The following is a 484420-nucleotide window of genomic DNA, read 5'->3' as shown; positions in this document are numbered from 1 at the left end:
TGGATCCCCCATGGATTCCCTGCCATTTTCCATGGATCCCCCTTTGATCCCCCATGGATTCCCCATGGATCCCCCTTTGATCCCCCTTGGATTTCCTGGCATTCCCCCATGGATTTCCCCATGGATCCCCCACGGATCCCCCATGGATTCCCTGCCATTTTCCATGGATTCCCTGCCATTCCCCCTTGGATTCCCCATGGATCCCCCCTGGATCCCCCATGGATTCCCCATGGATTCCCCAATGGATTTCCTGCCATTTTCCATGGATCCCCCTTGGATTCCCCCATGGATCCCCCCTGGATTCCCCTTGGATCCCCCATGGATCCCCCCTGGATCCCCCCTGGATTCCCCATGGATCCCCCATGGATTCCCCATGGATTCCCTGCCATTCCCCATGGATTCCCCTTGGATTCCCTGCCATTTTCCATGGATTCCCCGTGGATTTCCCATGGATCCCCCCATGGATCCCCCATGGATTCCCCTTGGATTCCCTGCCATTTTCCATGGATTCCCTGCCATTTTCCATGGATCCCCCTGGATCCCCGGTCACCTCCAGGACGTGTTTGACCACGGCGTCGGTGGTGCCGAACAGATCCACGCCGGTGATGCCGCGCACGTCCGACTCCACAGCGCCCGGGGACAGGTTCTTCTTCCGGAGCCCTGCAGAGCGGGAAAGCCGGGATAAATCCGGGAGAAATCCAGGATAAATCTGGGATAAATCCGGGAAAAACCCGGGATAAATCCAAGGGAAAACCCAAGGGAAAAACCCAGGGAAAACCCAGGGAAAAACCCAGGGAAAAACCCAGGGAAAAACCCAGGGAAAAACCCAGGGAAAAACCCGGGAGAAATCCGGGATAAATCTGGGATAAATCCGGGAAAACCCAGGGAAAAACCCGGGATAAATCCGGGATACATCCGGGAAAACCAGGGAAAATCCCAAGGGAAAACCCAGGGAAAACCCAATGGAAAAACCCAGGGAAAAACCAGGGAAAAACCAAGGAAAACCCAGGATAAATCCAGGATAAATCCGGGATAAATCTGGGAAAATGAAGGGAAAAACCCAAAGGAAAACCCAAGGGAAAACCCAGGGAAAACCCAGGGAAAACCCAGGGAAAACCCAGGGAAAACCCAGGGAAAAACCCAGGATAAATCCAAGGGAAAACCCAGGGAAAAACCTGGGATAAATCCGGGATAAATCCGGGAAAATGAAGGGAAAAACCCAAGGGAAAATCCAAGGGAAAAATCCAAGGGAAAATCCAAGGGAAACCCAGGGAAAAACCAGGGAAAACCCAAAGGAAAACCCATTCCCATTTTTCCATGGATTTTTCTGTTTTTCCATGGATTTTCCCAGTTTTTCCATGGATTTTCCCCGTTATCTCACCGGATATGTCCCACACCCTGATGGTCTGGTCCATCCCATTCCCACACCCATTTTCCCATGGATTTCCCATGGATTTTCCCAGTTTTTCCATGGATTCTCACCGGATATGTCCCAGACCCTGACGGTCTGGTCCATCCCATTCCCATTCCCATTTTTCCATGGATTTTCCATGGATTCTCACCGGATATGTCCCACACCCTGACGGTCTGGTCCATCCCATTCCCATTCCCATTTTCCCATGGATTTTCCATGGATTTTCCCAGTTTTTCCCTGGAATCTCACCGGATATGTCCCACACCCTGACGGTCTGGTCCATCCCATTCCCACACCCATTTTTCCATGGATTTTTCCATGGATTCTCACCGGATATGTCCCACACCCATTTTCCCATGGATTTCCCATGGATTTTCCCAGTTTTTCCATGGAATCTCACCGGAAATGTCCCAGACCCTGACGGTCTGGTCCATCCCATTCCCATTCCCAGTTTTCCATGGATTTTCCATGGATTTTCCATGGATTTTTCCCTGTTATCTCACCGGATATGTCCCAGACCCTGACGGTCTGGTCCATCCCATTCCCATTTTCCCATGGATTTTCCATGGATTTTCCATGGATTCTCACCGGATATGTCCCAGACCCTGACGGTCTGGTCCATCCCATTCCCATTTTCCCATGGATTTTCCATGGATTTTCCATGGATTCTCACCGGATATGTCCCAGACCCTGACGGTCGGGTCCATCCCATTCCCACACCCATTTTTCCATGGATTTCCCATGGATTTTCCCTGTTATCTCACCGGATATGTCCCACACCCTCACACTCTGGTCCATCCCATTCCCATTCCCATTTTTCCATGGATTTTCCATGGATTTTCCCCGTTATCTCACCGGATATGTCCCAGACCCTGACGGTCTGATCCATCCCATTCCCACACCCATTTTCCCATGGATTTCCCATGGATTTTCCCAGTTTTTCCATGGATTCTCACCGGATATGTCCCACACCCTGATGGTCTGGTCCATCCCACTCCCATTCCCATTTTCCCATGGATTTCCCATGGATTTTCCCTGTTATCTCACCGGATATGTCCCACACCCTGACGGTCTGGTCCATCCCATTCCCATTCCCAGTTTTTCCATGGATTCTCACCGGATATGTCCCACACCCATTTTCCCATGGATTTCCCATGGATTTTCCCAGTTTTCCCATGGATTCTCACCGGATATGTCCCACACCCTGACGGTCGGGTCCATCCCATTCCCACACCCATTTTCCCATGGATTTTCCCATTTTCCATGGATTTTCCCTGGAATCTCACTGGATATGTCCCACACCCATTTTCCCATGGATTTCCCATGGATTTTCCCCGTTTTCCCATGGATTTTCCCCGTTATCTCACTGGATATGTCCCACACCCTGACGGTCTGATCCATCCCATTCCCACACCCATTTCCCATGGATTTCCCATGGATTTTCCCAGTTTTCCCATGGAATCTCACCGGATATGTCCCACACGCACTTTCCCATGGATTTCCCATGGATTTCCCATGGATTTCCCATGGATTTCCCATGGATTTCCCATGGATTTTCCATGGATTTTCCCAGTTTTTCCCATGGATTCTCACTGGATATGTCCCACACCCTGACGGTCTGGTCCATCCCATTCCCACACCCTTTTTCCATGGATTTTCCATTTTCCCATGGATTTTCCCTGTTATCTCACCGGATATGTCCCACACCCATTTTTCCATGGATTTCCCATGGATTTTCCCAGTTTTTCCATGGATTTTTTCCTGGAATCTCACCGGATATGTCCCACACCCTGACGGTCTGGTCCATCCCACTCCCATTCCCATTTTCCCATGGATTTTCCATGGATTCTCACCGGATATGTCCCACACCCTGATGGTCTGGTCTATCCCATTCCCATTCCCAGTTTTTCCATGAATTTTCCCTGTTATCTCACCGGATATGTCCCACACCCATTTTTCCATGGATTTCCCATGGATTTTCCATGGAATCTCACCGGATATGTCCCAGACCCTGACAGTCTGATCCATCCCATTCCCACTCCCATTTTCCCATGGATTTTCCCAGTTTTTCCATGGATTTTCCATAGATTCTCACCGGATATGTCCCACACCCTGACAGTCTGGTCCAGGCTGGCCGACACCACCAGGTCCTCGCTGGGGTGGAACTGGGCGCACATCACGTAATGGTTGTGTCCTGTCAGGACGCTGCTCCCAGAGCCGCGACAGAATTCCATGAAAACCCCGGCAACGGCGGGGCTGGGATCGGGATTGGGGCTGGGATTGGGGCTGGGACTGGGGCTGGGATTGGGGCTGGGATCGGGATTGGGGATGGGGTTGGGGTTGGGATTGGGGTTGGGATTGGGGCTGGGATCGGGGTTGGGGCTGGGATTGGGGTTGGGATTGGGGTTGGGGTTGGGATTGGGGCTGGGATTGGGATTGGGGTTGGGATTGGGGCTGGGATTGGGATTGGGGTTGGGGTTGGGATTGGGGTTGGGGTTGGGATTGGGGCTGGGATTGGGGCTGGGATTGGGGCTGGGATTGGGGCTGGGATTGGGATCGGGATTGGGATTGGGGCTAGGATTGGGGTTGGGGCTGGGATTGGGGTTGGGATTGGGATTGGGGCTGGGATTGGGGTTGGGGTTGGGATTGGGGCTGGGATTGGGGTTGGGGTTGGGATTGGGGCTGGGGTTGGGGTTGGGATTGGGGTTGGGATTGGGGTTGGGATTGGGATTGGGGTTGGGGTTGGGATTGGGATTGGGGTTGGGATTGGGGTTGGGATTGGGGCTGGGATTGGGGCTGGGATTGGGATTGGGGCTGGGATTGGGGTTGGGGTTGGGATTGGGGTTGGGATTGGGATTGGGGTTGGGGTTGGGGTTGGGGTTGGGATTGGGGCTGGGATTGGGATTGGGGCTGGGATTGGGGCTGGGATTGGGGCTGGGATCGGGATTGGGGTTGGGGCTGGGATTGGGGCTGGGATTGGGGTTGGGATTGGGGTTGGGGTTGGGATTGGGATTGGGATTGGGGCTGGGATTGGGATTGGGGTTGGGGCTGGGATTGGGGCTGGGGTCGGGATCGGGATTGGGGTTGGGGTTGGGGTTGGGGTTGGGGCTGGGGTTGGGATTGGGGTTGGGATTGGGGTTGGGGTTGGGGCTGGGGCTGGGGTTGGGATTGGGGCTGGGATTGGGATTGGGGTTGGGATTGGGGTTGGGGTTGGGGTTGGGGTTGGGGTTGGGATCGGGGTTGGGATTGGGGTTGGGATTGGGATTGGGATTGGGGTTGGGATTGGGGTTGGGATTGGGGTTGGGATTGGGATTGGGGTTGGGATTGGGGCTGGGGTTGGGATTGGGATTGGGGTTGGGATTGGGGTTGGGATTGGGATTGGGGTTGGGGTTGGGATTGGGGTTGGGATTGGGGTTGGGCACTGCCAGGGAATCCCAGGGTCTCAGGAATCCCCAAGGAATCCCAGGGAATCCCAGGAGTTCCCAAGGAATCCCAGGATCCCAAGGAATCCCAGGAATCCCAGGATCCCAGACATCCCCCAAACCCCAGGAATCCCCTGGAATCCCAGGAATCCCAGACATCCCCCAAACCCCAAGGAATTCCAGGAAATCCCAGGAATCGCAGAGAATCCCAGAGAATCCCGGAATCCCAAGGAATCCCCAGGAATCCCACAAACCCCAGGAAATCCCAGAATCCCAAGGAATCCCAGACATTCCCCAAACCCCAGGAATCCCCGGAATCCCCAAGGAACCCCAGGAATCCCCGTAAATCCCAGAATCCCCAAGGAATCCCCATAAATCCCAGGGAATCCCAGGAATCCCAGAATCCCAAGGAATCCCAGGGTCTCAGGAATCCCCAAGGAATCCCCAGGAATCCCAGGAAATCCCAGAATCCCCAAGGAATCCCCAGGAATCCCAGAAAACCCCAGGAATCCCAGAGAATCCCAGAATCCCAAGGAATCCCAGGATTCCAGGAAATCCCCAGGAATCCCAGACATCCCACAAACCCCAGGAAATCCCAGAATCCCAGGAACCTCAGAATCCCAGGAATCCCCAGGAAATCCCAGAATCCGCAAGGAATCCCAAGTCTCAGGAATCCCCAGGAATCCCACAAACCCCAGGAATCCCCAGGAAATCCCACAAACCCCAGGAAATCCCAGGAACCCCCAAGGAATCCCAGAAAACCCCAGGAATCCCAGAGAATCCCAGAATCCCAAGGAAATCCCAGACATCCCCCAAACCCCAGGAAATCCCAGGAAATCCCAGGATCCCCGTAAATCCCAGGAATCCCAGAGAATCCCAGAATCCCAAGGAATCCCCGGGTCTCAGGAATCCCCAAGGAATCCCCGGATCCCGGTAAATCCCAGGAATCCCCGTAAATCCCAGGAATCCCAGACATCCCCCAAACCCCAGGGAATCCCATAAATCCCAGGAATCCCCATAAATCCCAGAATTCCCACAAATCCCACGAATCCCGGGATCCCAGCACTGACCAGACGCAGGTGCGGCTCTGCCAGTTCCACACGCGGATGGTTTGGTCATCGGAGGCGCTCAGGATCCAGGGATATTCCTGGGAAAAATGGGAAAAATGGGAAAAATCCACAAAAAACCCCCTGGGATTGGGGGCCTGGAGAGAGCCCGGCCCCGGGAATTCCTCATTTCCCAGGGAAAGGGAAGGGATCCTGGGGAAATTCCATAAAAAATTCCCATTGAAAAAAAATCCCCGCTGGAGATTCCCAGGAAGGAATTCCCGGAAAAAACCACAACAGGATTGCCAGGAAAATGAGGATTTCATGGGAATGATCCCACCAGAATTCCCTGAAATCCTGGATTCCCTGGAAAAGCCTGGAAAAACCCAGAATTCCCTGGAATCCTGGATTCCCTGGGAAAGCCCAGAATTCCATGAAATCCTGGATTCCCGGGATAACCCTGCAATTCCCAGAACCCCAGAATTCCCAGAATTCCCAGGAAAGCCCCAAAATTCCTGGAATAACTCAGATTTCCCAAAAGTCCACAATTCCCAGGATAAATCCCAGAATTCCCTGGATAACCCTGGGAAAACCCAGAATTCCATGAAATCCTGGATTCCCTGGGAAAGCCCAGAATTCCATGAAATCCTGGATTCCCGGGATAACCCCAGAATTCCCTGAAATCCTGGATTCCCCTGGAAAAGCCCAGAATTCCCTGAAATCCTGGATTCCCTGGAAAAGCCCAGAATTCCATGAAATCCTGGACTCCTGGGATAACCCTGCATTCCCAGGACCCCAGAATTCCCAGAAATTCCCAGGATAAAGCCCTGAATTCCCAGGATAACTCTGGATTTCCAGAAAACCCCAGAACTCCCAGAATTCCCAGGAAAGCCCCAGAATTCCCAGAACTCCCAGAATTCCCAGGAAAGCCCCAGAATTCCTGGGATAATCCCCAGAATTCCCAGAACTCCAGAATTCCCAGGATAAATCCCGGAATTCCCAAGAGAGCTGATTCCCACTGGGCATTGCCAGAAATCCTGAAATCCTGGGATAACCCAGAATTCCCAGAAAACCCCAGAGTTCCCAGAAAACCCCAGAATTCCCAGAAAAGCCTCAGAATTTCCAGAAAATTCCCAGGAATTCCCATAATTCCCAGCATAACCCCCAGAATTCCCGGGATAACCCTGCATTCCCAGAACCCCTCAGAATCCCCAGGAAAGCCCCGGAATTCCCAGGAAAATTCCCAGAAATTCCCAGGAAAATCCTGGAATTCCCGGGATAACCCTGCATTCCCAGAACTCCCAGAACCCCAGAATTCCCAGAAATTCCCAGAATTCCCAGGACAACCCTGCATTCCCAGAACCCCAGAACTCCCAGCACCCCAGAATTCCCGGATGACCCCCAGAATTCCCAGGAATTCCCGGCATTCCCAGGATAATCCTGCATTCCCAGAACCCCAGAAATTCCCAGGAAAGCCCCAGAATTCCTGGATAATCCCTGGAAATTCCCAGGAATTCCCAGGACAAGCCCCAGAATTCCTGGGATAACCCTGCATTCCCAGAACCCCAGAATTCCCAGGAAAGCCGCGGAAATTCCCAGGAATTCCCGGAATTCCCAGGAAAGCCCCAGAATTCCCGGGATAACCCTGCATTCCCAGAACTCCCAGCACCCCAGAATTCCCAGGAATTCCTGGCATTCCCAGGATAACCCTGCATTCCCAGAACCCCAGAACTCCCAGAACCCCAGAATTCCTGGATAATCCCTGGAAATTCCCAGGAATTCCCGGAATTCCCAGGACAACCCCCAGAACTCCTGGGATAATCCTGTATTCCCAGAACTCCCAGCACCCCAGAATTCCCAGGATAACCCCCAGAATTCCCAGGAATTCCCAGGATAACCCTGCATTCCCAGAACCCCAGAATTCCCAGCTTAATCCTCAGAAATTCCTGGGATAATCCCCGGAATTCCTGGGATAATCCTGCATTCCCAGAACCCCAGAATTCCCAGGACAAGCCCCAGAATTCCTGGATAATCCCTGGAAATTCCCAGGAATTCCCAGGAAAGCCCTGGAATTCCCGGGACAATCCTGCATTCCCAGCACTCACTCCCAGCACCCCAGAATTCCCAGATAACCCCCAGAATTCCCAGGAATTCCCGGAATTCCCAGGACAACCCCCAGAACTCCTGGGATAATCCTGCATTCCCAGGACCCCAGAACCCCAGAAATTCCCAGGAAAGCCCCGGAATTCCCGGGATAATCCCCAGAAATTCCCGGGATAACCCTGTATTCCCAGAACCCCAGAACTCCCAGGAAAGCTCCAGAAATTCCCAGGAATTCCCGGGATAATCCTGCATTGCCAGCACCCCAGAATTCCCAGGAAAGCCCCAGAATTCCCAGGATAATCCCTGGAAATTCCCAGGAATTCCCAGGACAACCCTGCATTCCCAGAACCCCCAGAATCCCAGAATTCCAGGAATTCCTGGCATTCCCAGGAAAACCCTGCATTCCCAGCACCCCAGAACTCCCAGCACCCCAGAATTCCTGGATGACCCCCAGAACCCCCAGAATTCCCAGGATAATCCTGCATTCCCAGAATTCCCAGGAATTCCTGGGATAATCCTGCATTCCCAGAACTCCCAGCTAACCCCCAGAATTCCCAGGAATTCCCGGCATTCCCAGGATAACCCTGCATTCCCAGAACCCCAGAACTCCCGGAACCCCAGAATTCCCGGATAATCCCCGGAAATTCCCAGGAATTCCCAGAATTCCCAGGAAAGCCCCGGAATTCCCGGGATAACCCTGTATTCCCAGAACCCCTCATAATCACCAGGAAAGCCCCAGAAATTCCCGGGATAATCCCCAGAATTCCTGGGATAATCCTGCATTCCCAGAACCCCTCAGAATTCCCAGGAAAGCCCTGGAATTTCTGGGATAATCCTGTATTCCCAGAACTCCCAGCACCCCAGAATTCCCGGATAATGCCCAGAAATTCCCAAAAATTCCCGGAATTCCCAGGACAACCCCCAGAATTCCTGGAATAATCCTGCATTCCCAGAACCCCTCAGAATCCCCAGGAAAGTCCCGGAATTCCTGGGATAATCCCCAGAAATTCCTGGGATAATCCCCAGAATTCCCAGGAAAGCCCCAGGAATTCCCAGGATAATCCTGTATTCCCAGAACCCCAGAAATTCCCAGGAAAGCCCCAAAAATTCCCAGGAAAACCCCGGAATTCCCAGGACAATCCTGCATTCCCAGAACCCCAGAACCCCCAGCACCCCAGATTTCCCGGAATATCCCCAGAATTCCCAGGAATTCCTGGGATAACCCTGCATTCCCAGAAGCCCAGAAATTCCCAGGAAAGCCCCAGAAATTCCCGGGATAATCCGGCATTCCCAGAACCCCCAGCACCCCAGAATTCCCAGATGATCCCCAGAATTCCCAGGAATTCCCGGCATTCCCAGGATAACCCTGCATTCCCAGCACCCCAGAATTCCCAGGAATTCCCGGAATTCCGGACTGACGTGGTGGAAGAAGGTGGTGCGGATGTAGTCCAGGTGTCCCAGCAGGGTGAAGAGGCAGCGCCGCAGTTTGTAATTCCAGACCTGCAATTCCATAGGGAAAATTCCCAGAAAATTCCCGGAAAATTCCCAGAAAATTCCCGGAACTCCACACCGGGACAGGCCCAGTTTGTAATTCCAGACCTGCAATTCCATAGGGAAAATTCCCAGAAAATTCCCGGAATTCCACACCGGGACAGGCCCAGTTTGTAATTCCAGACCTGCAATTCCACAGGGAAAATTCCCGGAAAATTCCCGGAATTCCACACCGGGACAGGCCCAGTTTGTAATTCCAGACCTGCAATTCCACAGGGAAAATTCCCAGAAAATTCCCGGAATTCCACACCGGGACAGGCCCAGTTTGTAATTCCAGACCTGCAATTCCACAGGGAAAATTCCCAGAAAATTCCCGGAATTCCACACCGGGACAGGCCCAGTTTGTAATTCCAGACCTGCAATTCCACAGGGAAATTTCCCAGAAAATTTGGGAAAAATTCCCAGAATTCCACACCGGGACAGGCCCAGTTTGTAATTCCAGACCTGCAATTCCACAGGGAAAATTCCCGGAAAATTCCCGGAATTCCACACCGGGACAGGCCCAGTTTGTAATTCCAGACCTGCAATTCCATAGGGAAAATTCCCAGAAAATTCCCGGAAAATTCCCGGAATTCCAGACCAGAACAGGCCCAGTTTGTAATTCCAGACCTGCAATTCCACAGGGAAAATTCCCAGAAAATTCCCGGAAAATTCCCGGAATTCCGGAGCAGAACAGGCCCAGCCCCACCCCGGGGCAGCACCGAATTCCCACTTTTTTTTTTTTACTTTTTTTTGCTTTTTCCTGGGATTTTTCTCCGTTTATTCCCAGATTTTCCCACTCAATTCCGGTTTTTGATCCCAGGTTTCTGGCGCCCATCCCTCAGTCCCGATTCCCAAATTTTATTCCCAAGAATTTTGAGCTGGGGAGGAGCTCAGGGATGATCCCAGCCCTTGCCAGGCTCTGGGTTTTTGGGGGGGAAAAGGGGGAAAAAATAAGGAAAAAATGGGAAGAAAATGGGAAGAAAAAATGGGAAAAAAATGGGAAGAAAATGGGAAGAGAAAATGGGAAGAAAAAATGGGGAAAAATGGGAAAAAAATGGAAAAAATGGGAAAAAAATGGGAAAAAAAATGGGAAAAAATGGGAAGAAAATGGGAAGAAAATGGGAAGAAAATGGGAAGAAAATGGGAAGAAAATGGGAAGAAAATGGGAAGAAAATGGGAAGAAAATGGGAAAAAAATGGGAAGAAAATGGGAAAAAAATGGGAAGAAAATGAGAAGAAAATGAGAAGAAAATGAGAAGAAAATGAGAAGAAAATGAGAGGAAAATGAGAAGAAACTGAGAAGAGACTGAGAAGAAAATGGGAAGAAAATGGGAAGAAAATGAGAAGAAAATGAGAAGAAAATGGGAAGAAAAATGGGAAGAAAAAAGGGGGGGAAAAATGGGAAGAAAACGGGAAGAAAAAGAGAGGGAAATGGGGGGGAAAAATGGGAAAAATTTGGGGAAAAATTGGGGGAAAAAATGGGAAGAAAATGGGAAGAAAATGGGAAGAAACTGAGAAGAAAATGGGAAGAAAAAGAGAGGAAAAATGGGGGGAAAATGGGAAAAAAATGGGAAAAAAATGGGAAAAAAATGGGAAAAAAATGGGAAAAAAATGGGAAGAAAATGGGAAGAAAATGGGAAGAAAATGGGAAGAAAATGGGAAGAAAATGGGAAGAAAATGAGAGGAAAATGAGAGAAAAATGAGAGGAAAATGAGAGGAAAATGAGAGGAAAACTGGGGGGGGAAAATGGGAAAAAATTGGGGAAAAATTTGGGGAAAAATGGAAAGAAAATGGAAAGAAAACAAGGGAGAAAACGGGGGAGAAAATGGGAAAAATGGGGGAAAAAATGGGGGAAAATGGGGGAAAAAAATGGGAAAAAAAGGGAAAAAAAACAGAAAAAAATGGGGAAAAAAAGGGGAAAAAATGGAAAAAAAACCAGGGAAAAAAATTGGGGGGAAAATGGGGAAAAAAAAAGGGAATTTGGGAATGCTCACCTTGATTTTGTAGTCATCGCCCCCGGACACGAAGAGCGGCTGCTGCTTGTGGAAATCGATGCCTCGGACCGGCCCTGGAATGGGAAATCCCTTGGAATCCCTCTGGAATTCTCTTCCTGATTTTTTGGCAATTTTCCCCCAAACTTCTGGGAATTTTTCCTAAATTTTTGGGGTTTTTTTTCCAATTTTTGGGGAATTTCTCCCCAAAATCCTTGGGAATTTCTCCCCCTCGGAGCCAAACCCAGAAGCGCCACGAGTTCAAGGGGATCCCAGAATCCCAAGAATTCTTGGATTTCTCCCATTTTTCCCTGGGTTTTTCCCAGAGTTTTTTGAATTTTCCCATTTTTTCTGATTTTTTCCCATTTTTTCCCCATTTTTGCCGTCGTGCCCGTTGAACTTGTCAATGAGGGAGCACACGGGACCCGGCCCAAACCTTTGGGAATTCTCCCCCAAACTCCAGGGAGCTCCCAGAACCCCCAGAATTCCTGGAGTTTTCCCAGAATTTTGCCATTTTTCCTGATTTTTTCCTGTTTTTTCCTGGTTTTTTCCCGTTTTTACCCTTTTTCACCCCATTTTTACCGTCGTGCTCATTGATCTTGTCAATGAGGGCACACATGGGACCCACCCCACCACAGCCTCCGGGGCTCCCCAGAACGCCCAGAATTCCCAGATTTTTCCCAAAATTTTTTCATTTTTCCCGATTTTTTCTGTTTTTTCCTGGTTTTTTCCTGTTTTTCCCCCATTTTTTCCCATTTTCACCCCATTTTCGCCGTCGTGCTCATCAATCTTGTACATGAGGGCACACATGGGACCCACCCCACCACAGCCTCCGGGGCTCCCCAGAACGCCCAGAACTCCCGGATTTTTCCCAGAATTTTTTCATTTTTCCCAATTTTTTCTGTTTTTTCCTGTTTTTTCCCCGTTTTTGCCCTTTTTTCCCCCCGTTTTTACCGTCGTGCTCATCAATCTTGTCAATGAGGGCACACATGGGACCCACCCCACCACAGCCTCAGGGCCTCCCCAGAACGCCCAGAATTCCCGGATTTTTCCCAGAATTTTTTCATTTTTCCCTATTTTTTCTGTTTTTTCCTGTTTTTTTCCTGTTTTTCCCCCATTTTTTCCCATTTTCCCCCCATTTTCGCCGTCGTGCTCATCAAACTTATCAATGAGGGCACACATGGGACCCACCCCACCACAGCCTCAGGGACTCCCCAGAACGCCCAGAATTCCCGGATTTTTCCCAGAATTTTTTCATTTTTCCCGATTTTTTCCTGTTTTTTCCTGGTTTTTTTCCCGTTTTTTCCCGTTTTTGCCCTTTTTCCCCCCGTTTTTGCCCTTTTTCCCCCCGTTTTTACCGTCGTGCTCATCGATCTTGTCAATGAGGGCACACATGGGACCCACCCCACCACAGCCTCAAGGGCTCCCCAGAACGCCCAGAATTCCCGGATTTTTCCCAGAATTTCTTCATTTTTCCCGATTTTTTCTGTTTTTTCCTGTTTTTTTCCCGTTTTCTCCCGTTTTTTCCCTTTTTCCCCCGTTTTTACCATCGTGCTCGTTGAACTTGTCAATGAGGGCACACATGGGACCCACCCCACCACAGCCTCCGGGGCTCCCCAGAACGCCCAGAATTCCCGGATTTTTCCCAGAATTTTTTCATTTTTCCCGATTTTTTCCTGTTTTTTCCTGTTTTTTTCCCGTTTTTTCCCTTTTTCCCCCGTTTTTACCATCGTGCTCGTTGAACTTGTCAATGAGGGCACACATGGGACCCACCCCACCACAGCCTCAGGGGCTCCCCAGAACGCCCAGAACTCCCGGATTTTTCCCAGAATTTTTTCATTTTTCCCAATTTTTTCTGTTTTTTCCTGTTTTTTCCCCGTTTTTACCCCTTTCCCCCCGTTTTTACCGTTGTGCTCATCGATCTTGTCAATGAGGGCGCACATGGGACCCACCCCACCACAGCCTCAGGGGCTCCCCAGAACGCCCAGAACTCCCGGATTTTTCCCAGAATTTTTTCATTTTTCCCGGTTTTTTCCCGTTTTTTCCCGTTTTTGCCCTTTTTCCCCCCATTTTTACCGTCGTGCTCGTCGAACTTGTCGATGAGGGTGCACATGCGGTAGTCCCAGAGCTGGATGACGCCGTTGTGGAGGCTGCTCAGCACCCAGGGCCGCTTGGGGTGGAACGACAGCCCTGGGAAAAGGGGGGAAAAACTGGAAATAAACCTGGGAAAAACCTGGGAAATAAACCTGGGAAAGGGTGGGGAAAGGGGGGAAATAAACCTGGGAAAACCCTGGGAAATAAACCTGGGAAAAACCTGCGATCAGACCCCAAACCCACCCTGGATCAGATCCCAAACCCGCCATGGATCCCCCTCCATTCCCCTCTCCAGCCGCTCCGGGCCCTCCCTCCATGACGGGATCCCAGCTCCCCCCCATAGTTCCGGCTCCCCATTCCCCGAACCCCGCTTTATCCCGCTTTATCCCGCTTTTTCCCGCTTTATCCCGGTTTTTCACCTTTCACCCGCGCGGATTTGGTCTCGAATTTGGTCAACATGGTCCCAGCCCGGCCCGGCCGCAACCCGGAACCTCCACGTCGGCACCGCGGGAACGCCCCGGAAGCGGCACCGCTTTTCCTCTACGTCACTTCCGCCGGATGGCGGAAGTGGAGTGGCCGCGGGCGATGATGGCGGCCGGGCCGGGCCGGGATTCCCCGGGAATGGCCCCGGGAACGGCCCGGAATTCCATGGGAACGGCCCGGAATTCCATGGGAACGGCCCGGAATTCCATGGGGCTGCTCCGCGCGCTGCTCGTGGCCGCGCTGGCGGCGGGTGAGGCCTGAGGGGCGTCCTGGGGGCTCCTGAGAGGAGCGGAGGGGGCGAGGCCTCCCGGGGCCGCTTTTGGGGTCCCCAATTCCCCTTTGGGGTCCCCAATTCCCCTTTTGGGGGCCCTGTTGGCTCTTTTGGGGTCCCCAATTTCCCTTTTGGGGTCCCCAGTTCCCCCTTTTGGGGTCCCCAGTTCCCCCTTGGGGTCCCCAATTCCCCTTTGGGGTCCCCAGTTCCCCCTTTGGGGTCCTTGTTGGCTCTTTTGGGGTCCCCAGTGCCCCTTTTGGGGTCCCCAATTCCCCTTTTGGGGTCCCCAATTCCCCTTTGGGGTCCCCAATTCCCCTTTTGGGGTCCCCAGTTCCCCCTTTGGGGTCCCCAGTTTCCCCTTTGGGGTCCCCAATTCCCCTTTTGGGGTCCCCAATTCCCCTTTTGGGGTCCCCAATTCCCCTTTTGGGGTCCCCAGTTCCCCCTTTGGGGTCCCCAGTTCCCCCTTTGGGGTCCCCAGTTTCCCCTTTGGGGTCCCCAATTCCCCTTTTGGGGTCCCCAGTTTCCCCTTTTGGGGTCCCCAATTCCCCTTTTGGGGTCTCCAGTTCCCCTTTTGGGGTCCCCAGTTTCCCCTTTTGGGGTCCCTAATTCCCCCTTTGGGGTCCCTGTTGGCTCTTTTTGGGTCCCCAGTTTCCCCTTTGGGGTCCCTGTTGGCTCTTTTTGGGTCCCCAATTCCCCTTTGGGGTCCCCAGTTTCCCCTTTTGGGGTCCCTGTTGGCTCTTTTGGGGTCCCCAGTTTCCCCTTTTGGGGTCCCCAATTCCCCTTTTGGGGTCCCCAGTTCCCCTTTGGGGTCCCCAGTGCCCCTTTTGGGGTCCCTGTGTCCCCGGCTCCGTTCCCTTTTCCTTTTCCCAGCCCATTCCCAGGTTTTGGGTCTCTTCCCTGTTTCCCTGCCCCATTCCTGGTGTTTCCCCAGCCCATTCCCAGTTTTTGATCCCGTTTTTCCCAGCCCCGTTCCCAGTCTCTGATCCCGGTCTTTCCCAGCCCCATTCCCAGGTTTTGATCCTGGTTTTTCCTGTGACATTCCCAGTTTCTGATCCCAATTTTTCCCAGTCCTTGGTCCCATTTGCCTCAGCCCATTCCCAGGTTCTGATCCCATTTATCCTGTGCCATTCCTGGCTTTTGATCCCGTTTTTCCCTGTTCCATTCCCAGGTTTTGATCCCAGTCATTCCCAATCCCTGATCCCATTTGTGCCATGCTATTCCCAGGTTTTGATCCCAGTCATTCCCAGGTTTTGATCCCAGTCATTCCCAGTGTCTGATCCCATTTTTCCCATGCCATTCCCAGTCTCTGCTGCTGGTGTTTCCCTGCCCCGTCCCCAGTCCCTGATCCCATTTTCCCGGTTTTTCCCCGTTTTTGATCCCGTTTTTCCCCTGCCATTCCCAGTCTCTGATCCCGGTGTTTCCCAGCCCCTGATCCCGTTTTTCCCGGTTTTGATCCCGTTTTTGATCCCGTTTTGATCCCATTTTTCCCATGCCATTCCCAGCCCCTGATCCCGTTTTTCCCCATTTTTGATCCCATTTTTGATCCCATTTTTGATCCCATTTTTCCCATGCCATTCCCAGTCTCTGCTCCCAGTGTTTCCCTGCCCCATTCCCAGCCCCTGATCCCGTTTTTCCCGTTTTTTTCCCATTTTTGATCCCGTTTTTGATCCTGTTTTTGATCCCGTTTTTCCCGTGCCATTCCCGGTCTCTGCTCCCAGTGTTTCCCAGTCCCTGATCCCGTTTTTCCCCGTTTTTAATCCCATTTTTCCCATGCCATTCCCAGTCTCTGCTCCTGGTGTTTCCCTGCCCCATTCCCAGCCCCTGATCCCGTTTTTCCCAGTTTTTCCCCGTTTTTGATCCTGTTTTCCCTGTTTTTGATCCCGTTTTTCCCCTGCCATTCCCAGTCTCTGATCCCAGTGTTTCCCAGCCCCTGATCCCATTTTTCCCGTTTTTGATCCCGTTTTTGATCCTGTTTTTGATCCCATTTTTGATCCCATTTTTCCCATGCCATTCCCAGCCCCTGATCCCATTTTCCCCGTTTTTGATCCCGTTTTTTCCCGTTTTTCCCCGTTTTTGATCCCGTTTTTGATCCCGTTTTTGATCCCGTTTTTCCCGTGCCATCCCCAGTCTCTGCTCCCGGTGTTTCCCAGCCCCTGATCCCGTTTTTCCCTGTTTTTCCCCGTTTCTGACCCCGTTTTTCCCGGTTTTTCCCCGTTTTTCCCGTTTTTCCCCGTTTCTGACCCCGTTTTTCCCTGTTTTTCCCCATTTTCCCCGTTTTCCCCATTTTTCCCCGTTTCTGACCCCGTTTTTCCCGTGCCCCCCCAGGTTCCTGCCAGGGCAATTCAGTGCACAGGAAGATTTACATCAGCCTGAACCACACAGCGCCCTGCGTGCGCCTGCTCAACGCCACGCACCAGATCGGCTGCCAGTGTGAGCAGAAACCTGGGAATGCCGGGAATTTGGGAATTCTGGGAATGCTGGGGGTGTGAGGGAGCCTCCCTGCCTGTGTGAGATATCCTGGGAATTCTGGGAACTTCGGGAAATCTGGGAATGCTGGGGGTGCTGCGTGCCACGCGCAGGATCGGCTGCCAGTGTGAGCAGAAATCTGGGAATTTTGGGAATTTGGGAATTCTGGGAAATCTGGGAATGCTGGGGGTGCTGCGTGCCATGCATCAGATTGGCCCCCAGTGTGAGCAGAATTCTGGGAATTTTGGGAATTCTGGGAAATCTGGGAATGCTGGGGGTGCTGCGTGCCATGCAGAAGATTGGCTGCCAGTGTGAGCAGAAATCTGGGAATTTTGGGAATTCTGGGAAATCTGGGAATGCTGGGGGTGCTGCTGGCAGTGGCAGAGCCCCTCGGCTCCCTGCCCATCTTTTCCAGGGAATTTTGGGAATTCTGAGGGGACAAATCCCACATTTCCACCCCACAGCTCTCCCTCACCACGCTCCCCTAGTATTCCATGGATTTTCCGTGGGAATTTTGGGAATTCTGAGGGGACAAATCCCACATTTCCACCCTGCGGCTCTTCCCTAAAACCCTCATCCTCCTGCCCATCTTTTCCAGGGAATTTTGGGAATTCTGAGGGGTCAAATCCCACATTTCCACCCCACAGCTCGTTCCTAAATCGCTCATCCCCCTGCCTTGCTTTTCCTGGGAATTCTGAGGGGATGATTCCCAAATTTCCACCCCACAGCTCTTCCCCTCAACCCCTCATCCCCCTGCCATGGTGTTCCATGGGAATCCATGGATTTTTTGTGGGAATTCCTGGAACTCTGAGGGGTCAAATCCCACATTTCCACCCTGCATCTCTTCCCTAAAACCCTCATCCCCCTCCCCTGCTTTTCCTGGGAATCCTGAGGGGACAAATCCCAAATTTCCACCCCACAGCTCTTCCCTAAAACCCTCATCCTCCTGCTCATCTTTTCCAGGAAATTTTGGGAATTCTGAGGGGAAAAATCCCACATTTCCACTCCACAGCTCTCCCTCACCCCGCTCCCCTGCTATTCCATAGAAACCCATGGATTTTTCATGGGAATTTTGGGAATCCTGAGGGGACAAATCCCACATTTCCACCCACAGCTCTCCCTCACCACGCTCCCCTAGTATTCCATGGGAATCCATGGATTTTTCATGGGAATTTTGAGAATTCTGAGGGGACAAATCCCACATTTCCACTCCAGAGCTCTTCCCTGAATTCCTCAGCTCTCTGCCTTGGTTTTCCAGAGAATTTTGGGAATCCTGAGGGGACAAATCCCGAATTTCCACCCCACAGCTCTCCCTCACCCCGCTCCCCTGCTATTCCATAGAAACCCATGGATTTTCCATGGGAATTTTGGGAATTCTGAGGGGACAAATCCCACATTTCCACTCCACAGCTCTTCCCTGAATTCCTCAGCTCTCTGCCTTGGTTTTCCAGAGAATTTTGGGAATTCTGAGGGGACAAATCCCACATTTCCACCCCACAGCTCTCCCTCACCTGCTCCCCTAGTATTCCATGGATTTTTTGTGGGAATTTTGAGAATTCTGAGGGGTCAAATTCCACATTTCCACCCCACAGCTCTCCCTCACCACGTTCCCCTAGTATTCCATGGGAATCCATGGATTTTTTGTTGGAATTCCTGGAATCCTGAGGGGACAAATCCCACATTTCCACCCTGTGGCTCTTCCCTAAAACCCTCATCCCCTTCCCCTGCTTTTCCTGGGAATCCTGAGGGGACAAATCCCACATTTCCACCCCACAGCTCTCGCCCTCAGCCCCTCACCCCGCTCCCCTGCTATTCCATGGGAATCCATGGATTTTTCATGGGAATTTTGGGAATCCTGAGGGGACAAATCCCACATTTCCACCCCACAGCTCTCCCGCACCCCGCTCTCCTGCTATTCCATGGGAATCCATTGATTTTTTGTGGGAATTTTGGGAATCCTGAGGGGACAAATCCCACATTTCTACCCTGCAGCTCTTCCCTAAAACCCTCATCCCCTTGCCCTGCTTTTCCTGGGAATTCTGAGGGGACAAATCCCACATTTCCACCCCGCAGCTCTTCCCCTCAACCCCTCATCCCCCTGCCATGGTGTTCCATGGGAATCCACGGATTTTTTGTGGCATTCCCTGGAATCCTGAGGGGACAAATCCCACATTTCCACCCCACAGCTCTCCCTCACCCTGCTCCCCTAGTATTCCATGGATTTTTCCTGGGAATTTTGGGAATTCTGAGGGGACAAATCCCACATTTCCACCCCACAGCTCTTCCCTAAAACCCTCATCCTCCTGCCCATCTTTTCCAGGGATTTTTGGGAATCCTGAGGGGACAAATCCCACATTTCCATTCCACAGCTCTTCCCTGAATTCCTCAGCTCTCTGCCTTGGTTTTCCAGGGAATTTTGGGAATCCTGAGGGGACAAATCCCACATTTCCACCCCGCAGCTCTTCCCCTCAACCCCTCATCCCCTTTCCATGGTGTTCCATGGGAATCCCCGGATTTTTCCTGGCAATCCCGGGATTCCTGGGGCTCTGATCCCGTTTTTCCCCCGCAGCCTCGCTGAGCGGGGACACGGGCGTGATCCACGTGGTGGAGCAGGAGCAGGACCTGGAGTGGGCCCTGTCCAAGGGCCCCCACCCTCCCTACATGATCCTGCTGGACGGGAAGCTCTTCTCCAGGTGGGAATTCCGGGATCGGGAACGCCAAAATCCGGGATCAAATCCCCTTTTCCAGGCGCTCCTGGGGTTCCAGGGCTGCTGTCCTTGCTGAGCTTTGCCTTTCCTGCTTTTCTTTCCTTTTGTGGGATTGGCTTCTCAAATCCATGGAATGCTGATCCATGGTTTTACAAAAATATGGAAAATAAACCTTGGGATGGACTTGGGGCTCCTTTTCCTGGGAAAAGCAGGGAAGATTCTCCCTGTTGATTTTCCCCTCATTTTAGGCCATTTTCCAAGGGATTTTCCATTATTTTCTAGGTTTATCCCCAGATTTCAATTCCTCATGGATAAATCCCAAATTCCAGCCCTTTTTTCCAGGGAGGTTTTGCTGCACCTGAGGGAATTTCCAGGATTTCCACCCTTGTTGGTTTTCCACCATTTTGGGCCCTCCCAAGATAAAAATCTCAGCATTTTTCCCTTCATTTCCTTGATTTATCCCTGGATTTCACTTTTCTCTGGATAAATCCCAAATTCCAGCCCTTTTTCCCCATTTCCAGGGAGGTTTTGCTGCACCTGAGGGAATTTCCAGGATTTCCAGCTTTGCTGGTTTTCCACCATTTTGGGCCCTTACAAAATAAAATTCCTGGGCTTTTTTCTTCATTCCCTTGATTCATCCCCAGATTTCAATTCCTTCTGGATAAATCCCAAATTCCAGCCCTTTTTCCCCATTTCCAGGGAGGTTTTGCTGCACCTGAGGGGAATTTCCAGCCTTGTCGGTTTTCCACCATTTTGGGCCCTCCCAAGATAAAAACCTCAGCATTTTTCCCTTCATTTCCTTGATTTATCCCTGGATTTCACTTTTCTCTGGATAAATCCCAAATTCCAGCCCTTTTTTCCTTTTTTCCAGGGAGGTTTTGCTGCACCTGAGGGAATTTCCAGGATTTCCACCCTTGTTGGTTTTCCACCATTTCGGGCCCTCACAAAATAAAATTCCTGGGCTTTTTTCTTCATTCCCTTGGTTCATCCCCAGATTTCAATTCCTCATGGATAAATCCCAAATTCCAGCCCTTTTTTCCAGGGAGGTTTTGCTGCACCTGAGGGAATTTCCAGGATTTCCAGCTTTGTTGGTTTTCCACCATTTTGGGCCCTCACAAAATAAAATTCCTGGGCTTTTTTCTTCATTCCCTTGATTCATCCCCAGATTTCAATTCCTTATGGATAAATCCCAAATTCCAGCCCTTTTTTCCAGGGAGGTTTTGCTGCACCTGAGGGAATTTCCAGGATTTCCACCTTTGTTGGTTTTCCACCATTTTGGGCCCTCCCAAGATAAAAACCTCAGCATTTTCCCCTTCATTTCCTTGATTTATCCCTGGATTTCACTGTTCTCTGGATAAATCCCAAATTCCAGCCCTTTTTTTCCTTTTTTCCAGGGAGGTTTTGCTGCACTTGAGGGAATTTCCAGGATTTCCAGCCTTGGCCATTTTCCACCATTTTGGGCCCTCCCAAAATAAAAATCTCAGCATTTTTCCCTTCATTTCCTTGATTTATCCCTGGATTTCACTTTTCTCTGGATAAATCCCAAATTCCAGCCCTTTTTTTCCTTTTTTCCAGGGAGGTTTTGCTGCACCTGAGGGAATTTCCAGGATTTCTGGCCTTGGCCGTTTTCCACCATTTTGGGCCCTCACAAAATAAAATTCCTGGGCTTTTTTCTTCATTCCCTTGATTTATCCCCAGATTTCAATTCCTGATGGATAAATCCCAAATTCCAGCCCTTTTTCCCCATTTCCAGGGAGGTTTTGCTGCACCTGAGGGAATTTCCAGCCTTGTCCATTTTCCACCATTTTGGGCCCTCCCAAGATAAAAACCTCGGCATTTTTCCCTTCATTTCCTTGATTTATCCCTGGATTTCACTTTTCTCTGGATAAATCCCAAATTCCAGCTTTTTTTCCCCATTTCCAGGGAGGTTTTGATGCAGCTGAAAGGAACCTCCCGGATTTCAGGCCTGGCCGTGGCCGCTGCCTCTCCCGCCCCTTCCCAAGGATTTTCCCCAGGATTGAAGTGTCCCAACGATGGATTTGGTGAGCAAAATCCCAAAATTTTCCCCCTGGCTTTTTCCCTATTTTTCCCCTTTTTTTTTTTCCCCTTTTTTTCCCCTTTTTTTCCCCTTTTTTTTTTTCCCTTTTTTTTCCCCTTTTTTTCCCCTTTTTTTTCCCCTTTTTTTCCCCTTTTTTTTCCCCTTTTTTTTCCCCTTTTTTTTCCCCTTTTTTCCCCTTTTTCCCCCTTTTTTTCCCCTTTTTTTTCCCCTTTTTTCCCCCTTTTTTCTCCCTTTTTTTTTCCCTTTTTTTCCTCCATTTCCCCGTTTTCTTCGCATTTTTCTTCCATTTTTTCTTGGGTTTTCCCCCTGTTTTTCCCCTCTTTTTTCCCATTTTCTCCCCTCATTTTCCCCCTGGTTTTCCTCATTTTATCCCATTTCTTTCACTGTTCGAATTTTTCACCTTTTTTCCCATTTTCTTTTCCATTTTCCCCCTGTTTTATCCCCATTTTTCAGGTGTTTACTCTGACACCTATGGCCCTCAGTTCTTGCCCAATTTTTACCCATTTTTCACCATTTTTCCCCCATTTTTCAGCTGTTTATTCAGACACCTATGGCCTGCAGTTCTTGCCCATTTTTCACCATTTTCCCCCCAGTTTTCAGGTGTTTACTCTGACACCTATGGCCCTCAGTTCTTGCCCAGTTTTTGCCCATTTTTCTCTGTTTTTCCCCCATTTTTCAGGCGTTTACTCAGACTCCTATGGCCCTCAGTTCTCTCACTGCAACGGCTCTGAGTGGCTCCAGTTTTTTGCCCAATTTTTGCCCATTTTTCTCTGTTTTTCCCCCATTTTTCAGGCATTTATTCAGACTCCTATGGCCTGCAGTTCTTGCCCAATTTTTACCCATTTTTTACCATTTTTCCCCCATTTTTCAGGTGTTTACTCAGACTCCTATGGCCTGCAGTTCTTGCCCAATTTTTACCCATTTTTCACCGTTTTTCCCCCATTTTTCACCATTTTTCCCCCATTTTTCAGGCGTTTATTCAGACTCCTATGGCCTGCAGTTCTTGCCCATTTTTCACCTTTTTATCCCCATTTTTCAGGTGTTTATTCAGACACCTGCAGGACACAGTTTTTACCCATTTTTCACCGTTTTTCCCCCATTTTTCACTGTTTTTCCCCCATTTTTCAGGTGTTTACTCAGACACCTGTGGCCCTCAGTTCTTGCCCAATTTTTACCCATTTTTCACCGTTTTTCCCCCATTTTTCAGGTGTTTATTCAGACACCTATGGCCCTCAGTTCTTGCCCAATTTTTACCCATTTTTCACCATTTTTCCCCATTTTTCACCGTTTTTCCCCAATTTTTCAGGCGTTTATTCAGACACCTGTGGCCCTCAGTTCTCTCACTGCAATGGCTCTAAGTGGCTCCAGTTTTTTGCCCAATTTTCCCCCATTTTTCACCATTTTTCCCCCATTTTTCAGGCGTTTATTCAGACACCTATAACCTGCAGTTCTTGCCCATTTTTCCCCCATTTTTCACCATTTTCCCCCATTTTTCAGGCGTTTACTCAGACTCCTATGGCCCTCAGTTCTTGCCCAGTTTTTACCCATTTTTCACCATTTTTCCCCATTTTTCAGGCGTTTACTCAGACTCCTATGGCCCTCAGTTCTTGCCCAATTTTTACCCATTTTTTACCATTTTTCCCCCATTTTTCACCATTTTCCCCCATTTTTCAGGCGTTTACTCAGACTCCTATGGCCCTCAGTTCTCTCACTGCAATGGCTCTGAGTGGCTCCAGTTTTTTGCCCAATTTTTGCCCATTTTTCACCATTTTTCCCCATTTTTCAGGCATTTACTCAGACTCCTATGGCCCTCAGTTCTTGCCCAGTTTTTACCCATTTTTCACCGTTTTTCCCCCATTTTTCACCATTTTCCCCCATTTTTCAGGCGTTTATTCAGACTCCTATGGCCCTCAGTTCTTGCCCAGTTTTTGCCCATTTTTCACCATTTTTCCCCCATTTTTCACTGTTTTCCCCCCATTTTTCAGGCGTTTACTCAGACTCCTATGGCCCTCAGTTCTCTCACTGCAACGGCTCCGAGTGGAACCCGGGCGGCTCCGGGATCTCCTACGAGGATTTTCCCTTCCCCATTTTCCTGCTGCAGGACGCCAACGAGACCCAGCTCATCAAAGAGGTGAGGGGGGCACGGGGTGGGGAAAAAATGCCCTAAAAATCTGGTAAAATCCTTTGGAAATCCCTTAAAACCCAATTAAAAATCAGTTGAATCCGTAAAAACCCGTTGAAAGTTCATTAACTCCACAAAAGCCCATTGGAAATCCATTGAAAAGTCATTAAAGTTCGGTAAAATCAAATTAAAAATCATTTAAATCCTTTGAAAATTTATTAAAATGCGTTGAAACCTTAAAAGTCCATTGAAAATTCATTAAAATTCATTCAATCTGTGGAAGTCCATTGAGAATTTATTAAAATGCATTAAAACCTTAAAAGTCCATTGAAAATTTATGAAAATGCAGTAAGACCTTGAAAGTCCATTGAAAAGTCATTAAAATCCATTAAAACATTAAAAATCCATTAAAAATCTTTAAAATTCCATTAAAAATCCATTAAAAATCTTTAAAATTCCATTAAAAATCCATTAAAAATCCATTAAAAATCTTTAAAATTCCATTAAAAATCCATTAAAAATCCATTAAAATTCCATTAAAATTCCATTTAAAATCTTTAAAATTCCATTAAAAATCCATTAAAAATCCATTAAAAATTCCATTAAAAATCCATTAAAAATCTTTAAAATTCCATTAAAAATCCATTAAAAATCCATTAAAAATCTTTAAAATTCCATTAAAAATCCATTAAAATTCCATTAAAATTCCATTTAAAATCTTTAAAATTCCATTAAAAATCCATTAAAAATCCATTAAAAATCCATTAAAAATCCATTAAAAATCCATTAAAATTCCATTAAAATTCCATTAAAAATCATTTAAAATCCATCAAAAATCCATTAGAAATCCTTTAAAAATCCATCAAAAATCCATTAGAAATCCATTAAAAATCCATTAAAAATCATTAAAATTCCATTAAAAATCCATTAAAAATCTTTAAAAATCCATTAAAAATCTTTAAAATTCCATTAAAATTCCATTAAAAACCCATTAAAAATCTTTAAAAATCCATTAAAAATCCATTAAAATTCCATTAAAAACCCATTAAAATTCCATTAAAATTCCATTAAAAATCCATTAAAAATCCATTAAAATTCCATTAAAAATCTGTAAAATTCCATTAAAATTCCATTAAAATTTCATTAAAAATCCATTAAAAATCCATTAAAAATCCATTTAAAATCTTTAAAATTCCATTAAAATTCCATTAAAATTCCATTAAAAATCCATTAAAATTCCATTAAAATTCCATTGAAAAATCCATTGAAAATCTTTAAAAATCCATTAAAAATCCATTAAAAATCTTCAAAATTCCATTCAAATTCCATTCAAACCCCATTAAAACCCCATTCAATCCCCAAAACCCCCAATATTTAAACCCCCCATAGCAGCAGAATTTTCGTGCCGTGTTTGTGCCTGCAGTGTTTCCGTGCCCACAACGTTCCCAGCGCTCCGGGCTCGGTGCCGCAGTTCCCGCTCTGTGCCCTGCAGCTGCAGTCCCACATGCACGCGGCCGCCAGCACCCAGAGCTGCATGCGCCGCAGCTCCCTGCAGAGCGCCTTCAGCATCAACCCAGGTCAGTGCTGCATTGGGGCTGCAATGGGGCTGCAATGGGGCTGTGCTAAGGCTGCATTGGGGCTGCCATGGGGCTGTGAATGGGGCTGTGCTGGGGCTGTGCTGGGGCTGCAGAGCGCCTTCAGCATCAACCCAGGTTAGTGCTGGTAATGGGGCTGCAATGGGGCTGCTGCATTGGGGCTGTGATGGGGCTGCAATGGGGCTGTGCTGGGCTGCAATGGGGCTGCAGAGCGCCTTCAGCATCAACCCAGGTCAGTGCTGCAATGGGGCTGCTGCATTGGGGCTGCTGCAATGGGGCTGTGCTGGGCTGCATTGGGGCTGCAGAGCGCCTTCAGCATCAACCCAGGTTAGTGCTGGCAATGGGGCTGCAATGGGGCTGCTGCAATGGGGCTGTGCTAGGGCTGCATTGGGGCTGCAGAGCGCCTTCAGCATCAACCCAGGTTAGTGCTGCATTGGGGCCTTCAGCATCAACCCAGGTCAGTGCTGCAAGGGGGGGCTGCAATGGGGCCTTCAGCATCAACCCAGGTCAGTGCTGGCAATGGGGCTGCTGCAATGGGGCTGTGCTGGGCTGCAATGGGGCTGCAGAGCGCCTTCAGCATCAACCCAGGTCAGTGCTGCATTGGGGCCTTCAGCATCAACCCAGGTCAGTGGGGCTGCAATGGGGCTGCTGCAATGGGGCTGCAATGGGGCTGCAGAGCACCTTCAGCATCAACCCAGGTCAGTGCTGCAGGGGGGGGCTGCAATGGGGCTGTGAATGGGGCTGTGCTGGGGCCTTCAGCATCAACCCAGGTCAGTGCTGGCAATGGGGCTGCAATGGGGCTGTGAATGGGGCTGCTGCAATGGGGCTGCTGCAATGGGGCTGCAGAGCGCCTTCAGCATCAACCCAGGTCAGTGGGGCTGCAATGGGGCTGCTGCAATGGGGCTGTGCTAGGGCTGCAATGGGGCTGCAATGGGGCTGCAATGGGGCTGCAATGGGGCTGCAGAGCGCCTTCAGCATCAACCCAGGTCAGTGCTGCAAGGGGGCTGTGAATGGGGCTGTGCTGGGCTGCAATGGGGCTGCATTGGGGCTGCAATGGGGCTGTGAATGGGGCTGCAGAGCACCTTCAGCATCAACCCAGGTCAGTGGGGCTGCATTGGGGCCTTCAGCATCAACCCAGGTCAGTGCTGGCAATGGGGACTGCAATGGGGCTGTGCTGGGGCTGTGCTGGGGCTGCAGAGCGCCTTCAGCATCAACCCAGGTCAGTGCTGCATTGGGGGGGGCTGCATTGGGGCTGCAATGGGGCCTTCAGCATCAACCCAGGTTAGTGCTGCTGCAATGGGGCTGTGCTAGGGCTGCAATGGGGCTGCAGAGCGCCTTCAGCATCAACCCAGGTCAGTGCTGCAATGGGGCTGCTGCAATGGGGCTGCAATGGGGCTGCAATGGGGCTGATGCAATGGGGCTGCAATGGGGCTGCAATGGGGCTGCTGCATTGGGGCTGCATTGGGGCTGCAGCCTCAGCCCAGGTCAGCAGCCCAAATCCTGGGGGAATCTGAGAAAAACATGGGAGAAACCTTGGGGAAATCCTGGGAAAAACCCAGGGAAATCCCAGGGAAATTCTGGGAAAATCGTGGGAAATCCTGAGGGGAATCCAGGGAAAAACCCAAGAAAATCCTGGGGAAATCCTGGCAGAGTCCTGGGAAATCCTGGGGAAGTTACAGGAGAATCCCAGGGAAATCCTGGGGGAAACAGTGGGGAAATCACAGGAAAACGCTGAGGAAATCCTGGGGAAATCCTGGGGAAATCCTGGGGAATCCTGGGGAAATCCTGGGAAATCCTGGGGAAATCCTGGGGAAATCCTGGGAAATCCTGGGGAAATCCTGGGAAATCCTGGGAAATCCTGGGGAAATCCTGGGGAATCCTGGGAAATCCTGGGAAATCCTGGGAAATCCTGGGGAAATCCTGGGAAATCCTGGGAAAATCCTGGGGAAATCCTGGGGAAATCCTGGGGAAATCCGGGGGAAATCCTGGGGAAATCCTGGCAGAGTCCTGGGAAATCCTGGGGAAATCCTGGGAAAATCCTGGGAAAATCCTGGGGAAATCCTGGGAAATCCTGGGGAAATCCTGGGAAATCCTGGGGAAATCACTGAAAATGTGCAGGAAAATCACTGGGGAATCCTGGGAGGATCCCGAGGAAACCTGGTAAAATCAGGGGGAAATCCTGGGAAAATTCCGGGAGAATCACAGGAAAATCCTGGGAAAAATCTCACAGAAATCCTGGGAAAACCTTGGGAAAATCCTGGGAGAGTCCCAGGAAATCCTGGGAGAACCCAGGGGGAATCCTGGGGAAATCCTGGAAACTCCAACATCTGAATCCCACCAATCCCTTTCATTTCTTCCATAAAAACTCCCCCAGAAATCCCATTTTTTAGCAGGATTTCCCATTTTTTTTCCCCCCTGGAGTTTTTTCCCAACCCCTGGAACATTTTCCCATTCCCAGAGATCGTCTGTGATCCCCTGCTGGATTCCAACATCTGGAGCTCCCTGAATCCCTTTTTTCCTATAAAAAATCCCATTTTCCCCATTTTTATCAGGATTTCCTGGGTTTTTTTTCCCAACCCCTGGAACATTTTCCCATTCCCAGAGATCGTCTGTGATCCCCTGCTGGATTCCAGCATCTGGAGCTCCCTGAGTCCCTTTTTTACTATAAAAACTCCTAGAAAAAAATCCCATTTTTCCCATTTTTATTAGGATTTCCCGGTTTTTTCCCCTGGAGTTTTTTCCCAACCCCTGGAATGTTTTCCCATTCCCAGAGATGGTCTGTGATCCCCTACTGGATTCCAACATCTGGGGCTCCCTGAGTCCCTTTTTTTCTATAAAATCTCCCAGAAAAAAATCCCATTTTCCCCATTTTTAGCAGGATTTCCCAGTTTTTTCCCCCGAGTTTTCCCAACCCCTGGAACATTTTCCCATTCCCAGAGATCGTCTGTGACCCCCTGCTGGATTCCAACATCTGGAGCTCCCTGAGTCCCTTTTTTTTTTCTATAAAAAATCCCATTTTCCCCATTTTTAGCAGGATTTCCCGGTTTTTTTTCCCAAGTTTTCCCAACCCTTGGAATGTTTTCCCAACCCCTGGAACATTTTCCCATTCCCAGAGATCGTCTGTGATCCCCTGCTGGATTCCAGCATCTGGGGCTCCCTGAGTCCCTTTTTTTCTATTAAAAAATCCCATTTTCCCCGTTTTTTATTAGGATTTCCCAGTTTTTTTCCCCTGGAGTTTTTTCCCAACCCCTGGAATGTTTTCCCATTCCCAGAGATCGTCTGTGATCCCCTGCTGGATTCCAACATCTGGAGCTCCCTGAGTCCCTTTTTTTCTATAAAAAATCCCATTTTCCCCGTTTTTAGCAGGATTTCCCGTTTTTTTTTCCCAACCCCTGGAATGTTTTCCCGTTCCCAGAGATCGTCTGTGATCCCCTGCTGGATTCCAACATCTGGAGCTCCCTGAGTCCCTTTTTTTCTATAAAAAATCCCATTTTCCCCATTTTTAGCAGGATTTCCCGTATTTTTTTTTCCCAACCCCTGGAATGTTTTCCCATTCCCAGAGATCATCTGTGATCCCCTGCTGGATTTCAACGTCTGGAGCTCCCTGAATCCCTTTTTTTCTATAAAAAATCCCAGAAAAAAATCCCATTTTCCCCATTTTTAGCAGGATTTCCCGGGTTTTTTTTCGCCTGGAATTTTTTTTCCCAACCCCTGGAATGTTTTCCCATTCCCAGAGATCGTCTGTGATCCCCTGCTGGATTCCAACATCTGGGGCTCCCTGAATCCCTTTTTTTCGATAAAAAATCCCATTTTCCCCATTTTTAGCAGGATTTCCTGGTTTTTTTTCCCAACCCCTGGAATGTTTTCCCAACCCCTGGAATGTTTTCCCAACCCCTGGAATGTTTTTTCCCAACCCCTGGAATGTTTTCCCGTTCCCAGAGATCGTCTGTGATCCCCTGCTGGATTTCAATGTCTGGAGCTCCCTGCAGCCCATCAACGCCTCGGGGCGGCTGCAGCCGGAGCAGCGCGTGGTGATGGCGGCCACCAGGGTGAGGGGAGATCCTGGGGAAATCCTGGGGAAAATCCGGGAAAAATTGTGGGGAAATCCGGGAAAAATTGTGGGGAAATCTGGGGAAAATCCTGGGGAAATTGTGGGAAAAATCTGGGGAAAATTGTGGGAAAATCTGGGGAAATTGTGGGGAAAATCATGGGGAAATTGTGGGGAAATTGTGGGAAAAATTGTGAGGAAATCCTGGGGAAATTGTGGGAAAATTGTGGGGAAAATTGTGAGGAAATTGTGGGGAAAATCGTGGGGAAATTGTGGGGAAAATCCGGGAAAAATTGTGAGGAAATCTGGGGAAAATCATGGGAAAATTGTGGGGAAAATCTGGGAAAAATTGTGGGAAAATCTGGGGAAATTGTGGGGAAAATCATGGAGAAATCGTGGGGAAAATCGTGGGGAAAATCATGGGGAAATTGTGGGGAAAAATCCGGGAAAAATTGTGGGGAAATCATGGGGAAATTGTGGGGAAAAATCCGGGAAAAATTGTGGGGAAAATCCTGGGGAAATTGTGGGGAAAATCCTGGGGAAAATCATGGGAAAATTGTGGGGAAATCTGGGGAAAATCATGGGGAAATCCTGGGGAAAATCATGGGGAAATTGTGGGGAAAATCCAGGAAAAATTGTGAGGAAATCTGGGGAAAATCCTGGGGAAATTGTGGGAAAAATCCGGGGAAAATTGTGGGGAAATCCTGGGGAAATTGTGGGGAAAATCATGGGGAAAATTGTGGGGAAATCTGGGGAAAATTGTGGGAAAATTGTGGGGAAAACTGGGGAAAGCCATGGGGAAATTGTGGGGAAAATCCTGGGGAAATTGTGGGAAAAATCCGGGAAAAATTGTGGGGAAATCGTGGGGAAAATCATGGGAAAATTGTGGGGAAATCTGGGGAAAATTGTGGTGAAATTGTGGGGAAAATTGTGGGGAAAATCATGGGGAAATTGTGGGGAAAATCGGGGAAAAATTGTGGGGAAAATTGTGGGGAAATCCTGGGGAAATTCCTGGGAAAATTGTGGGGAAATTGTGGGGAAATCTGGGGAAAATCGTGGGGAAAATTCGGGAAAAATTGTGGGGAAATCTGGGGAAAATCCTGGGGAAATCCTGGGGAAAAATCGTGAGGAAATCGTGGGGAAATAGTGGGAAAAATCCTGGGAACATTTCTGGGAAAACCCTGGGGAAATCATGTGAAAATTCTGGGGAAAATCCTGGGGACATGTCTGGGAAAATCCTAGCAAAAATCATGGAGAAATCCTGGGAAAAATCCTGGAAAAATCCTTTGAAAATCCCTGGGAAAATCCCGAGGAAAATCCCAGAAAATTCACATGAAAATCCCATGGGAATTGTGTTTTAGGGACGTTCCCTGTCCCATTCCTGGTGTTGTCACAGGTGGACAGCCACTCGTTTTCCTGTCCCATTCCCATTCCCATCATTTCCCTGTCCCATTCCCATTATTTTCCCATTTTCCAGGTGGACAGCCACTCGTTTTCCTGTCCCATTCCCATTCCCATTGTTTTTCTGTCCCATTCCCTGTTTTCCAGGTGGACAGCCACTCGTTTTTCTGGAACATTCCCATTGTTTTTCTGGAACATTCCCTGTTTTCCAGGTGGACAGCCACTCGTTTCCCTGTCCCATTCCCATTCCCATTGTTTTTCTGGAACATTCCCATTATTTTCCCATTTTCCAGGTGGACAGCCACTCGTTTTTCTGTCCCATTCCCATTCCCATCATTTCCCTGGAACATTCCCATCATTTTCCCATTTTCCAGGTGGACAGCCACTCGTTTTCCTGTCCCATTCCCATTATTTTCCCATTTTCCAGGTGGACAGCCACTCGTTTTCCTGTCCCATTCCCATTATTTTTCCCATTTTCCAGGTGGACAGCCACTCGTTTTTCTGGAATATTCCCATTATTTTCCCATTTTCCAGGTGGACAGCCACTCGTTTTCCTGTCCCATTCCCATTCCCATTGTTTTTCTGGAACATTCCCTGTTTTCCAGGTGGACAGCCACTCGTTTTTCTGGAACGTGGCCCCGGGTGCCGAGGCCGCCGTCGGTTCCTTCGTGGCGCTGCTGGCGGCTGCCCAGGCCCTGCACGGGGCCCCCGGCGCCCAGAGCCTGCCCAGGAACGTCCTCTTCGTCTTCTTCCAGGGGGTGAGAGCCGGGATTCCATGGATCCATCTCCAAATCCTCGGGATCCATCTCCAAATCCTCGGGATCCAGCCCCAAATCCTCGGGATCCAGCCCCAAATCCCTGGGATCCAGCCCAGGATTCCAGGGATCCAGCCCCAAATCCTCGGGATCCAGCCCCAAATCCTTGGGATCCAGCCCCAAATCCTCAGGATCCAGCCCCAAATCCTCGGGATCCAGCCCCGAACCATTGGGATCGATCCCAGCCCTTGGGAATGGGTTTTTCTTGGGTTTTTGGGTCCCCTTCTGTCAGGGGGTGAGAGCCAGAATTCCTCGGGATCCATCCCCAAATCCTCGGGATCCAGCCCCAGATCCTCGGGATCCAGCCCCAAAGCTTTGGGATCAATCCCAGCCCTTGGGAATGGTTTTTTCCTGGGTTTTTGGGTGGGGTTGGGCTCAGTTCAGCTCCCCAGGAATGTCCCCTTCTACCAGGGGGTGAGAGCCAGGATTCCATGGGATCCAGCCCAGAATTCCATGGATCCAGCCCCAAATCCTTGGGATCCAGCCCCAAATCCTCGGGATCCAGCCCAGGATTCCCTGGGATCCAGCCCAGGATTCCATGGATCCAGCTCTGGATCTTTGGGATCGATCCCAGCCCTTGGCAATGGGATTTTCCTGGGGTTTTGGGTGGGATTGGCTCTGGTTTTGGTTTTTTTTCCCCTTTTCTCCATTCTCTTTCTTTCTTTTCCATTTCTTTTCCTTTCATTTCTTGGAATTTCCTTCCTTTCCCCTTTTCTCTTTTCTGTTTCCATTTCCCCTTTTCTATTTTCCCTTTCCCCTTTTTCCCTCTTTCCCCTTTCTCTTTTCCCCTTTTCCCTTTCCCCCTTTTCCCTTTTTCCCTTTTCCCCATTCCCATTTTCCCTTTCCCTTTTCCCCTTTATCCTTTTCCTCTTTGTCCTTTTCCCCTTTTCCCATTTTCCCTTCTCCCCTTCTCCCTTCCCTTTTTCCCTTTCCCTTTCCCCTTTTTCCCTTTTCCTTCTTTCCCTTCTCCTTTTCCCTTTTCCCCTTTCTCCTTTCCGTTTTCCCCTTTATCCTTTTCCCATTTTCCCTTTTCCCCCTTTCCCATTTTCCCTTTTCCCCTTCCCCCTTTCCTTTTCCTTTTCCTTTTCCCTTCTCTTTTTCCCCTTTCCCCTTTTCCCTTTTTCCCTTTTCCCCTTTATCCTTTTCCTTTGTCCTTTTCCCCCTTTCCCATTTTCCCTTTTCCCCTTTTCCCATTTTGCCTTTTCCCCATTCCCCTTTCCCTTTTCCCCTTTTCCTTTTCCCCTTTTTCATTTCCCCTTTCCCTTTACCTCTTTGTCCTTTTCCTCTTTGTCCTTTTCCCCCTTTCCTTTTCCTTTTCCCATTTTGCCTTTTCCCCTTCCCCCTTTCCTTTTCCCCTTTTTCCCTTTTCCCTCTTTCCCTTTTCCCCTTTTCCCCATTCCCATTTTCCCCTTCCCCTTTTCTATTTTCCCTTTCCCTTTTCTCCTTTATCCTTCTCCTCTTTGTCCTTTTCCCCCTTTCTCATTTTCCCTTTTCCCTTTTCCCCTTCCCCCTTTCCTTTTCCCTTCTCTCTTTCCTCTTTCCCTTTTCCCCTTTTCCCTTTTCCCCTTTATCCTTTTCCTCTTTGTCCTTTTCCCCTTCCCCCTTTCCTTTTCCTTTCTCTCTTTCTCCTTTCCCTTTTTCCCTTTCCCTTTCCCACTTTATCCTTTTCCTCTTTGTCCTTTTCCCCTTTTCCCTTTTCCCCTTTTCCCTTTCCCCTTTTCTGTTTCCCCTTTCCCTTTTCCCCTTTTTCCTTTTCCCCCTTTCCCATTTTCCCTTTTCCCATTTTCCCTTTTCCCCTTCCCCCTTTCCTTTTCCCTTCTCTCTTTTCCCTTTCCCTTTTCCCCTTTTCCCTTTCCCTTTTCCCCTTTATCCTTTTTCTCTTTGTCCTTTTCCCCCTTTCCCCTTTTTCCCCTTCCCCCTTTCCCCATTCCCCTCTCCAATTTCTCCTTTCCCATTTCCCCATTTCCCCATTCCCCTCTCCGATTTCCCCCATTCCCATTCCCCATTCCCCTCTCTGATTTCCCCCATTCCCATTCCCCATTCCCACCCAGAATTCCGGGATTTTCCCCATTTCCAGGAGACCTTTGATTACATCGGCAGCTCCCGCCTGGTGTTTGACATGGAGCAGGAGAAGTTCCCGGTGGGCCTGGAGAACATCGGGGCCTTCCTGGAGCTGGGCCAGGTCTGCAGCTCCTGCAGGAAAACGCTCCAGGGATCCTTTCCTGGGAATTCCCTGAGTTTCCCCTGGAATTCCCTGAATTTCCCTTAAAATTCCCTGAGTTTTCCCTGGAATTCCCTGAGTTTCCCCTGGAATTCCCTGAATTTCCCTTAAAATTCCCTGAGTTTCCCCTGAAATTCCCTGAGTTTCCCTGGGAATTCCCTGAATTTCCCTTAAAATTCCCCGAGTTTCCCCTGGGAATTCCCTGAGTTTCCCCTGAGCTTCACCAAATTTCCCCTGGAATTCCCTGAGTTTTCCCTGGAATTCCCTGAATTTCCCTTAAAATTCCCTGAGTTTTCCCTGGAATTCCCTGAGTTTTCCCTGGGATTCCCTGAATTTCCCTTAAAATTCCCTGAGTTTCCCCTGGAATTCCCTGAGTTTTCCCTGGGAATTCCCTGAGTTTCCCTTAGAATTCCCTGAGTTTCCCTTAGAATTCCCCGAGTTTTCCCTGGAATTCCCTGAATTTCCCCTGGGATTCCCTGAGTTTTCCCTGGGAATTCCCTGAGTTTTCCCTTGGAATTCCCTGAGTTTCCCCTTAGAATTCCCTGAGTTTTCCCTGGAATTCCCTGAGTTTTCCCTTAGAATTCCCTGAGTTTCCCCTGGAATTCCCTGAGTTTTCCCTGGGATTCCCTGAATTTCCCTTAGAATTCCCTGAGTTTCCCTTAGAATTCCCTGAGTTTCCCCTGAAATTCCCTGAGTTTCCCCTGAGCTTCACCAAATTTCCCCTGGAATTCCCTGAGTTTCCCTTAAAATTCCCTGAGTTTCCCTTAGAATTCCCTGAGTTTCCCCTGGAATTCCCTGAGTTTCCCTTAAAATTCCCCGAGTTTCCCTGGAATTCCCTGAGTTTCCCCTGAGCTTCGCCAAATTTCCCCTGGAATTCCCTGAGTTTCCCCTGGAATTCCCTGAGTTTTCCCTGGGAATTCCCTGAGTTTTCCCTGGGAATTCCCCAAATTTCCCCTGGAATTCCCCGAGTTTTCCCTTAGAATTCCCTGAGTTTCCCCTGGAATTCCCTGAGTTTCCCCTGGGAATTCCCTGAGTTTCCCTGGGAATTCCCTGAGTTTCCCCTGGGATTCCCTGAGTTTCCCCTGGGAATTCCCTGAGTTTCCCCTGGGTTTCACCAAATTTCCCCTGGAATTCCCTGAGTTTCCCTTAGAATTCCCTGAGTTTTCCCTGGGAATTCCCTGAGTTTCCCGGGAATTCCCCGAGTTTTCCCTGGGATTCCCTGCGTTTCCCCTGGGATTCCCTGAATTTCCCTGGAATTCCCCGAGTTTCCCTTAGAATTCCCTGAGTTTCCCCTGGAATTCCCTGAGTTTTCCCTGGAATTCCCTGAGTTTCCCTGGGAATTCCCTGAGTTTCCCCTGAGCTTCACCAAATTTCCCCTGGAATTCCCTGAGTTTCCCCTTAGAATTCCCCAAGTTTCCCCTGGGAATTCCCTGAATTTTCCCCGAATTTCCCTGATTTTTCCCTGAATTTTCCATCCCATCCCTGATTTTTGTCCCAGAATTCCCACCCAGAGCCTGATTTTTCCCTGAACTTCCCAGCTCTAATTTTTCCCTGGAATTCCCACCCCATCCTGGATTTTTCCCCAGAATTCCCATCCCATCCCTCATTTTTCCCTGGATTTCCCCCCTGGGGCTGTTTTTTCCCTGGAATTCCCATCCCCATCCCTGATTTTCCCTGGATTTCCCCCTGGCTGTTTCCCAGGTGTCCCTGAGGAACAATTCCATGCTCTGGATGCACACGGATCCCGTCTCCCGCCGGAACCAATCCGTGGAATCCCAGGTGAGCCTGGAATGCCGGGAATGTTCTGAATCCCTGGGAATTCCCTGCCAACCTCGCCGGGACCCATCCCGGGCTCGGAGCCTTTCCCGGAAACCCAAACCCTGCCACAATCCTGGGATATTCCCAGCAAAATCCGGGATCCTTCTGGGGGTCTCAGATTCCCAGTGGGAATTTCCTCTGCTTCCGATTCCCAGTGGGAATTCCCAGCGGGAATCACATCCAGTTCAGGTTCCCAGTGGGAATTCCCAGCGGGAATCACATCCAGTTCAGGTTCCCAGTGGGAATTCCCAGCGGGAATCACATCCAGTTCAGGTTCCCAGTGGGAATCACATCCAGTTCAAATTCCCAGTTCAGATTCCCAGTGGGAATTTCATCCACTTTAATTTCCCAGTCCAGATTCCCAGTGGGAATTTCCTCTGCTTCCGATTCCCAGTGGGAATTCCCAGTGGGAATCACATCCAGTTCAGGTTCCCAGTGGGAATCACATCCAGTTCAAATTCCCAGTCCAGATTCCCAGTGGGAATTCCCAGTGGGAATTCCATCCAGTTCAGGTTCCCAGTTCAGATTCCCAGTGGGAATTCCATCCAATCCAAATTCCCAGTGGGAATTCCATCCAGTTCAAATTCCCAGTCCAGATTCCCATTGGGAATTCCATCCAGTTCAAATTCCCAGTCCAGATTCCCATTGGGAATTCCAACCAGTCCCAGTGGGAATTTCCATCTGCTTCAAATTCCCAATGGCAATTCCCACCCAATCCAAATTCCCAGTGGGAAATCCATCCAGTTCAGATTCCCAGTGGGAATCTCATCCAATCCAAATTCCCATTGGGAATTCCATCCACTTTAATTTCCCAGTTCAGATTCCCATTGGGAATTCCAACCAGTCCCAGTGGGAATTTCCATCCGCTTCGAATTCCCAATGGCAATTCCCACCCAATCCAAATTCCCAATGGGAATTCCATCCAGTTCAAATTCTCAGTTCAAATTCCCAGTGGGAATTCCAACCAGTTCAGGTTCCCGCTGGGAATTCCCAGAGGGAATTTCATCCAGTTCAGATTCCCAGTGGGAATTTCATCCAGCTCAAGTTCCCAGTGCAAATTCCCAGTGGGAATTCCCTCTGCTTTAACTTCCCGATGGGAATTCCATCCAGGTCAAATTCCGGTGGGAATTCCAGCGGCTTTAAGCTCCCGCTGGGAATTCCATCCCAAACGAGCTCCCCTGGGCCGATCCCAAACTCCCCATTTTCCGCGGATATTCCAGCCAAAACTCCGGGATTCCCAGCAGGATTCCAGCTCCCGCATCCCAGCACCCCTCGGGCTGATCCAGCATTCCCATTTTTCCCATTTTTCCCATTTTTCCCGCTGTTTTTCCAGGTTCAGGCTCTCCTGGCCGCGCTCCGCGGCTCCGGCTCCGGCTCCGGGGTTTCCCTGCAGGAGCCGGGGGTGTCCCAGCCCCTCCCCCCCTCGTCATTCCAGAGGTTCCTGAGGTCCCGGAGCATCCCGGGGGTGGTGCTGAGCGACCACCGGGCCCAGTTCCACAACAGGTGAGTGCCGGGAATGAGCCGGGAATGAGCCGGGAATGAGCCGGGAATGATGGGAATGATGGGAATGATGGGATGGGTAAAACCCGGGAATGCCAGGGATTCTGGGTCAGGTCAAATCTGGGAATGCCGGGACAGGTAAATCTGGGAATGCTGGGAATGACAGGAATGATGGGAATGATGGGAATGATGGGACGGGTAAAACCTGGGAATTCTGGGAATTCCAGGACAGGTAAATCTGGGAATGCCAGGAATGATGGGAATGATGGGACGGGTAAAACCCGGGAATGCCAGGAATTCTGGGTCAGGTAGAATCAGGGAATTCTGGGAATTCTGGGACAGGTAAATTCTGGGAATGCCAGGAATTCTTGGGCAGGTAAAACCCAGGAATGCCAGGAATTCTGGGACAGGTAAAATCTGGGAATTCTGGGACAGGTAAAATCAGGGAATTCCAGGAATTCTGGGGCAGGTCAAATATCTGAGAATGCCAGGAATTCTGGGACAGGTAAATCTGGGAATTCTAAGACGAGTAAAATCCAGGAATTCCAGGAATTCTGGGACAGGTAAAACTGGGAATTCTGGGAATTCCAGAACATGTAAATCTGGGAATTCTAGGACGGGTAAAATCCAGGAATTCCAGGAATTCCGGGACAGGTAAAACTGGGAATTCCAGGAATTCCGGGACAGGTAGAATTCCGGAATGCTGTGGGACGGGTACAATCCAGGAGTGCCAGGGAATCCAGAACAGGTACAAAATCCGGGAATTCCAGGAATTCTGGGAAATCCAGAACAGGTACAAAATCCGGGAATTCCGGGGCAGATACAAAATCTCGGAGTTCTGGGCATTCCGGAACAGGTAAAACCCAGGGAATCCAGGAATTCTGGAACAGGTAAAATATCCAGGAATTCTGGGAATTCCAGGACAGGTAAAAAATCCGTGGATTCCAGCAGGAATTCCCATCCCGAGCCTCCGGGATTTCCAGCGGGATCGGGCCCTTCCCGTGGGAATGGCGGCCCGGCGGGGGCCCTGGGAATGCTCGGAAGAGCGGCAGGGAATTGCTCGGACAGGCGAGAGGAAATTCCGGCTTTTTCTGGGAGAACCTTCCTGGCCCCGAGCCCGGCGGGGCCGCAGCTGCGCTTCCGGAGGCTGCTCCCGGAATTTTCCATGGAATTTCCGCCCGGCTGCTCCCCCTCCCCTCCCAGGGGTTTGTTTTTTTGGGATCACCCCCCGTGACCCCGGCCCGGTTTTTCCCAAGGAATTCTGGGAGTCCCAAAAATCCCCAAATCCCAGCTCTGGGATCCCTTGGGACCGTCCCGGCTTTCCCGGGAATCTGGAATTCCCTTGGATCAGCCATTGATGGGCAGTGAATCGGTAAAACCCCTTGGAATTCCCATCTTTTCCTTTGGGATCCTTTGGGAATTTTCCCCTTTTGGGCTCGTGGAATGGGCTCTGAAATTCCGACCGCAGCCTGGAAAATTCCAGGCAGGAGGAGCAAATTCCGAGCCCTCCTCGTTAATCCCAGAAAATCCCTCGGGAGAAGCTTTGGAATTCCGACCTCTCCTCATTAAATTCCCGGGAATGGGGAATCCCAGGTCCCTTTTCCAGCAGGGTTTTCCATCCAGGATGGGAATTCCGGCCCCATCCCGGGTTTTTCCTGGATTTTTCCTGGATTTTTCCCGGATTTTTCCTGGATTTTTCCCGGGTTTTGTTCCCAGGTACTTCCAGAGCATCTACGACACGGCCGAGAGCATCGGGATGCGTTATCCCGAGGGAATGAGCCCCGAGGAGCAGCTGGACTTCGTCACCGACACCGCCAAGGTCCCGCGGCATTCCCGGGATTCTGGGGATTCCTGGGAATTCCGGGGGATCCGGGGGATCCGGGCATTCCTGGGGTCTTCAGGTTCAGGGTCTGGGGGTTGGGATCCAAGGAATTCTTGGGGTTTGGGATCTGGGATCCAAGGGATTCCTGGGATTTGGGATCCAAGGAATTCTTGGGGTTTGGGATCTGGGATCCAGGGGATTCCTGGGATTTGGGGTTTGGGATCCAGGGGATTCCTGGGGTTTGGGATTTCAGATCCAGGGGATTCCTGGGATTTGGGGTTTGGGATCCAGGGGATTCCTGGGATTTGGGGTTTGGGATCCAGGGGATTCTTGAGTTTTGGGATCCAGGGAATTTGGGATTTCAGATCCAGGGGATTCCTGGGGTTTGGGATCTGGGATTTGGGATCCAGGGGATTCCTGGGATTTGGGGTTTGGGATCCAGGGGATTCCTGGGGTTTGGGATTTCAGATCCAGGGGATTCCTGGGATTTGGGATCTGGGATTTGGGATTCAGGGGATTCCTGGGATTCAGGATCCAGGCAGGGACGGGAATTGGAGAGGAGGGAAAAGTGGGAAGAAGGTGGGAAAAGTTGGGAAGGAGCTGGGAGGGATTTGGGAATGGGGAAAGGGAGAAAAGCTTGGAAAAGAGGTGGGAATAAATCCCAAGGGATTTGGGACTGGGGAGAGGAGGGGAAAGCCGGGAATGGGGGCGGGAAGGGCCCGGGAGCGTTGGGATGGGGGAGCTCCGGGCCGGACGCTGATCCTGGGGATTCCCGGGATGGATTCCCGGGATTCCTGGGATTCCCGGGATTCCCACAATTCCCGGAATTCCCGTGATTTATTCCCGTGATTTATTCCCGTGATTCCCGGGTGCGTTGGGCTCTGCAGGCCCTGGCCCAGGTGGCCACGGCGCTGGCCCGGGCCCTGTTCACCCTGGCCGGGGGAGAAAACGGAACCGAGAGCATCCGGGCACAGGAGAAAACGGTAGGAATTGTGCTGGGAATGGTGGGAATGGTGGGAATGGTGGGAATGGGTGGTGGGAATGATGGGAATGGATGATGGGAATGGATGGGAATGGATGATGGGAATGGTGGGGATGGATGATGGGAATGGATGATGGGAATGGTGGGAATGGTGGGAATGGATGGTGGGAATGGTGGGAATGGTGGGAATGGATGGTGGGAATGATGGGAATGAATGGATGATGGGAATGATGGGAATGGATGGTGGGAATGGTGGGAATGATGGGAATGGATGATGGGAATGGATGATGGGAATGGATGGTGGGAATGATGGGAATGGATGGTGGGAGTGATGGGAATGGATGATGGGAATGATGGGAATGGATGATGGGAATGATGGGAATGGATGGTGGGAATGATGGGAATGGATGGTGGGAATGATGGGAATGGATGGTGGGAATGGATGGTGGGAATGATGGGAATGGATGGTGGGAATGGTGGGAATGGATGGTGGGAATGATGGGAATGGATGGTGGGAATGGATGATGGGAATGATGGGAATGGTGGGAATGGATGGTGGGAATGGATGGTGGGAATGATTGATGGGAATGAATGATGGGAATGATGGGAATGGATGATGGGAATGATGGGAATGGATGGTGGGAATGGATGGTGGGAATGATGGGAATGGATGATGGGAATGATGGGAATGGATGGTGGGAATGGATGATGGGAATGATGGGAATGGATGATGGGAATGATGGGAATGGATGATGGGAATGATGGGAATGATGGGAATGGATGGGAATGGATGATGGGAATGATTGATGGGAATGATGGGAATGATGGGAATGAATGATGGGAATGGATGGGAATGGATGGTGGGAATGGTGGGAATGGATGGTGGGAATGGATGGTGGGAATGATGGGAATGGATGGTGGGAATGATGGGAATGGATGATGGGAATGATTGATGGGAATGATGGGAATGGATGATGGGAATGATTGATGGGAATGGATGCTGGGAATGATGGGAATGATTGATGGGAATGGATGATGGGAATGATGGGAATGGATGGTGGGAATGGATGGGAATGGATGATGGGAATGATGGGAATGAATGGTGGGAGTGATGGGAGTTTCTGCTGGGAATTAATGATGAGAATTCCTGATGGGAATTCCTACTGGGAAGGATGGGAGTGATGGGAATTCCTGCTGGGAGTGCTGGGAATTCCTGCTGGAGATGACAGGAATTTCTGCTGGGAATTCCTGCTGGGAATTCCTACTGGGAATGGCGGGAATTCCTGCTGGGAATGCTGCGGTGGGAATCCGCAGTCGGCCTGGCATCCCCAGTTTCCCTGGAATGCCCAATTTTCATGGAGTCCGTGGGATTAAAATCCCCAATTTCCCTGGAATTCAAATCCCCCGTTCTTCACTGAAATCCCTGGAGCCGGAATCCCCAAAAATCCCTGGAATCAGAATCCCCAAAAATCCCTGGAATCAGAATCCCCAATTTCCCTGGGATCCCTGGAATCAGAATCCCCCATTTTCCCGGGATCCCCATTTTCCCGGGATTCCCCATTTTCCCGGGATTCCCCATTTTCCCGGGATTCCCCCATTTTCCCGGGATCCCCATTTTCCCGGGATTCCCCATTTTCCCGGGATTCCCCCATTTTCCCGGGATCCCCCATTTTCCCGGGATTCCCCCATTTTCCTGGGATTCCCCATTTTCCCGGGATCCCCCATTTTCCTGGGATTCCCCATTTTCCCGGGATCCCCCATTTTCCCGGGATCCCCGATTTCCCTGGAATTCCCCATTTTCCCAGGATTCCCCATTTCCCAGGATTCCCCATTTCCCTGGAATTCCCCATTTTCCCGGGATTCCCCCATTTTCCCGGGATCCCCCATTTTCCTGGGATCCCCGATTTCCCTGGAATTCCCCATTTTCCCGGGATCCCCATTTTCCCGGGATTCCCCATTTCCCTGGAATTCCCGATTTTCCCGGGATTTCCCCCAGGTCACTCGGCTGCTCTATGGGTTCCTGCTCAACTCCAACAACTCCTGGTTCCAGTCCCTGATCAAACCCGACCAGAAGGGGATCCTGGGTGAGGAGAGGGCCCCGTTCCCGCTTTTCCCGATGGGATTCCCGGCTGGAATTCCCATGAGCTGGGATCCCCATTTTTCCCTGCCTGTAATTCCCATTTTCCCGTCTCCAATTCCCGTTTTTTTCCCAGTTATAATTCCCATCTTTCCCGGCTGCGATTCCTGTTGTTCCCCTCTCCAATCCCTGCTTTTCCAGCTGTGATTCCCCAGAGCCGGAATTCCCATTCCCAATCCTGTTTCTCCCAATCCCCAGGACCAGAATTTCCATTCCCAATCCCGTTTTTCCCATTCTCCAGAGCTGGAATTCCTGTTCCCAGTCCCATTTTTCCCATTCCCAAGATGGAATTCCTGTTCCCAGTCCCATTTTTCCCATTCCCCAGCTGGATTTCCCAATCCCCAGCCGTAATTCCCATTCCCAATCCCATTTTTCCAGTTTTTCCCTTTCCCATTTTTCCCATTCCCAATCCCATTTTTCCTGTTCCCAATCCCAGTTTCCCCATTTCCAATCCCATTTTCCCCATTCCCCGGAGCTGTAATTCCCATTCCCAATGCCGTTTTTCCCGTTCCCAGTTCCGTTTTCCCAATTCCCCAGAGCTGTAATTCCCGTTCCCAATCCCATTTTTCCCGTTTTTTCCCGTTCCCAATCCCGTTTTCCCCATTCCCCAGAGCTGTAATTCCCATTCCCAATCCTGTGTTTCCTCTTCCCAATCCCATTTTCCCCATTCCCCTGGAGCTGTAATTCCCATTCCCAATCCCATTTTCCCGTTCCCAATCCCATTTTCCCCATTCCCCAGAGCTGTAATTCCCATTCCCAATCCCATTTTCCCAGTTCCCAATCCCGTTTTTCCCGTTCCCAATCCCATTTTTCCTCTTCCCAATCCCATTTTCCCCATTCCCCAGAGCTGTAATTCCCAATCCCAATCCCATTTTCCCCGTTCCAAATCCCGTTTTTCCCGTTCCAAATCCCGTTTCCCCATTCCCAGAGCTGTAATTCCCGTTCCCAATCCCGTTTTTCCCATTCCCAATCCCATTTTTCCCATTCCCAATCCTGTTTTTCCCATTCCCAATCCCATTTTTCCCATTCCCAATCCCGTTTCCCCATTCCCCAGAGCTGTAATTCCCGTGTTTCCCAATCCCAATCCCATTTTTCCCGTTTTTCCCGTGTTTCCAGGCCCGTTTCCCCAGCACTACGTGGCCGTGTCCAGCCCCACCAACACCACGCAGCTGCTGCAGGCGGTGCTGGGGAACCTGACCGGGAGCAGCGCCAACCTGAGCCGGGAGCAGTGCCAGAATCCCGGGAAAACACCGGGAACGCTGCCCGAGGTAATCTGGGATTGGGATCGTGGGATTGGGATTGGGATTGGGGCAATGGGAGCAGTGCCAGAATCCCGGGAAAACACCGGGAACGCTGCCCGAGGTAATCCGGGATTGGGATTGGGATTGGGGTAATGGGAGCAGTGCCAGAATCCCGGGAAAACACCGGGAACCCTGCCCGAGGTAATCCGGGATTCGGGATAATGGAATTGGGATTGGGATAATGGGAGCAGTGCCGGAATCCCGGGAAAACGCCGGGAACCCTGCCCGAGGTGGGAATGGGATCGTGGGATTGGGATTGGGATCATGGGATTGGGGTAACGGGAGCAGTGCCAGAATCCCGGGAAAACCCCGGGAACGCTGCCCGAGGTAATCCCAAATGTGGGATTGGGATTGGGATAACGGGAGCAGTGCCAGAATCCCGGGAAAACGCCGGGAACCCTGCCCGAGGTAATCCGGGATTGGGATAATGGAATTGGGATTGGGGCAATGGGAGCAGTGCCAGAATCCCGGGAAAACGCCGGGAACCCTGCCCGAGGTAATCCCAAATGTGGGATTGGGATTGGGATAATGGGAGCAGTGCCAGAATCCCGGGAAAACACCGGGAACCCTGCCCGAGGTAATCCCAAATGTGGGATTGGGATTGGGATTGGGGTAACGGGAGCAGTGCCGGAATCCCGGGAAAACACCGGGAACGCTGCCCGAGGTAATCTGGGATTGGGAAGGGTATTTGGGTTTTTCCGTGTGTAATTCCCATTTTCCCAGCTCTCATTCCCATTTTCCCCTGTGTAATTCCCATTTTCATTATCATTCCCAGCTCTCATTCCCTTTTTTCCCTGTGTCATTCCCATTTTCCCAGCTGTAATTCCCATTTTTCCCCATGCCTTTCCCAGCTGCAATTCCCATTTCTCTGTGTGTAATTCCCACTTTTCCCTGTATAATTCCCATTTTTCCCAGCTGCTCTCATTCCCGTTTTTCCCTGTGTCATTCCCATTTTCCCAGCTGTAATTCCCATTTTCCCTGTGCCATTCCCAGCTGTAATTCCTGTTTTTCCCCATGCCATTCCCAGCTGTCATTCCCATTTCTCTGTGTGTAATTCCCATTTTCCCCGTGCCATTCCCAGCTGTAATTCCCATTTTCCCCGCTGTAATTCCCATTTTCCCTGTGCCTTTCCCAGCTGCAATTCCCATTTTTCCCTGTGTAATTCCCGTTTTTCCCCATGCCATTCCCAGCTGTAATTCCCGTTTTTCCGTGTGTAATTCCCATTTTCCCTGTGCCATTTTCCCAGCTGTAATTCCCATTTTTCCCTGTGTAATTCCCATTTTCCCTGTGCCATTCCCAGCTGTACGAGTACTGGTGGGTGCAGGGTCCCCTGGACGGGAATTCCTCGTCCCGCGTTCCCGGCTGTGTCCGTTCCGGTGTCCGTCTGTCCTGGCTGTCATTCCCGATTTTCCCAGCTGTAATTCCCATTTTCCCAGCTGTAATTCCCATTTTCCCTGTGCCATTCCCATTTTCCCAGCTGTACGAGTACTGGTGGGTGCAGGGCCCCCTGGACGGGAATTCCTCGTCGCGCGTTCCCGGCTGTGTCCGTTCCGGTGTCCGTCTGTCCCTGGCTGTCATTCCCGATTTTCCCAGCTGTCATTCCCGATTTTCCCAGCTGTCATTCCCGTTTTTCCCAGCTGTCATTCCCGTTTTTCCGTGTGTAATTCCCGTTTTTCCCCATGCCTTTCCCAGCTGTACGAGTACTGGTGGGTGCAGGGCCCCCTGGACAGGAATTCCTCGTCCCGCATTCCCGGCTGTGTCCGTTCCGGTGTCCGTCTGTCCCTGGCTGTCATTCCCGATTTTCCCAGCTGTAATTCCCATTTTTCCCAGCTGTAATTCCCATTTTTCCCCATGCCTTTCCCAGCTGTACGAGTACTGGTGGGTTCAGGGTCCCCTGGACAGGAATTCCTCGTCCCGCGTTCCCGGCTGTGTCCGTTCCGGTGTCCGTCTGTCCCTGGCTCTCATTCCCGATTTTCCCAGCTGTAATTCCCATTTTCCATGTGCCATTCCCGTTTTCCCAGCTGTACGAGTACTGGTGGGTGCAGGGCCCCGTGGATGGGAATTCCTCATCCCGCGTTCCCGGCTGTGTCCGCTCCGGTGTCCGTCTGTCCCTGGCTGTCATTCCCGATTTTCCCAGCTGTAATTCCCGTTTTCCCAGCTGTAATTCATTCCCATTTTCCCAGCTGTACGAGTACTGGTGGGTGCAGGGCCCCCTGGACGGGAATTCCTCGTCCCGCGTTCCCGGCTGTGTCCGTTCCGGTGTCCGTCTGTCCCCCGCGCTGTCCCCGGCCTTCGAGCTGCGCCGCTGGGATTCCCGGGAATTCTCCACCTGGACCGAGAGCCGCTGGAAGGACATCAGGGCCCGCATCTTCCTGGTGGCCAGCAGGGAGCTGGAGGTGACCCGGGGGACACCCGGGGGACACCCGGGGGACACCAAGGGGACACAGGGACACACAGGGGACACAGGGACAGGGACACCAAGGGACACAGGGACAGGGACACCGGGATGGGACACAGGGACAGGGATATGGGGACAGGGACACAGGGAGGGGACATGGGGACACCCAGGGGACATGGGGACAGGGATGGGACACAGAGAGAGGGACACAGGGACACCCAGGGGACACAGGGACACGGACACAGGGACACAGGGACAGGGACACAGGGACAGGGACACTGAGGGGACACAGGGACAGGGATATGGGGACAGGGATGGGACACAGGGACACAGAGACAGGGACACCAAGGGGTCGGGGATATGGGGACAGGGATGGGAGACAGAGACGGGGACACCAAAGGGACACGGGGATGGGACAGGGACAAGGTCACAGGGACAGGGACACCAAAGGGACACAGGGACAGGGACACAGGGACAGGGATTGGAGGGACACTGAGGGGACACGGGGATGGGGACACAGGGACTGGGATGGGACAGAGGGGACCAAAGGGACACAGGGACACCAAAGGGACACAGGGACACAGGGAGGGGACACAGGGACACAGGGACAGGGATGGGACAGGGACAGAGCAAGGGGAACCCAATTCCCAATGTCCCAAATACCCCAAATTCCCAGTATCCCCAGTATCCCAAATCCCCAATATCCCAAATCCCCAATATCCCAAATTCCCAAATCCCCAATATCCCAAATTCCCAAATCCCCAATATCCCAAATTCTCAATATCCCAAATTCCCAAATCCCCAATATCCCAAATCCCCAATATCCCAAATTCTCAATATCCCCAAATCCCCGAATTCCCAATATCCCAAACATCCCAAATTCCCGTTTTTCCCCCCCAGCTGCTGACGCTGGCGCTGCTCCTGTCCCTGCTCTGCCCCTTCATCCCAGGGATCCCTGCTCATCCCAAATCCACATCCCAGGGATCCCTGGGTGCCCTGGGGCCGTCCCAAATCCCCGAATTCCCAAATTCCCGAATTCCCAACATCCCAAATTCCCGTTTTTCCCCCCAGCTGCTGACGCTGGCGCTGGGGGTGCTGGTGCTGCTCCTGTCCCTGCTCTGCACCTTCCTCATCAACTCCAAGGCCTCGCTGCTCTTCGGGATCCCGGATCCTCCCAGCGCCTCTGGCTACTGAAAATCCCGGGAAAACCTCCTGGAAAATCCGGGAAAACCGCCTGGAAAATCTGGGAAAAACCTCCTGGAAAAATCCCAGAAAACCGCCTGGAAAATCTGGGAAAAACCTCCTGGAAAATCCAGGAAAACCGCCTGGAAAAATCCCAGAAAACCGCCTGGAAAATTCAGGAAAACCACCCAGAAAATCCCAGAAAACCCTCCTGGAAAATCCCAGAAAAACCTCCTGGAAAATCTGGGAAAAACCTCCTGGAAAATTCAGGAAAACCCTCCTGGAAAATCCCAGAAAACCTTCCTGGAAAATTCTGGGAAAAACCGCTTGGAAAATTCCAGGAAAATTTCCAGGAAAAGCCTTGGGAGGGAATTCCCCCCTGGAGCTGGAAACGCCAGAGGTGTTCCCGGGAAATTCCCAGAATTTCTGGATGGATCCGGTGCCCTGGGTGGGAAATTCCCAAAATTCCCGTTTGGATTCGATGCCCTGAGCGAAAAATTCCCAGAATTCCTGAATGCCAAATTCCTGGAATCTCTGGATGGATCCGGTGCCCTGGGCGGCAAATTCCCAAAATTTTCCTGGAATTCCCAGCCGGACCCATCCTCTTTCCCAGGGTGGAGCTTTTCCCAAATTCTGGGTGAATTAAGGATAAAGGGGGGGGGGGGGGGGAGTTTTTTGGGAATTGTGAGAAATTCCAAAGGGTCTGGGAATGTCCCGATGGAAAAGGTCCCTTTTTTTCCCCTGGGATTTGTAAATATTATAAATAAATCCATGGAATTCCCAAGGAACCTTTTTTATTCCCAGGTTTTTTTCCCCTCAAACGCTGGGAACTGGGGAAATTCGGGATTTGGGGTCGGGATTGGCTGGATGGGATTTGGATCCCAAATAATTCATGGAAAAGGGGGAGAAGGTGGGGAAAAGCTTTGGGGGAACAGAGGGGAAGGAGCCAAAGGCTGGGAGGGGACTGGGCAGCCAAAATTTGGGATCGTGGGCCTGGAATTCGGGATAATGAAACGGGAATTTGGGATCAGGGGCCTGGAATTCGGGATAATGAAACGGGAATTTGGGATCGTTGGCCTGGAATTCGGGATAATGAAACGGGAATTTGGGATCGTGGGCCTGGAATTCGGGATAATGAAATGGGAATTTGGGATCATGGGCCTGGAGCTGCAACTGGGAATGAGCAAAATCCCGGGAATTCTCAGGAATGAGAATGAACAAAATCCTGGGAATTCTTGGGGCTGGGAATGACCAAAATCCCGGGAATTCCTGGGGCTGGGAATGAACAAAATCCCGGGAATTCTTGGGGCTGGGAATGAACAAAATCCCGGGAATTCCCGGGGCTGGGAATGACCAAAATCCCGGCAGAACTTCCCGGCTCCGTGGGATCTTTGGGATCTTTGGGGTCCGGGCCCATCCCTGGCTGGGATCCCCCATTCCCGGCAATTCCAGGCGGGAATCGCGGCGGGGAAAAGGAGGAAAAGCTGGGCCGGGACCATCCCGAAGGGAATTTCCCGGGAATTTCTCTGGGATCCGCAGCCCCGATCCCGGTTCCCTTTTTGGGATCAGCCTGGAGCCCCCGATCCCAAATCCCGATCCCATTCCGGGAGGATCCGGGGCGGGAGAAGCGCCCGGAATTCCCGGCGGGAAGCGCTGGGACGGCTCCGCTCATTCCCGGCTCATTCCCGGCTGGAATCGCGCCCGGAGCCGCCGCCTCAGCTGCGGCCGCGCCGGGAACGATCCCAAAAAATCCCCTCGGGGCGGAGGGGAGGGGAATCGGGACGGGAACGGGGGGTTTGGGGTGATGGATGCGGATTTGGGATCCGGGATTTGGGATTCGAAGTGATGGATGTGGATTTGGAGTGTGGGATTTGGGATTTGGGACGGGAATGTGGGGTTTGGGGTGATGGATGTGGATTTGGGATCCGGGATTTGGGATTTGAAGTGATGGATGTGGATTTGGGGTGTGGGGTTTGGGATTCAGGGTGATGGATGCGGGAGGGGCCGGGAACAATCCCAAAAAATCCCCTCGGGGTGGCGGGGAGGGGATTCGGGAGTGCGGGATGAGGATTTGGGATGGGGATTTGGGATGCGGCTGTGCCGGGAGCCGCTCCAGGCTCTGTCCCCGCTGCGTTCCCTGTCCCTGTCCCCGTCCCTGTCCCCGTCCTTGTCCCCCTCTCCCATCCCTGTCCCATCTCCTGTCCCCCTCCTTGTCCCCGCTCTGTCCCGGTTCTGTCCCCGCTCTTTTCCCCGCTCTGTCCCCGCTCTGTCCCCGCTCTTTTCCCCGCTCTGTCCCGGTTCTGTCCCCGCTCTGTCCCCGCTCTATCCCCGCGGTGTCCCCGCTGTCCCCGCTCGCTGCCATGGCGATGCTGGCGATGCTGGCGCTGCTGGCGATGCTGGCGATGCTGGCGATGCTGGCGGGGCTGGCGGGGCCGGCCCTGGCTCTGTCCCCGCCGCTGTCGCCAGCTGAGCCCCGCGTGTCGCCGCCCGCGGCTCCGGGGCCGTTCCGGGAGCAGCTGCGAGCGCGGCGGGCGCCGAGCCCGGGCAGGAGGAGCCGCGCTGGGGACGGGGACGGGAAATGGGGACGGGGACAGGGACGGGAGAGGGGGACAGGAGAGAGAGAAAGGGACAGGAGATGGGGACAGGGACGGGAAATGGGGGACGGGGACAGGGACGGGAGATGGGGACAGGGAAGGGGACAGGGACGGGAGAGGGGGTACGGGGACAGAGCGGGGACAGCGGGGACAGAGCCGAGACAGCGGGGACAGAGCGCGGACAGAGCCAGGACAGAGCGGGGACAGAACGGGGACAGAGCGGGGACAGCGGGGACAGGGCCGGGATAGAGCCGGGACAGCGGGGACAGAACGGGGACAGAACGGGGACAGAACGGGGACAGAACGGGGACAGAGCCAGGACAGAGCGGGGACAGAACGGGGATAGAGCCGGGATAGAGCCGGGACAGCGAGGATAGAACGGGGACAGAGCCAGGACAGAGCCAGGACAGAGCGGGGACAGAACGGGGACAGAGCCAGGACAGAGCGGGGACAGCGAGGACAGAGCGGGGACAGCGGGGACAGGGCCGGGGACGAGGACAGGGAACCCCAAAAGTCCTGGGAGGGCGGGAGGGATCCCGAACTGACCGGGAGCTCCGGGAGATCCCAAATGCGGGATGGGGGCGCTGGGATCTCCCTGGAATTGCAGCGCATTTCCCGATTTTCCCCGATTTCCCCGATTTTCCCGGTTTTCCCCGATTTTCCCGGAGCTGAACCGGGACAATCCCAGCAGGGCAGAGCAGAGCCGGCCCCGGAGGTCGCTGTGTCCCGGCTGAGCTCGAGATCGCATTCCCGGCCCTTCCCGGGCTATTCCCGGGTTTCCTCCCTTCCACTTTTCCCTCTCCACCGCAGGTGAATTTTCCAGGCGGGATTTCTGGGATGGAGGCTCTGGGTGATCCCAAAGGGACCCGCGGCGTCCTCGGGGATCACCCGAGAGCTCCAGAGCCTCGGGATCCACCGGGAATTCCGCTCCAGGCTCCCTTTTCCCATTTCCCAGGTCCCTTTCCCTGAGTTTCCCGAGGCCGGGAATTCCGCTCCCGGCTCCGTTTTCCCAATTTCAGGACCTGGAATCCCACTCCAGACTCCCCTTCCCAGTTTCAGGACCAGGAATGACTCTCCAGCCTCTCCTTTCCCAATTTTCGGGACGGGGAATTTCGCTCCAGGCTCCCTTTTCCCAATTTCCCAGGTCCCTTTCCCCAATTTTCGGGACGCGGAATTCCACTCCAGGCTCCCTTTTCCCAATTTCCCGGCTCCCTTTTCCCAATTTTCGGCGCCGGGAATTCCACTCCCGCCTCCCTTTCCCCAATTTTCGGGACGGGGAATTCCACTCCAGGCTCCCTTTTCCCAATTTCCCGGCTCCCTTTTCCCAATTTTCGGCACCGGGAATTCCACTCCAGGCTCCCTTTTCCCAATTTCCCGGCTCCCTTTTCCCAATTTTCGGCACCGGGAATTCCGCTCCGGGCTCTTTTCCCCCTTTTCCCGGCCCGAATTCCCGCTGGAAAGCGGCACCGGGAGCAGCTGTCGCCTTTTCCCGGCCCGCGTCCAGCGCGCCCCTCCCGGGGGGCTCCCGCGCAGCCAATGGAATCCCGAATTCCCGGTTTTCCATATTTATGAGGGAAGAGGGAGGGGGGGAGCGGGAGAGGCCAATGAGGCTCCCGGGGTCGGGCCCAGGGTGGATAAATTGGGAATTTTTGGGGGGGGAAGCGGCGAAATTTCCTCCTCGGAGGCTCCGGAGCGGCGCCGCCGCCGCCGCCGCGGGAATTCCGGGACTGATCCCGAATTCCCGTCCCGGATCCGCCTCGGGAGAATCCAGGGAAAGTTTTCTCCTCCTTCGTCCATGGATGGATGAGCGGAGCGGATCCCAAATCCTGGGAATTCCCGGAGCAGAAACCCCCGGAGCCTGGGGATGGTGCGGGACGCGGGGTAAGGCGGCTTTTCCAGGCGCCGGGAATGGCTCAAAAAACCGGGAATTCCGCCCCGGAATCCCGGGAAACGCCTCGGTCCCACGGCCAGGTTTGGCTCCCAAATCCCTTTGGGAAAAGGGCTTTTCCTGGGAGGGTTCGGGAGCGCGGAAAAGGAAAAGAACCCGCCCGGGATCCGCGCGGTTTCCAAGGAAAATTGTCGGGAATTTCGTCGGGAATGGCAGGAGAAGGGCGAGGGAGGAGGTGGGAAAAATTCCCGGGGTTTTGCTGGGAAAAGTGGAGGCTGAGCAGGAACCCTTGGAGCGGCTGGATTCAGAAATTGGGCGATTTTCCCCCTAAAAAAACCCAAAAAAAACTCGGGAAAGAGGCGCTGGGAGCAGGAATTCCGCGCCAAGGAAAAGCTCCGGGATAACCCAGGCCGGGAATTTGTTTGGATCTGGGAATGAAACTCGAGTTTTCCCAAAAAAACTCTCCCGCTTCCCATCCAGGTGTGGGACCCACCCCGAATTCCCGGGAATCCCAGATCCACGGGGCAGCTCAAGGGGCCAAATCCCCAAATTCCCAAATTCCCAAATAATTCCCGTCTCGGAGTGGAGCCGAGCCGGGAGTGATCCCGAACATCCAAATTCCCGGGAATTTCTTCGGGAGAGCCAGAGGGGAAATTCCCACCCCTCTCAGGCATTTTGGGAGCTGTCGGGAGAAATTTTTTCCCGATTTTTTTTTTTGGGGGGGCAAATTCCCACCATTCCAGCCTCTAAAAAACCGGGATTGGGGCCGCCCCTGCCCTGTCCCGGTGGGATTTGGGATCCATTCCCCGCCGCTTTTCCCATTCCGAAGTTTTCCCCCTTTTCCCCGCGGCATTCCCGGATTTCCAGGAGCGGCAGCCGGGGATGGGGATGGGGATGAAGATGAGGATGAGGAAGGAAAGGAGAGGAGCATTCCCGGCTCATTCCCGGCTCATTCCCGGCTCATTCCCGGCCGCTTTTCCCATTCCAAAGTTTCTCCCCCTTTCCCTGGACGCGCCCGGGTTTCCAGGGAAGGCAGCGGGGGATGAAGAGGAGGAGGAGGAGGAGGAGGATGGGAATGAGGATTTGGGATGAGGATGAGGATGAAGATAAAGGTGAGGAGGAGGATGAGGATGAAGATGCAGAAGATGAGGATGAAGAGGAAGATGAGGATGAGAATGAGGATGATGAGGAAGAAGAGGGTGATGAGGATGATGAGGATGAGGAGGATGAGGGTGATGAGGATGAGGAAGAAGAGGGTGATGAGGATGAGGAGGATGAGGGTGATGAGGATGATGAAGAAGAGGATGATGAGGATGAGGAGGATGAGGGTGATGAGGATGATGAAGAAGAGGATGATGAGGATGAGGAGGATGAGGGTGATGAGGATGATGAAGAAGAGGATGAGGAGGATAAGGATGAGGAGGATGAGGGTGATGAGGATGATGAGGAAGAAGAGGATGAGGATGATGAGCGGGGGGCGGCGCTCGGGATTCCCTGCGGGTTCCCGGGAGCAGCTGCGGCCGCTCCATCTGCCGGGAGCGGAGCCAGGGGGACAGACGGGACAGGGGGACAGAGGGACAGCCAGGGGGGACAGAGGGGACAGAGGGACAGAGGGACAGGGGAACAGGGGGGTCAGAGGGAGAGGGGGACAGGCAGGGAGGGACAGAGGGACAGCAAGGGGGGGGGTGGCAGAGGGGACAGAGGGACAGAGGGACAGACAGAGGGACAGAGGGGACAGAGGGGACAGAGGGACAGCCGGGGGGGACAGACGGACAGAGGGGACAGAGGGACAGAAGAGGGGACAGCCGGGAGGGACAGAGGGACAGCCGGGGGGGACAGAGGGACAGCCAGAGGGACAGAGGGACAGCCAGAGGGACAGAGGGACAGGCGGGGGGGACAGAAGGACAGAGGGACAGCCAGAGGGACAGAGGGACAGGCGGGGGGGACAGACGGACGGAGGGGACAGAGGGACAGGCAGGAGGGGACAGAGGGACAGCCGGGGGGCACAGAAGGACAGAGGGACAGCCAGAGGGGACAGACGGACGGAGGGGACAGAGGGACAGCCGGGGGGGACAGACGGACAGAGGGGACAGAGGGACAGCCGGGGGGCACAGAAGGACAGACGGACGGAGGGGACAGAGGGACAGGCGGGGGGGCCAGCGGTGCCGGCCGCGGGGACAGACGGGGCTCATTTGCCACACAAAGCCCGCCCCGCCCCCCCCGCGCATCCGCCACCTGCCGCCCCCGGCCCGGCCCCCCCCGTTCCCCGGAGCCCCCGAGGGGCCCTCGAGCCCCCCCAATCCCCCAGGAGCCTTCCCAGCCCCCCGAATTTCCCGATCCTCCCGGCGGATCCTTTTCCTTCCGGGAGCTGGAATTCCCTGAGTTTGTTTCCCCAAAGTAGATGGGATTTGACAGGGAAAAGCTGTGGAAAATACTTTTATTTTATATTATTTTATATTATTTTATTTTATTTTATTTTATTTTATTTTTATTTTATTTTATTTTTATATTTTATTTTGTTTTGTTTTATTTTTATTTTATTATTTTTATTTTTATGTATTTTTATTTAATTATTATATTATATCATATATTATATCATATCATATTATATAATATTATATTATATTATATTATATTATATTATATTATATTATATTATATTATATTATATTATATTACATTATATTATATTACATTATATTATATTACATTATATTACATTACATTATATTACATTACATTATATTACATTACATTATATTACATTATATTACATTATATTACATTATATTACATTATAATATATTACATTCATTTCATTCCATTATTTGATCCTACCATGTTTTACTTTATTTTAATTTTTTACCTTTTTTTTTTATTATTATGATTTCATTTTTATTGTTTTATTTGATGCCTCTCCCGGCTCCTTTCCCACCCAGAGCTGAAATTCCCGATCCTTCTTTTCCAGACCCGTCGGGATCTGACCCCTGAGGGCTCCGGAGCCGCATCCTGACCCCCAAAAACCCCAAAAACCCCGGGAAAAACTCGATCCCATTTTTATGCCTCCGGATTTATCCCCTGGGGAAGTTTTCTCCCGGGCCATGGAATTCCCGAGGAAAACTCCCCAATTCCCGGCTGGAATGTGATGGGGAGGAGGAGGAGGAGGATCCCCCCAAGGGCCTCGCTGGGAGCCGGGGACGGGCGCCCCAAATCCGGGCACTTCTCCTGCTGAGGGGACCCCAACAGCCCCGGGAGCAGCTCGGAGGGGACCCCAAAGCACCGGGATCAGCTTCTCCTGAGGTGTCCCCAAATCCCTGGGGCCAGCTTGGAGGTGTCCCCAAACCTGCGGGATCCCTTTGGAATTGTCCCCAAACACCCAAGATCCCTTTGGGGCTGTCCCCGAACCCCCAGGATCAGTTCAGAGCTGTCCCCAGGATCCCTTTGGGGCTGTCCCCAAGTCCCCAGTTCAGTTCAGAAGTGTCCCCAAACCCAGGATCCCTTTGCTGCTGTCCCCAAATCCCTGGGCTCTCTTTGGAATTATCCCCAAGTCCCCAGGATCCCTTTGGAATTGTCCCCAAACCCCATGATCCCTTAGGATCTGTCCCCAAGTCCCCAGTTCAGTTCAGAACTGTCCCCAAGTCCCCAGGATCCCTTTGGGGCTGTCCCCAAGTCCCCAGGATCAGTTCTGAAGTGTCCCCAAAGCTCAGGATCCCTTTGGATCTGTCCCCAGGATCCCTTTGGAGCTGTCCCCAAGTCCCCAGTTCAGTTCTGAAGTGTCCCCAAAGCCCGGGATCCCTCTGGAGCTGTCCCCAGACCCCAGCATCCGTTCAGAGCTGCCCCAGGGTCGCTTTGTCCCCGTCCCCTCTCCCTCTGACGATGATGCTGAGCTCCGACCCCCCCTCCCTGTCCATCCCCTCATCCCACCCCGGCCCCGCTCCCTCCCCGGCTGCCGGTGCCGGTGCCGGTGCCGGCGCGGAGCCGCTGACCCGCGAGGAGCGGCGGCGCCGGCGCCGGGCCACGGCCAAGTACCGGACGGCGCACGCGACGCGGGAGCGCATCCGCGTGGAGGCCTTCAACGTGGCCTTCGGGGAGCTGCGGCGCCTGCTGCCCACGCTGCCCCCCGACAAGAAACTCTCCAAGATCGAGATCCTGCGCCTGGCCATCTGCTACATCTCCTACCTGAACCACGTCCTGGACGTCTGATCGGCCGTCTGTCCAGCCGTGCGCCCGTCTGTCCGTCCCTGTGTCCGTCCCTGCTGCCCACGCTGCCCCTGTCTGAGATCGAGATCCTGCACCCGGGCATCTGCTGCATCCCTGACCTGAACCACGTCCTGGGCCTGTGATTGTCCGTGTGTCCATCCGTGCATCCGTGTGTCTGTCTGTCCATCCCTGCTGCCCACGCTGCCCCTGTCCGAGATTGAGATCCTGCGCCCGGGCATCTGCTGCATCCCCAACCTGAACCACGTCCTGGACGTGTGATTGTCCGTGTGTCCGTCCGTGTGTCCACCTGGCTATCCCCTACCTGAACCACGTCCTGGATGTGTGATTGTCCATGTGTCCATCCGCGCATCCGTGTGTCTGTCTGTCCATCACTGCTGCCCACACTGCCCCTGTCCGAGATTGAGATCCTGTGCCTGGGCATCTGCTGCATCCCCGACCTGAACCACGTCCTGGACGTGTGATTGTCCGTGTGTCTGTCCGTGCATCCGTGTGTCCACCTGGCTATCCCCTACCTGAACCACGTCCTGGGCCTGTGATTGTCCGTGTGTCCGTCCGTGTGTCCACCTGGCTATCCCCTACCTGAACCACGTCCTGGACCTGTGATTGTCCGTGTGTCCGTCCATGTGTCCACCTGGCTATCCCCTACCTGAACCATGTCTTGGACCTGTGTGACACATCCCTGTGTCCATCCCTGTGTCCGTCCCTGTGTCCATCCCTGGGTCCATCCCTGTGTCCATCCCTGTGTCCGTCCCTGTGTCCATCCCTGTGTCTGTCCCTGTGTCCATCCCTGTGTCCATCCATGTGTCCATCCCTGTGTCCGTCCCTGTGTCCGTCCCTGTGTCCATCCACGTGTCCGTCCCTGTGTCCATCCCTGTGTCCGTCCCTGTGTCCCTCCCTGTGTCCGTCACTGTGTCCCTCCCTGTGTCCATCCCTGTGTCCATCCCTGGGTCCATCCCTGTGTCCATCCCTGTGTCCATCCCTGTGTCTGTCCCTGTGTCCATCCCTGTGTCCGTCCCTGTGTCCGTCCCTGTGTCCATCCCTGTGTCCGTCCCTGTGTCCGTCCCTGTGTCCATCCCTGTGTCCGTCCCTGTGTCCATCCCTGTGTCCATCCCTGTGTCTGTCCCTGTGTCCATCCCTGTGTCCGTCCCTGTGTCCGTCCCTGTGTCCGTCCCTGTGTCCGTCCCTGTGTCCGTCCACGTGTCCATCCCTGTGTCCGTCCCTGTGTCCGTCCCTGTGTCCATCCCTGTGTCCGTCCCTGTGTCTGTCCCTGTGTCCGTCCCTGTGTCCGTCCCTGTGTCCGTCCGTCTGCCCACCCTGCCGCCCCCCCCTCCCCGGCCCTGCTCCCGGGGCTTTGGAGCAGCAATTCCAGAGGAACTGGAGCAGCAATTCCGGAGGGATGGAGGAGCCAATCCCAGAGATTTGGGACTGCAAATCCCAAAAGGTTGGAGCAGCAAATCCCAAAAGGTTGGAGCAGCAAAACCCTAAAATTTGGAGCAGCAAATCCCAGAGGGTGGGGCCACAATTCCCAAGGGTTTGGAGCTGCAATTCCTGAGGAACTGGAGCAGCAATTCCCAGAGGAACGGAGCTGAAATTCCCAGAGGAATGGAGCCGCAAATCCCAGAGAGCTGGGACAGCAAATCCCAAAAGGTTGGAGCAGCAAATCCCAAAAGGTTGGAGCCGCAATTTCCAGAGAACTGGAGCCGGAATTCCCAGAGGAACTGGAGCTGGAATTCCTGGGCCCAGCTCCCCCTTTTCCCCCCAAACCCTTCCCTCCTCCCCTGTCTCTGTGCCATGAGGATATTTATGGAATTAATTTATTTATTGAGAATTATTATTATTTATTATTTATTGCTATCATTATTTAATATTATTATTATTAACTTATCCACTGTGTCCTTGTGCACTTTTGGGGGGAAAAGGAAAAGGCCCTGTCTCTATTCCCAAACCCTTTTAGGGCCCATTTTCCCCATTCCCAATCTCTTTTAGGGCCCTGTCCCCATTCCCAATCCCCTTTAGGGTCGGTTTTGCCCATCCTGGCAGATCCCAAACCCCTTTGGGGCCCCGGCCCCATCTGGCCCCATTGTCCCCCTCACAATGGGAACTCTCGGCTCTCATTGAGATTCCGGCCTGACAGATTGGGAATTCCGGCCCTTTGTCCTGGCCTCTCCAAGCCTTTCCCGGCACAATTCCCATTTTTTTTCCCCTCTTCCCATTTTATTCCCTTCTTCCCATCTTTTTCCCCCTCTTCCCATTTTTCCCCCCATTCCCATTTTTTCCCCCATTCCCATTTCCCCCCCATTCCAATTTTCCTCCTATTCCCATTTTTCCCCAAATTCCCATTTTTTCCCCTATTCCCATTTTTCCCCCTATTCCCAGCCCTTCCATCCCTCTGGAAAATCCCAGAAATCCCATTCCTTGGGAAAATCCACCTGGGCTTGGGATAAAAATCAGGGAATTGCTCCTGGGTGTCCCCAGTGTCCCCCCGGGATTGTCCCCCTGTCCCTCCAGGGGTGTCCCCAATGTCCCCCTGTCCCCAACCGCCGCGGGGGCAGCAGCGCCCCCTGCCGGGCCCCTCCAGCCCTGCCGCCCCCCTAATTTGGGGACATCCCTCCCCTCAATTTGGGAACCCCAAACCCCTTTAGGGCCGTGTACCCATTGTGGCAGTCCCCAAACCCTTTGGGGTTCATTGTCCCCAAACCCTTTGAGGTTCATTGTCCCCAAACCCTTTAGGCCTCATTGTCCCCAAACCCCTTTAGGCCTCATTGTCCCCAAACCCTTTGGGGTTCCTTGTCCCCAAACCCCTTTGGGGTTCATTGTCCCCAAACCCCTTTAGGCCTCATTGTCCCCAAACCCCTTTGGGGTTCATTGTCCCCAAACCCCTTTGGGGCTCATTGTCCCTAAACCCCTTTGGGGTTCATTGTCCCCAAACCCCTTTAGGGTTCATTGTCCCCAAACCCCTTTAGGCCTCATTGTCCCCCAACCCCTTTGGGGTTCATTGTCCCCAGACCCCTTTAGGGTTCATTGTCCCCAGACCCCTTTAGGGTTCATTGTCCCCAGACCCCTTTAGGCCTCATTGTCCCCAAACCCCTTTAGGCCTCATTGTCCCCAAACCCCTTTAGGGTTCGTTGTCCCCAGACCCTTTAGGGCCGCGTCCCCTCCTGCAGCCCTCGGAGGGGAGGGGCGGCCCCATAAAGGCCGGGGTGGGGCCGAGCGCCCCTTCCCAGCTGCCGCAGCCCCATCTGGCCGGGAACGAGCCCCGACCCCATAAATCATCCCGGGGAACGACCCCCAGCCCCATAAATCATCCCCGAGCGGGGCGGGAGCGCCCCGGGGCAGCTGCGGGGGCGGCCCTGGGACACCCCGGGACAGACCCCACAACAATGGGGGCACCAGGGACCCCTCCCCACAACAATGGGGGCACCAGGGACCCCCCAGCACAGACCCCACAACAATGGGGGCGCCAGGAGCCGGGTTTGGGGTCGCAGCTCGGGGGGGTCTGTGCTGGGGGGGTCATTATTTCCGCTCATTAGGCTGTGAAATAATGGGGTGGGGGGCGCTGAGCCCATTGCCCCATAACCCCATCGCCCCCCGCCCCACGATTCCCCCCAATCTCCCTGCCCCATCGCCCCCAGCCCCATAACCGCTTTCCCATCACCCCAGAGCCTCCAGCCCCTAAATCCCCGCGCCCTAAATCCCTCCCAAATCTCCCCAAAATCCCGATCTCCCCTCGCCCCCAAACTCCCCAAAATCCCCCCCAAAATCCCGATCTCCCCCCGCCCCAAATCCCCCCAAATTCCCGCTCTCCCCTCGCCCCCCGCCCCAATTCCCCTCCCGGCCCCGCCTCCCCATTGACTCCCAACCACGCATTTCAATCCCACCAATGGCAGCGCGGCTCTCCGCGCCCGCCTCACGCCATTGGCCAGCGCCGCGGGGGGCGTGGCCAGCGCGGTCCCACCCTCGCCCATTGAGCGCTCGGCTGTTCCGGGCAGCGGCCGCGCCCCCCCCGCGCTCCGCAGGCTTTGGGGACCCCCGGGTGTTTTTGGGGGGCTCGGGGGGATTTGGGGTCCCTCCCTTTGTGGGGGATGAAGGTGCTGGAGCCCCCCGTGTGTCCCCAGCGGCCTCTGCTGCCTCGGGCGGTGCTGCTGGCCCTGAGCCCCCCGAAAATCCCGGCCCTGCTGCAGGCCGGGGGTCCCCAGGTGTGACCCCAGGTGTGTCCCCAGGTGTGTCCCCAGGTGTGTCCCCAGATGTGACCCGCGCCCCCCCATATCCGCAGGGATGGGGCTGGGGTCTTCCAGCAGCCCGGAACCGCTGGGGCTGAGGGTCGGGGGTGACCCCAAAGCCGGGGGGCTCGGCCGGACCCCCCAGGACACCCCAAATCCTGAGGGGGCTCGGCCGGACCCAGGACCCCAAGCCCCGTTTTTTGGGGGGTCAGGGGGGGTTTATGGGGTTCAGAATCCTTCCCCAAACCCCAAATCAAGGTGGGAGCAGCGGCGCTGTGCCCCCCCCCGTGGGCTGAGACCCCTTGGGGGCCATTTGGGGGGGTTAAGAACCCTTTGGGGGGGCGGTTTTGGGGTGCCGAGACCCCTTTGGGGACGATGTTGGGGTGCGGGTACCCCTTGCGGTAGCTCCGAGCGGGGGTGACGCGAGGTGGGGGCTCAACCCTCGTTGCCCCCCCCTAAAAACGGAGATTGTTCCCCAAGAGACGCCGCCCCCTCCCCAAAAAACGGGGGACCCTCCTCATAAAACGCCGCCCCCTCCCCCAAAAAAGCGCATCCTCACCCCAAATCCCCCCGGCCTGGGGGGTCCCTGGGTGTTCGGGGAGGGGTCCCCAATATCGGGGGGGGTGCGCGGGTGTCCCCCCGCCCCAGACAATGGCCCCGAGGCGGCGCCGGGAGCGCGCAGCGCAGACAATGGGGCGGGAGCGGGGGCGCCGGGGGGAGCGGGGCTTTCCTCCGCCTCCTCCTCCTCTTCCTCCTCCTCCTCCTCCTCCGCCGCCGCCGCCGCCGCCGCCGGGGTTCGGGTGCGGGGGGGACGCGCACAAAGGTGCGGGGCGATGGTGAGTGGGGGGCGCGGGGGGGCTCGGGCCGCTCCCGGGGGGATCGCGGGCAGCGGCCGCGGCCCCGGGGCTGGGCGGGGAGCGGGGCCGGGCCGGGGCCGCGCTCCCTGCGGGAAGGGCCCCGCCAGCCGCGGCTTTTCCTGCGCTGGCGGCGGCGGCGGCTGCGGGAGCCCCGAGCGCGGCGCGGGGGTCCCGGCTGGGGAGGGGGCGATGGGACCCCCCGGGAGCCGCGCGGGGACGCGCTCGGGGCTCTGCCGGAGCCTCCTCGGGGCGCGGTGCCACCCCCGGCACCCCCCGAATGTGCCCCGGGGTGGCACGGCGGCCTCGGAGCGCTTTGTGCCCATCCCGGGGGCACCTGCGGGGCGTCCCCAGGGTGTCCCCGGTGTCCCCGGTGTCCCCAGGGTGTCCCCGGTGTCCCCAGGGTGTCCCCAGGGTGTCCCCGGTGTCCCCGTCACCTGCGCCGTGTCCCCGGTGTCCCCCCCGTCACCTGCGGGTGTCCCTGGGGTGTCCCCACCGCTGTCCCCGCTGTCCCCATGCCCTCCCCGGTGCCCGGGCGGGGCCGTCCCGGGGGTCCCTGGGCCCGGTGTCCCCCGTGTCCCCCCTGTCCCTCGTGTCCCCCCCATGTCCCCGCTGCCCCCTGTGTCCCCCCCCGTCCCCCGGTGTCCCTCCCTGTCCTCCGCGTCCCTCGCTGTCGCTGCTGTCCCCCGGTGTCCCCCCGGTGTCCCCCCGGTGTCCCCACGCCCTGCCCGGTGCTCGGGGCTTCCTGTGCCGGGCGTGCCCGGTGCCCTCCGGCTCCGCGACAGCCCCGGCCGGATCCCGAGCCGGTTCCTGGGGATCCCGAGCCGGTTCCTGGATCCCGAGCCGGTTCCTGGGGATCCCGAGCCGGTTCCCGAATCCCGAGCCGGTTCCTGGAGATCCCGAGCCGGTTCCTGGATCCCGAGCCGGTTCCTGGGGATCCCGAGCCGGTTCCTGGGGATCCCGGCCTGGGATGGTTTTGGTTTTTTTTCCCTTGGGATCTTCTTCCCCCCGCGGGCGGAGGTGAAAACGCAGCAAAACAACAAAAAAAGAAATCAAAAACAACAACAACAAAAAAAGGAGATTTCGGGATAATTCAAATCTTCTCCATCACGGGAATTCGAGGATGGGGCTGGGACCCAGACGGGATCCCGAGGATTTTCCAGGCGCTTTGTGAAGCTCGGACGGTTTAATTAATGAACAATTAACAATTAACAGGCGGCGGGGACCTGGGGGCGGCCGCTGCGGGCTCGAGGTCCCCCCGTGTCCCCTCCCCGCGTGTTCCAGAGGGGTCGGGGACATCCCAGTGATCCCTGGAGCGATCCCACGGGAGGAAGGAATTCCTTGTTTTTCCCCGGCTCCCGGCAGACAATGGGGCCGGAGGGAGCAGCCCCGAGGTGGCGGATCCGGCTTAATTCGGGATTTGGGATGAGTTCCCCGAGGTTTTATGGATTTATTGTCGAGGCCTGGGAAGGGATTTGGGAATTCCCAGCTGGGAATTCCGGCCAAACCCCAGGAGGTTCAGCCCTGCAGGATCCCTGGATGTGATGGGAACGTCCCAGCGCTCCCGGATCCCGCTGGATCCCGTCCCTGCGCCGCTTTTCCGGGATCCGGGACGTGGAAAATGGATTGGGGGGATCCCCAAGGATCGGGAGCTGCTGGAGGAGAATTCTCATGGATCCAAACCCCCAGTCCTGGGAGATCCCGGTGTCCTTTGGGGACAGCAATTTTGGGATTTCGGGGTTTTTCCTGAAGAAAACGTTGGAATTCCAAGCGAGGACGTGGATTTCTGGGATGGTCCTTCCCAAATCCCATGGAGCCACCCGGAAGCGGATTTGGGATTGCTGGAAGGGACGAGAAGATGGGATTTGGGATTTCTCCAGGGAATTCCTGAGCAATTCCCCGGGAATTTGGGATGGAGGGATTTAGGGCTGTGGGGCGGGAATTCCGGAATCCTGGAAATTTTTTGCTGGGAATTTGGGACTCCAGGATCCTCCAGGTGCGGGATTTGGTTCCCCAGGTGCTGATCCCAGGGAATGGGGCAGGACAAGAGGGAACGGCCTCGGGCTGTGCCAGGGCTGGAAATTTGGGATGGTTTTTCCATGGGAAAAGGGTTGGGAAGCACCGGAGGGGGCTCAGGGAGGGCTGGATCCCCATCCCTGCAGGGAATCCCTGGAATTCGCGTTTGATCCATCCCAGCTCGGACTCGGTGACCTCGGAGATCTTTCCCAGCCTGGACAATCCCGGGATTTTCTGGGACTCCCACCCCATTCCCAACCCTCCCCGGTTCCTCCAGGATGGGAATCCCGGACCCTTCATCCGCCGGATTCTCCCTCTCCAAGTGGGATTTTTTCCCAGGAAAACTCATTCCCAGCTTTCCCAGAACCCTGGATCAGGAAGGAGCCGATTTCCCTCTTGGAATTCTCCCTCTGGAGCTGTTGGGAAGAAGCTTTTTCATCTGGAAACACTTGGATCTATTTTTTTTTTTATGTTTAATTATTTTCGCTCTTTTGGGGAGCATTTGAATCCCAAACGTTGGATTTGAGGCTCAGGGCTTTGATCCCGAGCCCCATCCCCAGAAAAATTCCAGCCTGGGCTTGAAGACGTCGGGAATGGCGAAGCCTCTCCGGCCCTGGGGGGGTTTTTTGGGAGCTTTGATCATCCCAGGATTAAAAAATGGGAATTTTCCTCCTCCTCCTCCTCTTTTGCATCCGGCTCTGGCTCCCGGCGTCTCCCAGAGCCCGGGAACCCATTCCCGGCCTTTCCGGGGCTGTGGAACCAGCTCTGCTGGAAAAGATTCCAAGAAAAATCCCTCTTTTTTTTTTCACTGCTGGAACGAGAGGATGAGGAGCTCCAGGATCCCGGATTCCTGCTGGAATTCCTGAATTCCCTTTGGGACGGGGACGGCACCTGTCAAATTCATGGATTCCTGGAAAATCCTGAATTTATTTCGGCTGAATCCACAGGCTGGGGCCAAGAGACCTCGGAACACCTGGAAAATCCCGGGATTCATGGGAAACCCCAGGAATTGTGGAAAACCCTGGGAATTGTGGAAAACCCCAGGAATTCTGGAAAACCCCAGGATTCCTTGAAAACCCCAAGTTCATTTCAGCCGCAGACACCGGGATTTCAGGAAAACCCAGGGATTCCTGGAAAACCCCAAACCTATCCCGGCTGATCATCCAGGAGGACAATTCCCAAAAATTTTGGGATGCCCGGGGTGGGGTGTGCAATCGCTTTTCTGTGGTGCTCCCAAGGAATCCCTGAGCAGCGGGATCCGGGAATTGGCAGGATTGGGAATTGGCGGCATTTGAAAATTGGTGGGATTGGAAATTGGCGGGATTGGGAATTGGGGAATTGGGAATTGGTGGGACGTGGGAATTGGCGGGATTGGAAATTGGCGGGGTTGGGGAATTGGCGGGATTGGGAATTGGGGATTTGGGAATTGGCGGGATTCGGGAATTCAGGAATTCGGGAATTCGGGAATTCGGGAATTTGGGGATTGGTCCCGAACTGCCGTTGCTCGGCTCCCGCAGCTCCAGGGCGGCCCCCCCGTGCCGTGAGCAGCCCCCCATGCCCGGCCCGTGTTCGATGCCGGCCCCTCCGGAGGCTCCGGACGCTCCAAAGGCCTCGGTGAGCGCCGGGACGGAGCCGCCGCCGCCGGAGCCGCCCGGTGAGTGAGCCCGGGGATACTGGGGGGACTGGGGATACTGGGATGGGAGCCGGCCCATACTGGGGATACTGGGGATACTAGGGGGACTGGGACATACTGGGGATACTGGGATGGGAGCCGGCCCTTACTGGGGGGACTGGGAGCTCGGGATCCAGGCATTACTGGGGATACTGGGATGGGATCCAGCCACTACTGTGGGGACTGGGACAGGATCCAGCCCTTACTGGGGTCACTGGGACAGGATCCAGCCCTTACTGGGGTCACTGGGACAGGATCCAGCCCTTACTGGGGGGACTGGGACATACTGGGACAGGATCAACCCATTATTGGGGATACTGGAACAGGATCTAGCCCTTACTGGCATTACTGGGGAGACTGGGAGCCCGGGATCCAACCCTTACTGGGGTTACTGGGATATACTGGGACAGGATCCACCCCATTACTGAGGGGACTGGGACGTACTGGGGCCTCCAGCATCCATCTCTTACTGGGGCTACTGGACCCCCAGTACACGGCTCTTAGTGGGGTCACTGGGACAAACTGGGACAGGATCCAGCCCTTACTGGGACAGGATCCATCTCTTACTGGGCCATACTGGGACCCCCAGCGTCTCCCGGCCCCGTTCCCGTCTCCCGGGCGACGGCGGCAGCGGGAAAGGCCTCGGTTTCCATGGAGATCCGTGTGGGATCATCCGGAATTCCGGACAAAGGAATTCCCCCCTTCCCCCTTTGCGCCTCCCTGACCCCTTCTCCCCCTTTCCCGGGGCCTTGGAAAAGGGGCCCGAGGGTTTTTTGGGGTGGATTCGGTGGGAATGGGATTTCCATGGAAACCTGGGAGGCTGGGATGGCTCCCAGGGGCAGCTGGGGCCTCCCAGACTGCGGGACTGGGGCGTCCAGATTCCCCCAAAACCCTGGGAAAAGGCAGCGGGACTTGGCAGGATCATCCCAACGGAATCCCACATTCCCAGATTCCCAAGGGGGGGACACAGCCCCAGATCCCAAATCCCCTTTCCCTGCTGACCTCAAATTCCCTTTCCCTGCTCATCCCAAATCCCCTTTTCCTGCCCATCCCAAATCCCCTTTCCCTGCTCATCCCAAATTCCCTTTCCCTGCTCATCCCGAATTCCCTTTTCCTGCCCATCCCGAATTCCCTTTTCCTGCCCATCCCAAATTCCCTTTCCCAGCCCCGTTTCCCACCTGGGAAAGGGATGCAGGGACAGGAGGGGCTCTGGGCCATACTGGGCCGTGCTGGGCCATACTGGGCCGTGCTGGGCCATACTGGGCCATGCTGGGCCGTGCTGGGCCGTACTGGGCCGTGCTGGGCCGTGCTGGGCCATTCTGGGCTGTGCTGGGCCGTACTGGGCTGTGCTGGGCCCTACTGGGCTGTACTGGGCCATGCTGGGCCATACTGGGCCATACTGGGCCGTACTGGGCCGTGCTGGGCCATACTGGGCCGTGCTGGGCCGTGCTGGGCCATACTGGGCCGTGCTGGGCCGTGCTGGGCCGTACTGGGCCGTGCTGGGCCGTACTGGGCCGTACTGGGCCATACTGGGCCGTGCTAGGCCGTACTGGGCCGTACTGGGCCGTACTGGGCCGTATTGGGCCGTGCTGGGCCGTGCTGGGCCGTACTGGGCCGTGCTGGGCCAGCCCCAGTGACGCTGCCCGTGTGTCCCCCCCCTCAGGTGGGCGCGTCCTTTTCTCCTGAGCGAGGCCACCCCAAGGTGACAAAATTGAGCCCCTCAAGGTCACGGTCGACTTCCTGAAGGTGCCCCTGGGCCTGAAGAAGCCCCCGCTGAAGGAGGCCCTGGCCGCCCTCCCGGGAAAACCCAAATCCCAAATCCTGGAGCGGCACAAGCCCCGGCGCTCCGACGCCATGGACAACGAGTCCCAGTATTCCGGGTATTCCTACAAATCCGGCCATTCCCGCAGCTCCCGCAAGCACAGGTGAGGGACCCCGCATCCCCCGTCCCCACCTTTGCTGGGTGTCCCCATCACAGTGGGTGTCCCCATCACAGTGGGTGTCCCAATCACACTTTTCCCACTTTTTTCCCCATTATTCCTGCTTTTTTCCCCATTTTCCCAACTTTTCCCCCCATTTCCCCGCTTTTTTCCCCATTTTTCCCACTTTTTATCCCATTTTTCCCCCCTTTATTCCCCTGCTTTTCCCACTTTTTTCCCCCACTTTTCCCAACTTTTTTCCCCATTTTCCCAACTCTTTTCCCCCCATTTTTACCACTTTTTTCCCCACTTTCACCACTTTTTTCCCCGTTTTCCCAACTTTTTTCATCATTTTTCCTGCTTTTTCCCCCATTGTTCCTGCTTTTTTTCCCCCATTTTTCCCACCTTTTTCCCCATTTTTCCTGGGTTTTTTCCCCCATTTTCCCCCCATTTTTCCTGGGGTTTTTTCCCCCCATTTCCCCCCTTTTTTCCCCCCATTTTTCCCCATTTTCCCCCTGCTTTCCCCAGGGATCGGCGGGAGCGGCACCGCTCCAAGAGCCGGGATGGGACGCGCGGGGACAAATCGGTGACGATCCAAGCGCCGGGGGAGCCTCTGCTGGACAACGAATCCACGCGGGGGGACGAGAGGGTGAGCACAGAGGGGAAAGGGCTGCAATCCTTGGGATCCCGGGAGCTTCTTCCCCCCCCCCGGCGGAATTTTTCCCGGCGGAATTTCCCGGCCGAGCGGTCCGGCCGGTCGGGCCGGTCCCGGGGAGAACGAGAAAATGAGAAAATGGAAAGGAGACGCGGCTCCGGCGGCGCCAGGGCTGGAAAACGCCCCCGGGATCCGATCCCAGCGAACCCAAACCTGGAGGGTTTGCCCCAAATTCCCGCCCCGGGTGGGACAGGGGAGGCTGCCCCGCCCCTGGTGCCCCTCGTTCCCAAATTCTGGAATTTCTCCAGCCCGATCCCGGCCTTTCATCCTCTCCCAGTCCGCCCACGCCGGCGGCTCCGGCGCTTTTCATGTTCCCTCTGCGGCGGCTTTTCCTGGGAATGGGGCTCCTGGAGCCGCCTGGGAATGGGGGCTTTTCCTGGGAATGGGGGCTTTTCCTGGGAATGGGGGCTTTTCCTGGGAATCAGGGCTTTTCCCAGGAATGGGGGCTTTTCCTGGGAATGGGGCTTTTCCTGGGAATGCGGGCTTTTCCTGGGAATGGGGGCTTTTCCTGGGAATGCGGGCTTTTCCTGGGAATGGGGCTTTTCCTGGGAATGGGGGCTTTTCCTGGGAATGGAGGCTTTTCCTGGGAATGGGGCTCCCCGAGCTGCCCTGGAGCACCCTGGGCTCCTCTTTGCCCCTTGGAGTGAAATCCATGGAGCGCTGGAATTGCTTGGACGGGGATCATCCCACGGGCAGGGACGCCTCCCACCATCCCAGGGCGCTCCGGGCTGGAACTGGGATGGAATTTTCCAGGGATCCGTGGAAAAACAGGGGGGAGAACTTCCCAGTTTTCTGGCAAAAAAATTTGTGGGGAAAATTCCAACACGGAAAACAAAACAAAAAAACCACCCCAAATTCCAGGAATGTCCGAGTGCCCAAAACCAGGATGAGGGAAAGACACCCGGACGGGGTGGGGGAAGGAATCCAGCTGGGAAGGAATCCAGGGTTTTTGGCTTTTCTCCGGCTGGGAGAGGGGGTTCTGGAGCGGGGAAGGGCCTGTCCGGAGCCATTCCCAACAATTCCCAAGCATTCCCAAGCATTCCCAAGCATTCCCAGCCTTCCCGGCGCGGGCAGCGCTGCGGGGGCGTGCCGGGCGTGTTCCTGCTGGCCCTGGCAGCCGGGAAGGGTTGGCCAGGAAATCCGGGAGCTTCCCGGTCCCAAAGCTGCTCCCGCCGGAGCCGGAGCTTTCCCGGAGGGAGAATTCCCAGCGGAATTCCCGGCCGCTGTCCCAGGCCCAGGCTGAGCTTCCTCCACCCTGAGGAGGGCGATGGCTCCGGGCAGCGCTCCCGGCGTGGAGGTGGGATGGGGCTTTGGAAAACAGGGAATGCTCCTCTGGGATTGAGGGGATTTGGGAACCGCCCCTTGGAGTGTCCCCTGTCACCTCCCCAGGGTGACATTTCCTGGAGCTGTGGTGGGTGGGAGGCCCTGGAGGTGAGGAGGGACAGGTGGGACACGGAGCCACCCCTCGGGATGTCCCCTGCTCAGGGTGACACCTGGGTGGGAGGCCCTGCAGGTGAGGTGCCCACCTGGGACAGGTAGGACCCCTTGGAATGTCCCCTGTCCCCTCCCCAGGGTGACAATGGGGACACTCTTGGCTTGGAGGTGCAAAGGATGGGAGGTCCTGCAGGTGAGGTGGCCACCTGGGACAGGTGGGACACGGAGCCACCCCTCGAAACGTCCCCTGCTCAGGGTGACACCTGGGTGGTGGGTGGGAGGCCCTGGAGGTGAGGTGGGACAGGTGGGACACAGAGCCACCCCTCGGAATGTCCCCTGTCCCCTCCCCAGGGTGACAATGGGGACACTCTTGGTTTGATGGGCTGATGGGACACGGAGCCACCCCTCGGAATGTCCCTTGTCCCCTCCCCAGGGTGACAATGGGGACACTCTTGGTTTGATGGGCTGATGGGACCCCTCGGAATGTCCCCTGCTCAGGGTGACACCTGGGTGGTCAGTGGGAGGCCCTGGAGGTGAGGTGGGACAGGTGGGACACGGAGCCACCCCTCGAAATGTCCCCTGTCCCCTCCCCAGGACGACAACTGGGGCGAGACCACCACGGTGGTGACGGGGACGTCGGAGCACAGCATCTCCCACGATGACCTCACGCGCATCACCAAGGACATGGAGGACAGCGCCCACCTGGACTGCTCCCGCCACCTGGGCGTGGCCCTGGGCGCGGCCCTGGCGCTCCTGGCCTTCCTCACGCCCTTGGCCTTCCTCCTCCTCCCGCAGCTGCTGTGGCGGGAGGAGCTGGAGCCCTGCGGGACGCCCTGCGAGGGGCTCTTCATCTCGGTGGCCTTCAAACTCCTCATCCTCCTGCTGGGCAGCTGGGCCTTGTTCTTCCGCCGCCCCAAAGCCTTCTTCCCGCGCGTCTTCGTCTTCCGCGCGCTGCTCATGGTGCTGGTGTTCCTGCTGGTCGTGTCCTACTGGCTCTTCTACGGCGTGCGGATCCTGGACTCGCGGGACCGCAACTACCGCGGCGTGGTGCAGTTCGCCGTGTCCCTGGTGGACGCCCTGCTCTTCGTGCACTACCTGGCCGTGGTGCTGCTGGAGCTGCGGCAGCTCCAGCCCCAGTTCACGCTCAAGGCCGTGCGCTCGGCCGACGGCGCCAGCCGCTTCTACAACGTCGGCCACCTCAGGTGGGGACGGCTCCGGCGGTGGCGTGGGTGGATGTTCTCATAGGTGGATGTTCTCGTGGGTGGATGTTCTCATAGGTGGATGTTCTCGTGGGTGGATGTTCTCGTGGGTGGATGTTCTCGTGGGTGGATGTTCTCGTGGGTGGATGTTCTCGTGGGTGGATCTTCTCGTGGGTGGATGTTCTCGTGGGTGGATGTTCTCATAGGTGGATGTTCTCGTGGGTGGATGTTCTCGTGGGTGGATGTTCTCGTGGGTGGATGTTCTCGTGGGTGGATGTTCTCGTGGGTGGATGTTCTCGTGGGTGGACGTTCTCGTGGGTGGACGTTCTCGTGGGTGGATGTTCTCGTGGTGGGAATGGGGTTTTTTTTTGGGGTGGGAAAGGGGGTGAGGGGGTGATGTTCTGAGGGGGATGGAGGGGATGAGCCTGGAGGAAAGGGAGATTTTGGGTTCCTTCAAGGGGGGTTTGGGGTCTGATTGCAGGGAATGGGGTCACAGAATCACAGAATCACGGAATGATGAGGTTGGAAGAGCCCTCTAAGACCATCGAGTCCAATCTGTGCCCTAACACCCAGACTACAGCACCCAGTGCCATGTCCAGTCTTTTTTTAAACACATCTGGAGATGGTGATTCCGCCACCTCCCTGGGAAGAGCATTCCAGTATTTTATTATTCTTTCGGTGAAAAATCTTAATATTTTTCACTGAAAGAAATATCCAACCTATGCCTTCCCTGATGTAGCTTGAGACTGGGTCCTCTAACAAGGTCAGGACAAGAGGGGACAGCCTCGAGCCGTGCCAGGGCTGGAAATTTGGGAAAATCCCTCCTGGAAAGGGCGGCCAGGCCTTGGAAGGGGCTCAGGGAGTGGCCACCCCTGGAGGTGTCCAAGGAATTCCTGGAGATTCCTCGGGATGACCCAGTGGGAGCTTGGACTCGGTGATCCTGGAGCTCTTTTCTCTGGGAACTGATGGAATCATGGAATGGATTTGGTTGGAAGTCCCTTACAGATCCACGGGCAGGGACACCTCCCACCATCCCAGGTGGCTCCAACCCAGCCTTGGACACTTCCAGGGATGGCGCAGCCACATTTTTTCCCCGGGAATTCCCTCCCAGCCCCTGCTGTCCCCCGGCGTGTGTCCCCCTCACACGTTCCCGGTGTTTGCCCCCGCAGCATCCAGCGAGCGGCCGTGTGGATCCTGGAGAATTACTACCACGACTTCCCGGTCTACAACCCCGCCCTCCTCAACCTTCCCAAATCCGTCCTCTCCAAGAAAATGTCCGGCTTTAAGGTCTATTCCCTCGGCGAGGGTGAGATTCCATTCCCCCTTGCCCCGTGGCTTCCCCCTCTCCTTCTCCTCCCGTTCCTCCATCCCCATCCTCGCCTTCCTCTCTGGAATTTTTTGGAGGGAAGCTCTGGGTGCTTCCTCCCTTCCTCTCTGGAATTTTTTGGAGGGAAGCTCTGGGTGCTTCCTCCCTTCCTCTCCGGAGTTTTTTGGAGGGAGCTCTGAGGCTTCCCCAGCAAGCACCAGTAGCAAAATGGGGGGGATCCACCCCCTACCCAAAATTCCAGGAAATTCCTGGGTTTTTTTGGGGAATTTTGGAGGGAATTTTTTGGGAAATTTGAACTGGGAGCCCATTTTGGGGCATTTTCCTGCAAATGAGGGGGATGGAGGGGATCAGCATTCCCTTCCTCTCAGGGATTTTTTTTGGAGGCAGCTCCGGGTGCTTCCTCCCTTCCCCTCCAGAATTTTTTTGGAGGCATCTCCGGGTGCTTCCTCCCTTCCTCTCCGGAATTTTTTTGGAGGCAGCTCCGGGTGCTTCCTCCCTTCTCCGGAATTTTTTTGGTGGGGAGCTCCGGGTGCTTTTTTTCCCGAGCTCACCCCTGGCCTGGACGGCTCCACCAACAGAGAATTCCACCAACAACTCCACGGGGCAGTCGCGGGCGGTGATCGCGGCGGCGGCGCGGCGGCGCGACAACAGCCACAACGAGTTCTACTACGAGGAGGCCGAGCACGAGCGCCGGGTGCGGAAACGCCGCGCCAGGTGCGGAAAAAAAACCCTGGATTCCCGGCCTTGGGAATGCCGTGGGGGGCCCCTTCCAGGTTTTTCATGGATGGGGAGCTGCCAGGGGGTGACTCCAGATCAGCCCAAGGGTGGTCGTGTGGGTGCATCTTCAGCCGAGTTGGTTGAAGCTTGGGTTCCTTCGTCCGTTTGGGTGAAGCCCAGCAGATCCAAGATTTCCATCCCGGATCCAAGGGATTTCCAGCCCAGATCCAAGGGAGTTTCTATCCCGGGTCCATGGGGTTTTCCATCCCAGATCCAAGAGGTTTTCCGTCCCAGATCCAAGGAGTTTTCCATCCCAAATCCAAGGGGTTTTCCACCCCAGATCCAAGGGAGTTTCCATCCCAGATCCAAGCAGTTTTCCATCCCAGATCCAAGAGGTTTCCCATCCCAAATCCACGAGGTTTTCCATCCCAAACCCAAGGGATTTTCCATCCCAAATCCAAGGGATTTTTCTGTCCCAAATCCATGAGGTTTCTCATCCCAAATCCATGAGTTTTTCCCTCGCAAATCCATAAGGTTTCCCATCCCAAATCCAAGAGGTTTTCTGTCCCAAATCCAAGGGAGTTTCCATCCCAAATCCCCGGGATTTCCATCCCAAATCCAAGGGATTTTCCCATCCCAAATCCACAAGATTTCCTATCCCAAATCCAAGGTGTTTTTCAATCCCAAATCCAAGGGATTTTCCCATCCCAGATCCACGAGGTTTCCCATCCCAAATCCACAAGGTTTCCCATCCCAAATCCAAGGTGTTTTTCAATCCCAAATCCAAGGTGTTTTTCAATCCCAAATCCAAGGGATTTTCCCATCCCAGATCCACGGGGTTTCCCGTCCCAAATCCACGGGGTTTCCCATCCCAAATCCGTGAGTTTTCCCGTCCTGAGCCCCCGGCGTTCCCCGCCTCTCCCGCAGGCTGGTGGTGGCGGTGGAGGAGGCCTTCACCCACATCAAGCGGCTGCAGGAGGAGGAGCAGAAGAACCCGCGGGAGATCATGGACCCGCGCGAGGCCGCCCAGGCCATCTTCGCCTCCATGGCCCGCGCCATGCAGAAGTACCTGAGGACCACCAAGCAGCAGCCCTACCACACCATGGAGAGCATCCTGCAGCACCTGGAGTTCTGCATCACCCACGACATGACCCCCAAGGTGCCCAGACGGGGGTTTGGGTGGGGTTGTGCCGTTTGGGATCGTCCCGTCGGGAAAATGAGGGGTTGGAGTGAGGGGTGGGGTTGGGGTCTTCTCATGGGGAACTGGGAATGGGGCTGGAGCAGCTGGAGAAGGGAATGGAGAATCCTGAGGGAGATGGGGGGGCTCAGCCTGGGGAAAAGGGGGATCCAGGGGGGATTTGGGATCTGCCAGGGGGGGATTTGGGGTCTGATCCCAGAGAAAAGGGGGATCCAGGGGTGGGATTTGGGATCTGCCAGGGGGGGATTTGGGGTCTGATCCCAGAGAAAAGGGGGATCCAGGGGGGGATTTGGGATCTGCCAGGGGGGGATTTGGGGTCTGATCCCAGAGAAAAGGGGGATCCAGGGGGGGATTTGGGATCTGCCAGGGCGGATTTGGGGTCTGATCCCAGAGAAAAGGGGGATCCAGGGGGGGATTTGGGATCTGCCAGGGAGGATTTGGGGTCTGATCCCAGGGAATGGGGCAGGACAAGAGGGAACGGCCTCGAGCTGTGTCAGGGTGGGAAATTTGGGAAAATCCCTCCTGGAAAGGCCTTGGAAGGGGCTCGGGGAGGTTTGGCGTGGCCACCCCAAGGAATTCCTGGAATTCTGGGGGACAAGGTGGGGACTGGCCCCAGCTCCGACTCAATGACCTCGGAGCTCTTTCCCAACCTGCACAACCCCCAAAAACCCCCAAAGCAGCACCACGGGGCCGTTCTCCCCCCTTCCAAAACCCAAACCCAAACCTGGTTTGGGTGGTCTGGGCCACCCCGAGGTGACGTCGCCGTGTCCCTCCCCTTCCCCAAGGCCTTCCTGGAGCGGTACCTGACGGCCGGCCCCACCATCCAGTACCACAAGGACCGCTGGCTGGCCAAGCAGTGGACGCTGGTCAGCGAGGAGCCGGTGACCAACGGCCTCAAGGACGGCGTGGTCTTCGTGCTCAAGCGCCAGGACTTCAGCCTGGTGGTGTCCACCAAGAAGATCCCGTTCTTCAAGCTCTCCGAGGAGTTCGTGGACCCCAAGTCGCACAAGTTCATCATGAGGCTGCAGTCGGAGACCTCGGTGTGATGGGCCGGGATGGGATTTTTTTTCCCAAATCCTTCCGGCTCCAAGGCTCCAAATTTGGCTCCTCCGGCGCCGCCGGGATGCGGAAAACCGGGGAAGGCGCTCCCGGCTCCGGCGCCTTGCCGGGATCATGACCACTCGTCCTTTCCTGAGGTGGCTGAGCCCCTTCTCCTCCTCCTCCTCCTCCTCCCCTTCCTCCTCCTCCTCCTCCTCATTCCCGAAATCCGGATCCTTTGGAGCCGTAACTCAAGGGCTAATCCCAAGAATTCCCAGCTTCCTTCTTCACCAGCGTCCTGGAGCAGCTCCGGGGTCCCGCAGACCTCCTGCTCCTGCCCGTGTTCTCCTGGACATCTGTCCTGGCTCTGGCCTTAAACCACTGCCCGGCCCCGGGGCGGGGCTTGGGATCCCAAGGGAATTTTGGGATCATCTCCAGGAATCCGTGGCTGCTATGGAAAAGCTCCCCCTGCTGCACCCCCAGGTTTTGGGAGCGCCCTCCTCGCCTCTGCTGAATTTTTTTTTTTTTAGGAAAAACGAGTGGAAATCTGGGGTTTTTTTTTTTTTTTGGAGGAGCTGAAGGTTGGATTGAGGTTTTGGGAGGGTTTTTTTTGGGTGGGTTTCGCTGCTCCCGAGGGGATCCGCATCCCAAATTCCAGCGGCAGCTCCCTGGGGCTTCCCGGAGCAATCCTGGATCCGGGACCCTGAGGGGTCAGCGAGGTCCTTCAGGAGCATCCTTCAAATGCGGTGATCCCGCAGAATTCCCATCGGGATGCAAAAAAAAAAAAAAAAACCTCTTTTTTTCCTGCCTTCTCCTGGTTTGGGTTTTTAAGGTCACAAATACCTCACGGATGGATTTGGAATTTTATTCCCGATTTTTTTTTTTGTGGTTTTTTTTTTTTTCTTCCCCCGCTCCATGTTCCACCTCCACCCTCGCGGGGCCGGGTTTCATTCCAGGGAGGCGTTTTTGGGGTCGGGTTTTGGGGTCGATTTTGTCCTAAGCACTAAAAGAGGGGGAGTTTGGAGACAGGGGAGGCTTCCCCAGTAAGCACCAGTAGCAAAATGGGGGGATCCATCCCCTACCCCAATTCCAGGAAATTCCTGGGGTTTTTTTGGGAATTTTTGGGGGGGGAATTTTTTTGGGGGGGAATTCGAACTGGGAGCCCATTTTGGGGCGTTTTCCTGAAAAAAAAAAAAGAAAAAAAGAAAAAGAAAAAAGGGGATGGATCTTCCTGGGGAGGGGTGGGGAGTTCACAATTCCATTTGGGAATTTTGGGAGATCAAAATTCCCTTTTTTTTTTTGTCCCATTTCCGGGGTTGGGTTTGGATTTTGTTTTCCCGCAGAGCCGAGATTTCTGTGCATGCGTGTAGAAAGTTGTAAAATGTCAAATTAATGGTTTTTAATATATAAAGAAAGCTTGGATTTTCCCGGATTTTTGCAGTGGATCGGAGCATTCCGGCAGTGGTAGGAATTTTTTTCCGTTGGTGTTTGGTTGTTTTTTTGGGTTTTGTTTTTTTTTTGTTTTGTTTGTTTTGTTTTATTTTTTTTTTTCATAGAGGAACTAAAATTGTACAATTTTGTTTTTTTTTAATAAAATAAATCTGTTTTGACTTTTTTTTTTTTTTTATTTATTTCAGCTCGGGGGCTGTGGGGCCAAGAGTTTGGGGTTTGTGGGGTCGAGGATTTGGGGTGTGTGGGGCGAAGGATTTGGGGTCTACAGGGCAAGGATTTGGGATTTATGGGGCAAAGAATTTGGGGGTTGTGGGGCCAAGGATTTGGGGTCTCTGGGGTCAAGGATTTGGGATTTATTAGGCCGGGGATTTGGGGTGTTTGCCACTAAATTTTAGGAATCTACGGTGCCAAAATTTTGGGATCCATGGGGCCAAAAACTTGGGATTTTGGGGCTGAGGGTTTGGGGTCAATGTCCAGCCCCTCCTGTGCTCATCCCAGCCCCAAATCCCCCAGAACCGCCCCAAAACACGCGGAGGAAAACACCGGAGGGGGCTGCGTGTCCCAGCAGAGAAATTCCAAGGATTTTTGGGATAAAATCCCACTTTTTGTGCTGTTCCTCGTGCAGGGGACGCCGGAGGGGCCTCGGGGTGGCCTCGTGTCCCCGGGGGGGGCCCGGGAGCCCCTGGGGCCACCCTGGGACCCTCAGGAGCCGCCCGGGGGCGAGTCCGGCTGGGGAGGAGAAAACCGGGAATTGGGAGAGGCTGGAATTGTCCCTTTATCCCAGGAATTGTCCCTTTATCCCAGGAATCGTCCCTTTATCCCGGGAATTGTCCCTTTATCCCAGGAATTTTCCCGTTATCCCAGGAATTTTCCCTTTATCCCAGGAATTGTCCCTTTATCCCAGGAATTTTTCCTTTATCCCAGGAATTTTCCCTTTATTCCTGGAATTGTCCCTTTTCCCCAGGAATTTTCCCTTTAACCTGGGAATTGTCCCTTTATCTCAGAAATTTTCCCTTTATCCCAGGAATTTTCCCATTTCCCCCGGAAATCCCATTTCCCCAGGAATTTTCCCATTTCCCCAGGAATTCTCTTCTGCCCAAGAAGTGTCCATTTTTCCCAGGAATTCAATTTTTTCCCAGGAATTTTCCCTTTTCCCCAGGAATTCTCCCTTTTTTCCAGGAATTCTCCCTTTTTTCCCAGAAATTCTCTTTTTCCCAGCAATTCCCTTTATCCCAAGAATTCCATTTTTTCCCCAGGAATTTTCCCTTTTTCCCAAGAATTGTCCCTTTTTCCCAGGAATTTTCCCTTTATCCCAAGAATTCCATTTTTTCCCAGGAATTTTCCCTTTTCCCCAGGAATTTTCCCTTTTTCCCAGGAATTCCCTTTGTCCCAGGAATTCCATTTTTTCCCCAGGAGTTTTCCCTTTTTCCCAGGAATTTTTCCCTTTTTCCCAGGAATTTTCCCCTTTTTCCCTGCAGTACCGGGGGCTGGGGAGGGTCTGGCTGGTCCAAGGGGGTCTCGGCGAGCTCCGGGATTTTTGGGATGGGGTCGTGGACGTGGGGCTGGACCAGAGCCCCCAGATCTGCAGGGGAAGGGTTGGGATGAGATCTGGGAATCGCCAGGATTTGGGAATTCTGGAGTGGTTTGGGGTGGGAGGAGCTTTAGGATCACCCCAATCCCATGGGAAGGGACATTCCCACCATCCCAAAGTGGAATTGGGCACTTCCAGGGATGGGATAACCAAATATCCCAATAAGATTGAACATCCCAGAAAAAAATAAAATACCCCAATAAAATCGAATGTCCCGGAAAAAATAAAATATCCCCATAAAATTAAAAAAAAAAACAATAAAAAACACCCCAATACAACAAAATATCCCAATAAAATAAATTATAAAGGAAAATATCCCTGTAAAATCAAAATATCCCAATAAGATTGAATATCCCAGAAAAAATAAAATATCCCAATAAAATTAAATATCCCAGAAAAAAACAATAAAAAACACCCCAATACAACAAAATATCCCAATAAAATAAAATATAAAAGAAAATATCCCTGTAAAATCAAAATATCTCAGTAAGATTGAATATCCCAGAAAAAAATTAAATATCCCAATAAGATTGATTATCCCAGAAAAAATAAAATAAAAAAAACACCCCAATACAAAAAAAATCCCAATAAAATAAAATATAAAAGAAAATATCCCTGTAAAATCAAAATATCTCAATAAGATTGAATATCCCAGAAAAAAAACAATAAAAAACACCCCAATACAAAAAAAAATCCCAATAAAATAAAATAGAAAGTATCCCAGTAAAATCAAAATATCCCAATAAAATTGAATATCCCTGAAAAAAATTAAATATCCCAATAAGATTGAATATCCCAGAAAAAATAAAATAAAAAACACCCCAATACAAAAAAAATCCCAATAAAATAAAATATAAAATAAAATATCCCTGTAAAATCAAAATATCTCAATAAGATTGAATATCCCAGAAAAAAAAACAATAAAAAACACTCCAATACAAAAAAAATCCCAATAAAATAAAATAGAAAGTATCCCAGTAAAAGCAAAATATCCCAATAAAATTGAATATCCCAGAAAAAATTAAATATCCCAATAAGATTGAATATCCCAGAAAAAATAAAATTAAAAAAACACCCCAATACAAAAAAAATCCCAATAAAATAAAATAGAAAGTATCCCAGTAAAAGCAAAATATCCCAATAAAATTGAATATCCCAGAAAAAAAAATAAATATCCCAATAAGATTGAATATCCCAGAAAAAAATTAAATATCCCAATAAGATTGAATATCCCAGAAAAAATAAAATAAAAAAAACACCCCAATACAAAAAAAATCCCAATAAAATAAAATAGGAAGTATCCCAGTAAAATCAAAATATCCCAATAAGATTGAATATCCCCGAAAAAATTAAATACCCCAATAAGATTGAATATCCCAGAAAAAAATATCCCAATATAATTGAATTTCCCAGAAAAAAATAAAACATCCTAATAAAATTAAACACCCATTAAAAAACCACCCCAATACAAAAAAAAATCCCAATAAAATAAAATAGAAAATATCCCAATAAAATTGAAAATCCCCGAAAAAATTAAATATCCCAATAAAATTAAACACCCATTAAAAAACCACCCCAATACAACAAAATATCCCAACAAAATAAAATATAAAAGAAAATACCCCAGTAAAATCAAACACCCAATTAAATAAAAATACCCCAATAAAATAAAATACCCCAATAAACCCAAACATCCCAGTTACCCCAGTTATCCCAGTTACCCCAGCCCCACAGGGCTCACCTGAGGAGTCGCTGCCGCCCATGGCCCTGTCCCGGATCCCTGTGACCAGAACAGACCCAAAACTTGGATTTTCCACCCCAAATCCCCTTTGGAAAACCCCAAAACCAGCCGAGCCTCAGTTTGGGTTTGGAGCGGGGAAAAAACCCCAAAACCCCAAAAATTTGTGTGAACTGGAGGAGCAAAGGGCAGAGCTGACCCCAAAAGAGGCAAATTTGAGGTCAGAAGGGAAATTTGGGATGAATTTGGGGAATTTTGGGATGAATTTGGGGAATTTTGGAGCCGGATGTGAGCACGGGGGAGCCCCCAGCCCTGAACTGTGGCCATGGGAGGGTTTTGGGATCAGGATCCCCCTGGTGGTGCTGCACCCCAAAAAGGGACATTTTGGGGCACTTTTGGAGATTTTGGGGTGGAGACTTCTGGATCTTTTTGGGGCATTTCTGATCATTTTGGGGCTTGTGGCCTCTGGATCTTTTGGGGCAGTTCTGATTATTTTGGGGTTGTCATTTCTGGATCTTTTGAGATTTTGACTTCTGGATCTTTTGAGATTTTGGGGTTGTGGCTTCTGGATCTTTTGGGGTTTTGGGGTTTTGACTTCTGGATCTTTTGGGGCAGTTCTGATAATTTTGGCGTTGTGGTTTCTGGATCTTTTGGGGTTTTGACTTCTGGATATTTTGGGGTTTTGGGGTTGTGGCTTCTGGATCTTTTTGGGGCAGTTCTGATTATTTTGGGGTTGTGGTTTCTGGATCTTTTGGGGGCATTTCCGATTATTTTGGGGCTTGTGGCCTCTGGATCTTTTGGGGGCATTTCTGAATATTTTGGGGCTGTGGCTTCTGGATGTTTTGGGGTTGTGGCCCTGGAGGATTTGGGGTTGTGGCCTCTGGATCTTTTGAGGTTTTGGCTTCTGGATCTTTGGGGGCATTTCTGATTATTTTGGGGTGGTGGCCTCTGGATATTTTGGGGTGCTGGCCTCTGGGCGTTTTGGGGTTTTGGGGTTTTGGGTCTGACCTTTGTCCTTGGTCCTCTGGTAGGTGACAAAGAGCACGAGCAGGGCCAGCACCACGAAGATGACGGGGGACCAGTACCGGGCTGAGACGCCCGAGGAGGCTCCTGTGGGGACAGAGGTGACCGGGGGGCACAGCCTGGGACATTCCAGGGTCCCCTCGGGAGGGTGGCAGGTCCCCTGAGAGGGTGACGCGTCCCCCAGGAGAGGGACAGGTCCTCCAGGGGTGGCGTCACCTCCCCACGATGGTGACAAATCCTGGTGACAATGACAATGACAATGACAGTGCCATGTGCCCACGATGGTGACAAATCCCTGGGGACAATGACAATGACAATGACAATGACAGTGCCACGTCCCCATGATGGTGACAAATCCCTGGGGACAATGACAACGACAGTGCCACGTCCCCACGATGGTGACAGATCCTGGGGACAATGACAATGACAGTGCCATCTCCCCATGATGGTGACAAATCCTGGGGACAATGCCACATCCCTGTGGACAGTGCCACCTCTCCACAATGGTGACAAACCCCTGGTGACAGTGCCACCTCACTGGGGACAGTGCCACGACCCTGGGGACAGTGCCACCTCCCTGAGGACAGTGCCACCTCACCACAATGGTGACAAACCCCTGGGGACAATGTCACATCCTTGGGGACAGTGCCACCTCCCTGGTGACAGTGCCACGTCTCTGGGAACAGTGCCACGTCCCTGGGGACAATGCCACCTCCCCACAATGGTGGCAAACCCCTGGGGACAATGTCACATCCTTGGGGGCAATGTCACCTCCCTGGGGACAGTGCCACCTCCCCGGGGACAATGCCACCTCTCCACAATGGTGGCAAACCCCTGGGGACAATGCCACCTCCCTGGTGACAGTACCACGTCTCTGGGAACAGTGCCACGTGCCTGGGGACAATGCTACATCCCCAGGGACAGAGCCACCTCCCTGGGGACAATGCCATGTCTCTGGGGACAGTGCCACATCCACGGGGACAGTGCCACCTCCCTGGGGACAATGCCACCTCCCTGGGGACAGAGCCACATCCTCCCTTTCCCCGGAACTCACGGCTTTGGTTCCCCGCCGGTGTCACCGCCAGGTCCCCGAGGCTCCCGGGAGGGCTCGTGGTGACCCTCGGCCACGTTGTCGCCGTGTCCCCGTCCCCGGCGGCCGTGCTGGGGTGTCCTGGTGGCTCCAGGGGGTCCCGTGTCCCCTCCGGGGTCTCCTCGGTGCCGTTCCCGTTCCCCGACTCCTCTTCCTGGAAGCCGAGAGCTGGGGATTTGTGGGATTTGGGATTTGTCCCGTTCTCCCCCAAATCCGGGGGTCAGGAATGGGAATGTCCACCCCAATGTCCCCTCAGGGGACGTGGGACAGGGTCTGGGGACAGCACCAGAGGGTGAAAGGTCAGGAGGGGCCCCAAAAGGAAATTTTGGGAAAGAGGAGAGGGAGGGAAATCCCAGGAATTCTGAGGGAGAGGGGACGGGACCCCAGGAGCAGCCGGGAACGTTCCAGGTGGGATTCGGGATGGAGATCCCGGAAATTCTGCCCCCAGAAGGTTTCTGGGCCCTGGAACAGCTCCCCAGGGAATGATCCCAACCCCAAAACCTCCAGGAGGATGTGGAAAACACTCCCAGACAATGGGCAGGATTTTGGGATTTTTTGGGGATTTGGGGATTTGGGATTTTGGGGATTTTTGGATTTTGGGGCTGGGTTGGATGATCCAGGTGGGTTTTTCTGGCTCAGGAGGTCCCACAAGTCTCCAAGGGGGCTGAGCTCGAGCGGGGCAGCGGCCCCACATCCTGTGGGGTTCACACCTCGCCCCCGACAACCAAAGCCCCAAATCTGTCACGTTTTCACAGTGGAAAATGGGGGCTGGGGCTAAGCCGAGGCTGTTCCGAAACCCAGGAGGTTTTGGGGTTCTGCCACCTGCAGGAATTATAAAATACCCCAAAATACCCCAAAATATCCCAGTTTGGGGCATGGAATTGGGGGATGTGAGGTGGAAGGACCCACCAGGATCATCCAAGTCCCATTTGTGGCCCTGACGAGATTAAAACCAACAAAACCAACCCAAAACGGTCCAAAAGCCTCTCCTGAGTCTCTGCTGGGGTGGGCTGGGATGGATCTGGGGAGCTGGGACAGCTCAGAAGACCCCAAAACCCTCTTGGGAACACAACCCGGGCTCAGCAAAGCCTGGCTCAGCCCAAACCTGAGCTTAACCCCCAGGAAAGGCCCTCCAGAGACCTCCCTGAGCTGCACCTGCTGCCTTCAGCCCCTTCCTCTTCCTCGTCCTCCTCATCCTCGCTGCGGCCCCGCGCCCCGAGCCCCCCGGCCCCACTCACCGGCCCCGGAGCAGAGCAGGGCGAGGCAGAGCCCCCCAAAGCCTCTCGGGCCCATCCTGCCCTGCCCGGCCCCTCGGAGCCGCCTCCCTTCCCCTTTCAGGAGAGGAAGCGGCGGTTGCTGAGGAAAGGTGGTGAAATCGGGGGAGGAACCGGTAAAAAACATCCCTGAGGTCCTTCCTCCACACCATGGACCATCAATCCATCCATGGATCATTGCTCCAATCCATGGATCATTGCTGCAATCCATGGATCATTTCTCCAATCCATGGATCATTGCTGCAATCCATGGATCATCTCTCCATCCATGGATCATCAATCCATGGATCATCTCCCCAATCCATGGATCATCCCTCCATCCCATGGATCATTGCTGCAATCCATGGATCATCTCTCCAATCCATGGATCATCAATCCATGGATCATCTCCCCAATCCATGGATCATCTCTCCATCCATGGATCATCCCTCCATCCATGGATCATTGCTGCAATCCATGGATCATCTCTCCATCCATGGATCATCTCTCCATCCTTGGATCATTTCTCCAATCCATGGATCATCTCTCCATCCATGGATCATCTCTCCACACCATAGATCATCTCTCCATCCCATGGATCATCCCTCCATCCATGGATCATCTCTCCGATCCATGGATCATTTCTCCAATCCATGGATCATCTCTCCATCCTTGGATCATTTCTCCGATCCATGGATCATCTCTCCATCCCATGGATCATCTCTCCATCCATGGATCATCTCTCCAATCCATGGATCATCTCTCCATCCCATGGATCATCCCTCCATCCATGGATCATTTCTCCAATCCATGGATCATCTCTCCATCCCATGGATCATCCCTCCATCCATGGATCATTTCTCCAATCCATGGATCATCCCTCCATCCATGGATCATCTCTCCATCCTTGGATCATTTCTCCGATCCATGGATCCGTTTCTCCTTGCCGTGGGATTGCTCTCCTGTCCCATAGAATCATTTCTCCATTCCATGGAGAAATCCAATGGATTTGTGTTCCGGGCCCCAACGCGAGATGTTTTCCATTCCCACCTGCATGGCAGATGACCTTTGCCAAGCGGGCAGTTTGCCTTATCTCTCTCTCTGAGTGACCTCTCTCACATTCACACCTCCCTGGGGAGGGGACACTGCTGATAACAGCCATGGAATGTCCCTGCATGGCTGATAAGAACTGCAGCATCCCATTGGCAGATGGGAGCCCAGGGGGAGGAGCCAAGCATTCCTACCCGGATATAATCCAGAGGTTCTGGGACACCAGCCAAGCATTCCTGCCTGGATATAATCTGGAAATTCTGGAACACCAGCCAAGCATTCCTACCCGGATATAATCTGGAGATTCTGGAACACCAGCCAAGCATTCCTACCCGGATATAATCTGGAAATTCTGGGACACCAGCCAAGCATTCCTACCCGGATATAATCTGGAAATTCTGGGACACCAGCCAAGCATTCCTACCCAGATATAATCCAGAGGTTCTGGGACACCAGCCAAGCATTCCTACCCGGATATAATCTGGAGATTCTGGAACACCAGCCAAGCATTCCTACCTGGATATAATCCAGAGGTTCTGGAACACCAGCATGGCTTCTCCACAGGATTCCCAGAGGAGCAGCAGCAGCCTCTCCTTCCCCTGGATCTCCAGAGGCAGAGACTCCACCCTTCTCCAGGATCCCTGCTCCAGCAGAACCAGTCCCGGCACTGCAGGAGGGCTGAGCCACAATTCCAATGGTTCTGCTGCCCACACCCTGACCCACAGGGTGTCAGGCTGGGCTCTGACTCTGGCACTGTTGGTTTGGTTCACTGCATTCTTTATTTTATCCTTTTATTTATTTTTTTCCTTTCCCTATCAAAGAACTGCTATTTCCTGCTCCCATATTTTTTTTGCCTGAAATCCCCTTAATTTCACATTTACAGCAATCCAGAAGGGTGGGCAGGGTTCACATTCTCCATCCCAGGGGAGGCTCCTGCCTTCCTTAGCACCCTCCTGCCGTTCCAAACCAACTCAGGTCCACCCCAAACCCCAGATCCCAAAGCCCAAACCCTGGCCCTGCAGGGATTGGTGGGGCCGAGGTTCTCTTGGGGGCTGGGGGCTGTGAAATTTAGAACGTTCCGGAGGCGGAGAAAGGGAGCAGGTGCCGAAACCACACGAGCTCTGACAGCGGGGGGGGCATCACTTCTTGTTCTCTTTTAACTTCCTGGCGTTTATTTTTGGTGGTTTTCGGCCCTGTGAGAAGTTGAAGTTTTTGCAAGGCTCAAAATACCGCAGGAGATAGAGAGAGAAAATGAAATTACCAAAAAGCAACTTTTTATTTATACAATTAGCCATTTGAAAAACAGTAATTTGCAAAGGTTCGCTGAGCTAGCTGTTTTAACAAATGGGTTTTCTGTGCAAAAAAAGACGCTGGTTTGGAGCCATCCCTGGAGGTCTCCAAAGAACCTCCAGGACGTGGGTCCGGGTTTCCAGGATTGGGACTGACGGTCCTGGAGGGCTTTTCCACCCTCAGGAATTCTGGGATCCCATGGAAAAACCCTTTGAAGAGTCTCCTCCAGCCTGCCTGGGAGTCCCAGCAACTTTGGCAGAGTTTTGGTGCTGAATTCCAGTGGGAGAGGGTGGGAAAAGGAGCCTGAATCCCATAGAGCTGCCAAAACCATGGAGAAAGTCCCCAAAATCCTCCCTGAATTCCCAAAGAGAGGGAAACTGAGGCAGCAGGGATGGGGAAGGGGAAGGGGAGATTCCAGGAGGGGGAGATCCATGAGGTCCAGGTCTGGAGCGGCATCGGGGATGTTGGAGCTGTTCTGGGGCCACCTTGTGGGGTCCTCTCTGACCAGGGACTGGAGACCACTGGAAACCAGCTCCAGGTCCTTTAAACCAGCTCCAGGTCCTTTAAACCAGTTCCAGGTCCTTTAAACCACTTCCAGATCCTTTAAACCAGTTCCAGATCCTTTAAACCACTTCCAGATCCTTTAAACCACTTCCAGGTCCTTTAAACCAGTTCCAGGTCCTTTAAACCACTTCCAGATCCTTTAAACCAGTTCCAGGTCCTTTAAACCACTTCCAGATCCTTTAAACCACTTCCAGGTCCTTTAAACCACTTCCAGATCTTTTAAACCAGTTCCAGCTTATTCTAAATCGGTTCTATTTATTGTAAACCAGGTCTATACTGACTAAAATAAATCTTTAAACCACTTCCAGGTTTTTTAAACCAGTTTCATGTTATTAAACCAGCTCCAGGTCTTTTAAACCAGTTCCAGGGTTTTTAAACCAGTTCCAGCTTATTCTAAATCAGTTCTGTTTCTTGTAAACCAGGTCTATACTCATTAAAATAAATCTTTAAATTACTTCCAGGGTTTTTAAACCTGTTTCATGTTCTTAAACCAGCTCCATGTCTTTTAAACCAGTTTCATGTTCTTTAAACCAGTTTCATGTTCTTTAACCTTTTCCAGTCCTTTAAATCACTCTCTTGTTCTTTAGACCAGTTCTGGGTCCTTCTAGACCAGCTCCAGGCCGGTCACGGTGGCATTTTCTGCTGTCCCACCACCCACCTGCAAGGACAGACGGACACAAGCTTGGTTTGGGGTCCTGGGGGCTGATCCCAGCCTCGGGGGGAGATCCAGGGTTTGGTTTAAGGCTCTGGACCCCTCTGTGCCCGTCCCCCAGCCCGGGCTCACCTGGTCTGGACGCTTGACCAGGGAATAAATGGTTGAGGAGGGTCCCCCTTCCGCTGGTTTGGCTTTGGCTCCATCAGGGACGCACTGGGGGAGAGGCTTTTAAAAGTTTTAAAATTAAAAAAAAAAAAAAAATTAAAATTTAAAAGCTGGAAAAATGATCCCAAATCCAGAAAGCCCACAAAGAGCCGCCTCTGGAGGTGTTGCCCCATCCCAAGGCCAGGTTGGACCATCCTGGGACCGTGGGAAGCGTCCCCACCCACAGAATGGGACGATTTTAAGCCCTAAAACCCGCGTTTTTCTCTGATCCCTCCAAAACCGAGATTCTGGGGCTGGGCACGGAGTTTTGGGCAAGTTCGGGTGCCCTTGGGCCACCTCCAGCTGCGGCGCTTCCCACTGGGAATTCTCAAAAGGAGCCAAGGATTGCCCAGCTGCCCCCAGGGTGTCCCCAGGGTGTCCCCAGGGTGTCCCCGGGGTGTCCCCAAGGTGTCCCCAGGGTGTCCCCGGGGTGTCCCCAAGGTGTCCCCAAGCCCGGACTCACCTGCTGGGAAGGCCCCACCTCGGCGTACACGGTTGCGTAGTCGTTTGTGGCCCCTGCAAATGGGGGAAAAAAACGGGAATTTGGGGATTTGGGATGCAGGGAATGCGGGAATCCCAACCTCAGGAGTCCAGGCTTGGGCAAAACCTCGACCCCGAAGCCCCTCGGGGGTGCTGGAGGTGGGAATTGCTCCTCATCCCACCCTCCTGGAGCCGTGGGGTCGGGATGAGCTTCCAGCACCAAGGACAGGGAAAATCCGCCTTTAAATTTGGCTTGAATCCCAAATTCCCGGCTGCTTTTTTGGAGGACAAATTCCGTTTGTTTCTCCTCCATGTGGTCCCCTCATTGCTCATGGAACAGAGCGGGGAAAGGGGGGTTTAAACCCCGCAAAATCCCATTTTTGGGATAAACTTCCCATTGGAATTCCTGGGTGAGGAGGTGGGGATTGGACACAGCTTGGACTCGGTGGTCCTGGAGGGATTTTCCAGCCTTGGGGATTCTGGAATTCTTGTCTGGACTGAGCTCCCAAGTGGAATTCCTGGCTTTCCCCCCCGCAAAATGTCTCTTATTTTATTTTATTTTTCCCCAAATTCCCTCTTTTTCTCCATGATCCCACGGCTGCGCTCCCAGCTCCCCCTTGGTGGTCTGGGATGAAGTTTTCCGGCAAAAAAAAATGGAAGGAAAATGGGATTTCGGGAATCTGGGATCATCCCCTGGGGTCAGCCCTTCCCACTCCCCACCAGCTCCGATCCCAAACCACAGCACCGGGGGTGGTTCCCCTGATCCTGAATGCAATTCCCTGGATATTCCCGCCAGGAAAAAGGGCAGGGAACTGCCCCAAAACCCCACCTGTGTCCGCAGGCTTCAACTGGGGGAGGCGGAATTTCTCCCAGCCTGGGGGAGATGCGACAGAATCAGAACCACAAATCCGCCCCAAATCTACCCAAATCTGCCCCAAATCCACCCCAAATCCACCCAAAATCTGCTCCAAATCCACCCCAAATCCGCCCCAAATCTGCCCCAAATCCACCCCAAATCCGCCCCAAATCCACCACAAATTCACCCCAAATCCACCCCAAATCCACTCCAAATCCACCCCAAATCCGCCCCAAATCCGCCCCAAATCCACCCCAAATCCACCCCAAATCCACTCCAAATCCACCCCAAATCCGCCCCAAATCAGCCCCACCCTGGCTCCGTCCCCCGTCCCAGGTCCCACCTCCTGCTCCCCAGGCTCCAGGGATGGTTTTCCACGCTCACCTTTGGATTTCCACAAGAGCATGAAGAAAATCAACAAAAACGCCGCAGCTAAAATCCCGGCCAAGACAAAGAACCCGCTCCTGAGCCCGACCTGGCTGCTGGAGAGGGCGCCTGGAAAAGGGAGAAGATGCAGAAGATCTCAGGGGAGGGGGATCAGCCCATCCCAAACTCAACATTCCCATCCCAATCCCCAAATCCAACCTTTCCATGGCTCTCAGGGGAGGGGGATCAGCCCATCCCAAACTCAACATTCCCATCCCATCCCAATCCCATCCCATCCCATCCCATCCCAACCTCAGTGTTCCATCCCATCCCATCTCCAAATCCCGATGTTCCCATGGCTGTCAGGGGATTGGGATCAGCCCATCCCAACCTCAACATTCCCATTCCTATCCCATCCCATCCCATCCCATCCCATCCCATCCCATCCCAACCCCAACCCTCCCGTGTTCCTCAGGGGATCGGGATCAGCCCACCCCAACCCCAACACTTCCATCCCATCCCAACCCCAAATCCCAATGTTCCCATGGCTCTCAGGGATCAGGATCAGCCCATCCCATCCCCAAATCCCAGCTTTTCCTGCTCTCAGGGATCAGCCCATCCCATCCCCAAATCCCAGCTTTTCCTGCTCTCAGGGATCAGCCCATCCCAACCCCAAATCCCAGCTTTTCCTGCTCTCAGGGATCAGGATCAGCCCATCCCATCCCCAAATCCCAGCTTTTCCTGCTCTCAGGGATCGGGATCAGCCCACCCCACCTTTCCCCGCCTGTCCCCGGCTCTCACCTGCGCAGAGCACCCCAGGGTTGGTGATGGTGACGTTCCTGCTGCTGACGGGGTTCTGGGCCGTGCACGTCAGCGGCTCCGGCTCCTCCTGGGCTGTTTCATTCACCAGCAGCACCACGGAGCTCCCGTCCCACGTGCGATCCCCCACCCTCCAGGTGTAGGAGACGTTCCCGAGGCCGGCGCCGGGTGCGGAGCAGCGCAGGGAGGAGCTGCAGCTCCCGCCCGAGCAGTTCTGGGCCTCGCAGGTCACCGTGGGCTCTGCCAGCTCCTCTGCGGGGCACAGGGAACACAAACCTCTCCTTTAGTGTGAAACCCCCCAAAACAGCACCGAAAGCACCCCCAAAACAGCACTGAAAGTACCCCCAAACAGCACTGAAAGCATCCCCAAAACAGCACCGAAAGCACCCCCAAAACAGCACTGAAAGCACCCCCAAAACAGCACCGAAAGCATCCCCAAAACAGCACTAAAAGCACCCCCAAAACAGCACTGAAAGCACCCCCAAAACAGCACTAAAAGCATCCCCAAAACAGCACTTACCGAACACCCGCAGGGTGAAGGTGGATCTTTTATCCCCAATGGTTACAGAGTAGGTCCCGGCATCCTCCATCCTCAGCTGGGAGATGGTGAGCGCGAGGCCGTTCTCAGAAACAGCAAAACGGGTTTTGAATTTGTCTTTGAAAAATATGACGTGAAGAGGATCCTTAAATGCCACAGTCACTACGGCTTCATTCCCAAAAAACCAGAGTGCTGCATTTCCATGTGCACTTTGGGTGCGGAAGGTCACGGACCCGCCCAGGACCCCGATCACCTCCTTGGGGTCGCTGGCGCTCACTGGGGAGAGAAAATGGGGAGGGAACATGAGATGGGGGTGGGATGGAGGTGGGATGAAGGTGGGGTGAAGGTGGGGTGAAGGTGGTGATCAAGTTGGGATGAAGCGGCTGAACCCAGAGGATGAAGCGGCTGAACCCAGAGGATGAAGCCCATCCGGCTTTGGGGGCTCATGGGGGGCTCATGGAAGGGTCCCTGGGTGAGGGAAGAGCGCGAGGCCACCCCCAGGCCGAGCCCCCGCAGCCTCGTGAGCAGCCTCGCGCCAGGGAGGCTGGAGAGGAACTGAGAGGGAAAGGAGAATGAGGAGGAGCTGGAGACAGCCTGGCCCCGGGCACTGCCAGGGCTGCGTGGGGCAGCTCCACCACGGCTCCTCCAGGCTGAGCACTGCCCGTGGCCCCGGGAAGGGAACCTGGAAACCGCGGACTCGCCCCAACAGCTCCATGAACTTCTCGTGTTGGGGACACCAGACCTGGTGGGATCTCAGCATTCCAGGTGGGATCTCAGCATTCCAGGTGGGATCCCACCACTCCAGAGATGAGAACCCTCCCACGCTCCTTTGGATGCAGCCCAGGAGAAGGTCCAGGATCCCTCTGGACCCATCCCTTCCCTCCAGTGACCACAGCACGGCCTTGGGTCACCAATTCAAGGAGGAAGGAGTTGTTTTTTGCTATTTTCGCAACTTCCCATTTCCAATTAACTGTGTGACCCCATTTATACTGGGAATGGAGTTCTCCTTCTCAGTTTTTCTAACAGGGAACTGATCCTGCCCCAGCCCCGAGGTCGGGCTCGGAATTTCTGCCTCCCTCAGCCTCAGGCACCCCCGGGACACGGACAGAGGAGCACATGGCAGGAAAAAGCTGCAGGTGAAGATAAACTGGCAGGAATAACAAAACCACAGGAAAATGGTTCACATGATAAACCCCCCCCAGAGGCTGTGGGGAAGGGCTGGGGCTGAACCTTGCCCAATTCCCTTCATTTAAGCCAAGAAACACCCCGGGATGAGACCTCCAAAAACCGTGAGGCAACGTGGAGAGGAGCAGGAGCTGAAGGCAGAGCAGGGTGTGTGGAGAACATCTGGAGCAGAGGCTGGACCAGAGGTGGACACAGACATGGATCTCATCACCTCTCTTCAGAGGGTTCCCATGGCCAGAAGAGAGTCCAGGGAATCTTTTCCCCTGGTTGCCCCATTTTTCCCCATGGTTGCCCCATTTTTCCCCATGGTTGCCCAATCCTCCTCCTCTGGAGCCGACCCCACACGTCCCCACCCTCGTGGGGTCCCCAGATTCACCCCAAAGCCCCCATGAGCTCCTTCCCAAGGGACAAGGAGCGCCAGGCACGTGTAAAGGGGAGCGAGGACGGAGCCTGGAGGTGAAAATGGAAGGGAGAAGGTTGGAGAGGGCTTGGAAAGGTTGGGAAGGTTCACTCTGAGCACCAAACTCCCAGCTCAGGGACTCCAGCAGGACAGGGAGCTCCTGGAGCTGCTCCTTGGAGGAGAATCCTGGAATTCTGGAGAGGTTTGCGTTGGGAGGGAACTTAAAATGATCCCGTTCCACCTCCCGGAACATTCCAGCGTCCCAGCTGGCTCCATCCTGGCCTTGGTCACTCCAGGGATGGTGAATCCATGGAATAACCTCTGCCAGGAGCTCCTGGGCAGCAGCTGGCCAGAGATGGGCACCAGAGATGGGGACAAAGAGATGGACATTAGAGATGGGCACAAGAGATGGACCCCAGAGATGGGCACCAGAGATGGACACCAGAGATGGACCCCAGAGATGGACCCCAGAGATGGACACCCGAGATGGACCCCAGAGACGGACCCCAGCCCTCTCCCAGCAGGTTTCCATGGCATCAGGAGCTCCACGGCAGCCCTGGATCCCAACACTGGGCACAAATCCACCCCATGGAGCTGCTCTGCTGGTCCCAACCATCCCTCGACTCCAAAAACCCCAAAACCACCCCAAGATCTCCTTCCCAGGGGACAAGGAGCACCCGGCACTCACTGGTTTGGTGGAGGAGCACGAGGATGGCGAGATGAGGCATCCAAAACACGTCCATGGGTGTCCGGAAACGGAGCAGATTTCGGGGCTCCAGCACCCAAAACTGCGCACCATGAAGAGGAAGAGGAAGAGCGCCTGTGCGACTTTTCAGTGCTTTCTGGGAGGAAGTGGCTGTGCCGACAGTGGCACATCAAGGAGAAGCAATTCACACTTCAAAAATGGAAACTTCAGGTGTTGACAAAACCAAAAACCGCTGAGTTTTCCATGGAAAGATAATGGTGGACCAAGAGTCTCACTGTGTCCGTGTGGGACAAATGGCTCAGGTGCCCCGTGGGACCGGCCCCGGTTCCCTCAGCCTTGGCCATAAAGGAGCCGCTCCAGTCCCCTCTGTCCCCCCCAAAAGCCACCCCCGAACATGGGACAATGACAATTTTGGGAAACATCACTTCCCCAGGCAGGATCATTCAGGGAAGGTCACGTGAAGACGGTCTTGGCGAAATTTTGGGGTGAGGGGGAAGTGAGCTGGAGCAGATTAAAAAATGTTCTAAAAATGTTCAAAAACGTTCTTTAAAAATGGATTTAAAAATCCTAAAAAACACCCTGGTTCCTCTGCCCCAGTGAGGAACTGGGAGCTGCTGACCCAGACTGGTCTGGGGTGGAAGGGACCTTAAGGACAAGATTTTGGGGCTGGAAAGGGGATTTGGGGGCTGGAACGAGGAGGATTTTGGGGTTGGAACGAGGAGGATTTAGGGGCGGGAACCGGGAGGATTTTGGGGCTGGAACGAGGAGGATTTAGGGGCTGGAACCGGGAGGATTTTGGGGCTGGAACGGGGAGGATTTTTGGGGCTGGAGCCGGGATTTTGGGGTTGGAAAGTGCATTTTGGGGTTGGACATTCCTCCCCAAAGCTCCCGGTCCTGCTGCTGCTGGGCTGCCCGAGCTGGGCACAGCGGAGCCATCGCGATGTCCCCAAGTGTCCCCGGCGCTCGCTGCAAAGGGAAAGCAAAACCCCCCAAAAACCCCAAAATTGCCCTGCCGGGGCCATCCAAAGGAATTCCCTCCGAGCTTTGGGGCTGCGAGCGCCGCAGCCCCGACGTGTCCTTGTCCCCTCTGCCACAGGGGCGGCCGGGGGTGCCAGCCCCCCCCGGAGGAGGAGGAGGAGGAGGAGGAGGAGGAGGAGGAGGAGGAGGAGGAGGAAGGAGCCGGGGCAGAGGAAGTCCCCGGCGGGCGCTCGCAGCCCCGAGGGGTCCCCGCTCCGCTCCGAGATGTCCCCGCGCGGGGGTCGCCGCTGTCCCCCCGCGCTGCTGGCGCTGCTGCTGGGCCTGGCCGGGAGCCGAGGTGAGGAGGGGGCGCGGGGGGCCCGGGGGCGCTGCGGGGAATTGGGGAATCGCGGGGAATTGGGGAATGGCGGGGAATTGGGGAATCGCGGGGAACTGGGGAATGGCGGGGAACTGGGGAATCGCGGGGAATTGGGGAATCGCGGGGAATTGGGGAATCGCGGGGAATTGGGGAATGGCGGGGAATTGGGGAATCGCGGGGAACTGGGGAATCGCGGGGAATTGGGGAATCGCGGGGAATTGGGGAATCGCGGGGAACTGGGGAATCGCGGGGAATTGGGGAATCGCGGGGAATTGGGGAATCGCGGGGAATTGGGGAATGGCGGGGAATTGGGGAATGGCGGGGAATTGGGGAATCGCGGGGAATTGGGGAATCGCGGGGAATTGGGGAATCGCGGGGAGCAGCCGGAGCGGCGCTGGCCAGAGGGGCCCGGGGCATGGAGAGCGGCTGCGGCTGCGGCTTTGGGGGATTCTCCTCGCTTCTCTCAGCCCCCCCTTGGCCGGCGAGAGCCGAGCCGGGCCGGGCCCTGACGCGGGGCCGGTTCCCCTTCCTGGGATGTGGAGTTTGCCTGAAAGTCGCAACTTCCCGGGCTCTGGTTCAGGATTCTCGGAATGCGAAAATCGAGATGTGACCGTGGGAGGATCGCTGTGCCTGGTGCCGGAGAGGGAACCCCAGTGGGAGTGGACAGAGATCCACTGGGGGGTGAGAATGGACCCAGGAATGCGGCAGCGGATCCTGACAGCCCCCAGGGATGGAGATGCCTCCTACACCGTAAGTCCTTTCCTTGGGAGAGTGAAATTCCATCGGGGAAACCTCTCCCTGTGCATCTCCCCGGTTCGCAGGGATGATAACCGGGTCTATTGGGCCGAGTTTGAGAGAAGGCCAGTGTTTTCAGTCCGGTGCTTCCGAGTGTCCGTGTGGGGTGAGTGGATGGGTCCCCTGTCCCTCTGTGTCCCCGTGTCCCCCTGTATTAAATATTAATCCCCGAATGTTTCGGGGTGTGTCCTGCCTGGCTTCGTCTGGCCTCGCTGCTGGACCAAAGGCGGCAGCTGTGGCGTTTTTCACCCCAGAGAAGCCTTTGGCTGGCTGGGTGCTGCAGCTGGGCGCTCAGAACAAGTCCAGGCAAAATAGGAACTCAGTTTACCTTTGGTAGAAAAGGTTCAGGCAACGGTGAAGAGAAAAGGAGCGGGTTCTGCCGTGTAGCTTAGATCCAGAGTTTATTGTAGCATGGTAGACCTCTGAATGTGGCAACAGCTCCAGCCAGACAGGCAGAGACCGAACCACGGCAGAGACACGGCAGAGACGCCGACCGCATGGTCTCGTGTCCTTTTAAAGCCCCGGGGACAGGGGGAGGGGAGGGACAGGTGAGGGCCAACCAGGTGTGAGCAGGGGAAGGCTCAGGGGATGTGGACGCCAGGGCAAACCAATGAGCCCAGGCCTGGGGGCCATCTGCCAATCACTCGACACCTTGCTGGAAGGTGCCAGGCAGGAGGGCACAGGGGCAGGGGGAAGGTTGGCATCCTTGAGGGGGTTGGGATAGGTGAGACAGGAAATGGCGACACACTGCAACACCCCTGTCCCGTGTCCCCCTGTCCCCGTGTCCCCGTGTCCCCTCTCAGCCCCGCTGTCCCCGCAGACCCCGTCCCGCAGCCGGAGCTGAGATCCCAAATCCTGGAGCGGGAGCGGGGCTGGTGCCGCCTGGCCCTGCTCTGCTCCAGCCCCGGGAACGTCTCCTACAGCTGGGCCTGTGCCGGGGCTGGCCCGGGGCCGATCCCGGGGCCGATCCCGGGGCCGATCCCGGGGCCCATCCCGGGGAGCCCCTCCCGGCTGCTCCGGAGCCTCCCCGAGGGCGCGGAACCCCAAATCTGCCTCTGCAACGTCAGCAACCCCGCGGGGTGGAGCGCGGCCCGCGCCGCCCTCACCTGCCCAGGTGAGCTCCCCGCGGCTCCCGGGGCCGGCAGGGACACAAGCAGTGGTTTGAGTGCTGAAAAATATTAGGTAAAAATCGTTTATGGAGGTGTAAATTATATAATTTTAAATTTATTTTATTTTGTGTCTTTTATTTTGTATATTACATACATTTTGCATGTAATATACGTAATTTTTGTATGTATTCTAAATGTGTATGTGTAAAATCTATAGTTAAGTACATAAAATCCATTTATATCTATAGAAGATATAAGTATATATAATAGATATTTATATAATATGCTTTTATATATAATGTATACTTATTTTTTATATATAATAGATAGTTATTTTATATATAATGGATAGTTATTTTTATATGTAATGGATAGTTATTTTTATATATAAATATGCTTGTTTTATGTATTAAATACATTATATATAATATACATTATATATATATAATAGAAACTTATTTTTATATCCCTAATCCATAATTATTTATAATTTTTTTATTCTATATAAGGCAAAAATATCAATTTAGGGATTCACGGAATCCTGGGCTGGTTTGAGTGGGAAGGGAACCACAAACGCCAGCCCAGTTCCAGGATTCTGGGATTCTTTTCCAGCCATTCCAGGGAATTCCAGCCACTGGAGGCCACTGGTCGTGGCCGTGGCCGAGGGGCTGACCCTGCTCCTCGTGGGCTTCGGCTGCTGGTGGAGGGAGAGTTCCCGGCAAGGTTTGTCAGCAATGCCGGGGCACGATCCCAAATTTGGGGGCTCCGACGCCAAACCAGCCCTTGGAACCCCAAAATCTGGGAGTTCTGGAATCCAAAAAATGACCCAAAATGCCCCAAATCCCGCCCGTTTCCTTGCAGGATAACGGGGGTTACAGGCACTTGGGCTTCCCAAACCCCGCCGTCCACCAGTGCCCCTGAAACCCCGGAATTCCCATTCCCTGTGGAATTCTCCTCCTGGAAACTCCAGCGGCCACTGGGATCCATGGAACAGGAATATCCAGAAATTCGGGGTTTTTCCCCCCAAGATTCAACCCCCAGCTGCGCCTTGGAGCGAAGATTTGGGGATGGAAAACTCCGGAAGGGATGGATTTGGGATTGGGCGGGGCTGGGAATTCTGTGGGGTTTTTAAGGGTTTGGAAATTTGGGAATTCTTTTCTTTTATTATCTTTTTTTTTTTTTAACTGGTGCAAATACAGCTGAGCTGCACAATAAACTCGTTTAATTAATTAACTGGCTGATTAGAGCCTGAATTACACCTCGGGCGCAGGGAGGGAGCCGGAATTTTTTCGGGAATTGGAATTCTGGGCTGGAATTCCGTGTGGGGAAGGAGTGGGAGAGGTGACCCCGGGATCGCGATTTTCCTTGGGATCGCGATCCAAAGGGGTGGCGCCTCCCCTCCCTCATTCCAAAAACCCTCGTGACCGCTCCCGGGCGTTAATTGGGATCATTTACCGGGAGGGAATTTAGGGAATTGCGGCATTCCCGGTTTTTCCCCGGCGTTTTGGGGTGATCCCAACGCTTGTCCTGCTTGTGGAAGCCGGCGCTGATGGACGGGTGGGTGCGGGATGGGGTGGGAAAAGCTCAGGATTGATGAAAAGCGTGAAAAACCCTTTGGAAAAGGCGCTGGGAATGCCTGGCTGACATCTCCTGGAATCGTGGAAAATCCCGGTTGGAAAAGAGCATCCGAGCCACCCCAAAATCCAGAATTTTCCCTGAAATCCATCCCAAAATCCCCCCCGGAGCAGCTCCAGCCCCTCCTCATCCCAAAGGACGAGCGCTGATGCCTCCGTCGGGGCGCACTAATTCATTCTAATGACCCTCATTTGCATACCGGCGTTAATTTGCAGCCCTCCAATCGCCGTCCCCGTTCCTCCTCTCTCGCTTTTGGCGAGGCGACACCGGCGGGGACGGGGACAGCCCCGGGCCGGCCCCAAGTGGGTCAGGGCGCAGCGGGGGTGGCGGGGGTCCCTTTGTCCCTCTTTGTCCCCCTTTGTCCCCTTTGTCCCCCTTTGTCCCCCTTTGTCCCCTTTGTCCCCCTTTGTTCCGCTTTGTTCCCCCTTCGGTCGCCGCCCCCCGCCCGTGGGAAGGCGCCGAGGGCCGTTTGTCCCCAGCCGGGGGAGAGCGAGGGGACAGCGAGGGGACAGCGAGGGGACAAAGAGGGGACAGCGAGGGGACAAAGAGGGGACAGCGAGGGGACAGCGAGGGGACAAAGGCGCCGAGTGTGGCCGGGGCGGGGGGGAAGGGAGGAAGCCGGGCTGGGATTCTGGGATTCTGGGATTCTGGGATCCTGGAATCCTGGGATTCTGGGATTCTGGGATTCTGGGATTCTGGGATTCTGGAATCCTGGGATTCTGGGATCCTGTGATTCAGGAATTCTGGGATTCCGGAATCCTGGGATTCCGGAATCCTGGGATTCTGGGATTCTGGGATTCTGGAATCCTGGGATTCTGGGATTCTGGGATTCAGGGATTCAGGGATTCTGGGATTCTGGGATTCAGGGATTCAGGGATTCTGGGATCCTGGGATTCTGGGATTCTGGGATTCCGGCCCCTCCTCGGCGGCCCCGGGAGATCCCGCGGGGATGGTTTGGGGATGGGGGAGGATCCCGGCAGGGAGCTGGGGTCGAGCCCGCCTGGCCAGACAGGGGTCGGTCGGTGTCCATCCGGTGTCCGTCCGGTGTCCATCCAGTGTCCATCCGGTGTCCATCCAGTGTCCGTCCGGTGTCCATCCGGTGTCCATCCGGTGTCCATCTGGTGTCCATCTGGTGTCCATCCAGTGTCCATCCAGCGTCCATCCGGTGATCAGCCAGTGGAATGTCCAGGAATTCCTCGGACACCTCCAGGGATGGGGCCCAGCCTTCCCAACCCTTTTTTCCATGGAAAAATCATCCCAAATTTCCAGCCCTGGCACTGATCGAGGCCGTTCCCTCTTGTCCTGCCCCATTCCCTGGGCTCAGATCCCAAATCCCCCCTGGCAGATCCCAAATCCCCTCCTGGCTGCCCCCACACCTTGGGGTCACTCTGGTCACTCACAGTGACCCTTGGGGTCGGTGTCCCACTGGCCATCAGGACAATGGGGGGGTCCTGGATGGATTTGGGGAGACTTGAGGCATTTGGGGGAGTCTAGGTATCTTTTAGGGTGATTTGAGGGATTTGGGGAGTCTGGGTGGGTTCTGGAGGAGATTTGAGGGATTTGGGGAGTCTGGGTGGGTTCTGGAGGAGATTTGAGGGGTTTGGGGAGTCTGGGTGGGTTCTGGAGGAGATTTGAGGGATTTTGAGGGGTCCCAGATGGTTTTTGTTGAGGATTTGATGGATTTTGGGGGGATCTGGGTAGGTTTTGTTGAGGATTGGAGGGGCTTTGGGGTCACTCGGTGCAGATTTGGGGGATCCACGGGGCGCTGTGTCCCTGGCAGTCTCAGGGGCTGTGTGTGACACCCTTGTGACACCCTGTCACCATGCAGAGTGTGGGTTTCGGGTCCGGAAGGGGAACAGGAAGCTCCATGACGAGATCTCCCCGTTCCCCTTCAAGCCCTGGGTTCCGGGGGGTTCCCGGGGCGTTCCAGCCCTGGGGTTCCTTGGGGAGCAGGGGGGTCCCACCTTGAGGAGGGTCCCACCCTGGGTGCAGCCGTGTCCCAACCCTCGCTGAGGTGACGCTGGTGACAGAAGATGGCGCCAGGGCAGGAGCTGAACCTCTTCTTCCTCCTCTCCCTCCTCTCCATCGCGCCAGGTACGGGGGGGCCGGATGAGGGGCTGGGCAGGGCACGTGGCTTTGGGGACTCTGGCCTGAACCCATCCTGTCCCCACCAGGTGCCACCACCGGGTCCCTCCCCACGGGAGCCACCACGCCCTGCGGGGATGGACTGTCCCACGTGGAGTCACAAAAAACCCGAAATTTTTGGGAATTTGGGGTGGGAAAATTCAAAATGCTGGTCCTGCCCCCTCTGCATGCAAAGGGCTCCAGAAAGGGCGGAGCTGTTTGAATTTAATTTTTAATATTTATTTGCTTTTTGAACGTGTCTGGAATTCCAGGTGGGATGAGACCTGGGGAAGGATGAGCAACCCAACTCCACCATCCCCGTTTTTTTTTGGCAGCCCAGGCACAAGAGCCCCAACGCTTGGAGGTGACCGGAGCCGTGGGCGGGGTGGCGTTTCTGAACCCCCAAAGGCTCCAAAATCCCTCAAAATACTCCCAAATCCACTGGCGCTGGCAAAACCAGCTGAGGATTGCCATCCAGAAGAGGGGGGAGCAGCCCAGGTACCCCCAGAGACGCTTCGAGGGGCGCCTGGAGCTCCAGGAGGACGGAGCCCTCAGAATGAGCAACCTGAGCCTCGAGGACAGCGGCGAGTACCAGCTGTACCTGGAGGACGACACGGGCAGGGAGAGCGTCCAGAGGGTCCTGCTGGGCGTCTACGGTGAGTCTGGGGACAGGGGATTGTCCCGGGGGGCGTTGGGGACGTTGTGGTGGCCTGGGGATTGTCCCAGAGCCCCATGAGGACGTTATGACATCCTGGGGATGGTCCCAGAGCCCCATGGAGGCTTTGGGGATGTTGTGATGGCCTGGGCATTGTCCCAGAGCCCCAGGAGGTCCAGCTGAGGTCTACGGTGAATTTGGGGACAGGGAATTGTCCCAGGGGGCGTTGGGGACCTTGTGGTGGCCTGGGCAGTGTCCCAGAGCCCCAGGAGGGGTGTTGGGGACGTTGTGATGGCCTGGGCATTGTCCCAGAGCCCCATGAGGACGTTATGACATCCTGGGGATGGTCCCAGAGCCCCATGGAGGCTTTGGGGACGTTGTGGTGGCCTGGGCATTGTCCCAGAGCTCCAGGAAGTCCAGCTGAAGGTCTACGATGAGTCTGGGGACAGGGAATTGTCCCAGAGCTCCATGGGTGGGCTGGGGACACTGAGACACCCTGGTTGTCCAAGAACCTCACGGGGACATTGTCCCAGAGCCCCATGAGGATGTTATGACATCCTGGGGATTGTCCCAGAGCCCTGTGGGGTCATTGGGGACGTTATGACATCCTGGGGATGGTCCCAGAGCCCCATGGGGACATTGGGGACGTTGTGATGGCCTGGGGATTGTCCCAGAGCCCCAGGAGGACGTTATGACATCCTGGGGATGGTCCCAGAGCCCTATGGGGGCATTGGGGACGTTATGACATCCTGGGGATTGTCCCCGAGCCCCATGGGGGTGTTGGGGACGTTGTGGTGTCCTGGGGATTGTCCCAGAGACCTCATGGGGGCATCGTGACATCCTGTACACCGTCCCAGAGCTCCGGGGGGACTTTGTGACTTTCTGGTTGTCCAAAACCCTCACGGGGGCATCGTGACATCCTGGACACCGTCCCAGAGCTCCGGGGGGACTTTGTGAGTTTCTGGTTGTCCAAAACCCTCATGGGGGCATCGTGACATCCTGGACACCGTCCCAGAGCTCCGGGGGGACTTTGTGCCACCCTGGCCTCTCCTGCAGACCTGGTCCCGAAGCCGCGCGTGGCGGCCACCACCAACGGTGACCCCCAGGTGTGCAACACCACCCTGAGCTGCTCCGTGGCCCTCCAAGGGGTCACCTACGAGTGGATCCCGCCCCAGAAGCCCCTGGTGAAGGAGGGCCCCGTCCTGGAGGTCTCCACCAACCCCGCGGTGGGAACCTACGTGTGCAAGGTCAGCAACCGCGTGTCCTCCAGCACCGCCTCGCTGACCTTCCGGCAGCCCTGCACCTGGACAGGTACGGCCAGGGCGGGCCTGGGCTTTGGGGTGTCCCCTGAGGGGTCTGGGGGGGATCTTTGGGGGGACTTTCAGAGCGATCCCGTAGCATTGTTGGGGTTGGGAAGGAGCTCCGAGGTCGTCGGTCCCATGTGGGACTGACCCCTCCTGACCACCCGGGGGGATCTCCAGGGGTTCCTCGGGCACCTCCAGGGATGGACACCCCAAACCTCCCTGAGCCCCTTCCAAGGCCTTTTCCCCATTTCCAGGAGGAATTTCCCCAAATTTCCCTCCCCTGGCACAGCTCGAGGCCGTTCCTTTGTCCTGGTTTTGGATTCCACCCCAAAATTGACTCCACTGTGGTGTTGGAAGATCCCTGAACCCCAAAACTGAGCCCAGAGGGGCTCTGGAGGTCCCTGAACTCCAAAAATGACCCCATGGTGTATTGGGGGGTCCCTGAACCCCAAAAATCAGTCTGGGAGGGCTCAGGGGGTCCCTGCGCCCCCTTAATGATCCCTGGGAGCAGATCCCAATCCCAAAGTGGGTCCGGGGGTGGGGGATCCCTTTTCCCTCCTCCTGTGGGTTTGGGGGGGGGGATTTGGGGACCATCCTGGAGCTCCTGGATCTGCCTCCAGATGAATCCTCCTCATCCTCCTCACCCGCGGCCTGCGCCACGCCCAGCGCCCTGCTGGCCCTGGGACACCTCGTCCTCCTCTTCCTCCTGCTCACGGTGGCTTGAGGAGCGCGCGGGTGGCGCCTGCGGTCACGTCCTCACCTTCCACCGCCACGGGACCAAGATCCAGACGGGGATCCCGAAATCCTCCGGGCGCGGGAAAACCGCGGGCGCGCGAGGGAACGGAGTCACCGGGACGGTTCAGTTTGAGGCTAATCTGGAAATCCTCCTCCGCCTCATCCCAAAACCTGTGGGGAGGCCCAATCCGAGCCCTTCCCGGGCTTCCCTGGAATTCTGGGGGATCATTTTCTTGTTCTCATGGCATTTGGTACTCTCTGCGAGGGACGGTTTGGGGTTGGTTTTGGATTTCCCAAATGCTTGTTTCACATTAAATTCCATATCCTGGAGACCACGTCTTTGGGATTTTTCTAGGTTTTTGTCTGGGCTGGAAAATCGGGGTTTTGGGGGGGATTTTTTGGCTTTTCTTGGCCATTTCCAGGTTGAAAATTTTCCTTTTGGGACCTGGGGGTTGAACTGGTGGAGAAATCCATGGAGAAATCCAGCCTGGCCATGGGAATTCCAGGTGGGATTTGTGCCTCTAAAATCCCACATCTTTGGGATTTTTCTGGACTTTTGTCTGGGCTGGGACATCCCACGGCTCAGGGATCGGGGGGTGATGGAAGAAGCTTGGAGATGTTTCCCCCCCAGCCCCATTTTTGGGGACAAAATCCCGTCCTCTGTCCCCCAGAGGAGGATCTGGCACCGGAGGGTGGGACACGGATCCAGCGGGGTGGGAAGAAATCTCGGGAATGACTGAGATGATCCCTCAGCCTCCAAAAAAACAAAAACCCTGGGAAAGTTTGGGACAATTCCAGCTCCACCAACCCAGCCCAGAAAAGGGGAAAATCCGGGGTTTCACCTCCATAAATCCCAAAAAGTTCCGCTTCGGGCAAAGATTCCCAGAGATTCCTTGGAATCATCCAAGGGTCAACGGGGACCTCCTTGGAAAATTCCGAGCGATTCCAGCCCCACCTGAGGAGCAGCTCGGGACAATTCCTGCTCCTTGGGTGATGATTTTAACGCCAAAGTTGATTTTTCCAGTGATTTTAACCCCTTGGAAATATTTTTCTGGGGTTCCATTCCCTTGTGGAGATTTCGAGCTTTTATTCCACTAATAAAATCCAGCATATCCAAAAAAAAAAACCTCTGGAAATTAATAAACATTGATCCTGCTGCTGAGTTTCCAGCCAGAAAATTCCAGGATGAGCTGATGGGAAGGAGAAGAAAGGATTTGGGATCATTGTTTCCACTTAAAAGAGGTTTTTCCCGCCATTTCTAGTTCCTTGTTCCCAAAAATGCTTCCCGATTGGAATTTTCCTCTGGATGATTTCACTTCATTAATTTTTCCCTGCCCAATGCCAGCCAAGCCCAGAGGGGGAAAATTGGATTTTTTGGGGGGATTTTTTTGGCTTTTCTTGGCCATTTCCAGGTTGAAAATTTTCCTTTTGGGACCTGGGGGTTGAACTGGTGGAGAAATCCATGGAGAAATCCAGCCTGGCCATGGGAATTCCAGGTGGGATTTGTGCCTCTAAAAACACCCCAAAACACCCCGAAATACCCTCAAAAACCCCAAAATAGCCCCAAACACCCCATAACCAATGACTTAGACACCCCAAAATCCTCCCACGCTCCCATTCCAGAAGTTTCCAGGAGAACCACCGCTGTTTTTCCTGGATTAATTCATCCTGCGATTCCCCATCTGTATTTTTTCTGTAAAAGTCTGATTTTTGAGAAATGGTGGCTCTGGGGTTTTACCTATCAGGTGCTTTCTGAGCAAGGAAGGAGGAGGAGCCTCCCAGGAGGTTCCGGGTGGGTTTTTCTGGGTGGTTTTGGGGTTTTTTTTGTCATTCAAAAATCATTTCCCGGCAGCAAAACCTCGGGGGAAACTCTGAGCTGGGCTTCCCTGGGAAGCAGCGGGACGTGACCCAGTCCTGGGATTGGATTTGGGTTAAAATCCTGGGATTTTCATCCCTGGAGGTGTCCGTGGAACAGCAAGGTGGGAGCTGGTGGCATCTTGGATTGCTGGATCCTGGAGCTCTTCTCCAGCCTCAGGGATCCTGGAATTCCCTCTCCATCCACACCCTGAAAATCGGGACAAGCGGTGAAATCTGGAGAAAGAAAAAGGCAAAAACCTCGGATTTCAAAGCTGTTCCACCAAAACCAGTGGAGATTTTCCAGCAGCAGATCCATGACTGGGTTTTTTCCGGCCTTTCCCATCCATTCCACCAGGAAGGACCATCCCCATCCCCAGCTGACCCCAAATCCACCCAAATTCACCCGGAACGAGGATTTGGCTTCTCCCAGGTGAGTTTCTGGGGCTCTCCCGTCCTTCTCCTCCTTCTGTGGCTCCCATGGAGCTCCAAGCTGGGATTTTCCTGGGAAATCTGGGGATTTCTCACCTTTCTGGGCGGTCCCACCCCTGGGGGGATGGAGCAGATTTTGGGATGCTCCGAGGAATCGCCCACATCCCTCAGTGGGATCGCTTTGAAACTTCCACCTCTCCAGAGCTGGAAAAATCCATTAAATTCCTCCAAAACCGGATTTTTCCTCTTTTTTTTCAGAGCAGCCTGAGGACCCCTCAGCAGGATGATGGAATTCTGGTGGAAAAACCAAACCCATTTTCTGCTTTCTTCTGCTTTTTTCCTATTTCATCTCTGGGGCATGGGAGCATAACCCCACGCTTTGAATAATTTCCGAGCAAAGGGGATAAAAGGCAAAGTTTTGACTCAATCAGCCTCACAGAACAGGAAATGAGAGGCCTGGGGCTGAAGTTCTTCCTGTCAGCACCTGCTCCGAGCCCCGGAGCAGCGGAGGCTCCGTGATCCCGGGATGGGCTCCGGGGCCTGGCTCCGGCTGCTCCTCACCCTCGCAGCTCTTGGGGGTACGTGGGGTTTGCTCACAGATTTTTTTGGGGGGGTTTTGGGTGGCTTTTTCTGGATTTTGGGGGTGTTTTTTGGGGTGGATCTGAAGGGGTTTGGGGCTTTGGGGTGGAGGTGGTCCGGGTGGGATGTGAGGAGCGTCCCCAAAAGTCTCCCGAAGGGAGGACGGGATTCGAATGTGGTGGACAAAAATCAGCTGGAAAAGTGAAGGATTTGGGTGAATTTCAACGGGGTTCTGAGAGCCCTGAGGGATTAATTCAGTGCCAGAGGGAGCTGGGGTGTTCCAGAGGAAGATTCCCGGAGGATTGGCTCAGATCTCTGGGCTGGGAGATTCCCAAGGAATAAAATCATGGAATGGTTTGGGCTGGAAGGACCTTGAGGATCGCCGGCTCCCAACCCTTCGCCATGGGACAACTTCCATGAAAATGGGGCCAATCCCTGGTTTTGGGGGGGTCTGGAGAGCCAAAATTGCCTCCAGACTTCCAGCTGAAATTCCAGGTTCCACTAGCAGGAGGCCGTTTCCCTTTTCCTTTTTCTTCCTTTTTTCTCCCTTTTTTCTTCCTTTTTTCTTCCTTTTTTTCTTCCTTTTTTTCTTCCTTTTTTCTTCCTTTTTTCTTCCTTTTTTCTTTCTTTCCTTTTTTCTCTCCTTTTTGGGCCAAAACCCATGGAAAAAAGGCTTTGGGAAAAGTGAGGGTGGCGCAATGGGGGCCCTTCTCTGCTTTTGGGAGCTCCAGATTTGGCTCCTCCTCTTCCTCCTCCTCCTCCTCTCACAATTTCCTACAAAAACAAAATTTGTTTACCCAGAAATGAGGGAAAATCTGAGTAGAGGAAAATCTAAATTGAGGAAATTCTGAATCATTGGCTTGGAATAAAAAACAACAAAGGGGTTTGGGGGGAAGAATTCTCCCACAGGAATCCCGGGCTGTGGGAGATGAAACCCCTCAAATTTTTTCTCAAAAAAAACCCAACCTGGGACCACCTCATCCAGAAGGAAATGTGGGATTTGTACCCGAGCCCGCTCCCAGGCGGCTGCAATTCCCAAAATTCCAGGATGGTTGAAGTTGGGAAAGAGATTCCTTTGGATTTGGGGTCTCTCCTTTGGATTTAGGGTCTCACCTTTGATTTGGGGTCTTTCCCTTTGATTTGGGGTCTTTCCCTTTGGATTTGGGGTCTCACCTTTGGATTTGGGGTCTCTCCTTTGGATTTGGGGTCTTTCCCTTTGATTTGGGGTCTCACCTTTGGATTTGGGGTCTTTCCCTTTGGATTTGGGGTCTCTCCTTTGGATTTGGGGTCTCTCCTTTGGATTTGGGGTCTCACCTTTGGATTTAGGGTCTCACCTTTGATTTGGGGTCTTTCCCTTTGATTTGGGATCTTTTCCTTTGGATTTGGGGTCTCACCTTTGGATTTGGGGTCTCTCCTTTGGATTTGAGGTCTCTCCCTTGGACCTGGAGGTTTCTCCTGTGGATCTGGGGTCCTGTGGCTCACCAGGCTGGATCCAGCGCCACCCCTGACCCAATCCCAGAGGATTCCTCCAGGACTGGGATGCGGACGATCCCCGGGAGCCTCAACCCTTCTCCCTGCCCTCTTCCCAGGGATCGGCGCCAGGGAAACGCAGCTGGGGGTTCTGGGGGAGGCGACGCAGCTGCGGGTGCCCCGCGAGCTGCAGAAACGCACCGAGAAATTCGGGGAAGCCTCCTGGAAAAAAATCACCGGGAAGCCGCTCAAGAAGAAACTCCTGCTGAGGGTTTCGGGCGGGAGCCCCGTGGAGTTCGAGCCGGGGCGGCTGCGCTTCCACAGGCAGAACTTTTCCCTGGAAATCCTCAACACCAGCCGGGACGACGGGCGGCTCTACGAGTACAGCGTCTACACGGGCTCGGAGGAGGAGGTCTGGCAGATCCAGCTGGAAGTGCTTGGTAAAAAAATCCCCTGGGAATCCCCGGGATGGTGATCCCAGCTTTTTCCTGGGTGTTCCAGACTTTTCCTGCATGTTCCAGGCCTTTTCCTGAGTGTTCCAGGCCTTTGCTGCATGTTCCAGGCCTTTCCTGCATGTTCCAGGCCTTTTCCTGAGTGCTCCAGGCCTTTCCTGCATGTTCCAGGCCTTTCCTGGATGTTCCAGGCCTTTCCTGTATGTTCCAGACCTTTTCCTGAGTGTTCCAGGCCTTTTCTGGATGTTCCAGGCCTTTCCTGCATGTTCCAGTCCTTTCCTGAGTGCTCTAGGCCTTTCCTGCATGTTCCAGGCCTTTCCTGCATGTTCCAGGCCTTTCCTGGATGCTTCAGGCCTTTTCTGGATGTTCCAGGCCTTTCCTGCATGTTCCAGGCCTTTCCTGAGTGTTCCAGGCCTTTCCTGCATGTCCAGGCCTTTCCTGCATGTTCCAGGCCTTTCCTGCATGTTCCAGGCCTTTCCTGCATGTTCCAGGCCTTTTCCTGTATGTTCCAGGCCTTTCCTGCGTGTTCCAGGCCTTTCCTGCATGTTCCAGGCCTTTTCCTGAGTGTTCCAGGCCTTTGCTGCATGTTCCAGGCCTTTCCTGCATGTTCCAGGCCTTTCCTGAGTGTTCCAGACCTTTTCCTGAGTGTTCCAGGCCTTTTCTGGATGTTCCATGCCTTTCCTGCATGTTCCAGGCCTTTCCTGCATGTTCCAGGCCTTTCCTGAGTGTTCCAGGCCTTTCCTGCATGTTCCAGGCCTTTCCTGCATGGTCCAGGCCTTTTCTGGATGTTACAGGCCTTTCCTGCATGTTCCAGGCCTTTTCCTGCATGTTCCAGGCCTTTCCTGGATGTTCCAGGCCTTTCCTGGATGTTCCAGGCCTTTCCTGCATGTTCCAGGCCTTTTCCTGAGTGCTCCAGGCCTTTCCTGCATGTTCCAGGCCTTTTCCTGCATGTTCCAGGCCTTTTCCTGCATGTTCCAGGCCTTTCCTGGATGTTCCAGGCCTTTCCTGTATGTTCCAGACCTTTTCCTGAGTGTTCCAGGCCTTTCCTGGATGTTCCAGGCCTTTCCTGCATGTTCCAGGCCTTTCCTGCATGTTCCAGGCCTTTCCTGAGTGCTCCAGGCCTTTCCTGCATGTCCAGGCCTTTCCTGCATGTTCCAGGCCTTTCCTGGATGTTCCAGGCCTTTCCTGTATGTTCCGGACCTTTTCCTGCGTGTTCCAGGCCTTTCCTGGATGTTCCAGGCCTTTCCTGCATGTTCCAGGCCTTTCCTGGATGCTTCAGGCCTTTTCTGGATGTTCCAGGCCTTTCCTGCATGTTCCAGACCTTTTCCTGAGTGTTCCAGGCCTTTTCCTGAGTGTTCCAGGCCTTTCCTGAGTGTTCCAGGCCTTTTCTGGATGATTCTGGCATTTTGGGAGCAGGTCTGGGTGGTGATCAAGGGGGTGGGAAACACTCACTTTGATGTCCAAAAAATCCTGGAATTTCCATTTCTCCTTTTTCCAGAGCTGGAGCTCAATCCCAGCTTTTTTGCCGGTATCTCCCGGCTTTTTTTGTTGGACATTCCCAGCCTTTTCCTGGAATTTCCTGCTGTTTTCCTGGATGTTCCTGGTTGTTTTTCCTGGGTGTTCTCAGCCTTTTGGGAGCAGGTCTGGGAAAGAAAGAAAGGAGGTGGAAACCAGCGACCTCCAATTGCAAACCCCGGCATTCTCGTCTCTCCCCAGAGCGCGTGGCCAATCCCAGCATTCGGATCCTGGCCCGGGAATTGTCCAACGGGAGCTGCTGGCTGGAGCTGAGCTGCTCCTCGGAGCGGGGGGACGAGGTTTCCTACAGCTGGGACAGCTGGGACAGCCGGGACAACGGCACCGGGGGGCTCTGCCGGGCCAACGGCAGCGTCCTGGCGCTCTCGTTCCCGCTGCGGAGCGCGGCCTTCGGCTGCGTCTGCACCGCCCAGAACCGCGTCAGCCGCGGCCGCGCCGCCTTCGACGCCGCCCAGTGCGGATCCCAGCACAGGGGTAGGTCCCGGGATCCCGGGATCCAGGAATCCTGGAACCCCAGAATCATGGAATCCCGGAAGCCCGGAATTCCGGAACGCCAGAATCCCAGAATCGTGGAACCCCAGAATCCCGGAACCCCGGAATCCCGGAATTCTGGAATCCCAGAATCTTGGAACACTAGAATCCTGGGATTCCTCTGGAACCCTGGGATCCCGGAATCCCTGAATCCTGGAATTCCGGGATCATGGAATCCCAGAAGCCCGGAATTCCAGAATCCCAGAATCATGGAACCCTAGAATCCTCGCATCCCGGAACCCCAGAATCCTGGAATTCTGGAATCCCGGAATCCCAGGATCCCAGAATTCTGGAATCCTGGAATCCCAGAATCCTGGAATTCCAGAATCATAGAACCCCGGAATCCTGGAATTCCAGAACCCCAGCACCCCAGAACCCTGGAATCCCCGAATCGTGGAATTCCAGAGCCCCAGAATCCTGGAATCATGGAACCCTCAAATCCCGGGATCCTCAACTCCAGAACCCCAGAATCCCTGAATCCCATAACCCCATGATCCTGGAATCCTAGAACCCCAGAAACCTGGAACCCCAGAACCCCAGAATCACAGAATTTTGGAACCCCAGAACCCCTGAATTCCAGAACCTCAGAATCCCAGGGTTCTGGGGTGGGAAGGAAGCTCTGGAGGTATCCAGATGGTGGGAACCTGGTGGATTTGGGCAGAAATTTGCGATATTTGTGGGGGAATTTGAGAGATTTCTAAGGATATTTGAGATATTCCTATGGATTAATGGGATCCCCCTTTAGACAGGAGATTTTCACGGATATTGGAGATATTTCTATGAACATTCAAGATGTTTCTGTCCCTCAAGCCCCCTTAAAGCCACCAGGGGGATTTTAGGGTTTTTTTCTGATCCCACATCCAGCCTCCAGAGGGTTTTTAGCTCAAATAAGGCAAATAAAGAGAGCTCAGAGCCATTTCCTGCCCTTTGCTTCCTGTTCAAATCAACCCCAAATCAGGTGACAGAGGTGACAAAATCAGCCTCCGAATCCGGTGACAAAGTGACAAAATTCAGACCCAAAATTAGGGTACAGTGGTGAGAAAAGTCCACCCCAAAGTCATGGGAGAAAGTGACAAAAATCAGCCCCCAAAAATCAGGTGACAGAGGTGACAAAGGGCTCTGGGTGACCCGGGGCCACCTCCCCTGAGTGTCCCCTCCTGTCCCAGATGTCCGTGGGGTGAGGACAGAGCTCCTGGTCCCTCTGGTGGTGCCCAGTGTCATCATCATCATCCTCGCCATCGTGGTCATTGTCACCTGCAGGGCCACCCGCTCGGCCAAATGTGAGTTTGGGGGGTCCTGGACCGGGTGGGGACCCCCAAAATTCCAGAGGTTGGGAAAGAATTCCGAGGTCATCGAGCCCAGGCTGTGACCGCTCCCCACGCGGCCACCTGAGGGACAGGAGATGGGACTGGGATCACTGGGATCACTGGGATTGCTGGGATCACTGGGATCACTGGGATCGCTGGGATCACTGGGATCCTCTCCCAGCTCAGCCCCAAGGGACCCAGGACGAGCTCCTGGCAGAGAAAATCCTGGAAGGAGAATTCCTGAGGGAGCTGGGGGTGCTCAGCCTGGAGAAAAGGGGGATCTGGGGGGATTTGGGATCAGCCAGGGGGGATTTGGGGTCTGATCCCAGTGATTGGGGCAGGACAAGAGGGAATGGCCTCGAGCTGTGCCAGGGCTGGAAATTTGGGGAAATTCCCCCTGGAAAAGGGAAAAGGGCTTGGAAGGGGCTCAGGGAGCTTCGGAGTGTCCGAGGAATTCCTGGAGATTCCTTGGGATGACCAAGGGGGAGCCGGACACCGCTCGCACTCGAAAGCCTTGGGATTCTTTTCCAACCTGGCTGATCCCGGGATTGTGTGACCCCTCCCCACCCCACAGGTGGCCCAGACCCCTCCCAGGTCACCCCGGACCCCGCCCAGGTCACCCCGGACCCCGCCCAGGTCACCCCGGCCAGCGCCACCATCTACGCCCAGGTGCAGCGGGTGCAGGTGAGGGGGAAATGGGGGGAATATGGGGAAAAGGGGGGGGAAATGGGGAAAAAGGGGAAAAGGGGGGGGGAAATGGGGGGAAAGGGGGAAAATGGGGGGAAATGGGGAAAAGGGGGGGAAAGGGGGAAATGGGGAAAAGGGGGGAAAAAGGGGAGAGAAAGTATGGGGGAAAGGGCAAAGAAAAGGGGAAAAAGGGGAAAAAGGGAGGAAAATATAAAAAAGGGAGGAAGGGCAAAAAGGGGATTGAGGAAGGAAAAGGGGGAGAAAGGGGGAAAAGGGGGGAAAAGGAAAGGGCGTCACTGGGGGGGGGGGTCATCCATCCCTGCTGCCCAGCCCAGCGGGAATTTGGGAATCTCGGGGATAAAGCCGAGTGACGCAACTTGCCGAGTGCCCCGCGTCCCACGGTGGCTTTGGGGACAAACTCCGGGATTTTCCCCCTTTTCCGAGCCCCGCTGGGCACAGCCCCGGCAGGCAAAGGCGGCGGCAGGGCCGAGGCGGCCCCGTGCGGACCCGGGGGTCGCTGCCCACCCTTTGTCCCCTCCCTCAGAGGCCCAAAGGGGCCGCCCCCAGCGCCGCCCCCCCGTCCTGCACCACCATCTACGCCGTGGCCACCGGGCCGCCCCCGGCCCCCGACGGAGCCCCCCGGTCCCCAGCCCGGTCCCCAACCCTGCGGGGGCGCTCCCCGCTGTCCCAGGTAAGGGGGACTGTCCCCAACGCCCCCCCCGCGGGGCACCCCCGGCCCAGCCACCTCGCCGACCCCTTTGTGTCCCCGCTTTTGTCCCCTCCAAGGAGCCCACGACGGTTTATGCCAGCGTGACCCTTCCCGTGGTCTGAGCCTCCCTGGGATCCCTTCCTGGCTGGAATCGCTGCTGGTCCTGGGGGAATCCTTTGGGGATCCTGGGGGGATCCTTTGGGGATCCCTGAGCAACCCCAGAGCCTCCCTGGGATCTGTTCCGGACTGGAATCACCATTGATCCGGGGGGATCCTTTGAGAATCTTGGGGGAATCCTTTGGGGATCCCTGAGCAGCACCAGAGCCTCCCTGGGATCTGTTCCGGACTGGAATTGCCGCTGATCCTGGGGGATCCTTTGGGGATCCCTGAGCAACCCCAGAGCCTCCACGGGATCCGTTCCTGACTGGAATCACCGTTGATCCTGGGGGATCCTTTGAGAATCCTGGGGAATCCTTCGGGGATCCCTGAACAACTCCAGAGCCTCCGTGGGATCTGTTCCTGACTGGAATCACTGCTGATCCTGGGGGAATCCTTTGGGGATCCTGGGGGGATCCTTTGGGGATCCCTGAGCAGCCCCAGAGCCTCCACGGGATCCGTTCCTGACTGGAATCGCCGCTGATCCTGGGGGATACTTTAAGAATCCTGGGGGAATCCTTTGGGATCCTGGGGAATCCTTTGGGGATCCCTGAGCTCCCCCAGAGCCTCCCTGGGATCCGTTCCTGACTGGAATCACTGCTGATCCTGGAGGATCCTTTGGGGACCCCCTGAGCACCCCCAGAGCCTCCCTGGGATCTGTTCCTTGCTGGAATCGCCGCTGATCCTGGGGGATCCTTTAAGAATCCTGGGGGAATCCTTTGGGATCCTGGGGGAGTCCTTCGGGGATCCCTGAGCACCCCCAGAGCCTCCCTGGGTTCCGTTCCCATCTGGAATCGCCGCTGATCCCGGGGGATCCTTTGGGAAGCCCCTGAGCACCCCCAGAGCCTCCCTGGGATCTGTTCCATGCTGGAATCACCGCTGATCCTGGGGGATCCTTTGGGGAACCCTGACCAACTCCAGAGCCTCCCTGGGATCTGTTCCATGCTGGAATCGCCGCTGATCCTGGGGGAATCCTTTGAGAATCCTGGGGAATCCTTCGGGGATCCCTGAACAACTCCAGAGCCTCTCTGGGATCCATTCCTGGCTGGAATCACTGCTGATCCTGGGGGAATCCTTCGGGGATCCTGGGGGGATCCTTTGGGGATCCCTGAGCACCCCCAGAGCCTCCACGGGATCCGTTCTATGCTGGAATCGCCGCTGATCCTGGGGGATACTTTGAGAATCTTGGGGGGATCCTTTGGGGATCCTTGACCAACCCCAGAGCCTCCCTGGGATCCCTTCCTGGCTGGAATCGCTGCTGATCCCCAGAGGGATCCTTTGGGGATCCTGGGGGATCCTTTGGGAATCTCAGGGGAATCCTTTGGGGATCCCTGAGCAGCCCCAGAGCCTCCCTGGGATCTGTTCCGGACTGGAATTGCCGCTGATCCTGGGGGAATCCTTTGGGGATCCCTGAGCAGCCCCAGAGCCTCCACGGGATCCATTCCTTGCTGGAATCGCCGCTGATCCTGGGGGATCCTTTGGGGATCCCTGAGCACCCCCAGAGCCTCCCTGGGATCCGTTCCCGGCCAGAATCGCCGCTGATGCTGGGGGAATCCTTTGGGGAACCCTGAGCAACCCCAGAGCCTCCCTGGGATCCGTTCCTTGCTGGAATCGCCGCTGATCCTGGGGGATACTTTAAGAATCCTGGGGGAATCCTTTGGGATCCTGGGGGAGTCCTTCGGGGATCCCTGAGCACCCCCAGAGCCTCCCTGGGATCCGTTCCCATCTGGAATCGCCGCTGATCCCGGGGGATCCTTTGGGGATCCCTGAGCACCCCCAGAGCAATCAGAGGGAGCTCTCCGCGGCGAGCGGCGTGTCCGGCATGGCCGGAGCGGCGTGGGGCGGTCAAACGAGGGCCGGACGCGGGCAAGGAGCCTCCACGTGCTGCTCTGCAGTGCCTGGAGTTTGTACTTTTCTCTCACTTGAGGGAGGATAAAAGCACGGAAAGGGCTCGTGTCTGGCCCGGATGGTCACCGACGGCTCCTCGGGTTGAGGTGAATCCCAAACATGGCAGAATCTTGTCCTGCCCCAGCCCAGCCCGCTGTGAAAAACGCCAGCCGGTTGTTTGCAGCGTTGTAAAAGTTTAATAGTAATAAAATGGTTATAAAAAGAGTAATACGATTGGAGTGATAATAGTTTGGACAATTTGGATTAGGACAATATGAGACAATAAAAACAAAGAGTTAGGGACAGTCCAGGTACCTCTTTCTGGGCAAAATAAGCCCAAAAAAAGGACACAGATTAACAGAGGATTAACCCTTAAAAGCAATGGTCTGTTGCATATTCATACACTCATCCATGATGCATAAATTCCATTAAAATACAGGATTCTGTCTGGTCACTGCCAATTTCTACCTCCGAATCCTGACAGCGCCTTGGAGGCAGGAAGAAGTTCATTTCTCCTGATAATGGAGCAATAAATTCTTGTTCTCTGAAAGATTCAGGTGTCCTGTGGCTGCTATCTCAGTGCGAGTCCTTTCTTTAAAAAAAGAATACTACACAGCATCGTTTCTATTTTAACATTTTTTATAACCTAAAACTACATTTAACACACTACTTAAGAGAATGAATACAGCATCACTTTCTAACACAACACATACAATATTCATTTTAATATTTCCGAAAAGCCAACCTTACAATACGTGCATTTTTCAGGCCCGGGCTGGTGCAGGGCAGGGTTTGGGAGCAGCCAGGTGTCAGAAATCACGGCCCCGTGGCAATGCCCTCCCTGCCTGGTGCCTGATGGCGGTGGGAGGTTTATGGTGGTTTCTTGTCTAGGTGGCCTCTGTTCTCCCTGTGCGAAACACGCCCACTCCCCGCTGAAAGTTTAAGAAGTTTTTAATAAAGGACAATAGGAGACAGGGACCACAGAGCAAAGGCTGTTACGGCATCAGCCAAGAGCACTGTTATCCTCCGGGATACCCCGCAAACACCTTTGATTACATCAGCCTGTTGCATATTCATAGACCCCGATGCATACCCATAAATTAGTTTACATTTTCCAGGAGCTGCTTTGCGTGGCCTCTCCTGGGGTCTCCCTTTTTAGAGCGTGCGTTTTCTTGGCTCTTTAGTCCATTCTGATCCCCTCCAGTTCCTGGGCCCTGGCCCGCTCTGCCTTCAGGGGGTGAGTGCCGATGGTTGGCGCATCTGTCCAGGTGTGCTCCTCCCAATGGTTGGCACATCTGTCCAGGTGTGCTCATCCCCATGGTTGGTGCATCTGTCCAGGTGTGCTCATCCCGATGGCTGGCACATCTGTCCAGGTGTGCTCATCCCGATGGCTGGCACATCTGTCCAGGTGTGCTCATCCCGATGGCTGGCGCATCTGTCCAGGTGTGCTCGTCCCGATGGCTGGCACATCTGTCCAGGTGTGCTCATCCCCATGGTTGGTGCATCTGTCCAGGTGTGCTCGTCCTGATGGTTGGCACATCTGTCCAGGTGTGCTCATCCCGATGGTTGGCACATCTGTCCAGGTGTGCTCGTCCCGATGGCTGGCACATCTGTCCAGGTGTGCTCATCCCGATGGTTGGCACATCTGTCCAGGTGTGCTCATCCCCATGGTTGGCACATCTGTCCAGGTGTGCTCGTCCCGATGGATGGCACATCTGTCCAGGTGTGCTCATCCCCATGGTTGGCACATCTGTCCAGGTGTGCTCGTCCCGATGGATGGCACATCTGTCCAGGTGTGCTCATCCCAATGGTTGGCGCATCTGTCCAGGTGTGCTCATCCCGATGGTTGGCACATCTGTCCAGGTGTGCTCGTCCCGCGTGCACTGGCTGTTATCCCGCCCAAGCAGGCACTTTAACGCAAGCACACTTGTATCAGCTATTTCCCTGAGCTTAATTAACAGCAGAAACAAAAATACCTTTTTAACATCTTTACACAAATTCGTATACATCTTTATAACAAAGTTACATTAACATCACGCATATAGAACCCATCTTAACATTTGCAAAAAGCCAATATTATGTATCTGTAACATTAAAAGCCAATATTATATATCTGTAACATTAAAAGCCAATATTATGTATCTGTAACATTAAAAGCCAATATTATATATCTGTAACATTAAAAGACAATATTTTGTATCTATAACATTAAAAGCCAATATTATGTATCTATGACATTATATTTACATATATAATTTGTATCTATAACATCCCCATAGCTCCCTTACCCCGCACCATCATTGTTTAACATCACACATATAGAATCCATTTTAACATTTGCAAAAAGCCAATATTATGTATCTATAACATTAAAAGCCAATATTATGTATATAAAACATTAAAAGCCAATATTATATATCTGTAACATTATATTTACATATATAATTTGTATCTATGACATCCCCATAGCTCCCTTCCCCTGCCCTGGCACTGTTTAACATCACACATATAGAATCCATTTTAACATTTGCAAAAAGCCAATATTTGTATCGATAACATTAAAAGCCAATATTTGTATCAATAACATTAAAAGCCAGTATTGTGTATTGATAACATTAAAAGCCAATATTTGTATCGATAACATTAAAAGCCGATTTTGTGTATCGATAACATTAAAAGCCAATATTTGTATCTGTAACATTAAAAGCCAATATTGTGTATCGATAACATTAAAAGCCAGTATTGTGTATCTGTAACATTAAAAGCCAATATTGTGTATCGATAACATTAAAAGCCGATATTGTGTATCTGTAACATTAAAAGCCAATATTGTGTATCTATAACATTAAAAGCCAATATTATGTATCTAAAACATTAAAAGCCAATATTGTGTATCTATAACATTAAAAGCCAATATTGTGTATCGATAACATTAAAAGCCAATATTGTGTATCGATAACATTAAAAGCCGATATTGTGTATCTGTAACATTAAAAGCCAATATTGTGTATCTATAACATTAAAAGCCAATATTGTGTATCTAAAACATTAAAAGCCAATATTGTGTATCTATAACATTAAAAGCCAATATTTGTATCGATAACATTAAAAGCCAATATTGTGTATCTCTAACATTAAAAGCCGATATTGTGTATCGATAACATTATGCACAGATATATAATTCGTATCCACGGCACCCCCATAGCTCCGTTCCCTGCCCCGGCACTGCTGCCCCGGGACAGCCCGGCTTGCCCGGGGCGTGCGGGGAGAAGGCAGAGTTTGCCCGGTAACCTTTATCAGTCATAGCTGCCACCCAGGGGACGCGGCCTGAGGTAAAAGCACCTGATCTTGGCAAGCGAACAGAATCTTCTTTACCGCTGAGTAAGAATCTGGGGGTTTGGAGAGCGGCCGGGCAAGCGGAAGGAAGCGGCTGGGCGCGGCCAAGCATTCATTGACTGCGCTTGTGGCCCGCTCGTCCCTTTCTCATCGCTGTGCTGCATTTTCTCAAAGTTTACCAAACTTCCAGAAGTTTGGAAAGTGGGTGTGGTTTCTCACAGGAGGCTCGCGGATCCCGTCACTTCCAGGCGCGGACGAGAAGAGCAGCGCAGGAGGCAGAGCAGGCATGGCCCCGCTGGCCGGCAAGAGGTGAGAGAACCGGGGAGTCCGGGATCCCCCAAACCCGCAGCCGGCCCCTCTCCATCCCCGCGGGCGGCCGAATCTCGGAGCGGCGCCCCCGGAGCGGCCGCTGAGGGCGCGGGCTCCGCTCGGGGCTGGCGAGTGCCCGGTGGGGGCTTCCCCTGCTCCGGCTCCCCGCGGCTCCTTCGCTCCTTCCTCTTTTTCCTCGCTACCCCCTCCCCTATTTCCCCCCCTCTCCTCCCCATTTTCCCCCTCCCTCCCTCCCTTCTCCTTCCCGCCTTCCTCCCGTCCTGCGGGGCTGCCCTGTGGCTCCTTTCCCCCCTCTCCCCTTTCTCAGCCCCCCCCCCCCGCTCCTCCTCCTCCTCGTCCTCGCCGCCATCCCCTTATTCCTCCCCTCCCTGCATCCCATTGCGACATCCCGCCTGGAATGGTGAGATGCAAACTGGAATGGTGAGATTCCAAACTGGAATGCTGAGATTCCAAACTGGAATGCTGAGATTCCACCTGGAGTGGTCAGATTCCACCTGGAGCGGTCAGATCCCACCAGGTCTGGTGTCCCCAGTGTGAGAAGTCCATGGAGCTGTTGGGGCGAGTCCAGGTTCCCTTCCCCGGGGCCACGGGCAGTGCTCAGCCTGGAGGAGCCGTGGTGGAGCTGCCCCGCGCAGCCCTGGCAGTGCCCAGGGCCAGGCTGGGCAGGGCTGGGTCACCCATGTGGCCGGGAGAGGTAGGCCTGAGCCCGGGGCTGGAAGGGTGGAAGAGAGAGAGAGAGAGAGAGAGAGACCGGGAGCCATCGGGCAGCTCCCCCTGAGAGACACAGAGAGAGAGAAAGAGAGAGAGAGAGAGAGAGAGAGAGAGAGAGAGAGAGAGACGGTGCCTGGGGCTGTAACCTTGAAATTGGATAAACCAGGGCCTGTGCCGGCAGCACGGCTGGGAAGGAGATGGAGGGGGGTTCAGCCGGCCGCTTGTAGGAGCTTTTAACCCCTTTTCAGAGAATGAGAACTTTACAGATCATTGACCTCTCCTGGAAGAGAGATAGAGTGGAAGAGGAGGAAGGAATGTGCAAGTGTGAGACAGGTCTGGGCAAGTGAGAAATAGTGGAAGAGTAGAGAAGAATCCTAGTGGGAAGAGATGATGGAGTGGCTTTTGCTGGACTCTTTTTGTACAGCCATGGACAGAACCATGTTCCTTGTGACACAGAGACTGCATCCAGGGGGAGGCAATGCCTCAGAACCAAGAGGGTTCAGTGTTGGTGCCCCTCGGCCCCAGGGGGTGAAAAAATATGGGGGGGACAGGTGTCCCAAAGGAGAGATTGTGGGGACAGGTGTCCCAAAGGAGAGACTGTGGGGACAGGTGTCCCAAAGCAGAGATTGTGGGGACAGGTGTCCCAAAGGAGAGACTGTGCCTTTCTGGATCGGGACAGAGCATCCTTAAAAAGACAACCCTAGAAGCAGCTCTGGTCCGTGTTCAGTGGTGAGAGCACTGGACATGAAAGGAAGAGGTCACGATGGCAGATGGACTCCGGGTGGTGCCACGAGTGACACGGAAACACACGAAGCTTCAGCTGTGCTTCCAGGGGAAGCCCTTGGTACAAGAAGGGCTCCTCTCCTCTTGATGAACTGAGGATTGATTGTTTGAAGAGTTGTGCTGGACTAAGAGTTGGTGATTTGGGGAATAGATGTATTGTGTTGGGAATTTGGTGGGGGGAGGAGGAAATGCATTTGTAAGGTTTTCATTTTCCCTGTGTGTGTGTTCCTTTTATCTATAGTTGTAGAATAGTTAATAAAGTTCTGTTTTCTTTTCTTTCCTAAGCTGGAGCCTGCTTTGCTTATTCCTGGTCACATCTCACAGCAGAAACCAGGGAGAAGGAATCCCCATGGGGGCACTGGCACTGTCCCAGTCTCAAACCATGACAGCCAGCAACACCACGGAGGTGGTCGGGACCGTGGGTGGCTCCGTGACCTTCCACAGCCACAGCACAGACGGAAACACAGATGGAAATGTATCACTCTGGTTTTTTGGGAATGAAGCCATAGTGACTGTGGCATCTAATGATCCTCGCCCAGTCATATTTTTCAAAGACAATTTCAAAACCCGTTTTGCCGTCTCTAAGAACGGCCTCGCGCTCACCATCTCCCAGCTGAGGATGGAGGATGCCGGGACCTACTCTGTAATCATTGGGGATAAAAGATCCAACTTCACCCTGCGGGTGTTCAGTAAGTGCTGGTTTGGGGGTGCTTTTAGTGCTGTTTTGGGGGTGCTTTTGGTGCTGGTTTGGGGATGCTCTGACCCCTGTCCTGTTCTCTCCCCTCACCAGGAAACTCCACGCACCCTCCCAGCCCAGGTAAGCTGCCAGCCCTGCCCATGTCCAGCCCTGCCCATGTCCAGCCCTGCCCATGTCCAGCCGTGCTCCCGAGTGTCCCTGAGTGTCCCCAAGTGCCTGGGGCAGCTTCTCCATGTCTGTGCCGGGGACAGGACAAGGCGTGATGGCCACAAACCCAACCCCAAGAAGTTCCACCTCCGTTTGAGGACCTCTTCCCACGGAGTGTCACCCTCTGGAGCCACCCCAAACCCACCTGGCCCTGTCCCCATGTCCCCGGCTCTGGGTCACCCTGTCCTGGCAGAGCTGGGAGATCTCCAGAGTTCCTTTCTCACCCAACAACTGTGGGATTTGGGGATTTGGGGATTTGGGAATTTGGGGATTTGGGGATTCTGGGATTCTGGGATTCTCCTGCCGCTGCCTCTCCCAAGCCACTCATCCTCATCCAGCACCGCCTCTGCCCTGGCTTGGAGTGAGATCCCCTGGAATGAGGGATCAGGGCGGGATTTGAGGCCAAATCCCCTCTGCCCCAATGCCAGAAAGAGCAGATTTATTTTGGGTTGTTGCCCCTGGATCTTCTTTCTTTTGTAGGTGCCCACTCCAGCAGCTTGGTTTCGATCGTGTTCGCGATTGGAGCTCTAGCGTTTTTATCGCTTTCAGTGATTTTCCTCATGATCTGCTATAACAGAGGTGAGCGTGGAAAACCATCCCTGGAGCCCTGGGGAGCAGGAGGTGGGACCTGGGAGGGGGACAGAGCCAGCGTGGGGCTGATTTGGGGCTGATTTGGGGCTGATTTTTGTTCTCCTGGCTCTGTCTCATCTCCCCTCGTGGTTTAACAGATTCTTGGGTTTTTTGGCTGGGGGAGAGCCCGGGGGCTGCGGGGTCGGTTCCCTGTGGGGCGGAGCCAATCCGCTGGCAGGGCCTGAAGAGCCAATCACCTGTCTGGCTCCGATGATTGACACCCGGCTACAGCGCTGAGAGGAGCCGGACACGCCTCTGTGGAAAAGCAGATTTTTTAAAAACCAACAAAGCCCAAGGAAAGCCCTTTTTCCTCTGGCCTGGGGACGGGTTCCTGGCTGGCCCCACGCGGCCAGGTTGGCGCAGGGTTGGGCTGAGGTTTCTGCCACCAGGGCTGTCCCAGCGCCAGGAGCAGCCACCGGGACTGTCCCAGTGCCAGGAGAAGCCACCGGGACTGTCCCAGCACCAGGAGCAGCCACCGGGACTGTCCCAGTGCCAGGAGCAGCCACCGGGGCTGTCCCAGTGCCATGAGCACCCACCAGGGCTGTCCCAGCACCAGGAGCAGCCACCAGGGCTGTCCCAGCACCATGAGCAGCCACCGGGGCTGTCCCAGTGCCAGGAGCAGCCACCAGGACTGTCCCAGTGCCAGGAGCAGCCACCGGGGCTGTCCCAGCGCCATGAGCAGCCACCGGGACTGTCCCAGTGCCAGGAGCAGCCACCGGGGCTGTCCCAGTGCCAGGAGCAGCCACCGGGGCTGTCCCAGCACCAGGAGCAGCCACCAGGACTGTCCCAGCGCCAGGAACAGCCACCGGGGCTGTCCATGCAGCAGGAGCACCCACCAAGGCTGTCCCAGTGCCATGAGCAGCCACCAAGGCTGTCCCAGTGCCATGAGCAGCCACCGAGACTGTCCCAGTGCCAGGAGCAGCCACCAGGACTGTCCCAGTGCCATGAGCAGCCACCGGGGCTGTCCCAGTGCCAGGAGCAGCCACCAGGGCTGTCCCAGTGCCATGAGCAGCCACCGGGACTGTCCCAGCACCAGGAGCAGCCTCGGGGCCAGCACTGGGGGCAGCTCCAAAATCCTCGCGGCCGGGGCAGCGCCGCGCAGCCGCCGCTCTCTCAGCACACCTGCAGCGATCTGTGCTTGGCCGCTTTCAGCCAGGGGTGCTGCAGACAGAAGGGCCAAAGCAGCCACAGCAGGTTGGGTTTTTTTTTCCTTTTTAGCGGTGCTCTGGAGGAAGGAAAGGCACAGGAGCAGCGCTGGCCACTCACACGGTGCCACTGGGGACCGCCTGATGGACGGCGAGAGGCAGGCCGAGGAATCTGAGCCCGAAGCAGATCAACCCTTTGGTGCTGTACAACACTACGAAAACTGATTCAGTTTACAAAGCTTGAGAACAAACAGACCTACAAACACTAATTCTCTCCCAGATGAGGAAAGGACAAGGTGAAAGCGCATAAAGAAAACAACGTGGGACGCTGAGGTCAGTGAGGAGGGAATCAAATTTTAGATGGGAGGGGATTGAGGAGATGCCTTGGTCTTGGGCTGAAACGCTTTTGTAAGGCTATGGTGAAGATGTATTTGATACATCAGACTTTGTTTTTTCCCTGTAATTCGTGGGAGGATGTAGCATTCAACCACAGCCATGAGCAAAAGCACCAGCATTGGAATGAGCAGGTGTTGCAGCAGCTGTGATCCAATGAGAAGTTTGAACAGAGAGGGATGAGAAAGGTGAAAAACCTTGCCCTCTGTTCCCGGAGGCGGATTAAAAGAACTTTTGTTTTTATGCTAGAATAGCTCAACCTGAAAAATATCATCCCAGGAAGCTGACATGGCCCCTGAAGGCAGCTGTGGGGAGGCTGTGAACAATGGAAGCGCTTCACAATTGCAGATTTCCAGGCAGCCACGAGAGAACGGTTCCTTGTTGTGCCAGCTTCAGTTTGAAACTGGACAGAAACGCTGATCTTGTGTAGCGGTTTTGGTTCACTAATTTGAGATTTCTCAGTTAATGCACTGAAATTGGTGTCATGGGCTTAGTGATTAGCTGCCACCAATCACTAGCGGCAGCACGAGCCCCGTCGTGGGAATAATGTGCCCTGACTCCCTGATTTCAGAAGGCTGAGTAAAATGCTTTAGTATGCTATACTATATTTTCATTATTATTGAGCTATAATAACAATATAGTATAGCTTAATAATTATTATTAATAAGATATACTATATTATTAATAATCTCTACTATATTATTATTATTAAGCCATACTTTGTTATTGTTATTAAGCCATACTATATTATTGTTATTAATCTATACTGTACTGTATTACGAGTACTATACACTAACTAGAAAAACCCGTGACCATTACCAGACAGTCACGACACGGCTTTGACTTAACTGGCCAATCCACCCAAAAAACCATCACCAGAGTCCAGCTAACAGCTCTGTCACTCTTGGTAAACAATCCCCATCACACATTTCCCGTGTGCCAAACAACAGAGGCAGCAAGCAGAGGCAGGAACTGTTTCCTCTTCTCTCTCTCTGAGCTTTGTCACTCCCTTCCCCAGGAAAAATCCTGGCAGAGAGAATTACGTCTCTCTCTGGTGAGAGAATTTCAACACCACTGACTGGAATGTAATTGCCCTTTTCTTCTCGGGAGGTAGGATTAGGGAATGGCAAAGCAGGGCCAGGACTTGAAAACACTATTAAGAAAAAAAATATTTATTTATTTATTTATTTATTCTTTTTCCTATTATTTTTACTTTTCTATTTATTTTTATAGTTTGTTTTTATATTTATTTAACGGCGACTAAAATGAAGGAACACTAACAATTAAAATTCCTCTTCCCCCTACAACTTTTCTTTTCCTACTGCTAATGCAAAGAGACAAAACCTAAAATTTCAGTCAGTTTTTTACCTCTAGAACTGCCTTTCTCCGTTTCACTTTGGGAGAGAAGTCCCTCTGGTTAATGTTGTGGCAACTTCCCCACAAGGAAACCGTTCTCTCGTGGCTCCCTCCAGGAACAGCAGCCGCCCAAGGAAATCTGCAATCAGGAAGTTCCTCCCATTTTCCACGAGATTTTCCCGAGCTGTGTTCGTGGGCCGTGTCAGTTTATGGGGCACTGTCAGAAAGATGAGCTGTCCAAGGCTCTCTTTTTCTCAGGATTTCAGCCCAAAATTAAAGGTCTCAAAATTAAAAAGCTCAAAATTAAAGGTAAAATCCTCACCCCTCCCATCTGGGTGCCAGCTTCCTCTTCACTGACCTCGGTGCCTTCATGTTGCCCCTCTACCCGCCACCATTTTGTGTCTTCATGTTGCCCCTCTACCCGCCAGCATTTTGTGCCTTCATGTTGCCCCTCTACCCGCCAGCATTTTGTGCCTTCATGTTGCCCCTCTACCCGCCACCATTTTGTGCCTTCATGTTGCCCCTCTACCCGCCACCATTTTGTGTCTTCATGTTGCCCCTCTACCCACCACCATTTTGTGTTTTCATGTTGCCCCTCTACCCGCCAGCATTTTGTCCCCCTTCTCTCACTAGAGGGAGAATGGAAACACTGAGAGCATGGACGGGCTCAGCCGCTGGTTTACAAACAACTGAGCCCGCAGAAGAACAAATTGATAAAATACAAGTTTACCCACAGCAATGAAGAAAGCAAGGCCATTAGCATGGAAACTGATGGTACAGACAAAACCAGGGATGTTTGCAGGGAGAGGATGCGTGCCTCAGGGAACAGCAGTGTTTAAACACCACCGTTTCAGTACTTGACATTCACATCTTTGCACGAGTACAATGCAATAAGGTCTTGATTTCTCAAGGGAATGCGAGCACCTGTTTTGGTGTAGCTAAAGATCTATATCACCCCTTTGGTTTAGGGGTAAAAAACTTGAAAACAGTTTGTGGTAATAAAGGAGGTACCGTTACTGTCTAAGACTCAAGAACAATTTGTAATAATTTGTAATAACAATTTTGTAACAACAGTTTGTAATAATAAAGGAGGTACCGTTACTGTCTAAGACTTAGGAACAATTTGTAATAATTTGTAATAACAATTTTGTAACAACAGTTTGTAATAATAAAGGAGGTACCGTTCCTGTCTTTGCACAAGTGTGTGTCCATCTCAGCCGTGACAGCCCGGGCTCTGCAGATGCTCACCTGAGCCTGGCTGGGCTGGGGAGGGCCAGGACTCAGCAGCCAGGCCAGACTAAACCAGGCCAGACTAAACCAAGCCAGACTCAGCAGCCAGGCCAGACTCAACCAAGCCAGACTCAGCCAAGCCAGGCCAGACTCAGCAGCCAGGCCAGACTCAGTTTGGTGAACCCAAAGCTCTTCGCTGAATTGGTGTTTCTGCCTGGTCACAAATTGAAACCACTACAATTGGAGGTGCTTCTATGGATTAATGAGATCCCCCTTTAGATGAGAGATTTTCATGGATATTGGAGATATTTCTATGAACATTCAAGATATTTTTGTCCCTCAAGCCCCCTTAAAGCCACCAGGGGGATTTTAGGGTTTTTTTTCTGATCCCACATCCAGCCTCCAGAGGGTTTTTAGCTCAAATAAGGCAAATAAAGAGAACCCAGAGCCATTTCCTGCCCTTTGCTTCCTGTTCAAATCAACCCCAAATCAGGTGACAGAGGTGACAAAATCAGCCGCTGCATCAGGTACGAAGTGACAAAATTCGGACCCAAAATCAGGGTCCAGTGGTGACAAAAATCCGCCCCAAAATCGGGGGACAAAGTGATGGAAATCAGCCCCAAAATCAGGTGACAGAGGTGACAAAAGGCTCAGGGTGACCTGAAGCCGTGTCCCCATCCCAGGTGTCCCCAAAGTAAGGACAGAGCTCCTTGTGCTGTCACCCGAGGCCGTCAGGGGGAGGTGATGCCACGAGGGATGCAAAAATTGTGGAATTTTGAAATATCCTTCACGGGCTATTAATATCCTGAGCCACGAGTGTGACAAAGAGCCCAAAAATCAAATATTTGAAAATATTAGCAAATGTCCAAACATCTGCGAATATCCAGCCCCTGCACAGACACCCCAAAATCCCACCCTGTGCCTGCAGGCGTTTTCGGCCCGTTCCATGGGGGTTTTAGACGGGATTTTAGGGATCAGTCCTTCCCTGGCCCGGGTGGTTCCATGGATTCCCCATCCCTGGGAGTGCCCAAGGCCAGGCTGGACAGCCTGGGGGTGGTGGGAGCTGTCCCTGCCCACAGGATGAGCTTCAAGGTCCCTTCCCACCCAAACCATTCCACGATTTGGGCTCAGCCTCGCTCCTCAGGGAGGATTGAAGGCCTCAGTCCATGGGTGCCGGTTCCTGAGCCGTGACATCCTCTGGGATAACGCTCTCCAGGCTGGTCCGAGCACCCGAGCCATTTGTCACACTCGGCCACGGTGACACGCTTCGTCCCACCCTCACCTCTCCTTGGGAACGGAGTGGGTTTTTTGTTTAAACACCTGAAATTCGCGTTGAAGTGCTAATTGCCTTTTCTTGATGCGTCATTTTTGTCACAAACCACATCCAAAGCCCTCCCCTCCACCCAGGCACTGAAAAACCACCCAGGCACTTTTCCTCTTCCTCTTTGTGGTGCCCATTTTTGGGTGCTGATGCCCTCAAGTCCTCTCCGTTTCTGGACACCCATGGAGGTGTTTTGGATCCTTCATCTCGCCATCCTCGTGCTCCTCCACCAAACCGGTGAGTGCCGGGTGCTCCTTGTCCCCTGGGAAGGAGAACTTGGGGTGGTTTTGGGGTTTTTGGAGCCGAGGGATGGTTGGGACCAGCAGAGCAGCTCCATGGGGTGGATTTGTGCCCAACATTGGGATCCAGGGCTGCCGTGGAGCTCCTGATGCCATGGAAACCTGCTGGGAGAGGGCTGGGGTCCGTCTCTGGGGTCCATCTCTGCTGTCCATCTCTGGGGTCCATCTCTGTGTCCATCTCTGTGTCCATCTCTGGGTCCATCTCTTGTGTCCATCTCTGTGTCCATCTCTGGTGTCCATCTCTGGTCCAGCCTCTGCTCCAGATGTTCTCCACACACCCTGCTCTGCCTTCAGCTCCTGCTCCTCTCCACGTTGCCTCCCGGTTTTTGGAGGTCTCATCCCGGGGTGTTTCTTGGCTTAAATGAAGGGAATTGGGCAAGGTTCAGCCCCAGCCCTTCCCCACAGCCTCTGGGGGGTTTAGCACATGAACCACCTGGTGGCTGCATTATTCAGTAAATTTCCTGCGAGTTTGTCTTCACCTGCAGCTTTTTCTTGCCACGTGCTCAGAGAGACGCCTCTGTCCGTGTCCCAGAGGTGGCTGAGGCTGAGGGAGCCAGACCCCGACCTCAGGGCTGGGCCAGGATCAGTTCCCTGTTAGAAAAATTGAGAAGGAGAACTCCATTCCCAGTATAAACTGTATAACATGGTGAATTGGAAATGGGAAGTCACGAAAATAGCAAAAACAACTCCTTCCTCCTTGAATTGGTGAGCCAAGGTCACGCTGTGGTCACTGGAGGGAAGGGATGGGTCCAGAGGGATCCTGGACCTTCTCCTGGGCTGCATCCAAAGGAGCGTGGGAGGGTTCTCATCTCTGGAGTGGTGAGATCCCACCTGGAATGCTGAGATCCCACCAGGTCTGGTGCCCCCAACACGAGAAGTTCATGGAGCTGTTGGGGCGAGTCCGCGGTTTCCAGGTTCCCTTCCCGGGGCCACGGGCAGTGCTCAGCCTGGAGGAGCCGTGGTGGAGCTGCCCCACGCAGCCCTGGCAGTGCCCAGGGCCAGGCTGTCTCCAGCTCCTCCTCATTCTCCTTTCCCTCTCAGTTCCTCTCCAGCCTCCCTGGCGCGAGGCTGCTCACGAGGCTGCGGGGGCTCGGCCTGGGGGTGGCCTCGCGCTCTTCCCTCACCCAGGGACCCTTCCATGAGCCCCCCATGAGCCCCCAAACAGCCCCAGCCTGGATGGGCTTCATCCTCTGGGTTGAGCCGCTTCATCCTCTGGGTTCAGCCGCTTCATCCTCTGGGTTCAGCCGCTTCATCCTCTGGGTTCAGCCACTTCGTCCTCTGGGTTCAGCCGCTTCGTCCTCTGGGTTCAGCTGCTTCGTCCTCTGGGTTCAGCCGCTTCATCCTCTGGGTTCAGCCGCTTCATCCCAACTTGATCCCACCTTGATCCCAGCTTTTCATCCCACTTTCATTTCCCCTTTTCTTCCCATCTTCAGCCCATCTTCATCCCGTCTCCAGCCCATGCTCAGCACTCCTTCACCCCACCTTCATCCCACCTCCATCCCACTCCCATCTCATGTTCCCTCCCCATTTTCTCTCCCCAGTGAGCGCCAGTGACCCCAAGAAGGTGATCGGGGTCCTGGGCGGGTCCGTGACCTTCCGCACCCACAACCCAGATGGAAGGACAGCACTCTGGTTTTTTGGGAATGAACCCATAGTGACTGTGGCATTTAAGGATCCTCTTCACGTCATATTTTTCAAAGACAAATTCAAAACCCATTTTGCTGTTTCTGAGAACGGCCTCGCGCTCACCATCTCCCAGCTGAGGATGGAGGATGCCGGGACCTACTCTGTAACCATTGGGAAAAAAAGATTCACCTTCACCCTGCAGGTGTTCAGTAAGTGCTGTTTTGGGGGTGCTTTCGGTGCTGTTTTGGGGGTACTTTCAGTGCTGTTTTGGGGGTGCTTTTGGTGCTGTTTTGGGGGTGCTTTCGGTGCTGTTTTGGGGGGTTTCACACTAAAGGAGAGGTTTGTGACCCCCCTGTGCCCCCAGAGGAGCTGGCAGAGCCCACAGTGACCTGCGAGGCCCAGAACTGCTCGGGCGGGAGCTGCAGCTCCTCCCTGCGCTGCTCCGCGCCCGGCGCCGGCCTCGGGAACGTCTCCTACACCTGGGATCAGCCATGGGCTGAGGGGCCCCTGCTGCCGCTGAACAAATCATCCTGGGACAAGCTGGAGTCACTGACGTGCACGGCCCGGAACCCCGTCAGCAGCAGCAGCGTCACCATCACCAGCCCCGGGGTGCTCTGCGCAGGTGAGAGCCGGGGACAGGCGGGGAAAGGTGGGGTGGGCTGATCCTGATCCCTGAGAGCAGGAAAAGCTGGGATTTGGGGATGGGCTGGGCTGATCCCTGAGAGCAGGAAAAGCTGGGATTTGGGGATGGGCTGGGCTGATCCTGATCCCTGAGAGCCATGGGAACATTGGGATTTGGGCATAGGCTGGGCTGATCCCTCTGTCCGGGGCTCTGGCTCTCCCTGGGATGCAGAGGGAAGCTCTGACCCCTGTCCTGTTCTCTCCCCTCACCAGGAAACTCCACGCACCCTCCCAGCCCAGGTAAGCTGCCAGCCCTGCCCATGTCCAGCCCTGCCCATGTCCAGCCCTGCTCCCGAGTGTCCCTGAGTGTCCCCAAGTGCCCGGGGCAGCTTTTCCATGTCTGTGCCAGGGACAGGACAAGGCGTGGTGGCAACAAACCCAACCCCAAGAAGTTCCACCTCCATTTGAGGACCTCTTCCCACGGAGTGTCACCCTCTGGAGCCACCCCAAACCCACCTGGCCCTGTCCCCATGTCCCCGGCTCTGGGTCACCCTGTCCTGGCAGAGCTGGGAGATCTCCAGAGTTCCTTTCTCACCCAACAACTGTGGGATTTGGAGATTTGGGGATTTGGGGGTTTGGGGATTTGGGGATTCTGGGATTCTCCTGCCGCTGCCTCTCCCAAGCCACTCGTCCTCATCCAGCGCCGCCTCTGCCCTGGCTTGGAGTGAGATCCCCTGGAATGAGGGATCAGGGCGGGATTGGGAATTTGAGGCCAAATCCCCTCTGCCCCAATGCCAGAAAGAGACAGATTTATTTGGGGAGGGATCTTCTTCCATTTCCAGGTGCCCACTCCGGCAGCTGGACCAGGATCGGCGCCGTAGCCGGGGTTGAAATCGCGTCGCTGTTATCGATTTTCCTCGTGTACTACTGCAAATCCAGAGGTGAGCGTGGAAAACCATCCCTGGAGCCCTGGGGAGCAGGAGGTGGGACCCGGGAGGGGGACGGAGCCAGGGTGGGGTGGATTTGGCAGATTTGGGGCTGATTTGGGGCAGATTTGGGTGGATTTGGGGCAGATTTGGGGCAGAGTTGGGGCAGAGTTGGGGCGGATTTGGGGCGGATTTGGGGCGGATTTGGGGCTGAATTGGGGTGGATTTGGGGTGGATTTGGGGCAGATTTGGGGCGGATTTGGGGCTGAATTGGGGTGGATTTGGGGCAGAGTTGGGGCAGATTTGGGGCAGAGTTGGGGCAGAGTTGGGGCAGAGTTGGGGCGGATTTGGGGCGGATTTGGGGCGGATTTGGGGCTGAATTGGGGTGGATTTGGGGTTCTCCTGACTCTGCCTTGACAGGTTTTTAGCTGGGGGAGAGCTGCGGGGTTGGTTCCCTGTGGGGGCGGAGCCAACCCGCTGGCAGGGTCTGAGGAGCCAATCACCGGGCTGGGTTTGTGATTGACACCGCGGAGCGGAGCTGGACACGCCTCTGTGGAAAAGCAGATTTTAGAGAAACCAAGGAAGCCCAAGAAAATCCCTTTTTCCTCTGGCCTGGGGACGGCCCCAGGTTGGCCCGGGACCACCAGGACTGACCACGGGGCCAGTCCAAAATCCAGAGTGACCACAAGGCTGAGAGCATCCGGCCAAAATCCTCACGGCCGGACCTCGCAACCACGGCTATCTCGCAATGGACTTTGTTCGTTTCATGGAAATTAAAACTAAAATTAAAAGCCAGGAAAGAACTGTTTCCCATGGCACGGCAGGAGAGACTCCTCTACCCAAGAGAGATGAAGAAAGATTTTTTTGAGTTTATGAACTGGCTGAAAGTCTCAGGTTTTGTCTCTTTATGTTGTCAGTGGGAAAGAAAAAATGGCGGTGAGGGCGTGGGGAATAAGCAATCCAAACCCAAATATTCTGATTTTCCTATTATTTTATTTTCAACAGTAAATAAAGTATTTTAACAGTAAATAAAAAAAAGTATTTTAACAGTAAATAAAAAAGTATTTTAACAGTAAATAAAGATTTTTTTAATACCTTTTAAAGTTTTGAGCCTTTTTTTGCCCTCCTCCTCCTCCTAGTCCAGATCTCTGAGCAGGAAATGAGCGAACAACTCCAGGGATCACCAGCACCAAACCCACCCCAAAATTGGTGCGTTGGCCAAAAACTCAGATTGGTGAACCCAAACCTCTTCAAGCTCTTCACCAAGAAAATTAAAAAAAAAAAAAAAAAAGAATTCCCAAATTCCCAAATTTCCACACCCTTAAAAACCCCACAGAATTCCCACCCCGGCCCAATCCCAAATCCATCCCTTCCGGAGTTTTCCGTCCCCAAATCTTCGCTCCAAGGCGCAGCTGGGGGTTGAATCTTGGGGAGAAAATCCCCAAATTTCTGGATATTCCAATCCCATGGATCCCAGTGGCCGCTGGAGTTTCCAGGAGGAGAATTCCACGGGGAATGGGAATTCCGGGGTTTCAGGGGCGCTGGTGGCCGGCGGGGTTTGGGAAGCCCAAGCGCCTGTAACCCCCATTATCCTGCAAGGAAACGGATTTGGGGCATTTTGGGGCATTTTGGGGCAGTTTCTGGATCCCAAAAACCCTGATGGATTTTCCATTACCTCCAAGTAGGCGGTGGAGACCAAAGATCGGTTCAGCCTCTTCCTCTTGATGGATGAAGGCTGTGGGGAAAAAGGGGGGGAAATTCCCGTTGGGAAAATTGGGATCCCAGAACCTCGGGGGGACACGGATTTGGTGTCCCCAGGGCTTGGGGACGCTCCAGGACAGCCTCACCCTCCGGTCGAACTGGACCGTGGAGTAAATGGTGAAATTCCCGGGTTCCTCCTGGTGCCTGGGGTGCTCCTGGGGGGAAAAAAGGGTCAGAATGTGCAAAAAATGGGAAATTTTGGGGATAAAAAATAGGAAATTTGGGGGATAAAAAATGGGAAATTTGGGGGTAAAAAATGGGAAATTTTGGGGATAAAAATGGGAAAATTTGGGATAAAAAATGGGAAATTTTGGGGATTAAAAAATGGGAAAAATTTGGGATAAAATATGGGAAATTTGGGGATAAAAAATGGGAAATTTGGGGGATAACAAAAGGGAAATTTTGGGGATTAAAAAAATGGGAAATTTTGGGATAAAAAATGGGAAATTGTGGGATAAAAAACGGGAAATTTTGGGGATACAAATTGGAAATTTTGGGGATTAAAAATGGGAAATTTTGGGGATAAAAATTGGGAAATTTGGGGGATAAATTTGGGGAATTTTGGGGATAAAAAATGGGAAATTTTGGGGATAACAAATGGGAAATTTTAGGGATTAAAAAATGGGAAAAATTTGGGGATAAAAATTGGGAAATTTGGGGGATACAAATTGGGAAATTTTGGGGATTAAAAATGGGAAATTTTGGGGATAAAGAAAGGGAAATTTTGGGATAAAAAATGGGAAATTTTGGGATAAAAAATGGGAAAATTTGGGGATTAAAAATGGGAAATTTTGGGGATAAAGAAAGGGAAATTTTGGGGATTAAAAATGGGAAATTTTGGGGATACAAATTGGAAATTTTGGGGATTAAAAATGGGAAATTGTGGGATAAAAAAATGGGAAATTTGGGGGATAAAAAATGGGAAATTTTGGGGATAAAAAATGGGAAATTTTGGGGATAACAAATGGGAAAATTTGGGGATAAAAAGTGGGAAATTTTGGGGATTTAAAAAATGGGAAATTTTGGGATAAAGAATGGGAAATTTGGGGGATAAAAAATGGGAAAATTTGGGGATAAAAAATGGGAAATTGTGGGATAAAAAAAAGGGAAATTTTGGGGATTAAAAATGGGAAATTTTTAGATTGAAAATGGATCCAGCCTGGGGATCCCTGGGACCCCACGGGGATGACCCTACCAGTGTCCTGGGAGTGACCACGGCGTAGATGGTGGCTCCATCCTGGGTGGCCTCGCCCGTCCTGGCCTGGGGACACAAAAAAAGCCAGGAACGGTTGAAAGGATCAACCTGGGGTTCCCAAAATTCCCACCCGGAGGGGATTTCCCCATGGGGAGAGCAGTCCGGCCATGGAACCGCCCGAGGTTTGGGTTCCCGGTCCCGGGGGTGTCCGAGGAGTGACCGGACGCTGAGTGACCAGGCTGGCCTCAGCCCCAGGGCGGCCTCGGTGACCTCGGGGGGGTTTCCCGACCCCAAAATTCCCAGATTTGGGGCGGGAAGGGTCAATCCCGGCACTCACGGGGTCCTGGCGGGGTTTCTTCTCTCCCACCTCGGCGTAGATGGTCAGCGCCTGCTCCGGGGGCGTTCCGGGGCTCCCTGCGGGGCCAGAATCCCCAAATTGGGGATCCAAGGGTCGGTTTGGGGTCAGAATTCCCAAATTTGGGGTTCCAAGGGTCGGTTTGGGGTCAGAATTCCCAAATTTGGGGTTCCAAGGGTCGGTTTGTGGTCAGAATTCCAAAATTTGGATTCCAAGGGTCAGTTTAGGGTCAGAATCCCCAAACTGGGGTTCCAAGGGTCGGTTTGGGGTCAGAATTCCCAAACTGGGGTTCCAAGGGTCAGTTTGGGGTCAGAATTCCCAAACTGGGGTTCCAAGGGTGGGTTTGGGGTCAGAATCCCCAAACTGGGGTTCCAAGGGTCGGTTTGGGGTCAGAATTCCAAAATTTGGATTCCAAGGGTCAGTTTAGGGTCAGAATTCCCAAACTGGGGTTCCAAGGGTCGGTTTGGGGTCAGAATTCTCAAACTGGGGTTCCAAGCGTCAGTGTGGGCTCAGAACTCCCAGATTTTGGGGTCCCAAGGGTCAGTTTGGGGTCGGACCCCCCCCAAATTTGGGATCGTGCCCCCGCATTCCGGACAAACCTTCCCGGGAATTCTTCCTCCTCTTCCTCCAGCAGCAGCAGAAGCCCCCGAGGAGCAGGGCCAGCCCCACGGCCCCGGCCACGGCCACGGCCAGCAGGGTCCAGTCGCTGAAATTCTCTGGAACGACTGGAAAAGAATCCCAGAATCCTGGAACTGGGCTGGGATTTGGGGGTCTCTTCCCACCCGAAACGTCCCAGGATCCCCCGAATTTTTAAATTGATATTTTTGCCTTATAAGGAATTAAAAATGTGTAAGAAAATTATGGATTAAAGGTATAAAAATACCTTTATGTTTTATATGTAAACAAATACACCTTAAAAATAATATTCAATAAGTATAAATAATAAATAATAATAAATAAGTACAATTACATATATATAGATAAGTACATATATAAAAATACATGTAGATTTTATACAGATGAATGTCCATTTTTTACAGATAAATAAGTATGTTATATGAGAATAAATATGGATTTATATATACAAATAAGTACATTTTATATCTATATAAAGTATATTTATATACAAAAATAAGTATAAATTATTTATACAAATAAATGTACTATATAAATTGGTATATGTTATATATGTAAGTATATCTTTTATATATGAATTGATTTTATGTACATAAGTATCATGAGTATCATATACATATGATGTATGTGATACTTATGTACATCATGTACATAAGTATCACATACAGAAAAATTATGCATATTACACAAAAAAATTAAATTATATAAATAAAATTTATAAATAAATAAAATTAAATATATAAATTAAATATATAAATAAAATTAAAATATATAAATTATATAAATTATATAATTTATGTCTATACACATGATTTTACCTGATATTTTCCAGCAGGTTTTTACCTAATATTTTCCAGCAGATTTTTACCAGATATTTTCCATATTTTTGATTTTTACCTAATATTTGCCAACAGATTTTTACCTAATATTTTCCATATTTTTTATTTTTACTTAATATTTTCCAGATGATTTTTACCTAATATTTTCCGTATTTTTTATTTTTACCTAATATTTTCCAGCAGATTTTTACCTAATATTTTCCATATTTTTTATTTTTACCTAATATTTTCCAGCAGATTTTTACCCAATATTTTCCAGCTAACATTTTCCATATTTTCGATTTTTACCAAATATTTTCCACGACTTTTCCCCCATTTCTGGCCTGGACTGCTCAGCCCCACCGCGGCGGGTCCCTGGCGGCCCCGGGAGCCGCGGGGAGCTCACCTGGGCAGGTGAGGGCGGCGCGGGCCGCGCTCCACCCCGCGGGGTTGCTGACGTTGCAGAGGCAGATTTGGGGTTCCGCGCCCTCGGGGAGGCTCCGGAGCAGCCGGGAGGGGCTCCCCGGGATCTGCCCCGGGATCGGCCCCGGGATCGGCCCCGGGATCTGCCCCGGGATCGGCCCCGGGATCGGCCCCGGGATCGGCCCCGGGCCAGCCCCGGCACAGGCCCAGCTGTAGGAGACGTTCCCGGGGCTGGAGCAGAGCAGGGCCAGGCGGCACCAGCCCCGCTCCCGCTCCAGGATTTGGGATCTCAGCTCCGGCTGCGGGACGGGGTCTGCGGGGACAGCGGGGATGAGAGGGGACACGGGGACACGGAGACAGAGGGACAGGGGGACATGGGGACACAGGGACAGCGGGGCTGAGAGGGGACAGGGAGGACACAGGGACAGAGGGACACGGGGACAGAGGGACAGGGGACACAGGGACACAGAGGGACATGGGGACAGAGGGACAGGGGACAGCGGGGCTGAGAGGGGACAGGGGGACATGGGGACACAGAGGGACAGGGGACACAGGGACAGGGGGGACAGAGGGCCAGGCGGCACCAGCCCCGATCCTGCTCCAGGATTTGGGATTTCAGCTCCGGACAGAGGGACACAGGGACAGAGGGACAGGGGACACAGGGACAGAGGGACACAGGGACACGGGGACACAGGGACACAGAGGGACAGGGGACCCATCCACTCACCCCACACGGACACTCGGAAGCACCAGGCTGAAATCCCTGGGCTGCTCTCAAACTCAGCCCAGTAGAGCCCGTTATCAGCCCTGCGAACCGGGGAGATGCACAGGGAGAGGTTCCCCCGATGGAATTTCACTCTCCCATGGAAAGGACCTTTGGGATAGGAGGCATCTCCATCCCTGGGGGCTGTCAGGATCTTCTGGAACGATCTTGAATTAATTTTCCATTTCCAGTCGATCTCTGTCCAGTTCGGCGGGGTTTGCTCCGGCACCAGGCACAGCGATCCTCCCAGGGTCACGGCGCGGGGCACGGACCCATTTTGGCATTCCGGGTGTCCTGAAGCAGAGCCAGGGCAGCCCTGGGTGAGGCTGAGACCCCAGGAGCGGCTCCAGAGCGTCCCAGAGGGGACGCGGGCACTGCTGGGGCCACCCCTGGGCTGCACCTGCAGCATCCACCGAGGCCGCTCCTGGCCCCAGGGCCCATTTCCCATCCCCATCCCCAAAATTCCGCTCTCTCCGCACCATCCCAAACTGGTTCTGCATCTATGCCCCATCCCATTCCCAAATTTCCCCTCTCTCCCCATTATCCCAGACTGGTCAAGGTCTGCTCCCCATTCCAGGGGTTCCTCTCTCTCCCCGTTATCCCAAACTGGTTCTGTGTCCATTCCCCATCCCATTCCCAAAATTTCCCTTCCCTCCGCATTTTCCCAAACTGGTTCTGTGTCCATTCCCCACCCCAAAATTTCCCTTCTCTCCCCATTATCCCAAACTGGTTCTGCATCCATTCCCCATTCCCAAATCTCCCCTCTCTCCCAATTATCCCAAACTGGTTCTGTGTCCATTCCCCATTCCCAAAATTTCCCTTCTCTCCCCATTATCCCAAACTGGTTCTGTGTCCATTCCCCATTCCCAAATTTCCCCTCTCTCCCAATTATTCCACACTGGTTCTGTGTCCATTCCCCATCCCAAAAGTTCCGTTTTTCTCCCCATTATCCCAAACTGGTCAAGGTCCATTTCTTATCCGAATTTTCCCCTCTTTTCTCAGTTTCCCAGACTGGTCAAGGTCGCTTCCCCTTTCCAGGGGTTCCTCTCTCTCTCCCCATTATCCCAGACCGGTTCTGTGTCCATTCCCCATCCCAAATTTCCATTATCCCGGGCTGCTCAAGGTCCGTTCCCCCTCCCAGGGGTTCCCCTCTCCCCACACCACCCCACGCCCTCCCAGTCCCACGGAATCTCCCCCCCTGCCCCTGTTCCCGTCCATTTTCGGTTTTCTCTCCTCAGAGCAGCCCCGGATGTCGAAGGCCCCCAAAATAAAACCCGCGGAACATCCGGAGGGCCCACGCCGCTTCCTGCGGCCCCGTGTGGTCAGGGCGGCTCTGGGGGCTCCTTTGCACGGCCCAGGCCCCCCAAATGCCCCCAAATGCCCCCGAAATGCCCCCGAAATGGCCCCGAAATGGCCCCGAAATGGCCCCGGAGCCGATCCCACCCATCGCGGGGGTTTCTCTGCATCCAGAGTTTTTCCGGGAGCTGCAGCGGCTCCAGGGCAGAGCTGCAGGTGTGGGGACGCCCCCGGGGGCTCGGGAAATTCGGGAAATGCAGGAGGATCCTTCCCTGGGGCAGCGGGAGCGGGGATCGCTGGTCGGGAAGGGATTTCCCCCGCTCCGGGTGCCAGAATTGCCGCAGGACGCGGGAATTGCCCTTCCCGGCTGCTCCGGGAGCTGAGGGGGTCCCCAGCTCTTCTGAGGGGGCTCAGCCTGCAGATAAAGGGGGGCCAGGGGGGATTTGGGATCGGCCAGGGGGGATTTGGGGTCTGATCCCAGGGAACGGGACAGGACCCGGGCTGGAAATTGGGGAAAATTCCTCCCGCAACGGAGAAAAGGCGGCGGAAGGGGCGCGGGGAGGGTGGGATCCGCACCCCTGGAGGTGTCCGGGGAATCTCTGGAATTCTGGGGCACCGGGCGGGGCTTGGTCCCGGCCCGGTGACCCCGGGGCTCTTTCCCAGCCTCAGAGGTCCTGGGATTCTGCGAATGCTGGAGCTGGCAGGGAAACAACGACGCCAAAGCCGCCAAGGTGGGGCCAGAGGCTGCTCCAGGCGCCTGGAGATGCTCCAGGAACAATCCAGCCCCCAAATCCCGCTGGTTTTCTGCTCCCCACTGCCCAAAATCGCTGCGCTTAGGGGAAAAAAGGCCTTGGGTCACCACCAGCTGCCCCAAAATCCCGGGAGAACGAACGGGGCTGGTTCGGCAGAGGGATCTGAGCTTGGGAGCAGGGAAAAGTCGCAGCTCTGGGCTTCAGAAACTGTCGGGACAGGGAAGTCGCGACTTTCAGGCAAACTCCACATCCGAAACGCTGCCCAGGAAGGGGAACCGGCCCCGCGTCAGGGCCCGGCCCGGCTCGGCTCTCGCCGGCCAAGGGGGGGCTGAGAGAAGCGAGGAGAATCCCCCAAAGCCGCAGCCGCAGCCGCTCTCCATGCCCCGGGCCCCTCTGGCCAGCGCCGCTCCGGCTGCTCCCCGCGATTCCCCAATTCCCCGCGATTCCCCAATTCCCCGCCATTCCCCAATTCCCCGCGATTCCCCAATTCCCCGCGATTCCCCAATTCCCCGCAGCCCCCCCGGGCCCCCCGCGCCCCCTCCTCACCTCGGCTCCCGGCCAGGCCCAGCAGCAGCGCCAGCAGCGCGGGGGGACAGCGGCGACCCCCGCGCGGGGACATCTCGGAGCGGAGCGGGGACCCCTCGGGGCTGCGAGCGCCCGCCGGGGACTTCCTCTGCCCCGGCTCCTTCCTCCTCCTCCTCCTCCTCCTCCTCCTCCGGGGGGGGCTGGCACCCCCGGCCGCCCCTGTGGCAGAGGGGACAAGGACACGTCGGGGCTGCGGCGCTCGCAGCCCCAAAGCTCGGAGGGAATTCCTTTGGATGGCCCCGGCAGGGCAATTTTGGGGTTTTTGGGGGGTTTTGCTTTCCCTTTGCAGCGAGCGCCGGGGACACTTGGGGACATCGCGATGGCTCCGCTGTGCCCAGCTCGGGCAGCCCAGCAGCAGCAGGACCGGGAGCTTTGGGGAGGAATGTCCAACCCCAAAATGCACTTTCCAACCCCAAAATCCCGGCTCCAGCCCCAAAAATCCTCCCCGTTCCAACCCCTAAATCCTCCCGGTTCCAACCCCAAAATCCTCCCGGTTCCAACCCCAAAAATCCTCCTCGTTCCAGCCCCAAAAATCCTCCTCGTTCCAACCCCAAAATCCCTGCTCCTACCCCAAAATCCTCCTCGTTCCAACCCCAAAATCCTCCCGATTCCAGCCCCAAAATCCATCCCGTTCCACCTCCAAAATCCATCTCATTCCAGCCCCAAAATCCTCCTCGTTCCAGCCCCAAAATCCTCCCGGTTCCAGCCCCAAAATCCTCCTCGTTCCAGCCCCAAAATCCTCCTCGTTCCAGCCCCAAAATCCTCCTCGTTCCAACCCCAAAATCCTCCCGGTTCCAGCCCCAAAATCCTCCTCGTTCCAGCCCCAAAATCCTCCTCGTTCCAGCCCCAAAATCCTCCCCGTTCCAGCCCCAAAATCCATCTCATTCCAGCTCCAAAATTCTCATCGTTCCAGCTCCAAAATCCTCCTCGTTCCAGCCCCAAAATCCTCCCCGTTCCAGCCCCAAACGCTCCCCGAGTTCCCGGGGTTTTTGTGGGATTTGCTGCAGCCCCATCCCGCGCTCCCGAGCCGGCAGGGAGCGAAATTCCCGGGAATTCCGTTCGGTGCCGAGGCCGGGAGGTGGCAGCAGGAGACCGCGAGCGGCCGGGGGGGCCCCGAACTCCCCCCCAAAATCCCGAATCCCTCCGGGAAAGGAGGAACCGGGACGCGGCTGCGCCTCCCCCAGCCCCAAATGAAATCCTGGAGCCGCGTCCGAGCTGGGAGGAGGATCGGGGTGGGATGGGACCCCAAAATCCCAGAACTCCAAAATCCCGGAATTCTGGAATTCCTGAATCCCAGAACCCCAGAATCCCAGAATTCTGGAACTCCAGAATCCCAGAATCCCCGAATTCCTGGATTCCAGAATTCCGGAACCCCAAAACCCCAGAATTCCAGAATCTCAAGATCCAAGAATCCAAAGATCCCAGGACCCCAGAACCTCAAAACCCCAAATTTCCTGAATTCCTGAATTCCAGAATTCCGGAACCCCAAAATCCCAGAATGCCAGAATTCCATAATCCCAGAATCCAAGAATCCAAAGATCCCAGGACCCCAGAACCTCAAAACCCCAAAATCCCTGAATGCCAGAATTCCAGAATTCCGGAACCCCAAAAAACCCCAGAATTCCAGAATCTCAAGATCCAAGAACCCAAAGATCCCAGGACCCCAGAACCCCAAAATCCCAGAATCTCAGGGTTCCAGAACCCCAAAATCCCAGAACTCCTGAATTTTGGAACCCCCCTCCAAAATCCCAGGATTCCACAACCCCGGGACGGGATTTTGGGAAGGGAATTTGGCAAACGCACATTCCAAACTCGGGGGGGGGTTCGATTGGGAGGGAAAAAAAGGGGGAAAATCCGGATTTTTCCAGGCTGGGAACGGCTCCACGCACCCCGCCGGAGATGTTGGGGTTAACAGCCGACTGTCGATGCGGGGATTCATTAATGCGGTTCGGTTAATTAATTAATGAATTCGGATTGATTAATCGGCGATGAGGGAGTGCCGAGGTCCCGCCCTAATCCCGGGGGCAGATGTCCCCCCGGTGTCACCTCTGTCCCCAGAACAAAGCGCCAGACAAAAGCAGGAGATTTGGGGAATTAGGGGATTAATTGGGGGATTAATTAGGGGATTAATTAGGGACTGGAGGGGAGGAACATCCCGAGGCACAGCCACACCCTGGAGCTGCTCCCCAAAGGGGCTTTGTTCCTTTTTTTGTGCCGCGATTCCCAAATTTCCTCTCCAGAACCGGGGATTTCGGGAGGAATCCCTGACTCTGGAGAGCAAATTTGGGAATTGTGGCACAAAATTCCCGCCTGGAAGGGGCTCGGGGGGGGGGGGGGGCTGGAGGGGTCCCAGGAATTCCTGGAATGCTTGGGCTTGAGGGGCTTCTCCAACCTGGTAAATCCTGGGAATCTGAGTTAGAGGATCCTGGGGTCCTGGGATCCTTGGATTCTGGGATCCTTGGATTCTGGGATTTGGGGGTTCTGGAATTCAGGAGTTCTGGGATTCTGTAATTATGGGATCTTGGGGTTCCGGGGTCCTGGGATCCTTGGATCCCGGGGTTTTGGAATTCTGGGATTTTGGGCCTCTGGAATTCAGGAGTTCTGGGATTCTGGGATTCCACGATTCTGGGTCCCTGAGGTTCCTGGGGTTCTGGAATCCTGGGATTCTGAGATTCCAGGAGTCTGGGATCCTGGCATCTTTGGATCCTGGGATTCTGGGATTTTGGGGTTCCAGAATTCAGGAGTTCTGGGCTTTCGGGATTCTGGAATTGATTCTGGGATTCTGAGTTCCTGGGACTCCAGGATTCTGGAATTCTGGGATTCTGGAATTCTGGGGTTCTGGAATTCTGGGGTTCTGGGATTCAGAGAGCCCGTGGCCACAGAGCAGCAGGATTTAGGAGCTGGGGAAACTGAGGCACGGGGGGCCCCGCTGGCAGCACCCGGGGAGCTCTGCAGGGCCGGGATTGGGGCCGGGATTGGGGCCGGGATTGGGGCCGGGATTGGGGCCGGGATTGGGGCCAGGAGCCGTCTGGGGAGAGGGAAGAGGGGATTTGGGGTCTGGGGATTTGGGATTTGGGGATTTGGGATTTGGGGATTTGGGATTGGGGATTTGGGGATTTCACCCTGGCTCGGGATTGGGCCGAGGAGGAGCTCTGGGCTGGGGGGATGGGGTGGGAATGGGGCACCCAGCAGCCACCAGTGACCACCAGTGACCAGCAGTGACCATCAGTGACCAGCAGTGACCAGCAGTGACCACCAGTGACCAGCAGTGACCACCAGTGACCATCAGTGACCAGCAGTGACCATCAGTGACCACCAGTGACCACCAGTGACCAACAGTGACCACCAGTGACCACCAGTGACCACCAGTGACCACTAGTGTCCACCAGTTTCCCCCAGCACCTCCCAGTGCCCCCCAGCACCTCCCAGTTCCCCCCAGTGCCCCCCAGTGCCCCCCAGTGCCCCCCAGTCCCCCCCAGTATCCCCCAGTCCCCCCAGTCCCCCCCAGTATCCCCCAGTCCCCCCCAGTGCCCCCAGTGCCCCCCAGTATCCCCCAGTCCCCCCCAGTATCCCCCAGTCCCCCCCAGCACCTCCCAGTGCCCCCCAGCACCTCCCAGTCCCCCCCAGTCTCCCCCAGTGCCCCCCAGTATCCCCCAGTGCCCCCCAGTATCCCCCAGTGCCCCCCAGTCCCCCCAGTGCCCCCCAGCACCTCCCAGTCCCCCCCAGCACCCCCCAGTGCCCCCCAGTCCCCCCAGTGCCCCCCAGCCGTTCCCCCTGTGCCGGGATTTGGCCGAAATCCCCCGAGGAGCTCAGGAGTTATTTTGGGGCCGGAGAGGCTTTTCCTGGGGAAATGGAATTCCTGCAAATCCCCGGCAGGGAGATAATTCCCTCGGGATGGAGGGCAGGGATTTGGGAGCTGATTTCTGGGGGAGAAAAAAAAAGAAAAAAATATTCAAAAAGAGTCATAAAGGGACACATTTGGATGGGAAGGGCTGGAGGCTCCGGCCTGGCTGCTCCTTCCCCCATGGAAACGCTTCCCAAAAATCTAAAAACCCATGGAAATCATGGAATTCCTGCCTTTCATCCCAATTCCAGGGCCCCAGCTCCCCAGGGAATCCCGATGGAGATCCTGGGGCTGGCCAGGAGGGTTTTCCTTGGCCACCCCAAGGATCTTCCTCATCCATCCCAAATATTTCCCTCATCCACCCCAAAGATCCTCTTGGCCACCCCAAAGATCTTCCTGGTCCATCCCAAGGATCTTCCTGGTCTATCCCAAATATTTTCTTCATCCATCCCAAATATTTTCCCGGTCCACCCCAAAGATCCTCTTGGCCATCCCAAAGATCCCTTTGGCCACCCCAAAAATCCTTTTGGCCACCCCAAAGATTCTCCTTGGCCACCCCAAAGATCTTCCTGGTCCATCCCAAGGATCTTCTTCATCCATCTCAAATATTTCCCTCGTCCATCCCAAAGATTCCCCTTGGCCATCCCAAAGATCTTCCTGGTCCATCCCAAATATTTCCTTCATCCACCCCAAGGTTCTTCCTGCTCCATCCCAAACATTTCCCTTGGGGATCTGGGATCTGCCGGGAGCCGCGGGCTCCGGGTGGATATCCCGGGAATCCCAGCACAGATTGGGATTCCAGGGGCTCCGGGTGGATATCCCGGGAATCCCGGCACAGATTGGGATTTCACAGGATCCGGGTGGATATCCCGGGAATCCCGGCACAGATTGGGATTTCACAGGATCCGGGTGGATATCCCGGGAATTCCAGCACAGATTGGGATTTCACAGGATCGGGGTGGATATCCCGGGAATTCCGGCACAGATTGGGATTTCACAGGATCCGGGTGGATATCCCGGGAATTCCAGCACAGATTGGGATTTCACAGGATCGGGGTGGATATCCCGGGAATTCCGGCACAGATTGGGATTTCACAGGATCCGGGTGGATATCCCGGGAATTCTGGCACAGATTGGGATTTCACAGGATCCGGGTGGATATCCCGGGAATTCCAGCACAGATTGGGATTTCACAGGATCCGGGTGGATATCCCGGGAATTCTGGCACAGATTGGGATTTCACAGGCTCCGGGTGGATATCCCGGGAATTCCGGCACAGATTGGGATTCCATGGGCTCTGGGTGGATATCCCGGGAATTCTGGCACAGATTGGGATTCCATGGGCTCAGGGTGGATATCCCGGGAATTCTGGCACAGATTGGGATTCCAGGGGCTCCGGGTGGATATCCTGGGAATTCCAGCACAGATTGGGATTTCACAGGATCGGGGTGGATATCCCGGGAATTCCAGCACAGATTGGGATTTCACAGGATCCGGGTGGATATCCCGGGAATCCCGGCACAGATTGGGATTTCACAGGCTCCGGGTGGATATCCCGAGAATTCCGGCACAGATTGGGATTTCACAGGATCCGGGTGGATATCCCAGGAATTCCAGCACAGATTGGGATTTCACAGGATCCGGGTGGATATCCCGGGAATTCCGGCACAGATTGGGATTTCACAGGATCCGGGTGGATATCCCGGGAATCCCGGCACAGATTGGGATTCCAGGGGCTCCGGGTGGATATCCCGGGAATCCCGGCACAGATTGGGATTTCACAGGATCGGGGTGGATATCCCGGGAATTCCAGCACAGATTGGGATTTCACAGGATCCGGGTGGATATCCCGGGAATTCCGGCACAGATTGGGATTCCACAGGATCGGGGTGGATATCCCGGGAATTCCGGCACAGATTGGGATTCCACAGGATCCAGGTGGATATCCCGGGAATCCCAGCACAGATTGGGATTTCACAGGATCCGGGTGGATATCCCGGGAATCCCGGCACAGATTGGGATTCCAGGGGCTCGGGGTGGATATCCCGGGAATTCCGGCACAGATTGGGATTTCACAGGATCCGGGTGGATATCCCGGGAATCCCGGCACAGATTGGGATTTCACAGGATCGGGGTGGATATCCCGGGAATCCCAGCACAGATTGGGATTTCACAGGATCGGGGTGGATATCCCGGGAATCCCAGCACAGATTGGGATTTCACAGGATCCAGGTGGATATCCCGGGAATTCCGGCACAGATTGGGATTTCACAGGATCCGGGTGGATATCCCAGAAATTCCAGCACAGATTGGGATTTCACAGGCTCTGGGTGGATATCCCAGGAATTCCGGCACAGATTGGGATTTCACAGGATCGGGGTGGATATCCCGGGAATTCCGGCACAGATTGGGATTCCACGGGCTCCGGGTGGATATCCCGGGAATTCCAGCACAGATTGGGATTTCACAGGATCCGGGTGGATATCCCGGGAATCCCGGCACAGATTGGGATTTCACAGGATCCGGGTGGATATCCCGGGAATTCCGGCACAGATTGGGATTTCACAGGATCCGGGTGGATATCCTGGGAATCCCGGCACAGATTGGGATTTCACGGCTCAGTGCAGACCCCGCCCGCCCCCGGCGCTGCAGAGCGAGGAACGCGGGCCCAGTGCCAGAGCCGGAGCTCCGGGTGACAATCCTGGAATTCCGAGCGCTGATCCCAGAATTTGGGGTGCCATTCCCGCAATTTAGGATGCCAAACCCGGAATTCGGGGTGCCAATCCCAGGATTTGGGGTGCCAATTCCTGAACTTGGTGTGCCAGTCCTGGAATTCCAGGTGCCAATCCCAGAACTTGGGGTGCCAGTCCCAGAATTCTGGGCCCGTTTCCCCCCGGCTGCTCCGTCATTGGATGTGGAATTTTGGGATTGGGGAGCAATCCCAAAATTGGGGTCCCGTGGGTTGGGGGATTCGACATTTCCCAGTGTTGGGGTTTGGGATCCAGTGTGGGGATTTGGGATCCAATGTGGGGATTTGGGATCCAGTGTTGGGGTTTGGGATCCAGTGTTGGGGTTTGGGATCCAGTGTTGGGATTTGGGATCCAGTGTGGGGATTTGGGATCCAATGTGGGGATTTGGGATCCAGTGTGGGGATTTAGGATCCAATGTGGGGATTTGGGATCCAATGTGGGGATTTGGGATCCAGTGTGGGGATTTAGGATCCAATGTGGGGATTTGGGATCCAGCCCCAGGATAATGGAGCAAGCATTGGGTATTATGGGCCAAACTCTGGGATAATGGCTCAAATATCGGGATGACAGACCAGACTCCAGGATAATGGACCAAACATTGGGAAAATGGGCCCAAAACTGGGATCATGGAGCAAACACTGGGATAACGAGCCAGACATTGGGATTATGGGTCAAACTCCGGGATAACGGAGCAAACACTGGGATAATTGACCAAACACCAGGAAAATGGGCCCAACACTGGGATTATGGGTGAAACATTTCCGGGATAACGGAACAAACTCTGGGATAAGGGATCAAACTCTGGGATAAGGGAACAAACCCCGGGATAACGGAACAAACCCAGGATAACGGAACAAACTCTGGGATAAGGGATCAAACCTGGGATAAGGGAACAAACCCGGGATAAGGGAACAAACTCTGGGATAAGGGATCAAACCTGGGATAACGGAACAAACCCCGGGATAACGGACCAAACCCGGGATAAGGGATCAAACTCTGGGATAAGGGACCAAACTCTGGGATAACGGAACAAACCCGGGATAAGGGAACAAACCCGGGATAAGGGAACAAACTCTGGGATAAGGGAACAAACCCGGGATAAGGGATCAAACCCGGGATAACGGAACAAACCTGGGATAACGGAACAAACCCAGGATAAGGGACCAAACTCTGGGATAATGGACCAAACCCGGGATAACGGAACAAACCCGGGATAAGGGACCAAAGCCCGGGTTAAAGCTGCAGCCGAGCTGCCCAGGCTGTGACGCCTCCTCCTCCTCCTGCTCCTCCTGTCCCTCCCAGGTTTTAGGGTCCCCGCTGCCTCTCCCGTGCCCCCGGTGCCCCTGCCCGGCTCCCGAGTGCGGACACAGCGGCTTTTCCCGACCCGTCAGCGAATTCCCGCCTCCTCCTCCTCCTCCTCCTCCTCCTCCTCCTCCTCCTCCTCCTCCCCACATTCCCGCCAGCTCCGGGGCCTCTCCCGCTCCCGGGACCGTCCGGCACCGAGCGGAGAATTCGGGAGGATTTGGGAGAAAACCCCAAAAAGGCCCCAGGGGCCCGGCGGTGTCCGGGAGCGCCGTCCCAGCCCGCGGGATTGGCTTTAACAAAAATCCGATCTTTTCACCCCGTTTCGCTGCGGCCCAGCTCGGGCGCTTTGGAACTGGAATCTTCTGGTGCCGCCCCCCCGGGAATTTGGGAATTCCTGGGGCTGGGGGAGCCGTGGAAAAACGAGAGGGAGCCCTCGGTGCGTCCCGAACGGGACAAGGCCCGGGAGCGCTGCCAAGAAAGGGAAAAAAATGCTTGGAAATCCCCGGGAGAAAGGGAAAAAAATGGGAGAAAATGGACTTTTCCATGGAAAAAAACTCCGGGAAGGAGGGGCTGGGCGGCCTCTGGTCGCGGTGCTCCCCGACCCCCTTGGCCCAGCTCCGTTTTTCCCAGGTTTCCTCCAAATCCCTCCAGGCGGGAGGAAAAAAAAAGAAAAAAAAAAAAAAAAAAAGAAAATTCTATTTAAGATTAAAGAGGGAAAAAAAAAAAAAAAGGAGAGAGAGAGGGATAAAAAAGAAAAAGCTCAAAAAAGAGGAAAGGGAAAAAAAAAAAAAAAAATTCCAGCCCTGAAGAAAAGAAAAATCCCGGGAAGATGGAGGAGCTCCCACGCACGCGGGTGCGCACGGGGACACGCACGGGGCCAGATGTGCGCGGGAGGGGCCAGGAGGGGCCAGATGTGCGCGGCCGCACCCCCAGGTGGGCACGGCCAGGTGTGCCCGGGCCTCCCGGGCCGTGGGCAGGTGTGGGAGCACAGCAGCAGCGCCCCGAAATGCAGATGTGAGCCCCGAAATGCAGATGTGAGCCCCGAAATGCAGATGTGCGCCCCGAAATGCAGATGTGCGCCCCGAAATGCAGATGTGCGCCCCGAAATGCAGATGTGAGCCCCAAAGGGCAGATGTGAGCCCCGAAATGCAGATGTGAGCCCCGAAATGCAGATGTGAGCCCCGAAATGCAGATGTGAGCCCCAAAGGGCAGATGTGCACCCGACACGAGTGCAAACATGGGCGACATGGGGTGCACGAACACCCCAAACACACAATTACACCCCAAACACACAATTACACCCCAAAACGCACAATTACACCCCAAAACACACATTTACACCCCAAAACACCGATCCACACCCCAACGTGTGTGCGCACAGGCCCCAAACACAGATCCGCACCCCAAACACGGGCGTGTGAACCCCAACAGACCCATTTACACCCCAAAACACCGATCCGCACCCCAAACATGTGTGTGTGAACCCCAACAGACCCATTTACACCCCAAAACACCGATCCACACCCCAAACATGTGTGTGTGAACCCCAACAGACCCAAAACACGAGCGCACGCCCTGAGACACCCCACGTTTACACCCCAATACCCACGTGCACAGCCCAAACCGCGCATTTACACCCCAAAACCCGCTCCAAAATCCGGCTCTTCCAGCCCAAATCCCCCTCGCACACCCCGAACCCCCCTGTCCCACCCCAAATCCCCCTCGCACACCCCAAATCCCCCTCGCACACCCCAAATCCCCCTCGCACACCCCAAACCCCGCTCTCCTGCCCCAAGTCCGGCTCGCACACCCCAAAGCCCCTTCGAATCCCCCTCGCACACCCCAAATTCCCCTCTCTTGCCCCGAATTCCTCTCTCCTGCCCCAAATCCCCCTGTCCCGCCCCAAATCCCCCTTCTCCTGCCCCAAATCTCCCTCTCCTGCCCCAAACCCCTCTCACACACCCCAAATCCCCTCTCCCACCCCAAATCCCCCTTCTCCCTCCCCAAACCCCTCTCGCACACCCCAAATCCTCCTCTCCCACCCCAAATCCCCTCTCCCACCCCAAATCCCCCTCTCCCACCCCAAATTCCCCTCTCCCACCCCAAATTCCCCTCTCGCACACCCCAATCCCCCCTCTCCCACCCCAATTCCCGCTCTCCCTCCCCAATCCCCGCTCTCCCACCCCAAATTCCCCTCTCCCTCCCCAAACCCCGCTCTCCCACCCCAATCCCCGCTCTCCCGCCCCAGCCCCGCTCTCCCTCCCCAAATCCCCCCTCTCGCACACCCCAAATCCCGCTCTCCCTCCCCAAACCCCGCTCTCCCACCCCAAATCCCCTCTCCCTCCCCAAACCCCGCTCTCCCTCCCCAATCCCCGCTCTCCCACCCCAATCCCCGCTCTCCCACCCCAATCCCCGCTCTCCCGCCCCACCGCGCGCTCCCCGCGCAGCCCCACGCGTGACACGCGCGCACGTCCCCGCTCTCCCCCTTCCTCCTCCTCCTCCCTCTCCTCCTCCTCCTCCTCCTCCTCCCCCCGCTCCCGCCGCTCCCGCTCCCCCTCCCGGCGCCCCCTCCGCCCCCCGCCCCGCCCCCGCCGCCGCCGCTCGCTCGGGGCTCGCAGCGGAGCCGCCGGAGCTCCGTGGCCCTTCCCGGCCCCTGCCCGGCCCCGGCCCGGCCGGGCCAGGCTCGGCTCGCCCAGAGCGCCGCCGGTACCGGGGGCGGCGCGGGGCCGAGCGGGGCGGCGATCCCCAAGCGGAGCCCCCAAAGCGGAGCCCCCAACCGGAGCCCCCGGCGGGCCCGGCCCCGGAGCGCGGCCGCCGCCACGGGACGGGAGATGCGGATCCTCCTCCTGTGCCTGCTGACTCTCGCCGGGACCCGCGGGCAAGGTGGGCACGGGCCGGGGGCACCGGGGGCACCGGGGGGCGCCGGGAGCGGCACCGGGAGCGGCACCGGGAGCGGGACCGGGAGCGCCGTTCCCAACTCCGCGGGCAGCGCTCCAGCCCCGCTCGCCGCCGGTCCCGCCCGTTCCCGGAGGGAGGAACGAGAGCCCGGCCCCGGCCGGTACCGGGGGTTCCGAGGGGTCCCGGGGGTTCTGGCGGTGCCCGCGGCCGCCGCTGGCGGTACCGGAGGGTTCGGATGGAATCGCGGCCGGTGCCGCTCAATGCCGGGCCCGGTTTTGCCGATTCCCGCCGTGGGGTCTCGTGGATTCCCGGTACCGGGGGATCGCGGTGGGACCGGGCCCGGTTCTCCCGGACCCCAGGGATGGTTCTCGTGGACCCCCCCCTTCGGTACCGGGGGATCGCGGTGGGACCGGGCCCGGTTCTGCGCGGTCCCGGGACTGCTCCTCGTGGAGCCCCCCTCGCTCCTGGTGGAACCGGGCCCGGTTCTCCTGGACCGCCTCTCGGTACCGGGGGGTCCCGACGGAACCGGGCCCGGTTCTCCCTCGCCGGGGCCGCTCCGTTCCCCCGGTTCCGGTCCTGTTGGAGCCCCCGGGCCGGGACCGGGGTTTGGGCCCCCCCGATGTGGGTCCCGGGGCCGGTTCGGGGACCCTGGGGTCAAACGGGACCCCCGGGAGGGGCTGGGGGGGGACAGGGCTGAGGGTGATGGGGGGGACTCGACCCGGCCGGGGGGGTCTGTCCGTGTGTCCGTCCGTCCGTCCGTCCGTCCGGGGCCGCCTCCGGGGGGACCCCCGGACCCCAACCCGGGCATTGCTTGGGGAAGGGTCTGGGGCAGCCCGGACCCCCCCATTTCCCACCCCCACCCCCCCAGAGCCGCCTCCCGGGGTGGGGGTGGGGAACAACCCGACCCCCCCCAGGACCCCCAAATTCCTCCCCGGGGGAAACTGAGGCACGGGGGGAGCTGCTCTGCCAAGGTCACGCTGAGGAAAAGCCGCGGGGCTGGGGGGGGCCGGGGGTCCCCAAAACCCCCCAGAAACCCTCGGGGGGCGCGGGGGGGGCGCCCCCATCCCCGCGGGGAGGATTTTGGGGAGGGGTCCCCCCCTCTGTGCGCGGGGCCGGGGCCGGGCTCTGCCCCAGCGCGGCCTCCGGCGCTTCCCAGCTGCAAAATCCAATCTAATTTTTAATTAAGGGGGCGGCGTTGCTAAGATGCCGAGAGGAGAGAGGGGAAGGGAAAGGAAAAAAAAGGGAGAAAAAAAAAAGGAAAAACCAAAAAAAACCCACAACCCAAAAAAAGCCCCAAAAAACCCCAAAAACGCCGCCTGGACCGCGGGGCTTTGGGGAGGAGCGGGAGGAAGGCGCCGGTGGGGCCGCGACCCCCGGGGCAGCGCCGGGACCCCCGCGGGGCCGGGGCAGCTCCGGGGCAGCGCCGGGGGCTCCGCGGGCCCCGGGAACAAAAGCGGCCGCGCTCCCGCCCGGGGCACGCGGGGAACGGCGGGAGGGACCCGGGGAACCGGGAGGGACCCGGGGAACCGGGAGGGACCCGGGGGAGCCGGGAGGGACCCGGGGAACCGGGAGGGACCCGGGGGAGCCGGGAGGGACCCGGGGAACCGGGAGGGACCCGGGGGAGCCGGGAGGGACCCGGGGAACCGGGAGGGACCCGGGGGAACCGGGAGGGACCGGGGGGAACCGGGAGGGACCGGGGGGAACCGGGAGGGACCCGGGGAACCGGGAGGGACCGGGGGGAACCGGGAGGGACCCGGGGAACCGGGAGGGACCCGGGAGAACCGGGAGGGACCGGGGGGAACCGGGAGGGACCCGTGGGAACCGGGAGGGACCGGGGGGAACCGGGAGGGACTCGGGGTACGGGGAGGGACCCGGGGGAACCGGGAGGGACCGGGGGAACCGGGAGGGACCGGGGGGAACCGGGAGGGACTCGGGGTACGGGGAGGGACGGCTCCGGTTTAACGGGGAGGGACGGCTCCGGTGTGCAGTGGGACGTTCCCGGTTTGGGATGGGACGGCTCCGGTGTGGAATGGGATGTTCCCAGTTTGGGATGGGATGTTCCCGGTTTGGGATGGGATGTTCCCGGTTTGGGATGGGATGTTCCCGGTTTGGGATGGGACGGCTCCGGTTTGGGGCGGGACAGTTCCAGTTTAGGATGGGAGGGATCTGGTCTGGCATTGGTGGCTCCGTTTTGGGATGGGACAAGTCCCGTTCAGGATGGTTCTGTTTGGGATCGATGGCTCCAGTTTGGGATGGTTCTGTTTGGGATGGGACAGATCCGTTCTGGGATGGTTCCATTTTGGGATCGATGGCTCCAGTTTGGGATCGATGGCTCCGTTTTGGGATGGCTCTGTTTGGGATGACTCCAGTTTAGGATGGGGCAGCTCCAGTTTGGGATGGGGTGGATCCATTTTAGGATTGATGGCTCCAGTTTGGAATGGGACAGGTCCGTTTTGGGATGGCTCCATATTGGGATTGATGGCTCATTTGGGGTGGGATGGCTCCAGTTTGGGCTGGGGCAGCTCCAGTTTGGGATGGGAGGGATCCAGTTTGGGATCAATGGCTCCAGTTTGGGATGGGATGGTTCCAGTTTGGGATCGATGGCTCCGGTTTGGGATCAATGGCTCCAGTTTGGAATGGGACAGGTCCGTTCTGGGATGGTTCCATTTTGGGATCAATGGCTCCAGTTTGGGATCAATGGCTTCAGTTTGGGATGGCTCCGTTTTGGGATTGACTCCAGTTTAGGCCGGGGCAGCTCCAGTTTGGGATGGGATGGTTCCATTTTGGGATCGATGGCTCTGGTTTGGGATCAGGGCTCACATCCCTGCATGACAATCCCAGTGACCCCCAAACCCATCCCAAACCCATCCCAAACCCATCCCATCCTTTCAATCCCATCCCAATCCCACCCCAATCCCATCCCAAACCCATCCCAAACCCACCCCAAACCCATCCCAATCCCATCCCAATCCCATCCCAAACCCATCCCATCCTTTCAATCCTACCCCAAACCCATCCCAAACCCATCCCATCCTTTCAATCCCATCCTTTCAATCCCATCCCAAACCCATCCCAAACCCATCCCAAACCCATCCCAAACCCACCCCATCCTTTCAATCCCATCCCAATCCCATCCCAATCCCACCCCTCTCCCTCCACCGTCACCTCCCACAGGAGCCTTGCCCCAATGCCGGGTCAAAATTTGGGGCTTTTATGGAAAATTTTGGGGTTTTTTCTGTAAAATGTGGGGTTTTCTGTAAAATGTGGGGGTTTTTTGGAAAATGTGGGGTTTTCTGTAAAATGTGGGGTTTTCTGTAAAATGTGGGGTTTTCTCTGTAGAACGTGGGGTTTCACCCTGGAGCAGGCTGGAATTTGGGGGAATTCTGGGCGGTTTTGGGGTCCCTCCCGCCGTGGGGGGCGCTCGGGCCTGGCGCTGAATGGGGCTCATCACTCTTCATTTCTCACTAAATAATTTTCTGTATCTTATCTAAATGAAAGCCATTATTCTTCCCCGTTTCAATCACTCGCCGTGATTGCGCCTCAAATTGAAATATTTATTCATTTTCTGGGCCCTTCTTCTTCTCTCCGCGGGGTTTTTTATTTATTTTATTTTATGCCTTATTTCATTTTATTTTTTCATTTTATACTATATTTTAAATTTTATTTTATATTTTTTTCTTTTATTGTGTACATTTTAATTTTTTTTTGTTTTACATTTTAATTTAATTTTATTTTATATATTTTATATTTATATTTTATTTTTTATTTTTTTTTATTCCCTTCCTTCCCTTCCCTCACATGGGAGAGGTGACAGCAGGGACCTGACCCCAAGGGATTTGGGATCCCCAAGGGATTTGGGACCCTGGGGGATTTGGGACCCTGGAGGATTTGGGATCCCCAAGGGATCTGGGATCCTGGGGGATCTGGGATCCTGGGGGGTTTGGGATCTCCTGGGATTTGGGATCTCACAAGATTTGGGATCCCATGGGATGTGACCCCTTGACCCCAAATTTTGTGGCAGGGACAGGGACAGGGCCAGGAGCGCCCTGGGTGTCCCCAGTCCCTGGGAATGGGATTTGGGGGGATTTCAGGTGATTTGGGGTGATTTTGGGGTGATTTGGGGTGATTTGAGCTGATTTCGGGTGATTTTTTGTGATTTGGGGTCGGAAACCCCAACCCCGGAGGCCCCAGAACCTTCTCCTGTTTCTCTTTGTGTCCCTGAGGCGACCTCGGGGGCGGCGCCTCTGCCCCAGCTCATTAATCATTAATTCATTAATTTATTCATTGATTCATTCATTTATTCATTCATTAATGATTTATTCCTTTAATCCCCCTGCTTTAATCCAGGCTTGATTTAATCCCGAGTTTTGCCCACCTGGGCAGACCCTGGGAATGCCCAGCTGGGGTTGGGCTTCGGGAATTCTCGGGGACTTTCAGCAGTTTGGGGGAATTTTCGGGATTTTTTTGGGAATTTTTGAGAATTATTGGGAATTTACGGGAATTATCGGGAATTAATATCCGAGTTTTTAGGAATTATCAGGAATTATTGGGAATTCTCAGGAATTATCATGGATTTTGGGGAATTTTCAGGAATTATCATGGATTTTTGGGAATTATCAGGAATTATTGGGAATTTTGGGGAATTTTTGGGAATTAGTATCCTGAATTATGGGCAGTTATTGGGAATTTTCGTGGATTTGGGGGTATTTTTGAGAATTATCGGGGATTATCAGCAATTCTTGGGGATTCTCGGCACATCTCGGGGATTTTCGGCAATTCTCGGGAATTCTCGGGAACTTTCAGTGATTTTCGGTGATTTTCGGCGATTCTCGGCCATTTCCGGTAATTTTCGGCAATTTTCGGCGATTCTCGGGAATTTTCGGCAATTTTCGGCGATTCTCGGGAATTATCGGGAATTCTCGGCCATTCTCGGCCATTTTCGGCGATTCTCGGCAATTCTCGGGAATTCTCGGGACTTCTCGGGGATTTTCGGCAATTCTCGGGAATTCTTGGTAGTTCTCGGGGATTCTCGGGAATTCTCGCGGGGTTTCTCGGTGATTTTGGGGTTTCTCGGTGATTTTGGGGTTTCTCGGTGATTTTGGGGTTTCTCGGCAGTTCCGCCCCCTCCCCACCATTTCCCGCCGTTCTCCCCCCCCCCCGGCTCCTCTTCCCTTCATTATCTCCTCATTAATCGCTCCGGCTCTCGCTCGGCGCTAATTGCGCTCTTCCCGGGCACGCGGCTCATTTGCATAAACCCGGCTCGGGAAAAGGGGGGACGGGGGGGGGACAGAACCCCCAAAATCCCCCCCAAAAATCCCCCCCAAAATCCGCCCATGGGGACAGTACCCCAAAATCCCCCCAGCCCCACAGAGACCCCATGGGAGCCGGGGCAGATCCAGGGGGAACAGCGGGAAAAGGGTCGGGATTCGGGGTTTGGGATTTGGGGATTTTGGGGATCGGGGATTTGGGGTTTGAGGTTTGGGATCTGGGATCGGGGATTTGGGGTTTGAGATTTGGGATTGGAGATTTGGGATTTTAGATTTCAGTTTTAGGATTGAGGATTTGGGATCAGGGATGTGAGATTTGGGATTTTGGGATTTGGGATTTGGGATTTTGGGATTTGGGATCAGGGGTTTGGGGTTGGGGTTTGGGATCTGGGATTTTGGAGTTTGGATTTGGGATTTTAGATTTCAGATTCGGGATTCGAGGTTTGAGATTTGGGATCTGGGATTGGGGATTTGAGATCTGGGATTTGGGATTTTGGGATTTTAGGATTTGGGGATTTGGGATCTGGGATCTGGGATCTGAGATTTAGGGTTTCTTATTTGGCATCTGGGATTTGAGATTTTAGATTTGGGATCGAGGATTTGGGATCAGGGATTGGGGTTCAGGATTTTGGGATTTGGGGTTCAGGATTTTGGGATTTGGGGTTCAGGATTTTGGGATTTGGGGTTTGGGATTTTGGGATTTGGGGTTCAGGATTTTGGGATTTGGGGTTCAGGATTTTGGGATTTGGGGTTCGGGATTTTGGGATTTGGGGTCTCCGGGGTGCACCCAGAGGCGCCAGGGTCTGGCACAGCCCCTCCTGTGCCCCCACCCCCAAAAGTGACACCGGGACCCCTGGGATGGGAGGGAAGAATGGGAAAAATGGGGGGGAAAAGGGGGGAAAATGGGAAAAAGGATAAAAAAGGGGGGAAAAGGAAAAAAATGGGGGGAAATGGGGGGAGGAAAGGGGGGGAAAAGGGAAGAAAAGGGGAAAAGGGGAAGGAGGCCTTTTCTGCAAGGGCTGGGACAGAAAGGGCTGGCAGCGTTGCCATGGCAACGGGCGGATTATGATCCAAATGGAAATCAAAATCCGGGGGGGGGGGTTTGGGATGGGAATGGGAAGGGAAGGAGGAAAAGGAGGAGGAGGAGGAGGAGGAGGGGGGGGAAGGAAAAAACAACTTTTATTTCCAAGGCGAGAGCGGCTGCAGGCGTTGCCATGGGAACGGGGGGAAAATTGAATTTTTTTCTTTCTTCTTTTTTTTTTTTTTTTTTTTAATTAAAGGGGAATCGGGGAGGGGGAGGAGGAGGAGAGGAGGAGGAGGAGGAGCGGGATGAAGGCTCCGGCACCGGGAGCACCCCAGACCCTCGGGGTGTCCCGAGGGAGCCGTGCCCAGGGGGGTTTTCCCCCAAAATTCACGGTTTTCCCCCAAAATTCACGTTTTCCTCCCAGAATTCACATTTTCCCCCTTTAGCCACGTGGGGTTTTACCAAAATCCACATTTCCCCCCCCAAATTCACATTTTCCCCTCAAAATTCACATTTTTCCCTCAAAATTCACATTTTCCCCCCAAAATCCACATTTTCCCCCTTTAGCCACGTGGGGTTTTACCAAAATCCACATTTTCCCCTCAAAATCCACATTTTCCCCTCAAAACCCACATTTTTTCTGTCAAAATCCACATTTCCCCCCCAAAATCCACATTTTCCCCCCAAAATTCACATTTTCCCCTCAAAACCCACATTTTTTCCGTCAAAATTCACGTTTTCCCCCCAGAATTCACATTTTCCCCCTTTAGCCACGTGGGGCTTTACCCAAATCCACATTTCCCACCCAAAATTCACATTTTTCCCCCAGAATCCCCATTTTCCCCCCAAAATTTACATTTTTCCCCTTTAGCCATGTGGGGTTTTACCCAAATCCACATTTCCCCCCCCAAAATCCACATTTTCCCCCCAAAATCCACATTTTCCCCCCAAAATCCACATTTTCCCCCTTTAGCCACGTGGATTTTCCCCCAAATCCACATTTCCCCCCTTTTTCCAGGTGGATTTTCCCCAAAATCCACATTTCCCCCTTTTTCCAGGTGGATTTTCCCCCAAATCCACACTTTCCTCCTTTCCCCACGTGGATTTTTCCCAAATTTCCCTTTTTCCTCCTTTCTTCTCATGAACTTCCCCCAAAATTCCCATTTCCCCCCCTTTCTTCAGGCGGATTTTCCCCAAAATTCCACATTTTCCCCTTCCCCGGTTGGATTTTTCCCCTTTTTCACTTTTTCCCTCCCTTCCCAACGTGGATTTTGCCCGAAATTCCCATTTTTCCCCCCTTTTTTCCCCTCCTGGGGGCTGGAGTTGGGAACATCCCGGATCTGGGGCCACTTTTGGGGGGACAATTCCCGGCCCCTTTTTCCTCCTCTTTTCCCTCTTTTGGTGAAATTTTTATTTAAGAAAAGAAATTTCCGAGCGGGTTTGATTCAATCAAGATGGGAAAAAAAGGGAATTCGGGACGGGCGGCTCTGGGGGGATTTTTGGGGCAGTTTCGGGGTTTTTAGGGGCATTTAGGGCAGGGGTGGAACCCTCGGGGTCAAGGAGAGGAGCAGGGAGGGAAACTGAGGCACGGAAATTCGGTTTGTGCTGTGGGAAGCAGCGATTCCCGTCCCGGGGGAAAAATCGGGGGAAAATCAGAAATGATCCAAAAAAATCAGAAATGATCCCAAAAAAATCAGAAATTATCCCAAAAAAAAATCAGAAATTATCCCAAAAAAAATCAGAAATTATCCCAAAAAAATCAGAAATGATCCAAAAAAAAAATCAGAAATTATCCCAAAAAAATCAGAAATTATCCCAAAAAAATCAGAAATTATCTAAAAAAAATCAGAAATTGTCCAAAAAAAATCAGAAATTATCCCAAAAAAAATCAGAAATTATCCCAAAAAAATCAGAAATGATCCCAAAAAAAATCAGAAATTATCCAAAAAAAATCAGAAATTGTCCCAAAAAAAATCAGAAATGATCCCAAAAAATCAGAAATGATCCAAAAAAAATCAGAAATGATCCAAAAATCAGAAATGATCCAAAAAATCAGAAATGATCCCCAAAAAATCAGAAATGATCCAAAAATCAGAAATGATCCAAAAATCAGAAATTATCCAAAAAAAATCAGAAATTATCCCAAAAAAATCAGAAATGATCCAAAAAAAATCAGAAATTATCCCAAAAAAATGAGAAATTATCCCAAAAAAATCAGAAAAGATCCAAAAATCAGAAACGAGTCCCGGAAGCCCGGGCGGGCCGGGGAGCACAGGGTTAAAACCTCGGCGTTTTTGCCTTTCCAGAGGGAGCCTTGGCAGGAAATTCCTCAAATTCCAGGAGTGTGGGATCATCGACCGCAGCCAGGGGGGAGCGGGAGCGGCAGCGCTCGGGACACCCCAAAAAAACCCGAATCTCCCCCAAAAAAACCCCGAATATCCCCCAAAAACCCAGAATTCCCACCCCCCAAAAAAGTCCAGGGCCTCATCCCAAAAAAGTCCATAATTCCCCCTTAAAAATCCTGAGTTCCACCCTAAAAAAGACCCGAATCTTCCCCCAAAAAAATCCAGAATCTCATCCTAAAAAAATCCAGAATCTTCCCCCAAAAAAACCCTAAATCTCCAAAAAAAATCCAGAATCTTCCCCCAAAAAAGTGCAGAATCCTCCCTAAAAAAATCCAGAATCTCATCCTAAAAAAATCCAGAATCTTCCCCCCAAAAAGTCCAGAATTCTCCCTAAAGAAATCCTGAATTCCACCCTAAAAAAATCCCTAAAAAAAAAAATTCCACCCTAAAAAAAAATCCAGAATCTCATCCCTAAAAATTCCGGAATCTCATCCCTAAAAAATCCGGAATCTCCCCCGCCAAGGAAACCCCAAACCTCCCCAAAAAATCCAAAACCCCCCCCAAAAAAACAAACCCTGAATGTCCCCAAGAAAATCCCGATTACCCCAAAAAACCCCCCCCAAAACCCAGAAAAATCCCAAACTTCCTGAATTTCACTCCTGGGATGACCCAGGTGGATCAAAACCCCCCAAAAACGGCTCTGAACCCCCAAATTGAGCCCCCCCATAGACCCAGGGACCCCTCCCCAAATCAGAGCCCCCAAAAACGGCTCTGAACCCCCAAATTGAGACCCCCATAGACCCAGGGACCCCTCCCCAAATCAGAGCCCCCCAAACCCCCCTGACCCCCAAAATCCCACCTGACCCCCCAAAATTGAGCCCCAAAAAGGCTTCAGGGACCCCTCCCCAAATCAGAGCCCCCAAAACTCCCCCTGAGCCCCCAAAAACGGCTCTGAACCCCCCCAAATTGAGACCCCCAAAGGCTCCAGGGACCCCTCCCCAAATCAGAGCCCCCAAACCCCCCAAAACTCGGACCTGACCCCCCCAAAACCCCCCTGACCCCCAAAAACGGCTCTGAACCCCCAAACTGAGCCCCCCATAGACCCAGGGACCCCTCCCCAAATCAGAGCCCCCAAAACTCCCCCTGAGCCCCCAAAAACGGCTCTGAACCCCCTAAAATTGAGCCCCCCATAGACCCAGGGACCCCTCCCCAAATCAGAGCCCCCCAAACTCCCCCTGAGCCCCCAAAAACGGCTCTGAACCCCCCAAAATTGAGCCCCCCATAGACCCAGGGACCCCTCCCCAAATCAGAGCCCCCCAAACTCCCCCTGAGCCCCCAAAAACGGCTCTGAACCCCCCAAAATTGAGCCCCCCATAGACCCAGGGACCCCTCCCCAAATCAGAGCCCCCCAAACCCCCTTGAGCCCCCCAAAAATGGCTCTGAACCCCCCAAATTGAGCCCCCTACAGCCTCAGGGACCCCTCCCCAAATCAGAGCCCCCAAAAACGGCTCTGAACCCCCCCAAATTGAGACCCCCAAAGGCTTCAGGGACCCCTCCCCAAATCAGAGCCCCCAAAACTCCCCCTGAGCCCCCAAAAATGGCTCTGAACCCCCCAAACTGAGCCCCCCAAAGGCTTCAGGGACCCCTCCCCAAATCAGAGCCCCCAAAACTCCCCCTGAGCCCCCAAAACCGCCCTGTTCCCCCCAAACTGAGCCCCAAAAAGGCTTAAGGGACCCCTCCCCAGCTCAGACCCCCCCTGACCCCCCAAACTGAGCCCCCCCCATAGACCCAGGGACCCCTCCCCAAATCAGAGCCCCCAAACCCCCCTGACCCCCAAAAAACCGCCCTGAACCCCCCAGACTGAGCCCCCCAAAGGCTCCAGGGACCCCTCCCCAAATCAGAGCCCCCAAACCCCCCCTGAGCCCCCCAAAATTCCCCCCCTGACCCCCCCAATCCGCCCCTTCCCCCCCCCGGATTGGCGCGGCGTTCATTAATTAGCGCAGGAACAATGTCTAATTAATGTCTAATTAGGACTTTTGTGTGTTTGCTCGGGCCCGTGGAGGGGGGGGAGGATTTTTTTTGGGAAAATTCGGGGGGAGAAAAAAGGAATAAAAATCCCGAATTTAACGAGAGGGAAATGGGGAGAAAATGTTAAAAAATAGGAAAAAAAATGTTAAAAAATGGGGGGGGAAATGTTAAAAAGTGGGGGGAAAATGTTCAAAAATGGGAAAAAATGATAAAAAATTGAAAAAATGTTCAAAAATGGGAAGAAAGCGCTGGAACGGTTCCCCCCGCCCGCCCGGAGCTGCGGCCTCGTTAGCAGATGTCTTAATGAGACATCGCTAATTAATGGAATGAACGGCCCCGGGAGAGGCGCCCCCGTCCCGGCCCCGCGGGGAGGAGCAGGAGCGGCCGTGCCTCAGTTTCCCCATGGAATAACCCCTCTGTGCCTCAGTTTCCCCATGGAATAACCCCTCTGTGCCTCAGTTTCCCCATGGAATAACCCATCCGTGCCTCAGTTTCCCCATGGAATAACCCCTCTGTGCCTCAGTTTCCCCATGGAATAACCCAGCCGTGCCTCAGTTTCCCCATTGAACAGCCCCTCTGTGCCTCAGTTTCCCCATGGAATAACCCCAACCCCAGCCGTGCCTCAGTTTCCCCATGGAATAACCCATCCGTGCCTCAGTTTCCCCATGGAATAACCCCCGCCTGTGCCTCAGTTTCCCTATGGAGCAGCCCCTCTGTGCCTCAGTTTCCCCATGGAATAACCCATCCGTGCCTCAGTTTCCCCATGGAATAACCCAGCCGTGCCTCAGTTTCCCCATGGAATAACCCCCGCCTGTGCCTCAGTTTCCCTATGGAACAACCCATCCGTGCCTCAGTTTCCCCATGGAATAACCGCTCTGTGCCTCAGTTTCCCTATGGAATAACCCCAACCCCATCCGTGCCTCAGTTTCCCCATGGAATAACCCATCCGTGCCTCAGTTTCCCCATCCGTGCCTCAGTTTCCCCATGGAATAACCCCCGCCTGTGCCTCAGTTTCCCCGTCCGTGCCTCAGTTTCCCCATCCGCGGCCGTTCAGTGTCCCGGGGGAGGCCGTGCCCATGGGATCCCATCCCTCACCCCACTGCCACCACCTTGGGGACAGAGATGGGGACGGGGACAAGGACGGGGACACGGGGACACCAGGGACAGGGATGGGGACACACACGGTGACAGTGGCAGTGGTGGCAGTGCCGGCTCTCGGTGGCATGGCAGGGACAGGGATGGTGACACGGTGACAGTGGCAGTGCCAGGACAGGGATGGGGACACCAGGACAGGAACAGTGGCAGTGGTGGCAGTGCCAGGACAGTGACAGTGGCAGTGGTGGCAGTGCCAGGACAGGGACAGTGGCAGTGGCACAGGGACAGTGGCACAGGGACAGTGGCAGTGGTGGCAGTGCCAGGACAGGGACAGTGGCACAGTGCCAGGACAGGGACAGTGGCAGTGGTGACAGTGGCACAGGGACAGTGGCACAGGGACAGTGGCACAGGGATGGTGGCAGTGGTGGCAGTGCCAGGACAGGGACAGTGACAGTGGTGGCAGTGCCGGCTCTCGGTGGCATGGCAGGGACAGGGATGGTGACACGGTGACAGTGGCAGTGGCACAGGGACAGTGGCAGTGGTGGCAGTGCCAGGACAGGGACAGTGGCACAGGGACAGTGGCACAGGGACAGTGGCAGTGGTGGCAGTGCCAGCACAGGGACAGTGGTAGTGGTGGCAGTGCCAGCTCTCGGCGGGGCCATCGCCGTGCGGGGCTTGGGGCCGGGCCGCAATTAATGAGGAATTAACGAGGGCTGGGGTTTAATTACTGCGGGATTAGAGCGGGATTGGGGCCGGGGGTGGGGCTGGGGACATCGGGGGGGACACAGGGACCGGGGGGGGACAGGGGGGGACAGGGGGGACAGGGGGGGACATTGAACCGGAGGGGACACCGGGATGGGGAGACCCCAGAGCTCCCCCAGGACCCCACAGACCCCAGAGCTCCCCCTGTGACCCCACAGACCCCACAGCTCCCCCTGTGACCCCACAGACCCCAGAGCTCCCCCTGTGACCCCACAATTCCCCCAGGACCCCACAATTCCCCCCTCCAGGAGCTGCTCCGGCTTTTCCAGAGCCGAGGGCGGGGATTGTCCTGGGATTGTCCCGGGATTGTCCCAGGATTGTCCCAGGATTGTCCTGGGATTGTCCCAGGATTGTCCCAGGATTGTCCCGGGATTGTCCCGGGCCGGGATCTTTGGGAAGGGGCCAGGGGAGTGGGGAACGCTCTCCGGGCATCCCCGAATCCCAAACCCGGGCTTCGGGAACCCCATCCCGGGGGAATCTCGGGGTCACCCCTGGGGACCGAGCGCTGTCCCCGCGTCCCCTCCGGGCTGGGCCGAGCCCAGAGCCACAAATTCCCCATCCCAGAGCCCCAAATTCCCCATCCCAGAGCCCCAAATTCCCGATCCCAGAGCCCGGAGCCCCACATTCCTGATCCCAGAGCCCAAATTCCCAAATTCCCCATCCCAGAGCCCCAAATTCCCAATCCCAAAATAGCTCCGGGAGCAGGGCAGGGATGGGGCAGGGCCCGGCTCGGCTCGGCCGGGAACGGCGCTGGGCTGGAAAATGGGGCTGGGATTCCCGGGGAAATGGGGCTGGGATTGCCGGGAAATGGGGCTGGAATTCCCGGGGAAATGGGGCTGGGATTGCCGGGGAAATGGGGCTGGGATTGCTCGGGAAATGGGGCTGGGATTGCTGGGGAATGGGGCTGGGATTGCCGGGGAAATGGGGCTGGGATTGCCGGGGAAATGGGGCTGGGATTGCTGGGGAAATGGGGCTGGGATTGCTGGGGAAATGGGGCTGGGATTGCCGGGGAAATGGGGCTGGGATTGCCGGGGAAATGGGGCTGGGATTGCCGGGGAAATGGGGCTGGGATTGCCGGGAAACGGGGCTGGGATTGCCGGGGAAATGGGGCTGGGATTGCCGGGGAAATGGGGCTGGGATTGCTGGGAAAACAGGATTGATCCCTGTCAGGATGGGATCCCAATTCCCAGGCAGGGTGAGACCCCACATTCCCAGCACTTGTGGGGTCTCCAGCTCAGGACCCCTCCCCATCCCCTGGGTCCCATAAACCCCACAAACCCCATAAACCCCATCAATCCCATCCCATGGGTCCCACAAACCCAATAAACCCCACAAACCCCACAAACCCCATCAATCCCATCCCATGGGTCCCACAAACCCAATAAACCCCACAAACCCCACAAACCCCATCAATCCCATCCCATGGGTGCTGCTCATCCCATCCTATGGATCCCATAAATCCCATCCCACTGATCCCATCCCATGGATCCCACCCCATCCCATCCCATGGATCCCATAAATCCCATCCCATGGGTCCCATGGATCCCACCCCATCCCATCCCATCCCATCCCATCCATTCCCATGGATCCCAGAAATCCCACTGATCCCATGGATCCCATGGATCCCATAAATCCCATGGACCCCACGGGTCCCTCGCTGTCCCCAGCCCCTGGTGCCACCCCAGCCCTGGGGACAGAGGGGACAGAGGGGACAGAGGGGACAGCAGCGACCCCGGGACCTGCCCTGGCCGCTCCTTTCCGCTCCAGAAACCCCAAATCCTCTTTTCTTCCCCGCAGAAAGAAAAATCCCAACCCTTTGGGCGAGAGCTTTGCATTTATTATTTCATTTTTATTTTTTTTTAGAACTCTCCTCCCTCCTCGCCTGTTTTGGGTTTGGTTTTTATTTATTTAATTTTTTTTATTTTTTTGATTATTTCATTTTTTTTTTTTTTTTTTAGAACTCTCCTCCCTCCTCGCCTGTTTTGGGGTGGGTTTTTATTTATTTAATTTTTTTTTTTTTTTTTTTAAATTTGTTTCACATAAAAATAGCAGCGAGCGACTCGGCAAGAGAAGGGAAGAGGGGAAAGGCTTTGGGAGGAGAGGGAAGGGGAGGAGGGAGAGATGAAATAAGGAGAGGGGGGAAAAGAGGATAAAAATGGGGCAAAAAGGGGGGAAATGGGGGAGAAAAGGGGGAAAATGGGGGGGAAATGGGGGAGAAAAGGGGGGAAATGGGGAAAAAAAGGGAAAAATGGGGGAGAAAAGGGGGAAAATGAGGAAAAATGGGAAAATGGGGGGAAAAGTGTGGGAAATGGGGGGGAAGGAGAAAAATGGGGGGAAATGGGGAATGCAAAGGGGAAAATGGGGGCAAAAATAGGGGGAAAATGGGGGAAATTGGTGAAAAAAGGGGGGGAAGGGGGAAAATTGGGGGGAAAAAAAGGGGAAAGAAAATGGGAAAAATTGGAAAAACGGGGGAAAAAGGGGGAGAAAATGGAAAAATGAGGAAGAAGGGGGGACAGAGGGACAGCGAGAGGGACATGGGGACAGCCCAGGACATGGTGAGCTCTCGCAGGGTCCTGGCTCTGCCCGGTTTGGGGACATTGCCGTGGGGACACGGGGACATTGCCGCGGGCACAGGCACGTGCTGCCACACGGGAGGGTGACACGGGGGGGTCACAGGGGACACGGTGACACGGGGGGGGTCACAGGGGACACGGTGACACGGGGGGGTCACAGGGGACACGGTGACACGGGGGGGTCACAGGGGACACGGTGACAATGGGGGGGTCACAGGGGACACGGTGACAATGGGGCGGCCCCGTGGCACGGGCAGCGGGGAGGAGCGGCCGGGGACGGTGGCGACGCGCAGGGGACACAGCAGCGAGCGAGGCGCCACCTCGTGCCTGCGCCCGCGGCCACCGCTGTCACCTCGGCGCGGTGTCACCCCGGCCCCGCCACCCCCGCGCCCGCCGCGGCGCCTCGGAGCGAACCGGGCCCTGCCACCCCCTCCGTGCCACCACCCCCGTGTCACCCCCCCAGTGTCACCGCCGCAGGGGTGGCACCGCCACCTCCCCCCCGCCCCAGCCCGGTCCCTGCCAGGGGAGGAGGGACGGGGAAGGTGGCGGGAGGTGGCTCCGGCTGTGACAATCGCCACCAGCCCCCGCCGGCGGTGACAGGTCTGGCACTGTGGCTGCCGCTGCGGGGAGGTGGCACTGGGAGGTGGCACCGGGAGGTGGCACCGGGAGGTGGCACCGGGAGGTGGCACCGGGAGGGTGGCGCTGGCACTGCAGGGACCCGGCGCGGGTGTTTCGGGGTTGGGGACAATGCGTGGGGACACGGGGATGGTGGCAGCCAAATCCCAAACCACTCCAGGCTGGGCCGGCACCATCCCAGTGCCCGTTTCCCCAAAATCCCGGGGCCATCCCGGTGCCCGTTTTCCCCAAAATCCCGGGGCCATCCCAGTGCCCGTTTCCCCAAAATCCCGGGGCCATCCCAGCGCCCGTTCCCCCCAAAATCCCGGGGCCATCCCGGTGCCCGTTTCCCCAAAATCCCGGGGCCATCCCCGTGCCCGTTTTCCCCTCGATCTCCCCCAAAATCCAGCCCATCCCCATCGGCCCAGTTCCAGCCTGGTCCCATCCCGGCCCCAGCCCGGTCTCATCCCGTTTCTATCCCGGTCCCATCCCGTTTCTATCCCGGTTCCATCCCGGTCCCATCCCAGTCCCATCCCGTTTCTATCCCGGTTCCATCCCGGTTCCATCCCGGTTCTATCCCGGTCCCATCCCGTTTCTATCCCGGTTCCATCCCGTTTCTATCCCGGTTCCATCCCGGTTCTATCCCGGTCCCACCCCGGTCCCAGCCCGGTCCCCCCCGGTGCCCGAGGCTGCGGGTCCCCCCCGCCGCTCCCTCCCCCGTTCCCCGCTCTGATTTTCCCTCCTCCCCCTCCCTCTCCCGGCACCTTCCCCTCTTTGATCTCCCGATCCCTCTTTTCCTTCATCTTCCCCCAAAATCCCCGCGGCCTCGGGGCGGGGCTGGCACCGGGGGTGGCACCGGGGGTGGCACCGGGGGTGGCACCGGGGGTGGCACCGGGGGTCCCCGGGCTGTCCCCAGAATCCCGCACGGGAGGAGCGCGGGGCTGGCGGGGCCGCGTCCCGGGGCGATCCCGGGGATCCCGGGGATTTGGGGGTGTTTTATCCCGGGGATCCCTGAATTCCCCATCCCGAGGATTTGGGGGTGTTTTATCCCGGGGATCCCTGGATTCCCCATCCCGGGGTTCCCTGGATTCCCCATCCCGGGCTCCCAGGGATCCTTGGGATGCCGGGAGGAGGAGCGGATTCCCCACACGGGAATTTTGGGGTCATTTCTGGGGATTTTGGGGAATGTTTGGACCCGCCGCGCGTTTTATTTTCGGGATCACAAGCAGGAGCCTGTGGGTTTTGAGGATTCAGAAGGAGAGGAGCGGGGAGCCCGGGCTGTGCCGTTCCGTGCCGTTCCGTGCCGCATTCCAGAATAAAACCGCGGGATTGGAGCCGGGAGAGGCGGGGGTCGCGCTGCCCCGTCACGGTCGCATCCCGAGCCGTCCCCATCCCTGTCCCTGTCCCTGTCCCCATCCCTGTCCCCATCCCTGTCCCCGTCACATCCCGCTCGATTCCCGCGGGCCGCGTGACGCCGGGATCGATCCCGAACAGCCGGGAATGGGAACGGGAGCGGCGGGGCCCGGGCTGGGGGGATCCTGAGGGGACCCTGAGCAGCTCGGGGGGGTCCCAGGGGATCTCAAGAGGATCCTGGGGCGTCTCAGGGAATCTCAGGGGAATCTCAGGGGAATCTCAGGGGAATCTCGGGGGGATCTCGGGGGGATCTCGGGGGGATCTCGGGGTATCCTGGGATGGCGGCGCACGCTGTGCCGCGGTGCCGGGCGCTGCGTGGTGACCATGGTGACCGTGGCCCCGTGTCCCGTGGTGACCGTGGTGACCGTGGCCCTGTGGCCGCAGCGGTGCAGACGCGCTTCGTGGAGGAGCCCGAGGACCAGACGGTGGTGGCCGGGCAGAGAATCGTCCTGTCCTGCGTGGTGCTCAACTACTCCGGCATCGTGCAATGGACCAAGGACGGGCTGGCCCTGGGCATGGGGCAGGGCCTGAAAGGTGCCCCGGGGACGGGGGGACACTGGGGGTGACCCCGGGTTGGGAGGGGTGGCCCTGGGGGTGTCACCCATGGGGCAGGGCCTGAAAGGTGCCCTGGGGACGGGGGGACACTGGGGGTGACCCCGGGTCGGGAGGGGTGGCCCTGGGGGTGACACCCATGGGGCAGGGCCTGAAAGGTGCCCTGGGGACGAGGGGACACTGGGGGTGACACTGGCTGGGGAATGGTGGCCCTGGGGGTGACACTGGCTGGGGACGGGTGGCCCTGGGGGTGTCACCCATGGGGCAGGGGCTGAAGGGGACCTGGGAATGGGGGGGTGGCTCTGGGGGTGTCCCTGTGTGACTTCCCAGGGCTGTCCCCACAGCCTGGGACCGGGGTGTCCCTGTAGGACCGGGGTGTCCCTGTGGGATCGAGGTGTCCTTGTCTTATCATGGGATCAGGGTGTCCCTGTAGATTGGGCTGTCCCTATGGGATGGGGGTGTCCCCGTGGGATTGGGGTGTCCCAGTGGAATGGGGGTGTCCCTGTAGGACCAGGGTGTCCCCAGCTGACCCTGCCCTGTCCCCTCCGCAGCCTGGCCCCGGTACCGCATCGTGGGCACGGCGGACTCGGGCCAGTACAACCTGGAGATCCGCGACGCCGAGCTCTCCGATGACGCCGTCTACGAGTGCCAGGCCACCGAGGCCGCGCTGCGCTCGCGCCGCGCCCGCCTCACCGTGCTCAGTGAGCGCTGGCCCCAGGCCACAAACCGGCCCCAGGGTCCCCTCCCCGTGCCCTGTGCCCCACGGGGTCCCCAATGTCCCCTCCCCATCCCCTGTGTCCCAGGGTGTCCCTCTGAGCCACTGTCCCCTCTGTCCCCCCGCAGTCCCCCCCGAGGACCCCACGATCGACGGCGCCCCCGAGATCCTGCTGAGGGCGGGGACCCCCTACAACCTCACGTGCCGGGCGCGCAGCGCCAAACCCGCGGCCACGCTGGCCTGGTTCCGTGATGGGCTGCAGCAGGAGGGCGCTGTCACCAGCACGGTATGGCTGTCACCAGAACTGTCACCAGAACTGTCACCAGAACTGTCACTGTGTGTCCCCTCTGTGCCCCCTGTCCCATCTGTGCCCCCTGTCCCACTGTCACCACCCTGGCCTGGTTCTGCAATGGGCTGCAGCAGGAGGGCGCTGTCACCAGCACGGTATGGCTGTCACCAGAACTGTCACCAGAACTGTCACCAGAACTGTCACTGTGTCCCCTCTGTGCCCCCTGTCCCTCCTGTGCCCCCTGTCCCATTGTCACCACCATCCCCTGGTTCCGTGACGGGCTGCAGCAGGAGGGCGCTGTCACCAGCACAGTATGGCTGTCACCAGAACTGTCCCCAGAACTGTCACTGTGTGTCCCCTCTGTGCCCCCTGTCCCACTGTCACCACCCTGGCCTGGTTCTGCCATGGGCTGCAGCAGGACGGGGCTGTCACCGGCACGGGCTGGGGACACTGCAGTGTGGTGACCACCCCGTCGTGGTGCCCCCAGCCTGTCTGGAGCTGTCCCCGTGTCCCTGTCCCCGTGTCCCCATGTCCCTGTGTCCCCTCAGGAGCTTTTGGCCGACGGGAAGCGCGAGAGCACCACGAGCCTGCTGCCCATCACCCCCTCGGAGCTGGACATCGGCCGCGTCTTCTCCTGCCGCAGCTCCAACGAGGCCGTGCCCGGCGGCAAAGAGAGCTCCGTGCGCCTCAACGTGCACCGTGGGTGGCACTGGGGACACTGGGGGACACTGGGGACACGGGGACATGGGGACACAGGGACAGGGAGAGCTTCTCCTGCCGCAGCTCCAACGAGGCCGTGCCCGGCGGCAAAGAGAGCTCCGTGCGCCTCAACGTGCACCGTGGGTGGCACTGGGGACACCGGGGGGACACTGGGGACACAGGGACAGGGACAGGGAGACTTTCATCAGGCTCAGCGTGCACCATCCGTGACACAGGGACAGGGACCCTGGGGACATTGGGGACACCAGAGGCGGGAGGGATGGGGATTTGGGGGCATTTTTGGGGCATTTTTGGGGTGTCTGTGGGTGGAGGGGGTGGAGGAGGAGGAAGAGGAGGGGAGGCAGGGCCGGGACTCGGTGACCAACACCGACCCCCGGTGGCTGCTGCGGGAAGGGGCGGCCACGGCGGGAGGGGACAGCGGGGACAGCCCTGGGGACAGCCCCGGGGACAGCGGGGACAGCCCTGGGGACAGCCCTGGGGACAGCGGGGACAGCCCCACGGAGGGACCGCAAAAGGACAGGGGTGGGATTGAGGGTCCCCATAAGGATGGGGACAGGGCTGAGGGTCCCCACAAGGACAGGGTGGGACTGAGGGTCCCCACAAGGACAGGGTGGGATTGAGGGTCCCCAAAAGGACAGGGGTGGGATTTAGGGTCCCCACAAGGACAGGGGTGGGATTGAGGGTCCCCACAAGGACAGGGTGGGATTGAGGGTCCCCACAAGGACGGGGACAGGGCTGAGGGTCCCCACAAGGACAGGGTGGGATTGAGGGTCCCCACAAGGACAGGGTAGGACTGAGGGTCCCCACAAGGACAGGGTGGGATTGAGGGTCCCCACAAGGACGGGGTGGGATTGAGGGTCCCCAAAAGGACAGGGGTGGGATTGAGGGTCCCCACAAGGACAGGGGTGGGACTGAGGGTCCCCACAAGGACAGGGGTGGGATTTAGGGTCCCCACAAGGACGGGGACAGGGCTGAGGGTCCCCACAAGGACAGGGTGGGATTGAGGGTCCCCACAAGGACAGGGTGGGACTGAGGGTCCCCACAAGGACAGGGTGAGGTTGAGGGTCCCCACAAGGATGGGGACAGAGCTGAGGGTCCCCACAAGGACAGGGTGGGATTTAGGGTCCCCACAAGGACGGGGACGGGGCTGCCTCACCCCAGAGCTTTGGGGTCCCTCGGTGTCCCCCCCTGAGCTGTCCCTGTCCCCGCAGACCCCCCGACGGTGACCTTGTCCATCCAGCCCCAGACGGTGCAGGAGGGCGAGAGGGTCGTGTTCACCTGCATGGCCACGGCCAACCCCGAGATCAAGGGCTACAGGTGAGCCCCAAAACCCCGGGACTGGGAATTGGGATTGGAAATTGGGATTGGGGTCAAACGTCCCCACCCTGGCTCTGAGTCCCCTCCCCAAAACCCTTTGGAAATGGTGATTGGGATTGGGATTGGGGATGGGGATTGGGAATGAGGATGGGGATTGGGATTGGGGATGGGGATTGGGAATTAGGATTTAGGATGGGAATTAGGATTTTGGATGGGGACAGGGATTTGGGGTGGGGATTGAGATTTAGGATGGGAATTAGGATTTAGGATGGGAATTAGGATTTGGGATGGGGATTGGGATTTAGGATGGGAATTAGGATTTAGGATGGGAATTAGGATTTAGGATGGGAATTAGGATTTGGGATGGGGATTGGGATTTAGGATGGGAATTAGGATTTAGGTTTGGGATTGGGAATTAGGATGAGGAGTGGGAATTAGGATGAGGATTGGGCATTAGGATGAGGATTGGGATTTCGGATGAGGGTTGGGAATTAGGATGAGGATTGGGATTTCGGATGAGGATTGGGAATTAGGATTTAGGTTTGGGATTGGGATTTCAGATGAGGATTGGGAATTAGGATGAGGATTGGGAATTAGGATGAGGATTGGGATTTAGGATGAGGATTGGGATTTCGGATGAGGACGGGGATTTGGGGCGGGGTCCCACGGTGTCCCCACTGTCCCCAGGTGGGCCAAGGGCGGGGTGATCATCGAGGAGGCCAAGGAGAACAGGTACGACACGCAGGTGGATTACACCTTCTTCACGGAGCCCGTGTCCTGCGAGGTGCACAACGACATCGGCAGCACCAACGTCAGCACCCTGGTGGACGTGCACTGTGAGTGACCCCAAAACCGCCCCGAAACCGCACTGAAACCACCCCAAAACCACCCCAAAATGGCCCCAAAACTGCCCCAAAAACGCCCCAAAACCACCCCAAAACCGCCCCAAAATGGCCCTAGAACAGCCCCAAAACTGCCCCAAAACTGCCCCAGAACAGCCCCAGAACAGCCCCAAAACTGCCCCAAAACCGCCCCAGAACTGCCCCAGAACAGCCCCAAAACTGCCCCAAAAACGCCCCAAAACCACCCCAAAACCGCCCCAAAATGGCCCTAGAACAGCCCCAAAACTGCCCCAGAACAGCCCCAGAACAGCCCCAAAACTGCCCCAAAACCGCCCCAGAACTGCCCCAGAACAGCCCCAAAAGCCCAAACCCGGCCCCAAAACCGCCCCAAAACTGCCCCAAAACCACCCCAGAACAGCCCCAAAACCGCCCCAAAACTGCCCCAGAACAGCCCCAAAACTGCCCCAAAACCACCCCAAAACTGCCCCAAAATGGCCCTAGAACAGCCCCAAAACCACCCCAAAACCGCCCCAAAACTGCCCCAGAACAGCCCCAAAACCCCAAAATGGCCCCAAAAGAGCCCCAAACCAGCCCCAGAACAGCCCCAAAACCCCAAAAGGGCCCCAAACCAGCCCCAGAACAGCCCCAAAACGGCTCCAAACCCCCAAACCCGGCCCCAAAGCCCCTCCCCACGCTGCCCTCCTGGTTTTTCCCCATTTCCCCCCAGTCGCCCCCCGGATCGTGGTGGACCCCAAGCCCACGGTGACCGACATCGGCTCCGATGTCACCCTGACCTGCGTGTGGTCGGGGAACCCCCCCCTGACCCTCACCTGGACCAAGAAGGAATCCAACATGGTAGGAGCCCGTCCAAGGGGGGTTCCGGAATGTTCTCTGCACCCTCGGGGTCAGGGGCGGGGCTCCATGTGTTCTGAAATCCCCCCAGAAAAATCCCAGAAAAATCCCCAAAAAATCCCCCCAAAAAAATCACCCCAAAAAGTCCCCAAAAAATAAAAAAAAATTCTCCAAAAATATCCGAAAAAAAATCCCCCAAAAAATGGAAACTGGGATTGGGGTTGGGATTTGGATTGGGTTTGGGATTGAGGTTGGAATTGGGGTCAAACAGAACCCCTGAACGTCCCCATTGCGGCTTTGTGCCCCCAAAACTCCCTGGAAATGGGAACTGGGATTGGGATTTGGGGTTGGGATTGGGTTTGGCATTGGGTTTGGAGTTTGGGTTTGGGATTCGGGAATGGGGTTGGGATTGGGGCTGGAATTGGGGTCAAACAGAACCCCTGAATGTCCCCATTGTGGCTTTGTGTCCCCAAAACTCCCTGGAAATGGGAACTGGGATTGGGATTGGGATTTGGGATTCGGGAATGGGGTTGGGTTTGGAGTTTGGGTTTGGGTTTGGGTTTGGGATTTGGGAAGGGGTTTGGATTGGGTTTGGGTTTGGGTTTGGAGTTTGGGTTTGGGATTGGGGCTGGGATTGGGTTTGGGATTGGGTTTGGAGTTTGGGATTGGGTTTGGGTTTGGGTTTGGAGTTTGGGTTTGGGTTTGGGATTCGGGAAGGGGTTGGGATTGGGTTTGGGTTTGGGTTTGGAGTTTGGGTTTGGGATTGGGGCTGGGATTGGGGTTGGGGCTGGGATTCGGGAAGGGGGTTGGGTTTGGGTTTGGGTTTGGAGTTTGGGGTTTGGGTTTGGGATTGGGGCTGGAGTTGGGGTCCAACACACCCCCTGAGCACCCCCACCATTCCTCCTGCCCCCTCCACACCCCAAACCCCCCAGGAACGGGGTCTGGGGCCGGGATTCCCTCAGGAACGGTTCCTGGCCAGGCTGCCGAGCCTCGGGGGACGTCCCTTGTGCCCCCCGGCTGTCCCCAGTGTCCCCAGTGTCCCCCCTGTCCCCACAGGTGCTGAGCAACAGCAACCAGCTGTACCTGAAGGCGGTGACGCAGGCGGACGCCGGCCAATACGTCTGCAAGGCCATCGTGCCCCGCATCGGCGTGGGCGAGAGGGAGGTCACACTCTTCGTCAACGGTCAGCCCCCCAAAAACCCCAAAAAACCCCAAAAAAACACCCAAAACCTCCCGGGGCTCCCTGGGAGCGGAGCGGATCCGCGCGTCCCAAAAATTCTCAGTTTTGGTTGGTTTTGGTGAATTTTGAATTCTGCAGGTCGGGGCGGCTCGGATGCAGGGGGGAAATGGGATTTGGGGTTTTTTTGGTTGGGTTTGGAACTGAAAAAGTTAAGGGAAGTGGCAGAGGGGGATGATGGGAAGGGAATAAATCCTGAAAGGAGATTTCCCACACCTGGGGAGGTGGGAATGGGGGTCAGGAACTCCAGGAATTTCAACCTGGAATTTCCTGTGGGAGGTTTCCCCAGTTCCAGCCAAAACAGGGAATTTTATCCCAAATCCCTCATTCCTGATCCGGCCTGGACACAGCTCCAGGAATTTCCAATGCCTGGATCCCCCTGTGCCACCCCAAATTCCCAATTTCCCCCCTCGGAACACCCCAAATTCCCAATTTCCCCACTCTAAACACCCCAAATTCACATTACCCCCTTGGCCACTCCAAATTCCCATTTTCCCCTCGGAACACCCCAAATTCCCCATTTTCCCCCTCTAAACACCCCAAATCCCCATTATTCCCCTCAGACCACCCCAAATCCCCATTATTCCCCTCAGACCACCCCAAATCCCCATTATTCCCCCCCAGACCACCCCAAATCCCCATTATTCCTCCCCAAACCACCCCAAATCCCCATTATTCCCCCCCAGACCACCCCAAATCCCCATTATTCCTCCCCAAACCACCCCAAATCCCCATTATTCCCCCCCAGACCACCCCAAATCCCCATTATTCCCCCCCAGAGCACCCCAAATCCCCATTATTCCCCTCAGACCACCCCAAATCCCCATTATTCCCCCCCAGATCACCCCAAATCCCCATTATTCCCCCCCAGACCACCCCAAATCCCCATTATTCCCCCCCAGACCACCCCAAATCCCCATTGTTCCCCCCCAAACCACCCCAAATCCCCATTATTCCCCCCAGAGCACCCCAAATCCCCATTATCCCCCCCAAACCACCCCAATTCCCCGTTCCCCACAGGCCCCCCGATCATCTCCAGCGAGCCCGTGCAGTTCGCCGTGCGCGGGGACCGCGGCAAGGTCGAGTGCTTCATCGGCAGCACGCCGCCCCCCGACCGCATCGTGAGTGCTGCCACGGCCACACTCGGACAATGGAACCACCTCGTTCCAAATGTTACCTCATTTCTATAGTTGATTTACTGTAGTCATTTATTTAATAATTTTATAATTGTTAATATTGAATTATTTAGTGTTATTAATGTCATTCACTAATTTAATATCAAATTTTATCATTGCATACACATTAGAATTAATATATATTTATATATTAATATCTATTCATATATATTTCTATTTATATATATTTATATATTAATTTATACATTTATATATTAATATATATAAATTTATATTGATATATTTATATTTATATTAATTTCTAAATATATTAATATATTAATTTATATTTATATTTATAGATCTTAATATCTATAGATATTAATTTATACATTTATATATATATTAATATATATAAATACATATCAATATATATTTATAATTAAGTACATCGCAGGGTTATATTTATATATAATATATAGGTTATATATATATATATTTATATATAATATATAGGTTATATATTAAGTACAACCTGTAAAGACAAAATAAATAATATAAAACGTAATATATATATATATAAATAATATAACGTCAAATACATATGTAAATAAATATTTAAGAAATTTATAAACTTATTTATACATATAAAAGAAGTTATTTTATAAAGATACATTACAATTAATGTGTGTTAATATGTATTTACAATTAATATGTGTTAATATGTATTCATAATTAAATGTAGTTTATAAATATCAAACAAATTCAATATAAAATAAATAACTATAAAATGTAAAAATTTGGTTTTATATTTATAACAAACACATATAAATAAATATAGATAAATATATTTTATATAATAAGTATAAAGTATAAGATAATATTAATAAATATCTATATTTATAAAACAATTTATAAATATAAAATAGATTATTTAACAATGAAAATATTATAAGTAATATATACATATATAAATATATAAATATTTATTTTAAATATATAAATATATGTTTATACAGAAAACAAATGAGTAATATAAAATAAAATAAAATCATGATAACCATACTGATGTCAGGACAATTCACAACCCAATATAAACCAGAGAAAATCTGAGTACCCAATCATTTCTGTCCGCGTGGCCCCTCCCCGCAGGCCTGGGCGTGGAAGGAGAACATTCTGGAAGCGGGGACGCTGGAGCGCTACACGGTGGAGAGGAGCAACACGGGCAGCGGGGTCCTGTCCACGCTGACCATCAACAACGTCATGGACGCTGACTTCCAGACGCGCTACAACTGCACGGCCTGGAACAGCTTCGGGCCCGGCACGGCCATCATCCAGCTCGAGGAGAAAGGTGACACCAGGGGACAGCCTGGGGACAGCTTGGGGTGGCCTTGAGATGGGCCTGGCATGGCCATCATCCAGCTCGAGGAGAAAGGTGACACCAGGGGACAGCCTGGGGACAGCCTGGGGTGGCCTTGAGATGGGCTGGGACAGCTTCGGGCCCGGCACGGCCATCATCCAGCTCGAGGAGAAAGGTGACAATGACAGGGAGATTGGGGACAGCTTGGGGTGGCCTTGAGATGGGCCTGGCATGGCCATCATCCAGCTCGAGGAGAAAGGTGACACCAGAGGACAGGGGACAGCTCTGGGTGACAGGGAATGGCCTCCAGTTGGGTTGGGCTGGAACAGCTTCGGGCCCGGCACAGCCATCATCCAGCTCGAGGAGAAAGGTGACACCAGGGGACAGCCTGGGGACAGCTTGGGGTGACAGGGAATGGCCTCCAGTTGGGTTGGCCTGGAACAGCTTCGGGCCTGGCACGGCCATCATCCAGCTCGAGGAGAAAGGTGACACCAGGGGACAGCCTGGGGACAACCTGGGGTGGCCTTGAGATGGGCTGGGACAGCTTCGGGCCCGGCACGGCCATCATCCAGCTCCAGGAGAAAGGTGACAATGGCAGGGACCTGGGGACAGCCTGGGGTGACAGGGAATGGCCTCAAGTTAGGCCAGGCATGGCCATCATCCAGCTCGAGGAGAAAGGTGACAATGACAGGGACCTGGGGACAGCTTGGGGTGACCTTGAGATGGGCTGGGACAGCTTCGGGCCCGGGTTGGGCACGGCCATCATCCAGCTCGAGGAGAAAGGTGACAATGGCAGGGAGCTTGGGGACAGCTTGGGGTGACAGGGAACGGCCTTGAGTTGGGTCAGGTTGGGACAGCTTTGGGCTGGGCAAAGGTGACACCTGCAGGAAGCTCGGGGACAGCTCTGGGTGGCCTCGAGCTGGAAATTTGGGGGAATTCCTCCAGGAAAAGGGGTCAGGCCTCGGATGGGGTGGGGCTCTCCAAGTAACCCCTGCAGTCCTGGGCTTGGTGAGCCCACAATCCTCCTCCGAGACGAGTTATTGGGGATGTTGGGATGAGAGCCGTGGCTGTGGCGCTGTCCTTGTCCCCAGCTGTCCCCAACTGTCCCCTGGTGTCCCCACAGAGGTGCTGCCCGTGGGCATCATCGCCGGGGCCACCATCGGGGCCAGCGTCCTCCTCATCAGCTGCCTGCTGGCCCTGGCCTGCTTCCTCTACCGGCGCCGCAAAGGAAGTGAGTGGGGTCAGGGGTCACTCAGGGTCACTCTGGGGTCACTCTGGGTGTCTCTATGGGGGTCACTCTGGGGTCACTCTGGGTCTCTCTATGGGGGCTACTCCATGGTCACTCAGTTACCACTCCATGGTCACCCAGTGGTCACTCCATGGTCACTCAGGGGTCACTCAGGGTGTCTCTATGGGGGTCACTCTGGGGGTCACTCAGTGGTCACTCAGTGGTCACCCCATGGTCACTCTGTGGTCACCCCTCAGGCCGCAAGGACGTCACCCTGCGCAAGCTGGACATCAAGGTGGAGACGGTGAACCGGGAGCCGCTGACGCTGCACACGGACCGGGAGGAGGACACGGCCAGCGTGTCCACGGCCACCCGCGTCATGAAGGCCATCTACTCGGTGAGGGACACCACGGGGACACCGGCCAGGATGGGCTCTGGGCAGGGATTGTCACCCGGGATGGCCGGGAGGGCGGGCAGGGTCCCCAGCCCTGGGAGGGTCCCCAGCCCAAGGCCGGGGTGGAGCCACCCGGGATGGTGGAAGGTCCCAAGGTCCTCATGATCTTTGGGGTCTTTTCCATCCCAAACAATCCCAGCATTCCCTGGGCCGGTTCAATGGGATTTTAGGGATCAGTCCTGGACCCATCCATGATCCCGTGGGTTCCCCATCCCTGATTCCATGGATCCCATGGATTCCCCATCCGTGATCCTATGGATCCCATGGATTCCCCATCCCTGATTCCATGGATTCCCCATCCCTGATTCCATGGATTCCATGATCCCATGGATTCCCCATCCCTGATTCCATGGATTCCATGGATTCCATGGATTCCCAGTCCCTGGAAGTGCCCAGCTCCTCCTCGGATCCCCCTGGGCTATTGGGAGCTGCCCCTTCCCACCATGGGAGGGGTCTCAAGGTTCCTCCCCGCCGATCCCCTTCTGTAATTCCACAATTCCATTATTTCATAATCCCATAATCCCACCATTATTCCCGTGGGTTTTCCAGTCGTTCAAGGACGACGTGGACTTGAAGCAGGACCTGCGCTGCGACACCATCGACACCCGCGAGGAGTACGAGCTCAAGGTCTGCTCCCCCGCCCCTCCCAACCCCAACCCCGCCCTTCCCGCCCCTCCGGCATTCCCAAACCCGCCCCATTCCCCCCGTTATCTTTCCCCCCCCAGGACCCCACCAACGGCTACTACAACGTGCGCGCCCACGAGGAGCGCCCGGCCTCGCGCTCGGTGCTCTACGGCGATTACCGCGCGCCCGGCCCCGGCGGGCCCCGCTTCGAGCCGCGGCCGCCCTCGCGCCTCTCCCACTCCAGCGGCTACGCCCAGCTCAGCTCCTACCCGCGGGGCGCCCCCGAGTTCCCCGCGGAGGCGGCGGGGGCACCCCCGGGCACGGCGGTGACGGCGGCGGGGGACACGAGCAGCCAGCTGTCCTACGAGAACTACGCGGGCGTGGGCGTGGGCGTGGGCGTGGGCGTGGGGTTCCCCGGCCCCGGCGCGGCCTTCCCGCCCTACCGGCTGGGCTTCGGCGGCGCCTACGAGCCCTACGAGGCCGTGGGCAAGTTTGGCGGCGGTGCCGCGCGCTTCTCGTACACCTCGCAGCACTCGGACTACGGGCAGCGCTTCCAGCAGCGCATGCAGACGCACGTCTAGGCCGGGCAGGGCTCCCTGATATTCAGGGCTTTGCCCAATCCCGACCGTCCCCGCGGGTTCTTGGAGCTTCCGTTCATTCCGTTGGTTTTGCCGGTACTTCCCAGCCCCCCCCGGCGGGTGGAGGGGAGGGGTTGCGGCCGCGTCGTCCCCTCTGTGTCACCGCCCACCGGGGTTGGAGCCCCGTGGTTGGGCCCGGAGCTTCCCCAGGGAGCAGCTCTGGGTGTCCCTAAATCCAGGGGGATGCGTCAGTCCCAAAAACAGCCCCGTCCCGACCATTCCCATTGGGATCCACGTGTCCCTAAATCCAGGGGGATGCGTCAGTCCCAAAAACAGCCCCGTCCCGACCATTCCCATTGGGATCCGCATGTCCCTAAATCCAGGGAAATGTGTAAATCCCACAGAGAGCCCCGTCCCGACCATTCCCATTGGGATCCGCGTGTCCCTAAATCCAGGGGAATGTGTAAATCCCAAAAACAGCCCCGTCCCGACCATTCCCATTGGGATCCGTGTGTCCCTAAATCCAGGGAATGTGTAAATCCCACAGACAGCCCCGCCCCGACCATTCCCATTGGGATCCGCGTGTCCCTAAATCCAGGGGAATGTGTAAATCCCAAAAACAGCCCCGTCCCGACCATTCCCATTGGGATCCACGTGTCCCTAAATCCAGGGGAATGTGTAAATCCCACAGACAGCCCCGTCCCGACCATTCCCATTGGGATCCGCGTGTCCCTAAATCCAGGGGGATGCGTCAGTCCCAAAAACAGCCCCATCCTGACCATTCCCATTGGGATCCGCGTGTCCCTAAATCCAGGGGAATGTGTAAATCCCAAAAACAGCCCCGTCCCGACCATTCCCATTCCCATTGGGATCCGCATGTTCTCAAATCCAGAGGGACACAGAAATCCCAAAAAAAAACCCATTTCAAACCATTCCCATTGGGATCTGCATGTTCCCAAATCCAGGGGGGACACACAAATCCCAAAAAAAAAACCCCATCCAAATCATTCCCATCCCAAACCATTCCCATTCTCCAAACCATTCCCGTTCCCATTGGGATCCGCATGTTCCCAAATCCAGGGGGATGCACAAATCCCAAAACAGCCCCGTCCCAAACCATTTCCATTGGGATCCACGTGTCCCTGAATCCAGAGGGGACACACAAATCCCAAAACAGCCCCGTCCCAAACCATTTCCAATTGGGATCTGTGTGTCCCAAATCCAGAGGGACACACAAATCCCACAAAAACCCCATCCCAAGCCATTCCCACTGGAATCAGCATGTTCCCAAATCCAGAGGGACACACAAATCCCAAAACAGCCCCATCCCAAGCCATTCCCATTCCCTGTGCCTTGATTTCGGGGCCGCCCCTCCCTCGGGGCCGGCTGCCCCCGTTCTCCCCCATCCCAAATCCCCCCGGAGCAGCGGCAGCGGGGGCAGTTTGGGGTTTCCATACGCACATGGTTCCCATGGGATCCCCTGGATCCCCCTCCCCGTCCCTCCTGGGAATGTAAACCCAGTGGGAGTCGCATTCCCGGGAAGCCGGGGAGCCAGGACCGGCCAAAACTTCGGGATCGGGAGCTCGGCCGGGGCCTGGGGGGCTCTGGGGACCCCGGTTTGGGACTGGGCATTTGGGGGGATGAGTTTGGGAGGGAATTCCCAGCCCCAATTTGGAATTCGGGATTTTGGGGATGAGTTTTGGGAGGGAATTCCCAGCCCCAATTCCCAAATGAGCCCCGATTTCAGATGGGGGAATTTGTGGGATGAATTTTGGGAGGGAATCCCCAGCCCCAATTCCCAAATTCCCTAAAGGAACCCCAGTTTGGGATGGGGGAATCTGGGGAGTGAATTTTGGAGGGAATTCCTGGTTAACCCCCAGCCCCAATTTGGAATTGGGGATTTTGGTGGGATGAGTTTTGGAGGGAATTCCCAGCCCCAGCTCCCAAATTCCCAAAGGGACCCCAATTTGAGATTGGGTATTTCGGGGATGAGTTTTGGAGGGAATTCCCAGCCCCAGTTTGGAATTTGGGATTTTGGGGATGAGTTTTGGAGGGAATTCCCAGCTCCAATTCCCAAAGGGACCCCAAATTGAGATGGGGGGATTTGTGGGATGAATTTTGGAGGGAATTCCCGGTTGATTCCCAAAAAAAACCCCGGGATTAGGTACGAGACCCCTCCCCACCCCTCAAGGGCCCTCCCCGGGGTCGGGAACTTCCCAAAATCCCCCAAATCCCCCAAATCGCCTGTTCCCAATCCCAGTACGAGCCGCGGGACCCTCCCCTCTCGTTTCCCCCTCCCGAAATTCCCGAAACCACCCAAAAAGGTCCCGTCAGGACGGGCCCGAACCCCCCGGGGATCCCAAAGGTGCCTGAATTCACCCCAAAACGCCAGAGGGGGGAGGGAATTCCCGCTCCAGGTGCTGCACCCCAAACTCCAGAGCAATATCCCACGGGAAGAGGGGGAGCCCGCCCCGGCCACCGGGAAGCTTTAAAATTCCAGCCCCACTTTGGGGCTGGAACATGGAATTTCCCCCTTTTTTTTTTAGCACAGGTTGGTTTAGAGACCCTCCCCCGTTTCCTTTTTTCCCCCCCCCGAAATTCCGAGATCTCTCCCCGTTCCCATTTTTTTTTTTTTACGTTGCATTTTCCTTTTTTTTTTTAAATATTCTGTACTATATTTTTAGTCTTAAACACGATATATTATATATATTTAATTTTTTTATATATATATATATAAATATAAATGGTTAAAAAAAATTAAGGCGGCTCTGAGTTTTTCTTTTATGTTTTGAGGGATTTTACATTAAAAAAAGGGGGATTTTTGTCATTCCTTAATAGTTTTTCTGGGAAAATTGAGGAATGGATGGAGGGAGGGAGGAATATTTTCCTTTTCCATCCATAATTCCTACAATTCCCGGAATCTCAAGTCCCTGGAGGGATTTGCGTGGCAACCACAATTCCAAAAGAACAAAACTTCCAGACGAATTTATTCCAGGGATTTATCTGATTCATTCCTGGCTTTATCCCCATTTATTCCCCGGGAATTTTCACCACAAATCCCTCGCCTCATCCTTCCCTTTATACAAAAAGCGATTTTAATCCAATAATTAAATCAGGATTCCCTCACGGAATCCGGAATTTGGCTTTTAGAAGGAAAATTCCCTTTTTTTTCCCCCATCCCGCTGGAATTTCACCTTCCAGCCCTTTCCTTTGCCGACCTGGTGACAAAACAGTCAAATAAATTAATTTTATTGGAATTCTCCTTTAACCGCGAGCAGTTAGAAGAAGAAAAGAAGGAATCGGGAAGTATTTTCCAGACTTTATGTGGAAAAATATAAAAATTTTGGAAACGCGGGAGCCATCGTGCCTCAGTTTCCCCTCACGGCTCTTACAGGCCCCTCAGCCAAAGTACAGCGGGACAAGGGGACACCGCTGTCACTGCACGGCTGCGGTGCCATTCCAAGGCTGGGGAGCCATTCCAAGGAGTAATTCCCGAATTCCCGACGCGAATTCCCGCGGTCTGCCCATTCTCCCCTCACAACCCCGCCATGACGGGGCCTGGCCGCATCCGCAGCGCAGCACCCGCCCCCCTTCCGTGCCCGCCCCCGTCTGGGCGGGCTCTGGGGACCGCGTCCCTCAGGCGGGGCTATTTATGACCTCGGGACACGGCGAGCTCTCGCGAGATTTTCCGTCCCGCCATACTGTTGTGGGCGTGGTCTCCCCATTACGTCATCGCTGTGCCGTGAGGGGATTTGGGGGTCCTGAGGGGATTTTTGGGGTCCTGAGGGGATTTGGGGACCCCATGAGGGGAAAGACCCCCCCAAATCCCCAAAATCTTCCCTTTGTCCCCGCCTGGATCCTCGGGGAGCAGCCCCAGGCCTGGAGGGGTCCCAAAGGGGGTTTTGAGGGCCCCCCTCAGTTCTGTGGGGTTTGGCGGTGTCTCCCCCCTTCCCCTGGGTTTGGGGTCCAAAACTCTAAATTTGGGTCCACATCCCTGATTTTGGGATCCCTCATTCCCTGGATTCGGGGTTCCCCATCCCTGAATTTGGGTCCACATCCCTAAACTTGGGCTCCCCATTCCTGAATTTGGGGTTCTTCATCCCTGGATTTGGGGTCCCCAAACCCTGGATTTATTTCTCCCTTCCCAGGGTTTGGGATGGATCCCAGTGGATTGAGGCCTTCCTCACAGCCACATCCCAGAAAACTCCGGGTTTTGGGATCAGTGTGGGGAAAAAAACCCTGAAAATTCCTTAAAATGCCTTAAAATTCCTGAAAGTCATGAAGATTCCTGAAAAATCTTGAAAATTCCTGAAAAATCTTAAAAATTCCTGAAAATACTTTAAAATTCCTGAAAATCCCTGAAAAATCCTGAAAATTTCTTAAAATTCCTTACAATTCCTTCATTTCCACATAAAAGGATCGCCCGCCAGGATGATCCAAGGAAATGGGGCTGGGAAAAAAAAAAAGCAGGAATTCCTTAAAATTCCTTTAAATAATTCCTTAAAATTCCTTTAAATTCCTCAAAAATCCAGCTCGGAGTGCCGTGGGATAATGTGAGTGTCCCTGCCAATGGAATTGGGACATGTCAGCTCTTTCCAAGCCAAATTATTCCAGGTTTCCCTAAAAATCCAGGATATTCCTGGCCCTGGGAATGGCTTTTCTTCCTTTTTTTTTTTTCCCCTGGTTTTCCTGGCTCTGATCCCAATAAAACCAAAAAGAAAATCCCCATTCCAATCTCCTGTCCTGTTTCACTTTGTGATCCCTGAATTGCTTTGGAATAATTTCAATTTTCCTTCCAGGAATTCTCCGCATCCCGAATTTCCCGGGCTGGGCTTTGCTCCAAGCTCTTCCCTCTCTTCTGCCCCAGGGATTCCAGCGGAATTCCAGAGGTTTTATCGCCCCTCCAGCCCTTCATTAACCCTTAATTGCCGTTAATTAGCCCAGGCCAGGACCCTCCGTTCCGTTCTTCCAGGTTTTTTGGGATGAGAGGCGGAAAAGGGGAATCCTGGAGGGATTTGGGGCACCCAAAAACCGCCGAGCGCCCCCAAAATTCGATTTTTTGGGACACCTGGCTGCTCCCTCGTCCGTTTGGGGAATTCCTCAAAAAAAAAAATCCTGGAAAAACAGAAGCTGGGATTAACCCCTTGGGTGCCGGCCCCGCCGCGGGTCCCCTCTCCCCACGTTCCCGATTTTCCCACCGGGAATTCCATCCCCAATAAATTGGATTCCCAAATTCCCGGCTGGCAGAGCTTTTCCCGCTGGAATTCCCGGCTGGAAAACCGGGATCAGCCGGAGGGAAGGGAGGGAGGGAAGGGAAGGAGAAATTCCGGCATCTCCTTCCCCAAACCCCAAACTCCAAATCCCCAAACCCCGAAACTCCAAATCCCCCAAACCCCCAAACCGCAATCCCCAAACTCCCAAATCCCCAAACCCCCAAAGCCCGAATTGCCCAATACCGCCAAACCCCAAACCCCCAAACTCCAACCCCCAATTCCCAAATCCCCCAAACCCCAAACCCCAAATCCCCGAACCCCCAAACCTCAAATCCCCAAACTCCCAAACCCAAACCCCAAACCCCCAAACTCCAAACCCAAACCTCCAAATCCCCTAAAACCCAAAACCCCCAAACCCCCAAACCCCTAAACCCCAAACCCCCAAATCCCCAGAACCCCAAATCCCCAAACCCCAAATCCCCAAACCCCAATCCCCAAAACCCCAAACCCCTCCAGGACCCGCGGAGGGGCCGGGAGAGCCCCTGGAATATCGGGGAGCGCCCCTGGAATTTCGGGGAGCGCCCCTGGGATTTCGGGGAGCGGCTCTGGAATCGCGAGGGGAGCTCCCAGAATTTCGGGGAGAGCTCCCGGAATTGCGGGGAGAGCCCCTGGAATATCGGGGAGAGCCCCTGGAATATCGGGGAGCGCCCCTGGCATTTCGGGGAGCGGCTCTGGGATTTCGGGGAGCGCCCCTGGAATTTCGCGGAGCGCCCCTGGCATTTCGGGGGCCGCCTCTGGAATTTCACGGAGCGCCCCTGGCATTTCGGGGGGCGGCTCTGGAATTTCGGGGAGCGGCTCTGGAATTTCGGGGAGCGGCTCTGGAATTTCGGGGGGCGGCTCTGGGATTTCGGGGAGCGCCCCTGGCATTTCGGGGAGCGCCCCTGGCATTTCGGGAATCCCCCCCCGCCCTTTTCCCGGTGTTTTTCCCCTCGGGAGCGCGGCCCGAGCCCTCCCGGGCCGTGCCCGCCGCTAATCCGGGCCCTGATCCGGGCTCTGCGGCCGCCGCAGGGTCGGGGGTCAGCGCAGCCCCCGCCATTCTGCGCGCTCCGCCCGCTCCGCAGCCCCGCTCCCGCGGCTCTCCCCACTCCCGCTTTCATTTCTCCCCATTCCCGCTTTCATTTCTCCCCATTCCCGGATTTTCCCCCCATTCCCGTGTTTTCCCCCATTCCCGTTTTCCCCTCCCCAGTCCCGGTGTTTTTTCCCCCCCTTCTCGCATTTTTCCCCCATTCCCGCACTCCCTCTATTCCCGTTTTTCCCCCATTCCCCTTTCCCCCCCCCCCCCCGTTCCCGCATTTTTCCCCTATTCCCGGATTTGTTTTTCCCCATTCCCGCATTTCCCCCCATTCCTCTTTCCCCCCCATCCCCGTTTTTCCTCCATCCCCGTTTTTCCCCCATCCCCGTTTTTCCCCCCCATTCCCGGATTTTCCCCCATTCTCGGTGTTTGTTTTTCCCCCCATTCCCGGTGATTTTTCCCCCATTCCCGGTGATTTTCCCCCCATTCCCGGTGATTTTTCCCCCCCATTCCCGCACTCCCTCCATTCCCGTTCCCCCCCCCAATCCCGGATTTTCCCCCAATCCCGGATTTCCCCCATTCCCGCTGTTTTCCCCCATTCCCGCAGTTCCCCCATGGCGATCCCGTCTCCCTGAGCCCCGCGATGCCCCGCGCCCCTCGGGCTGCGGCGCCGGGGTGGTCGCTCCTCCTTCCTCCCCCTCCTCCTCCTCCTCCTCCTCCTCCTCCCGCTCCTCGGAGCCGCTCCGGCCGCTGATCCCGCTCCGAGCCGATTCCCGGGATAAAATAAACCCAAATCCACAGGGATGGAGCGGGAATGGCCGCGGGGCAAAGCGCGGCTGCCCTCGCTGCTGCTGGCGCTGCTGGGGCTCGGCCCAGGTGAGTTGGGGGCGGCCCCGGAGCCGCGGGACCCCCGGGGGGGCTCGGCCAGGACCCCCCGGCCCTCCCCGATCCATGGAAAGCTCTGGAATTTCGCATCCAGCGGGGCCGGACCCCCCGGGCTCTCCCCCCCCCCCTCCCCACGCGGAATTTTTGGGTTTTTATTTGGATTTGGGGCGGGGGGGGGATCTGCGATTTTTAATTTTTTTTTAATTATTTTTTTCCCCCCTCCTCGGCTCCTTACGTAAAGCCGGGAGCGAGGGATCCCCCCGGAATTCCCAAAGATTCCAGAATTCCCGTAAATGCCCTCCGGGAGCATCCCGGCCGCACGGGCAGCTCTAATTACGGGGTTCATTTGCCTCCGTGATTAATTGGCCCGGCGGGGACGGTGCCGCCAGGTGATGCCCCAAAAAACCGGCCCGGGAAAGGTGGGAAAAGCCCGAATTCCCGGGATCCGGAGCGCTGGGAAGAGACGCGGGGTTAAACGCGAGGCTGGAGTTGGGTTTTGGGGGAATTTCGGGGATTTCGGAGGTTTGGGGTGGATCGGGAGCGGGGATGGATCCCGCTCCTCCCTCTCCCTCCTCTCCGCGCTGCGGGAGAGCCGCGTGCTCCCAAAAAAACCCGAAATCTGGGATAAACAGGCAGAGCCGGGGCGGCGCTTGGCGCGGGAGGGGCCGAGCATCAACCGGGCCCTCCCGGGAGGGAAAACCGGGAAAAACCCCGGGAAAAGCTCGGGGAGCCCCGGGGGGCTGCAAACCCCGGCGGGAAATGGGGACGGGGATGGAGACGGCTCAGAGCGGGAGAGGGTCCTGGAAATAACCGGGAAAGGGTCCTGGAAATAACCGGGAAAGGGTCCTGGAAATAACTGGGAAAGGTTTGGGAATAATCGGGAAAAGGTCCTGGAAATAACCGGGAGAGGGTTTGGGAATAACCGGGAGAGGGTCCTGGAAATAACCGGGAAAAGGTCCTGGAAATAACCGGGAGAGGGTCCTGGAAATAACCGGGAAAGGGTCCTGGAAATAATCGGGAAAGGGTCCTGGAAATAACTGGGAAAGGTTTGGGAATAATCGGGAAAAGGTCCTGGAAATAACCGGGAGAGGGTTTGGGAATAACCGGGAGAGGGTTTGGGAATAACCGGGAGAGGGTCCTGGAAATAACCGGGAAAGGGTCCTGGAAATAACCGGGAAAGGGTTTGGGAATAACCGGGAGAGGGTTTGGGAATAACCGGGAAAGGGTCCTGGAAATAATCGGGAGAGGATCCTGGAAATAATCGGGAGAGGGTCTTGGAAACTTGGAAATAATCGGGAGAGGGTCCTGGGAATAATCGGGAAAGGGTCCTGGAAGTCGGGAGAGGGTTTGGGAATCCCGGGGGGTTTTGGAATTCGGGAGAGGGTTTGGGAATCCCGGGGGGTTTTGGAATTCGGGAGGGGATTTTGGAATCCCGGAGAGGATTTTGGAATTCGGGAGAGGATTTTGGAATCCCGGGGGGATTTTGGGATCCCGGGGGGATTTTGGGATCCCGGAGAGGATTTTGGAATCCCGGGGGATTTTGGGCAGCCCCTCCCCGGCCCCTCCTTGCCCTCAGCGTCCTCCCCCGGGCTCTGGGGGGGCTTCACGCCCCAAAAAACTTCACCGAGCGCTGGAAAATTCCCTCGGCTTTAAAGCCGGGTTGGGAAAGCGGGAATGGAACCCGGGACGAGCAGGGATCGAACCCGGGAAAAGTGGGAATGAAACTCGGGAAAAGCAGGAATCAATGCCGGGATGAGCAGGAATCAATGCCGGGATGAGCAGGAATCAAATCCTGGAAAAGCGGGAATGAAACCTGGGATGAGCAGGAATGAAACTCAGGAAAAGCAGGAATTAAACCTGGGATGAGCAGGAATGAAACTCAGGAAAAGCGGGAATTAAACCTGGGATGAGCAGGAATTAAACCGGGAAAAGCAGGAATTAAACCTGGAAAAGCAGGAATCAATCCTGGGATGAGCAGGAATCAAATCCTGGAAAAGCAGGAATTAAACCTGGGATGAGCAGGAATTAAACCGGGAAAAGCAGGAATCAATCCTGGGATGAGCAGGAATCAAATCCTAGAAAAGCAGGAATTAAACCTGGGATGAGCAGGAATCAAACTCAGGAAAAGCAGGAATCAAACCCGGGAAAAGCGGGAATCAAACCTGGGGAAAAGCGGGAATCAAACCCGGGAAAAGCGGGAATTAAACCCGGGAAAAGCAGGAATTAAACAGGGAAAAGCGGGAATTAAGCAGGGAAAAGCAGGAATCAAGGCCGGGCCAAACGGGCCTTGCAGCCACCCGGGTTTAAGCCCGGTTTAATGGGGACCGGGACCGGGAGGGGACACCGGGAATGTCCCCAAGGCGGGGGGGGGACCCGGCCCGTCCGCAGCGGGTGGAGCCGCTGGTCCCGAAGTTCCCGGGAAAATTCCCGAAATTCCCGAAGTTCCCGGGACACTCCCGGCGCCGGTGGCCGCGGGGCGGGGGCGCTGCCGGCGCCGGGCGGGATTTTCCCAAGGAAATGCCAAAAAAAAAGGGAAAAAAACCCCAAAAATCCCGACTGGAATCTCAGAACCTTCCCCTGGGGCCGGGGTCGGGGGGAGTCGCCAACGCCAAAATTTTGGGGTTTTGTCCCTGCCCGGAGCTGCCCCAAAAAAACCCAAATTTACAGGGATTCTGCCCCAAATAAACTCCATTTTTGTGGAAATTCTACTCCCAAAACAGCCCCAATTCTGCAGAAATTCTGCCCCCCAAAATAATCCCAGTTTTGCAGAAATTCTACCCCAAGAAATCCCAATTTTGCAGAAATTCTACCCCAAAACCACAATTTTGCAGGAATTCTCCCCCCAGTAAACTCCATTTTTGTGGAAATCCTACTGCCCAGAAAATCACCAATTCTGCAGAAATTCTGGCCCCAAAAAGCCCCAAATTTGCAGAAATTCCACCCAAAAACCGCAATTTTGCAGGAATTCTACCCCCAATAAACTCCATTTTTGTGGAAATTCTACTCTCCCCAAAAAAACCCAATTTTGCAGAAATTTTATCCAAAAAAAACCCTAGTTTTCAGAAATTCTACCCAAAAAAACCCCAATTTTTCAGAAATTCTACCCCAAAACCCCCCAATTTTTCAGAAATTCTACCCAAAAAGCCCCAATTTTGCAGAAATTCCGCCCAAAAAGAAAATCCCCTCTCACTTTTCTGCAGGGCTCTTGCAGGAGGCGCGTTTTGAGGCAGAAAATGAGGTTTTGGAAATTCTGGCTGGGAATTCCACCCAGTCTCTCCTGGAGCGTTGTTCTGGTGAGAGCCCCGAGTTCAGATGGGGCCGCATCTGAACCTGTAGTTTTTAGCTTTTGACCTTTTTGGCCGATTTTTCCCCCAAAACCTCTGCCTTTCCCGCTCTTTTTTGGAGGCTCAGAGCCCCCCCGTTTGTTCATTCGCCTTTTTCGCCGATTTTCCCCCAAAATTTCTGCTTTTCCCTCTTTTTTCAGCAGCACCCGCTCGCACACCGCTCCAGACCTGCAAGAATTCCCCTTTTGCAGCCGCTTTTACCCCAAAATTTCCTTTTTTTCCTTCTCTTTTTGAAGGAAATTCCTCTCCTGGGATTGATTCACCTTTTTTGGCCGCTTTTCCCCCAAAATTTCTGCTTTTCCCTCTTTTTTTGGTGACACCAATGGCTCCGAACCCAGCCAAGGCCGCTGCCAGGACCCCCCTCCTCCTCCTCTTCCTCCTCTTCCTCCTCTTCCTCCCCAAATGGCCCCAAAAGTCCCCAAAAGAAATCCTAAAAACGTCCCCAAAATGTCCCCAAATGTCCTCAAAACTTCACCAAGCATCCTAAAAACGTCCCCAAATGTCCCCAGATGACCCCAAAATGGCCTCAAATGGCCCCAAACATCCTAAAAACGTCCCCAGGTGTCCCTAAAACATCCCCAAACATCCTCAAAATGCTCTTCAAAAATCCTAAAAGCGTCCCCAGCTGTCCCCAAATGTCCCCAAGTGTCCCTAAACCCGCTCTGGTGCCATTTTCCTGTCCCAGAGCTGCACTTTGGGCAGTCCCGGGCAGGTGATTGCTGTCCTGGCTGGGTCTGTGCTGCTGTCCCCCCAACAAGGAGTTCCCTAAATGTCCCCAGATGTCCCCAGCTGTCCCCAGGTGTCCCCAGATGTCCCCAGGTGTCCCCAGGTGTCCCCAGAGCGTCTCAGGTGCCATTTCTGTGTCACAGAGCTGCTCTTTGGGCAGTCCTGGGCTGTCCTGGCTGGGTCTGTCCTGCTGTCCCCCCAACAAGGAGTTCCCTACATGTCCCCAGCTGTCCCTAAATGTCCCTAAGTGTCCCCAAACTGTCCCCAGACCCTCTCAGGTGCCGTTTCTGTGTCGCAGAGCTGCTCTTTGGGCAGTCCTGGGCAGGTGATCGCTGTCCTGGCTGGGCCTGTCCTGCTGTCCCCTCCAACAAGGAGGTTCCTAAATGTCCCCAGCTGTCCCCAGCTGTCCCCAGGTGTCCCCAGCTGTCCCCAAATGCTCTGGGTGCCGTTTCTGTGTCGCAGAGCTGCACTTCGGGCAGTCCTGGGCTGTCCTGGCTGGGCCTGTGCTGCTGTCACCCCAACAAGGAGGTCCCTAGATGTCCCCAGTTGTCCCCAGCTGTCCCCAAACTGTCCCCAGACCCTCTGAGGTGCCGTTTCTGTGTCGCAGAGCTGCTCTTCGGGCAGTCCCGGGCAGGTGATCGCTGTCCTGGCTGGCTCTGTCCTGCTGTCCCCTCCAACAAGGAGGTTCCTACATGTCCCCAGCTGTCCCTAAATGTCCCTAAATGTCCCCAAACTGTCCCCAAACCCTCTGAGGTGCCGTTTCTGTGTCGCAGAGCTGCTCTTCGGGCAGTCGCGGGCCCCTCCCCGCCAGGTGAACGGCGTCCTGGGCGGCTCCGTGCTGCTGTCGCCGTCGCTGCTGCCCAACCAGACGGTGAAGGAGATCGAGTGGAGCTTCTCGGGCGGCTCCGGCGCCACCATCCAGGTGGCCGAGGTGGGCCCGGCGGGGCTGGAGCGCCCGGACCCGCGCGACCGCTTCGGGCGGCGCCTGGAGCTGGTGAACGGCACCGCGCTGCGGCTGCGGGCGCTGCAGAGCGGCGACAGCGGCGTCTTCGGGGCCCGCATCAAACTGCAGCCGGCCCTGGTGGATGACCAGACCTTCAACCTGTCCGTCTACGGTGAGGCGGCGCTGCGTTCATTAATTCGCGAGTTAATTTAATGGTTCCGTGCGTTCGGGTGGGGTTTGGGCGGGGAAACTGAGGCACGGAGCAGAAATGGGGTTTTAGGGGACACTGATGGATGGTCAGACCCTCAATCTGTCCGTCTGCAGCGAGGGGGAACGGTTAATTGGTTAATTAATTAGTAAATTTAATTATTCACTCAGTTAGGGCGGGTCATTGGCGGGGAAACTGAGGCACGGAGCACAATTGGGGTTTCAGGCAGCGCTGGGGGAAGACCAGGCCTTCAACCTGTCCATGCACGGCGAGGGGGGAATGGTTCATCCATTCATTCTTTCATTAATTATTAATTTATAATAGAATTCATTTATAATTTAGAATAATTCATTTAATGATTCACTCAGTTAAGGTGGGTTATTGGTGGGGAAACTGAGGCACGGAGCAGAAATGGGGTTTTAGGGGACACTGATGGATGGTCAGACCCTCAATCTGTCCGTCTGCAGCGAGGGGGAACGGTTAATTGGTTAATTAATTAGTAAATTTAATTATTCACTCAGTTAGGGCGGGTCATTGGTGGGGAAACTGAGGCACGGAGCACGATTGGGGTTTCAGGCAGCGCTGGGGGAAGACCAGGCCTTCAACCTGTCCATGCACAGCAAGGGGGGAATGGTTCATCCATTCATTCTTTCATTAATTATTAATTTATAATAGAATTCATTTATAATTTAGAATAATTCATTTAATGATTCACTCAGTTAAGGTGGGTCATTGGTGGGGAAACTGAGGCACGGAGCACGAATGGGGTTTCAGGGGACACTGATGGACACTCAGTCCTTCAACCTGTCTGTCTGCGGTGAGGGGGGAATGTTTAATTAATTAATTGATTAACTGATTAATTGGTTCATTATTCATTGGGTTAAGTTGGGGTTTGGGTGGGGAAACTGAGGCACGGCCCCCAAAGGGGGTTTCAGGCGGCGCTGGGGGATGCCCAGGCCTCAACGCGTCCATCCCAGGCAGGGTCGGTGCCTTGGGGCGTTTGGGGGATTTGGGGTTTTTTTGGTGGGGATTTTTGGGGTTTTTTGGGGTTTTTGGGGGGATTTTTGGGGGGTTTTTTGGGTGGATTTCTGGGGTTTTTTGGGTGGATTTTTTTTTGTTTATTTTGGTATTTGCGGTGCCATGCCCGTGCCCCCTCGCAGAGGCCGTGCCTCAAGGGGATTTTGGGGGTTTTTGGGGGGGTTTTTGGGGGGGGGATTTTTTGGGGTTTCTTTTGGGGAGATTTTTGGGGTTTTTTGGGTAGATTTTTTTTTGTTTTTTCTATTATTTTTGGTGCCATGCCCGTGCCCCTCGCAGAGGCCGTGCTTCAGGGGGATTTTGGGGGGGATTTTTGGGGGTTTTTTGGGGATTTTTTGGGGGTTTTTTTGGGGAGATTTTTGGGGTTTTTGGGTAGATTTTTTTTTTGTTTATTTTTGTATTTTCGGTGCCATGCCCGTGCCCCTCGCAGAGGCCGTGCCCAGCCCCCGGACGCGCAGCCAGCTCCTGGCCAGCACCCTGGAGTGGTGCAACCTGACCCTGCAGTGCCAGGGCAGCGGGCGCGGCGCCGTCAATGTCACCTGGCGGCGCGACAGCCTCACCTGGGGCCAGCTGGGGCCCGGGCGCCACCAACTGTCCCCCGACGGCACCACCCTGAGGCTGGCGCTGCCGCCCGCCGCCACCAACGCCACCTACGCCTGCACCGTCAGCAACCCCGCCGACCACAAGGTCGCCCTGTTCGACCTGCAGAGCCTGTGCCAGGGCGGAGGTGAGGGGACACAGGGACATGGGGACATGGGGACATGGGGACAGGGATGGGGACACGGGGACATGGGGACAGGGACATGGGGACATGGGGACACAGGGACAGGGGACAGGCCCTGTTCGACCTGCAGAGCCTGTGCCAGGGCAGAGGTGAGGGGACAGGGATGGGGACACAGGGACAGGGACACAGGGACAGGGGACAGGCCCTGTTCGACCTGCAGAGCCTGTGCCAGGGCGGAGGTGAGGGGACAGGGATGGGGACACGGGGACAGGGATGGGGACATGGGGACAGGGACAGGGATGGGGACACGGGGACAGGGATGGGGACAGGGACAGGGATGGGGACATGGGGACAGGGATGGGGACAGGGACAGGGATGGGGACATGGGGACAGGGATGGGGACATGGGGACAGGGACAGGCCCTGTTCGACCTGCAGAGCCTGTGCCAGGGCGGAGGTGAGGGGACAGGGATGGGGACAGGGATAGGGCTGGGGTGTCACACTGGGTGTCCCAGTTGGGGTGTCCCACTTTGGGGTGTCCCACACTGGGTGTCACACTTTGGGGTGTCACACACTGGGTGTCCCACACTGGGTGTCACACACTGGGTGCCACACTGGATGTTCCACTTTGGGGTGTCACATTGGGGTGTCCCACCGGGTGTCCCACTGGGTGTCCCACACTGGGTGTTCCACTTTGGGTGTCCCACCGGGTGTCCCACCGGCTGTCCCCATGCCCAGGGGGTCCCTCAGCCTTCTCCACCTCGGGCTATGTGGTTCTGTCTCTCATCCTGGTGGCCGTGAGCCTGGGCGGCGCCTTCTGGTGCTGGAGGGTCAACAGTGAGAAGGCGGCTGAGGCAGGTGGGCAAAAACCCCAAATCCCAACTGCCCAAAATCCCAAAACCCCAAATCCCAACTGCCCAAATCCCAACTGCCCAAAATCCCCCAATTCCCAACTGCCCCAATCCCAACTCCCCCAAATCCCAACTGCCCCAAATCCCAAATCCCAACTCCCCCGATTCCCAACTCCCCAATTCCCAACTCCTCAATTCCCCAATTCCCAATCCCGAATTCCTAACTCCCCAAATCCCCAATCCCAAATCCCCAATCCCCAAATTCCCAATCCCCAAATTCCCAACTCCCCAAATTCCCAATTCCCTGCTTTCCTGGTTTTCCCATTTTTCTCGTTTTCCCATTTACCCATTTTCTTGTTGTCCTGTTTTCCCCATTTCCCCCATTTTTTCCTATTTTCCCCGTGGTTTTTTTTTCCATTTCCCCCATTTTCCCATTTCCCCGGTTTCTTTCCCCGTTTCCCCGTGTTTTTTCCCCCATTTATTCCCCATTTTCCCCCCATTTTCCCGCAGCCGCCACGCCCACGGCGCCGCCCGAGGAGAGCCCCGGGGAGCCGCAGTTCAGCGACATCGTCTGCAGGAGCCCCCCCGAGGGCAACGACCAGGTCGGGACCCCAAAAACCCGGGGGAGGACCCCAAAAACCATAAAAATCCCAAACCGTCAGGAATCCCAAAAACTGCAGGGACCCCAAAAACCGCAGGGAGATCCCCACAAAAACCACGGGAATCCCAAACCCATAAAAGTCCCAAACCCATAAAAATCCCGAAATTTTGATATTCCCCTTGGGAATGTCAAAAACTGAGGGGGACCCCAAAACCATGGGAATCCCAAAACCCATAAAAATCCCAAACCCTCGGGAATCCCAAACCCATAAAAATCCCAAACCCTTGGGAATCCCAAACCCATAAAAATCCCCAAACCCTTGGGAATCCCAAAACCAGGAGAATCCCAAAACCAGGAGAATCCCAAACCCATAAAAATCCCAAACCCTCGGGAATCCCCAAAACCACGGGGACCCCAAAAACCACGGGGACCCCAAAAGCGGCGGGGGGACCCCAGAAGCCTCAGGGGCCCCCCGATGTCGCCCCGCAGGGCCCCAGCCCCGCCGAGGCCCCACAGGAACCCAGCGAACCCCAAAAACCCCAGCCCGAGGCCCCGCAGGAACCCAGCGAACCCCAAAAACCCCAGCCCGAGGCCCCGAAATCGCCCCCGGGGGGCGGCGAGCAGAAAGGGCCCGAGGACACGGCCGAGGAGGTGACATAGGCCAGGTGAGCGACCCCAAACCCCCCAAAAACACCCCAAAAACACCCCAAAAACGGGACCTGGGGACACCCCCAGCCCCAAACTGCCGGGGGAAAGGGGCTTTGGGGGGGGCTGAGCCCAAAAAGGGACATTGGGGACCCCAAGAGAGGGAGGGATAAAGGGTTGGGGTGTCCCAGAAAGGGACATTGGGGACCCCAAGAGAGGGAGGGAGAAAGGGTTGGGGTGTCCCAAAAAGGGACATTGGGGACCCCAAGAGAGAGGGAGGGATAAAGGGTCCGGAAGGGGGAACGGCCCCAAAAAGGGCATTAAAGGGTTGGGGATGATCCCAAAAAGGGGATTAAAGGGCTTGACAGGGGAATGGCCCCAAAAAGGGACATTTGGGGGACCCCAAAAAGGGCATTAAAGGGTTGGGGCATGGCCCCAAAAGAGTGGGGTTAAAGGGTTGGGGCATGGCCCCAAAAAGGGCATTAAAGGGTTGGGATGATCCCAAAAAGGGACATTTGGGGGACCCTAAAAAGGGCATTGAAGGGTTGGGGATGATCCCAAAAAGGGCATTAAAGGGTTGGGGATGATCTCAAAAAGGGACATTTGGGGGACCCCAAAGAGGGCATTAAAGGGCTGGGGAATGGCCCCAAAAAGGGACATTTGAGGGACCCCAAAAAGGGCATTGAAGGGTTGGGAATGGCCCCAAAAAGGGCATTAAAGGGCTGGGGAATGACCCCAAAAAGGGCATTAAAGGGTTGGGGATGGCCCCAAAGAGGGCATTAAAGGGTTGGGGATGATCCCAAAGAGGGCATTAAAGGGTTGGGGATGATCCCAAAGAGGGCATTAAAGGGTTGGGGATGATCCCGAAAAGGGACATTTGGAGGACCCCAAAAAGGGCATTAAAGGGTTGGGAATGGCCCCAAAAAGGGACATTTGAGGGACCCCAAAAAGGGCATTAAAGGGTTGGGGATGGCCCCAAAAAGGGCATTAAAGGGTTGGGAATGGCCCCAAAAAGGGCATTAAAGGGTTGGGAATGGCCCCAAAAAGGGCATTAAAGGGTTGGGAATGGCCCCAAAAAGGGCATTAAAGGGCTGGGGAATGACCCCAAAAAGGGCATTAAAGGGTTGGGAATGGCCCCAAAGAGGGCATTGAAGGGTTGGGGAATGGCCCCCAAAAAGGGCATTAAAGGGTTGGGAATGGCCCCAAAAAGGGCATTGAAGGGTTGGGGATGATCCCAAAAAGGGACATTTGGGGGACCCCAAAAGGGCATTAAAGGGTTGGGGAGGGCGCTGCCCCCAACCCCGGGGCCGATCCCGGGCTCTCCTCCCTTTTGGGGACCCCACAAGCCCCGGGGTGTCCCCGCAGGGCCCCGCAGCGCCGGGACCCCTGGAAGGGCTGTGAGCGTCGTGTGCCAAACCCCGACCCCAAAGAACCCCACAGCCGGACGGATTTCCCCGTTTCTGACCCCAAAACCCTCGGGGCTGACCCCAATTCCCTGCCTGGGGCTGTGCTGGGGAGGGGGACCCAAGGTGGAGGTCCCAGAGGGGCTTTTGGGGGGTCCCCGGGGGCTTTTGGGGTCCCCGCATGTTTTGGGGTGGGACGATCCCCTTGACCCCACAAAGGGACGAATTTCCCCATTTCTGACCCCAAAATCCTCGGGTTTGTCCCCAGTTCCCTGCCTGGGGCTGTTTTGGGGAGGGGGCTCCAAGCCTGGGTGGGTCCCTGGGGGTTTTTGGGGTCCCCGCATGTTTTGGGGTGGGAGGATCCCCCTGGCCCCACACCTGGACAGATTTCCCCATTTCTGACCCCAAAACCCTCGGGTCTGACCCCAATTCCCTGCCTGAGACTGTTCTGGGGAGGCAGATCCCGATCAGGGGCAGCAGAGCCAGAATTTGGGGGGTCCCCGGGGGCTTTTGGGGTCCCCGCATGTTTTGGGGTGGGAGGATCCCCCTGGCCCCACACCTGGACGAATTTCCCCGTTTCTGACCCCAAAATCCTCGGGTTTGTCCCCAGTTCCCTGCCTGGGGCTGTTTTGGGGAGGGGGCTCCAAGCCCGGGTGGGTCCCCGGGGGGGTTTTTTGGGGGTCCCCGGGGGTTTTTGGGGTCTCTGGAGGGTCCCTGCCTGTCTTGGGATTTTCCGGAACTGGGGGAAAATTCGGGAATTTTCAAATTTTCGCCCCCCACGCGCGGCTGTCACCGAGCCTGGGGACAATGGGGACACCTTGGGGACCCCAAAACCCGGGAGGGGACAATGGGGACACCTTGGGGACCCCAAAACCCGGGAGGGGACAGCGCCCCCCACACCTCCCACACCCACCGTGTAAATATCAGCAAATAAATGTTGGTGACGTTTGTGCTGCGTTTTTTGGGGTGTTTGGGGTTTTTTGGGGTGGTTTGGGGGCTGGTTGAGGGGTATTTGGGGCTGGTTCTGGGGTATTTGGGGCCTGGTTTTGGCCCTGGGTTTGGTTCTGTTTTGGGGTTTTTTGAGGTTTTTTTGGGGTGTTTTGGGGCTGGTTCTGGGACTGGTTTTGGGGCCTGGTTTCGGGGCATTTGGGGCTGGTTTTGGGGTATTAGGGGCCTTCTTTTGGCCCTGGGTTTGGTTCTATTTTGGGGATGGTTTTGGGTATTTTGGGACTGGTTCTGGGACTGGTTTTGGGGTGTTTGGGAATTTGGGGGCCGGTTTTGGGGTGGGTTTTGGCGTATCTGGGGCCTGGTTTTGCCTCTGGTTCGGTTCTATTTTGGGAATGGTTTTGGGGTTTTTGGGGCTGGTTCTGGGACTGCTTTTGGGGTGTTTTGGGCTGGTTTTGGGGGTATTTGGGCCTGTTTTGGCCCTGGCTTTGGCTCTGCTTTGGCTCTGGTTTTTGGGCTGGTTTGGGGCTGTTTGGCTCCGTTCATACCCGGTTTTTCTCCATTTTTATTTGTCTGGCTCCATTTATCCCGGGTTTTGCCCCGTTCTGGCCCTGTTTATCCCTGTTTTCCCCCGTTTCTCCCGGTTTCCCGTTTTTGCCCCGTTTATCTCCATTTATCCCGGGTTTTGCCCCGTTCTGGCCCTGTTTATCCCTGTTTTCCCCCGTTTTTGCCCCGTTTATCTCCATTTATCCCGGGGTTTGCCCCGTTCTGGCCCTGTTTATCCCTGTTTTCCCCCGTTTTTTGCCCCGTTTATCTCCATTTATCCCGGGTTTTGCCCCGTTTTTCCCCGTTTTTCCCGGCCCGTGTTTCTGAGGGCAGGGGGCGTTTCCCGCGCGCGCGCTCCCGCGTCTCTCTGCCCCCCCCATACCGGAAGCGGAAGCGCGTGGGCGCGCGCGCTGCCCGGAAGCGCGTGGGCGGCGGCGGCGGTTCCGGTTCCGGCGGCGGCGGCGGCGGCGGCGCGGGGGAGGCACCGGGAGGAGGAGAAGGAGAGGAAGGAGGAGAACAACGACAAGAAAAAGGAAAAGAAGAAGAAGAAGCGGCGGCGCCACCGACCGCAGCAACAGCGGGACGAGCGCCCAGGGCCGAGCCGCCTCCTCTCCCCCGCCCCCCCCCGCCCCGCACTACCGGGAACGATCCGCCCCCCCCCGCCCCGGTCCCCGCCCGCCTCCTTCCCCGTTTCCCCCCTCCCTTCCCGTCCTCCTCCTCCTCCTCCTTCTCCCGGAACCCGCCTCGCTCCTCCCGGCCCGCGCCGCCCCCGCAGGTGCGTCCGGGGGGACCGGGGGGGTACCGGGGGGGGGGGGCGGAATTACCGGGGGTACCGGAGCGGGGGGAGCGGGCCGGGATGAGGGAGAGGCCCCGCGGAGCTGCCGGGGAGGGCGGCACGGGGGCTCCGCGGCGCTCTCCGGGGGCGGCGGGGCTGGAGCGCGGCCCCGGTAACGGCGGGGGGGGGGTGTCCCGGTAACCGGGGGAGGGGAGCGGGGGCTGGGGGCTGAACGCGGAGCGGCCGAAAAGGCGGAGCCGGGGAGGGGGGCGGGGGTTACCCAGAACCGCGCGGGGAGCGGGGGCGAGCGAACACCGAGCGACCCCCCCCGCTCCGGTACCGGGGAACGGGAACGGGGGAACCGGGGAACGGGAACGCGAACCGGGACCCCCCCCCCCGTGCGGCAGCGCCGGGCGCGGAGCGTGGGAGGCCCCGGCCGCGGCTCCGGGGGTGTCTGCGGGGAGCGGCACCGCCCGGGGCCGGGGCGGGCCGGGCAGGCCGGGACAGGCTCGGGGCGGCGGGAGCGGAGCGGGGGAGCCGCGGCCCCGGCGCCGCTCGGCCCCTCCCGGCGGCCATTTGGGGCCTTTGGGGAACCGGGGCCGGGCAGCGGGGCCGGGCCGGGGGCGGCGCTGGGGGTCCCGGGGGCTCCGGTGACTCCCGGGGCTCTCGGGGCCTTCCCGGGGCTCCGCTGTGAGATCCCGGCCCGCAAGCCCAGGCAGGGAAATTCCCCCTTTTGCCCTTTCTCTCCACTTCTTTCCCCCTTTTTTTTCCTCTTTTTTCCCATTTTTCCCTTTTTTCCCCGTTTCTCCCTCCCCTGTCTCTATTTTTTCCCCTTCTCTTTCCCTTTTGTCCCATTCCCCCCCCTTTTCTCTCTTTTCTCCCGTTTTCCCTTCCTCTTTTTCTCTCTTTTTTCCCCTATTTTTCCCCTTTTTTCCCCTATTTCCCCCTCCCCCCTTTTCTCTATTTTTTTCTCTATTTTTCCCATTTTTCCCCCTTTTTTTTCCCATTTCCTCCTCCCCTTTTTCTCTATTTTTCCCCCCATGATTTCCCTTCTTTCCCATTTCCTCCTCCCCTTTTTCTCTATTTTCTCCCATTTTCCCCGGCTTTTCCCTCCCCTCCTGCCCTGGCACATCTGGGCCAGCTCCCAGCTGTGGATTTTGGCAGCCGGGCCCGTCTGGGAACTGAGCAGGGTTTGTTTTGTCTCCTTCCTGCAACTCCAGCCAGGGAAATTTCCCTTTTTGCTCCTCTTTTCCCCCCCTTTTTTCACCTTTCTCTTCATTTCCCCTTCTCTTGCCTTTCCCCCCCTTTATTCCCCCCCTTTATTTCCCCCCTTTATTCCCCCCTTTATTTCCCCCCTTTATTCCCCCTTTTTGTCCCTATTTATTTCCTTTTCTTCCATTCTTTCCCCCCCTTTATTCCACCCCCTTTTTGTCCCCCATTTTCTCCCCATTATTTCCCATTTTCTCCCCATTCTTTCCCCCATTTTCTCCCCATTATTTCCCCATTTTCCCCCCATTATTTCCCCCATTTTCTCCCCATTTTCTCCCCATTTTCTCCCCCATTTTCTCCCCATTATTTCCCCCATTTTCTTCCCATTATTTCCCCCATTTTCTTCCCATTATTTCCCCCATTTTCTCCCCATTTTCTCCCCATTTTCTCCCCCATTTTCTCCCCCATTTTCTCCCCCATTATTTCCCCCATTTTCTCCCCATTTTCTCCCCATTTTCTCCCCATTTTCTCCCCATTTTCTCCCCATTTTCTCCCCATTTTCTCCCCATTTTCTCCCCATTTTCTCCCCATTTTCTCCCCATTTTCTCCCCATTATTTCCCATTATTTCCCCGTTATTTCCCGGGCAGGGCCTGCTGACCCCTCTCTCTGCAGGAGGAAGAGGATGAAGGCCGGCTGCAGCATCGTGGACAAGCCCGAGGGAGGAGGGGGTAAGGAGCTCCCAGCCCCATTCCTGCTGCATTTCTGGGATAAAAATCCCATAAACCCCAATTCCTGCTGCTTTTCTGGGATAAAAATCCCATAAACCCCAATTCCTGCTGCATTTCTGGGATAAAAATCCTATAAATCCCATTTTCTGTTGCTTCTCTGGGATAAAAATCCCATAAACCCCAATTCCTGCTGCTTTTCTGGGGTAAAAATCCCATAAATCCCATTTTCTGTTGCTTCTCTGGGATAAAAATCCCATAAGCCCCAATTCCTGCTGTTTTCCCAGGATAAAAATCCCATCAATCCCATTCCTGCTGCTTTTCTGGGGTAAAAATCCCATAAATCCCATTTTCTCTTGCTTTTCTGGGATAAAAATCCCTTAATCTGCTTCTTTCCCAGGATAAAATCCCATTTTTTGCTGCTTTCCCAGGATAAAATCCCTTTTTTTTTTGCTGCTTTCCCAGGATAAAAATCCCATTTCCTGCTGCTTTCCCGGGATAAAAATGCCATTTTTGCTGCTTTTCCAGGATAAAAATATTTCCTGGGAATGCTGATCCCGCCTCTCCCACCATTCCCTGCTGGGAAAGAAACGAGGGTGGAGGTGCTGCCGTGAAAATTCAAATTATTCCTCCCTCCCCGGGGATGGGTTTGGGGTGGATTTGGGATTATTCCCTCCTGGGATTTGTGTCCTGGCAGGAATGTGGGCGGCACTGGGAAAAAATGGGGATTTTTCCCAAAAAAAAAAAAAAAAAAATCAAAAACAGATTTTCCCCAAAATAAACCCCACCCCAAATCAGATTTTTTCCCCCAAAAAGTCACCACCCCAAATCAGATTTTCCCCAAAATAAATCCCACACCAAATCAGATTTTTCTCAAAATAAACCTCATGCCAAATCAGATTTTTTCCCCCAAAAAAGTCACCACCCAAAGTCAGTTTTTTTCCAAAATAAACCCCACCCCAAATCAGATTTTTCCTAAAAGAACCCCTGACCCCAAATCAGATTTTTCCTAAAAGAACCCCTGACCCCAAATCAGATTTTTCCCCAGAAAAAGTCACCACCCCAACTCAGATTTTTCCAAAAAAAGAACAAACCCCACTCCAAATTAGGACTTTTTTCTGCCTGAATTCCACCCCTGGGATTTTGAATGGAATATTGAGCAGAATTCCAAAATTTATTTCACAATTTGGGGGGTTCTGAGTGGTTTTTTTTGTGTCCTTTGGGTGGATTTTCCAAAGCAAAGGAGCTGAGAGGAGTCAGAAATGAGCAGATGGGTGGGAATCTGGGATTCCCTGCTCCCACACAGAACACTGAATTCCACCCCAGGTTTCCAGGGTTTTTGCTGGTTTTTCACAGGTTTTAGTGGGGTTTTTAGTGGGGTTTTTAGTGGGGTTTTTGTGGGTTTTGGGTGGATTTCCCAAGGAAACGGGGCTGAAATGAGTCAGAAACCTGGATCTCCCTGCTCCCACATGGAATATTGAAGGGAATGCCAGGCACCAGTGATTAATGGAATTCCAACCAAATTTTACCCATTTTTGGTGGTTTTTAGTGGATTTTTTTTGATGGTTTTGGGTGGATTTTCCAAGGAAATGGGGCTGAAATGAGTCAGAAGGATGGGAAACCTGGACCTCCCTTGCTCCCACATGGAATATTGAATGGAATTCCAGGCACCAGTAATTAATTGGATTGGATTCCAGCCAAGTTTTCCCAATTTTTGGAGGGTTTTTGATGGTTTTGGGTGGATTTTCCAAGGAAATGGGGCTGAGATGAGTCAGAAGGATGGGAAACCTGGATCTCCCTGCTCCCACACAAAACACTGAGCAGAATCCCAGCTCCTGCCCAAACCCCACTGATCTCCCATCACTCCCTAATTAACATTTCCCAGTTTTTTTTCCCGTTTATTCCCATTTTTTCCCCATTTTCCCCCCTCCAAACGTTCCCACTTCCCCGAGTGGGCGTACAAGACAGAGTCCAGCCCTGGCTCCCCTCAGATCCAGCTGTGGCACAGATCCAGCTGTGGCACAGATCCAGCTGTGGCACCTTCATCCTGGAGCTGCTGCAGGAGGGGGAGCCCCCAAATTCCACCCGGGGCTGCCTCGGAGCGGGGCTTTTTGGGGTGTTTTGGGTGGATTTTCCAAGGAAACGGGAAAGAGTCAGAAGGATGCGAGGCCTGGATCCCACACAAACCATGGAACAGAATCCCACGTCCTGCCCAAACCATGGAACAGAATCCCACCTCCTGCCCTAAACCCTGAACAGAATCCCACCTCCTGCCCTGAACATGGAACAGAATCCCACCTCCTGCTCAGACCATGGAACAGAATCCCACCTCCTGCCCTGAACATGGAACAGAATCCCACCTCCTGCCCTAAACCCTGAACAGAATCCCACCTCCTGCCCTAAACCCTGAACAGAATCCCACCTCCTGCCCAAAACCCTGAACAGAATCCCACCTCCTGCCCTAAACATGGAACAGAATCCCACCTCCTGCCCTAAACATTGAACAGAATCCCACCTCCTGCCCAAACCATGGAACAGAATCCCACCTCCTGCCCTAACCATGGAACAGAATCCCACCTCCTGCCCTAAACCCTGAACAGAATCCCACCTCCTGCCCAGACCATGGAACAGAATCCCACCTCCTGCCCTAAACATGGAACAGAATCCCACCTCCTGCCCTAACCCTGAACAGAATCCCACCTCCTGCCCAAACCCCACTGATCTCCCGTCATTCCCTAATTAACACTTCCCATTTTTTCCCCGTTTTTCCCCGTTTTTCCCCATTTTCCCCCCCCAAAGGCTACCACTTCCCCGAGTGGGCGTACAAGACGGAGTCCAGCCCGGGTTCCCGGCAGATCCAGCTGTGGCACTTCATCCTGGAGCTGCTGCAGAAGGAGGAGTTCCGGCACGTCATCGCCTGGCAGCAGGGCGAGTACGGCGAGTTCGTCATCAAGGACCCCGACGAGGTGGCGCGGCTCTGGGGGCGCCGCAAGTGCAAGCCCCAGATGAACTACGACAAGCTCAGCCGGGCCCTCAGGTCGGTGAAATTTGGGTGTTTTTCCTTTTTTTCCCCATGAAATGTTGGGATTTTTAAGTGGGATGTGATGGTGGTGTTGGCTGGGTTTGGGGTGGTGGGGTTGGCCCAGCTCTGGGGGCACCGCAAGTGCAAGCCCCACATGAACCACGCCAAGCCCAGCCGGGCTCTCAGGCTGGTGGAATTTCCCAGCAAAATTCGGAATTTTGGGCATTTTCAGGCTCATCTCTCCAGGTTTGGGGTGGTGGGGTTGGCCCAGCTCTGGGTTTTGGTGGCACGGCTCTGGGAGCGCCCCAGATGAACTGTGACAAGCTCAGCTGGGCTCTCAGGTCGGTGAAATTTGGGTGTTTTCCCTTTTTTTCCCCATGAAATTTTGGGATTTTTTAGTGGGATGTGAGGGTTTGGGGTGGTGGGGTTGGCGCGGCTCTGGGGGCGCCGCAAGCGCAAGCCCCACATGAACCACGCCAAGCCCAGCTGGGCTCTCAGGCTGGTGGAATTTCCCAACAAAATTCGGAATTTTGGGCATTTCTGGGCTCATCTCTCCAGGTTTGGGGTGGTGGGGTGGGCGCCACAAGTGCAAGCCCCACATGAACCACGACAAGCCCAGCTGGGCTCTCAGAACAGCAGAATTTGGGGATTTTCATGGCTTCAACCCCATGGAATTTTGAGGTTTTTGAGTGGGATGTCGTGATGCTGGGATTGGGTTTCAGTTTTGGTGGCGCAGCGCTGGGGGCACCAGAAATGCAAACCCCACATGAACTGTGACAAGCTCAGCTGGGCTCTCAGAACAGCAGAATTTGGGGTTTTTTCTCATTTTGTTTTCATGGAATTTTGGGGTTTTTCCAGCAGGATGTCATGCTGGTGTTTTCTCGTCCCTCAGGGTTTGGGGTGGTGGGACTGGTGTGGGGTTTAAGGTCCTTTTTTCACCCCAAAAACGTTCCTGGATTCCATTCAATTGGATTTCAGGGATAAACCCTCCCCTGGTCTGGGTAATTCCGTGGATTTCCCATCCCTGGGAGTGCCCAGTTCCAGTTGGAGCAACCTGGGAAGGTGGGAGCTGCCCCCGGCCCTGGGTTTTTAAGGGTGTTTGAGCTCTTTCCAACCCAAACCATCCCAGAATTCCATATTCTGGTTTAAACAGGAAATTAGGAAGGAATCCCTCAGGAATTCTGGATTTTTAAGGATCTTTAAGCTCCATTCCAGCCCCAACCATTCCAAAATTCCGTATTTTGGTTTAAAAAAACAGGAAATTATGAAGGAATCCCTCAGGAATTAGGAAGGAATTCTGGATTTTTGAGTGCTTCAATCAGTGTTTTTCCATTTTTTTTTTTATTTATTCCCAGATATTACTACAACAAGAGGATCCTGCACAAGACCAAGGGCAAAAGATTCACCTACAAATTCAACTTTAACAAGCTGGTGATGCCCAATTATCCCTTCATCAACATCCGGCCCAACGGTGAGCCCCAGGAATTTGGGAATTGGGGAATTCCAAGTGGGAACGAGGGGGAAAAACCCCCCAAAAAACCCCCAGGAATGTGGAATTTGTTTTTTTCCACAGCCAGCCTGGATAAAAAACCCAAAACCTGGGAGCAAATCCCGGCTGCTGTGGGGGATGTGGGCTCAGGGTTTATCTTTCCCCGGGGATTGTTGGGATTTGTGGGATAAGAGGATCAACCTTGGGATGCAATCCCAGAGTGGCTCAGGTGAGTTTATGGGGCCTTGGACAAATCCACGGCTTTTTCTGCCTTTTCTCCCCCTTTTCTTGCTCCTTTTCAACCAAAAATTGCTCTTTTTCAACCCAATCCTGCCCCGGAGTGGGGAGGAATTCCATAGGGATGGCAGCGGTCCTGAAGGAAACCAGGAATTCCGTGGATTTTGACTAAAAATCAAAAATTTTTCCCTGGAGCAGAGAGGATAATGAGGAAGAGTTTGGGAACAGAGCATAAATGTCCCTTTTTTGCCCTAAAGCAGTTTTGCCAGGTTTATCCCAGAGTCAGCAGCTGTTTCTTGGGAAAAGTCTTTCCAGGGGGATTTTTGATGGAATTGAACCCCTAAGAGCCAAATTCCTATAGCTGGGGGATTGTCCCGATCAGGCACACTGGGAAAATGAATCCACAAAAACAGGAAATCCCTCTGGAAGTCAATATTCCCAGAAACTCCAAACTTTTCTCCTCACAAAATCTCAATTTAGAGGAGCCCGGCCTGGCACACTGCAGTGCAGGGCAAGGCCTGGAAGGCCAATCCAGCAGGGAAAAAAACAGGAAAAAAGCAGAAAAAGTGGGGAAATTGGTGATTATTTAATCCATAAAGATAGAAAAACCCCCTGAAAGTTGATATTCACAGAAATTCCAAACTTTTCTCCTCACAAAATCTCAATTTAGAGCAGCCGGGCCTAGCACAGGCTGCTGCAGGGCAAAGCCTGGAAGGCTGATCCAGCAGGGAAAAAAACAGGAAAAAAATCAGAAAAAAAGAGCAGGAAGAGTGGGGAAACTGGTGATTATTTAATCCATAAAGACAGAAAACCCCTCTGGAAGTTGTTATTCCCAGAAATTCCGAACTTTTCTCCACAAAAAAAATCTCAATTTAGCGGAGCTGGGCCTAGCACAAGCTGCTCCAGGGGAAAGCCTGGAGCACCAATCCAGCAGGAAAAAGAGCAGGAAAAGGAGGGAAATTGGTGATTATTGAATCCATAAAGATTAAAAAAACTGTCTGCAAGTCATTGATCCCAAAAATTCCAAACTTTTCTCCACAAAAAAGTCCCGATTTGCAGGATCCTGATCCAGCTTCCTGGAACACCAATCCAGCGTGGAAAAAGCAGGGAAAACAGGGATAAAAGCAAGTTCTGTGTGGGGAAAAAAGGGATTTTTCGTCCGGCGCCGTCTCCGGGGCTGCCTCCCCTCCCTGAGGGAATCTCCGAGGTTTTGTTTTTCCAAGGCTCCGGGAAGGCCAAAAAAAACCCAAAAAAACAAAGGGAGAAATTCCTCCAGGTGTTGGTGTCTCCTTCACCTGTGTGGGCCCTGCTGGGGTTTGTTTTATTTTCTTTTTTTTTTTTTTTTTCTTTTGGGAGGAGGGAATGTCTTTTCCAAGCCAAGGAACGGGGGTGGGAAGATATGTCTGGAGCTGTAATTCCGTAATTAACTGGGAGCAAACGAGTCCGGGCAGTTCCCAGCTCCCTCTCCCTGCTCCCTCCTGTCCCTAGGGCGCTTGGAAAAAAAAGAATTTGGGAGAATTTGGAATGCTCTCAGTTAATCCCAGCCCTTTTCATTCCCAGCGGGGCGGGGATTGGGATAGCAAACCTGGAATTTGGGGGGTTTTCTCCAGGATTGTCCCCTCCCTCATGGAGATTTTTGGTGGGAAAAGGAGGTGGAAATAGGAGAGATTTGGGTGGGAGTTTGAAGGTTTGGGTGGGGATTTGAGGTATTTTTGTGGATCTTTGAGATACTTCATGGATTGATGAGATCACCCCTCAGAGGAGAGGTTTTTTATGGATATCTGAGATATTTCTATGGATATTGGGAGTATTTCCATTGATATTGGACATATTTCCATGGGTATTTGAAACGTTTGCATGGATTGATGAAATTCCCCCTCAGAGAAGAGGTTTCCATGGACATTGAAGATATTTCCATGGATTTTTTGAGATATTTTTATGGATACTGGAAGACATTTCCATGGATTGCTGAGATCCCCTCTCAGATGCGACATTTCCATAGATATTTGAGCTTTTTCCGTAGGTATTTGAGATATTTCCATGGTGGATATTTCAGACATTTCCATGGATTGATGAGATCCCCCCTCAGAGAAGAGATTTCAATGATTGAGTTTTTCCCATGGATATTTCAGACATTTCCGTTGATATTTCGAGACATTTCTGTGGATATTTCAGACATTTCCATGCATTGATGAGATCCCTGCTCAGATGAGATATTTCCATGGATATTTGAGTTTTCTCCATGGATATTTCAGACATTTCCATGGATTGATGCGATCCCCCCTCAGAGAAGAGATTTCCCTGGATATTTGAGACATTTCCCTGGGTATTTCAGACATTTCCATGGACTGCTGAGATCCCCTCTCAGATGAGACATTTCCGTGGATATTTCAGACATTTCCGTGGATATTTCAGACATTTCCGTGGATATTTCAGACATTTCCACGGCTAGACGCCACCCCTCCTCAGAGCAGCCATTCGGGTGGACATTTCCAATACTCCCACACATTTCCAACCTCTCCCCACAGATTCCAACCACCTCACGCCCCGGCACCTCCCCTCCACCTCGCACCCCCCAAAGCCCCTAACTCTTTTATTTCTCCCCATTTTGCAGGCGTGGTTCCGCAGAGCGCCCCGCCCGTGCCCACGGCCTCCTCCCGTTTCCATTTCCCCCCTCTGGAGCCGCACTCTCCCACCGAGGAGGGCCCGGGCCGCTTCGCTGCGGCCTCGCTGCTGCCGCCTCACGCCGAGCCGGCGCTGGCGGACCCCGACCGCAAAGCGGAGCCCGCCGAGCTGGAGGAGAGCGCCCCGGACTGGCGCCGGGACCTGCTGGCCCCGCCACACGCTGCCGCGGCCACAGCGGGGCCCAAGCGCAAGCCCGAGGTGGTGCTGCCGCTCTTCTCCCGGCCCGGCATGTTCCCCGAGCACCCTCACAGCCCCTTCGCCGTGTCGCCGCTGCCGGGCCGCCCCGGCGTGCTCAACGTGCCCATCTCGCCGGCGCTGTCGCTGACCCCCACGCTCTTCTCCTACAGCCCTTCGCCAGGGCTCAGCCCCTTCGCCGCCGCCGGCAGCAGCTGCTTCTCCTTCAACCCCGAGGAGATGAAGCACTACCTGCACTCGCAGGCCTGCTCCGTGTTCAACTACCACCTGAGCCCGCGGACTTTCCCCCGCTACCCGCTGGTGGTGCCGCCGCTGCAGTGCCCGGTGCCGCTGGAGGAGCAGCCGCAGTTCCCCATCAAGCTGCAGCCGCCGCCCGCCGGCCGCAAGAACCGCGAGAGGCTGGAGAGCCCCGAGGGCGGCGCCGCCAACAGCAACCCCGAGCCGCCCCGCGTCAAGGTGGAGCCGCCGCCCGACAAGGACGAGGAGGAGGACGAGGAGGAGAAGCCGGAGAAGCGGGAGGAAGAGGAGGAGGAGGAGGAAGAGGAGGAGAAGGCCGCGGTTTTTGCCCGCCCGGCGGCTCCGGCGTGGGTGCCGGTGCCCGCTCAGCCCGGCGGCTCCGGAGAGGAGAATGTGGAGAAAGCAGCCCGGGATTGCCCCGGCGATGCCGCGGGGCAGGAGAGGAGGGAGGACGCCCTGATGCCCCCCAAGCTGCGGCTGAAGCGGCGCTGGAACGGAGATTCCCGGCAGGAAATGCCCGAGGAGCCCCGGCCCAACGGGATCTGGCACCTGCCCAAAGCCGTGGCCGCCGCCTCCGACACCTAATCCCGGCTGGAACAAACAAACAACAACAAAAACAAAACAAAACCTTGGAAAACACCCGGAGGAGAAATCCGTGTATTTATGTAGCAAGGTTGCAGAGCAGTTCGGGACAAGGGCGGGGAGGGGGGCGCGGGGTAGGGCCGGGGTTTTTGGGGATTTCGGGGGTGGGAGCAGGGAGGGGGGCGGGCAGCTTCGGCCTTTGTGTTGTTTCTGTTGTTGACTTGCAGGTGAAGACGCAGCCGGAATTCCCGGAATTCCCGCTCGCTTTTCCCGGGAAAAGCCGGCTCGAGCTCCAGGACTGGCACGGAGGAATTCCAGGCTCGGGGCTTTTTGGGACACCGGGAATCTCCACATCCAGGGGGGGATTTTTTGGGATTTTTCGGTTGTTTTTTTTTTACGGATGCGAGGTTTCCCCGGCCATCCAGGAGCTGGTTTGGTTCATTTTTTGGGGTTTTTGTTGTTGGTTTTTTTTTTGGTTTTTGGTTTGGTTTTTTTTTTTTTTTTTTTTTTTGGGAAAAGGAGGAGCTTGGGAATTTTGCATCGGGAATTTTGCACTGTCCACGGAGCGGGGTTGGGGCGGGGGGAAGAGGATTCAGGAAAACTCGGAAAATCGGGATGGAGGCCGCGTCGTTCCCGGCGGATTTCCGGGGAAAATTCCCCTTTTCCCGCCTTTTTTTCTCTCTCTCTCTCTCTCTCTCGCAGAAGCCATGAGCAAAACTCTCCAAACTTTTTCAGGGAATGGGAACGGGAATAACACAAAATTAACCGGATGCCTTTAATCCTAACGCATTAAAAATGTTGGGGTTTGGTTTTTTTTTTTCTCGTTTTCGTGTGCCCGGAGCGGGAGGTGTTTTTTTTTTTCCCCCCGCTGCGGAATCCGTGTGGGTGGAATTTTTGGGAATGCTTGGAAGGAGCGCTGGAATGATTGTGGTGAGTCCCGGGAACGCCGGAATTCCCGGCGCCATTCCCAGATTTTTGGACCCTCCCCCTTTCTCCCCGTTTGACTCATGCCTTAAAGAAAAAAACAAAAAAAAAAAACAAACAAAAAAAACCAACAAACAAACCACGTTTGGACTTTTTCTGGGAATTTCGTTTCTGGGAGCGCTCGGATTCCGTGGATCCTTCCCGGATTTTGGGGGGCGATCCCGAATGCCGCCGTTCTCCCGAGGCTCTGGATCATCGTGCTCCCGGCAGGAGGAGCCCCCCGGAATTCCCAGGGATTCGCTCTCGGAGCACAAACGTCGGGAATCCCGGGCCGGGGGCGGAAAATTCCCTGCTGGAGGAAGAACCCCGGGAGCGACTCCCAAAGCCCCGGCCCGGCCGGGTTCGGGAGCCTTGGAATGTGGAGCTCAAAGAACTTGGGGTGGAAAAACCCCTGGATTATCCCAAAAAAAAACCACAAAAAAAAAAACAAAACAAAAAAAAACCCCGGAGAGGGCGCAAGGACGAACTCAGGAATTACACGAGGAGGCCTTTCCCGGAATTCCCGCCGCCGATCCCAAATCCAAGTGCCGGAACCGTCAGGAAAAACAAACGCAAAAAGGGGGGGAAAAACCCGGAATTTCCCCCCCCCCCCCTTCCGATCCTTCGGATTCGAGCCCGCGGGAAGAGAAGGAAGAAAGTTGGAATTTCTGTGGCTTTAAAAAGGAATTTTTGGGATTGGGGGTTTTTTGGGAAGGGTGGGAATGTTGGGGTTTTTGTTTTTTGTTTTTCACAGCCATTGCACTGCAAAAAAAAAAAAAAAAGGAAAAAAAAAAAGAAAAAAAAAATGAAACTAAAAATCAAAAACTTGGGAGAGTTCAGGGAATTCCGGACTCAGGACGACGGATCCGGCGCCTCTCGGGAATTCCAGAATTCCCAACGGAGCCCGGGAGGAGGAAGAAAAAATAAAAGCAGGAAGAGGAAGGAAAAAAAAAAAAAGGAGGAAGAGGAGAAGGAAAACGTTTAAAAAAAATGGATTTAAAGGAAAAAAACAAAAATCAACCAGATCAAAATTTTATGGAGAAAAAAAATCGGAAGTTTCAAGGAAAAATTCCTAAAATTCCAGCGTGCCAAACCATTTAATAGAAAACAAACCCTCGGGAAGTTGGGAATGGTTGGAATTCTCTCCTGGATGAATTTGCCCCGGAGCATGATCCCGTTTTTTTCCAGCCGTTTTGTTTTTTGTTAATTTCGCTTCTTTTTCGTAGCAAATCCGTAGGAAAAATGTAAAAAAAATGACAAAAAAAGAAAAAAGACTTTGGATGGGACAGCCCCAAAAAGGGGGAATTTCTGGGGAGGAATTTCCCCAAAAGGAGGAAAAGGAGGAAAAATCCAACAGCATTAATGGGGTTGTCCCGGATTTTTTTATTTATTCCATAATTATTTAGAGGTTTTTTTATTATTTTAAGCTGTTTTTTTTCCGTTGGTTTCTGTTCTTTTTTTCGCGTATCTGCATCCTGGTGGGATTGAAAAAAAAAACCAGGAATTTTCTCTCGGTTGAAATCATCAAAAATCCGGAAACACTTTGGATTTTCCGGGGAAAAACTTTGATTTTTTTTTTTTTAGCGCTTTTTAAACCAATATTTACGCTTTTCTTTGGGTTCGAAAAACCCCTTTTTCGAGGGATTTCGAGGGATTTGAACTCTCCCCGGTGGGAATCCGGCAGGAATCCATCGGGAAAATTGATGGAATTTGGGATGGGAAGCGTGGCTTTGTACATAGGGTGTAAAGTAGAGGGGCAAAAAAACAAAAAAAAGACAAAAAATCCGAAATTTGTGCCTTTAAAAAATTCCGATTTCTATAAAAATCAGATTTAAAAAAAGGGTTGCATATATATATTATATATATATATGATGGAGTGCTAGAGAAATTTATGGATAATATACATATTTTTTTCCAGGGGTATCCCATAGCTCCGTATTTTGTTATGGAAGTTGAAAAAAAAAAAAACGGAAAAAAGGAAAAAAAAAAAAACCTGAAAAATAAAAGTATTTTACCTCGAATTCAAAACGTTAAATAAAAACCTTTTAACAGAGAGGGCTCGCTGGTTTCTTTGGGGCTTTTGGGGTTTTTTTTTGCAGTTTGGGATGAGGGAGGAGCCGAAATTTTGGGGAGGGGCATTCAGGGGTTCCCTGGATCCCAAAAATTCCCGAGGGTCTGGGGGTTCTGGCTGTGGGGTTTGGGGGTTTTGGGTGTCCCCAAACCTTCGGTGTCCCCATGTCCCCAAATCCTCAGTGTCCCCATGTCCCTAAATCCTCACTGTCCCCAAACCCTCAGTGTCCCCGTGGGTGTCCCCAAATCCTCGCTGTCCCCAAATCCTCGCTGTTCCCAGACCCACACTGTCCTGTGTCCCCAAACTCTCTCACTGTTCTGTGTCCCCAAATCCTCGCTGTCCCCAGACCCTCACTGTCCCCATGTCCCCACACCCCGAGGTCACCCCGTGTCCCCTCAAACCCACACTGTCCCCATGTCCCCTCAAACCCTCACTGTCCCCATGTCCCCCTCCCTCACTGTCCCCATGTCCCCTCAAACCCACACTGTCCCCATGTCCCCTCAAACCCTCACTGTCCCCATGTCCCCACACCCCGAGGCCACCCCGTGTCCCCTCAAACCCACACTGTCCCCATGTCCCAGACCCTGAGGCCTCCCCGTGTCCCCTCAAACCCACACTGTCCCCATGTCCCAGACCCTGAGGTCACCCCGTGTCCCCTCAAACCCACACTGTCCCCATGTCCCCCTCCCTCACTGTCCCCGTTACCTCCCACACCCCCAGGACATCATGTCCCCCTCAAATCCTCCCTGTCCCCATGGGTGTCCCCCACATCCTCATGTCCACACTGTCCCATGTCCCCCACACTGTCCCCTCTGTCCCCCGCACCCCGAGGTCACCCTGTGTCCCCTCAAGCCCACACTGTCCCCTCTGTCTTCCACACTCCGAGGTCACTGCGTGTCCTCCACACCCCGAGGTCACTCAGCGTCTCCTCAAATCCTCACTGTCCCCATTACCCCCCGCACCCCGAGGTCATCGTGTCCCCCTCACTGTCCCGTGTCCCCTGCACCCCGAGGTCATCGTGTCCCCCTCACTGTCCCGTGTCCCCCACACCCCGAGGTCATCGTGTCCCCCTCACTGTCCCCTCTGTCCCTCACACCCCGAGGTCATCGTGTCCCCCTCACTGTCCCCTCTGTCCCTCACACCCCGAAGTCACTCTGTGTCCCTCGCACCCCGAGGTCACCGTGTCCCCCTCACTGTCCCGTGTCCCCCGCACCCTGAGGTCACTCTGTGTCCCCTCAAATCCTCATTGTCCCCTGTGTCCCCTCACCTCCCCACATCCACACTGTCCCCGAGGTCACTCTGTCCCCTCACACCCGCACTGTCCCCTGTGTCCCCTCACCTCCCCACATCCACACTGTCCCTGTGTCCCCCGCAGCCCGAGGTCACTCGGTGTCCCCTCAAACCCGCACTGTCCCGAGTTCCCCACACCCCGAGGTCACCGTGTGTGCCCTGCACGCCGAGGTCACCATGTCCCCTTGGCTGTCCCGAGGTCACTCCGAGTCCCCTCACGCCCCCACATCCACACTGTCCCCATCACCCCCGCGGTCCCTCAGGGTCCCCTCAGGGTCCCCTCCGTGGCCCGCATCCCGGGGCCGCCCCGCGCCGCCGCCCGCCCGCCGCCCCCCTCGCCGCGGGCGCTGCCCCGCCGTGCCGGGCGCGGGGGGCCGGGCGAGCCCGGGGATTGGGAGCGGCCTCCAGGCCTCTCCCTCAGCCCGGCCCCCGCGGCGGGAGGGGGAGCCCCGCTCGGCCGGGCCGGCACCGAACCGCAGCTCGGGGGGGGTCGCTCGGGGCCCCGCGGGGCTCGCTCGGGGCCCCCCGAGGCCGCCGCTGCAGCCGCCGGGGCCGGGCATGGTGGCGGGGGCGGCCGGAGCGGGGCGGCGGCTCCGGGCACAGCCCTGACCGAGCTCCACCATGAGCGTGCGGCCTCCGCAGGCCCCGGACAGGTACGGGCTGAGGGGAGACCCCCGCGCCGGGCAGGGCCGAGGGGCTGCGGGGCCGAAAGGGGGGAGCGGGGACGGGGTTCGGCCCGGGGGGGAGAACCCGCCGCGAGTTCTGAGGGGGGGACGCGGCTTTGGGGGGAAACCGAGGGGATTTGGGGGCGCGGGGAGCGGGGAGGGGGCTCGGCTGCTCCGAGGGGGGACGGCGGCGGTTTGGGGTGAAATTCGGGGGTTTTGGGGCTCACAGGAGGGGGCTCGGCTCGTGCGGGAACCCACACCCGGTCCCTGCAGGGGTTTGGGGTGAATTGCCGGGATTTGGGGCGAAACGCCGGGATTTGGGGCGTTTGGGGGTGAAATGCCGGGATTTGGGGTGAAATGACGCCATTTGGGGTGTTTGGGGGTGAAATTCCGGGATTTGGGGTGAAATACCGCCATTTGGGGTGTTTGGGGGTGAATTGCCGGGATTTGGGGTGTTTGGGGGTGAATTGCCGGGATTTGGGGTGAAATGCTGCCATTTGGGGTGTTTGGGGGTGAATTGCCGGGATTTGGGGTGAAATGCCGCCATTTGGGGTGTTTGGGGGTGAATTGCCGGGATTTGGGGTGAAATGCCGCCATTTGGGGTGTTTTGGGGTGAATTGCCGGGATTTGGGGTGAAATGGCGGGATTTGGGGTGTTTGGGGGTGAATTGCCGGGATTTGGGGTGAAATGCCGCCATTTGGGGTGTTTTGGGGTGAATTGCCGGGATTTGGGGTGAAATGCCGCCATTTGGGGTGTTTTGGGGTGAAATTCGGGGATTCTGGGGCTCTGGGAGGGGGCTCTGCTCGTCCCGGAGCCCTCACCCCAAGTCTCAGGGGAAAAGCGTCGATTTGGGGTGGAATTTTGGGATTTAAGGGTTTGGAGGAGGGGGCTCAGCTCGTCCTGGACCCCCCACCCCGCCCCTGCAGTGATTTGGGGTGAAATTCGGGGATTTTGGGGCTCTGGGAGGGGGCTCAGCCCGGTCTGCTCCTCCTGCCCCACGTCTCGGGGGAAAAGCGGTGATTTGGGGTGAAACTCTGGGATTTTGAGGTGAAAATCTGGGATTTTGGGGCTCTGGGGGTTCAGGGGAAGGGATTTAGATCAGGGTGGAGCTCCTGCCCCGTCCCTGCAGTGCTTTGGGGTGAAATTCTGCAATTTTGGGGTGAAATTCTGCGATTTTGGGGGTTTGGGGGATCTGGGAGGGATCTCAGGATGACCTGAGCCCTCACCCCATTCCCTGGGGGGAAAGACGGGAATTTGGGATAAAATTCTGGGATTTTGGGAATTCTGGGGGGGCTCAGCCCAGCCCAGGACCCCCCACCCCATCCTTGCAGCGTTTTGGGATAAAACTCCTGGATTTGGGGAGTGTGGGGGGGGAATATCCCAAACCCTTCTGATTTTTGGGATATTTCCAGTATCCGTCACTGGGAATTGGCTTTTTCCCCGTTTGTTTTGCTCCATTTTAAGCCAAATTTGGGGATTTTTTTTCTTTTTGGTGGGATAAACCCTTGGAAAAGCCTGGAAGGTTTTTCTGGGATAAATTCAGGAATTTTGCTGAGGATTCCTGGGTTGGGATCCCTGCTGCAGCCACGGCGTTTCCCACATGGATTTGGGTGGAAAATGAGGAGTTTTGGGGCCCTGGGAGAGAAGCAGATCCCAGGAATTTCTGGGGATCATTTTCCCACCAAATTCCCAGTTTTGGTTTTTTTTTTCCTGCTTTTTCCATCCCAAAGGATTCCAGGATTCCCTGGCCTGGTTTATTTGGGATTCTGGGGTAAATCCCGGATCCCATCCCAGGTTATCCCATGGATCCCTGGGATGGTGGGAATGTCCCTGGGGTTGGAATCAGGGGTGGGATTTTCTGGGATTTGAGGATCTTTTCCACCCCAAAGGACTCCAGGATTCCCAGGCCTGGTTTATTTGGGATTCCAGGGTAAATCCCGGATTCTATCCCAGGTTATCCCACAGATTCCCATCCCTGGGATGGTGGGAATGTCCCTGGGGTTGGAATCAGGGTGGGATTTTTTGGGATTTAAGGATCTTTTCCACCCCAAAGGATTCCAGGATTCCCAGGCCTGGTTTATTTGGGATTCCGGGGTAAATCCTGGATCCTATCCCAGGTTATCCCACAGATTCCCATCCCTGGGATGGTGGGAATGTCCCTGGGGTTGGAATCAGGGTGGGATTTTCTGGGATTTAAGGATCTTTTCCACCCCAAAGGATTCCCAGGCCTGGTTTATTTGGGATTCCAGGGTAAATCCCGGATTTTATCCCAGGTTATCCCACAGATTCCCATCCCTGGGATGGTGGGAATGTCCCTGGGATTGGAATCAGGGTGGGATTTTCTGGGATTTAAGGATCTTTTCCACCCCAAAGGATTCCCTGGTTTATTTGGGATTCCAGGGTAAATCCCGGATTTTACCCCAGGTTATCCCACAGGTTCCCATCCCTGGGAGGCCCAGCTCCAGCCCAGGGCTCAGGGCGAGGTTTCCCTCCCTCTCCCCGGGAGTTTTGGGATCGCTCCCGGCCGTGGAATCCCGCGGCTTCCCCCGGGCCAGGGGATTCCAGGAGCCGGAATTCCCGGCCCAACCGGCCCTGCTGCTTTCCCAGCTTTTCCAGGAGCGGCTCCCGTTAATCATTACCCCAGCGCCGGGAGCGGCTTCCTGCAGAATTCCCGAAAATAAAAACCCCACCCCAACTGCAAGAACCGGGAAAGGTTCCACGATTCCCAACGTTTGGGGTCGCTCCGGGCGGCGTCATCCCCTTGGGATCCCTTCCCAAAAAAGGGTTTGGGATTCCCAGCTGGAAAATCCCATGGAAAGCCGGGATAAACCACGTTTAAAAACAGGAAAAATGGGGGAAAATTCCCATTTCCCAACACTTCTGACCAGAGTGGGTTCCTGCCTGAAACAGGATTGGGATTGTCAGCTGGAAAATCCCATGGAAACCTGAGATAAACCAGGGTTTAGAGCGGGAAAAATGGGGGAAAATTCCCATTTCCCAACATTTCTGACCAGTGACTTCCTGCCTAAAACAGGTTGGGATTCCCAGCTGGAAAATCCTACAGAAACCTGGGATGAACCACATTTAAAGTGGGAAAAATGCGGAAAAAAAAAATCCCATTTCCCAACACTTCTGACCCCTGGGTTCCTTCCCACAATGGGATTGGAATTCCCAGCTGGAAAATCCCATGGAAACCCGGGATAAACCATGTTTAAAACCAGGAAAAATGGGGGAAAATTCCCATTTCCCAACACTTCTGACCAGTGACTTCCTGCCTAAAACAGGTTGGGATTCCCAGCTGGAAAATCCCATGGAAACCTGAGATAAACCAGGGTTTAGAACGGGAAAAATGGGAAAAAAATCCCATTTCCAACATTTCTGACCCCTGGGTTCCTTCCCACAATGGGATTGGAATTCCCAGCTAGAAAATCCCATGGGAACCCGGGATAAACCATGTTTAAAAACAGGAAAAATGGGGGAAAATTCCCATTTCCCAACACTTCTGACCAGTGGGTTCCTGCCTGAAACAGGATTGGGATTCCCAGCTGGAAAATCCTACGGAAACCTGGGATGAACCACATTTAAAATGGGAAAAATGGGGGGGAAAAAAATCCCATTTCCCAACATTTCTGACCCTGGGTTCCTTCCCACAATGGGATTGGAATTCCCAGCTGGAAAATCCCATGGAAACCTGAGATAAACCAGGGTTTAGAGCGGGAAAAATGGGGAAAAAAAATCCCATTTCCCAACACTTGTGACCGCTGGGCTCCTCCCCACAATGGGATTGGGATTCCCAGGTGGAAAATGCCCGGGAAAGCCGGGATGAGCCGGGGTTTGAAGCGGTAGAATGGGGGAAATTCCCGTTTTTCCGTGCCTGTCCCTGGTGCTCGTGCAGGGAGCGCAGCGGAGCCGCAGCCCCCGGCAGGGAGGGAACCAAATGTTGCAAATCCCAGCAGAAAATTCCGGCGGGACCCGAACTCCCGGGATTCCTCCCAGAACTCGGCGGCCGCGCTCGGAATGTGGGGGGGAAAAAAAAAAAAAATTATTTCCCTGGGAGATCCCTGAGGTTTCGGGAATTTGGGAATCTAAAGGGCAGAATTCCCACGTTCCCATTCCCCGTGGGATTTGGGAATTTGGGAATCATTTCCATGAAAATCTGGGGGGGTTTTGGGAATCTTGGCCCCTGGGAGAGCCCTGGGGGAGATTCCCAGATCCCCAAAAAAAACCTGGGAATGACTGGGAGGAGGGGTTGGGAGCAGCTTGGAAGGGTTTGGGATGCAGGGAAAAGCTGGGAACTGCGGGATTATCCTGCAGCATTCCCGGTAAAAACACCTGGGAATTGTACAGGGAAAACCCCCCAGCTGCCCCTGGAATTCTGGTTTTCCTCGGAAAACCTCTGAGTGGTCGGAAATGTTGGAAAATGGGATTTTTTTTTCCCCCCAGTTTTTTCCTTCTTCCAACCCTGGTTTATCCCATGTTCCGTGGGATTTTCCAGCTGGGAATTCCAAACCTGCTGTGGGGAGGAGCCCAGTGGGCAGAAATGTTGGGAAAAGGGAATTTTTTTCCCATTCCAAGCTCCAGTTTTTTGTGAATTTTGGATCTTTGGGAGCTGGGAAGGAACCCAATGGGCAGGAATGCTGGGAAAAGGGAATTCTTTCCCATTCCAAGCTCCAATTTTTTGCGAATTTTGGATTTTTTGGGAGGCAGGAAGGGAGGGCAGGGCTGGGGTCCCTCCGGAGGCGCCCCTGGAATGGGAATTGTGGGAATTGTGGGAATTGTGGGAATTGCCGTGGCTGGGCCGCCCCCAGGCAATTAAGGAGCTTTAATTAAGCCGAATTAAGCGACTTTTTTATAGCCTGGTTAAGCCCCGGCTGCTTCCAGAGGGGCTGGAGAAGCCCCGGGATCCTGGGGCGCCCCTGGCTGGGATCTGGGCACCCCAGGATTGCGGCTGTTATGGGAGATCCCCTCGGGAACACCACGGAGCCCGGAATTCGGGGATTTTGGGATGAAAACCGGGAATTTTGGGGGGATAGCAGGGGCTGACCTGGCCCCACCTGGTGGATAATGCCGAGGTTAATCCCGATTTTCCTGCGGATTGGCCGGGAACGGCCAGGGCAGCGCCCGGGGCTGGGGCTGGGACAGGGGCTGGGAAATCCTCGGGGGCTTTTCCTGGGATCGCTGCCCTGGGGGCTGATCCCGGAGAAAAGGGGGATCCAGGGGGGGTTTGGGATCTGATCCTGGAGAAAAGGGGGAGCCAGGGGGGGATTTGGGATCTGCCAGAGGGATTTGGGATCTGATCCCGGAGAAAAGGGGGGTCCAGGGGGGGTTTGGGATCTGATCCTGGAGAAAAGGGGGATCCAGGGGGAATCTGGGATCTGATCCCGGAGAAATGGGGGATCCAGGGGGGTTTGGGATCTGATCCTGGAGAAAAGGGGGAGCCAGGGGGGTTTGGGATCTGATCCTGGAGAAAAGGGGGATCCAGGAGGGGTTTGGGATCTGATCCTGGAGAAAAGGGGGAGCCAGGGGGGGATCTGGGATCTGATCCTGGAGAAATGGGGGATCCAGGAGGGGATTTGGGATCTGATCCCAGAGAAAAGGGGGATCCAGGGGGGTTTGGGATCTGCCAGAGGGATTTGGGATCTGATCCTGGAGAAAAGGGGGATCCAGGAGGGGTTTGGGATCTGATCCCGGAGAAAAGGGGGAGCCAGGGGGATTTGGGATCTGATCCCAGGGGGGTTTGGGATCTGATCCCAGAGGGGGATTTGGGATCTGATCCCAGAGGGGGATTTGGGATCTGATCCCAGGGAATGGGGCAGGACAAGAGGGAACGGCCTCGAGCTGTGCCAGGGCTGGAAATTTGGGATGGTTTTTCCATGGAAAAAAGGGTTGGGAAGCGCCGGAAGGGGCTCAGGGAGGGAGAATTCCCCATCCCTGGAATCTTCCAAGGAATTCCTGGAGATCCCTCTGGATCTTCCAGAGTGCCCAAGGGGTCATGTCCGGGTGTCCTGGGAGTGCCCAGGGGTCATCACCTGGCCTGGGAGTCACCAGGGGTCATCACCTGGCCTGGGAGTGCCCAGCGGTCACTCTGTCTGTCCTGGGTCACGTCCATCTGTCCTGGGCCGTGTCCGTCGGTCTGGGCATGCCCGGGGCCATGTCCATCTGTCCTGGGCCGTGTCCGGGGCTGTGTCCGTCTGTCCTGGGCCATGTCCATGTGTCCTGGGCTGTGTCCATCTGTCCGGGGCTGTGTCCATCTGTCCGGGGCCGTGTCCGTCTGTCCTGGGCCGTGTCCGTCTGTCCTGGGCCGTGTCCGTCTGTCCGGCCGTGCCCAGGGTCACTCTGTCTGTCCTGGGCCGTGTCCCTCTGTCCGGGGCCGTGTCCGTCTGTCCGGGCGTGCACAGGGGTCACTCTGGCTGTCCGGGGCCGTGTCCGTCGGTCCGGGGCCGTGTCCGTCTGTCCGGGCGTGCACAGGGGTCACTCTGGCTGTCTGTCCTGGGCCGTGTCCGTCTGTCCGGGGCCGTGTCCGTCTGTCCGGGCGTGCCCAGGGTCACTCTGTCTGTCCGGGGCTGTGTCCGTCTGTCCGGGGCCGTGTCCGTCTGTCCGGGCGTGCCCAGGGTCACTCTGTCTGTCCGGGCCGTGTCCGTCGGTCCGGCCGTGCCCGGGGCCGCTCCCCGTTGCCTCCGTGCCGAGCTCCCGTGTCCTGCCCAGGTTGAGCAGCCTCTCGTCGGCCCTGGGCGATTCCCCCGCGGAGCGAAGGGCGCCCGGGCCCCAGCGGCAGCCGCCGGACGCCTCCGCGAGCACAGGTGGGAACTGGGGCCGGAGTCCTGGGAACGCTCAGGGAACTCACTGGGCACTCACTGGGCACTCACTGGGCACTCACTGGGAACTCACTGGGCACTCACTGGGCACTCACTGGGCACTCACTGGGCACTCACTGGGCACTGAGCGGGCACTCGGGGGGAACTCACTGGGCACTCACTGGGCACTCACTGGGCACTGAGAGGGCACTCACTGGGCACTCACTGGGCACTCAATGGGCACTCACTGGGCACTCACTGGGCACTCACTGGGCACTCAATGGGCACTCACTGGGCACTGAGCGGGCACTCGGGGCCAGGCTGTGCGTCCAGGTCTTCCTGGGCTCTTGGAGCTTTGGGATTTGGGGTCCCACAGGGGGGAATGGGGGGCTGGGGACAGGAGATCATGGTCAGGGGTGGACAGTGACCACAGGGTCAGGGTGGTCAGGACAGTGACCACAGGGTCAGGGTGGACAATGGCCACAGGGTCAGGGGTAGACAATGACCACAGGGTCAGGATGGACAGTGACCACAGGGTCAGGATGGACAATGACCACAGGGTCAGGGTGGACAATGAACACAAGGTCAGGATGGACAGTGACCACAGGGTCAGGGTGGTCAGGACAATGACCACAGAGTCAGGGTGGTCAGGACAATGACCACAGGGTCTGGGTGGACAATGACCACAGGGTCAGGATGGACAATGACCACAGGGTCAGGATGGACAATGACCACAAGGTCAGGGGTGGACAGTGACCACAGGGTCAGGATGGACAATGACCACAGGGTCGGGGTGGACAATGACCACAGGGTCAGGGTGGACAGGACAATGACCACAGGGTCAGGGTGGACAATGACCACAGGGTCAGGGTGGTCAGGACAGTGACCACAGGGTCAGGGTGGACAGGACAGTGACCACAGGGTCAGGATGGACAGTGACCACAGGGTCAGGGTGGTCAGGACAATGATCACAGGGTCAGGGTGGACAGGACAGTGACCACAGGGTCAGGATGGACAATGACCACAGGGTCAGGGTGGTCGGGACAGTGACCCCGAGGCGTTGCAGGCCCTGGAACTGGGGGGTTCCTCAGAGCCAAGCCCAGAGTCCAGAGCCTCACTGCCTCCTCTTCCTCCTGTCCCTGTGTCCGTGTGTCCCCGTGTGTCCGTGTCTGTCTGTCCGTGTGTCCGTGTGTCCCGCGGTGCCCAGGGCTGGTGCAGCGCTGTGTCATCATCCAGCGGGACCAGCATGGCTTCGGCTTCACCGTCAGCGGCGACCGCGTGGTGCTCGTGCAGTCTGTGCGGCCCGGTGGGTGCGGCTGGACACGGGCTGGACACGGGGTGGACACGGGATGGACATGGGATGGACACGGGGTGGACACGGGGTGGACACGGGGATGGACACGGGGAGGGACATGGGGATGGACACTGGGGTGGACACGGGATGGACACGGGGATGGACACGGGGTGGACACGGGGATGGACACGGGGTGGACACGGGGATGGACACAGCTGGACATGGGGATGGACACGGGATGGACATGGGATGGACACGGGGATGGACACAGGGATGGACACGGGGATGGACATGGGGGTGGACAATCCCCAGGAGTCCTCTCATCCATCCGCAGCCTCAGCCTGGGGGAGAAAAGTGGCAGGAAAATGGGGGAGGAAGGTGTTTTTCCTTGGGAAATGTCCCAGTTTTGGGGAGTTTTGCTCCGGGATTGGAAGGGACGGGGCTGGGGGGTGGGGAAGCCCCCGTGGAACATTCCGGAGTCGCTCTGGGGCCCGCCCTGACCCCGCTGTGTGCAGGTGGGGCTGCCATGAGGGCCGGCGTGCAGGAGGGCGACCGCATCCTCAAGGTGGGCGCTCCCAGATCCCGGGAAACTCCCGCATTCCCAATTCCCAGGAAATTCCCACATTCCCAGCCCCCTCCCCACATTCCCAGGGGAAATTCCTGGGTAAATTCCCGTTTTCCCAGCCCTTTCCCAGCCCTTTCCCGGCCGTTGCAGGTGAACGGGACAATGGTGACCAACAGCTCCCACCTGGAGGTGGTGAAGTTGATCAAGTGTGAGTTGGGATGGGATCCATGGGATGGGATCCATGGGATGGGATCCATCCTTTGGGAATTTGGGGGGAGCCTGGAAGTGTTCCCAGCCCTTTTCCCCTCGTTTTCCCAGGAAATCCTTCATCCCAAACTCTCCCTGGAAATGCTTCCCACTCCCAGTTCTCCCAGAAATTTTTCATGGAATTTTTTTTTCCTTGGAAATCCTCCCTGGAAATCCTTCTCACCCCTTTTCCCAAGTTTTTCCTGGGAATCTTTCTCACCCCGGATATTTCCTGGAAATCCTTTCCCCCCCATTTTCCTGGAAATCCTCCTGGCTCCCTTTTCCCAGTTGCTTTCTTGGAGTCCCCCTCATCACCCCTTATCCCGGATTTTTCCAGGAACCCTTCCCGCCCCCGTTCCTCCCGGAGTTTTCCCCTCGTTGTGGATTTTCCCCGCAGATCCCCCCTCACATTTCCTTTATCCCGGGCTGTCCCTGGGCGCTCCCCTGACATTCCCATGTTCTGTTCCCAGCCGGTGCCTACGTGGCCCTGACCCTGCTGGGGTCCCCGCCGGGCCCCGTGGGGGTCCCGGGCCCCCAGCAGGAGCCGGAGCCCCCGGGCTGTGCCCCGGGCGCCCCCCAGCGCATCACGGAGCCCCGGCCGCTGCAGGTGAGCCCCGGAGCCCCTGAGGGGATCCCATTGTCCCCATTGTCACCATGGTCCCCATGGTCACCATTGTCACCATTGTACCCTTGTCCCCATGGTCCCCATTGTCACCATTCTTGTTCCCATCCCCATTGTCCCCATTGTCCCCATTCTTGTTTCCATTCCCACTATCCCGTTATTCCCATTGTCATTCCCACTATTCCCATTGTCATTCCCGCTGCCATTCCCGTTATTCCCATTGTTATTCCTGTCATTCCCATTGTCATTCCCGTTATTCCCGCTGTCATTCCCGCTGTCGTTCCCATTGTCATTCCCACTGTCATTCCCGCTGTCATTCCCATTGTCATTCCCGCTGTCATTCCCGTTGTCATTCCCGCTGTCATTCCCGTTATTCCCATTGTCATTCCCATTGTCATTCCCGTTATTCCCGCTGTCATTCCCGCTGTCATTCCCGGTGCTCTCCCTCTGGCGCTGCAGGACCCCGAGGTGCAGAAGCACGCGGCGCAGATCCTGCGCAACATGCTGCGCCAGGAGGAGGCCGAGTACCAGGTACTGCCACTCTGCACATTTCCCTTTGGGCTGGTTTGGGCTGATTTGGGCTGGTTCAGGGCTGGTTTGGGCTGGTTTGGGGCTGCTTTGGGCTGGTTTGGGGCTAGTTTGGGGCTGGTTTGGGCTGCTTTGGGGCTGGTTTGGGGCTGGTTTGGGCTGCTTTGGGGCTGGTTTGGGCTGGTTTTGGAGCTGTTTTTAGCCTGGTTTTGGCCTGTTTTTGGGGCTGGTTTTGGCCAGTTTTGGGGCTGGTTTGGAGCTGGTTTTGGGTCTGGTTTGGGGCTGTTTTTGGGGCTGTTTTGGGGCTGGTTTTGGCCTGGTTTTGGGGCTGTTTTTGGCCTGTTTTTGGGCCTGTTTCTGGGCCTGTTTTTGGCCTGTTTTTGGGCTGTTTTGGGGCTGGTTTTTGGCCTGGTTTTTGGCCTGTTTTTGGCCTGTTTTTGGGGCTGGTTTTGGCCTGTTTTTGGGCTGTTTTTGGGGCTGTTTTGGGGGCTGGTTTTGGGCTGCTTTGGGGCTGGTTTTGGCCTGTTTCTGGCCTGATTTTGGCCTGTTTTTGGGCCTCTTTTGGGGCTGTTTTTGGCCTGGTTTTTGGCCTGGTTTTGGCCTGTTTTTGGCCAGTTTTTGGCCTGTGTTTTGGGGCTGTTTTCCCCGCGGACCCCCATGCATCCCCGTGTCTCCCCCCCTGTCCCGGCAGCGTTTCCAGGAGCTGCTGCAGCGGCAGCCGGGCGCGGGCGCGGCGCTGGAGGAGCAGCTGGAGGGGGCGCGGCGCCGGCTGAGCCAACTGCAGCTCAAGGTGCTGCAGGAGGCGCGGGCAGCGGCGGCCCCGGTACGGAGCGGGAACAACGGGAATGAACGGGGACGGAGACGGGGATGAGACGGGAATGGATACGGGAATGAGACCGGGATGGATGCAGGGATGGATGCGGGGATGGATACGGGAATGAGATGGGGATGGATACAGGGATGGATACGGGAATGATACGGGAATGATATGGGAATGATACAGGTATGGATGTGGGTACCAGATGGGAATGGATCCGGGGATGGATGTGGGAATGGATCTGGGAATGGATATGGGAACGAGACGGGGATGGATCCGGGGATGGATCCAGGGATGATCTGGGAATGATACAGGAATGTGCAGAGATGGATCTGGGAATGGATGGGGATGGATACGGGAATGATCCAGGAATGATTCTGGGAATGATCCTGGGAATGATCCAGGAATGGTTCAGGAATGATCCGGGAATGATTCTGGGAATGATCCAGGAATGATTCTGGGAATGATCCTGGGAATGATCCAGGAATGGTTCAGGAATGTACGGGAATGGTCCCAGAAGGGATCTGGGAATGGTTCAGGAATGTACGGGGATGGATCTGGGAATGATACGGGAACAATATGGGAACGATACAGGAATGATCTGGGAAAAAATCCGGAAATGAATACGGGAATGATCCGGGAAAAAATACAAGAATGGATATGAGAATTCTGGGAATGATCTGGGAATCAATCCGGGAATGATCTAGGAATAGATCCTGGGAATCATCCCGGGAACAATCCTGGGAATCACCCTGGGAATATTCCCGGGATTGCCCCTGAGCCCTTCCCGCTGTTTCCCGGGAATTCCGCTTTCCCACAGACCAAAACTGGGGATGGGGGTGGCTGGGTGGGAATTTCCTCGTTCCTGGGTTTCTGGGATCCCCTTTTCCCTTTGGTGCCTTTCCCGGGGTTCCCCAGATTCCCCCTTTTCCCTTTTCCCAGGATTTGGGCTCCCGGCCCCTGGAGGGGTCCCCGCAGCTCCCGGGGCGCCTCCCCAGGGACCCCCAGGATGGGAACCCGGGGCTGGAGGAGCGGGGCCCGGCCCTGCCAGAGGTGAGGGGAAAAACACGGGAAAAACACGGGAAAATCTGGGAAACATCAGGAAAAAATCTGGGGAAAATCTGGGAAAAATCCGGGGAAAATTCTGGGGAAAATCCGGGAAAAATTCTGGGAAAAATCCGGGGAAAATCTGGGGAAAATCCCGGGAAAATTCTGGGAAAAATCCGGGAAAAATCTGGGGAAAAACCTGGGAAAAATCTGGGAAAAATCCGGGGAAAATTCTGGGAAAAATCCGGGGAAAATCTGGGGAAAATCCGGGGAAATTCCGGGGAAAATTCTGGGAAAAATCCGGGAAAAATCTGGGGAAAATCCCGGGAAAAATCTGGGAAAAATCCGGGGAAAATTCTGGGAAAAATCCGGGAAAAATCTGGGGAAAATCCCGGGAAAAATCTGGGAAAAATCCGGGGAAAATTTTGGGAAAAACCCAGGAAAAACCCGTGAAAGAATATGGGGAATTCCAGGAAAAACGCGGGAAAAATACAGGAAAAAATACGGGGGAATTCCGGGAGAAATCTGGGAAAAATTCTGGGGAAAATCCAGGAAAAAGGGGGGGGGAAGGGTTTGAGAAAATCTGGGAAAAGTGGAGGGAAAACTGCAGGGAAAATCTGGGAAAAGAGAGAGGGGAAGTTCCAAGGAAGGTTTGGGAAAAAGGGGGAGAAGTTCCAGGAAAACTTTGGGAAAAGCGTGGGGGGAAATGTCAGGAAAGCTTTGGGAGAAGGTGTTGGGGGAAATTAAGGGAAAAACAGGGGAAAAAGGGGAGAAAATTCAGGAAAAAGGGGGGAAAATGATTCCAGGAGAAATCTGGGGAAAGGGGATGAAAATTCTGGGAAAAACTCCATGGAAAGCTTGGGAAAAGGGGGGGAAATTCCAGGAGAGGTGGAAAACCTCCCCCCAGAATCTGGGATCCCCCGGAATTCCCGGCTCCTTTTCCCTCTCTGGGAATTCCAGGGGGTTTCGGGATTCCCGCCTCCCCTGGGGGTGTTCCTGGGGGTCCTGATCCCGCAATTCCCTTTCCCAGGTTTCCCGGAATTCCGGCTTCTCCGAGCCCGGCAGCCCCCGGAGCTCCCCCGTGCTCGGCTCCCGCCTCTCCACGGATCCGGTGGGGCTGGGAAATCCTGGAAAATCCTGGGAAAATCTGGGAAAACCCCGGGAATCCCCACGGGGATCCCCCCCAGGGCCCTTCCCAGAGCTTGATCCCGGCTTTTTTTTTGGGATAGGGATCAGGGAGGCCCCAGATCATCGGCCCCGAGGAGGATTGTGAGCCTGGGAATGGCAGCAACGAGGTGAGAATTCCAGGAAAAGTGGGAATTGGGAATTCCGGGGGGGGGGGGGGGGCGGGATTTTGGGAATTCTGGGGGGGGATTTCGAGGGGATTCCAGGGATTTTGGGAATTCCCATTTCTCCCTCTCTGTGTTCCCAGAGCGATTCCGTGTTCCAGGATTTGGGAATTCTCAAATCCCGCCCGGCCCATCTGGGAGTTTTCCTGAGGTTCCTCTTCTCCCAGGCAGATCCCACTCCTCTGGTAAGGAATTCCCAAAATTCCCAGGATTTCCTGACCCCCTGGGATCCCATTCCCAACTTCCAGCACCTCCCAGAGTTTCCAGGAATATTCCTGGGAATAAATCCTGGGATTTTTCTGACCCTTGGATCCCATTCCCAACCCCTGGCACCTCCCAGAGGGTTCCCAGGGCTCCGGATGGAGCAGAATTCCCAGGATTTCCTCAAAATTCCCGGGATTTCCTGACCCCTGGGATCCCATTCCCAACTTCCAGCACCTCCCAGAGATTCCGGGAATATTCCTGGGATCAGGAGGGTGCAGAAATTCTGGGATTTCCTCAAAATTCCCTGGGATTTCCTGCTCCTGTGGTGCCATTCCCAATCCCTGGGCCCTTCCCAGAGCGTCCCTGCCCAGGGCTCCGGGTGGAGCAGAATTCCAGGGATTTCCTCAGCATTCCAGGGTTTCCTCAGAATTCCAGGGATTTCCTCAGAATTCCAGGGATTTCCTCAGCATTCCCAGGGTTCCTCAGCATCCTGGGGGTTCCTCAGCATTCCCGGGGTTTCCTCAGCATTCCCGGGCTTCCTCAGCATTCCCAGGGGTTCCTCAGAATCCCGGGGTTTCCTCAGCATTCCCGGGCTTCCTCAGCATTCCCAGGGGTTCCTCAGCATCCCGGGTTTTCCTCAGCATTCCCGGGGTTCCTCAGCATTCCCGGGTTTCCCCAGCATTCCCGGGGTTCCTCAGCATTCCCGGGGTTTCCTCAGCATCCCAGGGTTTCCTCAGAATTCCAGGGATTTCCTCAGCATTCCCGGGGTTCCTCAGCATTCCCGGGGTTTCCTCAGCATCCCAGGGTTTCCTCAGCATCCCGGGTTTTCCTCAGCATTCCCGGGTTTCCCAGCATTCCCGGTTTTCCCAGCATTCCCGGTTTTCCGCAGCTCTTCCACCTGTGCTCCGAGGTTTGCTGCCAGCAGAGCCCCCGCGACGGCCGCGCCCTGGCCAGGGACATCTGGGGCGTCTTCCTGGACAGGGCGGCGGTGAGCCCGGGATACGGCAGCGGGAATTCCCGGGATACAGCAGGAATTCCCGGGATTCTGGGGGATTCCCGGGATTCAGGGGGGTTCAAAGGCATTTCGGGAGGATTGAAAGGGATTTGGAGAGGATTTTCCAGGATGTTGAAGAGTTTTGGGGCGATACTGTGGAACTTTGGGGAGGATTTTTCTGGGGATTTTTGGGGGGGATTTTCTGGGTTTTTGGAGAATTTTAAGGAATTTGGGGACAAATTTTCCCAGGATTTTGGGATGTTATTCTCAGGATTTTGGGATGGATTTCCTGGGATTTTTGGAGGGTTTTCCAGGATTTTTTTGGGATGGATTTTCCCAGGATTTTGGGATGGATTTTCCCAGATTTTTGGGATGGATTTTCCGGGATTTTGGGATGGATTTTCCCCGGATTTTGGGATGGATTTTCCCAGATTTTTGGGAGGATTTCCCCGGATTTTGGGATGGATTTTCCCAGATTTTGGGATGGATTTTCTGGGATTTTGAGATGGATTTCCCCAGATTTTGGGATGGATTTTCTGGGATTTTGGGATGGATTTTCCCAGATTTTTGGGATGCTTTTCCCTCTTTTCCAGCCCCTGCGGGTGAAGCTGCCGGAGCAGCTCCTGGCTGAGATCGGTGAGTTCGGAATTCCGGGAATTTCCCCCGGGACAAGGAGCCCAGGGCCGGGACTGGGGATTCCCAGACTTTTCCGGGAGCCTCAGTAAAGCCGGGAATCAGCTCCCGGAGCGTTCCCAAATTCCCGAATTTCCCGGACCTGCCAGAGCTGCGCCTGCGGAACGGGGACGAGCTGCGGCCGGCGCTGCTGGAGGCGCAGGAATTGGTGATCCCAGAAATCCAGGAGCAGCTCCAGGACTACAGGTGGGGACCCCCCAGACCCCGGAAAATCCCGGGGAAATCCCAGGGAAATCCCAATTCCGGGAATTCCGGGAGCTCCCCGGCCCTCTTTGGGGCAGAACCTCAGGAAAACCCCGGATTTTGGGAGGTTTTGCGCCTCCCAATCCCGTTTTTTTCTGCTCTTTCCCAGCAGAATCTGAGGAAAATCCCAAATTTGGGGAATTTCAGGAGTTCCCCATCCTCTTGTTTTTGGCTTTTCCCACACATCCAAGGGGAAAATCGGGAATTTCAGGAATTCCTTGCTTTCCTTATCCCACTTGTTTTGCTCTTCTCGGAGAACCAAGCGGAAAATCCCAAATTTTGGGAATTTCGGGACTTTCTGGGTGTCCCAATCCTGGTTTTTTAGCTTTTCCCAGAGAGCCAAGCAGGACATCCCAGACTTTGGGAATGTTGGGAATCCCAGGAGTTCCTGACCCCTTTTTTTTTTTTAGCTTTTCCCAAAGAACCAAGTGGAACATACCAGATTTTGGGAATTTGGGAATTCCAGGAGTTCCCAATCCTGGGGTTTCTTTTTTTTAGCTTTTCCCAGAGAGCCAAGCGGGACATCTGGGATTTCGGGAATTTGGGAATCCCAGGAGTTCCCGATCCCATTTTTTTTTAGCTTTTCCCAGAGAGCCAAGCAGGACATCCCAGATTTCGGGAATGTTGGGAATCCCAGGAGTTCCCGATCCCGGTTTTTTTGGCTTTTCCCGGGGAGGCAATCGGGACATCAGGGATTTCGGGAATTTTGGGAATGCCGGCAGTTCCCGATCCCGTTTTTTTGGCTTTTCCCGGGGAGCCGAGCGGGACATCGGGGATTTCAGGAATTTTGGGAATGCCGTCAGTTCCCGATCCCGTTTTTTTTGGCTTTTCCTGGGGAGGCAATCGGGACATTTGGGATTTCGGGAATGTTGGGAATGCCGTCAGTTCCCGATCCCGTTTTTTTGGCTTTTCCCGGGGAGCCAAGCAGGCCATCCCAGATTTTGGGAATGTTGGGAATGCCGGCAGTTCCCGATCCCGTTTTTCCCTGCCCAGGACGAAGCGCACGCTGGGGCTGGGCAGCCTCTACGGGGAGAACGAGCTGCAGGAGCTGGAGCTGGGGAACGGCCCCCGGGAGAGCCCGGAACGGCGCGAGAGGGAGCGGCTGCTGGCAGAGAGGCAGCTGGGGCACCTCGGGGACATCCTGTGAGTGTGGGGAATGTTGGGATCATTGGGAATTCACTATGGGATCACTGGGAGAGGCAGCTGGGGCACCTCGGGGACATCCTGTGAGTGTGGGGAATGTTGGGAATTCATTGGGAATTCACTATGGGATCACTGGGAATTCACTATGGGATCACTGGGAGAGGCAGCTGGGGCACCTCGGGGACATCCTGTGAGTGATGGGAGCAATGGGAATTCATTGGGAATTCCTATGGGATCATTGGGAGAGGCAGCTGGGGCACCTCGGGGACATCCTGTGAGTGATGGGAATGTTGGGAATTCATTGGGAATTCACTATGGGGTCACTGGGAGAGGCAGCTGGGGCACCTCGGGGACATCCTGTGAGTGATGGGAGCGTTGGGAATTCATTGGGAATTCACTATGGGATCATTGGGAATTCACTATGGGATCATTGGGATCACTGGGAGAGGCAGCTGGGGCACCTCGGGGACATCCTGTGAGTGATGGGAATGTTGGGATCATTGGGAATTCACTATGGGATCAATGGGATCAATGGGATCACTGGGAGAGGCAGCTGGGGCACCTCGGGGACATCCTGTGAGTGATGGGAATGTTGGGAATTCCTATGGGATCATTCATTGGGATCATTGGGGTCATTGGGAGAGGCAGCTGGGGCACCTCGGGGACATCCTGTGAGCATTGGGAATGTTGGGAATTCCTATGGGATCATTCATTGGGGTCACTGGGAGAGGCAGCTGGGGCACCTCGGGGACATCCTGTGAGTGATGGGAATGTTGGGAATTCACTATGGGATCATTCATTGGGATCATTGGGAGAGGCAGCTGGGGCACCTCGGGGACGTCCTGTGAGTGATGGGGGAATTCACTATGGGATCATTCATTGGGATCATTGGGATCATTGGGAGAGGCAGCTGGGGCACCTCGGGAATGTTGGGATCATTGGGAATTCACTATGGGATCATTGGGGTCACTGGGAGAGGCAGCTGGGGCACCTCGGGGACGTCCTGTGAGCGTTTGGGATTTGGGAATTCCTTATGGGATCACTGGGAATTGCTATGGGAATCGGGAATTCCTGATGGGTTCCTCGGGAATTCCTGTTGGGATCGGCACCTCGGGGACATCCTGTGATGATTCAGGAATTCCTGATGGGAATCGGGGCTGCAGTGGGAACTTTGGGATTGGGAACGGGGATGTGGGATTGGGAACGGAAGAATCCAAGGAATTTCCTTTTCCCACAGCTCCAAGTATGAGGAGGAGCGGAGGTGAGCGGATCCAGTGGGAGAAATCCCCAGGAATTTGGGACATTCCCAGTTTTCCCTGTGGAATCTCTTTCCCCCCTTTTTCCCTTCCCTCTTTTCCCTCCCATTCCCAGTTTTCCCCGTGGATCCTTTCCCTGGAATTCCCAATTTTCCCAGTTTTCCCAGCGGATCTGGGCCCCCGGGGATCCCGGGAATTCCGCCCGTCCCACCCTCTGGAATTCTCTCTCCCAGCTCCCCCATGGCCTTCGCCCTCAGCACCTTCATGGCCCACGCCGGGATCCGGCCCCGGGAATTCCGGGAGTGCCGGGAATCCCGGGAATGCCGCAATCCCGGCGCCCCCGAGAAGCTCCCGGACAAGGACAAGTGGCTGCCCTTCTTCCCCAAGGCCAAAAAGGTGGGAATGGCCCGGGATTCCCGGGAATTCCCCGGAATTCCAGGGAGCAGCTCTGGGGGGAGAGCCCAGGGCACCAACCCGGGGCGTTCAGGGGGGATCCCGGGAATTTTCACCCAAATCCCGGGAATTTTAGACCTGAATCCTGGGAATTTGCTGGCCCAAATCCTGGGATTTGGGGTTGAGGATGGGAAATTGGGGATTTGGGATGGGAAACTGGGGATTTGGGATGGGAAACTGGGGGTTTGGGATGGGGATTGAGGATGGAAATTCAGGATTTGGGATGGGAATTCAGGACTGGGGATGGGAATTCAGGATTTGGGATGGGAATTCAGGATTTGGGATGGAAATTCAAGTTTGGGATGGGAATTCAGGATTTGCGATGGAAATTCAGGATTTGGGCTGGAAATTCGGGATTTGGGCTGGGGAGCTCCCGGGATTCCGAGCGATTCCAGGATTTTTTCCCAACAGAGCAGCAGCTCCAGGAAGGAGAAGGAGCAGAGGCAGAACCCGATCCTGAAATACATCGGGAAACCCCGGAGCTCCTCCCAGAGCAGTGAGTGAGCCCAGAATGCCGGGAAAATCCAGGAAAATCTGGGAAAATCCGGGAAAATCCTGGGAACGGCCCGGCCCCCGGCACGCCTGGGATTCCTGGGAATTCCTGGGGATTTCTTGGGATTTTACAGGGATTTTCTTGAGATTTTTCTGGAATTTTCCAGGGATATTTTCCTGGGATTTTCCTGGAATTTTCTCAGCATTTTCCTTGGGATTTTCTTGGGAATATCCCAGGATTTTCTTGGGACTCTCCTTGGATTCTCCTTGGATTTTCCTGGGATTCTCCAGAGATTTTCCCAGCATTTTCCCTGGAATTCCCCAAATTCCCCTGGAATTCCCAGCTCCCAGCCTCATTCCCGCATTCCCATCCCGTTTTTCTTTTTTCCGTTCTCATCCCATCAGCATTCCCGAATTCCCGGTTTTCCCCCGGGGATTTTGGGAATTCTGACGCCTCCTCTTTGTTTTCCAGCATTTCATGTCCCCCTGTCCCCTGCTGAAGGTAAAAATTCCCAATTTTTTGTTGCTTTTCCTTCATTTTTCTGTCATTGTTTTCCCTTGGTTTGGGGTTTCTTCCCATTTTTTCTTCCCTGATGAAATTCCTGGGAACTCTGGGATTTGGGGGGGTTGGGATTTGGGAATTTGGTATTTAGGAGGGAATTTGGGGGTTTAGGGTGTAGGAAGGGAGCTCAGGTTTTAGGATGGGAAATTCAGAATTCAGGATCAGAAATCTGCTATTTGCGATGGGAATTTAAGATGGGAATTTTGGCATTTAGGATGGGAAATTCAGAATTTAGGATCAGGAATTCTGGGATTTGGGAAGGGAATTTTGGGGATTTAGGATCAGGAATCCGGGATTTGGGCTGGGAAATTCAGGATTTAGGCAGGGAGTTCTGGGATTTTGGGGTCAGGGGTGTGGGATCCGGGATCAGGAATTTGGGATTTAAGCAGGGAGTTTTGGGATTTTAGGATCAGGAATTTGGGATCCAGGGTCAGGAATTCAGGATTTAGGCTGGGAATTCTGGGATTTTGGGGTCAGGATTTTGGGATCGGGGTCAGGAATTCAGGATTTAGGCAGGGAATTTCGGGATTTTGGGGTCAGGATTTTGGGATCCGGGGTCAGGAATTCAGGATTTAGGCTGGGAATTCTGGGATTTTGGGGTCAGGATTTTGGGATCCGGGGTCAGGAGTTCGGGATTTAGGCAGGGAATTTCGGGATTTAGGGTCAGGATTTTGGGATCCAGGATCAGGAGTTCGGGATTTAGGCAGGGAGTTTTGGGATTTAGGGTCAGGATTTTGGGATCCGGGGTCAGGAATTCAGGCTTTAGGCAGGGAGTTTTGGGATTTTGGGGTCAGGATTTTGGGATCGGGGTCAGGAGCTGCCGGTGTGGCGCCCCCAGCTCCCGGCGCTGCGTTTCCCAGCAGTGAGGCCGGGGAACGTGCGGACGATGATCCAGCACTTCGAGAACAGCCACGGGGAGCCCCCGGAGCCGGGCGGGGCCGAGCAGCGCCTGAGCACCGGCAGCGTCCCCGAGGAGCTGCTGGACCCCGGCAGGTGCGGCCGCCGCGGCCGGGGCGGCTCCCGACAGCCCAGGGCTCCCACAGCTCCCCACAGCTCCCACAGCCCGGGGTTCCCCACAGCTCCCGACAGCCCGGGGCTCCCTGGGGCTCCTCACAGTTCCCACAGCTCCCACAGCCCGGGGTTCCCGCAGCCCACAGCTCCCCACAGCCCGGGGCTCCCTGGGGCTCCCCACAGCTCCCCACAGCCGGGGCTCCCACAGCCCACAGCTCCCCACAGCTCCCCACAGCTCCCATGGCCCGGGGCTCCCTGGGGCTCCCCACAGCTCCCACAGCTCCCGACAGCCCGGGGCTCCCCACAGCCCACAGCTCCCCACAGCCCGGGGCTCCCCATGGCCCGGGGCTCCCACAGCTCCCGACAGCCCAGGGCTCCTACAGCTCCCACAGCCCAGGGCTCCCCATGGCCCGGGGCTCCCACAGCTCCCCACAGCCCGGGGCTCCCTGGGGCTCCCCACAGCTCCCCATGGCCTGGGGCTCCCACATCTCCTGACAGCCTGGGGCCCACACAGCTCCCGACAGCCCGGGGCTCCCACAGCTCCCCACAGCTCCCACAGCTCCCCATGGCCCGGGGCTCCCACAGCTCCCGACAGCCCGGGGCCCCCACAGCTCCCCACAGCTCCCCAGGGCCCGGGGCTCACCATGGCCCACAGCTCCCCACAGCCCAGGGCTCCCACAGCTCCTCACAGCTCCCTATGGCCCACAGCTCCCAACAGCTCCCGACAGCCTGGGGCTCTCCCCACAGCTCCCGACAGCCTGGGGCTCTCCCCACAGCTCCCGACAGCCCAGGGCCCGGGGCTCCCACAGCTCCCATGGCCCACAGCTCCCCACGGCCTGGGGCTCCCACAGCCCGGGACTCCCATGGCCCACAGCTCCCCACAGCTCCCCACGGCCTGGGGCTCCCCAGACACCGGGGCTCCCACAGCTCCCCAGGGCCCAGGGCTCCCATGGCCCACAGCTCTCCAGAGCTCCCCACAGTCCAGGGCCCCCACAGCTCCCCACAGCCCGGGGCTCCCCACGGCCGGGGCTCTGTGCCCAGACACCGTGGCTGCCCCGAATCCCGGGTATTTTTTGCCCCAATTCCCATCATTTCCCGCCGCATTTCCCCGCTGTGCAGCAGCTCCCGGTGCGAGGTGCGCCTGATTTCTCCCCTGAATCCCGGGGATTTTTTTGCCCCAATTCCCGGTATTTTTTGCCCCAATTCCCGGGTATTTTTTGCCCCAATTCCCGGTATTTTTTGCCCCAATTCCCGGGTATTTTTTGCCCCGAATCCCGGGTATTTTTTGCCCCAAATCCCGGTATTTTTTTCCCCAATTCCCGGGTATTTTTTCCCCAATTCCCGGGTATTTTTTGCCGTGAATCCCGGTATTTTTTGCCCCAATTCCTGGGGATTTTTTGCTCTAATTCCCGGGTATTTTTTCCCCCAATTCCCGGGTATTTCTTGCCGTGAATCCCGGTATTTTTGTGCCCCAATTCCCATTTCTCTCCCCGCATTTCCCCGCCGTGCAGCAGCTCCCGGTGCGAGGTGCGCCTGGGCCGCTCGGAGTCGCTCAAGGGCCGGGAGGAGCTGCGGCGCTCGCGGCGCCCGGAGCTGGTGCCGCGCTCCCGCAGCGACGTGGACATGGACGCGGGCAGCGACACCCCCCGGCTGCACTCGGCCTCCTCCTCCGCCTCCAGCCTCTCCAACAGGTGGGAAATCCTGGAATTCCCGCAAATCCCGGGGGCCCCGAGCCGCGGGGCTGGGGTAACAGGGGTCTGGGAACGGAATACGGGGAGGTGGGAGCGTCGGGATCCGGGGAATTTGGGATTTCGGGGTTTTTTGGGGAATTCTTACACCTCCAGACCCTCCAACAGGTGGGAAATCCTGGAATTCCCTGAATTCCCGGAATTCCAGGGGGCCCAGCCCCAGGTTTGGGGGTTTGGGATGGAAATCTTGGAAAGGAAGGGAAATTGGGATCGCGGGGAAGTTTGGGATTTGGGGTTTTGTTTGGGAGTTCTCGCCCCTTCAACCTCTCCAACAGGTGGGAATTCCCAGAGTTCCAGGATTCTGATCCCAGATTTTGGAGTTTGGGACGGAAGTCTTGGAAAGGAGGGGAAATTTGGATCGGGGGAAGTTTGGGATCTGGGGTTTTTGGGAATGGGATTTAGGGCGTTGGAAGGAGGGAGGGGTTTTTTTCCTTCGGGTCCCAAATTCCTGCAGCATCCATGGAAAAATCCATGGAATTAACAGGGTTTGGGGTTGAATCCCTGGATTTCGAGGGCGAACTCACCAGGATTGGGGAAACCTTGGGATTTGGGGACACCCCAGGGGATTTTTCCGTTCTTTTCCCAGATCCCTGGAAAACCCCACCCCCCCCTACACGCCAAAGATGGGGCGCAGGTGAGCGACCCCCCCTGGAATTCCCATTCCCACTTGGCCCATTTCTCCCTCTTCTTTCCCCATTTTTTCCCTCATTCTTTCCCCATTTTTCCCTCTTCTTTCCCCATTTTTTCCCTCATTCTTTCCCCATTTTTCCCTCTTCCCATTTTTTTCCTCATTCTTTCCCCATTTTTCCCTCTTTTTCCCCATTTTTTCCCCTCATTCTTTCTCCACTTTTCCCTTTTTTCCCCATTTTTTCCCCTCATTCTTTCTCCACTTTTCCCTTTTTTTCCCATTTTTTCCCCTCATTCTTTCCCCATTTATCCCTCTTTTTTTCCCATTTCCCTCCCCAATTTTCCCCAAAATTTCCTCCATTTTTCCCCCTTCTTTCCCCATTTCCCCCCAGTTTCCCCCCAAATTGCCCCCAAAATTTCCCCCAATTTTCGCCGTTTTTCCCCCCAAATTCCCTTTTTCCCCCAATTTTCCCCATTTTTCCCCCTTCTTTCCACATTTCCCCCCAGTTTCCCCCCAAATTCCCCCCAAAATTTCCCCCAATTTTCCCCGTTTTTTCCCCCAAATTCCCCACCTTTTTCCCCCAATTTTCCCGTTTTTCCCCCCAAATTTCCCCCCTTTTTTCCCCAATTTTCCCCATTTTTCCCCCCCAAATTTCCGCCCTTTTTCCCCCAGTTTTTCCCCCCAAATTTCCCCCCTTTTTCCCCCAATTTTCCCCCTTCTTTCCCCATTTCCTCCGAGTTTTCCCCCAAAATTTCCCCCAATTGTCCTGTTTTTCCCCCCAAATTTCCCCCCTTTTTCCCCCAATTCTCCCCGGTTTTCCCCCCAAATTTCCCCCCTTTTCCCCCCAGTTTTCTGCACTTTTTCCCCTCCACATTTCCCCATTTTCCCCATTTCCAGGAGCATGGATTCTCCCAGCCTGGGCTTCGGGGCCGACGCTTTCCTCCCGCACCTCCTGGAGGACGAGCAGGGCCCGGGCCCGGACCTGGAGCCGGATCCCGAAGCGCAGAGCGCGCAGAATTGCCAGGGCTGGCAGCAGCAGCAGCAGCCGAGCTCCCCCGGCAGCGGCCCGGGCTGGCAGCAGCAGCAGCAGCAGCAGCAGCAGCAGCAGCAGCAGCAGCAGCAGCAGCAGCAGAGCCCCAGCGGCGCCCAGAGCTGGCAGCACTCGGTGAGCCGCGAGCTGCTGGGCAGCCTCAGCCAGCGCGAGGTGGATCGGCAGGAGGTCATCAACGGTGCGGGAATGCCCGGGAATACCGGGAAATGAGGGAAATGGCGGGGAAATGGCGGGAATGCCCGGGGAATACCGGGAATACCGGGGGAATGGCGGGGAATGCGGGAATGCCAGGGAAACGCGGGAATGCCCGGGAATGGCGGGGAATGCCCGGGGAATGCGGGAATGCCTGGGAAATGCGGGAATGCCAGGGAAGTGCCCGGGAAATGGCGGGGAATGCGGGAATGCCTGGGAAATACCGGGAATACCGGGGCAATGAGGGAAATGCGGGAATGCCAGGGAAACGCGGGAATGCCCGGGAATGGCGGGGAATGCCCGGGAAATTCGGGAATGCCGGGAATGCGGGAATGCCCGGGAAATGGCGGGAATACCGGGGGAATGAGGGAAATGCGGGAATGCCGGGGCATGCCCGGGAAATGCGGGAATGGCGGGAATGTCCGGGAAATGCGTGAATGCCCGGGAATGCCGGGAATGCCCGGGAAATGGCGGGAAATGCGGGAATGGCGGGAATGTGGGAATGAGGGAATGCCCGGGAAATGCGGGAATGCCTGGGAAATGGCGGGAAATGCCCGGGAAATGCGGAAATGGCGGGAAATGGCGGGAATGCTGGGAATGCGGGAATGCCCGGAAATGCGGGAGTGTGGGAATGCGGGAATGCCGGGAAATGGCGGGAAATGCAGGAATGTGGGAATGCCGGGAATGCCCGGAAATGCAGGAAATGCGGGAATGCCCGGGGGGTGCTTCTGGGGGGAGCATTCCTGGAATCTGGGGGCTCATTCTTAGCCCTTTCCCAGGATTAGGGGCTCATTCCTGGGATCTGGGGGCTCATTCCCAGTTCCATGCTGGGTTTGGGGTCTGACTCCCGGGATCTGGGATCCCATTCCCGGTTTTTTCCCAGGATTTGGGGCTGGGTTTGAGGTTTTGGGTGTTGGGTTCTGCTCTGGGGGCTGCTTTCGGAATAGGACGTCCCCAATGTCCCCTGTGCTGTCCCACCGGTGGGCTCGGTCCCTGTGTCCCCAGTGTGTCCCCAATGTCCCCAATGTGTCCCCAATGTCCCCCAGAGCTGTTTGTCACCGAGCTGTCCCAGCTGTGTCCCCAATGTCCCCAATGTGTCCCCAATGTGTCCCCAATGTCCCCCCAGAGCTGTTTGTCACCGAGCTGTCCCAGCTGTGTCCCCAATGTCCCCAATGTGTCCCCAATGTCCCCAATGTGTCCCCAATGTCCCCCAGAGCTGTTTGTCACCGAGCTGTCCCAGCTGTGTCCCCAATGTCCCCAATGTCCCCCCAGAGCTGTTTGTCACCGAGCTGTCCCACCTGCGCATCCTGCGTGTTCTGGATTTGCTTTTCTTCCAACGCCTGCGCCGGGAGCAGCTCCTGAGCCGGGAGGAGCTGGGGCTGCTCTTCCCCAACCTGCCCGACCTCATCGACGTGCACAGTGAGGAAACCCCAAAATCCTGAAATCCCAAAATCCTGAAACCCCAAAATCCTGAAATCCCAAATCCCTGAAATCCCAAATCCCTGAAACCCCAAAATCCTGAAATCCCGAATCCCTGAAATCCCAAATCCCTGAAACCCCAAATCCCTGAAACCCCAAAATCCTGAAATCCCAAAATCCTGAAACCCCAAAATCCTGAAATCCCAAATCCCCGAAATCCCAAATCCCTGAAATCCCAAATCCCTGAAACCCCAAAATCCTGAAACCCCAAATCCCCGAAATCCTGAAATCCCAAATCCCCGAAATCCTGAAATTCTAAATTTGCCTCCCTTTTCCCTCCTTTTCCCATCTTTTTTGCCTCCCTCTTCCCATTCCTTTTCCCCCTTTTCCCCCACTCCTTTCCCATTCTTTTTTCCCCTTTTTCCCCTTTTGTCCCCACTCCTTTTCCCATTCCTTTCTCTCTTTTTTCCCATTCCTTTATCTCTCTTTTCCCTCTTTTCCTCCTTTTTCCCCTTTTCCCCCTTTCCCCCCCTTTTACCCTTTTCCCCCCTTTTCCCCTTTTTCCCCATTCCTTTTCCCATTCCTTTCTCTCTTTTCCCCCACTCCTTTTCCCTACTCTTTTCCCTCTTTTCCCCCCTCCCTTTTTCCATTCCTTTATTACTCTTTTCCCTCTTTTTCCCTCTTTTCCCCCTTTTCCCCCTTTCCCCCCCTTTTCCCCCTTTCCCCCCTTTTTTCCCCACTTTTCCCCTTTCTTCCCCACTCCTTTTCCCTACTCTTTCCCCCTGCCTTTTCCCATTCCTTTCCCTGCATTCCCAGGCTCCCTGTGGGAATCCATGCGGCGGCTCCGGGAGGAGCAGGGTCCCATCATCGGCGACATCGGGGACCTGATGCTGGCCCGGGTAGGGCAGACCCCGGCCCTCCCTCCCTCCTGGGGCACAGAACCTCCCGGGGGCGTTTGGGGAACCCCGGGGGCGTTTGGGGATCCCTGGGGTCATTTGGGGAACCCGGGGGCGTTTGGGGAACCCCAGGGGCGTTTGGGGAACCCCGGGGGCGTTTGGGGAACCCGGGGGCGTTTGGGGAACCCCAAGGGCGTTTGGGGAACCCTGGGGCCATTTGGGGAACCCCGGGGGCGTTTGGGGAACCCGGGGGCGTTTGGGGAACCCCGGGGGCGTTTGGGGAACCCTGGGGGCGTTTGGGGAACCCCGGGGGCGTTTGGGGAACTCGGGGGCATTGGGGGAACCCTGGGGCCATTTGGGGAACCCGGGGGCGTTTGGGGAACCCTGGGGGCGTTTGGGGAACCCCGGGGGCATTTGGGGAACCCCGGGGGCGTTTGGGGAACCCCGGGGGCATTTGGGGAACCCCGGGGGTGTTTGGGGGGGTTCCAATCCCGGCTTTCCCGGCGTTCCCAGTTCGAGGGCGCTGCCAAGGAGGAATTCCAGCGCGTGGCCGCCGCCTTCTGCTCCTCGCAGTCGATCGCGCTGGAGCTGATCCGCACCAAGCAGCGCAAGGAGAGCAGGTTCCAGCTCTTCATGCAGGTCTGGGCCCTCCTGAGGGAATTCCTGCCTCTTTTACCTTTATCCCACCTTTTTTACCTTTTCCCACCTCTTTTACCTTTATCCCACCTCTTTTACCTTTATCCCACCTCTTTTACCTTTTCCCATCTCTTTTACCTTTATCCCACCTTTTTTACCTTTATTTCCACCTTGTGTTCCCCACTTCCAGCTCTTCATGCAGGTCTGGGCCCTTCCAGAGGGAATTCCTGCCTCTTTTACCTTTATCCCACCTTTTTTACCTTTATTTCCACCTTGTGTTCCCCACTTCCAGCTCTTCATGCAGGTCCGGGCCCTCCCAGAGGGAACTCCTGCCTCTTTTACCTTTTTCCCACCTTTTTTACCTTTTTCCCACCTTTTTTACCTTTATCTCCACCTTTTATTTCCCTTTTTCCCCCCCCCTGCCCCTGATTTTTTCCCCATCTTCTCTTTCCCCATTTATTTCCCCCAGTTTTCCCTGCGGCGGGGTCAGGAATTTTGGGATTTGAGGATTTCAGTGTTTGGCTCACTGAGGGTTTTGGGATTTGGGGGAACCGGTGGGGTCGGGAACTTCGGGGCTCAGGGAACCAATGGGGTCGGGAATTTCAGGATTTCAGGATTCTGGAAACCAATGGGGTGAGGAATTCGGGGATTTGGGGAAGCCATGGGATGAGGAATTCGGGATGTTGGGAAGAAGGGTTTGGGAATCCCTGCAGGAGGCCGAGAGCAACCCGCAGTGCCGGCGGCTGCAGCTGAAGGATCTGCTGATCGCCGAGATGCAGCGCCTGACCAAGTACCCGCTGCTGCTGGAGAACGTCATCAAGTGCACCCCGGGTAGGGACGGAGCGCCCGGGCCTTCCCCGCCAAATTCCATGGTTTGCCCTGCTCATCCCCTGGTCTGCCCTGTAAATTCCATGGTTTGCCCTGTAAATTCCATGGTTTTCCCTGAATTTTTTGTGGTTTTCCCTGCTTTTCCCCACCATTTTTCCCTGGATCGTTCCATGGGTTTTTCCCATTATCCCATGGGTTTTTCCCACCATTTTTCCCTGGATCGTTCCATGGGTTTTTCCCGTTATCCCATGGGTTTTTCCCACCATTTTTCCCTGGATCTTTCCATGGGTTTTTCCCTGGATTTTCCCCATTTTCCCACCATTTTTCCCTGGATCGTTCCATGCGTTTTTCCCGTTATCCCGTGGGTTTTTCCCTGGATTTCCCCCGTTCCCAGCGGGCTCCCTGGAGCAGGAGAAGCTGTGCCCATTACCACCCCCATTTTTCCCCTACTAATGCCCTTTTTTCCCCTGGATTTCTCCCTGGATTTTCCCCATTTTCCCCCATTATCCCATGGATTTTCCCCTGGATTTCCCCCATTATCCTATGGATTTTCCCCTGGATTTTCCCCTGTATTTCCCCCATTATCCCATGGATTTTCCCCATCCCAGGGGGCTCGGCAGAGCAGCAGAAGCTGCTCTGTGCCCGGGAGCAGAGCCGGGACGTGCTGCGGGTGTGGGATCAGTGACAATCCCGTTTTTCCCTGTTATCCCATGGATTTTCCCCTGGATTTTCCCATGGATTTCCCCCATTATCCCATGGATTTTCCCCTGGATTTTCCCATGGATTTCCCATCCCAGGGGGCTTGGCAGAGCAGCAGAAGCTGCTCTGTGCCCGGGAGCAGAGCCGGGACGTGCTGTGGGTGTGGGATCAATGATCTCAATCCCATTTTCCTCCATTATCCATGGATTTTCCCCTGGATTTCCTGTCGCAGGGGGCTCGGCAGAGCAGCAGAAGCTGCTCCGTGCCCGGGAGCAGAGCCGGGACGTGCTGTGGGTGTGGGATCAATGATCTCAATCCCATTTTCCCCCATTATCCATGGATTTCCCCATCCCAGGGGGCTCGGCAGAGCAGCAGAAGCTGCTCCGTGCCCGGGAGCAGAGCCGGGACGTGGGTGTGGGATCACTGATCTCAATCCCATTTTCCCCCGGATTTTCCCCTGGATTTCCCCCATTATCTATGGATTTTCCCCGTTCCCAGGGGGCTCGGCAGAGCAGCAGAAGCTGCTCCGTGCCCGGGAGCAGAGCCGGGACGTGCTGCGGGCAGGGGATCAATGATCTCAATCCCATTTTTCCCTGTATTTCCCCCATTATCCATGGATTTCCCCATCCCAGGGGGCTCGGCAGAGCAGCAGAAGCTGCTCCGTGCCCGGGAGCAGAGCCGGGACGTGCTGCGGGCGGTGAACGAGGCCGTGCGCCGCGCCGAGAACCGGCAGCGCCTGCAGGAGCACCAGCGGCGCTTGGACACCTCAGCCCTGGAGAGGACCAGCAACCCCCTGGCCGCGGAGTTCCGGGTACCCCTGGCTGGGTCTCCGGGGAAAACGGGGGCTCCTGGGGGCCTGGGGCTGCTGCTGCTGAGCCCAGACGGCCTTGGGGACCCGCGGGGTTTAAGGGAATCCCCCATTGTTCCATGGGAATCCCCATTTTTCCATGGGAATCCCCATTTCTGCACCCCGGCTTTCCATGGGAATCCCCATTTCTGTACCCTGCCCTTCCATGGGGAACAAATCCTGGGGTTTAAGGGAATCCCCCATTGTTCCATGGGAATCCCCATTTCTGCACCTGCCCTTCCATGGGGAACAAATCCTGGGTTTTATAGGAATCCCCCATTTTCCCATGGGAATCCCCATTTCCACACCCTGCCCTTCCGTGGGGAACAAACCCTGGCTTTTATGGGAATCCCCCAATTTTCCATGGGAATCTCCATTTCCGCACCCCGGCTTTCCATGTAAAATCCCCATTTCTGCACCCTGCCCTTCCATGGGAAAGCAACCCTGGCTTTTATGGGAATCCCCCATTTTTCCATGGGAATCCCCATTTCTGCACCCCTGGCTTTCCTTGGGAATCCCAATTTCTGCACCCTGCCCTTCCATGGGGAACAAACCCTGAGTTTTATAGGAATCCCCCATTTTCCCATGGGAATCCCCATTTCCGCACCCCGGCTTTCCATGTAAAATCCCCATTTCTGCACCCTGCCCTTCCGTGGGAAAGCAACCCTGGCTTTTATGGGAATCTCCCATTTTTCCTTGGGAATCCCCATTTCTGCACCCTGTCTTTCCCTGGGGAACAGACCCTGGGCTTTAAGGGAATCTCCCATTTTTCCTTGGGAATCCCCATTTCTGCACCCCAGCTTTCCTTGGGAATCCCAATTTCTGCACCCTGTCTTTCCCTGGGGAACAAACCCTGGGCTTTAAGGGAATCTCCCATTTTTCCTTGAAAAATCCCCATATCTGCACCCCGGCTTTCCCTGGAGAACCCCTGAGTTTTATAGGAATCCCCTGATTTTCCATGGGAATCCCCCGATTTTCCATGGGAATCCCTTGGTTTTTCCTCTTTTCCCATGAATCCCAGCCCCAGTGGAAAAATGACATGGGAAAAAAGCAACTGTTGGGGTTTTTTTCCCCTGAATTTTGGGGTGTTCTCCATAGATTTTGGGGCATTTCCCATGGATTTGGAGTGATTCTCTGGATTTTGGGGTGTTTGCCCTGGATTTTGGGGCGTTTCTGTGGATTTTGGGGTGTTTCCCCTGGGTTTTTGGGTGTTTCTCATGGGTTTTGGTCCTGCAGAACCTGGACCTGACCTCGCACCGGATGATCCACGAGGGACCCCTGGCCTGGAGAGTGGGCAAGGACAAGAGCGTGGGTACGGACTGGGGGCAACTGGGAGGGACTGGGATCCAAAAATCCCAAAAACTTACCCCCAAAAACTGAAAAAAAAAAAAAATCACTAAAATATCACCAAAAAAATTCCCCAAAAATCACCAAAAAATCCCCAAAAATCACCAAAAAATCCCCAAAAATCCCCAAAAAAATCCCCAAAAATTAAAAAAAAAAAAACCTAAAAACTGAAAAAATATCACTAAAATATCACAAAAAATTTCCCCAAAATAAAAAAAAATCCCCAAAATCTCCCAAAATAAAAAAAATAAAATCCTCCAAAAAGTGGAAAAAAAAATCACAAAAAATTCCCCCCCCCAAAAAATCCCCCCAAAAAAAGCTTCAAAAATTAAAAAATAAAAAATCCCCCAAGAAACCCCCAAAAATAAAAATAAAATAAAATATCGCCAAAAATAAAAAAAAAAAAATCCCCCAAAACCCCAAAAAATTCCCCAAAAATCTCAAAAAAAATCCCCAAAAATCCAAATAAAATCCCCCAAAAAATTCCCCAAAAATCTCAAAAAAATCCCAAAAAAATCCCCCAAAACCCCCAAAAAAATCCCAAAAAATCTCAAAAAAATCCCCAAAAAATGCCCCAAAAATCTCAAAAAAAATCCCCAAAAATTCCCCAAAAATCCAAATAAAATCCCCCAAAACCCCCAAAATCCCCCAAAACCCCCAACCCATCCCCGACCCGCCCTGGATGCCGCAGAGCTGCACGTGCTGCTGCTGGAGGAGCTGCTGGTGCTGCTGCAGCGCCAGGACGAGCGCTGGCTGCTCAAGTGCCACAGCCGGGGCGGCCTGGGCGGCGCCGCCGACACCAAGCAGAGCTTCAGCCCCGTGCTCAAGCTGAGCTCGCTGCTCGTGCGCTCCGTGGCCACAGGTGGGAGCGGGAATACGGGAATTCTGGGAATTCTGGGAATAACATGGGGGCTTTGTGCGAAAAAACGGGGGTTTTGTGTAAAAAAATGGGGTTTTTATGGGGTGAATGGGGGTTCAGCCCCGTGCTCAAGCTGAGCTCGCTGCTCATGCACTCTGTGGCCATAGGTGGGAGTACCAAATCCCGGGAATTCCAGGAATTCTGGGAGTGAAATGGGGGAAAGCGGGGGTTTCGTGTGAAAAAATGGGGTTTTCGTGTAAAAAAATGGGGTTTTTGTGTAAAAAAACGGGGTTTTTCGGGAGGGAAATGGGGCCTCAGCCCTGTCATCAGCTCAGTGCTCTGTGGGCAGGGAAAATCCCAGAACTGCGGGAATTTTGGAGGGAATTTTGGGAATTCTGCAGGTTTTCGGGGGGGGAAATGGGGGTTTTGTGTAAAAAAGGAGGGGTTTGGTGGGAAAATGGAGGTTTTGTGTAAAAAAGGAGGAGTTTGGGGGGAAATGGGGGTTTTGTGTAAAAAAGGAGGGGTTTGGGGGGAAATGGGGGGAAATGGGGGTTTTGTGTAAAAAAGGAGGAGTTTGGGGGGAAATGGGGGTTCAGCCCTGTCCTGGAGCTCAGCTCCTGCTCATCTGCTCCATGGCCACAGGTAACCCTGGAATTCCAGGAATTTTGGGAATTTTGGGGCTGGGAATGGGAGGAATTTTGGGAATTTTTGTCTCCCCCCTCCAGACAAGCGCGCCCTGTTCATCATCTGCACCTCAGAGCTGGGACCCCAAATCTACGAGCTGGTGGCACTGACGTCCTCGGAGAAGAACACGTGAGGGGAAATCCTGGAATTCCTCCCTGGGATGGGCTGGAAAATGCCCTGGGATGGGCTGGAGAATGCCCTGGGATGGGCTGGAAAATGCCCTGGGATGGGCTGGAATTCCTCCCTGGGATGGGCTGGAATTCCTCCCTGGGATGGGCTGGAGAATGCCCTGGGATGGGCTGGAATTCCTCCCTGGGATGGGGGGGGATTCCCGGGCAGGGCCGGGGTTCCCAGCTGGGATTCCCGTGCGTGATTCCCGCCTGGAATTGCAGGTGGATGCAGCTGCTGGAGCAGGCAGTGCAAGGGGCCACCAGGAGCCTCCCGGGGCCACCCAAACAGGGACAGAGCGAGGGCAGCGGGAACGGAGCCGCCAGGTGGGAAAAGGGGGAAAACGGGGAAAATGGGAAAAATGGGAATGGTGGGGATGGTGGGGATAATGGGAATAGTGGGGATGGTGGGAATTGATGGGAATAATGGGGAAAATGGGAATGGTGGGGATGGATGGTGGGGATGGTGGGGATGGTGGGATAATGGGAAGATTGGGAATGGGATAATGGGGATAATGGGGATAATGGGAATCAGAATGGGGATGAGGATGGGGATGACAATGGCAATGGGAATGGGGATGGGAATGGGATTGGGTTGGGAATGGGATGGAGCTCAGGCGGTTCCTGGTGTCCCCAGAGGGTCCCTGGGGTGGGGGCTCGGGGCTGCCTGGCCCTGTCCCTGTTCCCGTTCCCGTTCCCATTCCCGTTCCCATTCCCGTTCCCGTTCCCATTCCCATTCCCGTTCCCATTCCCGTTCCCATTCCTGTTCCCATTCCCATTCCCATTCCCGTTCCCATTCCTGTTCCCATTCCCATTCCCATTCCCGTTCCCGTTCCCATTCCCGTTCCCGTTCCCATTCCCGTTCCCATTCCCATTCCCATTCCCATTCCCATTCCCGTTCCCATTCCCGTTCCCGTTCCCATTCCCATTCCCATTCCCGTTCCCAGCCTGCTGCTGCCGGACCCTGCCATGTCCCCGGAGCTGGCGCGAGACACCGAGCCCGAGGATTGCTCCTCAGGTACTGCTGTCCCTGTCCCTGTCCCTGTCCCTGTCCCTGTCCCTGTCCCAGAGCTGGCAGTGATTGACCCCTGTCCCTGTCCCACAGGTGGCAGTGACCCCGAGCCCTCGGGCCAGGCCCGGCCGCTGCAGGAGCTGCTGGAGGAGCCGCGAGGGGCCCGGGATGGGGCCGGGGATGGGGATGGGGACGGGGACAGGGACGGGGACAGGGACAGGGACGGGGACAGCGACCCCGACCTGGGGGACCCCGACCCTGACCCCGACCCCGACCCTGGGGACCCCGGCCCCGCCCGGGGGGACCCCGACCCCATCCCGGGGGGTCCCGACCCCGCCCCAGGAGCCCCCAAATGCCCCGGGAGCGCTGGAGTGCTGGAGGCAGCGCTGGAGGACGGTGAGAGACCCCAAAATCCCAAATTCCCCCCGTGTCCTTCCCCATTCCCTGCGGAAACCCCAAATCCCCCAGTTCCTCTGTTCCCTGGGGAAAATCCCAAATTCCCCAGTTTTCCTTCCTCCATTCCACTTGGGAAACCCCAAATCCCTCTCCCCTCCCTCTCTTCCCCATCCCAGGACATTTTCCCAAGGGACATTTTCCCTTTTTTTTGGGAAAACCCCAAATTCCATTTTTCCCTCCCCAATCCCAGTGGAGGCCCTGCGGCTTCTGATTGTCCGGAGGCTCCAGCCGGGCCGGGATCCCAACCCCGAGGATGGACAGACCCCCACGGCCGGAGCGGCCGGAGCGGCCTCGGGACAGGGCAGTGACCCCCGGGGCTCCAGCCGGGAATTCCCAACGTCCAGCCAGGAATTCCCAACGTCCGGCCAGGAATTCCCAATGTCCAGCCAGGAATTCCCAACGTCCGGCCAGGAATTCCCAACGTCCAGCCAGGAATTCCCAGTGTCCGGCCAGGAATTCCCAGTGTCCAGCCAGGAATTCCCAACGTCCGGCCAGGAATTCCCAATGTCCAGCCAGGAATTCCCAGTGTCCGGCCAGGACTCGACCTCATCCGGCCGGGATTCCGGGATGTCCAGCTGGGAATTCCCAGGGTCCGGCCGGGAATTCCCAGTGTCCAGCCAGGATTCCGGGATGTCCAGTCAGGAGTTCCCGGTGTCCAGCCAGGACTCGGCCACGTCCGGCTGGGAATTCCCGGGGTCCGGTCAGGAAGGGCCGGAGGGGCCGGAGCCCAACGGGATCCGAATCAACCGGAAAGGTAAAGGGGGATTTGGGGGGAATTGGGGCAGGAATTTGGGGGAGATTTGGGGGAAATTGGGGCAGGAATTTGTGTGGGATTTGGGGGAAATTGGGGCAGGAATTTGAGTGGGATTTGGGGGAAATTGGGGCAGGAATTTGGGGTGAGAATTGGGGGAGATTTGGGGGAAATTGGGGCAGGAATTTGGGGGAGATTTGGGGGAAATTGGGGCAGGAATTTGGGGGAGATTTGGGGGAAATTGGGGCAGGAATTTGGGGGGATTTGGGGGAAATTGGGGCAGGAATTTGGGGTGAGAATTGGGGGAAATTGGGGCAGGAATTTGGGGGGATTTGGGGGAAATTGAGGCAGGAATTTGGGGGGATTTGGGGGAAATTGGGGCAGGAATTTGGGGTGAGAACTGGGGGAGATTGGGGCAGGAATTTGTGTGGGATTTGGGGGAAATTGAGGCAGGAATTTGGGGGGATTTGGGGGAAATTGGGGCAGGAATGTGGGGGGATTTTTGGCAGGAATTTGGGGGACATTGGGGAAGGAATTTCTGTGGGATTTGGGGAATTGGGGCAGGAATTTGAGTGGGATTTGGGAGGGATTGGGGCAGGAATTTGGGGTGAGAATCGGGGGGAATTGGGGCAGGGATTTGGGGTGATTGGGGCAGAAATTTGGGGGATTTGGGAGGGATTTGGGGCAGGAATTCAGGGGGATTTAGGGCAAGAATTTGGGGGGATTTAGGGCAGGAATTCGGAGGGAATTGGGGCAGGGATTTGTGTGGGATTTGGGGCAGGAATTGGAGTGAGAATTGGGGTGGATTTGGGGTAGGATTGGGAGAATTTTGGGAGATTTGGGGTGGGATTTGTGGGGGAATCGATGGGAATTCCCTGCAGTGCCTGATGGGATCCCTGCTGGGATTTGGGGCCTCGTTCCAGGATTTGGGGCCTCGTTCCCTGTCCCTCTCTGGGATTTGGGTTTTGTTCCCTGCTCCTTCCCAGATTTGGGGTCTCATTCCCTGCTCCTTTTTGGGATTTGGGGTCTCATTCCCAGCCCTTTTCCCAGATTTGGGGTCTCATTCCCTGGGTGCTGATTTCGGGTTCGTGATTTCGGGTTCTGGGTTTTGGTGCTGATTTTTGGGTGTTGATTTCAGGGTGTTCATTTGGGGTGCTGATTCTGGGGTGCTGATTTTGGGGTTCTTACTTGGGGTGCTGATATTGAGATTTTGATTCTGGGATTCTGATTTTGGGATGCTGATCTTGGGGTTCTGATTTTGGGGTGCTGATTTAGGGATTCTGATTTTGGGATTTTGATTTTGGGTTCTGATTTTGGGGTTCTGATTTGGGTCTTGGTGCTGGTGCCAATTTTGGGGTGCTGCTTTTGGGTGCCAATTTTGGGTCCCAGCTTTGGGTGCTGGGTGCTAATTTTGGGTGCTGATTAATTTTGGGTGCTGATTTGGGGCTCTGGGTGCTGATCAGTTTTGGGTGCTGATTTTGGGGTGCTAATGAATTTCGGGTTCTGATGAATTTTGGGTTCTAATTTGGGGTTCTGAACACTAATTTTGGTATTTTGGGGTGCTTCTTCTTGGTGCTGGGCGCTAATTAATTTGGGTTGCTAATTCTGGGTGCTAATTAACTTCGGGTGCCGATTTTGGGGTGCTGGGTGCTAATTAGGGGCGCTAATGAACTTCGGGGTGCTGATTTCGGGTGCCAATTAATTTCGGGTGCTAATTGGGGGTGCTAATGAACTAATTGAGGTGCTGATGAGCTAATTGGGGTGCTAATGAGCTAATTGGGGTGCTAATTAACCAATTGGGTGCTAATTAACCAATTGGGTGCTAATTACCGCATTCCGGTGGCGGGCGCTCCCCCTTCCCCTCCCCCCCCCCCCCTTTTTTGGGGGCCCAGCCCAGGAGGAGGGGCCGGAGGAGGCCACGCCCCTGCGCGGCTGCAGCCAATCAGAGCCCGAGCTGCGGGAAGGAGGCGGAGCCAGCGCCGAGGGTAACCGGCCCCTCCCCCCACCCCAAAAACCCCGAAAGGGCCCCAAAAAACCCGAAAGGGCCCCCAGAATCACAAAAGGGACACCAAAAACCCAAAACGGGCCACAAAAACCCAAAACGGGCCACCAGAATCACAAAAGGGACACCAAAAACCATTTGGGCCACCAAAAACCCAAAAAGTGCCACCAAAACCTCTTTGGGGGCACCAAATCCTCCCCTGGGGCCACCAAAAATCCTCTGGGGCCACCAAATGTCCCTTTGGGGACACCAAAATCTCCAGAAGGGCCATCAGAAACACCCTCGGGGGCCACCAGGAGCCCTTGTGGGGCCACCCCGTGTCCCCTGATGTCCCCTGATGTCCCCTGATGTCCCCTGTCCCTCCTGCAGGGAATTTCTTCTACCTGAGCCTCCCCACGGGACCCCCCCGGCCAGGAGGGGACACCGGGGACAGCAATGGGGACACCAGGGACACCCCTGGGGACACCAGGGACAGCCCTGGGGACATCAGGGACAGCTCTGGGGACAGCAATGGGGACATCAGGGACACGCAAGGGGACACGGAGCTGATCCTGGGGACCCTGGAGAAGCTGAGGGGGAAACTGCTGAGCCTCAGGGTGAGTGACAGCAATGGGGACACTGGGGACATTGGGGACAGCAATGGGGACAGCAATGGGGACACTGGGGACAGCAATGGGGACATTGGGGACAGCAATGGGAACTGCTGAGCCTCAGGGTGAGTGACAGCAATGGGGACAGCAATGGGGACACTGGGGACACTGGGGACATCACTGGGGACAGCAATGGGAACTGCTGAGCCTCAGGGTGAGTGACAGCAATGGGGACACTGGGGACAGCAATGGGGACATTGGGGACAGCAATGGGGACAGCAATGGAAACTGCTGAGCCTCAGGGTGAGTGACAGCAATGGGGACACTGGGGACAGCAATGGGGACAGCAATGGGGACATTGGGGACAGCAATGGGAACTGCTGAGCCTCAGGGTGAGTGACAGCAATGGGGACACTGGGGACATCATTGGGGACAGCAATGGGGACACTGGGGACATCATTGGGGACAGCAATGGGGACAGCAATGGGGACACTGGGGACATTGGGGACAGCAATGGGGACAGCAATGGGGACACTGGGGACAGTAATGGGGACACTGGGGACAGCAATGGGGACAGCAATGGGGACACTGGGGACAGCAATGGGGACATTGGGGACAGCAATGGGAACTGCTGAGCCTCAGGGTGAGTGACAGCAATGGGGACACTGGGGACAGCAATGGGGACAGCAATGGGAACTGCTGAGCCTCAGGGTGAGTGACATCAATGGGGACAGCAATGGGGACACTGGGGACACTGGGGACAGCAATGGGGACACTGGGGACATCAATGGGAACTGCTGAGCCTCAGGGTGAGACTGGGGACACTGGGGACACTGGGGACAGGGTGACATCACTGGGGACACGGATGGGAGGATGGGGACATTAAGGGGGTCCTGGAATGGGGACATGGGGGGACACTGGGGTGTCCCAGCTGTCCCCAGCTGTCCCTGTCCCCGCAGGCCATGGAAGCCGCTCACCAGCAGCTGCTGCGCTCCCTGCGGGGTGGCCATGCCAGTGTCCCCAACGTCCCCAGCACCGTCCCCAGTGTCCCCAACACTATCCCCAGTGTCGTCCCCGGGCGGGCCCCGCCGCCCGCCAGCCCCCAGCGCTCGCCGCAGGCCCCGCGGGGACACGGGGGACACGGGGCACACGGGGGACACGGTGGCACTGCCACCCCCGGCGCAGGTGAGAGCCCCAGGGGCGCCTGCAGTGTCCCCTCCCTGTGCCCTTGCCCACAGCACCGTGACTGCCCCAGTAATTTCCCATTATTCCCCCATTATTCCTCCATTAATTTTCCCATTATTCTCGTTATTCCCCCACTAATTTCCCTTTATCCCATTTTTTCCCATTTTCCCCATTATTTGCCCCATTAATTTTGCCATTATTTTCCCATTATTCCCCTGTTAATTTTCCCCATTATTCCCCCATTATTCCCCCCATTAATTTCCCATTTCCCCCATTATTCCCCCCATTATTTCCCCCATTTATTTCCCTATTATTCCCCCATTAATTTCCCATTTCCCCCATTATTTCTCCCATTATTCCCCCATTCATTTCCCCCATTCATTTCCCATTTCCCCCATTATTTCCCCCATTATTCCCCCATTATTTCCCCCATTATTTTCCCCATTATTTCCTCCATTCATTTCCCATTTCCCCCATTATTCCTCCATTATTCCCCCCATTAATTTCCCATTTCCCCCATTATTTCCCCCATTAATTTCCCATTTCCCCCATTATTCCCCCATTATTCCCCCCATTAATTTCCCATTTTCCCCATTATTCCCCCATTATTCCCCCCATTATTTCCCCCTTCTCTTGCAGGCTCCGACGCCCCCGCCCACCTTTAACCCGGAGGGGGGGGACGGGCTGGAATTTCCCTCCCCTCCCCCAGACCCCCGGAAGATTTTCCAGGGAATTCCGGCCGGGAATTCCCCCCGGACGGCCGGACAGACGGACAAATGCACTTTGTTGGGAATTCCCCCTTTTTCCCCCCAAAATCCCCTATAAATATGTACGTACTGCCCCCCCCCCCGCTGTAAATACCCCCGGGTGTCCCCCCCGTCCCCTCCCGGTGACAATCAGGGGTGACACGGTGACAATCGGGGGGTGGCACCCCCGCAGTCCCGGGATCCCCCCCCAAACCCAGGTTTGCCCCCAGAATCCCGGATTTGCCCCAAATCCCGGGTTTTGCCCCCAGATCCCGGGTCCAATATAAATATTATAAATACAGAGCCCGGGGGGCGCTGGAAGCTGGGAAGGATCCCCAGGTCTGGAGTCCTTTCTTGTGGGATTTGGGGTTTTTTTATGGGATTTGGGGTTTTTTTATGGGATTGGGGTTTTTTTTTATGGGATTTGGGGTTTTTATGGGATTTTGGGGTTCTTTTTATGGTATTTGGGGTTTTTTTAATGGGATTTGGGGGTTCTTTATCTGTGGGGAATTGGGGGGATTTATGGGGAGTTTTTGGGAGGGGTCCCAAATCCTGGGGTGGGGATTTGGGATTGGGGGTGGGGAATTTGGGAATTTGAGGTTCAGGATTTGGGGTCCTGGAGGGGTTTGGGATCGGGGTTTGGGAATTTCGGGATCTGGATTCTCCCCAGGGATTTGGGAATTCCGGGATCCAGCCCCGCTGTGTCCCCAGGGGCTGCGATGTCCCCAAATGTCCCTGGAGGCGGAGGGGAATGTGACAACTGTCCTAAAGGGTGTGTCACACTGTCCTAAAGGGGTGTGTCAGTGTCCCCAGGGTGTGACCCTGTCCCCAGGCTGTGTCACTGTCCCCAGGGTGTGTCCCTGTCCCCAGGGTGTGTCCCTGTCCCCAGGGGTGTGTCACACTGTCCCCAGGGTGTGTCCCTGTCCCCAGGGTGTGTCACACTGTCCCCAGGCTGTGTCACTGTCCCCAGGGTGTGTCCCTGTCCCCAGGGGTGTCCCAGCCCGGCCGGTGACAATGCTCCGGTTTATTTACAAGCTGGCAGCGGGAGGTGGCACTGTCACCATCCCTGTCCCTGCGGCCCCAAACGGGGACAAGGAGGGGACACCAGGACACCGTCCCAAAGTCCCCGTGTCCCCTCGGGGTCCTGGCAGCGAGGAGCGGTGGTGACACCTGCCAGTGGCACATCCCGGTGTCACATCCCGGTGTCACATCCCAGTGGCACCTGTGGTGGCACCTCCGAGCTCAGTTCTGGTGGCACCTCCCGGGTCACATCCCGGGTGTCTTCAGTGTCACGTCCTGGGTGTCCCCAGTGTCCCCACTGCTGTCACAAGGTGCAGATCTCATCCTGGGTGTCCCCGATGTCCCATTCCAATGTCCCATTCCAGTGTCCCCAGTGTCCCCAGAGCTGTCACAAGGTGAAGATCTCGTCCTCGCTGTCCCTGAGCGCGGCCGCCCGTGGGGTCCTGGTGAGGGGTCGGGGTCCCAGCCGGGCCCCCCGAGGGGACGCGGGGCCGCCCCCGCCCGGCCCGGGGCTGTGGGGACACCGGGGACAGGCGGTGACACCGGGGACAGGCGGTGACACCGGGGACAGGCGGTGACACCCGGGACAGCCGGGCTGGCGCTGCCACCGCCCCGGCGCCACCACACCCCAGTGCTCCACAAGGCTCCCTCCCTTTCAGCTCCGTTTCACCCCAGTCTTCTCCCAGATTTTTCCCCAAAATTTTCCCCAATTTTCTCCCAGTATCATCCCAAATTTCCCCCCAATTTTATTCTAATTTTCCCCCAGATTTTACCCCCAATTTTCTCCCAGCTTCACCCCAATTTTCCCCTCAATTTTTTTCCACATTTTTTCCTGATTTTTCCCAGATTTTCCCCCCCAGTTTGCCACGGATTTTTCCCAGATTTTTTCCCCCAGTTTGCCCCATTTTTTCCCTGATTTTTCCCAGATTTCCCCCCCATTTTCCCCAGTTCCCACCTGGAGCTGGGGCCCTGCAGCCGCTGCGCCGCCGCCTCCTTGCAGCGCCCGATCTCGGCGTCCAAGCGCCGCAGGAAATCCGAGGCCGAGAGGTCGCGCCGGGAGGGGCCGGGGGTGTCCCCGGGGCTGTCCCCGCCGGTGTCCCCGGGGCTGTCCCCGCCGGTGTCCCCGGGAATGTCCCCGGCAATGTCCCCGCCGGTGTCCCCGGGGCTGTCGCGCTGTCCCGGGATGAGCAGCGTGGCTCTCAGGAAGATGCTGTCCGAGGAGTAGAGGCGGTTGGCGCGCTGGATCTGCTCCATCTGCGGGACGGGACCGGGATGGGACCGGGACAGAGCGGGAACAGAGCGGGGACAGGGATGGAACGGGAGCAGTACAGGGACAGGGATGGGGACAGGGATAAGGACACGGACCAGGATGGGCAGGCGAACCGAACCGGGCCAGGACGGGCCCTAGATGACACCTGGGGACCCCCAGGGCCTTCCCTGTCCCCGGTGTCCCCCCGGTGTCCCCCGGGGCCGCTCACCGTCACCCCGTAGCGCAGCGCCAGCCCCTGCAGGGTGTCCCCGGGCTGCAGGCGGTGCTCCCGCGGGGCCGCCCCGGCTCCGCCGCTCCCCGCCATGGCCCGCCCGGGGCTCCCGGCCCGGGGCTCCCGCCCGGGGGTCCCGGCCCGGCCCCGCCGCTCACGAGGAGCGCTCGGCCCCGGGCCCCGCCGAACCGGCGCGGCCTCGCGGCCCCTCCTGGGAGTTGTAGTTCCGCCCGGGCCGTCTCCGCGGCCATTCCCACGGAAGCTCCCCACGCTCGAACTACAGCTCCCATCAAGCCGCGGGGGTCGCGCTGAGCGCTCGCTGATTGGTTGTTCCCCCGCCGGCTGTCCTCTGGGAAGCGCTACCCGGAAGCGGCCGTGGCGGTTGCCATGGAGACCGCGGCCTAGCGGGGCCCGCCATGTCCTTTAAGCGCGACGAGAGCGACCCGGGGCCGCTCGGGGCGCTGCAGGTGGGGCCGGCACCCCCCGGGACCCCTCCCCGGGCACCCCTCGGGCACCCCTGGCACCGCCAGGCCCAGCCCCGGCCTCCCCCGCCACGCCCGGCCTCACCTCCGGGCCGCGGCCTGAGCCCCGTGGGTCCCCGAGGCCTTCCCTGGGTCTCTCCGAGGCCTTCTCTGGGTCCCCCTTTGTCCCCTCGATGTCCCCAACACTTCCCTCTGTCCCTTCGTGTCCCCTCTCCCTCCCCGGGGTGTCCCCAACCCTTTCCTGAACCCCCCGGGACCCCCAACCCTTCCCTGGGTCCCTTTGTGTCCCGTCAGTGCCCTCGAGGTCCCTCAGGTCCCTCCCCGGCCCCACTTTGTCCCGTCAGCCCTCCCCAGGCCTGTCCAGTTTGGGGACAGTTTGGGGATGGTTTGGGGACAGTCTGGGGACAGTTTGGGCACATTTTGGGGATGGTTTGGGGACAGTTTAGGGACAGTCTGGGGACAGTGTGGTGCCGGGGTGACCGTGGTGGCCCTGTGTCCCCAGAGGCGCCGCGTGGCTGAGCTGCTGGCCAGCGCCATCCCCGAGGACGAGGCGCTGCTGCTGCGCGATGGCAGGTGAGGCTCCCCCGCTGTCCCCGCTGTCCCCGCTGTCCCCGCTGTCCCCGCTGTCCCCAGTGTCCCTGAGTGTCCCCGCTGTCCCCAGGCTGGCGTGCTCGCTGTGTCCCCAGCGCCCCGTGTGTGACACTCTGCAGACGCTGCTGCTGCACCGCGCGGGCAGGAAACACCTGGACAGTGAGTGGGGGTGGCCCTGTGTCACCTGGCCCCGTGTCACCTGGCCCTGTGTCACCTGGCCCCGTGTCACCGGGCCCTGTGTCACCTGTGCTGTCCCCTCACCCTGTCCCCGTCTCTGTCCCCCTGTCCCTGTCCCCTCATGGTGTCCCTGCCTGTCCCTTTCCCCTGTCCCCTTGTCCCTGTCCCCTCACCCTGTCCCCATGTCCCTGTCCCTGTCCCCCTGTCCCTGTCCCCTCACTGTCCCCTCACTGTCCCCTCACTGTCCCAGACCTGCTCCGTTCCTTCGGGCGGCCCCGCTGGCCCCAGGAGACCCCGCAGGGACCCCAGGTGACCCCGCAGGAGGCCCCGGGCGGGGCCCCAGGTGTGCAGGTGGGTGTGGCCAGGCTGTGACAGGAAATGGGCGTGGCCTCTGTGGGTGTGTCCCGGGGAGGGCGTGGTCCCCGAAGGTTGGATTAATGTGGGTGTGGTTAAATGTGGGTGTGTCCTGGGAGGGCGTGGTCCCTGTGGGTGGGGCTTGCTGTGTGTGTGGGTCAATGTGGGTGTGGTCTATTTGGGTGTGTCCCTGGGAGGGTGTGGTCTCTGTGGGTGTGGTACAATATGGGTGTGGTCTCCAAGGGGGTGTGGCCTATGTGGGTGTGTGGTTTCCATGGGGGCGTGGCCTCTGGGCATGTGCTAAGTGGGCACGGCCTGGTTGGATGTGATGTGTGTGGGCGTGTCTTGGTGGGCGTGGCCTCGGGCGGGTGTGGCTGCGATGGGCACGGCTCAGGTGGCTTTATGTGGGCGTGGCCTTATATGGGCCTGGGCTCAGGTGGGCGTGGCTCAGTGGGCGTGGCTCAGTGGGCGTGTCCAGCAGGCCCCGCTGCTGGCCCGGACGCGTCGCCTGGCCCGGAGCGCCCTGCTGAGAACGGCCCCGTACAACAGCTGCTGCAGGAGAGACAGGTGAGGGAAATGGGGGAAAAACGGGGGAAAACGGGCAAAAACGGGGAAATGCTGAGAACAGCCCCGTACAACAGCTGCTGCAGGAGAGACAGGTGAGAGAAATGGGGGAAAAACGGGGGAAAACGGGCAAAAACGGGGGGAAATGCTGATAACAGCCTTGTACAACAGCTGCTGCAGGAGAGACAGGTGAGGAACCAGGAAAATTGAGGGAAGAAAACAGGAGCAGATGGGAAAGGAACCCAGGGATACCAGGAAAAATCAGGAACAAACAGGAAAGGCTGGGAAGGGCCCCAGGGACACCGGGGAAAGTTCTGGGGTTCCCAGGGAAGGGAAGGTTCTGGGGTTCACCCCCTCTCCCTTCCCCCTGCCAGGTCCAAGGGCAGCAGCTCCCGGGCCGGGATCCCCCGGATGATCCCAAAAAATTCCCAGACGCCGCCAGAGCCGAACCCCGGGAATGCCGGGAATGCCGGGAATGCCGGGAATGCCGAGACCCCCGGCCCCGCACACCGAGAGGGTGAGTGAGGCCCCGCCCGCCCGTTCCCGGGGATTTCCCGGGAATTCCCCATTCCCGGGATTCCCAGCAGCCCCTCCCGCGCTCCCCCAGGCGCCCCCAAGGACGGGAAGCGGGCAAGGAAAGGAAATTCCCGGAGTTCCGAGGAAGGAAATTCCCGGTGCCCCGAGGGGCCGAGCCCGGAGCGGCTGCGGATCCTGCGGCACCACCTGCACCTGCGCAGGTGAGTCGGGAGGGGGGAGTTTGGGGAAAAATCCCAAAACATCCCCCCAAAATATCCCAAAAATATCCAGAAAAATTCCCAAAATTCCCCAAAGTCCCAGAGAATCCCCCAACCCCGTTTCCCTGTGTCCCAGCCGGGGCTGGCTCCAGGATCCCGCTGGGAATTGGGTGAAGGACGGGAACGCCGAGTTCGACTCCGACGAGGAGGAGCCGCCACCGCTGCCACCAGCCTGACGTCCCCAAGTGCCCCCAAGCGTCCCCAAGTGTCCCCAAGCGTCCCCAGAGTCCCGGGAATAAAGTGGGAATTTTTTGGGACATTTTTCCACCATTTTTCCGCTTTATTCCCAGCGGTTCCTGAGCTCGGGGTGGGCATGGGAGGATTTTTAGGATTTCTTCTGTTGGCGACCTGGGGGGAGAGAAAAGGGGGGGTCAGGGTAAAGTCCCAGCCCTGGTGACACCTGGGGACATTCAGGAGCTCCCTCCAAGGTGGGCTCAGCTCTGGGACCTCTGGGTGACACCTGGGGACACTCACAGAGCTCTGGGAGCCCCGGGTGACACCTGGGGACCCTGGGGACACTCACGGAGCTCTGGGAGCCCCGGGTGACACCTGGGGACACTCTCAGAGCTCTGGGAGCCCCGGGTGACACCTGGGGACACTCACGGAGCTCTGGGAGCCCCGGGTGACAGCTGGGGACCCTGGGGACACTCACGGAGCTCTGGGGCCCCCCCGGGTGACACCTGGGGACACTCACGGAGCTCTGGGAGCCCCGGGTGACACCTGGGGACCCTGGGGACACTCACGGAGCTCTGGGAGCTCCGGGTGACACCTGGGGACCCTGGGGACACTCATGGAGCTCTGGGAGCCCCGGGTGACACCTGGGGACCCTGGGGACACTCACGGAGCTCGTTGTTGCGGGTGAGGGCGGCGGCGGCGCGCGCCCGCGGGCCCTGCAGGGTGAAGGTGTAGCCGAACCTCAGCAGGGAGGGACACTGCTCCAGGGTGGCTGCCATGGCTATCTCCACCGTGTCCCCCAGGCGCTGGCACTGCGGGGACATCATTGGGGACATCATTGGGGACATCATTGGGGACAGGGTCAGTGTCACTGTCACAGCCCCATCTCCACCGTGTCCCCCAGGCGCTGGCACTGCGGGGACATCATTGGGGACAGGGTCAGTGTCACTGTCACAGCCCCATCTCCACCGTGTCCCCCAGGCGCTGGCACTGCGGGGACATCATTGGGGACAGGGTCAGTGTCACTGTCACAGCCCCATCTCCACCGTGTCCCCCAGGCACTGGCACTGCAGGGTTGGAGACAGTCAGGGCATTGTCACCTCCCCTGCTGTCCCTGCCGTTCCTGCTGTCCCTGTCCCCGCTGTCCCCGCTGTCCCTGTCCCTGTCCCTGCTGTCCCTGCTGTCCCCGCTGTCACCTGGTTGTCCAGGCGGATCTCGCTCAGCGAGGGGCAGCGCCCGATGGCCGCCAGCAGCCGCAGCATCCCCGCGCTGGTGATGAAGTTGGACTCGAGGTTGAGGCTCTGCAGGCTCTGGTTCTGCTCCAGCATCTCGGCCACCGCCTGGGGACACCCCGGTGGCACCACAGTGGCACCACAGTGGCACCATGGGGACACCGTCCTTGGTGTCCCCGGGATGGGTGGACAGGCACGGGGGGACCCGTGCAGGGACATCTGGGGACACTTGGGGACTCACGTTGGCCACCAGGTCGTTGCTGCGCGTGGCCACCAGGCTGAGGCTGCGCACGTGGGTGTTGGTCTTGATGGCCTGGCAGATGGCCTCGAGCGTGGGGACAGGGATGTCCTGGGGACAGCCGGGGACACTTGGGGTCACCACAGGGCTGGGGATGTCCCCCAGGACACGGGGTCACCCAGGGGCCGGGGTGGCACCTTGGGGACCCCCCCTTCACCCACCCAGGGACACATTGGGACACGTTGGGGACACATTGGGGACACGTTGGGGACATGTTGGGGACACGTTGGGGACCGTTGGGGGCGGTGTCAGCGCGGTGTCACCTTGATGTTGTTGAGGTTGACCTCGTGCAGCTCGGGGTCGTTGTCCTGCAGCCGCCGCAGCGTCTCGGCCACGTCCGTGGGGTTCGGGGGCTCGTCCGGCACCGGGCGGTACCGGTCCGGCTGCACCACACCTGGGACAGCGTGGGGACAGCGTGGGGACAGCGTGGGGACAGCGAGGGGACAGCGTGGGGACAGCGTGGGGACAGCATGGGGACAGCGAGGGGACAGCGTGGGGACAGCGTGGGGATGGGGCTCAGGGACACATGAGTTTGGTCCCCAAATACTGCCCCAACCACCCCGTAGAGGCACTTGTCCCCTGTCCCCCGTGTCACTCACTGTTGATGCCCTGTCCCCATGTCCCCATGTCCCTGTCCCCTGTGTCACTCACTGCTGATGCCCTGTCCCCATGTCCCCATGTCCCCATGTCCTTGTCCCCCGTGTCACTCACTGTTGATGCCCTGTCCCCATGTCCCCTGTCCCCTTTGTCACTCACTGTTGATGCCCTGTCCCCATGTCCCCATGTCCCTGTCCCCCGTGTCACTCACTGTTGATGCCATGTCCCCATGTCCCCATGTCCCCTGTCCCCGGTGTCACTCACTGTTGATGCCCTGTCCCTGTCCCCTGTGTCACTCACTGTTGATGCCCTGTCCCCATGTCCCCATGTCCCCTTTGTCACTCACTGTTGATGCCCTGTCCCCATGTCTCCATGTCCCTGTCCCCTGGTGTCACTCACTGTTGATGCCCTGTCCCCATGTCCCCATGTCCCCATGTCCCCTGTCCCCCGTGTCACTCACTGTTGATGCCCTGTCCCTGTCCCCCGTGTCACTCACTGTTGATGCCCTGTCCCCATGTCCCCATGTCCCTGTCCCCTTTGTCACTCACTGTTGATGCCCTGTCCCCATGTCCCCATGTCCCTGTCCCCTTTGTCACTCACTGTTGATGCCCTGTCCCCATGTCCCCATGTCCCCATGTCCCCTTTGTCACTCACTGTTGATGCCCTGTCCCCATGTCCCTGTCCCCAGTGTCACTCACTGTTGATGCCCTCGGTGTTGCAGATGTTCCCGCTGCAGATGGCGTCGTAGTACTGCTTGTTGCTCATCAGCGTGTACATGCCCAGGATGGCTGCGGGGACACACGGTGACACTGGGGACATTGGGGTCACAGGGGGACACAGGGCCCCCGAGTCCCCCCGGGGAGGTGGCACCGGGAGCCAAAGGTGGGGTCGGAGCTGCTTTAACTGAGGGGACACAGAGGGTGAGGGGGGACATGGGTGACATTGTGGGACAAAGCGTGTGACACTGGGGTGTGTGTGACACTGGGGTGTGTGTGACACAGACACAGGGGTGACAGGGATGTCTGTGACACTCAGGTGTGTGACAGTGACACAAGGACAGGTGTGCCATGCTGGCCTCGTGCTCGGTGTCCCTCGCCAGGTGACACTGACACCGTGTGACACTCAGGTGTGTGCAGTGACATGTGTGGCACTCAGGTGTGTGCAGTGACATGTGTGGCACTCAGGTGTGTGCAGTGACACTGTGACATGTGTGGCACTCGGGTGTGTGCAGTGACACCGTGTGACACTCAGGTGTGTGCAGTGACACAAGGACAGGTGTGACACTCAGGTGTGTGCAGTGACACCGTGACACGTGTGACACTCAGGTGTGTGCAGTGACACGTGTGGCACAGCCCTTGGGGACAGCGTTACCCTCAGCCGAGGCCCTTCCTGGTGCTGCTCCCGGCCCCGTGGGGATCCCGGCCTGTGCAGAGCCCATCCCATGGAAATCCCACAGAAATCCATGGAAATCCCGTGGAAATCCATGGAAATCCCATCCCATCCCCGTCCTTTACAAATCCCACCCCCATTCCAACCCCATCCATGTCCCCATTCTCATTCCCATTCCCATTCCTGATCCCATTCCCATCCCAATCCCAATCCCGCTGTCCCCTCTGTCCCCTCTGCTGTCCCCACACACCGGCGATGTCACACATCTCTGCCTCATTCCCGATCCCATTCCCATTCCCATTCCCAATCCCTCTGTCCCCTCTGTCCCCTCTGTCCCCGCTGTCCCCTCTGCTGTCCCCATGCACCAGCGATGTCGCACATCTCTGCCTCATTCCCGATCCCATTCCCATCCCATTCCCATTCCCAATCCCTCTGTCCCCGCTGTCCCCGCTGTCCCCTCTGCTGTCCCCACGCACCGGCGATGTCGCACATCTCTGCCTCATTCCCCATCCCATTCCCAATCCCAATCCCGCTGTCCCCGCTGTCCCCTCTGCTGTCCCCTGTGTCCCCACGCACCGGCGATGTCGCACATCTCGGCGTCGGTGGCGTTGGCCAGCGCCTCCTCCAGCTCCGGCTCCAGCGTCACCTGCTCCTCCCGCGGCAGTGCCGGCGCCGCCGCCTTGGGGACAAACGGCTTCCCTGGGGACAGGGGGACACCGGGCATGGGGACATGGGGACAGTCACCTTCCCTGGGGACAGGGACATGGGGACAAACGGCTTCCCTGGGGACAGGGGGACACCGGGCATGGGGACAAACGGCTTCCCCGGGGACAGGGACAGGGACATGGGGACAGGGGGACAGTCGGCTTCCCTGGGGACAGGGGCACGGGACAAGCGGCTTCAGGTGGCATCGTGGGGGTGGCCTCGTTGAGGCTGGCACTGCTGTCACAGGGTTGTGACCATCCCGGGGCTGGCACTGCTGTCCCTGGGGGTGACACTGCCAGGGCTGGTGGCCGTGCCCGGGGCTGGCGGGGGCCCAGCTCGCCCAGGACACCTGAGCCGCTGGCGAGGCCGAGCTAAATATAAAATACACCCGAGCCTGGGGGCCCGGGCCCCTCCGTGTCCCCTCCATGTCCCCAGGCTGTCCCCCCACTGTCCCCGTGCTGTCCCCCCACTGTCCCCAGGCTGTCCCCAGACCTTTTTTCTCGCCGGTGAAGGGCACGAGGTCCTGGCGCTCCTCGGCCTCCAGCGCCTGCCGCTCCAGGTGCTGCAGGAGCGCGTCCCGGTCCAGGGGGCCCGTGGGGCTCTTGTGGGTCTGATCGCGCTGGCGCAGCCCCGCGGGCAGCAGCACGTTCTGGGGACAGCGCCCGTGTCACCGCCCGTGTCACCGCCGCCCGTGTCACTGCCGCCCATGGCACCGCCCGTGTCACCGCCCGTGTGGCACCGCCCGTGTGGCACTGCCCGTGTCGCCACCCATGCCACCGCCCGTGTGGCACCGCCCGTCCCCCGCGCCCACCTCGGGGTCCATCTCGGCCAGCTCGGCGTCCAGCTGCGCCAGCTCCTCCGGGGACAGCTCCTGCAGGATCTTGTCCTCGTCGATGTCGCGGTACTTCTCCAGCTCCTGCCGGTACGGCGTCATGGCCGCGGGGACCTGGGGACACGGGGGGACAGCGGGGTGGCACCGCTGGGCACAGCCGGGGGGACACGGGGGGACACGGGGGGACCCCTTCGTGCCGGCACTGGCGGGCTCTGGGGGCACGGGGGGACACGGCGGGACCTGCCCGTGCCACCCTCCGCGGGGACAGCGCTGGGGGACACCGAGCACGCCCCAGGAGCTGTCGCCAGCCTTTGTCACCTGCCGGGGTCACGTCCCGGTCGCTGTCACGAGCCGCGAGTCCCCGAATGTCGCGCGGGCCCCACGGGCGCCGCTCGCGCTGTCCCCGCCGGGGGTGGGGACGCACCTGCCCCGCCCCGCCCCCCTCGCAGCGTGGGAATCTTTGGGAAGCGGCTCCGGGATCCCCAAATTCCCGGGGCGGGAGGGGGAGGGGGCGGCGACACCGCGGGGACAGCGCGGGGACAGCGCGGGGACAGCGCGGGGACAGCGGGGCCGTACCTGGGGCCGGTCCTAAAGCCCGGGGGGGGATCCCAAAGCGGAGCCTGAAGCCGCTCCCAAAAGCCGGGGCCGATCCCGGAGCCCCGGGGCCGATCCCAAAGGCGATCCCAAAAGCCGGGGCCGATCCCGGAGCTCTGGGGCCGCGCGGGGCATGAGATCAGCGCTTTATTCGGGCCGGGAGGGGCGGATCCGCGTCCCGGCCCTTATCGGGAACGGAGGGGCCCCGCCCCGGCCCGCGGGGCCCGCCGACCCCAAAACCCGCCGGGGGCAGAGGCAGAGCGGATCCTCCCCCGATCCTATAACCCCGCAAAGCTCCGGCCCCAAAAACCGCCGGGGGCAGAGGCAGAGCGGATCCTCCCCCGATCCTATAAACCCGCAAAGCTCCGGCCCCAAAAACCGCCAGGAGCAAAGGGGGGACACGGGGAAAGGTGAGGGGGGCAGGATCCTTCCCAAATCCCATAAACCCCACAAAGATCGAGGCGGGCTTGGCCCTACAAGCCCCGAATTCGGGGGGTGAAGGGGATCTGGACACCCCCAAATGTGGTCTGGGGGAGATGGGAATGTTCTGTAGGTTCTTCTGGAAAAAGGAATCCCATAAACTTTATTTTAGGCTTTTCTGGAGAAGGGAATCCCATGTTATTGTAGGGAAATAATGGGTTCATGAACCTTGTTTGTTGGAGGATTTCTTGGAAAAATGGCTCCCACCCCATATTTTTTGTAGGATTTCTGGAAAAGGGTTCTGCAAACCTCTTTATTAATTGTAGGATTTCCTGCAAAAAGGGGCTCCCACCACCCCACACAAACCAACCCCCAAATCCACTTTATTCCCTCCTCCAACACCCCTGGTGAACAACGACCCCAGAAAAACCATCACTCAAATGGGTGACCCCATATCCCCAAACCCCAAACCCCAACAGCCCAGCACCCCAAAATCCCGGGATTTCAGGCACTGCCAACACTTGGAAAGGAGCCCCTCAACAAAACCATGGCAGCTGCCAGTCCCAACACCCCAGCACCCCAAACCCTCAATCTGAGGTGTCAGGCACTGGGAACGCCCTGTTTGATGATGATTTTCTGCAGCTTTAGGAACGTTCCCAAACCCCATCAAACCCCATCTCTCAGGCACTGGGCACGCTCTGTTTGATGATGATTTTCTGCCGTTTTACAAAGAACACTCCTGAACCCCAAACCCCAAACCCCAAATCCTCAATCTGTGGTGTCGGGCACTGGGGACGCTCTGTTTGATGACGATTTTCTGCAGTTTTACAAAGAACACTCCCACACCCCAAACCCCAGATCCCAAACCCTCAATCTGTGGTGTCAGGCACTGGGGACGCTCTATTTGATGACAATTTTCTGCAGTTTTAGGAACGTTCCCAAATCCCCTCTCCCGTCTCTCAGGCACTGGGCACGCTCTGTTTGATGACGATTTTCTGCAGTTTTACAAAGAACACTCCTGAACCCCAAACCCCAGACCCTCTATCTGTGGTGTCAGGCACTGGGCACGCTCTGTTTGATGACGATTTTCTGCAGTTTTAGGAACGTTCCCAAACCCCAAACCCCATCTCTCAGGCACTGGGCACGCTGTATTTGATGACGATTTTCTGCCGTTTTAGGAACATTCCCAAACCTCCTCTCCCGTCTCTCAGGCACTGGAGACGCTCTATTTGATGACAATTTTCTGCTGTTTTAGGAACATTCCCAAATCCCAAACCCCATCTCTCAGGCACTGGGCACGCTCTGTTTGATGACGATTTTCTGCTGTTTTAGGAACATTCCCAAACCCCCTCTCCCATCTCTCAGGCACTGGGCACGCTCTGTTTGATGACGATTTTCTGCTGTTTTAGGAACATTCCCAAACCCCCTCTCCCATCTCTCAGGCACTGGGCACGCTCTGTTTGATGACGATTTTCTGCCGTTTTAGGAACGTTCCCAAACCCCATCAAACCCCATCTCTCAGGCACTGGAGATGCTCTATTTGATGACGATTTTCTGCAGCTTTAGGAACGTTCCCAAATCCCAAACCCCGTCTCTCAGGCACTGGGCACGCTCTGTTTGATGACGATTTTCTGCAGCTTTAGGAACGTTCCCAAACCCCATCAAACCCCATCTCTCAGGCACTGGGCATGCTCTGTTTGATGATGATTTTCTGCCGTTTTACAAAGAACACTCCCGCACCCCGCACCCCAAACCCCAAACCCTCAATCTGTGGTGTCAGGCACTGGGCACGCTCTGTTTGATGACGATTTTCTGCAGTTTTAGGAACGTTCCCAAATCCCATCTCCCATCTCTCAGGCACTGGGGACGCTCTGTTTGATGACAATTTTCTGCAGTTTTAGGAACATTCCCAAACCCCCTCTCCCGTCTCTCAGGCACTGGGCACGCTCTGTTTGATGATGATTTTCTGCAGTTTTAGGAACATTCCCAAACCCCATCAAACCCCGTCTCTCAGGCACTGGGCACGCTCTGTTTGATGACGATTTTCTGCTGTTTTTACGAAGAACACTCCCACACCCCAAATCCCCTCTCCCGTCTCTCAGGCACTGGGCACGCTCTGTTTGATGACGATTTTCTGCAGCTTTAGGAACGTTCCCAAATCCCAAACCCCATCTCTCAGGCACTGGGCACGCTCTGTTTGATGACGATTTTCTGCCGGCCGGGCCGTGCCCCGGTGCCGTCCCCGGCCCCTGCGGTGCCCGCGGTGGCGGCGGCGGCGGCGGCGGCGGCGCTGGGCAGCCCGTGCGCCGTCACGTACTTGCGGTAGGCCTCGCGGATGATGCGGAAGGCGCGGGCGTTGGCGTAGGGGATGTCGGTGATGGGGTCGCGGTACAGGGCGGGCTTGTGCGTCACCGGGCACAGCTCCCGCACCGGCAGCCGCGGCGCCCGCGCCCGGGGGAAGCAGCGCTCGAAGGTGGCGTCGTCGCTGAAGGAGATGAACGTGCGCGAGCACTTGCCCGGCGACGGCGGCCGCGCCTCGGGGTCCAGCCTGGAACGGCAGCGGGGACGGGGCTGGGCAGGGCAGCCAAAACCGGGGGCGCTAAAGGGGCTCGAGAGGTGCAGCTCCGGTGGGGAGCTCGGGGTGGCCAAAAAGGGGGATTCCAAAGGGGTCTGGGGCAGCTCCAACGGGGGATTTGGGATGGCCAGGACGGTGCCCAAAAACTGCGACCTCAAAGGGATCCGGGGCCTCAAAAGGTGCAGCTCCAATGGGGGATTTAGGGTTTGTGGTGGTGCCCAAAAACTGCGAATCCCATGGGATTTGGGGCCTCAAAAACTGCGACTCCAAAGCGGGATTTGGGATTTGGGGTGTTGCCCAAGAACTGTGACTCTCATGGGATTTGGAGCCTCAAAAACTGCAACTCCAGTGTAGGATTTGGGATTGCCAAGGTGGAGCTCAATACCTGCTCTTCCCATGGGATTACAGGGTCCCAAAACCTGCTTTTCACATGGGATTAAAGGGTCCCAAAACCTGCGTTTCCCATGGGATTAAAGGGTCCCAAAACCTGCTTTTCCCATGGGATGAGGGGTTCCAAGGTGAGAGCCCCAGGTCGGGATTCAGTGCCCAAATCCACCCCCCAGAACCGGAGTTTGGGATCTGGGAGCTCTGAGGGGCTGCCCAGCCCCTGTGGGGCAGCTCCAGGCTGGGATTTGGGGTTCAGGGGGCACTCACCCCTCGACGTCCACGGGGTCATCGCGGCCGGGCTCGGGCAGGAGGGGCATGGTCAGGGACCAGTACCGGATCACGGGGCCCACGATCTTCCTCTTCTTCTGCACCTGCTTCTTCTTGTCCGCCTCCAGCCGCTCGTAGTTCTCTGGGGGCAGGAATGGGATCGGGAATGGGGGCAGGAATGGGGGCAGGAACAGCTCAGCCTGGCTCGGGTACCTTACAGCGCTGCCAGGTCTGGTCCTGGGATCCCTGTGCCATTCCCAGTGTCCCAGGTTGATCTCGGTGATCTTGGCCCTGTCCCATTCCCAGTGTCCCATTCCCGTTCCCATTCTCCCATTCCCATTCCCACTGTCCTATCCCCATTCCCAGTGTCCCATTCCCATTCCCAGTGTCCCATTCCCAGTGTCCCATTCCCATTCCCATTCCCAGTGTCCCATTCCCATTCCCAGTGTCCCATTCCCATTCTCCCATTCCCATTCCCAGTGTCCCATTCCCATTCCCAGGACCCCATTCCCATTCCCAGTGCCCCATTCCCAGTGTCCCATCCCCATTCCCAGTGCCCATCCCCTCACCCAGGGAGCGCAGGTTGATCTCCTCGGTGATCTTGGCCTCCTCCAGCAGCTCCTCCTGGGTCAGGGGCCGCTCGTAGCTCGTCCCTCCCTTCTTCCTCTTGGACTGCACCTGGCGCTCCTGGAGCCGCAGGAACGTCTGCCGGGTGTGCTCCGTGGTGGACTGGCGCATGTGCTTCCTGCCTGGAGAGACAGGGATCAGCCACAGATCCATGGATCACCCAGAGATCCCCGGGATCCCTTCCCAACCCCTGGGGAACCAGGAGCTCTCCCCTGGGATCCCATTCCCAGGGAATGTCTGCCGGCTGTGCTCCGTGGTGGACTGGCGCATGTGCTTCCTGCCTGGAGAGACAGGGATCAGCCATGGATCACCCAGAGATCCCCAGGATCCCTCCCCAACCCCTGGGGAGCCAGGAGCTCCCCCAGAGGATGCCATTTCCAGCTGGGATCACCAAGACCCTGCTCCCATCCCACCCCATTCCCCCCTCACTCACTGTCTCCCCCGTCCTCCTGCAGCTCCAGGGGCGTGGATTTCACCTCCCGGCTCCTCTGGGAGCCTCCCCGCGGCCCCTCGGCCTTCTTGGCCCGCAGGCTCTTGAGCGGCTCCTGCAGGGGGAGGGAGGACAGAAACCAGCCGGGGATGAGGGCCCGGGAGCGCCGGGATCTCCGTGGAAAAACCCGGGAAGGGCTCGGTACCCGGAGCAGCCCTGGGATCGGGAGGATTTCCCCGGAAAAGCCCCGGGATCAGGGGAATTTCCCCGGGAAGGCCCCGGAAGGGCTCGGTACCCGGTAGGCCTTGGTGAGCACGCGGCGGCGCCGCCGGGGCTCGGCCTCGTCCTGCTCCGAGCCCGGCTCGTCGCCCTCGTCGATGTCGAAGTCGGAGTCCACCTCGTCATCGCTGTCAGAGTGGTCCCCGCGGTACTCGTCATCGCCGGACTCCTGCGGTAAACATCGGGAACGTTGGGAATGCCGAGAATGTGGGATGGGGAATAGCGCGAATATGGGAATGTTGGGAATGTTGGGAATATGGGAACAGGGGATTGGGAACCGCGGAATCCCACGCAGGGATGCCCGCAGTGCTCATTGTGCCCAAACTCCGGTGGGACACAGGGAGGGGTCTCCCTGGATCCCCGGAATCCCCCGTTATGCCGGGATTTATCCCGGAATCTCCCGTTATCCCGGGATTTATCCCGGAATTCCCCGTTATCCCGGGATCCCACAGAGATGGAGCACCCCGAGGTCCCCAAACGCTCCTCCCGGGACATCCCCCATCCCCCGGACATCCCCGTTCCCCGCACACCCCCCGGCCCCCCTCACGCCCCGCTCCCCTCACGCTTCCCGCCTCCCGCCGCCCCGCTCCGAGCGCCGGGCCCGCTCCCGCCGCGCCTCCCGCCGTGCCCGCCGCGCCCCCCGGCGCTGCGCTCGCCTCGTTGAAGCCGCCGTAGGTGGTCTGGTAGAACTCGTCCTCCTCCTCGGCCTGCAGCAGCCCCGAGAGGCGATTCCCGGCCGTGCGCCGCGGGGCGCGGCCCTCCGCCAGGCTCATCTCGGCGCTCGGCCCGCCCGCCTGCCGGGACCGCGCGGGGCGACACAGCGAGCGCCGAGCGATCGATGGGCGGGGGCAGAGACAGCGACACCGCGGGGGGACGGCGGGAACTGCGGGTGACGACATTGTGCTCGAGATGACGTCATTGTGCTCGGGTGACGTCATTAGGGATTGGGGGGCATTTTTTGATTTTTGGTTCGGGTGAAATAACCGTGATTTTGGGAAAAAAAATTTGGGAGTTTCTGCAGGGAAAAACGGGGATTTTAGAGCGAAAAATGGGGATTTTTAGGGGACTTTCTGGGGGCTTTTGGGGTTTTTGGGGATTTTTGGGGAGGTACCCAGTGTGTGGGGAGATGTCATGGGGCGGATGCGGGGAGTTGTGCGTGCTCTCTGACATCACGGAGCAGGTGTGTGAGCTGTGACGTCATGTGTCAGAGTGTGGGCACTCTATGATGTCATGGGATGTCAGGGGTGCGCAGGGGCTCTGTGACGTCACGGGGTTGTCAGGGCAGGGTTGTGGCTCTGTGACGTCATAGGGCAGAGGCATCGATGCAGAAGTCAGCAGTGTGACATCACAGGATGGCGATGAGTGCGTGTGCTCTGTGACGTAACCGGATAAGGACATGTGTGCTCCCATGGCGTCACTGATTTGGGGTGTGGTGCATAAGGGTGACGTCATTTAATGGTGTGCTCAATCTGCTAGTGTAACGTCACTCCGCCCCACCCTCCGCCCGTCACGTGACACCGCGGGGCCCAATCCGAGCGGGGGGAGGCGGAGCCGGTGCCGGAGCCGCGCATGCGCTGCACGGGCCCGCCCGCGTGGCCCCCGCTGCCCCCATCGCCCGCGGCCGCGTGGGGCGCGCCGGGAGGGGCGGGGCTGAGCGCTGAAAGGGCGTGGTTTAGCACAGAAAGGGGCGCGGCCACGCGCGATTGGTGGGGCTGCGCATGGAGGGGGCGGGGTGGAATCGGAAGAGGCGCGGCTTAGCCGTGAGGGGGTGGAGCCGTGCATGAAAGAGGCGGGGTTGAAACGCGGGTGGGCGTGTCTTTGCCCCCGTGAGCAATGCCAATATGCGGAGAGGGCGCGGTTTATTCCCAAAGGGGCGTGGTTGTGTGGGCGGGGGCGTGGCCGGGCGTGGCGGGCGGGGGCGGGCTGGGGGGGGGGGGCGCAGCGCGCGCTCCAAGATGGCGGCGGCGGCGGCGGGGCCCGAGTCCGGCGGCAGCAGCGGCAGCAGCGGCGGCCTCGGCGGTACCGGCCGGGAGCGGGCCCGGGAGCGGCGCCGCGGGGCTCGGGCGGGGCCCGGGGGGCGCGGCCGGGGGCGCTGGGGGCGTGAGGGGCTGAGGCGGCTCTGGGGGCGTGAGGGGAATGGGGCGATCTTGGCGGAACTGGGGGGCTATGAGGGGGATTATGGGGTTTATGAGGGGCATTTGGGGGTTATGAGGTGTATTTGGGGGGTTATGGGGTGTATTTGGGGGGGTTATGAGGGGGATCTGGGGGTTATGAGGGGTCTGGGGGCGTGAAGGGATGAGGGGGCAGCGTGAGGGTGAGGGGGCTCTGGGGGCGTGAGGGGAATGGGGGGATCTGGGGGGTTACGACGGGAATTTAGGGGCTGTGAGGGGGATTATGGGGGTTATGAGGGGGATTATGGGGGTTATGAGAAAGATTATGGGCGTTAGGGGCAATTTAGGGGGCTGTGAGGGGGATTTGGGGAGTTATGAGAGAGATTATGGGCGGTTATGAGAAAGATTATGGGGGTTAGGGGGATTTGGGCGTTATAAGGGGGATTTTGGGGGGCTACGAGAAGGATTATGGGGGGTTATGAGGGGAATTTGGGGGTTATGAGGAGGATTTTGGGGGGTTTTGAGAGGACTTGAGGGGGCTCTGAGGGGTCTCAGGGGTGCGGGTTTTTTGTGGGGTCTTTGGGGGTTTTGGATGAGTTTAGGGCTGGGAGACTCAGGGGGTTTGGGGGACTCTTTTTGGGGTGTAGAAGTTTGGGGATCATGGGGATTTTTGGGGTCTTTAGGGTTTTTTGGGGAGTGTAGAACTCTGGGGCTGAGTGGGATTTTTGGGGTTTTTATGGGGTTATTTTGGGTGTGGGGGACTCTTTTGGAGAGGGGATTTGGAGCTTCCTGAGGGAATTTTGGGGCATTCGGAGCTTCCTGGGGGAATTTTGGGGCATTCGGAGCTTCCTGGGGGAACTTTGGGGCATTCGGAGCTTCCTGGGGGTGTCTGAGGTGCCATGGGGGGAGTCCAGACCCAACTTTTCCCTGGAAAAACCAAATTCCGAGTTTCCCTTTCTCTACAGAACACCTGGGAATGGACGGGGGTGGGATCTGAGAGGCCCAGGATTCCCAAAAATAAAAAATAAAACATAAAAAAGCTGGGGAGCGGGGCGGGGAGGGAGCAGTTTGTCGGTGCCAGGGAAATCCGATTCCCGTTCCCGTCCGGTGACTCACAGGGGGTGGGAACGGCTCGCGGGGATCCCAAAACCCCAGAAAATCCCAAAAGGAGCCGGGATCGGCTCGCGGGGATCCCAAAACCCCAGAAAATCCCAAAAGGAGCCGAGATCGGGCAGCAAAGCCTCCCCAAACCCCAGAAAAATCCCAAAAAGAGCTGGGATCGGGCAGCAAAGCCTCCCAAAATCCCAAAAAGTGCCAGGTTTGGGGCTCTGAACACCGGGATTTTTCCTTTTCCTGGTTTTCCCTGGACCTGGCAGAGTTGCTGGGAGAATCCAGCCCTTCATCCCGGTTTTTCTCGGCTCCCAGTCACATTTTCACATTAAATTTTGGGCTGAAGTCTATGAAAATTCCATCTGGGAAGGATTTTTTTGCTCCTTGTTTTTGCCTGGACGGATTTAAGGCCTGATCCCCGATTTTCTGACTCTTTATCCGTGGGGTTTTTTTGGGAATTTGGGGCCAGAAGCCCCGGGAGAGCAGCGTGTGTGGGTGGGATAATTCAGGTTTTGTGTTGTGTAGGATTTTTCTCCGGTTTTGTGGGATTTTTCCCCTGTTTTCCTGGTATTTTTCTGTGGTTTTACTCTGCTCTGTGGAATTGATCCCCTCTGAGTGTGGGTTTTCCTTTCTCTTGGCAGGATCCAACACCTTCAAGAAGTCCCTGACTCCTGAGGTGAGTTCCAGGCTGGAAAAATCCCAAATTCCAGGAGCTTTTCCTGCTCCTTTTCTTCCTTTTCCTGCTCCTTTTCCAGGCCTGCCTTGACCCTGGGCAGCTCCTCCTGTGGGGATTTTGGGAATTTCTCCTTCCCAAGGGAATTCCTGCTCCAAAACCCGAATCTATCCCGGAACCACCCCCAGAATCCCTGGAAAAATCCAATTTAACAGCTCCTGGGTGAACCCTTGGCTCCCTGGGCCAGGAATCCCTGGATTGGGATTTGCAGCTTTCCCAAAATTCCTCCTCAAACGTCGCAGTTACTGTGGGAAAAGCCCAGCCCAGCTTTGTTTGCATTCCAGGAGTGAACCCCAAACTTTTCCAGGTGGTTTTGGGTTGGGAAAAAAATCCTTTAAAAATTTGAATTTTCCAATCTTTTTTTTCTCTCTTTCCATTTTTTTCTTTTTCCAAGATGCCGGGAGGATCTCAGACCATCCGGAAAGGCCACAGAGGAGTGGATTCCACAGGGGAAACCACCTACAAAAAGGTGAATTCCCCCTCTTTTCCCTTCTCCCAAGGAGTTTTGCCCTGTGGGATCACTGTGGGAATGGGAGGAGATTCCGTAGAAATGAAGGAAAAAGGGAATTTTCTGGGGCTTTTCCCCCATTTTAATTCTCATCCAATGCCTCCCCCCAGTGAATTTCTATTCCCATTGAATTCCTTTCATTCCCACTGGATCCTTGCAATTCCCGTTCCCATTGGATTTCTGTCCCCATTCCCACTGAGCTCTATTGAACTCCCATTGCCTTTCCCCCCAAATCCCTCCCATTCCCACTCCCATCCCTATGGAATTCCCAGCCCCGTTCCCAGCTGCAATTCCCGTTCCCAGCCCTGTTTCTGGGGGCTGGAACAGGAATTCCCATCCCCATTGAATCCCCAGCCCCGTTCCCAGCTGGAATTCCCATTCCCATTCCTGCTGCAATGCTTGTTTCCCACATTCCCATTCCCAGCCCCATTCCCACTGTAAGCCCCTGTTCCCCGCTGTAATTCCCATTCCTGCTGTAATTCCCATTCTCATTCCTGTTCCCATTCCTCCTGTAATTCCCATTCTCGTTCCCATTCCCCGTTCCTGCTGTAATTCCCATTCTCATTCCTGTTCCCATTCCCGCTGTAATTCCCATTCTCATTCCTGTTCCCATTCCTGCTGTAATTCCCATTCTCATTCCCGTTCCCATTCCCGCTGTGATTCCCATTCTCATTCCCTTTCCCATTCCTGCTGTGACTCCCGTTCCCATTCCCACTCTAACCCCATTTCCCCTGTTCCCCCATTCCCATTCCCACTCTAACCCCGTGTCCCGGTGTCCCCGTTCCCACTCTAACCATGTGTCCCCCATGTCCCCGTTCCCGCTCTAACCCCGTGTCCCAGTGTCCCCATTCCCACTCTAACCCGTGTCCCAGTGTCCCGGTGTCCCGGTGTCCCCGTTCCTGCTGTAACCCGTGTCCCGGTGTCCCCCTGTCCCCCATGTCCCCGTTCCTGCTCTAACCCGGTGTCCCCCATGTCCCCGTTCCCACTCTAACCCGTGTCCCGGTGTCCCCGTTCCCACTCTAACCCCGTGTCCCAGTGTCCCCGTTCCCGCTCTAACCCGTGTCCCGGTGTCCCCATTCCCACTCTAACCCATGTCCCCATGTCCCCGTTCCCACTCTAACCCGTGTCCCCCTGTCCCCATGTCCCCGTTCCCGCTCTAACCCGTGTCCCCGTGTCCCCGTTCCCACTCTAACCCATGTCCCCCTGTCCCGGTGTCCCCATTCCCACTCTAACCCGTGTCCCCGTGTCCCCATGTCCCCATTCCCGCTGTAACCTGGTGTCCCCCTGTCCCCGTGTCCCCGTTCCCACTGTAACCCGTGTCCCCATGTCCCCATTCCCACTCTAACCCGTGTCCCCGTGTCCCCATGTCCCCATTCCCGCTCTAACCCGTGTCCCGTGTCCCGGTGCCGCAGACGACGTCGTCGGCGCTGAAGGGCGCCATCCAGCTGGGCATCACGCACACCGTGGGCAGCCTGAGCACCAAGCCCGAGCGCGACGTGCTCATGCAGGATTTCTACGTGGTGGAGAGCATCTTCTTCCCCAGGTCAGCGCTCCCGGGGCTCGGGGATCCCCTGTTCCCGTGGGATCCCCCCGGCCCCGTTCCGGAACGTTCCTGTCCCCGCAGCGAGGGCAGCAACCTCACCCCCGCCCACCACTACAACGACTTCCGCTTCAAGACCTACGCGCCCGTGGCCTTCCGCTACTTCCGGGAGCTCTTCGGCATCCGCCCCGACGACTACCTGGTCAGCAGGACCCCTGGGCCCTTTGCCTTCCTGGGAAACCCCAATCCCAAACCCCCAATCCCAATGCTCTGTTACCCCAGGAAATCCCAATCCCCAATCCCTGTGCAGTTCCCGGGGAAACCCCAATCCCAAATCCCCAATCCCAATGCTCTGTTACCCCAGGAAATCCCAATCCCTGTGCTGTTCCTGGGGAAACCCCAATCCCAAACCCCCAATCCCAATGCTCTGTTACCCCAGGAAATCCCAATCCCCAATCCCCTGCTGTACCCAGAGAAACCCCAATCCCAAACCCCCAATCCCAATGCTCTGTTACCCCAGGAAATCCCAATCCCCAATCCCCTGCTGTACCCAGAGAAACCCCAATCCCAAATCCCCAGTCCCCTGTTATCCCCAGGAAATTCCAATCCCCAATCCCTGTGCTGTTCCCGGAGAAACCCCAATCCCAAACCCCCAATCCCAATCCCCTGCTATCCCCAGGAAATCCCAATCCCCAATCCCCTGCTGTACCCAGAGAAACCCCAATCCCAAATCCCCAATCTCCAGCTGTCCCCGGTAAATCCCAATCCCCTGCTGTTCCCAATCCCCTGCTATCCCCAGGAAATCCCAGTCCCTGTGCTGTTTCCATTCCCAAATCCCCACTCCCAATCCCCTGCTGTCCCCAGGAAATCCCAAATCCCCAATCCCAATCCCCACTCCCACTGCCCAGCTCTCCCAAGCAAATCTCAAATCCCCAATCCCCACTGCCACTGCCCATCTGTCCCCATTAACCCCGATCCCAATGCCCCTGTGTCCCCATTAACCCCAATCCCACTGCCCTGTGTCCCCATTAACCCCAATCCTAATCCCAATCCCTGGCTGTGTCCCCATTAACCCCGTTCCGTGTCCCCATTAACCCCAATCCCCTCTCGTGTTCCCGCAGTGCTCTCTGTGCAGCGAGCCCCTGATCGAGCTCTCCAACTCGGGCGATCCCCACTGCCCCTGTGTCCCCATTAACCCCAATCCCAATCCCCATCTGTCCCCATTAATCCCAATCCCAATCCCCGGCTGTGTCCCCATTAACCCCTCTCATGTCCCGCAGTGCTCTCTGTGCAGCGAGCCCCTGATCGAGCTCTCCAACTCGGGCGATCCCCACTGCCCTGTGTCCCCATTAACCCCAATGCCCCTGTGTCCCCATTAACCCCAATCCCAATCCCCATCTGTCCCCATTAACCCCAATCCCAATCCCCATCTGTCCCCATTAACCCCAATCCCAATCCCTGGCTGTGTCCCCATTAACCCCTCTCGTGTCCCGCAGTGCTCTCTGTGCAGCGAGCCCCTGATCGAGCTCTCCAGCTCGGGCGATCCCCACTGCCCATCTGTCCCCATTAACCCCACTCCCCTGTGTCCCCATTAACCCCAATCCCAATCCCCATCTGTCCCCATTAACCCCTCTCATGTCCCGCAGTGCTCTCTGTGCAGCGAGCCCCTGATCGAGCTCTCCAACTCTGGCGCCAGCGGCTCGCTGTTCTACGTCAGCAGCGACGACGAGTTCATCATCAAAACCGTGCAGCACAAGGAGGCCGAGTTCCTGCAGAAGCTCCTGCCCGGCTACTACATGGTGAGAATTCCTTGGGAATCCCTGGGAATCCCTGCCCGGGTACTACATGGTGAGAATTCCGGGAATTTCCTGGGAATCCCTGACCAGGTACTGCATGGTGAGAATTCCGGGAATTCCCTGGGAATTCCGGCCCATGTCAGCCCGGGAAATCCCAGCGTGGTGCTTGGATCGCTGGAGACAGCGGGGCTGGGCTCACATCCCCCGGGTTTGAGCCCCTTCCAAACCCTGAATGCCTAAAATCCATGGAAAACCCCAACCATCCATGGAAAACCCCAACCATCCATGGAAAACCCCAACCATCCATGGAAAACCCCAACAATCCATGGGAAACCCCAGCAATCCATGGAAAATCTCAGCAATCCATGGAAAACCCCAACAACCCATACAAAACCCCCAAACCAGAGGGATTGGGATGCTCCTCTCACATTTTACCTGCAATTTTGATGCCTCCCCACCCCCAAAACCTCAGAAAACTATGGAAAACCCCAGCAATCCATGGAAAACCCCAGCAATCCATGGAAAACCCCAACAACCCATGGAAAACCCCAGCAATCCATGGAAAACCCCAGCAATCCATGGAAAACCCCCGCAATCCATGGAAAACCCCAGCAATCCATGGAAAACCCCAGCAATCCGTACAAAATCCCCAACCCAGAGGGATTTGATGCTCTTCCCATGTTTCACCTGCAATTTTAACGCATCCCCACCCCAAAGCCCCCCTGTAACCCCCAAAACCCCCCTGTACCCCCCCTAAACCCCCCTGTAACCCCCGTAAAACACCCCAAACCCTCCAAACCCACCCCATAACCTCCCTGAACTACCCCATAACCCCCCTAAACCACCCCGAACCCCCCAAACCCACCCCATAACCCCCTAAACCATCCCATAACCCCCCAAACCCCCCAAACCCACCCCATAACCCCCCATAACCCCCCTAAACCACCCCGAACCCCCCTAAACCACCCCAAACCCCCCTGTAACCCCCTGTAACCCCCCTAAATCACCCCATAACCCCCCTAAATCACCCCAAATCCCCTCTGAACCACCCCAAACCCTCCAAACCCACCCCATAACCCCCCTGAATCACCCCAAACCCCCCTGAACCACCCCATAACCCCCATAATCCCTCTGAACCATCCCAAACCCACCCCAAACCCCCCTGTAACCCCCCTGAACCACCCCAAACCCACCCCATAACCCTCTAAACCACCCCGAGCCCCTCTGAACCACCCCAAACCCACCCCATAACCCCCCTAAACCACCCCAAACCCACCCCATAACCCTCCTAAACCACCCCAAACCCACCCCATAACCCCCCTGAACCACCCTAAACCCCCCTGTAACCCCCCTGAACCACCCCATAAGCCCCCAAACCCACCCCATAACCCCCCTAAACCACCCCAAACCCACCCCATAACCCTCCAAACCCACCCCAAACCACCCCATAACCCCCCTGAACCACCCCAAATCCCCCTAAACCCCCCTGTAACCCCCCTGAACCACCCCATAACCCCCCAAACCCACCCCATAACCCCCCTAAATCACCCCAAATCTCCTCTAAACCCACCCCACGCCCCCGTACCCCCGGTGCCCGTGCGGCAGCGCCCCCACGCGCGCCCCTTTGCCGCTGCTCCGCAGAACCTGAACCAGAACCCGCGCACGCTGCTGCCCAAGTTCTACGGGCTGTACTGCGTGCAGGCGGGCGGCAAGAACATCCGCATCGTGGTGATGAACAACCTGCTGCCGCGGCCCGTGCGCATGCACCGCAAGTACGACCTCAAGGGCTCCACCTACAAGCGCCGCGCCTCGCCCCGCGAGCGCGACAAGGCCTTCCCCACCTTCAAGGACCTGGACTTCCTGCAGGACCTGCCCGACGGGCTCTTCCTGGACGCCGACATGTACAGCGCGCTCTGCAAGACGCTGCAGAGGGACTGCCTGGTCAGGGATGGGGATTGGGGCTGTTCTGGGGGTTTGCACTGGGTTTGGGGGACAGGCAGGGCTGCTCTGGTCAGGGATGGGGAAATTGGGGCTGTTCTGGGGGTTTGCACCGGGTTTGGGGGACAGGCAGGGCTGCTCTGCCTGGTCAGGGACGGGGATTGGGGCTGTTTTGGGGGTTTGCACCGGGTTTGGGGGAGAGTCAGGGGTGTTCTGGTCAGGGACGGGGAAATTGGGGCTGTTTTGGGGGTTTCACTGGGTTTGGGGGAGAGTCAGGGGTGTTCCTGTGCTTCTGCCTGGTCAGGGACGGGGATTGGGGCTGTTCTGGGGGTTTGCACTGGGTTTGGGGGACAGGCAGGGCTGCTCTGGTCAGGGACGGGGAATTGGGGCTGTTTTGGGGTTTTGCACCGGGTTTGGGGGAGAGTCAGGGGTGCTCTGTGTTTCTGCCTGGTTTCTTCAGGAAATCCAGGGCTGTTCTGCATTTTTGCCTATTTTTTCGGGAAACCAGGGGTGCTCTGCATTTCTTCCTGAATTTTTTTGAGAAATTGGGGCTGTTCTGCCTTTTGTTTCCTTTTTCCGTGTTCCCGGGGGTTTCTAATGGAGTTTCCGTTTGTGTGGAGGATCCCAGCCAAGCCCGGCTTTGCCCATTGGGAGCAGCCCCTCGCCGTGGGGCAGCCCCGTTGCATTGCCCGTTCATTCCCTGTGCAGGTGCTGCAGAGTTTCAAGATCATGGATTACAGCCTGCTGGTGGCCATCCACAGCCTGGACCAGGCCCAGCGCGAGCGCACGGCCGCCGGCGCCGCCCGGGACCGCGACGGCGACCGGGACCCCCGGGGCCGGCCCGCGGCACAGAGAGCGCTGTACTCCACAGCCATGGAGTCCATCCAGGGGGAGGCGCGACGGGGAGGGACCATCGAGACTGATGATCAGTGAGAGTGATACTGGGAACCACTGGGAGTGACTGGGATTGACTGGGGTTAACTGGGAGTGACTGGGATGGACGGCACAGAGAGCGCTGTACTCCACGGCCATGGAGTCCATCCAGGGGGAGGCACGACGGGGAGGGACCATCGAGACCGATGATCAGTGAGATTGATACTGGGAATGACTGGGGTTAACTGGGAATGATACTGGGATTGACTGGGATGGACTGGGATGGACGGCACAGAGAGCGCTGTACTCCACGGCCATGGAGTCCATCCAGGGGGAGGCACGACGGGGAGGCACCATCGAGACCGATGATCAGTGAGAGTGATACTGGGAATGATAGTGGGAACCACTGGGGTTAACTGCGATGGACTGGGATTCACTGGGGTTAACTGGGGTTAACTGGGATTGACTGGGAGTGACTGGGGTTAACTGGGAGTGACTGGGAGTGACTGGGATTGACTGGGAGTGACTGGGATGGACGGCACAGCGAGCGCTGTACTCCACGGCCATGGAGTCCATCCAGGGGGAGGCACGACGGGGAGGCACCATCAAGACCGATGATCAGTGAGAGTGATACTGGGAATGATACTGGGATTGACTGGGGTTAACTGGGAACCACTGGGGTTAACTGGGAACCACTGGGATTGACTGGGATTGACTGGGATTCACTGGGGTTAACTGGGAATTACTGGGAGTTACTGCAATCCATTCCCTGAGCCCATTCCCTGACCCCATTCCTCATTCCCTGACCCCATTCTCCTTTCCCTGACCCCATTCCCCATTCCCTCACCCCATTCCCATTCCCCATTCCCATTCCCTGACCCCATTCCCCATTCCCCATTCCCATTCCCCATTCCCTGACCCCATTCCCTGCTCCCCATTCCCTGACCCCATTCCCCACTCCCTCACCCCGTTCCCCATTCCCATTCCCATTCCCTCACCCCATTCCCATTCCCTGACCCCATTCCCCTTTCCCAGGATGGGCGGGATTCCCGCCAGGAATTCCCGGGGGGAGCGGCTGCTGCTCTACATCGGCATCATCGACGTCCTGCAGTCCTACAGGTCAGTTGGTCGTTATTAATTAATTCTCCGTTAATTAACCCACGCTTCCCGAGCCTCGGGATCCCTCTGGACCAGGAGTTTCCACCGTGGGCTCCAAACCCTGGGAATTCCGTGGGAATTCCTGGGAATTTCTGCTCCGTTCCCTCCCCGCAGGTTCGTGAAGAAGCTCGAGCACTCCTGGAAGGCCCTGGTGCACGATGGGGTGAGTGGGAAATGGGAATTCCTGTGGGAAAACTGAATTTTTAATGGAAAAACGGGAATTTTTATGGAAAAAAATGGGGATTTTTATGGAAAAGCAGAATTGTTTGAAAGGAAAACTGCTTTTTTAAGGAAAAATGGCCCTTTCTTATGGAAAATCCCCAATTTCAGTGGAAAATCCCCAGCTTTTAAGGGAACTCACAAAATTTTGAGATTTTCCCTCTGAACTGCTGGAATTCATGCCCGAATTCCTGGGATTTCCACCCGAATTCCTGGGATTTATTCCCAAATTCCTGGGATTTCTGCCCAATTCCCGGGATTTCCCCCCGAATTCCTGGGATTTATTCCCAAACTCCTGGGATTTCCCCCCCAATTCCCGGGATTTATTCCCAAATTCCTGGGATTTCCCCCCGAATTCCCGGGTTTTCCCCCCCCCGCGGGAATCCATCCCGGCGTTCCGAGGCTCATTCCGGTTTTCCCGGGCTCCAGGACACGGTGTCCGTGCACCGGCCCAGCTTCTACGCCGAGCGCTTCCAGCGCTTCATGTGCCACACGGTGTTCCGCAGGGTGCCACGTGAGTGACGCCGCCGCTCCCGAGTCCCGCCTTTCCCTCAGCGATTCCCGCCCTTCCCTCAGCGATTCCCGCCCTTCCCTCAGCGATTCCCGCCCTTCCCGCTGCAATTCCCGCCCTTCCCTCTGTGATTCCCGCCTTTCCCTCAGCGATTCCCGCCCTTCCCGCCGCCACTCCCTGTGCAAATCCCGCCCTTCCCGCCACCACTCCCGCCCTTCCCTGTGCAAATCCCGCCCTTCCCGCCGCCATTCCCGCCCTTCCCTGTGCAGTTCCCGCCCTTCCCGCCGCCACTCCCGCTGCAATTCCCGCCCTTCCCTGTGCAATTCCCGCCCTTCCTGCCGTGATTCCCGCTGCAGTTCCCGCCCTTCCCGTGCCACTCCCGCTGCAATTCCTGCGATTCCCGCTGCCATTCCCGCCGCGATTCCCGCCCTTCCCTCTGCGATTCCCGCCCTTCCCTCTGCGATTCCCGCCCTTCCCGCCGCCACTCCCACCATTCCCTATGCAGTTCCCGCCCTTCCCTGTTCAATTCCCGCCATTCCCGCCGCCACTCCCGCCACTCCCGCCGCCATTCCCGCCCTTCCCTCCGCGATTCCCGCTTTTCCCTGTGCAGTTCCCGCCATTCCCGCTGCCGTTCCCGCCCTTCCCGCCGTGATTCCCGCTCATCACTCTGCGATTCCCTCTGCAATTCCTGCTGCGATTCCCGCCCTTCCCTCAGCGATTCCCGCCCTTCCCTCAGCGATTCCCGCCCTTCCCTCCGTGATTCCCGCCCTTCCCGCTGCAATTCCCGCCCTTCCCTCTGCAATTCCCACCCTGCCCTCTGCAATTCCCAATTCTCAGCCCCACTTCCCATTTCCCCCCTTTTTTCCCAGCTTTTTTTTTTTCAGCTTTTCTCCTTCTCTGTTCCCTCCAAAAAAAGCTGGAAAAGTTCCTTTTTTTTAATGGGTTTTTCCCCCTTTTCTGGGTTTTCCTGCTTTCTTATTGCTTTTTTTTCCTGTTGTTTTTAGCTCCTTTTTCCTTTCCTCGACATAAAAATTCCCTTGCCAAGTTGGAAAAGTGCTTTTCTTGGTTTTTCAGGGATTTTTTCCCCCCTTTTCCAACCTTTTCCTTCTCCTTCTCTTTCCCTGAAAACCTCCCTGAGATCTGCTTTATTTTCCCTGGGAAATGCTTTCCTCGAGGATTTCCCCCTTTCCTGCTCCTCCTGCTGTTCCCTGTCCCAGCCCCCGGGCTGTTCCCGATTTTTCCATGGAATTTCCCGTTCATTCCCAGTGAAGCCGTCGCCGTCCAAGAAGAGCCGGGGCGGCGGCGCCGTTCCCAGGAGGAGCTGCCAGGGGGCGCTCCCGGCCCCGAGCGCGGCCCCGAACGCGCCCGGGGGCGACGCCAGGGCCCCCCCGGGCCCCGAGCTGGACCCGGAGCAAGGTGGGAGCTGCGGCTCGGGCCCAAAATAATCCCTGTGTGTATCCCGAAAAAAAACCGTGTTTGTATCCCCAAAATAATCCCCGTTTGTATCCCCAAAAAACCCCTGTTTATATCCCAAAAAAAACCCTGTTTGTATCCCCAAAAAATCCCTGTTTGTATCCCAAAATCCTGTTTGTATCCTAAAACCCCTGTTCCCATTCCCAGTTCCCCAGTTCCATTCCTGACCCTGTTTCCATTGCAGTATCCCAATCCCGTTCCTGTTGCAGTTTCCCAATCCCATTCCCAGTTTCTGTTCCCGTTCCTGTTGCAGGCTCTCAATCCCAATCCCATTCCCGTTCCCAGCTCTCAATCCCGTTCCCGTATCCCAATCCCGTTCCCATTGCAGTTTCCCAATCCCATTCCCATTCCCGTATCCCAATCCCATTCCCCGTTCCTGACCCTGTTCCCATTCCCGTTGCAGGCTCCTGTTCCCATTCCCAGTTCTCCAATCCCATTCCTTGTTCCCGTTGCAGGCTCCCAGTCCTGTTCCCATTGCAGTATCCCAATCCCGTTCCTGTATCCCAATCCCATTCCCAGTTTCCCATTCTCTGTTCTCCAATCCCAATCCCCGTTCCCGTTGCAGGCTCCCGTTCCCATTCCCAGTTCTCCATTCCCGTTCCCATTCCTGTTGCAGGCTCCCAGTCCTATTCCCGTTCCCTGTTCCTGACCCCATTCCTGTTGCAGGCTCCCAGTCCTGTTCCCGTATCCCATTCCCGTATCCCATTCCCAATCCCATTCCCAGTTCTCCATATCCCATATCCCATTCCCGTTCCATTGCAGGCTCCCGTCCGGATCTGCTCCCTCGCTCGGTGCCGGGCTCAGGTGGGGCCGCGGTGGCTCCGTCCCCGTCCCCGTCCCCGTCCCCGTCCCTGTCCAGCCCCTCCCTGGGCAGCGCCGGAGCCGCCTCCCCCCCCAGCAGGTGGGGACAGCGGGAAAGGGATTGGGATTGGGGGAAAAATGGGATTGGCATGGGGAAAGATGGGATTGGGATGGGGAAAAAATGGGATTGGGATGGGGAAAAAATGGGGATTGGGATGGGGAAAAAAGGGGATTGGGATGGGGAAAAATGGGATTGGGATGGGGAAAAAATGGGGATTGGGATGGGGAAAAAATGGGGATTGGGATGGGGAAAAAATGGAGATTGGGATGGGGAAAAATGGGATTGGGATGGGGAAAAAAAGGGGATTGGGATGGGGAAAAAATGGGGATTGGGATGGGAAAAAAAGGGGATTGGGATGGGGAAAAAATGGGGATTGGGATGGGGAAAAATGGGGATTGGGATGGGGAAAAATGGGATTGGGATGGGGAAAAAAATGGGATTGGGATGGGGAAAATAAGGGGATTGGGATGGGGGAAAAAATAGGGATTGGGATCGGGGAAAGGGATTTGGGATCAGGGAAATGGGGATTGGGATGGGGAGAAAATGGGGATTGGGATGGGGGAAAAAGGGGATTGGGATTGGGAAAAAATGGGGTTTGGGATGGGGAAAAAATGGGATTGGGATCATTCCCGAGGGGTTTGGGATCCAGAAAAGGGGTTTGGGATCAGGAAAAGGGGGATTGGGATGGGGAAAGGGGTTTGGGATGGGGAAAAGGGGTTTGGGACCATTCCCAAGGGGTTTGGGATCATTCCCAAGGGGTTTGGGATCATTCCCAAGGGCTTGGGATCACTGCCGAGGGTTTGGGATCATTCCCGAGGGTTTGGGATCATTCCCGAGGGTTTGGGACCATTCCCAAGGGTCCGGGACCGTTCCTGGTGTTTCGGGGCCGTTTCCCGGGCACGCCCCATGGGATGTGGGCAGTTCCCGTTTGTGACCCCAAATCCCCGCAGGTCCGTGGGGGTCGAGGTGCACCCGGGCCCCGCCACAGCCCCCAGGTGAGCCCTGCCGGGGTTCCCCGGGGTTCCCTGGGGTTTTCCGGGATTCCCTGGGGTTCCCTGGGGTTTTCCGGGATTCCCTGGGGTTCCCTGGGGTTTTCCGGGATTCCCTGGGGTTCCCTGGGGTTTTCCGGGATTCCCTGGGGTTCCCTGGGGTTTTCCGGGGTTCCCTGGGGTTTTCCAGGGTTTTCCGGGGTGGGGAGCTCCGGCCTCGCTGCTTTCCCAAACTTCCCCGGGGTTTTTGGGAAATCCCAAATCCGGGGGGTTCCTGCTTCTCCTGCCCCCGGGGCTGGAATTCCTGGGGCATTCCCAGGGCTGGAATTCCCGGGGGATTCCCAGGGCTGGAATTCCCGGGGGGTTCCCAGGGATGGAATTCCCGGGGGATTCCCAGGGCTGGAATTCCCGGGGGTTTCCCAGGGGACGCTCTCTCCATCCCCAAATCCCATGGGATTCCCGGGAGGAATTACCCTGGAATGTTCTCTCTCCATCCGTGGGATTTTCATCTGGGTCTCTTCATCCACGAATCCCATGGGATTCCCGGGTGGAATTTTCACCTTCTCCTGGATTTTTCCAGGGATTTCCAGGTGGTTTTCCCAGGATTTCCCAGGAATTCCGTGGGAGCAGCAGGGGGTTGGGATGGAGGGCTGGCATTCCTTGGATTTCCCCCCAGAATTCCCCAAATTTCCCCACAATTCCCCAAATTTCCCCAAATTTCCCGTTTTTCCCGCTGTTCTTCCAGCGGATCCCCCGGGCCCTCCCTGCCCCTGGAGCTGGAGGAGCTGCCCGAGACCGAGATCAGCTTTGTGAGTGTTTTCCATGAAAAAAAACCGGGAATTCCCAGGGGCCGGGGGGGGGGATGGACCCTGGGATTTCCTGGGAATGCGGCGGGGTCGGAGCTGCCCTCGTTCCCGGGGCTTGGGGCAGCCCAAAATCCCTGGAACGGCCCCAAAAGGAGGAAAATCCCTCGTTCCAGAGGGTCTGGAATATCCCAAAATCCCTGGAACGGCCCCAAAAGGAGGAAAACCCCTCAATCCCGAGGGTCTGGAATATCCCAGAGCATTCCCATTTTTCCCACCTTTAATCCCAACAGGATCTGGGGGGAAATTCCTGCCCAAAATTCCGGGAATTTTGTTTAAAAATGAGGAAAATTCCCGGGTGTCTGCAATATCCCAGATCCCCCAAAATCCCTGGAATTGCCCCAAAAGGAGGAAAACCCCTCAATCCCGAGGGTCTTGAATATCCCAGATCCCCCAAAATCCCTGGAATGGCCCCAAAAGGAGGAAAACCCCTCAATCCCGAGGGTCTGGAATATCCCAGATCCCTCCCAGAGCATTCCCAGCTTTTCCCTCCTTGCCCGGGGTTGGGAATTTTCGGGATGAGCCCCGGACACTCCCTGGGGAATGTTCCCACTTCTCCCGGTTTTTCCTCATTCCCGGTTTTTGTTTTCTCTTCCCAGTGAATGGGCACCGGTGGAATCCCAGCAAAGCCTCGGAATTCCGGAATTCCTGCATTTCCCAGCGCTCCCGGGGCTGGGAGCGGCCCTGGAAAATCGGGAACGGCCCTGGGAAAATTGGGAACAGCCCTGGAAAAATCAGGAACAGCCCTGGAAAAATCGGGAACGGCCCTGGAAAATCGGGAATGTCGGGATCCCCCCGGAATTCCCTGGGAACGCCGATCACGCCAGGGATGGAAACCCCGGGAGCAGGGACCTGAGATTCCCGGGAATTCCCGGATTTTGGGATGGCAAAAGGGGAGGAGAGAATTCCTGGAAAATTCCCAGCCGGAATCGGAGCTGCGCCGATTTTCTTTGGGGGGAATTTTTTTGGGGGAATTTTGGGTTTTTTATCCTGATTTTTTTTTTGGAGTTTCAATAGGATCCCAGCCCGGTTTTCAGTCCTGGGGGAGTTCTTGGGATTGGTAATTATTAATTATTAATTGTTAATTATTAATTATTAATTTTTATTCAGGAATCGGGGTTTGCTCCGGGTTTTCCATGGGAAATCCCCTGGAAAAGAGGCGAAAAAAGGAGGAGAAATCGTGGAAAAGCTCCTGGCTCCCCTTTTCCCAGCAGGAATTTTGGGAAGCTTTTCCCACAGTCTGGGAAGAGCTTTTGGGATTATTTTTTGGGGAATTTTTGGGATTGTTTTGGGGATTTTTTTAGGATTTTTTGGGATTTTTGGAATCTGAGCCCATCCCGGGATTTCCCCCCCCCCCGGGATTTTTTAAGGATTTCCCTCCAAAATCCCGGCTCAAATCCCACTTTGCCCATCCCCAAATCCCATTTTTTAACACCGATCCCACAGAATTCCCGGAGCAGATTTTGGGATGGGCTGGAACGAGCCAGGCCCAGAGCGGGGAATTTCCCCCCCCCGGATCCGAAATTCCCGGAATTCCCAAAGCCCGGAGCAGCCCCCGGGGCCGGAGCCGAGTTTTGCTCCATCCCTGATTTTTTTTTTAACGGAAAAATTCCCTTTTTTCCCAGACCCCCCCTTGGAAAGATCCCGTTTTTTATACAGAGCCCGGAATTCCGAGCTTTTTGTGCCGGAAAACGCCCGGAGCGAGGGGCAGGGAGGGAATTCCGGGATTCCCCCCCCGCTCCCCCTTTCCCACGTTTTTTAAGGAAAAGCTGAAATTTCCCCGCCCCGAATCCCGGATTTCCCTGGCCCAGCGCAGGGAATGCGGGGACAATTCCATGGATTCCCCTTTTCCTTGGAATGTTTGTCTATATTAGACAAGGCCCCTCCCAGCCCCTTTTTATTCCCATTTTTTATCGCATCAGGAGGGGAAATTTCCCCAATTTTTCCCCAATTTTTCCCCAATTTTCCCTTTTTTTTCCTCCAATTTTTTTCCCTATTTTGTTCCCAATTTTTTTCCCCAATTTTCCCTTTTTTTTTTCTCCAATTTTTTCCCCAATTTTGTTCCCAATTTTTTCCCCAATTTTTCCCAATTTTTTCCCCTTTCTTCCCATTTTTCCCCAACTTTTTTCCCAATTTTTTTCCCAGCTCCCCCCCCCCCCGCTCCCAGAATGGAATATTTATGAATATTTAAATATTTTTGGGATAATTCCCCTTTTTCCTGGGAATTCTCCCCCTCCAGAGGCTGGGGGGGAGGGCTGGGGTTGGAATTTTTGGGATTGGGGTTTTTGGGGTTTTTTTGTTGGTTTTTTTGGGGATTTTCCTGTTCCAAAGGGGGAAATTTGGGAATCGTGGGGGGGAATTTTCCAGGAGAAAACGAGGATTTGGCTCTTCCCGGGAATGGAGCCCTCCTGGAATCTGGGGCAGAATTCCTGGAATTCTCCTGGACTTGGAATGGAAACTCCCCTGGATTGGAGGGGAATCCGTGGAATTTTCATGGACTGGGAACGGACATTTCCTGGCCTGGGGAGGTGGAATCCGTGGAATTCTCCTGGACTGGGACGGAATTCATGGAATTTTCCTGGACTGGGGAATGGATTTTGTGGAATTTCCCTGGATTTGAGACAGAATCTGCGGAATTCTCCTGGATTTGGGACAGACTTTTCCTGGATTTGGGACAGAATTCATGGAAATTCCCTGGATTTGGGACAGACTTTTCCTGGATTTGGGACGGAGTTCATGGAAATTCCCTGGATTTGGGGACGGACGTTTCCTGGGTTTGGGGATGGAATCCGTGGAATTCCCCTGGAATTTTCTGGGGTTCCCCCCCCCCCCCCCGGAATTTCCCTGGATTCGGGAATTGGATTTCGTGGAATTTTCCCGGAATTTCCCCCGGTCTTCGGGGATGGAATTTTCCTGGATTTGGGAATAGAATTCCTGGAATTGCCGTGTCCAGCCTGGAATCGTTTGTCACCCTCGGGTCCCCAGGTGGGGCCGGCTCTGCCCTGGGGACACTGGGGGGACATTGGGGACACTGGGGGGACACCGGGGACACTCCTGGGGTGGCCTTGGCTGGGGTGGCCGTGGGGACACAGCCCTGGGGCCATGGGGACACAGCCCTGAGGGTGGCACAGGGGGACAGGAGACACCCCCGGGCTGTTCTTGGAGCTCCTCGCAGACCCCGCGGGTGGTGGCGCTGGGAGGGGACCCTTTGGGGACAATTCGGGACCTTTGGGGACAGTCCCGGCCCTTTGGGGACAGTTCGGGACCTTTGGGGACAGCGGTGTCCTCCCGGCCATCATGGCGTCCCTTCCAGGACTACAATTCCCAGCATGCTTCGCGCGGCGCCCCGCCTAGGAGGGCCGCGCTGATTGGCCGCGGTGTGTGGACCAATCAGCGCACGCGTTGTTGGGCGCTGTGGGGAGCGGGCCGGCGCTGAGGGGAGGAAGGAGCCAAGATGGTTCTGGAGAGCACCATGGTGTGGTGAGAGCCCCGGGAGCGCCGGGCAACAGCCCGGGAAGGCCCCGGGAACCCCCGGGCAACCCCCGGCACCCGCGCGGGCACCCCCGGCCCGCCCGGCCGCTTTCCCTGAGTCATGGCCGGGGGCGGAGCGGGCCGGGCCTGAGGGGAGACAGGGCTGAGGGGACAGGGGGGACAGGGAGGGACATGAGGGGACAGACAGGGACCGACATGGACAAGGGGGGACAGGAGGGCACAGGGAGTGACGGGGAAATAGGACCCGAGGGGACAGGAAGGGTCTGAGGCAGAGATTTTGTGGGACGAGCCTCAAGTGTTCCCAAAAAACGCCGGATCTGGGGGGAATAAATGTCAGCACTTCCCCAAAAGTCCCAGATTTGGGAGGAGGAACATCAGCCATTCCCAAAACAAAAAAAACAAAAAAGAGATTTTGGGGAATGAACCTCAGCTCTCCCCAAAAAAATCAGAGTTTTGTGATAAACCTCTGCATTCCCATAAAAATCTCATCTTAGGCTGGAATAAACTTCATTTTTCCCCAAAAAAAACCCAACCACCCCAACAGAGGGAATTTCCTGGGATTCCCCTGAGCCATTCCCGGTTATTTTTGGGGGGATTTCAGCGCGGACAACAGCAAGCACATGCAGAATAAATCTCAATTTTCCCCTAAAAAAACCGATTTTAAGCAGCTAAACCCCATTATCCCCCCAAAAGACCCAACCACCCCAAGGAATGGAATTCCTGAGCCATTCCTGTTTTGTTTTTGGGAATTCCAGCGTGGACAGCAGCGAGTACACCAGAATAAACCTCATTTTTCCCCTAAAAAATTCCAATTTTAGGCAGCTAAACCCCATTTTTTCCCCAAAACACCCCAACCACCCCGGCAGAGGGAATTTCCCGGGATGCCCCGAGGCATTCCCGGGTTTTTTTTGGGAATTGCAGCGTGGACAACAGCGAGTACATGCGGAACGGGGACTTCCTGCCGACGCGGCTGCAGGCGCAGCAGGACGCCGTGAACATCGTGTGCCACTCCAAGACCCGCAGCAACCCCGAGAACAACGTGGGGCTCATCACCCTGGCCAAGTGAGGCATTCCCGGCATTCCCGGGATCCGGGAGCGACTGGGAATGAGCCTGGAATGGGAGGGAACTGGGGAGGGACTGGGGGATGATTTGGGGGCTGTAGGAACTTCGGAAATTCTTGGAATGGCTCGATCCCAGTTGGATGGGAGGGATCTGGGGGATTTGGGGATTGGAACTTCAGGAATTCTTGGAATGGCTCATTCCCAGTTGGAATGGGAGGGATCTGGGGGATTTTGGGCTCATTGCAGGTGGGAACTTTGGGAATTCTTGGAGTGGCTCATTCCCAGCTGGAATGGGAGGGATCTGGGGGATTTTGGGGATTGGAACTTCAGGAATTCTTGGAGTGGCTCATTCCCAGTTGGAATGGGAGGGATCTGGGGGATTTTGGGCTCATTGCAGGTGGGAATTTTGGGAATTCTTGGAATGGCTCATTCCCTCTCGGAATGGGAGGGATCTGGGGGATTTTGGGCTTATAGCAGGTGGGAATTTTGGGAATTCTTGGAGTGGCTCATTCCCAGTTGGAATGGGAGGGATCTGGGGGATTTTGGGCTCATTGCAGGTGGGAACTTCGGGAATTCTTGGAGTGGCTCATTCCCAGTTGGATGGGAGGGATTTTGGAGGCAGGGAAAGTTGGGAGGTCAGGGAGAAGGGGCTGGGAATTGTTGGGAACCAGCTGGGAATGGCTCGATCCCAGTTGGAATGGGAGGGATCTGGGGATTCAGGAATTCTTGGAATGGCTCGATCCCAGTGGGAATGGGAGGGATCTGGGGATTCAGGAATTCTTGGAATGGCTCGTTCCCAGTTGGAATGGGAGGGATCTGGGGATTCAGGAATTCTTGGAATGGCTCGTTCCCAGTTGGAATGGGAGGGATCTGGGGATTCAGGAATTCTTGGAATGGCTCGATCCCAGCTGGAATGGGAGGGATCTGGGGATTTTTGGGAGGCAGGGAGTTCATGGAGGAGGGGCTGGGAACTGTTGGGAATGGCTGGGAGCTGCTTGTTCCCGCTTGGACTGGGACAGGTCTGGAATGGGAGGGATTTTGGAGGCAGGGAAAGTTGGGAATTCAGGGACAGGGAGCTGGGAATTGTTGGGAACCAGCTGGGAATGGCTCGATCCCAGCTGAGTCGGGCTGGTCTGCAGTGGGAGGGATTTGAGGATTTTGGAGGTGGGAACTTCGGGAGTTCTTGGAATGGGAGGGACTTGGGGCTCTTTGGAGCTGGGGAAGTCTGGGAATTGGGGGATTCCCTCCCAGATTCCCCAGGAATTCCCGGGAGTTTCTCCCGAGGCTGGGCAGCGCTGCGGGCGCCGGTCCCAGCCTGGATGCCGGGAATTCCCTCGGTGCTGAGGGAGCCCCGTTCCCGTCCGCAGTAACTGCGAGGTGCTGACCACGCTGACCCCGGACACCGGGCGCATCCTGTCCAAGCTGCACACGGTGCAGCCCAAGGGCAAAATCACCTTCGGCACCGGCATCCGCGTGGCGCACGTGAGGCCCTGCCCGGCTCCCGGGGATTCCGGACACTCACGGGGTCTGAGGGGGTCACACATGGGCTCCTCCCAGGGCCACAGAGGGGGAAACTCGGGGTTTCCTTGGGTGTTTGTGGTGAAAATGGTGGTTGAGGCTCTAAAGCGTAAACCCATGGGAGTTTCACAGAAATCCATGGGAAATCCACCATAAATCCATGGGAATTTCAGAGAAATCCACCATAAATCCACAGAAATTTCATAGAAATCCACCATAAATCCACAGAAATTTCATAGAAATCCACCATAAATCCACAGAAATTTCATAGAAATCTATCATAAATCCGTGGGAATTTCACAGAAATCCACTATAAATCCATGGGAATTTCACAGAAATACACAGAAATTTCATAGAAATCTACCATAAATCCATGGAAATTTCAGAGAAATCCACCATAAACCCATGGGAATTTCACAGAACCACCCCTAAATGCCAAGATTTTCAGCCCAGCCCTGCAGTGTCCCCCTGGAGGGAGCCCCATCCCTGGGGCAGATCCCGGGATCTGGGCTGGGGGATCCCCGTTTTCCCGGGATCTGGGCTGGGGGATCCCCGTTTTCTCGGGATCTGGGTTGGGGTATCCCTGTTTTCCCGGGAATGGGTTGGGGTATCCCCGTTTTCCCGGGATCTGGCCTGGGGTATCCCCGTTTTCCCGGGATCTGGGCTGGGGTATCCCCGTTTTCCCGGGATCTGGGCAGGGGGATCCCCATTTTCCCAGGAATGGGTTGGGGATCCCCGTTTTCCCGGGAACGACCCCGGATCCGTGGTTTTGGTGCAGCTGGCGCTGAAGCACCGGCAGGGCAAGAACCACAAGATGAGAATCATCGCCTTCGTGGGCAGCCCCGTGCACGACAGCGACAAGGACGTGAGCAGCAAGGGCAGGAGGGACGGGGCTGGGATCACAACAACGGGAACGGGGCTGGGATCACAACGGGATAACAATGGGATTGGGGCTGGGATAACAACGGGATAACAACAGGATAACAACAGGAACGGGGCTGGGATCACAACGGGATAACAATGGGATAACAGCGGGAACAGTCACGGGATCGGGGCTGGGATAACAACGGGATTGGGGCTGGGATCACAACAGGATAACAATGGGATAACAGCAGGAACAGCCACGGGATTGGGGCTGGGATCACAACAGGAATAGTCCTGGGATCGCTGCGGGATCAGGGCTGGGATCGCAGGGTAGCAACAGGATTGGCTCCCAGAAAATCCAGGGCTCAAAAAACCCAGGACTGGGGAGGGTCTCAAGTGTGGATCCCTGGGGTGGATCCCTGGGATGGATCCCTGAGCTGATCCCTGAGCCGATCCCTGGGGTGGATCCCTGGGGTGGATCCCTGAGCCGATCCCTGGGGTGGATCCCTGAGCCGATCCCTGAGCTGATCCCTGAGCCGATCCCTGCCATGGATCCCTGAGCTGATCCCTGGGGTGGATCCCTGAGCCAATCCCTGAGCTGATCCCTGGCATGGATCCCTGTGCTGGATCCTTGGGATGGATCCCTGAGCCGATCCCTGGGGTGGATCCCTGGGGTGGATCCCTGAGCCGATCCCTGAGCTGATCCCTGGGGTGGATCCCTGGGGTGGATCCCTGAGCCGATCCCTGAGCCGATCCCTGAGCTGATCCCTGAGCCGATCCCTGAGCTGATCCCTGGCATGGATCCCTGGACTGGATCCCTGGCATGGATCCCTGAGCCGATCCCTGGGCAGCTGATTCAGGACCGTGTCTGCAGTGTCGCTGGGCTGGGGGCGCTGGGCCGGTCCCAGGTCCCGCTGATCCCAGGGCGTTCCCACAGCTGGTGAAGTTGGCCAAGCGCCTGAAGAAGGAGAAGGTCAACGTGGACATCATCAACTTCGGGGAGGAGGTGGGAGCCCGGGCATGGCCGCATTCCGGGGAACTCAGGGCCGGGAAACGCCGGCGCGTTGGTGGTTTGGGGAGCGAGGCCTCGAGGGTTTTCCTTGGATCCCAAACCCTCCCCGTCCCCGGTTCCTGCCGGACCCCGCTGACAGCCGGGTTTGCCATTGCCAGAGCCCCCTCCCAGCACCACAACCCCACAGAACCCCAGGTTCCTCCCCCAGAGCCCCAGTCCCCCACTCCCAGCCCCTCAGCGTTCCCAAATCCCCCATTCCCAGAGCCCCAGTCCCCACTCCCAGCCCCTCAGCGTTCCCAAATCCCCCATTCCCAGCCCCTCAGCATTCCCAAATCCCCCATTCCCAGAGCCCCAGTTCCCCATTCCCAGCCCCTCAGCGTCCCCAATCCCATTCCCAGAGCCCCAGTCCCCACTCCCACCCCTCACCATTCCCAATCCCCCATTCCCAGAGCCCCAATCCCCCATTCCCAGAGCCCCATTCCCCATTCCCACCCCTCACCATTCCCAATCCCCCATCCCAGGAGGCCAACACGGAGAAGCTGACCGCCTTCATCACAGCGCTCAATGGCAAGGACGGCAGCGGCTCCCACCTGGTGACGGTGCCCCCGGGGCCCAGCCTGGCCGACGCCCTCATCAGCTCCCCCATCCTGGCGGGCGAGGGCGGCGCCATGCTGGGCCTGGGCGCCTCCGACTTCGAGTTCGGGGTGGATCCCAGTGCTGACCCCGAGCTGGCTCTGGTAGGGACCCCAAAAACCCCAAAACTCCATGGGATTGGGCATTGGCAGCGTCAGAATCCCATAAAACCCCAAATGTCCCAACTCCCCCATCCTGCTGGGCCTGGGCGCCTCCGACTTCGAGTTCGGGGTGGATCCCAGTGCCGACCCCGAGCTGGCTCTGGTAGGGACCCCAAAAACCCCAAATGTCCCAGCTCCCCCATCCTGCTGGGCCTGGGCGCCTCCGACTTCGAGTTCGGGGTGGATCCCAGCGCCGACCCCGAGCTGGCTCTGGTAGGGACCCCAGAATTCCCAGGGATTGGGCAATTCCCAATGTCAGATTTCCAATAAAACCCTGAATCTCCCCAGCACCGAACCCCAGGGCTCCCAGCCCCCTCCTGCCCCCCATCCCCGGCTTTTCCCAAATCCGGGGTTTTGGGGCTCTGCAGGCGCTCCGGGTGTCCCATTTCCCAGATCCCAGTCCATGTTTTGGGGTGCATCCCCAGCCCTGCTTTGGGGTGTTTTGGGGTGCATCCCCAGCCCTGTTTTGGGGTGTTTTGGGGTGCATCCCCAGCCCTGCTTTGGGGTGTTTTGGGGTGCATCCCCAGCCCTGTTTTGGGGTGTTTTGTCCCAGATCCCCAGCCCTGCTTTGGGGTGTTTTGGGGGTGCATCCCCAGCCCTGTTTTGGGGTGTTTTGTCCCCGATCCCCAGCCCTGCTTTGGGGTGTTTGTCCCATGTCCCTGTGCCTCTGCAGGCTCTCCGTGTGTCCATGGAGGAGCAGCGGCAGCGGCAGGAGGAGGAGGCGCGCAGGGCGGCCGCAGCCTCGGCTGCCGAGGCCGGGATTGGAGCCACCGGGGGAGATGGTGAGGGGCGTTGGGGGGGCTGGGAATGGGATGGATGGGATTTATGGGATGGGATTGATGGGATTGGGAATGGGATTGATGGGATTGGGAGCGGGATTGATGGGGTTGGGAACGGGATTGATGGGATTTATGGGATGGGATTGGGAACGGGATTGATGGGGTTGGGAATGGGATTGATGGGATTGATGGGGTTGGGAACGGGATTGATGGGATTGATGGGGTTGGGAACGGGATTGATGGGATTTATGGGATGGGATTGGGAATGGGATTAATGGGATGGGGTTTGTGGGATGGGAATGGGATTGGGAACAGAATTTATGGGATGGGAATGAGGAGGACTAAAAGGCAGAATGGGTTCAGACTGAGCATTGGGGATTAACCCTTCCCTGGGCGGGTGGGGACGCCCATTCCTGGGACACCCCCTGGATTCCCGGGATGCTCCCTGGATTCCCGGGATGCTCCCTGGATTCCTGCCCCCCCTGTGCACTCTGGGACACCCCCGTGTGCCCTGGGTGTGCCAGAGTCGGACGAGGCCCTGCTCAAGATGACCATCGGGCAGCCGGACTTCGGCCGCGCGGGGCTGCCGGACCTGAGCTCCATGAGCGAGGAGGAGCAGATCGCCTACGCCATGCAGATGTCCCTGCAGGGCGCCGGTGCGTGGGGAAACCCTGGGAAAAACCCGGGAAAAACCTCGGGAAAAACCCGGGAAAACCCCGGGAATACCCCGGGAATACCCAGGGGCTGCCCATGGACCATCTCGGGTTTGGCTTTCGCAGAGTTTGCCCAGGCTGAGGCGGCCGAGGTGGACAGCGGGGCGGCCATGGACACCTCCGAGCCCGCCAAGGTGGGCAGCGCCTGGAATTCCCAGCTCATCCCAAAAATCCCATCCCATCAATCCCAAAAATCCCATCCCATCCCATCCATCCCACCCCACCCACAGGACAGGCGTGGGGTCGCCCTCAGGGTTCTTCCACCCCAAACCATTCCAGGACTCCCTGTCCTGCTTTCTGTGGGATTTCAGGGATGAAACCCTGGATCCTGCCCCAGTTATTCCATGGATTCCCCGCTGCACACTCCAGTAATCTCAGTCCCTCCAGACCCATCTGGGTCGGGATGATCCTAAATCCCCCAGGCTGATCCTGAATTCCCTGGGTTTTCTTGTGGGTCTGGATGATCCCAGATCCCCCAGGCTGATCCCAGATCCCCCAGGATGATCCCAAATCCCCCAGGCTGATCCCAAATCCCTCAGGATGATCCCCAATCCCCCGGGCCAATCCCCAATCCCACCCCTTTCCCATTGTCATTCCCATTTGTCCCCCGCAGGAGGAGGACGACTACGACGTGATGCAGGACCCCGAGTTCCTGCAGAGCGTCCTGGAGAACCTGCCCGGGGTGGACCCCAACAACGAGGCCATCCGCAACGCCATGGGGTCGCTGGCATCGCAGGCGCACCGGGAGCAGCACCGGGAGCAGGGCCGGGAGAGCCGGGACAGGAAGGACGAGGAGAAGAAATGAGCCCGGGATGGCGCGGCTGGGAGTCGGTGAATTGCTGAAATAAAAGGAATTAAAGCAGTTCCTCGGGAATGGCGGGAAGTTCTTGGCGGTTGTGAGAATAATAAAGGGAATGGAAATGGTTTCTTGGGAATGGCGGCAATGATTTCTGGGGAATTGTGGGAATTTTTTTGGGAATTCTGGGAAGGATAAAAGGAATTTCTTGGGAATTCTGGGGGAGAATGAAAGGAATTCCCTGTGCTGGGGTTTCTGGGGGCAGAACTCCCTGCAATTCTCAGGAATTCGGGATTGGGAATTCGCGCAGCGGCTCCCGGCATCCCCCGCGCGGTGTTTACCGTGAGGCTGAGGGACGGGGCCGGACTGTTGATTGGCAGTAGGATCAACCAATCAGGGAGCGGGAGGAGCGGATGTTGTCATTCTGGCGGCAAATAATATTGGGAGGAGGGCAAGGATAAATATGACTGACAGCTCTGCGGACCAATGAGCAGCGACAATTGGCTTCGCGGGATTTTGGGCACTCCAGCCAATGGGAGAGCGAGGAAGCAGAGGAGGACTTGAGTGACAGCGCTCTCCACCAATGGCATCGCGCAACATGCGGACGTGGGCGGGACATTCCCTCAGACGCCTCTGTGAGTGACAGCGCTGGCAGCGAATGGGAGGAGGGGGTTGAGGTTATTCCGGGCCCGGCCTGGGCGGGTTCTGGTGCTGAGGGACGAAACCCGCGCCCAATAGGAGCCCCCGGCCGGTAGCCGCCGCCATGGACGCTCCCCGAGGCCAATGGCGGCCGGAACCCGCGCTTGATAAACAGCGCGCTTTGACCAATGAAAGCGAGATAAGGAGGGGGAAATAATTGATCGACAGCGCTTTTAACCAATCGGCAGCGAGATGCGCCAGCGCTGGAAACCAATAGGAAGCGAGTTTATCGCAGTGGGCGAGGCTCCGCGGGTTGAATGGCACCCGCGCGTCCCAATCAACTCGCCCGCTGTGGGGCGGGTCCCGCTCAGCCAATGGGGAGTGCGGACGGCCGCGTTCACCATTGAGTGACAGCTGTAGGAACCAATAAGAATGTGAATTTTGAAGAGTGACGGGCCGTGCAGCCAATGGAAAAGAGCGGCGAGGGCGGGAACGCGCGGCGCGAGCGGCCGGCGGGGAGGGGGGGCCAAGCAGGAAGTGGCGGAGGGGAAGCGGCGCCGCTGAGGGGCCCGAGCGGGACCGGGATCGGAACCGGGAATTGGGATCGGGAATTGGGAGCGGGAACCGGGATCGGGAACCGGCAGCGGCAGCGGGGAGCGCCCCCGCGCGCAGCTCCAGGTAGCGGGGCCGGAGGGGCGGGAGCGGCCTGAGGGGGTCAAGGCCTGAGGGGGGGGCGCGGCCTGGGCGGGAAGCGCGGCCTGAGGGGCCCGGCCCCGAATCCCGGGATTTGGAGTGGGCAGCGTCACCTCCTCCCTCGGAAAATCCCGGGATTTAGAGGGGGCAGCGTCACCTCCTCCCTGGGAAAATCCCGGGATTTCGGGGGGTCACGGTCACCCCCCTCCATTGCTGGGATTCTGGAGGGTCACGGTCACTCCTTGCGACAGAAAAATCCCGGGATTTGGGGAGTCACGATCCCCTGCTCCTATCCCAAAAATCGCGATTTGGAGGGGTCATGGTCGCGTCTTCCCACAAAAAAATCCCGGGATTTGTGGGGATCAGGATCATTCCCCCCCATCCTGGAATTCTGGGGGGTCACGGTCAGTCCTTCCCCATCCCAAATCCTGGGACTGGGGGGGGTCACGCTCATCCCCTCTGGCCTGGAATTTCAGGGAGTTTGGCATCGGTGTGAGGAGTTTGGGGTGGGGAGTTTGGGATGGGGAGTTTGGGCTGGGAATGGGGAGTTTGGGATCGGGAGTTTGGGCTGGGAATGGGGAGTTTGGGATCGGGAGTTTGGGCTGGGAATGGGGAGTTTGGGATCGGGATGGGCAATTTGGGATTGGAAGCTCGGGATCGCGATGGGGGCCTTGGGATCCTGGATATTTGGGAAAACCCCAAAATCCCACGGAATCCCTGCCCAGACCCCCTCAGCCCTCGTGGGAATCCTGGGAAAACTGGGAATGCCGAGAAAACGGGGAATCCCGAGCCCTCCCGGCTCCTTTGGGATTTTCGGGATCCCGGGCGCGGGGCCAGGCTGCGGGGCCGGCAGATGGTCGGGAATTAATCCCCTCCAAATCCCGGGAATTTAATCCCACACGGATCTCTGGGGACGAGGCAGCTGCGCCGGGATGGGGGGACTGGGATGGGGGTTTGGGATTGGGATGTGGAATTTGGGATCGGGAGTTTGGGATCCTTGGAATTGGGGATCTAGGTAGGGTTGGGATGGGGGTTCAGGATCGGGAATTTGGGATTGGGGATTTGGGATCGGGATGGGGAATTTGGGATCACGACAGGGAATTTGGGGTTAGGATTCAGGATCAGGACGGGGGGTTTGGGATCAGTCTGGGAGCCGGGATTCGCCGCAGGTGGAATTTTGGGACGATCCCTCCCCGTTCGTGGCTGTCCCCGCCTCCTTCCCCGGGAAGGATTTTCCAAACCCCGCTCCTGATCCCAAACAGCTCCCCCGGGATTGTCCATTCCCAAAAAGCAGCTGGGATTGGGGTGGGGAGATCCGGGATCCACCCCAGGCATTCCCAGGGATTTGGATGTGAATGGGAAGGAGCCATTCCCTACCTGGGGAGGCTTCCCTGGGATAAAAGGGCAGGAAAGGGGATCTGGGGAGGAAAAGGCCCCTCCCGAGGCACATCCCAGAGGGAAAATGAATGGAATCCCACCTGCTCGGGGCTTCCCAGGACCCAGAGGGAATCTGGGGCTGGAATTTGGGCTGGAATTGGGGCTGGATCCCTGATTTCCCACCTCAGATCCAGAGGGAATCTGGGGCTGGAATTGGGGCTGGATCCCTGATTTCCCACCTCAGATCCGGAGGGAATCTGGGGCTGGAATTGGGGCTGGATCCCTGATTTCCCACCTCAGATCCGGAGGGAATTTGGGGCTGGAATTGGGGCTGGATCCCTGATTTCCCACCTCAGATCCGGAGGGAATTTGGGGCTGGATCCACGGCTCTTTCCCCTCTTTCCCAGTTTTCCAAGCTGGAAAACCGTGGGATCAAAGCCCCTCCTCATGAAAGGAGTTTTTCCCCTAAATGAACCCAAAATCCTTGGAGCTCCCGGGCCGGCTGGAGGCGCTGGAATTCCGGGATTCCAGGGGTTAACAGGGAATCGCTGTCCCCGGGATGTGGCAGATCCCGGGCCCGGCTCCAGGTCGGGAACAGGGCCGGGATTGAGCCGGGATGGGGCCGGGTCCCGAGGCTTTCCCGGCACTTCTGGGAATCTGGGGGATGGATCCGCAGCAGGGCTGGGTTGGGAAGGAGAGTTTTGGGATAAAAGGGGGAATTTTGGGATGGGAAGGGGAATTTTTGGGATGGGAAGGGGAATTTTGGGATGGGAAGGGGAATTTTTGGGATAAAACGGGGAATTTTTGGGATAAAAGGGGATTTTTGGGATGAAAGGGAGAGTTTTTGGGATGGAGAGGAGGCGTTTGGGGCGGAAGGGGAATGAGAATGGAAAAGGCTGCGGGACATCAGGGTTCCCTGGGGTTTATGGGGATGAAACCCAGAAATTCCCGAACTGCCCCACCCTGAACCCCTTTCCCCCAATTCCAGCCATGGGGGACATGAAAACCCCGGATTTCGACGACCTGCTGGCCGCCTTCGACATCCCCGACATCGACGCCAACGAGGCCATCCAGTCGCACCAGGAGGAGCCCGAGGCGCACGGGAAGCAGCTCCCGGGGGAGCCGGGCCCCGGCGCGGCCCCCGAGCCCGCCCTGCCCCACGCGGACATCTCGGCCGTCAGCGTCATCGTCAAGAACACCGTGTGCCCCGAGCAGGCCGAGGCCAAGGACGGGCACGGGCACGGGCTGGCGCCGCGGCTGCTGCAGAACGGCTTCAGCGCGGCCGCCGAGGGGCCCGCGGGCCGCCCCGCCGAGCCCGCCCCCAACGGCGACTGCTGGGCCAAGGAGAAGGGAGCCAAGGGCCTGGAGCTCTTCTCGCACTTCAGCCCCGAGCCCGGCCAGGACGGCACCAACCTCATCGACCGCGCCCGCGAGGCCAAGGCCAAGGACAAGGCCCCGGCCGCGCCCCCCGCGGGCGGCAAGGAGCCCCTGGGGGACGGCCCCGAGGCGCTGGAGCCGCCCTTCCCGGCGCCGTTCCGGGCAGCGGCCGCCGGGGACGGGGCCCAGCCCGTGCCCTGCATCAAGAAGGAGGAGTCGGAGCCGGAGGAGGCTCCGGGCAGGGGCTGCAGCCCCAAGGGGCTGGGCCTGGATCACCTCAAGTCCGTCACTGTCCGGTTCCCCGGCGGGGACTCTCCCGTGGCGCCGTGGCCGGGGGCGGAGCCGGGGGCGCTGGATGGCGGCGCCGGGGCCGGGGCCGAGCTCAAGCACTCGCCCGGGAGCCCCCGGGAGCCCTTCCCCTCGCCGGGCATCCCCATCCCTGCTTCCCCCAAGCAGCTCTCCCTGAAGGACGAGCGGGAGGTGCTGGGCAAGGCCGTGGGCAGCCCCCCGAGCGCGTCCAGCGGCGACGAGGAGGACGAGGAGGAGGAGGAGGAGGAGGAGGCGGAAAGCACCAACTCGCCGTCCTCCAGCTCCTCGCGGCCGCTCAAGGTGCGCATCAAAACCATCAAAACCTCCTGTGGCAGCATCACCAGGACGGTCACCAGGGTGTCCTCGGACTCGGAGCCGCCCTCGGGCAAACTGCCCAGCGAGCAGAGCTCCCAGGAGCCCCTGGAGTGTCCCGCCGGCCTCGCCGCCGACACGGCCAAGGAGAAACCGGAGCTCTGCAGCCCCCTGAAAAACACGGAGGGGCCCAAGATCGTCAGCGTGCAGCTGGGCAACGGCACCAAGCTGAAGGGGACGGTGCTGCCCGTGGCCACCATCCAGAGCGCCAGCAGCGCCATGCTCATCGCCGCCAGCGTGGCCCAGCAGAAATCCGTGGTGCTGCCCGCCAAACCCGGCAAATCCGTGGCCAAGAATATCCTGAGCCTGGTGCCGCAGCCCCTGCCCAAGGGGGACGCCCGCGCCAACGGCGGCGCCAAGGCCAACGGCGGCGCCAAGGCCAACGTGGCCGGCACCGTCATCTCCCGCAGCCAGTCCAGCCTGGTGGAGGCCTTCAACAAGATCCTCAACGGCAAGAACCTGCTGCCCACCTACCGGCCCAACCTGAGCCCCCCGGCCGAGGCCAGCCTGGCGCTGCCCCCCTCCGGCTTCCGCTGCCTGGAGTGCGGCGACGCCTTCGCGCTGGAGAAGAGCCTGGCGCGGCACTACGACCGGCGCAGCATGCGCATCGAGGTCACCTGCAACCACTGCACCAAGCGCCTGGTGTTCTTCAACAAGTGCAGCCTGCTGCTGCACGCCCGCGAGCACAAGGACAAGGGGCTGGTGATGCAGTGCTCGCACCTGGTGATGCGCCCCATCGCCCTGGAGCAGATGATCGGCCAGCCCGACGTCACCCCGCTGGCCTCGCTGGCCCTGCCCGCCGCCAAGGTGGCCCAGGAGGGCGCGGGGCAGGAGCTGCTGCCCGTGCTGCCCCTGGGCTCCGAGCCCGGCAGCTACAGCTGCTTCAGGTGCCTGGAGTGCAAGGAGCAGTGCAAGGACAAGGCCGGGCTGGCCGCGCACTTCCAGCAGCCCGGGGCGGCCGCCAGCAGCAGCAGCAGCAGCACGGTGAGAGCAGGGATGGGGGGAGATGGGAGGGGATGGGAGGGGATGGGAGGGGATGGGAGGGGATGGGAGACACTGGGAGGGGATGGGAGGGGATGGGAGACATTGGGAGGTGGTTCAGAGCTCTGGGAGATGGTTCAGAGTGATGGGAGGGCACTGGGGGATGGTTCAGGGCACTGGGAGATGGTTCAGAGCATGGGGAGATGGTTCAGAGTGATGTGAGATGGTTCAGAGTGATGTGAGGTGGTTCAGGGCACTGGGAAGGCACTGGGAAGTGGTTGGAGAAGGTGGGAGAGCAGTGAGAACATCCAGCCCTGGATCCATGGATCCACTCGTCCCCTCCCATCCATCCTGATCCCTGCTGGAATTCTCCCAGAGCTCTTTGGGATCCTGGTTTCAATTTTTCAGAATTCTCCCAGAGCTCTGTGGGATTGGGATCCCAGTCCCAGCTGGGAATTTTCCAAGATCCCAGAACCATTTTGTACCCATTCCTTGATGGAATTTTCCCAGGACTGTTTGCCCTCCTGGTTTCAGTGGGAATTCTCCCCAGGCTGGTTGGGACCCTGGCCCCCTAAGGGCTGGAATTCCTGGAGTTCTGAGGCTGATCCCAGCTGGAATTCCCGGGTTACGAGGGTGATCCCAGGTGGAATTCCTGGGGTTCTGAGGGTGATCCCAGCTGGAATTCCAGGGTGATCCCAGCTGGAATTCCTGGGGTTCCGAGGGTGATCCCAGGTGGAATTCCCGGGTTCCGAGGGTGATCCCCGGTTCCGAGGGTGATCCCGGGTGGAATTCCCGGTTCCGAGGCTGATCCCGGCTGGAATTCCCGCTGCTCCCGGCTCGCAGGTGTGCTCGGCGTGCCCCATGATCCTGGCCAACCGCTGCAGCTTCAGCGCGCACCAGCGCATGCACCGCAGCCGCCCGCCCCACGTCTGCCCCGAGTGCGGCGGCAACTTCCTGCTGGCCAACTTCGAGTCCCACCTCAAGGACTCCTGCCTGCACTTCTCCCGCAGGGTGGGATACAGGTACGGCCCCGGAATTCCGGAATTCCGCCGAGGGGCCGGCATGGGGAGGGTGCTCGGGAGGGTCTGGAGTGGAGCTTGCCCGGGGAGCGTGGGGCAGTTTCCTGCTGGGCACCTTGGGGGGCTCCTCGAGGGCTCCTCCACGGGGGGGACGCGGGTACGGAGCCCGGGAATCCTGGGAATTGCGGGAATTGCGGGAATCCTTGTCTGGGATCCTGGCTCCCGCTGGGAATCTCCCCTGAACCCGTTTGGATCCTGGTCCTTGGCAGAATTTTCCCAGACCTGCTTTGGATTCTGGTTTCAGCTGGAATTTTCCCAGAACCGCTTTGGATCCCAGTTCCATTGGGAATTCCCAGACCTGCTTTGGATCCCAGCGTCCATTGGGAATTCCCAGATCCCCTTTGGATCCCGGTCTCCATTGGGCATTCCCAGATCCCCTTTGGATCCCGGTCTCCATCCGGCATTCCCAGATCCCCTTTGGATCCCGGTCTCCACTGGGAATTTTCCCGGATCCCCTTTGTTTCCCATTTTCCATCGGGCATTCCCGGATCCCCTTTGGATCCCGTTTTCCATCGGGCATTCCCGGATCCCCTTTGGTTCCCGTTTTCCATCCGGCATTCCCGGATCCCCTTTGTTTCCCGTTTTCCACTGGGCATTCCCGGATCCCCTTTGGTTCCTGTTTTCCATCGGGCATTCCCGGATCCCCTTTGTTTCCCGTTTTCCATCCGGCATTCCCGGATCCCCTTTGTTTCCCGTTTTCCACTGGGCATTCCCGGATCCCCTTTGGTTCCTGTTTTCCATCCGGCATTCCCGGATGCCCTGTGGATCCCGTTTTCCATCCGGCATTCCCGGATCCCCTTTGGTTCCCGTTCTCCATCCGGCATTCCCGGATCCCCTTTGGATCCCGTTTTCCATCCGGCATTCCCGGATCCCCTTTGGATCCCGTTCTCCATTGGGCATTCCCGGATCCCCTTTGGTTCCCGGTCTCCACTGGGCATTTTCCCAGATCCCCTTTGTTTCCCGTTTTCCATCCGGCATTCCCGGATCCCCTTTGTTTCCCGTTTTCCATCGGGCATTCCCGGATCCCTTTCTCCGCGGGATTTTCCAGGTGTCCCAGCTGCTCCGTGGTGTTCGGGGGGGTCAATTCCATCAAGTCCCACATCCAGAGCTCGCACTGCGAGGTTTTCCACAAGTGCCCCATCTGCCCCATGGCCTTCAAATCCGCGCCCAGCGCCCACGCCCACGTCTACACGCAGCACCCCGGCTTCAGCAACCAGCAATCCAAGTGAGTGCTGCCGCAATCCCGGGAATATCCCGGGAGTATCCCGGGAATGTCCCAGATCCCGGCTGCGCCCAGGGCCCGGGAGCGGCTCGGGGGCAGCCTGGGAAAGGCTGGGTTTGGGAATGAGGGGTTGGGATGGGAGGTTTGGGAATGAGGGGCTGGGATTTGGGAATGAGGGGCTGGGATGGGAGGTTTGGGAATGAGGGGTTGGGATTTGGGAACGAGAGTTTGGGATGGGAGGTTTGGGAACGTTCTGCTGTGGGAATGGAGTTGGCTGGAAGATTTGGGAATGTGGCCCTTGGGGATGAGGGCCTGGTGATCCCAGAGGGCTTTTCCTGCCCGAGCCATTCCAGCACTGGGAGAACTGGGAATGTTCCATGACTGGCAGATCCTCCTCCATGGGTGGGATGAGCTCAGCTCCAACCTTCCTTTTCCCATCCCTTTTTCCCTATTTTTTCCCTCTTCTTCCCTCCTTTTCTCCCTCCCTTTTCTGATTTTCCTCTCCTTTTGCTGTTTTCCCCCTCCTTTCCCATTTCCTTTTTCCTCCTCCTCGCCTTTTCCTCCTTTATCCTTCCCTTTTTCTCCTTTTTCCTTCCCTTTCTTCTCTCCTATTCCCTCCTTTCCCTTTTTCCTTCTCATTTCCTTTTCCTTCCCTCATTTCTCTTTTTCCCTTCTTACTTTCCCTTTTTCCTTCTCATTTCTTTTTCCTTTTCCTTCCCTCATTTCTCTCTTTCCTCTCTTACTTTCCCTTTTTCCTTCTCTTTTCCCCTCCCTCATTTCTCTCTTTCCCCTCCTTTTCCCCTCCCTCTCCGCTCCCCCCGGCGTGTCCCCCACCCCATTTTTCCCCAATTTTTCCCCATTTTTCCCCGTTTTTCCCCATTTTTCCCCGTTTTTGCCCCGTTTCTGGCCAGGATGATTTACAAGTGTGCCATGTGTGACACGGTGTTCACGCACAAGCCGCTGCTGTCGTCGCACTTTGATCAGCACCTGCTGCCCCAGCGCGTCAGCGTCTTCCGCTGCCCGCAGTGCCCGCTGCTCTTCGCCCAGAAGCGCACCATGCTCGAGCACCTCAAGGTCAGGCACCAGCCCAGGCTGAATTCTGGCCAAAAACAGTGAAATTCCACCTAAAAATGGCAAAATTCTGGCCAGAAATCATGGGAATTTACCCTAAATTGGGGAAATGGGAGCGGGGAGGGGTCTGGATCCAGAAACGCACCATGCTCGAGCACCTCAAGGTCAGCCCCCAGCCCAGGCTGAATGCCAGCTGGGAATGGCAAAATTCCACCTAAAAACGGCAAAATTCCACCTAAAAATGGCAAAATTATGGCCAGGAATGATGGAGATTTACCCCAGATTGGGGAAATGGGAGCGGGGAGGGGTCTGGATCCAGAAGCGCACCATGCTCGAGCACCTCAAGGTCAGGCACTGTCCCAGGCTGAATGCCAGCTGGGAATGGCAAAATTCCACCTAAAAATGGCGAAATTCCACCTAAAAATGGCAAAATTATGGCCGGGAATGATGGAAATTTCCCCCAAATTGGGGAAATGGGAGCGGGGAGGGGGACCCAGCCATGGTCTGGATCCAGAAGCGCACCATGCTCGAGCACCTCAAGGTCAGCTGCTGTCCCAGGTGGAATTCTGGCCAGAAATCATGGAAATTTACCCCAAACTGGGGGAATGGGAGCGGGGAGGGGTCTGGATCCAGGAGCGCACCATGCTCGAGCACCTCAAGGTCAGCCCCCGTCCCAGGCTGAATTCTGGCCAGAAATCATGAGAATTTACCCCAGATTGGGGAAATGGGAGCGGGGAGGGGGAGCCAGCCATGGTCTGGATCCAGAAATGCACCAGGCTCCAGCACCTCAGAGTCAGGTGCCATCCCAGGCGGAATTCCGGCCAAAACCAGCAAAATTCCACCTAAAAATGGCAAAATTCCGGCCAGGAATGATGGAAATTTCCCCCAGATTGGGGAAATGGGAATGGGGAGGGGTGGGAGCCAGCCGTGGTCTGGATCGAGCACCTCAGGGTCAGGCGCCGTCCCAGGTGGAATTCCAGCTGGGAATGGCGAAATTCTTACCAAAAATGGCAAAATTCCGGCCAGAAATGACAGAAATTTCCCCAGAGCGGCGGGGACGGGAGCAGGGAGCGGTCAGGGTCTGTGTTTGGCCGTTAATTAATCAAAACCAGCCCAATGAGAGCAACCAAAGCTGTGCCTGTGGCAGCCCAGAGCCGCATCGCTGGCATCGCCTCCCTGAGGCCCCTCGGGAGGAGAATCCCAGCAAAAAGGAAATTTCCAGAAAATACCTTGGGAGGGAGGAAATGCACAACACACCTGGGGAGGGAAACCCTGGCCAAAGGGGTTTCCTCAGGAAATACCCTGGATACACCTGAGGGGAAATCCTGGCCAAAGGGGTTTCCTCAGGAAATACATGGATACACCTGAGGGGAAAAATCCTGGCTACAGAGGGGTTTTCAGCAAGGATCGTGGATACAGAGGGGTTCTTCAGAATATCCGTGGCTGCAGGGGGGTTTTGCAGCAAATATCATGGATATAGAGGGGTTTTCAGCAAGGATCGTGGATACAGAGGGTTCTTCAGAATATCCATGGCTGCAGGGGGGTTTTTCAGCAAATATCATGGATATAGAGGGGTTTTTCAGAAGATGCTACAGGGGTTTTTCAGAATATCCATGGCTACAGGGGTTTTTCAGAGGATGCCGTGGCTGCAGAGGGATTTTGCAGAAGATGCTGTGGCTGCAGAGGGGTTTTCAGCAAGGATCATGGCTACAGGGTTTTTTTCAGAATATCCATGGCTGCAGGGGGGTTTTGCAGCAAATATCATGGATATAGAGGGGTTTTTCAGCAAATATCATGGATATAGGGGTTTTTCAGAATATCCATGGCTGCAGAGGGGTTCTTCAGCAGGGATCGTGGATACAGGGGGGTTCTTCAGAATATCCATGGCTGCAGAAGGGTTTTTCAGAAGATGCCGTGGCTGCAGGGGGTTTTGTAGAATATCCATGGCTGCAGAGGGGTTTTCAGCAAATATCATGGATATAGAGGGGTTTATCAGCAAGGATCATGGCTACAGGGGTTTTCCAGAATATCCGTGGCTGCAGAGGGGTTTTTCAGAAGATGCCGTGGCTACAGAGGGATATTTCAGCAAGGATCATGGATACAGGGAGGTTTTTCAGAAGATGCCATGGCTGCAGGGGTATTTCAGAATGTCCGTGGCTGCAGAGGGATATTTCAGCAAGGATCACGGCTACAGAAGGGTTTTTCAGCAAATATCATGGATACAGGGAGGTTTTTCAGAATATCCATGGCTACAGGGGGTTTTTCCGAGGACGCCGTGGCTGCCGCGGTGCCTGACCCCGCTCTCTCCCTCGCAGAACACGCACCAGCCCCAGCCGTGCCAGGACGAGCCCTCCCGGCGCTCGGGGCCGCTGCTGACGCCCAAGGCGGAGCCGCCGGAGCCGCCGCGGCGCTCGGGCTCCTCCTCGAGCTCCTCGGAGGAGGAGGAGGAGGAGGAGGAGGCCCCGAGCTCCCCGGAGCTGCGGCGGGCGCGGCGCGGGCGCTTTGCCCGGGGCAGGGCCGGCCCCAAGGCCAAGGGCAGCGGCTGGAGCTGCGGCCTCTGCCACTCGTGGTTCCCCGAGCGCGACGAGTACGTGGCGCACATGAAGAGGGAGCACGGCAAGGTCGGCACCGCCCCGGGAGCGCTGGGGGCTTTGGGGGCATTCTGGGCGGGATTTGGGGGCATTCTGGGCGGGATCTGGGGGCATTCTGGGCGGGATTGGAGGGAAAATGGAGTAAAAACGGCTGGAGGGAGAGTCCCGGCTCCTGGAGCCCCCTGGACGCTCCTGGATCCCTCTGGATGCTCCTGGAGCCTCCTGGATCCGTCCTGGATCCGTCCTGGATCCCTCCTGGATCCCCCTGGTTCTTCCTGGAGCCTCCTGGATGCTCCTGGATGCTCCTGGATGCTCCTGGATCCCTCTTGATGCTCCTGGATCCCTCCTGGTTCCTCCTGGAGCCTCCTGGATCCCCCTGGTTCCTCCTGGATGCTCCTGGATGCTCCTGGTTCCTCCTGGATGCTCCTGGTTCCTCCTGGATGCTCCTGGATCCTGGGAATGGGAGGGTTTGGGAATGGGAATTGTTTTTGGGGTAATTCCTGATTGGGTGAACGATCCCAGGCAGGAGCAGGGATGGGAGGGAAAACTGAATTCCCACCTCCAGCTGGAGAGGGAATCCCGGCTTTGGGTCCTCCTGGGTCCCTCTGGATCCCTCCTGGGTTTTTCCCTGTGTTTTCCGGGATCCTGGGCTGGACTTTTCCCGGGTTTTTCTGGAATCCCCCCTGGGTTTGTCCCGGTTTCCCCGGGATCCTGAGCGATGTTTTCCCGGATTTTTCCCCGGGATCCTGAGCGATGTTTTTCCTGTGTTTCCCGGGATCCTGGGAGGGTTTGTCCCGTGTTTCCCCGGGATCCTGAGCGATGTTTTTCCTGTGTTTCCCGGGATCCTGGGAGGGTTTGTCCCGGTTTCCCCGGGATCCTGAGCAATGTTTTCCCAGATTTTTCCCGGATTTTTGCCCGGGATCCTGGGAGGGTTTGTCCCGGTTTCCCCGGGATCCTGAGCGATGTTTTCCCGGATTTTTCCCGTGTTTCCCTGGGATCCTGATGGGTTTTTCCCCGCAGTCTGTGAAGAAGTTCCCGTGCCACCTGTGCGAGCGCTCCTTCTGCTCGGCCCCGAGCCTGCGGCGCCACGTGCGCGTCAACCACGAGGGCATCAAACGCGTCTACCCCTGCCGGTAACAACGGGGTTCAGGGATTCCTGGGGTTCTGGGGTTACCCCTGCCGGTAACAGCGGGGATTCCTGGGGTTCTGGGGGTTCTGGGGTTACCCCTGCCGGTAACAGCGGGGATTCCTGGGGTTCTGGGGGTTCCTGGGTTACCCCTGCCGGTAACAACGGGGTTCAGGGGGTTCTGGGGGTTCTGGGGTTACCCCTGCCGGTAACAACGGGGTTCTGGGGTTCCTGGGGTTCAGGGATTCCTGGGGTTCTGGGGTTACCCCTGCCGGTAACAACGGGGATTCCTGGGGTTCTGGGGTTCTGGGGTTACCCCTGCCGGTAACAACGGGGCTCCTGAGGGGTTCCTGGGGTTCCTGGGTTACCCCTGCCGGTAACAACGGGGTTCAGGGATTCCTGGGGTTCCTGGGTTACCCCTGCCGGTAACAACGGGGCTCTGGGGTTACCCCTGCCGGTAACAACGGGGATTCCTGGGGTTCTGGGGTTCTGGGGTTACCCCTGCCGGTAACAACAGGGATTCCTGGGGTTCTGGGGTTCTGGGGTTACCCCTGCCGGTACCAACGGGGCTCTGGGGTTCCTGGGGTTCTGGGGTTACCCCTGCCGGTACCAACGGGGCTCTGGGGTTCCTGGGGTTCCTGGGTTACCCCTGCCGGTAACAACGGGGCTCCTGAGGGGTTCTGGGGTTCTGGGGTTACCCCTGCCGGTAACAACGGGGTTCTGGGGGTTCTGGGGTTACCCCTGCCAGTACCAACGGGGCTCAGGGGGTTCTGGGGTTCCCGAGGGGTTCCCGGGGTTCCTGGGGGGTTCCTGAGCGATTCCCAGGGTTCCCGGGGTTCTGGGAGAGCGGGAATGCCGGGGCAGGGAACGGGGCTGGGATGGCCGGGAGCTGGAGGGAGCGGGGAGGATTGAGGGGGTTTGGGGTTGGGGTTGGGCAGGGAAAAGGGGAACTCTCAAGGAATTGGGGTTCAATTCCCAGGGAAACTGGGGTTTAATTCCCAAGGAATCGGGGATTAATTCCCAGGAAAATCAGGGTTTAATTCCCAGCGAGATCAGGGTTTAATTCCCAGAAAAATCAGGGTTTAATTCCCAAGGAATCAGGGATTAATTCCCAGGGAAATTGGGTTTTAATTCTCAAGGACTTGGGGATTAATTCCCAGAAAAATCAGGGTTTCATTCCCAAGACTCAGGGTTTAATTCCCAGGGAAATTGGGTTTTAATTCCCAGGGAATCAGGGTTTAATTCCCATGGAATCAGGGTTTAATTCCCAGGAAAATCAGGGTTTAATTCCCAGGAAAATCAGGGTTTATTTCCCAAGGAATCAGAGATTAATTCCCAAGGACTCAGGGATTAATTCCCAGGAAAATCAGGGTTTAATTCCCAAGGAATCAGGCATTGATTCCCAGGAAAATCAGGGTTTAATTCCCAGGGAATGAGGGCTCATTCCCACCAGCCCTGCCCAAGATGGAAATTGAAACTCCGGGAGTGAGAAGGATTTGGGAGGGGACTCCAGGCTTTGTATCGATCCCGTTCGGGGCTGGAATTTGGGAATTCCAGCGGCAGAATTCCCGGGAAAACGGAGCTGCTGCGTTGGCAGGTACTGCACGGAGGGGAAGAGAACGTTCAGCAGCCGCCTGATCCTGGAGAAGCACATCCAGGTGCGCCACGGCATCAAAGTCACCGACGCCGCCCGCAGCCAGGAGGTGGTGATGGCCCGCGGGCCCCCCGGCCCCGCCCAGGTGCGACATCCCGGGAATCCCGGGAATTCTGGGAATTCTGGGAATTCTGGGGCTGCTTTGGGGCAGGACTGGGGAGGGGGGGGGGTTTATCCTGCAATTCTCGCTGGGAACCCACAAATCCCAGCCCTAAACTGCATCCAGGGGGGAGGTTTTGGATCTGGAACTGCCCAGCTGGAATTTCCTGGGAATTTCCCGGGAATTTCAGCTTTTGTGGCAGGATTGATTGGAGCCAATGTCCCCAGAATTTTAACGCCCCCAAACTGGGATTGGGGTGGTCCCTGTGACCCCAAAATTTAACGGGGGGGGGGGGGGGGTCCCCAGTACTTTTAACCCCCCCAAATTGGAATGGGGAGGGGGTTCCCATTTTTTATGCCCCCCCCCCTCAATTTACCCACATTTTGGGGGGGGGGGGGGGGGTCCAATCCCGGGATTCCTTCCGGGAGCTGCCGCAGTTCCCGGGGTTTTCCTGGGGTTTCTCCCGGGGTTTCTCCCCAGGGCTTTTCCCGGCCGGGATTCCCGCCCCAGCCCCGCCACTCATTGCCGCCATTCCCGTTCATTGCCGCCATTCCCGTTCATTTCCGCTGCTCCCTCCCATTTCCGCTGCTCCCCCTCATTGCCGCTGTCCCGCCCATTGCCGCCGCTCCCGTTCATTGCCGCTGTCCCGTTCATTGCCGCTGTCCCGCTCATTGCCGCCGCTCCCTCCCATTGCCTCTCTTCCCGTTCATTGCCACTATTCCCGCTCATTGCCGCTGTCCCGTTCATTGCCGCCGTTCCCGCCCATTGCCGCCGCTCCCTCCCATTGCCACTATTCCCGCCCATTGCCGCCGTTCCCGTTCATTGCCGCCGTTCCTGCCCATTGCCACTATTCCCGCTCATTGCCGCTGTCCCGTCCGCAGGCCCCCGGGCGTCGGCGGAAGCTCTCCTCGGAGGAGTCGTGCAGCGAGGAGCCCGACAGCACCACCCCGCCCGCCAAGAGCCCGCGGGCGCCGTTCCGGTGCCGCAAGTGCGGCTTCGCGGCCGGGAGCCGCGCCGAGTTCCAGGCGCACCTCCCGCAGCACCGCGCGGAGCAGGGCGCGCCCCAGTGCCGCGAGTGCGGCCTCTGCTTCACCTCGGCCAGCGCCCTGGGCCGCCACCGCTTCATCTCGCACAAGAAGCGCCGCGGGGCCGAGCCCGAGGAGCCCGCGGGAGGCCCCGCCCCGGGCGGCGGAGCCGGGGCCGCTCCCAGCGCCGGCGGCACCGAGGGGAAGCTGGAGTGCAAAGTGTGCGGGAGGCGCTTCGAGAGCGCGCTCAACCTCAAAACGCACTTCAGGACCCACGGGATGGCCTTCATCCGGGCCCGGCAGGGCAACGAGGAGAACTGAGAGAGATTCCCTGGATTTCCTGGGATTCTGGGATTCTGGGATTCTGGGAATGGCCTCATCCGGGCCCGGCAGGGCAACGAGGAGAACTGAGAGCAATTCCTGGGATTCTGGGATTCCTGGGATTCTGGGAATGGCCTCATCCGGGCCCGGCAGGGCAACGAGGAGAACTGAGCGGGATTCCTGGGATTCTGGGATTCTGGGATTCTGGGAATGGCCTCATCCGGGCCCGGCAGGGCAACGAGGAGAACTGAGAGGGATTCCCTGGATTTCCTGGGATTCTGGGATTCTGGGAATGGCCTCATCCGGGCCCGGCAGGGCAACGAGGAGAACTGAGCAATTCCTGGGATTCTGGAATTCCTGGGATTCTGGGAATGGCTTCATCCAAGCAGAACTGAGCCTTCCCGGGGATCCTGGAATTCCTGGGATTGTTCTGGGAATCAGCTCCGAGCCCGGGGATCGCGGCATTCCCGGAATTCCGGGATCAGCCCCGAGGACAGTTGAGCGTTCCCGGGAATCTCAGCATTCCTGGAATTGCAGGATCAGCCCTGAGGACAGTTGAGCGTTCCCGGGAATCTCAGCATTCCTGGAATTGCAGGATCAGGCCTGAGGGGAGCTGAGCGTTCCCAGGAATCGCAGAATTCCCGGAATTCCGGGATCAGCCCCGAGGACAGTTGAGCATTCCCGGGAATCTCAGCATTCCCGGAATTCCGGGATCAGGCCTGAGGGGAGCTGAGCGTTCCCGGGAATCGCAGAATTCCCGGAATTCCGGGATCAGCTCCAGGGCCGTGTACATAAATCACCCCGAGCCCTTCCCGGTGACCGAGGGAAAGCTGGGAATGGGATTGGGATTGGGATGATCCCAAATCCTGCCAGGAATCCCCTGGGAATGTTGGATTTTGGGGGAATTTGGGGTTTCTGGGACCCCTCCAGGCTCTTCCCAGGAATTCCCGGATCTGGACAGGGCGGGGGAAGCTTTTCCAGCAAAATCCACCTTTTTTGTTATTTTTGGGGTTTTTTTTTTTGGTTTTCCTGGATTCTTGTTCCCATTTGGGAACGTCCCTGGTGCGTTTGGTCGGGAAGGAGGCGATTCCAGAGTCCTGGAATTCCAGAGGTCCCCAGGAAGGGACACCCGGACATGCCTGGACATTCCCAAGGGATCAGGAGGAGGAAAAAAGCTGGAAAAAAGCAGAGAAAAGAAGGAAAAGAGGAGAATTTGGGTTTTTTTTTTTTTCCTTTGGCAAAGGAATAATGACCCAAAAAAACCCCAGGATTGGGAATGGATCCCAAATCCCAGCCAGGACCCTTTTCCTGAAGTGGGAAAAGTGGGAAAAGTGGGAAAAGTGGGAAAAGTGGGAAAGCTGCTCCCAGATTCCAGGCTGAGGGTGGGGCCTGGGGCCTTTTCCAGCTTTGTTCCAGCTCCTCCTTCCCCTCGGGATCCGGGACCTTTCCCATTTCCAATCCCCTGGAAAAGCCCCTGGAAAAGCCCCTGGAAAAGGCCCTGGAAAAGGCCCTGCTCCCTCTGGCCCCGCCATTCCCGGAATTCCCGGGGAATTCCCGGAATTCCCTGTGGATACCCCCCCCCCCTCCCTGTAAAGTTGTATCATACACTAAAATCCCGAATCCCAACAACTGCTGTGCTCCTCTGGGATTTGGTTTGGTTTTCCAAGGTTTTTTTCCCGTTTTTTTTGCTTTTTTCGGGATGGCTGAAGCTGCTTTGGAGTTGATTTTTTTTTTTGTTGGTTTTTTTTTTAATTTTTATTCCCGGTTTTTCCGACTTTTTCCAAGCAGGAATGAGGGGAGTTTTCCCTCCCCTTTTCCCTGCAGGTGGATGGATGGAAAAAGGGTGGGAAAAAAAACTGGGAAAAATCAGGTGGAATCGGCCATTCCCAAAAATCCCCCAGGCCGGGTGTAAATATAGAGAAGAAATTAAAGTTTCTACGAGATTTAGAAGGAAAAAAATTCCAAAAAAAAAAAAAAAAAAAAAACAAAAACCTATGGAAAAATGGCTTTGGACCCACGGTTTTCAGCATTTCAGTGCCTTGAGCTGGATTTGGGGTGGAGGGGAGGGAGGGGCTGGAATTTCGGGGATGTTCCCCTTGGAATTTTGGGGTTGGACACCTGGAATTCTGGGGCTGTTCCCCCTGGAATTTCGGGGCTGTTCCCCCTGGAATTTCGGGGATTTTGGGAATGTGCTGACGGAAAGCCGCGGGCTCGGGAGGCTCTCAGGAATTCTTTATTCTGTAGGAATCGATTCCATTAAACTCCAGTGGTTTCACCCTCTGTGCCCGGCCTCGGCTCCTCCCGGGAATTCCCGGGAAAACTCCCGGGAATGGGAATGGGGAGGGGGGGGGGGCTGAGGGCTCCGGCTGCATCCCCGAATTTTGGTCCTGCCCCCCAAAAAGGGGCTTGGGAAGGGTTGGGGTCCCCTGGGCCCCTCCCTGCGTCCCCCTGTCCCCTCCCCTGGGGCTGAAAAACCAAATTTTGGGGTTTTTTAACACTAAAAATTAAAAAAAAAAAAAAAAGGGGACATTGAGGGGACACAAAGGGGGGGACACAAAGGGGGGGGGGACATTGGGGACACAGGGGGGACACAAAGGGGGGGACACAGGGGGAGAGGGACCTGAGGGGACACAGGGACGGGGGGGACACAAAGGGGGGGACATTGGGGACTCTCAGGTGCCCCCAGCCCCAGCCAGGCCTGGGCAAACGGGGGGGGAAATTCCAGGGAATTTTTCCTTCCCTGGGAAGCTCCGGATCCTCCCTGATTTGGGATTTGGGATTTGGGATTTGGGATCGGGACCAGGCCCCCAACCCCCCCACCCTTGTGTCCGACATTCCAGCCCCAAATTCCCGGCTGGAATTACCCGGGAAAGGGGGAGGGGAGTCCCAGCCCTGAATTCCCGGAAGAGCCGGAATCCCACCGGGAATTCCCCACTTGGAATTTCACCTGGAATCCCACCGGGAATTCCCCACTTGGAATTTCACCTGGAATCCCCCCGGGAATTCCCCACTTGGAATTTCACCTGGAATCCCACCTGGGAATTCCACCCGGGAATCTCATCTGGAACCGCCCCCCCCGGGTGTCCCAGAGGAGGGAAGGACCCCACGGGAATTCCGGGAATTTTGGGAATTCTGGGATTTTGGGATTCCCAACCTTCCGGAGACCCCTGCCCGTTCCCACCCCGCACATTCCATGGGACTGGGGGCGAATTCCAGGGAATCCCAAGCAGAGAAAAGGGGGAGCTGCCCCCATTCCCAGCCCCTTCCATCGGGGTTTCCCCCCCCACGCTCCATTCCCGCCTTTCCCGCTGTTTTTCCCGGCTTTTCCATGGAATTCTGTCCCATCTCTCGGCAGAGTCCGGGCCAGGGGAGCAGCCAAGGCTCTGAGGCCGCGTTTCCCGCGGGAACAGAACCGGGAAGTTTGGAATTCTCCCGTTCCTTCCTGGGGGGGGGAGGAGGAAAATGATTTTTTTTTTCTTCTTTTTTTTTTTTTTTCCGGGAATTTTTTTTCCGGGGAATTTTTGTTGCTGCTGTTGTTTTTGTTGCTGTTTTTCTTCCCCCCCGGCCTGGGGCGAGCGGAATTTCACATGATGCCGTTGGTGAGGTACTGGAAGCCGTCGTAGAGCTTGGTGGTGATCGACCGCATGGAGCCGTCCACCATCTGCTCCACCAGCAGCTGCAGCTGCTCCTCCGTCAGGTTCATGTGGAAACGCTCCTTGAGGTGCCGGATGGTGGAGGAGCCGTGGAAGCAGGGCAGCTGCGAGCCTGGAAAATGGGGAAAAAACGGGGGAAAATGGGAAAAAACGGCAGCTGGGAGAATGGGAAATGGGGAAAAACGGGGAAAAAGGGAAAAATGGCAGCTGGGAGCCTGGAAAACGGGGAAAAACGGGGGAAAATGGGAAAAATGGCAGCTGTGAGCCTGGAAAACGGGGAAAAAACAGGGAGAAAATGGGAAAAATGGCAGCTGGGAGCCTGGGAAACGGGAAAAAACGGGGAAAAATGGCAGCTGGGAGCCTGGGAAACGGGGAAAAACAGGGGGAAAATGGCAGCTGGGAGAATGGAAAACGGGGAAAAACAGGGGGGAAATGGGAAAAATGGCAGCTGGGAGAATGGAAAATGGGAAAAAAACGGGGAGAAAATGGGAAAAATGGCAGCTGGGAGAATGGAAAACGGGAAAAAATGGGGAGAAACGGGAAAAATGGGAAAAACGGCAGCTGCGAGCCTGGGAAACGGGGAAAATGGGGAAATTGGGAAGAATGGCAGCTGGGAGAATGGAAAATCAGGAAAAATGGGAAACAGGGCAGCTGGGAGCCAGGAAAAACGGGAAGAACTGGGAATCTGGGAGCTGAGAGACCGGAAAAATGGGAAAAATTGGGATGGGGATGTTGGGAGTCTGGGTTTGGAACCGGGGCAATGGGATCAGGAAAGGGGAAATTCGGGATGGGAGAGGGGAGAAGGGATTTGGGATCCCGGGCAATGGAAATTGGGATGGGATTTGGGATCCCGGGCAATGGAAATTGGGGATGGGATGAGGGGATTTGGGATCCCGGGCAATGGAAATTGGGATGGGAGAGGGGCTGGAGCAGGGAACGCCCCGGGAGCAGCCGCTCGGGACGGGAATCCCGGATCCCCACCTTGCTGCATGATCTCCACGATCTGCACCACCTTGTCCATGTGCTTGCGGGCGGCGATCAGCCCCTGCAGCATCAGCATCTTGTAGTAGTTGAACATGTCCCCGTCCAGGCCGCCCATCACCTGCGCCACACGGGAATGGGGAATGGGGAACGGCTCCGGGATTACACGGGAACGCCCTGGAACCCCCCCGGATTCCCTGGAACCCCCCCGGATTCCCTGGATCCCCCCCAGATTCCCTGGATCCCCCCCGGATTCCCTGGATCCCCCCAGATTCCCTGGATCCCCCCCGGATTCCCTGGATCCCCCCCGGATTCCCTGGATCCCCCTGAATTCCCTGGAACCCCCTGAATTCCCTGGAACCCCCCCGGATTCCCCTGGATCCCCCTGAATTCCGTGGATCCCCCGGATCCCCCAGGCATTCCCTGAATTCCCTGGATCCCCTGGATCCCCCTGAATTCCCTGGATCCCCCAGATCCCCCTGGCATTCCCTGGATCCCCTGGATCCCCACTCACATCCACGAACTCGGAGGTGAGTTTGAAGGGATGGGGGTTCCCTGGATCCCCTGGATCCCCCTGGATCCCCCTGGATCCCCCTGGATCCCCACTCACATCCACGAACTCGGAGGTGAGTTTGAAGGCCGAGGTCTCGAAGCCGAGGTTGCGGGGGGAGCTGCTCAGGATGAACCCGAAGTCGATGTGGATGATGTGGCCCTCGGCGTCCAGCAGGATGTTCCCGTTGTGCCTGCGGGCATTCCCGGGAATTCCGTCAGGATCCCGGGGCATCCCGGGAGATCCCACCGAGATTTAAGGGAAAACCCAATAAACGTCACAGCAAATTGTGGGAAAATCCCCAAAATGCCATAAATGCCCTCGGGGCCAGCAGGACGCTCCCCTTGGGCCTGCAGGGGAATCAATCCATGAATGACCTGCCCTGACCGGGCTGGACCGATCATTAATGAGCTAATCCATTAATTAATGAGGTAATTAATTCATGAATGACCTGCCCTGACCAGGCTGTGCCCGATCATTAATGAGCTAATTCATTAATTAATGAGTTAATGACCTGTCCTTGACCTGCAGCAGGGAGCACACCAGGCTGTACCCATTAATTCATTCATTAACCATTAATTAATTCATTAATTACCTGTCCTTGACCTGGAGCAGGGAGCACACCAGGCTGTACCCGATCATTAATGAGGAAATCAATTAATTAATGAGTTAATTACCTACCTTTGACCTGGAGCAGGTAGCAGACCAGGCTGTGCCCATTAATTCATTCATTAATTCATTAATTAATTCATTAATTACCTGTCCTTGACCTGCAGCAGGTAGCACACCAGGCTGTACCCATTAATTTATTTATTAATTCATTAATTAATTCATTAATTACCTGTCCTTGACCTGCAGCAGGTAGCACACCAGGCTGTACCCATTAATTCATTAATTAATTCATTAATTACCTATCTTTGACCTGCAGCAGGTAGCACACCAGGCTGTACCCTGCACAGCTCCTCACAAAGTTCCTCTGGGCCGTCAGGAAGCTCTCGCTGTTGCTGGGGCCGTGCTCAGCAGGCTGTACCCGTTCATTAGCCATTAATTCATTAATTAATTCATTAATTACCTGTCCTTGACCTGCAGCAGGTAGCAGACCAGGCTGTACCCAGCACAGCTCCTCACAAAGTTCCTCTGGGCCGTCAGGAAGCTCTCGCTGTTGCTGGGGCTGTACTCACCAGGCCGTACCCATATTAATTCATTAATTACCCATTAATTAATTCATTAATTACCTGTCCTTGACCTGCAGCAGGTAGCACACCAGGCTGTACCCCGCACAGCTCCTCACAAAGTTCCTCTGGGCTGTCAGGAAGCTCTCGCTGTTGCTGGGGCCGTGCAGGCCAGGCCGTACCCATATTAATTCATTAATTACCCATTAATTAAATCATTAATTACCTGTCCTTGACCTGCAGCAGGTAGCACACCAGGCTGTACCCAGCACAGCTCCTCACGAAGTTCCTCTGGGCCGTGAGGAAGCTCTCGCTGTTGCTGGGGCCGTGCTCCTGCCGCAGGTACTGCAGCAGCGACAGCTGCGACTGCTTCTTGATCTGGTGCAGGGACACGGCGCTGAGCACGGGCTCGATCATCCCGCTGTCGGCTGAGATCACCAGGATCTTGTAGGGCCGGATCCAGAGCGGGACGCGCTCCTGCTCCCAGATCCACTGCGGGGGGAAACACAGTCAAAATCACAAAAAATCACAAAAAATCCTGATAAAATCACAATAAAATCCTATAGAATCTGACTGGACCTGCTCCTGCTCCCAGATCCACTGCGGGGGGAAACACAGTGAAAAATCACAAAAAATCACAAAAAATCCTGATAAAATCACAATAAAATCCTGATAAAATCCTATAGAATCCGACTGGACGCGCTCCTGCTCCCAGATCCACTGCGGGGGGAAACACAGTGAAAATCACAAAAAATACCAATAAAATCACAATAAATCCCAATAAAATCCTATAGAATCTGACTGGATCCGCTCCTGCTCCCAGATCCACTGCGGGGAGAAACACAGTGAAAATCACAAAAAATACCAATAAAATCCCAATAAAATCCTATAGAATCTGACTGGATCCGCTCCTGCTCCCAGATCCACTGCGGGGGGAACACAGTCAAAATCACAAAAAATACCAATAAAATCCAGTGAAAATCCCAAAAAATCCCACAAAATCCCAATAAAATCCTATAGAATCTGACTGGACCCGCTCCTGCTCCCAGATCCACTGCGGGGAGAAATACAGTGAAAATCACAAAAAATCCCGATAAAATCACAATAAAATCCTATAGAATCTGACTGGATCCGCTCCTGCTCCCAGATTCACTGCAGGGAGGGAAATACAGCCAAAATCCCAAAAAATCCAAAAAAAATCCCAATAAAATCCTATAGAATCTGACTGGATGCACTCCTGCTCCCAGATCCACTGCGGGGAGGGAAATACAGCCAAAATCCCAATAAAATACCAATAAAATCCTATAGAATCTGACTGGATCCGCTCCTGCTCCCAGATCCACTGCGGGGAGGGAAATACAGCCAAAATCCCAAAAAATCCCAATAAAATCCCAATAAAATCCCAATAAAATCCCAATAAAATCCGACTGGATCCGCTCCTGCTCCCAGATCCACTGCGGGGAGGGAACGGGGACAGATCCCGTGAAAATCCCCATAAAATCCCACAAAACCTGACTGGAATGGGAAATGGGATAAATCCCATGAAAATCCCATAAAATCTGACTGAAACAGGGTTAAAATGATGTGAAATTTTAAAAGATCCCATGAAAATCCCATCAAATCTGACTGGAATGGGGTTAAATGATGTGAAATTAAAGAAATCCTGTTAAAATCCCATCAAGACTGATTGAAATGCCATTAAAATGCCGTCAACGTTTTTTTAAATCCCATTAAAATCCCACAAAATCCATAAAACCAAAAAAATTCCCACTGAAGCCCCAAAATATTAAAAAACCATCCCACTAAAATCCCAGGAAATGCCATTAAACCCCCATTAAAATTCCATAAAATGCCATTAAAACCCCGTGAAAACCAGGAATCCCTTATGGATTTTTTGGGAATTCCCTGGGGATTGCCTCGCCTGGAGCTGTTTGAGCACCTGGAACGCCGTGAAAACTCCACAAAAACCCCCCAAAACTCCAGGATTTTTGTTCAGGAACCTCTCACAGGTTGGGATTTTTGGGAATTCCCTGGGAATTGCCTCACCTGGAGCTGTTTGAGCACCTGGAACGCTGTGAGAACTCCATAAAAACCCCCCAAAGCTCCAGGATTTTTGTTCAGGAACCCCTCACAGGTCGGGATTTTTGGGAATTCCCCGGGATTGCCTCACCTGGAGCTGTTTGAGCACCTGGAATCCCATGAAAACTCCATAAAAACCCCCTAAAGTTCCATTTTTTTTGTTCAGGAACCCCTCACGAGTTGGGATTTTTGGGAATTCCCGGGATTGCCTCACCTGGAGCTGTTTGAGCACCTGGAACGCTGTGAGAGCTCCACAAAAACCCCCCAAAACTCCATTTTATTTTTCCGGGAATCCCTCACAGGTCGGGATTTTTGGGAATTCCCTGGAATTGCCTCACCTGGAGCTGTTTGAGCACCTGGAACGCTGTGAGAACTCCATAAAACCCCCCAAAACTCCAGGATTTTTGTTCAGGAACCCCTCACGGGTCGGGATTTTTGGGAATTTCCCAGGAATTGCCTCACCTGGAGCTGTTTGAGCACCTGGAACGCCAGCAGCTCCTGCCTGAGGTCGTCCCCACACTTGACGATGACGGAGAGGAGGCGCCAGGAGGGGAGGTGGCCGTAGGGAGAGGCCTCCCGGATCCTCCTGGGGAAACGACGGGAAAAACGATGGGAAAAATGATGGGAAAAATGATGGGAAAAACAGGAAAAACGATGGGAAAAACGATGGGAAAAACAACGGGAAAAACGATGGGAAAAACAGGAAAAACAACGGGAAAAACGATGGGAAAAACAGGAAAAACAATGGGGAAAACGATGGGAAAAATGGTGGGAAAAACAGGAAAAACAATGGGAAAAACGATGGGAGAAACGACGGGAAAAACAATGGGAAAAACAATGGGAAAAACGATGGGAAAAACGATGGGAAAAACAATGGGAAAAACGATGGGAAAAACGATGGGAAAAACGATGGGAAAAACGATGGGATCAGCCCGGCAGCCCCTGGCCAGGAGGAGCTCTGGGAATTCCCAGGAATTGTCCTCATGCCATCCAATCCCATTAACATCCCATAAAAGTCCATGGAATTCCATTAAAATCCCATCAAAATGACATAAAAAATACCAAATCCCATTAAAATCCCATCAAAGTCACATAGAAAATACCAAATCCCATCAAAATCCCATCAAAATCCCATGAAACGCCACTAAAATCATAAAATGCCATGAAATTCCATTAAAATCCCATCAAAGTCACATTAAATCCATCATATCCCATTAAAATAATAAAATTCCATGAAATCCCACCAAAGTCCCATCAAAACTATCAAATCCTGTTAAAATCACATAAAATGCCATCAAAATATCATAAAACTCCACAAAACTCCACTAAAATCCCATCAAAATACCATTAAAACTCCCAGATCCCATTAAAATCCCATAAAATGCCATTAAAATCTCGTAAGAGTCGATGAAACTCTATTAAAATCCCATTAAAAAATACCAAATCCCATTAAAATCCCATAAAATCCCATCAGGACACGGACGACGCCCCCTCAGCCCCGGGGGCTTTTCCCGGGAGGAATTCCAGGCCTGGAATTCCAGGGGGTTCACCCTGGAAGGAGCCAAACCCCTCTGGAGCCGCCCCAAACTCCCGGGGCCAGGGCGGGGGCTCCGGGCGCGGCTTTCCCCGGAATTCCCAAAACTCCCGGAATTGCCGGAATTGCCCACCTGACTTTCTCCTGCCAGGGCTCCTTGAGGGCCACGGCCGAGGGGTCCTCGGGGTCCCTGCGGAAGGCGGTGGGCGTGTGCGCGAGCTGCTCCGACAGACGGCGCCTGCGGGACCGCGCACACCGGGTCAGGAAAGGGCCCAGAACTCCGGGGATCCATCCCGGAAAACGCCCGAGTTTGGCTCCGGGGAGTGCCGGGACTCCGGGGTTTTATCAGGGAAAAGGACAGAGCTCCGGGGAATGCCGGAATTCCAGGGTTTTATCAGGGAAAGGGCCCAGAACTCCGGGCATCCATCCCGGAAAACACTGGAGTCTGGCTCCGGGGAATGCCGGAATTCCAGGGTTTTATCCCGGAAAACGCCCGAGTCTGGCTCCGGGGAATGCCGGAATTCCAGGGTTCCATCAGGGAAAACGCCTGGAGTCTGGCTCCGGGGAATGCCGGAATTCCGGGGTTTTATCGGGAAAATTCCTGGAGTTTGGCTCCAGGGAATGCCGGGACTCCGGGGTTTTATCAGGGAAAACTCCTGGAGCTTGGCTCCAGGCAATGCCGGAATTCCAGGGTTCCATCAGGGAAAAGGACAGAGCACCGGAATTCCAGGGTTCCATCCCAGAAAACACCTGGAGTTTGGCTCCGGGCAATGCCGGAATTCCAGGGTTTTATCAGGGAAAATTCCTGGAGTTTGGCTCCGGGCAATGCCGGAATTCCGGGGTTTTATCAGGGAAAATTCCTGGAGTTTGGCTCCGGGCAATGCCGGAATTCCAGGGTTTTATCAGGGAGAACACCCGGAGCCGGGCTCTGGGCAATGCCACAATTCCAGGGTTTTATCAGGGAAAAGGCCCCAGCTCCGGGGTTCCATCAGGGAAAATTCCTGGAGTTTGGCTCTGGGGAATGCTGGAATTCCAGGGTTTTTGCTTTGGGGATGTTAGAATTCCAGGATTTTTATGAGGGAAAATTCCTGCATTTTTGCTCTGGGGAATGTCAGAATTCCGGGATTTTTATGAGGGAAAATTCCTGCATTTTTGCTCTGGGGAATGTCAGAATTCAGGGATTTTTATGAGGGAAAACTCCTGCATTTTTGCTCTGGGGATGTTAGAATTCCAGTATTTTTATGAGGGAAATCTCCTGGATGTTTGCTCTGGGGAATGCCTGAAGTCCGGGGTTTTTTATGAGGGAGAATTCCCGGATTTCTGCTCCGGGCACTGTCGGAATTCCGGGGTTTTTTGCGGGAGAATTCCCGGTTTTCCGGGAGCTCACCGGATGTCCCCGGCGGCGATGAACACGGGCTCCCGGCTCTCCTGGCTGGTGATGGAATCCACGGAAAACTGGGAGATGTTGTCACAGCTGTTGGTGTGCATCTCCGGGAGCTGCGGGAATCCCGGGAAAACCCCACAGAATTCCATGAAACCCCATGAAATCCCATTGAAACCCCAGCAAATCCCACTGAGACCCCATCAAATCCCTTAAAATCCCATTGAATCCCATAAATAAAATAAATAAAATAAATAAAATAAATAAAATAAATAAAATGAATAAAGTAAATAAAATAAATAAATAAAAACCCCAAAGAATCCCACAAAATGCCATAAAGTCCCATAAAATCCCATAAAACGCCACGAAACGCCATTAAAATCTTATCAAATCCAACTAAAATCCCATGAAATCCCACAGTATCTCACAAAACCCCATAAAAACCCATGAAATCCCATTTTTTTAGGTGGGGGGGGCCCAGAATGACAATCCCCAGACATGGAACCCCCAGGGACCCCTGGAACCTTCTGGAAAACCCCATTGCCAGCATTCCCACGCTCCCGGTGCCCGGAACCTTCTGGAAAACCCCATTCCCAGCATTCCCACGCCCCTGGCGCCCGGAACCTTCCGGAAAACCCCATTGCCAGCATTCCCACGGGCCTGGTGCCCGGAACCTTCCGGAAAACCCCATTGCCAGCATTCCCACGCTCCCAGTGCCCGGAACCTTCCGGAAAACCCCATTGCCAGCATTCCCACACTCCCAGTGCCCGGAACCTTCCGGAAAACCCCATTGCCAGCATTCCCACGGCCCTGGTGCCCGGAACCTTCCGGAAAACCCCATTGCCAGCATTCCCACACTCCCAGTGCCCGGAACCTTCTAGAAAACCCCATTGCCAGCATTCCCACGCTCCCGGCGCCCGGAACCTTCCGGAAAACCCCATTGCCAGCATTCCCACCCCGCTGGCGCCCGGAACCTTCCGGAAAACCCCACTGCCAGCATTCCCACGCTCCCAGCACCTGGAACCTTCTGGAAAACCCCCATTCCCAGGCCCCAGTGCCCGGAACCTTCCGGAAAACCCCCATTCCCAGCATTCCCACCCCGCTGGCACCCGGAACCTTCGGGAAGGCGGCGCTCCCACCTCCACCTGGAGCTCGCCGATGTCGTCCACGGACCAGGCCTCGTCGTCGTTGTCGTAGTTGGGGACGGTGCTGAAGCTGCCGGCGCGGTGCTCGGGGCCCATGCCGCACTCGGGCAGGTTCTCGGCCGAGCGCGTGCTGCGGATGCGGTTCTCGGGGATGCGCGCGGGGACGCTGGCCGTGTCGAAGTTGTCGCACTCCAGGACCTCCACGTAGATCAGGTAGGGAGCCTGGGCGGGGCAGCGGGGCCGTCAGGGGCACCCCGGGGCTGCCATGGGGACGGAGGGAAAGGGCGCGGATCCCACAGAGGGAACCCGGAGCTCCTCGGGCTTTGGGCCCGGTTCCACCGCCTGTGCCAGCACCCCCGGGCCTGGAGTGACAGCTCCAGCTGCCCCGCCATCCCCAGCACTGCCATGGCGTCCCAAATCCTGCTCTGCATCCCAAATCCCGCTCTGCATCCCAAATCCGCTCTGCATCCCAAATCCCGCTCTGCATCCCAAATCCCCCTCTGCATCCCAAATCCTACCTCCCATCCCAAATCCCGCTCTGCATCCCAAATCCCGCTCTGCATCCCAAATCCCATATCCCATCCCAAATCCCACTCTGCATCCCAAATCCCGCTCTGCATCCCAAATCCCGAATTTTCCCATCCCAAATCCCGCTCTGCATCCCAAATCCCACTCTGCATCCCAAATCCCCCTCTGCATCCCAAATCCGCTCTGCATCCCAAATCCTGCTCTGCATCCCAAATCCCGCTCTGCATCCCAAATCCCGCTCTGCATCCCAAATCCCGCTCTGCATCCCAAATCCCATCTCCCATCCCAAATCCCCCTCTGGATCCCAAATCCTGCTCTGCATCCCAAATCCCCCTCTGCATCCCAAATCCCGCTCTGCATCCCAAATCCCGCTCTGCATCCCAAATCCCATCTCCCATCCCAAATCCCGCTCTGCATCCCAAATCCCGAATTTTCCAATCCCAAATCCCGCTCTGCATCCCAAATCCCCCTCTGCATCCCAAATCCCACTCTGCATCCCAAATCCCGCTCTGCATCCCAAATCCCCCTCTGCATCCCAAATCCCGCTCTGCATCCCAAATCCCATCTCCCATCCTAAATCCCGCTCTGCATCCCAAATCCCCCTCTGCATCCCAAATCCCATCTCCCATCCCAAATCCCGCTCTGCATCCCAAATCCTGCTCTGCATCCCAAATCACATCTCCCATCCCAAATCACATCTCCCATCCCAAATGCTCAGTCCCATCCCAAATCCCATTTCCTATCCCAAATCCTATTTCCTATCCCAAATCCTGAATTTTCCCATCCCAAATACCATCTCTCATCCCAAATCCCACTTTGCATCCCAAATCCCACTTTGCATCCCCAGTCCCAAATTTTCCCATCCCAAATCCCATCTCCCATCCCAAATCCCAGGTCTTCCCGCCCCCTTTTCCCACACCTTGTCCTTGGAGTTGAGCACCACGGCCTGCGAGTGCGGCACGCGCACCACGTGGTGCTCGAAGGCGGCTCCCACCATCCCCAATCCCATCCCCAATCCCATCCCCAATCCCAGGTTTTCCCATTCCCAATCCCATCCCCAATCCCCATTTTCCCATCCCAAGTTTTTTTCCCAGACCTTGTCCTTGGAGTTGAGCACCACGGCCTGGGAGTGGGGCACGCGCACCACGTGGTGCTCGAAGGCGGCTCCCACCATCCCCAATCCCATTCCCCATCCCATCCCCAATCCCATCCCCAATCCCATCCCCAATCCCATCCCCAATCCCCCATTTTCCCATTCCCCCATTTTCCCAGACCTTGTCCTTGGAGTTGAGCACCACGGCCTGCGAGTGGGGCACGCGCACCACGTGGTGCTTGAAGGCGGCTCCCAGCATTCCCAATCCCAGGTTTTCCCATCCCCAATCCCATCCCCAATCCCATCCCCAATCCCAGGTTTTCCTATCCCCAATCCCATCCCCAATCCCCCATTTTCCCACCCCCTGTGTCCCAGACCTTGTCCTTGGAGTTGAGCACCACGGCCTGGGAGTGGGGCACGCGCACCACGTGGTGCTCGAAGGCGGCTCCCAGCATCCCCAATCCCATCCCCAATCCCATCCCCAATCCCAGGTTTTCCCATCCCCAATCCCATCCCCAATCCCATCCCCAATCCCAGGTTTTCCCATCCCCAATCCCCCATTTTCCCACCCCCTGTGTCCCAGACCTTGTCCTTGGAGTTGAGCACCACGGCCTGGGAGTGGGGCACGCGCACCACGTGGTGCTCGAAGGCGGCCGTGGGCAGCCAGGCGCGCGCGGGCAGTTTGTGGTTGAGCAGGGACAGCTCCGAGATCAGGCGCTGCGTCTTCTGCTCCTTGGTGGGCAGCGTGGCCAGGCGCTTCCCGATGGCCATCAGAGACTTGATGAACTCCCGCTCCGGAGCCAGCCGGGCCGGCTGCCCAGCCGGGAAAACGGGGGAAAATGGGGGGGAAAATGGGGGGAAAATGGGGGGGAAAACGGGGGGAAACAGGGGGAAAATGGGGGGAAACAGGGAAAAACGGGGGGAAATGGGGGAAAATGGGGGGGAAAACGGGGGGGAAACGGGGGGAAATGGGGGGGAAAACGGGGGAAAATGGGGGGAAATGGGGGGAAAATGGGGGAAAAACGGGGGGAAAATGGGGGGAAAATGGGGGGGAAATGGGGGGGGGAAAATGGGGGGGAAAACGGGGGAAAAGGGGGGGAAACGGGGGGAAAATGGGGGGGAAATGGGGGGGGAAAAACAGGGGAAAACGGGGAAAAAAGGGGGGAAAAGGGGGAAAACGGGGAAAAATGGGGGGAAAAGGGGGGGGAAACGGGGGGAAAAAGGGGGGAAACGGGGGGAAAATGGAGGGAAAAGGGGGGGAAAGGGGGGGAAAATGGGGGGAAAATGGGGGGGGAAAATGGGGGGAAAATGGGGGAAAAAGGGGGGGGAAAACGGGGGGAAAACGGGGGGAAAATGGGGGGGGAAAATGGGGGGAAACGAGGGGAAAATGGGGGGAAACGGGGGGGAAAAGGGGGAAAAACGGGGAAAAATGGGGGAAAAGGGGGGGAAACGGGGGGAAAATGGGGGGGAAAGGGGGGGAAGAGGGGGGGAAAAAGGGGGGGAAAATGGGGGGAAAATGGGGGGAAAACAGGGGGGAAAGGGGGGGAAACGGAGGCAGCGTCATCTTCTCCACAGGGAAATGCCTTCATCCCATCCCATCCCATCCCATCCCATCCCATCCCATCCCATCCCATCCCCTCCTACGGGATCCTCCCACCCCCTGATTTTCCCTGCTTTTCCCTGTTCTTCCCATCCCAGACTGGCTGGGAAAGGCTTGGGAAGGATCGGGATGAAAACTAAAAAGTTGGGAAAACAGGAGGGAAATGGAGGTGATGGCTGGTGGTGGTTTTCCAGTGGGATCCTTTTCCTGCTCTTCCCTGCCCTTCCCTTTCCCTGCTTTTCCCTCTTCCCTGCCCTTCCCTTTCCCGCTCCAGAGCCAGCAAGGCTGCCTGGAAAAGGATCTGGATAAAAATAAAAACTCTGGGAAAAAAAGGAGGAAAATGGAGGTGATGCTTCACTGGGACCAAATTCCTGCTCTTCCCTTTTCCCTTCTCTTCCCTCTTCCCAGATCCTGGAAACCCGGGAGTCCCATCCATCCCCCGGCAGAGCAGGATCCCGGGGCCTTTTCCTTCCCCCCGGAATTCCAGAGCCAACGTTCCCTGCGGGATCTCCCAGTCCCATTGGATTCCCGGGATTTGGGATCATCCAGATTCCCAGGGTTTGGGATCATCCAGATTCCCGGGATTTGGGAGGATCCGGATTCCCAGGATTTGGGAGGATCCGGATTTCCAGGATTTGGGATCATCCAGATTCCCAGGGTTTGGGATCATCCAGATTCCTGGGATTTGGGATTATCCGGATTCCTGGGATTTGGGATCATCCAGATTCCCAGGGTTTGGGAGGATCCGGATTCCTGGGATTTGGGATCATCCAGATTCCCAGGGTTTGGGATTATCCGGATTCCCGGGATTTGGGATCATCCAGATTCCCAGGATTTGGGGATCATCCGGATTCCCGGGATTCGGGAGGATCCTCCCCGCTGTCCCAATCCAAGAACCCCCCAGGGATTTGGGATTTCCCCCGGGATGCAGCCGCCCCCTCCCTCCCTCCCTCCCCACACTGATCCCAAATTCCCACTCCGCATTCCCACCCTCGGGAATAACCGAGGGCTGATTTTTGGGATCCCCGAGTGCTCCGACCATGCTGGGAACGGCGCATGCAGAAAGCCACGGATCGGGAACGGGGCAGCAACGGAAAACGCCGGAGAAATCGGGAATATCGCAGGGCAAGAGGCGGGGATGGGGAAAATCGGGGATTGGAGGATGGGATGGGGCATTCCCGGCTGGAACCTGCGGGGTTCGTAGTCCACGTCCAAAAATTCCCTCGGGAATTCCAGGACAGCGCTCGGCTTCCCTGCCCCCAGGCACGGGACAAACATTCCAGAGGCTCCCGATCCCGGCCGGATCCCAAAATTCCCTCAGCTCTGAATCCCATCCCTGCAATCCCGGGATTCCCCAACCACGGCTGCTTCCCGGCCGTTCCCGCGGAATCCCGGCGGCTCCGATATTCCTGCTCCTCCCAGCCCGGCTCTTCCAGGGGCGCTGTCCCCTCGGAATTCCAGGGAATTTCCCCCAAGGAACCCACTGGGAATCCGGGATCCATCCAGGGATCCCAAAACGCTTCCCAGGGATCCTCTCCCCGCCTCAGGAGCATTCCAGCGGCGCCGGGATCCGTTCGGAGCCTCCGGAGATCCTGGATCTTCCAGCCCCAGGGGCTGGGAAATTCCATCCCATTCCAGAGGGAAAAATCCTCTTCATCCCATTCCAAGGGAGAATTTTCCCCTTCATCCCATTCTTTTCCAAAGGGAATTTTCCTCTTCATCCCATCCCGTTCCAGGGGAATTTTCCTCCATCCCATTCCAAAGGGGAATTCCAGAGGGAATCTTCCTCTTCTTCATCCCATTCCAGAGGGGAATTCGCCTCTTCTTCCCGTTCCAAAGGGAAATTCCAGAGGGAATTTTCCTCTTCGTCCCATTCCTCATCCCCGCATTCCCAAGGATCCTTCCCACACCAGGATCCCACGCTCCGGCAGAACATTCCATAGGGAAGGAGGAATTATCCCTGTTTTCCGTGGATTCCCAAGAAAACCCTGGAGAGGAGCCACTGGCCGGGCTGGGAGGAGCAGGAATGGGTGGAAGTAAAGGATTTCCTGGAATTTTGGGCGGGAATTTGGGGCTTGGAGCTCATCCCGAGCATCCCGCCATCCCTAAAACCAGCGGGATTTAGGATGAGCCCAAAATCTGGGATCAAATCCCGACAGAATTCCCAAATCCAGGCGCGGGAACGATCCCTGGGAATTCCCAGCAAGATCAGAGCTGGGCTGGAACCCAGGAATTCCCAGAAAAGCCCCCCCCCCCCCCAAAAAAAAATCATGGAATTCTTCCCAAACTCCCAGTGCTGGAGGAAATCATGGACTGCACATTCCCACCGGGAATCCTGGCGGGAAAAGAGGGAAAGATTCCAAAAAAAACCAGGAGAAGGGTTCATTCGGGAGAGAAAAATCAGGGAAAACGCCAGGATTCGATTGGAATTTTCATGGGGGAAAAAAGAAGGAATTGAGAGAATGGAATCAAGGAATGATTGGTGGGGGAAAAAAACATGGAAAAAAAAGCAAATCAATCCCATCCGGCCGAGAATTTTGGGAGCCGAATTCCAAGGGAAAACAGAAACAGCATTTCCTCCTCCACCTGCAGCAGAAAAGCAGGAAAAGCGGGAATTCCCTCATTCCCGGATGCCTTTTGGTGGAAAAACGGGATCTTCCTGGATTTTATCCAACCGGAAGGGATTTTCCCGGAATTCCCAATCCGAGGAAACGGTGCCGGGAATTTTTTTGGGGGGGTTTTTTTTTTGTTTTTTTTTTTTTTTTTGGGAATATCTGGGGAATGCAGGGAAATTCCAGAGGGGTGGAATTGAGGAAATGCCGTGGTGGGAAGGGGGAGCCTCCGGAAAGCGGGATCGGAACTTACGGGAGCCAGGGATTTATCCAGGCTTTCCGTACTCGAGGAGAATTCCTGGGAAAAGCGGGAAAAGGGGGGTTCGGGGCAGTTTTTTTGGGGGGAATGTTTTCCGTGGGGAAGAGGGGAAGGAGCAGGGGAAAAGGGGGGAGAAAAAGCAAAGTTTAGCTCCAGGTGCACTTCCAGCAATTCCCAAGTTTGTTTGGCCCCATCCTCCTGGAATTACCGGGAAGGTTCCGGGAAGGGAAACTCTGCGGATCTCGAGGGGGACGGGATCCAAGCGGAGCGGATCCGAGCGCTGAATTCCCGGGATTTTCCCCGTTTTCCTCCTCTCCGGGATTCCTCACCCCGGCCCAGAAGGACCAGGATGGATCCAGCTCCGAATTCCTTGGATTTCTGACCTTTTCCACCACCAAATCCACTTTTTTTTTTTTTTCCTTCCCTGGATTCCAGTTTATCCCGAATTTCAGCACATCAAACGAATCCCATGGAAACGATCCCGAAAGTTCCCAAAATCCCAATTTTTGAGGCCCCTTTTACCATGGAAAAATTCCTGATTTATCCCAAGTTTTCCTGCCATTCCCAGATCTCCCTCCATGCTCCATCCCAAGCGATTCCCATCCCAAAAATCCTGAAATTCCAGCGCTTGGAGTCCCTCAATTCGCGATTTTCTTCCTAAAAGGGATCCAAGGGAGCTTCATCCCGTAAAAACCAGGAATTCTGGGGCTAAAATTCCCAAAAATTCCCCAAAAAAAAGGGGACAACCAGGTCTGGATCCCACCTGGAGGGAAAACTGATGGGAAATGACCCCAAAGTTCACCAGGGGAGGGAAAATTTGGGATGATTTTCCATCAATTTTCCCTTCCCTGGTGAATTCTGGGATCATTTCCCATCAATTTTCCCAAGGAATTCCTGGATTCCAGAGGGAAGAGCCCCCAGTGCTTCCAAGAACTCCGGGATTTCTGAGGGACAGTTGGGATCCAGGGCTGGAGCCCCCCTGGGTTTGAGCTTTCCCAGCTTTTTCAGGGTCGTTTCCAGGAGTTTCCTCATCCATAATTTATGGAAAGGCTCCGGTTTCCGGCCTCCTCCTTTTCCATATTAAAAATTCATCCCGGCGGGAACGGCCCCGGGTTTTTCCGGGGTGTTTTGATCCCGAATCCGGCCTGGAAAATTCCTTCCCAATCCTTCCTTCCATCCTCACCCCAATTCCCAGAGCTTGGAAAAATCCTTGGCTGCTTCCAAGGGCTCCCAGCGGAATTCCCGGCGGAATCGAACCTTGGATTTCTGATCCGTTTCCCAGGGATTTCTGGGAATTCCCAGTCACTCCCAGTCACTCCCAGTTCCTCTGGGGTGCATTTCACCCTCTGGGGGATTCGTTTTTCCTGGATTTGGGAAGCGCCGTTCCCAAAATCTGCTGCCAGCAGCGGCTCGGGGGCTCCTTTCCCACCTGGAATTCCCAGCTCATCCTGGGATCAGCCCTGGAGCTCAGCCCCGGTCCCAGAGGAGCCGTGGGGTGGATCCCAAGGAGCAGCCACGGGATTTTCCCAGCCCAGCAACCCTTGGGGCTCAGCCCCTCAGAATTCCCTCAGGAACAGCCCAGACTTTGCCTCCTCCTCGCTCTCCACCTTGGGGTTCCTGGCTGAGCCTTGGAGCACAACCACGACCCTAAAGGAGCTCTGGGATGAATCCCAAGGCACTTCCCAAGGCTGATCCCTGGATCAGCTCTGGGATCAATCCCAAGGAGCAGCCACGGGATTTTCCCAGCCCACCAATCCTTGGGGCTCAGTCCCACGGAACTCCCTCAGGAACAGCCCAGGCCTCACCTCCTCCTCCTCCTCGCTCTCCACCTTGGGGTTGCTGGCTGCGCCTTGGAGCTCAGTCCCAGCCCCTCAGAATTCCCTCAGAAGCACCCCAGGCCTCACCTCCTCCTCGCTTTCCACCTTGGGATGGCAGGCTGAGCCTTGGAGCTCCATCCCAGCCCCACACCAGCCTTTCCCACAGGATTCCCTCAGGAACATCCCACACTTTACCTCTTATTCCTCGCTCTCCACCTTGGGGCTGCTGGCTGAGCCTTGGAGCTCCATCCCAACCCCTCAGAACTCCCTCAGGAGCACCCCAGGCCTCACCTCCTCCTCGCTCTCCACCTTGGGGTTGCTGGCCGTGCGCTTCAGGTTGCTGCTGAGGCTGATGGACACCGTGGCGTCCGACTTGGACCTCTGGTGAGTCCGTTTGGAGGGGGAGAGCCCGGTGTCAGCGCCGGGCAGGGCGGCGCCCGGCTCCCTCCTCCTGCCCGCCGGCTTCAGCTCGTCGGAGAGGATGAGCCTGCGGAGCTTGGTGCCGCGCGAGTGGCGCTGCGTGGAGATGTGCATGTCCGAGGAGTAGGCGCCCAGCAGCAGCGCGCACTGCAGCGAGAAGTCGATGCTCTGGCGGCAGCGGTGCACGATGTAGGGCTTGATGGCGTCGCCCACGTCCTCGTCCATGTGGATGTACATGTTGAGCAGCTGGGGCAGGTAGAAGTCCACCTCCTCGTGGCGGAAGCAGAAGAGGCGGTTGCCGATGTAGGCCTGCACGCCGGGCTCCTTGGAGTTGTACAGGTAGGAGATGGCCATGGAGATGTCGAAGAGCTTGGACTCGAAGAGGCGCAGCAGCCACGACTGCTTGGCCTGGTGCTGGTGGCGCTTCCGCGCCGTCCGGGCCGCGGCCGAGCCCTCCTCCTCCTCCTCCTGGATGCGCGGCGCCTCGTCCAGGCAGCGCACGGGGCAGCTCTGCCCGTTGGGCACGGGCTGGGAGCCGTGCAGCCGCTGCACCTTCTGCAGCACCTCCTCGCACGCCCGCTGGGCCACCTCGGCGTCGATGAGGGCCAGCTCGCCCACGCCCTCCGTGATGACGCCCAGGGAGGAACCGCCCGGCTCCGGGGGGCTCCTCCCGGCCGCCGAGTCGCCCATGGTGGAGCAGGGGCTGCGCGGCTGCTCAGAGCTGGGGAAAAACGGGGAGAAAATGGGGTTAAACCGGGGAAATTGGGATCCGGAGAGGGATTCAACAGGGGGAACAGAGCAGGGGCTGCAGGACTCAGAGCTGGGGAAAAACAGGGAGAAAATGGGGTTAAACCGGGGGAAAATGGGATCCGGGGAGGGATTCAACAGGGGGAACAGAGCAGGGGCTGCGCGGCTGCTCAGAGCTGGGGAAAAACAGGGAGAAAATGGGGTTAAACGGGGGGAAATTGGGATCCGGGGAGGGATTCAACAGGGGGAACAGAGCTGGGGAAAAACAGGGAGAAAATGGGGTTAAACGGGGGGAAAATGGGGTTAAACCCGGGGAAATTGGGATCCGGGGAGGGATTCAACAGGGGGAATAGAGCTGGGGAAAAAACGGGAGAAAATGGGGTTAAACCGGGGGAAAATGGGATCCGGGGTGGGATTCAACAGCGGGAACAGAGCAGGGAAAAACGGGGAGAAAATGGGGTTAAACTGGGGGAAAATGGGATCCGGAGTGGGATCTGGGGTGGGATTCAACAGGGAGAACAGAGCAGGGGCTGCAGGACTCAGAGCTGGGGAAAAACCGGGAGAAAATGGGGTTAAACGGGGGGAGAATGGGATCCGGGGAGGGATTCAACAGGGGGAACAGAGCAGGCGCTGTGCGGCTCAGAGCTGGGGAAAAACAGGGAGAAAATGGGGTTAAACCGGGGGAAAATGGGATCTGGAGTGGGATCTGGGGTGGGATTCAACAGGGAGAACAGAGCAGGGGCTGCAGGACTCAGTGATGGGGAAAAATGGGGAGAAAATGGGGTTAAACTGGGGGAAAATGGGATCTGGGGTGGGATTCAACAGGGGGAACAGAGCAGAAAAAAACGGGGAGAAAATGGGGTTAAACGGGGGGAAAATGGGATCCGGGGTGGGATTCAACAGGGGGAACAGAGCTGGGGAAACACAGGGAGAAAATGGGGTTAAACAGGGGGAAAACGGGATCCAGAGTGGGATTCAAGAGCAGGAGCAGCGGAGGGGCTGCGCAGCTCAGAGCTGGGGAAACACAGGGAGAAAATGGGGTTAAACGGGGGGAAAATGGGATCCGGGGTGGGATTCAACAGGGGGAACAGAGCTGGGGAAAAAACGGGAGAAAATGGGGTTAAACGGGGGGAGAATGGGACCTGGGGTGGGATCCAGGGAGGGATACAACAGGGGGAACAGAGCAGGGCCTGCAGGACTCAGAGCTGGGGAAAAACAGGGAGAAAATGGGGTTAAACTGGGCGAAATTGGGATCTGGGGTGGGATTCAACAGGAGGAACAGAGCTGGGGCTGCAGGACTCAGTGATGGGGAAAAATGGGGAGAAAATGGGGTTAAACTGGGGGAAAATGGGATCTGGGGTGGGATTCAACAGGGGGAACAGAGCAGGGAAAAACGGGGAGAAAATGGGGTTAAACGAGGGGAAAATGGGATCTGGGGTGGGATTTGGGGTGGGATTCAACAGGAGGAGCAGTGGAGGAGCTGCAGGACTCAGTGATGGGGAAAAAAGGGAAAAAACTGGGGTTAGGGGTGGGATTCAAGGGGACAAACCCAGGATGCACCTGAAGGGAAGATGGACGTTAATTTTTCCCCTGTTAAATCCAGGATTTTTCTCTGTTAATCTCAGATTTTTCCTCATTACTTTAAGGATTTGCTTTATCCCTTTATTTGTCCAACTCCCAAAGAAAGGAGGGAAAAAGCCCTCAGGAATTTTCCCTAAATATTCCAAGTGATTCAAACCTAGGTCACCTCCCAGATACCGCTTCTTTTTATTTTTTTTTCCTCTTCTTTTCCTCTTTTTTTGCCACTTCTTCTCCAAGAAATCCCAGATGCCCAAATCCTGACCAAAGTCTGAGAGTTTGGCTCTGTTCCCCCATGCCCAGCACTCCAAATCCCACATTCCTGACATTTCTGTGGCTCTTAGATCCCAAAAACCCCATCAGAGCCTGAAAAAAATCCCCGATGCTCCCATTTCTCAACGAATCCCAAAAAAAAGATGGGGGTGGAAATTTGGGATTCCACACTGCCCCACAATTCCCATCCCTGTTTTCCCACAAATCCCAGATTTTCCTCCTCTATCCCACTCCCAAATCCTTACGTGGCTCCAACCCAAAAATTCCAGGGACCCCCTCCCTTCCCGAAGCGCTCTGCTCATCCCAAAAAAAAAAACCCCACATCCAAAGCTTTTCCCTCTTCCCAGGAACGCCACAGGATTCCAGAGCCCGGAGCAATCCCACAGGCCTGGAGCTCCCTCCTCCCATGGATCGCATTCCGTACACAAACCCCCACTTTTTGAGGTTTTTCCAAGTTTTTGTTTTTTCCCTCTAAGGTTGGGAAATAAACTGGGAAAAGGCAGGGGGGAAAAAAAAGCAGGAAAAAATTTTAAAAAAAGCAGGAATCCACATCCCCACCTGGATCCCAAGGGCGGCTCCTCCTGGGCTGATCCCAGCATGGACCCTGAACTGCGGGACCATAAATCATCCAGGAAATCTGGAGCCGGGATCACCCAGGAATTCCAGGAGCACAGTCCTGAAATCCCACTCGGGATTCCAAGGGAGAAATCAGGGGCTGTTTCCAGCAGATCCACGGGATCCACACCAGGAACGGCTCCAAAACCTCAACAACTCTTCCAGCACCGGGAAAAAAATAAAAGCTGGAAAATCCCCTTTTCCACCCAGTTATTCCCTCCCGGATTCCAGGGATGCGGAAGGAATAAAAAGGGAGGGATTAAAGGTAATTATTTCTCATTATTCAACTTCCCACCAACTCCAGCCGAAGTTTTCCAGGGACAACATTCCCGAGGGCACGAGTGACCCCCGCCAATCCAAATTTTACGCAATCCATGGAATTTTGGAGGGGATTTTGGGCAATTCCAAAGCCACCAGATGGCCCCGGGAGGGAGGCGGGGGGGCCGGGTTGGCAAATCCCCCTGAGGAAAAGCGGCTGGAAAAGGCTCTGGAAGGGGAATTGCGCCACTTCCCCCGCGGGGAGCGGGGCTCCGGCAGCGATTCCCAGGAAAAGGGGCTGGGAAAGGCTTCGGGAGAGGTACCTGGAGCGATCCCATCCCGCGAGGCTCCGCTCGGCGAGCGCGGCCCTGCGGCCGGCGCGGGCGGCTCATCCCGGGCACCGGCGGCTGCTGCTGCGGGGAGAGAGAGGCGGAAAAACAGCCGGGATCAGCACCGAGCCTCGGCCGGGAAAAGGCCAAATCCTGCCCCGCTCCTGCGCCACGGAGCCGCCGAGCAGCAGCAGCAGCAGCAGCAGGAGGAGGAGGAGGAGGAGGAGGAGGAGGAGGAGGAGGAGGCGAGGCCGGACGCGGCCGCGGAACCGCCGGGGGGACCGGGCTGAGGGGGCGGAGGAGGCCGCGGGGGGGCGCGGCGGGGCCGGGCTCACCTCGGCGGAGCGGGGAGGAGCGGGGCGGCGCGGAGAGGCGCGGAGGGGCCGGGAGGGCCGGTGGAGAGGCCGGAGCGGGGCCGGGAAGCGGGGCCGGCGGAGCGGGGCCGGTGCAGCCTCGCCAGGCCCGGCCCGGCGCCGCCTCACGGGGCTGAGCGGCCACAGCGCCCCCTGGCGGGCCGGAGGCGCGGGGGAAGGGGCGGGGCATGGCGCCGGGGGCGTGGTTATGCATTTATATGAGCGTGTGGGCGTGGTTTAAGCACTAATATGGACAGTGGGGCGGGGATAGAGGCGTGGCTTACAGCGCCGGGGGGCGTGGCCTATACGTCGCGTGCGGAAGTGAGCGCGGTTTCTGTACATATATGCTTAAAGGGGCGTGGTCTCATGGTGTTTGGGGGCGTGGTCTCGGCACGGAACAAGCCCAAGGCGCCCCGCGGGTTCCGCGTTAACCAAAATCTGCGATTTCGGGGCAAAATCGCCTCGGATGTCGCTGTCACCATCCGGGGGGATGGGGCGGGTTGTCCCCTCCTTATCCTCTTCCTCTGCGCCGTGTCCCCGCTCCCAATGTCCCCTCCGCACTCCCAGTGTCCCCTCCCCACTGCCAATGTCCCCTCCCCACTCCCAGTGTCCCCTCCCCACTGCCAATGTCCCCTCCCCGCTCCCAATGTCCCTTTCCCACTCCCCGTGTCCCCTCCCCACTGCCAATGTCCCCTCCCCACTCCCCGTGTCCCCTCCCCACTGCCAGTGTCCCCTCTGCACTCCCAGTGTCCCCTCTCCACTCCCCGTGTCCCCTCCCCACTCCCAGTGTCCCCTCCCAGTGCCCCCTCCGGGTGCCCGGGCTCACAGGCACACAGCCACACGGCAGTGATTGGTTTTTACTGGTTTTTACTGGTTTTTACTGGTGTGACGCAGGGGACCCCATCCCTGTGCCCGCCCTCGTGTGTCCCTGCGTGTCCCCGAGGGGAGACCCGGCCCGGCTGTGACCGCGCTGTGCCAGGGCCGCCGGTGCCACCCTGGTGCCCGTCCTGCCATCCCTGATGACACTGACGCGGACGGGAGGGACAGGCCTGTCCCCAGGGGTGGCACTGCCACTGCCACTGCCAGGCCTGTCCCCAGGGGTGGCACTGCCACTGCCAGGCCTGTCCCCAGGGGAGGCACTGCCCCTGGACGGGCAGTCCCTGACAGGGATGGTGGCACTGCCACTGACCGGTGTGTCCACGATGGGGGGACTGCCCCCATCAGTGACATGCCTGCTGTCCCCAAGGGTGGCACTGCCCCTGGATGGGCACTCTCTGATGGGGACAGTGGCACCGTCCCTCTCTGGCCTGTCCCCCTCAGGGATGGTGGCACTGTCCCTGGATGGGCACTCCCTGATGGGGACAGTGGCACTGTCCCTGCCTGGCCTGTTCCCCTCAGGGATGGTGGCACTGTCCCCAGACGGGCACTCCCTGACAGGGATGGTGGCACTCTCCCTGGACGGGCACTCCCTGATGGGGACAGCGGCACTGTCCCTGCCTGGCCTGTCCCTGTCAGGGACGGTGGCACTGTCCCTGGACGGGCACTCCCTGACAGGGATGGTGGCACTGCCACAGGCCAGCATGTCCCCAAGGGGGAGGATGGCATGGCCGGGCACCCTGGACTCCACGATGGTGGCCGTGACCCTGGGGATGGAGTCCCCAACGAGGACGGTGGCACTGACAAAGACGGGCGTGTCCACGATGGTGGCAGTGCCCCGGGACAGGCTGGCCCTGACGGGGACGGTGACACTGCCCAGGATCCTCCTGTCCATCACGGTGCCACTCAGGGTCACCAGCGCGTCCACAATGGTGGCAGTGCCCCGCGACGGGCAGTCCCTGACGGGGAAGGTGGCACTGCCACCCCCCGCGCTGTCCCCAGCGGTGCCCCGGGCCCAGAAGGGGCTGTCACCCGCAGGGATGGTGGCACTGCCGGTGACGGGCGTGTCCACGATGGTGGCAGTTCCCCTGGATAGGCTGTCCCTGACGGGGACAGTGGCACTGCCAGGGACCGGCCTGTCCCCAGGAGTGCCACTGTCCCTGGAGGGACAGTCCCTGCCAGGAGGGGTGCCACTGTCAGTGACCAGCCTGTCCCCAGCGGTGCCACTGGCAGTGACCGGCCTGCCCTCAGTGGGGACAGTGGCAGTGACCGGCCTGTCCTCAATGGGGACAGTGGCAGTGCCAGTGACCAGCCTGTCCCCAACGGGGACAGTGGCAGTGCCAGTGACCGGCCTGTCCCCAACAGGGACAGTGGCAGTGCCCCTGGACGGGCTGTCCCTGATGGGGACAGTGCCACCGCCAGAGACTGGCACGTCCCTGAGCGTGCCACTGCCCGCAGCTGGGCTGTCCCTGGCAGGGACAGTGGCACTGCTCCTGCCTGGCCTGTCCCCAGGGTCAGGGGCCCTGGGGGACCTGTCCCTCATGGGAACTGTGGCACTGTCCCTCATGGGCATGGTGGCACTGTCCCTGACCAGCCTGACCCCGCTGCCACTGGCCCTGAGTGACCTGTCCCTGATGGGGACACTGCCCCTGCCCGGCCTGTCCCCACTGCCATTGTCTCTGGGTGACCTGTCCCTGATAGGGACGGTGGCACTGCCCCTGCCTGGCCTGTCCCCACTGCCACTGTCTCTGGGTGACCTGTCCCTGATAGGGATGGTGGCACTGCTCCTCACTGACCTGTCCCCAGTGGTGGCACTGCTCCTCACTGGCCTGTCCCCAGCGGTGACACTGCCACTGCCCAGCCTGTCCCCAGTGGTGGCACTGCTCCTCACTGGCCTGTCCCCAGCGGTGGCACTGCCACTGCCCAGCCTGTCCCCAGTGGTGGCACTGCTCCTCACTGGCCTGTCCCCAACAGCAGTGGCCCTTGGTGAGCTGTCCCGGACAGGGATGGTGGCACTGCCCCTGACTGATCTGTCCCCAGTGGTGGCACTGCCCCTGCCCAGCCTGTCCCCAGTGGTGGCACTGGCCCTGGCTGCACTGTCCCTGACAGGGATGATGGCCCTGCCACTAACTGGCCTGTCCCCAATGTCACTGGTCCTGGATGAGCTGTCCTTAACAGGGATGGTGGCACTGCCCCTGCCCGGCCTGTCCCCAGTGGTGGCACTGCCCCTGGCTGCGCTGTCCTTGACGGGGACAGTGGCACTGCTCCTGACTGACGTGTCCCCTGTGGTGCCACTGGCTCTGGCTGACCTGTCCTTGACAGGGACAGTGGCACTGCCACTGTCTGAGCTGTCCCTGATGGGGACAGTGGCACTGCCCCTGACCAGCCTGTCCCTGATGGTGCCACTGCCCCTGCCCGGCCTGTCCTCGACAGGGACAGTGGCGCTGCCCCTGCCCGGCCTGTCCCCGGTGGTGGCACTGCCAGGGACCGGCCTGTCCCCAGTGGTGGCACTGTCTCTGGGTGACCTGTCCCTGACAGGGACACTGCCACTGGCCCTGCCTGGCCTGTCCCTGACAGGGATGGTGGCACTGCTCCTGCCTGGCCTGTCCCCACTGCTGTCACTGCCCCTGCCTGGCCTGTCCCCACTGCCACTGTCTCTGGGTGACCTGTCCCTGATGGGGATGGTGGCACTGCCCCTGCCTGGCCTGTCCCCACTGCCACTGTCTCTGGGTGACCTGTCCCTGATGGGGACACTGCCACTGCCCCTGCCCAGCCTGTCCCCAGTGGTGGCACTGCTCCTGCCCAGCCTGTCCCCAGTGGTGGCACTGCTCCTGGAGGAGCTGTCCCTGACAGGGACGGTGGCACTGCCACTCACCGGTTTGTCCCCAGTGCCACTGCCCCTTGGTGAGCTGTCCCTCCTAGGGACAGTGGCACTGCCACGGACTGGCTTGTCCCTAACGGGGATGGTGGCACTGCCACTGACTGACCTGTCCCCAGTGGTGGCACTGCTCCTCGCTGGCCTGTCCCCAGTGGTGGCGCTGGCCCTGGATGAGCTGTCCCTGACAGGGATGGTGGCACTGCCACCAGCTGGGCTGTCCCTGCTGGGAATGGTGGCACTCCTGGTGACCGGCCTGTCCCCAACACTGCCACTGGCCCTGGGTGAGCTGTCCTTGACAGGGACGGTGGCACTGCCGGTGACAGGCTTGTCCCTGACAGGGACAGTGGCACCGCTGACTGGCCTGTCCCCAGTGGTGGCACTGCCCTGGGATGGACTGGCCTTGACAGGGACAGTGGCACTGCCACCAGCTGGGCTGTCCCTGACAGGGACAGTGGCACTCCTGGTGACCGGCCTGTCCCCTGCGGTGGCACTGGCCCTGGGTGAGCCGTCCCTGACAGGGATGGTGGCACTGCCCCGGGATGAGCTGTCCCCAGGGGTGGCACTGCCCCTGGCCCGATTGTCCTTGGCTGGTGTGGTGCCACTGCCACCAGCTGGGCTGTCCTTGACAGGGACAGTGGCACTCCTGGTGACCGGCCTGTCCCCAGTGGTGCCACTGCCCCTGGCTGAGCTGTCCTTGACAGGGACAGTGCCACTGCCACCAGCCAGCCTGTCCCCAGTGGTGGCACTGCCCGTGCCTGGCCTGTCCCCAGTGGTGGCACTGCCCCTGGATGGACCTTCCTTGACAGGGACGGTGGCACTGCCACCAGCTGCGGGGACAGTGGCACTTCTAGTAACCGGCCTGTCCCCAGTGGCACTGGCCCTGGAGGGACTGTCCTGCCTGGGGACAGTGGCACTGGCCCTGGGTGAGCTGTCCCTCCTAGGGACAGTGGCACTGCCAGGGACAGGCTTGTCCCTGACAGGGACAGTGGCACCACTGACTGGCCTGTCCCCAGTGGTGGCACTGCCCCTGCATGGACTGGCCTTGACAGGGAGAGTGGCACTGCCACCAGCTGGGCTGTCCCTGCTGGGAATGGTGGCACTCCTGGTGACCGGCCTGTCCCCAACACTGCCACTGGCCCTGGACGGGCTGTCCCTGACAGGGACGGTGGCACTGCTGGGGACAGGCCTGTCCTCTGTGGTGGCACTGCCAGTGACAGGCCTGTCCCCAGGGGTGGCAGTGCCAGTGACAGGCCTGTCCCCAGTGTCACCAACCCTGGCTGGGCTGTCCTCAGAAGGGCTGGTGGCACTCCTTGTGACCGGCTTGTCCCCAGTGTCACTGGCCATGGGTGGGCTGTCCCTGACAGGGACGGTGGCACTGGCAATGGCCAGCCTGTCCCCAGTGGTGGCACTGGCAGTGACAGGCCTGTCCCCAGTGTCACTGACCCTGGCTGGGCTGTCCTCAGTGGGGATGGTGGCACTGGCAGTGACAGGCCTGTCCCCAGTGTCACTGGCCATGGGTGAGCTGTCCTTGACAGGGACGGTGGCACTGCTGGTGACAGGCCTGTCCCCAGTGGTGGCACTGCCAGTGACCGGCCTGTCCCCAGTGTCACTGACCCCGGCTGGGCTGTCCTCAGCAGGGCTGGTGGTATTGCCAGTGACCGGCCTGTCCCCAGTGGTGGCACTGCCAGTGACAGGCCTGTCCCCAGTGTCACTGGCCCTGGCTGGGCTGTCCTTGACAGGGACAGTGGCACTGCCAGGGACTGGCTTGTCGCTGACAGGGACAGTGGCACTGCCACCACCAGGAGAGCCACCACTGGGGGAGCTGGCACTGCCACTGACCGGGCTGGCCCCAAGGGGGACAGTGGCACTGACTGGGCTGTCCCCAAGGGGGACGCTGGCACTGCCATTGACTGAGCTGTCCCCAAGGTGGGTGGGAGCCCTTGCCCCAGCTGGGCTGTCACTAACGGGGACGGTGGCACTGACTGGGCTGTCACTAAGGGGGACGGTGGCACTGACTGAGCTGTCACTGAGGGGGACGGTGGCACTGCCACCACCAGCAGAGCCATCACCAGGGATGCTGCCACTGACTGGGCTGTCCCCAAGGGGGACGGTGGCACTTCCCTCAGCTGGGCTGTCCCCAGTGGGGACAGTGTCACTGCCACTGACCAGCATGTCACTAAGGGGGACAGTGGCACTGACTGAGCTGTCCCCAAGCTGGGTGGTGGCAGTGACACTGACCGAGCTGTCCCCAAGGGGGACGGTGGCACTGCCATTGACTGAGCTGTCACTAAGGGAGACGGTGGCACTGCTATTGTCCCCAAGGGAGACGGTGGGACTGCCATTGACCGAGTTGTCCCCAAGGGGGACGGTGGCACTGCCACTGACCAGGCTGTCCCCAAGGGGAACAGTGTCAGTGCCATTGACTGAGCTGTCACTAAGGGGGACGGTGGGACTGCCACTGCCTGGGCTCTCCCCACTGGGGACAGTGGCACTGCCATTGACTGCGCTGTCCCCAAGGGGGACAGTGTCAGTGCCATTGACTGAGCTGTCACTAAGGGAGACGGTGGCACTGCCATTGTCCCCAAGGGGGACAGTGGGACTGCCATTGATTGAGCTGTCCCCAAGGGGGACAGTGGCACTGACACTGACTGGGCTGTCACTAACGGGGACAGTGGCATTGCCATTGACTGGGCTGTCACTAAGGGGGACGGTGGCACTGCCATTGACTGAGCTGTCTCTGAGTGGGACACTGGCACTGCCACTGCCTGGGCCGTCACTAAGGGGGACGGTGGCACTGCCCGGGCTGTCACTAACGGGGACGGTGGCACTGCCCAGGCTGTCACTAACAGGGACAGTGGCATTGCCATTGACTGGGCTGTCACTAAGGGGGACGCTGGCACTGCCTGGGCTGTCACTAAGGGGGACAGTGGCACTGCCATTGTCCCCAAGGGGGACGCTGGCACTGCCACTGCCCGGGCTGTCCCCCCCAGTCACCGTGTCACTGTCCACCTCCATGCTGTCCCCACCATCCTCAGCAGCTCCACCAGCCACCCCCCTGTCCCCACCGGGCACGGTGGCACTGCCACCCCCGGGCGACGCCCCCGGGGGCGAGTCCCCTCCCTCCTCGCCCCGGGCCACCTCCACGTCCTCGGGTGACATCGCGCTGTCCCCCGGCCTCTTGCGGGGCCTCCCGCGCCGCCTCTTGCGCGCGGCGCCGTCCCCCGCTGTCCCCTCCGGGGCGCGCTTGGTGGCCCTGCCGCGCTGCTGTCCCTCGCTGTCGCCGCCGCCGCCGCCGCGGGGGCTCTCGGCCGCGGGGACGCCCACGCCGGGCAGCAGCACGTTGAGCACGGGGATGGCGGCCGTGCCCACGGGCAGCGGCAGCGCCACCTTCACGGTGCCCCCGGGCCGCGGCACCAGCACGGGCGGCGCGGGGGCCGCGCTGGGCACGGGCGGGCGCTGCGGGGCCGGGATGCGGGGCAGCAGCAGCGGCAGCCGCGCCACCAGCGCGCTCACCTGCGGGCTGCTGCCCGCCCGGGCCTCCGACGGCTTCTTCTTCTCCGGCCGCGGCTGCGGGGGACCCTTGGGGACCGCGTCCTTCTTGGCCTGCGGGAGAGACAAGGTGGCACCGGGCTGGGGGCGCCTCCGGTGCCCGGCCCGGCCCGCGGAGGGGTCCCGGGGGTCCCACCTGCTCCTGGCTGCTGTCCGAGGGCTCCGGGCCGTTCTTCTTGGGGGCTGAGGGCGGCCGGGGCTCCTGCGGGGGCCTGTCCGTGTTTTCTGTGGGAGGAGGGGACGTGAGCGGGGTGGCGGCGGATGGTGGCACTGGGGAGGGGACACGGGAGTGGGGAGGGGACACTGACAAGGCGGGGGACAGCCTGTCCCACCCCACACAGTGTCTGTCCCCAAGGGTGGCAGTGTCCCAGGGGGGCTGACTGTGTCCCCAAGGGTGACAGTGTCCTAGGGGGCTGACTGTGTCCCCAGGGAGGTGGCAGTGTCCCAGGGGGCTGACTGTGTCCCCAGGGAGGTGGCAGTGTCCTAGGGGCCTGACTGTGTCCCCAGGGAGGTGGCAGTGTCCCAGGGGGCTGACTGTGTCCCCAGGGAGGTGGCAGTGTCCCAGGGGGCTGACTGTGTCCCCAAGGGTGACAGTATCCTGGGGGGCTGACTGTGTCCCCAAGGGTGACAGTGTCCTAGGGGGCTGACTGTGTCCCCAGGGAGGTGGCAGTGTCCCAGGGGGCTGACTGTGTCCCCAAGGGTGACAGTGTCCCAGGGGGCTGACTGTGTCCCCAGGGAGGTGGCAGTGTCCCAGGGGGCTGACTGTGTCCCCAAGGGTGACAGTGTCCTAGGGGGCTGACTGTGTCCCCAGGGAGGTGGCGGTGACCCGGGGCGGTGACGGTCCCCGTGTCCCCAGGCTGACCCGAGAGCACCATGGCCATGAGCAGGTCGGCGTGGGCCGAGCGGGGGCTGATGATGTGCTGCTGCAGCAGGAACTGCGCCACCTCCACGATGTTGTTGAAGGAGCGCCGCAGGATCTTCTCGGCCCAGTCGCACGTCAGGGCACACGCGGCCTCCGTCACCTCGGCACTGTAGGAGTGAGCCAGCTCGGCCAGCTCTGCCTGCTGGGGACGGGGACAGGGACATCAGACAGGGACAGGGACACTGACACTGTCACCTCACTGCTGTAGGGCTCTGCCTGCTGGGGACAGGGGCATCACACAGGGACAGGGACACTGACACTGACACCTCCCTGCTGTAGGGCTCTGCCTGCTGGGGACGGGGACAGGGACAGTGTGTGAGACCAGGGGCAGGAGGACAGCAGGGAGGGGACAGCAGGAGGGTCACGGAGCAGGGCAGGACACAGGGATGAGCCCACGGAGCAGGATGGGACACGGGGATGGGGACGGGATGGGATTCATGGAGCAAAGCAGGACCTGCATCCCATCCCATCCCTTCAATCCCATCCCATCCCATCGCATCCCATCCCATCCCTTCAATCCCATCCCATCCCATCCCATTATCCCATTATCCCATTATCCCACCCAAACTCACCGTCTCGGTCACTTTGAGGTCCAGGCTGGGCAGGGGAGGAAGGCTGACCACGGTCTTCCTCCGGATCCCCCCATAGCAGTACGTTGGGAAGAGTCAAGGATTTTTCCCAAGCCCAAAAAACCGGGAACCAACCCCAAAGAACCCTCAGGAATGGGAAAAAATGGGGAAAATTGGAAAACCAGGAAAAAGAATGGGAAAAAATCGGGAAAAAATGGGAAAAAATCAGGGGAAAAAGGGAAAAAGGAGCAGCTGGCACAGGAATTCCAGGCCAAGGAAGGATATTTGGACTGGCCACGGCCCCCCAGGCGCCGGGCTTTGATGTTTGGGAAGATCTCACGGATGATCTTGCCAAAGTTGGCCGTGCTCAGCGGGCGGCAGCCCAGGTTGTCACAGTAACGCCTGCGGGGACAGAGCGGGTGACACGGAGCAGGGACAGGGCAGGGGGACACGGAGCACCAGGGCAGGGGGACACGGAGCAGGGACAGGGCAGGGGACACGGAGCAGGGACAGAGCAGGAGACACGGAACACATCAGGGACAGGGCAGGGGACACGGAGCACCAGGGCAGGGGGACACGGAGCAGGGACAGGGCAGGGGACACGGAGCAGGGACAGGGCAGGGGGACACGGAGCAGGGACAGGGCAGGGGGACACGGAGCACCAGGGCAGGGGACACAGAGCACCAGGGCAGGGGACACGGAGCAGGGACAGAGCGGGTGACACGGAGCAGGGACAGGGCAGGGGGACACGGAGCAGGGACAGGGCAGGGGGACACGGAGCACCAGGGCAGGGGACACGGAGCAGGACAGGGCAGGGGGACACGGAGCAGGGACAGGGCAGGGGGACACGGAGCAGGGACAGGGCAGGGGGACACGGAGCAGGGACAGGGCAGGGGGACACGGAGCAGGGACAGGGCAGGGGACACGGAGCAGGGACAGAGCAGGGGACACGGAGCACCAGGGCAGGGGACACGGAGCAGGGACAGAGCAGGGGACACGGAACACATCAGGGACAGGGCAGGGGGACACGGAGCAGGGACAGGGCAGGGGGACACGGAGCACCAGGGCAGGGGGACATGGGGACAGCAGGACAGGGGGATGTGGGATACCAGGACAGGGGCTCCTCAAGGACACATGGGACAGGAGGACAGGGGGTCCCCAGGGAGGTGGGGACATGGGGACAGAAGGACAGGGATTCCTAAGGGACATGGTGACATGAGACACCAGGACAGGGGGTTCCTTGAGGCATGGGGACATGGGGACAGGGGGTTCCCAGGGAGGTGGGGACATGGGGACATGGGACAGCAGGACAGGGGGTCCTTGGGGCATGGGGACACGGTGACACAGTGACGTGGGACAGCCCAGCTCACTTGTAGGCGTCGTAGACGTCCTGCTTGGGCAGGCAGGTGTCCGTGTGCTCCTCCAGGTGGTTGCGGATCCAGCTGCAGGCGTGCATGTGCTCGGCCGTGCCCAGCGCGCTCAGCTCCAGCGAGGAGGAGCTGCTGCTGCTGCTCCAGGGCCACAGGCAGGGAGGGGAGCCCGTCAGGTCAGCACCTCTGTGCCCGCCCTGGGTGAGGGACCTGCCCTGGGGCATCCCTGTGCCAGCCCCAGGTGATGGACCCACCCTGGGGCATCCCTGTGCCCGCCCTGGGGCATCCCTGTGCCAACTCCAGCTCCATCCCATCCTACCCCATAGATCCCATCCCATGGATCCCATCCTATCCCACCCCATCCCATCCAATGTCCCCACCCCACAGATCCCACCCCAAGGATCCCACCCCACAGATCCCACCCCAAGGATCCCATCCCACCCCCGGGTCCCCCCTGACCTCTTCTCGCCCAGGCTGGGCCCCGAGGGCAGCTGCAGGTACAGGTAGAGTTTGTCGCTGTCCGAGAACTTCTGCACGTCCTGCTGCACTCCAGGGACAGGGACAGGAGAGGAGGAGAGGAGGAGAGGAGGAGATGAATCCTGTGGAGTGAGCCCCGGGAAGGGCCCTGCCCTGCCTCCAGCATTCCCAGAACACTCACCAGGATGGAGTCCACCTTGCTCTGCACGGATTTGCTGCGAGGGACAGAGGCCACGAGTCAGGAACGATCCCAAAAACCCCGGGGTCGCAATTCCAGCCCTGCCCAGGGCTCCCCAGGTCCCTCCAGACCCCGAGTGGGATCCAGGACGGACCCGGGACGGACCCCAGGGCTCAGGGATGCAGGAAGGACCCAGGATGGACCCGGGATGGACCCGGGGTGCCCAATTCCCAATCCCCCACCCCGTGAGCCCCCTCTGGGGTGCCCTGGGGTGATTCCCAGGTTTTGGGGTGCTGCCCTTACGAGATGTTGCCCCGCAGCTCCTGCAGCAGCGTGCTGGACTCGGTGGCACCGCCCCGGGCGCTGCCAGCTGACAGAGGGCCCCTCCTGGTGGCCCTGGTCCCCAGCTCCTCCTCAGCCATGGCAGCCCTGTGTGGGTCCTGCAGGGAAAATGGGACTTCGGTGTAAAAACGGGAATAAATCCCATTCTGGGTGCCCCTCCTGGTGGCCCTGGTCCCCAGCTCCTCCTCAGCCATGGCAGCCCTGTGTCTGTCCTGCTGGGAACAGGGAAATGGGAATTTGCTGTAAAAACAGGAATAAATCCCATTCTGGGCTCTAATGGGACTCGTGGGCACGGACAGGAGCCACAGAAATGGGACAGGGACATCTGCAGTGACCCCGGCAGGGCTGGGGGACAGGGGGACACCAGGACAGGGGGACACCAGGACAGGGGGACACCAGGAAGAGACCACAGCGCCGGCAGGAAGAGACGCCCAGGGATACGGGGCCATGAGGCCACCGGAAGCGACCCCCGGGGCTGCCGCCGCCCTCCGCGCCCTCCCCGCAGTACCGGGCCGGTACCGGGGGCCGGGACCTCCCTGCCGGGGCCGAGCCCGGGGTGTTCCCGGGGTGTTCCCGGGGGTTTCCGGGGTGTCCCGGGGGTTTCCGGGGTGTCCCGGGGGTGTTCCGGGGATGTACCCGGGGGAGTCCCGGGGGTTTCCGGGTGTGTTCCGGGGGTGTCCGGGCGTGATCCGGTGTGTTCCGGATGTGTCCCGGTGTTCCCGGGGGTGTCCGGGGTGTACCCGCGGGTGTCTGGGGGTGTCCCGGGGGTGTCCCCGCGGTGTCCCCAGGGGTGTCCCCAGGCCTATCCCCCCCCGCCCCCCCCAGCCCCGCACCCACCTGGTCCCGTCCGGCTCGGGGGGCCCCGGGAGGGAGGGAGGGGGGAGGGGAGGGGTCCCGCCACGTGCCCCGCGCCCCCCGCGCGAACCGAAAGTGGACGCGCCCCTCGCTCGCCGCGCGCGCGGCCCCTTCTTTTTTCTGATTGGCTGCGGCGGCGCTGGTCTGCCCGGATACGGCAGCGCCCGCGGCCGTGATTGGCTGAGCCCGCCCCCCCCTCAGCTGGGGGTGAGCGCCCGGATGTGGCGGGGCGGGAGGGGCCGAAATCTGCCTGGCAACAGCGATCTGATTGGCCGGGGCGGGCGGCGCGAGGGGAGACGGGTGTGCGGCGAGTGTGCAGACGGGTCACGTGGGGCGGTCACGTGGGGAAGGGTTGTGCAACGGGTGTGTGTCACGTGCGCGTGTCACGTGTGAGTGTGCAAGGGAGGGGTCGCGCGGGAAGGTCACGTGTGTGGGGTTGTGCAACGGGTGTGTCACGTGCGTGTGTCACATGTGCAAGGAGCGTGCAAGGCGCGTGCAAGGAGTGTGCAAGGAGAGCTCCGGAGCAGGAAAAGGAAAAGGAAAAGGAAAAGGAAAAGGAAAAGGAAAAGGAAAAGGAAAAGGATTTTCTTTGGATTGATTTCACCCCTAGGCCACGCCCATCCCGCAATTCCCAACTCCTGGAATTCCCGAATTCCCAAATTTCCAAATTCTGAATTCCGGAATTCCCAACTCTTGTGATTCCCAAATTCCTGACTCCCAGAATTCCCGCATCCCAGAATTCCCGAATTCCCAACTCGCGGAATTCCTGAACTCCTGACTCCTGGAATTCCCAAATTCCAGAATTCCCAAATTCCCAACTACCAGAATTCCCAAATTCCCAAATTCAGAATTCCTGAATTCCCGACTCTCAGGATTCCCAAATTCCTGACTGCCAGAATTCCCGAATTCCCGACTCCCGGTTTTCCCGGGGGATCGCAGCCAGGGGCCGGGGGTGCAGTCCCCGCATTCCCAAATTCCTGGGGGGGGGAAATAAATAGGGAATCGGATTTTAAAAACCCCAATTTTAATCAATTTTTAAATATAAATTCCCGCTGCCAGTTGGATCCCACCGGGTGGGAATTCCAGGGAAAAAAGGTTTGGAACAGCTGGAAAAATTGGGGGAAAGGGACTTGGATGGTTCAAATTCCACGGAGGATTTCCAGCCTCTCCCTGAGGGGAAGGATTTTTTTTCCCCGTGGATTTTTCCGGGATTTGATCCCAGGATTTGCTCTTGGCTTTTCCTGCTTTTTTTCCTGGATTTCTGAGCTTTGATTTTGGGGGAAGGAAATCCCACATTCCCGAGGGATTTCGGGGAGGTTGCAGATTTTTATCGGGAAGGGGAGATCTGGAAAAGTGGGGTTTTAATTGCAGGGGGTGAGGCTGAGTCCGAGCCGGCTCCGGCTTCGGGACTTTGCCGAGTTTGGGATGGTGGGATTTGGGAATTTTTGGGATTTTTTGGGATTTTGGGGGATTTTGGGACGGATGGGATCTCAAAGCTCATCCCGTCCCACGCCCTTGGGCGGCTCCCGCTGGCCCAGGCGGCTCCAGGAGCTGCCCGGGCTGGGCTGGGGCAATTCCAGGGATGGGGAATCCATGGAAAAACCTGGGCCAAGGGAGGATTTATCCCAAGTATCCACCTGGATCCCACTTTATTTCTGGGGAAAACCTTCTCGAGGAGCCCCCAGGGATAAAATAGGGGGAAAAAAATTAAAAAGATAAAATGGGGATAAAAAGCCCAGCTGGAAGCAAAGCCCGGGAAAAGAGGCAGCGCCGGGAATTCCCCCCAGACCCTGCCCGCGGTCCCGGCTCCGCCCGCGCCCGTCCCGGGCATTGTCCCGGCCCCGACGCCGCCCTCGGACCCCCCGGCATTTGTTCGTCCCGGGATGTTCCGGGAATGAGCCTCGGGAAGCTGCGGCTGATGCAGGAAACAACTTTATTGATGGCAGGGAAAGCAGGGACAGCGACAGGGACAGGGACAGGGACGGCCGGGAATGGCCCGCGGGACCCCGAACCCTGGAATCTCCCGAGGGCAGCCCAAAGCAGGAATCCCCCATGGGATCCTAAAGCCCAGAATCGCCCAGGGCACCCCAAACCCATCACCCGGGGCACCCCAAAGCCCCAATGCCCCCCAGTCCCATCACCCGGGGCACCCCAAAGCCCCAATGCCCCCCAGTCCCATCACCCGGGGCACCCCAAAGCCCCAATTTCCCCCCCGGAACCCCAATCCCGGCGCTGCCGGCGCCGCTCAGGGCAGGGTCACGGATTTGGCATCGCCGCCGGGGAAGCGGATCTCGTGCGCCAGGCACGGCCCGTTGGGCTCCTTGCCGAAATCCACCAGGAAGTTCTTGTTGACGCTCAGGCCGCCCTTGTCCGTGTCCACGTCGAGCTGCAGCATCACCGAGCCCTCCCTGCGCGGGGACAGCGGCGGCTCAGGGCGACAGCGACCCCGGGGCCGCGCCGAGCCCGCCCGGAGCTGCTCCGGACGGCGCCGGGGAGCGCCCGGGCCCGGGGCCGGCGGCGCGGGCTGCGATTGGCGCCGCTTGCGGTCCCCAGTGCCCGATGGAGGGGACAGGATGGGCGCAGGGACAGCTTTGGGTCCCCACTGCCCCCAGGACGGGCACGAACCCAGGGCAGGGCGGGCTCGGGGCCCTTTCCCCTCCGCAGCTCCCCCAGGCTCGGCTCGGGCTGGGCCCGGCCAGGCCCGACCCCCTTGGGCTGAGCTCAGCCCGGGCTCTGCCCGATCCCGACCCGGCCGCGAGCGGCTCCGGGACAGCCCCGGGGCGGTCGCGGCCCCTCCCGCTCCCACCGGGCCCGGGCAGCCTCGGGCAGCCGGGAGGGGCTCACTTGATCAGGCTGGGGTAGAACTGCCGGTCCCAGGTGCTGTAGAAGGAGTTGGTCACGTAGAGCCGCTTCCCGTCCAGGCTCAGCTGCAGCGTGGCGGGGCCGCCGTACACGCGCTTGCACTGGGACACACGGACTGGGGTTACTGGGGGCACTGGGGGCGCGGGGACACACGGACTGGGGGTACTGGGGGCACTGGGGGCGCGGGGACACACGGACTGGGGGTACTGGGACACACGGACTGGGGTTACTGGGGGCACTGGGACACACGGACTGGGGGCACTGGGACACACGGACTGGGGGCACTGGGAGCGCTGGGGCTGGATTCCAGCAGGGGCAGTGAGAGCAGGCTCAGGTGAGCGCTCACACACGCTCACGCTCACGCTCAGGTGAGCACACACTCACACTCACTCGCACTCACGCTCAGGTGAGCTCAGTCACACACTCACGCTCAGGTGAGCACACACTCACACTCACACTCACACTCGCGCTCCCCCAGCCCCGCCCCGGCGCTCCGGCCCCGCCCCGCTCACCTTGAGCACCAGCGGCTCGGGCTGGCACTTGAGCTCCTCGTCCCTGCACACGGTCACGGGGCCCCCTCGCAGGATGCTGCCCCCCACGAACACCTGCAAGGGCCGCGCTGGCTCACGAGCGTTCCCCGGACCGGCCCCCGGCCCCGCCCGGCCCCGCCCGGCCCCGCCCGGCCCCGCCCGGCCCCGCCCGGCCCCGCCCGGCCCCGCCCGGCCCCGCCCGGCCCCGCTCGGCCCCCGGCCCGGGCCCTGCCCCTCACCTGCCCCACCAGCCGGGGCTTGCAGCTCCGGGACAGCTCGTACTGCCGGATGTCCCCGTGCAGCCAATTGCACACGTACAGGAACCGGTCGTCCTGGCTGATGACGAGGTCGGCGATGAAGGCTGCGGGCAGAGCCGGGGCTCAGGGGCACGGCCAGCACCGGGGGAGGCCACACGGGCCTGGCCTGAGCTGGGCTTTGGGGCAGGGACCAGCACTTCGGGCTCGGTCGGGATTCGGGGTCGGTAATCATTTAGGGTCCGTCCCGTTTGGGGTCAGTCCTGATTCGGGGTCAGTCAGGATTCGGGGTCCCCCAGCGGGATTTGGGGTCCCCCAGCAGGATTTGGGGTCACCGAGCCGGCTCTGCGGTCCCCCAGCAGGATTTGGGGTCCCCCAGCAGGATCTGGGGTCCCTCCGCCGGCTCCGGGGTCACCCGCACACCGCGCCCGGCTGCAGAGCTCGCCCAGGGAACAGGAATGCCACCCCCGAGGGCACACGCACCCGGCATCTTGGGCATGATCCAGCCCGACACGTCCTTGGCCGGGATCCGGATCACCTCCTCCACGGCCCAGTTGTCTCTCTGCACAGGGACACCGAGCCCGGCTCAGCCCGCGCTGCCCCGGCCCGAGCCGAGCCGAGCCGAGCCGGGCGCGACGGGCTCAGCCCCGAGCCCCGCACCCGGACCCTCCCTGGCCCCGTTCCCCGCTCCTCCTCCTCCTCCTCCTCCTCCTCCTCCTCCTCCTCCTCCTCCTCCTCCTCCTCGTCCCGGCCCCGTTCCCGCTCCCCACCGCGCCGCACTCGCCTCGCAGGATTTGTAGAAGCGGAAAATGGCCCCGCTCAGGGCACAGCCCACGTAGCCCTCGGCGGCCTCGGGGCTGTGCAGGAAGCGCACGGTCAGCGGCAGAGAATCCTCGCCCAGGTCGAAGCACTGCGTGAGGCTGCGGCACGACAGGTTCCACACGTTCAGGCGGCGGCCGAAGACCCCTGCGGGACACGGGGGAGAGGCTGGGGGCGGCCGGGGGCGCCGGCGAGAGACCCCCGAGGGGCTCCTGGGGGGCATCGGCACGGGAAGGGCAGGAGCTGGGCAGGGGGAACTGGGAAATGCGGGATTTGAGGAGAACAGAGAGAAATGAGGGATTTGGGGAGAACATTGAGAAATGCGGGAACTGGGGAGAATACGGAGAAATCCGGGATTTGGGAGAACAGAGAGAAATCCGGGATTTGGGAGAACACAGAGAAATGCAGATTTGGGGGCAGCAGGACCCGGCCCCCCCGGGTTCCACCCCGCCCATCCTCAGCCCGAGCCTGGCCGAGGCTCCGGGCACAAATCGGCCTCTGGCGGGCCCCGAGCCCTGCCGGCCCCAGCTCAGCCCTGCCGGCGCTGCCGCCCGCGTGTCCCCACCTTTCTTGAGGTCATCGGGGTTGAAGCCACGCCCGGCCACTCTGGGCACCATCCCGGCCGAGCTGACCAGGACGTTGTGCCGGGCCTGGTACCAGAAGTCGTAGCCGGTCGGGGGAGCCTCACACTCGTTCTCCCAGTTGCCCTTCAGCTCGAAGGTCTCTCCGTCCAACACCACGAAGCCACCTGGGACACACAGGGACGGGCGGGGACAAATCCAGGCGGCCGCGAGTCCAGCGGGACCCCCGGGGTGCGAGTTTGGGCAGGGACACGGGAATTCCAGCAGGGACACGGGAATTCCAGCAGGGAACACTCACCTTTGCCGTGGCCAGCGGCGTCGCCCATGTTGGCGACCAGGACGTCCCCGTTGGGCAGCGGGTGGGTGACAGACAGGTAGCCCTTGTTGCACTTCCAGAACACATCCACGGGCTCGATCATCTGCGCGAACCAGCGCCCATTTCAGCCTCCGCCGGCTCGGCGCCTTTCCCGGCCGTAGCCCAGAATCCAAGCCCGCTCCCTCCCTCCCTCCCTGGCTCCCTCGCTGCCGGCGCCCCCGGCTCCCCCGGCCGTACCTTGCAGATCCGCGGCGCGCGGCACTGGGAGCCCACATCCACCACGTAGATGCGGGAGGAGATGAGGCCGGGCAGCACCAGCTTGGTCCTTTTGGCCGCGGCGCCGCTGTCGAAGCAGCCGCAGGCGGGGCCCCAGCCCGCGCAGTGCAGCTCGTCCTTGAGGTTGGGCATGGGCAGCCGGTGGATCACCTGGGCACGGCCAAGGCAGCTCAGGCCGGGCCGAGCCGGGACAGCCCGCGGGGAGCGGCCCCGGGGCCAGGGGAGCCCCGGAGAGGGGCTGGGGGCGGCCCCGGGATTTGGGGAGCCCTGGAGAGGGGCTGGGGGCGCCCCCGGGATTTGGGGAGCCCCGGAGAGGGGCTGGGGGCGGCCCCGGGGCCTGGGGAGCCCCGGAGAGGGGCTGGGGGCGCCCCCGGGATTTGGGGAGCCCCGGAGAGGGGCTGGGGGCGGCCCCGGGATTTGGGGAGCCCCGGAGAGGGGCCGGGGGCGGCCGGGAGCAGACGGGACAAGGTTTAAAGGTTCTCCTCGGTTCCCCGGCACAGAGATATCCGGGCGGCCCCGCAGCGCTCGGGGGGCGCAGCCCCGGCTCGGTCCCGCCCGGAGAGCCCGGCAGGCGCCCGTACCTGGCCGTAGTGGCAGGAGCGCGGGTTGAGGTCCACGGTGGCCAGGAAATCGGGCTGCTCGATGCCGGTGCACCTGTAGGTGCAGGTCACGTAGGCGACCTCCTCCCGCGGCGCTGGGGACACAAAAGCGGCTCGGACCGCGCCCCGAGACCCGAGCGGGACCGGGAGAGCCCCGGGCAGCTCCCCGCCATCACCGCCCTGATTTCGGGGCGCTGCCGTTCCCTGCAGCGCCCCCCGCGCCGCTGCCGACCCGGGAACGAGCGGGAGCGACCTCCGGCAGCTCTGGCCAAGGGGCTCGGCACAGACACCGAGCTCGGGGGACCCCAAAGAGCCCAACCGCCCCCAGCCCAGCCCCAGGGGCAGCACTCGCCTTTCAGCACGTCGGGGCACGAGGGGTACTCGTAGCACGGAGCTCTGCATCTGTCTGGGGAGCAGAGGGGACGCCGTGAGCCCGGCCCGGGCCCGCGCCCGCTCCGCGGGCTCCCTCCCAGCCCAGGGACCCCCGGGGCCACCCCGGGGCCACCGCGGCCCTCCCGGGGCACCCCTGGGAGCGCTCGGGGCGGCGCTGCCGCCTCCCGGCTCCGGGACCGGGACCCTGGGGACAGCGCGGGGCCGAGCCCCGCTGGGGACACCTGGCGACAGCGCGGGGACCCCTCCCCACTGCGGGCACGGCACAGAGCCCAGACGGGACGGGGACAGAGCGGTCACCCGGAGCCGGGACACGAGGGGGACAGAGCCGGGACGGGGACAGAGCTGCCACCGTGAGCTCGGATGGGGACAGAGCTGCCACCCGGGTCCAGGGCACGCTGGCAGCTCCAGCACGGACAATCCCTCGGGATCCCGGGTCCGCGGGGCCGGGCAGGGCCCCCGGGAGCCCCCAGGGCCCCGCAGCAGCTCCGGGAGCAGCGGCCCCGCGGGCCGAGCTCGGGCCCGGCCCCCTCCTCGTGCCCGGGGCACAGAGGCACCTGTGACCAGCTGTGCGCAGGTCTGTGTGCCCAGGTATGCGCTGGTGTGCCCAGGTCTGTGTGCCCAGCTGTGCCCAGGTGAGTGTGCCCAGGTGTGCCCAGGTGAGTGTGCCCAGCTGTGCCCTGCTGTGCGCAGGTCTGTGTGCCCAGGTGTGCCCAGCTGTGCCCAGCTGTGTGTGCCCAGGTGTTCCCAGCTGTGCCCAGCTGTGCCCGGGCCAGCCCCGCAGCCCCCGGGCGGGGCCGGGCTGGGGCCGGGCTGGGGCCGGGGCTCGGGGCAGCCGCGGGGGTCCCTTACCCATGGCTGCAGCTCTGGGGTCGCGGCGCTGGCGGCGGAGGAAGGAGCCGGAGCTGAGGGGCAGCTGCTGCTGTCTCGGGGCTGGGGCGGCTGTGCCGTGCCCTGGCTGCTCCCGGGGGCCTTTTATCCCCGCCGAAGGGTGCGGGCAGCGCGGCCAAGCCCAGGGAGGGGCTGCCCAGCGCTTGGGAGGGGCCAGCCCGGCGCTGCGGCTTCTTTCCTCCTCCCCGCCGCCAATCTGGGCCCAAATCTGCTGCTCCCTGCAGCTCCCGAAGCCTCAAACCCCGGGGCCGGCCCCGGCCGAGCCCGGCTCGCCCCGCACCGAGCGGCTGCTCCGCACCCGCAGCGCCCCCGGCCCGGCCCGGCCACCCCCAAACTGCTCCTGCTCCTGACAGGGGCACCCCGGCCCCGATCCCAGCGGCAGCCCGGGGCTCCCCGAGCCGCCTCTGCCGGGGACGGGAGTTTGGGAGCTCGGGGACACCGGGACGGGCTCGGGGACACCGGGATGGGCTCGGGGACACCGGGATGGGCTCAGGGACACCGGGACGGGCTCGGGGACACCGGGACGGGCTCGGGGACACCGGGACGGGATCGGGGACACCGGGGCGGGCTCGGGGACACCGGGATGGGCTCGGGGACACCGGGGCGGGCTCGGGGACACCGGGGCGGGCTCGGGGACACCGGGATGGGCTCAGGGACACCGGGACGGGATCGGGGACATCGGGATGGGCTCAGGGACACCGGGATGGGATCGGGGACATCGGGATGGGCTCGGGGAGCTCTTCAGCGGATCTCAGGGACGCGGACAGACCCAGGGCACACCGGGATGGGCTCAGGAAATCCTCCCTGAGCGCCCCTGGGGCAGCTGCAGCCAGGGCAGGACACGGGGTGGCCTCCCCGGCTGACTCCTGTTGGTGCGGACCTGGGGTCAGCTGGGGACAAGGGGGATTTGGGGTGCTCGGCTCTGGCACTTGGGGCTGGAAGGGTCACCCGGGACTGTCCCCAACCCTCTGATCACCCCCAAGTGTCCTCAGGGCCCTGGCCATGCCTTACCCCAGCCCCGGGTGCCACCACCAGCACAAAAGTGGCACCAGCCGGGCTGGATTTGACCCAAACTGGGCTGAAGTGGCCCCAAAAGAGCCGAGATCCCGCTCCAGGCCCCGAGGGCTCGCATCAGGGTCCCCTCCCGAGGCCACCACCGGCCTGGCCGCCAGCAGTGCCACAGCCGGGGACACTCAGCGCCCTGGAATGCGGCTCCCGGCCCTGGGGAGAGCGGCCCGGGCACTGCGGAGGGCACAGGGACACGGAATTGCTGCCGCCAGCAGCGCGGGGACACCGCCCGGGGATGTCCCCGCAGCGGGGACAGCTCAGCGCCCCCGGCCGCCCCGGGCCAGCCCCGGCACCGGGCACCGGGCACCGGGCACCGGGCACCGGGCACCGGGCAGCGCCTCAAGGGCCTTCTCTGGGCACTGCGAGCGGCAGAATCGCGGGAAACCATCGGCTTTGGGGTGGAAAAGTGCAGAAGAGGCTCTGGCCGGGGCCGCCCTTGGCCGGCAGCCCCGCTTTGGTGCGCCCTGGACACCCTCGGTGTCCCCACGTGCCCGCGCCTCCCTCCCCTGGCGCTCACACCCGCTCATTAGCCAGCTCATTAGCCCGCTCCTCATTAGCCAGCTCATTAGCCCGCCCCTCATTAACGAGCCGCGCTGCTCCCGGTGGCTTCCCGAGCTGACGTCGCCGTGTCCCCTCCCTGTCCCCGCTCGGCGCTCGCGTGTCCCCGCGGCGCTGATAACAGCGAGATAAGCGCGCGCTCAGCGCAGCTCGCGTGGCCGCAGGACGAGCCCCGGCACCCTCCGGCCGCTGCCCACGCCCCGCCGGCCGCTCCGGCTCCTCCGGCCCCGGCGGGATTTGGGAACGCGCCGGGATTCGGGAACGCGGGAGCGGCGGGATTTGGGAACGCACCGGGATTTGGGAAGGCGCCGGGATTTGGGAAGGCGGGAGCGGCGCTCTGGGACGAGCCCCCGCTCCGCAGCCACCTCGGACAGCTCCCGGCTCCGGCAGCGGCCCCGGCGGGGCTTTGGCTTCCCCCGGGGCTCCTTCAGCTCTACCCGCTCCTAAATCCCGATTTCCTGCGCTTTTGGCCCATTCTCCGTCCTCTCTTCCCGGCCTCGGCCTGATCCCTCACCCTCAGCCGGGCACTGACTTCGGGAAGACGTTTGGCTCACGGAGGGAGCCCCAAATCCCGCTGCTCGTTCCTCCCCGGGGCTGCAATTCCACCCAGGAGCCGCCCCCGGGGCTCTGCAGCGTTCCCGGCTCTCCCGTCAGAGAGCCTCGAGCTCAAATTCCCTTCCGAGCCACGAATTCCCCGCTTTTCTGATGATTCCGTGGGAAAAGTGTGATTTTTGGGAGCTGGATTCCGAGTTCACCTGAAAATGTGACAAAATCCGAAATTCCCCGGCCAGTGGAAGGCGGGTGACACTGGATGAGTTCGGGAGTTTGTTCCCCGCTCCTCCACCAGAAATAAACGGGGGAAAAAATCACACTCGGGGGAACCGCGAGCTTTTCCTTGGTTCCAAAGCCGGGGGGGCTCCACTGCAGCCCAGGACGGGGCCGCGATTCCCCGGGTCGGGCTTGGAACGGGACCGAGGGAGGACATTTGTCCCTGTCCCGGTCCCCGTCACTGTCCCTGTCCCGGTCTCTGTCCCCATCCCTGTCCCCGTCACTGTCGCTGTCCCTGTCCCGGTCCCTATCCCCATCCCTGTCCCTGTCCCGGTCCCCATCCCTGTCCCTGTTGCTGTCCCCGTCCTGTCCCTGTCCCTGTCCTGTCCCGGTCCCGGTCCCTGCCGAGGGGGACACGCGGGGGGCCCGAACCCCGAATTCCCTCGGGATTGTTCCAGGGAACAGCCGGACCCCCCAAACCAGCAGGAAAAGGCGGCCGGGAGGAGCCGCTGCCCTGGGCCGGGTACCAAAATTCCCAAGGGTTGGAAATTTCTGGGCGAGCAGCCCCCGAGGAGCCGCCACAGCCCGAGATAATTCCAGGGCGTCTCTCCTCCTCTGGATCCGCTTGGAATGAGGGACTTGAAAGGCTCGGGGAGGCCTTTCCTCCCTCCACGGGGCAGGAATGTCCAGCTCCAGAGGCTTTCGGGATGGGCGGGACAGATCCCAGATGAATCCCTTCCAAATCGGGGGAGATAAACGCGATCTGCAGTGTCAGGAACGGAGAAATCTGATTTTCCCTGGATTATGGAAATGGGGATGAGGAGGAGAGGCCGGGAAACTTCCCGAACCGGGCTGGGGGGACGCTGCCCCCACCTCTGGCCATGGAAAAGCCGCAGCAGAGCACAGGGAGAACCAGCCCGGCTCACCTGGGCGCAGGGAGGGGCAGGAAGTAATCCCAGCTCTTATCAGCAACTTTATCTTATCAGCCGCAGCTTTATCTCCTCCCGGCCAGGCTCACCACGGGAATTTCGAGCTACCCAAACGTTCATTTGCAGTGGCTTTTGTAGGATTCGCTCATTTTGGGGGGATGTAGGAACTGGATTTGATGTTTGGAAATAGCGCTGAGTGCTAAAGGGCCCATTAGGAGAATTCCAGACTTAACTGGGTTTGGAAATTGCACCGAGGATTAAAGGGACGCTTACGGGAATTCCAGGATTTTTGGGGCTGCAAAATCCCTCCAGGACCATCCAGCCCAAGATGGGGCCCATTCCCCCCGGTCTCCCAGACAAAGTCCGGGAATTCTCCGGGGGTGGCCACTCTGAACCTCCCGGGGCAGCCCCTTCAAGGCCTTTTCCCTTTTCCAGGAAGAATTTACCAGATTTCCCCTGAGCCTCCCCTGGCACAGCTCGAGGCCGTTCCCTCTTGTCCTGGCCCCATTCCCTGGGATCAGATCGCAAATCCCTCCCGGCAGATCCCAAATTCCCCGGGATCCCCCTTTGATCCAGGTGGAGCTCCCGGTGTCCCCGGGATCCCCTGAGCAGCTCCCCGAGCCCGTCCCGGTGTCCCTGAGCCCGTCCCGGTGTCCCCGAGCCCATCCCGGTGTCCCCGAGCCCGTCCCGGTGTCCCTGAGCCCATTCCGGTGTCCCCGAGCCCATCCCGGTGTCCCCGAGCCCATCCCGGTGTCCCCGAGCCCGTCCCGGTGTCCCCGAGCTCCCAAACTCCCGTCCCCGGCAGAGGCGGCTCGGGGAGCCCCGGGCTGCCGCTGGGATCGGGGCCGGGGTGCCCCTGTCAGGAGCAGGAGCAGTTTGGGGGTGGCCGGGCCGGGCCGGGGGCGCTGCGGGTGCGGAGCAGCCGCTCGGTGCGGGGCGAGCCGGGCTCGGCCGGGGCCGGCCCCGGGGTTTGAGGCTTCGGGAGCTGCAGGGAGCAGCAGATTTGGGCCCAGATTGGCGGCGGGGAGGAGGAAAGAAGCCGCAGCGCCGGGCTGGCCCCTCCCAAGCGCTGGGCAGCCCCTCCCTGGGCTTGGCCGCGCTGCCCGCACCCTTCGGCGGGGATAAAAGGCCCCCGGGAGCAGCCAGGGCACGGCACAGCCGCTCCAGCCCCGAGACAGCAGCAGCTGCCCCTCAGCTCCGGCTCCTTCCTCCGCCGCCAGCGCCGCGACCCCAGAGCTGCAGCCATGGGTAAGGGACCCCCGCGGCTGCCCCGAGCCCCGGGCCCGGCACAGCCCCGGCCCCAGCCCGGCCCCGCCCGGGGGCTGCGGGGCTGGCCCGGGCACAGCTGGGCACACCTGGGCACACCTGGGCACACACAGCTGGGCACAGCTGGGCACACAGACCTGGGCACACCTGGGCACAGCTGGGCACACACAGCTGGGCACACACACCAGCGCACAGCAGGGCACACCTGGGCACACACAGACCTGGGCACAGCTGGGCACAGGCGCCTCTGTGCCCCGGGCACGAGGAGGGAGCCGGGCCCGAGCTCTGCCCGCGGGGCCGCTGCTCCCGGAGCTGCTGCGGGGCCCTGGGGGCTCCCGGGGGCCCTGCCCGGCCCCGGGGCCCCGGGATCCCGAGGGATTGTCCGTGCTGGAGCTGCCAGCGTGCCCTGGACCCGGGTGGCAGCTCTGTCCCCATCCGAGCTCACGGTGGCAGCTCTGTCCCCGTCTGGGCTCTGTCCCCCTCGTGTCCCGGCTCCGGGTGACCGCTCTGTCCCCGTCCCGTCTGGGCTCTGTGCCGTGCCCGCAGTGGGGAGGGGTCCCCGCGCTGTCGCCGGGTGTCCCCAGCGGGGCTCGGCCCCGCGCTGTCCCCAGGGTCCCCGTCCCGGAGCCGGGAGGCGGCAGCGCCGCCCCGAGCGCTCCCAGAGGTGCCCCGGGAGGGCCGCGGTGGCCCCGGGGCGGCCCGGGGGTCCCTGGGCTGGGAGGGAGCCCGCGGAGCGGGCGCGGGCGCGGGCCCGGGCCGGGCTCACGGCGTCCCCTCTGCTCCCCAGACAGATGCAGAGCTCCGTGCTACGAGTACCCCTCGTGCCCCGACGTGCTGAAAGGCGAGTGCTGCCCCTGGGGCTGGGCTGGGGGCGTTTGGGCTCTTTGGGGTCCCCCGAGCTCGGTGTCTGTGCCGAGCCCCTTGGCCAGAGCTGCCGGAGGTCGCTCCCGCTCGTTCCCGGGTCGGCAGCGGCGCGGGGGGCGCTGCAGGGAACGGCAGCGCCCCGAAATCAGGGCGGTGATGCCGGGGAGCTGCCCGGGGCTCTCCCGGTCCCGCTCGGGTCTCGGGGCGCGGTCCGAGCCGCTTTTGTGTCCCCAGCGCCGCGGGAGGAGGTCGCCTACGTGACCTGCACCTACAGGTGCACCGGCATCGAGCAGCCCGATTTCCTGGCCACCGTGGACCTGAACCCGCGCTCCTGCCACTACGGCCAGGTACGGGCGCCTGCCGGGCTCTCCGGGCGGGACCGAGCCGGGGCTGCGCCCCCCGAGCGCTGCGGGGCCGCCCGGATATCTCTGTGCCGGGGAACCGAGGAGAACCTTTAAACCTTGTCCCGTCTGCTCCCGGCCGCCCCCGGCCCCTCTCCGGGGCTCCCCAAATGCCGGGGCCGCCCCCGGCCCCTCTCCGGGGCTCCCCAAATCCCGGGGCCGCCCCCAGCCCCTCTCCGGGGCTCCCCAAATGCCGGGGCCGCCCTCAGCCCCTCTCCGGGGCTCCCCAGGCCCCGGGGCCGCCCCCAGCCCCTCTCCGGGGCTCCCCTGGCCCCGGGGCCGCCCCCAGCCCCTCTCCGGGGCTCCCCAAATCCCGGGACCGCCCCCGGCCCCTCTCCGGGGCTCCCCAGGCCCCGGGGCCGCTCCCCGCGGGCTGTCCCGGCTCGGCCCGGCCTGAGCTGCCTTGGCCGTGCCCAGGTGATCCACCGGCTGCCCATGCCCAACCTCAAGGACGAGCTGCACTGCGCGGGCTGGGGCCCCGCCTGCGGCTGCTTCGACAGCGGCGCCGCGGCCAAAAGGACCAAGCTGGTGCTGCCCGGCCTCATCTCCTCCCGCATCTACGTGGTGGATGTGGGCTCCCAGTGCCGCGCGCCGCGGATCTGCAAGGTACGGCCGGGGGAGCCGGGGGCGCCGGCAGCGAGCGAGGGAGCCAGGGAGGGAGCGAGGGAGGGAGGGAGCGGGCTTGGATTCTGGGGTACGGCCGGGAAAGGCGCCGAGCAGGCGGAGGCTGAAATGGGCGCTGGTTCGCGCAGATGATCGAGCCCGTGGATGTGTTCTGGAAGTGCAACAAGGGCTACCTGTCTGTCACCCACCCGCTGCCCAACGGGGACGTCCTGGTCGCCAACATGGGCGACGCCGCTGGCCACGGCAAAGGTGAGTGTTCCCTGCTGGAATTCCCGTGTCCCTGCTGGAATTCCCGGGTCCCTGCCCAAACTCGCACCCCGGGGGTGCCGCTGCACTCGCGGCCGCCTGGATTTGTCCCCGCCCGTCCCTGTGTGTCCCAGGTGGCTTCGTGGTGTTGGACGGAGAGACCTTCGAGCTGAAGGGCAACTGGGAGAACGAGTGTGAGGCTCCCCCGACCGGCCACGACTTCTGGTACCAGGCCCGGCACAACGTCCTGGTCAGCTCGGCCGGGATGGTGCCCAGAGTGGCCGGGCGTGGCTTCAACCCCGATGACCTCAAGAAAGGTGGGGACACGCGGGCGGCAGCGCCGGCAGGGCTGAGCTGGGGCCGGCAGGGCTCGGGGCCCGCCAGAGGCCGATTTGTGCCCGGAGCCTCGGCCAGGCTCGGGCTGAGGATGGGCGGGGTGGAACCCGGGGGGGCCGGGTCCTGCTGCCCCCAAATCTGCATTTCTCTGTGCTCTCCCAAATCCCGGATTTCGCTGTGTTCTCCCCAGTTCCCGCATTTCTCAATGTTCTCCCCAAATCCCTCATTTCTCTCTGTTCTCCCCAAATCCCGCATTTCCCAGTTCCCCCTGCCCAGCTCCTGCCCTTCCCGTGCCGATGCCCCCCAGGAGCCCCTCGGGGGTCTCTCGCCGGCGCCCCGGCCGCCCCCAGCCTCTCCCCCGTGTCCCGCAGGGGTCTTCGGCCGCCGCCTGAACGTGTGGAACCTGTCGTGCCGCAGCCTCACGCAGTGCTTCGACCTGGGCGAGGATTCTCTGCCGCTGACCGTGCGCTTCCTGCACAACCCCGAGGCCGCCGAGGGCTACGTGGGCTGTGCCCTGAGCGGGGCCATTTTCCGCTTCTACAAATCCTGCGAGGCGAGTGCGGCGCGGTGGGGAGCGGGAACGGGGCCGGGACGACGAGGAGGAGGAGGAGGAGGAGGAGGAGGAGGAGGAGGAGGAGGAGGAGCGGGGAACGGGGCCAGGGAGGGTCCGGGTGCGGGGCTCGGGGCTGAGCCCGTCGCGCCCGGCTCGGCTCGGCTCGGCTCGGGCCGGGGCAGCGCGGGCTGAGCCGGGCTCGGTGTCGCTGTGCAGAGAGACAACTGGGCCGTGGAGGAGGTGATCCGGATCCCGGCCAAGGACGTGTCGGGCTGGATCATGCCCAAGATGCCGGGTGCGTGTGCCCTCGGGGGTGGCATTCCTGTTCCCTGGGCGAGCTCTGCAGCCGGGCGCGGTGTGCGGGTGACCCCGGAGCCGGCGGAGGGACCCCAGATCCTGCTGGGGGACCCCAAATCCTGCTGGGGGACCCCGGAGCGGCTCGGTGACCCCAAATCCTGCTGGGGGACCCCGAATCCTGACTGACCCCGAATCAGGACTGACCCCAAACGGGACGGACCCTAAATGATTACTGACCCCGAATCCCGACCGAGCCCGAAGTGCTGGTCCCTGCCCCAAAGGCCAGCTCAGGCCAGGCCCGTGTGGCCTCCCCCGGTGCTGGCCGTGCCCCTGAGCCCCGGCTCTGCCCGCAGCCTTCATCGCCGACCTCGTCATCAGCCAGGACGACCGGTTCCTGTACGTGTGCAATTGGCTGCACGGGGACATCCGGCAGTACGAGCTGTCCCGGAGCTGCAAGCCCCGGCTGGTGGGGCAGGTGAGGGGCAGGGCCCGGGCCGGGGGCCGAGCGGGGCCGGGCGGGGCCGGGCGGGGCCGGGCGGGGCCGGGCGGGGCCGGGGGCCCGGGGGCCGGTCCGGGGAACGCTCGTGAGCCAGCGCGGCCCTTGCAGGTGTTCGTGGGGGGCAGCATCCTGCGAGGGGGCCCCGTGACCGTGTGCAGGGACGAGGAGCTCAAGTGCCAGCCCGAGCCGCTGGTGCTCAAGGTGAGCGGGGCGGGGCCGGAGCGCCGGGGCGGGGCTGGGGGCGGGGCTGGGGGAGCGCGAGTGTGAGTGTGAGTGTGTGTGTGAGTGAGTGTGAGTGTGAGTGTGTGAGTGTGTGACTGAGCTCACCTGAGTGAGTGTGAGTGTGAGTGTGAGCGCTCACCTGAGCGTGAGCCTGAGCCTGCTCTCACTGCCCCTGCTGGAATCCAGCACCAGCGCTCCCAGTACCCCCAGTCCGTGTGTCCCAGTGACCCCAGTCCGTGTGTCCCAGTGACCCCAGTACCCCCAGTGTCCCCAGTCCGTGTGTCCCAGTGCCCCCAGTGCCCCCAGTCCGTGTGTCCCAGTGCCCCCAGTGCCCCCAGTGCCCCCAGTCCGTGTGTCCCAGTGCCCCCAGTCCGTGTGTCCCCGCGCCCCCAGTGCCCCCAGTAACCCCAGTCCGTGTGTCCCAGTGCCCCCAGTGCCCCCAGTAACCCCAGTCCGTGTGTCCCAGTGCCCCCAGTACCCCCAGTCCGTGTGTCCCCGCGCCCCCAGTGCCCCCAGTAACCCCAGTCCGTGTGTCCCAGTGCAAGCGCGTGTACGGCGGCCCCGCCACGCTGCAGCTGAGCCTGGACGGGAAGCGGCTCTACGTGACCAACTCCTTCTACAGCACCTGGGACCGGCAGTTCTACCCCAGCCTGATCAAGTGAGCCCCTCCCGGCTGCCCGAGGCTGCCCGGGCCCGGTGGGAGCGGGAGGGGCCGCGACCCCCCCGGGGCTGTCCCGGAGCCGCTCGCGGCCGGGTCGGGATCGGGCAGAGCCCGGGCTGAGCTCAGCCCAAGGGGGTCGGGCCTGGCCGGGCCCAGCCCGAGCCGAGCCTGGGGGAGCTGCGGAGGGGAAAGGGCCCCGAGCCCGCCCTGCCCTGGGTTCGTGCCCGTCCTGGGGGCAGTGGGGACCCAAAGCTGTCCCTGCGCCCATCCTGTCCCCTCCATCGGGCACTGGGGACCGCAAGCGGCGCCAATCGCAGCCCGCGCCGCCGGCCCCGGGCCCGGGCGCTCCCCGGCGCCGTCCGGAGCAGCTCCGGGCGGGCTCGGCGCGGCCCCGGGGTCGCTGTCGCCCTGAGCCGCCGCTGTCCCCGCGCAGGGAGGGCTCGGTGATGCTGCAGCTCGACGTGGACACGGACAAGGGCGGCCTGAGCGTCAACAAGAACTTCCTGGTGGATTTCGGCAAGGAGCCCAACGGGCCGTGCCTGGCGCACGAGATCCGCTTCCCCGGCGGCGATGCCAAATCCGTGACCCTGCCCTGAGCGGCGCCGGCAGCGCCGCTGTCCCCGCCGGCAGCGCCGGGATTGGGGTTCCGGGGGGGAAATTGGGGCTTTGGGGTGCCCCGGGTGATGGGACTGGGGGGCACTGGGGCTTTGGGGTGCCCCGGGTGATGGGTTTGGGGTGCCCTGGGCGATTCTGGGCTTTAGGATCCCATGGGGGATTCCTGCTTTGGGCTGCCCTCGGGAGATTCCAGGGTTCGGGGTCCCGCGGGCCATTCCCGGCCGTCCCTGTCCCTGTCCCTGTCCCTGTCCCTGTCCCTGCTTTCCCTGCCATCAATAAAGTTGTTTCCTGCATCAGCCGCAGCTTCCCGAGGCTCATTCCCGGAACATCCCGGGACGAACAAATGCCGGGGGGTCCGAGGGCGGCGTCGGGGCCGGGACAATGCCCGGGACGGGCGCGGGCGGAGCCGGGACCGCGGGCAGGGTCTGGGGGGAATTCCCGGCGCTGCCTCTTTTCCCGGGCTTTGCTTCCAGCTGGGCTTTTTATCCCCATTTGTCACCAATCTTTCCCCCTATTTTTCTCGATTTTATCTCTATTTTCTTCCTGTTTTAGCTGTATTTTATCCCTATTTTTTTCCTCTATTTTATCCTTATTGTTCTCTATTCCCCCCCTATTTTAGCCGTATTTTACCACTATTTTATCCCTATTTAATTTTTTTTATTTTATTCCTATTCTATCTCCATTTTATCCCTATCTTATCTTTAGACAACAAATGAAGAGTGGGAAATGTCAGAAAATGACATGTTTTTTAGCCAAAAATGCCCAAAAATCCTAAAAAAAGGGAATTTCAGCTGCTGGAAGGAGAATTTTATTGTGAGTTTTGATTTTTGATCAGAAATCTCAGAGATGATTTTTAGGAGAGGCTGCTCTGGGAGGAGATAACGCCCCAGGCACCCCAAATTCCCTGGGAAAAGTGATAGAGAGAAGAAAGGATTGTGAAAAAATGGGATAAATCCTGAATTTCCTGGGATCAAAGGCAGATGGTGGAGGTGCAGTACCCACATTCCCAAATATTCCCAAATATTCTGTCGTCCAGGGAAATCAGGATATCCATGATCAGCCCTTCTTGAGGGAATTCCAGAGGAAAATCAGGGAATGGGAGCAGAGAATTCCGGTGGCATCACAGCCACATGTCGGAGGTGCAGTCCCACATTCCCCCACTCCCACATTCCCAAACCTTCCCAAATATCCCGGAATTCCAGCGGGGTCACAGCCAGATGTCAGAGGTGTAGTCCCCCATTCCCAAACATTCCCAAATATCCCGGAATTCCGGCGGGGTCACAGCCAGATGTCAGAGGTGCAGTCCCCCATTCCCAGATCCCGGATATTCCCAGATTTCCCTGGAATTCCAGCAGGATCACAGCCAGATGTCGGAGGTGCAGTCCCACATTCCCCCATCCCAAACATTCCCAGATATTCCCAGATTTCCCTGGAATTCCGGCGGGGTCACAGCCAGATGTCGGAGGTGCAGTCCCACATTCCCCCATTCCCAAACATTCCCAAACATTCCCAGATTTCCCTGGAATTCCGGCGGGGTCACAGCCAGATGTCGGAGGTGCAGTCCCACATTCCCACATTCCCAAACATTCCCAGATTTCCCTGGAATTCCAGCAGGATCACAGCCAGATGTCGGAGGTGCAGTCCCACATTCCCCCATCCCAAACATTCCCAGATTTCCCTGGAATTCCGGCGGGGTCACAGCCAGATGTCGGAGGTGCAGTCCCACATTCCCACATTCCCAGACATTCCCAGATTTCCCTGGAATTCCGGCGGGGTCACAGCCAGATGTCGGAGGTGCAGTCCCACGTTCCCAGATTCCCAAACATTCCCAGATTTCCCTGGAATTCCGGCGGGGTCACAGCCAGATGTCGGAGGTGCAGTCCCCCATTCCCAGATCCCGGATATTCCCAGATTTCCCTGGAATTTCAGCAGGATCACAGCCAGATGTCGGAGGTGCAGTCCCCCATTCCCAGATCCCGGATATTCCCAGATTTCCCTGGAATTCCAGCAGGATCACAGCCAGATGTCGGAGGTGCAGTCCCACATTCCCAAACATTCCCAAACATTCCCAGATTTCCCTGGAATTCCAGCAGGATCACAGCCAGATGTCGGAGGTGCAGTCCCACATTCCCCCATCCCAAACATTCCCAGATTTCCCTGGAATTCCGGCGGGATCACAGCCAGATGTCGGCGGTGTAGTCCCACATTCCCAAACATTCCCAGATTTCCCTGGAATTCCGGCGGGGTCACAGCCAGATGTTGGAGGTGCAGTCCCACATTCCCAAACATTCCCAAACATTCCCAGATTTCCCTGGAATTCCGGCGGGATCACAGCCAGATGTCGGAGGTGCAGTCCCCCATTCCCAAACATTCCCAGATATTCCCAGATTTCCCTGGAATTCCGGCGGGGTCACAGCCAGATGTCGGAGGTGCAGTCGCCCCCCGGGTACCGCACCTCGTGCGCCAGGCAGGGCCCGCCCGGCTCCTTCCCAAAATCCAGCAGGAATTCGGGATTGACGGCCAGGCCTCCCCGCGCCGTGTCCACGTCCAGCTGCAGCAGCACCGAGCCCTCCCTGCAGCAATTCAATAAAAACTGCGATTAAAGCCAAATTAATCATCAATTAATAACACAAAATTCATCCTAAAATTCCCCCTCAAAACCCCCCTGCATTTGGAGTTACCAACCAATTAATACCAATTGACAACAAATTATGAATCAGTTATAAACCAATTAGCAATCAATTAACTGCCATTTAGCAATCAACTAATAACCAATTAATCAATCAATCAACAACCAATTAATAATCGGCAACCAGTAATAACCAATAACCAGTTATAGACCAATTAATGGTCAATTAATAACCAATTAATAAGCGAGCAATAATAATCAATAAGTAATAATAACCAACAACCAATTGTTAACCAATCAAAAATCAATAAACGATCAATTAATCGCTAATTAATGATCAGTTAATCACCGATTAACGATCAATCATTACCAAGGAATAACCAATAATGACCAACAAGCAATTGTTAACCAATTTGAGCTAATTACTGCCCGATGAATAACCAGTGAACCCCAGTAAGTGCCAATAAGCCATTGTTAACCAATTTGAGCTAATTACTGCCGGATGAATAACCAGTGAACCCCAGTAAGTACCAACAAGCCATTGTTAACCAATTTGAGCTAATTACTGCCCGATGAATGACCAGTGAACCCCGCGGCGCCGGGGGTTATTGATCATTGATCATTGATCATTGCTCATTGATCATTGATCACTGATCGGGAGGGCTCACCTGAGCAGGCCGGGGTAGAACTGCCGGTCCCAGGCGCTGAACAGGGACGTGGTCACGAAGAGCCGGCGCCCGTCCAGGCTCAGCTGCAGCATCTGCGGCCCCCCCGGGATCCGCTTCCCCTGCGCGGGAAAAACACCGGGAAGCACCCAGGGCTCCGAAACCCCGGATCTGGGAAGGGCCAGGCCCCAGCTCGGGGGAGAAAATGGAATTTTGGGGGAAAAAAACATCCAAGGGCTCTGAAGTCCTGGATCTGGGAATGGCCAGGCCCCAGCTCGGGGGAGAAAATGGAATTTTGGGGGAAAAAAACATCCAAGGGCTCTGAAATCCCAGAGTCGGGAAGGGCCAGGCCCCAGCTTTGGGGAGAAAATTTTTTTCCCCCAAATTTCTTAATTCCACGATCTTTTTCTGAGGAAAAATTGGGGTTTCAGGGATGAAACCCATCCCTAAGGAAGCAAAATCCAGGTGGGAACAACTTCAGGAGGAGTTTTGGATGTCGGGAATCTCCAAAAATCTGGGGAGAATCAGGAAAAAAATGTGGGAATCCTCACCTGGATCACGCACGGCTCCGGCTGATCCTGCAATTCCCGATCCTCCACCACGGTCACAGGTCCCCCTTTGGAGATGCTGCCTCCCAGAAAAACCTGGAAAACCGTTAAAATCCATGGGAAATCTGGATGAATCCCTTCAAAACCACGGGAGTTGGGTTTTTTGGGAATTTCCTCCTCACCTGCCCCACCAGCCTGGGGTTTTTGGGGTCGGAGATGTCGTACTGCCGCACGTCCCCGTGCAGCCAGTTGCTGAAGTACAGGAATCTGTCGTCCAGGGAAATCAGGATGTCCGTGATCAGCCCTTCCCGAGGGAATTCCAGAGGAAAATCAGGGAATGGGAGCAGAGAGAATCCCCAAAACACCCAAATTCCCATGTGGAAACGCCCAAAAATGGGGTTGGGAAGGAGTTGGGGGGAACAAAATCAACCTCAGGAATTACTGCGGAATTCCTGAGGAAATCCAGACTCAAATTCCAAGGATTTTCCTGGAAAATCCCACCCCCAGCACAGAGCAGACCCCACTCCGGATTTCCTTTGCTCATCCCAAAATTCTCCCTCAAAAAACCCCCAATATTTGGAATTTTTTGCCATTTAAAGAGAGAATTCTGCCAAAATCTGCTCTGGATCCATGAGAAAATTCCCAAATTTCTCCCACTGACCTGGCATCTCCGGGAGGAGCCATCCTTGGACTTTCTTGCTGGGCACCTCAATCACCTTCTCCGCTTCCCATTTTCCCTCCTGAGGGACAGAAAACATGGAACTCCCAAAATTCATGGAATATCCACCCCACAATCCCACGGTGATAAAACCTCGGAGATTTTTCTAAAACCCCTGGAATTCCATGGAAAAACCCTGGAACTCCATGGAAAAACCCTTACAACCCTCTGGAATTCCACGGAAAAACCCACAATTCCCAGTGGATTTTTCTCCAAAAACCCAGGAATTCCATGGAAAAAGCCCCGATTCTCTGACGATTCCCCCCAAGTCCCCGAGCTCACGGGGTTCCTGTGGAACCTGCGGATGTCCCCGCTCAGGGCAATGAAAATCTCCCATTATATCATGGAAAAAGCCCCAATTCCCTGAGGATTTCCCCCAAATCCGAGAGCTCACGGGGTTCCTGTGGAATCTCCGGATGTCCCCGCTCAGGGCAATGAAACCATGGAAAAACCCCAGGAATTCTATGGAAAAAGCCCCAGGAATTCCATGGAAAAAGCCCCAGGAATTCCATGGAAAAAGCCCCAGTTCCCATCAGATTCCCCCCAGGTCCCAGAGCTCGCGGGGTTCCTGTGGAATCTCCGGATGTCCCCGCTCAGGGCAATGAAAATCCCCCATTATATCATGGAAAAAGCCCCAATTCCCTGAGGATTTCCCCCAAATCCGAGAGCTCACGGGGTTCCTGTGGAATCTCCGGATGTCCCCGCTCAGGGCAATGAAAATCCCCCATTATATCATGGAAAAAGCCCCAATTCCCTGAGGATTTCCCCCAAATCCGAGAGCTCACGGGGTTCCTGTGGAATCTCCGGATGTCCCCGCTCAGGGCACAGCCCACGAAGCCCTGGGCAGCGCTGGGGTCGTGCAGGAACCGGATTTCCAGCGGGATGGAGCCCGCGCCCAGGTCCAGCTCCTGCACCAGGCGCCGCTCCTGCCAGTCCCACACGTTGATGTGCCGCCCGTAGTGCCCTGGGGAAGGGGAGAAATTCCATAAATCCCCGGCTTTTATGGAATAGTCAGCGGTTCGGAGTGAAACTGGGGGTAAAAACGGGATTTAAAAAAAAAATCGGGATTTTTTTTTTAGGGGTTTTAGACACCAGAAATAGAATTTTTGAGGGCTTTTTGCGGTCAAAATTTGGATTTTTTTATGAGTTTCTGCTCTCAAAAATGGAATTTCCCAGGAGATTTCCCACCGACCTCGCTCCACATCCTTGGGATCGAATCCCTGGGCCAGGACTTTGGGGACGCCCCACTCGGTGCTGAGCAGGACGTTGTGCCGGGGCTGGTACCAGAAGTCGTAGCCCAGATTTGGGATTTTTCCTCCTTTCTCCCAATTTCCTTTCACTTCGAAGGTTTCTCCATCCAGGAGGACAAAAGTGCCTGGAAAAAATTCCCAAAGAAAGGAGTTTGGAGCGATTTATAGAGCTTGAAATAAAGCAATTTTTTGAAATCTACTTATTATTATTATTATTATTATTATTATTATTATTATTATTATTATTATTATTATTATTATTATTATTATTATTATATTTACCAATAATAATAATAATAATGTCTAAAATTATTTCCCATTATTTTATTATTGGTAATAAAAATAATTTCCTAGGATTTTATCTTTTCCTGTAATAATTCCTAAAATTATTTTGCTTTAAATAAAGCAAATTATTTATGTATATCTACTTCCATTTTTAAATTAAATGAAACATAAAAGTAGTCTAGAAAATCAATAAAAAACCTGCAGGAATGTGCTAAAAATTCCAGGAAAATTCCACGTATTCCATGGATTTTGCAGGATTTTGCACGGAAATGAATCCCTGTGGATGTTTTTATGGAATCTGGTGGAATTCTGAACCTTTTCCGTTGCCCTCAGGGTCCCCCAGGCAGCTGATGAGGATCTCCCCGGAGCCCAGGCAGTGGGAAGTGTGCGGGAACGCGGCGTTCGCCTTCCGCGCCAGCTCCTCGGCTTCCACCACCTGGAACGGGGGAAAAGGGGAAAAATTCCGGGAAAAATGGGAATAATTCCTCAGCTTCCACCACCTGGAATGGGGGAAAATTCTGGGGAAAATGGGGAAAGTTCTTGGACATCAGTTGGCAGGGGGGAAATGGGGATTTGCAGGTAAAGGTTTGTGGGAATGTTTGAAGGGAAAAGGGGAAAAAGAAAAAATGGGAAAAAAGGGAAAAATCAGGCAATAAAGAGGGAAAAAAGGAAGAAATTGGGAGAAAAGGATGAAAAAAAGGAAAAATAAGTGGGAAAGGGGGGGGAATTCCAAACCTTGTGTAGTTTGGGAGCCCTGGGATCGGTTGCCACGTCCACGACGTAGATGCGGGAGGAGACGAGGCTGGGCAGGATCAGGAAGCGCCGGGATTTGCCGGGGTCCCCGTGGCAGCTGCTGCAGGCGTTCCAGCCCGAGTGGTGCAGCTCGTCCCCCACGTGCGGCATGGGCAGCCGGTGGATCACCTGGGAAATATCACCCGTGGAATGTCACCCATGGAATATCACCTGTGGAATGTCACCTGTGGAATGTCACCCGTGGAATGTCACCTGCGGAACATCACCCGTGGAACGTCACCTGCGGAACATCACCCGGGAAATATCACCTGTGAAATGTCACCTGTGCAATATCACCCATGCAATATCACCTGTGGAACATCACCTGTGAAATATCACCCGTGGAACATCACCCGTGGAATATCACCTGGGAAATATCACCCGTGGAATGTCACCTGGGAAATATCACCCATGGAATGTCACCTGTGGAACATGACCTGTGCAATATCACGTGTGCAATATCACCTGTGGAACATCACCCGTGGAATATCACCCGTGGAATGTCACCTGGGAAATATCACCCGTGGAATGTCACCCGTGGAATGTCACCTGTGGAACACGACCTGTGAAATGTCACCTGTGGAACATCACCTGCGGAAATATCACCTGTGAAACGTCACCTGTGCAATATCACCCATGCAATATCATCTGGGAAATATCACCCGTGGAATATCACCCGTGGAATGTCACCTGCGGAACATCACCCGTGGAACAACACCTGTGCAATATCACCCGTGGAATATCACCTGTGCAATATCACCTGTGGAACATCACCCGTGGAACGTCACCTGTGGAACATCACCTGTGAAATATCACCCGTGGAACGTCACCTGCGGAACATCACCTGTGCAAAATCACCCGTGCAATATCACCTGTGAAATGTCACCTGCGCAATATCACCTGTGCAATGTCACCTGTGGAACGTCACCTGTGGAACAGGATCCAGCTCCACATCCGCCTTCCCGGAATTCTGGCATTGCTGTCCCTGCCAGGGCCGGGAAGGACTTGGGAGCCCGGATCCTCCTGGATGTGGGATGCCAGGTTCTCCTGGATTTTCCCAGATTCTCCTGGATTTTCCCAGATTCAGGACCCCAGGTTCTCCTGGGTTTTCCCAGATCTGGGATCCCAGGTTCTCCCAGATTTTTCCATGTTGAGGATCCCAGGTTTTCTTGAATTTTTCCAGATTCAGGACCCCAGGCTCTCCTGAAGTTTCCCAGATTCGGGATCCCACATTCTCTCAGATTTTCCCGGATTCGGGATCCCCAGACTCCCCCAGATTTTCCCGGATTCGGGATCCCCGGGCTCTCCCAGGCCCGTACCTGGCAGTACTGAGGGGATTTGGGATCCACGTCCACGGTGGCCAGGAAGTCGGGAATGCCGATCCCGGTGTTCCGGTAGATGCAGGGCAGGTACAGCAGCTGCTCCCGGGGCCCTGCGGGCACACCTGGGGCTCAGATCCCCAGTTCCAGAGTTCCCAGCAATTCCAGGATTTGGGAATGCCCAATTCCAGCACTTGCCTTTCATGGCCTCCAGAGGGCTGGGATAGCCCGGCCCGCACGCTCCGCATTTTCCTGCTGGGAAAGGGCAAAATTCCATCACTTCCACACCCCAAAAATCCTGGGAATTCGGAGCCTTCCATTGGCTCCTCATTGGCAATTCCCCACTGCCAATTCCCAGCCTTAAGTCCATGGAATTCCCCATTCCCAATTCCTTATTCCCAGCTCCTCATTCCTAATTCCCAATTTTTGTGCCTTGGATTTGTTCATTCCAGGGGAAAAACCCGTTGGAATTTATCCCAATTTTTGGCTCCCTGAGTCGTCCCAAAGTGCCAGATTAGGAGGAATAAATTTGGGATTTTAGCAAGGGCTGGAAAAAATGGGAGTTTCTGTGGAATTCCAGGGTTTAATATCAAACATATTCCAAGTTCCAGGGAGGAAAATCCAGATTAAATTTGGGAAAAATCAAATTCAAATTCAATTGAAAACAACAGAGAAGCCACTGGAAAAAAACCCAGGAATTTCAGGAATCTTCTCCCAAAAAAACAAATTCCCAAGGGATTTAGGGAGTTCATTTTTCAGAACATTCCAGGATTTATTTTCTTCCATAATTCTCAATTTTTTTGAGCTCCCAGATCATTCCAGGCGTGTCAATCATTCCCAAAGTCATTTATTGACTTCCAGGAACTTGGGCCCAAAAAAAATTCCTCAAAAAATTCCACTTGGGAGTGAAAAAAATTCCAGGAAATTCAGGATATCTTTGGTTAGAATATTGATATGATTTGGCTACTCATTGCTGCTACAAATTCCTCATGTTTGGCTGGGTTTGATCCCAAAATTCCTGATATTTTCCCCCTGTTTTGAACTCCCAACTGTTTCCCATGGAAACGGCTTCCAACTTTTTGGCCCCTCCCACTTTTCCCACAGAGCCAAAAGTCAAAGTTCCTGGAAATCCGAGTTTTTATCCTCAAAAAACCTAATCAGGAAAACTATCCTGGAAATCAAGGATTTATCCCCATAAATATGGAATACGTCAGGGGAAAGCTCAGATCTGATCTTTAAGGATTTTTCCGAGGGGCTTTCCTGTTCCCAAGCAGCAAATCCAGGAGTTTCTCCCAGTTTTTGGAAGTTTAGGGATTATAAATTCCCAATTAATTCGAGGGAAAATGGATTTTGATGAAGGAATTCGAGCTCTTAATTAAAACCCACGGGGTTTTTAGGGGATATTTAAATATTAAATCCAGGGAAAAGCTGGACTTTCACCCCCCCCCCCCCCCCCTCCACCCCCGGGACGCCAAAAGCAGCGGCAAATCCCGGGATTTTGGGGTTTTTTGGGGTTTTTTGGGACTGTTGGGGATTTTGGGATCTCTTACCCATCCTGGACCGGGCTGGGAATGGGAATTCCAGGAGTTTCGTTGGATTTTTACGGAGAAACAGCCGGGAAAGGGTCGGAAACCCAGGGGGAAAGGGGAGGGCTGCGGGAGAGGAGGAGCCAAGGGGAGGATCCCGGGCACGGAAAAAACAAAATTCCGCCTTAAAATGCCAAAGGGAAACTTCCAAACTTCTCCCTCCGTGGAATGTCCGCTTTCCCCCCCGCCCCCGATTTTCTCCTTTTTATTCCAAATTTTCCTGACTTTTTACCAGCCCGGTAAGGAAGGAATTTGGAAATAGCGAAGGAGGGAGGAGTTTTGGTTCAAAACCTCGGGATTTTCGGAATGTTTCCAGGGAATTCTCTCCCAGGGGATTTCAGCAACTTTAAAAAATATTTTGTGGCTTTCCTGGGTGAAAAAATTTTTTTTTTTTTTCCTCTGGAGAATCAGGATTTCACTCCTAATTCCTGCCGAGGTTGTGCCCTAATGAGAATTAATTTATTAATTAATGATTATTTATTTCTTTAGTATGGAATTTTTAAGGAATCTGCCCCTTTTTTTCCCACCTCCCAGGGAATGTTTATTTTGGAATTTCCAAAATATTTCCATTTTTTTGCATCCCTGGTTTTTTCCACGAACCACCAGGAAAAGCAGAAAAAAACAAAAGAGATTCTTTTGCTATGAATAAAGAAATTTAAATGATTATTTTGCGTTAGTTCCTTTATTATTGAAGAGATGTAAATTCTTATTTATTTTTCCATTTTCTGGCTGTTTTTCACTCAGTTTTTGGGCTGTTTTACCAACACCTGCCCCAGGTGGGAGATTTTGCCCTCAGCTGGACAATTTTGGCCTCAGGGGTAGAATTTCTGCCCTCAGTTGGACGATTTTGGCCTCAGGGGGAACTTTATTGCCCTCAGGTGGAGAATTTTGGCCTCAGCTGGACAATTTTAGCCTCAGGGGGAGAATTTCTGCCCTCAAACGGACGATTTTGGCCTGAGGTGTGAGATTTCGGCCCCGAGCATCCCTCAGCTGTGAGGGCTGACCGCTGCTCACGGCCCGCCCGGCCCTGAGGGGCTCTCGGGCCGCTCACAGCCAGCGCGGGACACCGGCCCGGTAGCAGCGCCGGCCGTTCTCTCGCCGCTCCCCAAGCGCTCAGCGCCTCAGAGCGGCCTCGGCCCCGCAGCAGCGGCGGATCCATGAGGCGAAGAACCGCGAGGGGCGGGCGGGGGTCGCGACCCAGCGGCGCCATTTTCCCGCCCTTCCCCTTCCCTCCCTCAGCCGCCTCAGGGTACGGCCCCGTGACGTCACCGCGCGCAGGCGGAAGTGACGTCAGCGGTATCCCTCCGCCGGCCAGGTCCCCTTTTTGTGTGTGTGGTGTGTGTGTTGTGTGTGTGGTGCGGCTGCGGGCGCCGCGCGCCTGTATCAGCCCGCCGGGCCCGACGACCTTTTTTTTCTTATCCCCCCCCTTTTCCGTGAGGGGTGAAGTAGAGGAGGGGGGGGGAAAAAACCCACACGCACGCCAAGCACGGAGCCGCCCCCTGGCAGAACGTACAGAGGGCGAGCAGAGCCAGGGATAATTCCTTCTTCTTCTTCATTACTATCTTCATCCTCCTTCTCCTCCTCAGCATCCCGCCAAGTGTGAGGGGGAGGGCTCATGCCACCTGCCCCCGTGCCCTGCGGGTCGCCTCGCCCGGAGAGCGGCGGAGCCCCGTAGGAGCGAGCGGCGGCAGCGCTGTGGAAGGTGAGGCGGGGGGCGCGGGGAAGGGGGGGGAATGAAGGCGGCGAGGCCCCCCGGGGGTGGCAGCGGCGGCGGTAGGAGATGGACATGGTGGGGGGGGATCGGTGATGGTGGAACCGGCTCGAACCGCCCGGGAATGGGGGAGAAGGAGGGAATGAAGGAGGGGGGGGCGGCAGGGCCGGAGCGCGCCGTACACAAAGCGGTGGCGGGAGGAGGAGGAGGCGAAGAGCAGGAGGAGGAGAAGGAGGAGGGAGGGCTCGGGGTGCCGAGGAGGGGCCGGGGAGGAGCCGCGGCGGCTCCGGCGGCCGCTCCCGCCGGGCCCGGGCGGGCGCTGAGGGACGCGGAGGGATCCGCGCGCAGCCCTCACGGCCCGGGGGGCGCGGTGAAGCGGCCGCCCTTAGGGGAGGGGGGCGGTGGTGATGCGGCCCCACCGCCGCTCCCTCCGCGCACCCCCTCCCGCCATACCGGGGGTCCCCTCACGGTTCTCTCACGGTCGCCCCCCGGTCGCCACCGCCGGGGTGAGGAAGGGGCGGTCGTGTCCGTCCTTTCCCCCGTCTCCCGGTGCTGCCGCCCCCTCCTCTCTTTGGCGGCGCTTCTTCGCTGGTGGGCGGCCATGTTGGGCACAGGGATTATTTTTCCCTCTCTTTCTTAGCCGTCACAATACGCTGAGGGTGTGCGGGGGGGCTTTTCCCGGAGTTCTCGGGAGAAGCGGCCTTTTCCCGGTTTTTAGGAGAGGCTGAGGAAAAGGGGAGGGTCTGGGATCAGCGGTTTGCAGGGTGAGACCACCCCCCCCATCATCCTTGGCCCTGCTGGTGCTTCACCTTCGCTGAGTGAGTGCCCCTGTCCAGCGCCGTGAGGGGAGGGAGCCCCTCGGCCGCAGGGATTGGGATCCCAGTCTCCTTCCTCGGGGATTTGGGATTGGGATCCCCGTCTCCTTCCTCGGGGATTTGGGATTGGGATCCCAGTCTCCTTCCTCGGGGATTTGGGATTGGGATCCCAGTCTCCTTCCTCGGGGATTTGGGATTGGGATCCCAGTCTCCTTCCTTGGGATTTTGGGATTGGGATCCCAGTCTCCTTCCTCGGGATTTTGGGATTGGCATCCCAGTCTCCTTCCTCGGGGATTTGGGATTGGTGTCCCAGCCTTTTCCTGAGAGATCCAGGAGTGCCATCCCAGCATTCTTCCTCAGGGATCTCACCTATTTCTTCAGGGATTTGGGATTTCCATCCCATCCCTTTCCTCAGGGATTTGGGGTGGGTTTTCCATCCTTCTCCTCAGGGATTTGGGATCACCATCCCACCCCTCTTCCCAGTTTTTCCTGTCACTCTCAGCAGCAGCTCCATCCCCTCATCCCTCCCGGATCCAAGCAGGAAAAAATGGGAAAGCTCCTCATTTTCTCCCCTGCCCAAGCCGGGATCCCAAAACTCCTGGGAGAGGCTCAGGAATTCCCTCCCTCCAGCAGGATTTGGGATTCCATCCCCAAAACCCTCCCGAGGCTGCTTCTCTGAAAATTCCCAGATCTTGAGGTTTTGCTGCTGGAATTCCCTGGGGCTCGGATGTGCCAGGGAGCTGGGGAGGGATGGGATCCTGCTTCCCAAAAACCCGATTTTATTTGGATTCACTGGATTTTATTCGGATTCACCTGATCCCAGCATGGGCAGAGGATGGGAGGGATCCCACCAGAAAAATTCCCAAAGGTGCTGGAAAAAATAATAATAATAAAAAAAAATTAAACATCAAAATAAAGGATTTTAGAGGCTTTTAATGATTAACTAGCAGAAATTAAATCTGATAAATTAACGAGATGAGGTTTTTCCTGTTTTTGTTTTTTTTTTTTTATGGGTGGGAAGGTGAAGGGTCAAGTCCCAAAGGAAATTTGCATTTTGTTTCACAAATTCCTCAAAATTCCCAGAATTTTCCCAATTCCTGGGTGTTTTAGGGCTGCCAATTAGTAATTATTATTAACATCTAATTTGGGTGTGTTATCCACTTCAAAGCCAAGGAAAACCAACCATTCCTGATATTTTTGGGATTATTTCTCCAGCTTCTCAAGGCCTGGAGATGAGGAATTTTTTGGGAAGAGGCAGGAGAGCATTGCAAGGTTCTGCCTGTGGGATGGGAGACAACAAAATCCCATTTTTTTCCCCCATTCCAGGAAAATTTTCCACTATTCCCCCCATCCCAGGCTGAAGCAATGGAGAGAATTCCCAGATTGGGAAGCTCTTGGTTAATTTTTATTTTTATCCCTGCAAATTTTTCCTTTGATCCCAAAATTCTTGGAATTCTCCTCCCAGCGCTTTTATTTTTATTGTATTCAAATTTTAATAAAAAGCCCCCTGAACTGAAGCTCCTGCTGCCTATTCTAAACTGGGAATTTCGGGATAACCAAAAATCCTTTGGCATTTTTTTAAATCTTAAATTTTTTTGATTTAAAATTTTTAAAACCATGAAATAACATGGGAATGTTGTAACATGAATGAAATTCCTATGTTATTTCCTATGAAATAACATAGGAATTCCCTAATGGGAGAGGAAGGAAAAAATTGCAATTTTTTGTGAAATCCAAGAATTTTCCACAAATTTCCCTGGAAAAAAACCCCAGAAATAATCTGAAAATTTCTAGCTCCCTTTGTTTTCCCTTGGAATTTTGGGATCTAAAACCAACCCAGACCCATTATTCCCATTCCTTCCTTTGGAAAAAAAATCCCTGTGAGTTTTTTAGTGCCAAATTCCCTTTTTTCCCCCATTTTTCCAGGATGGCAGACACGGACCTTTTCATGGAATGCGAGGAGGAGGAGCTGGAGCCATGGCAGAAAATCAGCGACGTCATCGAGGACTCCGTGGTGGAGGATTACAATTCCATGGAAAAAAATCCCACAGGTCATTTCCCCCTTTTCCCACTTCATTTTCCCCAATTTTCCCCCTTTTCCAACTTCATTGTCTCTTTTTTTCCCCGATGTTTCCCATTTTTCTCAGTGACTTTTTCATATTTCCCACTGACTTTCCCCACTTACATTTCCCCTTTCCCCACAGATTTTTTTCCCCCCATATTCCCATGAATTTTCTCATGGATTATCCCTCTCTTCCCACTTAATTTTGTCCCTTTTTCCTCCACTTATTTTCGCATGGATTTTCCCCCTGTATTCCCCTGGATTTTCTCCCTTTTCCCACTGAGTTTTCCTCCCTTTCCCCCCGTCTCTCCCCCCCTATCCCCCTGCCTTTTCCCCCTTTCCCCCCTGGCTTTCCCCCCATATTCCCCTGTGTTTTTCCCCCTTTCCCCCCGTCTCTCCCCCCATGTTCCCCTGCATTTTCCCCCCGGCTCTCCCCCCATATTCCCCTGTGTTTCCCCCCCATATTCCCCTGCGTTTTCCCCTCCTATTCCCCTTCCTTTTCCCCATTTCCCCCTGGCTCTCCCCCCATATTCCCCTGTGTTTCCCCCCATATTCCCCTGCCCTTTCCCCGTTTCCCCCCGTCTCTCCCCCCATATTCCCCTGCCCTTTCCCCGTTTCCCCCTGGCTCTCCCCCCATATCCCCCTGCCCTTTCCCCCCGTCTCTCCCCCCATATTCCCCTGCCCTTTCCCCGTTTCCCCCCGTCTCTCCCCCCATATTCCCCTGCCATTTCCCCCCGCCTTTCCCCCTGCCTTTCCCCCTTTCCCCCCGTCTCTCCCCCCATATTCCCCTGCCTTTTCCCCCCCTTTCCCCCTGCCCTTTCCCCGTTTCCCCCATCTCTCCCCCCCCTTTCCCCCTGCCTTTCCCCGTTTCCCCATGGCTGTGGGCTCTTTTCCAGGCGGGAATGCTGCCGTCCAGCCGGGCGGGCAGTCGCTGCTGCTGGCGCAGAGCCCCGCGCCCGGCCTGGGGGCCGTGGTGACGCAGCCGCTGCTGCGGCCGGTGCAGCTGATGCAGAACGCCAACCACGGCACCAACCCGCCCGCGGGCACCCAGCCCATCTTCATCACCACCCAGGTCAGCTCCTGGCCCACCGCTGCCCGGGGAATCCCGGGAAAACCCTGCTTTCCTGGGAAAAATTCCCATTCCTCGCTCCGGTTTGGGTGCTGCTTTTCCTGTCACGCCAAAGTCCCCCGGGCTGTGGGATGGGGGTTGGAGCCCTTTGAGTGTTTGGCTCAACAAAACTTCAAACCCTCCAGAGGTTTTGTTTTCCTTGAACCCCAATCCTGAACCCCAAATTCCAGTCCTGGTCCTAATCCTAAATCCCAACCCAAATCCTAAACCCAGTTCTAAATCCCAATCCTAAGCCCCAAAACCCAACTCTTATCCTGGGTGATTTTCAGGTTTGTCTGGGATATTTTTTGGGGTTGGAATTCCCTCAGGAATGGCCCGAGGGTGACGGATCTGTTGGATTGCAGCGGTTATTTTCTGGGTTGGTGTTGGGATGGTTTTTGGGTTGGTGTTGGGATGGTTTTTGGGTTGGTGTTGGGATGGTTTTTGGGTTGGTGTTGGGATGGTTTTGGGTTGGTTTGGGACAGTTCTGGGGCTGATGCATCCCTTGGGTTCCAGGGGTTCCCGGTGCAGAACGTCCGGCCTGTGCAGAGCCCCATGAACCAGGTGGGCATCGTGCTCAATGTCCAGCAGGGCCAGACCGTCCGGCCAATCACCCTCGTGCCAGGTAATTAATGCATTAATCAAATGAGAACCATCCAGTAACAGCTGGTAATGGGAATAATGCTAATAATGATGATGGTGATGAGGTGTGACCAGTGCAGAGCCCTGTGAGCCTATCCCCCTTGTGCCAGGTAATAATAATAATAATAATAATAATAATAATAATAATAATAATAGCATTAATAATCGTTTATAATAATAACAATAGTAATAACAATGACAAGGGGCCAGTGTAGAACCCCATGGGCCAGGTGGGCCCCATCACCCTTGTGCCAGGTTATCATCATTAATAATATTAATGATAATTATCATTAATAAGAATAAAAGCTGTAAATCCCAAATAAAGTTGTAAATCCCATATTTCCTGGGATTGGGGTTGGATCACGGCTCTCTGTTAGTCTTTGAAGCCCCAGGTACCCAGTTTGTTAACCCAGCAGTTGGGATTGACGGATTCCAGATACAGATTCCTAACTTGGGGTTACTCGCACCTGGATTAAAGCTGTAAATCCCAAATTTCTCTTTTTGGGACTGGGGTTGGATCATGGCTCTCTGTTTGTCTTTGAAGCCCCAGGTACCCAGTTTGTTAAACCAGCAGTTGGCGTTCCCCAGGTGTTCTCGCCGGTGGCGCAGGTGCGGCCGGGCAGCGCCGGGCCCGGCCGGCCGGCCACCAACGCCTTCGCCACGGTCATCCCGGCCACGCTGACCCTGCGCAGCACCGTGCCCCAGGCCCAGGCGCCCCAGCAGAGTGAGTCACCAGTTCTGAGCCGGGCCCAGATTCCTGACCAAATCCCAAATTCCTGAGCCGAGCCCAAATTCCCGACCAAATCCCAAATTCCTGATCCTTGTTCCAGTTCCTGAGCCGAGCCCAAATTCCCGACCAAATCCCAAATTCCTGATCCTTGCTCCAGTTCCTGAGCCGAGCCCAAATTCCTGACCAAATCCCAAATTCCTGAGCCTGGCCCGAGTTCCTGAGCCGAGCCCAAATTCCCGACCAAATCCCAAATTCCTGATCCTTGCTCCAGTTCCTGAGCCGAGCCCAAATTCCCGATCTGGGCCCGAGTTCCTGATCATATCCCAAATTCCCAGTCCCAACTAGAGTTCCAGATCCTGGCCCAAATTCCTGATCATGTCCCAGATTCCGGATCCTGGCCCGAGTTCCTGATCCTATCCCAAATTCTCGATCCTAGCCCAAATTCCTGCGTGAATTCTCATGGAAAAATCCATGGGAGCCAGGGGGTGGTGTTGGGAGCTGGGTCTGAGTTTGCTTTTGGCTCAGAGTTTATTCACATGTTAGGAAATGAGGAGAATCTGGGGCAGTTTGGGTAAAAAAGTGGTTCAGTTTGGGAGTTCCTGGCTGGGATTTCACTGGAGTTTTGTCCAAACCATCCCTGGGGGAGACTCAAGGTAGAAGATCCAGGCCAAGTGGCAGGGGTAGAATTCCAGGCCGGAATTTTGCTGGAATTTTGTCTGAACCATTTCTGGTGAAGCCCCAGGGAGGGAACCGGAGGAGGTGGCTGAGTGGGAACCCCACGGATCGCTCTCCCCCTGCAGTGAGCATCGCCAGCTTCGTGACCGTGAAGCGCCCGGGCGTGCCCGGCGACGGCGGCAGCGGCGGCCCCGAGGTGGCCAAGCTGGTGAACACGCTGGGCACGGTGCCCTCGCTGGCGCACGGCCCCGCCGCGCTGGCCGTGCCCAACAGCAGCCCCGGCAGCGCCCAGCGCGGCCCCGCCGGCGAGGCCTCGGCCTCGGCCGCGCCCCGCAAAGGTAAAAATCCCCTAAAGCAGGGGAGTTCCACCCTGCTGGGGGGCAGGACTGGGGTTCGAGGGGTGCCTCTGGTTCCTGGGAGGCAGGAGTTGGTTTAAGGTGCTTTTTGGGGTAAAGGGTAGAAAAGAGAAAAACGGGGGTTTGGGGAGGCTTTGTGGGATAAAGGGTGGTGGGAAAGGGAAAAATAAGGAGTTTTGGGAGGCTTTGTGGGACAAAGGGTGGGAAAATTGGGGATTTTTTTGGGGTTATGAGTGTCTGGGGCAGGGGAGAAGTGGAAATGGTGGCACTGGGAGCTGATCCGTGTCTGTCCCGCTGCAGGCAGCTCCTCTCCCATTCCCAGCCTGGATTTCCAGGATGGGGGGCGCAAGGTCTGTCCCAAGTGCGACTCGCAGTTCCGCGTCACCGAGGCGCTGCGGGGCCACATGTGTGTAAGTGGTCATCCCAGGACTGGGGAGCTCTAGGCCTGGCTTAACGAGCGGGGATTCATTCTAGGCCTGGCTTAACGAGCGGGGATTCATTCTAGGCCCGGCTTAACGAGTGGGGATTCATTCTAGACCCGGCTTCATGAGTGGGGATTCATTCTAGACCCAGTTTAACAAGTGGCATTCATTCTAGACCCAGTTTAACAAGTGGCATTCATTCTAGACCCAGTTTTAACAAGTGGGGATTCATTCTAGACCCAGTTCAATGTCTCCATGTTCATTGTCCCAGCCCCAGCTCACTGTCTCTCATTAATTACCCCAGCCCCAATTAGCGAGCAGCCGTTAATTACCCTGTTTCCACAGTACTGCTGCCCGGAGCTGGTGGAATTCCTGAAGAAACGCAAATCCCTGGATTCCGAGCCCGCCCCGCCCTCGGCCAAGGCCCCCTCCCCCGCCCAGGGCGCGGCCCCGGCCCCGCCCCCGACCCCGCCCAAGGCTGCCCCTGAGCCAGGTGAGGGCGGGGCCGACCCCGCCCAGGCCAAGCTGATCATGCTGGTGGATGAGTTCTACTACGGGCGGGACGGGGGCAAGGGGGCGGCTGTGCCACCCTGCCCCAGGGTGCCCACGTCCTTCCGCTGCCCCCACTGCACCAAGCGCCTCAAGAACAACATCCGGTGAGCTGTTATCTGCTAATGATCCACTAATTATCCATTAACTATCTGGGAATAACCCAGGAATAAACTGGGATTGTGGGAGTTGTGTGGGAATGGGCTGGGATCGTGGGAATGACAGGCAGTCGGGGCATGGGCACCGCAGCCTCAGTGAGGAATTATCCAGGAATTTGCCAGGAATAATCCATGAACAGCCCAAACCCAGCTGGGAGCGATGCACAGAGTGCGTTTTCCCAGGACGGGGAACGGGAATCTCCGGGAATTCTGTCCCTGCAGGTTCATGAACCACATGAAGCACCACGTGGAGCTGGACCAGCAGAACGGGGAGGTGGACGTGCACACCATCTGCCAGCACTGCTACCGCCACTTCAGCACGCCCTTCCAGCTGCAGTGCCACCTGGAGAACGTGCACAGCCCCTACGAGTCCAGCAGTCAGTGCTTTCCTGCTTTTCCTTGGGGCTCACCTGGGAATTTCCTCTGGGCTTCATCGGGGTTTTGGACAGGCAAAATTGTCCCTCCTCCCTCACGCCTTGCTTGAGGTCACCACAAAATCCACCCGAAATTCCAGCCAAGTTTCACTTCTCCAGCCCCAGTTCCACCTGGAGAGCGTGCACAGCTCTTAAAAATCCACTAGGCCGTGCTTTTCCGGGAATTTTTTATCCCTAAATTGGGATTTTCCTCCTGGATTTAGTGAGAATTTATGGAAGGAAAGTTGTCGCTCCTCCCTCGGCCGTTGCTCAAGGTCACCACAAAATCCACTCCAAATCCCAGCCAAGTTTCATTTCTCCAGCCCCAGTTCCACCTTCTCCCATTTCCCTCTTCTCTCTTTTTTTTTTCCTGCTTTTTCCCATTTCCCCCTTTTTCCCTTTTCCCCTTTTCCTGCTTTTCTCTCTTCTTTTCCCTCTTTTTCCCCTTCTCCCTTCCCCCCACAGCTCCAACTCCCACATTTTTCCCAACTTTTGCCCGTTTTCCCCTGTTCTTTGGTGCAGCCAAGTGCAAGATCTGTGAGTGGGCGTTTGAGAGCGAGCCGCTCTTCCTGCAGCACATGAAGGACACCCACAAACCCGGGGAGATGCCCTACGTCTGCCAGGTATGGAAAACTCCCGGAATTCCCGCCTGGAATTCCCAGTTCCCACCCCAAAAATCCTGGAGTTATTCCCTGTGTGTGCCAGGTATGAAAAAAGATGGAATTTTCCCCTGTTAATTGGGATTTTCCCACACCCTGCTGCTGAAATGCCCCAGATCCCGGGATTTTTTCCCCATTTTCCCCCATCCTGTTCAAGCACCCCGGCTCCCTGGATTTCCCGCCCCCATCCCGGTTTTCCCGGTTTGTTTTCCCGGGTTTTGCAGGTGTGCCAGTACCGCTCGTCGCTGTACTCGGAGGTGGACAGCCACTTCCGGCTGATCCACGAGGACACGCGGCACCTGCTCTGCCCCTACTGCCTCAAGGTGTTCAAGAACGGCAACGCCTTCCAGCAGCACTTCATGAGGCACCAGGTGAGTGGGAATTCCTGGGAACAGCGGGATTTGGGGAGGGAATTGGGGAAAAAATGGGATTTGGGAATTGCCTCAAGGTGTTCAAGAACGGCAACGCCTTCCAGCAGCACTTCATGAGGCACCAGGTGGGCTGGAATTCCCGGGAACAATGGGAATTGGGGAGTTTGGGAAAAATGGGATTTGGGAATTGCCTCAAGGTGTTCAAGAACGGCAACGCCTTCCAGCAGCACTTCATGAGGCACCAGGTGAGCAGGGATTCCCGGGAACAGCGAGATTTGGGGAGGGAATTGGGGAAAAAATGGCATTTGGGAATTGCCTCAGGGTGCTCAAGAACAGCAGCGCCTTCCAGCAGCACTTCATGAGGCACCAGGTGGGCTGGAATTCCTGGGAACGGCGGGATTTGGGGAGGGAATTGGGGAAAAATGGGATTTGGGAATTGCCTCAAGGTGCTCAAGAACGGCAACGCCTTCCAGCAGCACTTCATGAGGCACCAGGTGAGTGGGGATTCCTGGGAACAATGGGAATTGGGGAGTTTGGGAAAAATGGGATTTGGGAATTGCCTCAAGGTGCTCAAGAACGGCAACGCCTTCCAGCAGCACTTCATGAGGCACCAGGTGGGCTGGAATTCCTGGGAACAACGGGAATTCCTGGGAACAACGGGAATTCCCGGGAATGCTGAACATTAACGGAGTTTGGGTGGGAATTGGGAGAAAATGGGATTTGGGAATTGCCTCAAGGTGTTCAAGAACGGCAACGCCTTCCAGCAGCACTTCATGAGGCACCAGGTGGGCTGGAATTCCTGGGAACAATGGGAATTGGGGAGTTTGGGAAAAAATGGGATTTGGGAATTGCCTCAAGGTGTTCAAGAACGGCAGCGCCTTCCAGCAGCACTTCATGAGGCACCAGGTGGGCTGGGATTCCTGGGAACAATGGGAATTGGGGAGGGAATTGGGAAAAAATGGGATTTGGGAATTGCCTCAAGGTGTTCAAGAACGGCAGCACCTTCCAGCAGCACTTCATGAGGCACCAGGTGGGCTGGAATTCCTGGGAACGGCGGGATTTGGGGAGGGAATTGGGGAAAAAATGGGATTTGGGAATTGCCTCAAGGTGTTCAAGAACGGCAACGCCTTCCAGCAGCACTTCATGAGGCACCAGGTGAGCGGGGATTCCCAGGAACAATGGGAATTGGGGAGTTTGGGTGGGAAAAATGGGATTTGGGAATTGCCTCAAGGTGTTCAAGAACAGCAGCGCCTTCCAGCAGCACTTCATGAGGCACCAGGTGAGCCCCAGTTCCAGGGAACTCCTTGGGAAAAGTGCCTACTTAATAACTAATACCTACTTAATAATTAATAAATAATTAATACCTACTTAATAATTATTAACAAATTAATAATATAACAAAAAAAATTATTTCCAGAAGGAGAGCACGTACCACTGCAACAAGTGCCGCCTGCAGTTCTAATACCCGTTCAATACTCAATAAACAATTGATAGCTACTTAATAACTATTAAATAATTAATAAATAAAAACTAAATAATAATTAATACTAATTACTGCTCTTTCCCATAAGAGCGTGTACCACTGCAACCAGTGCAGTTTTCAGTCCTAATATCCATTCAGTACTCAATATATGATACCTATTTAACGACAGGTATTAACTAATGAACAATAATGCCTAGCGGACCAATTAATGATTAATTAATGCTGATGGTTTTTTCCAGAAGAAGAGCGTGTACCACTGCAACAAGTGCCGCCTGCAGTTCCTGTTCGCCAAGGACAAGATTGAGCACAAGCTGCAGCACCACAAAACCTTCCGCAAGCCCAAGCAGCTCGAGGGGCTCAAACCCGGCACCAAGGCACGCCCTGACCAGGAGAATTCCCGGAAAAATTCCTGGAAAAATTCCCGGAAAAATTCCTGGAGAATTCCTGGAAAAATTCCTGGAAAAATTCCTGGAAAAATTCCTGGAAAATTCCCGGAAAAATTCCCGGAAAAATTACTGGAAAATTCCCGGAAAAATTCCCGGAAAAATTCCTGGAAAAATTCCCGGAAAAATTCCTGGAAAAATTCCTGGAAAAATTCCCGGAAAAATTACTGGAATTCCTGGAAAAATTCCCAGAAAAATTCCCGGAAAAATTCCTGGAATTCCCGGAAAAATTACTGGGAAAATGCCCAGAAAAATTAATGGAAAAATTCCTGAAAAAAATTCACAGAAAAATTCCCGTAATTCACAGAAAAATTCCTGGAAAAATTCCCTGGAAAAATCCCTGTGGCTTTTGTTGGCTGGGGGTGGTGGGGATGGGGAAAGGGGTGGGATTAAGGGGGGGATTTGGGGAGGGGTTTATGGGATTGAGTGGATTTCTTACGGAGTTTGGTGTGTGGTGGGATTCATTGGGAATTTATTGGGATTCCTTGGGAATGTAATGAGATTCATTGAATTTTGTGGAATTAATTGGGAATTTAATGGCATTAATTAGGAACTTGCTGGGGTTCACGGGGTATTTCCTATGATTAATTGGATATTTCCTGGAGTTAATTGATTTTTTTATGGGGCTGGTTGGGTGTTCCATGGCATTGACTGGGCATCCGTCCCAGGCCCAGATTCCCTGTGGAAGATCCGGATTTCCCTGATTTTTGGTGCTCCCGCAGGTGACGATCCGCGCGTCCCGGGGCCAGCCCCGCTCGCTGCCGCTGGAGCCGCCCCACGGGATGGGCCCGGAGCCGGCGCCCCTGGGAGCCTCGTCCGACCCCCAGCCCCTGTTCCTGTGCCACCGCAACGCCCCCCGCCGGGCCGGCAAAAAAACGTCAGCGCTTTTCCGGGGAAAAACGGGGATTTGGGGGAAAAACGGGAAATTGGGATTCTCTAGCCACCATGGGATCCTCAGGAGAGCCAGCCAAGGATAAAGTCAGTGCTTTTCCTGGAAAAAATAGGAATTTTGGGGAAACTCGAGGGAAAACCAGGGGAAATACAGGAATCTGGGGAAAGAGTGGGGATTTCGGGGTTCCCCAGCCAGTGAAGCATCCCCGAGAGAGCTGGCAGGAAAACATCAGTGATTTTCTGGGAAAATAGGGGAAATTTCAGGAGAAAATTGTGTCATTCTGGGAAAAAACCAGGATTTCTGAGGTTGGTGTGGAAAGGTGCAGCTGGAATTCTGTCCCGGAATATTGACACTATTGATAATTTAAAATCAGTTCATTAACATTGATTGGTTTTAAATAATCATTCATTTGTAGCAAACGCCCATCCTAACTCCTCCCATGCCCTCTCCCGCCCACCGAGGCCCTCCCAAAGTGCTGCTTTTGATGGATTTTGCCGTGTTTTGCCCCAGGAGCGGCCTGGGCCGGCAGACGTGCCTGGAGTGCAGCTTCGAGATCCCCGACTTCCCCAACCACTTCCCCACCTACGTGCACTGCTCGCTGTGCCGCTACAGCACCTGCTGCTCCCGCGCCTACGCCAACCACATGATCAAGTACGGGGGTTTGGGGCAAAATGGGCAAAAACGGGGGAGAAACGGGGGGAAATGGGGGGAAAATGGGCAAAAATGGGGGGAAATGGGCCGAAACGGGGGAGAAACGGGGCAAAATGGGGCAAAACCAGAGGAATTCCTGCTGCTCCCACGCCTACGCCAACCACATGATCAAGTACGGGGTTTTGGGGGGAAACGGGGGGAAAATGGGGAAAAATGGGTGAAAAATGGGGCAAAACCAGAGGAATTCCTGCTGCTCCCGCGCCTACGCCAACCACATGATCAAGTACGGGGTTTGGGGGGAAATGGGGGGAAAATGGGGAAAAATGGGGGGAAATGGGCAAAAACGGGGGGGAAATGGGCAAAAATGGGGCAAAACCAGAGGAATTCCTGCTGCTCCCGCGCCTACGCCAACCACATGATCAAGTACGGGGTTGGGGCAAAATGGGGGGAAAATGGGGCAAAAACGGGGGAGAAACGGGGCAAAACCAGAGGAATTCCTGCTGTTCCCGTGCCTACGCCAACCACATGATCAAGTACGGGGTTTGGGGGGAAATGGGGGGAAAATGGGCAAAAACGGGGGAGAAACGGGGGGGAAATGGGGGGAAACTGGGCAAAAACGGGGGAGAAACGGGGCAAAACGGGGGGGAAATGGGCCAAAACAGGGCAAAACCAGAGGAATTCCTGCTGCTTCCATGCCTACGCCAACCACATGATCAAGGATGGACAAATCTGGGATTTGGGAACAATTTTGGGCTCCTGAGCAGTTTTCCAGTGTTTTATGGGGGATTTTTTATTATTTGTGGGGTGTTTTCTGTGATTTTACAGCCGTTTCTCCAGCTTATCCCTCACTTGCCCACCTCTTTCCCTCTCCAGCAACCACGTTCCCCGGAAAAGCCCCAAATATTTGGCTTTGTTCAAGAACTACACGGCCAGGTATGGAAAAAATTCCCCAAATCCCCATTCCAGGGGAATTCCAGCCCCCGGGAATTCCTGACCTTTTTCACTCTGGGGGAAAATCCAGGGATTTTGGGATTTATGGGTCCCATTCCCACTGGGGGGGAATTTTACATTTTAATTATTAATAATTATTATTTAATCTTCAATTATTGTCAATATTTTAATTATTATTAGTTTAATTACTAGCAAGAAACAATTGATAGTAATGATTTAGTTATCAATGATTTAATTATTAATGAGGGGTTGGACACATTTTTATATCTGATAATAAAGTTTATTTATTTTTCTTCCTCCTCCCATTTTCCTCCCTTTTTCCTTCCCCTCTTTTCCCTTTTTTCCCCTTTGTCCCCCATTTTTCTCTCTTTTTTCCCGTTTCCCAGCGGGGTGAGGCTCTCATGCTCCTCCTGCCTCTTCGTCACCTCTGAGGGCGACTCCATGGCCAAACATTTGGTGTTCAACCCCTCCCACGAGTCCAGCAACATCATTGTCCAAGGTAAAACTGGGAAAAAAACCGGGAAAATGGGAAAAACCTGGAATTCTGGCCAAAATCCAAGAAACCTTCATATTCTGGAGCTTGGGTTGGGAATAAACTGAATTAATTTTACTTTTTTTTAATGGGATGGAAATTCAGAATTCATTCCTGAGGGAGCTTGGTTTGATTCCAGTTTTTCCAGGAATTCCCACAATTCCCAAATTCCTCTAAATAAAATTAAATAGAAGTAAAAACCTAAAACACCTCAAATGAATCAGAATGAAAACTGGGAATACTCTGTTTTATTCCAGGGCCTTCTTGGATATCACATTCCAGGTAAGCCAAAAATTCCTGTTTATCCTCATCCCTCCCAGTCCATGGGATTGCGAATTTTTTCTCATCTTTTTTCCTCCCTTTTCCATCCTTTTTCCCTCCCCTTGTTTTTCCTTTTCCCTCCCTTTTTCCTTCCCCTTTTCCCTCTCCCTTTCCCTCCTTATTCTCCCTTTTTTTCTCTCCTTTTTCCCCCTTTTGTTGCCTGTATTTTTTCCTTGCCCCCCTTTTGTCCTCCTTTCCCCCTTCTTCTTTCTCTCCCTTTTCCCCCCTTTCCCATTTTTTTTCCTTTTTTCTGCCCTCATTTCCCCTTCTTTCCCTTTTTTCTCCTTTTCTCCTTTTTCCCTCCCCTTTCCTCCCCATCCCCGAACACCCCAAATATTTCACTTTTCCCACTCCCCCTTTTTTCCCAATCCCCGAACACCCCAAATATTTCACTTTTCCCACTCCCCCTTTCCTCCCCATGCCCAAACGCCCCAAATATTTCACTTTTCCCACTCCCCCTTTCCTCCCCATCCCCAAACGCCCCAAATATTTCACTTTTCCCACTCCCCCTTTTTTCCCCATCCCTGAACACCCCAAATATTTCACTTTTCCCACTCCTCCTTTTTTCCCAATCCCCGAACACCCCACATATTTCACTTTTCCCACTCCTCCTTTCCTCCCCATCCCCGAACACCCCAAACATTTCACTTTTCCCACTCGCCCTTTTTTCCCAATCCCCGAACACCCCAAATATTTCACTTTTCCCACTCGCCGTGTTTTCCAGGCACCCCCCGGACACGCCTCAGCCCCCTCCCTGCCAAACGCCCTCCCCTCCTCCGCCTCCCAAGCCCCAGACGCCCCAGAAGCCCCAAGCCCCGGCCCCGAACCCTCCGCCGGCCCCGGCCCCGCCGCCGCCCGAGGCCGCCCCCGCGCCGAGCCCGCCGGAGCCCGCGCAGCGCGAGCCCGAGCCCGGCCGCAAGGAGGCGCTGTCGGTGCGGAAGCTGCGCGTGGTGCTGTTCGCGCTGTGCTCCAGCCCCGAGCAGGCGGCGCGGCACTTCCGCAGCCCCCCCCGCCGCATCCGCCGCTGGCTGCGCCGCTGCCGGGCCCTCCAGGACGAGCGCCCCGAGCTGCCCGAGGGCAAATACCTCAGCCTGGAGGCCGAGGAGAAGCTGGCCGAGTGGGTGCTGACCCAGCGCGAGCAGCAGCTGCCCGTCAACGAGGAGACGCTCTTCCAGAAGGCCACCAAGATCGGCAGGGCCCTGGAGGGGGGCTTCCAGATCTCCTACGAGTGGGCCGTGAGGTTCATGCTGCGGCACCACCTCAGCACCCACACGCGCCGCGGCGTCGCCCACCCCCTGCCCAAGGAGATCCAGGGCAACGCCGGGGCCTTCATCGAGTTCGTGCAGCGCCAGATCCACGCGCAGGAGCTGCCCCCGGCCATGATCGCCGCCGTGGACGAGATCTCGCTGTTCCTGGACGCGGAGGTGCTGGGCAGCGACGAGCGCAAGGAGAGCGCGCTGCAGACCGTGGGCAACGGCGAGCCCTGGTGTGAGCTGGTGCTGACCCTGCTGGCCGACGGCGGCGTCCTCCCCGCCCTGGTCATCTCCAGGGGCCGCCCGCCCTGCCCCACCGCCCTGCCCAAATCCATCCTGCTGGAGTCCAAGGAGAGCGGCTGCGGCGACGACGAGATCATGGAGCTGTGGGCGGCCCGGGTGTGGAGGAAGCACACGGAGTGCCGGGGCGGCGCCTCCAAAGGGATGCTGGTGCTGGATTGCCACCGGACGCACCTGTCCGAGGAGGTGCTGGCCGTGCTCAGCGCGGCCGGGGCGCTGCCGGCCGTCATCCCCGCGGGCTGCAGCTCCCGCGCCCAGCCCCTGGACGTGTGCGTCAAGAGGTCCCTGAAAAATTTCCTCCACAAAAAATGGAGAGAGCGGGCGAGAGACCTGGCGGATTCCGACTCCTCCGCGCTGCTCCAGCTGCTGCTGGGGTGGCTGGGAGAAGCCTTGGAAGTGCTCGGGAATTGCCCGGAATTGATCCGGAAATCCTTCCTGGTGGCCAGCGTCCTGCCAGGGCCCGCCGGGGCCTCGGGATCCCCGCGGCGCAACGGCGACGAGCAGGAGGAGCTGATCGCCGCCATGGAGGAGAGGCTGAAAATCGCCAAAACCCGGGAATCCTCCCCGGAATTCCCGGAGAACGACGACCCCGAGGCCGACCCCGAAATCCTGCACCGGCTCTTCGAGGGGGAGAGCGAGGCCGAGTCCTTCTACGGCTTCGAGGAGGCGGACTTGGAGCTGATGGAAATTTGAGAATTCCCAGAAAAAAAAGGAAAAAAAAATGGGATGGATTCATCCCGGAAATTCCTGGGTTTGGAGAGGCCGAGGAGCGCCAGCAGTGGAAGGGGTGTTCCCTGGTTTTGGGCCCGAAAATTGAAGGATATTCCAAGGTTTTGGCCGCAGAAATTGAAGGATATTCCCAGTGTCTGGCCCCCAAAACTTAAAGGATATTCCCTGGTTTTTTGGAGATCCCAACACGTCCCAGAAGTTGAAGGCTATTCCCAATTTTCCGCCCCAAAAATTGAAGGATATCCCCTATTTTTGGCCCCCAAAATTAAAGGAAATCCTTGGTTTTGGCCCCAAAAATGAAAGGATGTTCCCCATTTTCGGAGAGCCAAACCCACCTCAGAAATTAAAGGATATTCCCGTTTTTTAGCCCCAAAAACCCAAGCATATTCCCAAATTTTTGGCCCCAAAACAAAGGACATTCCCAGTTTTTGGAACAAAGAGATGAGATCCCAGTTCCCAGCGGATTTCTGGGATTTTTCCGGATTTGCTGTTTCCGCCGATTTTTTGGGAGGATTTTCGTGACTTTTTTTTCTTTTTTTTTAAATTTAAAAAAAACTGAAAAAAAACAAAAAAACAAACTTGGATTCACTGTGTTGGTATTTCCTTGGAATTCTCTCTCGTGGGTGGATATTTTTTGGGAATTTTCTTTACCTCACTTGTACCATAATTCCTGGTTTTTAGCGGTGGGAATTTGACGTCGTTTGTGCCCGGTTTTCTTTCCAAGAAGACAAAAAGTCCCTGGATTTAACTCCCAAAAAAATGGGGGGAATTTTTTCTTTCTTTTTTCCTTGACTTTTTTTTGGAATTTAACCCAGAAAAATCCCTGTTTCTTACAGAAAATTCCTTCAGATTGGCTGCGAAGATTCCGTTACTTTGGGGTTTTTTTAATGGAAATTGGGAATTTGGGTGGAATTTTGGTGGAACCTTAGGGAGTTTTGAGGGAATTTGGCTTGGGAATTGTGGAGCCACCATCCACGCCAGCAGTTTTTGGGATTGGCGCTGCTTTTCCTGCCCAGGAAAACTCAATTTCCTGCCCCAGGAACTCAAATTTTCCCAATTTCTCCCCAAAACCTTCCCATTGGAGGGGTAGAAAACCCCAAGTTCTCCTTGGATCCCCCCCTTTTGGATTGTTAATTATCAACTTTATTTAAAAAATAACCATCCTGGAAAAACCCCACCTTCCTTAGGGTCGAAAAATCTGGGATTTGTGACTAAAACTGTGACGAAAAACCCGAAAAAAATCCATGAAAAAAAAAAGATTTTGGGTTGATTTTTCACTGCCAGCTCCGATTTTTTACCGGAATTTGCATGTTTTTTGGGAAATTTTTTTGTTTGTTTGTTTTTTTATTTTAAAAATTCTTGGAATTCCCAAATTCCAGAGGCACCTGGCACCTGTTTTTCCATAAGATTTGTGGAGTTTTTTTTTTTTTTGGGTTTTTTCCCGGAAGAAAAACAGGAAAAAAAAATTAAAAAAATATTCAAAATAAATAAAATTTAAAAATAAAAAAAAAAAATATGGATCATCATGGAATTGTACAGGAGTGGAAAATGTGGAATAAAAGCAGGGAAATGGATTTATAAATAAACAGTGTTTTTATTGTGGAAAAAATTCCTTCATTCCCATGGGATTTGGGTGGAAAAATCCTGGATTTAATTAATTGTTTTTTTCTGTGGAGAATTCCTGGGTTCTTTCAAGGAGAAGTTGGGAAAATGCTGCCAGAGGAATTTTGGGAATGGGGAGGGGAAAAATTCCATTTTAATTGGATTTTTGTGGCCTCGAAATCCCTCCGGGTTTGGGATTTTGAGGAAAAATCCCATGGGATGCCCCAAAATCGTGGACAGGGTTTAGGGATTCCTGTGCTCCATCCCAGAAGGGCTTTTCCCACCTCAGAAATTCCACAATTTCGGTAAAAATCGGGATCTGGGGCCACAGCATCCACCCAGAATTCCAGAACTTCCTGAAATCTGCGTTTCCCAGGAGAATTCCCACGGCTTTTTGAGGATTCCCAAAGAACAAACACACAGATTGGTCTTAAATGATCAATTTTATTCCCAAAAAACGCCAGATTTGCCATTCCAGAGGGAAGGAAGGGATGGGATAAAAACAGGGATTTGATGAGGCCGGAGCAGCTCCTGGAGATCACTCGAAACCTCTGGAAAAACAGAAAAAAAAAAAGGGAAAAATGGGGGGAAAAAGGGAAAAATGGGGGATAGAGGGGCAGAAAAACCACCTGGATGTTCCTCAGGGAGCAGGAATTGTCTCCCTGGAACACCTGGATCTCACCTGGATGCCCCCAGAGCCCCCGGGATTCCAAAGCCCTACCTGACCACGTGGGCGATGTCCCAGTTGGCCTCCAGGGTCAGGGGTCCCTCCAGCTCCACGCCCTTCTCCGTCACCGTGGCAACCTCGTACTGTGGGAAAAGCCGGGAATTCCTCAATTCCCCCCTGGAATTCCATGGGAAAAACCCTGGAATTCCCCTAATCCCCACCCGGAATCCCACGGGAAAAACCCCAGAATCCCACAGGAAAAACCCCAGAATTCCTCAGTCCCAGCCCTGGGATTCCATGGGAAAAACCCTGGAATTAGGATGGGTTTGGGGTGGATCCCACAGATTTTGGGATGGGTTTTGGGGTGAATTCCCGGGATTTTGGGGTGAATTTTGGATACAAACCCTGTTGAAGGAGCGGGCATCCCTGTAGTAGAGCACCTTCAGGCAGCTCCAGCAGCTCCCAGGACTGGGATGGGTTTGGGATGGATCCCATGTATCCCACAGATTTTGGGGTGAATTCCCGGGATTTTGGGATGGATTTGGGATACAAACCCTGTTGAAGGAGCGGGCATCCCTGTAGTAGAGCACCTTCAGGCAGCGCTCCAGCAGCTCCCGCGCCTCCTCCCGCGTCGGGAGCCGGTCCCGCTCCCGCTCCAGCTCCGCCCGCAGCAGCGGCTGCACACGGATTGGGAATAAAGGAAAAGAACAATTAAAATCAGATTAAAAAAATCAAAATATCGATTAAAACATAACGAGCTAAAAAAGAAAAGAATCAATTAATAATTTAATGATGAAGTAAAGACCCGAGCCCGGGCTCACCTGGGCCAGGTAAGCCCCGAATCCCGTGGCCAGCGACGGCGCCTCGTAGGCCACGCCCAGCATGTCCACATATCCCAGGAAACTGCGGAACAACGGGACAGCGCGAATCACCCCGGGAACCGGGCATTCCCTTGGGGAAAGAGCAGGAAGCAGCCCAGGAAAAAGCAGGAATTTCCCTGTGAAGCAGTGGGGACCGCGGCAGGAAAAGGGAGCAGGAATTTCCCTGGGAAGAAGGAGAAAGGCCCGGAGCTGCCGGCGCCCGGCTCCTCACCTCTCCCCGCCGTAGACGCCGGCGATGAGCACGGTGTTCCAGAGCGGGTTGATCTTGGAGCGCCGGTTGTACAGGACCCGCGTCAGCCACGAGTGCAGCGCCCGCGGGCTGTAGCTATGCCCGTCCCCCAGCAGCTCCTCGTCGATCCTGTAATTCCAGGGAATTCTGGCCTTGGAGATCAGGGATTCGGGGATTGGAGAGCGGGAATTGGAGAGCAGGGATTTGGGGACTGGAGAGCAGGGATTCGGGTATTGCAGCAGAGCAAAAAACGCCGCTGAATCTGGGGATGGAATGCCAGGAAATTCAGGGATTTGTGCTCAAGGAATTCCAAAGAATTCGGGGATTTTGTGCCCAAGGACTTCAGAGGAATTCATGGATTTGTGTTCAAGGAATTCTGGGATTGGTTCTCAAGGAATTCCGGGATTGGAGCAGAGGAATTCTGGGGATTGGCGCACAGAAAAGATTGGGGATGCGAAATTCCCATATTCCCCTGGAATTCTGGGGTGGGGACTTCGCAGGAATCAGGGATTTGGAGATGGGAAATTCCCAAATCCCCGGGAATCAGCTGGGGATTGTGGGATGGGGAATCTTGGAATTCCCAAGGCATTTTGGTCTGGGAATTCCCAGGAATCGATTTTGGGATGGGGAATCCCCGAATTCCCGGGAATCTTACACCATCTGCTCCAGGAGCTGCCGCAGGTGCTGGAAATCTGCCAGGTCCCCGGAGGCTCCGAGCACGGTGGAGTCGTTGACCTTGAGGAGCCGGGAGATGCCCCGGAACCGTGCCAGGGATCCGAAGGATCCCACCGTGTCCGCGGCCAGCATCACCCCTCCGGAGAACTTCAGCCCCAGCACCGACGTCCCGGTCACCATCGGGCTCCTGGCACACCGAGATCGGGGTCACACCAGTGTGGGTCCCAATCACACCAGTCTTGGTCCCATTTACCCCAGTCTGGGTCCCAGTTACACCAATCTTGGTCTCAGTCACTCCAGTTTGGGTCCCAGTTTGTCCGTTCTGCGCCCCTGGAGTCTCCCCGGCATTCCCGGATTTTCTGCCCCTTCCCTTTCCCCCTCCCCAGTACCCCCCAGTTCTGCTCCCAGTTCGCCCCCCCAGCCCTCAGAGACACTCCCCAAATGCCCCCACTTCCGCTCCCCCTCCCCAAATTCCCTAAATTCCCTCAGTCTCCCCATTTTCCTGCCCCCTCACGGACTCCCCCCCCCAGCCTCCCCAGTTCCCCCCCATTCCTCCCCCATCCCTCCCGGGACCCCCCCCCCCATCCCCCTCAGCCCTTCCCGCGCCCCCGCTGCCCTCACAGCGTGCGGCCGGCGGGCAGTGCGGCGGGCCCGGTGCCGGTGCCCCGGGGGGCGATGTCGGTGTGTCCCAGAGCCCGGGGGATGTACGTTTGTCCCGGGGCCGGGCCCCCGGCCCAGAACGGCGGCGGCGCTGCCCCGACCTCCATCTTAGTCACGCCGCGATTGCGCCTGCGCTGAGGAAACGCGGCCTCTCCCCGCCGCCGTAGAGTGGGCGTGGCTTCGCCGCCATCTTGAGCGCGGCGAAGACACCAGCCGGTTCCCTCCTCAAGATGGCGGCACCACCACGTGACGCAGCACCGGTGCGGTGGTGGGCGGTGTTTGTCGTGCGGGGCCGTGCCCATTGGGCGGGGTTTGTGGTTGCGCCGGCCAATCAGTGGCGAGGGGCGGGGCCTGAGCGAAGGTAACAGGTTGCGGTGGCTGCGGCGGGAGCGGGCGGTGAGTGGCGGGGGGGGGCGGGGAGGGACCACCGGGAAACGGGGCCTGGGGACGCCGGACCCGGGCCGGGGACACCGGGCAGGGGCTGGGGACACCGGACACGGCCTGGTGACACCGGACAGGGCTGTGGGAACATCGCAGAGGGATCTCGGGACATCGCACAGGGGCTGGGGACACCGGACAGGGGTGTGGGGACACCGGACAGGGGCCGGTGGCACGGGAGGGGGTCCTGCCCCCTGGGCGGGGGCCTTGGTGACACCGGACAGGGCGCTGGGGGCACCCGGCAGGGCGCTGGTGGCACGAGAGGGGGGGCTGGTGGCACGGGACAGGGCACCGGTGACACCGGAGAGGGCGCTGGTGGCACCGGACAGGGTCTTGTCCCACCGGGCAGGGCGCTGGTGACACCGGAGGAGGTGCCGGTGACACCGGAGGAGGCGCCGGTGACACCGGAGACGCTCGTGGAGGCACGGGAGAGGGCACTGGTGGCAGCGGGAGGAGACCTGGGGACGCGCAGAGGGCGTTGGTGGCACGGGACAGGGTCCGGGTGACACTGGAGGGGGTTCGGGTGACACGCAGAGGGGCCTGGGGACGTGGGACAGGGTCCCGCTGTCCCTTTATGGGGTCCTGTCCTCAAGGAAGGGGTCCTGGTGTCCTTTAATGGGGTCCTGCCCTATGGAAAGGGGTCCCATTGTCCCTCTATGGGGTCCCATTGTCCCTTTTTGAGGTCCCAGTGTCCCTTTATGGGGTCCTGCTGTCCCTTTGTAGGGTCCCAGTGTCCCTCTATGGGGTCTCAGTGTCCCTCTATGGGGTCCCAGTGTCCCTTTTTGGGGTCCTGTCCTGTGGAATCCCCTCAGAAAACCCTTCCCGACCTTTCAGGGCAGCGCAACTTCCGCCTTTTATCCCTTCAATATTTTGGGAAAAATCCAGGGGGATTTTTAGAGCCTCTCCCCAAATCCAGAGGATCCCCAGTCCAAGGGATCCCAAATCCAGGGGTTTTGTTCCTTTTTGTTCCCGGTTTTTGGGATCGCTCCGGGCATTCCCAGACTGGTCAGACCGGTTTGGGATCATCAGAATTCCCTTTCCCTGGGCAGGATTTGGGGTTTCACCTTTTCCCTGCGGCTTTTTGGGGCCAGGGAGGGAATTCCCGGGGGGAATGTGTGGGATTGAACTCAGGGCGAATTCCTCGGGGCAGGAATTTCGGGGTGAAATCTGGGATGGAACTCAGGGCAAGCCCAGAGTGACCCCAAACCCCGCAGGGATTTTGGTGTCCAGGTAATGGGATCGTTCCCAGTTATCCCAAAGGAATGGGATCGTTCCCAGTTATCCCAAAGGAATGGGATCATTCCCGGTTATCCCAGGGAATGGGATCTTTCCTGGTTATTCTGAGGGTATGGGATCATTCCTGGTTATCCCAAAGGAATGGGATCATTCCTGGTTATCCTGAGGAATGGGATCATTCCCAGTTGCCCCAAAGGAATGGGATCATTCCCTGTTATTCCGAGGGGATGGGATCATTCTCGGTTATCCCAAAGGAACGAGATCATTCCCGGTTATCCCAAAGGAACGGAATCATTCCCGGTTATCCTGAGGCTTTTCCGCTTTTCTGTGCTCGGGAATTTTATCCCGCGGGCTCTGGTTCCAAGGGTTCGATTTCCCTGGAAACCGACACCTGATCCCGCGCTGGGAGCGGGGTCGGGATTGCCCCGGGCGCGGCCGGGATGGGATTTCCCAGGATTTGGGGTCGATGATTCCCAGGATTTGGGGGTCGATGGTTGACCTGGGAGCTCTGCCCAAGGCTGGGCTGGAATTCCTGGAATTCAGCTCCGCAGGGAGCCCCGGGAGCAGCTCCTGGGGAATGATCCCAATCCTGAACATTCCCGATCCCAAATGTCCCGATCCCAAATGGAAATCCCTCTCCCAAGCCTTTTCCCAGGGGAAAGATCCCATTCCCGACCCTTTTTCCGGGTGAAAATTCCCATTTTTCCAGCTGTAATTCCCTCTCCCCCTTCGATCTCCGCCCCTGCCCGGTTTCGGGTTCCCAGGAAAACGGGAAAAACTGGAAAATCCGGAAAAGCCGCTCCCGGTTTTTGGGCGCGGCTCCAAATTCCCGGACTTTGGCCCCAAACAACGCCCGGGGGAGGAGCCGAGGGTGGAATTTTGGGAGAGATCAAAAAAAAAATCCCCCTGGAGGCAAAAAAAAAATGGAATGGTTTGGGATAATTAATTTGAGATGGTTTGGGATAATTTTGGACAATTAATTTGGAATAATTTGGGATAATTTGAGATAATTTATGATCATTTAGGATCATTTGAGATAATTCATTTGGGATCATTTGGGATAATTCAGGAATTCTTTAGGATTATTTGGAACTCGATTTGGGCCCCAGGGACTCGGGAATGGGGCAGAATTTTGGGGAAACCTCACTGGGACCATTCTAAGTATTGGGAAGATCCCAAACCAGCAATTTTGGGAATATTTTGGGAAAATTTGGGATTTTTTTCCCTTCCTTTCCCACCCTTGAGCAGCTGGATTTTTCCCTCCCATTCTCCATTCTCAAAATCCCAAATTCCCTTTTCCTCTTTCAGGAAGAGGGAAAAAAAAAAAGGGAAAAAATCCTGGAGAAGGAACTCCAGTTTCATTTTTTTTCCCCAGATTTTCTGGCCACTCTGGGAATTACAAAACGGCTTTTTCTGGGTCGGAGCCACAAAGGCTCTTTGTGCTTCCCTGGATCCTGGCCAGCCAGAAAATTCCCAAAATTCCACCCTTCCAAAGGGGCCGGGATGGCCCCTCCTGATTTTTCCCGACCCCATTCCCAGGGAAAATTCCCATTTTGGGGTTTTTTTTAGGCCCTAAATTCCCTTTTCTGCTTTTTTTCCCTCTGGTTTTCCAGGAAAATCCCCAAAATTCTGGTTTTTCTCAGCCCCAAAATTTGCATTTTACTGCTTTTTCCCCATTTTTTCAGGCCCAAAATTCCCTTTTCCCGTTTTTTTTTTCCCTTTCAGTTTTCCAGGGAAACCCCAGAAATCCTGGGAGAGCAAAGGAGCAATTCCCGTCCCAGATTTCCTCATTTCGGGAATATCCGATCCTCTCCCGAATTTCTGGAAAATCCAAATCCTCTCCCAGTTTTCCGACCCTCTCCCGTTCCCGTTTTTTCCGGAGCCATCTGGGAACATTCCCAACCCCCTCCCCCCCATGGATTCTCCACCTGCTCCAGGATGGAGCTGGGATGGATTCGGGAATTTGGGATGGATCCCAGGGCTGGGGATGGATCCTGGGATCTGGGAAGGATCCAAGGGTTCGTGGTGGATCCCAGCCCTTCCCGGTTATCCTGACCCCTCCTGGCCTTTCCAAAGGTCTTCCCTGGATCCCGGAATTCCCATCGGGATCGCTCCCGGCCCCGCCCCGGCCCCGCCCCCGCTGCCCTTTGGCCACCTGGAAAAATTCCCGATTTTCCGCCGGCGCTGCTCCCTGCTCAGGTCGGTCCCTGGATTTCCTGGATTTCCTGGATCCCGGGGATTTGGGGATTTGGGGATTCCACTCCCGGGATCCTTCCCCTGAAATTCCAGGGATTTTGAGATTCCTGGGATTTGTGGTGATTCCAATGGGATTCGGGGATTCAGGAATTTAGGGATTCGGGAATTTGGGGATTTAGGGATTCGGGAATTCCGCTCCCAGGATCCTTCCCCGGCCATTTCAGGGATTTGTGGGGATTCCGGAGGGGCAGCAGGATTTGGCCCGGGATCCTTTTCCCCACTCCCATCCCACGCTCAGCTCGATCCCTTTGGGATTTTTTTTTGGGGATTTTGGGATTCTCCTGACACTTCAGACCCATCCTGGCATCCCAAAATCCCCAATATCCCAACAAACATCCCCAAATCCTTAACAAACATCCCTAAATCCCAACAAACATCCCCAAATCCCCTTCCCCCTCTCATTCCGCAGCTCCTCGCGTCATTCCCGCGAAAAAAAAAAAAACCGGGATTTGGGGTAGAATCGCGGCTTTTCCAACCCGAAATTTCTGATTTTTTTCCCAGCCGCGGCTGCTCCCGGGAAAAAATCCCGGGATTTGGGGCCGATTCGGGGCGGGCTCGCGGCTTCTCCGTCCCAAAATTCCCGATTTTTTTTCCCGGGGCTTCCAGAGGATTTCTGGGATCGAGGGCGGGGGGAGGTTCCGTCCTCGCGCTGTTCCCAAAATGTCACCGCTCGTCCGAAAAACCGGGAAAAAACTGGGAAAACACCCGGGAACACCAGGGGAATCGGGAAAAAAGGGGGGAGGGAAAGGGGAAGACAAGTGAAAAAAGGGGGAAAATGGGGAACGCCGGGGAAAAAATAGGGAAATCGGAGAAAAAACAGGAAAAAACGGGGAGAAAAGGGGGAAAGCGGGTAAAAAATGGGAAAAACCGAGAAACTGGGAAAAAATGGGGGGAAAGAGGGAAACCTGAAATAGAATGTGGAAAACTGGGAAAACCGGGGGGAAAAAGCGGGAAAAAAGAGGAAAAGCAGGGGAGAAACCTCGATAAAATGGGGAAAAAACCGTGATAAAATGAGGGAAAACCCGCAAAAAACGGGGGTGAAAAAGATGAAAACCGGGGAAAGAACCACACAAAACGGGGGGGGGAAATGGGGAAAAAACGCAAAAAATGGGGGGAAAAGGGGGAAACTGGGGGGGAAAAACGCAAAAAAACGGGTGGGGGGGAGGGAAACGGGGAAACCGGGGGGAAAATGGGGGAAAAATGCCGAAAACCGGGGAAAACCGAGGGAAACCCATTTTTCCCCCCCTAAGGAGCCCGAACTCGGCCCGGCTCCATGGCGGAGCAGCCGCTGGACCACGGCGTCCAGATCCGCTTCATCAGCGACCTGCGGGAGCCGCGGCGCCCCCCGCGCTCCTCCCGCGGCCGCGGCGGCTCCTACGGCGTGGCCGTGCGCGTCCAGGGCATCGCCGGGCAGCCCTTCGTGGTGCTCAACAGCGGCCAGCGCGGCCGAGACAGCTTCGGCGTGCAGATCCGAGGGGGACACCCCGAGCCCCCCCCGAGCGCCCCCAAAACCCGGCCCCACAGCGGCTCCGAGGAGGAGGAGGAGGAGGAGGGAGGGGGCGCCGAGGGGCAGATTTGGGATGGGGCGGCGCGCGGGGGGCGCGGGTTTTCGGAGCAGGAGGATTCAGGGGGATCTCGGGGGGTCCCAAAAGTTTTGGAGAAGGAGTTGGGGGGAGTGCAGGGCGTCCCAAGATTTTCAGAGCAGGAAGGTTCAGGGGGGTCGCGGGGGGTCCCCAAATCCTGGGATGAGGAACTGAGGAAGGTCCCCAAATCCTCGGATCAGGAAATTTCGGGCGGATCCAGGGGGGTCCCCAAATCTTGGGATGAAGAAACTTCGGGGCGGCCTCGGGGGATCCCAAAATTCTCAGATCAGGACCCGGGAGGATCTCGGGGTGCCCCAAAATCCTCGGATCAGCACCTGAAAATCGCCAAACCCTCGGAGGAGCTGCGCCGATCCCAATCGCACGGGGACCTCAGCGCGCCTTTTCCCAAGAGCGGGGAAAAGCCGGGAAAAAGGGATGCGGAAATTCCCAAAATTCCTGGGGATGTGGACACGGAGCCGCTGCGCTCCGTGGATTCCTTGATCACCAAATTCGACGGGAATTTGCCCCGCGGGCGAGCGGCGCGGAGGTTCCGCGGCCCCGGTGCGGCTCCGAGGAAGCGCTCGCAGAGTTTGGATGCGCGGAATTCCCGGGAATCTGCCGCGGTCCCGCCCCAAATTCCCCAAATTCCCGGCGGGTTTGGGGGCGTGGAGGAGCAGAGCGTGGAGATGCAGGTATCTGGGGGGGGGGGAGTTCCTCAAAAAATGGGGATTTTTTTTTCCTAAAAAATGGGGGCTTTACATGAAAATTGGGGTTTTTCCTAAATTTTTTTTCCCCTATAAAATTTAAGGAGTTTTCCCATTAAATTTGTGGGGTTTTCCGATGAAACTAGGGAGTTTTACCTAGAAAATTGGGAGCTTTTTTCCCCATTAAATTTGGGTTATTTTCCTATGAAATTGTGGTTTTCCCCTATAAAATAATGGGTTATTTTCTTATGAAATTGTGGTTTTCCTCTATAAAATAATGGGTTTTTTCCTATAAAATTTGGGTTTTTTTCCCCCTCTGGAATGCGGGATTTGGGGTTTTTTGTTGGAATTGAGGGTTTTTGTTCCCTGCTGAAGCTGAAATCCACCCCGGACCTGCTGCGGGACCAGCGGGAATTGGGGGGCGGCGAAAACCCCACCGAGCTCATCTACAGCATCCTAAAGGAGGGGTGAGCCCCCAAAACATCCCAAAAATAGCCTCAAAAGGCCCCCAAATCCCCCCGAATTTCCCCCAAATGCCACAAAATCCCCTCGAAACCTCCCTAAAATTCACCGAAATCCCCCAAAAGTGCCCTAAAATTCCCACTCCATGACCGCAATTCCCCCAAATTTGGGATTTGGGGGAATCCAGCAGCAATTCCTGCCCTTCCCTTTTCCCATGACCCCGCTCCCAATTCTTTTCCCCCAAAATCCGACCCCAAATCCAGGAGCTCTGAGAGCGAAATTTCCCTGAAAAGGAAAACCTCGAGGCTGCTGGGAAAATTCCAGGAGCTGGCAGTGAGTGGGAAAACTCCAGGGGTTTGGGGTTTGGGATTTGGAGTTTGGGATGGGTTTGGGGTTTGGAGTTTTGGATTTAGGATTTGGGATGGCTTTGAGATTGGGGATGGGTTTGGGTTTGGGCTGGATTTGGGATGGGTTTGGGGTTTGGGATTTGGGATTTAGGATTTAAGATTTAGGATTTGCGGTGGCTTTGAGATGGGGGATGGGTTTGGGATTTGGGAGGGATTTGGGATGGATTTGGGATGGGTTTGGCATTTGGGTTGGATTTGGGATTTTAGGACGGGATGTCCCCAGCATCCCAAATGTTTCCATATGTCCCAGAGTTCCATGGTGGCTCCGGACTCACCGCAATCCCAAATCCTGCGGGAGGCCCTGGACAGGAAATCCCAGGAGCTGCAGCGGAGCCAGGCCCAGTAATGGGGTCACCGGTGGGGGGATGGGTTTGGGGTCACCCCATTGTCCCTTTGGGGTCACCCCCAGGGATTTGGAATCCCCTGAAGGGTTGGGGGCAGGTTTGGTGTGGCCCTTTGGAGTTTGGGGTCACCCCTGGTGTCCCTTTGGGGTTTGAGGTCCCCCAAAGGGTCGGGGGCAGTCTTGGGTGGCACTTTGGGGTTTGAGGTCACTGTGGGTCCCCCTTTGTCCCTTTTGGGGTTTGGGGCCCAAAGACCCTTTCAAGACCCTCTAGACCTCCCTTAATCCCCCCCAAACACCCCCAAACCTCCCCTAATTCCACCTAACCCCCCCGAATCCCCTCTGAACCCCAAAAAAACCCAGGAACCATTTATTCCCCCCAGAAAACCCCAATAAGCCTCGATTTCCCCCATTAACTCCTGATTTGCCCCGTTAACCCTTCATTGCCCAGGCTGAGCGAGCTGAGAGCCGCCAAGGAGGCGCTGGAGGCACGGCTGGGCCACCTCGAGGGGCAGCTGCTGGCCACCGACCCCAAAAGTGACCCCGACACACAGGACCTCTACCAGGTACCTCTAAAAACATCAAAAATGGGGAAAATTAAAAAAAAAAAAAACCCACAAAAAAAAAAGCTCTAAAAACCTCAAAATGAGAAAAATCCCAGTAAGAACCACACAAAAAAACCCCAAAAACCACCAAAAAAACCCCAAATCCCAAATGTCCCGTTCCCAGGATGTTCTGGGGTTTCCCCATGTCCCAGATCCCGGTTTTCCCATTGCCAGGAGCTGCAGGAGTGCCGGGAGCAGCTGCAGGAGGTTTTGGGGTCGCGGCGGCGCCAGGAGCGGGAGCTGCAGGCGCTCAAGGGGGCCCTGAAGGCCGAGGTGGCCACGCACGATTCTGACCTGGAGCGGCTCCGGGGGGAGATGGAGGCGATCCGGGCGGAGATGGAGCGGGTCTCGGAGGTGGGAATGTGGGACGGGAATTCGGGACAGGAATTTGGGGTGGGAATTTGGGATTGGAATTTGGGATGGCGCAGGGAATCCCAGGCTTTTCCCCATATTCTAAACCTCTAGAATGGGGAAAAAAAACGGGAAAAAAAAAATCCCCAGTGGAACATGGGAAAAATTGGGGAAAATCCCTCTGGAATTTCCACAGACTCAGCGCCGATTCCATGGATATTTTGGCTCGAATTCACGGGGAATTTTTTTTTTTTTTCCTGGGGGAATCTTGTCAATTCCTTGCAGGAGAAATCCAGCCTGGAGCAGGAACGGGAAAATTTGGGAATGCAGCTCCGGAATCTGCGGCGGGAGCTGGAGGAGAGCGCGGAGGAGACGGAGCAGTGGCGGGAAATGTTCCAGAAAAACAAGGAAGAGCTCCGGAATTCCAAGCAGGAGTGAGTCCCAGAGCTGGGGGTGATCTGAAATCTGGGATTTTCTGGGATTTTCTGAGAATTTCCAGGATTTTCATGACTTTCCACTCCAAATCCCAACAAAACAGGGTCGGGGATTTTGGGATGGAGGGAATGTTGGAATGTTGGGAATTGTTGGGATTTTCCAGGCTGCTGCAGGTGCGGCTGGAGCGAGAGGAGTTGGAGGAGGAACTCCGGGAGCTCCAGGAGCGATTCCAGGCGGCGCGGGAGGATCGGGATCGAGCCCGGAGTGACCCCCAGGAGATGGAAAAGCTCCGGAAGGTGCAAGAAATCTGGGAAGTTTTATCCCAAAATTCAGGATTTCCCCCCCAGATTTGTGACTTTTTTTGGCTTAAATTTGGGATTTTTTTCCCCAAAAATCCATTTTTTTTCCCCCTAAAACTTGGGATTTTTCTCAGGAGCTGGAGCAGGCCCGGAAGGATCTGGAAAAGCTCCGGGGGGAACGGGACGAGGCTGCTCAGGTAAGGGGGGGGAAATCCCAAAAATTGGAAATTTTTTGGAAATTTTTGGGACTTTTTCGGAATTTGGGGTCCCAGATTTGCTCATTGTGGGCTCAGCCAAAGTTGTCCCAAAAAATTAAAAAGAATTCCTACAAAATCCCCCCCAAAAGCCTTTAAATTAAAAAAAATTCCTCAAGAATCCCCCAAAATCCCCCTTGGATGCCCCAAGGCCCAGATTTCCCTGGAATCAGCGCTGGAGGCATCGGTGGAGGCGCGGAAAGTTCTGGAATCGCAGCTGGAGGAATCCCAGGAACAGCGGGAAAACTGGGAAAGGCTCCGGGAGAAAGTGGCCGAACTGGAGGTGCTGGGGATTCCCAAAAACCCAAAGAAAAATCCCAAAAAATCACAAAAAATCCCCCCAAAAACCAAAAAAACCCCCACCCAAACCTCCCCCAAAAATCCCCAAAAAACCCAAATCATCCCCAAATCCCCCAAAACGCGCCGGGGTCTGCGGCAGGCGGAGCGCGCGGCGCTGGCCGAGTCGCTGGGATCCGGTGCGGAGCGGGAGCGGGATTTGGTGTCGCGCCTGGAGCGCTCCCAGCGGGAGCTGCGGGATTTGGGATCGGCCCTGAGCGAGGAGCGGCTCCGGCGGGATCGGCTCAGCCAGGAGGTGCGGGAATTCCCAGAACTCCAGCGGCTTTCGTGGGATTTTGGGGGGTTTTGTGAATTATTGGGGCTTTTTTGGAGGGGTTCTTTCCTGGACTTGTGAGGTTTCCCTGCGGGATTTGGGATCGGCTCCGGTGGGATCGGCTCAGTCAGGAGGTGTGCGAAAAGATTCCAGGGATTTTCATGGAATTTCGGGGGTTTTTCACTGAATTTCAGAGATTTTTTTGTGGCATTTTGGGGTGGGGTTTGTTTGGGGAATCTGGGGGGGAGTTTGTTTTTTTTTTTTTCATTGAATTCCATTTTTTCCATGGAATTTTCAGCTTTTTTCATGGAATGCTGGGATTTCCACCCCCCCAAAATTTCCACCCAGATCCCAGTTTTGGCACCATCCCACAAAATTCCCAATCCCAAAATTTCTGTTTTCCAGCTGGAGCAGATGACGGCGGAATCCCAGAGCTCCCTGGCCTCGCTCCGATCCCAACTGGAAGAATTCCAGGAAAAATCCCGTCGGGAACTCACAGATTCCCAAAAAATCGCCCAAGACCGCGAGGCTGAGGCAGAAAAATTCCAACAGAACCTCGGGAAGCTCCAGGACGAGGTTTGTTGGGAATCGGAGCTGAGTTTTCCAGGAATTCTGCGGATTTTTTGGGAAAATCCGTCCGGGAGTTTGAGGAATGTTGGGGTTTTCCCGGCAGGTTTCCCGGCTGAAGGAGACAATCCAGGAAAACCGGGAAGAGCGGGATCGGATCCTGCTGGACAAGGAGCTCCTGCTGCAGAGGCTCCAGGAGCTGGAGCAGGACCTGGAAAATCGGAAGCGATCCCAGGAAGAGCGAGCTCGGCATTCCAAGGCGCTGGAGGTGGGGATTCCTGAAAAAAAAAAAAAAAAAAAATCCCAGAAAATTATCCAAGAAATGGAAAAAAATTTCCAATATCACTGCCAGAAAATTCCTCCTAAAAAATAATGGAAAAATTCCTAAAGAATTCCCAGAAGATTCCCAGAAATTTCCCCAAAAATTCCTCCAAAAATTTTTCCAAAATTCCCAGAAAATTCCCTAGAAATTCCATCCCAAATTCCCATCAGGAAAAATCCAAACGTCTGGAATTGGAGCTGGACGAGGAGCGGAGCTCGGTGGAGCTGCTGAGCGAGAGGGTGACCCGGAGCCGGGATCAGGTAAAATCCAGGGAATTTTGGGAATTCTCATCTTGGCAAAAATTGAATTCTCCCGGAATTCCAACCCCCGCCCCCGCCTTCAAGGACCCATCTGAAAATTCCAGCTGGGAATTGTTGGGGCGGGAATGGGGATGGCATTTAAAGAGGTTGGGAAAAGGGATAAAGATTCCCAAAGGAATTCCCAATTTTTGATGTTTGGGTGGGAATTTGGGGATTAAATCCCAATGGATTCTGGGCTTTTCCCAGACTTTATTCCTTCCTTTTTCCGCAAAAATTCCAAGGCATAAATGGGGCATAAAATGGGAATTTTTTCCAATTTTTTCCCATTTTTCCAGCTGGGAATAATCTCAGGGATCCTTTTCCCACTATTCCTGGAGGATCCCAGCACATCTGCTGATCCCATTCCTGAAATCCATGGGAAAATACATGGAACATCCTGGAAATTTGTGGATTTTCCCGGTTTTATTCCCAGATCGAGCAGCTGCGGGCAGAGCTGCTCCAGGAACGTTCGAGCCGCCAGGACCTGGAATGTGACAAATCCTCCCTGGAGCGCCAGGTGCGCGAAATCCCTGGAAAATCCTGGAAAAATTCCCAGGAAAATCCTGGAAGAATCCCAGGAAAAATCCCGGGATCCAGCCTCGAATCCTAGTGGGAAAGGCCATGGGGGAACCCAGATTCCGTGAGGAATTCTGGGAAAAGGATCCTTGGGAATGGGGTCATGATTCCAAAGAGTTTTCCCAGTTTTTTCCTGCTTTTTCCCTGCTTTTCCTGGGGTTTTTTTCTGTTTTTTTCCTGTTTTCTCCAGCTTTTCCTGCTTTTCCTTTTATTCCCAGTCCCAACTTCTGGGGTTCTCTGCCCTCTCCCAGGGTGTTTTTCCTGCAGTATTCCAACAAAATTCCCACTTTTCCTGTGCAGAATTCCCACTTTTCCTCACAGACAAGTCCCAGAGTTCCCACTTTTCCCCACCTTCCCGACTCCTGGAATCCTGCAAAGAATTCCTGGAATTCCTCCCCATTGGGAAACTTGGCAAAACCGGGAAGAGCCCTGGGATCAGGGGGATTTTTGGGAATTTTTCCCAGAACAAGGAGCTGAAGAACCGGTTGGCCGCTTCCGAGGGGCAGCAGCGACCCGGGAGCAGCCGGAATTCCCAGCTGGAATCGCAGCTGGAAGAGCTCCGGGAGCAGCTCCAGGCCGAGGAGAGGTGCCCGATCCCAAATCCCAAATTTTTCCAATCCCAATTCCCACATTTTCCATAATCCCAAATCCCATTTCCCAATTCCCAATTCCCAAATTTTTCCATAACCCCAAATCCCTTAAAAATCTCCCCAAAAAATCCTTGAAAATTCCTTGCCAGTTCCTGAGAATTGCTTAAAAATTCCTTAAAAATCCCTTAACATCCCTGGAATTCCTTAAAATTCCGTAAAGATTCGTCAAATCCCACTCCCAGGACGCTCCAAAGGGTGGGGAATCCATGGAATTCCCATTTTTCCACAGGGAGAAGAGCGTCCTGCTCTCGTCCAACCGGAAGCTGGAGCGGAAAATCAAGGAATTGTCGCTGCAGCTGGACGAGGAGCGGCAGAGCAGCAGCAACCAAAGGGACCAGGTGGGGCTGGAATTCCTGGAATTCCATGGAAAAACCTGGGCTAGGATCCAGGATTTATCCCGAAAATCCCATCTGAGCCATGACAGGGAACCCTGAAATGGTTTGGGCTGGTAAAGATCCCAAAGATCCTTAAAAATTCCATAAAAATCTGAGGCCAGTGACATTCCCACCATCTCAGGGGTGGGGAATCCATGGAAAAAATGGAGCTTGGATCCTGAAAATCCCTAAAATCCCAGCCAAGGAATTCCTGGAGTGATTTGGGATGGAAAAAAAACCCAAAATCCTTAAAAATTCCTTTAAAATCCCTAAAAAAAGCTCTAAAATCCTTAAAATTCCAAGGCCAGGGCCAGGCCTGGGCACCTCAGGATTCTTCCATAATTCCCAAATCCCAAATCTGACCCTGTATCCCGGGAATTCCCAGCTGAGCCTGCGGGTGAAGGCCCTGAAGCGCCAGGTGGACGAATCCGAGGAGGAAATCGAGCGCTTGGAAAACGCCCGGAAAAAATCCCAGCGGGAGCTGGAGGAGCAGCAGGAGCTCAACGAGCAGCTCCAGCGGCGCCTGAAATCCATGGAAAAGGAGGCCTGGTAAGGAATTCCCAGCTGGAAAATTCCAGAATCCATGGGAAAGGTCCCTAAACCCACGGAAAGGTCTGAAGCCCATGGGAAAACCCTGAATCCCAAGGAAAAAGTCCTAAATTCATGGGAAAGGATCTAAATCCATGGAAAAGGAGGCCTGGTAAGGGAATTCTGGTTTGGAAAAGGCCGGGAATTCCATGGGAGAGGCTGGGAATTCCATGGGAGAGGCTGGGAATTCCATGGAAAAGGCTGGGAATTCCATGGGAGAGGCTGGGAATTCCATGGGAGAGGCTGGGAATTCCATGGAAAAGGCTGGGAATTCCATGGAAAAGGCTGGAATTCCATGGGAGAGGCCGGGAATTCCATGGGAGAGGCTGGGAATTCCATGGAAAAGGCTGGGAATTCCATGGCAGAGGCTGTGAATTCCATGGAAAAGGCCGGGAATTCCATGGGAGAGGCTGGGAATTCCATGGCAGAGGCCGGGAATTCCATGGGAAAGGCCGGAATTCTCACCCGCAGGCGCCGCGCCGTGGACTCGGCGCTGCAAGACGAGCGGCTGAGCTCGGATGAGGAATTCGGCTCCGCAGCCATCGCCTCCCTCCTGAGCGAGGCCAACCTGCAGGCCAGCTCCTGCTGAGGCTGGGAGGGAACGTTGGGAATGCCGGGAATGCCGGAGTCATCGTCATCATCGTCATCGTCATCATCGTCATCATCATCGAGGCTGGGACCGGTTCCGGGCTCATCCCTGGGACAGCCCCCTCCTGCTGATTCCTGGGAATTCCAGAGCTGGGATTGAGTCCGGGATCAGCCCTGGAATTCCGGCCAGGATCAGCCCTGGGCTGCGGCTGCTCCATAGGAAAAAATTCCCAAAGCGAGGACATGAAGGAAAAACAGCCGGGACCCCTGTGGGAATCCTGGGATTTCCAAGGATTTCCCAGAATTTCCGGGTATTTTTAGGGATTTCCCATCTCCTGAGGACACTCTGGGGGAACCCTGGGATTTCCCCATTCCAGGAATTTTTGTTCCCACTCGCTCCTGAAGATGTTTGGAATAAAATCCAGCAGTTTAAGGGCAGCAGGGTCTGAAATTTTTGGGAATTCTGGATGGGAATTCTAGGTAGGAATGTTCATGAATTTTCAGGAACTCTGGGTGGGAAATTCTTGGAAATTTTGGGGAATTCTGGGTGGTATTTGTGAATTCTGGGTGGGAATTCTTAGGAATTCTCAGGTGCCACCTCTGTCCCCCGATGTCCCCCGGTGTCCCTGTGCCACCACCCCCGCAGGGCCGTGCCCGGGGCCCGCCCCGCGCCCGCACAGGTGACACCGGGATGTCCCCTGGAGCCACCGCTGTCCCCTGCGGCCACCTCCGGCCGCGTCCCCTGCGGTCGCTGCGCGGCCACCGCCCCGGAAGGGCCCCGCCCGCTGTCCCCCCAGGTGCCACCGCTGTCCCACCCCGGAAGGGCCGTGCCCACGCGGGTGGCACCGGCGTGTCCCCAGCAGGTGCCACTCCTGTCCCCTGCGGTCACCGTGTGGTCACCGCCCAGGGAGGTGCCACCGCTGCCACCTCTGTCCCCCTGTGTCCCCTCGTGTCCCCTGCAGGTGCCACCTCTGGTATCCCCTGTGGCCACCACGCGGGGAGGGCCGTGCCAGCCCCTGCAGGTGCCACCGCTGTCCCCCTGCTGTCCCCCGGTGTCCCCACCCCGGAAGGGCCGTGCCCGGTGCCCTCGGAGGTGCCCCCGGACCGGCCCGACCGGTCCCGCGCTGTCCCCACCCCTCCGTGCCTCAGTTTCCCCCGAGCCTTGAGGACATCCCGGGGACAGCGCGGCCGGAATTCCCAATCCCTGAAATTTCCCGGGAATTCCCGATCTCCGCGGTTTTCTGGAATTGCCTGAAATTCCCCGGGATTGCCTCGGATTCCGCTGTGCCACCGTTGCCGGGGTTGTCCCCGGGGATGTCCCCAAGGTGTCCCCAGCTGGGGACACGCCCGGAGGACACCGCGGTGGCACCGGGGGGTGGGGACAGCGCCTGGCACGGCTTTGGGGACACGCCCGGGCCAGGCTTGCCACGGCTCCGGCCTTGGCAGGACACGGCCAGGGCGGGGCTTTGGCGCCGCTGGGGACACGCGGGTGTGACGTTGGCACGGCTTGGGCACACCCGGGTGTGACACTGGCACAGCCCGGCACGGCTCGGGTCACCTTGGGCACGGCTTGGCAAAGCTTTGCCCCAGTTTCCCCCCAGTTTTATCGCAGTTTCCCCCATTTTTTGCCAACTTTTATCCCGATTTTCCCTCAATTCTATCCCAACTCTCCCAGCAGCTTTTCCCCTCTTTTTTCCCAATTCTCCCCATTTTTTCCCAATTATCCCAACCTCCCCCTTGTGGGCGTGGCCTCCGCGTTGTGGGCGTGCCCACATTGCCTCATTACCAAATTTAGCCATGCCCAAACATGGGCAGGACCCGGGGGTGGGGGGGTGGCCAAACACCGCGAACAACAGCCAAACCCCGGGGGGCGTGGCCGCCGTGGGCGTGGCCACCTGGCTCAGGTGAGGCGGAAGTGGCGGCGGGGCCATGAACGGACTCCCGGGCTGGGCCGCGCTCCCGGAATCCCCGGTAAGGACCCCCCGGGACCCTTCCCCGCATTCCGAAATCCTGCCCCGAACCCCCCCCCCCCAAATTCCTGCGGCATTCCCAAAAAGTTCCTGGATCTTCCGCAAAAATCCACGGGAAAATTCCTTTCCTTTGGCTCTTCCCGGAACTCCCGGGATTTTTTTCCTCCGTTTTGGGATCCCTTTGGCGTTCCCAGGATCCCGCTCCAAATTCCCAGACTCTTCCCAAAATTCCTGGATCTCTTCCCTAAAAACTTCGGGACCCTTTCCCGAAATTCCTGGATCCCCTTCCCAAAATTGCCGGGCCTCTCTTTTCCCCACTCCCGGAACTCTCGGGCTCTTCCCGCCCTCCTGGGAGGAGTTTGGGGGTTCCCAAATCCCTTTGGTATTCCTGGGACCTCATTCCCAAAATTCCCAAATCCTTCCCAAAATTCTCGAATCCCTTCTCTAAAATCCCCAGGACACCTCCCCAAAATTCCTGGGTCCCTCGTTGTCCTCATTCCCGGAATTCTCGGAATTCCTGGGATTTTTTTCCCCCTACTGGAACGACTTTTGGGGGATCCCAAACCCCCTTGGAATTTCCGGGACCCCTCCCAAAATTCCCAAGTCCTTCCCATAATTCCCTCGGGATCCTTTCCCTAAAATCCCCGGGACCCGTCCCCAAAATTCCCCGGTTCCTCCTTTTTGTCATTCCGGGAATTTCCGGGATGATTTTTTGGGCGATCCCAAATCCCTTTTTCCCGCGTTCCAACCTCAAAACCATCCATTTTCGGGATCTTCCCGGCTCCGTTTTCCAATGGAATTCCCGGGAATCTCTCCCCAAAATCCTCTCCCGAAATCACGATTGTTTTGGGAATTCCGAACCCCAGGGGGCGGGGGCATCCTGGAATTTTCCAGCTGGGATTTGAGGCGTTTTCCCATTTTTTTTTTCCCGGGTTTTTTTCCCGCTTTTCCCAGCCGGGCCTTGGGGCGGGGCTGGTGCATTCCCAAAAATCCAACCCCGCCCCAAATCCCAGGGAATTTGGGAATTTTGTGTCTCAAATCCCAACGATCCCAGTTTTTTTAATGGATTTGGGGAACTCTGGGATTTTCCCCGGGATACCAGGCTGCTTTTCCCAGTTTTCCAGAGGGAAATTCCTCATTCCCAGCCTTTTAAGGAGCAGTTTGGGATCGCTGGGAATTCCCAAATTCCCGGGGTTTTTTTGGGATTCCTCATTCCAGGATTTTTGGAGTTCCCTCCCCATCCTTCCAAGCTTTTCCCAAAAAATCCTTTGGAATGATGGAAAAAACATTGGAAAAATGGGAAAACTTACCTTGGGAATTCTGGGATGGGGTTGGGATTTTGGGATTCCCCATCCCAGGAGTTTTGTGATTCCCAAAATTCCCATTCCCAGTGAATTCCCCCAAAAAGTCCCCCTGGGGTTGGGCTGGAAAACTCCCTGGGAATGAAAATTTGGGCATTTTGGGAATTTTCCAGTTCAGGGCAGGCTTTTCCCAGCAGGAGCTGAGCATGAGGCGCCCCACGGAATTCCCAGAATTTCCCAGCCTTGAAAACTCCCCCGGATCCCTGGAAGATTCTGGAGGGGGCCCCAAATCTGCCTGGAACCCGGAGGTGAGTCCTGGAATTTTTGGAAAATTCCCCCCCCACAAAAAAATCCGGATCTAGTGTCTCTTTTCCTTCCCTTTCTCATTCCCGATCCCAGCAGAGAAATCCAGGAAGGGTGGGATTTTTCCCAGATTTTTCCCAGATTTGTCCCAATTTTATCCTGGATTTCTTCCCAGTTTATCCCAGATTCTTTCTGGATTCATCCCAAATTTTTACCGGATTTTTGCTGGATTTCTTCCCAATTTATCCTGAGCTATTCATTTGCCCAAAACACTGATTTTTAGCCCCGATTTTAAACTGGGTTTAACCCTTAGGAGGCCGGGCCGGTGCTGAGGCTGCGCCTGCCCCGAGACCCCCCCGGGGAGCCCCGGCCCAAACAGAAGGTGCGGAAAAAGCGGGAACGGGGGGGGGAATTTGGGAATTTCAGGGGGAAATTCTGGGAAATTCAGGGAAAAATGAGAATTTGGGGTGGAAATTTGAGAGTTTGGGGGAAAATTTGGGTGTTTGCGGGGGGGAAAGGCGAATTTTGGGGAGGAGCAATGTGGGTTTTGGCATCATTCTGGGAAGTTTTTGGGGAATAGTGGTGAAAATTCGGATTGGGGGGGAATGGGAAATCTGGGATTTTTATGGGAATTTTGGGGGGAAATTCCAGGAATTTTGGGGAAAACTGTGGGTTTTGGGAGGAAATAGGGATTTTTGGAGGTATGGGAATTTTTTTTGGGAAAAAAGGGGAATTTTGGGGGGAATTCTGGGAGGAAATTCAGGACTTTGGGGGGAGAAAGTGAAATTTGGGGTTTTTCTGGGAATTTGGGGGGAAAATCTGGAAATTTTGGGGAAAACTTGGGGTCTTGGGGGGAAATTTGGGATTTTGTGGGGTAAAACCAGGAATTTGAGAGAGGAAAATGGGAATTTTGGGAAAATTCTGGGATTTTGGAGATGAAAATTCAGGATTTTGGGGGAAGTCTTGGCTTTTGTGGTAAAATCCAGGATTTTTGGGATCATTTTGGGAGAGAGAATCGGATCGTGGTTTTCCCAGCTTTATTCGCAGCAGGAAACAGCTGAAAATCCTGGGTTTTTCCATTAAAATCCTGGAATTTTCCCTCCAAATGTGGGATTTTCGGGACAATTCCCACCCGGCCACCACCCTGAGGGTGGCTGATCCCAATTCTGGGCATTTCCTGGGAATTTTTTCCTGAAATCGCCGTGTTTTCCCCCACAGCCGGTGGGCAGAGCCTTTGCCATGGTGGCCAAGAGATCCGACGGGAATTCCTTGGCCTCGGAGTGCGTCAAATCCAAGGACGGCGACGAGGAGATCATCAAGGTGCCCCAAATCCTGGGATTTCCGTGTGGAATTTTAGGGATAAAACGTGGATTTTTTTGGGATTTAGTGTGTATTTGAGGGACTCCAGGTGGAATTTTGGGAATTCCTTGTGGATTTCAGGGAATTCCACTCCTTGGGAACAACACAGATGGGGAAACCCCTCCCAAAACAAACCCTGGAAAATTAAAATTTAGCAGGAAAATTCAGAGACAAAAAATTCCGGGAAATTTTGGGAAGCCTTGCCCCAACCCCTCTGGATCCGTTGGAATTCCCGGAGGGATTTGGGACGTTCCCAATCCCATTTCATTCCCGTTTCCATTCCAGGTTTACCTCAAGGCTCGCGCCGACCACGAGGAGCCGGTGACACAACTCAAGAGCGAGGTCCGGCACATCCAGGAGGTGAGATTCCCAGAATTCCACGAAATTCCCTGAAAATCCTGCAAAATTCCCACAAATTCGTGTAAAATTCCCTGATTTTCTCACAAAAGTCCCTGAGTTTACATGAAGTTCCCAAAAAATCCTCCCAAAATTCTCCAAATCTCGGCCCAAATTCCCCCCACAACTCCCAAAAAATTCCCCTCAAAATTTCCCCAAATTTACCCTGAAAGTTCCACAGATTCCACCCAAATTCACTCAAAATTCCGCAAAAATGTCTCCAAATTCCCACAAAATTCCCCCAAATTTTCCCTGAATTATCCCAAAATTCCCCAAAAGTTCCCCAGATTTCCAATTTTTATTTTCATTTATTTTCCTTTCATTGGATTTTTCCCCACTTTTACTTGGACTGTTTAACCTTTTTTCCCCCTCCCAATTCCCTGAAAATTCCCACATCCCAAGAAAACCCCAACTTTTCCCTTTTTTTCCCCAGGCTGGGAGTGCCCTCAAAAAACTCCGTGAAGATTTGAGCACCAAACTCCAGACCCGGACGGAATTTCTGGAATTCCGGGAATTCCAGGAGAGCTCTGAGGTAAAAAATTAGGGAATTACAAAAGAAAAAAAAAAGTGGAATTTTCCCCTGGAGAAACCATTCCAGAGGGATTTTGGGTGGAAAAAAGGGGATAATCCAAATTTTTCCGGTGGGAAAAGTGGAAATTCCCATTTTTTTCAGGGAAAAAGGGAGGAATTCCCATTTTTGGGGCAGTGAAAGGGAAAATTTCCAATTTTTAGTAGGGAAAACAGGAAAATACCGTTTTTGGGTGAAAAATGTGAAATTTGGGATTTTCTGGAGGATTTCACAGCTCCCAGGGATGATCCTGGAATTTTGGAGTTGCTATTTTGCCAAAATTCCCAAATTTTGCTCCAAATTGGGAAGTAGGAGCAGGTCCTGGAAATAAAAAAAAGGGGGAAAAATGGGGATAAATCCATAGAAATTTAGGAATAAATGGATTTAAATTGGGAATACATCAATTGAAATTTGGGAAAAGGGAATTGGGGAATTAGAAAAATTTGGGATAAATCCCGATTTTCCCCCTTTTTTCCCTGGATTCCAGATGGTGCTGGAGAAGTGGAACCAGAGCTGCTCCTGCCGGGGAAATTCCCAGGATAATCCGGTAGGGAACAGAAAAAAATTCTGGAATTTTCCAGGACAGGATTTGGGTCGGGGTGAAAACATTTAAGAAACCCGTTTTCCACCCAAAAATGGGGAATAGTTGGGGTTAATTTGGGAATATTTGGTGTTTTCCACCAAACTTTGAGTCCTGAAATTCCAAGTTTTAATTGGGATTTGGGAGGTTCGGTTTTTAGCCAAAAATCTCAGATTTTGTGAATTTTTGAGCTCTTGGAAAATTAAAAATTTGGGATTCTTGACCTCTGGGAAAACTCAAAAATGTGGGAATTTTTGACATCTTGGAAACACCAAATTTGGGGAATTTTTGAGCACTTGGAAAACACAAAATTTGGGAGTTTTGGGATGTATGGGGGACACTGGGGCCTTTTGGGGCCGTTCCCGCAGGAGGACCCCGAGGCCCCACGGCTCCTGTGGAGGCTCCAGGAGGCGGAAAAGCGGCACCAGCTGGAGCGGAGCGGCCTCGAGGTGAGCCTGGAATTCCCAAAAACCCGGAATATCACCCAAATTCAGCAATCTTGGAGGAGAATTTTTCCCAAATTCTGGAATTTTAGGGGCAATTTTGTCCAGATTCTGGAATTTTAGAGGAGATGCTGGGGTTTTTGAGGAACTATTCCCCTTGGGGTTTTTGAGGGATCTCCAGGAAAATCCTCCTGCCAAGGAAAGTCCTGGAATGTGTCCTGGGATCCCGGGAGAGCCAGAATTCCTGGAATTCCTGGATTTCCCATTGCAGAGGGCGCTGCTGCGGTGCCAGGAGGACGTGGAGCGGGCAGATTCCGCCCGCAGCCGAGCGGAGACAGAGGTGGAGCAGCTCCAGAGGCTCCTAGCAGGCATGGAAAAGGTGATTTGGGATCAGGATCGGGGGGTTTGGGATCAGGAACCAGCGCTTGGATGAGTGGATTTGGGATTGGCATGAGTCGGAGGCCATTCCCGATATCCCACCCCATTCCTGATATCCTGACCCATTCCTGGTTTCCCGTTATCCCATTATCCCATATCCCGTTCCCCAATCCGCAGGATCACCGGGATCTCCTGGCGCGGATGGAGTCGGGACAGGCAGAGCTGGAGCGGCTCCGGAAGGCGGAAGGGGAGAGAGCGGCGCAGCAGGAGCGGTGGGAATTCAAGAATGGGAATTCTGGGAGTGTGGGAAGCTGGGAATGGGACTTCCGGGAGTCTGGGAATCTGGGAATGGGAATTGTGGGAATGGGGGAATCCTGGGATTGAGAAAATCCGAGGAATGCCCAATTCCTGATGTCCCGACTTGTTCCCGATATTCGAGGGTCTTTTGGGCTGGGCATTCCCACATTTTTTGGGACAGGCATTCCCAGGATTTTTTGGGGGTGAGCATTCCTGGCTTTTTTGTGGTGGACATTCCCTTTTTTTTTTTTAGTGGGAATTCCAGAGCTTTATGGCTGTGAACATTCCCAGTTTATTTTAGGTGAACATTCCCTTTTTTTTTTTTTTTGGGATGAACATTCCCAGGTTTTTCTGCTGTGAGCAGTCTCAGTTTTTTAGCTGAACACCCCCAATTTTTTTTTGGATGTGACCATTCCCAGGCTGTTTTTGGAGGAGGAATTCTGGGTTTCTTTTGATGTGGGCGTTCCTAGTTTTTTTGGAGAGTGTTCCTGGAGATTTTTCCCGGTATTTTCTCAGCTCATCCCAGCTGGAGAAGGAGGTGGCGGGGCTCCGGGAGAAAATCCATCATCTGGACGACATGCTCAAGAGCCAGCAGCGCAAAGTCCGCCAGATGATCGAGCAGGTGATGGGAAAACTGGGAAAAACCTTGGAAAATCCAAGGAAAAAATGGGGGAAACTCTGGGGAAAAAATGGGGAAAAATTCACAGAGAAAATGGGGAAAAGGGAGGAAAAACCAGGGGAAAACCCAGGAAAATTATAGGAAAACCTAGGAAAAAACCTGGGAAAGAACCTGGGAAAAATCTCGGGAAAAATCCAGAAAAAAAGGGGTGAAAAACCTGTGAAAAAACCCAGGAAAAACATGAAAAAATCTGGGAAAAACTGGGGGAAAATCTGTGAAAAACTGGGAAAAAACTCAGGAGAAACCAGGGAAAAATCCAGGCAAAATCCATTAAAAAATCTGGGGAAAATCCAGGAAAAACCAGGAAATCATCCTGGGAAAAAACAGGGAAGAAAAAGAAAAAAGCAGGAAAAATCCAGGAAAAAAACCTGGAAATTGCCAATCCCTTGGAAATGTCCGGCTTGCAGCTGCAGAATTCCAAGAGCGTGATCCAGGCCAAGGACACGGCGATCCAGGAGCTGAAGGAAAGAGTTTCCTACCTGGAAGCAGAGGTGGGGCCCGGAATTCTGGGGGCTGGATCCGAGCTTGGATCTTTTTGGAATGTCGGGATCGGGGTTGGGAATGTCGGGATTGGGGTTGGGCTCCTTGTGGGGGTGTCTGGGGAACTGGGAATGGGGGAAAAGCAGGAAAAAGGTGAGAAAAGCAGGAAAAAGGGAGGAAAAGGTGGGGAAAAGGATGGGAGGGAATCAAGATCTAGAAAGTCCCACAAGACCAAAAAAAAACCTGGAAAAAACCCCAAATTCCCAACCTGAGTCTGACCATTTCTGCCAGGATTTGGGAAATTCCTGGGAAATTCCCAATCCAACAGTGATATTGAGGATTTTGAGATGGAAAATTCCCCCAGTCCTCATTTTTCCTGGGACAAACCTTCCCAAATAACTCAGGAGCTCCCCAGTCACATTCCTACTCTCCAAATTACCCCAAATCCCAGAAATTCCCATTCCGGGCACAGACGGACCATTCCAAGGCAGCTCTCCAGGGTTGGAAAATCCTTTCCGGATCCCAATTTTTTTCTTTTTTTTTTTTCCCAGAATCTGGAGATGCATGACCGGATTGAGCACCTGATTGAGAAACAAGTGAGCCGGGGCGGGAGCAGTGCCCGCGCGCGCTCCAAGTCGGAATACGTCAGCAGGTGCAGCGGGAATTCAGGGATCAGGGTCAGGAATTCTGGGATCTGGGTTGGGAATGGTGGGATTCAGGTTGGGAACTCCAGGATCTCTTCTGGATTTGGGGATTCTCCTTGCATTAGGCAATGAACTTTTGGATTTGGGGCTGCAGTTTTGGAAGTGCTGTCTGGATTTTGGGGATTTTCTTCTGGATTTGGGGATTTTCTTCTGGATTTTGGGGATTCTCTTTGGGATTTAGGGACCAACTTTTGGAATTTTGTGATGCTCTTCCAGATTTGGGTATAATTGAAATCTCCCATAATTTTTTCCATGTCTGCAGCAGATCCCAAATGCCTCCCACAGGAATTTTTAGGAATCCCAATCTCCCCAAAACCCTTTTCCCTGTTTTTTCCTACTGAAAATTCCTTTATTTTTTTTCCCCTTTTCCCAGCAAACGCCTCCCAGGCCCGAAGCCACTGCCCCTGATCCGAGTGGTGGAAACCTGAATTTTGGGGTCTGGGCCCAGCCGGATCCTTCCCCTTCGGAATGACCGGAATTTCCAGCTGGACTCAGAGCCCTTCCCGAGGGAAGAGGTTTGGGATCGCGCCACGCACGATTCCAGGTTGGAATCGGGAATTTTCCCCCTTTTCCCAGCGATTTTCCGGCTCTTGCCATTCCCGTGTGGATTCCAGAGGTTTTTCCCAACCGGATTCCGGATTTCACCTTTTTTTGGGGAATTTCCAAATCAAAATCTTGGATTCTGCTTTTTTCCTGAAGGAAGATTCCAAAAAGCTTGGAGCCACCACATTGTCAACCTCCAACACCACCCTTGGACTTGGAAAATGCTCTCCCAACCCTAAAAATTCCATGTCTTTCCTGCTGAATCCTGTGTTTTTCCCACGTAATTCCCTGCTTTTCCCGCAAAATTCCATGCTTTCCCCCCAAATGATTATTGTTGAAATTCCCGCAATTTTGGGATTTTATTCCCTGTATTTATTTCTGTAAATTATCGGAGTCTCCGGGTGAGGTGGGGGATGGGCACAGGCCGGAATTCTTGAGAATTTTGGCCCAGGACTGCCCCAATCCCATGTTTGACCCCAGAGGCTCTAACCAGGATCCCTCAGGATTCCCTTGGAATTTTTAAATTCCTGGTTTTCGTATTAAAGATAAAAAATTCTGTCTGCTTTAAATCCCAGAAGTTGTGGTTGCTTGGAAAAGACTGGGCACTTTGGGGGGAAGGTGGGGGCTTTTTTCTGGGTTTTTTGGCTTTTTTGGTTTTCCCGGGTCCTGATTCCATGGGAATGGTGAAACTTTGGGATTGGGATTTTCCCAGTTTTCACCCAGTTTTCAAAACCAGGGTGGGGCTCAGGTAGGGAATTTGGGGATTTTTCCAGGGTTTTTCTTTTTGGTTTTTGGGGTTTTTGCGGGTCCTGATTCCATAGGAATGGGGTAACTTTGGGATTGGGATTAGGGTTTTCTGGGTTCCCAAAACCTGGGGCACTCAGGGTGGGATTTGAGGGGTCTCGGATTCACCTCCAGATCCCAAGAATTCCTCTTCAAAAGGTCTGGAGCCCCAGGATCCATGGGTTTACGGGGAGTGGGGCCTGGGGACACACAAGACCCTCAGGAATGACCAAGAGGGGACCCCCAGGACAACTGGGAATGGTCAAAGGATTACTGGAAATGACCAAGAGAGGAAAAGATGAAAAAAGGAGAGAGAAATGAAAATAAAAAGAAAAATACAGAAGAAAAAAAAAGAGAGGGGAAAAATGAAAGAGAGAGAGAAAGAGAAAAAGAGAAAAATAAAGGGAAAAAGACAGGAAAAATGAGAGAGATGAAAAATGAGGAAGTTACAGAAAAGAAAAAAAAAAGGAAAAAGAGGGAATTTTGGGGGTGATTTTAGGGAGGAATTGGGTGATTTTGGGAATTTCTTTGGGGATTTTTGGGTCCCCCTGGGCCCCCCAGGGATTCCAGGACCTTTAAGGGGATTTAGGGTGATTTTAGGGGTGATCTGGGATGATTTTGGGCAGATTTTCAGGTGATTTTTGGGTCATTTTTTAAACCACTTTTAACCCATTTTTATCCCTATTTTAACTCCTTTTACTCCCTATTTTTATCCCTACATATTTCCCCAATTTCCCCTTTTAATCCCTATTTTTACTCTTTTGAAACCATATTTTAACCCATTTCATCCCAAATTTTAACCCTTTAACCCCATTTTTATCCAAATCCCCAGCCGGGGTTTTTTCCCCCCCCCGACTGTTTTTTTTTCTCCTCGGACCTGGTTGGTCTGCGAGGCGATGTTCATCACCAAAGTTTGGGCGCGGACCGGCCAGGGACCGGGGTTTTCGTCAGGCAGGAGGATTTTTTGGAGGCTCCCGGGAACCACGTTCCCGAGGAGCAATGATTGCTGGGATGTAATTTAGCATTGTGATGAGAGTGATGGTGAGTTTGTGTCTAATGTGAAGGGGTTGTTAATGGTAGATGAGTGTTATTTTCTGTGTGCTTTTGTTGTTTTGGGTTTCCTGTAACAATAAACCAACACGTAATGAAAATAGAAAAAGGTTATCATCTTGTGTTAATATGTGTGTTGTGTTGTATTGCTCTGTATTGCAGGCTGAGCACAGGGTGAGCAATCCAGAGCAATACAGAGCAATCCAACACCACACACACATTAAAGGTGAACTCTCTCCTCCTTGCTGTGACACCTGGGCTGGCAGGGATGACACAGTGACCTCGGCCGGCCAATGCTGCCTGTGCCATCACCTGGCACTGACGTGTTTGATGAAAATCCTTTTGCTGGGATTTTTCTCCTGAGAAGCCTCAGAACAGAAATGGAACCAATAACGATCTGCTGTCTGTGGAGTGTGGGCTGGAGATGGTTTAGCAACAGGGGCATCTTGGGTTGGTCTCCTGTGCATTGTTTCTACCTGATGACCAATCATGGTCCAGCAGTGTCGGGGCTGTGAGCAGTCCCAGGTTTTTATTATTAATTCCTTTCCAGCTTTCTGATGTCTCCTTGCTGTTTTAGTGTAGTTCTAATTTCTCATTTTCTTTTAATATAATAGAGATAATAAAATAATATTTCAGCCTTCTGAAAGGTGGAGTCAAGATTCTCGTCTCCTCCCTCGTCCTGGGGACCCTCAAACACCACCACAATCAGCGGCCGAGCGGGTTTGTGCGAGCCTCTCAGTAACCCTCGGCCGGTCCCGAGTCGGCAGCCCTGACACGGCCGAGAGCGGGGAGACACCCGAGGGTACTGAGGGCACCTGGGCTGGGGGGAGACACTCTCTGTGCCCCGAGGGTACTGAGGGCACCTGGGCTGGGGGCAGACACTCTCTGTGTGTGCCCCGAGGGTACTGAGGGCACCTGGGCTGGCAGGGAGACACTCTCTGTGCCCTGAGGGTGCTGAGGGCACCTGGGCTGGGGGGAGACACTCTCTGTGCCCCGAGGGTGCTGAGGGCACCTGGGCTGGGGGGAGACACCCTCTGTGCCCCGAGGATGCTGAGGGCACCTGGGCTGGGGGGAGACACTCTCTGTGCCCCGAGGGTGCTGAGGGCACCTGGGCTGGGGGCAGACACTCTCTGTGCCCTGAGGGTACTGAGGGCACCTGGGCTGGTCGCCTTTGCAGCAGAAGAGACACCAGAGACAGCGGTAGAAGATAAAGCGCTGACTCTTAGCAGGGGTTCTTCCAAGGTTTTATTAGGAGCCCCAAAGGAGCTCCTGCACCTCCGGGGCCTCCTGCCAAGAGCCCTGGGAGATGTGCCAAGGTTACATTTAAAGGGAGGTGGAAACCAAAAGCAGATAACATCCTACCAACCATTAAGTGATCCTAAGGGATGGATGCTGGGGGATAGACATACAGGACAGCGTATGGGGCAAGGCTTGGGGGGCTGACTCCCAGCCTCTGGCTGATCACTCGACACTTGGACTGAAACTTCTGGATGGAGGGGATGGGAGGCTGAGTGATTGACAGAGAGCCAGGGTGGGGGTTTGGGGATGATCTCATCCCGGGAGAGGGATAACACAGGTAAAGGGAGGGGGGTACAGTTTGGGATAAACCATTTGGGAAAAATATGGGGATACAAAACAAAATTACTTCAAAGTATTACAAAGTATAAAAATGCACTACAGCAGGTTTGGGCAGCACCAAATAAAATAAAATAAAATGCTTTAAAAAGAGAAAAATTAAAAATAAAAATTAAATAAAATTAAAATAACAAAATTAATTCAAAATAAATCAAAAACAAAACAAAACCTGTAAAGTGCCGTAAAAGTTCCATAAAAGGTAGTGCCGTAATGCAAGACCCTGAAACACCACCACAATCACCAGCCTGAGTTGGTCTGGTCAGCACCAAAAAAAAAAAAAAAAAAAGCTTTAAAAATAGGAAAATGAAAAAAAAAATTAAATAAAAAAGAAAATTAAAAAAATAAAATAAAAAGCTTTAAAAATAGAAAAAAGGAAAAAAAAATTTAAAAAAATTAAAAAGCTTTAAAAATAGAAAAAAGGAAAAAAAAATTAAAAAAAATAAAAAGCTTTAAAAATAGAAAAATGAAAAATAAAAATTAATTAAAAAAAAAAGTTTTAAAAATAGAAAAATGAAAAAAAAATACAGCTCTAAAAATAGAAAAATGAAAAATAAAAATTAAATAAAAACTAAAATAAAAATCCCTTTAAAAATAGAAAAAAGGAAAAAAAATTAAATAAAAATTAAAAAAAATCTTTAAAAATAGAAAAATGAAAAATAAAAATTAAATAAAAAAAATTAAAAAATAAAATAAAAAGCTTTAAAAATAGAAAAATGAAAAATATAAATTAATAACAAATTAAAAAAAATTAAAAGCTTTAAAAATTGAAAAATGAAAAATAAAAATTAAATAAAAAAAGCTTTAAAAAAAGAAAAATGAAAAATAAAAATTAAATAAAAAATAAAATAAAAAGCTTTAAAAATAGAAAAATGAAAAATATAAATTAATAACAAATAAAAAAAAACTTCAAAGCTTTAAAAATTGAAAAATGAAAAATAAAAATTAATAAACAAATTAAAAAAACCTTTAAAAATAGAAAAATGAAAAATATAAATTAAATAACAAATAAAATAAAAAAACTTAAAAGCTTTAAAAATTGAAAAATGAAAAATATAAATTAATTTAAAAAAATTGAAAAACCTTTAAAAATAGAAAAATGAAAAAAAAATTAAAAATAAAATTAAAAAAATAAAATAAAAAGCTTTAAAAAAAATGAAAAATGAAAAAAAGAAAAAAAAAAGATTTAAAAATAGAAAAATGAAAAATAAAAAATCAAATAAAAAAAAATAAAAAGTTTTAAAAATAGAAAAATGAAAAATAAAAATTAAATAAAAAATAAAAAAAAGGTTTAAAAATAGAAAAAGGAAAAAAAATTTAAATTAAAAAAAATTAAAAAATTTAAAAAGCTTTAAAAATAGAATAATGAAAATAAAAATTAAAAAAAATTTTAAAAATAAAAAGCTTTAAAAATTGAAAAATGAAAAATAAAAATTAAATAAAAAAAGCTTTAAAAATAGAAAAATGAAAAATAAAAAGAAACAAAAAAAAATAAAAGAAAAAGCTTTAAAAATAGAAAAATGAAAAATAAAAATTAAATAAAAAATAAAATAAACAGCTTTAAAAACAGAAAAATGAAAAATATAAATTAATAACAAATTTTTAAAAATTTAAAAGCTTTAAAAATAGAAAAATGAAAAATAAAAATTAAGTAAAAGTAAAATTAAAAAATAAAACATAGCTTTAAAACTAGGAAAATGAAAAATAAAAATGAAATTAAAAAGAAAATAAAAAAGCTTTAAAAATAGAAAAATGAAAAATAAAAATGAAAGAAAAAAAATTTAAAAAATTAAAAAAAAAGCTTAAAAAAAATTAAATAAAAAATAAAATTAAAAAAATAAATAAATTAAAAATAAATGCAAAGCAAAATAAAAACCATAAAGTGCTGTAAAGTACCATAAAAATTCCATGAAAGGGAGTGTCATAAGGCAGGACTGTCGCAAAAGGTGCCGTAAAGCACGACTGCCGTAAAGCGTCACTGTCGTAAAACGGCCGTAAAGCGCGACTGTCGTAAAAGGGGCCTTAAAGCGCGACTGTCGCAAAAGATGCCGTAAAGCGCGACTGTCGTAAAAGGTGCCGTAAAGCGCGACTGTCGTAAAAGATGCCGTAAAGCGCGACTGTCGTAAAAGGGACCGTAAAGCGCGACTGTCGTAAAACTGCCGTAAAGCGCGACTGTCGTAAAAGGTGCCGTAAAGCGCGACTGTCGTAAAACTGCCGTAAAGCGCGACTGTCGCAAAACTGCCGTAAAGCGCGACTGTCGTAAAAGGTGCCGTAAAGCGCGACTGTCGTAAAAGGGGCCGTAAAGCGCGACTGTCGCAAAAGGTACCGTAAAGCGCGACTGTCGTAAAAGATGCCGTAAAGCGCGACTGTCGTAAAAGGTGCCGTAAAGCGCGACTGTCGTAAAACTGCCGTAAAGCGCGACTGTCGTAAAAGGTGCCGTAAAGCGCGACTGTCGCAAAACTGCCGTAAAGCGCGACTGTCGTAAAAGGTGCCGTAAAGCGCGACTGTCGTAAAAGGTGCAGTAAAGCGCGACTGTCGCAAAACTGCCGTAAAGCGCGACTGTCGTAAAAGGTGCCGTAAAGCGCGACTGTCGTAAAAGGGGCCGTAAAGCGCGACTGTCGTAAAAGGTGCCGTAAAGCGCGACTGTCGTAAAAGGTGTCGTAAAGCGCGACTGTCGTAAAAGGTGCCGTAAAGTGCGACTGTCGCAAAACTGCCGTAAAGCGCGACATCCGCGCTTTACGGCACCTTTTACGACAGACGCACTCTACGGCACTACCTTTTATGGAACGTTAACGGTACTTTACAGCCCTTTATGGATTTTATTTTGTTTTTCATTATTTTTAAATTAATTTTATTTTAAATTTTATTTTTATTGAATTTTTTTTTAATCTTTCCATTTTTACAGCTTTTTTATTTTTTAAATTTTATTTTATCTTTAATTTTTAGTTTTAATTTTTCTATTTTTAAAGCTTTTTATTTTATTTAATTTTACTTTTATCTTTAATTTTTAGTTTTAATTTTTCTATTTCTTTTATTTTTTAATTTTATTTTTAATTTAATTTTTAATTTTGATTTTTTATTTTTAAAGCATTTATTTTATTTTTTATTTAATTTTTATTTATGATTTTTCTATTTTTGAAGCTTTTTTTGATATTTTTTAATTTTATTTTTTATTTAATTTTTTGTTTTAATTTTCTCTATTTTAAAAGCATTGATTTTATTTTTTTATTTTTATTTTTTATTTAATTTTTTAATTTTTCTATTTTTAAAGCAATTATTTTTTAATCTTATTTTTATTTAATTTTTTTTTTTAATTTTTCTATTTTTAAACCTTTTTATTTTTAAAATTTTATTTTTATCTTTAATTTTTAGTTTTAATTTTTCTATTTTTAAAGCATTTATTTTTTAAAATTTTTTTTGTTTTAGTTTTGATCTTTTTATTTTAAAGCATTTATTTTATTTTTTATTTTTTATTTAATATTTATTTTTGATTTTTTAATTTTTAAAGCTTTTTATTTTTTAATTTTATTTTTTTGTTTTAATTTTTTATTTTTAAAGCATTCATTTTTTTAAATTTTATATTTAATATTTTGTTTTATTTTTTTATTTTTAAAGCATTTCTTTTATTTTTTAATTTTATTTTTGTATTTAATTTTTAGTTTTGATTTACTTTTAAAGCATTTATTTTATTTTTAATGTTTTATTTAATTTTTATTTTTGATTTTTCTATTTTAAAGCTTTTTTTGTCATTTTTTAATTTTATTTTTTATTTAATTTTGCTTTAATTTTTCTATTTTAAAGCATTTATTTTATTTTTTAATTTTATTTTTATTTAATTTTTAGTTTTGATTTTTCTCTTTTTAAAGCATTTCTTTTATTTTTTAAATTTTATTTATTTATTTTTTAGTTTTTTCTATTTTTAAAGCATTTATTTTTTAAATTTTTTAAATTTAATTTTTAGTTTTATTTTTTCTATTTTTAAAGCTTATTATTTTTTAAATTTTAATTTTTATTTAATTTTTATTTTTGATTTTTCCATTTTTAAAGCATTTTTTAAAATTAATTTTTAATTTTTCTATTTATAAATTTTTTTATTTTATTTTATTTGGTGCTGCCCAGACCAACTCAAGCTGGTGATTGTGGTGGTGTTTGAGGGTCTTGCAGTTACCCCGATTAATAGGTAGAGATGATGTTTGGAGGCCACAGTGTTACAGGTAGGGGTTCAACAGTTTTTTAGGGTCTTTCAGGTGATTTTTCAGGGATTTTTAAGGATATTTTAGGGGGGTTTTTGCAGGAGTTTTTTAGGAATTCTCTGGAAATGTTTAGGATACCTTTAGGGCTTTTTCAGGGCTTTTAAAATAATTTTTAGGGTGTTTTAATGACTGTCTTACCGGGGCGCCCCAGCCACCCAAGGCACCCCGTGCCGGCGCCGCGGCGCTCCAGCCCAGCCTCTCGTCAGCACCGCCCGTGGTCGCTTCCCCTCTCCTGCCGCAGCCGCTGCATGGTGGGCCGAGCTGCGCCTTCCCCACCGCACCCTCCCGCTTCAGAGCTGCTGGATGGCGTGGCTCCGCCGCCTCCTGCAACCACGGATGTCCTGGCGTTTCCCTCCATGGCCGCAGCCGCGGCCCCGTTCCCGTTCCCGCAGCTCCGCCGCCTCCCGCACCCCCCGGCCCGCCCGCCGCCATGATGACTGCCCGCGCCGCGGCAGTGACGGAACCCACGCATGCACAGTTGCTACAACCCCAGCACCAGCGATATCACTCTGCGCCGACTCATCGAACCACAGCGCTGCTTCCGGGATCAGCCGCACGCATGCGCAGTTCTATCTCCACGGCCCCGCCGCCACCCCCCACTGCTTTTGCCGCAGCTTTGGCACAGCTCGGTCCCGGTTCCGAGTCGCTGCGTGCTGCTGTCCGGCCACAGCCGGCATCCCTGTGTCCTGTCACGCCACTTCTGCCGCCACTGCGTCTATACACGGCACCACAGCAGGGGAAAACTGCAGCGCCTTGCATGTATCCTTCTGCGTCTCTCCTTCTGCCGGGCACCGAGAGATCCCTCTGCAGCGTGTAACTGTGCACAACTGATACCTGGTGTGCCTCCGCATTTTCGCCTTCCACACTCCTAGCACCCAGTGGGACTACTTTGTGTCACGATTCGTCTGCACAGCCACATCCATGCACACAAACCGTGCGACGAGGAGGAGGAGGAGGAGGAGGTTGGAATATGACAGCTGGTTTAATAAATATACGACAGACAGAGAATTATTTTGCCCCTGCAAATGCCAGCCCTTTGATCCCAACACAAAAGAATTTCGAAAAAGAACTGTTCCCAAATAGCCCCAGAGTCCCCTCAGTGTTTGGGACAGATTTCTCGACCCAAAATTAGACAGTAAACCCTGAAAATTCGCCAGCATTAATGCCAAAATTAGAAAACTCACAAAAATCTTTTGATAATTTTCAACTAACAGACTGGTGTGAAAAACGCCAATCACTTGCTTTTAAAATTTTTGAAAGTTTAATAGTAATAAAATGGTTGTAAAAATAGTAATACAATTAGAGTAATAATAATTTGGACAATTTGAATTAGGACAATGTGAGACAACAAAAACAAAGAGTTGCGGACGTCCGGGTACCTTTTTCTGGGCAGCACGGGCCCGAAAAAGGACCCCCGTTAACAAAGGATTAACCCTTAAAAGCAATAGCCTGTTGCATAGTCATACACTTCATACATGGTGCATAAATTCCATTCAAACACAGGATTCTGTCTGGTCATCATCCACTTCTTCCTTCTAATCCTAACAGCGCCTTGGAGGCAGGAAGAAGTTTGTTACTTCTGATAAGAGGGCAATAAATTCTTTTTCTCTGAAAGATTCAGGTGTCCTGTGGCCGCTATCTCACTGCAAGTCCTTTCTTCAAAAAAAGTATCTTGCATAGCATCATTTCTATATTAACAGTTTTTGTAACCTAAAACTATATTTAACACACTACTTAAGAGAATTAATACAGCATTACTTTCTAACACAACACATATAATATTATTTTTATATTTCCAAAAAGCCAATCCTAAAATACACGCATTTTTCACAATCCCCACTCTTATTCTTTGTAAATCATTTGGCTTGAGCAATATTTCTTATCTACTTGCATCTTCTGGACTATGCGGGCAAAATAAAACAGGGGATTACACAAGGAAGAAATATAAAAATAGTTGCAACACATAAAATGAAAGACCTTAATTTCTTCTAATACATTACCCTACCAGCTAGGTTTTAACATTGTTTTCTAATTTTTGGACCGGTACCTGGGTTATTATATGCATATATATTTTTTTCTTCTTTGATTTCTTTTGCTTTTTCTAGAATGACTTTTCTGTGCTCATCAATTTTCAACAATTTGATATATTAAACTTTCTACAAACACCCCCTTCTTTGGCCAATAAATAGTGTAAAGCCAACCTATTCTGATACCCTACAGTTTTTGTTTGGCTTAGCTGACTTGATAATAACTCTAAGCCTGGGCGGCTCCATTTGCTATCATTTCCATAACTGCTTGGAGTCTTGTAATACGACTCAATAGATAATTTGGGGTCAATACAGAGTTCAATTGCTGTGCTGGTTTTACCTTTTTGTTTATTATTTGTTTTTTTTACCAAATCTTCTTGAACCATATCTTCAAGATTAATTGTAAAACAAATCCATCTCTCTCCTTTTGGACATTCAATTCCAAATCTATTACCACTTTTTCCTAAGTTTCTTGTAATCCAATAATTTACTCCATTTTGCCTACAGGTTCTTAATTTGTATGGGTTATAACAGTGGCTGTTGACATAGGTGTGTGTAATTAAAGAGGAACTTTGGTTTCTTTCCACGTGATGCTTTCTGCAGCATTTGTGACACAATCTTGCTGGTATCCCAAAAGGGAAAAGAGAACAAATGAGTGCCAGAAACAGGAATAACAGAGGTCCAGTATGGCTTATGCTCCCACCTCCCAGGCCTGTGAGGTTGCAACCCACAGCAGGTGTATTTGATCTTCTCGGTGGCAAAATACAGAGGCCAATCTGGTCGTGCCCTCTATTTCCTTGTCACTTTCTCTTAAATAATTCCCAGGCAAATTGGTTTGGACACCCTTTAACTGTGGTCTCTTACCGTTCTTCAGGTATCTCTCATTCACCAGGCACTAATAATTCCCATCCACAAAGCTAAGTTATTACTTTAACACTTTTTGCAATAAGAGCATAAATGTTGTGAACTACAATACTAATTATTCTCACAATTCAAGCATTTACTTATAACCCAGCTAGCATGTCCAGTATTGGAATGAATCAAATAAAGTTTACTGATGGAAATGGTAATTCCCCTTCTCCCCTGTACAATTCTCAGGCTAAGGTCAGAACACAAAAACAGGCTTGATCCTTCTATCTGGAGTATTCCTCCCCTAAGGAGATGTTTTATTCAGGCCGTGCTTGAAACCAGTGGTATAAGCATTGTCTTACTTCTGAATTCAGTGTTATTCTTTGTACATTTCTTGGATCATTTGGCTTTTTCCAAACTATTACCGCTCAGTCCCCATTGGAAAGTCAGTTTGGTATCACCTGGTTTAAATGTGATAGTCCTTAGATTCTGCTGGCATGAATTCACCCTTTTTCCATGGTTCTGATTGTTGCTTTGGTAGTACCTGGAAAGGGCTTCTTAATAGCATAGTAATAAAAGTAAGATAATACTGCATTAACTTTTACCATTCACTTTCCTTCCAAACTTTCTGGGTTTAGCTAAAAGCTTTTTCCACAGCAGCCTCTTCTTCTTCTATCCAGCTGTGCTAATAGCTGCAGAGGCAAATTCTTCTTTTTATGAGTTACAGTTAGTTAAATAGGAAAAGCTAGACCAATTTTAACACGAGATGTATCACATCTATTGCTTTTTACTTTTTGGGCAGCATTTTATTGTTTTAGCCTTAAAAACCCATTCTTCAGGAAAAAAAACCAAACCAAACTTCTTTTTAACAGCAAACAAAACACACAAAAGAAAAGACCAAAACCTTTCTTACTTAAGAAAAACAAACCACTTTGTGAGGTTTGGAGAGCCAGCAATCTCTGCTTTGATTTTATCTTTTAGTGCTAGCCCCCTCCCGCTCTTTTCACGGCCTTGCTGTCAATGCCGTGCTGCCACTTCGCTGCAGGGCCGGAGCAGGGGAGAGCAGCCACGGGCATGGGGACCCTGGGGGCAGCCTTGGGTCCCTTTTGCCCTCTCTCTCTCTCCTTCTCTCTCTTTCTCTTTCCTTCTCTCTCTCGGCCCACTTACCGGGGCCAACGCTGCCATCCTCGACTCGGGACCCCGGCAGTCTGGGAGCCCCCCGGCAGTTCCGCCACGGAGCCAGCCCACTCCTGCCCGGCAAACCCGTGTGTCCCCTGCTGCCAGCACCGCCACCGGGTCACCTCCATGGATCGGTGCCTGCCGCAGCCCCCGAGACCCCGCCGCTCGTAGGGAGCGGTCAGACACCTCTCAGCCTTGACAACCCCAAACCTGGCTTCCCCAGGTGCTCCTGACATTCCTTTCCTTTCTCTAGTCAACTTATCCTCTTTTCCCTTCAAGGAGGGCCTGTTCTGCTAAACCCTTTCTGGACCTCAGTTCGGCATTGAATAACCTCCTAACAACCGTGTGTTGAGACACTTCCCTGCCTTTCATGCAAAAACCCCGCATTCACACTTCTGCTCTCTTCTAGCACCAAGATGTCATCACTTCACATTCTAACATCTCAGAGTTTGCTAACCACCTCCCTACTTCAACTTCTCTCTTTCTTCTCTTCTTACCTGTTTTTTCGTTTTGGTTTTTTTTGTTGTTTGTTTTTTTTTTTTTTTTTTTTTTTTTAATTCAACAGACCTCAGATGGTACAAGGTGAACCTAACTAAATTACTTCCAAAAGTAGGCTTACAACTTTCTTTTACTAGGATTGCAGTAGCTGTTAAATACCTACTGGCTAGCTGTGGCTTACTGAGTCCAACATCTTTGATATATAAGCTACTAGATATTTTTTTACTCTTCCTTACTCTTGAATTAAAATATTATGAGCTACTCCATTTTCTGTATTTATGTATAAAGGATAAAGGATTTTTCTAACAAAGGTAAGCTTAAAGCTGGTACTTAGGCTAGTTTTAACTTAACTCTTTCAATTTAACAATATCTTCTTTGGTCTGTTTTACATCATCTCCTTCTGTCAATTTTTTTCATATGCGAATTTTTCTACTTGTGCGTACCCCTCAATCTATAATCTATAATATTTCAATAATCTAGGAAATTTTCTGATCTCTCTCTTTGAAGAGGGAGGGAGAATGAATAAAATTCTTGCAATTTTCTCATGGTTGGTTTTCTAGCTACTTTTATTTATTAAGTGCCTAAGATATTTTACCACTGGGTAGTGAGTCTGAGTTCTTTTATTAACCTCCCTTAAATCTTGTACTAGTCTATAACTCCCATCAGACTTTACTGGGGGAAAAGGGATATTATGAGGAAACATACAAGTTTCTAATGCCCCATCCTTTATTAGTCCTTCTATTACTGGCTTCAAACCTTCCCGTCCTTCTAAAGATACAGGATACTGACGTACACGTACGGGACAATCTTCTCCCTCAATTGTAACCCTTATGGGGTCGATATTTAATCCTCCCCTATTTCCTTCCCCACCTCAAACTTCTTTGTTGATTTTTTTTTCCTTCATCCTCTTGGCCCAATTTTAAAACTCTAGCTGTCATTTTCCCATTTTCTGATATTACTCCTATTCTTAATTGCACTTGTAAGACTCTTCCCAATAAATTGCTACCTGCCCCTGGGACCAATAAGACATCTCCCATCCAAATTCTAGTTTCTTCCCTCAATTACTACATCTTTAATGAGCAGCAATGTAAAACTTTCTCTTTTTGCCCCTGTTACTTTCACTATGTGTTTGCTCACACTATAACTTTTTGGAATGTTTAACAGGCAGGTTCTCTCTGCCCCTGTGTCTATTACAAATTCCAATTCTTCTTCTTGGGGACCCACTTTTAAAGTTATCACAGGCTCCAGATGGTATTTGTCCCCCCCAGAAAATTAGAGCTTATGACCTCCCTATTCCTCCTCTGTGCCCATCTCTTTAAAGATTTTCAGATCTTCCGCTTACTTAGGACCATTTTCCTATCTCTCTTAAGTTTGTTTATCTATTTAGCTGACATTTCTTCTTTCCCCTCTAAAAACTGTCCCTTAAAAACTTTTTTTCCCCTGCATTTCACCTTTGATATGCTGTCTCATTTATTCCTTTGATTATGTAATTACAATAATTATTCATGTGTTTACTCCCCTCCTCGTTATTTTTACCCCGCTCAGGAGGTACAGTTGGCATTTTGTCTTCTCTGGGGGTCCCCACAGATGATCTTTTTTCCTAAGCTTTTATTTCAGCTGCTCTGATTAATTGCCTTTCTTCCTGAGAAAAATATTATTGTCATTACAGACCTCATCTCTTCTCAAATATAAATGTTTGGACAAAAATTGGTCTAATTGTTCAGCTATGCCTATGGGATCCTCCAAATATCCCTTTTATTTATTTCTTAAAATTTCAGACCTCACACGAAGTCAAAGGAGCATTTCCAAACCCTGGTCCGCCCCCTCCTATGGGAACCTCTTTTAATGGAAATAGACCAATCCCTTTATCCCATTCTTTTTGGATTTTTATCTTCTATAGTTTTTCTCCCGTATTTTTAGGAAGAATCAGGAGACGGCTTTCTTTTGCCTGAACTTTTAGTGTTTTGATAAGGTGATTCCTTTAGATCTAGAGTTCCGCTGAGCAGCCGGAGCTGTGGTTACCAAGGGAACGGAGCTCAGGGCGGGACGTGGGAACTCGGCACAGCTCTGGGTCTGGATGCTCCAAAGGCGGGGTCTGCAGGGGGAATCGCCCGAGGGGATCGGCACAGCTCAGGGTCTCGATGCTCCAAAGGCGGGGTCTGCAGGGGGAATCGCCCGAGGGGATCGGCACAGCTCAGGGTCTGGGTCCTCCAAAGGCAGGGTCTGCAGGGGGAATCACCCGAGGGGCTCGGCACAGCTCAGGGTCTGGGTCCTCCAAAGGCAGGGTCTGCAGCCGGGATCGCCCGAGGGGCTCGGCACAGCTCAGGGTCTGGATGCTCCAAAGGCGGGGTCTGCAGCCGGGATCGCCCGAGGGGATCGGCACAGCTCAGGGTCTCGGTCCTCCAAAGGCGGGGTCTGCAGCCGGGATCGCCCGAGGGGATCGGCACAGCTCAGGGTCTGGATGCTCCAAAGGCGGGGTCTGCAGGGGAATCACCCGAGGGGATCGGCACAGCTCAGGGTCTGGATGCTCCAAAGGCGGGGTCTGCAGGGGGAATCACCCGAGGGGCTCGGCACAGCTCAGGGTCTCGGTCCTCCAAAGGCGGGGTCTGCAGCCGGGATCGTCCCAGGGGCTGTTCCGGTGCAGACCGAGCTGGAGCGTGGATCGGCCCCACATGGCTCACGGCGGCTGATCCGGCAGAGACAAAGCCGGCGACGGACCCCGGCTGCAGCGGCGGGAGCCGAGCAGAGCCAGGGCAGCCGGGGATGAGACAGACGGGACCCCCCCTCGGTGCGGTCAGCGCGGTACCCACGGTGCACACGGCAGGACGGACCCCCCGCCCCTTCCGCCCGGCACGGCCAGCGGAGCGGCCGCGGGCCGGGACAGACGGACCGGAACAGACGGACCGGGACAGACGGACTGTGCCGGAGCCGGCACAGGGGCTGGGGCAGCCGCGAACGAGTGGGGAAACAAACGGGAATGGATGAGGTAATATTTCTATAAGCAAGATTGAAATGAAAGCGAGCTTTGAGATCCCTCAGTTACTGAACAACAGGAAAACAATGGTGTGGCCAGCTGAAGGTAATCCCCTGTGATGAAACAACACCCTCCGCCTGCAGACAGCTCCAAGGGGCTGAGCAGACCCTACCAGCTTGGCAGAAGGGGTCCAAAGAGGAGCTTTTAGGGTTTAAAATGTAACACAGTATGGTAACGTAGTGATTCTTATAGGCCATATGGAAATGCTATAGGATTTGTGTATTGTACTAGATTGGTTAGTGAGAAGTAGAATATTCAACACAGAAGATGATTTATTGTATTGTAATGGGAACTTCACTCTCTTGACCATTTACTTGCTTACCCCTATTTACTCTCTTATGCTTTTGCTCTCTTACCTTTTTATGCTCTTCCCCTCTCATCCTCTCAACCCCTCTCTTCTCTCAGGCATGCTCTGAGCTGTGGCTGGCAATAAACCTTTGCAATAAACCCCAAGTTTCAAAAGGCCCCTGCCCCCAGGCCCTTTGCAATAAACCCCAAGTTCCAAAAGGCCCCTGCCCCGGGCCCTTTGCAATAAACCCCAAGTTCCACGACCTGGCTTCAGAGATCTCTTGTCCCGACCGTGCTACCCCCCTGATGCTCCTACAGGTAGAAACTCACTCACTAGCAAGGAAAAATCCTTCCAAAGCATTTTTTTCTATTTTTATCCTCTGAGTGTCCAACTTATTTTGCAAAATTTCTACAGATTGGAGTTCAAATTACCATTTCTGACCAGTGCAGAGACAAATGATGAAACATTCCTGAGTTATTCTTACTCTTCAACTAATGGAAGTAGCCAGCACTCAATTTGCATGATCTAACCAAAGTAGACATTTCACAGAAAAGTACTTTCTATAGCAATATTGAAAAGCTATAGATTGAGGTAAAACCATCAAGTTTCTGCCCTCACTGCTGCAAAGTCACATGTTTGAAGACCATCCCACTGAATTTTCTAAAGATGTGTGAATGTGTCATCTGGACCACAGGAGATAAAGCAGGGTTAAAACACTGAGCAAAACTCAAGTTAACAAACACAAGGTTCATCAACCTTGCAATAGAAGCTTGCAGAAACCTTTCAAGGCTCATCCAATAAAGCCCCGTGGCACTTTGTTCTTCCCACTCCTCCCAAATCTCCATCCGTGTGAGCCAGCATCAGCAGGAAACTTTGCACGGAAGCTTGCCAGATAAAATAGCTCTATCATCTGCCATTAGTTTTAGAGAGTTCTTCACAAATAGATTAAAAATTACTTATTATTTTTCAGCTGTGTCCTAAGTTAGGGATGGGCCAAGTCCTATGTCTTTGTCTCACAGAAAGGTGGTTCACATGTCCTTTAATATCATATGTGCAAATATTTCCAATCTGCATTCTGCCTTATCAGAAGGCTAATTAATTACTTTATTATAGTATATTACATTACATCTAAACCGATTCTGCCAAGTACTCAACCCTGCACACACCACACACTACTCGTTACTGTCACCCAACAGTCCCGACACACACACACACACTTGGCCCTGACAGGCCAAGGAAACAAAACACCATCACTTTGGGTAAACAATCTCCACGTTGCATTCTACTTTGGCACAAACACAGGCACAGTAAATGAGATAAGAATTGCTTTTCCTTCCTCTGAGGTTCAGAGAATGTGAATCCCAGAAATATTCTTGGGAAGAATTGTGCCTTGCTTTTCTCTGTGAAATGCGGTGACAGGTGCACCCTGGCCTCCAGGGCAAAGAATCACGGAATGGTTTGGGTGGGAAGGGACCTTGAGGTTTATCTTTGATTTATGCAACACTTCAACAGGCAAGAGGGGGCTCATCTGCTTCAGAGCTGCTTGCTTTTCTCACACCTTTCACAAGCAAAGCCTGAAGCAAACCCTCCTGAGTTGCCCTATCGACCAGGGGACCCCTCAGCACTCGGTGACGCTGCCAGCAAAACCTCAAACTTTTACTCACACAGGGACGAGGCCGTGCACTTGGTCGTAACACAGATTCACTTTTTCCAACAGTAGCCTCGAACTTTCTTTGTTCTCTCTGCAGGCCTTTTTGCAAGCACACTGATTAACAGACTACACAAGTTTCACCAGCAGACTTCAGCTAAATCCAAAATTGGTTTCTACCCCGAGTAAAATTTCCAACCCCCTGTTCCAACCTGCGATGTTTGGAATTTTAGGAGGTGGCAGCCCACTCGAGATCAAAGGTCCCAGGCAGGGTGCAGGCCCACGGACACAAATGCCATCCCTTTTCCAAGGGAAACAAAACTCATCACCCCAGTTTCCTTACATCAGTTTGCCGAAGATGTTCACCGCTCCCAAGTCACTCAGAGTTCTCGTTGGCTGCAGACTCGGTCTTGGAGTTACGGAGTTACGCTTCCTCCTAACACTCACCTCCCCACCTCAGCCCCCTGCTGCTGCGTCCCCTTCTCCGCCCCTAACCCTACTCCATTTTCCAGCCTGCCCTTGCTCCATCCCTCACTCCGCTCTTAACCCGTCCCACCACACTTCCCGCTCCATCCGTTACTTCACCCACCGCCCACCCGTGAGTCCCCTGCAGCAGCACCCAGGAGCCCGAACCCTCGGAGGACGGCGCAGCTCTCGCAGCAGGACAACACCCAAGCGAGACAGGCAGGGACAACGTCTGTGGGCTGCAGGGTGTCACAAGGGGCTGTGGGCTGAGGGGAGGGGGTTGGAGGGCGACACAGAGGATGGGGGGAGCTGAGAGGCAGAAGGGGGTGTTAGGAGCAACTGGGGGGCTCCAGGGTGGCACAGAGATGCTGAGAGGCTGGGAGCGGGGAGCTTGAGGGTGACAAGAAAAGGGTGAGGGGGAGCAGATGCCTTGAGGGGCAAAGTGGGGGCTGCTTGAGGGTGACAGGTGAACCAGCGCTCACACCACCCCTAACCTTACCCTAAAAACCACCCCTAACCAGGTGGAGAGTGCCCGGTGGAGGCCAGGGGGCCAAGGGACAATGTCAGAGGTCTCGGGGTGGCACACAGACATTGCGGGCTGAGGGGCAAGGAGGGGGAGGCTTGACAGATGGAGAGCTCACACCGAGGGTTAGGGGTACAAAGGACACAGGGTACCAGGTAGGGTTAGGGTACAGGTGCAGCAGCCCTCAACCCAACCCCAAGGTCACCCTAAAGAGCACCCCTAGGACCCCAGTTTTCCCCAACAGCAGCACAAGGCAATAACCCCAATGCTGGGACAGCCCCAGAAGTCTCCCAGCAGCTGCAGGCAGCAACCCTAATAAAAAGGTAGCAATGATGTTTGTGGTCTAGAGAGTGACAGGTAGGAGTTGGGGGCTGGGCAGTTTTTTAGGGTTTTTTTAAGGGTTTTTCTCATGGCTTTAAAAGGATATTTTAGGGCTTTTTTGGAGGAGTTTTCCAGGAATTTTCCGGAAACGTTTAGGATACTTTTAGGGCTTTTTCAGGGCTTTTAAAAGATTTTGTTAGGGTATTTTAAGGGCTTTCTTAGTACTTTTAAGAATTGTTTGGGGGGGGGATTTGGGTGTTCTTGGGGGTTTTTTTAGGACTATTGAGGGTATGTGTAGGACTTTTTAGGGCTAGGGTATTTTTAGGGTTTTTGAGGAAATTTTTAGGTTTTTTAGGGTCTTATCAGGGCATTTTAAGGATTTTTGGGGTATTTTTAGAGCTCTTTTTGGACTATTTAGGGTATATTTAGGAATTTCTAAAGGTTCTTTGGGGATTTCTAGGGGTTTTTTAAAAGTAGGATATTTCCAGTGTATTCTAACAGCATTCTGAGGCTGTTTTTAGGTTTTCATGGAGTTTTTAGGACATTTTGAAGATCAGGAGGTTTTCAGGGAATTTTTAGGTTTTTTTAGGGTCTTTTCATGGCACAACACATGGAAGCTGAGGGGCAGCTTGAGAGGCACTGTGGGGGCTTGAGGGTGACAGAGGCTGGGAGCTGAGGGAGGAACAGGGAGAGGAGACAGCGGGTGACACACAGAGATGCTGAGGGTGGCAGGGGCAGCTGTAGGGTGACACAGAGAAGCTGGGGGCTGCGGGGCAAAGGAGAGGGGTCAAGGGTGACACACAGGAGGTGAGGGCTGGGGGGCAGAGGGACCGGTTGAGAGGTAAAGGGAGAGGGCTTGAGGGCTGGACAGTCCAGTGGAGATCAGGGGTGCACGGTACAGCTGTACCACCCCTCACCCCAGCCCTAACCTCAGCCTAAGCAGCCCCCCTAAAAACAGCCTTTTCCCCCAACAGCAGCACAACACAGCAACCCTAACAGCGAGACCAGACAGCAACCCTCACACAGCAGCACAATGACAGAACCCTCAGAGGACAACAGACCCACTGCAAAAAGGTAGGGACGACATCTGTGGGCTAGACAGCAAGAGGTAGAGTTCGGAGACTGAGCACGTCTTTGTGAGGTTTCTTTCCAGGACTTTTAAAGGTATTTAGGAGATTTTGGAAGGGACTTTTCTGGGACTACTTAGGGTATTGTTGGGGCTTTTTCAAAGCCATTTTATGAGTCTTTAGCATATTTGGAAGATTATGGTCAGGGTCAGAGAAAACACCCTCCGAAAAGGCAGAGTTTTAGGGCTGCAGTGGAATGCTTTAGAAAGGGGCCAGCAGTGGCACAGCGGGTTGGGTCCCACGCTGCCAGTCCGAAGGTTGTAAGTTTTAGACCCAGCTAAGTTGTTGTGGTTAGGGTTAGATGCTCTCAGCTTTGGTCTGGGAGAACTTCTGCACAGAAAAACTCACCCCCCGCGTTTCCCGACGCCAGTTTGCAGGAGGTGCTCGGCACTGCCAGGGCAGCCCAAGTTCTCGGCAGGGGCAGCTTCGCTCCCGGAGAAATCCTGCACTGTCCCTCTTCCCCATAAAGCCAAACTCACCCCCGCTGCGCGTCGACATCGGTTCGCAGGAGGCACGTGGCACTCCAAGGGCGGCGAGAGTTCTCGGTGTCAGCAGCCGCGGTCCGTGAGAAATCGTTCTCTGCGGTTTTGGAGGCCGAATCGCAGTTTCGGCCACGGGCACACAGAGAGGAAAGACGGTTAATTTCCTTAGAAAGGGAAGTCTGGCAGCCCATGGTTTAAGGGGCAGACGAAGGGCTGTGCAGGGGAAGGAACTCCTCACAGGACCTTTCTTCACCTCAAGCCCACTCCAAGGTCTAGCAGCCCCCCGTGTGCCCAGCTGCTTTCAGAGGGTTACCCAGGCACACCCGCACAGGGAGCCGCTAGTCCAGAGGGGCTAACGGGGGCATCCCAAGGGTCCCTCCAGGAACTACGGTCGGAGCATCCAGCACGGACTAGGGAGCAGCCGGACCCACCCGGGCACAGAGCAACACTTTGAGAAAATGCCAAGGGAAGAGCCCTTTTGCCAAGGGGCAGCATCTGAGCAGGCCAGGCAGCATGTGGGGTTCCAGGAGAGGGCTTTCAACTTTCCCCTTTTACTGTGCCAGTCCCTCCCCAAGGACCCCAGACCCTCACAGCACTCCCAGAAAGGAGAGAGGTTATTAGGAGAAAAAGGGTTTAGAAAAAAGGGAAAAAGTTTCCTTGTCCTTTATTTTTTGTGTTCAAACTGGGAGGAAGTCTGCTTCCCCTGCAATTTTAATGGTCTCAGTTGAAAGAACCCCTGCCTTTTTTATGCTGTTAGGGGTGTTAATTGACAGGGAGTCCTCATTTTCTATTATTTTCCAGTTTAAGTAGAAGGGGAAAATCTTGACAATGTTTCTTATGGGTTTGAATTAAGGGTAGCCATCCCCTTTTTGTTGTCCTGAGGCCTAAATTGAGGGAGAAGCCCAGCTATCCCTCCATAAGAGTTTGAACTGAGGGAAAAATCCCTCTTTTTTCATCACTGGAGAGATTTAAAGTGATGAAACCCCCTCTTTTCCCAGTATTAAGGAGAATAAATTAAAGGGCAGAAGCTATTTATTTGCTATTGTATTAGTTTCAGTAGAGGTAACTGCCCCATTTCCTCTGTTTGAGGGGTGCACTGGAAGGAAGCTCTGCCTTTTTCAGCATTTTAAGGGTTTAAAACTACATTTCACAGCCCTTCTTTCTGTGCCATAGGACCAAGTATCTCAGAGCAGGGTGAGCCTGGCATGCACTTAACCCTTACACTGCCTGGGAAGCTTTTATTTTTCTTATTTTTACTTACAATGTAGTTAGGCCTAATTAGAGGTCCCAAGGAGACTTAGACAATTTTCTCCACCCAGCTTAGTCACACGTGAAATACTACTTAATAGCCACTAAGGAATAATTATGAAAGTTAACAGCAAATTACCAATTTATCTAGTTATGCTGTCTAAACAGAAACTTTTATTTCTTACCAGTTTTCTGCCCTTTTGCTCCGAATAGCTGCTATTTTTATGAAGAGTTTTATGAATTGCTGTTATTTTTATGAAGAGTTTTCTTCTATAACAAGCCCTTTGCTCCCCTTGAAATCAAATCAGAGAAGCCAAACACCTGCAGGCACTCTGAGGGTTTTTATACCCGGTGGGATTCGCCCCCTCCCTTTTCCTGGGTGCCATGGGAACGAGAGGCGGGCACCATCAGGGGTATATTAACCCCAGCCTTTGCCCAGGGCCTTCATTCCCCCTCTGGGAGGTGCTGGGATAAGAGCTCTCCTCTCATTTCAGGTAAGAGGCTCTTTCAGCTTATTTCAGCTTATTTCTAGCAGGTGTTTCTGGGCATCTAAAGCAACAGAGGCTTTGAAGATAGTGTGAAGAAAACAGCATAGAATACAGGGAGTATTTACATTCACAATTTTGGGTTTTGTGTTTAGGGGTGGTAAAGTGCATTTGTAATTTCTGGTTTTGTTCTTATATTGTTTTGTATTTTTTTTAGGAGGAGCGCAGCTTCCAGAGGCTCCAGGTTGTGTCAATTACAACACTTTTTTCAGCAGATTCATCGTGTCACAAGAGGGATCTGCCCAGGGTCCAAGATGATGTTTGAGATTGAGGCTTCAGGTGAGTTGAGGATTGTGACTAGGAGAGGGAGGCTGAGCAGGTATCCAGTTAGGAGTTATTGTTGGGGGGGTGGTTTTGAAGGCAGCAGGGTGAGAAAGGGGGATTATTTGAAACCCCACCTCAAGGCTTTTCAGAAGCTGAGCAGAGGCATTCATACATCTTACAGCACACAAGGTCATCCACTGCACTCACAGGAATGCCATTTCACTTTGCCTTTCTCTAACCCAGGTGGCACTCACAATAATAGGCACAGCCTTGGAATCAGGATGAAGCTGGAGCCTGAAGGAGCCAGGCACACTCAGGAGAGGGCAAGTATCTGACTCGCTGGGATTTGGCCCACATAACTCTGTACTCATACTTTGGTTTTGTTTTTCTTTATTGTAGCTGACCGAGAGGCTAACAGGCCATCACGGGGCCCTCCGAGGCAGACTCATTTCAGGTACAACGTGGACCCTCATCACCGATCATCCAAAAGATAAGTCAGGGCCACGGCCTGGAGATGGCACAATGGGAGAGCAGCGGGTCAGGAGTTCCTGGGACAGATTTAAAAATTAGCAGAGGGAAAAGCAATCTCCTCCAAGGGGCCTCTTAGGACAGCTAAAGGGAGAGGCTCTACTTGTGACGGCAGCTTTCAGGCGGGCAGCGCAGAACAGTTCCGGTCCACGTCGTGTTGTCCGGCGTACCGTGTTACCTAGTGTGTCTTTGGGGTCCCTTTTGCCTTTTCCCCTCGAGACCCTCACCACAAGCATGCTGTGTTGTGTTTGTTGTCCCCCTGTTTGTCACGTTCTGTGTCACGGGTGTCCGCACATATTCGTGCCGGAGCTGCCCTGCCCTGCCCTGCCACATAGCCCGCTGCAACAGGACAAGTCCCATGGACTTGCAGTTTGTGGGGTGTTGCCAGACTCTAGATGATATTCCTAGATAGACAGAAGATGTTTGGAGCTGTGAAGTTATCCTGCAGCCCTTTGACTTTTGTCCTCACTTTCTTTCAGACGCAGAAGGATAAAATCCAGGGCAAAATCCATCCACCCATCCCGAGTGAGGAGGTTCCCCCGAGCAGGTCAGTCACTGTTTGTCTCTGCAGGGGGAGTGTAAAGTGTGACTCTGTTACAGCACTGTTCTTTCTCTTTTTAGGAGGTAAAGCTGGATATCAGCAGTCAAGGTGAGGTGGGCAAGGTGAGCATTGAGTAGGGTACAGAAGCAGTTGTCATTGCTCCAGTCTCTCTTTCCAGTGCAACTCTAAGCATCCGTTCCTGTTTTTTCATCAGCCTTGGAGCACGGCCGAAGGGTGCGGCCCCAGGAGCCGGGCATTCTTGGGAAAACAGTGAGTGGCAGAATTGTTGGGTTTTGGCCAGTGTGCTGCAGAGATCGTGCATTAATATTTGCATTTCTTTCATGTAGCTGACTGAGAAACAACAGGAAGCTGTTGAACAACAGTGCCAGCAAGAACTTCCCAGATGTTGAGGCTGCCTTCTTTTGCACCTGACACGGACCTGCATCCCCAGATGTCTGAGAGATAAGTAGAGGGCTAGAACCCAGAGAGGGGATGAAAGCGGGGCGCAGGGTAGGGACCCACCGGGAGGGGTTTTTGAGTCCCCTTTGGAGATGGGGGTGTCCATGAAGCGGCCCCTTAGGCCCCATAAAAGCAAAGCCTGACTTTGGATCACAGTGCTGAGGTGAGCAGGGCAGAGCAGTCCCGGTGTGTATCGTGCCACTTGTCTTTTGTGTATTATGTGTGTTTGCATGTGTCATGTCCTTTGCCTTAGGCCTTGGAGGGGCCTGTGAGAAACCCTGGCATCCTTGTTAGCATCTGTGATTCCTCGGCCTGGCACCCAGGCCATAGAACTTTGGCCTCAGGAGCTCAGACAGGCATCAGACTCTCTTGTCTCTTTAGAAGCATCCGGTCAGGTGTCTTTTCAGGTCTTGTTCTGAGCTGTGTGGACAGCTCTGCCCCGCCAGGATCCATTATGGCGGAGTAGGACTTGAAAGAACGTGAGGGCAGGTAGAGGCTTCTGGCCGTAGGATTCTCAGGCATCCATCTTTGCAGTTCTTGGAATAAATCATTCGGTTAGCATCTTCTTCCTCCCGGTTTCTCTGGGCCTCATCAGCTCACCATCGGTCTCCCCTTGCTCATCTCATTTGGCATCTTCTCGGTCCTTGCAGTCATCCTGCTTGCCCAGAGATTTCTGTCCGTGTTGTGTCCCCGTTGTCTGTCACGTCCTGTCCTGTGTCACGGGTGTGTGCACACACATTTGTGCCGGAGCTGCTCTGCCCTGCCGCATAGCCTGGTGCAATAGGAGAAGTCCGGGGGAATTGAAGTTTGTAATGTGGGCTGTAGTTGGACTCTAGATGCTATTCCTATATTGATCTGAGGTGTTTGCAGCTTTTGAGATTTTCTGCAGGTGTTTGACATATGTTCTAACTCTCTTTCAGGTGCAGTTGCATTGCATCCATGGCAGAGCCCCCATCCTGGGTGTGTGGGTTCCCACAAGCAGGTCAGTCACCATTTGTCTGTGCAGGGGGAGTGTCAAGTGTGACCCTGTTACAGCGCTGTTTTTTGTCTTTATTTTTAGGAAGTAAATCTGGATCTCAGCAGTCAAGTTCAGGAGAGCAAGGTGATCAGTAGCATTTCTTGTTGCTGAGGTCTCAATTCCTGGGGCAAGTCTAAGTCTCCATTCTCGTTTTTGTGCCTTAGGCAATCCACTCGGAGCACACCAGGCTCCCATCCCCAGCGGCCGATGGACCGGGTTTGCCACTCTCGCCAGCCCTGTGTGCCAGGTCAGGAACCGCCGAGGAGCTGCGGTGAGTCGGGGAAGTAGGGAGGAGGAGCGAGGGTCCCCTCAGGTTTCAGCCATGCCAAATCACCTCATCTCCTCTTAACCCAGGCACCCCCCGGGACGCCGGCCTCGGTCTCCGAGCGTGCCCGAAGCGTGGGGCCCAAGCAGCTGAGCGTTCTTAGGAGCAGGGTGAGTAGCAGACTTGTGGGGTTTTGGCCGAGGGGCTGCCAAGATCAGGCACTGATGTTTGGTTTTCTTTAACACAGCTGTCTGAGAGACATCAGCCCGGTGCCAGCAGGACCTTCCCGGCTGACGAGGTGGCCTTTCTTCACACCCGAGACCGGCATCCCCAGCTGTGCGAGAGATAAGTAGAGGGCCACGACCCACAGAGGGGATGAAAGAAGGGTGCTGGTTTGGGAATTACTGGGAGGGGTTTTTGAGTCCCCTTTGGAGGTGGGGGCTGTCCATGAAGCAGCCCCTTAGGCCCCATAAAAGCAAAGCCTGACTTTGGATCACAGTGCTGAGGTGCGCAGGGCAGAGCAGTCACGGTGTGTATCGTGTCACTTGTCTTTTGTGTGTTATGTGTTGTTTGGATATGTCATGTCCTTTACCTTAGGCCTTGGAGGGGCCTGTCAGAAACCCTGGCATCATTGTTAGCATCTGTGATCTCTGCATTCCTTGGCCTGGCAGCCAGGCCATAGAACTTTGAGCTCAGGAGCTCAGGCATCAGACTCTCTTGTCTCTTTAGCAGCATCCGGTCAGGTGTCTTTTCAGGTCTTGTTCTGAGCTGTGTGGACAGCTCTGCCCCGCCAGGATCCATTATGGCGGAGTAGGACTTGAAAGAACGTGAGGGCAGGCAGAGGCTTCTGGCTGTAGGATTCTTGGGCATCCATCTTTGCAGTTCTTGGAATAAATCATTCAGTTTAGCATCTTGTTCCTCCAGGTTTCTCTGAGCCTCATCAGCTCACCATTGTCTCCCCTCGGTCATCTCCTTTTGCATTCTCTGAGTCCTCGCAGCCATTTTCCTTGCCAGGAGGTTTCTGTCTGTGTTGTGTCCCCGTTGTCTGTCACGTCCTGTCCTGTGTCACGGGTGTGTGCACACACATTTGTGCCGGAGCTGCTCTGCCCTGCCGCATAGCCTGGTGCAATAGGACAAGCCCTGGGGGGTTGAAATTTGTAATGTGGGGTGTAGTTGGACTGTAGATGCCATTCCTAGATTGACCTGAGGTGTTTGCAGCTTTTGAGTTATCCTGCAGGTTTTTGACATATGTTCTAACTCTCTTTCAGGTGCAGATGCATTGCACCTGTGGCAGAGCACCCCATCCTGGGTGAGGGGGTTCCCCTGAGCAGGTCAGTCACCATTTGTCTGTGCAGGGGGAGTGTCAAGGGTGACCCTGTTACAGCGCTGTTTTTTGTCTTTATTTTTAGGAAGTAAATCTGGATCTCAGCAGTCAAGTTCAGGAGAGCAAGGTGATCAGTAGCATTTCTTGTTGCTGAGGTCTCAATTCCTGGGGCAAGTCTAAGTCTCCATTCTCGTTTTTGTGCCTTAGGCCATCCACTCGGAGCACGCCAGGCTCCCCTCCCCAGCGGCCGATGGACCGGGTTTGCCGCTCTCGCCAGCCCTGTGTGCCAGGTCAGGAACCGCCGAGGAGCTGCGGTGAGTCGGGGAAGTAGGGAGGAGGAGCGAGGGTCCCCTCAGGTTTCAGCCATGCCAAATCACCTCATCTCCTCTTAACCCAGGCACCCCCTGTGACGACGGCCTCGGTCTCTGAGCGTGCCCGAAGCGTGGGGCCCCAGCAGCTGAGCGTTCTTAGGAGCAGGGTGAGTAGCAGACTTGTGGGGTTTTGGCCGGTGGGCTGCCAAGATCAGGCACTGATGTTTGGTTTTCTTTAATACAGCTGTGTGAGAGACACCAGCCCGGTGCCAGCAGGACCTTCCCAGCTGACGAGGTGGCCTTTCTTCGCACCCGAGACCGGCATCCCCAGCTGTGCGAGAGATAAGTAGAGGGGCACGACCCACAGAGGGGATGAAAGCAGGGTGCTGGTTTGGGAATTACTGGGGGGGGGTTTTGAGTCTCCTTTGGAGATTGGGGATGTCCATGAAGTGGCCCCTTAGGCCCCCTAAAAGCAAAGCCTGACTTTGGATCTCAGTGCTGAGGTGCGCAGGGCAGAGCAGTCCCGGTGTGTATCGTGTCACTTGTCTTTTGTGTATTATGTGTGTTTGCATATGTCATGTCCTTTACCTTAGGCCTTGGAGGGGCCTGTCAGAAACCCTGGCATCATTGTTAGCTTCTGTGATCTCTGCATTCCTCGGCCTGGCAGCCAGGCCATAGAACTTTGGCCTCAGGAGCTCAGACAGGCATCAGACTCTCTTGTCTCTTTAGAAGCATCCGGTCAGGTGTCTTTTCAGGTCTTGTTCTGAGCTGTGTGGACAGCTGTGCCCCGCCAGGATCCATTATGGCGGAGTAGGACTTGAAAGAACGTGAGGGCAGGCAGAGGCTTCTGGCCGTAGGATTCTTGGGCATCCATCTTTGCAGTTCTTGGAATAAATCATTCAGTTAGCATCTTCTTCCTCCAGGTTTCTCTGAGCCTCATCAGCTCACCATCGTCTCCCCTCGGTCATCTCCTTTTGCATTCTCTCAGTCCTCGCAGCCATTTTCCTTGCCAGGAGGTTTCTGTCTGTGTTGTGTCCCCATTGTCTGTCACGTCCTGTCCTGTGTCACGGGTGTGTGCACACACATTTGTGCCGGAGCTGCTCTGCCCTGCCGCATAGCCTGGTGCAATAGGAGAAGTCCCGGGGACTTGGAGTTTGTAATGTGGGGTGCAGTTGGACTCTAGGTGGGATTTGTAGATGGACACAGGATATCTGGAGCTCTTAAGTTATCCTGCAGCCCTTTGACTCTTGTCCTAACTTTCTTTCAGATGCAGACGGATAAAATCCAGGGCAGAGCCCCCCATCCCAGGTGAGGGGATTGCCCCGAGCAGGTCAGTCACTGTTTGTCTCTGCAGAGGAAGCATAAATGGTGGCTGTTACAGCATTGTTCTTTGTCTCTCTTTTTAGGAAGTCAAGGCCGAGAGCAGCAGTCAAGGCTGAGTGGGCAAGGTGAGCATTGAGTAGCGTACAGAAGCAGTTGTTATTGCTGATGTCTCAGTTTTTGTGCAGCTCTAAGCATCTCCTCTTGTTTTTGTTTTCTTTTAGGTGGTCCACTTGCCATCTATCCTGGCCGACCATATCTGTGCCAGGTGTGTGCAGGCTTAAGGTATCGGTGTGGCATCCTTGTCAGATTTGGGAGGTTGTCTTTTCACAGTATCTCAGCAAATTTTCTGCTTTGTTTCTTTGCAGGTGCTGTTGCTGCCCTAGGCACGCCAAGGAACAGAGGAGGGCAGGTGAGTCGGGGTTTAGGCAGGCTGACCCATAGGTGAGCGTTACACAGCAGCATGCTAAGCGTGTACCTTTTCTTTTCGCAGGTATCTTCTGGGCAGCCTCCGGAGTCAAATCAAGATTTGAGGTGAGCCGGGGCAGTGCTGCGGACGAGTCCCAAGGATTACTCTCTTTCAGGGCAATAGTCAGGTTTTCTGTTTTGTCTTAGGTACCCAGAGGAGCCTCATAGCCAAAGCTTGGAAACGGCAGCACCGAAGCACACACGGAGAGCATCTCAATATCCACGTGCGACCGAGGATGGATTTTGTCCGCTCCTCTTCCAAAAGCTAAGTGTCGGGGCCAGCGGCTGGGAGAAGGGGAAAAACCTTTACTCTCACAGGAGGCAATTTGATGTCAGCTTAGCGTAGAGGTCTGTAGTGGGACAGGCTCTCTGGAAGTAAAGGGAGAGGGTTTCCCCTCAGCCTCCCCAGAGCCTTTGCCGGGCAGGGCAGTTCCGACCCATCTCCACATTTTCGCGTACTTTGCGTCGTCCGCCTCCCTCGACTCGACGTCGTCACGGATCTTTCCTCGGAGGAGCTCACCTTCACGTCCGGAGCTACGGCCACGGTCACCCGGCAGTCGGCCTCCTTCTCTAGGCTCGGCGAGCCTCTCGAGCAACCTCTTAACTACTTCGGCACTAACTTCTTTTAACGAGTTCCATTTCATCATCACGTGCTCTTGTCATAGGGCTTTCTTTCCTTTGGCATCATCAGCCTCTGGCTCATCTTGCGTTAGGAATCTCGGGTCCCTGCGGGGACAGTGCCAGGCAGTTGCCACTTGTCTCTGTGTTATGTCGTCCGTGTCTGTGTTATGTCGTCCATGTCTATGTTATGTAGTCTGTCCATTGTCTTACGTGTCACAGGCCTTTGTTATGTCTCGATGCTTTATTGGCACTATTCCGTGCCACATCTCCCGTATTCTACTCACGTTCCTTTCCGGATATCCCTTGTTCCAGCATCTTTACATTTTTACTCTTTGAGACAGGAATGTCTCAAAGGGACAAGATGTTCTCATCCATCTTCCTTCTCACTAGCGGCTTTGGTAGTGCCTTTTTTTCCACGCCATTCTCTTGGACTTCTGGAGGAAGCGTCTTACACCCTCCTCACGTGACTGCAGCAGTTCTATAGGTTCCATCTTCCCAAGGGGTATAGGGCTCAAGAATTCGTATCTTCCAGAGAGTTACGTCAAGTCCTGGCTTATACTGTATGTGCTTACATTGTTTGTACCTATGCTGGCTTATACTGTATGTACTTACGCTGTGTGTACCTATGCTGGCTTATACTGTATGTACTTACTTACATTGTGTGTACCTATGTTGGCTTATACTGTATGTACTTACTTACATTGTGTGTACCTATGTTGGCTTATACTGTATGTACTTACACTCCATGTACACTTGCACTGTATGCGTCGGCTTATATCGTGTGTACTCATGTTGTACCACTTATGGTCGGAGCTGCCCTGCCCTGGCACATAGTCACAGTTAGGTAGAAGAGTTATAAAAACTTTACTGTTCATCTGTCTTTTATGGGATTTTGGGTAGAAAATTTATTGGTCAGAGTGGGGAGAAGTCCTAGCTGTCAGCCACTCGTTGACTGCTTCCTGTCGTCTCACAGGTCCCCGAGGCTACTGATTTCCCCAGAATCTACCATTTGACGTCGAGGAGCAGCAGCCAGAAGAAGCGTGGAAGCGTGTTCTTCAGCGTCTCGAGTAAGGGCCGCAGGGAACGTTTAAATGGGGGGAGTGCGTGAGCGTGTGTGAGAGCACGTGTCTGTGTCTGTCTGTGTCTGCTCGTCTCTGCGTGTGTGAGCGCATGCTGACTGGATTTAACCGTGTGTGTGACTTTTGCTTTTCAGGTTTTTCAACTCATTTGTAAATTTAGAGTAAAAAATCCCTAGCCGGGTTCCCCCCCCCGCCCGCCGGCTGGGTTTTTTTTTTCTTTTTTTTTTTTCCCCCCGGCTGGGTTTTTTTTTCCCTGGTCCCGGTCGGTCAGCGAGGCGACGTTCATCGCCAAAGTTTGGGCACGGACCGGCCAGGGACCGGGTATTTCGTCAGGCAGGAGGATTTTTTGGAGGCTCCCGGGAACCACGTTCCCGAGGACCAATGATTGCTGGGGTGTAATTTAGCAGTTGTGAGGGGAGGGATGGTGAGTTTGTGTGTCATTTGAAGAGGGTGTTAATGGTAGATGAGTGCTGTTTTTTGTGTGCTTTTGTTGTTTTGGGTTTCCTGTAACAATAAATCCACATGTAATGGAAATAGAAAAAGGTTATCATCTTGTGTTAATATGTGTGTTGTGTTGTATTGCTCTGTATTGCAGGGTGAACTCTCTCCTCCTTGCTGTGACACCTGGGCTGGCAGGGATGACACAGTGACCTCGGCCGGCCAATGCTGCCTGTGCCATCACCTGGCACTGACGTGTTTGATGAAAATCCTTTTGCTGGGATTTTTCTCCTGAGAAGCCTCAGAACAGAAATGGAACCAATAACGATCTGCTGGCTGTGGAGTGTGGGCTGGAGATGGTTTAGCAACAGGGGCATCTTGGATTGGTCTCCTGTGCATTGTTTCTACTTGATGACCAATCATGGTCTAGCGGTGTCGGGGCTGTGAGCAGGTTTTTATTATTCATTCCTTTCCAGCTTTTTGATGTCTCCTTGCTATTTTAGTGTAGTTCTAATATCTCATTTTCTTTTAATATAATAGAGATAATAAAATAATATTTCAGCCTTCTGAAAGGTGGAGTCAAGATTCTCGTCTCCTCCCTCGTCCTGGGGACCCTCAAACACCACCACAATCAGCGGCCCAGCGGGTTTGTGCGAGCCTCTCAGGAACCCTCGGCCGGTCCCGAGCCGGCAGCCCTGGCACGGCCGAGAGCGGGGAGACACCCGAGGGTGCTGAGGGCACCTGGGCTGGGGGGAGACACCCTCTGTGTGTGCCCCGAGGGTACTGAGGGCACCTGGGCTGGGGGCAGACACCCTCTGTGTGTGCCCCGAGGGTACTGAGGGCACCTGGGCTGGGGGCAGACACTCTCTGTGTGTGCCCCGAGGGTACTGAGGGCACCTGGGCTGGGGGCAGACACTCTCTGTGTGTGCCCCGAGGGTACTGAGGGCACCTGGGCTGGGGGCAGACACTCTCTGTGTGTGCCCCGAGGGTACTGAGGGCACCTGGGCTGGGGGCAGACACTCTCTGTGTGTGCCCCGAGGGTGCTGAGGGCACCTGGGCTGGTCGCCTTTGCAGCAGAAGAGACACCAGAGACAGCGGTAGAAGATAAAGCGCCGACTCTTAGCAGGGGTTATTCCAAGGTTTTATTAGGAGTCCCAAAGGAGCTCCTGCACCTCCGGGCCTCCTGCCGAGAGCCCCGGGTAGATGTGCCAAGGTCACATTTAAAGGGAGATGGAAACCAAAAGCAGGTAACATCCTACCAACCATTAAGTGACCCTAAGGGATGGATGCTGGGGGATGGACATACAGGACAGTGTATGGGGCAAGGCTTGGGGGGCTGACTCCCAGCCTCTGGCTGATCACTCGATGACTTGGACCGAAACTTCTGGATGGAGGGGATGGGAGGCTGAGTGATTGACAGAGAGCCAGGGTGGGGTTTGGGGATGATCTCATCCCGGGAGAGGGATAACACAGGTAAAGGGAGGGGGGTACAGTTTGGGATAAACCATTTGGGAAAAATATGGGGATACAAAACAAAATTACTTCAAAGTATTGCAAAGTATAAAAATGCACTACAGATGGGTTGGGCAGCACCAAATAAAATGTAATAAAATGCTTTAAAAATAGAAAAATTAAAAATAAAAATAAATAAAATAACAAAATTAATTAAAAACAAATAATAAAAAAAACCAAACTGTAAAGTGCTGTAAAGTGCCGTACAAGTTCCATAAAATGTAGTGCCGTAATGCAAGACCCTCAAACACCACCACAATCACCACCTTCAATTGGTCTGGGAAGCACCAAATAAAATAAAATAAAAAGCTTTAAAAATAGAAAAATATAAAAATTAAATAAAAAACAAAATTAAAAAAATAAATGCTTTAAATATAGAAAAATTAGAGATAAAAAATAAAAATAAAATTAAAAAAATAAAATGCTTTAAAAAGAGAAAAATTAAAAATAAAAATTAAATTAAAAATAAATTAAAAAAAATGCTTTAAAAATAGAAAAATTAAAAATAACAACTAAATAAAAATAAAATTAAATAAATAAAATAAATGCTTTAAAAATAGAAAAATTAAAAATAAGAATTTAATACAAAACAAAATTTAAAAAAATAAATGCTTTAAAAATAGAAAAATTAAATATAAAAATTAAATAAAAAATAAATAAAATTAAAAGGTTTAAAAATAGAAAAATTAAAAATAGAAAAAAAATAAAAGTTAAAAATAAAAAAAAGGTTTCAAAATATAAAATTAAAAATAAAAATTAAATAATAAAATTAATAAAAAAGCTTTAAAAATAGAAAAATTAAAAATAAAAAAGAAATAAAATTAAAAAAATAAGTCCTTTAAAAATAAAAAAATTAAGAATAAAAATAAATAAAAAATAAAATTTAAAAATCAAAAACTTTAAAAATAGAAAATTTAAAAAGTAAAAATTAAATAAAAAACAAAATTAAAAAATAACTGCTTTAAAAATAGAAAAAATAAATATAACATAAAATAAAAAACAAAATTAAAAAATAAATGCTTTAAAAATACAAAAATTAAAAATAGAAAAATAAATAAAAAACAAAATTAAGAAAATAAGTGCTTTAAAAATAGAAAACTTAAAAAAAAAGCTTTAAAAATAGAAAAATAGAAAATAAAAACAAAAAAATTTAAAAAGCTTTAAAAATAGAAAAGTTAAAAATTAATAAAAAAAATTTAAAAATCAAATAAATTATTTTAAAATAGAAATATTAAAAATAAACATTCAATAAAAAACAAAATTAAAAAATATAATAAATGCTTTAAAAATAAAAAAATATAAAAATTAAATAAAAATTAATAAAATAAAAAGCTTTTAAAATAGAAAAGTTAAAAATAAAAACGAATTTAAAAAATATTAAAAAAGCTTTAAAAATAGAAAAATAAAAAATTAAATAAAAAAATTTTAAAATCAAATAAATGCTTTTAAAATAGAAAAATTAAAAATAAGCATTCAAAAAATAGCAAAATTAAAAAATATAATAAATGCTTTAAAAATAAAAAAATTAAATATAAAAATTAAATAAAAATTAATAAAATAAAAAGCTTTAAAAATAGAAAAATTAAAAATAAAAATAAAATAATAAAATTAAAAAAACAGTTTAAAAAGAGAAAAATTAAAAAAAATTAAAAATAAATTTTAAATAATAAAAACTTTTAATAATAGAAAAATTAAAAATTAAATATAAATATTTAAAAAATAAAATAAATGCTTAAAAAAAATTAAAAAAACAAAAAGGTTTAAAAATAGGAAAATTAAAAATAAATAAAAAACAAAACTAAAAAAATAAAAAGCTTTGAAAAAAGAAAAATTAAATTTAAAAATTAAATTTAAAAAAATTTTAAAAATCATATAAAAAGCTTTAAAAATAGGAAAATTAAAAATAAAAACAAATAAATTAAAAAAAAGAAAAAGCTTTAAAAATAGAAAAATAAAAAAAAAATTAATTAAAAATACATGAAAAACAAAATAAAAACTTTAAAGTGCTGTTAAGTGCCGTAAAATTTCTATAAAACTGTCGTAAAACTGCCGTAAAGCGCGACTGTCGTAAAAGGTGTCGTAAAGCGCGACTGTCGCAAAAGGTGCCGTAAAGCGCGACTGTCGTAAAACTGTCGCAAAAGGTGCCGTAAAGCGCGACTGTCGCAAAAGGTACCGTAAAGCGCGACTGTCGTAAAACTGTCGCAAAAGGTGCCGTAAAGCGCGACTGTGGCAAAAGGTACCGTAAAGCGCGACTGTCGTAAAAGGTGCCGTAAAGCGCGACTGTCGCAAAAGGTGTCGTAAAGCGCGACTGTCGCAAAAGGTGTCGTAAAGCGCGACTGTCGCAAAACTGTCGCAAAAGGTGTCGTAAAGGGCGACTGTCGCAAAAGGTGTCGTAAAGCGCGACTGTCGTAAAACTGTCGTAAAAGGTGCCGTAACGCGCGACTGTCGTAAAAGGTGCCGTAAAGCGCGACTGTCGTAAAACTGTCGTAAAAGGTGCCGTAAAGCGCGACTGTCGTAAAAGGTGCCGTAAAGCGCGACTGTCGCAAAACTGCCGTAAAGTGCGACTGTCGTAAAACCGCACCTTTTACGACAGTCGCGCTTTACGACACTACCTTTTATGGAACTTTTACGGCACTTTACAGCACTTTACGGATTTTAGTTTGGTTTTTAATTATTTTTAATTAATTTTTTTTTTGAATTTAATTTTTATTTAATATTTTTTTAACTTTCCTATTTTTAAAGCTTTTTTTTTACCTTTTTTTAGTTTTAATTTTTATATTTTAAAGCATTTATTAAATTTTTTAATTTTCTATTTTTTAATTTTTAGTTTTAATTTTTATATTTTTGAAGCAGTGTTTAGATTTTTTTATTTTTATTTTTATCTTAATTTTTAGTTTTGAGGTTTTTATTTTTAAAGCTTTTTTTAGATTATTTTTTATTTAATTTTTATTTTTGATTTATCTATTTTTAAAGGTTTTTGTTTTATTTAAAAATTTTTTTTAATTTAATTTTTGTTTTATTTTTTTTAAAGCATTTATTTTTTTTAATTTTATTTTTTATTTTTTAGTTTTCATTTTTTATTTATAAACTATTTATTTTATTTTTTTAATATTATTTTTATTTCATATTTATTTTTGCTTTATCTATTTTTAAAACATTTATTTTTTTTAGTTTTTATTTAATTTTTAATTTTTGATTTTTTTATTTTTAAAGCATTTTTTTATTTTTTACTTTTTATTTAATTTTTATTTTTGATTTTTCAATTTTAAAAGCTTTTTATTTTATTTTTTAATTTTATTTTTTATTTAATTTTTTGTTTCAATTTTTTTTTAAGCATTTATTTTATTTTTAATTTTATTTTTTATTTCATTTTTTATTTTTTGCTTTTTCTATTTTTAAAGCTTTTTTTATTTTTTATTTAATTTTTTGTTTTAATTTTTCTATTTTTAAAGCTTTTTTTATTTTTTAACTATTTTTTATTTCATTTTTAGTTTTAATTTTTTATTTTTAAACTATTTATTTAATTTTTTAAATTTTATCTTTTATTTCATTTTTATTTTTTGCTTTTTATATTTTTAAAGCATTTATTTTATTTTTTTTATTTTCTTTTTTATTTAATTTTTAGTTTTGAGTTTTTTATTTTTAAAGAATTTATTATTTTTTATTTTTATTTAATTTTTATTTCTGATCTTTCTATTTTTAAAGCTTTTTTTATTTTTTATTTAATTTTTAGTTTTAATTTTTTTTTAAAACATTTATTTTATTTTTTAATTTTATTTTTTATTTCATTTTTAGTTTTAATTTTCTATTTTTAAACTATTTTTTAATTTTTTTAATTTTATTTTTTATTTCATTTTTATTTTTTGCTTTTTCTTTTTTTAAAGCATTTATTTTATTTTTTTAATTTTCTTTTTTATTTAATTTTTAGTTTTGATTTTTTTATTTTTAAAGCATTTATTATTTTTTATTTTTTATTTAATTTTTTTTTTTGGTCTTTCTATTTTTAAAGCTTTTTTGTATTTCTTTTAAATTTTTAGTTTTAATTTTTTTTTAAAACATTTATTTTAATTTTATTTTTAATTTTATTTTTTATTTCATTTTTAGTTTTAATTTTTTATTTTTAAACTATTTATTTTATCTTATTAATTTTATTTTTTATTTCCTTTTTTTTTTTGCTTTTTCTATTTTTAAAGCATTTCTTTTATTTTTTAAATTTAATTTTTATTTCATTTTTAGTTTTATTTTTTCTATTTTTAAGGCTTTTTTTATTTTTTAATTTTAATTTTTATTTCATTTTTAGTTTTAATTTTTTATTTTTAAACTATTTATTTTATCTTTTTAATTTTATATTTTATTTCCTTTTTATTTTTTGCTTTTTCTATTTTTAAAGCATTTATTTTATTTTTTTAATTTTCTTTTTTATTTAATTTTTAGTTTTGATTTTTTTATTTTTAAAGCATTTTTTATTTTTTATTTTTATTTAATTTTTATTTTTGATCTTTCTATTTTTAAAGCTTTTTTTATTTAATTTTTAGTTTTGATTTTTTTTATTTTTAAACATTTATTTTATTTTAATTTTACTTTTTATTTATTTTTAGTTTTGTTTTTTCTATTTTTAAAGCATTTCTTTTATTTTTTAATTTTATTTTTTATTTAATTTTTTAGTTCTGATTTTTTTTATTTTTAAAGCATTTCTTTTATTTTTTTAATTTAATTTTTCTATTTTTAAAGCATTTCTTTTATTTTTTATAATTTTTTTTAATTTTTAGTTTTAATTTTTCTGTTTTTAAAGCTTTTTATTTTTTTAAATTGTCTATTTTTTTATTTTCCCATTTTTAAAGCAGTTATTTTATTTTATTTTATTTTTTATTTAATTTTTATTTAAAATTTTTCTTTTTATAAAGCTTTTTATTTTATTTTATTTGGTGCTGTCCAGACCATCTCAAGCTGGTGATTGTGGTGGTGTTTGAGGGTCTTGCAGTTACCCCGATTAATAGGTAGAGATGATGTTTGGAGGCCACAGTGTTACAGGTAGGGGTTAAACAGTTTTTTAGGGTCTTTCAGGTGATTTTTCAGGGATTTTTAGGGATCTTTTAGGGGTTTTTTTGCAGGAGTTTTTTAGGAATTCTCTGGAAATGTTTAGGATACCTTTAGGGCTTTTTCAGGGCTTTTAAAATAATTTTTAGGGTGTTTTAATGACTGTCTTACCGGGGCGCCCAGCCACCCAAGGCACCCCATGCTGGCGCCGCAGACTCCAGCCCAGCCTCCCATCAGCGCCGCCCGTGGTCGCTTCCCCTCTCCTGTCGCAGCCGCTGCATGACGGGCCGAGCCGCGCCTTCCCCACCGCACCCTCCCACTTCAGAGCTGCTGGATGGCGTGGCTCCGCCGCCTCCTGCAACCACGGACGTCCCAGCGTTCCCTTCCACGGCCGCAGCCGCGGCCCCATTCCCGTTCCCGCAGCTCCGCCGCCTCCTGCACCCCCCAGCCCGCCCGCCGCCATGATTACTGCCCGCGCCGCGGCAGTGACGGAACCCACACATGCGCAGTTGCTACAACCCCAGCACCAGTGATATCACTCCATGCCACCTCATCGAACCACAGCGCTGCTTCCGGGATCAGCCGCATGCATGCGCAGTTCTATCTCCACGGCCCCGCTGCCGCCCCCCACTGCTTTCGCCGCAGCTTTGGCACAGCTCGGTCCCGGTTCCGAGCCGCTGCGTGCCGCTGTCCAGCCACAGCCGGCATCCCTGTGCCCCGTCACACCACTTCTGCCGCCACTGCGTCTATACACGGCACCACAGCAGGCGAAAACTGCAGCACCTTGCATGTATCCTTCCACGTCTCTCCTTCTGCCGGGCACCGAGAGATCCCCCTGCAGCGTGTAACTGTGCACAACTGATACCTGGTGTGCCTCCGCATTTTCGCCTTCCACACTCCTAGCACCCAGTGGGACTACTTTGTGTCACGATTCGTCTGCACAGCCACATCCATGCACACAAACCGTGCGACGAGGAGGAGGAGGAGGAGGAGGTTGGAATATGACAGCTGCTTTAATAAATACAGGACAGACAGAGAATTATTTTGCCCCTGCAAATGCCAGCCCTTTGATCCCAACACAAAAGAATTTCAAAAAAGAACTGTTCCCAAATAGCTCCAGAGTCCCCTCAGTGTTTGGGACAGATTTCTCGACCCACAATTAGACAGTAAACCCTGAAAATTTGCCAGCATTAATGCCAAAATTAGAAAACTCACAAAAATCTTTTGATAATTTTCACCTAACAGACTGGTGTGAAAAACGCCAATCACTTGCTTTTAAAATTTTTGAAAGTTTAATAGTAATAACATGGTTATAAAAATAGTAATACAATTAGAGTAATAATAATTTGGACAATTTGAATTAAGACAGTATGAGACAACAAAAACAAAGAGTTACGGACATCCGGGTACCTTTTTCTGGGCAGCACGGGCCCGAAAAAGGACCCCCGTTAACAAAGGATTAACCCTTAAAAGCAATAGCCTGTTGCATAGTCATACACTTCATACATGGTGCATAAATTCCATTCAAACACAGGATTCTGTCTGGTCATCATCCACTTCTTCCTTCTACTCCTAACAGCGCCTTGGAGGCAGGAAGAAGTTTGTTTCTTCTGTTAAGAGGGCAATAAATTCTTTTTCTCTGAAAGATCCAGGTGTCCTTTGGCCGCTATCTCGCTGCAAGTCCTTTCTTTAAAAAAAGTATCTTACATAGCATCGTTTCTATATTAACAGTTTTTGTAACCTAAAACTATATTTAACACACTACCTAAGAGAATTAATACAGCATTACTTTCTAACACAACACATATAATATTCATTTTAATATTTCCGAAAAGCCAATCATAAAATACACGCATTTTTCACAATCCCCACTCTTATTCTTTGTAAATCCTTTGGCTTGAGCAATATTTCTTATCTACTTGCATCTTCTGGACTATGCTGGCAAAATAAAACAGGGGATTACACAAGGAAGAAATATAAAACCAGTTGTAACACATAAAATGAAAGACCTTTATTTCTTCTAATACATTACCCTACCAGCTAGGTTTTAACATTGTTTTCTAATTTTTGGACTGGTACCTCAGTTATTATATGCACATATATATTTTTTTTCTTCTTTGATTTCTTTTGCTTTTTCTAGAATGACTTTTCTGTGCTCATCAATTTCAACAATTTGATATATTAAACTTTCTACAAACACCCCCTTCTTTGGCCAATAAATAGTGTAAAGCCAACCTATTCTGATACCCTACAGTTTTTGTTTGGCTTCGCTGACTTGATAATAACTCTAAGCCTGGGCGGCTCCATTTGCTATCATTTCTATAACTGCTTGGAGTCTTGTAATATGACTCAATAGATAATTTGGGGTCAATACAGAGTTCAATTGCTGTGCTGGTTTTACCTTTTTGTTTATTATTTGTTTTTTTTACCAAATCTTCTTGAACCATATCTTCAAGATTAAATTTAAAACAAATCCATCTCTCTCCTTTTAGACATTCAATTCCAAATCCATTACCACTTTTTCCTAAGTTTCTTGTAATCCAATAATTTATTCCGTTTTGCCTACAGGTTCTTAATTTGGATGGGTTATAACAGTGGCTGTTGACATAGGTGTGTGTAATTAAAGAGGAACTTTGGTTTCTTTCCACGTGATGCTTTCTGCAGCATTTGTAACACGATCTTGCTGGTATCCCGAAAGGGAAAAGAGAACAAATGAGTGCCAGAAACAGGAATAACAGAGGTCCAGTATGGCTTATACTCCCACCTCCCAGGCCTGTGAGGTTGCAACCCACAGCAGGTGTATTTGATCTTCTCGGTGGCAAAATACAGAGGCCAATCTGGTCGTGCCCTCTATTTCCTTGTCACTTTCTCTTAACTAATTCCCAGGCAAATTGGTTTTGACACCCTTTAACTGTGGTCTCTTACCGTTCTTCAGGTATCTCTCATTCACCAGGCACTAATAATTCCCATCCACAAAGCTAAGTTATTACTTGAACACTTTTTGCAATAAGAGCATAAATGTTGTGAACTACAATACTAATTATTCTCACAATTCAAGCATTTACTTATAACCCAGCTAGCATGTCCAGTATTGGAATGAATCAAATAAAGTTTACTGATGGAAATGGTAATTCCCCTTCTCTCCTGTACAATTCTCAGGCTAAGGTCAGAACACAAAAACAGTCTTGATCCTTCTATCTGGAGTATTCCTCCCCTAAGGAGATGTTTTATTCAGGCCGTGCTTGAAACCAGTGGTATAAGCATTGTCTTACTTCCGAATTCAGTGTTATTCTTTGTACATTTCTTGGATCATTTGGCTTTTTCCAAACTATTACCACTCAGTCCCCATTGGAAAGTCAGTTTGGTATCACCCGGTTTAAATGTGATAGTCCTTTGATTCTGCTGGCATGAATTCACCCTTTTTCCATGGTTCTGATTGTTGCTTTGGTAGTACCTGGAAAGGGCTTCTTAATAGCATAGTAATAAAAGTAAGATAATACTGCATTAACTTTTACCATTCACTTTTCTTCCAAACTTTCTGGGTTTAGCTAAAAGCTTTTTCCACAGCAGCCTCTTCTTCTTCTATCCAGCTGTGCTAATAGCTGCAGAGGTAAATTCTTCTTTTTGTGAGTTACAGTTAGTTAAATAAGAAAAGCTAGACCAATTTTAACACGAGATGTATCACATCTATTGCTTTTTACTTTTTGGGCAGCATTTTATTGTTTTAGCCTTACAAACCCATTCTTCGGGAAAAAAATCAAAAAACTTCTTTTTAACAGCAAACAAAACACACAAAAGAAAAGACCAAGAACCTTCTTACTTAAGAAAAACAAACCACTTTGTGAGGTTTGGAGAGTCAGCAATCTCTGCTTTGATTTTATCTTTTAGTGCTAGCCCCGTCCCCCTCTTTTCACGGCCTTGCTGTCAATGCCGTGCTGCCACTTGGCTGCAGGGCCGGAGCAGGGGAGAACAGCCACGGGCATGGGGACCCTGGGGGCAGCCTTGGGTCCCTTTTGCCCTCTCTCTCTCTTCTTCTCTCTCATTCTCTTTCCTTCTCTCTCTCGGCCCACTTACTGGGGCCGACACTGCCATCCTCGACTCGGGACCCCGGCAGCCTGGGAGCCCCCCGGCAGTTCCGCCACGGAGCCAGCGCGCTCCTGCCTGGCAAACCCGTGTGTCCCCTGCTGCCAGCACCGCCGCCGGGTCACCTCCATGGATCGGTGCCTGCCGCAGCCTCCGAGACCCCGCCGCTCGTAGGGAGTGGGCAGACACCTCCCAACCTTGACAACCCCAAACCTGGCGTCCCCAGGTGCTCCTGACATTCTTTTCCTTTCTCTAGTCAACTTATCCTCTTTTCCCTTCAAGGAGGGCCCATTCTGCTAAACCCTTTCTGGACCTCAGTTCGGCATTGAATAACCTCCTAACAACCATGTGTTAAGACACTTCCCTGCCTTTCATGCAAAAAACCCACATTCACACTTCTGCTCTCTTCTAGCACCAAGATGTCATCACTTCACATTCTAACATCTCAGAGTTTGCTAACCACCTCCCTACTTCAACTTCTCTCTTTCTTCTCTTCTTACCTGTTTTTTCGTTTTGGTTTTTTTTGTTTGTTTGTTTTTGTTTTTGTTTTTTTTTTTTTTAATTCAACAGACCTCAGATGGTACAAGGTGAACCTAACTAAATTACTTCCAAAAGTAGGCTTACAACTTTCTTTTACTAGGATTGCAGTAGCTGTTAAATACCTACTGGCTAGCTGTGGCTTACTGAGTCTAACATCTTTGATATATAAGCTACTAGATATTTTTTTACTCTTCCTTACTCTTGAATTAAAATATTATGAGGTACTCCATTTTCTGTATTTATGTATAAAGGATAAAGGATTTTTCTAACAAAGGTAAGCTTAAAGCTGGTACTTAGGCTAGTTTTAACTTAACTCTTTCAATTTAACAATATCTTCTTTGGTCTGTTTTACATCATCTCCTTCTGTCAATTTTTTTCATACGCGAATTTTTCTACTTGTGCGTACCCCTCAATCTATAATCTATAATATTTCAATAATCTAGGAAATTTTCTGATCTCTCTCTTTGAAGAGGGAGGGAGAATGAATAAAATTCTTGCAATTTTCTCATGGTTGGTTTTCTAGCTACTTTTATTTATTAAGTGCCTAAGATATTTTACCACTGGGTAGTGAGTCTGAGTTCTTTTATTAACCTCCCTTAAATCTTGTACTAGTCTATAACTCCCATCAGACTTTACTGGGGGAATAGGGATATTATGAGGAGACATACAAGGTTCTAATGCCCCATCCTTTATTAGTCCTTCTATTACTGGCTTCAAACCTTCCCGTCCTTCTAAAGATACAGGATACTGACGTACATGTACGGGACAATCTCCTCTCTCAATTGTAACCCTTATGGGGTCAATATTTAATCCTCCCCTATTTCCTTCCCCACCTCAAACTTCTTTGTTGATTTTTTTTTTCCTTCATCCTCTTGGCCCAATTTTAAAACTCTAGCTGTCATTTTCCCATTTTCTGATATAACTCCTGTTCTTAATTGCACTTGTAAGACTCTTCCCAATAAATTGCTACCTGCCCCTGGGACCAATAAGACATCTCCCATCCAAATTTTAGTTTCTTCCCTCAATTACTACATCTTTAATGAGCAGCAATGTAAAACTTTCTCTTTTTGCCCCTGTTACTTTCACTATGTGTTTGCTCACACTATAACTTTTTGGAATATTTAACAGGCAGGTTCTCTCTGCCCCTGTGTCTATTACAAATTCCAATTCTTCTTCTTGGGGACCCACTTTTAAAGTTATCACAGGCTCCAGATGGTATTTGTCCCCCCCAGAAAATTAGAGCTTATGATCTCCCTATTCCTCCTCTGTGCCCATCTCTTTAAAGATTTTCAGATCTTCTGCTTACTTAGGACCATTTTCCTATTTCTCTTAAGTTTGTTTATCTATTTAGCTGACGTTTCTTCTTTCCCCTCTAAAAACTGTCCTTTAAAAACTTTTTTTCCCCTGCATTTCACCTTTGATATGCTGTCTCATTTATTCCTTTGATTATGTAATTACAATAATTATTCATGTGTTTACTCCCCTCCTCGTTATTTTTACCCCGCTCAGGAGGTACAGTTGGCATTTTGTCTTCTCTGGGGGTCCCCACAGATGATCTTTTTTCCTAAGCTTTTATTTCAGCTGCTCTGATTAATTGCCTTTCTTCCTGAGAAAAATATTATTGTCATTACAGACCTCATCTCTTCTCAAATATAAATGTTTGGACAAAAATTGGTCTAATTGTTCAGCTATGCCTATGGGATCCTCCAAATATCCTTTTTATTTATTTCTTAAAATTTCAGACCTCACACGAAGTCAAAGGAGCATTTACAAACCCTGGTCCGCCCCCTCCTATGGGAACCTCTTTTAATGGAAATAGACCAATCCCTTTATCCCATTCTTTTTGGATTTTTATCTTCTATAGTTTTTCTCCCGTATTTTTAGGAAGAATCATGAGACGGCTTTCTTTTGCCTGAACTTTTAGTGTTTCGATAAGGTGATTCCTTTAGATCTAGAGTTCCGCTGAGCAGCCGGAGCTGTGGTTACCAAGGGAACGGAGCTCAAGGCGGGACGTGGGAACTCGGCACAGCTCAGGGTCTGGATGCTCCAAAGGCGGGGTCTGCAGGGGGAATCGCCCGAGGGGCTCGGCACAGCTCAGGGTCTGGATGCTCCAAAGGCGGGGTCTGCAGGGGGAATCGCCCGAGGGGATCGGCACAGCTCAGGGTCTCGGTCCTCCAAAGGCGGGGTCTGCAGGGGGAATCGCCCGAGGGGCTCGGCACAGCTCAGGGTCTCGGTCCTCCAAAGGCGGGGTCTGCAGGGGGAATCGCCCGAGGGGCTCGGCACAGCTCAGAGTCTCGGTCCTCCAAAGGCGGGGTCTGCAGGGGGAATCACCCGAGGGGCTCGGCACAGCTCAGGGTCTGGGTGCTCCAAAGGCGGGGTCTGCAGGGGAATCACCCGAGGGGATCGGCACAGCTCAGAGTCTCGGTCCTCCAAAGGCGGGGTCTGCAGCCGGGATCGCGCCAGGGGCTGTTCCGGTGCAGACCGAGCTGGAGCGTGGATCGGCCCCACGTGGCTCACGGCGGCTGATCCGGCAGAGACAAAGCCGGCGACGGACCCCGGCTGCAGCGGCGGGAGCCGAGCAGAGTCAGGGCAGCCGGGGATGGGACAGACGGGACCCCCCCCTCGGTGCGGTCAGCGCGGTACCCACGGTGCACTCGGCAGGACGGACCCCCCGCCCCTTCCGCCGGCACGGCCAGCGGAGCGGCCGCGGGCCGGGACAGACGGACCGGAACAGACGGACCGGGACAGACGGACTGTGCCGGAGCCGGCACAGGGGCTGGGGCAGCCGCGAACGAGTGGGGAAACAAACGGGAATGGATGAGGTAATATTTCTATAAGCAAGATTGAAATGAAAGCGAGCTTTGAGATCCCTCAGTTACTGAACAACAGGAAAACAATGGTGTGGCCAGCTGAAGGTAATCCCCTGTGATGAAACAACACCCTCCGCCTGCAGACAGCTCCAAGGGGCTGAGCAGACCCTACCAGCTTGGCAGAAGGGGTCCAAAGAGGAGCTTTTAGGGTTTAAAATGTAACACAGTATGGTAACGTAGTGATTCTTATAGGCCATATGGAAGTGCTATAGGATTTGTGTATTGTACTAGATTGGTTAGTGAGAAGTAGAATATTCAACACAGAAGATGATTTATTGTATTGTAATGGGAACTTCACTCTCTTGACCATTTACTTGCTTACCCCTATTTACTCTCTTATGCTTTTGCTCTCTTACCTTTTTATGCTCTTCCCCTCTCATCCTCTCAACCCCTCTCTTCTCTCAGGCATGCTCTGAGCTGTGGCTGGCAATAAACCTTTGCAATAAACCCCAAGTTTCAAAAGGCCCCCGCCCCCAGGCCCTTTGCAATAAACCCCAAGTTCCAAAAGGCTCCTGCCCCCAGGCCCTTTGCAATAAACCCCAAGTTCCACGACCCTGCTTCAGAGATCTCTCGTCTCCATCCGTCCTGACCGTGCTACCCCCCGATGCTCCTACAGCTAGAAACTCACTCACTAGCAAGGAAAAATCCTTCCAAAGCATGTTTTTCTATTTTTATCCTCTGAGTGTCCAACTTATTTTGCAAAATTTCTACAGATTGGAGTTCAAATTACCATTTCTGACCAGTGCAGAGACAAATGATGAAACATTCCTGAGTTATTCTTACTCTTCAACTAATGGAAGTAGCCAGCACTCAATTTGCATGATCTAACCAAAGTAGCCATTTCACAGAAAAGCACTTTCTATAGCAATATTGAAAAACTATAGATTGAGGTAAAACCATCAAGTTTCTGCCCTCACTGCTGCAAAGTCACATGTTTGAAGACCATCCCACTGAATTTTCTAACGATGTGTAAATGTGTCATCTGGACCACAGGAGATAAAGCAGGGTTAAAACACTGAGCAAAACTCAAGTTAACAAACACAAGGTTCATCAACCTTGCAATAGAAGCTTGCAGAAACCTTTCAAGGCTCATCCAATAAAGCCCCGTGGCACTTTGTTCTTCCCCCTCCTCCCAAATCTCCATCCGTGTGAGCCAGCATCAGCAGGAAACTTTGCACGGAAGCTTGCCAGATAAAATAGCTCTATCATCTGCCATTAGTTTTAGAGAGTTCTTCACAAATAGATTAAAAATTACTTATTATTTTTCAGCTGTGTCCTAAGTTAGGGATGGGCCAAGTCTTGTGTCTTTGTCTCACAGAAAGGTGGTTCACATGTCCTTTAATATCATATGTGCAAATATTTCCAATCTGCATTCTGCCTTATCAGAAGGCTAATTAATTACTTTATTATAGTATATTACATTACATCTAAACCGATTCTGCCAAGTACTCAACCCTGCACACACCACACACTACTCGTTACTGTCACCCAACAGTCCCGACACGTACACACGCTTGGCCCCGACAGGCCAAGGAAACAAAACACCATCACTTTGGGTAAACAATCTCCACGCTGCATTCTACTTTGGCACAAACACAGGCACAGTAAATGAGATAAGAATTGCTTTTCCTTCCTCTGAGGTTCCGAGAATGTGAATCCCAGAAATATTCTTGGGAAGAATTGTGCCTTGCTTTTCTCTGTGAAGAGAAATGCGGTGACAGGTGCACCCTGGCCTCCAGGGCAAAGAATCACGGAATGGTTTGGGTGGGAAGGGACCTTGAGGTTTATCTTTGATTTATGCAACACTTCAACAGGCAAGAGGGGGCTCATCTGCTTCAGAGCTGCTTGCTTTTCTCACACCTTTCACAAGCAAAGCCTGAAGCAAACCCTCCCAAGTTGCCCTATCGACCAGGGGACCCCTTAGCACTCGGTGACACTGCCAGCAAAACCTCAAACTTTTACTCACACAGGGACGAGGCCGTGCACTCGGTCGTAACACAGATTCACTTTTTCCAACAGTAGCCTCGAACTTTCTTTGTTCTCTCTGCAGGCCATTTTGCAAGCACACCAATTAACAGACTACACAAGTTTCACCAGCAGACTTCAGCTAAATCCAAAATTGGTTTCTACCCCGAGTAAAATTTCCAACCCCCTGTTCCAACCTGCGATGTTTGGAATTTTAGGAGGTGGCAGCCCACTCGAGATCAAAGGTCCCGGGCAGGGTGCAGGCCCACGGACACAGATGCCATCCCTTTTCCACGGGAAACAAAACTCATCACCCCAGTTTCCTTACATCAGTTTGCCAAAGATGTTCACCACTCCCAGGTCACTCAGAGTTCTCGTTGGCTGCAAACTCGGTCTTGGAGTTACGGAGTTACGCTTCCTCCTAACACTTACCTCCTCACCTTAGCCCCCTGCTGCTGCGTCCCCTTCTCCGCCCCTAACCCTACTCTATTTTCCAGCCCGCCCTTAACCCGTCCCACCACACTTCCCGCTCCATCCGTTACTTCACCCACCGCCCACCCGTGAGTCCCCTGCAGCAGCACCCAGGAGCCCGAACCCTCGGAGGACGGCGCAGCTCTTGCAGCAGGACAACACCCAGGCGAGACAGGCAGGGACAACATCTGTGGGCTGCAGGGTGTCACAGGGGGCTGCGGGCTGAGGGGAGGGGGCTGGAGGGTGACACAGAGGATGGGGGGAGCTGAGAGGCAGAAGGGGGTGTTAGGAGCAACTGGGGGGCTCCAGGGTGGCACAGAGATGCTGAGAGGCTGGGAGCGGGGAGCTTGAGGGTGACAAGAAGAGGGTGAGGGGGAGCAGATGCCTTGAGGGGCAAAGTGGGGGCTGCTTGAGGGTGACAGGTGAAGCAGCGCTCACACCACCCCTAACCAGGTGGAGAGCGCACGGTGGAGGCCAGGGGGCCAAGGGACAATGTCAGAGGTCTCGGGGTGGCACACAGACATTGCGGGCTGAGGGGCAAGGAGGGGGAGGCTTGACAGATGGAGAGCTCACACCGAGGGTTAGGGGTACAAAGGACACAGGGTACCAGGTAGGGTTAGGGTACAGGTGCAGCAGCCCTCAACCCAACCCCAAGGTCACCCTAAAGAGCACCCCTAGGACCCCAGTTTTCCCCAACAGCAGCACAAGGCAATAACCCCAATGCTGGGACAGCCCCAGAAGTCTCCCAGCAGCTGCAGGCAGCAACCCTAATAAAAAGGTAGCAATGATGTTTGTGGTCTAGAGAGTGACAGGTAGGAGTTGGGTGCTGAGCAGTTTTTTAGGGTTTTTTTAAGGGTTTTTCTCATGGCTTTAAAAGGATATTTTAGGGCTTTTTTGGAGGAGTTTTCCAGGAATTTTCCGGAAACGTTTAGGATACTTTTAGGGCTTTTTCAGGGCTTTTAAAAGATTTTGTTAGGGTATTTTAAGGGCTTTCTTAGTACTTTTAAGAATTGTTTGGGGGGGGGATTTGGGTGTTCTTGGGGGTTTTTTTAGGACTATTGAGGGTATGTGTAGGACTTTTTAGGGCTAGGGTATTTTTAGGGTTTTTGAGGAAATTTTTAGGTTTTTTAGGGTCTTATCAGGGCATTTTAAGGATTTTTGGGGTATTTTTAGAGCTCTTTTTGGACTATTTAGGGTATATTTAGGAATTTCTAAAGGTTCTTTGGGGATTTCTAGGGGTTTTTTAAAAGTAGGATATTTCCAGTGTATTCTAACAGCATTCTGAGGCTGTTTTTAGGTTTTCATGGAGTTTTTAGGACATTTTGAAGATCAGGAGGTTTTCAGGGAATTTTTAGGTTTTTTTAGGGTCTTTTCATGGCACAACACATGGAAGCTGAGGGGCAGCTTGAGAGGCACTGTGGGGGCTTGAGGGTGACAGAGGCTGGGAGCTGAGGGAGGAACAGGGAGAGGAGACAGCGGGTGACACACAGAGATGCTGAGGGTGGCAGGGGCAGCTGTAGGGTGACACAGAGAAGCTGGGGGCTGCGGGGCAAAGGAGAGGGGTCAAGGGTGACACACAGGAGGTGAGGGCTGGGGGGCAGAGGGACCGGTTGAGGGGTAAAGGGAGAGGGCTTGAGGGCTGGACAGTCCAGTGGAGATCAGGGGTGCACGGTACAGCTGTACCACCCCTCACCCCAGGCCTAACCTCAGCCTAAGCAGCCCCCCTAAAAACAGCCTTTTCCCCCAACAGCAGCACAACGCAGCAACCCTAACAGCGAGACCAGACAGCAACCCTCACACAGCAGCGCAATGACAGAACCCTCAGAGGACAACAGACCCACTGCAAAAAGGTAGGGCCGACATCTGTGGGCTAGACAGCAAGAGGTAGAGTTCGGAGACTGAGCACGTCTTTGTGAGGTTTCTTTCCAGGACTTTTAAAGGTATTTAGGAGATTTTGGAAGGGACTTTTCTGGGACTACTTAGGGTATTGTTGGGGCTTTTTCAAAGCCATTTTATGAGTCTTTAGCATATTTGGAAGATTATGGTCAGGTCAGAGGAAACACCCTCTGAAAAGGCAGAGTTTTAGGACTGCAGTGGAATGCTTTAGCAAGGGGCCAGCAGCGGCACAGTGGGTTGGGTCCCACGCCGCCAGTCCGAAGGTTGTAAGTTTTAGACCCAGCTAAGTTGTTGTGGTTAGGGTTAGATGCTCTCAGCTTTGGTCTGGGAGAACTTCTGCACAGAAAAACTCACCCCCCGCGTTTCCCGACGCCAGTTTGCAGGAGGTGCTCGGCACTGCCAGGGCAGCCCAAGTTCTCGGCGGGGGCAGCTTCGCTCCCGGAGAAATCCCGCGCCGGCCCTCTTCCCCGTAAAGCCAAACTCACCCCCGCTGCGCGTCGACGTCTGTTCGCAGGAGGCACCTGGCACTCCAAGGGCGGCGAGAGTTCTCGGTGTCAGCAGCCGCGGTCCGTGAGAAATCGTTCTCTGCGGTTTTGGAGGCCGAATCGCAGTTTCGGCCACGGGCACACAGAGAGGAAAGACGGTTAATTTCCTTAGAAAGGGAAGTCTGGCAGCCCATGGTTTAAGGGGCAGACGAAGGGCTGTGCAGGGGAAGGAACTCCTCACAGGACCTTTCTTCACCTCAAGCCCACTCCAAGGTCTAGCAGCCCCCCGTGTGCCCAGCTGCTTTCAGAGGGTTACCCAGGCACACCCGCACAGGGAGCCGCTAGTCCAGAGGGGCTAACGGGGGCATCCCAAGGGTCCCTCCAGGAACTACGGTCAGAGCATCCAGCACGGACTAGGGAGCAGCCGGACCCACCCGGGCACGGAGCATCACTTTGAGAAAATGCCAAGGGAAGAGCCCTTTTGCCAAGGGGCAGCATCTGAGCAGGCCAGGCAGCATGTGGGGTTCCAGGAGAGGGCTTTCAACTTTCCCCTTTTACTGTGTCAGTCCCTCCCAGGGTCCCCAGACCCTCCACAGCACTCCCAGAAAGGAGAGGGGTTATTAGGAGAAAAAGGGTTTAGAAAAAAGGGAAAAAGTTTCCTTTTCCTTTATTTTTTGTGTTCAAACTGGGAGGAAGTCTGCTTCCCCTGCAATTTTAATGGTCTCAGTTGAAAGAACCCCTGCCTTTTTTATGCTGTTAGGGGTGTTAATTGACAGGGAGTCCTCATTTTCTATTATTTTCCAGTTTAAGTAGAAGGGGAAAATCTTGCCAATGTTTCTTATGGGTTTGAATTAAGGGTAGCCATCCCCTTTTTGTTGTCCTGAGGCCTAAATTGAGGGAGAAGCCCAGCTATCCCTCCATAAGAGTTTGAACTGAGGGAAAAATCCCTCTTTTTTCATCACTGGAGAGATTTAAAGTGATGAAAACCCCTCTTTTCCCAGTATTAAGGAGAATAAATTAAAGGGCAGAAGCTATTTATTTGCTATTGTATTAGTTTCAGTAGAGGTAACTGCCCCATTTCCTCTGTTTGAGGGGTGCACTGGAAGGAAGCTCTGCCTTTTTCAGCATTTTAAGGGTTTAAAACTACATTTCACAGCCCTTCTTTCTGTGCCATAGGACCAAGTATCTCAGAGCAGGGTGAGCCTGGCATACACTTAACCCTTACACTGCCTGGGAAGCTTTTATTTTTCTTATTTTTACTTATAATGTAGATAGGCCTAATTAGAGGTCCCAAGGAGACTTAGACTATTCATATCATAAGCATTCTTTTCCACCCAGCATAGTCATACATGAAGTACTACTTAGTAGCCACTAAGGAATAATTATGTAAGTTAACAGCAAATTGCCCAATTTATCTAGTTATGCTGCCTAAACAGAAACTTTTATTTCTTACCAGTTTTCTGCCCATTTACTCCAAGTAGTTGTTGCAAAAAAAGAAAGCACTGTTATTTTTCTGAAGAGTTTTCTTCTATAACAAGCCCTTTGCTCCCCTTGACTTCAAGTCAGAGGAGCCAAACAGCAGCAGCTGCTCTGAGGGTTTTTATACCCGGTGGGATTCGCCCCCTCCCTTTTCCTGGGTGCCATGGGAACGAGAGGCGGGCACCATCAGGGGTATATTAACCCCAGCCTTTGCCCAGGGCCTTCATTCCCCCTCTGGGAGGTGCTGGGATAAGAGCTCTCCTCTCATTTCAGTCAAGAGGCTCTTTCAGCTTATTTCAGCTTGTTTTCAGCAGGTGTTTCTGGGTATCTAAAGCAACAGAGGTTTTGAAGATACTGTGAAGAAAACAGCATGGAATACAGGGAGTATTTAAGTTCACAATTTTGGGTTTTGTGTTTAGGGGTGGTGAAGCGCATTTGTAATTTCTCATTTTGTTCTGATTTGGTTTTGTATTTTTTTTTTTTTTAGGAGGAGTGCAGCTTCCAGAGGCTTCAGGTTGTGTCAATTACAACACTTTTTTCAGCAGTTTCATTGTGTCACAAGAGGGATCTGCCCGGTGTCCAAGATGATGTTTGAGATTGAGGCTTCAGGTGAGTTGAGGATTGTGACTGGGAGAGGGAGGGTGAGCGGGTATCCAGTTAGGAGTTATTGTTGGGGGGGTGGTTTTGAAGGCAGCAGGGTGAGAAAGGGTGTTTATTTGAGCCCCCCACCCAAGGCTTTTTAGAAGCCTATTAGAGGCATTCACATGTCTTACAGCACACAAGGTCATCCACTGCACTCACAGGAATGCCATTTCACTTTGCCTTCCTCTAACCCAGGTGCCACTCACAATAATAGGCACAGCCTTGGAATCAGGATGAAGCTGGAGCCTGAAGGAGCCAGGCACACTCAGGAGAGGGCAAGTAGCTGACTCGCTGGGATTTGGCCCACATAACTCTGTACTCATACTCTGGTTTTGTTTTTCTTTATTGTAGCTGACCGAGAGGCTAACAGGCCATCACGGGGCCCTCTGAGGCAGACTCATTTCAGGCGCAACGTGGATCCACATCACCGATCATCCAAAAGATAAGTCAGGGCCACGGCCTGGAGTTGGGACAATGGGAGAGCAGCGGGTCGGGAGTTCCTGGGACAGATTTAAAAATTAGCAGCGGGAAAAGCAATCCCCTCCAAGGGGCCTCTTAGGACAGCTAAAGGGAGAGGCTCTACTTGTGACGGCAGCTTTCAGGCAGGCAGCGCAGAACAGTTCCGGGCCACGTCGTGTTGTCCGGCGTACCGTGTTACCTAGTGTGTCTTTGGGGTCCCTTTTGCCTTTTCCCCTCGAGGCCCTCACCACAAGCATAATGTGTTGTGTTTGTTATCCCCCTGTTTGTCACGTTCCGTGTCACGGGTGTCCGCACATATTTGTGCCGGAGCTGCTCTGCCCTGCCCTGCCACGCCACATAGCCTGCTGCAAGAGGACAAGTCCCAGGGACTTGCAGTTTGTGGGGCGTTGCCAGAATCTAGATGATATTCCTAGGTAGACACGAGATGTTTGGAGCTGTGAAGTTATCCTGCAGGCCTTTGACTTTTGTCCTCACTTTCTTTCAGACGCAGAAGGATAAAATCCCGGGCAAAATCCATCCACCCATCCCGAGTGAGGAGGTTCCCCCGAGCAGGTCAGTCACTGTTTGTCTCTGCAGGGGGAGTGTCAAGTGTGACTCTGTTACAGCTCTGGTCTTTTTCTTTGTAGGAGGTAAAGCTGGATATCAGCAGTCAAGATGAGGTGGGCAAGGTGAGCATTGAGTAGCATCCAGAAGCAGTTGTTATTGCTCCAGTCTCACTTTCCACTGCAACTCTAAGCATCTGTTCCTGTTTCTGCGCTTTAGGCAATCCACTCGGAGTATACCGAGCCCCAGTCACCAACCGGCCGACACACCGGGTGTGCCGCTCTCCCGAGCCCTGCAGAAGAATCACGGGACTCGTCGATGAAGCCTCTGCCTTTTCTGTTTAAAGGTGTCACCAGGGTAGCCTTGGGCACTGGCCGAGGAGTCACGGTGAGTCGGGGAAGTAGGGAGGAGGAGCGAGGGTCCCCTCGGGTTTCAGCAATGCCACATCACCTCGTCTCCTCTTACCCCAGGCTTGCCCCGTGACAACGGCATCAGCCTCGGAGCGTGGCCGAAGGGTGCGGCCCCAGAGCCGGGCATTCTTGGGAAAAAAGTGAGTGGCAGAATTGTTGGGTTTTGGCCAGTGTGCTTCAGAGATCATGCATTGATATTTGCATTTATTTCATGTAGCTGACTAAGAAACAACAGGAAGCTGTTGAACGACAGTGCCAGCAGGAACTTCCCAGATGTCGAGGCTGCCTTCTTTTGCGCCTGACACGGACCTGCATCTCCAGCTGCGCGAGAGATAAGTAGAGGGGTACAACCCACAGAGGGGATGAAAGCGGGGCGCAGGGTAGGGACCCACCGGGAGGGGTTTTTGAGTCTCCTTTGGAGATGGGGGTGTCCATGAAGCGGCCCCTTAGGCCCCATAAAAGCAAAGCCTGACTTTGGGTCCCAGCTCTGAGGTGTGCAGGGCAGAGCAGTCCCGGTGTGTATCGTGTCACTTGTCTTTTGTGTGTTATGTGTTGTTTGGATATGTCATGTCTTTTACCTTAGGCCTTGCAGGGGCCTGTCAGAAACCCTGGCATCATTGTTAGCATCTGTGATCTCTGCATTCCTCGACCTGGCACCCAGGCCATAGAACTTTTGACTGGGGAGCTCAGACAGGCATCAGACTCTCTTGTCTCTTTAGAAGCATCCGGTCAGGTGTCTTTTCAGGTCTTGTTCTGAGCTGTGTGGACAGCTCTGCCCCGCCAGGATCCATTGTGGCGGACTAGGACTTGAAAGAACGTGAGGGCAGGTAGAGGCTTCTGGCAGTAGGATTCTCGGGCATCCATCTTTGCAGTTCTTGGAATAAATCATTTGGTTAGCATCTTCTTCCTCCAGGTTTCTCTGAGCCTCATCAGCTCACCATCGGTCTCCCCTCGGTCATCTCCTTTTGCATTCTCTCAGTCTTTGCAGCCATTTTCCTTGCCAGGAGCTTTCTGTCTGTGTTGTGTCCCCGTTGTCTGTCACGTCCCGTCCTGTGTCACGGGTGTGTGCACACATTTGTGCCGGAGCTGCTCTGCCCTGCCGCATAGCCCCTTGCAATAGGAGAAGTCCCAGGGACTTGAAGTTTGTAATGTGGGGTGTAGTTGGAGTCTAGGTGGGATTTGTAGATGGACACAAGATATCTGGAGCTCTTAAGTTATCCTGCAACAGTTTGACTCTTGTCCTAACTTTTTTTTCAAGTTCTGATGGATTAAATCTGTGCCAGAGGGCCCCATCCCAGGTGAGGAGGTTCCCCCGAGCAGGTGAGTCACCATTTGTCTCTGCAGCAGAAGTGTATGTGGTGACTCTGTTACAGCTCTGTCCTTTGTCTTTCTTTTTAGGAAGTAAATCTGGATACCAGCAGTCAAGGTGAGCAGTGGAGAGAAGTAGCTGTTATTGCTCCAGTCTCAGTTTCTGGTGCAGCTCTAAGTTTCCATTCTCTTTTTTGTGCTTTAGGCAATCCACTCGGAGCCTGTCAAGCCCTCGTCACCAGCCGGCCGATGCACCGGGTTCCCTGCACGTGTGAGCCCTGTGGATGCCTTACAGGACTTGGTGATGAAGCCCTGAACTCTTCCATTTAAAGGTGCCATCCAGGTGGCCCTCAGCAGCTGCCAAGGAGTTGAGGTGAGTAGGGGAAGTAGGGAGGAGGAGCGAGGGTCCACTCAGGTTTGAGCCGTGCCAAATCACCTCATCTCCTCTTAACCCAGGCACCCCCCGTGACGACGGCTTCGGTCTCTGAGCGTGCCTGAAGCATGCGGCCCGAGCAGCTGAGCGTTCTTAGGAGAAGGGTGAGTAGCAGACTTGTGGGGTTTTGGCTGATGGACTGCCAAGATCCGGCACTGATGTTTGGTTTTCTTTAATACAGCTGTCTAAGCTGTCTAAAAGCCCGGTGCCAGCAGGACCTTCCCAGCTGACGAGGTGGCCTTTCTTCGCACCCGAGACCGGCATCTCCAGCTGCGCGAGAGATAAGTAGATTGGCATGATCCACAGGGGGGATGAAAGCAGGGTGCTGGTTTGGGAATTACTGGGAGGGGTTTTTGAGTCCGCTTTGGAGGTGGGGGGTGTCCATGAAGCGGCCCCTTAGGCCCCATAAAAGCAAAGCCTGACTTTGGGTCCCAGCGCTGAGGCGCGCAGGGCAGAGCAGTCCCGGTGTGTATCGTGTCACTTGTCTTTTGTGTGTTATGTGTTGTTTGGATGTGTCATGTCTTTTACCTTAGGCCTTGGAGGGGCCTGTCAGAAACCCTGGCATCCTTGTTAGCATCTGCAATCTCTGCATTCCTCGGCCTGGCACCCAGGCCATAGAACTTTTGACTCGGGAGCTCAGACAGGCATCAGACTCTCTTGTCTCTTTAGAAGCATCCGGTCAGGTGTCTTTTCAGGTCTTGTTCTGAGCTGTATGGACAGCTGTGCCCCGCCAGGATCCATTATGGCGGACTAGGACTTGAAAGAACGTGAGGGCAGGTAGAGGCTTGTGGCCGTAGGATTCTCGGGCATCCATCTTTGCAGTTCTTGGAATAAATCATTCGGTTAGCATCTTGTTCCTCCAGCTTTCTCTGAGCTTCATCAGCTCACCATCGGTCTCCCCTCGGTCATCTCCTTTTGCATTCTCTCAGTCCTCGCAGCCATTTTCCTTGCCAGGAGATTTCTGTCTGTGTTGTCTCCCCGTTGTCTGTCACGTCCCGTCCTGTGTCACGGGTGTCTGCACACATTTGTGCCGGAGCTGCTCTGCCCTGCCGCATAGCCTGGTGCAATAGGAGAAGTCCTGGGGACTTGCAGTTTGTAATGTGGGGTGTAGTTGGACTCTAGATGGGATTTGTAGATGGACACAAGATATCTGGAGCTCTTAAGTTATCCTGCAACAGTTTGACTCTTGTCCTAACTTTGTTTTCAGATTCAGATGGATTAAATGTGTGCCAGAGGGCCCCATCCTGGGTGAGCGCTTTCCCCCGAGCAGGTGAGGCACTATTTGTCTCTGCAGCAGAAGTGTATGTGGTGACTCTGTTACAGCTCTGTTCTCTGTCTTTCTTTTTAGGAAGTAAATCTGGATACCAGCAGTCAAGGTGAGCAGTGGAGAGAAGTAGTTGTTATTGCTCCAGTCTCAGTTTCTGGTGCTGCTCTAAGCTTCCATTCTCTTTTTTGTGGTTTAGGCCATCCACTCGGAGCCTGCCAAGCCCCCGTCCCCAGCCGGCCGATGCACCGGGTTCCCTGCACGTGTGAGCCCTGTGGATGCGTTACAGGACCTGGTGATGAAACCCTGAACTCTTCCATTTAAAGGTGCCATCCAGGTGGCCTTGGGCACCTGCCAAGGAGTTACGGTGAGTCGGGGAAGTAGGGAGGAGGAGCGAGGGTCCCCTCAGGTTTCAGCCATGCCAAATCACCTCATCTCCTCTTAACCCAGGCACCCCCCGGGACGCCGGCCTCGGTCTACGAGCGTGCCCGAAGCGTGCGGCCCGAGCAGCTGAGCGTTCTTAGGAGAAGGGTGAGTAGCAGACTTGTGGGGTTTTGGCCGATGGACTGCCAAGATTGGGCACTGATGTTTGGTTTTCTTTAATACAGCTGTCTGAGAGACATCAGCCCCGTGCCAGCAGGACCTTCCCAGCTGACGAGGCGGCCTTTCTTTGCACCCGAGACCGGCATCCCCAGCAGTGCGAGAGATAAGTAGAGGGCCATGACCCACAGGGGGGATGAAAGCAGGGTGCTGGTTTGGGAACTACTGGGAGGGGTTTTTGAGTCCGCTTTGGAGGTGGGGGGTGTCCATGAAGCGTCCCCTTAGGCCCCATAAAAGCAAAGCCTGACTTTGGGTCCCAGCGCTGAGGTGCGCAGGGCAGAGCAGTCCCGGTGTGTATCGTGTCACTTGTCTTTTGTGTGTTATGTGTTGTTTGGATGTGTCATGTCTTTTACCTTAGGCCTTGGAGGGGCCTGTCAGAAACCCTGGCATCCTTGTTAGCATCTGCAATCTCTGCATTCCTCGGCCTGGCACCCAGGCCATAGAACTTTTGACTCAGGAGCTCAGACAGGCATCAGACTCTCTTGTCTCTTTAGAAGCATCCAGTCAGGTGTCTTTTCAGGTCTTGTTCTGAGCTGTGTGGACAGCTCTGCCCCGCCAGGATCCATTGTGGCGGACTAGGACTTGAAAGAACGTGAGGGCAGGTAGAGGCTTCTGGCAGTAGGATTCTCGGGCATCCATCTTTGCAGTTCTTGGAATAAGTCATTCGGTTAGCATCTTCTTCCTCCAGGTTTCTCTGAGCCTCATCAGTTCACCATCGGTCTCCCCTCGGTCATCTAATTTTCTGTCCTTGTGCTCCTTGCAGTCATGCTTCTTGTCTTGAGATTTCTGTCTGTGTTGTCTCCCCGTTGTTTGTCACGTCCTGTCTGTCCCGTTTCACGGGTGTCTGCACACACATTTGTGCCGGAGCTGCTCTGCCCTGCCGCATAGCCCGGTGCAATATGAGAAGTCCTGGGGACTTGAAGTTTGTAATGTGTGGTGTAGTTGGACTCTAGGTGGGATTGGTAGATGGACCAAGATGTCTGGAGCTCTTAAGTTATCCTGCAGCCGTTTGACTTTTGTCCTAACTTTCTTTCAGATGCAGAAGGATAAAATCCAGGGCAGAGCCACCCATCCCACGTGCGGGGATTCCCCCGACCAGGTGAGTCCATGTTTTTCTCTGCAGAGGAAGCATAAATGGTGGCTGTTACAGCATTGTTCTTTGTCTCTCTTTTTAGGAAGTCAAGGCCGAGAGCAGAAGTCAAGGCCGAGTGGGTGAGGTGAGCATTGAATAGTGTACAGAAGCAGTTGTTATTGCTGAGGTCTCAGTTTTGGTGCAGCTCTAAGCATCTCCTCTTGCTTTTCTTTTAGGTGGTCCACTTGCCATCTATCCTGGCCGACCATATCTGTGCCAGGTGGGTGAGAGCTTAAGGTATCGGCGTGGCATCCTTGTCAGACTTGGGAGGTTGCTTGGGAGGTTGCGTTTTCACAGAATATCCGCATGCTTTTCTGCTTTGTTTCATTGCAGGTGCCGTCGCTGCCCTAGGCACGCCAAGGAACAGAGGAGGGCAGGTGAGTCAGAGTTTAGGCAGGCTGACCCATAGGTGAGCGTTACACAGCAGCATGCTAAGCGTGTCCCTTTTCTCTTTGCAGGTATCTTCTGGGCAGCCTCCGGAGCGAAATCAAGATTTGAGGTGAGCTGGGGCAGGGGTGCAGAGGAGTCCCGGGGATTACTGTTGTCGAGGGCAATAGTCAGGTTTTCTATTTTGTCTTAGGTACCCTGAGGAGGCTCGTAGCCCAAGCTTGGAAACGGCAGCACTGAAGCCCCCACGGAGAGCATCTCAATGTCCACGTCCGACTGAGGATGGATTTCGTCCGCTCCTCTTCCAAAAGCTAAGTGCCGGAGCCAGCGGTCGGGGGAAGGGGAAAAACCTTTACTCTCACAGGAGGCAATCAGATGTCAGCTTAGGGGACAGGTCTGTAGCGGGGTGGGCTCTCTGGAAGTAAAGGGAGAGGGTTTCCCCTCAGCCTCGCCAGAGCCTTTGCCGGGCAGGGCAGTTCCGACCCATCTCCACATTTCCGTGTACTTCGCGTCGTCCGCCTCTCTTGGCCCGACGTCACAGATCTTTCCTCGGAGGAGCTCCCCTTCACGTCCAGAGCTACGGCCACGGTCACCCGGCAGTCGGCTTCCTTCTCTAGGCTCGCCGAGCCTCTCGAGCATCCTCTTAACTACTTCAGCACTAACTTCTTTTGACGAGTTCCATTTCATCATCACGTGCCATCGTCATAGGGCTCCCTTTCCTTTGCCATCATCAGCCTCTGGCTGATCTTGCACTAGCAATCTCAGGTTCCTAAGGGGACAGTGCCAGGCAGTTGTCACTCGTCTCTGTGTTATGTCGTCCGTGTCTATGTTACGTCGTCCGTGTCTGTGTTATGTAGTCCGTGTCCATCGTCTTCCGCGTCACAGGCCTTTTTCACGTCTCGACGCTTTATCGGCACCATTCCGTGCCACGTAGGCCATATTCTACTTCACGTTCCTTTCCGGATATCCCTTATTCCGGCATCTTTGCATTTTTACTTTGAGACAGGAACGTCTCACAGGGACAAGATGCTCTCATCCGTCTTCCTTCTCACTACCGGCTTTGGTAGTGCCTTTTTTTCCACGCCATTCTCTTGGACTTCCTGAGGGAGCGTCTTACACCCTCCTCACGTGACTGCAGGAGTTCTATAGGTTCCATCTTCCCAGGGGGTATAGGGTTCAAGAATTAATCTTCCAGAGAGCTCTCTCAAGTCCTGGCTTACATTGCCTGTACCTATGTTGGCTTATACTGTATGTACTTATATTGTGTGTACCTATGCTGGCTTATACTGTATGCACTTACACTGCGTGTACCTGTGTTGGCTTATACTGTATGTACTTATATTGTGTGTACCTATGCTGGCTTATACTGTATGCACTTACACTGCGTGTACCTGTGTTGGCTTATACTGTATGTACTTATATTGTGTGTGCCTATGCTGGTTTATACTGTATGCACTTACACTGCGTGTACCTGTGTTGGCTTATACTGTATGTACTTATATTGTGTGTGCCTATGCTGGTTTATACTGTATGTACTTGTACTGTATGTACTTACACTGTGTGTACCTGTGTTGGCTTATACTGTATGTACTTATACTGTCTGTACTTACACTGTGTGTAGCTATGTTGGCTTATACTGTATGTACTTACACTGTGTGTACCTATGCTGGCTTATACTGTATGTACTTATATTGCGTGTGCCTATGGTGGCTTATACTGTATGTACTTACACTGTACCACTTATGCTCGGAGCTGCCCTGTCCTGGCACGTAGTCACAGTTAGGTAGAAAAGTTATAAAAACTTTACTGTTCATCTGTCTTTAATGGGGTTTTGGGTAGAAAATGTATTGGTCAGAGCAGGGACAAGTCCTAGCTGTTAGATAGCCACTCATTGACTGCTTTCTGTCGTCTCACAGGTCCCCGAGGCTCCCAATTTCCCCAGAATCTACCATTTGACATCAAGGAGCGGCACCCAGAAGAAGCGTGGAAGCGCTCTCTTCAGCGTCTCGAGTAAGGGCCACACTGAGCACGTAAGCGGGAGGAGCGTGAGCGACAGCACGTGTCTGTCTGGGTGTGTGAGCGCATGCTGACTGGATTTAACCTTGTGCGTGTGACTTTTGCTTTTCAGGTTTTTCAACTCATTTTTAAATTTAGAATAAAAAATCCCCAGCCGGGGGGTTTTTTTTTTTTCCCCCCCGGCTGGGTTTTTTTTTCCTCGGTCCCGGTCGGTCAGCGAGGCGAGGTTCATCGCCAAAGTTTGGGTGCGGACCGGCCAGGGACCGGGGTTTTTGTCAGGCAGGAGGATTTTTAGGAGGCTCCCGGGAACCACGTTCCCGAGGAGGGGCGTGAGTGCGTGCCCAGGATTAGCAGAGAGGTTGAGGTGTGAGTCAGCATGGGTTTGTGTGTAAGCTGAAGGCAGTGTGTGTGTTGTAGGGTGTTGTGTGTGTGTTGTAGGTTGTAGGGTTGTAACCTTGTCTGAGTTTTGCTTTTCAGGTTTTTCAACTCATTTTTAAATTTAGAATAAAAAATCCCCAGCCGGGGGGTTTTTTTTTTTTTCCCCCCGGCTGGGTTTTTTTTTCCTCGGTCCCGGTCGGTCGGCGAGGCGACGTTCATCGCCAAAGTTTGGGCGTGGACCGTCCAGGGACCGGGGTTTTCGTCAGGCAGGAGGATTTTTCGGGGCCTCCCGGGAACCAGGTTCCTGAGGAGGGGCGGGAGTCCGTGCTGAGGGTTAGCAGAGAGGTTCAGGTGTGAGTCAGCATGGGTTTGTGTGTAAGCTGAAGGCAGTGTGTGTGTGTTGAAGGGTTGTAGGGTTGTAACCTTGTATGAGTTTTGCCTTTCAGGTTTTTCAACTCATTTTTAAATTTAGAATAAAAAATCCCCAGCCGGGGGGTTTTTTTTTTTTTCCCCCCGGCTGGGTTTTTTTTTCCCGGGTCCCGGTCGGTCAGCGAGGCGACGTTCATCGCCAAAGTTTGGGCGCGGACCGGCCAGGGACCGGGGTTTTCGTCAGGCAGGAGGATTTTTTCGCGATCCCGGGAACCACGTTCCCGAGGAGCAATGGTTACTGGGGTGTAATTTAGCAGTTGTGATGGCAGCGATGGTGAGTTTGTGTGTCCTGTGAAGGGGGTGTTAATGGTAGATGAGTGTTGTTTTATGTGTGCTTTTGTTGTTTTGCGTGTCCTGTGACAATAAATCAAGCTGTCATGAAAATAGAAAAAGGTTATCATCTTGTGTTAGTATGTGTTGTATTGCTCTGTATTGGTGTGTATTGCATTTGCATTAACTGCTGCCTTTTGCTGTATTGCTCTGTATTGCATTTGCATTAGCTGCTGCATTTTGCTGTATTGGTCTGTATTGCTCTGTATTGCATTTGCATTAACTGCTGCATTTTGCTGTATTGTGCTGTATTGCATTTGCATTAGCTGCTGCATTTTGCTGTATTGGTCTGTATTGCTCTGTATTGCATTTGCATTAGCTGCTGCATTTTGCTGTATTGCTCTGTATTGCATTTGCATTAGCTGCTGCATTCTGCTGTATTGCTCTGTATTGCTTTTGCATTAACTGCTGCATTTTGCTGTATTGCTCTGTATTGCATTTGCATTAGCTGCTGCATTTTGCTGTATTGCTCTGTGTTGCTCTGTATTGCATTTGCATTAACTGCTGCATTTTGCTGTATTGCTGTGTCTTGCATTTGCATTAACTGCTGCATTTTGCTGTATTGCTCTGTATTGCTTTTGCATTAGCTGCTGCCTTGCCCTGTATTGCTCTGTATGTAAACTCGATTTTTACCAGTGCGTCTATGGATTGTATCTGCACTTGCATTTGTATACACTGCTTCCATGTATTTTGTTGATGTATAAATGAAAACATTCTTTTAATAAAGTTGAGTCACCCTTAATAAAGATCCCCCCTGCCCTTCCCTACCCCCACCGTGGCTCCTGTCTTTTTTTGGTGCGGCGTTGTCATTTCTTTTCACTGTATTTCTTCCTTTTGCTCCTCACTTTACTGTTCTATTTCTCCCTTAACTTCCATCCATATCTAACCCTTTGTTTCTGTTGCCTTTATAACTGTCTATCCCAGTCCTCTCGCTTCTTTTTCTCTCCACGTTCTCCTTTTCCTCGGTTTGTGTTTTTTGCTCTTAGTCCTTTCCTTTTTCAGCCCACTCCTAAGTTTTCACCTTCACTGTAATCCTAACCACTTTCTTTTTCCCTCTAACTCCTGTCCTTCTTCAGTTCCCCCACCCTCCTTTTCTTGTCTCACTCTGTCTTCCTGTGTATTCTTCTGTCTTCTTGTCTCTTCTTTGTCTTTTCCTATCTATCTCTTCTCCGTCTCTGTCTCCCTCTGTGTCTTCTCCCTCTGTTCTCTCCTCTTCTTTCTGTCTTTGTCCCTGTTCTCTCCCTCTATTTTTTTCCAACTCTTTTCTCTCTCCCTTTTCTCTCTGGTTCTCTGT

The 484420-nt window shown here is 54.7% G+C and overlaps 32 protein-coding genes and 3 long non-coding RNA genes across 84 annotated transcripts in view; 23 read left to right on the top strand and 12 right to left on the bottom strand.

Moving 5' to 3' along the window:
• The window catches only part of COPA (coat protein complex I subunit alpha), a 54194-nt gene extending 40032 nt beyond the window's left edge, over nucleotides 1-14162 (bottom strand). The window contains 7 exon segments of the mRNA XM_077191875.1: nucleotides 551-660; nucleotides 3510-3619; nucleotides 5907-5983; nucleotides 9405-9485; nucleotides 11512-11585; nucleotides 13585-13698; nucleotides 14022-14162. Coding sequence (XP_077047990.1) covers nucleotides 551-660; nucleotides 3510-3619; nucleotides 5907-5983; nucleotides 9405-9485; nucleotides 11512-11585; nucleotides 13585-13698; nucleotides 14022-14061 — 606 coding nt within the window. The 5' untranslated portion in view covers nucleotides 14062-14162.
• NCSTN (nicastrin) lies at nucleotides 14139-47069 on the top strand. 3 transcript variants are annotated; one of them, XM_077191876.1, is made up of 17 exons: nucleotides 14139-14335; nucleotides 16682-16786; nucleotides 19392-19515; nucleotides 21454-21572; nucleotides 23575-23720; nucleotides 25135-25288; nucleotides 29246-29355; nucleotides 31361-31513; nucleotides 33648-33752; nucleotides 35493-35570; nucleotides 36943-37112; nucleotides 38826-38928; nucleotides 39819-39914; nucleotides 41910-41997; nucleotides 43167-43318; nucleotides 45535-45747; nucleotides 46821-47069. In XM_077191876.1, the coding sequence occupies exons 1-17, from the start codon at nucleotides 14161-14163 to the stop codon at nucleotides 46941-46943; spliced, it is 2214 nt and encodes a 737-aa protein (XP_077047991.1). In that variant the 5' UTR covers nucleotides 14139-14160; the 3' UTR covers nucleotides 46944-47069. The 3 variants fall into 3 exon arrangements, with proteins under 3 accessions (XP_077047991.1, XP_077047992.1, XP_077047993.1); XM_077191877.1 differs by lacking the exons at nucleotides 45535-45747; nucleotides 46821-47069 and adding an exon at nucleotides 45216-45512; XM_077191878.1 differs by lacking the exons at nucleotides 45535-45747; nucleotides 46821-47069 and adding an exon at nucleotides 45044-45208.
• Nucleotides 47070-55144: 8075 nt separating this feature from the next.
• Nucleotides 55145-55732, top strand: NHLH1 (nescient helix-loop-helix 1). The gene has a single exon (XM_054653208.2). It carries the CDS (start codon nucleotides 55290-55292, stop codon nucleotides 55614-55616), a length of 327 nt encoding a protein of 108 aa, XP_054509183.2. The 5' UTR covers nucleotides 55145-55289; the 3' UTR covers nucleotides 55617-55732.
• A 4858-nt stretch (nucleotides 55733-60590) lies between these two features.
• VANGL2 (VANGL planar cell polarity protein 2) lies at nucleotides 60591-75490 on the top strand. Of its 2 annotated transcripts, none has more exons than XM_054653227.2 (9): nucleotides 60591-60690; nucleotides 64242-64378; nucleotides 66060-66321; nucleotides 66844-66964; nucleotides 69059-69666; nucleotides 70833-70969; nucleotides 71569-71704; nucleotides 72635-72866; nucleotides 73691-75490. In XM_054653227.2, exons 3-9 carry the CDS (start codon nucleotides 66251-66253, stop codon nucleotides 73949-73951), a joined length of 1566 nt encoding a protein of 521 aa, XP_054509202.1. In that variant the 5' UTR covers nucleotides 60591-60690; nucleotides 64242-64378; nucleotides 66060-66250; the 3' UTR covers nucleotides 73952-75490. The 2 variants fall into 2 exon arrangements, with proteins under 2 accessions (XP_054509202.1, XP_077048218.1); XM_077192103.1 differs by having other exon boundaries at nucleotides 60623-60677.
• Nucleotides 75491-75588: 98 nt separating this feature from the next.
• LOC143696245 (uncharacterized) lies at nucleotides 75589-82131 on the bottom strand. The gene is made up of 6 exons (XM_077192089.1): nucleotides 81993-82131; nucleotides 80802-81005; nucleotides 79733-79834; nucleotides 78728-78766; nucleotides 76877-76977; nucleotides 75589-76124 (listed from the first exon to the last, which is right to left on the bottom strand). The coding sequence occupies exons 1-6, from the start codon at nucleotides 82030-82032 to the stop codon at nucleotides 76098-76100; spliced, it is 513 nt and encodes a 170-aa protein (XP_077048204.1). The 5' UTR covers nucleotides 82033-82131; the 3' UTR covers nucleotides 75589-76097.
• A 2261-nt stretch (nucleotides 82132-84392) lies between these two features.
• LOC129133581 (SLAM family member 5-like) lies at nucleotides 84393-91556 on the bottom strand. Its single transcript, XM_077192140.1, has 8 exons — nucleotides 91186-91556; nucleotides 88895-89188; nucleotides 88357-88626; nucleotides 87574-87684; nucleotides 87163-87207; nucleotides 86317-86369; nucleotides 85779-85874; nucleotides 84393-85652 (listed from the first exon to the last, which is right to left on the bottom strand). The coding sequence occupies exons 1-8, from the start codon at nucleotides 91238-91240 to the stop codon at nucleotides 85599-85601; spliced, it is 978 nt and encodes a 325-aa protein (XP_077048255.1). The 5' UTR covers nucleotides 91241-91556; the 3' UTR covers nucleotides 84393-85598.
• Nucleotides 91295-95616, top strand: LOC129133596 (natural killer cell receptor 2B4-like). Its single transcript, XM_077191890.1, has 6 exons — nucleotides 91295-91319; nucleotides 92300-92518; nucleotides 93120-93440; nucleotides 94155-94448; nucleotides 95056-95166; nucleotides 95305-95616. The coding sequence occupies exons 1-6, from the start codon at nucleotides 91295-91297 to the stop codon at nucleotides 95307-95309; spliced, it is 975 nt and encodes a 324-aa protein (XP_077048005.1). The 3' UTR covers nucleotides 95310-95616.
• Nucleotides 95617-96244: 628 nt separating this feature from the next.
• LOC129133590 (CD48 antigen-like) lies at nucleotides 96245-131969 on the top strand. 3 transcript variants are annotated; one of them, XM_077192068.1, is made up of 5 exons: nucleotides 96245-96380; nucleotides 97975-98172; nucleotides 98538-98858; nucleotides 99914-100168; nucleotides 100782-101232. In XM_077192068.1, the coding sequence occupies exons 2-5, from the start codon at nucleotides 98112-98114 to the stop codon at nucleotides 100883-100885; spliced, it is 741 nt and encodes a 246-aa protein (XP_077048183.1). In that variant the 5' UTR covers nucleotides 96245-96380; nucleotides 97975-98111; the 3' UTR covers nucleotides 100886-101232. The 3 variants fall into 3 exon arrangements, 2 of the variants coding, with proteins under 2 accessions (XP_077048183.1, XP_054509196.2); XR_013185670.1 differs by lacking the exon at nucleotides 96245-96380 and adding an exon at nucleotides 131954-131969 and having other exon boundaries at nucleotides 97884-98172; nucleotides 100782-101018; XM_054653221.2 differs by lacking the exon at nucleotides 96245-96380 and having other exon boundaries at nucleotides 97885-98172.
• On the top strand, nucleotides 103462-110656 carry LOC129133577 (signaling lymphocytic activation molecule-like). The gene is made up of 7 exons (XM_054653207.2): nucleotides 103462-103760; nucleotides 105351-105671; nucleotides 107400-107690; nucleotides 108914-109027; nucleotides 109629-109738; nucleotides 110286-110432; nucleotides 110528-110656. The coding sequence occupies exons 1-7, from the start codon at nucleotides 103709-103711 to the stop codon at nucleotides 110570-110572; spliced, it is 1080 nt and encodes a 359-aa protein (XP_054509182.2). The 5' UTR covers nucleotides 103462-103708; the 3' UTR covers nucleotides 110573-110656.
• On the top strand, nucleotides 124747-129207 carry LOC143696244 (SLAM family member 7-like). Of its 2 annotated transcripts, XM_077192065.1 has the most exons (6): nucleotides 124747-124869; nucleotides 126473-126766; nucleotides 126922-127179; nucleotides 127452-127478; nucleotides 128021-128119; nucleotides 128525-129207. In XM_077192065.1, exons 1-6 carry the CDS (start codon nucleotides 124782-124784, stop codon nucleotides 128530-128532), a joined length of 774 nt encoding a protein of 257 aa, XP_077048180.1. In that variant the 5' UTR covers nucleotides 124747-124781; the 3' UTR covers nucleotides 128533-129207. The 2 variants fall into 2 exon arrangements, with proteins under 2 accessions (XP_077048180.1, XP_077048181.1); XM_077192066.1 differs by lacking the exon at nucleotides 127452-127478.
• Nucleotides 129078-136842, bottom strand: LOC129133583 (natural killer cell receptor 2B4-like). The gene is made up of 9 exons (XM_054653215.2): nucleotides 136650-136842; nucleotides 134020-134349; nucleotides 133276-133605; nucleotides 132015-132140; nucleotides 131398-131474; nucleotides 131061-131126; nucleotides 129952-130020; nucleotides 129780-129839; nucleotides 129078-129696 (listed from the first exon to the last, which is right to left on the bottom strand). The coding sequence occupies exons 1-9, from the start codon at nucleotides 136720-136722 to the stop codon at nucleotides 129637-129639; spliced, it is 1191 nt and encodes a 396-aa protein (XP_054509190.2). The 5' UTR covers nucleotides 136723-136842; the 3' UTR covers nucleotides 129078-129636.
• A 10427-nt stretch (nucleotides 136843-147269) lies between these two features.
• KIRREL1 (kirre like nephrin family adhesion molecule 1) lies at nucleotides 147270-179251 on the top strand. 2 transcript variants are annotated; one of them, XR_013185688.1, is made up of 16 exons: nucleotides 147270-147470; nucleotides 164992-165141; nucleotides 165711-165860; nucleotides 166003-166160; nucleotides 166712-166862; nucleotides 168095-168200; nucleotides 168888-169036; nucleotides 169770-169897; nucleotides 170951-171077; nucleotides 172152-172252; nucleotides 173399-173597; nucleotides 174730-174837; nucleotides 175092-175231; nucleotides 175838-175915; nucleotides 176014-178134; nucleotides 178188-179251. XR_013185688.1 is itself a non-coding variant. In XM_054653206.2 (15 exons), exons 1-15 carry the CDS (start codon nucleotides 147419-147421, stop codon nucleotides 176491-176493), a joined length of 2277 nt encoding a protein of 758 aa, XP_054509181.2. In that variant the 5' UTR covers nucleotides 147270-147418; the 3' UTR covers nucleotides 176494-179251. The 2 variants fall into 2 exon arrangements, 1 of the variants encoding a protein (XP_054509181.2); XM_054653206.2 differs by having other exon boundaries at nucleotides 176014-179251.
• On the top strand, nucleotides 173604-174722 carry LOC143696258 (uncharacterized). The gene is made up of 3 exons (XR_013185689.1): nucleotides 173604-173865; nucleotides 174092-174284; nucleotides 174390-174722. It is a non-coding gene; the product is annotated as an uncharacterized LOC143696258 (long non-coding RNA).
• A 4030-nt stretch (nucleotides 179252-183281) lies between the features above and the next one.
• On the top strand, nucleotides 183282-195088 carry LOC129133598 (SLAM family member 8). Of its 5 annotated transcripts, none has more exons than XM_077192168.1 (8): nucleotides 183285-183651; nucleotides 186861-186953; nucleotides 188504-188845; nucleotides 190347-190643; nucleotides 191378-191497; nucleotides 192001-192092; nucleotides 192581-192756; nucleotides 194102-195088. In XM_077192168.1, exons 1-7 carry the CDS (start codon nucleotides 183579-183581, stop codon nucleotides 192749-192751), a joined length of 1188 nt encoding a protein of 395 aa, XP_077048283.1. In that variant the 5' UTR covers nucleotides 183285-183578; the 3' UTR covers nucleotides 192752-192756; nucleotides 194102-195088. The 5 variants fall into 5 exon arrangements, with proteins under 5 accessions (XP_077048282.1, XP_077048283.1, XP_077048281.1 ...); XM_077192166.1 differs by lacking the exons at nucleotides 183285-183651; nucleotides 186861-186953 and adding exons at nucleotides 187953-188105; nucleotides 188259-188317 and having other exon boundaries at nucleotides 188484-188845; nucleotides 192548-192756; XM_077192167.1 differs by lacking the exon at nucleotides 186861-186953 and having other exon boundaries at nucleotides 183282-183651; nucleotides 192548-192756.
• A 959-nt stretch (nucleotides 195089-196047) lies between these two features.
• ETV3 (ETS variant transcription factor 3) lies at nucleotides 196048-209805 on the top strand. 3 transcript variants are annotated; one of them, XM_054653210.2, is made up of 5 exons: nucleotides 196048-196405; nucleotides 198263-198343; nucleotides 201140-201377; nucleotides 202718-202833; nucleotides 205703-209805. In XM_054653210.2, the coding sequence occupies exons 2-5, from the start codon at nucleotides 198298-198300 to the stop codon at nucleotides 206788-206790; spliced, it is 1488 nt and encodes a 495-aa protein (XP_054509185.2). In that variant the 5' UTR covers nucleotides 196048-196405; nucleotides 198263-198297; the 3' UTR covers nucleotides 206791-209805. The 3 variants fall into 3 exon arrangements, with proteins under 3 accessions (XP_054509185.2, XP_054509184.2, XP_077048091.1); XM_054653209.2 differs by having other exon boundaries at nucleotides 196049-196405; nucleotides 198288-198343; XM_077191976.1 differs by lacking the exon at nucleotides 196048-196405 and adding an exon at nucleotides 196712-196741 and having other exon boundaries at nucleotides 198288-198343.
• Nucleotides 209806-211585: 1780 nt separating this feature from the next.
• ARHGEF11 (Rho guanine nucleotide exchange factor 11) lies at nucleotides 211586-251164 on the top strand. 10 transcript variants are annotated; one of them, XM_077192077.1, is made up of 40 exons: nucleotides 211586-211764; nucleotides 218482-218576; nucleotides 219778-219876; nucleotides 220380-220429; nucleotides 220580-220637; nucleotides 221146-221282; nucleotides 221757-221828; nucleotides 222517-222648; nucleotides 223585-223695; nucleotides 224720-224800; nucleotides 224919-224984; nucleotides 225122-225223; nucleotides 226132-226230; nucleotides 226830-226872; nucleotides 227019-227115; nucleotides 228166-228315; nucleotides 229553-229576; nucleotides 229805-229967; nucleotides 230436-230520; nucleotides 230989-231018; nucleotides 231942-232071; nucleotides 233604-233780; nucleotides 234424-234471; nucleotides 235363-235694; nucleotides 236981-237127; nucleotides 237944-238026; nucleotides 238537-238662; nucleotides 239373-239490; nucleotides 240819-240997; nucleotides 242270-242345; nucleotides 243072-243242; nucleotides 243965-244052; nucleotides 244316-244417; nucleotides 245038-245108; nucleotides 245196-245498; nucleotides 245749-246312; nucleotides 248202-248294; nucleotides 248681-248907; nucleotides 249861-250086; nucleotides 250726-250892. In XM_077192077.1, exons 1-40 carry the CDS (start codon nucleotides 211733-211735, stop codon nucleotides 250749-250751), a joined length of 5013 nt encoding a protein of 1670 aa, XP_077048192.1. In that variant the 5' UTR covers nucleotides 211586-211732; the 3' UTR covers nucleotides 250752-250892. The 10 variants fall into 10 exon arrangements, with proteins under 10 accessions (XP_077048192.1, XP_077048190.1, XP_077048191.1 ...); XM_077192075.1 differs by having other exon boundaries at nucleotides 233601-233780; XM_077192076.1 differs by having other exon boundaries at nucleotides 231939-232071.
• Nucleotides 251165-251836: 672 nt separating this feature from the next.
• LYSMD1 (LysM domain containing 1) lies at nucleotides 251837-253563 on the bottom strand. Its single transcript, XM_054653229.2, has 3 exons — nucleotides 253331-253563; nucleotides 252808-253106; nucleotides 251837-252364 (listed from the first exon to the last, which is right to left on the bottom strand). Exons 1-3 carry the CDS (start codon nucleotides 253424-253426, stop codon nucleotides 252241-252243), a joined length of 519 nt encoding a protein of 172 aa, XP_054509204.2. The 5' UTR covers nucleotides 253427-253563; the 3' UTR covers nucleotides 251837-252240.
• Nucleotides 253564-253658: 95 nt separating this feature from the next.
• Nucleotides 253659-256552, top strand: SCNM1 (sodium channel modifier 1). 2 transcript variants are annotated; one of them, XM_054653218.2, is made up of 8 exons: nucleotides 253659-253800; nucleotides 254318-254388; nucleotides 254477-254565; nucleotides 254834-254934; nucleotides 255416-255504; nucleotides 255876-256018; nucleotides 256109-256238; nucleotides 256372-256552. In XM_054653218.2, the coding sequence occupies exons 1-8, from the start codon at nucleotides 253750-253752 to the stop codon at nucleotides 256469-256471; spliced, it is 774 nt and encodes a 257-aa protein (XP_054509193.2). In that variant the 5' UTR covers nucleotides 253659-253749; the 3' UTR covers nucleotides 256472-256552. The 2 variants fall into 2 exon arrangements, with proteins under 2 accessions (XP_054509193.2, XP_054509194.2); XM_054653219.2 differs by having other exon boundaries at nucleotides 253660-253800; nucleotides 255419-255504.
• TMOD4 (tropomodulin 4) lies at nucleotides 256543-262451 on the bottom strand. 3 transcript variants are annotated; one of them, XM_054653216.2, is made up of 10 exons: nucleotides 262099-262422; nucleotides 261502-261636; nucleotides 261183-261339; nucleotides 260562-260684; nucleotides 259295-259384; nucleotides 258263-258393; nucleotides 257943-258050; nucleotides 257666-257809; nucleotides 257137-257281; nucleotides 256543-256643 (listed from the first exon to the last, which is right to left on the bottom strand). In XM_054653216.2, the coding sequence occupies exons 2-10, from the start codon at nucleotides 261622-261624 to the stop codon at nucleotides 256621-256623; spliced, it is 1044 nt and encodes a 347-aa protein (XP_054509191.2). In that variant the 5' UTR covers nucleotides 261625-261636; nucleotides 262099-262422; the 3' UTR covers nucleotides 256543-256620. The 3 variants fall into 3 exon arrangements, with proteins under 3 accessions (XP_054509191.2, XP_077048203.1, XP_077048202.1); XM_077192087.1 differs by lacking the exons at nucleotides 256543-256643; nucleotides 257137-257281 and adding an exon at nucleotides 257387-257459 and having other exon boundaries at nucleotides 262099-262423; XM_077192088.1 differs by lacking the exons at nucleotides 256543-256643; nucleotides 257137-257281; nucleotides 258263-258393 and adding an exon at nucleotides 257329-257459 and having other exon boundaries at nucleotides 262099-262451.
• A 384-nt stretch (nucleotides 262452-262835) lies between these two features.
• Nucleotides 262836-267937, bottom strand: VPS72 (vacuolar protein sorting 72 homolog). 3 transcript variants are annotated; one of them, XM_077192085.1, is made up of 7 exons: nucleotides 267758-267937; nucleotides 267118-267270; nucleotides 266826-266937; nucleotides 266335-266514; nucleotides 265766-265907; nucleotides 264716-265084; nucleotides 262836-264058 (listed from the first exon to the last, which is right to left on the bottom strand). In XM_077192085.1, the coding sequence occupies exons 1-7, from the start codon at nucleotides 267872-267874 to the stop codon at nucleotides 264055-264057; spliced, it is 1077 nt and encodes a 358-aa protein (XP_077048200.1). In that variant the 5' UTR covers nucleotides 267875-267937; the 3' UTR covers nucleotides 262836-264054. The 3 variants fall into 3 exon arrangements, with proteins under 3 accessions (XP_077048200.1, XP_077048199.1, XP_077048201.1); XM_077192084.1 differs by lacking the exon at nucleotides 262836-264058 and adding an exon at nucleotides 264119-264215 and having other exon boundaries at nucleotides 267758-267892; XM_077192086.1 differs by lacking the exon at nucleotides 262836-264058 and adding an exon at nucleotides 264488-264638.
• A 1086-nt stretch (nucleotides 267938-269023) lies between these two features.
• Nucleotides 269024-294954, top strand: LOC129133573 (putative PIP5K1A and PSMD4-like protein). The gene is made up of 25 exons (XM_077191889.1): nucleotides 269024-269120; nucleotides 270964-270998; nucleotides 271450-271524; nucleotides 272976-273106; nucleotides 273188-273305; nucleotides 274750-274902; nucleotides 276541-276840; nucleotides 277546-277766; nucleotides 278746-278829; nucleotides 278983-279031; nucleotides 279517-279601; nucleotides 280865-281014; nucleotides 281834-281972; nucleotides 282884-282928; nucleotides 283668-283731; nucleotides 287228-287265; nucleotides 288199-288339; nucleotides 289707-289821; nucleotides 290636-290722; nucleotides 291659-291727; nucleotides 292255-292470; nucleotides 293201-293309; nucleotides 293831-293962; nucleotides 294086-294153; nucleotides 294633-294954. Exons 1-25 carry the CDS (start codon nucleotides 269057-269059, stop codon nucleotides 294822-294824), a joined length of 2880 nt encoding a protein of 959 aa, XP_077048004.1. The 5' UTR covers nucleotides 269024-269056; the 3' UTR covers nucleotides 294825-294954.
• Nucleotides 294955-295999: 1045 nt separating this feature from the next.
• ZNF687 (zinc finger protein 687) lies at nucleotides 296000-313032 on the top strand. Its single transcript, XM_054653213.2, has 9 exons — nucleotides 296000-296132; nucleotides 298513-300566; nucleotides 301407-301585; nucleotides 302691-302867; nucleotides 303776-303938; nucleotides 306251-306556; nucleotides 307547-307659; nucleotides 309250-309391; nucleotides 310288-313032. The coding sequence occupies exons 2-9, from the start codon at nucleotides 298515-298517 to the stop codon at nucleotides 310750-310752; spliced, it is 3597 nt and encodes a 1198-aa protein (XP_054509188.2). The 5' UTR covers nucleotides 296000-296132; nucleotides 298513-298514; the 3' UTR covers nucleotides 310753-313032.
• Nucleotides 313033-314309: 1277 nt separating this feature from the next.
• PI4KB (phosphatidylinositol 4-kinase beta) lies at nucleotides 314310-335879 on the bottom strand. Of its 7 annotated transcripts, none has more exons than XM_077192184.1 (13): nucleotides 335712-335879; nucleotides 335371-335460; nucleotides 331448-332297; nucleotides 329334-329378; nucleotides 325454-325681; nucleotides 323242-323469; nucleotides 322109-322218; nucleotides 320855-320959; nucleotides 319650-319773; nucleotides 317335-317600; nucleotides 315997-316129; nucleotides 315387-315507; nucleotides 314310-314517 (listed from the first exon to the last, which is right to left on the bottom strand). In XM_077192184.1, exons 3-13 carry the CDS (start codon nucleotides 332264-332266, stop codon nucleotides 314336-314338), a joined length of 2361 nt encoding a protein of 786 aa, XP_077048299.1. In that variant the 5' UTR covers nucleotides 332267-332297; nucleotides 335371-335460; nucleotides 335712-335879; the 3' UTR covers nucleotides 314310-314335. The 7 variants fall into 7 exon arrangements, with proteins under 7 accessions (XP_077048299.1, XP_077048301.1, XP_077048300.1 ...); XM_077192186.1 differs by having other exon boundaries at nucleotides 323248-323469; XM_077192185.1 differs by having other exon boundaries at nucleotides 335371-335457.
• A 705-nt stretch (nucleotides 335880-336584) lies between these two features.
• Nucleotides 336585-347893, bottom strand: RFX5 (regulatory factor X5). 6 transcript variants are annotated; one of them, XM_077192040.1, is made up of 11 exons: nucleotides 347728-347893; nucleotides 346852-346988; nucleotides 346552-346585; nucleotides 346353-346435; nucleotides 345894-346031; nucleotides 344809-344925; nucleotides 344527-344608; nucleotides 343895-344096; nucleotides 343169-343257; nucleotides 338501-343086; nucleotides 336585-338467 (listed from the first exon to the last, which is right to left on the bottom strand). In XM_077192040.1, the coding sequence occupies exons 2-11, from the start codon at nucleotides 346968-346970 to the stop codon at nucleotides 336607-336609; spliced, it is 7311 nt and encodes a 2436-aa protein (XP_077048155.1). In that variant the 5' UTR covers nucleotides 346971-346988; nucleotides 347728-347893; the 3' UTR covers nucleotides 336585-336606. The 6 variants fall into 6 exon arrangements, with proteins under 6 accessions (XP_077048155.1, XP_077048156.1, XP_077048154.1 ...); XM_077192041.1 differs by having other exon boundaries at nucleotides 336585-337036; nucleotides 337115-343086; nucleotides 347728-347892; XM_077192039.1 differs by having other exon boundaries at nucleotides 336585-339379; nucleotides 339413-343086; nucleotides 347728-347892.
• A 2074-nt stretch (nucleotides 347894-349967) lies between these two features.
• Nucleotides 349968-353530, bottom strand: LOC129133572 (methanethiol oxidase-like). The gene is made up of 9 exons (XM_077192020.1): nucleotides 353345-353530; nucleotides 353090-353210; nucleotides 352776-352958; nucleotides 352176-352357; nucleotides 351875-351953; nucleotides 351377-351498; nucleotides 351120-351212; nucleotides 350590-350708; nucleotides 349968-350153 (listed from the first exon to the last, which is right to left on the bottom strand). The coding sequence occupies exons 1-9, from the start codon at nucleotides 353513-353515 to the stop codon at nucleotides 349991-349993; spliced, it is 1233 nt and encodes a 410-aa protein (XP_077048135.1). The 5' UTR covers nucleotides 353516-353530; the 3' UTR covers nucleotides 349968-349990.
• An 8007-nt stretch (nucleotides 353531-361537) lies between these two features.
• LOC129133571 (methanethiol oxidase-like) lies at nucleotides 361538-365192 on the top strand. Its single transcript, XM_054653200.2, has 9 exons — nucleotides 361538-361723; nucleotides 361870-361990; nucleotides 362122-362304; nucleotides 362695-362876; nucleotides 363093-363171; nucleotides 363527-363648; nucleotides 363781-363873; nucleotides 364434-364552; nucleotides 364989-365192. The coding sequence occupies exons 1-9, from the start codon at nucleotides 361553-361555 to the stop codon at nucleotides 365149-365151; spliced, it is 1233 nt and encodes a 410-aa protein (XP_054509175.2). The 5' UTR covers nucleotides 361538-361552; the 3' UTR covers nucleotides 365152-365192.
• A 763-nt stretch (nucleotides 365193-365955) lies between these two features.
• Nucleotides 365956-375073, bottom strand: LOC129133592 (methanethiol oxidase). Of its 7 annotated transcripts, none has more exons than XM_077191953.1 (13): nucleotides 374927-375073; nucleotides 373575-373631; nucleotides 373377-373489; nucleotides 372001-372186; nucleotides 371581-371701; nucleotides 370923-371105; nucleotides 370516-370694; nucleotides 369674-369752; nucleotides 369195-369316; nucleotides 369016-369091; nucleotides 368468-368586; nucleotides 367600-367743; nucleotides 365956-367517 (listed from the first exon to the last, which is right to left on the bottom strand). In XM_077191953.1, the coding sequence occupies exons 1-13, from the start codon at nucleotides 374928-374930 to the stop codon at nucleotides 367266-367268; spliced, it is 1635 nt and encodes a 544-aa protein (XP_077048068.1). In that variant the 5' UTR covers nucleotides 374931-375073; the 3' UTR covers nucleotides 365956-367265. The 7 variants fall into 7 exon arrangements, with proteins under 7 accessions (XP_077048068.1, XP_077048071.1, XP_077048072.1 ...); XM_077191956.1 differs by having other exon boundaries at nucleotides 365956-366805; XM_077191957.1 differs by having other exon boundaries at nucleotides 365956-367323; nucleotides 367550-367743; nucleotides 369016-369108; nucleotides 374927-375072.
• Nucleotides 375074-376242: 1169 nt separating this feature from the next.
• POGZ (pogo transposable element derived with ZNF domain) lies at nucleotides 376243-394762 on the top strand. 2 transcript variants are annotated; one of them, XM_077191952.1, is made up of 18 exons: nucleotides 376243-376664; nucleotides 379415-379539; nucleotides 380447-380622; nucleotides 381175-381283; nucleotides 381845-382024; nucleotides 382831-383043; nucleotides 383362-383471; nucleotides 383829-384139; nucleotides 384413-384567; nucleotides 385126-385226; nucleotides 385487-385633; nucleotides 387359-387490; nucleotides 388282-388436; nucleotides 388962-389102; nucleotides 389976-390035; nucleotides 390440-390552; nucleotides 390843-390867; nucleotides 391631-394762. In XM_077191952.1, exons 2-18 carry the CDS (start codon nucleotides 379416-379418, stop codon nucleotides 393150-393152), a joined length of 3774 nt encoding a protein of 1257 aa, XP_077048067.1. In that variant the 5' UTR covers nucleotides 376243-376664; nucleotide 379415; the 3' UTR covers nucleotides 393153-394762. The 2 variants fall into 2 exon arrangements, with proteins under 2 accessions (XP_077048067.1, XP_054509198.2); XM_054653223.2 differs by having other exon boundaries at nucleotides 376244-376664; nucleotides 387356-387490.
• A 452-nt stretch (nucleotides 394763-395214) lies between these two features.
• PSMB4 (proteasome 20S subunit beta 4) lies at nucleotides 395215-398219 on the bottom strand. The gene is made up of 7 exons (XM_054653225.2): nucleotides 397864-398219; nucleotides 397223-397429; nucleotides 396550-396696; nucleotides 396279-396360; nucleotides 396012-396134; nucleotides 395512-395600; nucleotides 395215-395341 (listed from the first exon to the last, which is right to left on the bottom strand). Exons 1-7 carry the CDS (start codon nucleotides 398202-398204, stop codon nucleotides 395329-395331), a joined length of 1002 nt encoding a protein of 333 aa, XP_054509200.2. The 5' UTR covers nucleotides 398205-398219; the 3' UTR covers nucleotides 395215-395328.
• Nucleotides 398220-398230: 11 nt separating this feature from the next.
• On the top strand, nucleotides 398231-412284 carry CGN (cingulin). Of its 3 annotated transcripts, XM_077192021.1 has the most exons (21): nucleotides 398240-398298; nucleotides 401653-401775; nucleotides 403083-404107; nucleotides 404495-404586; nucleotides 404845-404914; nucleotides 405239-405330; nucleotides 405780-405894; nucleotides 406108-406287; nucleotides 406570-406718; nucleotides 406883-407015; nucleotides 407153-407215; nucleotides 407424-407555; nucleotides 407712-407864; nucleotides 408288-408458; nucleotides 408556-408717; nucleotides 408942-409031; nucleotides 409504-409587; nucleotides 410111-410232; nucleotides 410526-410634; nucleotides 411056-411219; nucleotides 411730-412284. In XM_077192021.1, exons 3-21 carry the CDS (start codon nucleotides 403106-403108, stop codon nucleotides 411845-411847), a joined length of 3201 nt encoding a protein of 1066 aa, XP_077048136.1. In that variant the 5' UTR covers nucleotides 398240-398298; nucleotides 401653-401775; nucleotides 403083-403105; the 3' UTR covers nucleotides 411848-412284. The 3 variants fall into 3 exon arrangements, with proteins under 3 accessions (XP_077048137.1, XP_077048136.1, XP_077048138.1); XM_077192022.1 differs by lacking the exon at nucleotides 401653-401775 and having other exon boundaries at nucleotides 398231-398298; XM_077192023.1 differs by lacking the exon at nucleotides 410111-410232.
• Nucleotides 412285-413336: 1052 nt separating this feature from the next.
• Nucleotides 413337-461632, top strand: TUFT1 (tuftelin 1). 3 transcript variants are annotated; one of them, XM_077192050.1, is made up of 15 exons: nucleotides 413341-413817; nucleotides 415312-415425; nucleotides 415734-415802; nucleotides 416639-416740; nucleotides 417065-417139; nucleotides 417609-417707; nucleotides 418231-418290; nucleotides 418692-418772; nucleotides 419038-419145; nucleotides 419322-419416; nucleotides 419958-420063; nucleotides 420528-420611; nucleotides 421152-421252; nucleotides 421678-424400; nucleotides 459258-461632. In XM_077192050.1, the coding sequence occupies exons 1-14, from the start codon at nucleotides 413776-413778 to the stop codon at nucleotides 421730-421732; spliced, it is 1191 nt and encodes a 396-aa protein (XP_077048165.1). In that variant the 5' UTR covers nucleotides 413341-413775; the 3' UTR covers nucleotides 421733-424400; nucleotides 459258-461632. The 3 variants fall into 3 exon arrangements, with proteins under 3 accessions (XP_077048167.1, XP_077048165.1, XP_077048166.1); XM_077192051.1 differs by having other exon boundaries at nucleotides 413342-413817; nucleotides 415315-415425; XM_077192052.1 differs by lacking the exon at nucleotides 418231-418290 and having other exon boundaries at nucleotides 413337-413817.
• Nucleotides 444977-446882, top strand: LOC143696243 (uncharacterized). The gene is made up of 6 exons (XR_013185669.1): nucleotides 444977-445139; nucleotides 445214-445255; nucleotides 445348-445403; nucleotides 445481-446574; nucleotides 446653-446694; nucleotides 446775-446882. It is a non-coding gene; the product is annotated as an uncharacterized LOC143696243 (long non-coding RNA).
• Nucleotides 448036-453014, top strand: LOC129133938 (uncharacterized). Its single transcript, XM_077192162.1, has 13 exons — nucleotides 448036-448042; nucleotides 448285-448326; nucleotides 448407-448513; nucleotides 448597-448677; nucleotides 448755-448854; nucleotides 449780-449840; nucleotides 449917-449958; nucleotides 450055-450098; nucleotides 450199-450242; nucleotides 450324-450364; nucleotides 450446-450563; nucleotides 451893-451986; nucleotides 452594-453014. The coding sequence occupies exons 1-13, from the start codon at nucleotides 448036-448038 to the stop codon at nucleotides 452596-452598; spliced, it is 786 nt and encodes a 261-aa protein (XP_077048277.1). The 3' UTR covers nucleotides 452599-453014.
• Nucleotides 461633-476611: 14979 nt separating the features above from the next.
• Nucleotides 476612-478179, top strand: LOC143696257 (uncharacterized). The gene is made up of 4 exons (XR_013185686.1): nucleotides 476612-476694; nucleotides 476772-477860; nucleotides 477939-477966; nucleotides 478054-478179. It is a non-coding gene; the product is annotated as an uncharacterized LOC143696257 (long non-coding RNA).
• Nucleotides 478180-478722: 543 nt separating this feature from the next.
• LOC143696256 (uncharacterized) lies at nucleotides 478723-482442 on the top strand. Its single transcript, XM_077192160.1, has 6 exons — nucleotides 478723-479553; nucleotides 479630-479671; nucleotides 479763-479806; nucleotides 479920-479963; nucleotides 480045-480085; nucleotides 480167-482442. Exons 1-6 carry the CDS (start codon nucleotides 479431-479433, stop codon nucleotides 480173-480175), a joined length of 303 nt encoding a protein of 100 aa, XP_077048275.1. The 5' UTR covers nucleotides 478723-479430; the 3' UTR covers nucleotides 480176-482442.
• The last annotated feature ends 1978 nt before the right edge of the window (nucleotides 482443-484420 follow it).

The sequence above is a fragment of the Agelaius phoeniceus genome, chromosome 31 (assembly GCF_051311805.1).
Source record: "Agelaius phoeniceus isolate bAgePho1 chromosome 31, bAgePho1.hap1, whole genome shotgun sequence".
Lineage (NCBI taxonomy): Eukaryota > Metazoa > Chordata > Aves > Passeriformes > Icteridae > Agelaius > Agelaius phoeniceus.
This window is presented reverse-complemented; position numbering and strand designations above follow the sequence as displayed.

Coding starts and splice junctions, on each gene's coding strand:
- LOC129133581 (XM_077192140.1), bottom strand. CDS start 91,240: ATGGACGTGTTTTGGATGCCTCATCTCGCCATCCTCGTGCTCCTCCAC. Junction 85,875..86,316: donor AGGTGGGGCCTTCCCAGCAG/GTGAGTCCGGGC, acceptor AACTTTTAAAAG/CCTCTCCCCCAGTGCGTCCC. Junction 85,653..85,778: donor TGGTCAAGCGTCCAGACCAG/GTGAGCCCGGGC, acceptor CTGTCCTTGCAG/GTGGGTGGTGGGACAGCAGA.
- PI4KB (XM_077192184.1), bottom strand. CDS start 332,266: ATGGGCGACTCGGCGGCCGGGAGGAGCCCCCCGGAGCCGGGCGGTTCC. Junction 325,682..329,333: donor TGGATAAATCCCTGGCTCCC/GTAAGTTCCGAT, acceptor CCGGCTGGGCAG/CCGGCCCGGCTGGCTCCGGA. Junction 317,601..319,649: donor AGGTGCTCAAACAGCTCCAG/GTGAGGCAATTC, acceptor TTCCCCCCGCAG/TGGATCTGGGAGCAGGAGCG.
- LOC129133571 (XM_054653200.2), top strand. CDS start 361,553: ATGCCCAACCTCAAGGACGAGCTGCACTGCGCGGGCTGGGGCCCCGCC. Junction 362,877..363,092: donor GCTTCTACAAATCCTGCGAG/GCGAGTGCGGCG, acceptor GTCGCTGTGCAG/AGAGACAACTGGGCCGTGGA. Junction 363,874..364,433: donor CCGAGCCGCTGGTGCTCAAG/GTGAGCGGGGCG, acceptor CGTGTGTCCCAG/TGCAAGCGCGTGTACGGCGG.
- LOC129133598 (XM_077192164.1), top strand. CDS start 187,968: ATGTCCCTAAGTGTCCCCAAACTGTCCCCAGACCCTCTCAGGTGCCGT. Junction 188,846..190,346: donor CTTCAACCTGTCCGTCTACG/GTGAGGCGGCGC, acceptor TGCCCCTCGCAG/AGGCCGTGCCCAGCCCCCGG. Junction 192,093..192,547: donor CCCCCGAGGGCAACGACCAG/GTCGGGACCCCA, acceptor GGGGGACCCCAG/AAGCCTCAGGGGCCCCCCGA.
- LOC129133573 (XM_077191889.1), top strand. CDS start 269,057: ATGGCGGCGGCGGCGGCGGGGCCCGAGTCCGGCGGCAGCAGCGGCAGC. Junction 277,767..278,745: donor ACCATCGAGACTGATGATCA/GTGAGAGTGATA, acceptor CCCCTTTCCCAG/GATGGGCGGGATTCCCGCCA. Junction 291,728..292,254: donor TCATCAACTTCGGGGAGGAG/GTGGGAGCCCGG, acceptor CCCCCATCCCAG/GAGGCCAACACGGAGAAGCT.
- ZNF687 (XM_054653213.2), top strand. CDS start 298,515: ATGGGGGACATGAAAACCCCGGATTTCGACGACCTGCTGGCCGCCTTC. Junction 302,868..303,775: donor TTCAGCAACCAGCAATCCAA/GTGAGTGCTGCC, acceptor GTTTCTGGCCAG/GATGATTTACAAGTGTGCCA. Junction 306,557..307,546: donor TGAAGAGGGAGCACGGCAAG/GTCGGCACCGCC, acceptor TTTTCCCCGCAG/TCTGTGAAGAAGTTCCCGTG.
- NCSTN (XM_077191876.1), top strand. CDS start 14,161: ATGGCGGAAGTGGAGTGGCCGCGGGCGATGATGGCGGCCGGGCCGGGC. Junction 37,113..38,825: donor CGGGCCCAGTTCCACAACAG/GTGAGTGCCGGG, acceptor TTTTGTTCCCAG/GTACTTCCAGAGCATCTACG. Junction 39,915..41,909: donor TCCGGGCACAGGAGAAAACG/GTAGGAATTGTG, acceptor GATTTCCCCCAG/GTCACTCGGCTGCTCTATGG.
- LOC129133590 (XM_077192068.1), top strand. CDS start 98,112: ATGGCGCCAGGGCAGGAGCTGAACCTCTTCTTCCTCCTCTCCCTCCTC. Junction 98,173..98,537: donor CCTCCTCTCCATCGCGCCAG/GTACGGGGGGGC, acceptor TTTTTTTGGCAG/CCCAGGCACAAGAGCCCCAA. Junction 98,859..99,913: donor GGTCCTGCTGGGCGTCTACG/GTGAGTCTGGGG, acceptor CCTCTCCTGCAG/ACCTGGTCCCGAAGCCGCGC.
- ARHGEF11 (XM_077192074.1), top strand. CDS start 211,733: ATGAGCGTGCGGCCTCCGCAGGCCCCGGACAG. Junction 243,243..243,964: donor CGTGCGCTCCGTGGCCACAG/GTGGGAGCGGGA, acceptor TCCCCCCTCCAG/ACAAGCGCGCCCTGTTCATC. Junction 244,053..244,315: donor ACGTCCTCGGAGAAGAACAC/GTGAGGGGAAAT, acceptor CTGGAATTGCAG/GTGGATGCAGCTGCTGGAGC.
- LOC129133583 (XM_054653215.2), bottom strand. CDS start 136,722: ATGTCCCCGCGCGGGGGTCGCCGCTGTCCCCCCGCGCTGCTGGCGCTG. Junction 131,475..132,014: donor GAGGAAGAATTCCCGGGAAG/GTTTGTCCGGAA, acceptor CTGGCCCCGCAG/GGAGCCCCGGAACGCCCCCG. Junction 129,697..129,779: donor TCTCCACCGCCTACTTGGAG/GTAATGGAAAAT, acceptor GTTTCCTTGCAG/GATAATGGGGGTTACAGGCG.
- LOC129133577 (XM_054653207.2), top strand. CDS start 103,709: ATGGGCTCCGGGGCCTGGCTCCGGCTGCTCCTCACCCTCGCAGCTCTT. Junction 103,761..105,350: donor CACCCTCGCAGCTCTTGGGG/GTACGTGGGGTT, acceptor CCCTCTTCCCAG/GGATCGGCGCCAGGGAAACG. Junction 109,028..109,628: donor GGCCACCCGCTCGGCCAAAT/GTGAGTTTGGGG, acceptor CCCACCCCACAG/GTGGCCCAGACCCCTCCCAG.
- SCNM1 (XM_054653218.2), top strand. CDS start 253,750: ATGTCCTTTAAGCGCGACGAGAGCGACCCGGGGCCGCTCGGGGCGCTG. Junction 253,801..254,317: donor GGCCGCTCGGGGCGCTGCAG/GTGGGGCCGGCA, acceptor CTGTGTCCCCAG/AGGCGCCGCGTGGCTGAGCT. Junction 256,239..256,371: donor CACCACCTGCACCTGCGCAG/GTGAGTCGGGAG, acceptor CCTGTGTCCCAG/CCGGGGCTGGCTCCAGGATC.
- ETV3 (XM_054653210.2), top strand. CDS start 198,298: ATGAAGGCCGGCTGCAGCATCGTGGACAAGCCCGAGGGAGGAGGGG. Junction 198,344..201,139: donor CAAGCCCGAGGGAGGAGGGG/GTAAGGAGCTCC, acceptor CCCCCCCCAAAG/GCTACCACTTCCCCGAGTGG. Junction 201,378..202,717: donor AAGCTCAGCCGGGCCCTCAG/GTCGGTGAAATT, acceptor ATTTATTCCCAG/ATATTACTACAACAAGAGGA.
- RFX5 (XM_077192035.1), bottom strand. CDS start 346,970: ATGGCTGAGGAGGAGCTGGGGACCAGGGCCACCAGGAGGGGCCCTCTG. Junction 344,926..345,893: donor GACGTCTACGACGCCTACAA/GTGAGCTGGGCT, acceptor CTGTCCCCGCAG/GCGTTACTGTGACAACCTGG. Junction 344,609..344,808: donor GGGGGCCGTGGCCAGTCCAA/ATATCCTTCCTT, acceptor ACTCTTCCCAAC/GTACTGCTATGGGGGGATCC.
- VANGL2 (XM_054653227.2), top strand. CDS start 66,251: ATGGACAACGAGTCCCAGTATTCCGGGTATTCCTACAAATCCGGCCAT. Junction 66,322..66,843: donor CGCAGCTCCCGCAAGCACAG/GTGAGGGACCCC, acceptor TGCTTTCCCCAG/GGATCGGCGGGAGCGGCACC. Junction 69,667..70,832: donor TACAACGTCGGCCACCTCAG/GTGGGGACGGCT, acceptor TTGCCCCCGCAG/CATCCAGCGAGCGGCCGTGT.
- NHLH1 (XM_054653208.2), top strand. CDS start 55,290: ATGATGCTGAGCTCCGACCCCCCCTCCCTGTCCATCCCCTCATCCCAC.
- KIRREL1 (XM_054653206.2), top strand. CDS start 147,419: ATGCGGATCCTCCTCCTGTGCCTGCTGACTCTCGCCGGGACCCGCGGG. Junction 166,161..166,711: donor AGGGCGCTGTCACCAGCACG/GTATGGCTGTCA, acceptor GTGTCCCCTCAG/GAGCTTTTGGCCGACGGGAA. Junction 174,838..175,091: donor CTACCGGCGCCGCAAAGGAA/GTGAGTGGGGTC, acceptor GTCACCCCTCAG/GCCGCAAGGACGTCACCCTG.
- LOC143696245 (XM_077192089.1), bottom strand. CDS start 82,032: ATGAGGAGGACGAGGAAGAGGAAGGGGCTGAAGGCAGCAG. Junction 79,835..80,801: donor ACCGGCGGGGAACCAAAGCC/GTGAGTTCCGGG, acceptor CTGTCCCCACAG/GAGCCTCCTCGGGCGTCTCA. Junction 78,767..79,732: donor CCAGAGGACCAAGGACAAAG/GTCAGACCCAAA, acceptor TTCTGGTCACAG/GGATCCGGGACAGGGCCATG.
- LOC129133592 (XM_077191953.1), bottom strand. Junction 371,106..371,580: donor CCCTGAGGGCAACGGAAAAG/GTTCAGAATTCC, acceptor AATTTTTTCCAG/GCACTTTTGTCCTCCTGGAT. Junction 367,518..367,599: donor TACCCGGGGGGCGACTGCAC/CTCCGACATCTG, acceptor GGGGGACTGCAC/CTCCGACATCTGGCTGTGAT.
- LOC143696244 (XM_077192065.1), top strand. CDS start 124,782: ATGCCCTCAAGTCCTCTCCGTTTCTGGACACCCATGGAGGTGTTTTGG. Junction 127,180..127,451: donor CCCCGGGGTGCTCTGCGCAG/GTGAGAGCCGGG, acceptor TCCCCTCACCAG/GAAACTCCACGCACCCTCCC. Junction 127,479..128,020: donor CACGCACCCTCCCAGCCCAG/GTAAGCTGCCAG, acceptor TTCCATTTCCAG/GTGCCCACTCCGGCAGCTGG.
- LYSMD1 (XM_054653229.2), bottom strand. CDS start 253,426: ATGGCGGGGAGCGGCGGAGCCGGGGCGGCCCCGCGGGAGCACCGCCTG. Junction 253,107..253,330: donor CGCTGCGCTACGGGGTGACG/GTGAGCGGCCCC, acceptor CCCGTCCCGCAG/ATGGAGCAGATCCAGCGCGC. Junction 252,365..252,807: donor CTGCAGGGCCCCAGCTCCAG/GTGGGAACTGGG, acceptor GTGTCCCCACAG/CCCCGGGCCGGGCGGGGGCG.
- POGZ (XM_054653223.2), top strand. CDS start 379,416: ATGGCAGACACGGACCTTTTCATGGAATGCGAGGAGGAGGAGCTGGAG. Junction 381,284..381,844: donor GCCAATCACCCTCGTGCCAG/GTAATTAATGCA, acceptor TTGTCTTTGAAG/CCCCAGGTACCCAGTTTGTT. Junction 383,044..383,361: donor CTCGGCCGCGCCCCGCAAAG/GTAAAAATCCCC, acceptor GTCCCGCTGCAG/GCAGCTCCTCTCCCATTCCC.
- LOC143696256 (XM_077192160.1), top strand. CDS start 479,431: ATGTCTGGAGCTCTTAAGTTATCCTGCAGCCGTTTGACTTTTGTCCTA. Junction 479,554..479,629: donor GCGGGGATTCCCCCGACCAG/GTGAGTCCATGT, acceptor CTCTCTTTTTAG/GAAGTCAAGGCCGAGAGCAG. Junction 479,807..479,919: donor GCCGACCATATCTGTGCCAG/GTGGGTGAGAGC, acceptor GTTTCATTGCAG/GTGCCGTCGCTGCCCTAGGC.
- TMOD4 (XM_054653216.2), bottom strand. CDS start 261,624: ATGACGCCGTACCGGCAGGAGCTGGAGAAGTACCGCGACATCGACGAG. Junction 259,385..260,561: donor CGAGATGTGCGACATCGCCG/GTGCGTGGGGAC, acceptor GTGTCCCCGCAG/CCATCCTGGGCATGTACACG. Junction 258,394..259,294: donor CAACACCGAGGGCATCAACA/GTGAGTGACACT, acceptor ACGCTGTCCCAG/GTGTGGTGCAGCCGGACCGG.
- TUFT1 (XM_077192050.1), top strand. CDS start 413,776: ATGAACGGACTCCCGGGCTGGGCCGCGCTCCCGGAATCCCCG. Junction 415,426..415,733: donor AATCTGCCTGGAACCCGGAG/GTGAGTCCTGGA, acceptor TTTAACCCTTAG/GAGGCCGGGCCGGTGCTGAG. Junction 418,773..419,037: donor TGGAGCGGAGCGGCCTCGAG/GTGAGCCTGGAA, acceptor TTCCCATTGCAG/AGGGCGCTGCTGCGGTGCCA.
- LOC129133938 (XM_077192162.1), top strand. Junction 448,678..448,754: donor TGAGCGTTCTTAGGAGCAGG/GTGAGTAGCAGA, acceptor TCTTTAATACAG/CTGTGTGAGAGACACCAGCC. Junction 449,959..450,054: donor GTCAAGGCTGAGTGGGCAAG/GTGAGCATTGAG, acceptor GTTTTCTTTTAG/GTGGTCCACTTGCCATCTAT.
- VPS72 (XM_077192085.1), bottom strand. CDS start 267,874: ATGAGCCTGGCGGAGGGCCGCGCCCCGCGGCGCACGGCCGGGAATCGC. Junction 266,938..267,117: donor TGCTCACCAAGGCCTACCGG/GTACCGAGCCCT, acceptor CTCCCCCTGCAG/GAGCCGCTCAAGAGCCTGCG. Junction 265,085..265,765: donor GACCCCGTGGACGTCGAGGG/GTGAGTGCCCCC, acceptor CTGCCGTTCCAG/GCTGGACCCCGAGGCGCGGC.
- LOC129133596 (XM_077191890.1), top strand. CDS start 91,295: ATGAAGAGGAAGAGGAAGAGCGCCT. Junction 91,320..92,299: donor GAGGAAGAGGAAGAGCGCCT/GTGCGACTTTTC, acceptor CCTCTGCCACAG/GGGCGGCCGGGGGTGCCAGC. Junction 93,441..94,154: donor CTTCCGAGTGTCCGTGTGGG/GTGAGTGGATGG, acceptor CTGTCCCCGCAG/ACCCCGTCCCGCAGCCGGAG.
- PSMB4 (XM_054653225.2), bottom strand. CDS start 398,204: ATGGGCACGGCCCCGCACGACAAACACCGCCCACCACCGCACCGGTGC. Junction 396,697..397,222: donor CAGCTCCTGGAGCAGATGGT/GTAAGATTCCCG, acceptor CTGGAATTACAG/GATCGACGAGGAGCTGCTGG. Junction 396,361..396,549: donor GGCGTCTACGGCGGGGAGAG/GTGAGGAGCCGG, acceptor GTTGTTCCGCAG/TTTCCTGGGATATGTGGACA.
- CGN (XM_077192022.1), top strand. CDS start 403,106: ATGGCGGAGCAGCCGCTGGACCACGGCGTCCAGATCCGCTTCATCAGC. Junction 407,865..408,287: donor GGGATCGGCTCAGCCAGGAG/GTGCGGGAATTC, acceptor TCTGTTTTCCAG/CTGGAGCAGATGACGGCGGA. Junction 408,459..408,555: donor TCGGGAAGCTCCAGGACGAG/GTTTGTTGGGAA, acceptor TTTTCCCGGCAG/GTTTCCCGGCTGAAGGAGAC.
- LOC129133572 (XM_077192020.1), bottom strand. CDS start 353,515: ATGCCCAACCTCAAGGACGAGCTGCACTGCGCGGGCTGGGGCCCCGCC. Junction 353,211..353,344: donor GCGCGCCGCGGATCTGCAAG/GTACGGCCGGGG, acceptor TGGTTCGCGCAG/ATGATCGAGCCCGTGGATGT. Junction 352,358..352,775: donor CCCCGATGACCTCAAGAAAG/GTGGGGACACGC, acceptor CGTGTCCCGCAG/GGGTCTTCGGCCGCCGCCTG.